Source organism: Cetorhinus maximus, chromosome 18 (assembly GCF_964194155.1).
Source record: "Cetorhinus maximus chromosome 18, sCetMax3.hap1.1, whole genome shotgun sequence".
Lineage (NCBI taxonomy): Eukaryota > Metazoa > Chordata > Chondrichthyes > Lamniformes > Cetorhinidae > Cetorhinus > Cetorhinus maximus.
Genome location: NC_135896.1, coordinates 93,838,617 through 94,396,142, shown reverse-complemented (window position 1 = coordinate 94,396,142; position 557,526 = coordinate 93,838,617). Strand labels below are relative to the sequence as shown.

Here is a 557,526-nt window from a genome sequence, read left to right as displayed (position 1 = left end):
GAATTATGAACAGAGCTTTGGGCTGGAGTCAGGGAATTTTTAAACCCAACAAAGCAAGAACAGTTAAGTCACATTTAACGAATTAAGTTTCAAGTGTCAAAGTTCTGTCACAAACTAAAATAATATATTTCCATTATTACCATTCTTCTCTGGGGAAAAAAATCATTAAAAAATAAAATGGTATTGCAGGCAATAGTCGTCACCATGAAAGGGAAATTATATAAATTGAACAGGACTTGAATTGTGACTAAGACTTGAGTTTTCACTGTTTCATTAGTATTGGAATACTGATCAGTTTTTGACTAGGCTTTAATATGAAGTGATATCCAGCTGTAATTTTAACTCTGAAGTCACTCTGCAGTAACCATATGGTATTCTATTCGAGTAATTAGAGTAACTGTAAAGAAGTCATATTTACAAACTGTTTCCATGAAACCAAACAGAATGATAGCTAGGATTAGACAAAACAAGGAAATGAACCTTTATGCCAAATAGCAGTTCTAAAGCATTACCAACGCAGTGATTCAGACTCTCCTTGCGTTATTACAATTTCAAATTGCTTACATGCTTGAAATGCTTGTGGAGTAGTGAAATAACAAATACTGCAAATGCAGTATGGTGGAGTTTTACATTTACTTTTCTTTCCCTCAAGCTCATTCCTTTTACTAAAATCACATCTATATAGGGCTAACAAAACCAGCCATTTATAAATAGATAAAAAGTTTAAACTCATTATTTTCCTTTGTTTTAAATGCAATCAATGTGAAGAATGCATGCTTCAACCATATTACAATGTTCTTCTGTAAGGGGAAAAACTAATTGGACTAGCAGCAATTCAACAAGACAAAGTTGCCTTTTATAAAAGGATACTTGCCAAGTAGCTGAATTGCAGTGCACTAAAGGACTAGCCAAGATTTATAACAGAACTAATTCTGGTGCATTTAATCTGTCCTGACAATATAAGTAGTACAGTGGTAGAATACGCTAGACTTTTGATTGAAATTCAAATTTCATTTAGTTAGTTGGTATAAAAACATTTTATGAGCTTCAATTCCCACTCACTGTGCCAACATTTATAAAAGATGCAACACCCCAACAAAAGTACACATGCAGCAGAATCAAACATTCTGTTAAGGCAGGCTGGGGGGCGGGGGCAGGGTGAAGGAGACCTCCTCCATTCTTAAACTGGTAATGTGCTTTCATTAATGGGAACCATGAAACTTCATCCAAAGCATATTTTACATTGCTTATACTTTTTAATTGGTCTACAAAAATTTGGGGTAATACTTAGTAAATATTTCCAGAAATATATCCAGAAATGTCACCAAATGTCTACCTGTGACTTTGGACACCCAAGAGTTACAATTACAGGTTCAGCACAAAAGATCTACAATACATACTGCATCAACGTACCAAGGTTTCGTCATTAGTACCTCTCTTCCCTATAACCTCTATGACTGAGACGGTAGTGCTGTGGGAATACCATCAGCCCCAAGTCCATCCTCGTGGCAAACAATCTCCACGTTGACATACATCGCCATTCCTTCACTGTCGCTAGGTCAACATCCTGGAATCCCTAACCAACAGTATCATGGGAGCAACATTACCATAAGGACTGCCAGGGTTCGAGGCCTATCACCACCTTCCTCAGGGCAATTAGATATGCGCAATAAATGCAGCAATGCTGTCTACAGCCCAAGATAAGATTTTTAAAAAGCAGCGGGCACTGCCATGAAACCCCTCTCTTCAGTGCAATGTGAACTACTGAGCAGAATATCTCGGCTCATTTAGTTGCAACCTACTGAATTCTAAATCAATTTTAACAGGAGTCTTAAAGAAGCAGATTGCAAAAGAAAAATCACTACAATTATTGAAACTTACAAGTTCTCCAATTTACAGGTCAACATCTTGGAAGGAAAACATTACAGACATCAGCTATTTCAAGACAAATTTTTAACCAGATGACTATTCCCTATCTCTAATGCTGGTTTTCTGATAATACCTAACATTTAGTAATTTGACAGTAGGTCAATAATTGTAGACTTAGTACAAACATAAAATTTTGAGAAAATTGTCTTGATGCTACAGAAAAAAAACGCTAAAAATGCAACTGTAATTGTTAATTCGATGCCAATAAAATAAATGGTTTTGGAAACAGATTGAAATATTTAAATTTTGAATGTCAAAATGATCAACATTAAAAACTGCATTTACCTTTAGGTTCCCCTGCAGGTTCAGCAGGGTTATTCAGCTGGTGGTAGAGACCTACAAAGATCACAGGGGGCCCAGGTTTGCTGTTCCATCAATGCTGAGCGAGTTGATCTCAATGGAAACAGTGAGAGGACTACAATAGGTTGAAGTGTCCCTGGATCAGGGAGGAGGGGAAAATAAAACAAATCTGGTCAGGCTACCCAATCCAGTTTGCCGTCGTGTCACCATTGGTGGAAGAATGTACTTGCAGCATGACAAGTTTATCTAGGTAATTTCCAATATAAATGTAGAATTTATAGTAGAAATATTTAAAAAATGACAGAACATAGGCCTTTAAAATGGAAAAGTGAATTACACGTGCTTATCTTGGTTCAATTATCCTTCGAACTTTAAGCCTGTTTCACTTAAAAATTACATTTGGTCTCGACTTCCAACAAGTACACGGGAAATTGACTTGTGGAGGGTGGTGATGTTACAGTTGACTCATGGAGTCCGAGTTGCTGTGGCACTTTTACATGCATATTGTAGTCTGGAGCTATGAATAGCAATGGTAGAGGCTCCAACTTTCTTTCCATCATATGACTGACCAGGAATCTCACTCTTACCATTGCCATTGGCATTGGCATGTGTTGGAAGGATATGCAGGTTCAACCTGTTTGGTCATGAATTCACCTTCCTTGACCATCAAATCCTGGGGTGGGACTCGAAACCACAGCTTCTGGCTTAAGTGGCAGAGACGCTACCCACTGCAACACAAATCCTCACAATGACTTGCAAATCATGTTATTCCTTTAGGAATGCAAATAGTCTCTGGGACATAATCACCAATGGGGGGGAAGGGAATAGAAACTGATGTGTTTCTGTCATGTCTGGCCTCTCTGGGCTGACTCTTGCTTCAACCTCATTGGCCTAGGGTTGCAGACAGTCCTCAAAGGAATTTGAGCCATCAAGCTCACTCTTCTTTCCCTTTCCACTCTGCAGCAGCTGTCTGCCACAACGGGGCTGCAACACTTCGCCCCCTCTGCACGTTGCTCTCGAGGTGGCTGTGGTGGGGAAGAGACCGTTGTTCACCTCCTTGTGGAATGTGCCTTTACAAAGAAGGTCTGGAGAGAGATGCAGTGGTTTTTGCTGAAGTTCATCCCGAGCAGTGCTGTGACACAGGACTCTGTGCTTCACGGGCTGTTCCCAGGGACACACACCGAGACAAACCTCAACTGCAGCTGGAGGATCAACTTGGTGAAAGACGCTCTTTGGTCTGCCCGAAATTTGTTGGTCTTCCGGTGCAAAGAGTTGTCCCTGACCAAGTGTTGCAGACTGGTACACACCAAGGTCCAGGACTATGTGCTGAGGGACGCGCTAAAGCTTGAGGCAGCCGCCGCAAAGGCGCAATGGGGAAGGGTCGCTGTCTAAGACCTTTCTGCCAAAGTGCACCGAGGGGCTGGGAATTGTATAGACCCCTCAGGCTGTACGACTCAAAAAGATTGTATGTAGTTAATACTAAATGTATCATAACTGTATTGAAGCACCTCAGAGTGCAACATGATGTATGTCGATAACTCCAATGCCATTGCACTGACTGTCTGTAATGACCATATTGAAATGACTGTAATATTCATTGATTGTATTGAAGCACCTCGTGATCCATGTATAAAAGTTGAATCTGATTGCACTTATTGTGATGGCCATGTTCTGTAATATTCTTCCATATATTTTACGAATAAAGTATATTTTCCCAAAACAAACCTTAAGTGTGACCTAACCTGTTTCTTTAACCCACTCCTCACATCAACAATTCCAGATCTCAGCCCCTAGCTCTCTCCATCAAGGCAGGTTCATTCCCCACTGCTTCAGATCCACCATTACCTTAAAGAGCTCCCTTGCCTAGAATAGCAGTGCGGTGGAGAGTGAGGACTGAGGAAAACAAGGATTTGTGGACAGTACTGGAAGGGATCAACTTGCACCCTTAAAAGTTGATTTCTGTCACTCAGTAATTGGCAGTCTCTGTCCTGCTTAATCTCATGTCTAACAAACCAGAAAACTTCAAAGTTTACTAATGCGTTTTTGATTGCATACTGTAAATCATGTAAACACTGGTATGAATATTTTTAATAGATAACCTCAAATGATAAGTGTGAGATGTCAACAATGCAGTGACAGTGTACTAGCAGGCTGCATCATGTGATGAAGATGTAGATTCAAAGCCATTCTACTGAAATACTGATCTCAGCAGCATCATTTATTCAACAAGAATGCTTCTAAGCGTACAGCACGTACATTCCCCATTGTGCAAATACACCAGTCAGGAACATACTGTGCTTTATATTCTCTGCCACTAAAAGAAAACAGCCCTTAATTAATTGGCAGCAGTGAATAAACACAAGCTTTGTTTGTATGAATTAGCAAGACATGGGACTGTATTGAGTTACATATAGGAGGACCAAGTTGAAAAACATTCCTATGGAGGTTAAGTCAACTATCATCTACTGATTTATGCTTCCTTTCAAATCAAATCATTCAAAACAATCAGGACAATTTTAGTTCCCTTTAGAAAGGCAGTGAGGAACAGCTAAAATGGAGCAGTTCTATTTCCATTCCTGTCTGTTATTTTAACACGACTGGGCAAGATTCATGCCAGATTCCATCTGGAACCTCATTAATAAACGTAAAGCAGGCTCTAATGACATAAGGAGACCCCGATGGAATTTTGATCATTCCCGAATTGAGTGCTTGCTGCTAGCACAGTTAGGCAAAGCCACTGAGACAAGTTTTAAAAACGCCCTTCATGGGGCCAAGAGAAGCAGGGAAAGTCTGGGCTTCCGATGTCACATGCTAAGCTACCCAAGCCAACTCCACAGCAGCAAACCCCTCACAATTTCCTTACCTTCCATACCACCACCCCCCCTACCCCCACACCTTAGCTTGCTATCGATAGCCTACTCCTGTAGCCCCTAAGCTGCACAATCTTCATGTTTCCCCGCAGGCCAGCTGCAGGTCGGTGGCATTCAGGTTGAGACCTGACATTTAAAATCCGCAGTGCCTCTGACTCAAACTTCCAGGCATGATCCCACTGGGATATGAAATCGGCTCTCATTCGTATAAACTCTTTCATTTCATCATTGAAACATGTACAAAACCAACTTTGTGCTTGTAGCTTCAATTACCAGGACTGCCAAAACTAACTGCATCGATTAAAATTATGGTTTTTTCCCCAATTAAGAGAACAGGACAGAAGAACAAAAGAAAGGCCTTTTTATTGTTGATCATTTTGCTATGTTAATATAAGTAATGATTATTTCATAATACATCAGTATACATTACAGAAAAATTGACTATTATAGTCAAATTGAATTTTTCAGCTGCAGCCATCCACTGTATGTGAATTAATTTTTATGACCAACTCTAAGTGATTGGAAATTTTGGAATTCCTGACACTGAAGTTATTTGGGAGTCAACATTTTTTCTCTAGCTAACCTACTCCTTCAGGTCAGCATGGCACATAATTCTTTATAATCTTGAAGCCATTTGTAAAGTTACATTTTTTTGAGTAGGGTAAATGTTTCATCCCCTCCAAAAAAAAAAGGAATTTAAAAATATGAAATAAAGGTGTATGTAGAGCTTTTATTCCCTTCCCCCCACAACAACAGCATTTTGTGCTCTAACGCAAAACCGCACCAATTATTCATGGACTATCAGTAAACAGCAGTGCGAGTACACACTCCACTGTCAGCGTTTTAGTCCTTTTACATATTTTCTACAATTTCTTTAGTATGAAGTTCCTTCCATTCGTATAAATGGGCTAATAGGGACAGACTCTCAGTATTGCCCAAGTGCATGCAAATTTTATTCAGCAGCTTTTGAGAGATCACATCAGACCAATGCAGTCTAAATTTACTGACAGTTTTGCTTGTTAGTATGGCATTTAAGACACACTTTATCTTTTTATTTGACAATATAAAAAAAACACTCAGGACCAAAGCTGTACTTGGCAATTGATAGTTCAGATTAAATCTGTGACATTGATAAAAGCAATACTCCTGAAGCACAATATAATACCTCCAGTGCCATTTTGTGGAACAGAAGACGTGAAGTAGTAACTCACCATACTAAAATGTGAACTAAGAATTAAAAGTATCAAAATGAATTTCAAAAGAACAATTTTGGCTTGTTTGCATCTTAAAAGATAATGCTCATCATAATACATGAATCAGATACAGTAATGGCATAGACCAGCAATTCAGGTTTTCAATTCAACTCCCATGTCAAGTTGTGAAACCAAATTTGATTAATCTTTTGGGCTGACATCAGAAAAAATTACCATGAAAACTGCCAAATTATCATAAAACTCAAACCACTGTTTTTCAGAGAATCTACCACTCTGACCCTATCTTGTTCTGCACGTGACTGCAGTTTAACACTAACTGGAATGGCCCAACAAACCACTCAATTGTCAAAATACTTGTCTCCACTAGGGATGGACAATATAATCAGGCCATCAGCACTGCACAGCAAAAACAACTTTTAACCACAAAAAAATTAATGGAAATGGAAAAGGCATGCTTGATGCAAAAAGTCCAAGCTTGAAGCAGAAATGTTGCCTGGCCAAATATTTGGAACTAAAACATACTCCAAGGCTACATGGATTTTAGTAAGGCATTTGACAAGGTTCCACATGGCAGACTGGTCAGAAAAGTAAAAGCTCATGGGATGCAGGGGAATGGGGCAAATTGGATCTAAAATTGGCTGAGCGACAGGAAACAAAGGGTAATTGTCAATGTATGTTTTTGCGAATGGAAAGTGGTTTCCAGGGGCATTCCACAGGGCTCAGTGTTGGATCCCTTGCTGTTTGTTGTATATACTAATGATTCGGACTTAAATGTGAGAGGCATGATTGGGAAATTTGCAGATGATACAAAAATTGGCCATGTACTTGATAGTGAAGTGGATAGCTGTCAACTCCAGAATGATATCAAAGTGGCAAATAAAATTCAATTCAGAGAAGTGTGAGGCAATGCATTTGGGGAGGGTAAACAAAGCTAGAGAATACACAATAAACGGGAGAATATTGAAAGGGGTAGAAGAACATTGCAAGGCCTTGGAGTGCACGGTCACAGGTCCCTGAAGGTGATAGGGCAGGTGGATAAAGTGGTGAAGAAAGCATATGGAATGATTTCCCTTATTGGACGAGGTATTGAATTCAAAAGCAGGGATGTAACACTGGAACTGTATAAAATGCTGGTTAGGCCATAGCTGGAATTGTGTGCAGTTCTGGTCGCCAAGACATAATTGTTCTCGAGAGAGTACAGAGGAGATTTACAAAAACGTTGCCAGTGCTTGAAAATTGCATCTATGAGGAAAGATTGGATAGGCTAGGGTTGTTTTCCTTAGAACGGAGGCGGCTGAGGGGTGACTTAATTGAGGTGTACAAGGTTATGAGGGGACTAGATAGAATAGACAGGATAAATCTGTTTCCCCTAATGGAGAGGTCAGTTACCAGGGGGCAGATTTAAGGTGGTTGGTAGAAGGATTAGAGGGGATATGAGGAAATATTTCTTCACCCAGAGGGTGGTGGGTGTCTGGAATTCGCTGCCTAGTTTGGTAGTGGAGGCAGAAACCTTCAACTCATTTAAGGTGCCTGGATCTGCACCTGAAGTGCTGTAACCTACAAGGCTATGGGTCAGGTGCTGGAGGGTGGAATTAGAATGGGCAGTTATTTTTGTATTTTTCTTTTTCAGCTGGCCCAAACACAATGGACTGAATGGCCTCTTTCTGTGCCGTAACTTTTCTATGGTTCTATGGCTACAAATGGCTTCATTGTCCTGCAATTGGTTACCGTAAAATTTTTTAAATAGTCACAGCAATCAGTTATCACACTACAGGGCATTAACATTTAGAGAAAGAGTACATGGCTCCACAGACTTTAATAATACTGTACAAACTTTATGCACTTGTGTTGTACAGGTCTTTTAGATCTATGAAGGCATGAAGCTTTCCCAGTGAATCTGCAGGTATGAGTCATAAAAGCCAAAAGGTTCCAGTTACAATCCCTAATCTCTAACCAAGAGGGACAACTGTATTATTCTTTAGCCAATGTCAGCTGAGGATAAGAGAGGGATTGTAATTTAGGATAGAGAGGGTGTAACACAAACAATCTTTGAATAAAGACACACTTGCATTTAAATGAACGCCTTTTACATCACTGGGATTTCATGAAGCATTCCACTTTTCAAAACATAATCGTTATTACTTTGCATAAAAAATATAACAATTTGAACACAATCAGCAATGAGATTAAGGGGCAATTAATGTTTTGCCATGTTGGTTAAAGGGATGAAGGTTGCTCAGGATACCAGAAAGGTTCCTTGCTCTTCAGAAAAGTACCCTGGGATCTTTTATTCATCTGAACAAGCAGATACGGCCTTCGATTATTATCAGAAGACAGCTCTTTTGACAATGAAGTACTCCCTCAGTACTGAACTGAAGGGTCAGCCTAGATTACATGCTCAACTCCTGCAACTGGGGCTTGAACTCACCTGCTTCTGCCTCAGAAACGAGGTAGCTACCACTACTAGTTCCAAGCTGTTTAATTCAAATTATTATTCTAACTTTTTGAGTTCGAAAAGCCACCTGTGCTGTTTATTTCAATTGTTTAATTCAATTTACTACATTCCTGAAGTGAAAAATATGAATTTGAATCATTCTACTAGCTAAGCGAAGAGAGGGCAACAAGGGAATTATTGATCAATTAGCCTAACAACTGTTGTTGGGAAATCAAAAGAATCTTGAAATAAGGACAGGGTGACTGAACATCTTGAAAATTTTCAGCTGATCAGGGAAGGTCAGCACGGATTTTGTAAAGGATACGTCATACCTGATAAGCCTAAGTGATTTTTTGGAAGAAGGGTCTAAAGTAGCGAACTTGGCAGTGTTTACGGATGTTATTTATATGGAATTCCAGAAATAATTTGCAGTGTTAGCTATGGCTCAGGGTAGCATACTCACCTCTGAATCACAACTTTCTAGGCTCAAGTCCCACTGCAGGGCTTGAGCACAAAAATCGAAGCTGACACTTCAATGCAGTACCGAGGGAGCACTGCATTGTCAGAGGTGCAGTCTTTCAGATGAGATGTTAAACCTAGGCTCCATCTGCCCGCTCAGTGGATTTAAGAGATCCCGCAGCATTATTTCAAAGAAGAGCAGGGAGTTATTCCCAGTGCCCTGGCTAATAATTATCCCTCAATCAGCATCACAAAAAAGATTATCCGGTCATTATCACATTGCTGTTTGTGGGAGTTTGCTGAGCGCAAATTGGCAGCATGTTTCCTACATTATAACAGTGATTACATTTTATAAATACTTCATTGGCTGTAAAGTGCTTTAAGTCCTCCGGTGGTTGTGAAAAGCACTATATAAATGCAAGTCTTTGTTTTATTTGATAAAGTCCCTCTTAAGGGACTGTTTGCAAAAGTTGAAGATAATGGAATTGAAGACAAATTATTGACCTGATTAGGAAATTGGCTGAGTGGCAGGAGACAGAGAGTAGGGATAATGGGCAGGTACTCTAACTTGCAGATTGTGACTGGTGGTGTCACACAAGGATCTGTGTTGGGGGATCAACTATTCTCCATATTTACTAATGACTTAGATGATGAAAGTAGGGATAATGGACAGATATTTTAAGTGGCAAAATGAAACTTTTGGAAGGATATATTGGTCTTAAAGGAAGTGCACTGTAGATTACCAGAATGATACCTGGCCTCCTTTGAGCAGCTTACACAAACTAGGGTTGTATTCTCCGGAATTTAGAAGATTATGGGGTGACTTGATCAAAGTTTTCAAGATATTAAGGGGAACAGATAGGGTGGATAGAGATAAACTATTTTTGTTGGTTGGGAAGTTGAGGACTAGGAGGCATAGTCTAAAAATTAGAGCCAGACCTTTCAGGAGTGAAATAAGGAAGAATTTCCACATAGAAAGGGTGGTAGAAATTCAGAACTCGCTTCTGCAAACAGCAATTGATGCTAGATCTATTATTAATTTTAAATAAGAGAATTATAGTTTTTTTTTGTTCAAAGGTATTAAGGGATACAAGGCAAAGGCTGCTATATGGAGTTAGACTGCAGGTCAGCTGTGGCTTCACTGAATGGTCAGAGCAGGATCAAAGGGCTAAATGACTGACTCCTGTTCTTATGAATTAACCGAAGTAAACTGTTTCAGCAAGCACTACACTGTCTAAGTAAACTGGTACTGACTCTAAACAAAAATTAAAGTTTCGTTTGTCCACACATTGTGTGGGCCCATTTATAAGGTTAGGTTAAAAATTTGACGAGCTGGGGGCTCTAAATTAAAGGTCCAGCACAGAGTCTGTGTACAGCTACAATATAAACCCTCCTACTTCCCTTGCACAATCACTGGGGGAAGGTGGCGAGAGCAGGAGGAGATTGAAGCAGAATTAATTATTTTAATTTTTTTTTTTAGACAGCTGGAGAATTTTTAATCTTATAAAAAGAACCATGGGCAAGTTTTGTCCTCACAATTAATTCTCCTTCTCTACTTGCCTTTATGCTACACGCTTCACATCACAATCAAAGTTTTTGGCTTCAGAAGGAGCGTACCAAGTATAAAAACCTGTTTCAGTTTAACATCAAGTATGAGGCCAGGTCAAGTAGAGCTGCATAAAAAAAGTTGAAAGTTCAAGTTCCCATACCACTGAACCACCATTAAGGTTTTGTTAACAAAATGCATGCTAACCTGTATGCAAATAAGTGTCATATAATTTCAAAAAAATATGATTCATCAGGCTGGATTGTGTGACCCTCCTTAGTGGAGGGTCACCTCCTATTCGATTTTTAATCAGGTGATATCAGGAAACTCCAATTATCTTGCACCATCAAATCTCTGATCATGAGGACTTATGTAACAGCATTGGGTCAAAAAAAGGATGGTCCTGGCAATGGCGTTGATCACCATTATTCATAATCCAAAGTTTAATAAAACAATCCCAATTGTAATGCAATCATTACCAAAGATCAACAAGTGCTGCCTTCCAAACCTACATTTAAAGTATTAAACAAAATAAATGTAAACTGGTGATATTACTCACTTCTCAGTACTAACTTGAAATTGCCTTTATATTTAAAAATTAGTGCGTGTTTTCCACCTTCCAAGCCCAAACAATTACGCTCAATTGCCAGAACAAAGACTGCTGAAAGAGATGCCATTTTAGGTCAGTGCCATTTTGTGAACCGAAGGATCAATCTGTCTCTACGACTAGACTTTAATTCAAATCAGGAACATTTTTGAAATACACAATCAATTTTTAAAAAAATATGCAGTAGAAAGCTTCAAATTTTTGGTTATTTTATAAATTTGGGCCTGCGAATGTCATTTGGATTTTTAAGTCACTGAGGGAGATCATACATACGTTTTTCACTAGAGAAACAGCAGATCTGAGCATACAACAGGATTATAACAAGATTCAGCCCTCCCCCTCATTGCTCAAGAATAATGGGGTATAAGAGAAAAATCACAAAACCTCCCTCCACCGATCCTCCATCTCTAAATCTTACTTCTTTAATTTATATTTGTCAGCTTGCCCTGTGTAACCAATATTAAATGATTACTTTGCATTACCTTTGTTCGCTCTCTCCTCGCCCATTGCTAGTCATACTAACAAACTATAATTGTTATTTTTCACAACAACCTGCCATGATACTACAATCTCATCTCAACCAACTCCAAGGCAACACCAATTCTTTCAGTTTAACACTGATTGGTGAATCTCCCTTTTAGCTTTATCAGAACCAATTTAAATGAATCTTATTCAATTTATTTAGCTAATCTTAAAACATACCAATTTAAGGATATATATTTGAAAAGGGATAATTTCTTATTCCATTGCACTAACTCAATTTACTCACCAATAATTGTAAATTCAAAACTAGAGAAGTATAAACAAAGAACACTGCAGAGCTTTGCACTGTGGGTCAGCAAAGGAAGTTAACTGGTTGGGAGTTGCATTACAGTAGCCCATTCTGACTCCTTATTAACTTTTAATAGGACACCTAAAATTCTGCTTTGGGAATTACCTTAGTCACTTTTATGATGTTGGGCAGATCTTATTTTACAATCTTAGTAATTAAGCACAGCATCAACTTGCAAATAATACAACTGCTCAAGTTTGTACTTAATTCAAACAAATTGAGAGGCTGCCTGCCATGAGGCATACCTGGTGACACATATCTATAAGAGCAGCAATAGCATTTTCATGCTTTCCTTCTTTGCCCAATGTCCTTTTTGACCAAGAATGCAGAAAATAAATGCATAAAAATGCCAGCTTTAAAGGTTATTAGGTGTGCAATCTTGAGGTCGACTGAAAATTTGAGAATTTGCCATATGCAGAGGCTCAATGATCACTTTTCCATACTTAAAAAATACACCCAACGATATTACAACAAAGGAAACTACTAAGGATGCTGGAAATCTCAAATAAAACCAGAAAATACTAGAAATACATCAGGGCAGGCATAAATGTAAATAGAAAAACAGAAATAGCTTGTATTTTGCAGTCAGCAGCAAACGAATGACGCTAGCCATTCATTATGCTCATTGGAGCTTACAGTTATTAGGCAGCCAAAAGAAAAGAAAGAAGCGATGAGAGACGCAAGACAAACAGAAAAAGTAAACAAACCTTGATATTAATATTTTTAAATCTAACAATAATTACAATCTGAAGGATAAGTTATTTTCTTAAACAAAAACAAAGTGCTGGAAAAAATTCAGCAGATCTGGCAGCATCTGTGAAGATAGAAACAGAGTTAACGTTTTGAGTCCAATATGACTCTTCTTTGGAACTTAGTTTATGGAACTACGTTAAATTGGTATCTATCACTTAAGTACCACATATTCACACTGTTCAATGTATTTGATCACTGAGTCTCATGGCAAGATATCAGTAACGCAAAGTTTCTGAAGTAGGGCAACTCGGATAGCAACTCTCCACATGTGCAACCGCAGGTTGTTGCTGTCCAATTTTCTCTTTAATAACAGCGGGTGCTGATGTAGCCCTTCATTTTTATCCAAAATCTGGGCCAACGTTACAGGTTGATGGCTTTTGTAAGCTGATCAACCTGAAATGTAAACACACACTGTCTCCATGGATGCTGCCTGGCCTTCTGAACGCTTCTAGCATTTTTCACCTTATACCAAAGATAGTACAGTTTGATTAGATTTGGATCAGCGATCCTTTACAGAAGTTGCATGAACTGAGAGCATGCAGTAAACTAGACACTTTATAGTATATTGCTTCTGCTGGTTGATCAACACTGAACATGGATTTGAGGAGGTTTCAATTCAGCTAATATTTTTCCTGATTATTGTTTCAAGCAGTGAGATTTGGAATATCAGAGCTATTTCACCATTGCTGCCCTGCAAAAAAAAACTGCATTAATTGAAAGGCAATTTGGGACATCCTGAGATCATTAGTGGCACTATTAAGGATAAGTTCTTTTTCTCTTAATAAAAACAGAAAGTGCTAGAAAAAAACTCAGTATGTCTGGCAGCATCTGTGGAGGGAGAAACAATGTTAATGTTTCAATGACTCTTCTTCGGAACTTCGTTAACGCTTTGAGTCCAATTTGACTCTTCAGAACTGTTTCCATCTCCACAGATGCTGCCAGACCTGAATTTTTCCAGCACTTCCTATTTTTATTTCAGATCTCCAAAATCTGAAGTATTTTGCTTTTAGTTTAGTGTTGTTATTTTCTTTCTATTGACCAACAACCAACTGGATTAAAAACAGAAAATGCTGGAAAAACTCAGCAGATCTAGCAGCATTTGTGGAGAGAGAAACAGTTTTAATGTTGAGTCCATAAGACTCTTCTTCAGAACTGAATAGGTAGAAATGTGATGGATTCTATATTGTTGAAAAAAGGGAGTGGGGGGTGCAGCAGACGGAGCAAAATAGGTCAGGGGTAGGTGGGAGCTCAGGAGAGATTTGACAAAGATGTCGTGGACACAAGACAAATGTTAATGATAGTGTTAAAGACTAAAGAAGGTGCTTACCAACTGGATAACCTGCAAGTAATGAGTAATAAAATGCAAAGGCCATAGGTAGAGATAAGGCTGCAGTTAAACAAACCTCGGACTCTGGAATGCCATGCACAGCTGTCAACTGGAATTATACTGTCAACTGCACAATGTTCCTGGTCACATTATAGTCAGAGATGGGTCATCTCTGGGTATGCCTGTCTGAGCAGCTAATCTTCATCTGTGTCAAACCTCTGTGTGGACATGAAAGCAGCAAATGTAGCCCAAAATAAAGCCAGTAAAAAACTTCCAAAGAAATATTAATTTATATCACACAGGACCTTCCAACTTACAATTGAAATATATTCATAATGGGAATTGTAGCATAGAAAATTAATTTTATGAGTAGTCCAAAGTATAGGCACAGATTTTCCTGGGAACTTGCCCCATTGCAACAGCGTATCTATATCATAGGGGCCACTGAATGTTGCAAACTGAGCAAGTAATTTACACCATTTATTTAATTATAGCTCCCATTGCTGAAAATCCATTAGAAGGTAATTATCATAGCTCCAACCCCACAAAAATCAATAGTGATTGCAATTTTCATACATTTAAACCACTTTTTACACCACTGCTACTTACACTCAATAATAATAGTCTAAGTGGCCTGGCCATGACCTAATTCTTTGCTCCAAGACTGGAGTTAAACTCAACATTGTTAAAAACATTTTACTACTGCAAAAATTAAACAACTAAACTCTGAGTATTCACTCCCTAGTCCTGGATTTTCAATTTTAATACTGCCACACCATGTTTGGGACCTATTCAATTTGCAAGATCATTTTCAGGGTTTAAATGACCATTCTCAGTTTTTCCCCACAATGCCTGACCTCATTATAGCCACTAACACAGCCAACACAGACATAATGGCACAGGAAGCCACTCTATCCATCAAACTCATGCCAGCTCTCTGTACAGTAATCCAGGCAGACCTATTCCTTTCGTCTATCCCATAGCTCTGCAAGTTTATTTCCTTCAAGTGCCTGTCCAATCTTTTCTAATAACTCTAATTTGGTTATTAATCATTATTGTTTCAACCAATCATGGGTAAATTGACGTACATATACTTCTAAAATAATTTGATCCCATTATTCAGATGAAAGTCAGTTTATCATTGTGAATTTTTGCTGTCCACAAAGATGTGAGATCTTCAGTCTCATTCAAACCCAGAAATTTTCAATAAGTTTAAATTTAAAGTTAGCTTGCTTAGCTCATCTTATACTCTCATAATTCACAAACGTAAAAAATAAAATGAGTTTATTCCTCAATTAATAATTTCAAAATGTAGCAACTTGGAATAGTCTTGAATTCATACATCACACAGCAGTGAAATGGACAAAAAAAATCTGGAAACTCAAAAAGAGATACAATTCAGCCTAATCAATGATTAAGATTTATTAAAGATGTTACACTTCCATTCACTGAAACTCTCAACCTGGTCCAGATGGTGATTGTGCCATCACTTCAGCACTAAAATCAGTGCTGAAAATCTGACTCGCTGCCACGCTCAATGCAGTATATCCTGATTACAAAACCAGCAAACTTTGTTGCACCAGATGGCATAATTTACAGCAAACCTGCACTGGTGCATCAAGACAGATTTGGTCTAGGTACCTACTGATGTTCTTATTAATAAAATGTCGGTCACTTGAATAATAATGAATTCTCCCCCACAACTTCAAAATTAGCTTAACTACTTTTAAACCTTAAATCTCAAGCATTATAAAAGTGAGTGTTTTAATGTAATTTGGGAGTTTAGAACAAACACAGGAGGATCTCATTATTCAGATCTCTCCTGTTCATAGTTTGCCCTTTGTTCTTTTACACACCGTTCATCAAGCTGCAATTTCAATAGGACAGCATGTGAGGCAATAAACAGCTTAATATCTTACAATTAACTTTAATACAGATTTCCGGTGTAAAGAAATTACCAGCAGAATGGGTAGTTCTTCGTGGATATTAGGAGCAACAAAGTATCTAATACAGAAATTCAAATTAAAGGATGAAACACGTAGAGCCAATAATTGCTGATCTGTCTCCATTTCTCATCCCACTTTTCAGGGATCAGGTTCTGTGGCACAAGATTAGAAAAACTGAGAACTTCACACAATATATTCCTCTCTAGTTGAGGAGCGTTTAATACCATTTGAGGTACTATTGCATTCCTGAAGTACTAGCTTATACAAGGGCATCCTTGAGATGTTACCTGCAGTGAAATGGTTTCCCAATAAAAATATTTCAAAATGCTAAATTTATACGAAGTTGTACAAATGACAGCCTGAACAATTTTGCCACCCTCAGTCTTTCCCCCAACTTACAATTTTAGTGCCGCTTAATCACAACTTTCTAATTCACCAGTTTCTTTTTTTAAAAAGAAGTTTTTGAGGACTGCTCCATGATTTCTCAATCTAAGAATAAATTAGTTATACCTTATGCACTGAATGCGAACACACATTTCTATTTCAAGGGGGTCTACTCCACTTGTTTTGTAATTCAGCCTCAGATGCACTCATCCCTACGACATCATGTGAACTTCACAGCTACTGACACTAGCTCTGATCTGCTAAAGGCTAATGTAATATTCTATACTCCTCAATTAGTACCTGAAGGACAAGGTCTGGTTTGAAATTCTCATGACAAAGCTGTGGGTCAATTTATTTTTAAAAATACACTTATTCTTGGGATATGAACAACATTGGCAAGGCCACCTATATTGCCCATCCTTATTTATCCTGAGAAAATGGCAGTGGGTGACTTCAAGCAAGTTGCAAATTGGCATCACACATATACTGGAGCAGACAGAGATGCCAAACCCTCTTTCCTGAAGTACAGTTGGGCCTTAATGATAAAAAGACAGGTTTTATGGCCATTTTGTTTTCCAGGTACTTGTTCACAAATTACCAGATAAGTTTAATTTTCACAATTTGCCATGGTGGAATTCAGGTTTTTAGTCCAGTACCATAACCACTAGAGTAGCATACCACATACAGCCAGAAATGCTCCAAATTAATGCACTGATGAAGGCAATTTGGTGCCTTTCCTTAAAATTTAAGTGCACTCCAGAAGGGGTGTCACATACTTTGTGCATTGGAATTTCAACAATGTGACAACCCAATACCCCCACCCCATTTTCCGGCAACACTATGTACGATAATACCTGCAAATTAAGTCAGGCTACATTTGCATTACAACACACTGCATTCCTTTACAGCGCTTCACTGGCAACAGCTCTGTAATATAAATGAAGGGTTACCTCTGGAACAGCGGCCTCACAAGGTGGTTCCGCTCTCGTAGCACCAGAACAGGCCAAAACCAAGAAGAAACACACACAGTGAGCCTGAGCAAGCCCAGTTGTTTTTGAATTGTCGCCCACAGTGTAAATGGAGAAGATTCCACAGTATTAACAGCCAGGGATATTACAGAAATGTGGCACTGTCTAATATGATCTCCCCCAGCTCGTCGGTTTTAATTCCCATTTTTAAATTTATGCTCTACAACTGCTGGAGTATCAGAGGCAAGGGCAAATACAAATGGTGTTTCATTGGACTGAGCAGAGACATTAACTATGAATAAAGCAAAGCTCAGACAACTAAATCAATCCCAAAGATCAAAACAAGATATGTCACAATTAAATACGTCTATAATAGTACTCAGCTTTTGTCTACCCAGTTTTGATTTGTCTGCCCAGACAGTCAGTTTAAAGGGCACACCTGTTGGTGGATTTATTTGGTTGGCGGTGCCTGGCACATGGGGGTATGTGGGGGACATAGAGGACAGGACCATGTGATGCACGTGTAGCTGCCAACAATTGGTGGCAGCAGCAGTGGAGGTGGTGGGGGGGGTGTGGGGAAGTGGGGGTTGGTGGGGAACAAAAACAGTGGAAGGTAAGTAGAGCTCAAAAACAAAATCACTTTGGCTAGAGAGGTTGTTTCCATGAGAGATGAAATGGGATTGACTGAAGGGAGGGATGGGGGTGGCAAGAGCAAGAGGAGGGTGACATGGAAGGGATGGCATGGGAGGTGTGGCAGAGGTGATGAAATTGGTTAACTGTGGCAAAATATAGGGACAATTATGTGATACAACTGATCACTCAAAAGCTATTCTTAGTGCCAAAAATGAAGATTCACTAAATTTGAAAAAAAATGCTTTAGAAAGGCTGTCAAGTGAATTAAAAGAATACATGAGCATTGATTCTATACCCAAAGCAACATTCTACACCCTCCTGAGTTTCTACACAGTGTAACTCCAATGGACACACCACCACACAAACTCAGGTCCAAGGAGTAGTTATAATGTTACTGCGAAATTTGAATCCTGAGCAAGAAATTGGTTATTGAACAAGGCTGTAGTTAGGAAGCTGCCTTCTTCGACAACGGATGCTGAAATTATAACAGACAGATTTCAAGGAAACAGTATTAATCCTAGAAAAATATTGCACTCATCAGATGTAAACCTGCCTTTTCAAATCAGGAGAAAGCAGTTCCTAATCGGACTTTCATATTCTAAAATTATAAGCAAGTCACAAGGCTGGACTCTTGACAAAATTTAAAGTTATATTCCTGGGCCGCCTTTTACACACGGAGAGCTTTATGTAGCTTTTCCAGAGCGAGAAGCTTTGATTCTGTTAACATCTTTGGTGAAAGAATAACTACAGGTAGAAATGCTATACTTAAATAAGTGCTATTGCAACAAAGATAGAAAATTGAGCTCAAATATTTTGTGGGTCTCTGCTCATTGACTATTAAAACTGCTGCACTATAAAAAGTTTCAAGTGAGGGTAAGTGATTCATCTTGGACAATGAAACAAAATCCAAATTTCTTCATAAAGACACACAAGTATGCTCATCTCTCAAGTCTTCTGAATTATATACAGTATAATTCATGCTTTACAGTACCGCAGAGAGTAACAAGGAATAAGTAATACACAGAAATATGACCATCTAAATGCAGTTGAACGTCAGACAAATGAGCTTAAACTGAAAAAGAAAATACATTTCCATACTTAAGAGTTTGTAAACTGGGAAGAGATCACCTTTGACTTATCCAAATCTGGCACAATATGCAATTTAGAAAGGAGTTTCTGTAGTGGAAATACTGTCAGGATGGAATGGAATCTATAGAATCCTCCTTGTCTGGCCGAGACATTAAGTCCAAACAGCAATGATGCTGCACAAAACCCCATGTGAACCCATATCAGGTTTTTTTTGAAGGCCTATCACAAAGTCTTTAAACCAAAAGCATGATTTTACCATCAATGGTTGTCTTGGATTATATCTTTCTATGGTACACACAACAACGAAGATAAACTATTCACATGCATTAGAAGGAAATGCACATGAAATGTTTTGTAGACGAATCTCCCAAAAATATCTTAATCTGAAGTTTTCTATTCACAAAACTATTGTATCTTGTAGCACTGATGTACAGTGAACATCAGTAACAGCAAGTTGATGTAAAAAATCTAAAATTCACAATTTCAGCAACAGTGTTTGTACTTGTCAAAGATTCTACCTTCGGCAACAATCCAACATTCCATCTCTTCCATTGGCAAGGAATCCAATTCTACTTTTAAACATTTATGGAGCATCCCTCATGATTCATACAGCTAAATTATCATTTCACAGCAATATTGTCAATGTTTCAACTGAAGTTAATTTAAGGCTGAACCACAAACTATGAACGTTCAACAACCAGCTCAACATCTATAACATCAGAATCACAAAGTGTGCTACAGAGTCTGTAATATAATGAAGTGAAATTATTTTCAATGGAATATAATGTAAAGTGAATCATTTTAATTAAATACAACAAAAGATACACTGCAAAGCCACTAAACTTAGCATGTACAACCAATTAAGTTGCTAGATTTGGCTGAGAAGTCCACATTGTATAAACATCTGTATAATCTGTATATAACATCTGTATAAATTACACGAAAAGTTTTTCACTTAATTTAAAAAGTTGAAATCAGCTGTCAGCCTTGGTGCAGTAGTTACACTGATACTTCAGTATACTTCTGAGGAAGTGCTTCACTGTCGAGGTGCTGTCGTTTAGATGCAACACCAAATCTGCCCTGTCAAGTAGATGCAAGATTCCCACAACGTGATGGAAAAAGAACTAGTGAGTTCTTCTAGAACCTTGGCCAACATTTATCTCTCACCAAAGCCTAAAACAGTTCATCTGATTTTATTGCTGTTTGTCGGGGATCGCACATCAGTTGTTGCATTTCTCACATTACAACGCCAACTCTTCAGAAGTACTTCATTGGCTGTAAAGCACTTGGATGTACAAGGTTTTGTATAAATGCAAAGTTGTTTTCTTTACTTTGAAGCGTTAAAGATACTGAAGGTACAGAGAAATGTCAACAAGCATGATGCAATTTATATAGTTGTACACAATCAAAGTTTTGTGAACTTGACAGAAAATTGACTATCTGAAATCCAAAAGCGTAGCATTATCCACAAGAGATTAAATTTGATGTGTGTTTGAGCATTACCAACCTGTCATGCCCCTAGGTAATCTCTGGATAGGATTCTCCCATTATAAGGCTATCTGTTACACAGTCACATCTCTAGTTGCACACTTCGACCACCAAACGAGGCTTCACTAGCTTCAGATTCCCATACCTGGGTAATAGGTAATTAGCCATTGTGCACAATGGACCTTTGGCATTTCCCTCCATCAGAGAGAGGGACAATTGATATATAACTTGAGAGGCACCACTCCCCAAGGCAAGGAGGCAGGCCTCCCTTGAACAACCACAGCTGGTACAGAGATTGAACCAGCGCATCATTCCGCACCACACTCTAGCCATCTGGGCTAACCAACCTACAGCATTGCTAATGCATTCAGGAAAATCACTTTATCATAACGTCGACATCGCAGGGGAATTCACCAACATTTAAAAATTCTCAATTCATCCTTGTATTAATCAAGTACATAGGTAAATGACTAACCATCTGTGTTAAAGATACTGTTCCTAAACTTCTTACAGGGATTCTCAACCACTGCATCGTCTTGCTGAAGAAGCAAATACCTACCAATAAGTCTCACTGAAGTGGGGTAAATATCAGCGCATTCATGATATGAACATAAAATTACAGAGAAATTATTTGAGGGGCTAGAATTCAAATACTTTCTTACTCAAAACAGAATTAACTAATTACTGGGGCTCAATAACATGAGGTATTTCACAAGTAATGAGGTTTGTAATAGTGCTTTCTGACATTTGTCTGTCTCTCTCAAAACTGCCCTCCATAACTCAACTTGACCATCTTAAGTTCAGGCTCTGGATCACCACACATCAAGTAATGCAGTACTACCAAAACAGTTCCAATGAAATAAATACTGTAGTTTAAATAGCTTATCAAGCAAGAGCACATGGTCCAAAAATCCAAAAAGTCCAATTAACTGCTATATAGCTTCAGATAAAATTCCATAATCAGCTTTATTGCTCTTTGTGCAAAGCCAGCTCATCACTATGTCTATTACAATGCTTACAGCCAGCTCATAGTACTTATATCATAACTACAGACACAAAAATTACATTGTTAGAACAAATACCATAAAATGAATCTTATGAAAAAGAAATAATCATCAACTTCAGAGATGCATTGTCTTTATCTAAAGAACATGACATTTAATCAGACACTAAATTTTAAGTACTCAGTTCTTCAAACAAAAATTTTTGGAGTTAAAGCTTCAATTGAAGACTCTATGAGAGAAAAGGGAAAAATAAACTCACATTTTAAGCTTTGAAGAAGCTCAATTACAAAGTTTTTCAATAAATCTTATTCTCAGAAGATACCAATATCATACACAGGAAACAATCTCAGTATAATTAATAATTTAAGAATGGGATTGTTACACATGTAAAAAAAAATTGCCAATTTAATCTCAAATTCTGCCAACAGAGCAGAAGTTAATGAATCATGGAATGATACAACACAGGGAGTCCATCATGCCTGTGCCAGCTCTTTGGTACAGCTATCCAATTAATCCCACTCCCCTGCTTCCCCCCCGAAGTATTGTAATTATTTTTCCTTAAAGTATTTAGCCACTTCTCTTCTGAATATTACTGATGATTCTGCCTCCATTACCCTTTCACACAGAACATTCCAGATCACAACAACTTGTTGTCTATAATATAAAGCTAAAGGAACAATAATCTTTTTAAATAGCCACCTTAACTTGTCCTGCCATCTTTGTGCACATACAGCCCCAGGTCTCTCTGCTCCTGTACTCTCTTTAAAATTGTACCATTTAGTTTATATTGTCTCTCTTTCTTCTTATTAAAATGTATCATTTCAGACTACCCTGCATTAAATGTCATCAGCCATGTGTTTACTCATTTCACCACTCCATTTGTGTCTTCCTGAAGTCTGTTACTATCCTCCTCATTGTTTACTAAATTTCCAAGTACTGTGTAATATGCAAACTTTGAAATTATGTTCTATATACCAAATCTAGGTCATTACTATATATCAAAAAGAGCAGTGACCCTAATACCAATCCCTCCAGTCTGAAAAGGAACCTTTCACCATTGACCTGAAACATTAACGTTGTTTCTCTCTCCACCGATACTGCCTGACCTGTTGAGTATTTCCAGCATTATGCCTTTACTTCATTCACTACTGTTTACTTTCTGTCCTTAACTAATTTTGTATCTTTGCTGCCAAGTGCTCCTCTAATCCCATGGTCTTTGATTTCACTAGCAAGGTACTTTGTCAAACACCTTTCGAAAGCCATACAGACATCAACCACATTTACCCTCACAGCGCTCTCAATTACTTTAAAGAACCTGACAAAGTAAGTCAACCATAATTTGCCTTTAACAAGTTCATCGCACTTTCATATCCTGTATTTATCCAAATGCCAATTAATTTTGTCCAGATTACTGTTGCTAAAAGCTTCCTCACCATTGATGTTAGGTTAACTGGCCTATAGTTGCCACATTTATCCCTCCCCACCTTTTTAAAAGAATATAGCATTTGAAATCCTTCAGTCCTATGGGACTACCCCACATCACAGAGGATTGTAAGATTGTGATCACAGCCCCCACAATTTCCACCTGTAGCTCACTTGCTAACCTAGGATATATTCCATCCGGACTGGTTGACTTTTCTACTTTGAGGGCTGTCTGCATTTTAAATACATCTTCTTTTTCTATTTTGACCTTATCCAATATTGCGACAGGTGAGGTGGGAGCTTTGACATCAAGGCAGCACTTGACCGAGTATGGCTTCAGGGAGCCCTAGCAAAACAACAGTTAATAGGAATCCGGGACAGAACTCTCCACTGGCTGGAGTCATACCTAGTACAAAGGAAGTTAGTTATGGTTGTTGGAGGTCAGTCATCTCAGTCCCGGGACATCGCTGCAGGAGTTCCTCAGGGCAGTGTCCGAGGCTCAATCATCTTCAGCTGCTTCATCAATGGCCTTCCCTCCATAAGATCAGAAGTGGGAATGTTCGCTGATGACTGCACAATGTTCAGCACCATTTCTGACTTCCCAGATAGTGAAGCATGTCCCTAAGGCTCCTTGATGCCATACCCAGTCAAATGCTGCCTTGATGTCAAAGGCAGTCACTCCCACCTCACCCGTCACAATATCAGATAGGCTCAAAATAGATAAAGAGGATGTATTTAAAACACAGGCAGTCCTCAAAGTAGAAAAGTCACCCAGTCCAGATGGAATACATCCTAGCACCAAGGCCTGGACAACATTCAGCTTGGGCTGACAAGTGGCAAGTAACATTCCCATCACACGAGTACCAGACAATGACCATCTCCAACACGAGAGAATCTAATCATCTCCCCTTGTCATTTAATGGCATTACCATCACTGAATGCCCCACTATCAACATCCTGGGGGGGTTACCATTGACCAGAAACTGAACCAGGCCAGCTACATACATACTGTGACTACAAGAGCAGGTCAGAGGCTGGGAGTTCTGTGGCGAGTAACTCACCTCCTGACTCCCCAAAGCCTGTCCACAAGTCAGGAGTGTGATGGAATACTCTCCACTTGTCAGGATGAGTGCAGCTCCAACAATACTCAAGAAGCTCAACACCATCCAGGACAAAGCAGCCCACTTGATTGGCACCCCATCCACCACCTTCAACATTCACTCCCTCCACCACCACAGCACTGTGGCAGCAGTGTCTACTATCTACAAGATGCACCGCAGAAACTCACCAAAGCTCCTTTGTCAGCACTTGCTAAATCGCGACCTCTACCACATAGAAGGATAAGGGCAGCAGACGCATGGGAACACCACCACTTGGAAATTCCCCTCCAAGCCACACACCATCCTGACTTGGAAATACATTGCTATTCCTTCACTGTCACTGGATCAAAATCCTGGAAATCCCTCCCTAACAGCATTGTGGGTGTATCTACACCACATGGACTGCAGCAGTTCAAGGTGGCGGTTCATCACCACCTCCTCAAGGGCAATTAGGGATGGACAACAAATGCTGCCACATCCTGTGAAAGGATAAAGAAAACAGTCTCCTCCCTTACTGCTACATATCCTATTTTTCAACAAACATAGATGTGAAGTTCTCATTTAGTACCTCAACCATGTCCTCTACCTCCATAAGTTGAGCTTTCTGGTCCCCAATGGGCCAAACCCTTCCTCTGATCATTCTTTAACTGTTTGTTAACTGCTTATAAAAGGTGTTTATAAAAGACCTTTTATGTTTGCTGTCAAACTTTTAGTTTTGCATTGTCCCTTTTATTTCCTTATTCAGATTTGCCATGCGCTGTTTATGTTCAGCTTGGTTCTCTACAGTATTATAAACCTTAAATTATCTTAGCCTCCTTTTTGAATCTTGCTTTAAGTTAAGATCTTTGGTCGTCCAAGGAGCTCTACCCTTGGATACCGCTCTTTTCCTCTTTATAGGAATATCTTTACCCATAATCCAAACCAGCTCCTCTATGAAAGTGGCCTTCCACACACCCCTAACCCCCATTATTCAATTACGGTGAGTTTTACTCGGAGAGTTTCTAAGATTCAAACACCTCAGCAGGACTACAGCATTTTAATTCATGGTGAAATCATGCAATGCTGACGACGCTGCGAAATCATTTTCACCGTGTGGGCTACCACAGCATCAAGGAGCAAAACTCTGCCAGCAGGTTAAGAAAAAAATAAAGAACAAATGCAGCATCTCCACAACAAGAGCCAATCTCCCAGGATTTTCATTGTGCGTCCTGGCTTGGCACAAAGCAACAATTGAGCTGATGAAAGCCCAGCTGAGCTTTACACAGGATTTGTGTATTCCCCCCCACCACCCCCCTCCCCCCCCCCCCTCTTCTCTCCTCCCCTCCCCTCCCCTCTCCTCCACAAACCAAGATCTTGTAAGTTTCACAAGGATGGATGTATCTAACATGTGTGTGTTTAAACAAAAAATACAAATAATTTAGGAGTAGCTGCACAGGGGCCAGAGTTGGGAGGACAGGAATCTGGTTCCTCCTTTGTCAGAGATGATCATGAAAAGTAAAATGGTAACAATACTCAGGCGGGTGACAAACAAGGGAGAATCCAACACACCCAAACCCCAGTAACACAAAGTAACACAGAGTAAGCCAACCCCAGTAACACATAGTAACACAGAGTAAGCCAACCCCAGTAACACATAGTAACACAGAGTAAGCCAACCCCAGTAACACATAGTAACACAGAGTAAGCCAACCCCAGTAACACAAAGTAATAGAGAGTAAGCCAACCCCAGTAACACATAGTAACACAGAGTAAGCCAACCCCAGTAACACATAGTAACACAGAGTAAGCCAACCCCAGTAACACAAAGTAACACAGAGTAAGCCAGCTTCTCTTTACCTGGGGAGGGGGGGGGGGGGGTTACTTCAACATAAGCAGCACAAGGGGAGCTGGGGACGACCTTTCACAGATCAAATCGCATTATCTTCCCCGCACCCGCCACAACTTCTCCCCTTTAATATTTTCTTCCTCCTCCTTCCTCCCCCTTTCCCGGCCTAGGCCCGAGCCCCGAGCTAAGTGAGGGAAACACGGGAGCTCGTACCGGGGGAGTGAGTGGGGAGGAGAGACTCGGGCCCGCTTCTTCCCAGTTGATAACCAGCTCCAGTCCGTCCCTCACTGACCTGTTGATGGAGAGAAGCCTCCCTCTGTTCCGAGCGGGGCTGAGAGGGGAGGGGAGGGAGAAATGAGGCAGGAACTCGGTCAGAGTGTCGGGGCCCCACTCACCTCACTTACCCTCTGAGGGGGTAGGCGCCGTTCCCGTTGCCTCCGGAGGTGGGGTGTGCGATGTGTGATGTGGACAGAAGCAAACCGTCTCTGCCTCTCTCTCTCCGCCTGGCGGGCGCAGGCACGCGCAGTGCTCACTCTCCCTCCGCTCGTGCGCGCTCTACGGCCGGCGTCACTCACAGCCTCCTCCCCATTGGCTGATGGCACAGCCCCGCCCCCCCAACCACGCCGCTAGGCCCCGCCCCGCCCGACCATTGGAGGAGGAGCCGCCGCGGCCACGAAAGGGGAGCCGGAGCCGGACCGGCGCGCGCCGCCGCCACCCCTCAGGCGCGCCCCCGCATGCCTACCAGCCAAACCCCACCCCCCCCAAAGACGACCCACCTGGCGCGCCCCCTATGTCCCGGGCGCGTTCCCGGGGCGCGCCCCCCACAACTTTTGGACATCCTGCCCCACCCCCTGGGCGCGCCCCCGCACCCCGGGGTGGGGACAAAGGTGAAGCCTTGAGCTACGCCAGGAATGTTTTATTGGGCAACGCAATAGCAGCGGAGCTGGAGGGAGTCAGAGAGGGACATTGAACATCAGCAGCACCTCACGGCTGAAAGCACTTGGGGCTGGAGTCGGCTCAGCCTTTCTCTGAAACGACCGATCCCAGCAGACGCCTGTTGCTCGGCAGCGTTCCGCACCCTGGGGTTGCACTTGTGGCTCGCGAGTCACGCAAAAACAAAAAGAAACCAGAAATGTCCACCGGTTGTGGGACGAGGGGATCTAGAACCAGGGGACACAGTTTGAAAATAAGGGGCCTCCCATTTAAGACACAGATGAGAAGGATTTTTTTTATATCGCTCAGAGGGGTGGTGAATCTTTGGAACTCTCTTCCCCTAATAGCTGTGCAGGCAGGGTTAATGAATACTCTTCAGACAGGGATAGATAGATTGTTGACTATCAGAGGAGTAAAAGGTTTTGGTGGGGTGGGTTGGGGTGGGGTGAGGCAGAATGTGGAGTTGAGGCGACAACCAGATCAGCCACGATCTTATTGAATGTTGGAGCACTGTCGGTTGAAGGTCAACATCAGAATTATTCATTCTGACAATTCAGGCAAACAGTGTCTCCAACGCTAAAGGCAAACAGTACTGCAAGCAAATCAGAGGGGGGGCTGTTGTATTTCCAAAAACACTCTTTCAGAGTTGATCTCAACCCCATATGCAGTCAGATTTTCGGATTTACCTGCAGCAGTGGAATGCACCGCTTTTGGTGAACGCTGGGCTTCCTTCCCATTCTTATGCAACATTGTGACACTCACTTCTTCCGTCAGTTTAGTACCGAGCTCCTAGCTTCTGTATTACTCATCACCACTTCATATAATAATCCAAAACAAAAACAGAATTACCTGGAAAAACTCAGCAGATCTGGCAGCATCGGCAGAGAAGAAAAGAGTTGACGTTTCGAGTCCACCCATTCTGATTCCTATCATGTCTGACTATACATTTTCCAATAACCAGTAACTGAAAACATGGATCAAAAACACTGATAAAAAAGTATTTGAGGAAGAAAGCAAATGGTGTAGACTAAGTTGCATTTCTGTTCATTTTTTTCCTGAATACACAGGTTATTGGTCTGTTCATGAAACACCCTCTGTGATATTTTATTAACAAAATTGACAACGTGTACTTTAATATCAGGCCTCTAATATTTCATGGATAAAACAAGTGAACCAATTGTGGATCATACAGTACCGAAGAAGTCATATGGAACTGGAAACATTGGGTGGAATTTTATGCTGCATTTTACAGCCCCACTCCCACCACGATGGAACTGTGAAATTCCACCCCTTAACTCTGTTTCTCTCTCCACAGATTCTGCCAGACCTGGTGAGTTTTTCCAGCATTTTCTGTTTTAATTTATTATCGCATGCCCAGCTGCCTACTCTGGCAGGTGAAAAGTGGTTACCATATTCTTAAGCACACTTTCTTTCCTGGACATGTACAGTGGGCTTTATGAATGCACTTTATCAACCAAACTAATCTTCAAAGACATATACCCTTCACGTGAGAATTACATGCATCACAGTGGGGAAATAACACATTATGACAACAAATCGCATTATTTGATTTCTAGTATGTAATTTAATTTATGGCCGTATTTTCTTCAACTGTCCCCTGTTATCATCAACTTGATGAATTGTATTCAGGACTGTAGCGATGAAGCCTTCTACAAAGTTTGTCAAACACCCACCAATGCTTGGTAACGGGTTTAATTTGGTAATCAACACGATAACACCATTTAAATGAGGTTACATGCAATCTTCTTCCTTTGAATGAAATGTTTACTGCTCCCCCTATGCAACCGGTTTTGTGAGATGCCCGTTTCAAAAGATAATCCCACATTTCATCTGGATTACGGAAATCTGCTTCCACCCGAGCGAACTTTTATTACCGTCAAATCGAAGAAGGAAAATAATATTTTAACTGAGTAAGATAATTGTGTGTTAAATTGCAGAAGTTTTAAAAGAAAGTGTTACCATCGTTTTCAGAGAAGTTATCTTCGCAGGGGATGTTGTATATTGAACATTCATAATATGCATTGAGGATACATGTGCCATATTAAAACACAAACACGATATTAGCCCCAGGTCCTGATACTCAATTTATCTTGTGGCATTTACCGTCATAAGTCTAATCCTCTACCTCCTCATTAAATTAGTTATAAATACAAAATATAATCCTTGAAAAACTGCAAAATGAAATGGTGGGTCTGAAAAAATAATTTTAGATTAAATACAAATACTGTGGCATACTTATTTCCTTTTCACCAATGTTTCCTGAATAAGAGCTGTTCAGTTAATCAAAATCAGTTGATGTTTCTTGTTTTAGTGGGTCCCCTTTCCCTTCATAATACGCCCAGTTGCAGCTCCATCAGCTGCTTCAGTTCAACTCTGGATCTCACTGTTTGCTTTTCAATTTCTCTTCCTCCTAAAAGCCCCCAGCTTTCTGCCTATGTCTCTAATTCTGCCTTCACTCTTCAAGTCTATCTCCTCCCCAATTACCATATGTTTATACAACATATATATGATGCCCCAAACTGGTCTTGTATACCTTAACATTGAACTCCAGTATTACTGGTGCCAGTGTTACTGATTTTTACTGGGATTTGAAAACGTTGAACTGGTTTTACCACGATCATGGTAAGTGCCACATTAATGAATAGATGAACAACTGGGAGGCAATTATGAATTGGATGCTAGCAACTGATAATTATATTTATACTTGTTAATTTAACAAGTATAGATATTTGAAACAGAGCTGTGATTTGTCCAAACTTTATTATTGGGGTAGTGTTTGACTTGCCCTGTGCAAAGCTTTGTTTTGGCACCTTCTCCATTGTTCTGGCCCCTTCTCCATTGTTCTGGCCAATGTTACTAAATACAAAAAAATGTTGCAATTGCAAAATGTAAAACACTAATGAATGGATGAAACTGACTCATTCTCTGTTGCCACAGTGTTAGATTGAACTATGTCCAGGCCACAGAACATAAACAGGCCTATTCAGCCCAACTATCCGAAAGGAACCACCTTACACCTCTCTTCATCTAACTCTTGTCTCCCTTATGTGTTTACCTAACACATGCATATTTAATAGAATTAAAGATGGGTCTCAGTGAGTCCCTCAGATATGAGAAAATACCAGGGAATTGAAACTGCAATGTTTTGATTAGAGAAACAGGAAAAGAAAATATTTCTACATAATTTATTTCCACATTATCCCCGCAATACTCGTGCTTCAAATAATAAGCTTACATAAAGTGTTAATGAAAATATAATGAAATATTTTCTGTTCAGAAGTATTGAAATTGCCTTTGAGGCAGGTTATGCCAAGTATTTGTCTCTTTTCTTTCACAGATACAGCAACTTGTATTTATATAGCGCCTTTAGCATAGTTAAAAGTCCCAAGGTGCTTCACATGGGAGCTATTTGGTAAAATTTGGCATGTTAGGACAGGCAATCAAATACTTGGTCAAAGACTAAGGTTTTAAGGTGCCTGACTGTAACTTCATGTGAAACTATTTACGCAACTGGAAGCACTTGCATTGTATTTAACTGAGCCATTGGCAGTCGAGGAGCAGGGGCTGCAGGAGGCTGTAGACACCCCGTTTCCCCAGAAACTGAACGCCAACTTCAACCTGCTCCATCTGCCTTTCCAGCACGCTCCAACATTCGGAATGACGTCAGGAAGTCTTGGCCAATGGGGCCCTGACAACTTGACTACATTCCGAGGAGTTGAACAGTGGCGCTCGCCAACTGGCTCGAGGCTCCTGATTGGCCCAGAGCTGCATGCAATTGCATAAAAAAAAACATTTTAAGGGCACTCTGAAGACCTCGTTGAAAAGGGGACAAATTGGCATGAGCGCATGGGGGGAAATAATCACAATCTGTGCCATGTGGCAGCGCATGACCACACGAACTCTGTTGTGGAGAAGCCATAAAAGCAGAGGGAGAGAAAGCAGGATCCTGGCTCGAGAACCTCACTTCTTCAGGGCAACTCTGCCCAAACACCAGGACTGCCCTGCTGAGCCACCTGAGGACACCCAAATCATAAGACTGGCAGGCACTATCCTTGTTTTGAGGGGCTGACCGACGCCACCGATGTAATTGCACAGCCGTGACGCCACTCCTGTTTACGATGGTTTGATATTTCCAGGTTGAATTTCCCACTTCGCAAGGACAGGTATCCACATGACGAACATTAAAATCTAATATCTCCTTAAATACATCAACCAACTATTTTATGGATTAAGTAAACATCTCTAACGTGCCTCAGGAAGATTGAATACTCTACTGTACACATTTGCTGTACAAATATTGTGACAAACTCATTCGATTTTTTTCAGGCATCGTGAAAAATTACTGTCACAGCAAACACAAACCGGGCAGCTTCCTGTGTTCAGTGAACCTGAATTTTTCAGGCTAATTCTCGGTAATGACTTCAGAGCTGACCATTAAGTGAAATCCTGCACATCCGCGGTAAGTTTATTTGAAGCTGCACTCTTGATACTGCAGTTCTCATCAATCAGGTGAAATGTTGTCCTTTCCACCTATCCCCAAAGATGCCACCTAAATCATGGGATACTTGCCCTTATCAGCTGAGGTGTAGAATACAAGAGCAGGGAGGTTATGCTGGAACTATGTAAAACGCTAGTTAGGCCACAACTGGAGTACTGTGTGCAGTTCTGGTCACCACATTATAGGAAGGATGTGATTGCACTGGAGTGGGTGCAGAGGAGATGCTGCCTTGGCTGGAGAGCCTGAACATTGAGGAAAGATTGGATAGGTGGGGTTTGTTTCCTTTGAAGCAAAGAACATTGAGAGGGGACCTGATAGAGGTGTATAAGATTATGAGGGGCATAGATGTGGTGGAAGGCACTTTTTCCATTAGTTGAGGGGTCAATAATCAGGGGGCATCGATTTAAGGTAAGAGGTAGAAGGCTAAGAGGGGAGTTGAGAGATTTTTTCACCCAGAGGGTGGTGGGAATCTGGAACTCACTGCCTGAAAGGGCAGTTGAGTCAGTAACTCTCGTAACATTTAAGAAGTATTTAGATATTCACTTGAGTTGCCATAGCCTCCAGGGTTATGGGCCAGACGCTGGAAAATGAGATTAGTATAGTCAGATCTTTGTTGACCGGCGCGGACATGATGGGCCGAATGACCTCCTTCATAGATAGACATCTATGGGCAGAATTTTCTGCTTGTCGGGCGGGCAGGTTGGGAGCGGGCGCAGAGCTGATCGCCGCCATTTTACATGGCAGGCCAATTAAGGCCCGTCCAGCGTGACGCACGGCCAGTAGCGCTCAGTGCTACCTGTGCAGTTGGGGGGAGGAGGGAGAGTCGGGGCCTGCGCTCTTTCGCGCATGTGCATACGGGAGCACAGAAATCTCCGAGGCATGGAGCTGCCTGAGGGAGATTAAGTTCAAATTGAAAGCTTTAAACAAAGAAAGATTAAATTATTTAGACATGTCCCCTCATGTGACAATGTCACATGAGCTGGGACATGTTTATGAATTGTGTAAAAAATATTTATTTATTTTATAAAAGGTACAGGGCTTGGGCTCTTCGCCTGCCCGCCGACCTTAAGGTTGGACAGGCAGCCCTGTCAATTATCTAAATTAGTCTCCTAATGGCCGTAACAGGCCTTTGACAGTTTGGCCGGTGCGCGCCTGCCGAACGAAAGATTGGAATGACGTGCGGTGATGTCGGGACGCACGCCCAATGTCACCACGCGTCATTTTACGCATCGGGGTGCTGGGCCCAGGCCCACCCCCGCACGCCGCTGTGAAAATTCTGGCCTGTGAGTCTATTGAGTTGTTTATCTTTTTCTCTTTCAAATTCTATTTTTTTCTGCATTTTCAATATTCATTATTATTTATTTCAGTTCTTCTCTTAAGCAAAGTAAGTGCTTTGAATTGTAATCAATACGGAGTTGACTGATCTCACCCAGCATATCAACTGAGTGCTACTGGTCTCAATATCTCTAGGCTTTGAAAGAGAAAAAATAGCCAGGGTTGTTTCCCCTGACCACTACCCAGTGATTCCTCCTGAAAGTGTGGGTGTTTTGGCAAGAATTTGGCTATGATTATGCACATATGAACATATGATAATGACGGACAAGAAAAGACCCACTGTTCCTTCCAGCCTGTCCCACACAGCGACAACGGCTTGTGCATCACAAAAGACTCCCCACCCCAATAAGAGGCCATGTAATCTGCTTGGAGAGACAAAAAAGCAAAATAAAAACCCAGGCCAATTCGAAAAAGAAAATCAGGAAAGGCCCCCTCTAAATCCCTTCTTCTTCAGCTTCCTGCATAAACAGATGCATAAGGCAGATGTTGTTGTTGTTTATTTTCCCTGGAACAGGTCACTAGCTTGAAACCAGAGGCTATATCTTGAGGGGCACCACTCCACATCAAGCATGCCTGACCAGGAGTCGCACCCACTCATACCACCTGCCATAGGCATGTTGGAAGGATTTGCAGATTCACAATCAACCTGTTTGGCCATGTTAGGAACACATCTTCCTTGGCCATCATGTCCTGGGGTGGGACTCAAACCCAGAGTTTCTGGCTCAGAGGCAGGGACACTGCCCTCTGCTCCACAAGACCTCCTCTCCAAACCCCTTGGGTGATTAAAATTCGCCCAGGAGACCACTAGTTCTGATTGGTGTCACACAGTACCTACCTTTCAGAAGAGGTGATCTCCACCTCAGCTACAAGCAAGTCCAGTTCCTACTTGTAGGAATTTAGTGAACCAGCTTTCATCGCATGAGCTAGCAGCCAGTTCCAGAGGCCCACTCCTCTCTGGGTAAAAGAGCCACCTCATGACAACTAATAGCTCTGTGCTTGCAGAACGTGAGGTTCCCTCCACTTCAGAGTAACCTGCTAACTCAAACCATGTAGGCTCATACAGGAAAAATTACCACTTAGGTGTGGAACAGTACTCCTGACCTGAGGGGCTGAAGGGCTTATGTCTACTGCTATTTCTTAAGTTCTTACCACAGTGCCTTCAGGAAAGGTGTAGAGATAAAGGGTTGGGGTGGGGGTGGCGGAAAATGCATAGAATGCAAACATTATACTGATAAGATTTAGATTATGATGCAGTTAAATGCAAGCAATATAAAAACAGAAGGAGAAAGGAATAGAATGTTCTGACGATGGAATTAGATGAAAAGGGTGGGAGGAAGATCTTGTAGAAAATTAACACCAGCATGGACCAGTTGGGCTGAATGGCCTGATCTTCTTCTGTACATTCTATGCAATTCTATTCGATATTATTTACCAATTACAACATCATCTGCTGATATGGAACAGAATGAAAGTGAATGCTTTAAGTTTCAAAGTGAAGCAATCGTGGGAAAAACAGATCATAAATTAGTTCATAGTACAAGATGTAATTGATCAAAGGGGAATTTGTTCACCTGAGCCAGCAGTAGCAGTATGCCAGCAGCAGGCAGTGCTCTCAAAGCTATAGTAATTCACCGTTATTTACAAAATCATAATCTCAAAGATTATGATTTAACCTTTAAAGTTAGCACGTAGGTACAGCAAGCAAAAGTTAACATGCAGGTAGTGCAAGCAATTAGGAGGGCAAAAGAGAGATTGGTGTATAAGAACAATGAAGTCTTGCTGCAATTATCAGGCTTTGGTGAGACCATACCTGGAATACTGTGTGCAGTTTAGGTCTCCGTATCTAAGGAAAGATATACTTGCATTGGAGGCGGTACTGTAAAGGTTCACCAGATTGGCTGCTGGGATGAGAGAGTTGTCCAATGATGAGAGGCTGAGTAAATTGGGCTAATGCTCCCTGGTGTTCAGAAGGTTGAGAGAGATCTCACTGAAACATATAAGATTCTGAAAGGGCTTGACAGGGTAGTCATGAAAGGTTGTTTCCCCTAAGCCATAAGATGTAGGAGCAGAAGTAGGCCATTTGGCCCATCGAGTCTACTCTGCCATTCAGTGAGATCATGGCTGATCTGATAATTCTCAACTCTACTTTCCTGCTTTTCCCCCATAACCCTTGATTCCCTTACTGATTAAAATCTGTCTATCTCAGCCTTAACGACCCTGCCTCTACAGCCCTCTGCGGTAAAGAAATCCATTGATTGACTACCCTCTGAGAGAAGAAATTCCTTCTCATCTCTGTTTTAAGTGGGAGCCCCCTTCCTCTGAAATTATGCCCTCTGGTCCTAGACTGTCCCACAAGGGGAAACAACCTCTCAGCATCTAGCCTGTCATGTCCCCTAACTATCTTAAATGTTTCAATAAGGTCGCCTCTTATTCTTCTAAACTTCAATGAGTACAGGTCCAACCTACTCAACCTCTCCTCATAAGAAAATCCCTCCATAACCGGGATCAACCTAGTGAACCTTCCCTGGACTGTCTCCAATGTCAGTATATCTTTCCTTAGGTAAGGGGACCAAAATTGTTCACAGTATTATAGGTGTGGTGCCTTGCATAGTTTTAGCAAGACTTCCCTATTTTTATACTCCATTCCCTTCGCAATAGAGGCCAACATTCCATTTGCCTTCCCTATTACCTGTTCAACGTGTATGTTAGCTTTTTGGGATTCATGCACGAGGACTCCCAAATCCCTCTTTGCTGCAGCCTTCTGCAGTCTTTCTCCATTTAAATAATATTCAGCTCCTCTATTCTTCCTGCCAAAGTGCATAACCTCATATTTCCCACATTATATTCCATCTGCCAAGATTTTTCCCACTCACTTAACTTGTTTATATCCCTCTGTAGACTCTTTGTGTCATCCTCACCACTTGCCTTCCCACCTATTTTTGTGTCATCCCCAAACTTGGCGATAGTACATTCACTTACCTCATCTAAGTCATTAATATATATTGTAAATAATTGAGGCCCCAGCACTGATCCCTGTGGAACACCACTAGTTACAGGTTCCCATCCCAAAAATGCCCCCCTTATCCCAACTCTCTGTCTTCTATTAGCCAATCCTCTATCCATGCCAATATACTACCCCCGACACCATGGGCTCTTATCTTATTAAGTAGCCTTATGTGCGGTACCTTATCGAATGCCTTTTGGAAATCCAAATATATTACATCTACTGGTTCCCCGTTATTTATTCTGCTCATTACCTCCTCAAAGAATTCTAAAAAATTTGTCAGGCATGATTTCCCCTTCATGAAGCCATGCTGACTTTGCTTGATTAGATTATATATTGCTAAATGCTCTGCTATTACACCCTTTATAATAGACACCAACGTTTTCCCAATGACAGATGTTAAGCTAACTGGCCTATAGTTACCTGTTTTTGTCTCCCTCCCATTTTGAATAAGGGTGTTACATTGGCCATTCTCCAATCCTCTGGGACTTTTCCAGAATCTAAGGATTCTTGGAAGATTACTACCAGTGCATCCACTATCTCTGTAGCTACCTGGCCGGAGGAATCTAAAACACTGGTGCGCAGTTTCAGGATAAGGGGTTGATTAATTAGGACTGAGATGAGGAGAAATTTATTTACTCATAGGGTTGTGAATCTTTGAAATTCTTTACCCCATGGACTTGTGGCTGTTCCTTTAAGTATATTCAAGGCTGGGATAGTTGGACTTTTTATCTTTCAGTGAACCAAGGGATATGGGGTCCATTCCATCCCGCTCCTGTATACTCTTATGTAAACTTAATAGCAGTACAAATATTTCCTTAATGAACCCAAACTCAGCTCAGCAATCCACAGCGCTCAACCTTGTCAATAAACCCCAATTTTAATTGCTGCAGCCTTGGTGGCCATGTTTTCAATTGCCTATGGTGGCCATCTGCCCTATGTGGCTCGGTGTCAAATCTTGCTTCAGCTTGCAAAGTGCATTGGGGACGTTTTATTCCGCTAAAGGTTCCATACAAATAAGAGTTGTTGTTGTAACCTATTATGTGGCATCTTGACGGAGGCTTTTTGAAAATCAACCTTAAAAATGTTGACTGGGCTACTGAAACCAACTTTCTCAAACAAAATATCAGTTACGCTGGTGAGACGTACTTATATATTATGTGCCGTTAAGTGCTTCTGGGTACAAATAACAAGTATTCAAAAAGAAATCCCAATGGCTGTGGGCTGGGAGGTACAACAATGTACTAGTGCACTTTTGTACTGAGTCACAGAATGGTGAAGCACCAGGGTTCACTAGAGCTCCGAGCTTAAGCGTCGAGTGAGATGCATTGGTATTAATTTTCCAAAACTCCCTAGATTCGGGGAAGCCCCCATTAGATTGGAAGATAGCAAATTTAACTCCATTATTCAAAAAGTGGGGGAGATAGAAAGCGGGAAACTACAGGCCAGTTAGCTTAACATCTGTCATAGGAAAGATGTTAGAAGCTGTTATTAAATAAGTTACAGCAGGGCACTTGGATAAGCTCGAGGTCATCAGGCAGAGTCAACATGGTTTTGTGAAAGGGAAATCATGTTGAACCAACTTAGTGGAGTTCTTTGTCTAAGTAACATATGCTGTGGATAAAGGGGAACCAGTGGATGTACTGTACTTAGATTTCCAAGAGGCATTTGATAAAGTGCCACATCAAAGGTTATTGCAGAAAATAAAAACTCGTGGTATAGGGGGTAACATATTGGCATGGATAGGAGACTGGCTGGTTAACAGGAAGTAGAGAGTAGGCATAAATGGGTCTTTTTCAGGTTGGCAAGATGTAATGCGTGGTGTGCCACAGGGAACAGTGCTGGGATCTCAACTGTTTACAATTTATATAAATGGCTTGGATGAAGGGATGGTTGCCAAATTTGCTGATAGCACAAAGGTAGGAAAGTAAGTTGTAAAGAGGTCATAAGGAGGCTACAAACAGATATAGATAGGTTAAGCGAGTGGGCAAAGATCTGGCAGATGGAGTTTAATGTGGGAAAATGTGAAATTGTCTATTTTGGCAGGAAGAATAAAAGAGAAGCATATTATCTAAATGGTCAGAGCTCTGAGGTGCAGAGGGAGCTGGATGTCCTTGTGCATGATTCACAAAGGCTAGTATGCAAGTACAGCAAGTAATTAGAAAAGCTAATAGAATGTTATCATTTATTGTGCAGAGAATTGAATACAAAAGTAGGGAGATTATGCTTCAGTTGTACAGGGAATTGGTGAGACCACATTTGGAGGACTGTGTACAGTATTGGTCACTGCCATGAAGGTATAATAATTTTCATAATATTTTTCTGGTTTATTGTAAAGTAGGTTTATGGGGTTAAGTATAGTTAGGTTTGTCTGTATGATGTAATAACATTTGGAGTCAAGTAGACACATCAAAAGAAGCTAGGTGCTTGATATGCTAATGGGTAGATATGGATGTTGGCTTACCATGTAAGGTGTGAAGGAAATTTGCATTTTTAAATGGATGAAGAGAGATTTGGATTTCAAAGGGATCTTAGTCTGTTTACAAATAGCCACATAAGCAAGGTTAAGGAATATGTTTATTTTTCCCAAAGGTTACTGACAATAAATAGTAGCAATGTGAAAGTTTTTATATTGTGAAGAGGATACAGTCTCAAAGACAAGTAAAACAATAAAATTTACGTATTGGGAGAAATATAGAAAGGAGAATGAGGCAATGTATCAGAAGAAGGCATTGTGAGATCTAGCAGAAGTGTGAGAAATAGCCTTAATGAAGCTTCCAGTATTTGTGTAGAAGTCTGCTGTCTAAAAATTGAAGCTAGGAAAAAGTCATTTGGAATTCCACTGTCCAGGTTATTGTGTTAACTTGCTGGATCTGTTTAAAATCTAAAATCTATGTTTGGACCTTTGCATTAAAGGGGGTGTAACTGGGAGTCATTATAGTAGTGGGAGTTATGATAGGAGTTTAGGAGTTATAATAGTAATAATTTGTAAGGAAGGATGTAAATGCGTTGGAAGCAGTTCAGAGAATGTTTATGAGACTAATATCTGGAATGGGTTGGTTGTCTTATGAGGAAAGGTTGGACAGACTAGGCTTGTATCCATTGGAGTTTAGAAGAGTAAGAGGTGACTTGAATGAAACATATAAGATCCTGGAGGGTCTTGACAGGGTGGATGTGGAGAGGATGTTTCCTCTTGTGGGAGAATCTAGAACTAGGGGTCACTGTTTAAAAACAAGGGATTGCCCATTTAAAACAGAGATGAAGCGAAATTTTTTCTCTCAGAGGGTCATGAGTCTTTGGAACTCTCTTCCTGAAAAGGTGGTGGAAGAAGAGTCTTTGAATATTTTTAAGGCAGAGGTGGATAGATTCTTGGTGAGCTAGGGGGTGATAGGTATCAGTGGTAGATGGGATGCAGATTTGAGGTTACTTTCAGATCAGCCATGATCTTATTAAATGGCGGAGGAGGCTCGAGGGGCTGAATGGCCTACTCCTGCTCCTTGTTCATATGTTCCTAACTGATTGGATAATTTTTGACTGTCAATCAAACTGTTTTTTTCCACATTTCATAATCAACAAACAAAAGTGTTGAAATTATTTTCTTTTCAAAAAGAGGATTTTTTAATTTCCCCTATGATTTTACCCACTGGTCTCTTGCAGCAGTGTTCTGGAGATTAGCATTTAGTTCCTGGAGACTCCAATGCATTCCTGGAGGTTTGACAACATTCCACAATTTCAGATGATGCTCCAAGAGGAGGAGGTATTCCACACCCTCCACCTCTCCTCCCCCCTCAAAAAGGACAGAAATCTGGAGAAAGACTCCAGCAGACTACTCCATGTAGCTCCCGGCAGGCATCTTAAAGGCAGTGTACAGGGAGACCTGACAGTTAACCAGTGGATTAAATTAATCTTGCGGGTGAGGGAGGGATAGGGGTAGGGTGGGAGAATATAAGCAAATAAAAATTGAAGCAAACTTATTTTTTCTTCTTCAGTTCTCTGCCCAAAGGCAGTGCCACAACCTCCACTGCAGGTAGGGCAAGGAAGAAGGTCCCAAATCCATTTCAGCCAGCATGGAGATTGAACCTTGTGCTGTTGGCACCAATCTGACCCACATCCAGCCAACTGAACCAACCAGCAACCCCTCCCCCCACCCGGCCAAGGAGTCCTGTGGCAACATGCACTTTTACATACATTTTGTAGTCCAGAGCTGTAAATAGTGATTGTAGAGGTTCCAATTTTCTTTCTGTCACATGGCTGACCAGGAATCTCTCTCACTGTTACTGCTTGCCATTGGCATGTGTTGGAACAAGTCACAGGTTGATAATCAACCTGTTTGGCCACATTATGGACACATCTTCCTTGGTCATCAACTCCTGGAGTGGGACTTGAGCCTGGAACTTCTGGCTGAAAGCCAGGGACACTACCCACTGTATCAGAAGACCACCTGGAAAGCAGACTAAGGATATGAATTAGAACGGAAAACATTGCAGTGTAGCTTCATTAACATTTGACATAGATGTACTTTAGCAGAAATCAAGATGTTGGACCATATTTTTAAAATGTTAAAATGGGCTCCCTAGGTTATTTAGTTTTGCCAAACAAAACATTTTACACCAGTATGATGAACTTCAGTTACGTAGATAGATTGGAGAACTTGGGACTGTTTTCCTTGGACAAGAGAAAGCATTGATAGGGTTATTCAAAACCATAAAGGGTCTGGACAGGGTCTAGACAGGGAGAAGACGTTCCCATTGATGGAAGGATTGATAACGAGAGGGCACAGATTTAAGGTAATTGGCAAAAGAAGCAGTGGAGGCATGTGGAGAAACTTTTTCACGCAGCGAGTGGTTAGGATCTAGATTGTGCTGCCTAAGAGGCAGGTTCAATGAAGGCTTCCAAGAGGCAATTAGATTGTTATCTGAAAAGGAGGAATGTGCAGGGGTACATGGAGAAGGCAGGGGAATAGCACCATATAGGTAAATTGCTCGTATGGAGAGTTGACGCAGACACAACAGGTCGAATGGTTTCCTTTTGTGCGGTAACAATTCTGTGATTCAGTGTAGAGGAGAAAAATAAGAAAGCTTTCAAAGACTTTGATTTTTTTGGTGTAGAAAGAATTTGGGGTCGAAATTTCTCTTGGACAGTGTCACAAAATGGCATCATTGTATACAGCACCTGATAATTAATTCCATTGCAGTCTTGTGTCATCACCTCAGATGATCTTCTAACCCTTAGTGTTTAATTTGCACACTTAACCAAGTATCCTAGTCACTGTCTGCTCCTCTAATATAGCCTGACAGTAGATGAAAGTGAGAAGTGCAAACGTAAAGCTGATGCCTAATATTCAAACAACTGGATTGTCCCCTCTCCTCAAACTGTGGAGTCTAAATAAACGGTATTCAAGAAAAATTGCAGTTGGCTTGTGTTTACTCAAAAAGGAATGTGATTAGAAAACAATGTTGACACTTGATGTTTAACAGATCTGCTGAGTGTGTGTTCATAGGGAGGTCATTGTACTCAAATGAAAAAATTGAGATGCACATTGATACAGCACAGGGCATACAAGAGCCAATGGGAAGTGGGGGGCATGAAACTGGGGGCTGGTAGCACCCACTGTTTAGATGCTACAAAAGCTGTTTGAGGACCAAAATGGTGTCCAGTACACCCACGCACACTTTTGCCTCATCTTGGCGAAGGACAAGCAAGAGGCCTTCTGTACTCACATCTGAATCAGAGAATCATAGAAACTTACAGCACAGCAGGAGGCCAGTCAGCCCATCATTCCCAGGCTGGTTCTTTTAAAGAGCAGTCACGCTTAGTCTCACATGCCTGCTTTTTGTCCTTGACCCTGTAAATTTCTCGTCCGATACCTGCCCAACTCCCTTTTAAAATTATATATGGAATCTTATATATGCACCTTGTTTGCAGGTAGAGTGTTCCAGATCCTGACAACTCTCTTAAAAAAATTCTCATTGTTCCCCATCTAGATTTCTTTTCAATGAGCTTGAATTTACAACCTCCGGTTAATGACCCATGGCATTAGCCCTTTCTCATGTGCAAATAAGGGGTTAACACCTGCTTTTTGTTCTAGCTGCAACTTGGCTTGTCCTGAGCAGCCAGCATGACTTTGGAAAAAACAACACTAAACACCACATAAAAAGAAATGATAAGTGCTTACCATAATCATTGCTGCCTTCAGTCCTGAGGTCTCTGACCTCACTCCGACTCCAACCTCTAGGATTGTCCCAACCCGATTTTTCCACCTGACCCTGGCCTCCTTGCTCCCTCCCTGCCAGCATCTACTGTGACACTACTCCCGAGCCCTGAGACCTTCCTACCTGACTGCTCAACCAAACACCGATCATGTACTGCAAAGCACACTAGTTCCTCCTCCAGACTCTCGCAATCTACCCCAATCGCTGTCATAAAAGCTAGGAGCAGGAGTAGGCCATTCGGCCCCTTAAGCCAGCTCGGTCATTCAATTAGATGATGGCTGATCTGATTGTGGCCTTAAGTCCATTTTGTTGTCTGTCCCCATAACCCTTGACGACCTTGTTGATGAAAAATCTGCCTAACTCAGTCTTGAATAAATTCAATGACCCGGCCTCCACTATTCTCTGTGGCAGTGAATTCCATAGATTAACGGCCTCAGAGAAGAGATTCCTTCTCATCTCCATCTTAAATGGGACACTCCTTATTTTGAAACTGTGCCCCCCTAGTTTCTTTAACCTAGAAGCATCCTTTCAGCATCTACCTTATCAAACCCCCTCATAATCTTATATGTTTCAATAAGATCACCTATCATTCTTCTGAACTCTAATGAGTATAGGCCCAACCCACTCGACCTTTCCTCACAAGACAATGCCTTCATCCCAGGAATCAACCTGGTGAACCTTTGCTGTACGATCTCCATTGCAAGTATGGAAGCTGGAAATTGGAGGCACTGGTCTGTGTGTACTCCTCCTGTCGGGTCATCTGCATGTCAGGAGGTCTGAGGCCCAAAGCCCAGGCTCTTTGGTCCTCCCCATTTTAGTGTGGGCAGTTATCACTGTGCATGAGAGGCACCTAAAAATAGGAATGCTCGAATTTCTAAGCCAGTGATCCTAAACAAAAGAGCTGACAGGCTATTTGTCTGGAGCTTCAGATGTGGGAATAGCTTTTAGTAGAGCAGCAGGAGATACAAAGGGTCCTCTCCCAGCTTGTGCAATCTTTAATGGGAATTCAGATGGCTGGAACTCTGGGTTAAAGCCAGAGCAGCTGTTACATTAGCATTCAACTTGAAATAGCTCATATAATTTTCCTGCATTTATTATTAAAAGTGTCACCATTATCATAGTCAAAGTTTGGCCAAGCGGAGCAAAGAACACTTTGAAAGTAGAAATCACATCTTCAGAGTGCTGCTCCTTGATCTGCTATTAACACATTCTGCTAACTGATCTTTAGGCCACTTTTAACACCTGTTTTAGTCTTTAACATTATCATTACCACACCATGGCATCTTTGCCAAATCTTTCCTGAGCTCCTACCTATCCCTGACATTCTATTTTGCCCACCTGCTCCACCCCCTCTCTTCAAAGATATAAAACCCATCACATTTCTACTACTCTTCAGCTCTGAAGAAGTCATATGGACTTGAAATGTTAACTCTGTTTCTGTCGCCACAGATGCTGTCAGACGTGCTGAGTTTTTCCAGCATTTTCTGTTTTAATTTTCTTCAAATTCCTGTCTGCTTCAGAAGTGATTGGATGGCGTTCCTTTAGGAATGGAAGCAGAGACTTCCATTCCCTGCCCTAAACCATCAGATATATTACTTTTGTTAGTGGCATAGTGGTATTGTCACTGACTAGTATTCTGGAGGCCCGGGGAATGTTCTGGGGACCTGGGTTCGAATCCCATCATGTCAGATAGTGAAATTTGAATTCAATCAAAATCTGGAATTAAAAGTCAGATGATGACCATGAAACCATTGCTGAATGTTATAAAAATCCCATCTAGTTCACTAATGTCTTTTAGGGAAGGAAACCTGCTGTCCTTACTTGGTCTGGCCTACATGTGACTCCAGACCCACAGCAATGTGGTTGACTCTTAAATGCCCTCTGAATGAGGGCAATTAGGGATGGACAATAAATGTTGGCCTAGCCAGTGACGTCCACATCCCATGAACAAATGAAAAAAAGTCTATTCATTATCATCCAGTCCATGTCCAAATGCAGCAAGACCTGGACAATATTCAGGCTTGGGCTTAAAAATGGCAAGTAACATTCACGCCACACAAGTGCCAGGCAATGACCATCTCCAACAAGACCATCGCTCCTTGACATTCAATGGGATTACCTTTGCTGAATCCCCCACGATCAACATCCTGGGGGTTCCATTGACTAGAAACTGAACTGACTCAGTTATATAAATACTGTGGCTATAAGAACAGGTCAAAGGCTAGGAATCCCATGGCAAGTAACTCACCTCCTGACTCCCCAAAGCATGTCCACCACCTACAAGGCACAAGTTAGGAGTGTGATGGAATTCACTCCACTTGCCTGGATGAGTGCAGCTCCAACAACACTCAAGAAGCTTGATACCTTCCAGGACAAAGCAGCCCACTTCATTGGCACCCCTCCACAAACATTCACTCCCTCCACCACTGATGCACAGTAGCAGCACTGTGTACCATCTACAAGATGCACTGCAGGAACTCACCAAGGCTCTTTAGGCAGCATCTTCCAAACTCATGACAGCTACCGTCTAGGAGAACAAGTGCAAGACACATATGGGAACACTACCACCTGGAAGTTCCCCTCCAAGCCACTCACCATCCTGACCTGGGAATATATCACTATTCCTTCACTGTTGCTAAATCAAAATCCTGGAACTCCCTCCCTAACAGCACTGTGGATGTACCTACACCACATGGATGCAACGGTTCAAGAGGGCAGTTCACCACCACCTTCTCAAGGGCAATTAGGGATGGGCAATAAATGCTGGCCTAGCCAGCAATGCCCACATCCTAAGAATGAATAAAACAAATGGACTAGCATTAATGACAAATACCCCCAATGGCATGGATATAATGGAAACTGTTCAGGAAAGACAATTCTCGGACTTCAAGATTTAAAGTTCTAAAAAGAGACACAAAGAATTAAATTTGTTTTCTTTGGAGAGTAGAACTGTGAAAAGGACAGAATCCGAAGTTAATGATCTTAAAATCTTGGAATTGACAACAACAGCTTGTATTTGTATAGCGCCTTTAATGTAACAGTATAAAACAAAATCTGACACTGAGCCACACAAGGTCATATTAGGCCAAGCATTTGGTCAAAGAGGTAGGGATTTAAGGAATACCTTAAAGGAGGAAAGAGTAGTAGAGAGGTGGAAAGGTGAAGGGTGGAATTCCAGAGCTTAGGGCCTAGGTAGCTGATGGCATGGTCACCAACGGTGGAACAATTAAAATCGGGGACGCTCAAAAGGCCGGAATTAGATGACTGCAGATGCCCCAGTGGGTCGTGGGGCTGGAGGGATTTCAGAGACAGGAAGGGGTGAGGGAGTCAATGAGCACGGGTGTGATGGAACAATGGGTTTTGGTGTCCAATAAGATACAGGCAGTAGAGTTTTGGATGACCTTAAGTATACAGAGGGTGGAATGTGGGATACCAGTCAGGAGTACATTAGAATAGTCAAGTGTAGACGTAACAAAGGCATGGATAAGGGTTTCAGCAGCAGATGAACTGAGACTGGGTGGAGTTGGGTGACATTACAGGGGTGGCAATAAGCAAATTTAGTGGGGGTACAGATATGTGGTTGGAAGCTCATCTCAGGGTCACATATGTGAACAGCCTGGATTAGTCTCAGACAGTTGGCAGAAAACAAGGTGGAGTTAGTACCTAGGGAATCAAGTTTGTAGCAGGGACTGTAGACACCGACTTCACTCTTCCCAATATTTAATCAGAGGAAATTTCTGCTCATCCAGTACTGGCTGTCGGACAAGCAGTCTGATGGTTTAATAACAGTGGGGGGTGGGGAGGTGTCAAGAGAGGTGATAATCAGGTAGAGCTGGGTGTCAGCAGCATACACGTGAAAACTGGTGTTGTGTTTTCAGATGATGTCACCGAGGGACAGTCCCTGGATCAGAACTAGGAGGGGGGGCAAGGATAGATGCTTTGGGGACACCAGAAATAAATATGCAGGACAGGAAAAGAAGCCACTGTAAGTGATATACTGGTGACAATTATAAAGATACGAATGGGGCCAGGCAAGCTCTGTCCCGCCCAGCTGGATGACAGTGGAGAGGTGTTGGAGGGGGACGGTGAGGTCAACCATGTCAAAGACTACACACAGTTCAAGAAGGACAAGGAGGGTAGGTTTATGTCATTAAAGAAAAATACTGTGGATGCAGTGATCTGAAATAAAAACAGAAATGCTGGAAAAACTCAGCAGGTCTGGAAGCATCTGTGGAGAGAGAAACAGAGTTAACGTTTCGAGTCCAACATGACTCTTCTTCGGAATATTGGAAAGGTTTATGCTAATGTATTGTCAATTACACAATTAAAGTTTGTTACTGTCATGTCAATTACATTGTTATGGTTAAGAGAAACAGGTGCTTGGTATTCTTTCAGCACATATAAACAGCTGGGATGGCTGGGGTGCATCATCACCCCCGGTAATGTTATTTTGATTTGATTTTGTAAGTTTCCTTTGACATCTTGTTTTAGTTACAGTGCCCCACCAGGAGCTGTTTTCCCCTTCTGGTTTATTGATTTTAGTTTAATTTATTGATTTTGTTTTCAAAAAGAGTCTATAAATAGGGGATGGCTGGGGCACGGTTGTGTGCAAGGGGAGCTGAGAGACTGAACAAGCCAATAAACACTTTCCATAAAGAAACATTGTGTGTCTCGGTTTCGGCTTCACCAACTGGCTTGGATCCTATTAACAATTTACCTTTGTCACAGTCGTTTAGGATGTAATTTGTGACTTTATAAGAGCCATTTTGCTACAGTGATATTTATCTTTGAATATCATAGGACCATAGAATAGTATAGAACAGGAATCTGCCTTGGCCCTTTCAAAGAGCCGGTTAGTCCCACTCCCTATCCTTCTTCATATCCCTGCAATGTTTTGTCCTTCAAATACTTATCCTATTTCCTTGTGAAGGCTGCTATTGAATCAATATGCACCAGGCAGCCCATTTCAAATCTTAACCACTTGTTATATGAAAATGTAGTTCCTCATATTGTTTCTGGGTCTTTTCCCAGTCGCCTTAAATACATGCCTTCTGGTTATCGATGCTCAGCCATTCGAAACAGTTTCTCTTTATTTCTCTTTATGTCCGCAAGAAAGACCCAAACCTCCCTGTCGCTTGCCATTTTAACACTCCACCCTGTTCTCTTGCCAACATGTCTGTCCTTGGCTTGCTGCATTGTCCCAGTGAAGCCCAACGCAAACTGGAGGAACAGCACCTCATCTTCCGACTAGGCACTTTACAGCCCTCTGGGCTGAATATTGAATTCAACAACTTTAGATCTTAAACTCCCCCTCCCCCCATCCCCACCCCGTTTCTTTTCCCCCCCCACCCGCTTTTTTTTCAATAATTTATATAGATTCTTCTTTCCCCACCTATTTCCATTATTTTTAAATCTAAAACTAAAACCTTTAGTCTTTCCACCCCACCCCCACTAGAGCTGTACTTTGAATATCCTGTATTCCATTCTTAATTAGCACTTTTCTCAGACAAAGACCACCACCTTCAACACCTCTTTGACCCTTTTGTCTCTGACATCTTTTGATTATCTGCTCACACCACACCCTCAATGTGTCTCTTTCCCCCCCGCCCCCCACCCACCTTAAACCAATTTATATTTCTCCCTTGTTGAAACTATGCTGCAGTTCTGCCGAAGGGCCATGGAGGCTCGAAACGTTGACTGATTTCTTCTCCGCCGCTGCTGCCAGACTTGCTGAGTTTTTCCAGGTAATTCTGTTTTTGTTTTGTTTTGGATTTCCAGCATCCGCAGTAGCTTTTAGCTTTTTGTTTTTTTCTCTTTATTTACTCTGTTAAACCCTTCTTGATTTTGAATACCTCTATCAAATCTCCTCTTAAACTTCACTGCTTTAAGGACTTAACCTGTGATTCAGCATTCAATAAATGTTCAAACTTCAAGAAGGGCGAGAAATTATAAGAAGTTGACCTTTCAGAGAGGAACAGATTCTCGGCAAAGCAATTAATGCTCCTGGAAAACAAAATTTCTGAATGAGTCATTGTTTGAGTCTGGTCCTGCACTGAATACTCCTCTACAGCTTGGATCATGGAAATGCCATTCATGGAGTGTATGTAGGCAGTGGTTGAATGTTGTCGGTTATAAAATACAAGTGGAAATTTGTTTTGATGCATTAAATTAGGATGATCAGAACAACTAAAACACTTTATTTTGTTCAAAATTTCATTTTTGCTTTGTCTTGCCCTCAGGAGATTAAAGAAATTGGGTAAAATCTGTGAAGGGTCTAGTGGAGTGGTGGGTAGCATCCCTGCCTCCGTTGGGTTCAAGTCCCACTCCAGGTCTTGACGGACTTGTAACTTGTAAATCCTTCCAACACACGCCAAAGGCAGATGGTAAAAGTGGGAGAAAGTCCTGGTGCAGCCATGTGATGGAAAGAAATTGGAGCCTCTACCATCACTATTCCTAGCTCCACACTACAACACACATGAAAAAGGAGCAACTCAGCCTCCTCCTTGGAGGGCCAGTTGGCGGCTGTAGATCAGATTGGTGCCAACTGCATGGGGCTTTGATCCCTGCTCCAGCTGGGATGGATTTGGGACCTGTCTTGTTGTCCTAAGCTTGGAGGAGATCTGTGGGTCAGAACTGCCTTCGTTCAGAGAACAGGAGGAGGAGAAAATCTGTAAAGGAGCAGTGACATTGTAGGAGACGTGAGAGAGCGATGAACTTAACAGGTCAAATAACCCTTCCCCATCCTTGTCATCGAAAATAAATAATAAAGCAGTAGCCTTTATCTAATCTCATCTTGATTATTCCTTGTATGTGTGCTATGTGATTGAGTTTTGAAAATCTGTTAGGTCATTCTGGAGCAGGAAGATAATTAATGGGAACGATAGTTTAAAATTTCCCCAGTAAAACAATCGAATGATTAAAAGCAGAAGTGAAAGTTTTGTAACGGAGTTTCGGATTCAGCAAATTCGCAGGGAAACCCAAACGCAGTTTTACAAGACCCTGTGCTCCAGAAGTGGAGTGGAGTGAGGTAATGTTTTCCTCGATAACATATATCAAATATATATACAGATAACTCAAATATATTGGGTACATATGAGATAATTCCATTCCCTCAATGAACAGATTTCAGAATCCTTACCTTGGTCCTGTTTTAACGCGCTGTTAGAATTCCACCTGCTGTTTCTTGGCAACTCACACTGCACCCAAACAAAGCTTTTTAATTCACGTCTTTCTTTCAAACTGAAAGTATGCAATCTGCTTATGTCCTGAACCTGGCCAATAATTGGGCGCAGTATTACAGAGTCTGGACTCCCTTGCGAATTTGCCGAGTCCCAAACCTTTTTAGAAAATGCTTACTTTCCCGATTTGACACATGGGTATAAAACGGAGGGCCTGAGTACTTCCCCAGTAAAACAACAGATCCCAATATAAAAGCAAAATACCGCGGCAGCTGGAAATCTGGAACAAAACCGGGAAGTGCTGAAAAATCTCAGCAGGTCTAACAGCATCTGTGGAGAGAAAAGATCTGAGTTTCTCACAGCATTTTCTGGTTTTGACTGATCCAATAGTCCCTCTGAATTTCCCCTTTGTTACTTATACTCAAAGACGTCGGCTTGTCAACGTGTTTGAAGTGAAGGCACAAGACATCCCCTACTCTTAACTCAATGTTCCCTGCACCTAAAAAACGTGTCTGCAATCTTCCCTTCCTCCAACATTCTTCAAGCATTTAAAATTCAGGCTCGGTGCCCCTTAATCAGATTTCCTCTCGTTATCTTCTTCTGCTACAAGGAATGGTTTCCATCAAGTAGGGAAGCATCCCGCGGTGTTTCTATTTGACAAAAATCCAAGCAGCCAAAAGCAGCTGCCCGGCGAATGAAAGGCTCAGGCTGCCCTGTTCCCCCGAAACAGGAACAATCGGAAACACGTGGAGATCAGCCGCTGATTTCGCTACATTTTAGCAATCGCAGCTTCAACAGAATCTGCGCATTTAACGTTGGAAGTAAGTTCAATAGGTTTTTGGAAAAATTTTTAACAGGATGTAATTCGCACACAGAGTGGGCTTTTGCATTTCTCTGATGTTTTCATGCGAAACACCCACACCATCGCTCGGTTTCATGTTGTTGATCACGATTGAACCAGGGGAAGGGGCTGAATTACTGATGCATTGCAATATTCAGTTTTCCCATTTACGAGATCAGTGGCCCAAGTACGCCTCTGTAATATTTTCTACATTTGGCATAACTGTTAAAGCTGCCTGTTTTTTTTTTCTTCAGTTGGTTATATTTCTGCATTTCCAACTTTCTAATTGGCTCCTGCCTTGTGTCTCAGTCGTGGCTCAATTGGTAGCGCGCTCGCCTCTGAATATTGTGCATTCCAGTCCCACTTCAAGTATCCGGAAAAACAGGAGCTGTGGCTCAGTTCATAGCACCCTCGCCTTTGAATCAGAGGGTTGTGGGTTCATGTCCCACTCCCGGAAACCAAGAACTGTGATTGTACTCGAAAGAGTTGCAATCTGTGACTGTTGATAACTTGAAAGAGTTTCAAGTATCCGGGCTGACACTCCAGCACTGCACCGAGGGAAAGCTGCACTGTTGGAGGTGCCATCTTGCGGATAAGATATTAAACTGAGGCCCTGCCTGCCCTCTCGGGTGGATATAAAAGCTGTCATGACACAATTCGAAAGGGGAGCAGGGGAGATACCCCTGGTGAAATAAAAACAAAAGGTACTGGAGCAACTCAGCAAGTCTGGCAGCATCTGTGGAGAGAGAATCAGAGTTACCATTTCCAGTCCAAATGACTTCTTTTTCAGTTCCGAAGAAGAGTCACATTGGGCTCGAAACGCTAACTCTGTTTCTCTCTCCACCGATGCTGCCAGACCTGCTGAGTTTTTATAGCACTTTCTGTTTTTATTTCAGATCTCCAGCATCCACAGTATTTTGCTTTTAGTTACCCCTTATGCCCTGGCCAATATTTATCCCTCAATTAACATCACAAAAAAAACCCCAGATGATCTGGGCATTATCACATTGCTGTTGGCGACAGCTTATTCTGTGAAAATTGGCGGCTGTGTTTCCAACAGCAGTGGCTGCATTTCAACAAAGTGATTCATTGGTTATTAAGAGATTTGGGACATCTGGCGGTTGTGATAGGTGCTATATAAATGCAAGCCTTTCTTTTTATTAGTTATTTACTATCCATTTTAAGTAACGCCTTTGTCTCCTAAACTTTTCTCCAAAATATATTTATCCAATCACACTACAGACACCACACCTCTCCCCACCCAGACTCTGATTTTTAAAATTTTTTCATGGGATATGAGCATCGCTGGCTGTGCCAGCCTTTATTGTCCATCCCTAATTGCCCTTGAGAAGGTGGTAGTGAGCTACCTTCTTGAACCGCTGCAGTCCATGTGGTGTAGGTACACCCACGGTGCTGTTAGGGAGGGAGTTCTAGGATTCTGACCCAGCGACAGTGAAGGAACGGCGATATATTTCCAAGTCAGGATGGTGAGTGGCTTGGAGGGGATCTTGCAGGTGGTGGTGTTCCCATGCATCTGCTGCCCTTGTCCTTCTACGTGGTAGAGGTTGCAGGTTTGATAGGTGCTGTCGAAGGAGATTGAGGGATTAGATTTTGACAGAAGTATTTTGTGAAATGTGAGTTCTGAGGTAAGGGGATTGTCAGATGCCCTCAGAGCTAAAATGATCATGGGATTCCAATTCACATCCATTTCCTGAATGGCAATAGAGGCTGGTCAGCCTCTCATTTAGGACTGGGGCAGACAGCAACATTAGGAAGGAATGTCTATAATTTTATATTTGCTGCCTGCATCCATCCTTGATAGGAAATTAGCTAATTGTGTTTTGTTTGACAAAGGGCGATCCAGTGTTGTGGAGACAATTGTTGAAGCCTGACTATTATCAAGTGATACAATAGCAGTGGCAATATTTAAGAGCCCTGCAATCAGTCTGGCCAGTAACAATGAATCAAATGAGTGATAGGGAACGAAGAAGTACAGAGACATTGCAGGCCCAAGATCTGAAGGCAATAGTAATCAGTTCCTTTCACTTCAAGCATTGTGCAGCCCTTTTGATGTTTTGTCGAGTTGTTTTGAGTGCCAATGCTTTCATGTCATTCATAACAATCTTTTAATTATAAATTCATTCATTTTGTTGTTGTTCTTAGGATTTGGGCAACATCAGATGCATTTATTGCTCATCCCTATTGCCTCTGAGGGCATTAAAAGTCAATCGTACAGTTTGGGACTGGGAACATGGGAACAGGAGCAGGCTCTTTAGTTTGTCGAGCCTGTTCCGCCTGCTATTCGCTGAGATCATGGTTGACCTGTGACCTAACACCATATACTGGCCTTTGCTCCAAGTCCATTAATATCAGCCATGATTGAATGGCGGAGCAGACTCGATGGGCTGAATGGCCTAATTTCTGCTCCTATGTCTTATGGTCTTAATACCTTTGGTTAACAGAAATCTATAGATCTTAGTTTTAAAATTAACAACTGATCTAACTTCCATTGCTATTTGGCGGAGGAGAGTTCCAAACTTCTAACACCCTTTGCTTGTAGCAGGTTTCCTAGTTTCCTGATAGGTCTGGCTCTAATTTTTACACCACGTTTCCCAGTCCTAGACTTCTCAACCAGCAAAAATAGCTTCTCTCTATCTACTCTGTCAGTCTCTCTTTGTATCTTGAAAACTTCGATCAAATCCCCTCTTAACCTTCTAAATTCTCATTTGTGTAATCTCTCCTCCTAATTTAACCCTGGGTATCATTCTGGTAAATCTTTGCTGCACTCCCTCTAAGGCCTATATATCTTTCTTAAGGTTTGGTGCCCTTCACTGCTCACAGTACTCCAGATATAAAATCTCAGAATTGTGACGCTGCAGAAGGAGGCTCTTTGGCCTGTTGGTGTTTGCACTGGCTCTCCGAATGAGCAACTCACCTGGTGCTATTCTCCCGCCTTCTCCCTGTAACACCGCATATTCTTCCTTTTTAGATAAAAATCTAATTCACTTTTGAATGCTTCAGTTGAACCTGCCTCCACCATACTCTCAGGCAGCGCATTCCAAACCCTAATCACTCACTGTGTAAGTAAGTTTCTCCTCATACTACTTTTGCTTCTTTTACTAATTACTTTAAATCTGTGACTCTTATTCTCGATCCTTTCATAAGTGGGAAGTTTCCCCTGTCTACTCTGTCCAGACCATCTCCTCTCAACCTTATTTTCTCTAAAGAAAACAGTCCTAACTTCTCCAATCTATCTTCATAACTGAAGTTCCTATTGCCTGGAACCGTTCTTGTGAATCTTTTCTGCACCCTCTCTAATGCATTCACATCCTTGCTAAAGTGCGATGCCCAGAACTGGACGCAATACTGTAGCTGAGGCCGAACTAGTGACTGGTACAAATTCAACATAAACTCCTTGCTCTTGTACTCTATGCCCCTATCAATAGTGCCCAGGATGCTGTATACTTAATTAACTGCTCTCTCAACCCATCCTACTTCCTTCACTGATTTATGCACATATACATCTGGGTCCCTCTGCTCCTCCACCCCACTTAGAGTTGTACCCTTTACATAGAAACATAGAAATAGGATCAGGAGTAGGTCATCCAGCCCTTCGAGTCTGCTCCGCCATTCAATATGATCATTACTGATCTCTATCTCAATGCCATACTCCTGCTCTCTCCCCAGATCTCTTGATGCCTTTAGTCTAGAAATCTACCTATTTCCTTCTCATATGTATTCAGTGACTTGGCCTCCACAGCCCTCTGTGGTAGAGAATTCCACAGGTTTACCACCCTCTGAGTGAAGAAATTTCTCCCAACTCAGTCCTAAATGGCCTACCCCATATTCTGAGGCGCTGACCCTTTGTTCTAGACATCCCAGTCAGAAGAAACATCATCCCTGCATCCAGTCTGTCCAGGCCTGTCAGAATTTTATACATTTTAATGAGATCCCCTTTCATTCTTCTAAGCTCCAGTGAAGACAGGCCTAATCGACCCAATCTCTCCTCATACAACAATCCTGCCATCCCAGGAATCAGGCTGGTGAACCTTCGCTGCACTCCCTGTATGGCAAGTATATTCTTTCTTAGGTAAGGAGACCAAAACTGCACACAATACTCCAGGTGTGGTCTCGCCAAGGCCCTGTACAGCTGCAGTTAGACATCCTTGCCCCTGTACTCAAATTCTGTTGTAATGAAGGCAAACATACCATTTGCATGCTAACTGCTTGCTGCACCTGCATGCTTGCTTTCAGTGACTGGTGTACAAGGACACCCAGGTCCCTTTGTACATCAACATTTCCCAATCTTCCACCATTTAAAAATACTCTGCCATTCTGTTTTTCCTACCAAAGTGGAAAACTTCACACTTATCCAAATTATACTGTATCTACCATGTATTTACTCACTCAACTTATCTAAATAACCTTGAAGCCTCTTTACATCCGCCTCACCATTCACATTCCCAGCTAGTTTTGCGTGGTCAGCAAACTTGGAAATATATTGGATGGTTCCCCATCCAAATCATTGATATATATTGTGAATAGCTGGGACCCAAGCACTGATCTCTGTGGCACCCCACTGGTTACCGCCTGCCACTCTGAAAAAGACCCATTTATTCCTACTCTCTGTTTCTTGTCTGTTAACCAATTCTCAGTCCATGACAATATATTACCCCAATCCCATGTGCTTTAATTTTGTACACCAATTCTCTTACGTGGGTTTATCAAAAGCTTTCTGAAAATTCAAATACAGCACATCCATTGGTTCTCCCTTATCTATTCTACTAGAGTCTTCAAAAAACTCCAGTTGGTTTGTCAAACATTATTTCCCTTTCATAAATCCAGTTTGCTAATCCCGTTGATATTTTCCAAGTGTCCTGTTATCACATCCTTTATAGCAGACTCTAGCATTTTCCCTACTACTGATGTTAGGCTAACTGGTCTGTAATTCCCTGTTTTCTCCCTCCCTCCTTTTTTTGAATAGTGAAGTTACGTTTGCCACCCTCCAATCTGCTGGGACTGTTCCAGAATTTATTTTACCTGTGTTATGTATTGAATGTCTTGTTTAGCTTGCCATACCTTGCAAGCTAGTGCATTATGGGATTGTAGAATCCATGCTCTTTTGTTAGTTCTGTTACTGCAGTAGAATAAACGAAAGCTGCAGTGTTCAGTCACCTCCACACCTCCGTGAGTATTGATTAGTCTTTAAAAAGCTGTCGGCAGTACCAATATTAAAACGTAACAAATTGGCAATGAGGATGATAGACCTTTGCGTAAGGCCACTCGAAAAGTGAAGCAGCTAGTAAAAGGAAGTTACTAGTAAAAAGAAGTGCGCCTACTCTCCCAGAATGCTCCTCAAGTTCAGACAAAAGGAATCTGCAAGCCGAAGATTAAAAATACAAAAAGGCAAGAAATCGCTGCTGTGCTTTTCTGAACAGGAAAGAAGCTTAGAGAAAAGCTTACAGAAAAAGCGAAGCAGCCACGTTTGCAAAGAAAAAAGAGACCCACGATTGCAGGGATCCTGAGACTGTGCAGGAAAGATACAGCGACAGGGCTGCCGGCTGCAAACAGCCTCTGAAGTTCCAAATACACAGGACACACAGGGTTTTAAAAGACGCAGAGGGAAGAACGTGCTGCAGTTGTAAAAACTTTACAAACTTACAGAAAAGGAAGGACCGCAAATCGCTGCAGAGCTCGCCAAAACCCTGAAAAGCGCAGGAAAAACCACAGAGACATGGCCGGCAGCTGCTGACAGCCTGAGTTAAAAAAAAACGGTTACTGTCCTAAAGCGGTAACAGCATTTAAAGTGGTAACTACAAAAAAAGGGAAACAACAGTAAACAAAAAGTAACTGACAAAGAGAAAATAAAAAGGTGGAAAATGACTACACTTACCAGACCTATGGGACATTTCGATGAAATTGTTGAACAGTGGAGTTCCTACACTGAATGCTTTGAGTTTTTTTGTCCTTGCAAATGGAACTGAAAATGATAAGAAGGTGGCAACTTTCTTAAGTGTGATGGGAGCTAAAACTTTTGGCTTATTAAGAAGCTTGGTGCAGCCTGACAAACCTGGCACAAAATCGTATGAGGGCATTGTAAACGTCCTGGAGATGCATTTCTCTCCTAAGCCACTTGTCATAGCAGGAAGATTTAGGTTTCACAAAAGAAACGAGGAGGGGGAAACAATTGCACAGTATGCTGCAGTACTTAAAAAGTTCACTGGACCTTGTGAATTCAAGGAAGTACTGAACGATACCCTCTGTGACAGGTTGGCCTATGGCCTTTGTGCTGAAGCAATCCAGAAACACCTCCTGACAGAGGCTAACCTCACTTTGCAGAAAGCCATGGAGATTGCAGTCTCCATGGAACTGGCTGCAAGAGGAGCACAGCCGCTGAGTGCATCAGCTCGAGTGCATAACGTGACAGCCGAACGTGCACACAAGATAGCAAGCAGCTGAGGTTGTTGCCGTTGAGGAAAGCCTGGTCGCTGTCCATCTGAATGTTGGTGCAGAGGCCTTGAATGCCGTCAGTGTGGCAAGAAGGGACACATAGAGTGTGCCTGTAAAAAAACAAAAAAAAAAGGTAGCAGTGAATCAGAAAGGCAAACCAGGGAAAAAGTAATCTGCTGTCTGGTGTAGCAAGAGGAAAAATCTGCATGGCGTACAGCAGGAACGGGTGGACCAGAGAGACACCGAGTCCGAAGAAGAAGGGCCCCTCCACATCTTGTCAGTGGCAGGTGGTTCACAGGGCTACTGCGTAACACCACTGCTGGAGGGCCAATGAATACGTATGGAACTGGACACAGGGGTGGCAGTTTCTCTGATCCCAGATGCTGCCTATAACGAGGGACTTAAATATCTTCCCTTGATGCCTGCAAAAATCATTCTGAAAACACATACAGGGGAATCTGTATATTATGGGCAGAACGGAAGTTACGGTGGAACTACATGGACAGACTGCTAAGCTACCGCTGTTTGTGGTGAATGGCAACTACCCAGCTTTAGTTGGATGGTCGTGGTTTGAGAAGATCTGGTTAAACTGGACAGAAGTACACGGCATTGCAAAAGAAGAAACTGGCCTGACAGCTGTTCTAAAAAAAATGCAGTTGTTTTGGAAGGAGATTTGGGAAGCATGAAGGGATTTACTGTAAAATTGAATATCAAAGCTGACTCTCAATCAAAATTTCTGAAGGCCAGAACCGTGCCTTATGCCATATGACCAAAAGTCAAAGCTAACCTGGAGCGTCAGGTTAAGATAGGAGTCTTGGTACCTGTCTCCTATAGCGAATGGACAAACACCCATAGTTCCAGTGCTCAAGAAAGACGGCTCCATACGCATCTGTGGAGATCTCTAGGTTACTGTTAACCCAGTGTTGCGTGCTGAACAATATCCACTTCCCCATATTGAGGACCTTTTTGCTGATCTGGATGGTGGACTGAAATTCAGCAAACTAGATCTATTCCCGGCCTACTTACAAATGCACATTGATGAGAAGGCACAAGAATATCTGACCATCACAACACACAAGGGACTGTACAGATGTTGCTGTTTGCTTTTTGGAATAACATCAGCTCCAACCTTGTTTCAGAAAGGCCATGGACCAGATCCTGAGTGGCTTGCCTGGAGTTCAGTGCTACCTTGACAACATCTTGGTAACAGGCAGGACTGATGAGGATCATCTCAAGAACTTGGATGCCACCCTACGAAGGCTAGATGAATATGCCTTATGGGTTTGCAAAGAAAATGCAAGTTTTTTCAGCCCTTTGTGGAATATTTGGGGCCTGTCATTGGTGCTGTTGGGCTTCATAAAGCAACCTCCAAGGTCAAGGCTGTTGTGGATGCTGCAGCTCCTCAGAATATCAGCTAGCTCTGCTCATTCTTAGGGCTGTTGAATTATTACGGGAGATTTATTCCACAGCTGAAACCTTTGCATGAGCTTCTGTGGTGGAACAAAGTCTGGAAATGGACAGAAGCCTGTGACACTGCGTTCAAGAAGGCTAAAGCAGCGCTGACAGATTCCAAAGTACTGACGCACTTTTACCCCTCCTTACCTCTACAACTTGCATGTGATGCATCGCCTTATGGAGTTGGGGCCGTTGTTTCACACGTAATGCCCCCAGGTGTGGAGAGGTCCTTAGTGTTCGCTTCACGGACTCTAAGCAAGGTAGAGAGCCAAGATGCTCAAATCGAACGCGAAGCACTGGGAGCATTTTTGGAATCTGGAAATTTCACCGGTACCTGTTTGGATGCAAATTCATGCTGCTGGCTGATCATCGACCACTCACCTCAACATTTGGTCCACGCACTTCAACTGCAAGCAGAATGCAGTATTGGGCATTGATGTTGAGGACTCATACATATGACATCAAATATGGAAAATCTACCTTGCATGGCAATACGGATGGCTTTTTGAGGCTGCCTCTACCAGTCGGCCATGTGGACACCGCTTAGAAAGACATTTTCTACTTTGCACACATGGAGAACACACCCATCACTTCAGTCCAAATCAAGAAGGCCACTCGCCTGGACTCAACATTGTCCAAAGTCATGGACCTTGTGATGCATGACAGCTCTTCCCCGAACTTCCAAGTCTCACCTGACCTTCATCCTTATGTTTCCAGGTGGATGGGTTATCAGTCATTTCAAGATGTTTGCTTTGGGGGGCATGCGAGTTATTATTCCACCAACATTGAGGAAACCAGTGTTGGACCAACTGCATTCTGGACACTGTGGAATAGTTTGCACGAAAGAGATTGCAAGAAGCTACTTTTGGTGGCCTGGTCTGGACCAAGACATTGAAGTCAGCACAAGATCTTGTCTTTCATGTCAGAGTGTGAGAAACATGCCTCAAGTGGCACCCCTCCATCCATGGGATTGGCCAGAAAACCCTTGGGAGTGCATCCACTTCGATTTCCCTGGTCCATTTGAAGGAACAATGTTCATAATGGCTATGGATGCTCATTCCAAAGGGCCAGAAGTTTCAGTGATGCCCTCCACTTCTGTTGAGAGTACAATTCATAGGCTAAGAGAAATGTTCAGTCATTACGGGTTACCAGAACAACTTGTGACCGACAATGGACCTCAGTTTGTCTTGCAGGAGTTTAAGAAATTTTGAGAAGTAACAGAATTCATCACATCACCTCAGCACCAAACCACCCATCCACCAATGGATTAGCTGAGAGATTTGTTCAAACCATGAAACGTGCATTAAGTTCGGCAGAAGGACATTCCTCCATTCAAAATCGTCTGCTCACATACCAACACACGCCACATGCTATGACTAAAACATCTCCAGCATTCCTACTAATGGGATGGCAACTGCGCACTTGCTTTGATCTGCTGAAACCAACAAAAATACAAGAAGTTACCCAAGATCAACGGCAGACCAAGTGGCGAGAAGAGCACAAAGATCAAAGCCAAGATTTTTTTGTTCTGGACAAGAAGTTCTAGCTCGTAATTATGGGTTCCTGCTACGATGATTGCTCAGACAGGACCTGTTTTGTACACAGTCCAAACTGCGAACGATCTCACCTGGTGGAGACATGTTGTCCAACTGTTGCCAAGTCAAGCACCATCTAAGAATACGCCTCTTATGGAAGAGCCATTTCGAAGTCAAGGAACGCCGACTCCAGTCTCACGTCCTCAACCTAGCATGACTGAAATTGAAGTCATCTCACCTTCACCTGCATTGGCCACAACTTCAGATTTGGCTACAAGTCCTAAATTGCCATCAGTTGCTGATGAACGTTACCCTGTAAAAGCACCAGAAGTCCACCTTAACCAAGGCCAGAATTTTTCTGTCGGCGAGTTGGGGGTGGGGCCTGCTCGCTGACACGAAAATGACGTGGGATGACATTGGGGGGCAACCCCCAACGTCATCCCACCCCATTTAAATTTTCAGGAAGGCGGGTGGACAGCGAAATCAGTTGTCCGCCTGCCGACCTGTCAATGGCCAATTGAGGCCATTGACAGGATAATTAAGCCACTTAAAGAACCTGCCTGTCCAACCTTAAGGTTGGCGGGCAGGCCAGGAGCCCCAGCGGGCTTCTGAAAAAACTTGAAACCTCATCCACTGGCGGATTGAGGTTTTATGTCTGTTTAAAAAATCTTTAATAAAGTTTTTGTAATATTTATTAACATGTTCCATCTCGTGTGACATTGTCACATGAGGGGGACATGTTAATAATTTTTTTATTCTATTTTTGAGGTTTATGAAACTTTCAGTGCTCTCCCTGAGACAGCACTTAGTCTCAGGGATATGTGCGCACATTGACATTGGGGAATCCCTACCCCCCACCCTGCACAGGAAGTGCATAGCGCTTCCCATCGGGCAGCCCGCTGGGCAGGCCTTAATTGGCCAACCCACTCAAAATGTCAGCGGGGCCTTTCGGCAATGGCGATTGGCTGCCCGCCCGCTGCTGAGCCGGTTGGACCTGCCCGCCCATCAAGGGCAAAATTCTGCCCCAACACCGGGAGAGAAGACCTCCTGAGCGTCTGAATTTATAAAGTCAGAGACTTGAGATGGGTTCAGTGGGAATAGAGGCATCTGCCCTCTTTCCCTCGTTCAGAAAATGTTTTGTTAAACTGACATTTCCAATAAGTGGGGAAGTATGTTATGTATTGAATGTTTTGTTTAGCTTGCCATCCTTTGCAAACAGTTGCACTACGGGATCACAGAATCCTTGCTGTTTTGTTAGTTCTGTTACTGCAGTAGAATAAACGGAAGCTGCAGTGTTCAGTCAACTCCACGTCTCCGTGAGCATTGATTAATCTTTAAAAAGCTATCGGCAGTATCAATATTAAAACATAACCTAAGATGATCTAACTAGGGCCTTGCATAGCTGAAGAATGAGTTCTACCCCTTTGTATTCTGGTCCTCTAGATATAAAGGCCAGCATTCCATCCGCCATTTTGATTATTTTCTGTACCTCTTCATGACATTTTAAAGATCTGTGTACCCCGGGCCTCCACTGTTTCCAGCTTTTTATCATTTAGAAAGTACCCTGCTGTATCCCTTTTAGATTTAAAGTGGATGACCTCACACTTGCCTAAAGTGAAACCTATTTGTCACAATTTTGCCCATTCGCTTAACCTATCAATATCCCTCCATAATGTTACTTTCATCTACATGGCTTACAATGTTGCTCCCCTTTGCATCAATGGCAAATATGAATATGTGCATTCTATCCCATCATCTAAGTCATTATTAAATATGGAGATTAGTTGAGGCCCCAACACAGATCCCTGTGTGACACCACTAGTCACAATCTGCAAATTAGAGTACCTGCCCATTATCCCTACTCTCTGTCTCCTGCCACTCAACCAATTTCCTAATGAGGTCAATAATTTGCCTTCTTTTCCATGACTTCCAATTTTAGCTAACAGTTGCTTATGCGGAACTCTTAATAGATATCTTCTATATTTCTAATAGGTAACGTCTGGAAGTCCATCTAAATAACACCAATAGACATTCATCCATCCATACTCCGGCCACCTCTTCAAAAAGTTCAATCAGATTCATCAAGCATGATCTATCCTTTAGAAAGTTGTGCTGGCTCGCTGATTGACTGAAAAGTTTCAAGGTGTTAAGTCACTTTATCCTTAATTATAGATTCCAGTAATTGTCTAATAATAAATATTTGACTAACTGGTTTATAATTCTCTGATTTCCCTCTTTCGCTTTTCTTAAAGAGCAGAGTGATATGCACAATTCTCCAATCTAAAGTTACAGTTCCTAAATTGAGAGAACTTTGGAAAGATTCTATTTAGGGATCCTACATTGCTTTCACCTGCTTCCTTTAAAACCCTGGGATGGAAACCATCTGGTCCTGGGGTTTTTGACTCTTTAGTGCCATTATTTTTGCATTTCTGTTGTTTAACTTGTGCTAATTTTGGCGTGTCTCTGACCCTTGTTCAATATTAGTTCTATGGGATACCTGGCAAACTGACCTCTTCCTCTACTGTAAATACTGACAGGAAGTGTGTTCGCCATTTCCATACTTCCCTCGACAATATCACCATTATCAGTTTTTAAGGGGCCCACATTGCCCTGGGCTCCCTCTTTTCCCTAATACAATTATAAAAAAAAAGATACCCCTTATAAGTTTCTTTTCATACTCCCTTTTTTAGCACAGGGAGATGACGACATAGCGGTAATGTCACTGAACTAGCGATCCAGAGGTCCAGGCTAACGCTCTGGGGGCATGGGTTCAAATCCCACCACGGCAGCTGATGGAATTTAAATTCAATTAATAAATCTGGAATATAAAGCTAGTCTCAGTAATAGTGACCACAAAACTATCATTGGTTGTTGTAAAGACCCATCTGGTTCACCGATGTCCTTTAGGGAAGGAAATCTGCCGTCCTTACCCAGTCTGGCCTACATGCGACTCCAGACCTACAGCAACGTGGTTGACTCTTAACTGCCCTCTGAAGTGTTCAGTTCAAGGGCAATTAGGGATGGGCAAAAATGCAGTCCGTGCCAGCGACACCCACATTCCATGAAAGAATAAAAAAGTCTGAACATGCAGGCTCTGCTGGTCCTCCCTTTGTGCATTGTAAAGGGCATTGCCCACAATCACTTGCTTGAAATGTTGCAGGTGAACACAAAGCCCTGAAAGGACTCTGCCAGCCAATACCCTGACATAGACAATGATCCAACAGAGGGTGCTGGTGAGAAGTGACTGAAGCATTCTGGGAGAAGTCATCGCAGCCACCGTGACTCAGGAGGGAATCGAGGAGGACCCACTGTCAAAGAACGGAATAGCTCCAAACATTACAATGCTGTAGTGTTTCCATCCCTCCCTCCTCCTCAAACCTAAACAAAAGAGAGGAAGAGGCAGTGCCTTCAGGAGTGCACCAGACCTGCGAGGGACAAAAAAAAAACACTGCAAAGCTAATTAATAATAAATTAATTATCTAAGTAGAGATGGCTGGGCAGGTGATGTGCTGTAGCTGTATGATGTGGGAGCTGGCAGATCCCATTGCGAGCCGCAGTGACCACATCTGCAGCAAGTGTTGGTTGCTGGAGGAACTCCGGCTCAGAATTAATGCGCTGGAGTCTGAGCTCTGGACGCTGCGGCACATCCGGGAGGGGGAGAGTTACCTGGACGCTTTGTATCAGGAGGCGGTCACACCCGGTAGATTAAGTACCTCAAGTCCGGTCAGTGGTCAGGGTCAGCAGGGTGTGACTGCAAGTGAGGCAGTTAGAGGGATCCTGTGTTCAGGAACAGAGGAGCCTCAGCTCTTGACCTTGTCCAACAGGTACGAGGTACTTGCTCCCTGTGTGGATGAGGAAGAGGGCTGTAGGGAGGATGAGCCAGCTGACCACGGCACCGTGGCACAGGAGGCCATTCAAGAGGGGGGAGCAAAAAGACAAGTGGTAGTTGTAGGGGATTCTAAAATTAGGGGAATTGATAGCTTCCTTTATAAGCAGGATCGAGAGTCTCGCATGGTATGTTGCCTGCCTGGTGCCAGGGTGAGGGACATCTCTGACCAGCTTGAAAGGATATTGGAGAGGGAGGGGGAGGATCCAGTTGTTGTGGTCCATGTCAGGACAAATAATATAGGTAAGACTAGGGAAGAGGACCTGTTTGGGGATTATCAGGAACTAGGAACTAAATTAAAGAACAGGTCCTCAAGGCTTAAAAACAAAAAAACTGCGGATTCTGGAAATCCAAAACAAAAACAGAATTACCTGGAAAAACTCAGCAGGTCTGGCAGCATCGGCGGAGAAGAATAAAGTTGACGTTTCGAATCCTCATGACCCTTCAACAGAACTGAGTAAAATTAGGAGAGGGGTGAAATATAAGCTGGTTTAACGTTGGGGGGGGGGGGGGGGGCGGTGGGGGGAGAGAAGTGGGGGGGTGGGGTGGTTGTAGGGACAAGCAAGCAGTGATAGGAGCAGATAATCAAAAGATGTCACAGACAAAAGAACAAAGTGGTGTTGAAGGTGGTGATATTATCTAAGAGAATGTGCTAATTAAGAATGGATGGCAGGACACACAAGGTACAGCTCTAGTGGGGATGGGGTGGAAAGACTGACAGGGCATAAAAGGTATAAATTTAAAAATAATGGAAAAAGGTGGGAAAAGAAAAATCTATATAAATTATTGGAAAAAACAAAAGGGAGGGGGTAGAAACGGAAAGGGGGTGGGGATGGAGGAGGGAGTTCAAGATCTAAAGTTGTTGAATTTAATATTCAGTCCGGAAGGCTGTAAAGTGCCTGGTCAGAAGATGAGGTGCTGTTCCTCCAGTTTGCATTGAGCTTCACTGGAACAATGCAGCAAGCCAAGGACAGACATGTGGGCAAGAGAGCAGGGTGGAGTGTTAAAATGGCAAGCGACAGGGAGGTTTGGGTCATTCTTGCGGACAGATCGCAGGTGTTCTGCAAAGCAGTCGCCCAGTTTGCGTTTGGTTTCTCCAATGTAGAGGAGACCCCACTAGAGCTGTACCTTGTGTGTCCTGCCATCCATTCTTAATTTGCACATTATCTTAGATAGTATCACCACCTTCAACACCTCTTTGTTCTTTTGTCTGTGACATCTTTTGGTTATCTGCTCCTATCACTGCTTGCTTGTCCCTACAACACCCCCCCCCTCCCACTTCTCTCCCCCCACACCCCCCACCTTAAACCAGCTTATATTTCACCCCTCTCCTAATTTTACTCAGTTCTGTTGAATGGTCATGAGGACTCAAAACGTCAACTTTATTCTTCTCTGCCGATGCTGCCAGACCTGCTGAGATTTTCCAGGTAATTCTGTTTTTGTTTAGGTCCTCAAGGGTTATAATTCTCGGATTACTACCCGAGCCACGTGCAAATTGGCATAGGGACGCGAGAATAAGGGAAGTAAACACGTGGCTAAAGGAGTGGTGCGGGAAAGAGGGGTTCCATTTCGTGGGGCACTGGCATCAGTATTGGAACAGGAGGGATCTGTACCGTTGGGACAGTCTCCACCTGAACCGATCTGGGACCAATGTTCTAGCGAAAAGGGTAAATAGGGTGGTCAACAGGACTTTAAATTAGAAAGTGGGGGGGGAGGGAAGGGTAAATCTCCAAGAAGTATGACTAATGGGAAACAAAGCAGCAGGTTAGCGTGTGGGGAGGTGGATTCAACTTCATGGAAAATTATGAAAAAACTGAAAAAAGAGAGCCCAGGAGAGGCTATTAAAGTCTCCAGAACACAAAATAGGACAGAGTGTTTGGTAAGGGCTAGGAATCTAACTTCAAGCACATCAGATAAAGGGACGACAATGAGAAAGGGGACGGGAAATACAGGACTGAAGGTGTTGTATCTAAATGCATGCAGTATACGAAATAAGGTAAATGAGCTTGTGGCGCAGATTGAAATTGGCAGGTATGATGTGGTGGGCTTTACGGAGACATGGCTGCAAGGGGATCAGGACTGGGAGCTAAATATCCAAGGATATACATCCTATCAAAAAGATAGGCAGGTTGGCAGAGGGGGTGGGGTTGCTTTGTTAGTAAGAAATGGAATTAAATCGATAGCAAGAAATGATGTAGGGTCAGATGATGTAGAATCTGTGTGGGTAGAGTTGAGGAACCGCAAAGGTAAAAAAACCATAATGGGAGTTATGTACAGGCCTCCGAACAGTAGTCAGGATGTGGGGCACAAGATACACCAGGAGATAGAAAAGGTGTATAAGAAAGGCAAGGTTACAGTGATCATGGGGGATTTCAATATGCAGGTAGACTGGGAAAATCAGGTTGGTAGTGGATCCCAAGAAAAGGAATTTGTGGAATGTCTACGAGATGGCTTTTTGGAGCAGCTTGTGGTGGAGCCCTCTAGGGAACAGGCAATTCTAGATTTAGTGATGTGTAATGAGGCAGATTTGATAAGGGAGCTTAAGGTGAAGGAACCCTTAGGAGGAAGTGACCATAATATGATAGAATTTATGCTGCAATTTGAGAGGAAAAAGCTGGAATCAGATGTAATGGTATTACAGTTGAATAAAGGCAACTACAGAGGCATGAGGGAGGGGCTGGCCAGAATTGACTGGGAGATGAGCCTAGCAGGAAAGACAGTGGAACAGCAATGGCAGGAGTTTCTGGGAGTAATTTGGGAGACACAGCAAAAATTCATCCCTAGGAAGAAGAAGCATACTAAAGGGAAGACGAGGCAACCATGGCTGACAAGGGAAGTCAAGGACAGCATAAAAGCTAAAGAGAAAGCATACAATGCGGCGAAGAGCAGTGGGAAACCAGGGGACTGGGAAGCCTACAAAGACCAACAGAGGACAACTAAAAAAAGAAATAAGGAGGGAGAAGATTAAATAAGTAAACTAGCCAGTAATATAAAAGGAGATTGCAAGAGTTTTTTTAGATATATAAAGGGTAAGAGAAAGGCAAAAGCGGACATTGGGCCGCTGCAAAATGACGCTGGAGAAGTAGTACTGGGGAACAAAGAAATGGCGGAGGAACTGAATAGGTACTTTGCGTCAGTCTTCACAGTGGAAGACATGAATGACATCCCCAAAGTTCAAGAGAGTCGGGGGGCAGAGGTGAGTATGGTGGCCATTACCAAGGAGAAGGTATTAGGAAAACTGAAAGGTCTGAAGGTGGATAAATCACCTGGACCAGATGGATTACACCCCAGAGTTCTGAAGGAGATAGCTGAAGAGATAGTGGAGGCGTTAGTGGTGATCTTTCAGGAATCACTGGAGTCAGGGAGGGTCCCAGAGGACTGCAAAATCGCTAATGTAACCCCCCTGTTTAAGAAGGGAGTGAGGCAAATGATGGGAAATTACAGGCCGATTAGCCTGACGTCGGTCATTGGTAAGATTTTAGAGTCCATTATTAAGGATGAGATTTCAGAATACTTGGAAGTGCATGGTAAAATCAGGCAAAGTCAGCATGGTTTCATCAAGAGGAGGTCATGCCTGACAAATCTGTTAGAATTCTTTGAGGAGGTAACGAGTAGGTTAGACAAGGGAGAGCCAATGGATGTTATCTACTTGGACTTCCAGAAGGCCTTTGACAAGGTGCCGCACAGGAGGCTGCTCAGTAAGATAAGAGCCCATGGTGTTAGAGGCAAGGTATTAGCATGGATAGAAGATTAGCTGTCTGGCAGGAGGCAGAGAATGGGGATAAGGGGGTCCTTCTCAGGATGGCGGCCGGTGACTAGTGGAGTTCCGCAGGGATCAGTGTTGGGACCACAACTTTTCACTTTATACATTAATGATCTAGATGAAGGAACTGAGGGCATCCTGGCTAAGTTTGCAGATGATACAAAGATAGGTGGAGGGACAGGTAGTATTGAGGAGGCGGGAGGCTGCAGAAGGATTTGGACAGGTTAGGAGAATGGGCAAAGAAGTGGCAGATGGAATACAACGTGGGAAAGTGTGAGGTCATGCACTTTGGTAGGAAGAATAGAGGCATAGACTATTTTCTAAATTGGGAGAGAATTCAGAAATCTGGAGTGCAAAGGGACTTGGGAGTCCTAGTCCAGGATTCTCTCAAGGTTAACTTGCAGGTTGAGTCGGTAGTTAGGAAGGCAAATGCAATGTTGGTATTTATTTCGAGAGGACTAGAATATAAAAGCAGGGATGTGCTGCTGAGGCTTTATAACGCTCTGGTCAGACCACATTTAGAATATTGTGAGCAATTTTGGGCCCCGTATCTCAGGAAGGATGTGCTGGCCCTAGAGAGGGTCCAGAGGAGGTTCTCGAGAATAATCCCAGGAATGAAAGGCTTAACATATGAGGAACATTTGAGGACTCTGGGTCTATACTCGATGGAGTTTAGAAGGATGAGGGGGAATCTGATTGAAACTTACAGAATACTGAAAGGCCTGGATAGAGTGGACGTGGGGAAGATGTTTCCATTAGTAGGAGAGACTAGGACCCGAGGGCACAGTCTCAGAGTAAAGGGAAGACCTTTTAGAACAGAGATGAGGAGAAACTTCTTTAGCCAGAGAGTGGTGAATCTATGGAATTCATTGCCACAGAAGGCTGTGGAGGCCAGGTTATTGAGTGTATTTAAGACCGAGATAGATAGGTTCTTGATTGGTAAGGGGATCAAAGGTTATGGGGAAAAGGCGGGAGAAAGGGGTTGAGAAACTTATCAGCCATGATTGAATGGCGGAGCAGACTCGATGGGCCGATTGGCCTAATTTCTGCTCCTATGTCTTATGGTCTTATAGACACACATTTGTACACCGCCCTATCGGGCCTTAATTTTCTTGACTGACGGTACCCACCTTCCCCCACCACACCCAGGACACCAGGCATTTCCCACCTCATTCCTCAATGCCCCCGACCCCACTCCACATCACCACCACCATCACCCACCCCCAAACCACTGTCCTGAGCCTCCATTCTCCAGCTCCCCTCTCCTGTGCCATGGAGTTAAAGGAGAACTGCTGACCTTATACACAACTATACAAAGCCGACTGGTACACGCCACATTTAAACAAATGTGAACCGGGTGCCACGTTGACTTTACCTTGAAGGACATAATTTAAAAAAAACTTTTACACTGATCAGTATTCATGCGTGCAGATGGATTACAAGCATGAGCCGGTCACAGGCCAACGTGAGGCCCGACACGCTGAAAACACGCCACTGACTTCATCTCTGCATCTCAACCCACCATTGGGAAATATTTTTTTCTCCAAAAATTTCAAGAGTCCTTGAAATCCACAATTTCCGGATTTGAGTGTAAGTGGGCCCGTCAGAAGCTATGGTTCAGTTGCATCCCACATAGCAGCAAATTTCTCAGCGTTCATCACTATTGAGTAAGGAAAATCCAGGCCCTCGTGTAGTGCGTCGCTGAATTTCTAGTATATGTGCGTGTCAGGCAAGACTCCGCCTGGAGTCTCAATGTTGGAACCATATCCCAAATATGCCTTGTTGTCAAGCAAGCAGAGACATCATCTTGACATGTTGAAGGAGCACATGTGATAGGTACTTGCCCAAATCTCCACCTATTCTGATTGTCCATTGAAAATATCATGGCTGTAAGCTGCAGCTTGATTATGTGTCCTATTGGAGTATAGAAATGTGTGCTAAACAATGACAGAGCTATGGGTTTGTGTGAAGGACTTGGCATGGGCTAGCAGTAAATGTGCAACAGATTGATAAGGAGCACTCTGTGGTATGTGTACTTGGGTCAAGTACCCGGTGAGTGGTATTGTTGGGTAGTCTTAACTTGACAACTTCCTTAAGATAAGCAAAGTCTTATGCATTTGTTCCCAGATTTTCCAAGCTCTGTACAGTGTGACCCTCCTTCCAGGCACACTATATTGCTGTCCACTATGAAGGGTGCCTGGAGTGGCAAACAGGTCAACCCTCCTCACAACTGTGGTGTAGCCAACATGGATGCAGTCCAGGTGATCCGCCAATCCCTCACTTGCCCATATATTTTAATTTCCTGCCAAAGCATTTATGTTTTTTTTGGCTGGATGCTTGTTTTTGCACTATACAGTCTTTGGAGAGGCTGAACAAGAACTTCGTCGTCATATGAAATCAGGTTACCTTAAGTATCCTATTTATTTACATCATACATTAATGACAGGCAGTCTGATGAACTTTTCATCATCATACTACTAAACTTGCATTGGCTTCTCAAATATCCTACCAGCAAAACAGTCAAGTGCAGAATGAGCTATTTTAAGATTTATGTTGGAGGGAACTGGCTGAGAGAGAAACTGTAATTTACGCGATTGATTTTGTGACAACGACCGGGCAAAACAGAGGAACCTCTATGAAATACAATTCATTCTTTCCTATTTCTGGTATAATCTCTTTTTTAAGAAATCCAGAAATATGAAACCATCAATCTGATCACTGAAGTGAAATAGGTAAGTAGCAGTGGACTAGTAATAGAAAGAGCATAATCGTGAAAAGTGAGGGACAGTTCAGTGGCCCAAGTGCTTGTAACCCCTTGTGCCACTGGTGGAGATGCTCCTTAATTTTAGTGCATGCTAAAAAAATGGATTATATGTAAAATTCCAAATCTAGTTCCACATTGCATCATGACAACATAACTACAGCACAAAAGAAAGTATTTTTTTATAAAAAAAAGTTGACCACCTTCGCAGATAAATTTTAATAATGATCAAGGATTTTAATTAATATTTAATATCATTACAGAAAATGTTATGGTACAGTGTTGTTAAATGTCTTTCATTGCTAGGAATTACCACATGATTGCTGGTACACTGTTATCTGTACAATATCAATCTTTGTATTACTGTACACTTTTTTTTAAATTGGTAAAAAGGATGTCAGCACTTAAGGGAGCAATTTCTTTGTTCAAATGAGAGATTTCCAATTCCTGTCCAACTAGCTGGTCAGCTGAGACAGACGGCTGCTTTGACGTTTCCCAGTCAATGGCACTGCAAGGGCAAAATACCAAACCAGTCCACTCCAGCCACTCTGCTTTTGGCACTGAGCACGTGAACACAAGATACAAGATAAAGAACAAGCAAAGCTCTTTGTGAAGCAATTATGTTGCGTACTAATAAGGATAATAGCTGTGTTTATCTAAGCTGGTATAAAGTAAGCAGACAGCCTTGCTAGTAGCATAAGTATCTGTATCTGAAGATGAGAGAACACAAGTTTAGCAGGCACCTACCGCTGTCTATCAAAAGCTACTGCTATTAGACCTAGCATTAAACACACAAAGCAACTGTAATGAAAGAGAAACTTTGCTCTGGATATGATACAGAATGGATTCAATGCATTTCTTTTTACTCCCTCCCATTTCACTTACTTTATTTGATTTCTTTTTTTGAAAGTACTTCAAGATGTCAACAACACTGGTCAATTTTATCCAAATCATTAAAAACTAGCTGTGCCGTTCCATATTACAGGATACAGTCAATTAAATGTAGACATGCACCGACGCTGCTATTGTGGCGACATCATAGTCTTCCAATCACCATGACATCTACCACTTCACCCTTATGGAGCTCCACGTACTGCTCTGTCTTTGGAGGTAGCATCAACAGTCCATTGGCACTACGCATACTCATCAGACGACTGCTCATCTGATTCCCTGAAGGAAAATAACAAGATGGTTCAAAAATCTTCTTTGGCAGTGAAAGAGTGTGACAAAGCAGTTTATTCAATTGGATTGCCACAGAATGAAGGCACCATGACGACTGCCAGGATACAAGTCATTGACCTGCATGATTGGCTTTTGAGGGGTTGGAATCTTTTTTGTTTCTGATATAGGATACAGTTGAAGTGAGCAGCCACCCATTACCGGTGGGAGCGGGGGGAGGGGAAGTGGTTACAATCCTAACAAAGCTGCATTTTAGCTTTTTAGCTCTGCTTGCATCTCTCTGGCAAGAGAGGATGCAAGGTAGTTAGCTGTTCATGTTGGAATCATGCTGCAATGGAGTGCATGCTTTAAGTTTGTAACTGAGAGCAGTTGACGCCAATTGGGGAAAGATTAGGGAATTATTGCAAGTGTATAAAAACTAGTTCAAACTGGGTATGGGGGAACAAGAGGAATCTGTGGCTTTACTCTATAGACTTGGGAATAAACTTGGATTAAGGAAAAGACTAGTTTCAGATTCATCCTTTCCTCAATGTATGAACATTAGTCCTCATTGATTAGACAGCCTCAGTAGCCTCCCTTCTTCAACAGTTTACAGCAAAATACATGATGCTGCAAATTTCGCATGCTCCAGCCTGAAAGAAGCCAGACACGTAAAAGGTCATTGCCATGGTCAACTTCACGGCTGCTCATCAATGTGGTCCTTGCCCCACTCTGAGATTGCAGCAAGTGGAAAGTTTTAGTGAGGACATCCTCGGACAATTGCTCCCCGAGTACCCTCGGCAGATTTAGCCTCCTGGTGACAGCCCTTCTCTGTTTTTCTTATCCTTCCTCTTCTAGCAGCTTGTCCTGCTCTGCACGGCCTCTGTTTATTCTTCAACTCATGCTGCATCCCAATTGGAATGCCTTCTACAGCACTCATGTCTGGGAATAACTGGATTGCGCAGAGACCTTGAAATCAGCCGAAATTTATACGAACTAGGGGAAGGAGTAGGCCACTTGGCCCCTCGAGCCTGCTCCGTCATTCAATAAGATCATGGCTGATCTGACTGAAATCTCAAATTCCTTCAGTGCTTGCCGTGCCTTTTAGATTTTTGCAACTTTAAACAACTATAGAAAACACCAAAGACTTGTACAATTGAAGCAATAGGCACAAAACAAAATCAATCTGCAACTTCCTCCAAAATAGCTGGGATGTGTGGGGTATGACTTACCAAAAGAAAATCATTAGAATTACTGGACAATTCAAATTTGAGTTGGGCAAGCACTTTCTGGAGGCTATACAACATATCAATTCCAAGCCAGCTCATGACCTTAGATTTTTGTCATGGTGCCTTAGTGATCCATTTTCTTTTGAGTATACTGCTAGTTTCTAAATTATAATTCCAAGTTATCATTCAGTAGTTGTCTCAAAAGTCTCACCTGTACTCTGTGCCCAAGGCAATGGTTCCTGGTGGTGCCAAGTCAGAATACAGCGATGGTATTCAGGCCGTGGATCGAGCTTCACATCACAGGACAACTGTAGAATGATAGTGTTAAAATGAAACGATCACTAACACATCAACACAAGGTGGCTGCATATTTAATCCATCTCTTTCCTACCTAAATTGTGTCATTTGTGATCCAAGGGTTGCTAATGGACAACCCCTAAATGTCATATTCACTGATGTTCTCTTGCACATCAGTGTGTTTAAATAAAAGTCAGAGGTAGGACATCAACCAGTACAATACACAAACTGATATAAAAGATAAAAATAGCATACGCTTGGGAGTTTTTTGAAACATAGAAAATAGGAGCAGGCGTAGGCCATTCGGCCCCTCGAGCCTGCTCCGCCATTCAATATGATCATAGCTGATCCTCTATCTCAATACCATACTCCCGCTATCTCCCCATACCCCTTGACGCCTTTATTACCTTCTTTTAACATATTCAGTGACTTGGCCTCCACAGCCTCTGTGGTAGAGAATTCCACAGGTTCACCACCCTCTGAGTGAAGAAATTTCTCCCCATCTCAGTCCTAAATGGCCTCTCCCGTATCCTGAGACTGTGACCCCTTGTTCTAGACCTCCCCCAGCCAGAGGAAACATCAACACTGAAATCAAAGATTGATTTATTTCAAGGTAAATCGGGCCCTTAAATCTTTATTATTCCATGATTTCACTGTTATTGTTTTTAAAATGCATTACTGTGCATTGTAGAAGTTAACTGATGCAATGGGGGGAGGGGGCAGTGGGGAGTTTGCCAAGATTTCTCTTCATGATCACTTTGCATATGTACATTTGTGGACTACAGTTGAAGAAAGGATTTGGATTGGTTACTTTTTTCACTACTGCCTACATCCTAATGACACAGAAACTTCCATTTGTTCATCAACTTTAACATGGCCCAAGATGGTTCACAGAGGAAAGAAAATGGTGCTTAGACAAATTGGTGCCCAGGGCTGACTAAAAGCTTGGGGAGGTGCATTTAAGGAAGGCCCCAGAGGAGAGGGAGGTTAAGGAAGGAATTGCAGAGTGAGGAGGTGGGGCTGCTGTAAGAACGGGTGCCAATGGTGGATGGGAGGTTACATATATAAGGCCATGGAGGAATTCAAGCACCAGAATAAGAATTTTAACTTTGAGGCATGGAGGGACTAAGAGTCAATGCAATCAGTGAAGGCAGGTTGTTGGGCAAGGTGGACTTGGTGCAGTATAAGATATGGTCAGCTGAGTTCTGGATGACCTAAAGCTTATGGAACATGGAGGATGGATGGGCATCCAGTCAAGGCGACTGCATCTGGAAGTGACAGAGGCATTGGTGAGGGTTTCAGTAGCAGATGGCTTGAGGTGGTGATTGAGGCGGGTGATGTTATGAAGCTGAAATGAGAAAAGGGCATGAGACTGGAAGGTCAGTTTGAGGTTGAATAGAATGCTGAGAGTGCAACCAACCTGATTCCACCTGAGACCCTGGTCACGTGGAATGAGCATCATTGTTACAGGGTTTGTGGCAGGAGACAGAGAGAAAGACAAGGGTTCAGTCTTCCAAAGGTTAAATGGAGATTGCTGTTTATCTAATATGGATAACACAGATGCAGGGTTGAGAAAGATGACAGAGAAATGAAACTTGGTGGCATTGGCATAGATGTGGAAACTCGCCCCATGTCTCTGAATGATGTCGGCAAACATATGAAAGAGGAAGGGTGGGGGGCCAAGGATAGATCCTTGAGGATCTTGAGATGATATTACGGAAGTGAGAAGAGAGGTTACTGCTGGAGATGCTTCGGCTCTGATCGGATTGGTAAAAGTGGCACAAAGTTAGGGCAGTACCATCCAAACTGGACAACGGAATAGAGGTGTTAATGTTGCAATCCTGTCACAATGAAGTGCATGCTCTAGTTGTAAGTGAGAGCAGTTGTCACTAATTGGGGAAAGATTAGGGCATTATTCTTACGTATATATAAGAATCGGTTTCCACCAGTGTGGGGGGAGGAAAAGGGAGTCAGCCTGTTTTCTCCGGATTTGGTGAAGGAAGAAAGGAAAGACCGGCTCCAGATTCCTCCTTTATTCAGTGAATGAACAACGAGTTGTAACATAGAGGCATTGGTTAACAATGATCTGGTCAACTGTGGCCAAGGGTACAAAGAGGGCGAGGAGGGATATTGCACCACAACTACAGTCAAAGCAAATAATGCTGAGACTATGGTTAGGTTTGGGAAGGCACCAGTTTGCGAGGAAAGGGAATCATTCATAACGCTGACTAAAAAGGGCCAAGAATTGACCATCACTTTCAGAAGAGGAGGGAGGGGAAAAAATGAGAATAAATGCACTGAGTTTCAAATTTTTTTTACTAAGATTGGAGTATAGTGTATAATATAATAGGAAATGTAGCTTAATATATCAGTACTAATATCTCTGTGCTATGAGAATGTATTCTGTCCGATGGAGGTTAACACATGGTTTAGATTAGATCATTAGGATACCACAGGAGAACTCCAGGTAAGCAGGAGGTGTCAGATAAATACAATTTAAGAAGCATCAGAGGAAGAATTATAGTTAATTTAGATCCAACATGCCTACATTTTAGTTGTTAGCATTCTGTTACGGTATGATATTTATAATTGTGCAAAATTGTGCTATCTTGTTCTCTAGTGAGAATTAAGTGTTTGTGGTTTGACATTGCCATCAACTGGTGTAGTTGCATAACACTGAAAGGTTTAGAGTAAATGAATTAACATTGCCCATCAAGATGTATAAATTAGGTCACTTTCTGTACTCTTTTGGTATTTTGTGTTGAGAACTTGCCTGGATTGGTTAGTAGTTCACAGACCTAGTGGGTATCCTACTACAGGAATTGTATAGATGTATAAGCTTGCTTGTATTTTTGTCCTAAAACCAACAAGTTGAATTATTGCGAGTGTCTGAACCTATGTAGTGTAGAATAATCTACTTGGTTGATATAACGAAGGGAAGATACATTAGTGCTGGGGAATCTTCTGTGGTGTTCCAACAATGTGTCTCTGCCCCAGTTGCAAGTGTGTGGTGTTTCTATTTGCCAGACCTGCTGTACTGTGACCTTTTGGAGTGATATTTAGTTCAACATTCTGAGCAGCTTCTCTGCTGCTTGGCTACGTTCATCAGGAATTGAATAAACAAAAAGGGACCCTTTGTAGCCAGCGGGCTTTCATTCCCTCATTCTAAGATGGACTCAGCCCAAGGTCCGTCTGTTGAAAGACTAGCAACTAGCTCACTGTGCCGGCAAGCTTTGGTAAACGTTTTTCAAAGTTTACCAAGTTATAATGAGCCCTCATGAAACTATTTGACCTACCCTGGCTTTGATGATGGTGGGTCGAGGATCAAGGATTCCTTGCATTTTCCTCAGTGCAGGGATTACAAAGAGATTGCAGGTAACGACTGCTGACACCGGATTTCCTGGAGGGGAATCAGATTGGCATGAAATAACAGCACCAGATTACGAACAATTAACTGTGGCATGCAAAGAGAATCATGCCTGGAACCAAGCAGGCAACTGCTCCAACTCCAAAAAATCAATTGAAGGCACAGTTGGAGAACTAATCATCCCCGCTCTTTACTTCCAAGTATTTTCTTATGGTTAGCCTGTTCTTTTGCTGCAGTGCCAACTGAACACACCACTCGTTATTCGCGGCAGAACTTCCCTTACTGTTTGTGAGACAAAAGAAGCAGGCAACATTGAGATAAAGCAGCACGGCACTGTGAAGCTTCCACTCCAGAAGGTAACATCCCAATTTAATTTTACTTTAGCCCATGCTGAAAAGGCCAGTTCAGAGCAGTTTATCTACTGAACCAGCATCGGTTGAAGTTCAGAGCATGGGCGGATTTGGAGTTAATACAAGAGCCTCTGCTTGGATCCAAAGAAAACTTCAATTGGGTTCAAAACTGCCTCCACCATTTCTGTTTTCCTCAATTCAGTGAGGTAGAAGGAAAAAGTAAAACAAGAAGGTTGGGTGAATACATTGTACCTGACAACTGCAAGGCACTTCATGACAAGTTATGCTACATTGCAGCAGCCGTCTGTTGTGTAACTGCTTACACAAATTAGATATAATTAATACAACCAAAAGAAATCCTTGGGCATCACACGAACAATAGAACACCCAAGATTTCCTTTCATAAATAATAAAGCCGATGACTGTGAAATCACCACAGTGGGAATGGGTTATGAAGGGTGTTTTTGTAAATGAAATTGGACTAATTTGCTTTATATTCAAATTATCATTCGAGCTTCAGCACCACCCATAGTGAAGTTCACAACAGCAAAAGCATTCACTGAACAACACAGGCCTTTATATGCTAAATATTACACTAAGTTTTTAACAGTAGGACATGCATGTTTCAGAATTGCTACTTGTCTACAATAGTGATTTTAACTACACAAGATTTACATAATTCAGGCTACAACTGACAATGCTTTTAATGTAGAACAAAACATTATATCAATATTCATTTAATTCTTTAAGTAAATCACATGAATAATGAGGAATTCCAGGCTAAGCTCATTGTAAGAAGACTATTTCATAAAACATTATTTGTTAGAATTATCAAACTGAATTTACATGTTGTCATATTTGAAGGAAAGTCTTAAAATTATTTTATTTTGAGAAATTGCTCCATTCTGAAGAGTTACAACCTGCTAATGTTGACAATTCCAATTTTGTTTTACTAGTGCAATGAAATTTTGAACTCACTTCAGAAGAGCAGGAAAAGGCTACTTTTTGCTGCCCCCTCTGGTTGGTTTTTGGAATATTTGGCAATGCATCAACATCGAATGTTCACTTAAGAGTTCTGTTCACACAACAATTGCTTTTCTGTTATAAAATTATACTTTGTCTCCAGACAGAGTAAGCGAAGATAGTGGGAATAATAACAAGTGCAGTTGTCCATTATTGGCAGGTGACACATGAACATTACCTACATATTTTTAGAACACGTGAAATTTCATTTTTTTCAATTCTTTTGTTGTGATTTTTCACCCCCCTCCCAACAATTAACAAAGCTTAAATCACTAATTTCCTTGGCTTTAATCTTTCTCTACTTTCTTCAAAAGACCCTTGCCCCTTTTCCTAATTTTACATGCTTTCCCTTGGTTTACTGGGTTAGCTCCAAGGGAATAATTTTAATCCCCAACAATGGGTGGGTTGGGTGCGAGTGAGATGCAAAAATTTAATAAAAATCACAAACCCAACTGCAACCCACCCGTTTTTAATGGAGGTGGGTGGGTTGGACGAGCCAGTAGAGGAGGTAGGTAGATTAATAAAATCTTCTAAGGAATTGCATGCTTCCATTTTCACAGTTTTTCTTTTAATTCTGTACTCATTTCAGCCTGGGGTTTCATGCGCCAGAAAATGCAGCGGGTAAAAGGAGGTGTGAATGCCGAGTTCCACGGGATGTCTCTTTACAGCACTGCTTGTGGACCAGGAGCAGTAGAATGTTTCCTCCAAGCTCAACCAACTTACCTGCTTCCCTCCCTGTGATCAGCTGATCCCCCACCTCCATGAACTCCCCTCAACCTCAGTGATCTCCAATTCCCCCATCTCTTCCCAGCACAATAGTCTCCCCTTTGACCTCCACAATCTCTGATTTCTCCCCCCCACCCCACCTATATAACTCTTTTGCTTTCCCCGAACCACAATCTCTCCCACGCCCCAACCACAATCACCCCTGCCCCATCATTTCTTCCCTCCTCTTTTTTCCTCTGGTTTTGGCCTTATGCTACAGGCTTTACTGCCCTGCAGGCAGTCTGAACATCTGCAAACCTGTCCATCCAAGTTTCATGTCCACAACTCCTCTTCACTGCTCTCTCCCTGCAAATATTGGGGTTGCCAAGTCTATGCCACCATTGTTTTATAATCAAACTCTAAGTGGTGCGGATGGAAATTCCAGCCTGCTATTGACAGCACTGTGGGTGTACCCACACCACATGGACTGCAACGGTTCAAGAAGGCAGCTCACCAGCACCTTCTCAAGGGCAATTAGGGATGAGCACCAAATACTGGCCTTTTCAGTAGTGCTTAAATCCCATCAAAGAATTAAAAACCCTATTTTTTCTTCCATAACCACTGGAAATGGCCAAGCTCCAACTAGTGCCCCTCACTGATGCTATAAGCTAGGGGTGGGGAACTTATGACCCATGGGCTGGATCCAGCCCCTTGCTCAATTTCATCCAGCCCGCAACGAGATTTCTAAAAATACAGACATATGACAGTAACACCTTCAAAATAGCATTTATCGTTATCATTATGAATTTGCTACAATAATATTTAACAATATAATATTCAAATTCAGTCATTGCATTAAAACAGCGGGTGAGTTGAATGGTTCTGTACTCTCTCTAAAAAACTAAATTAAATTGATTTTTATGGTGCGTGTGGCCCATGAATGTTTTGTCTATGTGTGAATGGCCCGTGATAAGAAAAAGGTTCCCCACCCCTGCTACAAGCCAAGATTAATACTTCCATCTCATATGAACCACCAACCACTGGCTCATAGTAATACATGTTGAAAAGGTGTGTAAAGCTTTTAATTTCACTTAATTAATCTGCAGAACAAAACATAATGATCTTTTAATGTCTTTAATAATAATGGTATCTCACTTTCAGCTAAGTTGAGTCTTTCCAACACGCATGGATGTTTGAAACTCAGGGTGCGACAATGCTGACGTCTTCACAAAACTGACCCTTGTGTTTGCTTGGAGCGCGAAAGGCACAGTGAGTTTGTTTTTTTTTGTGCCAAGAGGCAAAATCGAGCTACCCCATGGCCTAATGTATATTCCAAGAGTACAATCTCTTCTGCAACGAAGTTCAAATGCAGTTGTTAACCACCATTTGTCCAGCCAGAGCTCCAAGCTGTGGATCTGTCCCAGGGAGAGTTTCACAAGCAGAGGTGCTTGGTATGCCATGCAAACTTTAAAAAATGGATACAGAATTTTGAGTATCATTAACGTGTACGCTTACATAAATGTTACTTTGTTCCAGTTATTACCTTACAGATGGTTTGGTGCCAATTCTGCATTGCACAAATTGGGTTCATGCTTATGGTGAGCCACCCCCATCCCATCCACTGGTCTATACTGAGCCCAGGAGCAAAAAGAAGGACTTTTTTGCACCTAACACCAGGGATGCATTGGGCTGGGTCTTGCTGGAGAGGGGCATCTCATGGCATGCCCAATTAGTTGGATTTTTCTCTGTGCCCTTGAATTTAAAAATGTTTTGCGCTGTAACTTGCTAGGAGTGCGAGCTGATAAAGATGCAGTGATGTCAATGGGACATCTCTGACCTCAGTGAGAAGTGAGACCAACAGTCTGTTGCCTTAACCAATGAAATTCAAAGATTGAGAAAGAACCAGAAGATGACTAAAGGTGAATTAGACACAAATTAGGTACAGAAAGCAAAATAGAGAGGGTGAAAGATAGACTGGATTGAGAAGGAGATGAAGAGACAGAAAGGAAAAGTAAGGAAAAAATTAAAAATGTAAAATTTGACATTTCTAAAATTTTCAAGACCAATTTACCACCTAAGGCATGAGACTCCACAGTTCATTTTCTAGGCCAGAGAGGTTGAGTGGCTCTTTATCAACAATATCACATAGTTAAAAAGGTACATACGTTATTGGTTACTAGACATAACTTTGAGTGGTGAGGTTAATGCGTAATTAATGTATGAAATTAGCAAGTTCTTAAAAATAACGGAAAGGCTTGGGACGAGATGCTGTTTGTGCAGAGCAAATGGCGAATAGCATTAATTGATCAGTGGGATCTGGAAGTTCACCACTACAGCATATTTCTTAATCCTCTGGACTTGCTGGCTGATTTAAGCAATAATAACTGTGCGTGTTGTTCACACACCGTTATTTTTTCAGCAAGGACCAGTCCAATACTTCATCATTGCACAGACCTTGTAAAACACTCATATTGGCAAAATTCCCTAACATTAGTATAGCTGTTCCTGCAGAGATTTTACAGAGTCACTATGATTTTACCAAGATTTTTATGTCCGTACTGATGTCCTGGAGACAAGTTGCCATGTCAACCCCAAGACACTGAAGAAACAATTGCTGTGTGAAAGAGGCTATATTCTGGGCTCAGCAGGCTTGCTTGAAAGTATTACAAAATGTTAATTACTTTCCAATAGCATCCATCAACTCAAATTTGGCACTTCCATCAACCAAAATGTTATGATACAATGTCTTGTCCTACAAGGGTATCAGTCATTCAGAAAATAGGCCCAATTTAAAAAAATATATATCAGAACGCCTTCCAGAGTCACAGCACTTTCACATTTTATACATTTTTATTTCTTGCAAAGGCTGAACAACAGTTCATTTCCACAGAGTAATAAAATACAAACTCAATGATGGGCACACAGCTCAATTATCGTTGTAGGCTCCTTGTATTCTGAGTTAGTAACGTTAAATGTTAGAACACATGGGGGAAACTACATAACATCCTGGCCTGATCTGGCAACAGGGATCAGTGTTTGAAACTCAGAAGTTGTTCTGTAATTCCAAGGTAGAACCACTACATTTCAGATATCAGGGACCTGGTTGAGTAATGAATTTTTCCATGTGAACGATTCAAGTTCCAGTTGATGCTCATTCCAATTTTCAGTCAGGAAAAAAAAAAATCAACTAAATCCCAACTTTTTAAAATGTAAAAAGGTAAAATTTTCCATATTTACTTATTTCAATATCCTCTTTTTGGTCTCCTATGCCACAAACACCAATCACCTACAGACAGGTTAGGCAGATGCTCAATTTTGTGGCCTTCCTCTCTACTGGTTTTCACTGATCTTTTGTATGTTGTTTGGGAAGAGTCAAAGGGTGACTTGCCAATCATTTTCCTTCTCTCCCTCTGAAGAAATGTCTAGACTCCATTTAGAGCATCTTGCCCGAGACTGACCGAGATGAAGAAGTCAACGTCTGGCAACAGCCATCAAACTACTTATGGTTTTTTTTTTTGTTAACTCATGCCATGGTATATAGGAGGACTGCCAAGGGCTGTAGAAGGACAAATTAATTTGGTTGCCAGTAGTAGACTTCTGTTGAAACTGTTTTAGCAAATAAACGGTGACCAAATAAAATTCTATCCCTGGAAGGCAGATGATGTTTGAACAATATTTGCCACACTGCACAGAAGTACAACTATGATACTTTTTCACACCATATTAATTATACAAGACTACTGTAGAAAATAATTACATCGAGCTCTTGCTATGGATTTTTAAAATCTGAAATACAAGTGCAAAATTGGCAGAAGACTGTTAGACAATCCCTGGCAATGTTTTATCTGGCAACAGCCCCAGTGGCACAGTGCATTCATGTATTAATGATCCATAACGCAGAATGGTTGGATTCAGGCTTCCAGCTCAGATTCTGCGCAACTGGCGAATTTACAGACTCAGGTTTGAGACAACTGGGAAACTGGCAGATGGAGGGCAGACAAGTTCTCCAAGGGAGGGTTGGAAATTTGAAGAAGAGGTCAATTCACACTGCTTTCACACTGACTGGCTCAAAGCAAAACAGGCAGAGGTTTGGAAGTATGTTGCACAGCATCAGGCAACCTGGATCTCAATGAGATGATAAAAGAGGGATAACTGGGAGAACTAGGCTAAGAAACAGATCTTAGAATACAAAACACTACAACATTATCTGCTTAGTTGTATAAGCACATGAAGTACTGGCTATAATATATACTGAATAGTTTATTTAGTGGTAACTCATTGCCACAAAAAAAAGCTCGTGATACTGTAATACCCATCATGTGATGCCATATACCTTCAGATCCTACGTCACCATCAGCCTCTACCGCGCCCGCTGCATAACGGTAAAAAAAAGTTAAAAACGAATGTTATTTTCAAATAAACTATTCAATATATATTACAATCAATCAACAAATAGCTTGCGGTGACTTTTAAGGCTTCAATTCAAAATCAGGGGCTCTGCTGATGTTCTTCAACCACTCCAGCTCATTTTTGCAACTCATGGCATCAGCTCTGCTCAGCTGAATTGCAGCCTTGTAACTCATTGCCAGCTATGCATTATCCTATACACAGAGCACATTAAAATGTGATTCCAGGGCCAAAGTATTTTTTTTTTCAACTATCATGCCATGACATAGCGAATAAAACTTAATATTAAATTTTGAACTCATGGTTCCCCCACAATTTAGTTGGTAATTTTCTAGAAAAACCTGAATCGATGCTAAACGCTTGGCGCTACATCTCCATTGCACACACTTAAAAATGCTGGACATTTGGTTGACAACGTTTAAAACAACAACTGAGTTAAGACTGATTTCATTTCCAAGTGAAGAAGGCAAACCGATGATTGAGCAGATTTTGCTCCACTTAAGAGCATGTCACTAAAGGAGCCGTATTTAAAAGATGAAGCAGAAATCAAAAGCAAACCTGTCGGTTAGTTTGAAGATGAACACTGCGTAAAACAACACAACTTGAAGACTGGTGAGTCATTATAATGACATGGCACAATTATGCTTTCACATACAGATCATGTCACTGTGATGTGAATTAAGCTGCGCATTTATTAACCGGTGAAATAAAAGCTGGTGAGTCATCAAGGATGGATACAATGAGTTTGTATTGTGTTATCCATGTATCCATGCTAAATAGAAATGAGATCATTTCAGGGAAGTGGGATGCCATTTCACTACAGGCCCCAATAGCTGGTACAGATCCGGTATAGGAATCTCAACCACGCAGTCATTAAACAACTTTCCACAAAACAGAATTTCAAGCTTACAACCCAGATCTTTCTATACCCTATACAAATAGAAATGAAACCACAGCCTTTAAATAAGATTACAATTCATTTCAACAAGTAGTACAGAGTACACAGATGTACAGGGCTCTCGATTTCTGAAGCTGTCACACAGGGGGAAAAAAAAAATCATACTTCCAATTGAACTGAAGCTTATTCAACAAATAATCTATACAAAGAGTAACATCCTTTGAAATAAATCATCTGTCCAAAACTGATGTGTGGAATTGGAACACCCACGCGGTTGCAAATATTAAATTAAACTGTCAATAAATTTATATTGAATGTCATTAACATGTCTTACCTTAGACATAACAACTAACAATAGATTTTAAGCTGGTCACAATTCTAACAGTTACATGCTATCCTGCCAAGAGATTAGCAGGTCTGTTACCTGGCAGCGCAAAGATGATTTTCCTGATGCCATCGATGTCCAAAGTTGCGAAAGTTGTTGGGAGACTGTGGAGGGAAGGATGGGTGTTTAATATCTTGCTTTGACTGAAAGCCACACAAACGGTTAATTTAACATATTTTCATTACTTTTGAGTTTCAATTGTTTGAAGCAAACTGCAATTCCATAAAACAAAGGAACAGGATAGACTATTCTGCCCCTCGAGTCTATTTTGCCATTAAATTAGCTTATGGCTGATCTCTATCTTAACTCCTTCTATGTGCACAATGTTACGATCCTATTAGGGATGGTTGATTTTAAAGAAGAAATTCAAACAACCAATAATTAACTGACAGAACTATGCCTCAAGATTTCAAGTTTTTAAACAAAAACAAACTTTATTGTGCATATTTAAAAAAATAAACAAAGCAAGCGCTACTAACAACACTGTAGTTTAAAAAAGACTTAATACTATCTATATGGCAGTGTGGCATGCTTTGGGATGATTCAACCAGAAATGCAAACAAATCATTTTACCTTCAACACAACTCTTTGATTCTGTACCCTATAGGAATAATTTATATTTCTAATGGATGTAATTGCCCTCTCTCCAGACTCCCTGGCTCAATTACAGGCTTAGAGATAGAGCGATTGTTCAAGTTTTTCACTATCAACCTTGATCTTGCAAATGCAGGCTACCTTTCAAGTGTAATAAACACAGACTTGTTTGAGTTGCATTTACATCAGGGTTGTTTTTACCTGTTCTCACAACCAGATGCCACCATTTTCTACAGTTAACACTTTTTTTTACTTCCTAAGACAAAAAGTTATATTCTAAAACATCTGAATTATGAACTAGATACTTGCACCAACAATCAGAGAATAGAGATTCTATGCATTCAAGGTGTCTTCAAGAAACACTGATATTTTTGTGTTTGTAATTTTCTGTAAACACCTGAAATGGAATTCAATGAATGTAAATGGAAACACAGGTCAAAATTCTCATTTTCTTCTCGTTATCTCACATTACAATAATTCTGCAGCCCGAGGGAGGGAAGAAAATTTCTCTTAAACCAGTTGTTGGAGATTGGATTAACAAGTGGTCCATAGCGACTTAAACTGAATTTTCTAACCTCCTGACCAGTGACTAGCTAATGGAGAGAAAAGATTGAAGCACAAAAATAAAACAAAATAACCAGTTAATTTACATCTATTCCAACTCCAAAATGCTGAGTGGTTTGCAACAGTCCGTTTATAATTCGCTTAAAAATTCCATTCCCCTGTCAATTCCTATCTATAGCAAAATCCATTGTAATCATGCCAACAATACCTGCAGTTTGTGACAGGGGTTCCCAACATAATTAAGTGTTCTAGTTTTGAACTAACGTATGTGACAACCTAACTTTTTATATGTTTTATGTGGTGCAAATGGCAGAAAAAGAGTCAACTTCAGCTCTCTGGTAGCACTTTTTCTTTGGAGCCAAGGGCTATGGACCCAAGCCTCACCCCAGAATTTAAGCACAGAATCTAGGAAGAGGCTTCAGTGGAGTACACAGGGAATATCACATTGTCACTGCTTTTTATTAAGGCATTACTGCTTTTTATTAAGGCATTAAACCATGGTCCTGTCACCCTGCTCAGATGTATATAAAAGATCCCTTGACATTAATGCAGTTTCTGTTTTTATTTTCATTCTCCTCATATTCTGTCCAATGCATAGCCCTCAACCAATATCACCAGAAACAGGATACTTGTTCAGTTACAAAAGCAAAATACTGCAGATACTGGAAATCTGAAATAAAAACAGAAAATGCTGGAAACAATCTGATGCAGGGTCATCGATCTGGAACATTGGGCGGTATCTTGTGCAGGCGACAGGGGTCTCAGACCGGTAACACCCCCTGCAGCATCTCTTTCCGGGAAGGCCCGCTGCATCTTGTGCCAGTCAGGCACTTAACAGGCAACTGCGAGCAAAGGACCCTGGGGGCAGGAGTCTCACCTGAGGGCTCAAAACGACAGGGACCCCATTCTCATCCATTATAAATTAATCAATTTGATTCACGACTCTTTTCTTTCTGCCACATCAGATCGATCCTCCATCTGCTCCACTTAGGCCTGAGCCTCAGATTACTTTTTTTCCAACATCTCTCATCCATTCACAGACTCAAATAGCCTTCCATAGCTGGTACTAGGCCTTCTCATCTCCATATTGACTCCAGAATTGTGCTGTACTTTACAACAAACTGACATCTGAATGGGGTGGTTAACTGTACATCAGTCATGACATAAAATTGTAGATTTGTCAAGATACTGTTCAATGAAATGAAACCAGAATTGCAGCTTTTTTGAGGTTCAACTTATTATGGAGATCACCCCTAACTTCCATTCACTTGTAGATTTTCAGAACAATATAGTTTCATAAGCAAAGATAAATGGTGAGCTGTTAACTCTCATGATCTGGTGTACTGAGTGATGATAGATAACATTCAATACAAATAAAATCAAGTCCCTCTTCGTATAACTAATGGTTTTATTTGTTAATCGTCTCTCTGGGACAGAAAAGCTAATCCGTCATTTAAAAGCTCAGAAGTTGAATCGACTTTAGGTTAATGGGATTAATGACTCCTGTCTCTGATGGGTGTAAATGCCTTATGTGAAATTAGTTTCGTAATCTCAATCCAGTTCCTAGTTGACTCATGTCTGGAGCAAAACAGCTTGCAAAATGGCAATTTGGAAATTAAAATTCACTAAGATGGAGCTGGGGTAGATTGGAGGGAGCTTCAGTCTGCATCTGACTGATTCAATACTTTGCTGAGGAGCCCTTGATGGTGACAGCAGGTATCATAAGCAGATAGAGTAAATAGGGAGAAACTATCTTTCCTGGCAGGAGGGCTGGTAACCAGAGGGCAAAGATTTAAGACAACTGGCAAAATAATCGAGGCGGTGGGGTGGTTCCCACTCAAGAGATCATCAAGAACTTGAGGGAACATATTCAAAATAATTGGCAAAAGGAATAAAAGTGATGTGAGGGAAATTTTCTTCACCCAGAGGATGGTTGGAGTCTGGAATGAACTTCCTGAGAGGGTGGTGGAGACAGGTTCGAACGAGGTGTTCAAAAGGGAGTTGGATTGCTACCTGAGAAGAGAGAATGTGCAAGGTTACAGGAGTGGGATTAGGTAGAATGCTCTTTCAGAGAGCTAGTGCAGGCTCAATGGGCCGAACGGCCTCCTTCTGCACAGTAATGGTTCTGTGTTTCTGTGAGAAGAATCTGGAATATGGGATGTTCACACTCACATAATGAAGGGTTTGGACTTTTTTTTATAAAGTGCATTTTGTGGTGATCAACTGTAATGAGGAGATAATTTCACCAAATTAATCATAATGAGCCTCAAGGTCTTCACCCATGTTGCACTAATTGCATGAAATATTTATAGAATGTGACCCAGACATTGGAATTCTCGCCAAGAAAACAGCTGAGTCCTACTGTTTTTGTGGCATTAAAAAAAGCAAACAATTCATTTGAGACAAGCAACGTATCAAGATAGTTCTTTCACAAAGATTTTGGAACAATCCCTCAGAGGCATTGAAAGAGAAAAGGGTTGCAAACAATGTGAATCTTTCATAAAGGCCACTCCTGTGTAAAGTTTCGCTCATATCCTGCTTCTCATAGTTAAACAAAAGAAGCAGCATAAAAGCAGAGCTTTAGCTCACTGCAATGTGGTTTTTTTCACAGCACTATCTTAAATACAATGCCAGAGTGCTGGCAGGGAGGGAGTTCCAGAACTTTGATGATAGTGAAAGAATGGTGATATAGTTCCAAGTTAGAATGGTGTGTCACTTGGAGGAAATGGTGGTGATGTTCCCATGCATTTGCCGCCCCTGTCCTTCTTGGTGGTATAGCTCATGGGTTTGAAGGTGCTGCCAACGGAGCCTCAGTTAGTTGCTCCAGTGCATCTTGTCAGTGGTATTCATTGCTACTACTGGTGGGAGGGGGTGGGGGGTGAGGGTGAAGAGGTGTTTAATGAGGTGCCAATCAAGAAGGTAGCTTTGTCTTAGATGGTGTTGACTTTCTTGAGTGTTGTTGGAGCTGCACTCATCCAGGCAAGTGAAGAGTATTCCATCACACTCCTGACTTGTGCCCTGTAGATGGTGGTGAGACTACGCAGAGATGTCTGAAAGGTGATCTTATTGAAATGTCCAAGATAGTGAATGGTATGGAAAATGTTGGAGATTATTCTAAAAACGTGACAGTATGACAAATAATTCACAGTTTCAATTTAACAGAAAGGCAAATTCAGGACCGATGCTAGAATGCTCTCCATCATACACACAATGATCAATAAACAGAATATATTCCAGGGCCCAGATCTTCCAGTCTCCGGATCATTGGAGACCGCACGTACAATCCAAGATGCGCGTTGGGACCCCATGGAAGTCCTGACCTCCATGGGAATTTCCTGGAAGTTTCAACTTCCAATGGGCAATTCCCCTGCTCCCTGGGACCCTCCGCAAAAGCGTCTGACTCTGAGTTAGAGTCAGAGACTTCGGACAGTTCCACGGTACTTATTTGGATAGTTAACCAGGAAATGTTAGACAGAAAAATCCTAGTCTAACTCCTGGGTAACTACAGAACTGACCCCCAATCACTCACAGTGAACCCCCACCTCGAATCCCAACCACCCACCCCCCCCCAACCATCTCAACTTGACCTGACTACCCCCTGACCACCTGCTTGACCCTCCAACTACCCCTCAACCGGACACGACTAGCTCCCCTGAGCTGACCTGACTAGCCCCCGACCTGACTAACCCTCCTGACCTGACTACTCCTCCGATCCCACCCACCTGCCACCCTATTCACTTACTTCACCATCCTAACCACTTACCTCAGCCCACCTACCTACCTTGGTACCCTACCCTTCACTCATTCACCTGTGCACCCATTCACTAACATTCACACTGGACATTTAAACTTACCACATGGCAGCTAGTGCCGTAAAAAGGGGGCTGCGTCTCGTGTTCCCCTCAATGCTATAGCACTGCGATGGAGTTCTCCGAGGGACACTGCACTCCGCATTTCTGGAGAAGCCAGTCTCGGAAGACCCGGTATGAAATGCGGAGCAGTGTCGAAGCAGGGAGCAGGGGGAGTAGGTGGTGATACTTGTGGAGCAAACAGGCCCAACTCACTCATTGGCGTCAACATAAAATAATGTTTTAAAATCTCCCGGATTGCTTTCTTTGGCCACTGGGAGACTGATGCTGATTCACAGGATCTTAATGGCACAGAAGGAGGCGGCCATTTGGCCCATCCTGTCTGCACTGATTCCAGGAGACTCCCATTCTGGGAGGGTGGGCAATCCTAATCAAATGGCAGCCCTCATCCATAATTACCTGGTGATCCAAAGTCCTATCACTTTGTCACATGACACGTTGAGTAAATCAGAGTGCTATGGCAACAGACCACCTCTATATTTGACAGAAATCTTCAGCAGAGAGTGCTAAAAAGTTCAAAATCAATCTTGTGTCATTCTCTCAAGCTACTGCCTGGGGAAGGAACTACTCTATACATAAAGAGACAGTGACTTCTTTGGTTGTAAGGTCACAGAGCTGAGAAATACACTTAACCTCCCTTTACCACAAATATTAAATGCTGTTCCATAACACCGCCCTTTTGTCGCTCTTTCACTTTCTATCTCCCAATACAATGGAAAATAGCAGGTCAGCTGATCCTCAATAATAATCTGCAAATCAAACTTGTAAATAATACTTAACAAGCTAATAGCCTAAACTTACAGGTTTTTGTTGGAATTTTCACCTCAGGACCACCTGTCGTGCCAGATGTAATTTTCCTTTTCGGGTGGGAATCAATCGGATGAGATCTTTGACTATAATCATGCTAGGGTTCTTCTTTAATACTTTAAATGTCAATATTGCATTTTGTGACAAAATGATTACATTTTTGTGTTATATTGACACTTACCCAGGTTTCATGAAGACTCTGCCGAAGTGGATCTGGGCATGGAGGTCAATGTCCAACACCTGCTTCAGGTAATCCTATCAGACAGTGATAGTAATGATACTAGTAAAAGCTTGCACATGATTTGGTTGACACCATTTTGAAATGAATACAACCATCATTACATAACTGCACTTTACTCCATGTCCATGACATTATGGCATCTCACATTACGGAAAACGTATCACAGCGTGGTCCCCCATGATAAAGATTGCCCTTGCTGTTGCTGAAGATTGCTGTTTTTCGGGGTTTCAAGGAGCTATTGTTAAAATGGAGGCTGCCCTGTTCCATGAATACAAAGTAAAAGAGAGGAGACAGACATCATTGTTGCAAGCAATATCCCATTTTCTACATACGAATTAGGAGCAGGAGTAGACCATTCGGCCCTTCAAGCCTGCTCCGCCATTCCATAAGATCATGGCTGATCTGGTTGTGGCCCTTGTGGCCTCAACTCTACTTTCCTGCCTACCCCCGGTACCCTTTGACTCCTTTGTTAATCAAGATTCTATCTATCTTTGCCTTAAAAATATTCAATGACCCAGCCTCCAATGCTCTCTGGGGAAGAGAATTCCACAGACTCACGACCCTCAGAGAAAAAAATTCTCTTCATCTCCGTCTTAAATGGGAAACCCCTTATTTTTAAAGTGTGCCCTCTAGTTCCAGTCTCTCCAACAAACATCCTTTCAGCATCCACCCTGTCAAGTCCCCTCAGGATCTTATATGTTTCAATATGGTTTGCTGCCCATTCTCCTAAACTCCAATGGATACAGGCCCAACCTGTCCAACCTTTCCTTAGAAGATAATGCCTCCCCCACCATCCCAGGAACTCATCGGTGTGAACTTGATACATTTATCAATTAATCACTTCAAAGAGGTGACTATAAATCAAATGAGTTCTATCTGCTAGCCTTGCATTGTGGTGAATAACCCCATCAAGATCTGATAATGCCTGTGACTTACTGATACACCTCATCTTGAAAGGTACATTGCAACTATGGACTGTGTACCCAGGAAAGTGAATACTCAGCTGGTTTAAGAAACTATAAATGCCAGCTTTCTAAAAAAAGAGATATGTCCTTGTGGACTTATTCCAGTTCTCTTACATAAATATGATGCTGGTTAATATTTCACCTTCCCTAAATAGCACTGTAGGTGTACCTACACCACTTGGAATGCAGCAGCTCAAGAAGGCAGCTCACCACTACCTGTTAGAGATGGGCAATAAAAATGCTAGCCCAGCCAGCGACACCCACATCCCGTGAAAAGAATAAAAAGAAACGTCTTTTTGTTTCTATGTATTCTTTTGTTTGTAAATAAATCCAACAATGCTTATGCCTGTATAAAATGGTGTGTAATTTTTCCATCATTCAGTCAACATGAAAGGTGGTGATCATGGGTAGAATTTTGCCGTCGGTGAGCAGGGGGCGGGGCCTGCTCTCCGATGCGTAAAATGACACGGGATGACGTCGGGCGGGACCCTCGACATGGTCACATGAGGGGGACATGTTAGGGAATTTTTTTTCCCATTTTTAATCTTTTTCAAAGTGGAAGCGATCTCCCTGAGGCTGCACTTTGCCTCAGGGAGATGTGCGCATGCACAAAAGAGCGCATTCTCGCTTTTGGGGATTCCCCCTCCGCCCGCACAGGGAGCGCAAAGCGCTTCCCGACGGATGTCACGCTGAGCGGGCCTTAATTGGCCCGCCCATGTAAAATGGCGGTGCGGCCCGCTTCTCCGGCGGGGACCGGCTCCCCGCCCGCCGGAGATTGGGTCGGGCCCGTGCGCCTGGTAGGCAGAAAATTCTGCCCCATGTGTATTCTCCTGCAAGCAAGCAAGATTGGAATTAATTGATATTCCAAAACTGTGTAAAAGATGCAAGTTTCAGTTTGTAGCATATCTTGGTCTATTTATGGAAACTGCTGTGAAAACATTTATATGCGAAGAGGTGTTTGTGAAAAAACCTGAACTGTGACAGTTCTGTTAGCAGCGACAATTAACATCGCCTCCTCAGCGTCTCTGATTTTAATTGCTTCACCATTGCTGGCTGTGCCTTCAGTTGCCTGGGCCCTCAAGTCTGGAATACCCTCCCTACACCTTTTCACCAGTTTTCCTCCTTTAAGACACTCCTTAAAACCATTAACTTTGACAAGCTTTTGGTCATCTGAACTAATATCTCCTTATGTTGCTTGGTGTCATATTTTGTTTTATAATGCTTCTGTGACGCGCCTTAGGGTGTTTTATTATGTTAAAGGCACTATATAAATAATTTATGGGGAATGGTGACATAGTGGCAATGTCACTGAACGAGTAATGCAGAGGTCCATGGCTAATGCTCTGCAGACACAGGTTCAAATCCCACCACGCCATCCCACCCAGCATGGAGGAATTTATATCCAATTAATAGATTTGGAATATAAAGCTAGTCTCAGTAATGGTGACCATGACAATTGTCACTGATTGTTGTAAAAACCCATCTCGTTCACTAATGTCTTTCAGGGAAGGAAATCTGCCATCTTTACCTGGTCTGGCCTACATGTGACTCCAGATCCACAGCAATCTGGTTGACTCTTAACTGCCCTCTGAAATGGCCCAGTAAGCCACTCAGTTCAAGGGTAATTAGGGTTGGGCAACAAATGCTGGCCTTGTCACCTCCCATGAAATAATAATAAGTTGTTGTTGTTGTTGTAGCACCAATGCTAGCAGATCTGCGGTTGATGACTTTAACTTGCTAATGTTTGTACAAGATATAAACAGCATGTCCCTTTCCTGAACAGGACAGCTGGCTACCCCTTAAGTTCATCTGGCACTATAAAAATTTTGTTGAGCTTCCAGTGGGATTGCTATGATCACTTCTGTAGGCTTCTGTAGTTGTCTCTAAATGTTTCTAATAGGAAACCATATGTTTGGAGTCAAATATTGTAAAGTATTTTTGGCTGGATGTCTAGATGTGAACTTGACAAGTGTTACCAATTTGGGTCTGTTACAGATACCGTTATGGGTTGAGGGACACGAATTACTACTAGAAGCAGTCTGACCACCTTACTTTTATTGGAATTGCCTCAAATTGTTTACATATACACCAGTACAATAACAGGACGCAGGAGTATAGCAATAAAACTCCCTTGTGACGTGAGGCAGATTTTTTTTCAATCCCTCTGCAAGCAGACTGAGATGACACTAGGCGAAGCAAGGCTGGATTAAATTAATTAACTCTAGTGAAATGAACATACAGAACAATAGTCGAGATCAGGTTCAATGAGTTCACCTGAAAGAACTCATTGCTGTGTAATAACTTGAAAACAGAAATGATTCGCTAACTTATTTTAGTGGGTTTGTCTTGCTTGACTTAAATAGACAAACGGTCCTTTATTTTGCCTTTTTTGGTACCTTTCAGTCTCAGCTGCAGATTCTTTTGCAAAATCTACACAGACGTTTTTGTTGTCTGACACTCTAGGTTCATATCTGATTTTTACAGTCCGAAATAGATCAAAAGACCTCTGATATGTGAGCCATTTATGGATCATGGAGACAAACCACCTAAAGGCCTATTATTTAACAGGAAAAAGCATCATGACTTGCTCGAGCATCTTACTTAGTTACCCTCTCATTTTTCATACTTGCTGTAATACACTGTATCTTTCAAAAACGCAAAACGTCAAGCAACGTTTTTTCCCAAATAATTTCGGTGGGAAAATGGACAAATAATTCTTAGTCTCTTTGTATCAGCCAGCTTCACTTGTTGAATCTATTTCAGAAAACAAACTTCTCCCGTAACAGGGATTAGATTAAAAAAAGACCTGGGAATTTCTCCAGCTGAGGAGTCTTGTCTGAATTCTGAGAGTAGAAGTTGTTCTCAACAGTGATGAAGCATAAGCTGGAGAAAGAGTGTTACAGCTGAAGAAGACTAAAAGAACTTGGTTCAAGTTCTGCAGCAGAGAGTTGGTGACAAAATCATAAGTTCATGAAGTGGGGCTGTTTGCTAATGATTGCACAACGTTCAGTACCATTCGCAACTCCTCAGACACTGAAGCTGTCCGTGCCAATTTGCAGTAAGACATGGACAATATTCAGGCTTGGGCTGATAGGCGCAGAGTAACATTCACGCCACACAAGCGCCAGGCAGTGACCATCTCCAACAAGACAGAATCTAACCATTGCCCCTTGAACTCAATGGCATTACCATTGCTGAATCCTCCACTATCAATGTCCTGGGGGAGGGGGGAGGGGGTTACCATTGATCAGAAACTGGGCTGGACTAGCCATTTAAATACTGTGGCTATAAGAGCAGGTCAGAGGCTGGGAATTCTGAGGTGAGTAACTCACCTCCTGACTTCCCAAAGCCTGCCCACCATTTACAAGGCACAAGTCAGGATTGTGATGGAATACGCTCCACTTGCCTGGATGAGTGCAGCTCCAACAACACTCAAGAAGCTTGACACCATCCAGGACAAAGCAGCCCGCTTGATTGGCACCCCTTCCATAAACATTCACTCTCTCCGCCACTGATGAATAGTGGCAGCAGTGTGTACCATCTACAAGGTGCAATGCAAAAACTCATCAAGGCTCCTTAGGCAGCACCTTCCAAACCCATGACCACTACCATCTAGAAGGACAAGGGCAACAGATACATGGGAACACCACCACCTGGAAGTTCCCCTCCAAGCCACACACCATCCTGACTCAGAAATATATCGCTGTTTCTTCACTGTTGCTGGGTCAAAATCCTGGAACTCCCTTCCTAACAGCTCTGTGGATTTACCTACACCACATGGACTGCAGTGGTTCAAGATGGCAGCTCACCACCACCTTCTCAGGGGCAATTAGGGATGGGCAATAAATGCTGGCCCAGCCAGCGATGCCCACATCCCATGAATGAATGAAAAAGGCTGACCTGATTAGCACCCCATCCACCACTTTAAATGATTCACTCTCTACCACCGAGGAAAAGTGGCAGCAGTATGTACTATAGACAAGATGCCCTGCAGCAGCTCATCAAGGCTCCTTCAACAGCACCTTCCAAACCCACGATGTCCACCACTTAGAAGGGCAAGGCAGCAAATGCATGATTTCAAGTTCTCCTCCAAGCCACATGCCATCCTGACTTGGAACTATATCACCATTCCTTCATTGTTGCTGGATCAAAGTCTGGGAACTCCCTTCCTAACAGCTCTGTGATTGTTCCTACAACACATGGCACTTCAAGACAGTGGCTCATCACCACCTTCTCAAGGGCAATTAGGGATAGGCAACAAAAGCAGCAACACCCACATCCCATGAAAGAATAAACAAGGAAATTAATCCCTAATGGCAGTGCTCATCAGATGTGTGTAATAGTGTGTCATCAGATGTTTTGTAAAATATGTTCAAGTTTAATTTGTTTTTACTTAATCATAGATAAATAGCTTAATTTAGCTTGTTAAAGTTCTGGTCTGTTTATGTCATTATACCACACTGAACTGATTGACAGCATGGCATGCGACTATGTAGATTCCAGGACACAGATTACAGTTACTTATTACTAATCCTGCTAATCACACACTTTGTGCAAAGCCAGACTGCAGTTTCTGGATCATATGAATCAAGTCCATTAGTGGGAGCTGCTCTGAAATGCTCAAGTGGAAACTGGTACTCTAGAAACTCGAAAGCATAATAGAAAAAAAGTGACATTATCTAACCAGTCAGGTCTGCATTTATTCTTCGACTGAGAGAAATTCTCCACAAATCGCAAAGAGGCAAACACTGAAGATATCACAATGCTGGTCTTAGTTTTGTGATTCTCCCTGTCTGTCTTTTTTACGGCATGACATTATTTGCAGGAACTGTCACCCTTTTCTTAGGAGGTGAAGCAACATATACGTAATTATAACAAAATCATGTGAACAAAGCCAACAATTCACTATCTAGTTACTTTTTAAGCTGAAGAAAAAATAGGCAGTTGGATTGGTGGAATATGTGAATCACAGAATGGTTACAGCGCAGAAGGAGGCCATTTGGCCCATCATGTTTGCGCTGGCTCTCCAAAGTAGCAATTTACCTAATGCCGCTCCTCCGCCTTGTCCTCATAACCTTGCACATTCTTCCTTTCCAGATAACAATCCAAATCCCTCTTGAAAGCCTCGATTGAAACTGCCTCCACTACACTTTCAGATAGCACATTCCAGATCCCAACCACTTGTTGCATGAAAGAGTTTTTCCTCACCTCTCTATTGTTTCTTTTGCCAATTACTTTCAAGGTAATTGTGGAAAATATGTGTCTTCAACAATCCACAAATTGAAAGCAGGGAGGTTGACTGCATCATTTGCATCCTCCACATACCATTAAGATGACAACTAAATGGTATCTTCCACTCCTTCAGGTTTAGGAAGGTGGAGCAAACAGGTTATATGGACAGATCAGTAAAGACAGATTGTGAATGACAGAGGATTAACCTTTGTGGCAGTCATGGACATTTTTGATATTCATCCAAGAAATTGTGCTCAGATGGGAAGGATGACTGTCAAAGGTTAGAGTTTTATTTTAACAATAGTATTAATTCATTGAACCAAATTGGGTTTAATTTCCAAAGTTGTGGGTGTTAAGATGCTAAAGTCACGGAAATGATTCCATCCCTTAAGCACTCACTCAAAAGCTCCTTAACTGTGAACTGAATTGAACTTTGTGTTTGTCCATGTGGCATTACTCATTTGCCGCCTTTTGCTGATAGGTGTGTTGCCGGGGAAACATGTCTGCTTTCAGATTCAAGACGGACTTCATCCAAACTGAGGCCAGTAACAATGGCATGGTGCTGTCACCTGGTTTTACGGAAACCTGGTATCCACTATTTGAGTTGCTGACTCATACAATCTAAAGATATTCAGTTATGAATCAGCTTTATTGGTGGATCTGGTGTCCTGAAGAAGTCAAATGGGTGGCAGAACTTTAGCATCTAATATATCTTAAGAGGGGGGGCAGTGGTGGTATCCTGCTAAAGTCTACCCCAAAATGGCAACAACTTCATCTTGTGATCTTTCTTCCTGTTTTCAAAATTCCCCTTCATTTTGATTATTCTATCATCACCCCCAATCCCAGTTCCCTCTTCCCCTTGGTATAAACTTTTCTGTACTGTGTGCAATTAAAGTCTTTATCTGGGCAATACTATAGAAATATAACTTGTTACTGTCTGGAGAGCTAGTTATTTCAGCATTTTTTTCTACAATATAAATGGCTGCAGGTAGAAGTTTACAAGTCAGGCAACATTCTGATTGGTATCCACCTGAATCAGGCACATTTTTAACACAACAGAAAGCAGATTTGTTTGTCAATATTTAAAAGGTTGCTTTACGTAATATTTCAACTTGATTATCTTCTGACCTGCAGCAAGTGCCTGAGGAAGATTAAAATATAAAGGGAAAAAGGAGCTTTTCCAGAACATTTATACTGAAGAAAGATAACCCATTGCATTGAGATAAATAACCCTTTCCACTCAATAACAGCTGATAGGTCTCATCAATTTTATGGTGTAAATATATGAGAAGGTGGTGATAATTTTGCACAACAAAGCTGTCTTGAGCTACTTTAAACCCACAGGCAGGAACAATACACAAAGAGTGGTCATCAATATACGAATGCGATGCAAGTGCTCATTGTACCAATGGTGTGTTGACAGGAATGATTAAAAAGGGCAACAATCTTTTAGTGAGGTTTATCTCCATGCACTCAGACATAAGAGCGGGATGGATGTGAAAAGATGGCTGCTTGTCATACTAGGCAAAGCGGATGCATTACAATTAGTCACATTGTATTCTTCAAACCTGTTTCTATATTCACGGGCTTTGCTGTTGTTGAATACCGTTTATGGATCAGTTTGTAAGACAGTATTTTTTCCCAATAAAATTTAGAGAGGGCTTTGTGTTGAATTTGACAATACTGTAATTCAAGAAAAATAAATGTACTTGAATTTATTATATTGTAATCTGAAAATTATTCTGACTCTGTCCACATTTTGCCCCTGGATTAACAGATTTTTGCTCACAAAGGCAATATAAAAAAGCCCCGTCGTTGTAGTTAAATCACTGATAATACTGCTCCTTTTGTATGTGGGGAAAAGCTTATAATGGAAGTTTTAGTTTGGATCTCCATTCAAAGGCCTCCTGAGAAGCTGAGTGGAGAAATGAGATGCCTCCCTGCAAAAGGTTGCACTGGGCAGGTTGATGTCAAGTGTTCCACTGGTCTGGGGCTCATGGCCACAATCACATTTTGGGTTGTCCCCATCTTCCACTGGAGTAGGTGGCCGCATCGCCCATGTCCTGTGCAGTTTTGGTTGAGCGCTGTTCATCATCTTCAAGAGAGGTCAAAGCCATTCACCTCTGCTACTCGATCAATGACGAGATGCAAGCGTCCATTGATCCTGTCCATCGAGGTAGTGGGTTGATGTAAATGGCAGCTAATTTTTTCCCCCAGAATGGCTGGTGCTGTTTTAAGCATTTTCTTACTGTGTTTTTCAAATCCTCATGAACGGAAAGGTCTGTGTTGCTCATGACTTTTCCCATCTCACGGAGCACGATGGTGTCATAAGGAATGGCAGGTGGGAGCCACTCAGCTGGAGTGGACTCAGGCGCCCTGTCATTGTCCTCATGGCAACATTTAGCTCCACATCCATGATCTTTGTGTGACAGCTTCAGAACCATGAGGCAGAGTAGGATTCTGTGGAAGAGTAGATTAGGAGCACCGTTGTGGCACAAACTGTTCAAGATATGCTCCCCCATGATGTTCCAGGGAGTTTGTGAACCATGTTCATCTTGGTTTTGACTTTGTGGCAGGTGCTGATGGGATGAGATCGATAGTGGAGAGTAGACTGTAGAAAGAAGGGCTGTGGGACAGTAGCTTTTGGAATCGTAGGCTGGATTGATTGAGCTGACCAAGTCCTGACGGGGACAGCTACCAAATTGAACTGGTGGCAGAAGGTGAGAGAACCAACTGAGGGAAAAATCTACATGGCCCTGTCCTCCTCAATTTACCAGTCGCAGGTGCATCTATCCACAATGGTATTGGTAGGAATATTCAAGGGCCAAGTAGATGATCCACTTGCCCTGCTTCTGACATCTCCAGCATTACAGAAGCCAGTCCAACCAATTTGATTCACTCCACATGATATCAAGAAACAACTGAGTGTAATGGATACAGCAAAGGCCACGGGCCCTGACAACTTTTCAGCTGTAGTGCTGAAAGCTGGTGCTCCAGAATTAGCCATGCCTCGAACCAAGATATGTAGCTAAAAGGCTGACATCTACCTGACAGAGTGGAAAATTGCCCAGGTATGTCCTGTCCATGGAAAGCAGGACGAAGCCAATGTGGCCAATTACCGTCCCAGCAGTCTACTCTCAATCATCAGTGGAGTAACGGAAGATATCGATGACAATGCTATCAAACTACACTTAACCATTTACTCACATGCTCACTGCTGTTTATTTTGGGTTCTGACAGGATACGTGCCACTAAATTTCAATACACTTTTGGGGTAAACATAGATTGAAGGGCTGAATTCCAGAGATCAAGTGAAGTGTGAGTGATTACCTTTAACCTCAAGGCAGCATTTGACCAAGCGTGGTACCAAGGAGTCTTAGTAAAATTGAAGTCAATGGGAATCAGAGAGAAAACTCCACTGCTGGAGTCATGCATATCAAAAAAAGATGGTTAATGCTTCTGAAGGTAAATCATTTCAGTCCCAGGACATTGCTGCAGGTGTCCCTCAGGTGGTGTCCTAGGTTCAAGCATCTTCAGCTGCTTCATTGATGACTTTCCCTCCATCATTAGGTTGGTAGTGGGGATGTTCACTAACGATTGCACAGTATTCAGTTTCGCTTGTAATTTTTAAGATAATAAAGCAGTTTCTGCTCACATGCAGCAAGAACTGGACAACACTCAGGCTTGGAAAGTAACATTTGCAGCATGTAAGTAGCAGGTATGTCCATCTCTAACAAGATTATACCATCTCCCTTGACATTTAATGGCATTACCAGCATCGAATCCCCCTTCATCAACATCCTGGGGATCACCATTGACCAGAAACTTAATTGGACCAGCCATATAAACACTGGCTACTAGAGCAGGTCAAAGGCTGTGACAAGTAACTCATCTCCTGACTCCCCAAAGCCTGTCCATCACCTCTGTGGCACAAGTCTGGAGTGTGATAGAATACTCTCCACTAGCCTGGATGACTGTAGTTTCAACAACAATCAAGAAGCTCGACACCATCCAGGGCAATGCAGTCCACTTGATCGGGACCCTATACACCAGCTTAAACATTCACTCCCTCCACCACTGGCAGAAGTGTGCACCACCTACAAGATGCACTGCAGAAACTCACCGAGGCTCCTTTGATAGCACCTTCTAAACCCATGACCTCTACCACCTGGAAGGGCAAGGGCAAGGGCAGCAGATGTACGGGAACACCACCACCTGCAAGTTCCCCTCTCAGCCACACACCCCCATCCTGATTTGAAAAATTATTGCCTCTGGGTCAAATTTCTGGAACTCTCCTGGTGCAAGTACATTTACCACATGGACTACAGCGATTCAAGAAAACGATTTGCCACCACCTTCTAAAGTGCAATGAGGGATGAGCAATAAATGTTGATTTTGCTAGTGATGCTCACATCCCATGAATGAAATTTCAAATATAACGTTCCCATATTTGGTCCATTTGTTTCTCCTTTTATTTTTTAATATTCTCTTCTTTTTGTTTCCTGAATTTACATTTCCTAATACTTTAATCTTCTATCATTCATCCCTTAAGGAATATGCTATGGGCTAATGAAAGAGCCTCAAGGTAGGAGTATTCCAAATCTACTGATTTAAGAGGAATCATGACTATGCTTTCATACAATGGCCATTCCATACATATCCAATACAATTCACCTAACTTCAAATTCACAGTATCGTTACAGTGCAGGAGGCCATTCGGCCCATCAAGTTTGCACTGGCTCTCTGAAAGAGCATTCCACTAGTCCCACACTCCTGCTTTATCCCCATAACCTTGCACATTCTCCCTTTTCAGGTAGCAATCCAATTCCCTTTTGAATACCTCGATCGAACCTGCCTCCACCACCCTTTAATAGATATGTAACTATATTTCAAGCTGGTTACCTTTTCTCCCATGGATACACCTCCTGAAGTAATGATGATATCAGCACGACTTATCCCTTCATTGAGAGCATTCAGCAGGTCATCAGGGCTACAAATCAAACAAATATATTTATTAAATATTAATAAAAAAAACTTAAAAACTATGAGAAACCAAACTTGAATAATTGTTTATGAAAACAGCAAAGCTTGCATCATTCTCTCATATCCAACAGGAAAAAATATTTAATGAGCCACAATTTCTTTCCAGTTTCTGTTGACTAAACTAATGCCACCCACTTTGGGTCCAGCAGCACCTACATGCCTCTGATCTTGACTCCATTACTATATCTGGCTAAAACCAGAGGTGCAGAATTTTGGTGCATTGCTCGCCTATGAGCTCAGTCCTTCCCTCCACCGACCTGTTCTGTTACCAGCATTGCCCGTTCTTCACTCTTGGTTGCAAAAAATGCTCAAATACTTAGCAGCTTGAGGCTCAACTATTAATAGTACTTAAAAGAACATACTTGCTTACTAGATAGGCTTCTCCACACTTGAATTGATATAGTGGAAGATAAATGTCAGAGAAACAGTAGCTGAGGCTGTCAAAAGGATAAAGAAAACTGGCACCTATTTAATGAAATATTAATTCCTTAATTTTATTTCAAGTAAATTTTCTAAACTCCTCCTGAAAAGCAAAGTGGAAATTTTGGAATTATTGAGATTTAAGACTTATTTGGATCAAATGTAATCTGCAAAGCGCTGAATATTTTCATTTTCTTGTTGGCAATGCCAAGGTACATAAGTAATTCTGCACACAATCTACAATGGATATGGGACAAGTCATGTTAGTGATTTGAATGTGTTAACGATTCTAATGCACAGTTAGTTAAACTGCTGGAATTTATGTATTACTCCATAAATCCTTTTCATTAAAATGTCTTGTGACGGGATCAGGATCAAGGATAGTTAATATTTGATGTCTGGTAAATAATTAAAGACAAGTAAATGTGAAATGATGACATTATGATCACGTTGGCATGAAATGTCTTTATTGAAAAAAACGGTGAAGATTTACTGTTCTCTCGTCACCTCATTAAATAGGTGTTCACATGGGACATCACACCAGTAAGAGTCCACTACTAATGTTTCAAGATGCAGAAACAAAGTAGTTCCACCAGACTATCTCAAGAGTGAATGAACTGGAATCTACTGCCACCTGGTGAAATATTTCTTTATTCTGCATGTTACTGCCTGCAATTTAGAACAGGATGTAACAGGCAGCTGACTCTAAGATATTGTCACAAGAGCACAACTTTTCTTCATTGTGAACTCCAACTTTCCGAGGCTGTGAAGGCATTTAAAAAAAAACATGAAAGTAATGGATAACTGAGATGATTGAAAGGCTTCGATCTTGTCATCTGAATATCTTGATTAAGGCTTTTGTCAAAGTATAGAGATATCTGTTTCTGACAGCTTTAGCTTGCAAAATGTAACTTCCTAGATTTATTTCCGTAGTAAATTTAAATTCAGAATTCAAACCATGTGCTCCACATAATTGAGTGAAATATATTTGTGTGTGTTGTATTTCCTTGTGGTAAATCAATTTAAATCTGCCACAAAAATAAGAAGTTTCCAAATATATTGATTCACTGCCCAACGAGAAGCATCGCAAAATCTGAAACAACTCATACTGATTTACCCAGATATATTAATGAAAAGATTCAGATTTACAACCAACCGTAGCAGCATGCAAACTAATTTGATGTCAGGCATTGATAGTAGTCAAGGGGAGAAAAAGACAACCATTGTTTTACTTAACTATTACAATACCTTTAAACACAAATGGGTCACCTTTGGTATAAAATCTATTCCCTAAACATCAGAAAGATGTTAGAAGTCTTGGGACAAAGCTATAATACCTGTGTACTATGAGGACTGAGACATATGAGAATATAGACTCTTCCAGCAAGAGTAACCCAACATTAATCACTAAAGATGCTCCCCTACAGGAACTAGAGTGTATACTGTGCTCTGCTGGGTATCAGGAAGAGCCTTTGCTCAAACCGAGATACTCAGAACTGTTTCAGATTTTGCGATGCTTCTCGTTGGGCAGTGAATCAACATATTTGGAAACTTCTTATTTTTGTGGCAGATTTAAATTGATTTACCACAAGGAAATCCAACACACACAAATGTATTTCGCTCAATTATGTAGAGCACATGGTTTGAATTCCGAATGTAAATTTACTACGAAAATAAATCTAGGAAGTTATATTTTGCAAGTGTAAAGCTGTCAGAAACAGATATCTCTGTACTTTGACAAAAGCCTTAATCAAGATATTCAGATGACAAAATCGAACCCTTCACTCAAATCCAGATACTTCACATGTGATTAATTCCCAGGGAGACAAGAAGTTCTAGAATAACAGATGTAGTAGATGGTGGTTTTCAGATTTCTCCATCACCGCCCCAGCACACACTTAAGGAACTTGTGAAACATTTCAAGCTGTGCAGGCTGCTACTCACATTGCACGTCAACAGAGTCACCTTGCACTAAACAACCAATTAGACTGGCAGTTGGGGGAACAGCTTGGCTTGACAACCAATTTGCTTTGCCAACTGCAAAATTTAACAGTGTACAACTGGTGACTTTCCTAGACGTGGCTCTGGAGATGCTGCTATTTTGAGCTTCCTTGAGTGAACTGAAATCATATCGATGTAGTGTACGGGGATAACATCTTCTGTTCTTCTGTAGCTGAGAGAGGCTTGTACTTTAAAGGGGATACCTGTTCCAGAAGAAGGCACCCAACACTGAGATTTTAGCATGTTAGTGTTGTTAAGACTTAGTCGAAGTGTAACTTAAAGCTCTGACGAAGTACACCAAACAAATAATCAGACAGAGAATATGACTAATGATAATTGTATCTAATTCTGAATAGCTGGCTTCATTAGTGTTTTAAATCTGTAAACATGAGACATTTATTGCTGAATTAAACTTACATCAGAGGTTGCACCTTACTGTTGAGACTGGCGATTTCTACATAGCAGTAACTGATTGCAACAATGTTTAATAGTGCAAATATTTTTCGCAGCTCTTTAAAAACTTTTTAAACAGATTATCTCGTATACAAATAAATTATACTGCCCAATCTCATTTCATGTTTAATTAAGCATAGTTTAGGGTGAAATGTTTTTCAGGCACTCAATCTTTCTGCTGCAGACTGCCAACTGAAATCACAAAGGGAGAATGTAGTGGTCAGCAGTAAATGGGGTTCGTTACTCTTGCACTTGTCCATAGACTTTCTAAGGGCTTTTACACTAAAGTCCCTGTCAGCCAAAGATTGAAAAAGTGCAGTCCCTCTAGGGGCATCAGAGATTTATACAAACAGGGCAAACTCTGCCTCTCCTTAACCTACCGGTATGAAGACTCGTTAATGAGCAGCAGAGTCTGAACCAAAAAGTTTAAGCGTGAACTCAAAGTTAAATCAGGAACAGAAAGCAAAACAGACAGGGAAATAAAAATGGATGAAGGGGGAAAAGAGATAAATGAGAAAGAAAAAGTAAAGAAATAAATGTAAGTGTTTTTATTTCTTTTAAATCTTCAACAATAGTTAAAACTAATGTGACTGAGTCACTGCAATTAAAAATTGATAATGGGGAGGTATTAGATAGGCCGGCTGTATAAGACAGCCGAACTGAATGAGATGTATCCAAGGATACTGAGGGAAGTAAGGGTGAAAATTGCGGATCGAGGCACTGGCCATAATTTTCCAATTCTCCTTAGATGCAGGCGTGGTGCTGAATTGAAGATTTTACACCAATACACAAAAAAGGCTGTAAGAATAAACCCAGTAACCAGTGGGTCAGTCAGTTTAACCTTGGTGGTGGGGAAGCTCTTAGAAATGATAATTCGGGACAAAATCAATAGTCACTTGGGCAAATGCAGGTTCATTAAGGAAAGCCAGCACCAATTTGTTAAGGACAAATCATGTTTAACTAACTTGCTTAAGTTGTTTTGATGAGGTAACAGAGAGGGTTGATGAGGGTAATGCGGTTAATGTGCTGTGTGTGGACTTCCACAAGGCATTTGATAAAGTACAGCATAACAGGTTTGTGAACAAAGTTAGAGCTGAAGGGATAAAAGGAATGGCAGCAGCATGGATACAAAATTGGCTAAGTGACAGAAAACGGGGAGCTGTGGTAAACATTTGTTTTATGGTCTGGAGGAAGGCTTATTGTGGGAATCCCCAGGGTTCGGTGTTGGGACACTTGCTTTTGAATATTGCTGAAATGAGACATGTTGCCGAAGCTTTCCATTTTGCACTCATCAGGACAAACACAAGAATGCCAAATTTCAAATGATCACAACAATTTATATTACAGGCGAAAAGGGTGGCAATTGGTTGGCAAGTTGACTCTGATTGGCTGAGACGTTGCCATGGAGAAAGTAATGGGGAGCTACAGGCGCTCTAAGCTCTCAGGTAATTAAAGAGGTTGCAAGGATTGAACATATTCCTTTTCTTTGTAGAGAACAGGTCCCTGTGTATGAATGTAAATGAGCCATGTTATGAGCTCAACTTATTATCCTAAATTGGTTGTTAGTGTAGTTATTAGCGCACTGAGGATTGTTCAGCAAGTGCTGCCCAATCACAGAATCACATCTAACAGTAGATGTTTGTTTTGGGTTTTGCAAGCACGGGCTGGTTGAATATAGTCTGTACTCTGCCTATTACGAACAAGAGTCACTCCTAGGTGTAATGGCTAGAATTGCTTCTGAACTGTCGATTCCTTTACATAGATTTATATACTTTTCTTTCAGGTCTTCCAATGAAAAGTGACACAAAGGCTCCCCAAAGCTCTGTCTCTTCAGATGGCATGCAGGTAAGTTTTTGTTTTACTTTTGATAAAACCTTCGTTGTTTTCCAGGAGTTTTTTTTTTCTCTAAATTCTGGCTTATTTCAGTTAACAGATTAGTTGATAGTCTTAAAGCCCAGTGTGCAACACTGTAGGACAAGTGTTTAGGAAAAGGGAGAGGAAGGAAGGGTAAGAGGAAGGAAGGGTAAGAGGAGGTGGGGTGGGAGGGGAGTTGGGCAATTGAGAAGGTATTCAACCCCAAAATATAATATCGGCTGCAAGATAGGATAACGGGAATGATGAAAACTGCTTAACTTGGCCTTGTGTTAGCTTGGTCAGGGTCTGAGAATTAATGATACTCCATTGCACAATACAAATAAGCAAAGTTTTAAATAATATTTATTTTCTCTCAGCCTATTGTTGTAAATATACGGATCATTAATTGAAATATGCTTGGTTTAAAATTGATTGGTTACACTTAAGGCTATCTAGAGTCAAGAACAGAGTATTCACTGTGCAGAATGGGCAGCCAAAGTAAGAAGAGTGGCCACCAACCAGCCAACAGGCGGGGGCCAGGCATATTCACTGGCAAGAATGAGCTGTTGAAACTGAGGAGGGGGACCACCGAGTGGTTAAAGGACAGGAGGAATTATTAATGGCAAGGACCGATTGCTTTATTGAAAAGAATGCCTGCTGAGCAGCTGAAAGGGAGGGGTTAGAAGGTATTGGCTCAATGGTATAACCAGGCTTAACACTTCACATTTATGAACTGCAGAAAAGAATCTACATCCTGGGACTGCCTAGTTTGGTGCACAAGCACATGACCCCATTGGTTCTTTGTAATTGAGACTTAGATGATAGGCCAAGGCCAATCATCCAATGCTGAAAGTGCAGGGCTCTACTAAGGTTGGAAAGAGTTAAAGACGACAAAATAAGGCAAGCCACAGTGGTCAGATAAAGACAAGCTTGGGTTTAGAAGCATAATGGTTGTAGAAGGAAGAGAAGGCCGAAGATGGCCGAGAGTTGAGTGGTATTGGAAAAGCAAATGATGCAATGAGTCTTGATGGATACAGTGACAACGCAGAGAAGAGAAAAATGCAGAGGATTGAAGTTTAGGAGCAAAAAGACAGTGAAGTTCTGAGGAGGCTATTACTGATAAGCTTGATAAAAACAAGAATCACATGATGGAGATAGAGCGTGAGATGTTGACTTTTTAGAACTGTCAGGAATGTTTTTGGAATTTATTGTAGAGTAATAGTGGGGGTGGGGGGAAGGGTGTGTGTGTTTGGGACTTAATTGAATTAAAGGAAGCTGGTCTGAAGGCTTTGATGAAACAGAAGATAATCTAGGTTTGAAATGTTAAGTAGGTAAACATGGGATAAGTTTTAGAGTGTGAGGTGTAAAGGGAACACTTGCATTTTAAATAAACCAGACTAGCTTGAATTCAAAAGTGGGGGTGAAACGTTTCACTTAGCCAGGAGAAGTTAATTTTCCCCAAGGATTATTTTTTAAAAATTCATTCACAGGATGTGGGCTTCACTGGCTGGGTCAACATGTATTGCCCATCCCCAATTGCCCTTGAGGTGGTGGTGGTGAGCTGCCTTCTTGAACCGTTGCAGTCCATATAGTGTAGGTACACCCACAGTGCTGTTAGGAAGGAGTTCCAGGAATTTGACCCAGCAACAGTGAAGGAATGGCTATATATTTCCAAGTCAGGATGGTGAGTGACTTGGAGAGGAACTTCCAAGTGGTGGTGTTCCCATCTATCTGCTGCCCTTGTTGTTCTAGATGTTAGTGGTTGTGGGTTTGGAAAGTGCTGTCGAAAGAGCCTTGGTGAATTCTTGCAGTGCATTTTGTAGATGGTACACACTGCCACTACTGTGCATTGGTGGTGGGAGTGAATGTTTGTGGATGTGGTGCCAATCAAGCGGGCTGCTTTGTCCTGGACGGTGTCAAGCTTCTTCATGGTTGTTGGAGCTGCACTCATCCAGGCAAGTGGGAAGTATTCCATTACACTCCTGACTTGTCAATGGTGGACAGGCTTTGGGGAGTCAGGAGGTGAATTATTTGCCACAGGATTCCTAGCCTCTGACCTGCTCTTGTAGCCATTGTATTTATATGGCTAGTCCAATTCAGTAAAATTGGTACTGTGGGTGTACCTACACCACAGGGACTGCAGCCATTCAAGAAGGCAGCTCACTACCACCTTTTCAAGGGCAACTAAGGATGGGCAATAAATGCTGGCCCAGCCAGCGAAGTCCAGATCCTGTGAGTGAATAATAAAAAAAAGTGCTGGTAAAATAGGTACTTTGATGGATTTTTATTATTAGAGAGGTAAAAGTCTAAAGACATAGTGAAACAATGGGAATTTGCATTCAAATGGGAAAATATGTATAAAGGAGAGAAGGCTGTGTGCAAGGAAGGCATTCTAAAATCTAACATGTGTGAAAAGCCTCCAGCATCTAAGCCTCAAGCTGCTGTTTACAAGGAACTGAAGCTGAGAAAAACTCACTTTGAATTTGACTGTTCAGGGTATTGTGTCTCTCACTGTTGCCTTAACGGAGGTGTAACTGGGGCTTAGATTAATTAGAGGATTTAGAAGTTATCATAGTAGTAATTTGTAGATCAATGTATATGCTTAAAATCATTTCTTCTATTAATAAAGGTTTAATTTAGTTTTGTAAGAAACCTATAAGACTTGGTGGCCTTCTTTTTACTGAACTCAAAGCCCACATCTCGAATTAAGTACAAATTGCAAAATAGTTGTGGCTGCTGCTTCAATTTTCCATCTGGGATTAGGGCAGTTTGGCATTTACCACCCACCTGCCATAGTAAGAACTGAGGGAAGACTCACATCCTGAATGAAAAGCCTTTTGAAAAATTAAGATATTTCTTAAAGCTTGAAGAAATAATTTTTAAGGCTTTAAAGTATGTGAACCTCTATGGCACAGAAACAGGGCAATTCAGTCCAACAGGTCTGTGCCAGTGTTTATGCTCCACTCGAGCCTCCAACAAACTTACTTCATCTCACCCTATTAATATAACCTTTTATTCCTTTCCCCCTTGTGTACCTTTCAGGTACTTGATTTACATCTCTGATGTACAAAACCAGGAAATTATTTAAAAGCCAAACCGTAAATATTCTGTTCATTTTGCATCTTGTTAGAGATTAATTTTGCAGCCGTGAAGGATAGGTTTTCAAGAGATAGAACGTACATAACTTAGTCATTTTAAATTGAAGTAGCAAATGAATGATATATAGCACTGCATGCAATGCTCAGTGAATTGTAGTGAAATTCCAGCTCAGCATGATCTATCTTTCTCTGGCTGTGAATATCACTTCAAAAGAAACAAAAGCTATCATGTTCCTGAGTTCATCTTAAAGCAAAATGACAATTAACAATGAAGTTAATTAATGTAACAATTAACTGAGAACAAAACAGCAATTTTAAATCTTTTTAGTTTTTGATCACGTACGCTATCCAGGAAGAGACAACTTTAAAACTGAAGAAGTTGTCCAGGTGTCAGGGTGAAAAAGTACACCATTAATTCATTGCCAGTTTACTTTAATAACTAGAGGATAGCACAGTGCATTGACAATTGTGGGGGAAGCACATTCCATTTGAATACTGGAAACCCGCATTCAAAATCCAGAAGAGGGATAACAATGAATGGAAATATTCCTTCTGTCCTTGATGAGAGTTGCTTCTCTCCAGTAATCACCTATTGCCCTGAAATCCATGGAAACAATCATTTATCCCTGAGATCAGGGCAAGCATTATTTGAGCACAACAAGCCAAAAATCGCTTCACTTGCCAACCCTTCTGAGATGCTTTTCCACTCGTAGGATACTGAATCTTGTGACAGAATGACGTGTGGGATCGTTATGTGGCAAAGGGAGACTTAATTTTCATCACTGTGGTCAAAGGCTATAGGTTTTAGAAACCTCAACTGCACTTGCTAATTAAACCAAGAGCCCATCAGATAAGAACAAGTCCTGCTTAAACACTTTAAAGAGTTTATCGTAACTTAAGCTGCAGATGTACCCAATAATCAATCACTTTAGTCGAAGGGCAATACAGGCTCAAGCATCCTGCTATCATTTACAACCACAATAGATTTAAAAATTAATGCAGGAGTGCAAGTGCTGAAGGCATGCAATTAATTTTCTGAAGGGCTCTGGAGATATGTACGGTGAGGAAGGTTTAGCTTATGGTTTTATGTCTGGTATACCTTTTAGCATTTTGCAACCAATCTCGATTCTACCTTCTGAGCACAAATATTCTTCAAAAGGTTACAGACGTTTTAAGTTTGGAAATAAAAATAGTTGCATGGACTTCAGTGCAACTTTGCAGTTCTGGGTTCCTGTTGAACTGCACAGCCAAAATGGCAGGACGTATCTCAGATCAAGTCATGTATGTGCAGCGTTAGGCAACATCTTTAGTACTCTGATTGATGAGACTAAAAGGGAAACTTCCAAGTGGAGGCAATGTAGAGAGGAAGCACATGGCTGATGCCTAGTGTTAGAAGTCTGAGTTATGAGGAAAAGTTGGGGATTTGGGCTTTCCAACCTGGAAGGAAGATGTTTAGGAAGTGATCTTAAGGAGGTATACAAGATGGGAAATGGAACTCCAGAATATTGCTGGAAATTAAACTGTTTAGAATAGGATGAAGGGACACAGGGCCAAGCTAATTGAAGGATTGTCTCAGGAAATTCTTCCTCACACAAAGGTCAGAATAATATGGGGATGGTGGAGAGGGCAGCACCCCCCTGCCCCCACCCCAGAGACCACACTGGCCAACATGCTCCAGACTGACCCACCCCTCAGCCATAAAGCACTGCGGGGCTCATTGACGAGAGCTGAATGGGACGTCCACCACAAGGAGGGGCGGAGGTCCTGCCCTCTGGAACTGCCAGCCACCAGAAAGGTGTCAGTGGCCACTGTTGGAATTGCTGGTGAAGAGAGGGCCCCAAGGCTGGGGTCTTTGGCCAGGAGGGTTTGTGAAGGTTAGGGAAAGGGGCAGCTTGGGGGTTGAGGTTGGGGGGGGGGAAGAGGGTGGGTTTAAGGGAGGGAACAGGTAGGAAGCAAGGTGGTGGGGAGGGGGGTTCAATATAAGTGGGTGGGGGGGGGCATCCCATCATTGGCAAAGGGCAGCCCCCAAAGAACGACCCTTCCCCCTCCTTCCTGCCCTTTAAACATTTCAGTTGAAAAAAATCAGGCTTCCTGCTCCCACCCTGCTGTCCACGCCAAATGTTTTATGGCGTGGGCAGCATGTTACCAGGGTCAATAGGCTTGATAACAGGCCTAGTTGACCCTTAATTGTACATTTAAATATGGCGGGCAGGCTGCCGAAATTGGCGCCCGCCCCTCCTCCCCTCCCCTGGGTGAGTGGGAAGGTGACGGGATGGGCACCCACCCCGTTTTACATGCCCCCCCCCTCCACAGGGAAGGCAAAATCCATTGAATCACTTAAATGGTAATCGGATATGAAATGGGGGAGCTGGAGGACATCTGGACTGCTGTATGCATAATTATATATGCATGTTGATTTAACTATTTTAAACTTTAACTTTTGAGCAGCTTCAAATGGAACCATAGAACCATAGAACGCTACAGCACAGAAAACAGGCCATTCGGCCCTTCTAGTCTGTGCCGAAATATTATTCCGCTAGTCCCATTGACCTGCACCTAGTCCATAACCCTCCAGACCTCTCCCATCCATGTATCTATCTAATTTATTCTTAAAACTTAAGAGTGAGCCCGCATTTACCACGTCAGATGGTAGCTTGTTCCACACTATGGATCTGGTTAAGTTAGTATCATTGAAACAAAACCTTAGAACTGAATTTTGATGAAGGCTCCCATCCAAACACTAGCTAATATGTATGAACCTGCTGCGTATTTTTAGTTAGCTGTGAATAGGCTAGAAATTACAGTTGGCATGAATAATGAACATTGTAATGGCATTCCTCAATCCAGGACCTTACTAGAGATATTAACCCTTTCAGAGTAATTGGCAAGTATAATTATTTCTGACAGCTTCCAACGCTGACCTCCAAATCATCTGATTGGCTGACACTCCTCTGAAGCTGATTTATGGGTTGAAATGCAGATTGCCAACTTGAAGAGTTTATGGTTGGTCAATGACAACAAGACTAATCAGCAACTATTCCCCTATTCAATCCATGTAATCAGGTTTCTATTAAAAAATGTAAATTTATAAACCGTAAACTTCACTGTATACCTATTTTATCCTTCAGACCACATAGGAGCAAGAAAGATGGAACTGCTTATGCTCTGTACGCACTGTTGAATTCACAGGTCCAAATTCATACTTGCACTATTTTGAAGTATTGACTAATCTCTTAAAAATGTTTTAAAATAGTAGATGGAAATTTAGATGAACAAATTCACTGATCAGGTTGAAAATAGCACGAAGGGGAAATTAGCAGCATAATTTGTGACAAATAATCTCAAATGTGTCACTGGTCAATTCTTAATGAGGTGAGAAAAGCTGATGTCTTTTAAACCTGGAAGGTGTATACAATTAACAATCACCTTTAGATTTTAAAAGTTGCACGATATTGTATGACAGGGCTTACTTATCTCCAACGATTCCCAGGTTGATGGTTGGGTATCCATGTTCCTGAATTGTTGCCAGAAGGGTTGAACGATTGCTGTCCCGAATCTTTCCTGGTGTTAGTTCGTCCTCAGGATTCAGGAGCTGTAGGAGCAAACCACGCAGATTAAAATATCAATCGATCACTACTTGATTTACTGTTGTGAGCTGATAATCTGGTTGCACATTGCTGGGTAAACCATTTTTTTTTCTAGAAAAGGAAACAAACGCAAAACTAAGGAGGGTTACCAGAATGGTCAAATTACCTACTAAGATAAAACCAAAATACTGCGGATGCTGGAAATCTGAAACAAAAACAGAAAATGCTGGAAAAACTCAGCAGGTCTGACAGCAGCTGTGGAGAGGGAAAAACAAAGTTAACGTTTCGAGTCCGTATGACCCTTCTTCAGAGCTGAAGAGAAGTGTGATTAAATTTATACTGTTTAAGGGGGGTGAGGCAGGTGGAGCTGGATAGAAGGCCAAGCGAAAGGTGAGGACAAAGGAGGGATTGACAAAGATGTCATGAACTAAAGGACAAAGGGATTGTCAATGGTAAAAACAAAAAACTGCGGATGCTGGAAATCCAAAACAAAAACAGAAATACCTGGAAAAACTCAGCAGGCCTGGCAGCATCGGTGGAGAAGAGCAAAGTTGACGTTTCGAGTCCTCATGACCCTTCAACAGAACTAAGTAGAAATAGGAAAGGGGTGAAATATAAGCTGGTTTAAGGGGATTACCCCCTTAAACCAGCTTATATTTCACCCCTTTCCTAGTTCTACTTAGTTCTGTTGAAGGATCATACGGACTGGAAACCCTAACTTTGCTCTTCTCCACAGATGCTGTCAGACCTATTTTTCCAGCATTTTATGTTTTGGGTCACATTACCTATCTTGTAATTATTGTCCACACAAATAATGAGCCCAAGGCACTTGACTTATGAAGGCAAGATCACTTTCAGAAACTTTAGACACCAAGGCATCAGACAAGTTTCTCTCCCATTCCAGGTCTTAGATGGAGGGCACTTCCCCGAGAAGCCAAGCGATGTACCGTAATGAATAAGATGGCAATAATTACAAAGAACACACAATCCCATAACTCTATGAACTGCCTATCATGATCGCTACTCTGATGCAGGCTGTACATCACAACGACTGGATGATCAAATCAAACAGCATGTTCCTTTAGTTGTTCGTAATGGGCAGAGTATAGACTGTGGTCAACCAGCCCATGTTTGCAAAATCCAAAACAAAACATCAACTGTTAGATGTGACTCCACGATTGGGCAGCGCCTGTTGAACAATCCTGAGTGTGCTAATAGGCACACTAACAAACAATTTAAGATAATTGGTGGAGCTCATAATGTGGCTCATTTATACTTGCTAGAAGCGACATACATTCATACATGAGGACCAATTCTCTGCAAACAAAAGGAATATGTTCAAGCCTTGTGCCTTTTTAAAAATTACCTGGGAGCTTGGGGAGCTTATAGTTCCCTGTTGCTTTCTCCAAGGCAATGCTCTGGCCAATCAGTTCACTTGTCAACCGATCAGCAACCTTTTCAACTGTAGTATAAATTGTTGTGATCGTTTTAAATTTGGCATTCTTGCGTTTGTCCTGATGAGTGCAAGACAAAAAGCTTTGGCAACATGTCTCTCATTTCAGCAATATTAAGGCCAAGACAGTGTTGAACTGTAATAGCCAAAATAATAGATTACAATTCATCATTAAACTGTATGGTGCTCTGGCTAGATTATAGTGTTCTGGCTAGACTACTGTCGACTCTGGCTAGACTTTGGGAAAGACAATGGTGTAGTAGTAATGTCACTGGACTAGTAAATCCAGAAGCCCAGGCTAATACCCTGGGGACAAGGGATCAAAAATCCCACCGTGGCAGCTGGTGGAATTTAAGCTCTATAAATAATCTGGAATTCAAAAACTAGTTTCAGTAACGGTGACCATGAAACCATTGTCGATTGTTGTAAAAACCCATCTGGTTCACTGATGTCCTTTAGGGAAGGAAATCTGCTATCCTTAACCGGTCTGGCCTACATGTAACTCCAGAGCAAATGCGGTTGACTCTTAACAACCCTCTGAAATGGTGTGGCCACCCACTCGGTTCAAAGGCCATTAGTGATGGGCAATGAATGCTGGCCTTGCCAGCGATGCCCACATCCCATGAAACAATTTTAAAAAGACAACTTGAGGTCCACATCCAATTCTGGTTGACAAGACATCAGGGAGACATTCAGGCGTTGGAAGCAATGCAGAGAAACATCACCACACTGACCATTTTGTTGGAGGTCTAAGTTATGGGGCAAGGCTGGATGGAGAAGGAAGGTGGTAAGGGTTAAAACCAGTAACATTTGGTACTGATACCAGGAATTTCTTCTTTACACAACATTTTCAATAGGTGGATTGGACTTGCAGGTGGAAGAATGGAAGTGAAAACCTTGGCATTATTTAAGAAATAAATGAATGTGGAAATGGGATGGGTGGCAGGGGGTGCATCTGGATGGATACATTAGGATGGGCCAAAGGGTCTTCCTAATCCAGTTATCTTGTGATACACTGTATTCTAGTGTCATGTGGGTTAATGTGGGATAAAGAAGAAATGTGAAAATGTATGAGTTGCGGGTTGAGCTTAATTTCAGTTGATGAAAAATGCATTGTCTTGGGTATTCTTTTATAGCTTGTTGGAAAGTGCACGTGCACAGATCAAGGACTCACAGACCTATCTCGCTTATAAGGAACTTCAAAGTACCTCTCCTCTGATTGCAAGAAATGAAATAGGAAACTAAGGTATGAACAATTGTTTGGATGAACTTGCATTCTATCATTCAGCAGTAAAATTGATGGGGAGAGCAAAATACTGTGTCACCTGTGGATGCTTTATCGTTAATGTGTACTGTGATAGCAGTAAAGAAAAACGGTCCAAATTTGCTTTTTAATTTGCTGACTAAAAGAAAACTGAGCTCAGTCCCCCTTGTTAACTCTTTATCCAGTGTTACTAGTTCTGCAAAAAATTTCCTTATCACTAATTTTAAAAATAAATGAATCATATGGGAAAGTTAAAATCTAATGTTTAAGCTGTAAAATTGAATATTTACAGATTGGAAATACAGATGGAACCCAGGAACCTAGTATTTGAGGAAAGGATTTCTGATCTTAGAAAATGTTTATTTCAATTTTTTAGGCATGCATCATTTCTCAATTATTTCCAAATTCTCCTCCCGCTGAATGGAGATGATTACGGAGGTCTCCTCTGTTCTTGATCACCAGGAACATCCATTTTCACTACCCCCTCGGCCCGTGGATGAAACTGCGAGTCTAATTCCATCTTATTGTTTTGTCTGCTTCAGCGTTTTCTACTTCATCACTGCCTTGCTCCAAAACATTATAAACCAGTTGGAATGTTATTAAATTGAGATGATGAGGTTTTGTTTATTGGCGAGGTTGGGATGGTTCTCCTTGGAGGAGAGAAGGCTAAAAGGAGATTTGATAGTTCAAAATCATGAGGGGGCTGGACAGAGAAGATAGGGAGAAGCTGTCCCTGCTCGCAAAAGGATCGAGAACGAGAGGACACAGATTTAAAGTGATTTGCAAAAGAAGCAAATGCGGCATGAGAAAAAACTTTATCACACAGTGAGTGGTTCGGGTCTGGAACGCACTGCCTGAAAATGTGGTGGAGGCAGGTTCAATCGAGGCATTCGAGATGATTATTTGAATGTGCTGGGTTGTGGGGAAAAGGCAAGAGAATTGCACTAAGTCATAATGTTCATTTGAAGAGCTGATGCAGACATGATGGGCCGAATGGCCTCCTACTGCACTAACAGTTTTGTGATCATGGACAGAAACAAAACATAAATCACCCCAGTAGAATTTTAAGCAATTAAAAATGAAATTTCCTCAAAGTTAAATAGAAATGACAGCTTTTGTGTTGCATCAATATTTAAAACAAAAATGAACTGCCTGTTAAAGCAAGTCCACTGTACTTAATTAAAATAAAAAACAGAAAGTGCTGGAAAAACTCAGCAGGTCTGGCAACGTCTGTGGAGAGAGAAACAGAGTTTCGAGTCCAATGTGACGATTATTCGAAGAAGAACTTGAAGCGTTAACTCTGTTTTTCTCTCTCCACAGATGCTGCCAGACCTGCTGAGTTTTTACAGCATAAGACCATAAGACATAGGAGCAGAAATTAGGCCATTCGGCCCATCGAGTCTGCTCCGCCATTCAATCATGGCTGATAAGTTTCTCAACCCCATTCTCCTGCCTTCTCCCCGTAACCTTTGATCCCCATACCAGTCAAGAACCTATCTATCTCGGTCTTAAATACACTCAATGACCTGGCCTCCACAGCCTTCTGTGGCAATGAATTCCATAGATTCACCACTCTCTGGCTAAAGAAGTTTCTCCTCATCTCTGTTCTAAAAGGTCTTCCATTTACTCTGAGGCTGTGCCCTCGGGTCCTAGTCTCTCCTACTAATGGAAACATCAGTTTTACTGACTGTTTTTCTTTCAGATCTCCAGCATCTGCAGTATTTTGCTTTTATCTCAATAGCTCAAAAAAAAATTGGGTGGTTCGTGCAAAATTGTGAAATCACCGTCACTTTTTAAAACAAACCTGGCTTAAACTGTTCACCCGTTTAAAAAAAAAGAATAGAATGAGCAGGAAACCAGCTGAGTGAGAAACAGGGATTGTTTCCCCCGCCCCCCTCCTTACATTGTAAACTCTACTCTGATTGTATTTTTATTTGATAACTCTCTAAGCTGACATCACTGCTCATTAAATCAACCGGTCTAACTTGACTGATCGTTTTGGTTAAAATTAAGAGGGTTCTGTGTGTTCTGCATTTAAACGCATGTACACGCAAGGGGTTAGATCACCCTCCCCAACCGCATGCTCAGAGGTAATAAAGCTTACTTCATTTCCTGTGGACATCACTGCCACCACAGGAAACTTGTGAACTTCAACTTCAGTCACCCCAACCGTTGCTAGAAGGCCGATCTCGGAAGGCCCCATGTGGGTACCTTTTGCCAGGACACATTCGCCTCTTTTGATGTCGTGGCCTATTGGTCTAAGAGAAAAAAAGGGGGTAAAGGAGAACAATCATCAAATTCCAATTGTGATTCTGAATTTAAAAAAAAAACACAAAAACGTGACTGACACTAATCTGAATTACTGCTGGGTTACCAAAGCGCCTCATCAAAGTATTCAACCAATCATTGTCCCAACTTATTCATCGGTCCTGAATTTTATTCAAGACGAAGTTTTATGTTTTCCCCTACATGTTATCATCGCTGTTCCCACATTCGACAATGTTGTATCTTATTAGCAAAGAAAGGTATGGCAAAATAGAACAGGAAGTGCTAGAAAAACTCAGCAGGTCTGGCAGCATCTGTGGAGAGAGAAACAGAGTTAACGTTTCGAGTCCAGTACGACTCTTCTTCAGAACTTCTAATGTCCTCAGGAATTAACATATAACATAGGAGCTGATTCAAATGCATTACAATACTGCAGGACACACGCATTTGGATTTATATAAATTTAAACAGCTGAATTGCTACTTGCACAGATCAACACTTGCCCCCACACACACCCTGGGATACCCTCCTTCCACAGTACAGCCCTCACCCTGTAGCCTCTTCCCTTGCCTGAGGCCACTTCTCCCCCTTCCCCAAGCAAGCCCTAGCCCTGCAGCAATTGAAAAGCTGCCCACATATGGCTGATCTTGTAGGTAGAGACCTGCCCGTGAGCCCCCCTAAAAGTGATGTGGTGCTGCCTGTGAAGCCTGGCACTGATGACTTTTTTTTATTCATTTGTTCCTTTGTTTGTAATATCATCTGCTGTTGCCTTTGAAGTGCCCTGGCTAATTCCAAATTTCCTGAACTGCTGTCGCATTTACGAATATTTTCCGAAATTAACTTTCAATGAGGAGGTGATTCAGATACATTAAGCCAGGTCTACAGCGTGAACAGCAGTGGACGATGAGCATGGATGGCTACTTGAAGTATCCAAAATGGCCGGTTTGTTTAATATGACTTAAGCAGCACCCTTACAAAATTGATGCTACTGGGGATGGCAAGCCGTCAGTGCCATTTGTCAGATATAGAGAGCTGTCGGGGATAAACAGGGACGGTGTGAGTGATGGGGACCGTATTTCAATGAACAGCAACAAGGATAATTACAGGATCTAAGTCTCGAGGAGAGATTCACAGAAGTTAACTTATTACTGTGGAGAAAAGATGATTGAAAGGACAATGATTCAAAATGTCAAGCAATGTGGATAACATAACCATAAACTGATTATTCAAAAGGCCATGAGCAGAGAATATGTACAAAAGTGACGTGCCTCAAGTGAGGCTAGAGATTCAAAGAATTGTCTTCCCACAATGTAGGTCTGTAGAACGCTCGAAAGCCCTTTGCAAGCGCTTTATCAAACAAATTTGACATTGAGCTACAATCGTGGATAATAGGACAGGTGACCAAAGTTGGATGTTTTAAGGAGCATCTTAAAGGTAGTTTTACACTGTTATTTATAATTAAGGAATGACAGAATTGTTACAGTGTAGACAAAGGTCATTCAGCCCATCACGTTTGCGCCGGCTCTCCAAATAAGCAATTCACCTAGTGCCATTCTCCCACTTTCTCCCTGTAGTCCTGCACATTCTTCCTTTTCAGATAACCATCTAATTCCCTTTTGAATGCCTTGATTCAACCTGCCTCCACCACACTCTCAGGCAGTGCTTTCCAGACCCTAACCACTCACTGTATGAAAAAGTTTTTTCTCATGTTGCTTTTGCTTCTTTTACCAATTACTTTAAATCTGTGCCCTCTGGTTCTTGGTCCTTTCATGAGTTGGAGCAAGTGTTCCAGAATTTTGGGAAGTAGAGAAGCAGTGCATTTTTCTCTGCACTACAGGCTGTAGAGCTGAGTAAAACTGAAACACTAATGGGGAGATGATATAATTTCAGGTCAGTTTGCATTATAAATGTGGATATTGGAAATTATCATGGAACAAGCTGATGTAGCATAAAGGATTAATGTTAAATATGCAAATATATGGTCTACATCATCAGTGATGTAAGATCACATGACAACAGAGCATGGAGAGAGATAGTGCCATGTAAAGCCTTGTGCTAAGCCTGTACAGTAGATAGTATTATGCTCAATAGAAGGTAGAGTTTACCAACAGTCTTGCCTCCAGCAGTACCTATAAGTTAAAATCATGAACAACTCCATCTAAGAACCACAATGATAACAGAGCTGATACTAAAAATGTATACAGATCTAATGTGTTAAATTCTATTCTTATAGAGCCCGTGCTCCTTGCAATGTTAACAGCAGAAAATTTATTCCATGTGAAAGTTATAATGAGACAGTTTGGTGATAAATATCTAGTAAAATTCTAGGAAAAGTATTTATGATATCTATTTTGTTTATTGGGCGTCTTTAAAATAAGATTTTCAAGAACACTGGGAAAATTAAGAGTGCAAATAATATCTTTTAATTTTCAAGGTCATTTCCTCAACAAGTTTTTCCGTGGCCACTTCCACAAGTTGTAGATTCTTTCTACATCTGCTTTGGTTACAGCTGAATGATCAACAATTTCATGTAGGGATGCAAATGAGAATCTTCACAGAATAGGCTGAAACCTTGAAATCTATTACCATTGACAGTTTTAGTCAAACAGGAATAATGATGCTGTGAATATTGATGGCACAATATTGGCTAATAATGGTTTTATAATTGCCAAAAGTATTTCAGATTCAAAACCAATTTTAAAACTAACCTCGTGCTGTATAACACTGGCATTCAGTTCAAGAAAATAAATTTGAGGACAGCATGCTCCAGTGCAGTGCTGAGGGATCACTACACTGACGGAGGTGCAGTCTTTCCAATGAGAAATTTAACCGAGGCCTCGCCTGCCTGCTCGGGTGGATGTGAAAGATCCCATGGCGCTATTTTGAAGAACAGTAAGAGAGTTATCCCCGGTGCCCCGGCCAATATTTATCCCTCAATCAACATCACAAAAAACGGATTATCTGGTCATTATCACAATGCTGCTTGAGCACAAACTAGCTGCTGCATTTCCTACATTACAACACTTCAAAAAGCACTTTATTGGCTGTAAACCGTTTTGAGATATTCAATGGTCGTAAAAAGCGCGACAGAAAGGCAATTCTTCCTTTCTTTATAAACCTGTTCAGACTGCAACATCCTCTGTATTTCGTGACTCATCAACTGGTATAGCAATTAATCTCAAAAGCGCAATATCTAGCAAGTCTGATCCATTCTAAACGTGACACTAATGGACTTAACTAATCTATTAAATACTGAATACCAACTTGAACCGAGAACAGAAAGAATAAGATATATATTCTGCAAAGTGCAGGATACTCAGCACACAAAACAAATCCAGGATGAGTAAAAGATGCGCTGACAGTAAGGGGAGCCTGGTAATCCATGGGAAGCCAGGAAGTTTCAGTAACAAATTTGTCAGTGGCTTTTTAACCCATTAGCACCTGACTACTGGGTTTCACGACAAATTAGTGCGAGCTGCATGACAACCTGCATGACTCTATCTTTCTCTCTCTCTTCAAGAATGATGCCCTAAGAGGGCATTCGTGACCATGGACCTCCATGTCAATCTTACTCGACAGGCATGAATCATCTTTGTTGATGGTACATTCATCCAGTTTGCGAGGCTCTTTAGAAAGTTCTTTGTCCACCTCGATCTCTTTTCCCATCAATCTTTCTCATCAGCATCAGACTTTTAAAATCATGATTTCTTATTATGTGCCCAAGAAATTCCAACTCTCTCTTCCTGATCTTGGTCAGCAGTGTTCTTTTGGTCTCAGGTTTTACTAGCACCTCTTTATCGGTGTGTGACTTGTCCAAGATATCTTCATTAGTCCCCATAAAAATCACAACTCTGCAGCCTCAATACTTCTCTGCATTGATTGTCCAACACTATATCAGCTGAAATATTTAAAAAGTCTCAGTCAAGATGAAAGTTGCAGGATTGTCCAGATATAAGAACGGATGAATAAACTGTAGTAACGGATCCCCAGTAATTGATACACAAGCTGGTGCATGCTCAAGGGTGCCCCTGTATGTCCAGGCACCTAAGTTGCACCTTCAGCACTCTGATTGCCTGCTTGGTGACAGGTCTCATGGTCTGATGGCTTTGACTGAATCTTTCTTGGTCACCATTGCCTGGGCTCTTAACAGGCGTTATCGGTGGGTAGCCCTAAGGAGCTAGCCACTAACTCTGCTTAGCAATCTGAACAGCTCAGGGATGGTGGACTGGTATAGGACGAAAACATCAAGTATGATGATCTCTTTGGGGATGGATATAGCCTTCACATTGATGGAGTGGAGGCTCTTGTGATTGATGAAGGCTCCAGGGTGATTTGGAATGGCGCTTCGATTGTCACGTGTGTGCAGCTGAGGACTCCCTGGACCTGTGGGAAGTTAGTCAGAGATGTAAAGCCAAGCACATGCTCAGTCCGTCTAGTGTCACTGGTTGAAAAGTGCACTTAATTCCCAGTCCTGAAAAACATGGCACAGGTCACCAGCGTGATGTGGTTGTGGGCATCAGAACGCAAGAGTCTGCAAATATCTCCTGCAGAACCTCGGAAAGAGTCAGGTTTGAATAAATTAAGGTTGGTGGTGACTTTGACAGCCTTGGCAGGGGGTCTTCTTCCAGGAGGTTGCAAATGTCAGCGGCCATATGACATGAGACCCCTATAAGAGGAGAAGGTGGTGAAGTGGTAATGTCAATGAAACCCATTGCTCTTGGGGCATGGGTTCAAATCCCACCACGGAACTTAAATTGAATTAATAAATCTGGAATCGAAAACATAGTGATCATGAAGCGATCAATGATTGTCTTAATAAAAAACATCTGGTTCACTAATGTCCTTTAGGGAAGGAGCTGCCATCTTTACAAGTGACTCCTGGCACACAGAGTGGACTTTTCCAGCCCGTCGGGGCCATTCACAGGTCCATTGCCTTTGGCGGGACCGGAAGATTCCACTGGCTGGAGGGTCTGGAAAATTTCAGCCGCTGTAATATGGTTGAATCTTAACTGCCCTCTGAAAAGGCCTAGCAAGCAACTCAGGGTTCCAGGGCAATTAGGGATGGGCAACAAATGCTGGTCTTGCCAATGACACCCATATCCCATGAAAGAATAAGCCAAATAAAATCCCACTGTGGGGGGGTGGTATCACCTTCTGAAGGCTACATCTCTGTGCTCATCATCTCTCCTGTGGAAGGCTGTTATTGTTCCTGCTGCTGCCCATCTTGGTCCTCATCTGAGGTCCAAGCTAACGCTGCATAAGTGGCACCCTTGCTGGACAAATGTTTGACAGATGGAAAGAATAGATCAATGTGGGGAAAAAATATCAGTGAAAGTATTCTGCAGTTTGGACTTATACCAGTCATACTTAGGGCAAGCTGTTGTATTTACTCAGTCTTCTAGTGTCAGTAATGTGGTATTTTCTTTAAGAAGAGGGTCAGTGAAAAAGAGTGGTATTTATGATGAAATGAACAGGAATCTCCTCAAAAGGAACATTACTTTTGAGGGGGGAAAATTATAATGGCTGGGATGTAACAATTCAAGATGTATAAAGAGTGGCTTTCACTGTAATTTATACCAGATGTGCTAAATGAGACGACAGACATGTAAGACTCTAAGCAGTAGAAATGGCCTCGAAAGTCGTGAAAATCACCTCTGTAGTTGTGGAAGTCTTTCACTTAGGCAAGGAAGCAGGTGTGAGGGTTGAATATTTAAAGGATATTTTGCATGTCACTTGATTAGCCCCCCTTAATTCCCAATGTCCGATGGCCTTGCATGTTTCAGAAAGCCATGGAAATCCATGCACTTAGGTGTTAAACTCCAGTTAAAATTGCTATTAATTCCCTCTTAATGTATTTAAATTGGCAACCTGCCTCTCCCAAGAAGATTTCTTGTAAGTAGCCAAAGAAACTGCATTTACAAGCGGGAGCTGGGGGCTTCCTGCTGGATTCCTGACATGCTGTCAATTTCAGCTCTTATAACTACTTGCCCACTCCCAAACTCGTGGTATCACAGTATCTTTACAGGGCAGAAGAAGGCCACTCAGTCCATCGAGTTTGCACTGGCTCTCTGAAAGAGCATCCCACCTAATCCTACTCCGCTGCCTTATCCCCGTAACCTTGCACATTCTCTCTTTTCAGGTAGCAATCCAATTCCCTTTTGAATACCTCGATTGAACCTGTCTCCACCACCCTCTCAGGAAGTTTGTCCCAGACTCCAAACACCCTCTGGGTGAAAAAATGTTTCCCTACATCACATTTAATCCTTTTGCCAATTATTTTGAATCTGTGCCCTCCAGTTTTTGATGTTCTCCTGAGTGGGAACAGTTCCTCACTATTTAACCTGTCCATACCCCTCATTCATTTCGTTTGGCTAAAGTCTCCCTTGCCCCCAAGCTTCTTTTAAACTCTAAGCCAATCAACCAGAAAAGTTGATTCAACCAAGGGAACAGTGCAATCCAGGTTCATTTAACGTTTACTGTTTGCATTGCAGAAACTGTTCAGTGTCTTTGCGTCGACTAGGCTAGGCCACGAATCCAGCATATGATTGATATTCTAGTTAGACATCATAGCAAGGATCCAAGACGTCCACATTATATAGCCTATTAATATAATAAAAAGGCTTTGTTTACAAAAGGTCAGTGGTGAGCAGAAAATAATCACGTCCAATGTGCTTAACCTCAAGTGCCAAGAACATCGATCAGCAGATTTGCACTGTAGCTTCACTTAGCACATCTGGTAGAAATTACAGTGAAAGCCACTCTTTATATGTCTTGAATTGTTGCATCCCAGCCATTATAATTTTTCCCCTCAAAAGTAATGTTTCTTCTGTGGGGATTCCTGTTCAAATATCACTCTTTCTCGCTGCAAATTCTTGACCCTCTTATTAAAGAAAGTGCCACCTTACTGACACGAGAATACTGAGTAAATACAACAGCATGCTGTGTGAGCATGACCGGTGGAAGTCCAAACTGCAGAATAGGTGCGCTGATATTTTTTCCCCACATTGGCTTTTTGACTTTCATTTTTGACTTGTGAAAACTGTACTCAGGAACGTGAATGGATGCCACAACCAAGATCTTCTGCTGACCACTTTCATGGTAATAATCAGATAGACAGCAACAGGAAAAGCCTTGGAAATATATAATAGCATATCTCAGCTCGTTTTAGCGTTCATCCTTTTTTCCAATGCAATTTTGCTTCCGCGCCTTGATAAACAAACCAGTTGTCCAGAGTTGCTAATTACAATAGAGAAGGCAGAACATCACGTTAAAAGTCTAAACTGACCATAACAAGTGCATTAAAATATATCTTCAACATTTCTCTTAAATACTACTGTTGTTGACTAATTTGGTTTTTACTTTTGTGCTATTTGCTGAGGGCACATCCATTTCCAACAGCGCACAGCATCTGTACCATTGCCAATGTTCCTCTACCGCTGCAACTGAGGGACACTGGACTGGTGAGGTGTGGGCTGCATGGAACCCACCGCTTGGTATCCCTCATAACAGATTTTACAGGTCAAGATGCTCAAAGTGCATTTTAACAAATTTCAGCATCTGTGGAGGTTGTGTTTTCCAATGCAATCCAACTCTGAGCCATTACACACATAAGTAGATCTGCACCCCTCCCCATCGCAGGCACTCTTCCGCTGGTGGTGGTTGTTGTCAGCAATGCCCTTAGTTTCCATTCTATTTTGCTAATCTAGGCTGCTTTAAGGACATATGTAATATTAGCCTAACAGCTGTGCACCAAAGTAGCAAGCAATTGACGGAAAAGTACTGTTCTGTCAAGCTTAAAGCCTAGTCTTCCCCATGGGCAAGAGGACAGGGCACTGTATATTGCAGAGTGGTCGGAGTCTCATACGTTCAAGGAATCACACATCGCGTGAGGAACATTCATCCATCAAAGTCATCAATGAGCACACTATTGGCAGTTTGGAGTGTTGCTGCAGGCATCTGGATGGATCAGGGGCTGTGCTACAAAACTGGCTGGCTAAAGTCTCAAAGATCATGGCGGTGTCCTGTGTGTCACGCAATTCTGCCTTCATAGAGAATGAGGACCTCTATGTTATAATTTACTGCTCATTTACTGAGTAAAGGAGGAATCTGGAGCCAGTCTTTCCTGGACATAGTTTTATTCACAAAACCCAAAGAACACAGGCACAAACTCCCTTTTCCTCTTCACCCACAGGTGGAAACCGGTTCTTATATATACCTAAGAATAATACCCTAACCTTTCCCCAATTAGTAATAGCTGCTCCCACTTACAGCTAAAGTGTGCACTTCATTGTGACAGGACTGCAACATTAACACCTATGGGGTAGCAGGACAAGAGAAACAGCAGCAACAATAGCCTGAAAAAAATTGCTGGCACCTAAAGTGCACATTTATGCCAAATAAGGAAGACCTCTGGATGTCAACTAGCCACAGCATTTACATTCTTGTGTACATCTTCCTCCTTCCCACTGATAATAAGGTGTCATCATTAATCGCTTCTAGGGATGCCTCAAGCACAGTTCTCATTCATGCCACATGATGACATTAACTTCTAAAATCTGCCAGAAATAATTCGTGGGCAGAAACCTTGGCCCATCTATAAATGTGTTCAGTATCCTTACTGTGCATTTGCCTTGTGCTTCTGAACATAGTGCTTTGTCTTAGTGCCCTGGCTAATATTCATTCCTCAGTCAATGTCACCAAATCACAGATTATCTTGTCAGAATCACATTGCTGTTGTGGGACTTTGCTGTGCCTTAATTTGTTGCTGCAATTCTGACATTAAAATAGTGACTACACTTTTGAAAGTACTTAATTAGGTGTAAAGCCTTTTGGGTCATCCTATGGTCATAAAAGCCACAATATAAACGTAAGTCTTTCTTTTCAGTGTCAGTGTGTGAGTGTGAGGCCCTCATGTCCAGCCCTGTGCTTGCTGCAAACTGTGTAGTTAGAATGGTCACCGAATGCTGCACTTCAGCAGGAATCTCCTGGGTCTGAGGTGGCCTCGTGTCTTGTGCTGCTGCAATGGCAGCCTGGCACTGTGCATTTTCAGCCATCTGTCCCACTACTGCTCCAGAATGGGCTGTAATCCTGCAAATATGAATACGTGGGTAGTGCATTCCTCCATCTGATCAGCTGGCTGATACAGCACTCAGTATCAACACCTATTGTCAGATGCTCTACAAACATGCTTCTCCAACAGCATGACATTTCTCATCTGGACCCCTTGGCTCTTTGTCCAAGGGAAAACATACCTGGTCTTCCGGCTAACAATGTCATATTCTTGCTCACCTGTGCACTGTCTATCAATCCCCCCCTCTGACTCAATCTCTAATCCTTCTGGGATGGATGTCTCTAAATTAGTGCCTGCAAAGGCTAGAGTGAGTGATCTGGCAGGGCCAGATCCAATAGTGCCTAGTTATACTTCTTCCAGCTCATATTAGGGGAAAAAGAGGAAGAGCAATTTGAATGGGTTGCTGAAAAACATCACTTTCAGCAGGAGTGATACGAGGGTTTCGTGAAATCGTTTGCAGGCAGTTAATATGAGTAGAGCAGGATAAAATCAAAGAGAAGGAGGATGTCATTGTAACCCTGCACTGGCACCTGACCTTGTATTTCCATTTCTCTTGACACCCAATATGGCCTATCTCCCAAGGATTTGGATAGCTTCCTCCTTATGGGGGTTAAGAAGAGTGTCCCCCGCTGTTGCACTTCTCTTTATCAAAGGCTGTCTCCTTGAAAAACGAGAAAACTGAAACTACATGACCAGCAAACAACCCATGATGAGTGCTGTGAAGTTCTTGGGTCAGAAACAACTATATATTCGGCCAGAGAGATTTAGAATTAGAACTGCATGAGCTGTTAAACAGCAGACTCCTTCTGCTGGTACAGCTGTGTACGGCAGCCTCAAATGGACAAAATGTACAATGCAATTTTCAATATACTACAGGTACGATGACAGGTGCATGAGCCAAGGAATTAGATTCCACGTGAGCCTTTTAGTCCAGTGATTGTATGCAAGGGCGTGAGTGAGTTGAAAAATCTCAACACCTAACTGATCAAATTTTGGTCACCACTCCTTAGGCTTGTTGTGCATTTTCCACATGTCTGTTTGTGAAGTGTCTGGGATGATTCAAACCATTAATAAGTGTAAGCTATTCTTGTTTGATACCATATGATAACAGACATATTTAGTGTAGAATATTCTTGAAAGGTTCAGCTGAGTCTCCTAAACCTTCTTACGACGTTGGAAGCTTGTTGAACTTTGCCTGTCACTGATGGGGGCATTCTCACTGATTGCACTGGAGGCAGTATAGCAAAGATTCACTAAATTGGTCCCTGGGATGAGAGGTTGAGTAAATTGGGCCTATATTCTCTGGAGTTCAGAAAAATGAGGGGTGATCTCATTGAAACCTATAAAATTCTGAAGGGGCTTGATACGCTGGACATTGAGAGATTGTTTCCACTGATCAGGGGATCTGAAATACGTGGGCACAGTCTCAGGATAAGGGGCCGATCATTTAAGACTGAGATGAGGGGAGATGACTTAACTCAAAAGGCTGTGAATCTTTTGAATTCTCCATTCCACAGGGTTGTGGATGCTGCATTGTTGAATATATTTAAAACTGGGATAGACAGATTTTTTGTCTCTCAGGGAATCGAAGGATATGAGGAGCGGGTGGGAAAGTGGAGTTGAAGCCCAAGATCAGCCATGATCGTATTGAATTGTGGAGCAGGCTTTACTCCTGCTCCTATTTCTTGTGTTCTAGTGTGTTCTTGCTCTAGATGCATCCTTCCAATATCTATATTGCCTTATTCCAAAGAGTATTCCATTCCTCTGCCAGACTCCCTCTAGCAACACTTACAAAACTGTTGCAGTGAACTGATCTTATGCAGCTATGACAGATGTTATTTTTCCAGTGACTGGCTTGATGTGTTACCATGCCATTTAATTGGGTGACTGTCTCTTTAAGGTGCTGTGAGCCCTTAAATTCCAAAGTTACAGATGGCATTTCATCCCCTAACAAGGAAACTACTAACAATGCTTCTGTTTTACATATCAGGTTCTATGGAAGGGTACATTAAATTGAACATTGGTAGCACGGGTTTGTAATGTTGATGCCTTGACATGTTGAGCCGATTGTCAGCTTCTCTTCACTCTGCTCCCTATTTTGTTCTTGTAGCGGGCAGTTAAAAAGAAACAGAATTTGTTTATTACTTGCGTCTAGAACAAGAACACGCAAGACGACAAGAAAAAGGAGCAGGAGTAGACCACACGGCCCATCGGGCCTGCTCCGTCATTCAATACGATCATGGCTGGTCTTGGGCCTCAAATCCAAACTCCTGCCCACTCCCCGTATCCCTTAATTCCCTGAGCTCCCCCCTAATTTACAGTCAGTTTTTCCCCGATTATGTTCTGCCTTTACTAAATACAGAGGAAAGAACTGTCACGCAAAATACAGACACTGACCTGATGTCCTGACCTGGACGGGCCTGTGTCAGAATTCGCACTTCCAGCTCTTCCGTGCCCTGCAAAATTAAACTGCAACATGAGCTAAAAGGAAAACTAGAACACTCCGCTAGAGAAGCCACAAGTAACTGTTTTGTTAATCTAAAAGCATTATTGATGAGCACTCAATGACATTCTGGAATGCAGCATGTGGAACTCACAATGAGCCATAACTCTCAGCCATAAATTATGGCTTTTGATTTCACTGCAATGAATTATCAGATGCATTATCGCATTGTAAAAGTTGGTAGCGATGTCCAGAGAATAAATATGAGATAGTACCATGAAATTGATCTCTATGTCAGAAATTAACATGCGGCATTCTTTTTGCTGTCATATATTGTTACATTAAAATGAAACGAATGGACACAAAAAATTTGAAACATATATCTTATGAAATTTACTAAATGGAACAAACTACAACACATAGAAAAAGAAAATATATTTGTAGCCATGTGCGCATGTGTCCTAAGAGAAAAAAGGAATCATAAGCTTGACTGGCTACTAAAATGTAAGCACTGTTTATGGTGCCTTAAAAAAAAGCTTAACATCTATCTATCAACTTACCATGATTAGAAGTACATCATGCTGCATACATAAAGAATATCAATATGAAATGAACATGGCAATATTTAAAGTCTATCCTAGTCCTCAACTAAACAGTTTGTTTTTTTTTTACAAATCTATGTATGAATCCTTGAATCACTTCACAATATTTTTCTACCGGTTCCACAGGCTGAACAGGAGTGAAATCTTCAAAATATACTTACATCATCCGATTCCCTGATGAGCTCTGTATCTTCAACCTGCACAACTGCATCTGCGCCACAAGGTATTGGAGCCCCTGTTGTTACCCGCATCACCTGACCAGGCATCACAGTCTGGGTGGGCTGCAAAAATATGTAGGAATAAAAGAAAATCATCTTTGAGATTATTAGTCAAACTTCAAAAGCTTACAGTGAACTAAATCTAAGGTGAACAAGACGATGGGCTAGATTTTTACAGTCAGCAGTGAAGGAACAGCGCTTGCAACCGACCTCGAAGAACACTGTCTATAAGGATTGAGCAATCTCTGCGTTGCGGATCTCCCCTTTCCCGATGCCAGTTTGACCTGACGCTAAGTTGAGTGGCTCCCCAGGTGTCTAGCATCGAGTGGGGTAAGCAACCAATCACACTGAAGTATTTTCACAGACAGTAAATCAGAAAATAAAAATCATTAAATCCCTAATCTTCTAAATTTTATCTTTTACAGACAGTGTAATGAATGATCGGGACATACATATGAGATTAATGTAGAAGCTAAGATATAATAAACGAACTTTAATAAAATAAAATATGTGGAATTTCTTATCATAATGGAGAAATGTGACATTATTTTTGAGGGCTAGTGAGACTGTTTATTATGATCCTAGCCCACCTTTAAAATCCTAGTTATAGTTCATTCAATAAGGTCTAACTTATTTAAGAATTTTTACAGCCTAACAGTGGATTCCTAAATTTCCCATTAATTGCAGTCTGGAATGTATTCAATAACGCACCCTCTGGAGAACACAAATACCGATAACAACTTCTGGATTTTCAAGTTTAATTGCACGTGTGCAGCAGCAAATGCAGACGGTATCACCATCATTATCAGTGTAAAATCCAGGCCTGTATAACTTCCTTTGGAATTTGTTTAAAAATTGACAAGAAGCAAAGCCACATAATTTTGGACACTGTTCTTTCCTTTTTCTCCCAAATCCACTCTTCACTCCCAAATAGTGGCAAAAGAAATCTTGAGAATGGCGGTAGAGGGATTTTTTTTCCCTGTGGAATCTGTAGATTTTCAATGGCCCAGATTTTGTGGCCAGTGTGAAGTGATGGCACTCGCTGAAGACTTAGAGGAAAGAAATGTCCTTCCTTATACCTGACTACAATCCATACCAACGTGGTCGACTGCTAACCCCCCTCTGAAGTGTCCCAGCATCCACTCCGTTGCACTGGACTGCTACAGAGAATAACAAGACCTTTGCATCAAATGCTGAAGTGATTCAACCATCATCTTCTCAAAGGCAACTGCAGATGTGCAGTAAATGCGGTCTTGCCTGCGATGCCCACATCCCAAAAAGAAATCATTTTAAAAGCCCTTAAAATAGCTGAATAGAAACAATTGACTTTGCAGTTTTGCAGAAGAGCCCATCTTCAAGTCCAGAGAGTTGGTAAACCTCTCATTTCATACTCTTCTTAACTATACCAGAGTTCTAGTTTATTACATGTTATAATGTAATTGAAGTACAGGTAAGTTTCTTTCAATTTAAAAACAGTTTTGAGAGATCCTATTCGTTAAGGAATATGCAACTTTAATTTTCTTTTGAGAACTGAGAGAAGTAAATTGAGAATAGTATTTTCCAGCTTTCAATCTAGATAGAAATATGTGTCAAGACATAAGACAAAAGCCAAAGTTTTAACCTGTCACAGTGGCCAGGATTTTCCGGCCCCATCCCGGATGGGACCCGCCGTGGGCGAGGTGGCGCCCGCCCAGCCAGAAGTCCATTGACTTGTGGCGGGACCGGAAGATGCCGGAGGCGGGTGGGTGCGGAACATTCCGCCCAGTGTTTCTCTTTTAAGTTTGTGTTGTCATTTTTCTTGTCTCAGGTTTTTTGATCTACAAAAGGAGTCAAAGGGTTCTGAGGGGCCTGAAGGAAAGTGGAGTTGAGACCACAATCCGTCAGCTATGATCTTACCGAATGGCCAACTCCTGCTCCTATTTCTTTTGTTCTTATGACCCATAAACCTGAACTTGTGTACCCTACTCTCACTTTTAAACGTTTATACTTGTGCCACAAGGCAATTTCAGTCATTTACCAGAAAAGTTCCTGTTTATTTGTCCTTCAGGATTTACATACGAACAAGGGGCAGGAGTAGGCCATTCAGCCCCTCGAGCCTGCTCCGCCATTTAATGAGATCGTGGCTGATCTGATAGTAACCACAGTGTCCAAAATTCAATTTTATGAAAATAAAGCATCAATGCTCACCTGCTCACCAGCCTGTGATTCACCAATAATGAATCTATCACCAGGGCCATCAGCAGCTGTAAAGAGTTAAAAATACAGGACGTGTCCAGTGAAATCAGTTCAGATAGGATATGTAACTTTAACAGCTGTAATATGGAAGACTATATTAAGCTGTTTACCTCGTACAGCATACCCATCCTTCACTGATGCTGGAAAAGGTGGCAGGTTGTCTTTAGCAAACACGTCCTGTGCTAGAACTCGGCCCATGCCATCTGCAACACAAAGAAACCAAATTCCATCAATGAAGCCACAGAAAGGTCGACCAGTGAGAAGTTCAGAAATTCAATCCCTATTTTGTGTTAGCTAACCTGTGATAGCTGAGTTGGCACTACAGGTGCTACAACTGGTCTAGGCACCATGGACTAACTGGGGGAAGGAGTCTCCTACTTGTGGTGGTTGTTCAGTGATTACTGCTGGGAAATGCTTCTTAGAGCAGGGCAGGATCGGACTTGGCCACAATGCCTTTTGGGCCTGGATTTTACTTTGCTATCCCGCCCAAAATCAAGCAGGAAAACAGGGGAAAAAAAAATGATGAAGCGCCCTACCCCAACATGAGCTTTCCTCCCTCTGCCAGGACTGCAGTCGGTCACTCCTTTTCCACCCACCTCATGCTGGTGAACCCTGGCTGACTATCCTGCTGTCTGCTCCTCTTACCACCATCTCCCTGGGACCACCTGAAAAGAAGCTAGTAGTGGGACTGGGGTAGAAGCAGAAAGACCCCCAAAAAAGGAGGGAGGGGACATTGTAGGGCGTCCTTTCCCTCCAATTTGTTGCCTGCTGAAAGCTTTGGCACCACAGCCTGTTGGCAGGAATCCTGTGATGAATGCCTTTTTTTGCCTTTAGTCCTTCATGGGATGTGGGTGTTGCTGGCAAGGCCAGTATTTGTTGCCCATCCCTAATTGCCCTTGAACTGGGTGGCTTGCTAGGTCATTTCAGAGGGCAGGAGTGGGTCTGGAGTCACATATAGGCCAGACCAGGTAAGAATGGCAGATTTGCTTCCCTGAAGGACATTAGTGAACCAGATGGGTTTTTATGACAATCGATGATAACTGACACTAGCTTTAGCTTTCAATTCCAGATTTTATTAACTGAATTTAAACTGCACCAGCTGCCATGGTGGGATTTGAACCCATGTCCCCAGGACAGTAATCTGGGCCTCTGGATTACTAGTGCAGTGACATTACCACTACACCACCATTGCTCCTTAAATGGCCCAGAAAGCTGGGCCTGAACCACAGCAACAGGTAGAAGCCCGCCCAAACCTGTTAAGGACAAACCAGGCAATGCCCAACCATTGGTGTCTGAGGTCACACACAAAGAATGACCAGTTGTGGAGGCATCAAAAGATTGCTAACAGCTACGGAATAGCACCCCAACATGAACTGGTTTCCACCACGCGTAGGGTGGAATTTGGAGGGAGGTAATACATTTCTAGAGTAAGAACAATAAATGGGAGGTTAAATTTAATTGAAAAAGCTGAAGAAGGTAAATGAACAGTGAGACCTTAAGAGTTCGCATACATAATTCCCTAAAGAGCAAGCGTGCAGAAGTCTTCTGTAAAGAAGACCAACAACATTTTGGGTTTAATAAATAAGATAGCACAGTACTAGAGTCAAGAAGTAAGAATACATTTTTCAGAGCACTGGTTAAGAGTATTATGTATTACTTATAGAAAAAGCAATGAAGCCTATGGAGAATATGACCACAGATAGGAAACTACAGTTATGAGGAGAAGCCCGAGATACTGGAACTGCCTCAGTGGAGCAGAAAAGGCTAAAATGAAATTTAGTAGAGGTTTTTAAATTTTGTTTTGATATAACGAACATAGAAAACCACTGCCTCTGGTCAGGAGTCAATGACGGGGGAGGGGGTGGTGGTCATCAAGTTAAAGCTGTCACAATAAGATTGAGGAGAGGCATTATCTTTTGTCAATAAGGAGTGTTGTCAATATGTTTGTCAATAAGGAACAACAAATTAAAAGAAGAATATTGAAACTGTCTGCACTGAGCCATTTTTAAGGAGATCATGGCTGGAATTTTAAGGCCCCACCCCCATTGCGACAGGGGCTGTAAAACTCCGCCCCATGAGTCTGACATGAGACTGCACGTTGGAATAATCTTATCAGAGACATCTCTCTCAGACTGATGTCACACCGCAAACAGAAGTGATAGGATTGTCATGGTTGAAATGGAGTTTGCGTTATGAACCACAAGGGAATAAGGGCAGATTTCAGTTTCTTTGTACCTGACATCATTTTAATTAAAAAAAATTAAGACACTTAACTGACCAGTCTGAACCTTAAAAAGAGACACAGTAATAGAGTTGCACAGCGGTTTCCATACCTTATGAGCAACATTGGCTACCAGTGACAGCAATCTAAAGTCTTCTGATAATGCTTAAAGTGAGCTCAATGTTTATTGATCTTTTTCATGACACTTGGATTCAAAGAGCGAGGGGCCCAAAATTAAACGAAGGGAAAAAAACCACTCAGCTGACCAACTAACCACATCAATCATTCCAATCCCCCCCCCCAAAATTACTTTCTTTCAGGGGAAAGAGTTAAGTACAGAACATCATGTGTTGACAAATTGTGTTTACCATCCAAAAAAATCGATGAAGGCAATGCCAGCATTTTCTCTTTTTTAAAAAATCTAGTCGACAGTAAAACTGACAACTAAATGCTCAAAACCCTAATATCTACTTCACACTAGTACTGCCAGTGAAGTATCTGAATCCTCAGCTAACCAGGGTTGAGGTGACAGTTTTGAAGTATATGTCTTTGAGCATATTTGTTGATCTTCCTATGCTGGATATGTATAACATGACTATATTTATTATTCCAAAAAGCAAAGAGCTGTCCAAGGCAGAACAATGCTAGACCTGTACATGGTTACTGATATAGTTAAAGTATAGAGCAATGGGCTTGAATAGCCCGAACAAGGCTGAGATGGAAATAGTTGTTAAACTTGCTACCGATTCTTCTGTAGTGGCAGCAGAAAATGAGATTTTCTGATTAAAGAAATCTTTTCCCCAAGTTTTGCCATTAATCCGTTTTCCTTGCAAAATAATTCCTGAGGGATATCGAGTACACTGGCTTCAGGCAAAGAGCCAAATGAATTATGGCAGTCTGATAGAATGAAATGTTAACTGGCTGGAAATCTAATAAAAATGCAAGTAAAAAATTAGTTGCCTCTGTTCAATTTACTGTATAGTCCAAATTCTCTACACTTGGAATCGCTACGGTTATGGATGATTTAATTCCTGTGCATGGTCAAAATGAAAATTTTCTAAATAAAAGGCTTCTAAAGAACCATGAATACTATAATTCTGCTAGTGCAATACGTTAAAATAAAACTGCTACTGAAGCGTACTAGACTCACTGATCCAAAACTGCAAAGCAGGAGGAAAACCTCACAATTTTTGGAAACAGAAGGCAGTCATGGGGTTCAACAAATTCACTACTTTTTGGTTGGGGCAATCCTTTTCATATCCTCTCTCAGTCCTTCATCCTAGAGCATCATATTCTGTTGTTTCTTTAATCCATGCATGCAATCACCTTCAATGGTACTGGCCTCCAAATTTATTCCCCTTTATTCACTCACAACTACACTTTCAAAATCCCAACTGTCTGGCCTTTGACCCTCTGTTTGCCACAACTTTTCTGCAGCTTCTGATTCACTCAGCTGCATCCTTACCCTCACTTTTGATGTCCTAGCCCCTAATAAAATCATTACTCTCTCTCACTCTGGGCATTTACCTTGGTACGACCCTCACCGTCACTCCCTTAGGCCTTAGGGACTCTGACTTAAAAGGGTATGGCGGACAACTGGTTGAGCCATTCACCGCCCGACCTGGCTGGACTACTTAAAACACTATCCCTCTCTCGTCTGCTAAAACGGCTCACTATTCCGGGATCATCCTGAAATGGAAAGATAACCCCCGGCTTTTTTTTTCTACTGCAGTCTCCTTAAACCTCTCTCTCCTGTTCCCTTCACCCTCACCTCCAACAACAAGTGTAAGGGGATCATGGGTTACTCTGTCACTAAGGTTGAGACAATCCAATCAGCTGCCTCTGCCATCTTCCTCCCTTCCAATAGCCCTTCCTGGCCAAACTTCCTTTAATTCTCCCCCCCGTCCTTGCCTCGAACTCGCATTCTTTCTCTCCTATCTCCCTTCTCGCGCTCTCCAAGCTCATTTTCTCTATGAGACCCACACCTCCTCCGTTGATACTATTCCCACTAAACTGCCGATCACCCAACTTCCCCTTCTGGCCCTCATGTTAGCTATATTGCAAATAGTTCTCTCTCTTCCAGTGTTTTCCCTCTCTCCTTTAAATCTGCAATCATCACCCCTCTCCAAAAAACAACCCTTGGCCCCATTGTCCTTGTAAACAAACATCCCATCTCCAAAGTCTTGTATGTGTTGTTGCCTCCCATCTTTCCAGGAACTCCATGTTTGAATCCCATCAATCAGGTTTCCGTCCTTACCACAGTACCAAAATGGCTCTTATTAATGTCACAAATGACATCCTATGCGACTGTGACAAAGGTAAACTTTCCCTCCTCGTGGTTCTTAACCTGCCTGCAGCCTTTGATATGGTTGACCTCACCATCCTCTTCCACATCCTTCCACTGTAGTCCAGCTGGGGTCTAACAGAGGGCAAACAGAGGGTCAAAGGCCAGACAGTTGGGATTTTGAAAGTGTAGTTGTGAGTGAATAAAGGGGAATAAATTTGGAGGCCAATACCATTGAAGGTGATTGCATGCATGGATTAAAGAAACAACAGAATATGATGCTCTAGGATGAAGGACTACACTCACCTGGTTCCATTCTTATCTATCGAACTGTAGACAGAGAATCATTTGTTATGGGTTTTCTTCCCACTCCCGCATTGTTTTCTTCTGTGTCCCCCGAGTATCTATCCTTGGCTCCCGTCCTCCTATTTCTCATCTACATGCTGCCCTTTGCTACATCATTCAAAGGCATGACGTCATTCACAGTATCCTGATGATACCCAGCTTTACTTCACCGCCAACTCTTTTGACTCCTCCACTGTTGCTTAATTATCAAACTGCGTATCCAGTAAGCAGTACTGGATGAGAAGAAACTTCCTCCAGTTAAATATTAAGAGGACCAAAGCCATTTTTTTCAGTCCCTGCTCCAAACTCCATTCCTCCGCTAACAACTCCATCCTTCATCCCTGGTAACAGTCTGAGATTAGGCCAGTCTGTTCGCAACATTGGTATCCCATCTGATCCTGAGATAAGCTTCCGACCTCATACTTATGCCATCACTAAGACTGCCTATCTGTGTAACAGTGCTCAACTCCACCCTGTCTCAGTTCATCTGCTGCTTAAACCCTCATCCATGCCTTCGTTACCTCTAGACTTGACTATTCCAACACATTCCTGCCTGGTCTCCCTCATTCTACCCTCCATAAACTTGAGGTCATCCAAAACTCTGCTGTCCTTACCTTAACTCACAGGGAGTCCCATCCCCCATCATCACTGTGCTCGCTGAACTCCACTGGACCACGGTCAATCAATGTCTTGATTTTAAAATTCTCATCCATGGCTTTGCCCCTCCCTAGCTCTGTAATCTCCTCCAACCTCACAACCCTCCAAGATCTCTGCACTCCTCCAACTCTGGCCTCTTGAGCATCCCCAATTTTAATTGCTCCACCATTGGTGGTCGTACCTTTGGTTGCCTAGGCCCTAAGCTCTGGACTACCCGCCCTCGATCTCTCTGCCTCGACATCTCCTTATGTGGCTCGCTGTCATACTTTGCTTTATATTGCACTTGCGATACGCCTTGGGATGTTTCATTATGTTAAAGGCGCTATATAAGTATGAGTTGTTGTTATTCCACAAGTATATTATACTTCACATGAAAACTTTCTGGCTGACTTGCCTTCTTACTCCTAACTTTATAATGATAAAACTTCTGTAAAACAGAACTCACCTAAATTGACAGTTTCAACTGCTATACAAAGTATTTTACATTTGCTTCTCAGTGGAAGTACAAGCCAAGCAACCCATTAAAGAGGTAAATCATCCCAGAGAGGGTGTGTCTGTTTATCCATTTATATTCTAATGGGATCTGCTGGGTATTTTAACTGGGAGCTGGATTCGGGCGGGAGAGTGAGCACATGCCCAAGCCTGGCATTGCGAGGCCCGGTGATTTGAATGCGCCGGATGGGAGCAGGAGTCTGAGCAACAGAAGGCCACCGGTCGGTATCAAAGGAAGGCTCGCTGGCAAGACGATAAGTCATGGGAAGGCCCAAACATCCCTTGTGGGACCTGTAGGTCACCCATCGATTCTCAAACCACTTCAACTGTGACTTGATCATGAAAGGCAAAGGTATTTTTCTCTTTACAGATGTTGATGGACTTGATGTAAATTTTCTGCAGCTCTGGTTTTATGTTCGGTTTCCAGAAATTGCAGGCTTCTCGTTTTCTTCTCTCCCTTCACTGGTTATGGGATAATGGCCAGTACCTGCTACTGTGCATTAAAAGACAGGAAAAAGTGGAGCATCTCCCAGAGTTATACATCAGCTTCAGATATTGCACTATCATTTTATTTACTGTAATATCAAACAGACATATTTATAAAGGCAATTTCTTCAATCTTGTATCTTTAAATCTGGCCTTTGTCCCAGGTTGGGTATAAACATCTGATGGGCTTATTCAGTATTTGTCCTCAGGAGAGGCAAAGTTCAGCATGTGTGTTAGCTTGGTGAACCAATAAACCTGTCCAAGAGTAAATGTAGCTCGACAGCATTTCACACCCAACCAAACTATCAGGATCTCTATTGTAGCTGCAATATAAACTCAGCAGACAATTCCAGAGAGATTGCTCCTTCCGATAAAAAGCATTCCTTGCAGTGTTAAGATTCCGAGAAATTTATTTATAGTCATTTTCATTCAGTTTTAAATGTAATATTAATTTTCTCTAGTGGACTGAATCCATACATCAAGCGGTTTCAGGGTTTCACATGGGATTTCTGTTTATCAGTCATGCATTTGCTATCAAATTAAATTTGCCAATGAGCGACTTCCCACTGAGCTTAAAAGATTTTCACTCAGTAATATTCAAACCTGAAAATGATTCCGAAAGAGAGAATGGTGACGATGTGGCAGGGAATATTAAGAAGCCTTCCTTGTATCATTCGTTAACTATTATGCCGTTGTGTATGAGTTCAACAAACATGCTCGAGCACCAGCAGATTGTTACTAACCACTAATCTGAGTGGTAGAAGCTGTCCATTAAATAATCAAGGTGTTTCAAATAAGTAAACCATTTTGTCTCATTTAAAATTTTTGCCATGAGTGCGTAGTTCAACAGAAGAAAAGACAAAAAATCCAGAGCCTTTTATGTTGATTTCAATGACGAATTCAAGGAAGAAACTGCACCACAAGGTGAGGCTGATGAAACGGAGACACATTTTCCTGTATACTCCTTAAAAGAAAAGGAGCAATATGAAATTGTGGCCTCTATCCAAATAGAACACCTTAAATGTGAATCTGAATTGGACGCTGGAGCTGGGGCAGCTATTTTATCATCAAAAGTATACGGGGATCTGGAAAATGCCTCTACAAAATAACATACTGAAATGTTACTCCGGACAACTGTTGCCAGTCCTTGGAAAATAAAGGTCCAAGTAATATACGAAAATCAGACCACTTGTCTGTAAAAGTAATTTAGGGAAAAAGTCTCTGAAGTCCCTCATTGATGGGCTGAGATTGGCTCGGTAGCCTGAAATTAAACTGGGCCAGTATTAAAATCATCAAAGGCTTGTGGACATCCTCACGGAAGAGTGCAAGCACTTATTCAGTCTGAAACTGGTGCACTTTAATGCGAAGTTAGGGACAAGCCAAAATATGTGAAGCACAGATTCTTACCCTACGCTCTAAAGAAAAGGGCTTTAGCAGAGCGAGATGGCATGCAGCACTGGGGCATTATCGAGAAAACAGACCACAGTGAGTAGGCAAGTCCAACTGTGCCAGTGGGAAACCCTGTGCAGAATGGTTCAGATCAGCATCAAAGAAAGCCCTGGTGAGTTGGCTAAGAAAGCAATGAGCAGGTTTGGATGGACCAAAGTAATTCTGTGCTGTTGCAGGAAGTGGAGGCAAAACTCTTCTACTTGTTTTTTTTTCTTTATTCTTTCATGGGATGTGGACCAGCATTTGTTGCCCATCCCTAACTGTCCTTGAACTGAGTGGCTTGCTAGGCCATTTCAGAGGGCAGTTAAGAGTCAACCACATTGCTGTGTGGGTCTGAAGTTACATGCAGGCCAGACCAGGTAAGGACGGCAGATTTCCTTCCCTCAAGGACATTAGTGAACCAGGTGGCTTTTTAACAACAATCGATATGTTGTTTCACCATTACTGAGACACATTTTCAGTTCCAGATTTTTTAAGTGAATTTAAATTCAATGGCTGCTATAGCGGGGTTTGAACCCATGTCCTCAGAGTATTAGCCTGGGCCTCTGGATTACGAGCTCAGTGACATTACTGCTACACCACCATCTCTCCTCACATTTATGTTATTTCAGGTCCAGCAGGTACATTTCTGACAGCAGAGCTGAGAAGAGATTTTCAGCTTGATAACTACATTTCCATGAAAAAGCAGGCACTTTTAGCTTTGATGTTAAAGATGTTCTACTTAATGTTGGCATTGTATTCCATATTTTATGATCATTTGAAGAAATATGTCTGAATATAGCAACTCACTTAAATTGCACTCACGACTTGCAAATGGCCATTTCTCTCAGTAACAATCCAGAGGGTTTTAGTCACTAACTTTACAGTCAACTAATGGAAAGACAAGGGTTAACTATGTTGAAGCCTCCTTCCCTTCCAATGTTCCCAAACAACCTCGAATGTCTCAGCAGGCCTAGCAGCATCTGTGGAGAGCGAAACAGAGTTAAGGTTTCGAGTCTGTATGACTCTTCATCAGAGCTCTGAAGAAGGGTCATACGGACTTGAAACATTAACTCTTATTCTCTCTCCACAGATGCTGTTAGGCCTGCTGAGTTTTTCCAGCATTTTCTGTTTTTGTTTCAGATTTCCGGCATCCGCAGTATTTTGCTTTTACCTTAGTGCTTTAACCTCGAGTGTCTCATATTTTGTGTATGACCAATACATGTTGCAGTGCAGGCCTGCAGGACCCATCCCGCAGGATGGCCCTCAGTGTCCACTGTTCCCACGCTGAGCATTCACAAGCTCAGATCAAGCTGTTTTAAAAGACTAGCAGTGGATTCGCAGTCCCATTTATCACATTCATTTCTGTAATGATCTTGTGGCCCATACTGCAAGCATTGAAGCATTCAATCCTAACCTGTGAGAAAATATGAATGCGAAGACCAGAGCAATAAAAGGCTGTTCATGCTGAAAAAAAACCTCAGTGAACAAAATCCTAACTGTTCCCTTCATCAGATGAGTTATAATTGAATACACTGTGACCCAAAAAAAAAAGAAGATTTTTGTCTTGGTAGGCATAAAGATGTATATTTTCTTTGGAAAAGCTTTTCAACTAAAAATGGAGGCTTTTCCTTCCTTAAGTTTTAAATGATGGATTGGAGGTGGCCCTTCAATGAGAGTTGGGGATTCTTTTGATCAATAATTGATGAAGATAAAGATATTCTTTGATTCATGAGTGATGGGGGGGAAGTTTGATAAAAATGCAAATAAATACTGCAAGATGTCAGCAACTGAGAAAGGGCAAAATTGGTACTATTACTTTTGATATGGGATTTAATGAAACTTAACAGGCAATCCTATCTTCAAAGGGCAGTCTCGCCAGCTCTGCAGTTCCTCTTTCGGTGAGCGAATACATCAGAAAGACTGCGTACATTACATAACTTCCCATGAAGGTGATCTCACAGAACTGCAAGTCATTGTCGGTTTGGAGCTTACTGAACTATTTATAACTGGACTACGGAGGACTTCAACTTCTAAGAGAAAAGCAGTCAGAGCAGCCAATTCTTTAATTGTCCGAATACAGGATTGGGGTAGTGAAAATCTAACGGGCAGAGTGAGGAAAAGAAGTTCTGAAGTGTGTTCATGTTTCCGACCGGTTGAGGCGTTGCTGGATCTGGTTCTGGGGAACAAGGTGGGTCAAGTGGAGCAAGTGTCAGTAGAGGAACATTTAGAGACCAGAGATTATAGTATCACGAGGTTTAGATTAGCTATGGAAAAGCAATCTAGACTAAAAATACTTAATTGGACGACAGCCAACCTCAGCACGTCAAGGACAGATCTGATCCAGGCAAATTGGAATCAAGATAGGCAGGCAGAAGTATATCGAGCAATGGGCGCCCTTTAAAGAGGAGATGGTTTGGCATCAATCTACATACATTCCCCTGAAGAGAAAAGGTAGGGCAACCAGAACCAGAGTTCCCTGGATCATGAGAGAGAATAAGAAGAAGCTAATAAAGCAGACATGACATATGCCAGATTGATCATATAGGTGAGAACCAGGCTGAATGTAGAAAGTTCAGAGATAACTGAACCAACGTGATGAGTTTTTTGATGAGGTAACAGAGAGGGTTGATGAGGTTCACCTGGACTGCCAAAAGGCTTTTGATAATGTGCCATATAACAGGCTTTTTAGCAAACTTGAAGCCAATGGAATAATGGGCATAGTGGCAGCATGAATACAAAGTTGGCTTTTTTTTATTCTTTCATGGGATATGGGCGTCGCTGGCAAGGCCAGCATTTGTTGCCCATCCATAATTGCCCTTGAACTGAGTGGCTTGCTAGGCCTTTTCAGAGGGCAGTTGAGAGTCAACCACATTGCTGTCACATGTAGGCCAGACCAGGTAAGGATGACAGATTTCCTTCCTTAAAGGACATTAGTGAACCAGCTGGGTTTTTATGATAATCAGTGATAGTTTCAAGGCCACCATTACTGAGACTTAAATTCAATTCATAAAATCTAAAATTGAAAGCAAGTTCCACCAGGTGCTGTGGTGGGATCTGAACCCATGTTCCTAGAACTTTGGCCTGAGCCTCTGGATTACTGGCTCAGTGACATTATGCCACCATGGCCCCAGTGTGTGGCAGAGTGACAGGAATCAGTAGTGTTGATTGATTGTTTTCTGGATTGGAAGAAGGTGTACAGTGGGGTTACTCGGGGGTCAGTACCTGGATCACTGCTTTTTGTGATATATTAGTGACTTGGATTTGGATATCTTTGAAAATTTGCAGGTGACAAAACTTAGAATTGTAGTGAACAGTGAGGAGAATAGTGGTAAGACTTCAAAAGGACCTGGACAAGCTGGTGGATTGGTGGATGCTTGATGGATGAAATTCAATGGAAATAGGAAGCACAAGGAGATCTGGTGGCATATTTGCATAACTCATCGAAAGTGACAGGTCAGATTGAGGAAGCGGTTAAAAAGGCATATGGGATCTTGGGTTTTATAAATGGAGGCACAGAATACAAAAGCAAGGAAATCCTTACAAAGCATTAGTTCGGCCTCAGCTGGAATAGTGTGTCCAGTTCTGGGCGCTACATTTTAAGAGCTTCAAGGCCTTAGAGAAGATGTACAAAAGATTTACAAGGATAGTTCTTGTGATGGGGTTTGCAATTACAAGGATAGATAGGAGAAACTGGGGTTGTTATTTTTAGAGCAGGGAAGGTTGAGAGGGGATTGTATAGAGGTGTTCAAAATCATGAAGGGTCTGGACAGGGTGGATGGAGAGAAACTGTTCCCATGAGCAAAAGGGTCCAGAACCAGAGGACACCAATTTAAGGTGACTGGCAAAAAGGCCAAATGCATCATGAGGAAAATCTTTTTGACATAGCAAGTAGTTAGGATTTGGAGTGCACTGCCTGAAAGGGTAGTCAAGGCAGATTCAGTCAAGGCTTTCAAAAAGGAATAAGTACGTGAAGGGAAAAAAAAACAAAGGACTATTGAGAAAGGACAGGGGAGTGGAACTGGGTTGCTCTTGCAGGGAATTGGCATGGATTGACAGGGGCTAAACGGCTTCTTTCTGTGTTGTAAACATTCTGTAACTCTATGATTCTATAGCTGGTTTTGTGGACTTTAAACAACGTACATCTAACAATGTTACTGTGAGCTTATATATTGTCAAGTTCCTAAATTTTGGTTTAGGTTTAAATTTAAATCAACAATGCAGCGATTTTATCATGTAACAATTGGATCTTAAGAATATCAGAGCAAGTAATAGAATCCAATGGAAATTCCAGTCCAGTGTTATTGCAAAACAAAGATCAATTGTATTTAAGACCATGAAGCCCAACAATTGCTCTCTGAAAGAGAATGGCTACAAAAATCTTGAATGGTGGCAATCAAGCTTTTGTTGAACAGAAATAATTTGATTTGTTTAGATCATTTTTTAAAATACGTGATGTATAGCACATTGCTTTAATTAAAAAGTCAGCATTAAATTCTGTTAAAATTACCTTTTCATGTTGCCCTTTTTAATATTCTATAGGACTAATGAAGAATAACCTTCCTGACATTTTAATACATTTGTTCCAAAAATATTTTAAAAACAATCAACGCATTAATGTGGCCTATTAATTCTGCAGATGTATTAAAAACGTGTTAATCTCTGTGATTTATACAACCACTATGTGGTGGAATAAGATTAGTTTTGTTATAATTACAGAAGTACCTAGCAACGTAGCTATTTAGTTGACATCTCACCAGAACTTCGTTGTTGTCAAAACAAAAGGGTTTCCCCACCAAATGGTTTTGATGTCAATTAAATGGCAAATTGGACCAAAGCCTCGAGAAATCTCAAGAATCCATATGAGCTCTGAATAATAAAACATTTCTTTTTCATCTTTGTAACGAAGTGGAAGCGCACAGACTCATAGGTCACCTTATCAGAATCCATTAATTACTAAATGATGAATATTGCCTATCTTCATGGGCCAGTTAGTGCTCAAAAACAATAAGACAATGATTAGTAAAATGATTAATGTACTTCTTACAGCAGCATGTATAAATAGCTCAAAAGCTTTTGAGACCGTCAGTGATTTGTTTTGCAATAAAATTATTTAAATTAAGGAGCGAATGAGCTAAGCAATGAGGGCAGCCCTTTTAAGCCTTGAGAAGCTACAGGGTTTGAAACTAATCCTTATATTTTCCTACCGGTGCTATGCCTAGTATTGTTATCGATCGTCATATTCAAGTGTTACTCAATGGCAATTTTCTCCTTAAACTTTCTCCAGTGACAGGACACCAGATGGGACTGACATAATTTCAGATTTGCACCAGTGGGACCACGAGGTTATCAGTGATGGTGCCCACTGATTTTCTTTCTGTTTCTGCATTCTTCACCAAATGCTCACTACCCCACAGTGATTATAGCTGAGGTTAAAACCATAATGCAGTAATCTTCCATTTACAGTAATCCATCAACTCTTTGCCTTTAAGCTTACAAACTCAGGCCAACACTCAGTGTAGTCCAAAATCAACTGACATTTTTCTTTAACATTTCAAATGCAGCAACTGATTCTTTTTCTCTCATTGCTCCCTGAAGATTTATCCTCAAGTAAATGGCTAAAATAGGAAAGGATGACACACTATGGCTTCAAGTGTGTACTATCTACAACTGTGCTGCCCAAACATTTTCCAACTGTGACCCCACTTTAATGCTTTTAAGTTGACGTGACCCCATGATGAGAGCAGTGGGGGGCGTGAGGAGGGGTGCTGAGAGTTGTGAGAGCGGGAGATCTGTCTAACCTGCTTTGCTGTCAGATTGATTGCAAGTGATGTGACCCATGTCCTGTAAAGGCTTCACGTGATGCACTGTGCTGCTGTTCAAACTCCGAGAAATCAGATGCATCGCTAAAACACTTCTGCCTCTCCTGACTGTGCTAACTTGGACATGAGCCTCCTCTCCCTAACACGGTGACCCCTATCAGCAGTCTAGCTACAGTTGCACTGCTTACAGCAGGGGCATTCACATGATCAAAGTTTGCCTGTCATGTGCGAGGGTTGGCCTAAAGCAGCAGTGTTAAAAACATTTCTGGTCCAGTAGTACAGTAAGTTTTCTATACTAGCTGAGCTATGGAGTGGATATTTTTGACAAAGGATGATACCTCAGAGCATGCACGCTGTCTTGCTCCACATATAAGTGCATAATAAATTAAATGAGGTACCCCCAGAGAACAGGCAGTTAAAATTTAAGCTGCAATGTATGCTAGGGGTGCCTGAAACAGAAACGTCGCCGCCTCCCTCCCAGTCCCCGACCCTGCCGTTTGTCGCATCCCTCCCTGACCCTTGGGTCGATGCCGCCTCCCTCCTGCTCCCCGATCCTGTCGCATCCCTCCCCGATCCTGGAGAGCTGGTGCAGACATGATGGGCTGAGTGGCTTCCTTCTGCACCGTAATGATTCTGTAATTCTGTGATCTGGGCAGACTTATGCTAAGTGCACAATTGCAGTTTTATTAATCCCTTGTCATGTTCACGTTCATTTGCTTTTGTTTGAATTCCTTTATATAACGCCTGAGGAAACAATGGACTTGCTGCTACAGTCATCTCATAAACTGAGAAGCACATAGCTGTTTTTTTCTTTTAGCCTATTCTGATGTTTGTTGCCCAGTGCCAATTGTGACTGTTACATCAGGCTCCTCAGAAACCTGACAAAGGACAGGTCAACTGAGCAACAAAAATTCCCCGAGGGATTTTTACTGATCCTGTGGCGAAACTGGAGACTCAATTCCACATTTCTGGCAACGAGACAGCAAAGAACAAAGAACCTTTATCTGCAGTAGGGGAGGAAACTGGTGTAATGGCTTAAGACCTATGGATTTATTTAATGCAGGTTTAGAGCATGCTGAACCATATATGTACAATATCATGTACAGGCTCGACATATGGTTATCCCAGAGTGATGGAAGTAGATTATACTCCTATACTGCATGCAGAATGCAGATTGAAGAATATTTAATGCACAGAGAATCTCTATTTAGTCTTTATTTTCATTCTTCATTTGGAGTCATTAGTTGATGACATTGCAATTAAAATAATGGTCAATTTTCGTCATCCTTGTCCATAGGAACCGAAGTAGGTCATTCATCTCAAGTTTGTTCTGCCTTTCAATTTGACCACTGATTTCAATATAACAATAATAAAAAAGATTGGGTGCAGGGCACTAGTGACTTTCCTTTTGCTGCTCAGTCGACCTGTTCTTTGTCAGATTTCCGAAGAATACTGTAGCAGCAAGTCCATTGTTTCCTAGGCCGTTAGATTAAGTAATTCAGACAAAAACAAATGAACATAAACATAACGAGGGATCAATAAAACTGCAATTGTGCACTCAGCAAATATTAGTTTTAGTCTTTACATATTGGCGGCAGGTGCAGTAACATGCCAGAATTGAGGACTCAGAAAATATAACCTAAGTTGTTATCTTTTCCTATATAGGGTAGAGAGGACAAATTAGAACTAAGCCACTGATTGGATGAGTGCTCATTGACATTACTGAAACAGAATTACAAAGTGGTCAGAAGTGAAAGCTGTGGTTTATGTGTTTTGCACTGAAAACATGAAATAAAATCAGAGCAAATATAAATGAGTTCTCATTTTCAAAAATGCCATAATGTTTTACACTTGTCACTGATTTCTGGCTTTTAGCAAAGGACACAGGTTCAATGAACCAAGTTGAATATGACCTTGCGTTCACCTACAAATCCCTTACCACCTCTGGTGCCCAAGCAAATGAAGTTAATTAGGGTTGAGACAAAAGACTAAATGATACCAGGGGATTTTCTGGATTAAAATAATGATTGGGGGAAAAAAAAATCAACATGTTAGAGACATCTTTGAGGGGGAGTGGGGCCAGTGGTGGACAAATGGCTCAAAGATGTTCAACACCTTTGGAGAACTTGCAAGATTAGATTGAAGAGCTGGTAAACTACATAGTTAACACTGGAGGGACACGGAACCATGGAGAAGACAGAGTGTCAGGTGATACTCATCATAAGCGCAAAATAGATATAATCAACTATTTTTCTAGTCATTGCACATCACATTAACATGAAAGCCACAGACAAGCTGTATTAAGATACTAATTTTATGTCCTCTACACCTAGGTATGCAACAAATATCAGAGTAATTCATAACCTCGAGAAGTACAAACACACAATTCTTACAACTCTTCTGTTATATTGCAACTTCTTTAAACTGTAATTAAAATTTTGCCAATGGAGATTGTTACTTGGTGTATGGGATCTACTTATTTTTCTTTGCTCACAGTTCATGCTGAATAGTCAAAAATGAGGAACAGGTTTTTCTTAGTATGCACCAGCTTATAACAGGTACTGTAAAGTAATTGGAATACCCAGTGCGCTTACATGAGGAGTATAAATTCTAGAATGCAGAGAACGATATTTTTTCCAAACAGATCTTATATTGGGTACGACAAATGAGTAGGTCAAACAATAAACATTGCTTCCGATAATCTTACTTCTTTTAACCTAATGCAGGTTAGGATGCCTTTACCAAGACCTGCATTTCAAATAATAAGGCTGTGAATTATGCACATCATTCATTCTACCTGTCTATTGTGCTAAGGCTAAATTAACAAAGGAAAAGTATTTTAATTGTAGGCCTCTTCCTCAGCTGAAGTCACATTGTGCATTGAGCACACTATAATCGAAAGGATGCTACAAGGACATAACATAATCGGAACATGTAGTAGAAGCTGAAAGCTCCCCAACAGGTCCTCTTAACTTTTGTGAAGTTACCAACCCACCAGACTCTTACTTGGCTTTTAAGAACCAAAAGAGTTGACTATTCTATCAGCTGTTCTTGGTTGCTAAAAGTCATTGATAGCATAGAAGCAGTACAAAGGTTTGAATAATGCATTTGCCAGTGGTGTTACTGAGCAGAAGCATGACTCACCACTCATTAAAATACTGTTGTATTGAAACTCTAGAGTAAGATGGCTGAACTCTAATGCAAGTAGCCACAGATAACCAAGAGAAGACAGAAGTTTAATAAGTTCAATTGTATTCGCATTATTCATATCATCAAGCACCTGGGCATCATTTCTGGATTTAAAAAAAAAAATCGCAATAAAATAAATTAGATTTAATCTTCTCTCCTCACCCAGCCCTAAAGAAATTACGGTACAAATTTAACTTCAGACAACCGCTCGATAATGGAGCCACTTGCAGATCTGAAAGACAAACTGTAATCCACAATTTTCAATCCTACCTCGGTAGTTGATTATTTCGGTGCCGAGAACTGGGGTCATCTCCAGCACGGTGATGAAGGCCTTGTCCATCGAGGTTAAAGGGAACGGAGACATGCGGTGCCGTCGTGCTACCTTGCTGATGTCAACTGCACTGTGGCCTAGATGCAGAAAAAATTGGTAGGGTCATTACTTCTGCCATTTGTGCGTTGATAAATTAAGGCTAGGTACTGAGCACTGTTGAACAACTGGACCATTCTCCTCAACCACCTCAGAAGCCAAGCCAACAATCAGCAAATTACATCCTTTGGGATTGTATGGTTTGAAAGTTACGGTCAATAAATTCCTTATTTGAGAATCCAGTACCTGTACTGGACAATCACAACTTCTTTAAATCCTGTTTACAACATGTTTTTACTTTGGTGATGTAGGGGAAGAAAGGAAGAAGGAGGAACTGTGTGCAGTAAGCAAGAATTTCGACAAAAAAAAGCTAATTATTTATTATCTTTTGGATCAAATTCTAATGCTATATGAAGAGAGATTTGGAGGGCTCCCCACTGAAGCTATTTTCTATGGCTTCAACAGCTCTACATTTAAGTTGAAGGGCAATGCAGCATGTAGGAGGAAGAAAATGATGTTTAAAAAGCAATGGGGAAACTGCTCCCCCTGTGGCTCAGTAAATGAAGATAACTGATGAATGCATGATTCCACGATATGACATGAGCCAACATAAACCAGGAAAGCTTTGGGTTCAACTGCTGACTTGTGCAAGTTTACCAGTCTCAGCTGAGGCTGCAGAGGGGAATTATGACTGGCCTCGGCAACCTGGGATGGATAGCTAAAAGAGAAATATCATGCATGTTGTAAATGACAATCACATGCCTTACCTTGGTGCAGTGATTGGATTGTTTCCCGGAATTGGAAAGTTCTGATTTCAAGCTTCACTACAGGCCTGAGCACATAACCCAGGCTTGGGTGCCACAGCACAGGAACGAGGGAGTGTTGGTACTACATTGTCAAAGGAACTGTCTTTCAGATGAGGTGCTACTCACAACCAGCAGCAGAAAAAGTGTGAGACCTTGCTGTATGTAAATTGACAGCCATGATTGCCAAGAAAACAACAGTGATTGCATTTTAAGTCCTGAGGATTTGAGAATACAGGCGACTCGGTCCTACCTTACAGCTCACCTGGAGCTGTGTGTCAGGTAGAACATGTTGCTTTTCCTCTTTGTTCTCCACTTTACCTCTGTTGTCCAACTTTTAAAGTTTGATTTGGAGGGCTCTCCCCATAACTCAGTCAGTACATACACAATTCCTTGTCCTGATGGATCATACAGACCACAACCTCAAGGTTTGATGTTCCGAATGAGATCAGAAACCAAGATCCCACCTGCCTGTTTAAATGGATCTATAAGATCCTGTGGTATTCTTTGCCGGAGAATTCTCCCAGTGTTTATCCCCCAAATAACACAACAAAAGCAGAGAATCTAGTCATTTATCTCATTTTGCTGTTTGTGAGATCTTGCTGGGAGCAAATTAGTTGCTGCATTTGCTTATGTAACAACAGTGATTACAGTTTAAAAGTATATCGTTGGCTGTGAGGTGCCTTGGGAGACAAAACGTGCTACATAAATGCACATTTTTTTTCCATTTGTAGAGGGAGCCAGAAGTGAAAGAATACTCCAGCGCTTAGTTGACAAGAAGGAAAAGCTAAAAAAAAATCATTGCACAGCGTCAAATATTCGCCAATCCCTGGTGGGGGGTTTGCACATGTGGATATTGGTTGAATCTTGGAATATCCTTCCTATGATGTTACTCCCATGCTTGAAATGTCCACCAATATTCACTGTCCCAACTAACACAATAGGAACAGTTACTTAGGTGCTGCACTGGAGGGCAATGGAAGCTAAAATAATTATGCCCCTCATGACTCAGTAGCTCCTTGAAAGACTGAGAGAAAATTGGAGGAGAAAAGAACATGAGCGCACTAAACATGAAACTTAACGCAACTTTGCGTTTACCCAAATACAGCGATAAAAATAAAGCATGTAGGTAATACCCTCAGATGGGAATTAAACGGATGTAATTTTCTTTTTGTTCTTGGGATATGAACATCGCTGGCAAGGTCAGTGTCTTTTTTAACTCATTCACGGGATGTGGGCGCCACTGACTAAGACAGCATTTATTGCCCATCCATAATTGCTCTCAAAAAGGTGGTGGAGAGCTGCTTTCTTAAACCGCTGCAGTGCATGCGGTGTAGGTGCACCTACAGTGCTGTTAGGGAGGGAGTTCCAGGATCTTGATCCAACCACAGTGAAGGAATAGCGATTTATTTCCAAGTCAGGGTGGCGAGTGGGGGGGAACTTCCAGGTGGTGGTGTTCCCATGCATCTGCTGCCCTTGTCTTTCTAGGTGGTAGTCGTCGTGGGTTTGGAAGGCACCATCTAAAGATCCTTGGTGAGTTCCTGCAGTGCATCTTATAGATGGTACACACTGTGCGCCAGTTGTAGAGGGGGTGGATGTTTGTGGATGGGATGCCAAAAAAGCGGGCTGCTTTGCCCTGGATGGTGTCAAGCTTCTTGAGTGTTGTTGGAGTTTCACTAATCCAGGTAAGTGGAGAGTATTCCACCACACTCTTGGCTTGTACCTTGTAGATGGTGAACAGGCTTTGGAGAGTCAGGTGAGTTATTTATCGCAGGATTCCTAGCCTCTGACCTGCTCTTGTAGCCACAGCATTTATATGGCGAGTCCAGTTCAGTTTCTGGTCAATGATAACCACAGGATGTTGATAGTGGGGATTCAGTGATGGTAATACCATTGAGTGTCAAGGGGCGATGGTTAGATTCTCTCTTGTTGGAGATGGTTATTGCCTGGCACGACTGTTTATTGTCCATCTCATTTGCCCTTGAGAAGGTGGTGGTGAGTTGCCTTCTTGAACTTCTGCAGTCCATGAGGTGTGGGTACACCCACAGAGCTATGAGGGAGGGAATTCCTGGATTTTGCCCCAGCGACAGTGAAGGAACGCCAATATAGTTCTAAGTCAAGATAGTGTGTGACCTTACAGAGTCATAGAGTCATTTACAACACAGGAAGAGGCTATTTGGCCCATTAAGTCCATGCCAGCTCCTGTTGGAGCAATCCAGTCAGACCTGGAGAGAACCTTGCAGGTGATGGTGTTTCTATGTGTCTGCTGCTCTTCCAGGTGGTAGAGGTCGTGAGTTTGGAAAGTGCTGTCAAAGGAGCCTTGGCAAGTTGTTGCAGTACATCTTGTAGAAGCAGCAGTGTGTGCTGTCTGTGTGTTGGCAACAGAGGGAGTGAATGCTTAAGATGGTGGATGATGTGGCCATCAAGCAGGCTGCCTGGTCTTGGATGGTATCGAGTTTCTCGAGTAATGTTGCAGCTGCATTCATCTAGGCAAGTGGAGAGTATTCCATCACACTCCTGACTTGTGCCTTGTAAACAGGGGACAGGTTTTGGGACAGGATTTGGAAAATCAGGAGGTGAATTACTTGCTGCATCTCACCAAGCTTTGGGACAATGTGTTCTAAATACTCAACTAATTTCCTGCAGAATTCTTGTGTTGTTTTCATGTAACATTCAAATGCACAACCACAGTATTGAGGAAATTGTATGCAGTTACTTTTATTCCGCTTTTCCTTGACTCTCAGAGCTGTCCATCGTGATAATATGGGTGTACAATCAAGAGAGTGGATATGTATTTTCTAAATGCACAAGCTCATACATTTGTCCAAATTAGCTGGAATAAAAGCATAAATTTCTGGAGTCTCCAAGCCGGACATTAATGAATAAACTGCCGGAGTGAAAGTTTGGAACATTTTCAATTGCCAACCAGCCTGGGGCAAGTTAGCTTCCAGTTTTGGTGAATTGAAATTAAATCAAACAAGAGTAATTTAGCAGTTTGTAAACAGCACTTTCGTGTTCATTCTTCAAACCTTCATCACTTCCCATTTCGTCTGATCCCACCCCCCCCAATGACATGTTAAAATTCCTCTCGGCAGACTAGCCTTTTTTTGCTGTATTTCTATGCTTCTAGCTTCAGGGAGCTATTTCTGCTAACTGTAAGTTCAATTATTAAGTCCCAAAACGCTGATCAAGAGGTTAGCTACTTGACATTTTTATAGCACTGTCTGCAGTAAGTACATAAGGAAAGTCAGACAGGGGAAAAGACATTTTGACCCATTGAAGGACATTAATTCTACCATTGGACTCTCTGATTATTTTTTAAACAACTCCAATGTACCTTCACTGCCTTACTTTGTAGGTTATTCAGACATCTATCATGAGTTTAAAAAAAGTTTCCCCTATATCTTTCCAAATGTATTAATCGTCAGTATCCATCTGTCATCTGGATTTAGTTTACTGTAATTTCCTTTCTCTATAACATTTAATATTTTATATATTTCTCCCTAATTTTGGCATATATTGCTAGGGGTTTGGAGTTTAAAAGTAGGGAAGTCTTGTTACAATTGTACAGGGTGTTGGTGAGGCTGCACCTGGAGTACTGTATACAGTTTTGGTCCCTGTATTTAAGAAAGGATATACTGGCATTGGAGGCAGTTCAAAAGAGATTCACTAGGCTGATTCCTGGAATGAAGGGGTTGACTTATCAAGAATGGCTAAACAGGTTAGGCCTTTATTCATTAGAGTTTAGCAGAAGGAGGGGTGATCATAATGAAATGTACAAGATTCTGAGAGGTCTTGACAGAGTAGATGTTGAGAAGATGTTTCTACTGTTGGGGGGAATCTCGAACTAGGGGACATAGTTACAGAATAAGGGGGCACTCATTTAAAACTGAGATGCGAAGGAATTTCTCCTCTCAGAGGGTAGTGAATGTCTGGAATTCTCTACCCCAGAGAGTTGTGGAGGCGAGATCACTGAAAGTATTTAAAGAGCAGGTAGACAGATTTTTGAAATATCGGGGAGTTAAGGGTTATGAAGAGCTGGCACAAAAGAGGAGTTGAGGCCTAGGGCGGATCAGCCACGATCTTATTGACCGACAAGGCAGGCTTGAGGGGCTGAATGGCCTACTCCTGCTCCTATTTCTTATGTTCTTAACTGTCTTCTTTCCTAACAGCAATCCACTGACAAAGTGCCAAGTGAACTTTTATCTTCTCTTTTGAATTTAAGTTTCTTGAATTTTTCCTCACCCTTTTTAACTCTGTTTATGCTTCAGGTTAAGTGTTATTGCTCTTTTTGTAATGTCTGTAAACTTCTTAACAGCATGATGGTCAAAACCAAACATCGCACAAGAAGTTTGATCTGCCGAGTGCAGTGAGAAGCGTGAGCCTATTTGTGGACTTGTGAATCTTTTCTCAGGCTATATATATACCCTAATGCCCCACCTTTTGTTTGAAGTTGCTTTGTCCCATTGTCTATGATCTCCTAGGTGTCCATTGGCACTTTCAATTGCTTTTCAATCTACGCTTATATGCAATATTTTTGGACTAATTTTATCGTCTGCCTGATTGTATAAAATGATCTAAAGGCTTCTGCACAGCCTTTGCCACTCTTTGTACTTCTGCCTTGTCGGCAAGTCTTTTCTGTAGATTAGAAAAACAGAGGTCTAGGGCAGAATCTTCTGTTCGGCGTGCGGGGGTGGGCCCCGCATGCCGGTGCGCGGTGACGTCGGGTGTGCGTCCCGACGTCGCTGTACGTCATTCCGATCTTTAGTTCAGCAGGCGCGCACCGGAGGCCGCTGCGCACTCGCCAAACTGTCAAAGGCCCGTTAAGGCCATTAATAAAGTAATTAACCAATCTGACAGGGCTGCCCGTCCAACATTAAGGTTGGCGGGGGGCAGGCGAAGAGCCCAGGCGACCTTCGCATTTTTCATGAAGCCTCGTCCAAGGGCGCGGTGAGGTTTCGTGAAGGGTTTATTACATTAATAAAAATTTTCAAACATTTGACACTGTCACATGAGGGGACATGTGGAAGTGATTTTTAACTGTTTTTATTTTGAACTTTCACTATCAACTTAAGCTCCGTGCCTCAGGGAGGTTTCTGCGATCTTTCGCGCACATGCGTGAAGAGCGCAGGCCCCGACTCTCCCTCCTCCCCCCGCCCGCACAGGTTGCACTGAGCGCTACCGGGCACGTGTCACGCTGGGCGGGCCAATTAAGGCCCGCCCACATAAAACGGCGGCATGAAGCCGATCGCGGGTGGCGATCGGCTCTGCGCCCGCCCGTGCCCGCTCCCGACCGGCCCACCCAACGGGGAGAAAATTCTCCCCCTAAACACTGAGAGGAAGGTGGTGAAGATAAATACACAAGGATTTAAAAAAAATTGTTTTCCTGAATTACCACTGCTGGTTTTCCAGAAGAGGTTCTGTAGCATTGTAACCTTGCCGAATTTACTTCTCTGCTTCAGTTCACCTCCTGTTGAGACCTTCATCCTTGCCTTCCATGATCTATCTTTCTTAAGTTCAAAGTGGATGACCTCACACTTTCCTATATTGAACTCTACCTGCCAATTTTGCCTACTCAACTATCAATATTCCTTTTCAACTTTCTGTTTCCATCTGCACTACTTACTGTGCCACCGGTCAGCAAAACTTACATATACAGCTCTCTATTCCTTCATACAAGTCATTTATAAATATTGTGAATAGCTGAAGCCCTAGTACAGATCCCTGGAGGACACCATGAGTCACATCCTATCTCTGGACCAATCCCTTTCCAAGTCAATAAGTTGCCTTCTATTCCACGTATTTGCATTTTTATTATCTTGTCAAATGTCTCCTGGAAGTCCATATAAAGAAAGAAGAAAGACAGACTAGCATTTATAAAGCACCTGGCACGACCACTGAACATCCCAAAGTGCTTTACAGCCAATGAAGTACTTCTGAAGTGTAGTCGCTGTTGCAACATAAGAATAATGGCAGCCAATTTGCGAACAGGAAGCTCTCAAAAACAAGTGTGTTATAATGACCAGATGATCCGTCTTTGACACGTTGACTGAGGGATGGATATTGGCCAGTACATCCCCCGCACCTTTTCAAAACAGTATCATATGACTTTTCACATGCATCTGAGGGGGCAGATGAGGCCTTGGTTTAACGCTGCATTGAAAAGATGTCATCTCTGAAAGTGCCGCGCCCCTTTATTATTGCACTGGAGGATCAGCCTGGATTTTCACGCTCAAGTTCTGGAGCGGGAATTGAACTCACAAATCTCTGATTCAGAGGCCAGTGTGCTACCAATTGAGCCATGGCTGCCACCTATAAAAATCCTATAATATATAAAATCGATACTAATACCTAAGGGGGACTTGAGGCGCAGTGATAGTGGGCGGAATCGTCCCAGATTTCCACGAAGTGCAATAGTGGGCGGGAAAAATGATGTTTTACCCATTGCCACAATGGCGGCTTCCAAATCCCGCCGCATTAATTATGCATTCCAATTTCGATGGTGGGCGGGCTCTCATTCATCCACCACACCACCACCTCGCTGCTTATTCACGCTAGGTGCCATATTGAAAGTGCAGCCACGTGCACACCTCTCACACCACGATTGTTGCACGGAAGACATGGCCCCGAAAGGCAAAAAGACTGCAGCCCCCAGGTTCAATTAAGTGTCTCTTGACCGCCTTTTGGACGCCGTGGAGGCTCACCGTGATGTCCTCTACCTCCGCTCTGGCTGCAGGATGGGCAGCGAAATCACCCATTGGGTGATCCACAGCAGGCGACGGGAAGGACTTCCCAGGTGTCCGGTACTTGGAGTGCTGGAAGCCAGAAGTTTGCTCAGTCCGAGTCAGTTGACGAGTCTCTGGACTCGGTCAGGTCTCAGTTGCTGGATATGCAAAGGCAAACTCGGGAACATCAGGAAGGGATGTCCGCTGCACTCATCAGATTGCAAGGCACGATGGAGGAGTCCGTCCGCCTTCAGGCTGAGGTGATAGCGCCGGCATGCCAACGCACCGAGGTCAACATTGGTAGGTTGAAGGCCGCCATGGAGACCTTGGTGCAGGACGTTGCTCCTGCACTGCTAAGCGCACTGAACTCCATCGCTGATGTCACAGTTGGCCTCTAACAGAGTGTATGCGAGAGGGGTGTGAGGCAGCTCGATTTCACTCCAGCTTCCCCTTCTCCTCCAGGAGTCAGCCAGGGGCCCTCGGGCACCCATAGGGAGGAGGATCAGCAGGTGCACACCCCAGGGCCATCCACCCAGGTGACTCCAGGAGTGTCTGGCCCATCCGAATCCCCTCTTCCTGTGACCCCAGTAGCTCCAGCTCCATAAGTCAAGGAGGGTGCCACTGCCATACAGCGGGGCCTTGAAAGCAGGCTGGGGCCCTCCAGGTCTCGGCCCTCCAGAGGATGCCTGTCAAGGTCATCACAGACAGGGTGTCGCAGACAGCAGACTGCCTCCGCCTCCGCTGTGGATTTTTTTTTTTTTTTTGTAAAAATATACTTTATTCATAAAATATCTTCAATCACATTCAAAACCATTTCAAAAACAACATTACAAGGGTACAATCCAGGTTAAACTTTTACAAAATGTATCACCAGGTGCATCAGTACAAACAATATTACAATCATTTACAGCCTTTCATTTTGATCTGTACAGCCCGAGGGGCTCTAAACAGTTCCCAGTCTCTCGGTGCGCTGTGGTAGAAAGGTCTTAGACAGCGACCCTTCCCCATTGCGCCTTTGAAGCAGCTGCCCCAAGTTTTAGTGCGTCCCTCAGCACGTAGTCCTGGACTTTGGATTGTGCCAGTCCGCAACAATCGGTCGGGGACAACTCTTTGTGCTGGAAGACCAACAAGTTTCGGGCAGACCAAAGCACGTCTTTCACCGAGTTGATGATCCTCCAGCTGCAGTCGATGTTTGTCTCGGTGTGTGTCCCTGGGAACAGCCCGTACAGCACAGAGTCCTGTGTCACAGAACTGCTCGGGATGAACCTCGACAGCAACCACTGCATCTCTCTCCAGACTTTCTTTGCAAAGGCACAATCCACAAGGAGGTGAACAACGGTCTCTTCCCCACCACAGCCACCTCGAGGGCAACGTGCAGAGGGGGTGAGCCTCCTGGCGTGTAGGAAGGATCTGACGGGGAGGGCCTTTCTCACCACCAGCCAAGCTACGTCTTGGTGCTTGTTGGAAAGTTCTGGCGATGAGGCATTCTGCCAAATGACTTTGACAGTCTGCTCGGGGAACCATCCCACAGGGTCCACCCTCTCCTTTTCCCTCAGGGCCTCTAGGACGTTACGTGCTGACCACTGCCTGATGGACTTGTGGTCAAAGGTGTTTTTCTGCATCAATTTTTCCACCAGGGACAGGTGGTACGGCACGGTCCAACTACTTGGAGCGTTCCGCGGCAGCGTGGCCAGACCCATCCTTCGCAACACCGGGGACAGGTAGAACCTCAGCACGTAGTGACACTTGGTGTTTGCGTACTGAGGGTCTACGCACCGCTTGATGCAGCCACACACAAAGGTGGCCATCAGTATGAGGGCGATGTTGGGCACGTTTTTTCCCCCTTTATCTAGAGGCTTGTACATCGCGTCCCTGCGGACACGATCCATTTTCGACCTCCAGATAAAGCGGAAGATGGCTCGAGTGATCGCCGTCGCGCAGGAGTCTGGAATGGGCCAGACCTGCGCCACGTACAGCAACAGCGAGAGTACCTCACACCTGATGACCAGGTTCTTACCCGCAATGGAGAGGGAGCGTCGCTCCCACATGCCCAGTTTCCTTTTCACCATAGCCACTCGCTCCTTCCAGTTTCTAACGCATGCCCCGGTCCCTCCGAACCATATCCCCAGCACCTTCAGGCCGTCAGCCCTGACAGTGAAGGGGACAAAGGATCGGTCAGCCCAGTTCCCAAAGAACATGGCCTCGCTCTTCCCACGATTTACCTTGGCTCCCGAGGCCAGTTCGAACTGGTCGCAGATGTGCATCAGTCTGCGCACCGACAGCGGATCCGAGCAGAAGACGGCGACGTCGTCCATGTACAGGGAGGCTTTTACCTGAGTGCCTCCACTGCCTGGGATCGTCACTCCTCTTATGCCCGGATCCTTCCTGATGGACTCGGCAAAGGGTTCTATGCAACACACGAAAAGGACAGGCGAGAGAGGACAGCCCTGCCTGACTCCAGATTTAATCGGAAAGCTATCTGTTTCCCACCCATTGATTGAGACTGCGCTACTGATGTTAGTGTAGAGCAGTTGGATCCAATTTCGAATTCCCTCCCCAAACCCCATTTTGGAGAGCACATCCCCCATGTAGGTGTGCGATATTCTGTCAAAGGCCTTCTCCTGATCCTGTCCGGGGAGCACCAAGACATAGCGGCAGGGTTAGGAAGATTAAGAAGATGTAATTGCACAGCCTGGGCACGTGTTAATCACTTTTACATAATACTCACTATTATCAATAAACTCTCAACAATGTCTCCCTGCCTATGGCTCTTTGTTCTGATGAGCAGTGTTCATGTCACTCAGATGCGAAACGTTTCTGCACAAGATAAAGGCAGGTGTCTCAGTCCAGGGCCTCTTCCCTGTGCTTTGTGCAGCCTTCAGACCAAAGTGATGGTCCGGGCAGGTGTCACAGAGTTCTCTCATACTCTCTATGTGCTTTCAGCACCTTTACAGCGGGGCTGGCCCCCATCTCTTCAGCATCTGTGACCAATGACGCTGTGCTCCAGCTCCTGAAGGGCTCAGGTGCTGAAGGCGGACAAAGACTCAGATGCATTTAAAGTTTCATGGCTGCATCTCTATGATATGACCCTGATCACAGAGCATGAGCAAGCTGCCCTCGGCCAGACAGGTATCAGACATTCTCAGAGGCAATGTGAAGATCTATGGAGTGTCCTCACTGCATGTCGTCATCATCCTTCTGCAATCGGGTGATTATTAGGGCCTCCACTATGTCTCCATGACAGGAGCATTATCACAGAGGGTACGTGCGCCACCATAAGCCAGACTGGAGTCAAATGTTCATAGAAGCAATGTGAGGACCTATGGTGTCTCCTCACTGTATGTCATCATCATCCTCCACAAATCTATGAGGGCCTCCCGAGTCTGCGTGCCTTATCTGACCAGTGCGAGGGCCTCATCGATGCCTTTGAGGACCTCCTTACCCTCATCCCCGTCGAAGAGACCTCCAGTTCCTTCTCAGCCAGCTCCTCTCCCAGTTGCAGCTCCAGGCTGTAAAGGGCACAGTAGGCGACGACGATGTGTGACACCCTCTGTGGACTGTATTGCAGGGCTCCACCAGACCGGTTCAGGCACTGGAACTTCATTTTCAGCATCCCGATGGTTTGCTCCACCAAGTTGCGAGCTGCAGCATGAACCTCGTTACAGCTTCGCTCTGCTGCAGTCTGAGGCCATGTCATCAACCACGTCCTCTGCGGGTAGCCCTTGTTCCTGAGGAGTCAACCCTGCAGCCTCTGTGGACCCTGGAAGACGTCAGAGATCTGTGACCAAATGAAAATGTAGGAGTTGTGGACACTCCCTGGAAACCGTGCGCAGACCTGCAGGATGCGTATGCGGTGGTCACACACCAGCTACACATTCAGCGAATGGAAGTCCTTGCGGCTGACATAGTTGAGCACTTGTTGCGATGGAGATCTGAGCGCCACATGAGTGCAGTCGATGGCACCCTGCACCTGTGGGAAACCCAAGAACTGGGCAAATCCAATCGCTCTTGCATCCTGGTTCTCCTGGTCCTCAGCGAAATTTACGAAGTTGTGTGCCCTCATGAAGATGGCATCCGTGACCTTATGGATGCACTTGTGGGTGGAGGCTTGTATTATCCCACAGAAGTCACCCGTGGAGCACTGAAAGGAGCAACTGGCATAAAAATTGAGTTCCAAGGTCACTTTCACTCCGTGTCCCCGTGGTGCCAAATCCTGCATTAGCTGCCAAATGTGACTGACCAGTTCCCTAGACATGCGCAGTCTTCGACGACACTGATCCTCGGTCATCGGCAGGAATGAAAGGTGGCATCTATAGACCCCGGGACTAGCTAGGCACTGAACAGCAATGGCTCACTGTGGCTCTTTGGTGGTGTGTGCAGGAGCCCCAGCCGTGCCTTCTTCCAGCGGGGGCTGCTCCACCCTCTGTGTAGCCAGGTGCCTCCATCGCTCTCTTCTCCATCGTCTTTGCTCTCTGTACGCCATGAGGCACACAGCTAGTTCACCAGGTTCCATGCTCCTGATGTACTCCTCCTGCAGGATGTATGAGAGAGACATATGGGTTAGCTGGGATATACTAAGAGCCTCTCTTGGTTAAGTCTGAATGCCCCTTAATGCATCCCAGAGGGTGCTGGCCACCACTTGGATGGCCAGAGTTTAGCCGTGCTGAATGGCTGCCCGAAACCCCACCCATCTCCGCCCCACTCCATCTGACTGATTGGTGGCAGTCTTACCCATTGGACTGCATGCTGTGCTCTCAGCTCAGGCATTCTCCTAACCTGTGCTGCAAGGCTGCACTGTTAGCTTGAACCATGGGGGAGACTGGTCCAAACTGGGATGATGACATCACAAGGGGCTGTGAGCACCTCCAGCAGTGACTGCTCCATGGCCAACTTTAGCAATGAGATTGTACAACGTGCCCAGTCGTCCAACTGCTCTGCAGTCCACTAAAACACTCATTAGTTTGCAGTCTGTGCTCAAGGGATGAAAAGCTCTGGAGCACTTGGTGGCACTTTCATGCCTCTGGGTTGCTTGACTAGACAGATAAGCTAGGGACCAGACTCCACGCATGTCAATGTGGCTGCGTCTGAACTGTCTCAGCTGCAGAGGAATGGTCACTACATACAAGGTTTCCCTAATGCGTGGCCGCTTCCCTCCCCAGCACGTGTCTGTGCGCTACCTTCAACTGCAGGGCAGCCCTTGCACCCTCCACCACCCCCAAACCAGTCGCCTCAACCTTGAAGTCCAACAGGCGACCCTAGCAAGCGCTGTGCAACATTACTATGCACTCACCTCTGAGTTCCCCTCGAAGTGCAGCCTGCCAAGTGCACACCTTATATATGCTGTTGTGAAACACATCGGCGTGATTTGGCGGACAATCCAATGGGGGTTGATTCCGACAGGCTGGCATTATAATGATATGCAAATGTATTATAATGAGGCTCCCGCTGTCCGATGGCAGGAAATGAGGCCCACCATCGATGGGCTGAGCGGACGATCGCAAACTGGTTTCACAATGTTGTGAAACTGATTTTTAGCCTTCTCGCCGTATTGTCCGCTCACGCCGCCGAACATGCCCAATGCCAGTGGGCATGGAAAATTCCATCCAGTGTCTCTACCTACAGACAAGAAGCTCCTGATTCAAGTCCTACTAAAGGACTTGATGGCCACTGAAGGTGTGTTCCTCACAGGATCTCAGATCTCTATTGTGAAGACCAATGCAATGTAGCTATTGAGTAAATCTGCAATTTCCTGACTATTTACAATATCATACAACTTTATATTTTATTTTGTAGAAGTACAACACAAACAAATGTTCAACTTTGAAACTTGTGTTCCAATGTAATGAAATACAGAGGAGCAGATAAAGGCAAAAAAAAAGTTTATGAAAATGTATCTTGTTTCAACTACTTTCCTATTTATTTGACTAGCTTATATTTCAAACAAAGGCAAATTTAACAACGTATTCTGTCAGGAAAATACAATAGTTTTCAAAATGTTATTTGAATTTATTATGAAGTAGAGTAATAGTGGGGTCTGTGTCAATGGGTGTGTGAGTGTGTGTTAATTGAATTAAAGGCAGCTGGTCTAAAGGCTTTGAAGTAATAGAAGGTAAGCCAGGTTTGAAATGTTAAGTAGGTAAACATGGGTGTCAAGGGAACATTTGCATTTTTAAATAAACCAGACCAAATTGATTTCAAAAGGAGGGAGTGAAATACTACACCTAGCCAGGGGAAGTTAAGAAGCAGTGTGTTTATTTTACTGGTAAAATTGGTACTGTGAGGGATTTTTATTATTAGAAAGGTAAAGTCCAAAGACATAGTGAAACAATGGGGAAAATATGTATAAAGGAGCAAAGGCAAGTATGTAAGGATAGGCATTCTAAGATCTAACAAGTGTGAAAAGTCTTCAGCATCTAAGCCTCAAGTTGCTGTCTACAAAGAACTGAAGTTAAGAAAACTCACTTTGAATTGGATTGTTCAGGGTGTTGTGTTTCTTTGCCTGGGTCTTTTAAAATCTATGTGTCTTACTGTTGCCTGAATGAAAGTATAACTGGGAGTTAGATTAACTAGGGGATTTAGAAATTAGCATAGTAGTAATTTGTACACCAATGTGTGTACTTAAAATCATTTCTTCTATTAATAAAGATTTAATTTAGTTTTGTAAGAAACCTATAAGACTTGGTGGTCTTATTACTACTGAATTCAAGGCACGCATCTCGAAATTTATACAAATTGCAAAACAAGTTGTGGCAGTTGTTTCAAGTTTTCATTTTGGATTTGAGCTGCTCAGCATTTACCATCAGCTGTGCCATAACACATCCAGATAAAAAAAAATCCAGTCAGTCTGCACAACATTTCCATATCTTTGAAGTATCACTTTAGAAATATATTCTTCCATTTACACTCCATGGAAATTCCCCAGTGAATATATTCATGGAATTATAGAATGGTTACAGCACAGAAGGACGCCATTCAGTCCATCAGATCCATGCCAGCTCTCTGTAAAAGCCACTCAACTAGTCCCACAACCCTACTTTTTCCTTGCAACCCTGCATATTTTTTTTTTCTTTTCAGGTCCCTTCTTCTTATTCCATTTCCTTTTGAAAGCCATGATTGAATCTGCTTCTACCACACTTCTCAGGCAGTGCATTCCAGATCCTAACCTCTCATAACCACTCCGCTGTAAAAAAGTTTTTTATCCTCACGTCGCCGTTGCTTCGTTTGCCAATCGCAGTGAATCAATGGCCTCAGGTTGTTGATCCTTCCACCCATGGGGACATTCTCTCCCTATCCACTCTGTCTAGACCCCTCATGATTTTGATTCTCACTTACATCAAAGAGCCAAGTTCTATTCATATTTTTTCTTTCTTTCAGTTTCTGGCGAATATTTACTCAAATACAGCACAGAGGGAACCGGAGTAAAAAAAAGAATCAAACAGATTATGATACTTTGCCCACAAGATATCGAAAGTAAATTTCCAGTGAAATCACCCCATGAGTTTAAGCACTAAGAAGCAAATACACTTTCCATTTGCCATTTGAATGGAAAAGCTTTACACAAATGTCAGTCCCTAAAATATTGATCCTTTTTAGAGATCATTGTTGTAATCATTGCAAATCTGTCCCAGGATTTGGCCTTTAATCCTGCACTTATCTTTTTAGCTGACTATTTCAGGTTAAAATAATGCTGTTGAAGCTTTTCACCATGTTGCTAGATCTGATTCGCACAGTTTAATGAAATATAAATGATAAAAGAATACAATTTTTATGGGGCGAGGTTAGTGTTGGAATAAGTTTCCAGAGATCACTCAGATGGCCAGGACTTAAAAATTCCTCTTGTTAATTCTAAATTTTTGAACTGGACCAAATCGCATCTGTGATTACAGGTAACACTGTCATGCTACTTAATAATGATTGGATAATAAAGAGGTGATATCTTAAATGACCTACTAAATCAAATGTAAACATAGCAAAAGTTCAGATATGTACTTTCCTGATTCATGAAGTAACATTTAACTTGAAGTTTAGTTTAAATTCCCACCTTGTATTTACCTATTTGTTACAAACTCAGAGCTGCCATAGATACCTCAGTGACATCAATATCAATTGTCTTTCGAAAGTCCCTGAGGAATCTGCTTGCACCACCCTTTAAGGCAGCGCATTCCAGATCACAATAATCCTCTGCATGGAAAAAGATTCTCCAAATTTCCCTTGGAGTTCTTTTGCTTTTATTTTAAATCTATGCCCATTGGATACCAACCCACTTGCTAGATGAAACTGTTTCTTCTCCTCCTCCAGATACCATGCCCAAAGAGAGCATTGGTGACCATGAACTTCCATCGGATTGGTCCACGATTATACCTGGCCAAATACTGCAGCAGTTTGCTGTTGCCTTCTGCAATATGGCTGACCAGGGAACTCTCCCGTTCTTACCACCCGCCATCAGGCATATTAGAAGGACTGCCAGGCTGATAATCAAACTGTTTGACCACATTATGAACGCGCCTTCCATGAACGCCATAAAGACTTGAACTGGGACTTGAACCTGTAGCTTCTAGAGGTAGGGATGCAACCACTGTGCCACAAGACCCCCTCTCTCCTTACCTACTTCACCAATATCCTTCATAACTTTGAATGTCTCTACTAGCTCTCCCGTTAACCTTCTCTACTCTAAGGAGAACAATCCCAGCTTCTCTGATCTCTCCACAAAACGGAAATCCCTCATTCTTGGTACCATCCTGTTAAACTTCCCCTGTCCTCTCTCCAAGGTCTTGACATCCTTCCTAGAGTAGGGGGTCAAGAATTGTGCACCACACCCCAGTTAAGGCCTAAGTCATGTTTTATAAAGGTTTAGCACAACTTCCTTGTTTATGTATACAGTGCCCCTTTTTACCAAGTCAAGTATTCCACGTGTTATCAAAACTACATTATCAATTAGAAGGACAAGGGCAACAGATACAAGCGAACACCAGAGCCTGCAAGCTCCCTTGAAGCAACACCCCATCTTGACTTGGAACTCTATTGTCATTCCTTCACTGTCACTGGGTTAAAAACCTGCAACTTCCTTCCTCACAGCACTATGTGTACCTACATCACATGGACTGTAGTGGTTCAGGAAGGCGGCTCACCACCACCTTCTCAAGGGCAATTAGCAATTTAATGACCTTAGCAGTAGTGTTCACATCCCAGAGCATAAAAAAAACTTGCCCTAACACCTCAAGGATTTGGGAATATTTACCTCAAGATCGCTGTTCTTGCAGTCCCCTCAAAATGGTACCATTTAGATTATAGTGCCTCTCTTATGTTGTTCTTCCCAAATGCATTTCACACTTACCCACTTACTCACATTACATTGCATCTGCTATCTCTCTGTCCAATTTACCTGCCTATGTCCTCACAAAGTTGGCTACTTTCATCCTATTTACTACTTTGCCAAGCATTACATCATCTGCAAAATTGTAAACTTTCCTCCTTTACCAAAGTCCAGATCGTTTATTTATGACAAGAGAATCAATAAGCTAACCAGACCCTTGGGGAAACACCACTGCATATTTCTTTCTAGTCAGAAATACATCCATTCACCACTACAATCTGCCTCTGATCCCTGCACCAATTATGTGCCCAAGCTGCCACAGTCAGTTTAATCTCACGTGCTTTTAGTTTCTCAATAAGTGTGTTATTTGGTACTTTATCAAATGCAATACTTTCAGCAGCCGTCTCTGTTACTTCATCTAAGAACTGAATCAGATTAGTCAGACACAATTTGCCTTTAACAAATCCTTGCTGGCTGTTCCTTATTAACTCATGCTTCTCCAAGTGAGAATTAATTTTGTCCTTGACGTTGGTCTCTAGTGAGTTTCTCCTCACTGATGTTAGACTGTTTGGCCTATCATTATCAGGTTTAGCCCTCTCCCTTTTACGCATAGGGGCATAATTTTTACAATCTTCCAGTCCAAATTAGTTTAAACTCTCCCCCACAGCACTAGTTAACCTGCCCAAGAGGTCATTCGTCGCATCCTGCTCAAAAGCAACTTGCTCAGCTTGCACAGGTCCTTCCTGCCCCAGAATTGGTCCCAATGCCTTAGGACTCTGAAACCCTCTCTCCTGTGCCACTTCTCCATTGCACTATCTTTCTGTTTGTGCACCCATTAGCATGTGGCACTAGCAGTAAACCTGAGATTACCACTTTTCACAAATCAATAAACGGATTAGAACGGCAACAGAAATAACCTCAGGTGGCAAATGTAATTCCTACTTTGTGCTTGAATCCATAGAAATAAACTGTTTCTGCATAATTCTGTACCAAAGTTGGTGGTTACAATGACATATGAAGACAGATGGCCTTTGACAAGTAGATAACAACTAACGTGATTGTACCTAGTCATCTGGAAAGAATATGCGTATTATGAATGTCAAAACGATTTAAGAAAAATTGAATTAAAACGTGGCTGCAAATTGTTGACATTAAAATTTGCTGAAATGCACATTATATGGCACACTGCATTAATTTACTTATACACATCACCACAGTAGTTCTGGGGCACAGACTGAATTGCTCTCACCATGAGTTCATGACTGTCTCATGCATTTCCTTCAGCCTGGCTGAGTGGCAGTGGGGGGAGGACTGGGATCAGGTTGCCCCTCTGGCCTTGCTCTTTCGGCACTAGTTTGTGGTCACAGACCAGAAGAGCAAATAGGAGTGTGAAATTCACCAACATCATTGCTGATTTACAGTATCCCAAAACTATCTTCTGAAAGAATTCTATCCAATTTGCAGTCATGAGTGTCAAAACAGCTTTGCACCCTGAAAACAATCGACTTCTGACACTAACAGGAATGCGGATGGAAAGACTTGCATAAAAATACTTCCAAGACAGACAAAAAGGATTTTAAAAAATACACCCAGAACAAATTTACAATTTGCGGGAGGAAGGCTCGATGTTTGTTCCCCTTCTAGGCTTCTAAGGTTGAGTGTCAGGTCAGGACCATAAATTACGTCATTAACAGAGCCTTTATGACATGAATTGCCAGCCCTAAATCGATTTAGGGCCACAAATACAGCAATTCTGCAACATGTCATCAATTTAAATGGAGCAACTCAGGACCAGGTTGTAATTTTTTTCGGTTTTGTCGAGGTTAATGGCATGGTGCCGCAGATTATCCAGCAGAATCAGAACTCATGTCATATCTCTCTGCCACAAATTGCTGGGTTTCTTGCAAACTAATAATAGCAGGTTCTGCTAATTCACTGTTATTTTTCCAGCAATTTCTGTGCTATTGCTTTGACCTTTTTCAAATTCTTTGGCTCCTCAACGCTCTCTGGTTTAGTGCTGTCTTCCAATTTGCCCAATTTAAATCTAGGTTCTGATTTATGCACTTATGCAGATCAGAAACAAGAGGCCCCAGAACTGGCACTGTGGTATTGTTCACAGTAAGGCAGTGGTTTATAGGGGTAGTGGTATTGCACCTTTTGTTGTAGAATATATTATTCTGTTGCTAGATTGGGGTTAAGTCACTTCAAGGTTACAAAGTCTAATTGCTATTTAATAAATACGAGAGATGGATTAGAGTTTAATTGCCTTTCAGACTGCAGTTCTAAATTCGAGCTGAATTATTATTTTGAAAAATAGCTAATCGCTACACCAATTTAAGATAATCATTTGAGCTTGTAACATGGCTCATTTATGCTGGCTAGAAGCGACATCCATTTATACTTAGGGATCCGTTCTCTACAAACAAAAGGAATATGTTCAAGCCTTGCACCTTTTTCTGAATTACCCGGGAGCTTGGGGAACCTATAGTTCCCAGTAGCTTTCTCCATAGCAGCACCTTAGCCAATCAGAGTCAACTTGCCAACCAATCAGCACCCTTTTCTCCTGTGGTATAAATTGTTGCGATCATTTCAAATTTGGCATTCTTGTGTTTGCCTTGATGAGTGCAAGACAAAATGCTTCGACAATATGTCTCTCTTTTCAGTAATACTTTTAAAATGTGATTGATAACATCTTTCTCACACACTCAAATATGTAATACTTGGAATAAAAGTTCCTCACATCATAATAGAGTAAAAAAAAATTCCAGACTATTACACTGAGTCTCATCTATACAACTCTTCTGGCTTTCAGTATCTTTATTAATGTTTCCTTCGCCTCACAGCCAATTACTCCATGCGCCTTCCACCCTCATTATCTCACCAAATACTCACTCTCCAATCACCTAACCACGAGCTTGTCCACAGTTTCCCAATTTCAACCTTTTTTCATCTATCCAGCTGGAAATAATTTTCTTGAATTCAAAACAATCCTTAAATGTCAGCTTTTGTGAGATCGACCAGTTATTAATTAAAGAGCCAAGGCTATGGCTATTTGAACAGCAAGAAGTAGAATTGTTTTAAAAAGCTGTTTTAAAAAATGATCCAGAACAAGACTTAATTAAGATTTAAAGAACATTATTTAATATTAGAGCCAGGCTGTTCAGGGTGATGTCAGAAAGCGCTACTTCACACAAAGGGTGGTGGAAATCTGCATCTGTTTTCCCCATAAAGCTGTTGAGACTAGGTGACTTGGAAACTTTAAGACTAAGATTGATAGATGTCTGTTTGGCAAGGCTATTAAAAGTTACAGAACCAAGGCATATAGCTGGAGTTAAGATATAAATCAGCATGATCTAACTGAATTAAGGAATGGCAGCATCATGGTTATGTTACTGGACTAGTAATCCATAAACCTAGACTAATAATCCTCAGATGTAAGTTCAAATTCCACTACTGTAGGTAGGGAATGTAAATCCAGTCAATAAATAAATCTGGGATAAAAGGCTAAAATATGGAACTTCTGTACTGTTGGATTGTTATAGCAACCTATCTTCTTCTCTTCTGGAAAGAAAATGTGCCTTCCTTAGCCAGACTGGCCTATATGTGTCTCTAGACCCACATCAATTAATGGCAATTAGGGATGGATTATAAACATTGGCCTTGCAAGTGACATCAATGTTCTGTGAATGAGTAAAAAAAAAATCAAATTGATTGGGGAAACAGGCTCGAGAGGCTGAATGCCTACTCTTTCCTGTTTCTATGGGCAGAATTTTGCCCTTGGCGGGGGTGCTCAGCGGGGGGTGGCCAGGTTGGTCGGGAAACTGACCGCCGCCCACAATCGGCACCGCACCGCGATTTTACGCGGGCGGGCCAATTAAGGCCTGCCTACCATGGAACGAGAGCAGCAGTGCTCAGCGCTGCCTGTGCAGGGGTGGGGGGGGGAAGAGGGTGAGTGGGCCTAGGGCGAACTTTGTGCATGCGCGTGAAAGGGCGCTTCAATCTCCCTAAGGCACACAGCTGCCTCAGGGAGATGAAGCGTTGTTTAAAAAACGTAATGGACAAAATTAAAATGCCATATAACATGTCCCCTCATGTGACTCTGTCACATGAGCAGGGACATGTTTTTAATGCAAGTGTAAAAATGTTATATTATTTTTATTTGCTTTAGGAAACCTCATCCCGCCTGTGGATGAAGTTTCCTAAAAAATGCAAAGGCCGCTTGGCCTTTTCGCCTGCCCGTCAAACATTACGCTGAACGGGCAGTGAAAGATTCAGCTCAATTGTTAACTGAATGGCCTTAATAGGCCTTTTAATTGTCAGTGGGTGCGCAGCCTGCTCTGGCGCGTGCCTGTCGACTGAACTATCGCGAGAGTGTGCGTTGACGTCGGCACGCTCTGCCAACGTCAACGCGCTTTATTTCACGCTCAGGCATGTCGGGCGAGGTTTTCCACCCACGGTCGTTGACAGGGCCCTCAACCGTGTCCGGCCCATCTCCCGCGCATCCGCCCTCACGCCTTCTCCTCCCTCCCAGAAACATGATAGGGTCCCCCTTGTCCTCACTTATCACCCCACCAGCCTCCGCATTCAAAGGATCATCCTCCGCCATTTCCGCCAACTCCAGCATGATGCCACCACCAAACATATCTTCCCTTCACCCGCCCTGGCGGCATTCCGTAGGGATCGTTCCCTCCGGGACACCCTGGTCCACTCCTCCATCACCCCCTACTCCTCAACCCCCACCTATGGCACCTCCCCATGCCCACGCAGAAGATGCAACACCTGCCCCTTCACCTCCTCTCTCCTCACCGTCCAAGGGCCCAAACACTCCTTTCAAGTGAAGCACCACTTCACTTGCATTTCCTCTAACTTAGTCTACTGCATTCGTTGCTCCCAGTGCGGTCTCCTCTACATTGGAGAGACCAAACGCAAACTGGGCGACCGCTTTGCAGAACACCTGCGGTCTGTCCGCAAGAAAGACCCAAACCTCCCTGTCGCTTGCTATTTTAACACTCCACCCTGCTCTCTTACCCACATGTCTGTCCTTGCCTTGCTGCATTGTTCCAGTGAAGCCCAACGCAAACTGGAGGAACAGCACCTCATCTTCCGACTAGGCACTTTACAGCCTTCTGGGCTGAATATTGAATTCAACAACTTTAGATCTTAAACTCCCTCCCCCCATCCCCACCCCGTTTCTTCCCCCTCCCTTTTGTTTTTTCCAATAATTTATATAGATTTTTCTTTTCCCACCTATTTCCATTATTTTTAAATCTACAACTAATACCTTGTCAGTCTTTCCACCCCACCCCACCCCCACTAGAGCTGTACCTTGAGTGTCCTGCCATCCATTCTTAATTAGCACTTTTCTTAGATAATATCACCACCTTCAACACCTCTTTGATCCTTTTGTCTGTGACATCTTTTGATTATCTGCTCCTATCACTGCTTATTTGTCCCTACAACCACCCCACCCTCAACTTCTCTCCCCCCGCCCCCCACCTTAAACCAGCTTATATTTCACCCCTCTCCTAACTATACTCAGTTCTGTTGAAGGGTCATGTGGCCTCGAAACGTCGACTCTTTTCTTCTCCACCAATGCTGCCAGATCTGCTGAGTTTTTCCAGGTAATTCTTTTTTTGAACAGGATTGTTACATGTGAAGTATGGAACTGCACTATCTGAAGGAGAGAAGAAAATCTACTCCATATCTTCAACTTAATACGCCCCTAAAGTGGTGGTTCTCTGGGGAAGGTAATTACTATTTTGAGGACAGGAAGGCTATCAAACTGCATGGTCTTCCAGGCCCACATCTTATTTTCTGAACATCTGCGTGTCAATATCGTGAGGATACCAATACGATGCAGCTTTTTCTTTGAAACATGCCCATGGGAGGAAGTAATTTTCTTGTGGTGTGAGCATCAACGTTCCCAGGAAAAAGTGATGCAGAAGTGATGCAGATTTCAGTTCACCTAACTAGCAGGAAACTTTTTGTCTGGTAAACCACTTTACTGTGAGAAACAAATTGTTGTGGTTGTGATGGAAACATCTCTTAAGATTAAGTGGCAATAATTCCAGATTCCACCAGCTCCTCATTAAGTAACACTAAATACTGCTGATTTTAATCAGCAACAAGATCTCTGAAATTCATTCGTGCGATGTGTCCCTCCCTAATTGCCCTTGAGAAGGTGGTGGTGAGCTGCCTTCTTGAACTGATTCAGTCCATGTGGTGTAGGTACACGCACAGTGCTGTTAGGAAGGAAATTCCAGCCTTTTGACCCAGTGACAGCGAAGTAATGGTGATATAGTTCCAAGACAGGATGGTGTGTAACTTGGAGGGGAACTTGCAGATGGTGGTGTTTCCATGCAGCTGCTGTCCTTGTTCTTCTAGGTGGTAGAAGTCGTGTGTTAGAAGGTGCTGTCGATGAGGGTCGGTGAGATACTGAGGTGCATTTTGTAACTGGAACACACTGCAGGCAAGGTACACAGGGGTGGTGAAGGAAGTGAATATTTAAGGCGGTGGATGAGGGGCCAGTCCAGTGGGCTGTTTTGTCCTGGATGGTGTTAAGCTTCTTGAATGTTGTTGAAGCTGTACTCATCCAGTTAAGTAGAGAGCATTCAGTCACACTCCTGAATTCCCAACTTCTGACCTGCTCTTGTAGTCACTGTACTTACATGGCTGGTCCAGTTAAGTTTCTGCTCAATGGGATCCCCAGGATATTGATGGTGGGGGGTTCTCAGCAATGGTAATGCCAGTGAATGTCAAGGGAGATGGTTACATTTTCTCTCTAGTTGAGATTGTCATTGCCTGGCACTTGTGCGCCATGAATGTTACTTACCGCTTATCAGCCCAAGCCAGTGGATTGTCCATGTCTTGCTGCATGTAGGCACTTACTACTTCATTATATAAGGAGTTGCGAATGGAACTGAACACTGTGCCATCTTTAGAAAACATCCCTACCTCCGACCTTATGTTGGAGGGAAGGTCATTTATGAAGCAGCTGAAGGTGGCTGACCCTAGGACACTTGCCTGAGGTCCTCCTGCATCAATGACCTCTCTTTTCATACAGTTTAAATATGTTGTTTCCCCTGACATTGGTACTTTCTTGCAAATTGTCATGATGAGTGCAAGACGAAAAGCTTTGACAAAAAAATGTCTCTTCTTTCAGCAATACTCAAGTTCTGTACTGCCAAACGACTATTTATTTTCCATTGTCTTCAATTTTCCTCAAACTCCTTGATGCAACACTCGGTCAATCAATACCTTGATGTCAAGGGCAGTCACTCTCACCTCACGTTTTGAGTTCAACTCTTTTGTCCACGTTTGTAAGGCTGGAGTGAGGTCCGGAGCTGAGTGGTCCCGGCAGAGCCCAATCTGAGCAGCGGTGAGCAGGCTATTGCTGAGTAAGTGCCAATTGAGAGCACTGTCGACGACACCTTCCATCACTTTGCTGATAATTGAAGTAGGCTGATGGAGCGATAATTGGCTGGATCAGATTTTCCTGCTTTCCTGTGTGACAGGACGTACTTAGGCAATTTTTCAAAATGTCGGGTAGGTGCTAGTCTTGCCGCTGATTGGAGATACTTGGCTTGTCCTGGAGTACAAGTTCTTGGCACGACAGCGGGCATGTTGTTGGGGCCCATAACCTTTGCCGTATCCAGTGCACTCAGCCTATCACATAGAGTGAATCGAATTGGCTGAAGACTGACATCTGCGATGATGGGAATTAATCATACAAATGCACCCGTGTTAAATGAGTACTGTTTCCATCCCACTGCTTAAACTTCAAGAAGCATGAGATGAATGCAGTCCAGTCCCCCAAATCAGTTCACCATCAACTAATGGTGCAGCTCTAAAGTACTGCAGCTAAATCTCCCCTAGCTTACGTATTGCAAGAAAAACCTGAAGATTTTAAATTGCGTTAGTTTGCCCGAGATTGCCTGCTCCTTTTCTATGTACTGGCCAATTCAATACTGAGTTCACACCTTTGTGCATATTTTTATGGCTTAAAAGCCTGGGTAGGATAGGGTTACATACCATTGCAACAATCTTTTTCTTAGTTGCTCTCTTGTGTAACTAGAACATGGACATCAGTGATAACACTGCTACCAATGAGAAGTCCCTACATAATGACTATAACAAAAAGCTTAATGCTGCAGAGTTTTAAATCCAATTCAGCAAAGATGACACAAACAGACACAACACCAAACATTCAAATAGCTAAAACTAGGGGAGCACACAAACGCTAATCTTGATAAGAGTGGTACAATTTCACATGTGGGCTTCAATAATTTTAAATTGCATTATAAGAGACACTTAAGAATGGAACTAACCATTACAAGCTCAGCATCTCCAGGACAGCCAGTGCATTTTTATGTAACTGAATAATTACTCTGCTGTTACAGAAACAACACCAACGAGAAGTTATTCTATTACTATTAATATCACAAAAAATGTTAAAAAGTTGGAAAATCCTTTACTTCTCTGCCGTTCTCTTAAGCTTGCGTATTTTTCTCTTAAACATCAATTATTATTGATGTATATTTAATTTGTTGCTTTAATTCAGAAAACTTACCGGATTTTCTGTGCCTTCTCATCCTCTGCCAATTTTTTGAACTAGGACCAAATACAATAAAATGTTTCTCTGATTGGCTGAGAAACAGCTCCAAAATCTGTTGTGTTTTGCAGCCAATTAGGAGATGGATGATTGAAGTTTTAACCTGACTGCATGTTTATGGTGACAGGGCAAATTTTTCACCCATTTCTCGGTATGACCCTGGAAGTACAAATGCAGAGTGTCGAACAAGATCACTCACCTATGAGTAAGCAGACTTGCTGGAGCCAGTTATCTTGTTGGCGGCACTCCAAGGGTTAAGAGATTAACACCCATACAACGCATTAATACCTCTTCCTGTCTGCCAATTCTAAACTAAACTCGAACTAAATTCAAAACTATGCCAGAAACCCAGTGTTTGCTTCAGACTGACAACGCAGCAGTGGTTAAAAAGCCTACAATCCTTCCCTGAAAATGCTTTACCAAGTGGCACATTTTACATTTGAATGCAGTGGGATGCGTACTTAACAATGGTCTCAGAATGCTTTTTATTCTTCTTCGACTTCGGTACTAAAGAGGAAACTGCATTTCACGTTGACATCCCACTTTTGTCTAATCGTTTTTTAGTGGATCTGTACACAGCAGAGCAACACTTACTTTCCTAACATCTTAACTACGGTACCAGTCAGAATTCAGTAGCAAGCAATAATAACAATGCAGAGCCAATTATTAATGAAAAAAACGCTTCATACATATTCATTACCCAGTCTAACCCTTTATACATATTCAATACGAAATTTGTCAACACTGGCACTGCTGCCTTTTTGTCACTGTTTGCTCGCTTTGTATCAAAACAAATTACTCACACTTACATTAATAAACGGAATACAGCCGACAGAAAGAAAAAGGTACAGCAAAGAAGCTTGACCTTTTTGTGGTTAGCGACAGCATTACTGACTTATGGCATTAGGGGGCAGCATTAACAAGGAAAATCAAAACCCAGCTGAAAAAGGCTCCCTTAATTTTCTCGGCCATTTACCATTAATCAATGCTAAGATGACCAGCACAATTCATTCATAGCATTCTTAATTGTTGCACCCTGCTCTCATTTATAAAGCACTCAGATGTGGCGCAATCATTACACTTTCTTTTCTAACGGGGAGCCTAAGAAAAGTCAAAGTTCTGGCAGAATGGGGTGTGAGGAGTTTTTATATCAACATGGTCAGAATTCATGCGCATCAAGAATGCCCCTCTCATGCATATGGAATGTTGGAGGGCAAAGAAAGGATTTTTTTTTTACTCTTTCATGGATGCGGGTGTCACTGCCTAGGCCAGCATTTATTGTTCATCCCTAATTGACCTTGAGAAGGTGGTGGTGAGCTGCCTTCTTGAACTGCTATAGTCCATCTGCTGTAGGTATACCCAGAGTGCTGTTAGGAAGGGAATTCCCGGACTTTGATCCCGACAGTGAAGAAACGGTCAGGATGGTGAGTGGTTTGGAGGGGAACCTGCAGGTGGCGGTGTTCCCATGCATCTGCTGCCCTTGTCCTACTAGGTGGTCGAGGTTGCGAGTTTGGAAGGTGCTGTTAAAGGAGGCTTGAATGGTTGCTGCTGTGCATCTTGCATATAGCACACACTGCTGCCACCGTGCGGCGGCGGTGGAGGGAGTGAATGTTTCAGTTGGTGGAGGGGGAGCCGATCAAGTGGACTGCTTTGTCCTGGACGGTGTGGAGCTTCGAGTGTTGTTGGAGTCGCACTCACCCAGGCGAGTGGGGAGTATTCCTTCACACTCCTGACTTGTGCCTTGTAGATGGTGGAGGGGCTTTGGGGAGTCAGGAGGTGAGTTACACTCCTCAGGATTCCCAGCCTCTGACCTGCTCTTGTCGCCACAGTATTTATGTCAGTTGCACAATGAAATTGAGACCAAAGATGAGTGAATGATAAAAGGAGGTGTAAGGTGACCAGACCTCAGCTTCTTACTGTCACATTTTATTCACTTGACTCACTAGAGCATTAACTCATTTGAAATCTGATATACTTCGCTCCGGGTCAGGTTACTAATGCGGGAAACTGCTTTATTTTTGTTTATAGTATTAAAATCAGTCACCCCACTAGGTACCTGCTTGTCAAACTTCCATTGAAATACCATCATTCTGTAACACGAATATTCCAGCAAAGAATGCAATAATCGAAAGCTATCCAAATTAACTTCATACAGTGTAATATTTAAAAGTAAAATAATTCGGTTTCCGATAAGACAAAAAGATGCCTAAGATGTCAAATATTTAAAACCTCTCTCTCATTGATATAGTGGTCCTAAATTTCCTTGAACATTTCGGTGTCAAAACACCGAATTCTGGGTGAGATGGGGAAAAACGTGACGGCTCCCTCCCTGTCAAAATATCTGGCCTTTCTGGGGCATTGCCCGAACGTTCAGTGATAATGTCATAGGACATTTAACCCCATTTCCACCCTTTGCAACACTGAGTTGGTGCACCTCTAATAGCCAGTGTTGTTCAGGCATATTTAAATGTTATAAAATCAAGTAGGGAACCTGCACTTTTAAAAGAATTAGACAAGTTTCTTCTTTTTTTTGTTGCAATCTTTAGGTGCACATTTGGTCCACTTCTGGTCTGACCAGGCCGGAGACCCTGCTGTCAGTTCCCTGAGGCCAGTATCCCAGTCTAAATGGCACAGGTGCCTGCCAATGCAAAGAGTCTACAGGGGGATATAGACAGGCTAAGTGAGTGGGCAAAAACTTGGCAGGTGGAATATAATGTAGGAACATGTGAGGTTATGCATTTTGGCAGGAAGAATAGAGGAGCTGAACATTATATAACTGGAGAAAGACTGCAGAAAGCTATAGCATAGAGGGATTTGGGAGTCCTCATGCATGAATCCCAAAAAGATAACATACAAGTTCAGCATGCAATAGGGAAGGCAAATGGAATGGCCTTCGTTTCAAAGGGAATGAAGTATAAAAATAGGGAAGTCTTGCTAAAACTATACAAGGCACTAGTTAGGCCACACCTAGGATACTGTGAACAGTTTTGGTCCCCTTGTCTAAGGGGAGATATACTGGCATTGGAGGCAGTCCAGAGAAGGTTCACTAGGCTGATTCCGGGTATGGAGGGATTTTCTTGTGAGGAGAGGTTGAGTAGGTTGGGCCTGTATTCACTGGAGTTTAGAAGAACGAGAGGCGACCTTATTGAAACATATAAGATACTTAGGGGGCTTGACAGGGTAGATGCTGAGAGGTTGTTTCCCCTTGTGGGAGAGTCTAGGACCAGAGGGCATAATCTCAGAGTAAGGGGTCACCCATTTAAGACAGAGATGAGGAGGAATTTCTTCTCTCAGAGGGTAGGGAATCTTTACTGCAGAAGGCTGTAAAGGCTGGGTCGTTAAGTATATTCAAGGCCGATATAGACAGATTCTTAATCAGTAAGGGAATCAAGGGTTATGGGAAAAAGGCAGGAAAGTGGAGTTGAGGGTTATCAGATCAGCCATGATCTTATTGAATGGCAGACCAGACTCGATGGGACGAATGACCTACTTCTGCTCCTATGTCTTATGGTCTTAATGTTATGCAAATGCCCCTGAACTAGGAATCTGGGAAGGGCTCAGGAAACATCCCCCAGAAATTCATCAACCCTCACTGGTCTTCCTCCACATCATCTCCATCAAATCTCTCTCTCCCCACGAGTGGATCTAATTGCCCCTTAAACACCTATTGTCTGTTGCAATGCCCTGCCTATCTAACTTATTTCGCTTATCTAATTATTCTTTTGGTGTTAAAGTTCTGCCTGATGTCAGGTGGGACGAGAAGATATCAAAACAAAACAAAAAGCAATAAAGGGAGTTCTCCTCAGATTTAGATAATATTTTGACAATCAGAAAAGCGTTTGCCTTTAAAACTAAGAATTGTGACACCACTAACTTTCTGTTAGGAACCACAATCCTCATCATGGACTTGCCCAATTGCTCTGCTCTCAGACCTACTGCAAATCAATTACATTTATTTGACCTGCTTTTTAAAAAAAAAATCTCTTTTTATCTGGAACAAAGCTGACAGTGTCTGTCTTCAGGTTCACAAACACTAGGAGCAGGAGCAGCTCTGCTGAGGTGAAGGGGAGGCAGCTCACTGGTGAGCGTGAGGCTGATGCTGAAATGAATGTTAACAAGGCAACATCATATACTTGACACAGTGAACTTCTGGGTATCTCCAGCACAAGCCATTGCAAGCTGGAAGGGACTTACAATTTTGTTTCAACAGGAAAATACAAGACCTAAAAATAAGCCAAGCTGATTGATTCTAAAAATATATGTATCTTGGAAAAATGGGTAAGTGTGTTTTACAAATCTGAAGTAAAATGACTAAACTGTTTTTAATTAGATTTGACTCGAGTCTTTAGTAGTTAAATGATCTGATTACAGCCCACAAGCAACAGTATAGCATACCGAGACAGTTTCGCAAATTTCAACAGCCATCAAGTAACTCGTAAAAGCAAGACTGCAGGTGCTGGGAATGTGAAATAAAATCTGAAAATGCTGGAAATACTCAGCAGGCCAGGCAGCATCTGTGGCAGCACCTCTCCGCAGACGCTGGCTGACCTGCCAAGCATTTCCAGCATTTTCTGTTTTCACTTAATTAACATTTGGTCCTTTCTTTAAATGTAAGGCCCTTCATCAACTCATCTCGCTTTGGCCCAGTTTATATAGATTTTGTAATTATTACAGTGCACTTCTAAAAGAGTACTTCTACACAGTCATTAGGATTTAATTCATGGACGTACAGACAAATTCTTGGCACGTTTATTTTATTTTTAAAAGAGCACTGGGAAGCTGATGACCAAAATCAGTAAATGAGGTGAAAAACTCAATGTTATTTAGATACAATTTAGTGATTTTCACCGCATTAACAAATGCCTGCACAGTTTCCAACAGACTGACATTAGTAAGGTAACAGAGTTTCATGATAGGAAGTCACTTAATCAGGCTTGGCAAAATCACAGTTAATGATTTTTCCAAATGATTAATTCAGTATTTATGGGCAAAAGTACAGACACTCACAATGCTTTTCACAGGGGTTTGTTTTTTTTTATTATGTTTTGGAATAGTTGAAATTTGTAGTCTAAATCTGGAGTGCCAGTAAATACATGTGGCTTTTCCATTCCTTCAACCACCAGATCCGCAAACTATAAAATGATCTAACAGAATTTTGAACAAAAAGAAAGCCCAGAATTGTCGAAATGTAACAATTTAGCATGATTCTATTTTTTTTTTTGTGCAGCTATTACTTCCGAATCAATTTTGGTAAGAAGCTGATCAAGCAAAACAAAAATAGTCTTTGACAAAAATCAAGTTAAAAGATGTACCATCAGAAATAATAATGCTGTTAGAATAAACTTCCCACAAAAGGAATGCAGAGAAACACAGTAAAATGTCCCTTTGTCTTCGCAATGTAGTATTGATTTAAAGTCTTTTAGTTGTCCAATTTAAATTTCAACAGCCCGTTCCTCTCACCACGCTATAGTGCATAGCCTGAGCATAGCCAGAGTGAATATTCAAAATATAATACACTTTTCCATTGATTATAGACCAGTTACTCTCACTGCCACTGAAGCCCGTAGACCACCATGCCAGCAAGCATAAAAACAAAAAACTACTGCGGATGCTGGAAAAGCATGTTTGTCAAGATATACTTACTCCTTAGACAGAATTTGATATGAGCTACAGCACAGAAATAGGGCATTCAGACCAACAAGCCCGTGCCGAGCCTCCTCCCACTCTTAATTACTTCCTTCCACCCTGACTCTATATCTCTCTGATCTCTTTTCCCTTGTGTATGTACTAAATCGCCCCTTAAATATATCAGTGCTGTCTGCCTTAACTGCTTTATGTTGTAGCAAGTTCCACAATCTCATTGCATCTCTCTTTTATTTATCTATGGCATCTCATTCTTGGCTAGCTGTTCTTATTTCTTACTGAAATATATTTCTCCTGAACTCTATCGCTCTCCCCATCCGACACCCACTGCTGTACCATTTCTTTGTCAATATTTTTTCCCAGTTTACCTTCTTTAACAACGTCCTCATTTCCTTAGTTATTTTTTTCCCCTCCAGTCTATTATCTTGCTGTTTGTACTGTCGGTATCTCTCTCTATCATTATCTTAAAGCTTATTCTAAATGCCCAGGTTTTCTTGAAAACATAACTGTGTCTAAACAATGCATGACATTATTATTGCACCAATTAACCAGGAACTTCTGGTGTGGAAGCGTTACCATGTGAGTTGCGGATTGTCACAATTTGTTGGATTTGTGCAGCTTGGCTGTTAGTTTCACAAAAATGGGCTTCTTGTCCTTAATCACCCTGTGGTTTTCATGAAGTTGGTCCATCGCCAAGGGTGCTTTGGTAGCACCATCACTGACTGCATTAGCTGAGTCCTGAAGGCCACAGCTGCAAGACTAGGCTCACAGCAGGCGGTGAGAGAACCAGCATAAGGGAAAAATGCACTTCACCTTGTCCTCACCAATAAATCCATGTCCATCACAGTACTGGCAGAAGTGACCACTGCACAGTTCTTGTGGAGACAAAGTACTGTCTTCACACTGAGGACATGTTGTGTGACACTAGCGCTGTGCTAAATGGGATAAACTCAGAACAGATCTAGCAGCTCAGAACTGGACATCATGTGGTGATCTGAGCCATCAGCAGCAGCGCAGCTGTTTACCTTCACAAACTGTAAACTCATGACCTGGCAGGTCCATCACTCTACCATTACCATCAAGCCAAAGGCCCAACCATGGTTCAATGAGTAATGTAGAAGAGGAACAACACCAGGTGTACCTAAAAATGAGGTGCCAACCTGACGAAGCTACAACATGGGAGACAGCTTGCTACGGACTCAGTTAAGCAATCCCACAATCAACAAATCAGATCAAACTTCTGCAGTCTTGCCACAATCAGTTGTGAATGTTGGTGAACAATTAGACAACTAACAATGATGACAGAGTCCAGCGCGTGAGTACAAAAGACAAGGCTGAAGCATTTGCAACCACCTTCAGCCAGAAATGCTGAGGGATGATCCATCTCAGCCTCCTCCTGAGTTCTCCAGAAACTAGTCTTCAACCAATTACATTCACTCCATATGATATAAAGAAGCAGCTAAATGCACTGGATACAGCAAAGGCTATAAGCTCTTACAACTCCCAGCTGTAGCAATTAAGACGTAGGTCTGTAACAAGCCATGACTCTAGCCAAACTGTTCCAGTGCACTTACAACACTAGCATCCAGCTGACAAAGTGGAAAATCACTCACAAAAAGCAGGACAAATCCAATCTGGCTAATTATTGCCCCACCAGCCTACTCTCCATCATCAGCAAAGTGATGAAAGGTGTCATCAATAGTGCTACCAAGGGCACTTACTCAACAATAACCTGCTCACTGATGCTTAGTTTCAGTTCTGCCAGAACCATTCAGCTCCAGACGTCATTGCAGCCTTGGTCCAAGCACGGACAAATGAACTGAATTCAGGAGGATAAGTGAGACTATTTGCCCTGATATCAAGGCAGCATGTGCTGAGTGCACCTTCCAGGAGCTCTAGTAAAATTTAAGTTTATGGGAATCAGTGGGAAGGCCTTCTGATGGCTGGAGTACAAAGGAAGATACTTGCTGTTTTTGGAAGCTAATATTCTAGGCTCAGGATGTCACTGCAGGAGTTCCTCAGGGTAGTGTCCTAGGCCATGTCATCTTCAGCTGCTTCATCAAAGGCCTTCCCTCCATCATTAGGCCAAAAGTGTGGATGTTTGTTGATGATTGTACAGTGCTCAGTTCCATTTGCAACTCCTCAGATAATGAAGCATTCCATGTCTACATGCAGCAAGACCTAGACAACTTTCAGGCTTGAACTGATAATTGGTAAGTAACATTCATGCCATACAAATGCCAGGCAATGACCATCTCCAACAACGGAGAATCTAACCACCTCCCCTTGATATTCAGCAGTATTACTATTGCTGAATCCCCTACCATCCACATCCTGCAGGTTACCAATGACCAGAAACTTAACTATTAGACAAGTCTCATAAATACCGTGGCTATAAAAGCAGGTCAGAGGCTGGGTATTCTGTGACACGTGACTCACCCAGTGAATCCTCAAAGCCTGCCTACCATCTATAAGGCACAAGTCACGAGTGCGATGGAACACTCTCCAATTGCCTGGATGAGTGCAGCTCCAACAACACACAAGAAGTTTGACACCATCCAGGACAAGGCAGCCCACATGACTGCCACCCCATCTACCACCTTAAACATTCATGTCCTCCACCACAGGCGCACTGTGACTGCAGCGTATACCATTTACAAGGTGCACTGCAGCAACTCGTCAAGGCTCCTTCAACATCACCTTCCAAACCTGTGACCTCTACTTCCTAGAAGGACAAGTAGCAGAAGGCGCATGGTAACAGTTCCCCTTCATATCACACACTTGGGACTATTTTGCCATTCCTCCATTGTTGCTGTTCATTGTTGAACTTCCTCCCTAGCAGCACAAGGAAGTACCTTGACCACATGGAGTGCAGTCGTTCAAGTAGGTGGGTCAGCACCACCTTCCCAAGAGCAACTGGGGATGGGCAATAAATGCTGGCTTTACCAGCGAGGCACACATCCCATGAATGAAATAAAACAAAATCTTACACATTAATCGCCCATTATACTCATGAAAGTTAAGTCTAGTAATTAACAGTGTAAGTACCCTTATAATATATTAATTGTTCTTGATGACCAATCAGCCTTTCTCTCCCAGCAAGTGAACAATTAAATGTGTGGGATCTTATTCCTTCAGGTTGAGAATTGTGTTACAAATTTTAAAAATATCAAATTTTAAACTTATACATTTTCATTTCGCTTTTCTTTTCTGTCTCTTAATCAAATTGTTACTTTCCTCTCTATTTCTTTTTCTGCACCTTATTTGACTCCTTCTCACCCTTCCTCTGTTTATTTCCACAATCCTTCAATTGCATTGGTTCATGAGATACCATAAATCGCAGTGTGAAAGTTGAATCAGCATATAAGATGACCCAATTTTTCCAGCCCCAAGAGTCACATTTTTGCATATATACGAGGCATATAAGTTGACCCCTGCTTTTCAACCATGACATGCTATGTTTGCATTCGTAGTCAGCCTCAAGTTTTCTGCCCACAAGTGCATGGTTCACTTTTATACTCGGTGTACAAGTTGATCTCTGTTTTTTGGAGGGATTTTTTAAGGCTTGCAAGGTCAACACTTACGCTGACATCTACGGTATACTGTTTGTTCACAATGGTCCCAGATGCCCTCTCCCCATTTCCAGTGCGTACTTCCAGCATCTTTGTTATTTTTAATAAATTTATTTTTAACCTGAATGCGCACAAGCAAATGCAACTAACAGTGCACGTTACAAGGTGCCCTGCTCAAACAAACTATGGACCATCGTGATTGCTCCTCTCTAGGTGCTCTCCCATGGCTACTTATTGGTTCCTTTCCACTTGTGGCTACCTGAACTCCTTTTGGATCCCCCTGAACTAGAAGCTGGGAATCAGCAAATTGTTTGAGCCTCTCAGTGGATAAGAGTCACCAAACTGAACTTGGCTTACCCTTTTCTTCTTAAAACATGCTAAGGTATGAACTGGATAGCAAAATCAGGACAAGGCCTTGTTTCCTATACTTGAGAGGGGAGACATAGGTTTTCAGGTATTTGAAATGTTTTTCATTATATCATATAATGTTCATCTACCACCTTTTTAAATATTAATAAAAATCTGAATGAAGGTTTTGGAGCACCAATAACTGAAAATCCATACTGGCAAGCTATCCTTTCTGGATTCCCAACAAGCTAACTGATCCTTCAGTTTTTGTTCAGGCTGTTGGCTGAATGTCATATTGGAAGATCAAGAGATGGGAAAGAGCGAGAAAGGGGAAGAAAGGTTGAAGAAAGTGATACAGGAGAAGGACAGAGGAGTGAAAGGAGAGGAAAGGCAGAGCAAGAGGGAGGAAAAGAGTGGGGAAGGGGAAAGTAGGAAGTGTGGTATGGGAAGAGATAGAAGTTGAAGGGAAAACAGAGAGAAGAAGACAAAAGAAAGTGAAAAATGAGAGAGAGGGAAGGAGGCAGAGAGAGGGAGGAAGGTGGCAGAGAGAGAGAGAGAGAGAGAGGAGGGGCAGAGGGGGAGAGAGGCAGAGGGAGAGAGAGAGAGAGCCAGAGGAGAGATGGAGGAGGCCAGAGTGGCAGAGAGGGGGGAAGGTGGCAGAGAAGTAGAAAAGAGGGAGGCACAGAGAGAGGGGGAGGCAGAGAGAGAAGGGGAGGCAGAAAGAGGGAGAGAGGGGGGGAGGCAGAGAGAGAGAGAGAGATGGGGGGAGGCAGAGAGAGAGAGAGGGGGAGGCAGGGAGAGGGGGGAGGCACGGGGAGAGAGGGGGAGACAGGGAGAGGGGAGAGATAGGGAGAGAAAGGGGGAGGCAGAGAGAGAGGGGGAGGCAGAGAGAGAGGGGGAGGCAGAGAGGGGGAGGCAGAGAGAGAGGGAGGGGCAGAGAGAGTGGGAGGGGCAGAGAGAGACGGGGAGGCAGAGAGACAGGGAGGGGCAGAGAAAGTGGGGGCAAAGAGAGACGGGGAGGTAGGGAGAGGGGGTTGGCAGAGAGATTGGGGGCAGAGGGGGACGGGGAGGCAGAGAGAGAGGGGTTGGCAGAAAGAGAGGAGGAGGCAGAGAGAGAGAGAGGCGACAGGCAGAGTGAGAGGGACCAGCCAGAGAGAGGGGAGCAGAGAGAGAGAGGGGGGAGGCAGAAGTGCAGGGATGCCTGAGAGAACAGAAAAGAGAGCAAAAGGACAGGGAGAGTGAGAAAAAGAAAAAGATCAAGGGAGGTATGGAATCATTGAATGGTTACAGCACAGAAGGAGGCCATTCAGCCTACTGTGTCCTTGCTGGCTCTCTGTAAGAGCAACTCACCTAGTCCCACTTCCCCAATCTTTTTCCTGAAGCCCTGCAAAATTTCCTCTTCAGATAATGATCCAATTCTCTGTTTGAAAGCCATGGTTGAATCTGCCTCCAGCACACTCTCAGGCAGCGAATTCCGGATCCTAACCACTCGCTGCGTGAAAAAAGGATTTCCTCATGTTGATGTTGCTTCTCTTGCAAATCACCTTAAATTGGTTCTTGATCCTCCCACCAGTGGGAATAGTTTCTCCCTATGTTTACTTTGTTCAGATTCCCTTGTGATTTTAGAAAGTAGAACAATTAGAGGAGGAAAAAAAACAAAGGTAGCTCTGCTGGTGCCATGCAGATGAAGGCAGTTCGCATTTCTATGCATTGTGCCTTATTTGTGCTGATGCAGCCATGTTGTGTGATTGTTCATGATTACTGTTAGGATCACTCTTCTATACGAATAAAGCAAGGACGTTCTCCATGGCAATGCTTCAACCAATCAGAGTCAACTTGTCAACCAATCAGCACCCTTTTATCATGCAGTATAGATTGTTGCTCCCTTTGAAATTTGGCATTCTTGTGTCTGTCCTGATGAGTGCAAGATGAAAAGCTTCAACAGCATGTCTTTTTTTTAGCAATACTCAAAAATCAAAATACTTCTATTTAGACAGATACCTAATGTCAAGGAAATGCTGCCTTATGGCTGAATGTTTTTAATGCTCTTATTAAATATTGTGTGGTGATCAAAAATTAGGTAAGTACTTACTGGCTCTCAGGATATTTTCCTTGCTGCTGCATCGTGACTGGACCTGCAAAGAGAACGGACATTATTTTTAAGGTCGATATTGTGTACAGGTAGGTGCAAACGTACAGACATGCAGTGAGTTGTACAGAATAATCATGATGAACAAAGCTGGATCACCACGATGAAATGGCGTTTGTGCGAGGATGCTACAATGGGGAAGCTTATGATTCCTCGTCCTAGAATATTAAAATGCAAATGCGTGAAATCTGGAAAACCCATCAAAATGGAGGCAAAAGTTATTAGACAGAACATCATAGCTCAAAGAAAAGTTGCATCAGATCCGCTAAGCATAAATAGCCATGAAAACTGCATGGAGGAAGAAAGGTTTGTCAGAAATGAACGTGGCATGTTGCAATAAAACTAATCCATGTAGAAGGGCTTGTGTGTGCTGGAGCTAGCAAAACTCTTTAGAAATAAACACATACGTGTACACACGCACACACACACACACACACACACACACACACAGACACAAAACAACAAGGATTACACCATATATGAATTAGGAGGCTCTAAATGTGAAAATGATAATTGAAAGATTCTAAGACAAATGTTAAAGGCGTAGACTAGTGGACAGTGTTAAGGTGGGAGGAACAGACAGTCAAGAATCTTCACATAGATAGAATAGCAAGGAGCTCGAACTCATAGCGCAAAGCAAAGTTTGCGAATGGTAGAAGTTCCTTTGATCAGTAATAGTTACTCGCGAGTTGTATCCTCTATGCCTTCTGAGTTCATCTTTAAGCCCTTCCAACCTATGGTGGAGCTAATGCGTAAACAAAAACAAAAGATTTATAATGAACAGAGAAGCTCAGAAATCTAATAAATTTCTTTAAGAAATGAAATACGTAAACAAAAGAACTAATGAGAGGTTTATTATAGGTTTGGCCTTTTACAGTTTTCAAACACACTTGCTACTGACACACGAGAAAACATGCAAATTGTGGAACCACCAGCATTAACCCACACACAAGACTGGGAAAACAGGCAGGAAGCGCTTGCTGATTCCAGCAACAAAGGGCCATAAAGCACAGAAAGGAAATTAAAAGAACGTAAAACAAGTATCAGTTTTGCTGCATGCTACGTTCCCTGCTATAATCCTACATTGTTATGTTTTTGCACAATGATAATTTCTTTTTAATTAAATAAACATGAACATGCCTAGTCCCACAGACCAGCATCCCTCTCACTTTCTTTAGATGGGCGGCATTTTACTTTTTACACAGCCCCTAACTTCTGACCCCTCAGTGTAAAGTAATTGACAGATCCGCACAGTAATTTCTGCGCAGGTTGGAATGAATCAAAGCTGAAGTCTCCTTCAAAAAATAACAATAAGAAGCCTTTAGGAGAGCGTGGTTGGGATTGACCGAGTTGCCAGAACTATACATTTTTGAAAGGCTAAAATCATACTATGGAAGATTCTTTCACTTACATGAAAACAAGAATAAAGAATAGAAAAAGAATGCTGACATTGAATGAAAAATGAATGCCATTGAATTGCTTTGTAATCTGGTGTTGCGATCGAGCTAGGGTGGGATGGATGGACGTCGGTACAACTGGTTTACAAGACAAAGAAAGCATAAGCTTAATAATGCACTGATGGTGAAGACTGATGTACTGAATTTGCAACTTTTTTGTTTACCCTTCCATTTATCTGTCAGTGCTACCCTTGACAGCATTATTTAGTGCACCCACCCGTGTGCTTGATAATGAAAATCAAAGAAGAAACTTAGGCAAGAGAAGATTAATGGCGTTAAGAAAAACAACAACGGAAGTGCAATATAAAGATAGTGAGACATGAAAAGCGAAAATGGAGAAAAATGTACAGTTCATCTCAAATGCTAGAGCAACATCTGTCTCAATTTATATGTTTAGATACGATGCTATGTTGAGTGTATATTTATATCCCTGACTTCACCAGCATATTCACACTCAATTAACAGTCATCTGTATCAGTACTATTAATATAGACTGAACAGTGCTTTTCAGATCACACCACTGTCATATTAGTTGAGATGGCACCAGCATCAGGCTGTTCGGACTGGTGAGAGTGCAAAGTATTGTATGCTAATTAAGCCACAACCTTGATCAGTTCAAAGTTAAACTTTGAACAACAGTAACAATGTCTGACCTATTCTTATTTGGGGTGGACAGAGAAGGGGGTAAATCTGTGACTTTGGTTACAAGTGTTCCTAAATAAAGGTCGGGCTTCTTGTGCATTCCTTTGTCCTGTATGTCCACACACATGTACATTCACAAAAGTAGCAAAGCAATAAAGAGAAAAATGTAGTTTCAAAATGCACCATTAAATGTTTTCTTCAGCTATGACTGTATGCATGATTATATCATTTCCAATTTTTTCACTGTGTGCCTGCTTATCTTTGCTGCCTGTACATCTTTATTTACCTAAGTTATTGTTGAAGGCCTTCCCCGCATGTCAATATTTGCAATTGGCTCGTACATCAAATGGGCATAACTTTAGAGGAATGCCAGGTTTTTGCAAAGGTTAGTTTATTCAGAAGCTGAGCAGATGAATGCCCAGGTACCATACTGCAACTGGGCTTACTGCTTGCTTTAAATGCACGTGGCATACGTTAGCTCCTGTTAAATATGGCAAAAGCCATATCCACCTGAAACAGAGCAGGAGGAACCTGAATTCAGTCAGAACAAAATGGTGCCACAGCTGACTACTTCAATATTAATTTATCTTAAAAAGAGGTGTAACTAACCCAACTAATGTCAAATTAGTTCAGAGATCCAACTGCAGCAGTATAATTAATTCTGATTTGTCACAATTTGAAAGGATTGTTAATTTATATGAATTAGCAGGTACCAAAGGTGCTTGAACCTATGGGGGCTGCTAATATTTTAAATAATTATTATATTCACTCTCTAAATGATAGATGGTATAATAACAGAAGAATTTCTGGAGACATGACGATTTTAGTTAAATGCATTTTATACAGTAAGATTGGATCAGGCAAAAAAAAGCACCAATTTAAGTTTCAAATGGCAAAAACAAAACACATTCCTTCTCACTTTCTCAAAAATATGGTGGCAGTTTTAATGTAAAACATACTTCAAGGAAATCACTAATTTTACCAAGTACGTAAAAATTGCATTGCACTTACAACACAGAAAGGGATAATTTGGCCCAACTGCTCTGAGTCAGCATTCATGCTCCACACAAGCCTCCTCTCACACTATTTAACATTAAACCATCTGCATAACTTTCTATTCCTTTCTCCCTCGTGTACTTAACTAGCTTCCCCTTAAAAGGCATCTGTGACATTCACCCCAAGTGCTGCCTGTGGTAACAAATTCCACATTCTGACCACTCTCTGCATGAAGAGGTTTCTCCTGGATTCTTTACAGGATTTATTAGACTATCATAGAATCATAAACAGTTACAGCACTGGGGGAGGCTATTTGGCCCATCATGGCAGTGCCCGCGCTATGCATGAGCAATTCACTTAGTGCCACTCCCCTGCTTTTCCCCACAGCTCTGCCAATTTTTCCTTTCCAGGTAATGATTCAATCCCCTTTTAAAAGCCATGATTGAACCTGCCTCCACCACACTCTCAGCCAGTGCATTCCACTTCATAACCATTTGCTGCACCAAAATGCTTTTCCTCATGCTTCTTTTGTTGATCACCTTAAATTGGCGTCCTCTGGTCCTTGATTCTTCCACCAATTGGAATAGTTTCTCCCTATTGATCCTGCAGGCTATCAAATACAGTTGGCTCACATTGCTGAAAATCAACAATCTACCTCCATTCTGCTTTTATTTAAAGCCATCCCCGAGATTACTGGTCCTTACAAGTGGTTGCAGCCTGCCTATTCCATGTACTTCTCAATGGAAAGATTTGCTACAAATTCCATTGGGTGCTGCGTTGGTGCCTTTGCCACAACCACCTAGCTTTCTAAAAATTAATTCGGTGACGGATGATCCAGCCCCATTAATCCACTTAGTCACAAAAACATTACCAAGACTTAATGAAACTCAAGAACAGTCAACGAGTTCAGCATTTCCCCATAAAAGTTAAGTGTGACTTTTTTTTGTTAATGTTGTGGTGAAAGACTAATTGTTACGGATATTTCACAGAACTAATAAAATGGACAGGAAGCAGGTGGGGAATTGTCATTTTACTTTACGGACCTGGCTTTGAATTCACACAGACTGACGGCATTCACGTCTCCTTTCTGTCAGTTGTGTGCTTCAATGTGAAATGGAGGATCTGATCAGTGCTTGGGGTGGGAATGCTCCAGCAGAATGCCACGGTTTTGAGGTAGCCATCATCCTGGGTGTCCAGCAACTCTTTGCACTAGCTTCATTCCCCTCTTTTCTGTTTGCACGTGCTATTCATCCCAAATATGTATTTTAATTATTTGATTTCGCTCGTTATGCCTTCTATGGTCTCATGTCATTATCACTTTTGTCTTTTTATCTATTTCCTGATTCCACATCAACCACTTTACAGGTGTTTGCCTGTGCATGTGCATATACATACTTTATGAGGCTGGCTGATTTCAGTGGTTTCAGTTTTGCCATTTAGATCAAGAGAAATTAATTCTACTTTCCGACTTGATGTTGGGGGACATGCAGAAACCAGTGGAGCTGCTCTGTGTGGACATATACCTGTAATGGAGATAGATCTGCCTTCGCTGCAAAAGTGGGAATATGACTTAGGCCAACTCTGTGCTGAAGCTGTGCAGAAATACCCTGACTGAGAAGGTCTGCTCATGAGAATTACTGCCGCCAAGACATGTTCCAAGTTTGACTCAGCCTGGCTGTGTGCGAATCAAAATTCTCAGTGAACACTCTGTTGGAGTTAAAGTACCGATTGCAAATGCTGGACAATAGAAACTGCACTAAAATGGGCTATGTCGGATAATTTTATACCAGAATTGCAAGCTTTGCTGAAAGAAAAAGATTGAAGAGTATCAATTAAGTGGTGGTAGTGTAGATGTGTGTTACGTCAATACACTGGTGAAATACATTTACCTGTATTGTGTAGTGTGTGTAAAGAATTTCATACTAAAATTAGTGCATTTGGCTAAAATTGCAGCCACACCTGTAGTCAGTCAGTGATTTCCATTGGGTAACATTTGTCTAAAGACAGCTGGTTATAGAACACTGGTGCTTTCACATCATGTGTTCCGTCCACTGTAAGCCCAAAATTTCATCGGGGTCCTAGGTATCTCATAGGTACCCGATCTGCATGAACTGTTAAGGGGTCAGCCTGCGACACCCAATGTGAAGGACGCCACTGAGCTAGTGAAGAGCCGGATGTCATAGGGACAGAGTGATAAGTGGTGCACTGTGACTTTCAGTGTGCTGCCATCCCATTCTCACTCAGTGGAAGGGATGAAAACCTGTGGTTCTTGCTTGCCGTAACTAAATAAGACCATTCTTCGAGGCAAGATATTCAGGGCCATTCCTTGCAGCTCCCTGTGCCCTGGACCAGCCTGGGTTTGCAGGGTAAGCAATCCACTCCAGGACCTTAACCAATGCTGCTCTCAGATTGGTCATAATGTAGGTGCACAAGAATGGTTCTTTTCCTATTTTCCCACCACACAAAATACTTGGCCTCTGCTTGTCCCTTCACACCACAATGTGTTAGTCCGTGTGGCACATGGGAGAGATGGTGGGCATGAACTGACCTACCACAATATGAAACAGCATATTAACAGAGTAGATATTCTGTTTGGTACAATTTATGCGTGAATACTTCAAGATTAAAAATAGCTCACAAAGGATGCAGTATGCATATGAGAAGCATTAATACGTGAAATTTGCCATTTGGAAGATGTGCCCTTTTATCTCCTCTTTGCGTTAAAAGTGCTGCATGGCATGAAGGACCTATCATCATTAACAAGTAGCAGAATGAAAACTGCCAGAGTTCACGATATTTAACTATTTAAAGCAATTCAGGCACAACTGAAGTCGACATCAGAATCATTTCAAGGCATTTAGACAGGTTTTGACATCTGATTTCACATAAACATGAACATCAGTAAAAGGGACTCCTCATGAGCAAAAAATTAAATACCAACAACTTGATCTTCAACATCTTCCCATCTGCAATTGTCAGCAGTTTTGATAGTCTGAACCGTGTAGTATTGAAATTATTTTCGTATTCATTTCATCTGAGTGGAGTTTTGTAATAATTCGGAGCAGAGTCAAGAAGAATTGAGCCAACAGCACATCCAACATGGTTCGCATTTAGCTTCAATTGCACACAATCTTAATGATCTGGCAAGCATAAGTTCCCAATTCAGCAACTGTTCCCAAAGGGTATTAAGGCACACACATGCTGCTTTACAACCATTTTAATTAAGGAAGACTGAATGTTACGCACATAGATTAAGAATAGATGAGTAGGAGCAAGAGGCTACCCATGTAAAGCACTTTTATTTCTTAGGTGATCCAAAGCGAGTTTTAAAGCTTTGCTTTCATTGACAAAAGTATGTATTGGGAAGGCTATCTTCAGTCCATCACTGTAGGTTGGGATGCTGAAAGGGAAGCCAATTGTACTCACGGTGGGTGAGGGAGGTAAGGGAGCACTGGGGCTGCGTACCTGTCCAACTGAAAAGGAAATGATCTTGTTCAAGAAGCCCGTGCAGAAAACAACAGTTGAAACATGATATTTTGGAAAATATCCTAGTTGTATTGTGAAATTTCCATGAAGCATGGCAGCAATAAAAGACGTTAAAGAGTCAGAACAATGCAGCATTACAGATGGTGAAGCAGTTGGCAATTAATCTGAATTAGAGACGGATATGATCAAGGGGATAATACTGGTGGTACATTAAAATCAAAAAGCTGCCAATTACAGCATATGATGAAAGCATACAATTCTGGACTTAGAACTATGCTCTATTTTTAATAGACTCAGGATGTAAACTAATTATACGATGATCTGGTCTCACCCATCATAGTGAAAACCAACTTCTAACCACCAGCGAGTAAAATAAGCCAAAGCTGGGAGTCATCATGAAGCAAGAATCGAAGTCAAGTGTGAGGAATGTCAAAAATTTGCTTTGAAAGTCCTATCTACAAATCTCCGACAAGGCATAAGGGAGATTGCCAAGGACATCAGCTTCAGTCATGCAGGCTCTCTGAATCTCTGAAAATTAGGTTGGGATTTGAAGCAACAAAGCTGTCTGCCATTCAGTGGAGATGTGAAGCAGTGTTCTTGGCTTTTAAAAACTTGCACAAGTTCTTCAACTACTCTCTTCCTCTGTTCAAAAGCATTTTAGGAATTGCAAATTCATGCAATGCAGAAGGTTCTTTTTTAGATGATGTAGCTCAAACCAATTCCATTGACAAATTGTCAGGAAAATATTTTCCATGGTGGCCATAATCATACAATGTTAATTAGTGAATTTCCATCATAAAATGCAATTCATTTCAATATAAGTAATTTCATTGGCCGCAACCTGCATTAATTGTGGCAAAATCTATAATTGATCTCCTAGGCTTTTAATTCCCCCAAAGTGTAAATTTCCTTTAAAATCCAACCCCTGACATTATAAATGCTTGTTGCAGAAGCAGACAAGGCTCAGGTGCCATCTACTGGGTAGGAAGCTTTGGGACCAGGTGGCATCAAAACCAAAATGTTACTTTTATTTACACCAAAAGCAAGGCAACTTCTACCTGGCATTATTAAAATCTGCCACCTCTTGCACTGCAGTAGGGCATTTTCCCCTTGACCCCAACTTCTACCAGGCAGGAATTAGGCCTGACTACAGGTCGCCAATTAGTTTACATGGACTGTGTACTTACTGTGAACATTAAAGTATAAGATAGCTTTTGTAACTTGTGTTATCCTTACAAATCTGTATACATCTGTAAAAGTATAGTTGTGGGTGAAGAAGTATTGTAATATAGTTCATTTTTTTTGTTTAAAAAATGTTTTATGCTTTTGTTAGAAGTTCATTAGCTGACTCCTGTGACTCTGTTCAGTAGCCCCTCTCTACACGTCTAAACAAACAAATAAAAGTTAGGATCTATCAAGCTGGGTTCCACCCCGGAATCAGGCTTGTCCAGTGGTAACCTCAGCTGGGGATCATAACGTTGCAAACAATAGTGTTAAGCTAATAATACTTACTTTGTTTAATTTTTTTTGATATACAATAAAGTTTGGTTTTGTTTCAAATTGCGAAATCTTGTGGCGTAGTTCTGTTGGCTAATTGCTGGGTACTTAGATTCCTTCTTTAAACATTAACGGTCCCTAATAGGATCGTATTACCATATTGAATATTTCTTTTGGGAGTTCATGGTTAGAGGTCCTTAGGCAAATTATTGTAAACCTCACCTTATCTCTGTTTTTTAAATTTTTTTCACGGGATGTGGGCTGGCTTGGCCAGCATTTATTGCCCAGCTCTAATTATGCTCGAGGTAGTGGTGATGGTGAGTTGCCTTCTTGAACTGTTGTAGTCCATGTGGTGTTGGTACACCCACAGTGCTGTTAAGAAGGGAGTTTCAGGATTTTGACCCAGCAACAGTGAAGGAACGGCGATATAGTTCCAAATTGGGATGGTGTGTGGCTTGGAGGGGAACTTGCAGGTGTTGGTGTTCCCAGCATTTGCTGCCCTTGTCCTTCTACATGGTAGAGGTCGTGGGCTTGGAGGATGCTGTCGAAGGAGACTTGGTGAGTTGCTTGGTGTCATGGCAAAACAATGCCATCCTCACAGGTCATTAGCTGGGAGACCAGCATCATCATCTTCCATCTCTCACTACCACATTCCTGTTCATTTCTGGCCATTTTTTATCCCAAATATACTTTAGATGTACTGCTGATTAAATATATTTCAAGTTATGAAGGGCATAAGTTAATTTAAATGATTTACGGTGATGAAAGGTTCAAATTCCAGAGGACATAAGTTAAAGATTAGGTAGCAAGAAAGTAAATCAGATGGAAATTTTTCCCCCAGCTACAAAGGTAAGTCTTTGAAATAGGACATAAAAGGTGTTCAAGATACAATTAGATACAGTTCTGGAGATGGAAGGGACTGAATGAAGTAACGAGGTGGGAAAAAATAAAAATGCTGGTAATCTGAAATATAAGTTAAAAATACCGAAAATATATAGATCAGTCAACATCTGGAAACACAAGAAATGTTCTGGGTGCAGCCCTTTTGTCAAAACAATCTCTGATGAAGTGTCTGACCAAGGGTGTACAGCTCAAACATTAATTTGATTTTTTTCTCACTTCAGGTGCTGACAGATCTACTACATGTTGCCAGAGTTTCCTACTTTTATTTCAGCTTGTAGGTGGGATTGATCAAAAAGGCACTAGCTCGCTGGGCGTAATCGACTTTTCCTGTTTAAAAAGGTCCTGTTTAATTTGTGCTGTAAGGGCAAAAACTATCTACTGTGAGGTTTAGAAGATAAAATGACAGGTAGTCAAGAAAGGACAATACAATCTTCATTATTTTTTTCCCTATTGGTGTGAATGAACAGCAGAGCTGGCAATTTATCAGATTGCATCTTCAATCAATGGCTGACCTTCTTCCCTTGGTGGAAGCTTAAAGAGCAGATTTAAGCAAGTACAACAAGGCCTATTAGTGTATTAGTAGGCCTTATACATTGAAATTATAGTACTTATGAAAGGAAGTGGAGAACAAACATATTCCATGATTTACATAGGAGTTCCTTATTCTGTGCTTCAACATTTTGAAGTTGGAAAGTCTACACACAGGTCATTTGGACTTGAGTCTTGAATGATCGAGAGTTCTGATGGTTCAGGACGTATGGATGATTTTCTAAATAAATTCAACTGGTTTCTTCTTCAGAATCTGCTAGGATTCCAGAGAGCAGTACGTTATGACAACCTCTACCATCAAGGTCAATTTGTTCAGCCAAGTATTGACACTGGCACTCTCACTTGCCATTGGTTGGTTAGAAAACTCACATCTGACTGTAGGTGTTTGTAGTAAAGAGCCAAATCTTGTAGGACTGTAAATTCTCAGTGAATAATTTTACTTCATAACAAGGTAAGAATGTTTCAAAAGGGAAAATGACCATGTGGGCCACATTTTCTCAAGGGGACATTGTACACTTTACACTGTCTTATCCATGTCTTCGTTGATTTCCCAGAGAAAGGCCATTGAACTCAAGTAAAATTTCTTCCACATTCAGCGGTTCGTGAGTTGTATTATGCTTTATCCTTTACCTTCTTTTGAAATAGAAACAATGTAGATAGAAAATGCTCAACTATATCATGGTCTTCTTGGACTGTGATTTGCAGCTGTGATATGGCAAGAGGAGTTATGTACACCTGCAAAACTATAATCCAATGTAGTCCAAAAACGATGACAGAAGTCATTTACATGAAATCAATATTAGCATTTTAATGCATCTCTGACATTGACCATTTGCCTCTGAACAAGTTATAACGAACCTTGGAAGAACTTAAAGCTGCCTATTGAGTATGATAAATGCAGTGAAAAGTCTCTACACTACTTTCCCTCAGCAGTGAAATCTCTTCCCTCACATAGTCTGAGAAGGTGGCATCTTGAATGATTGGGGTTTAACGGTGTCAGATTTCAAAATAGTATTTGAAAGGGAAAAAAAGAGAATTTTTCTGTGGTCTGAAGCAATGCTTTTTCATTTTTTGGCATTGCTTTATGAACTGTAGGATCAGAAATAAGGTGGAAGTAATAAATCTAATGGAGAGAAAACATACATTTTTGAATAGCAGGAATTGCATTTTTTTTAAGAGATCTTATGCGAGTTTAAGTATTTCTAGAGAAGCACAGTAAAATGTCATTGAGAACATGTAACCTATTTCAACATGTATATGTGCATGATAAAATTGAAAACTTGGTTTCAAAATTGAGAAATCTGGATACAAGGGCTGTGGAAACTCAGTCATTGAGCATGTTGAAGACAGGAATCGATAGATTTTTGGATACTGATGACATCAAGGGGTATGAGGATAGTGTGAAAAATGGAGTGAGGTAGGTGATCAGTCATGATCTGTTTGAATGATGGGGCAGACTCGATGGGCCGAATGGCCTACTTCTGCTCCTATTTTCTCTGTTCCTAAGTTATCATCGAGGCTGAAGAAGTGTTCAATTTTGAATTGGATCACGAAGCATAGCAATAATTAAAAGGAGATATGGTGCCTTTTGAGAAAGGGGAAAGAAAAATACCAGTAGGACTTCTACTGTCGATTCCATTTCATTTAATCAAGAAAGCAGCATAGTTTCAGGTATGAAAATGCTTGCAGTTACCAACAATTTCATGATGTTAACAATAGTCATCGTTATCCTATTGGCATATTCTCACCTTGAAGGAAAATATCTCTAAGGAAAACACCTCTGAGTTAAACTGAATGAAGGTATTATCTGATTTTTAAAAATTTTATGAATTTTTGAAACGTTAGTAGATCGCACCACACAAGTAGAAAGGCTGCTTGCAAACTTATAAAAGGTATAGCACTTTAATTTTGCTCATGTATGATGCCACTTTATTCAAGAATGGAATTTAAGACTGGGAATTCAACAAACTAAAGCTTTGCATCTGAAAGACATAATGCTCCCTTTGAACAATGAGAAACTTGAATTTCCTGTGAATCTGAAACGTGCTGCCCTTTTCCCCCACTGCTACTACTTTTGTTATTAATACTTTTCTTCCTACAGAGGATTACAGAAATTTTTCAATTACAAAAAGAATGTGCTGAAAACAGATTGGGTGTACGAACGAAAATAAGCACCTTAATTTGATATGGTACAAAGTAACCATCCGATATAAATAAGCCAAATCGGGTGCATGGTGCTACATTTCAACTGACAGAGGATTTTGGGTGCTTAGCATTATCAAAAGGAAATATAATTTAATGTTTAAGAGATTTTCACACATTTCCTCAGCTGACCCATAATTATATGCTCTTTTATTACAGAGAAGCATAAATGGTACGCTGGAGGGAGTATATCTGCAGGCCACTAGGTCTTCATATTCTAGGGAAAGGACTTTGTCCCACATTGTATGTGTCCAGGATACGTACTTCACATGTGTGAACTGAGCTTATGAAGCTGGTTTACCTATCCTGAAAATCAATAGCAGGTGCTGTTGATTTTGTGGTACAGTTATGAATGATGCATATTTATAAAGCTCTACCTGTTGCTCCTATAGCTCGTGTGTGATTTTCTCTTCTGCACTCTCCACGGCCTAGTCAAAGTTCTACTCGACAAAGCGTCGATAAGAATGGCAATCATTTGGACCTGTGTTCTACTAATCTTCTCATCTCAGGTCAAATGGTTCTATATTAAAGCATCTACCATGTATTCGGAAGCATGGACATTAACAGGCAACTCCAGAAATCTAACAGTGCAAGGTTCATCCAAACTCTGGAAAAACGGAATGTTTTGACCCAGTCCATTTAACAGAGCACAAATTTATACTCTTTATGGTGCAGTGCTAAATTGTGGCAATGTACATCTGATTCAGGATTTTAATATGCAGCAGGTGAAGTCAATCCAAACACACAACCATGGAAAAGCCTGCCAAATTCTAATACCAATACGGAAAGGTTTGATTCAGTCAGTCTTAAGGCTTCTTAAGCAATCACATTTCCTTTGATGAATTATCTTTACAATTGGAACACCTATTACCAAAACTAAATATGCCAAAACATTCAGCTCATTTTGCTAAGGGAGGTCAGGACAGACCATTTCCTTTTCATGGCTACCTTGAGATGGATGTACTTTGAAGAGTTCAATCAGATGAAGTCTATAAATGTCTGGAAAGAAGAAAGAAACAAAATACTTTATCAATAAAAAATATCTGCTTCTCCGAGCTCCCTGGATGACAGAGGAGATAGACAGTAAGACGAAGCAGAAAAAGGGTGCATGTGACAAATGTCAGCAGGTGGATAATACAACTGAGAACCAGGCTGAATATAGAAGGTTCAGAGTGGAAATGAAGAATATAAATAAGAGAAGCAAAGAGAGAGTATGAGGAGAGACTGTCAGCTAACATAAAAGGGGAATCAGAAGCATTCTCTAGGCATATAACTAATAAAAGGGTGGTAAATGGAGGAATGGGGCCAAATGGGGACCTAAAAGGGGATTTAAATATGGAGGCGGAGATATGACTGAGGTAATAAATATGTACTTTGCATCTGTCTTTATAAAGGAAGAAACTGCTGCCTGTCGCGGTGAAAGAGGAGGTAGTTGAGACAATAGACAGACTAAAAATTGGTATAGAGGTATTAGACAGGCTGCCTGTACTTAAAGTTGATAAGTAACCAGGACTGGATGAAATGTATCCAAGAATGCTGAGGGAAGTAAGGGTGGAAATTATAATGGCCCTGGCTATATCAAATCCTCCTTAGATACAGGGGTGGTGCCAGAGAATTGGATAATTTCAAGTGTTACACGATTGTACAAAAAAAAAGTGGCAGGATAAGCCCAGCAACTACAGGACAGTCAGTTTAACCTCAGTGGTAGGAGAGCTTTCAGAAATGATAATTCAGGACAAAATTAACAGCCACTTGAACAAATGTAGATTAACTAAGGAAAGCCAGCATCAATTTTTTAAGGGAAAATCGTGTTTAACTAACTTGCTTGAGTTTTTTGATGAGCTAACAGAGAGGGTTGATGAGGGTAATGTAATGTACATGGTTTCAAAAAGCATTTGATACAGTGCTGCACAACAGACTTGTGAGCAAAGTTAGAGCTCATGGAATAAAAGGGCCAGTGGCAACATGGATACGAAATTGGCTAACTGAAAGGTAACAAAGTAGTCATTAATGGTTGTTTTTTGGACTGAAGGAAGGTTTATAGTGCAGCTCCCCAGGAGTCAATGTTAGGACCCCTACTCTTCTTGATATATATTAATAACCTAGACCTTGGTGTACAGGGCACAACTTCAAAATTTGCGCAAGATACAAAACTTGGAAGTATTGTGAACTGTGAGGGGGATAGTGTAGAACTTCAAAAGGACATAGACAAGTTGGTAGAATGGGCGGACAAGTGGCAAATGAAATTTAATGCAGAAAAGCGTGAAGTGATTCATTTTGGTAGAAAGAAAATGGAGAGACAATATAAAATGAAGGGTACAATTCTAAAGGGGGTGCAGGAGCAGAGGGACCTGGGTGTATATGCGCAGGTGGCAAGGCAAGTTGAGAGAGTGGTTAATAAAGCATACAGCATCCTAGGCTTTTATCATAGGGGCATGTAGTACAAAAGCAAGGAGGTTATTTTAAACTTGTATAAAGCACTGGTTTGGCCTCAACCGGATTATTGTGTCCAGTTCTGGGTACCAGGCTTTAGGGAGGATGTGAAGACATTGCAGAGGATGCAGAAAAGATTCACAGGAATAGTTCCAGGGATGAGGAACTTTAGTTACATAGGTAGATTGGACAAATTGTGACTGTTTTCCTTGGAGAAGAAAAGGTCGGGAGGAGATTTGATAGAGGTGTTCAAAATCATGATGGGTCTGGGCAGAATAAATAGGGAGAAACTGTTCCCATAGATGGAAGGATCAAGAACCATAAAGGCACAGATTTAAAGTAATTGGCAAAAGAAGCAACGGCGACATGAGGAAAAGCTTTTTCACGCAACGAATGGTTGGAATCTGGAATACAACGCTTGAGAATGTGGTGGAGGTAGGTTCAATCAAGGCATTCAAGAGGAAATTGGAATGTGCAAGGCTATAGGGAGAAGGTGGGGGAGTGGCACTAGGTGAATTGCTCCTTCAGAGAGCTAGGACAGGCACAATGGGCCAAATGGCCTTCTTCTGTGCTATAACCATTCTACGATTCTATGATTCTACATGTACTTTATCCTTCCTATATCCTGCTGCACTGATACCAAGACATCAAATAGTCTACTTCTTCAACCCCAGGAATTCAAAACTGATGAAGTCTGTAACTCCTGTTGTCTTTCTTTCCTCCTATGATCGTCATCCTTTGAAAAGCCAAGTTTGGTGTAATCAAATTACAACATAAACGAGTTTACCTCACCTTTTGTACTCTTTTCCATCTTCAAAGCCAATTTCACAAACAAAAATGGGCAAATTACCCAATATCTGACCACATTAACCGTTGAGTGGTTAAAATCAATTCTGTGTGCGTTTACTTACAAATATGCAGCTCTGGTTTGGCCTCAACTGGAGTATTGTGTCCAGTTCTGGGTACCAGACTTTAGGAAGGATGTGAAGGCGTTGGAGAGGTTGCATAAAAGATTCACAGGAATAGTTCCAGGGATGAGGAACTTCAGTTACATAGGTAGATTGGACAAATTTTAATCTGTACATTTGACCGTATTTGAACACTTGATATTCATAATCAAATTAATCAGAATCAACTGTTACTGCAAATTGTTTTTTTGCAAAATACTTGGAAAGATAAACAGATTATTCTCTTAGCAAATACTCATTTCAGAAATGTTCAGCATTTGTATTATAAGCATAGATGCAAGTTTCAAACAAGTTAATTATTCAGTCATCTTTGCTCTATTACAATTACAATGGAGCAGCTCTTTATTATTGGAGCCATCAGAATTACACTGATGAGAATGTTAAATAACTTGTAAAAATTAGTCTCACTTGCTAGCATACGACTATAATATGCTCCAACATTCCAAACTTTCAGCTCAAGTGCAGGATATAGCTTATGATTCAAATTAGACAATGTGGAAACTGGACTATGGATTTTAAAAATATTTGTTGCTGTTATATGGGTGATGGTGACTATGTAGCATTTATTGCCCATCCTATCATGCTGTGAGGGCATTGTAGGTAAAGGTGCCAAGTCCCTTCCCGGAAGGACATTAGTGATCTAGTTGGGTTTTTCCAATGGCAACTGCATTCGCGGAACCAGTCCACAAATTACGCGATTTAATTAATTCAATTTCCCAATTTGCCTGAGTGTGATTTCACCTCATGATTTGAGTTAGCAATGCATTACCATAGCCACTGTACCATCTGAACACATCCAGTAGCCAGATTTTGAGCATCAGGCTGTTCAGACAATTTGCTGCAGTATGTCGGCTCTTAGTTGGTTTGTTCAATAAATAAAGATTGCGAAAATGACACTTCTTTTATATACATTTCTCAACCACCTCAACGTACCTTTTCCAAGTATTCCGCTTGGTTTAATACGGATGACCACAACATTTTTTCGGTTCCGTAAATAAAAGATTTTGCTGTACTCCTGTGACTGCTTCGCAATATATTTTAATAATGTGAACTTTGTGATAAATTTGCTGAAGGAAATAGTTTGTACATGGTAATAGCTATAGAATTAGCCCATATTCACCATAAAAAGACACCGACTCATTGAAAATACATGGAATTTATGGGAATATAACATATCAAACTTATGCTTTTTTAACAAATTCTCAACAATGTTTATCACAGACCATGATAGAAAGTAAAGGTAAATTTTTCATACAAGCATAACAAAATCCTCTGTAGTCTTTCAACAGGGTGCTACTGAATATGAATAAACAAGGCATGATATCTTAAAAACGAGTTGCGTGTTAAGATTGCCTATTCGTTTTGAATGTCACCTTGAATCAGGCACTTTGCCGGTTGAAGCAGTACAGCATCTGACTCTTAATTAGGAGACCCAGGTTTGAATCCCTCCCTTCACTTGGGTAACCCACTTTGTTTAGATTTAATCTATGGAAACATGGTTATCAAAATCTCAACCACAATTTTAAAAAGCACAACAAATAAATGCATAAAAGCCACAAAGGAACGTAATGAGGGCTGAGACAACAAGCACACACCAAAACGAGGAAAGGTTTCAGCAACAGCTATATGCAGAAAATCTAGGAAAGAGCATTGTGCATATTTTAATTTGCAGCAGGTAAATTGAATATGGTTGAATTAGCTAATACAGCATTATTGCATCTGGTCAATTTCAAGCTCTCCTAGACTAACAACACACGGGTTGAAATCAGAGAAAACCACCTCCTTCATTTCTCCAAAAATAAGCCTCAATCCAATCTCTGAAAATCTTCCCTCTCACGCACCAATGTGATACTTGGATATTCTTTACCAATAACTCGTACACGAGGAAATACTGGGTCAAATTTTCCGGTCTCCGGACCGTCTGACCCTGCGTTAGAATCTGAGATTTGGGACGGTTCCGCGCTACTTACCTGAATTGTTACCCAGGAAATGTTAGACAGATTAAAACCTAGTCTAACTCCTGGATAACTCCAGAACTGACACCTCCAAATCACTCGCCCTGACCCCACCTGCACCCGACCACCCAACTACCCCCTCGACCATACTTCACTAGCCCCGACTTGACTACCCCGCCCAACCCAACCACCTCCTGATCCATTTATCCACCTCACCCATTCACTTACCCATTTACCACCCCACTACCCACCCACGTACCCATTTACCCACCTTCCCATTTACCCACCTACCCCCTCACCCCACTACCCACCTACCCCCTACTCCCCTACCCACCTACTTCCCCACCCACTTACCCTCCTACCCCCCTGTCCATTCACTCACCCATCCACTCGACCATTCACTAGCATTCACACCAGACATTTAAACTTACCATACGGCAGCTAGTGCCATAAAATTGGACGTGTGCTTTCTTCCACCGCCTCTACTCCGCTTGAACGGTACTCCCCAATGGACACTGCGCTCTGCATTTCTCAGAGAGCCGGGCTTGGAAGGTCCCGTAAGAAATACGAAACAGTGTCGAGTTGGGGGAATTTTCGAGCAAAGCGGCAATCCGACGATGATTGCCACTCCTCGGAGAGTCTGGGCCATGATGTCACCAGGGTGTTGGTAGACGGTGACCAAACTAAAAAAAAATGGATGACACAGAAAGTGTGTAGAACATTCACTGGTAGTAAAACTGCGCTGGAAAAGCATCATTTTGCTCAACAAATAGAGTTAATTCTACTGAATGGATCATGCTTTCATTTCTATTTTCTGTGACCGATTATTCAGAGCAAGATCAAGTCAACAGTAGTTGGAGAAAGTTGGCGAGTGCATCTTGTTAAACATTTTGCTAGTCTACAAATAGATTAAATTGCAACAGAAAAAGCAAAATACTGCAGATGCTGGAAATCTGAACTCTAAACAAAGTGGCGGAAAAACTCGGCAGGTCAGACAGCATCTGTGGAGTGAGGAGCAGAATTAATGTTTCAGGTCAATGACCTATCTCCCCTTATGCCCTCTTCAAGCTCAACTTGTCCATGGGACACATCTCATCCTCCCTTAACCCTATTCCCACCAAACTGCTGGCCACCAACCTCCCTTCCTGGCCCCCATGTTAGCTGATATTGCCAATGGTTTTCTCTCCTTAGGTGCTACCCCCTTCCCTTCAAATGTACCATCATCGCCCTCTTCTCATAAAAAATCCTTGAACTCTCTGTCTATGGAAATTACTGCCCAATCTCCAACCATCCTTACTTTTCCAAAGTCCTCGAATGTCTTGTCGTTTCCCCAATCCATACCCATCTTTCTCACAACTCCATATCTGATCCCCTGCAACCAGGTTACCACCATTTCACAGCACTGCAATGGCCCATATCAAAGTCACAAATGCCACCCTACATGACTATGATCAAACTAAATTATCCCTCCTCACCCTTCACAACCTGGCTGCAGTATTTGACATGGTTGACCACACTATCTTTGTCCAATACCTCTCCTCTGCCATCCAGCTGGGTGGGACTGCCCTTGGGATTGTGGGTTTTCATTCTTATCTATCCAGTCATATCGCGTGCAATGGCTTCTCTTCCCAATCCTACACTATTACTTCTGGTATCCCCCAAAGATCTATCCTTAGCCCCTTCTATTTCTAACAGGTCAGGTTCCAAACTTAGGCTGATGATACTCAGCTTAATTTCACTGCCATCTCTCTCAATTCTCCACTGCCTCTGATCTGTTAACACTGCTTGCCCGAAATCTAGTACTGGACGAACATTAATTTCCTCCTATTAAATATTTAGAAGCTGAAGCTATTGTCTTTTACTCTTGCCACAAACTCCATTCTCGAGCCCCCAATGTCATCCCTCTTTTATGTCAGTGCCTCAGACTAAACTAGACCATTTGCAATTTTGGTATCCTATTTGACCCTGAGATGAGCTTTTGATCACATAACCACTCCCAAGCTCACCTTCCTCCATATGTGTAACACCGCCCCTCTCCGCCTCAACTTTATCTGCTGCTGAAAATCCTTATCCATGCCTTTGTTACCTTTTGACTTGGCTAGCTCAATGCTCTCCTAGCTGGTGTCTTACTTTTCACCCTCTATAAACTTGAATGCCTCTAAAACTCTGCTGCCCATATCCTAACTTGCGCCAAGTCCCGCTTACCCATCACTGACCTACAAACGGCTCCTGGTTAAGCAATGCTTTGCTTTAAAATTCTCAACCTTGTTTTCAAATCCCTCCATGTCTTCACCCTTCCTTATCTCTAACTTCTACCAGCTCTACAGCCGGCCAAGATCTCTGCACTCCTCTAATTCTGATCTTCTGCACATCCCGATTTCAATCGCTCCACCAATAGGGCCAAGTCTTCAGCTGCCTAGGCCCTAAGCTCAGTAATTCCTTCCCTAAGCCTCTCCGCCTCTCTCACCATCTTCCAGCCGCTCCTTAAAACCAATCTCTTCACCTGTCCCAAAGGTGGTTTGATGACGTTTGGTATGTTTTACCACTTTAAAGGTGCTATATAAATGCAAGCTGTTGTTGCTTCTGTTTCCACAGAAGGCTGCCTGACCTGCCAAGTATCTCTAACATTTTCTTTTCTGATTACCATGTAATAATTACTGGATTTTCAGCCGGCAGGTTTGAATTCAGGAATCAACTGCAGCCTCTACACTGAGGCCTGTACACAATGAGGTTGGCCAGCCATGTCCCCTGAGGGGCTCCTTGCTGTGGCGTATTAATAAAGACAATTTAAACTTATGTGATGGGCAAGCAAGTTAAACAATTCACATCAGCTAAACATTCACTTCTAAATTTTAAGTTTAGTTACCTATTTAATGTTTGCTTCTGTGACAAAACTACAGTAAAACATTTCGGGTTATGCAGCACTGACGTTTTGGATCATTCTATGCTAATGGGGTTTTTTAAAAATCTAAGACCTGCACTAATGTTGACCAAAAGGTAAGTCCTTCAGTTGCAGCAATCATTCTCTGAATGTAGTTATAGTCTATGTAGTAGGCTGATGAATCAAGAAATGCAGGAAGGCTAATGTCTTTTTGCAAAGCTTGGGTTATGATCCAGACAACTTAGCCATTCAGTGTCTTGAAAGCACCATATTTAGTTCTTGTAACAATAACAATTCAGTCAAGGATTCAGCCATAAGCCTGCTGAAGTCCCAGTTTGGTTATGACAGAGGAATAAAAGTAAAATCTGTTCAATGAGTTAGTGAAAAATGCAAACATTGTATTCTGTGTGAAGAACTATTTTCTGCATTCTCCCGTGAAAACTATATATTTATGTGGATCTGTCTAAATTTCAAGCAATATCTAGTTTACTTTCTGTTATTTATAGCGACACAGGGCACACGCACATAGGACAAGCAAAAGTGGAAAGAAGGGCAACTGAATCAAAAGCAGAAAATGTTGAAACATCCAAAATGCTAAGTCAGCACACACGGCAATAGCAGGCAGGTCGAGGCTTTTGGCCAACACCAGAGGGCAGTTGCTTTCCACTGGCATTTTTGCAAGTTCCAAGCGGGAGAAGGTTCAACTTCAGCCAGTTCCATTCAATAATCATAAACTGGATAGTTCCAGGTGGCAAAAAGAACAACCATGCCAACTCGTCAAGGATTCCTATAAGCTGTATGGAAATGTAGATGAGGAGATGGGGTTATGGACAAGGTACAAACAACACCTTCAAATCTCAAGGGAAGTTTTTTTTTGTCAGTGTGCTGAGGTTTTGGGCTATGAGCATTCCTGCCAAAAGTGAACGCAACTATTTTTGGTGAACTGTCATTAATGGAGCATGCACAAATTTAAGCCATGATTTCATCAAATGGCGGAGCAGGCTTGAGGGGTCGAATGGCCTACTCTTGCTTCTAATTCATATGTTCGTAAAATACATTTGAGACAAACTACAACAATATGCTATGGTGCAGAAAATGCACTGGAAAGTGGAGCCCTCAGCAGCATGACTGTTGGAAACAGTGCAAAGCAAACTAGAGAATTGAAGATGGCTGTTTATTGGGAAGGCGAGAGATTGGTAGGTTCTAGCTTAAAATTTATGATCATGTTGGGTAGCCTTCAGGTATTCTTGGAGTTATCTTCCTTATACCATGTGGAAAATGATGAATAAGGGTATTCTTATAGTGTTATTTGTCGTGTTTGTCAACACTTCAGTTTTGATACAACATACATGGTTTCATTATTTCCCATCTGAAGTTCAGTAAAGCTCAACAAGAACAGCATCATTATCAAACAGCTCAGTACTAACTGGTATCAAACTATCCTGATAAATTGTTTCTACAGTTTCAAGTAGAATCCTTTCCTATGAAGACAACTTGTGGTAAATGATAGTCGTCCACTGCCAATCTCCAAGTCACTTTAACTTTGTGCCCATTCCTGTATACAATCCCTTCTGTTAACTAGATTAAGGCAGTGCAACAAGCCAACCTTATTTGTGCTCTGAAGCTATAGCAAAGGCAATGGCAAAAATAATAGCTATAGCCTGGCAATGCCTCAAATATAATGTTGGCTAGATGCACTGTCCAGCAAGTATCGCCTTAATTAATTACCGAGGGCTATGATCCGAATCTTAATCAGAACAAGATTAGGAATTTAATGAATTCGCAGAATATTTTAAAATATCATTCCATCTCTACACAAGAACCACTGAGTGTTTATGTTGAGCACAGATAAAGACTTTGGTATGGTATAAAGGCTTACTGAGTTCTGCACCAGAAACAAATGATATTTCCAATAGCTGTCGCTGGCCTTTGAGCATTTCAATTTGAAAGACTGGGGTTAAAAAAAAGTGTTCAACTCTTTAGTTCTACATTGGCAAAATCCATGAGAATGGTGCAGAAAATAATCTTGGAGGTGTGCAACCTGAAAGCTAGATGTACACGCATTTTTATTACGGAGCTGGCAAAGTCTTTCCAGTGCTCTTATAAACAGAATTCAGCGAAGTGAATAATGTCGAACTTGGTTTCGACACATCATTCTTTGAATCTTGTGACTTTGGAAGTGGGGTGTCAATTTTGAAAAATATTATGTCTAAAACAAAGAGAAGAAAGTGAGAGGGAATTCTTTTACCCATACTCTTCCTGCATGACTTGAAAAGATAATGAGATTTTACACATATTCTTCCCCTAACCAAAAAACACAGAAAAAGAATTATGAAGCCAGTGCAATGCCAGCAGCAAATAAAATAAATCCCTCCTTGTCTTTTGGGTACTTACCAGGCTTATGTTTAAAGATAGCACCATCTTGTTGTTGATTTGTTTCCTAACAGCGTTTAAACATTAATGCTGCCATTTTAAGACTGATTTAGTTCTGTCAAAGAATATTAAATGTCTGGGGGCGGGGGGGCGGGCAAAAAAACCTCTCCACTCTCTTCCTCCCCACCCTTCTTACATTCTTACCACACTGCTTATTTTATTCCAGATCAGAAAAAAAAAATCATCAAAGGTCACATGCAGAATTGCAAATACTGTGTTCACAGGAGCAGGATGCAAAGCAACACAGTAGTGCATTATGATGCAAGAACACGTGCAGTGTACCTCTGTAGCACAATAAGAAGGTGTGCATGAAGAGAGCTCAGCCTGGTTGTGCAGCAAGGGAAAAGAAAACACCATTAATGAGGAAGGGGTGCCGAGTAAGGGTCTGAAGAGGTTCTCTGCATAGGTGGTTCCAGCTCTGAGGCAGAAGGCAGGGGTTTCATTAATATTTGCTCTCTTGAAGTTGACGGCTAAGGTAAACTACATGAGCTCAGAGTTTGAGCTGATGCCAACACAGGAGAGTCTGTATCCTTTTTGTTTCCTATATTCTAGATAGGGTCTTTCTAATCCTGCAGCATTTTTACAGTATGTGGTTCAGATTATTTTTCACCATAGTTTTCGTTAAGATCTTATTTCAGGAAATTTTTGAAATCAAGTCAAAATTTATTGACTTGATTTCTGCTCAACTGAAGGTGCTGAAAAGGGGTTAACTTCAACAAAGGCCAGGAGAAACCCGGTACTACCAGAGGTATCAACAATCAAATCTGTATCACAGTTGCCTCACTTTGTTATGAAGAGTTCTTGAGTATTCTTTACAAACCTGAAAAGGAGGACTGGTGCAAATGCTTCAATACTGATCACTAAAGATGCAAAAGTGGAATAAAAAAATGGTCTTATGGAAACTGGCATTGATACTAAGACTTCTGTAATGCAGATTTCATGTTGAGGTAGTTGTCCAATTTTGCCAATATAGAGTAACAAAACGGATACCATTTCTTTCAAGACAGGGGGACTGAAATCGATGATTCATAGCAAGAGCTAACCCTCAGTCTCCAGCCTCAATCCTAATGAAACCCCTGTTGTGGAGGAGGAGGAAGAGAAGGGAAGGAGGAGAAAAAGAATGAAAGCAAAAAATTTGAGCTGGTGTTATCGGCCAGCAGAAGAGTAACATCACCAGGTAAAATTATATATTTACTTTGAGAGAGCCTCCTTTCACATTTCCTTCTAGCTGATCTCTGAGCTCCTCCAGCTTTCGATGGAGCTACATGTAAACATCAGAAAATGATTTAAACAGCCTGTCCTTTCATTTAATACTACATTCGTCACCACGTTTGGAAGAATTTAAACTTGAAAACCTGTATCACTTGCATTTCAAACTGTTGTTCACTAAGGAATTTTCTGGACCAATGCTTAAAGCTGCAATGAATTACAGTATACACTTGGTACAGTTTAGTCATTTTGCGCAGCTATTTGTAAAAAGGCATTTTTGTCTCTTTTCAAAAATATAAGGAAGATTCAACTGATTCTTCAGATAGATTCTGCCCTTTATTCTCATGCATTATATCAATCATAAGGCCACTGGGTGTTCAAGGTTCACTAGCAGATGCCATCAACCTCAGCAGATATATACCAAACTCAAACGTTCATATAGACAGAATTATAACATTCCAGGTGTACATTTGCAAAGGCTTTTCTGGGAAGGGCATTTGCACAATTAATTCTCCTGTATAGTCCCTAATGAGCTTAAAATAAATCTGATGAGCCTATGGATCAAGTTGTGTTTCAGCTACTTAACTTGACAGCGCGACAATCTTCAACTTGCACCTGGTTTCTTTTATAATTTTCCAATGATCAAAAGTGCTTCCTTTCTCTATAGGTTTCCACTGCTTCCTCCACAACCACCTCTTCCTGTAGAGGCTGGTCTTTCTGGACAGCATAGCTGAGATTACTAATTGATCTTTTGTACACTATGGGACATTCCAACTATGTTCCAATCCTAATTTAGCCCCCCTCCCCCCCCTACCTATTTCCAAACCACATGCAGTGACAATTACGGTGGTGATCCCATTGCATATGCTGGTCCAATATGCTACCAGAGGCTAAGACTCAGGCGTTCATGTGTGACAATAATTTGTTTTCAGGTTAAGCTCACATAAAATGGGACCACTGGTGAGATAACATTAGCCATGATACTCTGCAATTTTTAGAAAAACTGGGCATTCATTGCCCCATCAGACCATTTCCTTTATCAACAGCTTGGCAGACTGTGATAGAATCATACAATCAACAATTCTATTGATGGAAATTAAACTGTGCTGCCCATCTGAAATGAAAAGTTCTGGTGAGGGGGAAAAACACTGGTGTTCACATTGATCATGCCCTCTGGCCAAAGTAGCTGGTGTGATGCTGGGTGTCAAAAAGCACGTTAACAATTTGGAAATAAAACTTCACAGCACACCTGTTTAAAAAAATACATATATTGGAGAAAGAACCAAGTAGAGCCTAATTTCATTGTAAATTTATAGGCACCCAAATTGATAGGTGAGCTAGAATGCTAAACCACGATCAAAATTAATATGTTTAAAATGCTGATAGCTGTATGAATAAGATGTTAGAGAGCAGGAATCCAGGAATGATTACAAGGCGCCAGTATACTTTAAGATTTCTAATGACAATACAAAGTGCAAACTTGTGCAGATTAATTATGTGACCTCTTGATCAGATTAGTGCATTCAAGCCACTTCCATTTTTCAAAGCTTTTAAAAATATATGCGGGATAGTTTTCTGGCAACTCTTAGCTTTTCATGCTTTATTTTGGCAAGCAACTGTTGTGACGTCAAGTGCTAGTGGCCAGGGCATTCTGTGCAACTGAACTGTGGGAAGACTGTGGTGAACAATCACACCAAAGTTTATCCAGGGATGTCTCAAGACAACTAATGGAAACAGACACAGTCAGCAAATTATACACAGATTCCGTAATTAAATCAGCAAAATAAGATATTTTTTTCTAAATGACAGCTTAGTTTATGTACTGGATTCAATTTTAGAAGTAACCTCAAAAATATGAATGGCAGAGCAGCGAACTCTTATCTGTGTCCTCAACACACCTCTTTCTGATAATTGGCACACCAACAATGTTGAAAATTCCAAATCGCCATAAACACAGGTAGGGGCAGAAATTGCATTCTCGATCTCTGTCAACTGAAAAAGTGACACTAACTATAGCTTTGGACACTTCTACTCGAGTTTTCTTTGCATTTTGAACTCAATCGAAATAAATTGAGAATCATGGAAAGATACAGCACAAAAAAAGTCCGCCTGGTCCATCATGCCTGCACCAGCTTTTTGGTGGAGCTGTCTTTCTAGTCCCACGTGCCTGCTCTTTCCCTATAGCCTTGGATTTTTTTTTCCTCTTCAAGTATTCAACCAGTTCCCTTTAGAAACTCATAACTGAATCTGCTTCCACGACAATTTCAGGCAGTGCATTCAGATCACAATAACTCGCTGTGCAAAAAAAATGTTCCCTCATGTCACCTCTGGTTCTCTTACCCATCACCTTACATCTGTGTGCTCTAATTACTGACTGTTCTGCCTCTGGAAAAAGTTTCTCATTATTTACTCTATCAAAACTGTTCATGATCTTGAACACTTCAATCAAATTTCCTTTTTCATCAACTCTGCTATAAAGAATGCAACCCCAGCTTCATCTAGTTCCATTTTATGTTAGTTATTCTTAACTGAGTTTTCTTTCTCATAACATAGAAATATGTAACAGCTGTGATTAAAAATTCATTCGTACCATTTGTTGGCTTTGCGTGCATAAGATAAAGTTAGTTTATAATTGATATTCCACTTTCTCTGCATCGCAGGTTACATTGTTCAGCCTATGAGGTAGCATTCAGCAGGCACAACTTTCAGAGGACTATTTCCATTCTGTAAATGGACAAAAAGGTTTTCAACTACAAGCAGCTACATTCTCTTCAATTAAGTGCTACAGAAAATTCTGTCGAACACACATTCCTCAAGTAATTGCACTGCCGACAAATAACAACCTAAACCAACCAATTAATTGTGTGCCTGGGTTCTCTTTTCATGGCACCAACCCGACAATCTTTCGATATTTTGTAAAGATATCTCCTCTGATGCCTTGGGACCACTGTGCACTGCATTATCTTAATCCTTGGGGGGTTCTCCCTGAGTTCTATTATTTTTTATGAACATTTTCTGACATTTCAAAATCTGCTTGCTTATAACCAAGATTGCACATTATTTTGGCAAATATTTGTGGATAAAATCTATAGTCAAAAGGTCCCTGAAGCATCCCCTTTATTCGCTGTGAGGTTCACTGTGCCGTGCATTAAATGTTATTTTGTGGGATAACCTTTTCTCTGTACAGATGGGTGTACAGTAACAAGCAGCAAAAACCCTGGCTGATAGGTTTCTCCCTTCCCCTGTGCTTACGCACAACTGAGGTCAAGATGAACATCCACACCACAGCCCTGACTGATACCAGTGAACTCACAGGTCAGGACTGAAGCTAGAAACTTTGTGTGTCTGTATAATACCATACCACACCAAGTGGTGCAATGATTCACGGAGCCATCAGGAGGTCAAATCAATTTAATTTCAACAAGATATTTTAGGGCGGAGAGAAAAAAGCCCAGAGTGGCATCCTGTTATTAAATACAATGGATAAATTAGAGATTACAATGAGGCCAATTTTAACTTGTCAAGGTCAGCGTCAACAGCATCGCAAAAGGGGCTGGTAGACTTACTGCTCTGTCAATGCTACCAAGCGGCCACTGTCATTTTAACAGGGACCTACCACTGAATGACCTGTAGCGCCCACATATTTTAATGTGCAAATTGGGGCCCTATGATGTGCCTAACACCCTGAATGCCAACGGTCACAGAATCTGCTGTGCACACACCAACTAACTTTACTGGCGATACAACTGAAGTGGCCCTATGGAAGGAATGTGTTTGGGGGTGGGGGGGGTGGGGGTTAGTGCAGGAGGACCAGGAGTGCCCACCACAATAAACCAGCTATGATTCTGCAATGCCTTCTGGAGCTAACATAATTTCTCCAAATGTTCATTGTGAAACACAGCAATCAGAAAGCGGATTTCTGCAATTTAAAAAAAAATGCAGATGGTGATAACATTTCTGAGCATTTTCGTTCAAATATTATCATAAACCAGCTCATCCGGCAAGAGGGGTTGTTATTTAAAAATACCAAGCTGTTATTTTCATTTGGTCACCAAAATGTTTTGGTTACAGGCAAAAAATAGAGTCCAATGAATGAAACTGTCTGAAGAACGATCGTAAAAATGATCTATAATAAATTGCAGCTTTAAGTTTTAATAAGCTTCAAGTTTAGGGAGTGAGGAACATGATGTCAAGTTGCTAAACCTAGTGCTGATAATAAAGAGTAAGGAGCTGTGCATTTCTTTTGTCTCTAAGAAATAATCTACTGACTTTTGTTATTTGAAACAGATATACCATAAAATAACTTTCTTCACATTCACTTAGTAAACAAGCCGCATGAGAATATCAGAAAAAAAGGGAAAGAGCTTGTGATACAAATTATCAAACAGCAGATAAACCGGAAAGGTAGAGAAGACATAACATAGAAGTAGGAACACCACATTTTCTTCAATTTCCAAACACAAATAAGTAACATTAAACTCAATGTGAAAATAAACTTTATATAGGGACAACTGCAAAGTATGAAAAGCAATGAAGCCAAAGACTGCAAGTTTGGGGAAAATGGGAGGCAGTAGAGAAAGCAAGTACGAAATGCTAAAGCATAATTTGAGAGAACTGTGTAAACAAACTTGCAGAAAGTTTGTGAACATATTTACTTTGAGAGATCCGCCTCTACTAGCAACTCCTTTCGCTTCATCCGCCCTTCGAAGCTGCTACAATGGGGGTGGGGGGGGAGGGGGGGAGGAGAAGTGTTAAAGACAGAAGAACGAAGAAATGTGAACTTAAAAAACAAATTAGGTGACTGTTCAAAATATGCAAGACAGCTCATGCAATATTTCAAAATTCCAGCTATTATTCCATATGATTACCATACAGGGTTGCCAACCATTTAAACAATACTTTATGACAGACAAGGCAATTTTAAATGACAGGCCAATTTGGTGTTTATTTTTTTAAACAGAGTATCATCAACAAAATGACAAGGATTTGTCATGCAAATACCCACTAACAGATTTTTATTGCAAAAAAGTGTACTTAATTTATCTTGTAGAACTGTCCAGGTAAAACAATCCTACCATGAATTTTAATAAAAAGACGAAAAAGCTTAAACTTGGCAACACTGTGGTTGTGCAGCTCATTAAATGTACCAAACGTATTAAATCATTCCTGTTATTATATTAGTTTTAATTAACATCACGTGTCTCAGCTTGACCTGCAAGTTAATGCTCCAAATCCTTTTTAGCACACGTAGCCATTGAAGCCATTAACCACTGAAGTATTGTTGAAAGCTAACACAAATATATAAGCACTTCGTATTTCGTAACTAAACATCTAAGAACATTTGGTGTTAGGCCATATTTCAAACGTTTTCTTGTGATGTCAAATTAACTGAAATTAAAGGACACAAAGTAGAACTGATTGTCTGTGAAAGCCGTCTTGGTTTAGTAATGAATAGGTTGATCCTGAAGAAAACCATGGTGAAAAAAGATTTTAAAAAAAATCTTTAGTCTTCATATTTGAAAACAAGAATACAAACTTAGAAAACTAAATGAATGTAATTATTTCTATGTAGTGCTTCTTGGGGAGGGGGGGGGGGGGGTTGAATTTGTTTTTAATGCGCAAGCTCATGCTACCAAACACAATTTGAATAAAGCCAAGCAATGGCTTGTTGGATGTAAGTGATACAAGATTCTAACTGCACTGAGATAGGTGGATCAAATTTCAATATTTCTCATCATGAACAGTCCATAAATTTGGGTCTGTGGTTAACACCTTGGACTGACTTCTTAGAATTTTGCTAAGAATTTCAATTCTGGAACTGAAATCAATGGGCTCATTGCAAGAATTAGAAATGCTACTATGTTTTTGAACAAACTCCAGGATAACAACAATATCAGGTTGAATGGTGACAGTGACTTCTGACATGTTCTCCAAAACACGGTAGAATTGGGTGTGTATTTTCAGTAACAGGATCAGAATGACATTTTTCATGCTGTTTCCCAAATCTCATGTTGACTGTTGAAGATCTTTGATGGTCTGAATTTCAGCTATGTGGCTAGAAGTTTCCTTGCAGATGCTCATACTCCATCAGCATAACTCTGATAACCTATATTATAGTGATCTTCTACTGCACTTTCAGCAAAGTTACAGTGGTGGAGTGGAATAAGCTTCAAGGACATTCTTAGTCAATATGAATGACACAGCTTTTTCACAGTGATTGTAGCCATCAAGAAAATATTCCATCTTATTTTGTGGTTTTGAAAAAATGAAGTTTTATGCAAAGCAAGGAAACAGAAGATCAAATCCTTATAAGAAAGCAAATCTCTAGTATAATTTTATAAAATGAACTGTGAACAAACATGCACATTGGACTATGGAACAAGAAACTGCAAAGCAGTCCAAATAGAATTCATAATCTGAATTTGGTCAATCTAATTTTATCTTGGATCGTTCCTTGCCTTCCTCCCTTCCATCATCCCAAGAAATGACAACTGTGGCTAAATAAGTTGGCTTTTCAGAGAGCCAAAATAGACTATTAGTGCTCACCCTGAACGGAACAGCTATTTGTTATTTTGCTATAGCACTATACATGGCAGACTTTGATAGACACTCAATCAAGTGCTTGCCAAAGAAAACAGAAAAGGTTTTAAATTTAAAGAGGTTTCTCAATAAGTGTTTCTCTTAGGAAAACTATTGGCATAGATCTACAATGTGAAATTGTGCCACACTGGCAGTAACCTAAAAATGTGGGACTTATTTTTTTATTCAGTCATGGGATGTGGACATCAATGGCAAGGCCAGCATTTATTGCCAATCATTTCACTGTTCTGGAGAAGGTCCTGGTGCTGATAACACCTTCTTGAACTGCTAAACCTTCCAACACTTCCCCACTGTTTCCCCAAAGGAAAAATGTGTGTGAAGATAGGAAACAACCAAACAAACTCCTACAGTGCTGTTAGGGATCGAGTTCCAGGAAAAGATGGAGGAATGGCAATATATTTTGAAGCCAAGAATGTGTGCGGCTTGGAGCTGAATTTGCAGGTGGTCGTATTCTCATCCACATTCTGCCCTTTCCCTCATCTTCCTTCAACACCTCTTCTCTATTGTCCAGCTAAGAGGGAGTGCCCTTGCCTGGTTCCATTCCTACCTATCCAGTTGGAGCCAGAGAATCCTGCAATGACTTCTCTTTTTGCTCCCGCACCAATCCCTCTAGAATCATCCAAGGATTTTTCCACGGCCCCTTCCTATTTCTCATTTACTTGCTGTCCATCAGCAACATGATCTGGAAACATGTCAGCTTCCACATGTTCGCTGATACCGCCCAGCCGTACCTTACTACTACCTCTCTCGCTCCGTTCACTAACTCAAATTTGTCACGTAACTTGTCCAACATTCAGTATCGAATGAGCAGAAATTCCCTCCAATTAGATTTGGGAAGACTTTCACTGCCTTTGGTCCCCTCCACAAACTCTGTTCTCTAGACATACATCACTCTCCTTGGCAAGTGAGCCTGAATCAGACTGTTCGAAACTTTGGGATCCTTTCTCACCCTGAGCTAAATTTTAAATCCCTTATCCTCTCCAGCACCAAGGCTACTTACTTGGCTCTTTGCAATATCGGTCATTTTTATCCCTGCCTTAAATCAACTGCTGCTGAAACCCTTATCCATGTCTTTGACATCTCTTGGTGCGAATCCTCCAATGAGCTACTCTTTGCCCTACTATCGTGCACCCTCTATAAACTTGAGTTCACCCAAAATTCTGCTGCCCATATCCTAACCCGCAACCTTCCTTCCAACCATAACCCCTGTGCATGCTGACCTACATTGGCGCTTGCTCCAATTTTAAAATTCTTATCCTTGTTTACAAATCCCTCCACGGCCTCACCCCTCTCTAACCATCTCGAGCCCTACAGCCCTTCAAGATCTCTGCACTCCGCTGATTCTGACACACCTTTGATTTTCATATTTTTTACTGTTGACGGCAGTTCCTTCAGGTGTCTTGGCCCTAAGCTCTGAATTTTGTCCCAAAACCTCTCTATCCCCATTCCTTGTGTAAAGCTTTGGATCAAGCTTTTGTCACCTATCCTGATGTCTCTATATGTGGTTTGCTGTCAAATTTCGTTTGGTAAGACTGCTGGTGACGTACACGGCGACTGGGACATTTTACATTGTTAAAGGTGTTGTATAAAGGCAAGTTGTTGTTATCTTAATGTATCATGGGACTCTGAAACGAGCAATTCCATTCTGATACTTTTAATAATCTATCAACAAAAGTGAATTTCCTTGATATTATCCCACCATGGTGCACAGCTTACAATTTCTGCAGAAGTCAACCAAATATCACATAATTGCTCAATAATCCGAATGAGCTATTTCTGCTGACTTCCCTAACCACCTCAGCTGTTTGGGAGCCTCGAAATCAATACATTATATAAAATATAATACAGAATATAGAATAGAATAGAATAGATAGAATACTCTAAATATTTGAAAGCTCAGCTTCAATGAATTGTCCGTGATTTTAAACATAAGGGATAACAGGTTCAAGGAAAACAAAAACAAAACATAAGCAGTTTAGGAAAAAATGTCAAAAGGTGATCAGCAAATGGAAACAAGTTACTGGCGCAGGAGGAAGGACGGGTTTGAAGGGGGGGAAAGGTTCTTGGCATCTGATAGGCATATGGTTCTTCACTTTCACAAATAATTGCGATGTCTCACAGCAACAAAGGGGATAAGTAGGTAGGCAAGCCAGGTGGGACAATGGTCTTTTCATGCCTAAAATTTGTAACGATAGCTACACTGTACTTGTTTTTTAGTTTGCATTCGAGCAACCTTGAGCCTGAAAGGTGACTCCTAACAGGCAGCAGACTCATGTACCCAGTTTTATCTTGGCCTGAGATTATTGCCAAAGTATAGAAAACAGAAGTAACAGTGGAAACCCTAGCAGCTAATTTTCAGACAATGAGCTCCCAGTATCTGAATTAACAGAACTTTAAAAGAACTTTTATTGCATTAGCTACTGTCTGTACTTGCAGGAATTTGAGGCAGCCCAGAAAATGCACGGGAAGGTATCTAAATCAGGATAATTCGCAAGAAAATACCAATGTCAGGGGCGAAACAATGTATTTATACTGTATGAGAAGACAGTGCTGATTGGTTGGCAAGTGGACTCTGATTGGTAGAGGTGTTGCCATGGAGAATGCACCAGTTGATGGTGACTGACAGTTAACTGCCCAGCATTGTTTGAAATTTAAACCAGGCAGCTTGACCCTGATTGGTAAAGACATTGCCCTGGGGAATGAGCCAGTGATTGGCTATCACCTATTTTGTTTAGTTGAAACAGGGGCAATGTGTGTACAAAAAAAAAGTTTTGACAAAATTGTCATTTTTTCCAACAATACTTAAGTTCTGTACTACCAAACGACTATTTGTATCCAAATCAAAGAATTTCAAGGATTGTGGGGATGTCAAAAATACTAAATAAAGATTTTCACACTCTATTTGGAATACTGTTGGCCTTCTTCTGGGCAGATATTATCCCTGCTGCAATTCACAAAGGCACATCAGTGAATTCCCACAGCAGTAAAACAAGGTCAAGGTCCATACATGCAAGACATTCAAAATTTCTGTTTTGAAGCAAAAAGTTCTGCCTTCAAGTTGATTTTCTTTGAAGAAATATTAATTGATTATCCTCTGGCATTGAACACCGGGAATTAAGTTCAGGTGGCAGGGTTAGAGGGCGGGGATAAACAGACAGAAGGGGGCGATATAAGAGGGAGAGTGTGAAGGAGGGCAGGGTGCTGAAGATTGTAAATTAAACCGGAGAGGGAATCAGCAGAGGGAAGTGGGAAGGGATAAAGATGTGTAGCAGGAGGAGAGGGGGAAGGGGTAAGAGAGGTGAAAGGGGTAAGAGGGGGAAAAGGGATAAGAAGTAGAAGAGGATAAAAGGGTAGGACAGGGGAAAGAGGCAAGACTAGCACAAGCGTAAGGTGCATGGCTAGGCATAAGAGAGGTGCAAAGGATACCCTCCCCAAAGCCAGGATGTTCCCATTGTAACATGGTGATCACCAGTCATTCATTAAGACCCCTGGGTCTTAAGTTTCAATCTTCTGGCTCTGCACCCCAAGACAATAACTGGCTTCTTTACTTTTGCCACGTGCTGTGATGTTTGTTTTGACAAACTATCCACAAGCATTGCCAGTTCCCTCTCCTGCAACTGACTGCCTTTCATTTTTATTCCCACTGATTATTCGTTTTTGCTAGTCTAGCCACCTTACATTTGTTACACATTTAGCAGCTCTGCCGCTCATCAGTCCAATCCTCAATCGGAGGATCATGCAGCCACTTGATCTCTGCTGGATTATATCAGCCATTTAGTTCTATTTTGCCATCACTGCCCAACGTAGAATGTAAACAATAGTAGACCGACACTGGTCTCTGAGGCATCGCACAAAACATTTGTTTGCATTTGCTGCAGCTTTATGTGCAGCTATCCTTTGTTTTCAGTGATGAAGTTAACTTCTGATCCACTGCAAAAGACACTTCTTTAGGGCCAAACCTCTGTGAGAAAATTGTAAAATTACTCATAAAAACATAACTAACATTTACAAATACTGATTGGTGGCGTGAATTGTTTATGTGAACCAGGAATAGAATTGCTTTGGTTGGGACTAAATCGAAATTTCCACATTAAGATAGAATTCCACTCACCCTACTTGAAAATACATCTGGGAATTCTAAAATTTCAATCCACTTACTTGCCAGATGAATTATGAAAAGTTTGATTTGCAGCTGTCACGTAGATGGAGGGGTGAGATTTGAACATCACTGTAAAATCAGAGAATGTGTGCATTTCTTCGCATTCGGCAAGCAAGCCAGCTGATAAAAGCAGTTTATCTTATTTCAAGGTTACCGTACTCGGTGGTGGGGGGGTGGGGGGGGGGGGGACTCACCTAATTGCAGAGGGTATTTGTCAGCACTGTCACCTGCTGTTCACTTGCTCCTGCAAGAACTGTTGGCCACAGCTGAACTGACAAAGTCCATTCAAATACTTGACGTCCAATAAGCATCACTCCAGGTAAATTAGCCAAGCCTGGCAAGTATTTTCCCATAAGTTACGACTGGGAAAAAAGGTGCTCTCAACCTCTCTTCGGCATAGAGCACCTGCGGCAGGCTCCATTTTGTCATTAATCATAAAATCATAGAATGATACAGCACAGGAGGCAGCGTGTCTGTGCTGGCTCTTTGAACGAGCTATCCAATCAGTCCCACTCCCCTGTTCTTTATATATAATCCAGCAAATCTTTCCTTTTCATGTACTTATCCATATGTCCTTTGAAAGTTCTCTCTAAATTTGCTTCCACTACTCTTTCTGCAGCGCATTCCAGATAACAACTTGCTGCGTAAAAAAATGTTTCTGCATGTTGTGTCAAGGGTTCTTTTGCCATCACGTTATCTGTGCTGTCCATTACTGACCCTTCTGCCATTGGAAACGATTTCTCCTTACTTACTCTATCAAAATCCTTTACGATTTTGAACGCTTCTATTAAACCTCACCTTAATCTTCTCCGTTCTAAGAAGAATAATCCCAGCTTTGCTGGTCTGGCAACAAATCTGAACTATTCTGGTACATCTCTTCTGCACCCTCTCCATGGCTTTACACTGTTCCTAAAACATGGTGCCCAGAATCAGTCACAATACTCGTGCTGAGCCCTAAACAGTGATTTACAAAGGGTTAGCACAACTTCTTTGCTTCTGTATTTTATGCTTCTGTTTATAAAGTCAAAGATGCTTTTTAACAGTCTTATCAATGAATCCTGCCATCTTCCAAGATTTGCCAGCTATGTGCAAAATTGGAACAGATGTAGCACCAAAAAGAAACCTGTGCATACACCATATGTTCCCAAAATATACTTGCCACAAAACAGTCTGATGTCCTATTTGGCAAAATTATCAAATAGAATTAAAAAAAACAGAAACGCTGATTTACAATGGAAACAAATACTCCCATAATGTATGGGAAGTACAACTTGGAGTTGCAATGGTTAACATATAGTGTGCATCCAAATCTGAGTTTGCAATGTGGTTTAGCTGTTGAGCATGTTCGTAACTGTAAATTGTTAGAAGTACAATGCTATCTTTAGTTTTGCAATGTAGTTAGGATTAGGAAATTCATTTCATATGGAATCGAAATCATCTGAATGTACACCACTTAGCTCTCAGAAATATTGCCTCAACTAGATGTCATCATCAGAGCCTCTTAAAAAAAATCCAGTAGTTACATTTAAGAGGTGGATTTGGTCAGTTTTTGTGTTGGAGAGGACACAAGTTGGGGTCAAGCTGGACAATGAGGTTTGGAACAATCGGCTTCAATCTGAGACAGGGGTTTGGGACTGAGAAGGAACCTTCTTAATGTTAAACAGGAGGAAACTGTGGGTAATCCACTGCTGCATGACAGAGTAAGTTAATAATATAGGGACACTGAAAGGGTTGAGAGAGATGGTGCGTGACAACTTGACTGGAGAGATTTAACCAAGTGGTTGCAGGAAGGATGGACACAAATTTGGCAACATGTTCAAGGACTTAGGAGAGGAAAGGGAGGTTGAAGATGGAGAGGAGTTTGCAAGGAAAGAAGAATCTTGGCTGAGCTTTTTGAGGAACGGGTGAAAGGGAGAGAAACAGTACCTGAGGAGGGGGAGCCATCATAATGCCAGCTAACATGAGGACTCCAAAAGGGAGTTAAGAGCAAATGGAGTAAAGAGAGCAGAGGTGGGTCTCAAAGGTGATGAGCTTGGAGAAGGAAGGAGGAAAGAAACAGAAGGACAACACTGGTTCAGGGCGAGGGCAGAGGGGAACCTTGGAGGAAGTCTGGCTTGATGAGCAAGGAGAAGAGGTATGCGACAGAGGGTGGTATCAATCTTAGTGACAAGGGAGTCCATGAGCTTCTTGCATTTTGTTGTTGGTGGTGAAGATGGAGGGGTAGGCAGAGGGGTTTAACCACTTGGTTAAATCTCTCCAGTCAAGTTGTCACAGCACCATCTCTCTCAACCCTTTCAATGCCCCTATGTTATTAACTTACTCTGTCATGCAGCAGTGGATTACCCACAGTTTCCTCCTGTTTAACATTAGGAAGGTTCCTTCTCAGTCCCAAACCCCTGTCTCAGATTGAAGCCGATTGTTCCAAATCTCATTGTCCAGCTTGACCCCAACTTGTGTCCTCTCCAACACAAAAAACTGACCACATCTACTTCTTAATTGTAACTACTGGATTTTTTTTAAGAGGCTCTGATGATGACATCTAGTCGAGGCAACATTTCTGAGAGCTAAGTGGTGTACATTCAGATGATTTCGATTCCATAGGAAATGAATTTCAAAGATGGAGATGAATGAGTGATTAAACAGATTGACGGTATCAGAAATGCGTGGGGAGGTGGTGGCATAGTAGACTGGTAATCTAGAGTCCCAGGGTAATGCTCTGGGGGTCTGGGTTCAAATCCCACCACTGCAGATGGTGGAATATGAATTTAATAAAAATCAATGAAAACTGTTGTCGATTGTTGTAAAAAGCCCCAACTGGTTCACTAATATCCTTTAGGGAAGGAAATCCTGCCATCCTCACCTGGTCTGGCCTACATGTGACTCTAGAGCCGCAGTAATGTGGTTGACTCTTAAAATGCTCTCTGAACAAAGGCAATCAGGGATGGACAAAAATTGCCACCCATGTCCCATGAACGAATATAAAAAAAAATTCGTGGTGAACAGAGGGCTAAACTATTAGAACTTTTAAAGTGCTATTGTGAGTGAGCTGGGGAAAGTTTTTCCAAGGGGTGGAAGCAGAAAGGTGTGATGCTGGAAAGGGGAAAGGGCATGAGGAATTCAAAGAAGTGATCACCGATGGCCTCGTCTATGATCGAGCCATTGGGTGTGGAGAGGCCACATGAAATGGCAGACTTTGGCCACATACATGGGGAGCAGTTTTTATAGGAAAGGTGAGGTTAAGGAACAACAGAGGACAATGAAATCAGAAGAGAAAGGACAAGGTAAGTTGCGATAGAGGTTGAAATCACCAAGGATGAGGAGTCGCTCAATGCAGAAAATGAGGGAGGCAAATGAGGGAAGAAAGAGAGGATAACTTAATGAGAAATCTTTAAACAAAGATAATATATACTTTATTTTAAATCATTTGGCAGAAAAGACAGCACTACGTCTATACGGACTTCCATCTTGTAAAGATGCACTGTGACATTTAAGAAAAAAACTGCATTACATTTACATTAGATGGAGAAATGGGCGAATAAGTTAATGGCCAAAAAGACCATGGAGAGGGATCTGTCTCCAGATGGCTTGCCTTGCAGTCCCATTAGGGATTATTGCAGGAGATGTGGGACACTAATGGGGAAGTGTGGTTGGGTGGGGGCAGTGGAGTGGTGGTTGGTGGGGAGGTGGGTAAGAGAATGAAATGAAGATGATGTGGGGATTTTTATTATTTTTTTCTTATGGAGATTGGGGATTGAACTTTCAGCTTGTAAAGATGCTAAGATTTAAGGAACAATACTTTAATCGGCTCCATTTCGTTCTATTGCTATCATTGAAATGCTGCATGCACCTGGTATTTTGTCACTTCCAATGGCAGCCCACTCCACCTTCTGAACCAAAGCAAAATACCAACACGGGAGATTACGCAAGTAATAGAAATATCCTAGGAGTTAAAATAAATGTTGCGTATGCATTGTGAATGTACACCAGTTTAGAATTATTGTTCTTAATTTATTCCTGTGCCAAAGAAATTATTCTGCTTTGGGGAAATAAAAAGTAGAAAATCTCTCCATGTTCAAATCAATTATCAGTTTATAAAGCCATGTGTGGGAAGAGCAGTCTCCTCGCAGGGTTCGGTGGGTGGGGGGAGCGGGGAAGGGTGGAGTCTCCTGATCATGTCCCCCTAGTGGCAAGAGCCACCCCAGCGGTAGCACTCCCCCCTAACCCTGCCCTCGCTGACCACGCCCAATCCACCCCCACCTTGCAGAGATCTGCCTGCCTGACTGGCCCCGGCGACCCTGGCCCCACTTACCTTGGTTCCAGGTCGGCGTCCATGATGCTGCTCTAGGCCACTGCTATGAATGGCCGGCAGCCCTTGCAAAGGGCGGGGGGCATGGTATGGTGCAGGATATTGTTCCTTAAAGGGCCCGGGTCCCTATTGGCAGCTAATTTGCTGCCTGATGGATGTAAAACCTGGTTGCGGCTTCCACAAACAGCTGAGGTGGTGTTGCCCCTGACTATGGGGGTCACTGCCCCCTCATAAAATCTCAGCCTAAAAGACGACAACTGATATGATTCATCCGTCCTTTGGTAAGGTAGGCTGCAGCATGATTTTAAGGAAAACTACATAGGTACATTGTAAGATTCAGAAAATACTGTTAGGTGTTTTAAAGCAAAACCATCTGTGCACAATTTGTAAAGCAGGCCTCAAGAAATTGAAGCACAAATTTTACAATTTTGATTTGTTAATGGACATTGGAGGGTGGGGGGGACACGAATGGTTCAGGAATGCAACAAGCTTCCATTTTTGGAGCCAATGCTAGTATCAAGCAGTCCTTGTTCACAAATAGCAGAGGCCAGCAGCAAAGTTGGGCTTCTTCTGCTCTCTCCCAAGAATGTGGCTTAAACCAAGGAAAGCACCTCCCCTGTTCCAGTTTAAGATTTTCCTCTTCTTTCAACAGCCATCTTCACAGCCACTTTCAGTGAAAATGCCACCCTCTGCCAGATTATTATTGAAATTTTGTGCTATAGACTTGCAGACACAGGGCACTGGATGGGAGGAGCCAAGCAGTAATTTTAAGTAAAACATTACTGCCAGGAGAGACAGACAATCTCCATTCCATCATCCTGGTGTAATTGAATTCCAGTCCCAAAGTTGAACGAACATTGAACAAAATTAGCCCCGAGGTGATTTACCAGTATACTCAATGGCGGGCCATTCATGCAGGGAGAAGGGGATAGGAAAGTAAAAATGTTTCAAGGCAAGAGTGTTTTCTTCTGCAGTATATGAATGAAAATGCATTAGCATTTATCTGTGATATATACAGCATGTATTTTATATTTAGAAAGCATTAGCTGTTGTTAAAAACTGGAAGAAACTAAAAAAAAAATGTCCACTTTTAACAAATGTCAAATTTCAGGAACAAGTCATTTTGTCCTGGTTTGAACTTAGAACTGGATCCAAAATGCAAATATTTGAAGAGGCTGTGCTGGCTGGATTGAAGCAATGTTCAATAGCTTTGTAGAATACTGCATTTTAAAAACAGAGAAGGAGAAATTGGATTTCGACTCAAATCCGCCGGCTTCTTGCCCATGCTAAATACAGCAGTGGGTATTAGTTGAATGAAACTGGGGAGTTGCAAGCACCAACCGGACATCCCGATTCAGCTTGCCCATTCTCTCTGGATGAACCCTGGCTAGCTTTGGCACTAACCAGACCACAGGTGGGCCTTTAGTGGCAAAGAGGAGATGAGTGCAAGGGGTATGTTCAAGCTAGCTGCAACTTGCAGTATATTTACGAAACAAGAAGGAATAGTCCTGCTTCTTTTGGCTCCATTGAAATGTAGCTTTTACAAAGCTTGGTGACAATTTTTTGAACAGCAGCAGCAATCTCCTTAACAGTTGTGCTTCAGCTGCTCAAAAATCTGGTACAAACAGGCAGAGCTTGCACGCCACCTCCTTAAATTTTGCTTTGGGAGCCTACAGTAGTTTATGTCTGATTTAGAGAATCATGGATTCAATTCCAACTGCAGAGACTCCTATAAATAAGGAGTGCTGCACTGTTGGAGATGCCACCTTTTTGATGAGAGGTTAAACTGAGACCCTTGTTATACTCCAGATAGGTGTAGGACGAATCCAACACCTGTCTTTATTTTGGATCGATTTATTTAGAGAGTGCCTAATGCCATGGCATTATTTCAAAGAAGAACAGGGTAGTTCTCCCCGATGTCCCGGTCTACATTTAACCCCCACCCAACATCACTAAAATAGATTATCTGGTCATTATTATGTTGCTGTTTGTAGGATCTTGCTGTGCACAAAATTGGTGGCTGTGCTTTAAGACGGTAAGAAATAGGAGCTGGAGTAGGTCATCTGGCCTTCTGAGCCTTCTCCGCCATTCAATAAGGTCATGGCTGATCTTCCACCTTAACTCGACTATCTCTACATCCCTTAGTACTAAAAATCTATCCATCTCTGTCTTGAATATACTCAACAGCTGAATATTCATGCTCTCTGGGTAGAGAATTCCAAAGGTTCACAATCTTTTGAGAAAAATAAATTCCTCCTTATCTCAGTCTTAAATGGCTGACCCCCTATTCTGAGACTGAAATCCCAAGTTCTAGATTCCCCAGTCAGGGGAAACATTTTTTCAGCGTTTACTCTGTCAAGCCCCTTAATAGCTTTATGTTTCAATTAGATTACCTCTCATGCTTCCAAACTTCAGGGAATAAAGGCATAGCCTATTCAAACTCTTCACATAGCACAACTACCTCATCCCAGGAACCAGTCTAGTGAACCTCTATTTTACACTCCCTCAAGGGTAAGTATGTCCCTCTTTAGATAAGGAGACCAAAACAGCACAGTACAGTACTCCAAGTGTGGCCTCACCAATGCCCTATATAACTGTAATAAGACTGCTTTACTCTTATACTCTAATCCCTTTGTAACAGAAGTTAAAATCTCATTGGCCTTTCTAATTGCTTGAAGAACCTTCATGTTAACTTTCTGTGATTCATGTACAAGGTCAGCCGGATCTTTCTGAATGCAAACATTTCTCGTCATTCAAGGAATATTCTGCATTTTCTTTCCCACTAAAGTGGATAACTTCACATTTTGCCACATTGTACTTCAACTGCAATGTTCTTGTATGGCCAGAACTCCCCCAACCTGCCAAAATCCCTCTGCAGCCTCTTTGCATCCTCCTCCGCACTTACTTCCCCACCTAACTTTGCATCATCAGTAAACTTGGATACATTACACTCAGTCCTCTCACTATCTACATTACTACATTTCTACTACACCTCAAAAAGCACTTCACTAGCTATAAAGTGTTTATGGTGTTTCCTGACATCATGCAAGGTGCTGTATAAATGCAAGTCTGCCTTCTTTTCTTAGGGCCTCAATTTGGGTATGCAAAGAGTCTGACCCCTGTTTCAAGCGGATGCACTAAAAGGTGCTGGTTTCAATATGAGGAGTGGGGAACTTTAGGGTAGATCGGAAGTAGGAGGTTGTCACTTAGGGTTGCCAACTGTGATTAAATGTATCCCTGGAGGTTTCATCACATGACCTGCCCCCATGCTCCAGCCATTAGTCGGGCACCACATCCATCCTTGTGATGCACTGCCTTCCTATGCCATTTGGAAAAAAGGCTCATCACCCATTTGGATGATGCTTGACTGTCAGCCAAACAGCCTTTTTCTCGCATTTTCAATATTTACATATCTGGTAAAAGGAAATTCTCAAAGAAAATGAAGAAAAAATTAATCATTTTTAACGTGCTGATGATTTTTCTCCAGGGTTGCACACAGCAGTGTCCTGGAGATTGATCTTTAATGCCTGGAGACTCCAGGCCAACCCTGGAGGGTCAGCAACCCTACTGTCACTTGAAATTCATCCCTTGCCTTTCATTTAACTCCAAGAAAAACGGTTAAAACAAAACTGAATTTAATTTCTTCCTCAGAATTTGTTTTTATCTCTCGGGACAAAGAAAATCAAAAAGCATTTATATAGTTCCTTGCACAGCCTCAGGATCTTCTAAAGCACTTCACAGCCAATTATGCGCTTCTGAAGTGTAGCCACTGCTGTACTGTAGGAAAACACAGCAGCCAATTTTTGCAAAGTAAGATCCCACGAAATGAAGATGACAATGACCAGGTATGGTGCTTTTTGGAGATGTTGGTTGAGAGGTGGGGAAGATATTGGGCCAGGGTGAACAGGTGAGCTCCCATGTTCTTCTTTGATTAGACCCATGGGATTTTAGACATCCAATTTACTGGCTTAATGTCTCATCCAGAAGACAAACAGTGGTTTGGCGGGGGGGGGGCGGTGGGGAGCATGTGTGCGGACTGATGTTGATTCCTCAGGGACAGGGACACTAAGCAACACCATGCAGGCCATGCATCTGCCTGCCCTCGACAGGAGTCTACATAATCCATGTGAATGAGTCTCTCGCCCACGATTTCTGACAGTGAAGCACACCCTCAGTAAGTGCCCATTTTCTAATGTACCTGCATCAACTGGTGAGACAAGTTCTTTTGTTTTAGAATATTGTAATTCTTTCAAACAGATAATCCTATTTTCTGACAACTAACAAGTTATTACTCAGTAAGCCTTATAGTGATGCAAGTTTATTTTCTTAATTCCTTCAATTTTCACTCCTTACTTCTCCTCTTCCAAATATAATGAATCCTTTGGTGTACCTTTTCAGTCATAAGAGCTTCACCCCAGTAACTTATCCAAATGACCATTCTTTATTTGAGAGTTATATGGCACTCACAATCATGTCAATCGAGAGATTTGGAACACCAATTGCACATATGCGCACGTTAAAATGGGGGTAATAATCAGATGTGGAAGCCACATCGAGTTTTAAGCTGAAAATGAGCAAAAGAAGATTTGCTATTGATGTCAAATGTTGATTTATTTTGCTCAACCCATTTTTTCTGTATTGCTGAAAAGAGAGACATGCTGTCAAAGCTTTTCATATGGCACTCATCAGGACAGACACAAGAATAACAAATTGTAAAGGGAACAACTATTTATACTGCATGAGGAGAGAGTGCTGATTGGTTGGCAGATGGACTCTGATTGGTTGGTAAATGGGCCAATCAGAAACAATCAGAGTCCACCTGCCAACCAATCAGCACTCTCTTCTCATGCAGTGTAAATTGTTGCCCCCTTTACAATTTGGCATTCTTGCGAATTGCCTTGGTGAGTACAAGATGAAAAGCTTCAACAGCATTTCTGTTTTTTCAGCAATACTCAAGTTCTGCACTACCAAACAACTGTAACTTATTTTGTTTCCTAAACTCTTAAACCAACTGACATTTTTACATTTCCAGAGAAGTAAAGTGATGGCTTGCCACCATCATGCAGGTGTGGTGTGCAAACTGTAATTTCCTAAACTCAGTTGTATTTAGTCTCACTAATTTTCCGCACATTACAGTGATCAGTTTGAGCTTGAATCTCCACTGCCAGTTTCCAATGTTTCGTAACTTCTGATAATGAGCAGCGTTAACAAACAGGTGAGCAGTGCTGCACAAAATTCCCCAATAACTCATGAGTTGTTCAGGCTCTCCTCTCAAAACCAGCCACTCTTAAGGATCATATTTTTGATACATTCATTTAGCAGCTGTTTGAAGTGCACTGAGAGACATTTTGTTCAGAGTGCCAGTTTAGGACTGAATGAATGCAACATTAAAAAAAAACCCCCACTAAAAACGCAGATATTGAGAGGAAAGGCTGAGTGGAGAAGCTACTTAACGATTGAAAAAGCAAAATACTGCAGATTCTGGAAATCTGAAATAAAAAAAGTGCTGGAAACGCTCAGTAGGTCTGCCGGCGTCTGTGGAGAGAGAAAAAACAGAATTAACGTTTTGGGTCGAATGAGATTCTTATGAACTGGAGTTTTTGACTTGAAACGTTGACTCTGTTTCTCTCTCCGCAGATGCGGCCAGGCCTATTTAATGATTTGCATTGAAGAGCTGGCGACTGTAGAGCAGTGTTGCTCAGTGTAGGGGTTGCCAATAATGACCAGTCGATTGTAGGGATCATTTGGACAGTTGGCCAAACCCCCTTCCCTTCACTATCCTTGTGATCGGATCACAAATCCTACGGCATGGATCAAGTTAAACATTTATTGGCAGCGGATGCCCCAACAATTATATATTTTAAATTTATTTTAATTGAAGGAGTTTCATCTCTAGCTTGATTATATTGTGGCAATCTGTTATAAATGGTAAATAACTATATACAGCGTCAGTATTAGTGTTATCAGTTCTCCTGACTTTTTCAATTCTACTTTAACAGATCCATGTTTACACCTCAGGTTTTGCTCTAAAAGCGCCGATAAGTGGAATGGGAAAATAGTTAAAATGCCTGCTCCTGGACTATTCGTATTCAGTGCTGAGTTGTACACAAGGCCAAATGACTACATTTTTCCCAGACTCAATGCCCTAATGAAACCACAGGATGTTGCAAACACTGTGTCTCCTGCCAACGGAACATGGCCACGCAAGATGGCAGCCGGCACCCGACTCTGCCCGTGCAGAAATCCAATTAGAGCGTGACGCCTGTCGGGCTGGAGGGACAATGCAACAGGGATCCAGAGCCGACTTCAATTTCAGGGAATTTATTTCCCTACATGGGCACAAAACCCCCTCCCTTTTGCCTGGGAAAACAACCCACCCCCTACCCCCAACACACAGAGATCTGGGCTGTGTGTCAGGCAGGTAAGGTCCCAGTAAAAACTGCAGCTGAGGAGCCGTGAGATCAGCGTTGCAGCTGGAGGGAAGATTATTATAGATCAACATCCCTATAACAGTTAATATTACATTAAATGCCCAATTTATTATTTCCCTTTCCTAATTTTATTCAAGAAGTTGTTTCACACTAACAGGAGTTAAAGTTCAAAGGCGGTCAAAGAAATCCATGCTTCCTAGTTTCCGGACCATAATCCCACTACATGTTCCTAAACCCCGCCCAGAGCAAAGTACTGGAACTGTGCATGCATGGTGCTGGCAACAAACACAGCCTATTAGAAAAGTCCTGGTCTTATGCAAGAAGTGAGCAACAAAATGGTTGAACATGTTATCTATAGTTGCGGAATTCTCCTAATATATGATGTTAAGCCTCCAAGTGTTTAACTGAGTCCATCTGCTTTATGATGGTTGTGTTCTGTTGTGAAGCATTTTTTTCTTCCTTTGCTTCCTGCTAAACTAAAGTTCAAATCATCCAAAAGATCACTGTCACAGCCTGAAACCTCGAATAATCAAAAGAAACCATAGGAGTATGACCAAACAAAGCTTCACTGAGAAGCTTTCAAACAAGATCATTGAAAGCAATAGCGATCCACTTTAACCAGCAGCATAACCAAAACATCAATGAACTAGCTGATAGAAAATCACTGTAAGGCTCGGAAATTATGTGGATACGTTTAATTATTTGCAACAGTGTGATAAAACAATTTAATTTTTAATAGTTGAGGGTGTTACAGCTCTGTTAAATGATGTGTGCTGTGCACATTATTAAGTGTTACTTCTGTTGCATTTGAAGGTTCACATGAAGCACAAGGGTCAAATATAAATGACAGTAGATGAAAATTTCCTGAAAAGCGGATTAGACCAAGCGGCTCACAATGGCATAATGTCGGCAAAACGGCTTAAACCAGTTTGGTGCTGAAATTGTTAAAGCTGTGCACGACAGCAACACATACAATATGCATACAACCTTTCCCACTCCCTCATTTTCTGGGAGGCTTGCTGCTTTCTGACCACATGCACCACAGATGGACATGACAGATACTTGTAATCGTGAGCCAATTTTCCAAAGTGATCCACACTATTTCCTTTGAGGGAGGAAGGCTAAAGCGCTGCAGGGAGGTTGCTTCTGCACAATCCTAAGAACTGGCTTTACAGAAACACTGCCTGAAGCTAGAGGTTTCATTTTTAGTCAAGGAATAATTAAGTGCAACGTTTGTAAAAAGGACAGTAAAAACACCTTGAAACGGCAAAAAGCCCTCACACTCTGCCAACACAGAAACAAGAGTAAAAGCAAAATACTGCGGATGCTGGAAATCTACAACAAAAACAAAAATACCTGGAAAAACTCAGCAGGTCTGTCAGCATCTGCGGAGAGGGATACAGTGGATGTTTCGAGTCCGTATGACCCTACATCAGAACTAAGACATATAGAAATGAGATGAAATATAAGCTGGTAGAAAGGGGTGGGATAGGAGAGCTCGATAGGGGGCCAGTGATAAGTGGAGGCCAAGAAGAGACTACCAAAGATGTCATAGACAAAAGGACAAAGGGGTGTTGACGGTGGTGATATTATCTAAAGGATGTGCTAATGGGGACATTAAGGCAAGCAAGATAGTGGCAGATGGCCCTAGTGCGGGTGGGGTGGGGGGAAGGGATTGAAATGGGCTAAAAGGTGGAGATGAAACAATAGATCGAAATAAATTTAAAAATAGGAGGGAAAAGAAAAAAATATAGTGTAAAAAAAATATAAATTATTGGAAAAAGGGGGACCGGAAAGGGGGTGGGGAGGGAGGAGAGAGTTCATGATCTGAAATTGTTGAACTCAATATTAAGTCCGGAAGGCTGTAAAGTGCCTAGTCGGAAGATGAGGTGCTGTTCCTCCAGTTTGTGTTAAGCTTCACTGGAACATTGCAGCAGGCTAAGGATGGACATGTGGGCATGAGAGCAGGGTGGAGTGTTGAAATGGCAAGCGACAGGGAGGTCTGGGTCATGCTTGCAGACAGACCGAAGGTGTTCTGCAAAGCGGTCACCCAGTCTGCGTTTGGTCTCTCCAATGTAAAGGGGACTGCATTGGGAGCAGCGAATGCAGTAGACTAAATTGAGGTGCAAGTGAAATGCTGCTTCACTTGAAAGGAGTGTTTGGGCCCTTGGACGGTAAGGAGGGGGGAAGTAAAGGGGCAGGTGTTGCACCTTCTGTGTTTGCATGGGAGGGTGCCGTGGGAGGGGGTTGCGGTATAGGGGGTGATGGAGGAGTGGACCAGGGTGTCCCGGAGGGAACGGTGCCTGTGGAAAGCCGCTGGGGGGGGTGAAGGGAGGATGTATTTGGTAGTGACATCATGCTGGAGTTGGCGGAAATGGCGGAGGATGATTCTTTGAACGCGGAGGCTGGTGGGGTGATAAGTGCGGACAAGGGGGACCCTATCATGGTTCTGGGAGGGAGAGGAAGGTGTGAGGGCGGATGCACGGGAGATGGGCCGGACACGGTTGAGGCCCTGTCAAGAAGCAAGAGTACCTACTACCCCTCTGAAACATCACCTGGCTTTGTCTCTGCTTCAGCTTAGTTGCTGCTGAAATATATGTTTCCTCTAGTCTTGATTATTCCAACGCACTGCTGGCCAGCCTCAGACACTCTACCCTTCATAAACTTGAGGTCATCTAAAACATTGCAGCCTGTGTCCTAACTCGCACCAAGTCCTGTTCACCTATCACCCCTGTGCTTGCTTACCCACACTGGCTCTTGTTTGAGCAACGTCTTGATTTTAAAATTCTCAGCCTTGTTTTCAAATCCTTCTATGGCCTTGCCCCTCCCCATCTCCACAATCCCCTCCAGCCCCATAACCCTGCGAGATATCTAAGCTCATCTAATTCAGGTCTCCTGTGCATCCCCGATTTTAATCATTCACTATTAGTGAACATGCCTTCAGTTGCCTAGGCCCTAAGCTCTGGAATTCCCTCCGTGCACCTCACTGCCTCTCTACCTCGCTTTTCTTCATTAACAAACTCCTTAAACCTACCTCTGTAACCAAGCTTTTGGTCATCTGACCTCATATCTCCTAAGTGGCCCAGTTCGTATTTTGTTTTATAATATTCCTGTGAAGTGCCTCAGGACATTTTGTTATATTAAAGGTGTTAGGAACTAGAGATAATTGAAGTAAGTTATATCTGCATTTGTGGGTGTCAGGAATGAGTTTCAACTTTAAGTTTAATTTATGTTTCTGTATTGCGTGTTAAAAAAGGAGGGAACTTGAGCTTTGGTTTCACTTTAAAAGGTGCCTGCATTTTAATGAGGTTTTACGACTCTTGAAGGGAAGTTAAAACAATCACAAGGTAGAAAAACTGGGCTGTTGCCTAGCAATGGGAGGCCCACACTGAGAGACAGAGAGAAACAGAAAGGCAGCTTGAGTTCAGTTGGTCATTATGCTCCAAGGTGAGGGAAGCAGTTTAAGTCTTTCTCTAGCTGGACATACTGAGAAAAATAAATCCAAGAATCTTAGATGAGTTGCTCTAAAGTTAAAGTAACAGTGAATGTCGAGTGAGTTCTGGATCTCAAGGGAGAGAGCAAGTTGCCAGTAGTCTACTGGGAAATGGAAATGCAGGGAGAAGATGCTAAAGGAAAAAGAGAAGGGTCCCAAGAAGTCCTTTAAGTTAAGTCAAAGGACAAGGACAAGAATCTGGAACAAGATCCTGTTCAGTGGAAGTGAAAGCAAGAACAGACAGGAAGGTTCCAAGTTTAGAGAGAGAAAGCTGCAGGAAGAAGGCTCAATGCAAAGTGGGCTTGCGAGAAGTCAGAAGGTCTGAGGAGGGGTTGGTGAATCCTTACTATGGGCATGTGAAGCATGGCTGAGTACCTGAGAGTGCATGGAAGGAAGCTTGAATGCACGTGGTGATCCAGGGGAGAGGAACATTGGAAGGAGAGATCGAAACCCTGGAGGTGGACCCTTGTGGAAGATGTCCAAGAGAAAGTATCATTTGGGAGAAGGTTTCAAAGCCAGTTATTTGAGAGCGGAGATTGGAAACCCTAATGAAAGATGGAATTCAGTGAGACTAGTTGGCTCACGGTGTGACAAGTGTCTTGGAGGGTGGGGGACTGATGAGGGATCCAGAGCATCTGTTTGGGGTGGCATCTGCCACTTGGTTTCAGAGTGTGGTGTATCTGACCACAGGTTGCCTATTGGTTTACATGGACTATGTACTTACTGTGAACCTTAAAGTATAAGATAACCTTTGTAACTTGAGTCATCCTTGCGAACCTGTATACATCTGTAAAGGTATAGTTGTGGGTGAAGGAGTATTGTAATATAGTTCATCTTTTCTTATTTAATAAATGTTTTATTCTTTTGTTAAAAGTTCATCAGTTGACTCCTATGACTCTGTTCAGTCGCCGCGCTCCATGTTTCTAGACAAAAAATAAAATTTAGGATCTATCAAGCTGGGCTGGCCTGTCCAGTAGTAACATCAGCTGGGATCTTAACAAAGGCACTATATAAATATAAGTTGTTGTTAAAGTACTTCATGCCCATGCAAGTACTGAAGGAATTTTTGAAGTTTGCACTTCAACAACATGTGGGCGTCACAATCAAAATACAAATGGAAGTGAAAAATATCCTCAACTAAATTTTGTAAGGCTGGGTGAGCTTCTGTCCTCTGACCTTTGCCCTGAAATAACTGCTGAACTCTGCTTATTAGACACTGTCGTGGGAGTGAGGGCGTGCTTTCTTTGGATTTTTAAAAATTGCTTTAGGTAGCTTTGGCTGAATTTTACTCCATGGTTTTACTGAAAAGCTTACAATTTTGAGTTATTTTCTTCATTTTTAAAAAAAGAATAATCATTCTTCCTCTGTCTCTCTCACACAATCATCCTTTTGAACCTCACTTCCACATGTGTGTCCTTCCCCACTGCCTGATCCATTAGTGCTCGAATGAAGTGGACTGTATTTTAAACATCACTTTGCGGTGTGGTCGCCAGTCCTTTTGGGCCTCTGGGATCCATTAGCTGCAGTGTGTAAAGTTGCTTCATCAGGGCAAAACCCCAAGCCACGCATATTGCTCGCTTAAGACTGAAGAGGAAGTTCACTTTCTGTGGCCCATTGCCTCATATCAGTCATGCGCAGAGAAAGCAGCATTGCAGAGAACGCAGCGACAAAATGGACTCTGCAAAGCAGCGTGTCTGGTTTGATCTTATAGGTTAGCCAATTTACTATCAGCATTTTCTAAGTCCAATTGCTGATTTTATTTTTCTGACCTTTCCATCTGTGGGGCTGAAATAAGTGAGGTTATTCTAGCTGGCGTGGGAATGTTTCATACCTTATTCGAGCCCATGTGTCAGATCTATTATTGCTTTATTCAATCATGGCTGTCATTTTGCAGCCTCTCGTGAAAAAAATTCTACCAACACACATGGTGTCTGGAACACCTTGTGGCATCTCTACGTCTCCTTATAACTGATGTAAATTCACAACTGTAGCCCCCAAACACCAACACATTGAAAAGAAACATCAACTGCTATGCTCTCGCCCCTCCAGAAGTCACTTCCTCTGATCTCTTTCCAACATGTCCCTGGAAGTGATCCAGGGGTTCAGCAGCAGGAGCACAGTGCTGTGCTCCTAGATTCAGTCCAGGAAGCACTTTAATATAACAATCAGGTCAGGAACGGTGAGTGTAGTTGCACATTCGTCTTGCTGTCCGCATCATTCTCCCTTTACTCTGTACACCGATCCTTCTCTTTCTGTGCACTACCTCACATCCCCTTCTATTAGGGTTGCCAACTGTGATTAAATGGATTCCTGGAGGTTTCATCACATGACTTGCCCCTACGCTCCAGCTATTTGTTGACCAATACATCCATCCTTGTGACACACTGCCTCCTACATCAATTGGAAAGCAAAAAGACACATTACCCAATTGGACAATGCTTGACTGTCAGCCAAACAGCTTTTTTTCTCCCATCTTCAATAGTTTTATATTTGGTAAAAAGAAAATGACAAAAAAAGACCCCACAATATTTTTTAACGTCCTGATGATTTTGTTCCAGAGTTGCACACAGCAATGTCCTGGAGATTGATCAATCCCTGGAGACTCCAGGCCAATCCTGGAGGGTTGGCAACCCTACCTTCTATCTATTCACCACTGCCACTCAACCTCACCCTTATTCAAATTCACACTTCTCCCTGATAGTTGCCCCCATCAAGCGGACTCCATGCATCAGCTGAACACATGCCATTAAAAGCACTCAAAGATTTATTCTTTCCTCTATTGCAGTAGAGAGCACAGGACACTAGGAAGAGAGAGAGAACTGGACATGGTCCTCCCCAGATTTTCCAACTAACATCTGCAGAGGAGGGAGCGCCGGGTAGCTTGATGCAAAGAAATAATAATTCTTCCAATGATAAGGACATATTTGCAACACAGGAAACTTTCATTGCAAGAAAAGGCATTCAGGCCCATGAAATTCGTTTCCTTCTAATAGATCAGTCCCATCCAAAGCTGCTTTCTCAAGGCTCACCAAGCCATTCTTTCCCCAGAAGCCCATCTCACTGTCTTTTGAACTCATTTACTCTGTTTCAATGAGACTCCCAAGATCTTGGCGGGGAGGGGGGTGGCGTGGTGGAAAAGACTGATGTCCAATTTCACTTCTTAATCTTTTTAACTTGTCTTCCCTGGTATTTTCAATAACAACTTGCCTGAATCAATTTTTTGACTCCTTTTTAGAACTTCGCAACTTCAACAATGATACATCAAAGTTTCTTCTTAATAAAGCAAGCACAATTCCTTAACCTTCCCTCAGAATTCCAATTTCTGATGTTTGGAACTGTTTTGGTTTATACCATCCCATAGGCAATGATATCCTTTTCCAGGGTAAGGTGACGATCAACACTGTAAACTTGGATAAATGTTCAGCAGCACATATCTCCAGGTTGGTACATTTTTGCTGCTTCCTTTTAAGTTGCCAACTATCCAGCATATACAGCACTCGCCTGCCAACGCTGACTCAGTGTACAATTTTCATATAACAGTCAAAAAAAGCCTTGGCAATAGTGTCAAAATAGCACACTTATCTTAGGGTTTATTTTTCACATTGTCAGTAATTTCCAGAATACTTAAGGATTCATTATAACTTGCCAGAAATAGCATACATTTTTTTCCACACAATTACAAGACCTTTTTATTCAGTTCAATGAAAAAAAAATCTGCAACTCACTTCAAATGGAAGGAAAACAACTAATTACTTGGCTTGACTTTGAAGCTAATTTATACACTGGAAAATTGCATTCAGAGAGAGAGAGAAATAAACAGTCAATGTGTTAGAAAGTTATTTTTCCCTCTCAGTGGCATTCACCTCCTGGACTGAAAGGTTGTGTGGGCATTCTCTATGCCTCTCCAAGCCCATTCATTTGGGAGTTGCTAACTCTAGTTGAATGTATTCCTGACCCACCATTATGACCCATGATTGGTGGCCCAACATGTCCACCTGCAGGGTGCACCATCATTTGGAAAGCAAAAAGATTCTTCGTTGCCCAAGTTGGATGACGCCTGACTGTTAATCAACCAGACTTCTCTCCCATCTCCAATTTTATTTTAACCAATAAAAAGAAAACACCTTTTTAATGCTCAAATGATGTTCTCTTAGAGATTAAATCTTCAATTCCTGGAAACTTCAGGTCAATTCTGGAGGGTTGATAACCTGTGCAGAAGTGCCTAACGCCCTCTTGGCACCTCCACAAATGGTGTGAGTGACATTGCATAGCACTTAAGGCATAATTCTAGATGTGTGAACTTGTATAATTCATTTCTGTGGTACACAATGCTAACACAGCTTGAAGTTCTGGTCTGTTAAAATACGCATGTAGCCTTGTCTGAGAAGATAGAATATAAGAATATCTGTTCTCTTTGTTCTGTCCCTCTCATCACTAGTCCATTCTTTCCTCTGCTTTCTCTCTCTCTCTTCTTGTCTTCTACCTGTTGTCTTCTCTCTCTCCCTCCCCTTCTCTCTTACTCTCTCCCTCTTCTCTTTCATAATCCCCCATCCCCCAGCTTTTTGGACACATTCCATTATCTTCAACAACATAATCCCATTCCATTATCTTCAACAACATAATCCCATTTCATTATCTTCAACAACATAATCCTCAATTCTGAAGACAAGGCTCCAGAGGGAGCTGGGACCACTAAAGCGATGTAAAGCGAAGAAGAAAAAGTTTTAAAATAGCCAGGCCTGAAGGACTGGTGAAGACTGTTTCCCGACTATTCAAAATCCACCAATTGGATAGCAATCCTTCCCGGTCCAAGGGTGGGATTTCATGCCGGCTGGATTTTACAGTCCTGCCGAAGTCAATGGACTTTTCAGCAAATACTCCGCAGGTCTGGTAGCATCTTTTGAGAGAGAAGCAGAGGGTGGATCTTATGGCCCTCTCATTGGACGTGTTTTCGGCGGGGTTCATGTGATATATGCCCCCATTGCAACGGGGCCGTAAAATTCCGCCCCATAGGTTCAAGCAGCTTGAAGGTGTGGAAATTGACTTTGGGCAGGATTTTTACTTTGTTGGGCGGGGCAAAACCAACTGCAGCCCGCGATTTCACGCTGGCTGGCCAATTAACAGCCAGCCGGCATGAAAGGTGCGCTCAGAGCCTCAGCACTGCCGGGGTGGGGATGGGGGTGGGAGGAGCGCGAGCGCTGAAGGGCGTGCATGCGCAGTGGGGGGTGGCGTGGGGTGAGCTCAGTGAAAGCTCTCTGAAGGCACAGAGCTGCCTCAGGGAGCTGAAGATTTTTAACATTATAAATTAAGAATTGAAAATTAAGGAAATCATGTCCCCTCGTGTGACTCTGTCACACGAGCAGGGACGTGTTAAAAACGAGTTCTCAAAGTTTTTATTTTTTTTAATCACCGGTCGAAACCTCATCCCGCCTATGGATGAGGTTTTGCAAAAAATGCAAAGGCCGCTTGGCCTATTCGCCCGCCTGCTAACCGTAAAGTTAGACGGGCGGGGAAAAATTCAATTAAATTAATGAATTAATGGGCTTAACAGCCCTCTAAATTGTCGGCAGGCACGCTGCTGACTCATGCGTGCGCCCGCTAACTGAAATATCGTGCGAGTGCGCGATGATGTCGGGATGCCCGCCCGAAGTCATCACGCACTATTTCACGTTTGTGTGTGTCGGGCGCGTGCCCGCACGCCAAGCTGAATATCCAGGCCTTTGTACACAAACACAAAGAAGGGGACTGGCAGGAGCTTAGGAGCTAGATTGGAATTGGTCACAAGTTGCATTGGCCCACAGATTATGTCTTGGACCCCACTGCTCGGAAGCCAATCTGCTCCCTTGTGCAGATTGTGAAGTGCATCCTGCACTGCAAAACATGTGCATTTTGGCCAATCTAGAGACAAAGTTAAGACAGCAGGTTTGAGACTCTGCAATTCACAATTTTAAAATAACCCCTTTTTAGACTTAAAACTGCCTTTGAGATTAAACTTTTTGCTAAACTGTGCAATAATCAGCATGTGCGATATATAAAGAAACTTATTAAGATACTTAAAGGATTAAGGTTACATTGAACATTTAAGCTCCTTTTGGTTTTCGTTTTATTCGAAAGAAAGAGTGATCACAGTATGTAATCAATCAATAACTAACTGTTGTCACCTAAATGAAGCAGGCTGCACCACATGCATTGGTCTCTGCAAATTCTGGGAGACAATCAAATTCGGGTCCTCTTCACATGAGTGATAAGTGATGCTGCCCTCTTGGGATTTGCAATTTTCACCTGATCCAATTTAGTACAGCAAAGTATTATGGATGTTGGAAATATGAAATAAAAACTGAAAACGCATCAAATACTCAACAGGTCTGGTAGCAGCTGTGGACATTGCAAGTTAATGACATTTTGCCACGCCCGGCAATTCTGATGAAGAGTCACTGACCTGAAATGTTAACTATGGACTGGATTTTAGAGCGGTGGTTGGGGTGCTGTACTGCTTGCGCACACACCCCCCACCTCTCCCCAGAACAGAAGCTGGCCCTGAACGGGCTGACTTTTAAAAAGCCAGCCCTGCAGGGATAACACAATGAGGGCAGCACAAACAGGCTGAGGGTTGAACTCCCATCCCACCAGTGGACAGGAAGTCCTACCTTCAAGAGATGTCGGCCAATCTGATTGGCAGGCAGCTCTAGCAGTCCCAGCAGCGCCAGAACTCAGTAGTGGGAGCACCGGGTCTCCAAGCATCTCCGCCAAGTAGAGTGATGGCCACCGGAGTGAGGTAAGTCCAGGGGTTTTAGGGTGGGAAGGAATCGGTTACCCAGGGGAGGGGGGCTGAGGGGAATGGAGTGGCAGGTTTCAGAGACCAAGTGGGGATGAACAAAGGCGGTGGGGGGGTGGTGACATCTTGGGGAGGAGTGTCCCCAATGCACACAGGGCACCACCCAATTGATGTACCCCCCACTTCCTTCCCGCCTTTTCAAAAAAGCAGTTTTAAATACAGACTTGGGCCACCTGCTGCTGCCCAGTATTTTATGGCAGTGGAGATGGATTGAGGCACTTAATTGGGCAGTTAAGGGCCTCAATAGGCCTAAGGGCAGGCACCTAGCGGAAGCCTCACCCACCCCCCCGACCGTATTATGCAGACCAGGTCAGGGGTGGGCAGGAACGTGGTGAGCTAGCTACCCAACATATATCACATCAACCCCGCCGAAAACACGTCCAATGAGAGGGCCATAAGATCCACCTTCTGTTTCTCTCTCAACAGATGCTACCAGACCTGCGGAGTATTTGCAGCACTTTGTTTTTATTTGCTCCGGTTTATGCTTTGTTGACACAAGGCTAGCTCAGCTCACTAGATCTGACTCTTGCGCAAATTAAAGCGATCATGAAGCAAAAAAGGAACAACATAAGCTTGAGGCACTGGCAATTTCAGTTGCAAGCTGATTCAATATTTGATTCGGTCCCTCCTGAACTGTCTGGAAAGATTACACCTTGGCAGCTTTACAGCAGTAATGTTTATACCAGCAACTTTACCTAAGAGTTACAATAAAACCTAAGGTACAGTCCACACCTCGATGCGCAATTTTGTATTTCTAAAATATGGCTTCAACATTTATACAATGACGTGACAATGATAGGGATATATTGAAACAGTAACCATAAATAGAGTGACTCTCCACAAGTATGATCCAGAGACTGAATTTACCACATTTTTTTAATAATAGCAACCAGCAAACATCGCTGCTTATTTAAGAATCATCCAGGCACATAAGTATTTTTCATAACCTCTCATTACACTGAGCGACATGTGAAAGTTTAAACTCCTCTTGCATCCATGTTCAAGGAAAGACATTTCATGTTCCTATCGTGAAGGGTGGCACATTTAATAAAATGCTGCTGAGAGCTCCTGTGAGGTCAGATTAATGTTAGTGCATTCTGCCTGAAGAATTGTGCCACCCGAATTAATCTTTCTGCACTGTAACTAAAAATACAAGTGCAACACAATAAATAAAGTGCAACAATGAGCCAGGCTGTTGAATCAGGCGATGCTTCAAGTCAGATTTGAGAACAGGGTAGCTCATTACTGACACTATTGCAAACTGAAAGTCAAAACAGGTAAATAAAAACCAATTAAATTGTTATTTTGCGAAACTGAGAATATTGAGATATTTTTATTGCCCAGAGTGAATAGTTAGAAAATGACTCGGTGACTTGATTGCGTACGTTGAACAGAATTAACTTGCAGTTAGGTATTAGTGTGACACTAAATCCAGCCAATTGAATCAACTGCTCATGATATTATTTTAAAAAAGGACAGCCAATGGCAATGGTGTCTGGCCTCTCAACTTTTTCCAGTGACGCACATTTACACAGTACAGCCAAGGTGGCTAATTGTGATAATCCTTGACAAAGTTCACCAATGTACGCAAGCCTCCCTCAAGCAATCAATATCAGGTTGCGGATCTACGGCGGTAGAATTGGGCGTTTTGGGGGTATGGCGAAAGGAAACATTTGCGTGAGCGGTTTGACAAATAGAAAACAACTTGTAATCCAAAACCCACTAAGATTTATCTTATCTACATTCAAAATAGTGAGTTGTGAACCAACATTCTCAACGCGGTTTCAGTGAAGAAACCATTTTTAGATGGTGTTTTTAATATTTTTTTCCTGTCACCCATCTTCCTCCCGCAAAAGTGAAACACGTAATAGAAAGCAAGGGGCTGAGCATTAAAAAAAATCACAACTCTCCTTATGAAATATGAATCTGATTCCAGCATCTGTATTGACTGTCCAGGAGAAAAAGCACCTATGTACATAACTGAGTAAAAGATCTCTTGAGGCAATAGTATGTTAGCCAAGTACAGAGCAGAAAAATATGCAAAATCTCTGCTCTCAAAATAGCTCTTTGACTCCGATCAGAATACTTGACTGTAAAGAAGCGAATATAGTTTAGAACTAAAGTAAGAAAAGAGGTTACGAAAACAGAGTTCAAATCAGCAAACACAGCGATCCCTCTGCACTCAAGATTTGAACTGAGCAACATCAGGCCAAATTGCTTCATGCTAATTTTCCCACAGAACTGTTCTGGCAAGATTTGGACTTCTCACATCTCCTCATTAATAATTCCAGATACTGCAGATTTGAACTCCACGGGGTTCTGTGTCATGTACTTTTGTCAGATATATTTTCGACTCTAGCAAGCTAAGGGTTTAGAGTTATTTATGCAAATTATTTCCTTGCATGCCACAATTTTATCAAGTTGTAAGATAAACCAGCTGAAACTGCAGTACACGGTGCATCTGTGACGTTAGATGGGAATAAAGTCTGTATCATCTCAATACATTAGTTCAAAACTTGATTTAGTGGAATCCAGGAGCATTGATTTACCAGCACTGTATCATTCGTTGGACTGATTCAAACTGGGTAATATAAAAAAATACAGCTAAGCGTATGTTAAATTAGTTAGGAAAAAATAAGATTGTCACTGCTGCTCACCAGAACTGCTTGCTGGTGACTTACCGATATTTATTATAAAAGTAATGATCATTCTCAAGTACCAAGTGGCTTCCCTTAATTAAAAACAAATACAGATGACTTTTTGCTCCCATGCAAGGGTGTTGAATTCAGATAAATTGGATTTTGTATTATTATTAAAGAAATCATTGCAATTTAGTTACAAAGCATTGTATTCCTGCTTTCGAGGCAATCCTCAACCATTGTTTTGTTCAAGGATAAATTGATCAATCCCCAATTACACAATGAAATGCAAAGTCTTTACAGGGTACACTTGGATGACTTACTTTTGGTGTGGGGCAGGAAGCTGTGGACAGGCGTGATGTAGCTTGAGCTCGTGGTGATTCAGACGGAGTTGTGCTCAGTGATGCGTTGTCTCGTGGAAGCACTTGAACACCACGAGAAATGATCGAGTCTGGGATCTGAAAGCATAACAAATGCTGAAGATAATAAATTACAACAAGTATTCACTTATTGCTCAGTTCATCTTCATATTTGTACACTAGAAAACTGAAACTGGGCTTTCACCTAGTTTTAGTACACAGCCTAAATCAGACGGTATTTCACTTTACTTTCATATACAAAGTCACAAGTGGCAAACTGTAAACTAAAACTATAATAACCGTAATAATTCTTAATTTATTATTCTCTGTTTTTCAAATGCAATGCTTCTTGTTACACTCATAGTAAGATTTGCTCAATTCTTAAAGTGTCAAGTTGACAAGAATTAAAGCAATAAAAGCCATTAAAAGGCAGTACATTTATTTCTAAGTAATGCTTTATGTTACAATCCTACAACTCATCTATACGAATAACCATCCTACCGATAAATTCTAGTACTATATTACATACTGATTGGGATAATTTTTAGTCTCACTAACAGGTCTAATATATGTTATATTCTATTGCTGCAACATTGTAACACAAACAAGCTCAATCATTTCGTATATAACATCAATCATGAAATGTATTAATTAAACTTCATTAATTGTACCAAACATTTCATTTGTATCATTATACTTCTGGAAATTGATCACTTGCACTAATATGGCAGCAGCGATCACTTCTGCAAAGCTTGGTTTCCCAAACATCATAGTTTTGTGGAGTGGCAGACACCATTTTTTGAATTGGGATTCACTGATTAAATACCTTTCATATAAATTAAAAAGGCAAAGTAAGCATGCAGTGCAAATTGGAATTTTTAATTTTTTTTTAATATTAGGTATCCATTAGGAGTTTGCTTGAAAAGTTTACGAATGTCTGTGACGACGATCAATGCAATAATGATATAGATATTAAAAGAAAACTGCGATTAGTGGGGCTCACTAGATTTAACACCGGCAAGAATCAACAGTAGAAAATACCCTCCGACCTCTTCCAGATTGTCTTAATGTTATATTGTTTATATTTTTTTTGAACTGAATTGGAAAAGCGAGCCCATTTTTGAAGAGGGTGCTGCCAACTTGTTTACTGTCTTCTGGTGAAGTTATGCTGCAGTTTTCAAAGCACATCTACAAAAACGACAGGTTTTTGAGAATCAGTCAGTCGGGTTTTCCTTGTCCTTCATAATTGTGAACCAAATTCTCTGAAGGCAATTTTAAAGCAAAAATGAAAGGCAACTGATGGCCTACAACAACCCCTGTGCGAAGTATACACTGAGGCAGGCCACAATCCTATTCATTCCTGCAGTTTTTATAACAACAAAACTTTTTTTTTTAACAATTCTACGACCTTTTTAAATTTGTATCCTGGTACACTTACAACGATTAGAATTGTGACTTTTAGGTTTTCAAACAACGTTTACGTTAACAGGGCCTGTCTGTGGCAACTACTGCAGTGCTTAGAAATTGCTTGGGGTCACTGGATTCCCTCATTAGGCTATTTCTGTTTTTCTACCGTCTACCTCAATCTAGTTTAACATTACTAGCACTCAATATTTAATCCCGCAGGCTGTCCTAAAGGGAAGGCATTTAATCATTTAGTCAAGCAGTGAAAAAAGTGCACCTTTTATGTACAATGACATTTTTATGTCGAGTGCTCAGTGACAAATGAGAAAGAAATTGGTGAATGAGCCACATGAAGTCAATGGGAACAATGGGAAAACAATGACAATTGTGAAGATACATAATTTGATGACCATTTAACAGGATGAACGTGTTGAAAAGGATAACCTAAATGGCTAAAGTCTAATTGAAACAATAAAATCAGTGCAAGTGGTTCATTTCCTTACAGTAGCACAAGGTAGTGCCAGGTGTTTACTTTTAATGCCTCTTTGCTGTCTCTTACCGGCTCTCCTGCACTGATGGCAGTATGAGAGTGATGACCAATGAGACCAGGGACAGGTTTACCACCTTTAGCCATGACAGGAGCGGGACTGTGTACAAGTTGGAAGCTCTGATGTACAACACAACTATCAGCACTATGACAGGAAAATACAGGCAACTGGAGAAAAACAAGCAAAAATGATTTGATGGGTAACAATGAAATAGGTAGGTTTGATTCTACATGTATGAATACCTCTATTCAGTGGGCAGTTTCTTACCTTGGCCGCAATGGCTGCTGCAGTAATGTGTGAGGACGAACTCTCTTCAGTTGAAGCCACTCCACTGTCTTTCTTCTCTTCCTCCTCATCTTCACACTGAACACCTTTATCTTCCGTCTGTTTGTGTGGGCTGGTGGTTGGAGGAGGAGACAATGGTGGTGGAGGTGATGGGAGGTCCTCCAGCTCATCGTGAACTTCTTTCACTTTCACAATTGCATCCCGCAACAAGTCGATAGCGTGAGGTAGGGCAGGTAGTATAAACTGGAAGCATTCCTGCATATAATTTAAAAGTCGCTATCAGTTAACATGTTTTGCTAATAGCATTTAATGTTCTGCGAATCCAATTCAAGAGATTCATAAAAACAAGAGAAACTGCTCAAAATAAGAGACATTACCATCCTCTGTGTACATCATAAGTCATGCAATACCATTGGCTTAGCCAAATACAAAAATGTGTTTCTGACCTATTTGTAATGTTGCAACCTCAGGTGTTACTTCATGGGTTTTCTGTTCATTGATGCCATATCACTGCTAAGTTAATGGTTGTGGTTTATTAAAAGATATTGTGATGGCATCTGTGGTTTCAAAGTTTGTATTTTTTGAGAAAGGCCATAATTGAAAAGGGAAACCTAAAAAGGGAAACTTAGAAAGGAAACTGACCTTCCCAGTTTCTAAATAAATGAAGACTGAAAGTGAGATTGGAACCCAAAATTTCTGGGGATTCTGAAACTGGTTGAAACATATAAAAGGGCACAGAGCCATTAGAGCTCAGATTATGATTCCAGTGGTGCAGTACAGGCTGAAGAAGACAGAGGGGAGATCCAGAAGCGGAGATTAGGCAAATATACTATTTCTGCAGCTGTTTCTATTACTTGAAGGTAATACTGATTAATCTATGCCATCCAGGCCATTGTAAGCAGAGTTGAGGAGGCTCTGCGCCATCTGTGGTGAAGACCATGCCCATGGAACTCGGGTTGGTTCTGTGCCGCTGTCAGCTGGGGATCAGGCTACACCTTAGAAGGAGAGGAGCTGAAATTCCTTCTGAGGAGGACAGAGTTTTGAAGGACTTTGTGACTGACATCTATGCTGAGTGGGCTGCTAAGCCCATTCGTAAGGTCTGTCTTAGTTGTATCTGCCATTTAGTGTGTAATTTATTGTTTTTAATTGACTGCAATTTGGCTGTTAATTCATGTTTAACTTATATAGATTCTGGGTTTTTGAGTATAGGTGGTTACCCAAGGTAGTGCTTTGTTTGACTCTTGTATAGAAAAAAATCTTTTGTTTTAAACTGTGGAACCTTGTGGCTTCATTCTTTCAGTAAATAACTGGGATTTCAGATTTTTTCTTCTTAAAAAAAATTAATACCCTCAACCAAGATCAGAACAATATTCCACGGCACTATGGATAATATGGAAATTGGTTTTATAATTTAAATATTCAATACATTTTTTCTGGGCCAAATAAACAATGGAAATATTTCCATAAAAACTTATTGATGCCATGTCTCATCTTCTGATCTGAACAATGTGGTGCATTAAAAGTAAGGGTTTTGGGGTACACCTTGACATAGTAAAACAGATGTGTAATGAAGCAGCTAACATTGTGCAGATACAACTGGGATACTTATATATACATTGTATTTTACATGGTTAGGGAAGGTGGTTAGAACGGAGACAGAAGGTGGGATAAGAGAGAATGAAGCAGGGTCAATTAATCATGCTCACATGATCACTGTCTCCTTCTTTGAAAAGGATACAATTGTGTTAGAAGCAGTGCAGAGAAGGTTCACGTGACTCATTCCTGGGATGAAGGGCTTATCTTATGAAGAGAAGTTGAACAGTTGGGCCTACACCCACTGGCGTTTAGAAGAATGGGAGTTGATCTTATTGAAACATATAAGATCTTGAGAGAACTTGATAGGTGGATACCAGGAGGATGTTTCCTCTTGTGGGGGAGACTAGAACTAAGGGACACAGTTTAAGAATAAGGGGGTCTTGCTTTTAAGATGGAGGTGAGGAGAAATTTTCTTTCTCAGAGGGTTGTTAGTCTGTGGAATTCTCTTCCCCTGAAAGCAGTTGAGGCTGGGTCATTGAATTTATTCAAGGCTGAGTAAGACAGGTTTTTGATTGACAAGGGGGTCAAGGGTTATGGGGGGCAGACAGGAAAGTGGAGTTGAGATCACAATCAAATCAACCATGATCTTATCGAATGGTGGAGCAGGCTTGAAAGGCTGCATGGCCTAATCCTGCTCCTAAGTTCTATATTCCTGCGTGTATATTATGTAAACAGGACCACAATCTCCAGCACAGAAACAGCAGATGTAATGGTGACTCCTACCTGTGAACCTTTCTTGCTACCAGGCAGGTTAATAATCAGAGTTTTGCCCCTTATTCCACATACAGGTCTGACAATAAAAAAATAAAATAACAATAAGCAGGTGTGTATTTTATATACAATGAACAATGACATTACCTTGAAAAACAGGTGCTCTGCTTCATAACTGCCCCCAAAAATAAACCTGATTTCTCTTTTATCATCTATTTGTGTAGGGGCATAGGGTGTTCTTCACGTTAAAGGAGTTATATAAATCTACATTGTTGTTATACCTAATAAAGAAATTGAAGAATGAAAGGCTTGCATTTATGTAGCACCTTTCATAATCTCAGGCCTTCCGAAGGCACTTCACAGCCAATGAAGTACTTTTGAAGTGTAGTCATTGTGTTAAGGTAGGAAACATGGCAGCTAATTAGCACGTGGCAAATTTCCACAAATAGCAATGCGATAATAACCAGGTAAACTGTTTTAGCGGTGTTGGCTATGCAAAGGAAGTGAAAAAAAAAAGTATTTTTCTGCAGTGGTTACTTGACCTTCTGTGTATGTGGAGGGTAACATAGAGTGTTGAAGGCCCAAGCACTGCACCACTGAATAAAGGTGGCATAGGCTACTTCTGTAATTCTTCACATGAATGCAGCCACAACTGTGCTGTGGTTGGAAGGTGTCATAATGGACAACAGGCGCTTAAACGTAGGAAATAAAGGGGTGGCTCAAAGGTAATATCAAACCAGCTGCTTTGTCACACACCTCCAAACAGCCACTTTCAGAGAAGAACAGATTGAAGCCGAGGGGGTGGTCTTCTGACTGTCCACTTAAGCAAGCCATGTACGTGGTGAAAAGATATCAAGCAAAGAGAAGTGTATTATTACAGAAATACTTAATGAGGTTAATTTGTGTCTACATTTGCAACAATGTGGCTAATATTTAAGAGCCAAAAGCTCTGACCTTAAGCTTCAACTAGTAGCGCAAAGAATATGCTTGCTGCAGTTCAGCTGCTTTATTAAAATTTAAATTTATCAGAAGATAAGATTCATGCTTCTTCATTTGTTTTGTTAGGAAAAGTCAGACACTACACACAAACCTGACTCCATAACATCTAAGTCTTATGTAAAAGGTCCTGTAAACTTGACCCTCTATCTAGGAACTCCCTCCCTAACAGCACTATAGGTGCATTCACACCACATGGGCTGCAGTGGTTCAAGAAAGCAGCTCACCACCACCTTCTCCAGGGCAATTAGGGATGGGCAAGAAATGCTGACCCAGCCAGCGATGCCCACGTCCTGTGAACGAATAAAATTGTCTCCAGTCTTTTACACAAACATTTTTACTATGTTGTTATTGTGGGCACACAAAGCCACAAGAATGTCAAATTTGCGTCTCCAAGGATGCTGTGTGACAGATTGCTGCTATTTACATTTGCTTACTCTCCTGAATTCGATTACTGAGATTCATATTTTGGAAATAACCATTGCTTACCGAGACAACATCCCCAGTGGAGTGACGTTCAATGAACCCATCAGCATAGCCAGTGCCATCCCGGGAGCCTCCCTTTCTATCACCTCCTTTGTGGCCTAGAATTACAATCAACAAAAATGTAAGCTTCTAAAATTGATATCAGATTAAGATCGCCATTGTAAAGAATCCCCTCAATATTTTGTAACTAGAGTTTGTGCATAGCAAACCTTAGAAACAGCTGATTAATTTCAGGCAGGAAGGCTGCAATAATAAGATATTGTATCTAATGGAAGGAAAACAAATGGCAAAATACAATCTGGCAAATATGATACAATAAGTGCATTTCCTGGTGTAAAATGCTGTCTATTGTGCAAAGTGAAAAACTTGCTCATCTCAAAAAGGCAAAATACTGCAGATGCGGGGAATCTGAAAAAGAAAAGGATGGAAACACTCAGCAAGTCAGGGAGCATCGACGGAGAGAACAGACAAGCAGAGAGGGGTTGCCGATGATAAAGATTTTAAAAAGCAACAGGAACAAGGGGAAGCCAGCATGCCCAAATGAATGCCAATCAACAAATCCATCATCATAGCCAGAGCCAACCCATGAGCCTCCCTCTTTCTATCATAGAAATTTTAAAAATTAAACATCTAAATTTGATATCAGGTTGCAATTTTCCATGCATCCCCCTGTTCACTGGTGATAGCTTTTGATTCTAACAAAGAGCAGGGGGGGGCGTGGGGCACAGTGCACACTTGAACCATCAATTTGTCTGTTCACTCTACGGATGTAAGTAATGGCAGATGTCTTGTGTCAAAAAGATGCACAAATGAAAAAAGGCATGCAGAGCCAAAGGGCCCACACAGATTTGGGGCTGAGTATTTCCAGCGTTTCCTGGATTTGTCTATCACTGCTGTTTGTTAGCATCAAGGGAGCTTGTTATCAGGAACTGGCTGGTGTAGTGGCTTAGATAGCAACCATCTAACTGTAGCTCAACTCTGGGTTCAAATCCAGGTCAGACTCATGCAATCCTGCCCTAACAGTTTGGTGAGTCTCAAATAATGGATGCACAATTAGGTACGCAATACAAAACCGTCCTAATCCAGAACTCGTGTGCGGTGCACGAAAGAGAAATATGTCATTTGAGTGCGGCAAGGTCTGACGCTGAGGTTGAGGTAGAATATGCTGTATCTAATCATGCCATACAAGACCAGGAATGCTTTCACCAAGTGTCCCAAATGGAAAATCACCAACATCCATCAACTTGGTGAGCCCAAAAAGTTCTTACATGCACATAGAGCAAAGTAAATAGTGTTTACAATAATGGCAGAAAAAGGGTTTTAGCATCTAGGTACTAATATCATAACATATATCTGTAGCAACAGGGACACTGCATCCTTAAAGTGGAAGTGGTGGTTGATCATTTACAGAAAAAAACTGCTTCTAATGAACACAGAATTTCAAAAGCAGATACACAGCTTCGTATGGAACCCTCAAAACTAAACTCTGGAGTAGAAATGCTTCCTTGCAAAACAACTGATCTGCAATGGCAGCACATTTTTACACTGAAATGTAAAAGGCATAGGCATGTAGAGAAAACATTTCCACATATGTGAGGGAGTCCAAAACTAGGGGCCATAAAAAAAAGATAGTCAGTAGTAAATCCAATAAGGAATTAAGGAGAGATTATTTACTTTAGAGAGTGGCGAGAATGTGGAACTCGCTATCACATGAAGAGGTTGAGGTGAATAGCACAGATGCCTTTAGGGTAAGATAGATACTGCATGAGGGAGAAAGGAATAGAAAGATATGTTAATAGGCTGCGATGAAGTAAGGAGGCTCATGTGGAGCATAAACATTATTAGGCAGAAAGGCCTGTTTCTGTGTTGTAAAACTCTATGAAAAAGCAGAATCAAACACATCATTACAGTCAGATTGTAGAATGGATGCTTATTGTGGTTTGCAGCTATTAACATCCAGTGTATTTTAAGGTGTAATTTCTTTGCCATGAGTTGGCTTAAAAATGAATCTTAGATCCGTAAACTTTACAGAAAAGTTCTCATCTGACAACATGCACATGTCATCTATCACAATAAGAGATCCAGAAATGGGTTGCAGGCTCCAGGTTGCAGGCAAGGGTGTGATTCTTCAAAAGATTAAAAATTAAAATGGACTATAATGTGAAAGTCTGCTTTAGCTCTCAAGCTGAATGCCACTCAAAGACTGCTTCAAAAAAAAACAGATTTAAAGAAAGGAAACAACATTCAAAAGCTAAACACATCACTATGTAGAATATTGTGCTTTTGTTAAACATTTAAACCACATTCTTCATACTCCAAAGGAAACAAATGCAATGTTCTTGAAGAGAATCAAAGAAAAAAAGTCTTTTGCAAAATGGAGTGTGGAAACTGGAGTGAGCTGATGCGTCAAAAGGAATTTTGCTATTTATATGACTTCGTTAAAAAAAAACTGCACTTTTTTCCCAAATATGTGTAAATTGTACCTGTAAAAGCTGAACCTTTGTTTGCAAATACAGGGCAAGATGTTCTCTTCCTTGTTTTGTAACTGTGCTGGTTGTCTAGTTCATTTGAGAGGAATGAAATTAGTAAGTTTGGCTGTGCTTGCAGGTCCATACACAGTCTGAATTTGACAAGTTATTTAAAGATGTTAATTAAAAAAAAGGAGCAAATATGTTCCGGTGTTCAAGAGACCAATACACAGAAATCAGATTTCCCCTTTATTTTTACAAATCCTAATCATGATTTGTATCACACAACACCAGCTTCTATCATACAAAGTCTACAAAATTTACAAACTACATGTATCAATGTTTGACCTGTGGTGTGGTAATGTGTATGCCCTCTCCTGTTACTTTGTACCTGTTGAGTTCCAAGTATCTGACCTGCCACCTAGTCAATGTGTCAGAGAGATAAAGGAGGTGGGAATTAAAAATAATGGAGGCTTGACTTATGCTATGTTGCTTTTATGCACATTTCATGCTGGTTCAGGAAAGGTGCTGTCAGTGATGTACATGATAAAACTAAAGCGGAAAAAAAAAGCATAGACCATCACAAGTGAAAAGAGTCAACCGAGATCGGTGAGTTCTGTGAAACACTCGAACCATATTTCAGATTCAGCAAAGTCACAAAGATGCAGACTTCACTATAAATAAATCTCTCAATCTTACTCAAAGCTTTTGAAAATTTGAAATGCAGTGCAAAAATCCTGGAGCTTGACAATTTTTTGCAAGTTGCACAATTAAATAATATATCAAGTCTCCCTGGTGCCTCCTACGCACTTTGCTTCCTGTTAATCAGCTAACCCTCCACCTACGCTGCTACGCTTCCCATATCATGCCCCCTTGATTCACACCAAATTTCAGACCATTTAACTATCTTTCATAGTCCCTATACTGGGTGCTGTTTTTTAAAATTTATTCTTTCATGGGATGTGGCCGTCACTGGCTTGGCAAGCATCTGGTGTCCATCGCTTATTGCCCTTGAACTGAGTGGCTTGCTAGGCCATTTCAGAGGCCAGTTAAGAGCTATGGGTCTGGAGTCACATGCAGGTAAGGATGGCAGATCTCCTTCCCCAAAGGACATGAGTGAACAAGATGTGTTTTTATGACAATCGTTGATAGTTTCATGGTCACCATTCCTGAGAACAGCTTTATATTCCAGATTTATAAATTTAATTTAAATTCCACCAGCTGCTGTGGTGGGATTTGAACCCATGTCCCCAGAGCATGAGCCTGGGCCTCTGGATTACTAGTCCAGTGACATTACCACTGCATCACTGACTCCCCCTAATGGGTGAGAAACCTGAAAGAAAGGATTTCCTGCAGGTCCTGCCAAATTTAATGGCTGCACCTGATCACCTCTTTGGTCTCTGCTTGCCGGCCACACTCAGCCAGTCTAAATTGTATTTTGCAAAATCCAGGAGATGCTAGACATTTTCAACTGCAATACAAGGTGCACACAGGTTAGTGCTCTCAGGCAAAAACCAGGATGGGGCTATGACTTGTTCAAAAGGCCCAATGTAGAAACTAATGTGGGCGTATAATTCTTTCTGGGCAAAGTTCGTTTGTCATCTTTCAACAATAATCAATGCTGGTCCACAAAGTTCTTTTTGTACTCTTTCACAGAATGTGGGTATCGCTGGATGGCCAGCATTTAATGCCAATCCCTAATTGCCCTTGAGAAGGTGATGGTGAGGAGTGATGTCAGAAAGGGAAGCTCTTCAGTTCCTTTGGAGAGAAAAAAAATTATCCTTATCTGAGTCTTAAATGGGAGACCCCTAATTTTTAAACATCCTCTAATTCTAGACTCCCCCACAAGGGAAAACTCCCAAGAGTGGGCCGAGGGGCACAACGGGCGTAAAACCAGGTAGGATGATGGAAGGACAGCCATGTCCACCACCTTCCCATCTTGGCCTGCCCACCGTTAGACCGGTTGAGGCCCGTACGTAGAATTCTTTCCCCCAGAAAGTAGTGCAGATTTGGTCATGGAATATACCCAAGGCTGAGTTGGACAGATTTTTGATCAACAAGGGAGTCAATGGTTATGGAGGGCAGACAGGAAAGTGCAGCTGAGACCACAACCAAATCAGCTATGATCTTATCAAATGGTGGAGGGGCCAAATGGCCTACTCCTGCTGCTAGTTCTTGTGTTCTTATGGGTGGAGTTGGGGGTGGGGTGCATAAAATTTAAAATTCTGGCCCATGTATTGAAACAACTACTGGAATGCAGCCTTAGTTAAGAAAATATTTGAACATATTTGCATTAAGCATGTGTGTGGAGCTACATTCAGTAATTCTCAATGATACAAAGACTCTTTGGGTCTTGAAGGTCCTAAGTCTGATTCCCAATCTAAAGTCTTCTGTAAACTCTTATGTAAGCAATGTCTTAGGCTTAACCGGGCTATCTTTGGAACTGGATTCAATTAGGAACATAGGAAGGAACACAGGAACAAGAGTAGGCCATTCTGCCCATCGAGCCTGCACCATCATTCAATACGACCATCCACTTCAATGCCCTTTTCCCAACACTAACCTCATATCCCTTTACATCATTGGTATTTAGAAAGCTGTCAATCTCTACTTTAAACATAGTCAATGACTGAACTTCCGCAGCCTCTGGGGTAGAGAATGCAAAAGATTCACAACCCTCTGAGAAGAAAAATTTCTCCTCATCTCAGTCCTAAGTGGCTTGTGTCCCCTGGTTCTAGACTCCCCAACCAGGGGAAATATTTTACCTGCATCTACCCTGTTCATCCCTTTAAGTATTTTGTGGGTTTCAATGAGATCACCTCTCATTCTTCAAAACTCTAGAGAATACAGGCCCAATTTTCCCAATCTCTCTTCATAGGAAGGCTCTGCCATCCCAGGGACAAGTCTGGTGAACCTTTGTTACACTCCTTCTAAGGCAATAATATCCTTCCTAAGGTAAGGGAGACCAAGGCTGCACACAGTACTCCAGGTGCGGTCTTACCAAGGTTCTATCCAATTGAATCAAGACTTTGCTACTTCTGTACTCAAATCCTTTTGCAATAAAGGCTAACATACCATTACTCTTCAACAAGAGAGAACCTAACCATCGCCCCATGACATTCAATAGCATTACTATCGCTGAATCTCTCACTATCAACATCCTGGGGGGGGTTACTATTGACCAGAAATTGAACTGGACAAGCTATATAAATACTGTGGCTACAAGAGCAGGTCAGGGGCTAGGAATCCTGCGATAAGTAACTCACCTCCTGATTCTCCAAAGCCTGTTCACCATCTACGAGGCACAGGTCAGGAGTGTAATGGAATATGCTCCACTTGCCTGGATGAGTGCAGCTCCAACAGCACTCAAGAAGCTTGACACCATCCAGGACAAAGCAACCCGCTTGATTTGCATCCCATCTACAAACACTGACTCCCTCCACCACTGACGCATAGTAGCAGCAGTGTGCACCTGCTACAAGGTGCACTGCAGGAACTCACCAAGGCTTCTTAGACAGCACCTTTCAAACCCACGACTGCTACCATCTAGAAGGACAAGGGCAGAAGACACATGGGAACGCCACCACTTGGAAGTTCTCCTCCAAGCTACACACCACCCTGGCTGGAACCAAGTTGTTGTTCCTTCACTATCGCCGGGTCAAAATCCTGGAACTCCCTCCTTAACAGCACTGTGAGTGTATCTACGCCACATGGGCTGCAGCAGAGCTCAAGAAGGCAGCTCAACATTACCTTCTCAAGGGCAATTAAGGATGGGGAATAAATGCTGGCCTAGCCAGCAACGCCCACATCCCATGAATCAATAAAAAAAATCTATCATGTTCTTGCCCACCCACTAAGTCTCTCGAAATCCCCTTGAAGCCTCCTTGCATCTTTCTCACAACACACATTCCCACCTAACTTTGTGTCATCCACAAACTTGGAAATATTACATTTGGTCCCCACATCCAAATCATTGGTATATATTGTGAACAGCTGGGGGCCACATTCCGATCCTTGCAGTACCCCACTACTCACAGTCCACCAACATGAGAATGACCCGTTTATTCCAACACTCTGTTTTCTGCCTGTTAGCCAATCCTTAATCCATGCCAGTATATTACCTCCTATCCCATGTGCTTTAATTTTGCTAACCAGCCTCCTATGGGGGGCTTTATCAGAAGCCTTCTGAAAATCGAAGTGTACTACGTCCACCACCTCTCCTTTATCAATTCTGTCAGAGCTCAACAGGTTCATTAAACATGATTACCCATTCGTAAATCCACGTTGACTATGTCCAATCAGGTCATCATTATCCAAGTGTCCATTTATCACATCTTTTAATATAGATTCTAGCATTTGCCCTACTGCTGACATAAGGCTAACAGGTCTGCAGTTGCCCATTTTCTCTCCCTCTCCCTTCTTAAATAGTAGGGCGACCTTTGCAATCTTCCAATCTGCAGGAATCGTTCCAGAATCTGTAGAATTTTGGAAGATGATCACCAATGCATCCACTATACATCCACCCTCTCAACACTCTGGATGTTCTTGCTAATCTTGCTTATAATGTTTCTTTCTTTTTAAACATTTTTCAGTTCTGACGACCTGAAATGTCCAACTGTTTCTCTCTCCACTGATGCTGCCTGACTTGTTATATTTCAGCATTTTCTACTTTGAAGTCAGATAAACATATTAATTCTGTGCTTTGAAACGCAAGAGATCCATATGAAGAGTACAGCCTGTTAACCATGGGAAACAATTGGTTTGTAGAGAAAACATGGCTAAATCATAGCCCTTTCTATTATTATATTGCATTTATTGACCTCCCCACTGGGAAAGTGGTTTGTTATATTTCAATACTTAAGACATGGCAAGACCTCACTGTGATGAACTTGGGCCCACCTCAGGCTGATTTTAGGCAATTCAGTCCCATTTTCACACTCTCTCATTTATTTCCCCCACATTTATTTCAAGCAATTATTCAGCACTTTTTGAAGTCTGTAATAAATTCAAGGTCGGTCACCACCTGTGCAGAAGCATTTCATATTCCGACAACTCTTTGGTGAAAAAAAGTCTTCTGATCTCCCACGTGGTTCTTGATGCACAAATCAATCACCTTTACTTTTTTACCTCAGTTATACTTTGATAAGAAATTGTTTTCTTGATGATCATGATTAATTCTAGTCGGATACAAAAAAAAAATGATTGGCCTAACGACAGTATTGGAGAAACTATTTCTGGAATAGTTGGCGATTATGGTTTCATTAAAAAGTTTACGCCGCAGCTCCTTCTCCACCATGAAGGCTTCACAAATGGACTATTTCTTTACAGTTTCATTTAAAACTTGTTTGGGCAATTATTGCACATCAATCAATTCTACATGGCAGATAAGGCTACAACGCATTTGGACCTGGAGTGGCATCATGTATTTCTGTTTTGTGTGCCGCTGCTGAGCGGGTGGTTTGCGAAATGGATCTCATCCAGTATCTGATCAACTTCAGTCGCCATGCTTCCTACCACTCTGATGGCTGTAGGCTGACGAGATGGATCTGGTTAACCGCCAAATGCAGGAGCGATTGAGTGGCCTGTTGCTTAATGGTCAGTTGGCCAGCAATATTGGCAATGAAATAGCAGCAGTCTAGTGGCACATAATGAATTGAGTGAAGTGTGTGGTGCTTCCATCCGCTAAATGGGAGTTGTCATTGGCGCATCGAGGGTTGCCAGTACACAGTCTTGGCCCTAAATAGAGTCCAAGGTCAGGGTCACATTATGGTATCAGCAGAACAGCAGCATGATAGATTCAAAATGTAGTCTGGAGGTGCACCATTGGAGTTCAACACAGACTGGGTGTGGCCACGCTTACGGTAATACCATGGTCAAAATGGGCATGACTACCAAGGGAGGCGAAGAGCAGGAATCAGTTTGCAACATGCAGACGAGCAGCTGACATAGGCTGATGATGTTACTGCACTTCTTGTATCGGAGGTCACTGCTTCCAAACTTGGCAGTATGGTGAATCTCTGGAGAGCCTCTAACAGAAATGGTCAATTTTCAGCTAAAGTAACTGTATCATCAGCATTGCACGGATCTGTGCTAAGAGTGTCACTGATGTAAAATTTAATCAATACCCTGGCATCACGAATAATCATTCTGTCGCTAACTGCATTGAGGAGTCCCGGGCATATTATGCACACTCGATGAACATTTGACTTAGTGCAATGAGCAATCATCAATTGGTTTCCAACAAAAAACATAATTAGTAGCGTCCTTGAATAATAATTCAAACATTTGCAGATATCCTGCTGCTACATCACAGTTGTCCAGCAGCCACAATTTTGACAGAGTTGAAGGTCTTTCAAGATCAAGAAAAGCTTCGTAACACAGTCTGTTGAAATTCCTTTTTTTGCCTGAATTAAAGCCACAATGTTTCTTTCTTTTTTATAGATTTAATTCTGAGTCAATATACACTGCTTTTGAATATTGCCAATTAAACTTTCTCTTGCTTCCAATCAGTCTTTTGCTAAGCAGGTTACATTCCTGATGTAAACATACAATAATGTTCATTTTTTAAAAAAGGCAGAATGTCAGTACAGCAAATCAGAATCATAGCATGATACAGCACAGGAGGTCATTCAGCCCGTCGTGTCCATGCCGACTCTTTTAAAAGCTATCCAATTAGGCTCAGTCTCCTGCCTGTGCCCCACAAACCTGAAAATATTTACCACTCAAGTATTTATCCAATTCCGTTTTGAAAGTTATGGTTGAATCTGATTCCGCCATCTTTTTCAGGCAGTGGGTTTAAGATCATAACAATCTGCTGTGTCAAAAAATTTCTCACCTCATCTCCAGTTCTTTTGCCAATTATCTTCAATCCGCATCCTCTGCTCATCTACAATTCCGCCACTGGATACTGCTATTCATTTTTTGCGCCAAAGCCCTTCATGATTTTGATCATTTCTAATAATCCTCTCCTCCAACTTCTCTTTTCTGAGAATAACAATCCCTAGCTTTACTAGTCCCTTGATATAATTGAAGCTCCACGTGTCTGGTACTACTCTCCTCTGTACTTTCTCTAAGGACTTGGCATCTCTTTTAAAGTGTGATAAAGAAGTAAGGAACAGGAGCAGGAAGAAGTCATACAGGCCTCAAACTTGCTTAGCTATTCAATCAGATCATGTCTGATCTACTTCAACTCCATGTTCCTGCCTTATCCTCATATCTGTATCATGTCATTCAAGAGAGCTGTACTATATAGGTTCATATGTTTGATTCTACAGGGACCTTGTCTGTAGCCTGGCTATAGATGACCAGGTACCAGGAGCTTCTCCAGGGATGAGGTGAGAATCTAAGGCCAACTCAAGTCTATGCACTTAAGTCTCCTGAAGTATAATGTTCAGCTTTCTGGCAATGTCAAGTAATTTATGTATAAATAAGCAGATTGTAATAATTATCTGGAATCAAGTACAATCCTCTAGCAAATTAACATTGCATACAGTTTTCTTCAATAGAATTACAAACTGCATGTGTTACTAAATATGTTTTAGCTGACTGTTTAACACAGTTAAAGAGCTATTTTTGCACTATAACAAACAGCTGAGGTGGAGTATTCTTCTCCAAATTTTTAAGATACTGGTGTAAAAACAGAAATAACAGCACACTGCTAAAAATACCTAGAGATTGCAACTAGAATTAGCAAGCTGTAAAATGCAGTAGCTATTTTGGTTTTATGCATTAATCAATTGTTAAGAACGTTAAATGTCTCAAAGATTAAAATGATTACCTACTCATGTAGGTACACAATCAAAGGTGGTAATCGGCTGAAGTTCTTAATTTGTTGTGGCATTATGGAGTGCTGTTCTTTATCAGTAATGATGGGAAAGGTCAGGTTACTGCATTCTCTGTTTTCCAATGGAGAGTCATCTCTTTCAGTATCAGATTAAAATCTTTATGTACTTGAGGCCAATCACTGGGAAGATTTCTTATTAAGACTACAATGAAATGATCGATGTAAAAAATAAAAGCTCTACTGTGGCAGAAGAGCTCTAAATCAATGCTAATCAAAATCTGTTTCAGATAACAGATTTAATCAGACATCTCCATTTTTCTTGCACCATTAATCCCATTGCCAATAGAACGCGATCCAATTTATGGTTTAATTTGGGTTAATGACCATCATGCCATCAGTGGGTCACCAACTTAATCAAGACTTAAAAAGACCATTTGTAAGTTCATTTATAGGATGCACAAGGGTTAATTCTCTGAGCAATTGTGAATGGTCTTACAAATCACAGTTTTAAGAGATACCTGAGAGGAAACTCACCCAATACTTCCGTGCAGACTAACTGCCTATCTAGCCTTTGATAATTCTACTCTGAGTAAGGAAAGCCACCAAAATGCTCGCCGGAATTATCCGGCCCCTCACGCCAGCTGGATCTTCTGCCAATGTGAACTGAGATTTCAATGGCTCGCTGGCCCTGCTGCGGGGAAACCCGCCGTGGGGGGACTGTAAAATTCTGGCCCCTGTATCTTCTATTTAATCTCTCCCAAGCGATTGAGTGTCTTGTCTCTGGCTCCGCGCCTCACCAACAAATCCAAGATGGAGAATGTTAACAGGATCCAAGCCAGTTGGTGAAGCTGAAACCAGGACACAGAGCTTTTCTTTATTAAAAGAGTTTATTGACTTGTTTAGTCTCACAGCTCCCCTCAACCAATGTCCCAGCTATCCCCTACTTATACTCTTTTAGTTAGGCAAAAAAACAAATTAAACAAAAATCAATAAATGAGAGGAAATTACAGCCCCTGGTGGGGCACTGTAACAAAAATCAAAATGTCAATGTCAATGAGGTGGTGGCATAGTGGTATTGTCACTGACTAGTTTCCGGAGACTCTGGGGACCCAGGTTCGAATCCCGCCATGGCAGATGGTGAAATCTGAATTCAATAAAAATCTGGAATTCAAAATCTGATGGCGACCATGAAACCATTGCCAATTATCGTAAAAACCCATCCTGTTGTCTAATGTCCTTTAGGGAAGGGAATCTTCTGTCCTTACCTGGTCTGGCCTACAGGTGACTCCAGGCCCACGACAAGGGCAATTAGGGATGAGCAATGAATGCTGGCATAGCCAGCTAATGCCCACATCCCATGAATGAATATAAAAATAAACTTAACTAACTAAAACAAAATGTCAATCCCAGGGGTGATGGTGCAACCCCAACGCCCACCAGTCGTGGAAGGCCTCAAGTGTACCAGTGGGCACTACATGCTCCCTCTCCACGGCCACACAGCCACGAACATAGCCGTGGTAGAGGGAAGACAGTAAGTGCTCAAAGACAATTAATGCCCATCCCCTGTTTCTCTTAACCATAACAATGTCATTGACATTAATAAACCTTAACAATATAATTGATAATACATTGACGGATGCAAGTGGATCGAACCTATATGCCACCACTGTCCTTGCTGTCCACTACATTGTTCTAGATACACACTTAATGTGCCTCTCCATAAATGTATTCTTTGAAAGTAAAAAAACTGACAAATGCAATCATCTAACTTAATAGGAAGAAATGATTATGCTTCAAATCAAGGTATTAAGTGTTTAAAAATTAAAACAAAAATAATGTTCAGGTTGAGAAATGGCCTGCATCTCTCTGTTGAACATGGAAAAAGATTCTTTACAACAACAACACTGCAATGTGGCAGCACAGCCACATACAGCGTAACAGTATATTTTGTGCTATCGTCAAGATGTACATTTTGTACATAAAGTACAGTTACAAACCTCAATAACTAGTCATGGAGAACCATGTACTTTCAAACTATTATTTTGTAGCCCCCTGAGGATTGCAATATAGACCCATTACATAAAACTCCAAAAATGTATAATGCAATTGTCTAATTTATGGTTAAAAGTTAAAACTCGAAATTGGATAATGCAATTAAACACATTGCTGCTGACTGATTTGCATACTCCATCATTCAAAGTGAACTACCCTTCCCTGCGGAGGTCCTGTGGTGCAGTGGGTAGCATTCCTGTCTTTAAGACAAAAACTCCGGGTTCAAGCCTCACTCCAGAACCTGATGGAAGGTGTGTTCATAACGTGACCAAACAGGTTGAATATCAACCTGCAAATCCTTCTAGCACATGCTGAAGGCAGGTGGTAAGAGTGGGAGAGATTCCTGATCAACCATGTGATGGAAAGAACATTGGAGCCTCTACCATCACTGTCCATAGCTCCAAGCGACAACATGCATGTAAAAATGCACGTTGCCACAGCAACTTGGAATCCCAGAGTGAACTGCAACATGCCACCACCACTTCCCAACGCATATTTCTTTACATTTTTGACATTGAATTATATTTTCCCCCACCTTCCCATCCTTTTGACTAATCCATTCACTCCCACAATTTTGCACAACATAAGTCACAATCCATTTGCCATAACATCAAGTTGGTGTCAACAGAAATTTTGCTGTTCCCTCAATTCTGATGCCAAGACTGTTTATGATGAGATTTTAAACAGTCGCTTGGTAGTTACAGAACTTGAATACTGCTGATGAGACACACAAGATACTGAAACTTTTTGTCTTGCACTCAGGACAAATGCAAGAATGCCAAATTTTGAACTATCACAACGATGTATGCTGCAGGAGAGAAGGATACTTATAACTGGTTGGCAAGTTGACTCTGATTGGCTGAGTTGTTGCCATAGAGAAAGCAACAGGGGACTATAGGCTCCCCAAGCTCCCAGATAGTTCAAAAAAATTGATGTTAGTTATGATTTTACAATTGGGAGCACTTCTGAATAATTCTGAGTGCGCTACAAGCTATACCAACAACTAATTTGAGATAATCAGTCAAGCTCATAACATGACTCAGTTACGCTTGCTAGAAGTGACATACGTTCATACGCAGGGACTTGATCTCTGCAAACAAAATGAATATGTTTAAGTCTTGCACCTTTTTTGAATTACCCGGGAGCTTGGGGAGCCTATAGTTCCCAGTTGCTTTCTCAATGGCAATGCCTTATCCAGAGTCAACCTGCCAACTAATCAGCACCCTTTTTTTCCGATATAAATGGTTATGATTATTTGAAATTTGGCATTCTTGCATTTGTCCTAATGAGTGCAAGTTGGAAAGCTTCAGTAACATGTTTCTCTTTCCAGCAATATTTTAAATAGTGTAGAGGAACAATGGGGCCCCCAAGTATGTAGTTACACAGGTAATTAAAGGTGGCACTGCAAGGAAATAAAGCTATAAAAAAGGGTAACTGAATCTTTGGTTTTATATCTAGAACACAAGTTCAAAGGGTTAATGCTAAAGAGAAACAGAAAATGCTGAAAGCACTCATCAAGACTGGCAAAAGGTCATTGATCTGAAAGATCAACTCTTTTTCTCTTGCCACGGATGCTGTCAGATCTGCCCGAGTATTTCGAGCATTTTCTGTTTTTATTTCATATTTCCAGCATTCACAGTGCTTTGCATTTGGGTAATGTTAAATTTGCACATGACCTTAGCATTCATGTTAATTGTTGGTCTTGGTAAGTTGAGGGAAGGGTGTTTTAAAGAAATTCAGGTTACATCCAAATGGTTATTTTTAAAAAAAAAAACATTCTGTTTAGGAAAGGAGTTGGGAAAGAAAAAAAATTCTAATAGGGTTAATCGAAGGACTGTAGGGAAACAGGAGAAAGCATTTGTAAAGAATTTGAGAGCAAGTTTGGAAGAACAGAGGTCAAAAATTAGACTGGCTGTGGGTGGTGGGGTCAAGGGAGATAAGTAAATGAGGCAGTTAACAAAGAGGTTGTGGAAGTTAGAGGTTTACCGATAAAGTTCAGAGAGACAGTCACAGGGGAAATGGCAGAGAATCATGGAAGTCATCAAGGAAGATGTGACTCGGAGATCAAGAGAGGCAAACAGTGGGCTGCAGTCCTTGGTCTGATATCTGACTACTGAGCAGGAGGGTCAAGACAGGCAGGTCAGGGTTTGTAGATAGGAGGAAAGGATGGTGGAAATACGTTAGGACCACAATCTGATTCGAAGCGGAAAGCTGGCAAATGATGGTCTGAGCCAGGCAGTGTTTGTATTAAAAATCAACTGGAGAGAAACTAAAAACTGAAGGGTCAGGAAGCCAAGTAAAAATTGAAATTTTATCATTAAAAACAAATAAGAAGTCGGGGCAAACCAGGCTGCAGCATCGCCACTGGTGGCCTTTCTATATCTGCAGTATAACAGACAGATTGGGTTTTCCAATTATAAATGTTCACACAGTCATCTTACATTCTATGACATGATAGCATTATTAAAAAACTTTGACAACAGAAAGTAAGGGTTATAAACATAAACCATGCATGACGTGCACAGCTTTTTAATAATACATCGATGCGACATAAGAGAGTCTGTCTAAAGTAGACCTCTTCGAAACACTCATCACACCTTTCCTTTGTGAGATTTTGCCCTCCAATCATCTCTTTATCCATCTCATAATTTCATGTATCATTTACCTTTGCCATTGGTCTCTTATGTGGTGCCTTATTAAATGCTTTTTAAAAAAATTGGTTTAACCCATGTATATGGTATTTCCTTTATCTACACCTTGTTAATTCTATGAAGAACTTCACATAGTCAGTCAAGTACAATCTGTCTTTAAGAAATCCATGCTGACTGGTCTTGATGAGCCCATGTTTTGTCCAAGTGTTTGTGACGTGATAATGTCAAAAGATTAGCACGACCCAGAAAATACATGAAAGCTGCTGCTTTGAAGTGTTACATTACGTAAGAGACTCACAGCAATGAACAACTTTGGCAAGTGTTTTTACTTGGCATATCTATGCTGAGACACTCACCTCTGGAGTTACATCTCTTGGAGCAAACCCAGTACCCCCAGTAGTTAAAATAAGATTCAATTCCTTATCATCGCACCATTCTATGAGAGTCTCCTGGAACAGAACACACAGTAATGCAGGTTAATGCATCAGGAATAAAAATTAGACACGAAAACAAGAATACATAAATTCTGTATACTTCCACACACACATAGGTTTACTTAGAAGCTCAAACAGGATCTGGTACCTCTGCAAATCCAAGTTTAAACACAGTCTATGGAAGGCAAACAAATTCTTTTCTCATCAGTTGTTGATGAGAAATACAATTAAGGGTTGCACAGGTTTGTCTCATGTTGTAACTCCCAGGTGTAGGTCCGTGAAACATCACTCACAGTGCAGTGCCACATTATGCCAGGTCTTCAAATACCCAGTCTGGAAATTTGGAGCTGGTTAAGTGGTTAAGTATAAGTATCGTGGACTTGTTTCTGTTTTTTTCAACTGTAATTGGGGGAAGTTGGTGACGGTGGGGTAATATCAAGTAATCCCAAGGCCCAGGCCAATGTGCTGGGGACATGAGTTCAAATCCCATCATGGCAGGTGGTAGAATTTAAATTCAATTAGTAAACCTGGGATATAAAGTTAGTCTCAGTAATGGTGACCAGGAAACTATCAATGATTGTGGTCAAAACCCATCTGATTCACTAATCTATTTAGGGAAGGAAATCTGCCAACATTCCCATGGCCTGGCCTGCATGTGACCCCAGATCCACAGCATTGTGGCTGGCTCTGAAATGGCCTAGCAAGCCACTCAGTTCAAGGGTAATTAGGGATGGACAACAAATGTTGGCTTCGTTAGCAACACCCACATCCCATGAAAGAATAAAGAAAATAGCTATTGGATGCAGATATATTATGAATAGAGATGTGCTTTAGTCTGAGATAAGTAGCCGATACAAACGGCCAACAGCGTTTTGCAAGAAACCAAGCTTCTGGTAGCTAAAACTATGCTAACTATGCTGACAGTAAATAAGGTCAGTAGTTTTTTTAAAAAAAAGTTGAATGTTTGAAGTTGCATTATACATCACAATTTCTGTACGCTCTTTAGTAATTATCATTACAATACTGCAATTCCAAATTTAAAAATAAGGGTCCCAATCACTGATCCCCAGGATAGGAGACACTTTAGGGATAAAAGAATTGATACCCAAATGGGATTGGTAGGACATTATCCCTGGATAACTCAATATATAAATTTTGTGAAGCTAGCATTCAGTTTGGATCATTCTGATTCAAATTGAACTATGTATCTTGTTAGGATGTAGCAAAAATAGAGTAAAAGACCCAACTCTGTGAAGGATTGAAATGTTAGCAGATGCTGTGAAAAAAATGATGTGCCATTTGCTCTTTATTCATGTCCGTCTTTATTTTTCAAATCTGTGATCCTACACCCGACATTCATACATCCAAGCACAATGACTGCCTTACCCCCAAGAAACCGAAAAAAACTTCCAGAGAACAGCATGCGAAAAGGAAAAGCATTATGTTGTTGTTCTGCTTGTCAGGATAAAGGAAGAAGAATGATAATATTTCTTGCTCATGGGTTTATACTATCAAGAACATTGGAATGAATGACAGTGGCCTTCTCCTATAATTGATCCACTTTCTTTTTGGTGATGTGGGCATGTGGCCAGGAGGATCATGACTTCAGCAGCACCATAGCAGTCACTTGCATTTAATCATGGACCTAACACCTTTGTCATGAAGAGACAGCTGCTGCTGCTAAACCTCAACATTGGTTGAAGAATCTGCACAGAATACCAGCGCAATGTTTCGCGCACCCCTCCGCCAGCCTGTTCCTGCTTAAGATCTGGTCCCATGTGTGTTAAAAATTAATTCCAGGGTTCCTCAGCACTTCCTGAAAAGCGGTTGAAGGATTTACCTATTAGGCAGTGATAAATCTCTGACTTTACCATTGAAACCTTAAAGTTATTTCATTCTGAACTCGAGGCATCTGCCCTCATTACAGACTTATCCAGCTGAACTCGAGCATGCTTCCAGCTTAAGATATAAATCAAAGCAGTCCACTTCAGCTCAAATGCATCTCTCTTTTCAAAAGTAGCCCTTTGTCCATTTTTCAATAACTGGGGCAGTGATGGATATGGGTTAAGTGCTTATTGAAGGTGATTACATATGGCGACATAAGATCCATGAAACATTTTTCATATTTCGCAAAGGTGACGACTTGAGTCGGAATAGATATCATGAAGGAAAAAGTGTGTCTCGTTGTGGGTTTGAAACATTTGAACCCAGGTGAAGTTTTTCTGCCGTGTACGAAGTTGAAAAACAAGAGGTTGCAGTTTCAATTTAAGGATGACAAAAGAAAAATCAGGTTAAGGACTTTTTCTTTTAAGCAGAATGGAGAAAAACGGGTGGGTGACAGAGAAACTATGGTGGGGAGTTGGGAATTGGATGGGTAGATGAGATGGAACGATAATCTACTCCTGAATTTGTTATCACCAGGACACTGCAGATCAATTTAGGTTCCAAATGAAAATGATTTATGTTAGATGCAATCACTTACCAAATGCATGCTATTAACATTACACATCAAGATACAATCTAGCTGTAACTATTAATTACTCATGACACCATTACTTATAGATTATCAGTCTGTCCGCTTGCAGAGATGGAAAATTTCTCCTGTATCCATACATAAATTCAAGCATATTCTAAAGTGTTAAGGACATGAATAAAAGAAAGGAAAAATAGAATTCCTATTAATAATTCAGTTTGAAAAGACATGCTAAATGTATGCATGTTTCACATAACTTTTATCCATTATAAATTGTTCATAACAATTACTAATAGTTTCAAACCAAAAAAATCCCATTTTTAGCAAGGCAAAATATTTGGAAATACAGACTATTTCTGCTTTCGTGTAAACATGCAAAGAAGCCTCTTGATCGTTCAATACTAACAGTGGCAAGAAGTACCTGCTGAAATACAGCAATATGAGACAATTATATCTTACAGAACTAAATGTTATAATTTTCAAAATGCTTAAAGTTCTAATTCTGAATTCACTTAAGTTTATAATTCAGTGATTTGGCCAGAAAACCTTTATAACGTTTGTGAGGCAAACTGTCAAGTACTTCGGATTGAAAGCCAATAATCTGGCAAAAAATATTACTGCTTTTGCAAACATGGAAACTCGTTTACAGTAGGTAGCTGAAGCTGAAAAGAATAATTACGACAGCTATTCTTTCACTTCTGTGGCCATTAGGATCCAGAACTGAATACTGCACATCAACTGCCGTTTACGAAGTAAAATCGTGAATCTGTGAAAGCATACCACTCAGGAGGCGGGTGGTAAAATGAAGGAATGCTCTCAGAATTAATTATTGGGAACATAAGGCTGAAATAAGGTCTAGGAAGCAGGCCATGGCTTACTGTGACAGATGTATTATTAATAAATAAGAACTAGTTTGCTTGAGAGGCCAACTTCAAAACTGGGAAGGCGAGTTCACCTCATCATTGTAGACATCAGAGATGCCCCCAATTACATGGTGTTGAGGAAGGGAAAAACAAACAAAAAATATCCACTTGTAAGGGAGGTCATAACCACCCACAAGAAACAAAGTAGTCAGATAAAAACATAACATATTCTTAGTTTGTAATGAGTCACCTTGGCTTTCTATAAGTTTATTTGTTGAGAAATAACAGTTCCTATTCACAAATGACCAAAGAAAGATTGTCAATCTTCATATGTGCCTTACTTTATTTTTCCATGCCAAAAAATGATTTAATATTTGTCAACGAAATAAAACAAAACCTTCAATTTTCCTCCACAAAGGAGACATTCCAGGTTAAGTGCAAAGTGCGGCGATTGAAGTAACTTTCATCATCCTGCTTTTATTTTGCAGTGCAAATTGCTATAACTATTTAATTCGAAAAATCACAGCAAGTTGTGCTTCCAAGATCGATATCTCATTAACAGCAAAAGTAGGAAAACTATTCTTGTTTCATCATCACAACCAAATACCATGTAATATTAAGAGACCTTGGACCAAAATTCTGCAACGATTTTGGTATTTTTATTTATCGAAGCTCAAAATTATGAGTCAGGGTAAAAGCAGTGACTGATAACACTGAACATTTCTAAATAGTGCACCAATAAAGAGAGCTGTAATTTGTAAGAGGACAGGCAGTTAATTATTGGCTTCCACTGAGCGTAGTTGGCTTGCTTACCATGAGGAATCTGAATACAAATAAAGAAGCTGTGGCCTTTAAGTGAACTTTAGAAAGCACTGCTGTAAATAAAATGTGTTTCCATAAATTACTGGACCGTTCAGCTTGTAATCCATTTATTTTGTAACCATTGTAAGATCCTGATGCTTTGCAATTCTGCGTTCACTGAGACATAAAATAATTAGCCTTTCAATTTTGGAGATCACAAACAGTCACAGGATAAGAGTTTTCGAAACGTTTCATTTAAAAAAAATATATAAAATTCAAATCTCTTTACTCCCGTAGTAACTTGGTAACTTAGGTAAAATGTAAACAAATCCCGTGATTGCAAGGCATTGCATCAGGGAAATTAATCCAAGAACACAGCATGTGAGATCGCAGACAATAATCACCTTGGCATTTTGAACTTCATTTCAGTAACATTTATGTCACAGTTTCCATTGATGACACATCTTTGGTGCCAAAAAAGCAACTGGCAGCCGAACTGGCTTGAAGCACCCACAAATTTTGCGGTGGGAGAATGCTTGAGTGTGACACAAGTCTTACATGGCTCCAATTTATCTTTTCCATCTTGCCAAGTTTCTAAGTGCATGGTAATCGGCTGCTTGGGGCCTCACTGAACAGAGAAAGAGATTATACAGCATGCCGGTCAGCGGGGAGTTAGGAGCACTAGAGTTTGGCAGCTTATGTGACATACAGATAGATCAGCTGCTCAGGAGGTATGGAATTGGGAGAGGTCCCTGAGGAACAGGCAGCAATTGGAGATCGCGACAGAAAAGGAATATAGTTCAGACAGCACACAGCAATAGAGAGGCCCATCGGGAGTAATCAGAAGCAAACAGAGAACAAGAAACATTACAACACGGGGAAAGAATAGCAGACAGCAAAATGCTGAGAAAAAGGGAGAGTAAGAAAAACAGTGTGAGAGAGAGAGAGAGAGAGACAGAAGATGAAACAGGCAGAAGAGTAATGAAGGCATGCATGAGAAAAAGGCAGAGGAATGGCTGAAATATGGGAGAAAAGGCTAAAAATTTGTCTTTGATTAAGCAAACGTCATTTCAAATTTAACTAGTTAAAGCTTGTGAGAATAGGAGCTTGAACCCAGGGAGAGGACAGAGATAGAGGGAGAAAGGAGGAAGTGGAAAAATGAGAGAGGAAATTTACTACTGAACCCCTTAAAATTGAAATCGAGATACAGCTGTATTCAGACCTTGCTAAGATTGATGATGAGGTAAGTAGATTTAATTGGAAACTTATGTATTATGGAACATAGATAAATTGAGTAGGGAAATGCAGCAGAATGCACCATTTTGTATGTGATAGTGAACCTTTGGTCATGCCTATGGTAACAGGTTCTTTTAATCCTTGACTATTAAAGTCCAGACAATCCAGAACAGCACTGGCAGTGGGCCCTCAAACATCCTCAGTGATCTTTCCTGTGCAGTTTAAGATGATCAACTGCAGATGGAAATCTATAATTCCCAGCAAAGTGGCACCATGTGCAATTAGGGGCTAAATGGAAAACTTCAGGGTGGGCACCGCACCTTTCTGCTTTCATGTACCTTCCTGCACATGGGCCAAGAGGAGCATCCAGAAGAGGCTTGGAACCCATTTAGCAGGCATTTTTTTAAAAAAATGGTCCCGCAAAAAGACTGCCATGAAGTAATGCGACTTTTTCTTGGGAAACAACAGATTTTAATATTTTGCAAAAAAAAATACAAGTAAAGTGTTAATTTTTTTTAATACAGTGTTTCTTTCCTTTGGCAGCAAAAAAACTAATTTGTTGCACGGAATTTCATAAAGGGCAAAAATAATTCTGAACTTTGGAACCGTGGCATTATGACACAGGCTGCCTGCAGCATGAAAGGTGGAATTTCTGCCTTGCTAATTTTAACAAAAATATGTAGGCAAATGTCAAACAACTTCACAGATTTATCCACAACCCTGCTTTCCTTGGGGTGGGGTGGGGGGGGCGGGTGGAGAAGTAGCATAGACAGGAACTTCAACCTTTTAGTTTGTGAGCCGTGTTGGAGCAGTTGTGGGAAACTGATCGAATTTATTTTTAAAAATGCTATTGAAACAATTATTTTTCAATATGTCGAACCAGAAATAACACTATGGGTTTAGGCTCTTCACCAGAACTTATTTAAGATTTACTTTTCGATCAGATTTAGTCTGATGTTGAAGGAGCAAATGGCACGATTGCAAATATGCAGCCACCTACTTGATGTAAAGTTATGTTCAAGTATCTAGACCAAACACACCTTGCTACTTGGGAGGATCCAGAATGCTTCCCTCTGGAGTGTGTGGACCCTAGAAGGCAAGTATTGAATCAGAATTTCCTGTAACAGGGCATTGAACACCAAGTCTTGCCTCCAATCCTCGCAACTCAAAAGAGTTTTGCCCACAGTTGTTTTTGGCTCACCCTTTAACCATGGCAGCGAGAGAAACAGGTAAACCAATGGTATGCCTCCTTATCCAGTGAGATTGAAGGATTGGGAAATAAAAACAGGGGGAGGGTGAACTGGATTGGACAAATTCAATATCAAATCAGGTACAGAAAGAGAAATAAAAGGAGGTAAAGAAAGATTGGATTAAGAGAGAGGAAAAGAGAGTAAGGAAGGAAAAATAAGAAAAAACACTTTCATTTAAACAAAATCTCTCTGAAAAATTTAAAACCTGAAGAAATGATACTCCATACTCGAAATGGTTAATTTTCAGTGCAGGAGACACTGATTGGCTATTAACAATTATTATGCTGTTAAAAGAATGCTTAGGCTTGTAATGACAAGATTTAACTTTTTGTGATGAATTTAATGGGCAATTAATGGACAGGTGGCTACAAGGCCAGGTAACAACAGCTGATATAGAGGCTGGGAATTCTGCGGTGAACAACTCACCTCCTGACTCATCAAAGCCTTTCCACCATCTACAAGGCACACGTCAGGAGTGTGATGAAACACTCTCCACTTGCCTGGATGAGTGCAGCTCCAACAACCTCAAGAAGCTTGACTCCATCCAGGGAAAAGCAGCCCGCTTGATTGGCATCCCATCCACCACCTTCAACGTTAACTCCCTACACCACTGGCACACAGCGTCAGCAGCGTGTACCATCTACAAGATCCACTGCAGCAACTCACCAAGGCTCCTTCGACAGCAACTTCCAAACTGCGAACACTCCAACCTAGAAGGACAAGGACAGCAAATGCGTGGGAACACCACCACCTGGAAGTTCCCCTCCAAGTCCCTCGCCATCCTAACTTGGAAATATATCGCCGCCGTTCCATCACTGGCGCTGGGTCAGAATCTTGGCACTCCCACCCTAACAGAACTGTAGGTGTACCTACACCTCATGGGCTGCAGCGGTTCAAGGAGGAGGCTCACCACCACCTTCTCAAGGGCAATTAGGGATGGCAATAAATGCTGGCCTAGCCAGCACACATCCTGTAACTGAATAAGTTAAAAAAAAATATAGCAATTTCCTAAAGAAAGGGGTGATGCCATTTTAGCAAAGGTAAAGATAAAGCAACTCAAACCACAACATTTGGATATTCACATTCACACTTACAGCTGCACCTCACCTGAAGTTATATAAATTACCTATAAATAATGGCAAATGCCATTAGCCTTGCTGCTATTTTGACACCAAATTCTGGACTAATATAACTTTGTACCTTTCAGTCAACTCACCTCAAACTGCTATGAGTTGCCATTATCTGTCTTTCTGTATGTCAACCTTAGCTGCAACTATCCCTGACCCAATCCCAAAGAATGGCTGATTAAATGTGTCAGGATAGTTTCCCACAAGCTTCGAAATCTTGCCAAATCCCAAGGCAGTTACTTTGGGGATTGCCGTACAATTCCAGATAAGTAGTGATTGTCCACCAAACTACCCCTTCCACCCCCTCCAATCCCACACCCCCATCTAGACAGGCTTAAGTTATCACTGGCTAGAGTATGCAAATGCGTTTTTTGGATCAGTAGCGTGCAAACTGAGTTTCAATTAGGAGCTAATGAGGTATATCCTTAAAATTGGAAGAAGGAATCGGGCTCTAAAGGTCTTAATTGGTATGTCAGAAAATATTTATAGGAGTCAGCTAATACATGCCCTTAATATCATCAGCCTGCCTAAATGTTAAGGCTGAATGATTGAGGTAGTCACATGTGCCCTACCTCGATCTCCTTAAGTCCTGAAAAGAGACAAAAGACATTCATTTATGTAATGCCTTATCACAGAAATATCTCAAAATGCTTCACATAATTAATTTTATTTTGAAATGATTGCTGCTTTGAGTAACAATCTACACCCTCAATTTCTTGTTTCAATTTGTGCGCACACTAGATATTTATTTTTGTACCCAATATAAGGATCACTTGCCCAGGCATTCTCATAGTTTGTATAAACTGAAATGTGACTATGGCCTTATGCAGAAAGTTATATGAGAGATAGTGTGCTCAGAGTGAAAAATGACTGCTGATAAATTCACTAGAAATTAATATGGTACATCCCAACTAACCTGCAAAAGTCTCTGATAGACTGTGTACCTCAGGCTGAAAACAATGAATCGGGTTTATAACGTGAAGTTAAACCAAAGCAAGGCACAGCAGTTTTCACGAGATTATAATCTTAAGAAATCTCCTGGCTTCTCTTCTAAAATAGGTCATTAAGATTGAGCAATTATCTGTAGCAATTTAAGCAAACTGCTTCCTCACTGAAATGCTACGACATGAGAAAGACAAACTTAAGGAGTCCTCCACTTGCCTCATCTTGTTTCGCAATAAGACAAAAAAAAATTTGTGCGCAACCACGGTTACAGAGAATGTTACCTACAATGAGACTTCCAATGGTACCAGAGCGGTGTCCTTTACATTTCCAGCCCTTCATTCATTTCAAGAACTACTCTGAATTGTTCAGCTTATAATTAAGCCTCATCCCTGTGGACAGACCAGTGCATCTGATGGCCTTTCAAAGGCTTTGTACAACAATATATGCAGCTTGCAAATTTGGGAACATTAGAACACACAGGGGAGGATTTCCACGAGATTGGCCTGAATTTCTGCCTTAATTTCAGGGAACAATCAGCAAAAACACTGGAGAAATTTAGTAAACATTCATTTTTGCTGCTGCTCCAGAGTTTCACTAATCGGATGCTGAAAACATAACCACAGATTGGGAGAACCCCAGGGAAGCTCCAGGAAAGAGGCTTTCACGATTTGAAACTAGGCGCATCTCCAATCCATTACACTTCATATAAGCAGCTATAAAGTGAGCAACCAGTTAATCTAGTTTAGTTGCTCATTGATGTAATGCCATTTCCAGCATTTAGATTGACAATAATTCTATTCAACCATTAATCTAGGTGTTTATGGGTATCCAATTAAGGTTTCAGACTTGAAAAGCTGAAATTCAAACATGAGCTGTTTCTTCCCTCCGAAATTCTGGACAACTAGCTTAAGTGAATTATTCTCTCTGCCAAATCCTCCGATGCAATTGAGCTTCTTTGGTATTCATCAAAAATCTCATAAATTTGAAGGTATTTCCATCTCTGCAGTATGAAGGCCAACACAAACGTGCTAGTTTGAGGTTAAAACACCAGACTATAATCGCCTTTGCTTTCAAGGTACCACGAATACATTTTTTAGATGTCACTCCCACATGTATTTTGCAGAGTAGAGCTCAAAGGATATTTTATATAACTTGATATAAGGGATATGTGGAAACATGCACAAAAATTATTCGGAAACCATTAAAGTTTACTGAAAAGGTTAATGTTGAGTAAACAAGATCAATTATGACTGTGCAAACCTCGCACGATATTTTAACCGTCACTCTTGCTATTTTTGGCAGCATTAACACAGCATTTTAAAGGTCAACCATCTCGTATATTTTTCTTTGCACGCAGTAGGACATATTCAATACCTGATCCAAACATTATCTGCAGTTACGCTGGCATAAATTACAGCAATGTTGCCCTCTTCACGAAAATTCAATAACTACTCTACTGTTAAAAAATACTGAGGAAAAAAAAATTACAAGGCAGCAAAATGTCGAAAAATACTGTCAGGATTAATATTTTAACAGAGTGGCTTCTCACAGAGGAGAGGTAAACCAGATGACATCGCAAGCACAATGATATTTATAAGCATAATTTAATTTTTTTGGTGATGCAAGCATGCTGATACAAGTCATTTCTCAAAATCTGTTTAGAATATGCAAGCAGGAGTACACGTTTCCAACCATGTAGCTGTAAGCTTGTCTTACATAGTTGCTGATCACAGCAACTCAAGACTCGTTTGGGAGTCTCAACGTGACACCTTATGCATTAAAGGGTTGCAACCTTTTTTCCCATCTTTGGGGAGGGGCTGTGTACAGGAGAGAGTAAGCAAAAATACTTAACATCAGGCCAGCACTGCTTAAATTGCGCCAACGGGGGTGAGATCACAGAACGTGAATGAATGAATGACCTGAAAGAATCAGTGGCTCCTTTCTCCCTGCCCTCCTGCCAGAGTGATGTGGCGCAACCGCAAATATCTTCCAAAAGAAGAATAATGGAAGAATATGAGTGAAAAAAGTATGTATTTAGGATAAGGTGAAAAGGAAAAAGATCCTCTTTTGTAAGCTTTAAAAATACAGAGTACACCAGTTATTTTCTTTCCATGCTACTTTCTCTATTATTCTGCTGAAATCACAGATTTTCAATTGCTTCCAATGATTAAAAACAATCTCTATTTAACACACTTCTAGTCTATTTAATTTTTTAAAAATTCATTCACGGGATGTAGGCTTCGCTGGCTGGGCCAGCAATTATTACCCATTCCTAGTTGCTCTTGAGAAGGTGGTGATGAACTGCCTTCTTGAATCTTTACACTTTGCTGCAGTTTGATCTACAGATTTTGCTCTACAAAGCTCGACTTTGCTCTACAGATCTTAATTTGTTATATGCGTATCACGTTATAAATTCAGGGATGGCACAGGTATCTTCCACCTTTGTGGAATCAGTCACCCCCCCTAAGTGGACTCTAAGATCGTTGAGTATCATCAAGCATATCTCTCCATTTTGAAAGGCCATTCTGCTAAGTCCCAGAATAGACTCACTCCAGATGAAGTCTGACAAGGCTCTGTACAACTGAAACATCATTTCTTCTCCTTTTGTGCTGTATCCTTTTACGCCTCCACAACTCCTAGTCTCTCACCATTAAAAAAAAATTCTGATTTGTTTTCCATGGATCAACAACAACAACTTACATTTATTTTTAAAAATTCATTCACGGCATGTGGGCAGCGCTGGCTGGGCCAGCATTTATTGAGAAGGTGGTGGTGAGCTGCCTTCTTGAACCGCTGCAGTCCATGTGGTGTAGGTACATTCACAGTGCTGTTAAGGAGGGAGTTCCAGGATTTTGACCCAGCGACAGTGAAGGAACGGCGATATATTTCCAAGTCAGGATGGTGAGTGACTTGCCTTTAATGCAATGAAACGTCCCCAGCACTTCACAGGAGCACATATGACACCGAGCCACATAAGGAGATATTAGGTTAGATGACCAAAAGCTTGGTCAAAGAGGTAGGTCTTAAGAAGTGTCTTAATGGAGAGGTAGAGAGGCAGCGAGGTGTAGGGAGGGAATTCCAGAACTTGGGACTGAGGAAACTGAAGGCACGGCCACCAATGGTGGGGAAATTAAAATTGAAAATTCATACGAAGCCAGAACTGGAGGAGCACAGATATCTCAGAGGGATGTGGGGCTGGAAGAGGTTACAGAATAGAGATGGGTGAGACATTGGAAGATATTTGAAAACAAGGATGAGAATTTTAAAATCAAGTTGTTGCTTGCCCAGCAGCTGATGTATGTCAGAGGGCATAGGGTGACAGGGGAACAGGACTTGCTCTGCGGGTTGAGACGTGGGCAGAAGAGTTTTGGATTACCTTAAGTGGATGATCTTGCCCTTATATTGAGCACCTTTTGCCATAGGTTCACCACTCACTTAGTTTATGCCCCTTTGTAACATTGCACAATTTAATGTGCCTCCTGATCTAGCACTATCTGCAAACTTCGCAATTCTTTCAGCCATACCATGAATAGACGTAGTGAAAAACAGAGACCCCTGTATTGGTCTGTGCCAGGCACATTCTTCTGAGCACTTGGGGCCAGAGTTGGAGGTGTTCAGTGAATATGGAGGGAGCTAATTAATTATTTATTATTTACAAACCCTGGAGAAACAGCTCAAAAGCCAAACCCATTAGCATTTCAACAATATTTTGCCTCTGTGCTTTTTTTCCCAAACAAATACATTTTGCTTCAAAACACAAGTTTTAAACACACCCCCTTTTTCCCCCCAAATCCTTTCCGTGCAAAGTCGCTCAAAAAAATCTGGAAACTTGACCATGTTATAAGCTTACAGTAATGTCTCCAATTATTTTCTCGCTGTTCCTCAGGATGATCTCCGTGTTCACCATCACAATTGGAGGAGATGGTAGCATAATGTCACTGGGCCATTGCTCTGGGGACATGGGTTCAAATCCCACCAAGGCAGCTAGTGGAATTTAAATTCCATTAATTAAATCTGGAATATAAAGCTAGTCTCAATAACGGCAACCACGACTGTTGTAAAAACTCATCCGGTTCATTAATGTCCTTTAGGGAAGGAAATCTGCCATCCCTTACCCTGTCTTGTGGCTGATGGTCAATGCAGTTGGCTCTTATCTGTCCCCTGAAATAACCTAGCAAGCCATTCAGTTCAAGGGCAACTAGGGATGAGTAACAAATGCTGGCCTTGCCAGCGATGCCCACATCCCACAAAAGAACAAAGGAAACAAATTTTAAACACAGCATTTGAAACCTGTTCTCCCCAAGCTTCAATTGTAGGAGAAAAAAATGAGATTGTTAACTCATTAACAATTTTTCTGTACTCTGCAATCATTATTCTTAGTAGAATGATGAAAGTGACCCACATTCCAAAAAGTGGCCAAATCTCTTTACAGCATGAATATTGTTCCAGGGATTTCAGAATTCTCTTCAACGGATCAGTGTGTTCAGATTCCCAAATCTGGGTGTTGGAACATGGATGAGGCTTTTTCTTGAATTGTTTAATTTGCAGCTGCCAGCGCTGGTTAGATATCAGGTGTATTGATGTACTGCAGCAACTTGTGATTAGTGGTTCAGCGTAGTCAGGGACATGAACCAACAAATATATGTTTCAATGCAGCACATAGTTTGATGACATTTCTAAACTGAAGAGACATGATTTATTGATGAGGATCATCACCTAAGCTGCGAGAAAATTGAACAATTTGTTCAATACATTTCATGTTATTCTATTAAAAAGGCTATGTGCAGCAACTTTTGATTTCACACATGCTGTATTGTGGAGTAAAATGTAATTTATATTTATGCTCAATGTACAATAATAAAATATTAACACTTCAGAAAAATTTAATTCCATACAGTTCGAGCGTTGGGTACTGTTGTAGCTGAAGGGGTTATTGGCAAAAGGTAACCCCTAATCTTATTTTCATTGCAGAAGCTAATTGGACTAAAAGTATCATGGAGTATATTTTCAGGTTGACACTGCTACTATATGCACTTGTATTAACTGTATGCTCTTCAATGCAGGTACTCGTCCAGTTATTGAATTGGTTAATACCTGTATTAAAAAATAGCACACAGAGGGATTTATCACCAATGTGTTAAGCATTTTGGAACAGGGGCATTGGGGGGCAAAAAGGAAAACTGTGCTTCTCACAATTTTAAACCAGCTTGAGTGCTGCTACAAAACTGCCTGACAGGCTAAGAAATTGCAGCCTCTAGGCTAGAAAACCGTTTCCTACGGTAGGCTGAGGTAGTGTTGAGTCATGGTCCTAAGGGTCATTTATTTAGTGCCTTAACTGAATGTTTTTTGAGGCAGTAATAGGAAGTTAATTGGTTATGAAAAGGGTGTGAATAGCTGCTATTTGTTTGGATATTCTATACTGTGGTACTTGGGTTAGAGTATAAATTTGAGCTAATTTCTAAGAATCCAGTGTTATGGGAGTGCTTTCGTAAAGAAATGTTATCTGCTGATTACTTTATTGGCTTATTTAGAAATGGGAGAGGCCCAACTTGAGGGTTAAAAAATAAAAAATACCTGGAAAAACTCAGCAGGTCTGGCAGCATCGGCGGAGAAGAGTACAGTTGACGTTTCGAGTCCTCATGACCCTGGTCATGAGGACTTGAAACGTCAACTGTTCTCTTCTCCGCCGATGCTGCCAAACCTGCTGAGTTTTTCCAGGTATTTTTTATTTTTTGTTTTGGATTTCCAGCATCCGCAGTTTTTTGTTTTTATTTTTGTTTTTACCAACTTGAGGGTTGCCATGTTTGTAAAAACATTGCCTTAATAAATTAAAATTCTCCTGAGGTTAACATTCTTTCTCTCCTGTAAAAAAGATGAAGATTTTGAAGAAGGACTTATCCTTAATTACAAGAACTGTGTTGTAACACACACAACACTCTTTTCCAGTTGCAGCTTTTATGCTTTAGGATTTAATATTTCATGTCCTGTATCATTATATAACTTACTTGTACCTTACTTATATCTTGCGTGAATAATGCAGACACAGTATTCTTTTATAAAAAGCAGCACAGACCTTTATGTTTTTGATTAATGAACTATAAAAGTTGAAATAGTTCATAAAATCACAAAATAGGTTATATAATTGAACTTCAGCAATGGGCTGCATAAGCACTTAATGACTGCCACTAAATTAGCCGAGGATAAAGTTGAAAGAGGTCAAGAAGTTTTTGTAGATATGCCCAACCAATGCAGAGCACCAGGCAACAAATCAGACTACTGATTTACAATAGAGTACAAGTCAGAGGGAGTCATATTAACACTGTATAGTGCACTGCACACCTTGAGTAGTGTCCAATTCTGGTCGCAGGCTCAGGGAAGCTGTGCAGACGCTAGAGACAGTTCAGAGAACAGTCATGAGACAAAACCCAGTCACCAAAGGTCTGGGTTATGAGGCAGGACTGAAGAAACTTGAAAGTAGGCAATTGAGAGGCAATCTTACAGAGATATATTTAAACGGCCGAAGTGGAGAAGGGTTCCATGTGAACATTAGTTGAACCTGGGTCAGTCAGTCCTAAGAGTTGTTTATTTAGTGCCTTAACTGAAAGTTTTTTCAGACAGTAATAGGAAATTATTTGATTATAAGACCATAACATGTAGGAGCAGAAGTAGGCCATTCGGCCCATCGAGTCTGCTCCGCCATTCAATGAGATCACAGCTGATCTGATAATCCTCAACTCCACTTTCCTGCCTTTTCCCCATAACTCTTGAATCCCTTACTGATTAAAAATCTATCTCAGCCTTGAATATACTTAACGACCCAGTCCCTACAGCCCTCTTTGGTAAAGAATTCCACAGATTCACTACCTTCTGAGAGAAGAAAGTCCTCCTCATCTCTATTTTAAATGATCCCTTACTCTGAGATTATGCCCTCTGGTCCTCGAATCTCCCCACAAGGGGTAACAATCTCTCAGCATCGACCCTGTCAAGCCCCCTAAGAGTTCCCCCTCAATAAGGCTGCCTCTCATTCTTGTAAACTCCAATGAGTACAGGCCCAACTACTCAGCCTCTCCTCATAAGAAAATCCCTCCATCCCTGGGATCAACCTAGTGAACCTTCTCTGGACTGCCTCCAATGCCAGTATATCTTTCCTTAGATAAGGGGACCAAAACTGTTCACAGTATTCTAGGTCTGGTCTAACTAGTGCCTTGTATAGTTTTAGCAAGGCTTCCCTATTTTTATACTCCATTCCCTTTGAAATAAAGGCCAACATTCCATCTGCCTTCCCTATCACCTGCTGAACTTGTATGCTAGCTTTTTGGGATTCATACATGAGGACCCCCAAATCCCTCTGTGCTGCAGCTTTCTGCAGTCTTTCTCCATTTAAATAATATTCAGCTCCTCTATTCTTCCTGCCAAAGTGCATAACCTCACACTTTACTACATTATATTCCATCTGCCACATTTTTGCCCACTCTCTTAACCTGTCTATATCCCTCTGTAGATTCTTTGTTTCATCCTCACCACTTGCCTTCCTAACTATTTTTGTGTCATCCACAAACTTGGCGATAGTATATTGATTTCCCTCATCCAAGTCATTAATATACATTGTAAATAATTGTGGCCCCAGCACTGATCCCTTGTGGCACTCCACTAGTTACAGGTTGCCATCCTGAAAATGCCCCCCCACCGTAACACAACTCGCTGTCTTCTATTAGTTAGCCAGTCCTCTATCCATGCTAACATCACCAACACCATGGGCTCTTACCTTATTAAGTAGTCTTATGTATGGCACCTTATTGACCGCCTTTTGGAAATCCAAACATATTACATCTTGTGGTTCCCCTTTATCTATCCTGCTTGTTACCTCCTCAAAGAATTCTAACAAACTTGTCAGGCATGATTTCCCCTTCATGAAGCCATGCTGATTCTGCTTGATTATATTATGCATTTCTAAATGCTCTGCTATTACATCCTTTATAATAGACTCCAATATTTTCCCAATGTGTTAAGCTAACTGGTCTATAGTTACCTGTTTTTCGTCTCCCTCCCTTTTTGAATAAGGGTGTTACATTGTCAGTTTTCCAATCCTCTGGGACTTTTCCAGAATTTAAGGATTCTTGGAAGATTACTACCAGTGCATCCATTATCTCTGCAGCTATTTCCTTTAATGTCCTACGATGGAACTGTGAGTAGCTGCTATTTGCTTGGCTATCCTTTTCTGTGGTACTTGGGTTGTTGTATAAATTTGAACTAATTTGTAAGAATCCAGTGATGTTTAGCTGTCAGGTTGTCAATTCTTGTTGGACATATTCCTGGAGGGAGGATCATAGGATGTTAAATCATGTGATGTTTGATCACACAGTAATTGCCAACCAATCAGCATCTTTTTCTCCTGTAGCATAAATTGCTGTGACTGTTTGAAATTTGGTATTCTTGTATTTGTCCTGATGAGTGCAAGATGAAAAGCTTCAGCAACATATGTGTGTCTCTTCAGCAATATTCAAATTCTGTACTCACAAACGACTGTTAGTTATTATTCTTATGTTTGTATTCACTCAAATGCCACTATCATGTGTTTGAATAACTTAAATTTGGAGGTGATAATTGTTACTCTACTGTAGGTAAATGCATTTTTAATGTATTAATACATTAAGCTGGGGCACGTGGATTATCTTGCTATAAGTGAGCAGCTGTTTCAGCCAATAATGACTGTGATGTGAACAGGGATCCTTCTTTAGCACATGCAGGGATAATAGGATTTTTAAAAGATTTTTTTTTACAACTCTACATTTTCAGATGAATTAATATAGTTATTGTAAAGAGCTCTGATCCGTTAAAAAATTAAATAAACCACTAATGAGGTTCATACACAAGCTGTCAAGCTATATTGGTTTATGTTTGGGGAAAAAAAAAAGCAATTTACAACTTTTTATACTAAATCTATTCATTTTAAAGAGTGTATTTCAATTTATGAAATGGGGGCTTGGAACGTCTCAAGATTTTTGAATGAGCTTGGTTTGTAGAATAGAAATTAATTTAGAAATCAAAGAACGCATAAGAATAGAGATATTTAAGGATAAGTATGTTTAAATAAAAAAAATACTCCCGCGAGATTTCTACATAATCAAATGCAATGAGAAACAGAAAGTACATTCCACCAATTGTACAGAAAACAGCAATAGAAGCAACTTGCAATTGCAGATTTTGTGCATTTTATGACTTGTTTCAATATACAGCAAATTATAAAAATAAAACCAAAATAAAGATAATTTAATTCACTGGCACCTACACTCCACCACAGAAACCCAGCTTTTAAGTAGGTGAGGTTTAGTACTCAGGGATGAGCATTGAAGCTGTCTGCCTCCTGTGCTAAAGCACATTATGCAATAATGAATTCCCCCTCTCCCAGTGGCTGAGATAGTCTGCCAGGGGACTGTGGCTTGTGGCTCCTCTCTCTCCTTCAGTTACTGGAGACTGGGTTACTCAGTTCCAACCAATTAAAATACTAACAAACCCTCAAGTGTGCATAATCTGTGGACTATTAGGGAGAGGTACATTTGTATTAAGTGTCAGAGAACTGGGCTTCAGAAGCAACTGATGCCATTCTGCAGCATCAGAGTAGATGAAGGATCTCTACAATGTAGTCACCGATAGGCAGTACTAGGCAGTTCAGAATATGGACACAGTGAAGGAAGTGACCCTCCATAGGAACAGCAGAGAGAGGCAGGATGAACCGATGCAGAAAGCCCCCAAATTATTGGAGTTAATTGGACAAGTATGAAGTCGAAAGTGATAGCAACTTGGGAGGGTGGCCTTGAGCATTATTATGGAATCATGCAGCGTGGTGCAGCAGAGAGGGGTCAGGGACAGGTCGATTACAAGAATATGAGATTTGCCACATCAAGGTTTTATATAAATTCTTCATTACTTGGTGACCTATATATTTTGTACCTTTTGCCATAAATCTCAGTGTTCCAACACTTTTTTTTATGGCCTTATCCACTTGAGGTACAATTTTAAAGGAGGTGCGGGAATCAAAAGACCTGGGGGGTAGGGGGGTTACATACAGAATTCTTTGAAGAAGGCAGGACAAATTAATAAGGCTGTTAAAAAAGGACATAGGATCTTTAGGGTGGGAAATAAATGCTGGACCAGCCAGCGAAGCCCACATCCCATGAATGATTATTAAAAAAAAGACAAAACGAGCACAAAAGCACAGCACATACGTCAAACATTTATAGCTTCAACTGGAATACTGTGTCAAGTTCTGGGCATCACGCTTTAGGAAGGACACCAAGAGCTTGGAGACGGTGCAGAGGGGGTTTACCGGAATGGTAACCATGACGAGGGACTTCAGGCACTGAGAAAGACTAGAGAGCTGGGATTGTTCTCCTTGGGGCAAAGAAGGTTAATGGAGCTTTAATTGAGGCATTAAAAATCATTAAGGGTTTCCAGAGAACAAATGAGGAGAAACTGTTTCCATTGGCAGAAAATACACATTTAAGGCAACTATTTTGTGCAGCAAGTTATGATGATTTCGAACACTGCCTTTAAAGAGGAAGCAGATTCAATGACAACTTTCAAAAGAGAATTTGATAAACACAAAGTGCAGAAAATTGCAGCGCTACGGGGATATACAGCACTAGCTGGATCGCTCTTTCAAAGATCCCGTACAGACATGATGGGCCGATTGGCCTCTTCTCGCGCTGCAACATTCTATGATTCTACAGGGTGAGGATGAGGAGTAGAAGTTATGCGACAGACTGCTTACCTTTTATATTTTATTTCAAAACATTCCTTTATTCAGTGTTTCACATCATTTCCGTTTTCACAAAAGGAAAATGAGGCATTAGGAAAAGTGAGTGAGCTCATAGAACAGCACGAATCTCTCCCTTTGCGGGCAGAGGGGAGAGGGAGGGGAGTGCGCCAGAGGGGATGTGTCAGGCTGTCTGAAAAATCTCTGGTTCAGGGACTGACAGCTCTTTGGTTAAGTTTAATCCAAGCCTCCGTGACAAAAATAATCACAAGAAAAATTGCTGTAATGTTGCGGAAATTAAACTGCACAGCTTAGGGCCCCCTTCTAAGGCTGAAACAGCTGAATTATGTTGATATCAGGTGGCCTACTTTGATCAGTCTTTGGGCAGAAATCAACACCAGTGTATTATTTGCGTAAATGCAAGAACACTGCATTCTTTGGTCTTTTGCATGGACGGTGGAGCTATGTTAATGAGCGGAAACATACAAAGGAAGTGACAGGAAAAGAATCAAGGAGATATGCATGTCTGATGGAGTTCTAGCATAAAGCAGGCTTATTTTGGTGCAAATTTCAGTAGAAAAGACAGCACAACTCTGCATTTCTGCACAGTTGATTTCTGATTCCTTATTTAACATTCTCTGCAAAACTGCACTCCCTCTGGCCATATTATTTGTCATTGTTGCACACAGTGAATGGAAGGAATCCCAGAAAATAACTCGAGAGACACCAATTCCCATTTCTAACTACTGTTGTTCTTTGAGGTTATTTTTATTTTCAATGTCCCCTGCCACCCTAGTTTAAATGAATTTTCACTTATCTAATTATCTGTTTTTCCCATTCATTAGGTCCCTTCTTGCTCAGCTTGTAGCCCATCCATGTTGAATGGTTAGCATCATCTGCAGAACTAGTTTCAATGTCCCATAAAACAGCAGCTTGCTTCTTGACACCACCCCTTTGGCTATGTGTTGAGTTCCCCACTCGTCCTATCATTTCCCATTCGAACACACAGCTGGGGGAGTAATCCAGAGATTATCATCCTTGAAATTCTGCTCTTCAATCTGTTTCCTAATCTTCCACTGTTGGAATTCAGGAGCTGCTTGAGCTTTCCCACTCTCAGGTCTTAGCATCCTGCGGCTCACGCAATTCAACCCATTCTCAGCCATTGTTTATCTCTTGGTTTGCCATGCCTCTAGAAAATTAAATAGTCCAGTATTTTTAGCATCGATGCCCTCATTATCTCCTGATTTATCTCTGACCTACAGTATAGCTACTGTTAGGGGGCCTATAGACTACTCTCACCAGTGTCTTCTTCCCCTTGCTATTTCTTACCTCCAACCTTAATGGATTCTACATCTTACAATCCAAGGTCATTTCTTGCTATCGTATTTATTCCATCTCATACTAACAAAGCTACCCCACCACCCTTTCCTTCCTGCCTGTCCTTTCGAAAAGTCACATACCCCTGAATATTTACTTCCCAGCTTTGATCTCCTTGTAACCATGTCTCTGTAATGGCTATAAGATCATACCCATTAACCCTTAGTTGTGTCGTTAATTCATTTATTTTGTTACATATACTGCATGCGTTTAAGTAAAGAGCCATTAATTTTGCTTTTTTTTTACCTTATTTCCCCCTTTGACCCTATTTGCTGCTTTTTTTATGTTTGTACACTCTGTCCCTTCCTGTCACATTCTGGATATCATTACCTAAATATCTGCCCTGCAATGCTGCCATATCCTTTTGCTTTGTAAGCCTACGTATCCCCTCTCCAGAACCCTCCCCCCTTTATTTATTGTAAAGCCCTCTCTATAGCCCTAGTTATTCGATTCCACTTCCCCCCACCACCACCCCCACTCCAAGTTCCTCTCCAGCCTGAGGAAATGTCCTTAACCCTGGCACCAGGCAGGCAACACAGCCTCCGGGACTCACGCTCACAGCTGCAGAGAACAGTATCTATCCCCCTTAATTATACTGTCCCCTACCAATGCTACGGCCCTATTTCCTCCCCCCACTTGAATGGCTCCCTGTACCATGGTGCATGGTCAATTCTCTCAACCTCCCTGCAGTCCCACTCTTGTCCACACAGCTTGCAAGGACCTTGTAACTGTTGGACAATTGCAGGGGCTGAGGGTCCTCAAACGCTACCCTCTGGGTCCACATACCTGCCTCACCTGCAGTCACACCCTCCTATCCCTGATCACAGACCAAATTTGAATTGCCTAATCTGAGGGGTGTGACCATCTCGTGGAGCATAAGTGTCGAGGTAACTTTCCCCCTCCCTGACGTGGCGCAATGTCTGCAGCTCGGACTCCAGCTCCTCAACTAAGATCCGAAGTTCCTCGAGCTGCAAACACTTACTACAGATGTATTTGCTCTGGATCACCTTGGTGTCCAATACCCACATGCTGCAGCAGCAACACATCACCCGTCCTGCCATCACTACCGCATTTTATTTTTTATTAATTAAGTAGTCTAGTATCCCTGCCCTTTACATTTTATTGTAATTAATATTATTTTACACCAGTGTCAATCTAATACATAACAAGCCCCACTTTTAGGAAAAGAGTGAAAAAAAGACTAGAGATCTAAACACAAACGAAAGTCCTTACATTTACTTTAAAGGCTAGAAATACTCATCAATCCTAATTTCCCTGCACTCGCTTCACTACAACTTCCATTTTGATTCTTGCCAATTATAGTTATATTCAATGAACCTAAATTTCCTTTCTTACTGCATCAGTTTGTCCCTGGACTCTAATGTTGAAAGATCCAACAGAATGTTCCCCAAGGATTAGCATAGGAGGAGAGATTACACAAACTGGGTTGTATTCCCTGAAGTTTAGAAGGTTAAGAAGTGCTTTGATCAAAGTTTTATAGATGTTATGGGGCACTGATAAGGCAGTTAGAGAGAAACTATTTTCACAGGCAGGGAAATCCAAGGCTAGAGGACATAGTCTGACAATTAGAGCCAGACCTATCAGGAGTGAAGTTAGGAAACACTTCTACATGGAAAGGGCGGTGGAAGTTTCGAACTGTCTTCCATAAGCACCAGTTGATGCTAAGTTAATTGTTAATTACAAATATGAGATTGATTGATTTTTGTTGCTCTGGTATATGGAGTTGGGTCACAAATCAGCCATGATCTCATTAAATGGTGGAACAGGCTCAAGCGGTAGATGGTCTATTCTTGTTCTTAAGTTTCCATCTCAATTGACCATTGTATTTTTAGTTCAAAATAAGACTTTCCTTTCCCAGCAAATACTGATACCACCCAGTCAAGCAGCTGCCAGGTCCTGTGATTCAAGATCCAAGGCAAGTATCCAGTAGTGACCTCCTTTAACACAGTGACGTACAGCAGTCAGCCATTGTTGAGTCTCAAATGATCAGTTTGAAACCCTAATAAATTGCATTCTTCTCAGTGCCACAGCAGATCAGGAGCATGTTAATTTGGGAAAAATGATAGCTTCATGTGCTGTTGGGGTTTTCTGTACTTTGGGGAAAGGAGCAAAAAAACATAAATTTTGTGCAATCAGGGAAGAACACCCTCAGTAATGAACTTGGGTCAAATCAATGGTACAAAACACGTTCCAATGGCATAATAAGGGACTACGTAACTGGAAGGATTTCAGGATGCCAGCTACACCTACCTCTTGGACCAGCAGCAAAAAACAAAAATGCAAAAAAAGGAAAGGCTTTGCAGTCCTTCTCCATGTTCCAAGAAATGAGAATTTATAAAGTACTCCCAATACTTTTTTTTAAGCTGCTAAGTAATTGAAGTTAATTAGATCAATATTCTAAGATCTACCTTCACATCCAGTGCCGCTTGTGTGTTCATTATTGCTTCCTATGCAAGCACACAAACAAAAAGTGCAATTACTTATGCAGATTTTTTGATAAACCATCCCAAAACTGTGAACCATGACAATTGTGTGTTGGCTGCTAATTGTTTGTTCTGAAAACTGAAGATCAAAAATGTGACCACTTAAACAATACTCTCTTCTCCTGCACACAAGCACTAAATGAATTTAATACCTGTCCAAAGACAGAGAAAAAGTAGAATATTCTGCAGCTGGAATATTGGGCTGGATCTTTATCCTTGAGGCAGATACCCGGAGTTGGGGAAATTCACAGCTCGGCCCACCCGCCTCGGGAGAAAGTGCCCGCAAGGATGGGACTTTCATTAGGAAAGTGGAAAGTTACCAATGAATAACTGTTTTTAAAGTTTATTTTTACACATCCTACTGTCACTATACAGTTAATTGGTTCTATAAAGTGTATAGTGGGTGAATGGGTATGGAAGTGCCATAGCTTGGCATGGGGGGCATGAAGAGGACCTTTTGAACTTACCTTTCAAAATGTTCCCTCATACAGCCTATCGTTCATGATACCTCTGACGTATCTCTTTGAAAAGCTGGCCTGACTCCATGAAACTTGTGGAAAATTAGGACGTGCCTATCCCAGCGATGGAGGTGGCCAGGTCAGGAGTGCAGGGTATGGGCTCGCGACCCAAACCAGCCCGCACCCTTACAAGGTACTCCTGAAAATCGGTAACCCCGGGAATGGATCAAGAATTCTGGAATCAGGATTTGCCCGGCTGCTTGAAGGACTCCCGAGTCTTCCCGTCTCAGTGAAAATCCAGCTCATTGTGTCTGATTCTAGGCACCGCTCTTTAGGAAGGATGTCAAGGCTGTGGAGATGGTGGAGAGAAGCTTTACTGGAATGGTACCGGCAATGAGGGACTTGAGTTATGTGGAGAGACTGGAGAAGATGGGGTTGCTCACCTTGGTGCAGGATAGGTTGACAGGAAACTTTACAGAGGTGATCAAAACAATGAAGGTTTTTGACAGAGTAAATAAGGAGATAGTGTTTTCACTGGTAGTTGGTTCAGTAACCAGGGGACATAAATTTAAAATAATTGACAAAGGACCAGAGGCAACATGAGGAAGCCTATCACAGAGCAAATCATTGCGATCTGGAATCCACTGCCTGAAAGGGTGATGAAATCAGATTTAACAATAACTTTCAAAAGGGAATTGGATAAATAATTGAAAGAGAAAAACTTGCAGGGGAGTGGGGCTAACTGGAAAACTCTTTCATAAAGCACAAGTACAATGGGTCGAATAGCCTCTTTCTGTGCCATATGATTCTATGAAGTTTACAATTGTCAACACCCACTGTTGCAGCTAATTCTGGACTGTTCAAACGTGAATTATGCATTCTTCAATTTGCCATCATGCAATTAATTAGGTTCATGGTATCTTACAAAATCAGAGTAACATGCTTAACTTCTATTCAAGCAGAACACATCCCTATTACTCCTGTTAACTTTCGAAAAATAGTTAATATTGTACACTTCCCTCAACTTAGTCTACTGCATTCGCTGCTCCCAATGCGGTTTCCTCTACATTGGAGAGACCAAACGCAGACTGGGTGACCGCTTTGCAGAACACCTTCGGTCCATCCGCAAGCATTACCCAGACCTCCTTGTCACTTGCCATTTCAACACTCCACCCTGCTCTCATGCCCACATGTCCGTCCTTGGCCTGCTGCATTGTTCCAGTGAAGCTCAACGCAAACAAGAGGATCAGCACCTCATCTTCCGACTAGGCACTTTACAGCCTTCTGGACTGAATATTGAGTTCAACAATTTTAGATCATGAACTCTCTCCTCCATTCCCACCCCCTTTCCGATTTTCCCCCCCTTTTTGTTTTTTCCAATAATTTATATAGATTTTTCTTTTCCCACCTATTTCCATTATTTTTAAATGTATTTCCATCCATTGTTTTATCTCTACCTTTTAGCCTTTTTCGATCCCTTCCCCCCACCCCACCCCTACTAGGGCTATCTGTACCTTGCTCGTCCTGCTTCCTACCCTTAATTAGCACATTCCTTTAGATAATATCACCACCTTCAACACCTCTTTGTCCTTTTGTCTGTGACATCTTTTGGTTATCTCCACCTATCACTGGCCCTCTATCCAGCTCTACACCTCCACCCCCCCACCCCCTTAAACCAGCTTATATTTCACCTCTCTTCTATTTTTACTTAGTTCTGTTGAAGGGTCATTCGGACTCGAAACGTTAACTGTGCTCCTATCCACAGATGCTGCCAGACCTGCTGAGTTTTTCCAGTTGTTGTTGTTGTTGTTTGTGTTTAATATTGTACATTTAGTTTAATCCTGCATGTGCACATCACGAGGGGTGAGTGATCTGGTTAATCTAGACTTGGAATTCAGATCATTCAAAATTCAGCTTTGCTCCATATCCAAAGTTAGTGTAAAAAAATTCGCTTCATTGGTAAGCAAAATCTCAATGATTTCACCAAAGAATTGGAGCTGTGCTCTCCACTGATGTGAGGGAGCCATAGGCACGCCACTACTGCATTGCTGGAGGATTAGAAAAGAACACATATGACACACAGGACAAAGTATACACCATCTACCTTAAAGTCAGATGTTATCCCTGCCAATACTTCACCAATTGTTGTCAAACACTAAAGTGTAAGCCTCAGAATGATGACTACCAAACTGTCCATGTTTGTGTAGAATTGCCATGTTATGAAGTTGAGGGACACACCTCAATGCTGCTACATTTCATTAAGTAAAAGACAATGGTCATCACACATAGAAAACAGTCCAACTCAACGATTGCATGGATTTCTATCTGTACAGCCATACATCTTTTTAACATCTTCAGTGAGTGTAACCAGTCATCAAGATCTTCATTAACAAAGCAAAGAGGAGCAGAAAAGAGTTGTTACTCGGCTTCTAAAAGCAGGTCATTTTTGTGAAGTACTGTTCAGTTTGCACTAAAATGACTAACAATGTAAACTTGACAAGTTTTATACTCTTTTGAAAGCCGCCAAACCTAGATTCACAGAAATCAACCAAAGTCAGCTCAATTGCAAGCCTTCAGAAACTAGTAAAACTGGGCAATTACCTTGATTTCATCAACCTCATCGGGTACTATCTTGTACGCAGATACTGTTCCTCCCAACCTACAAAAGAAAGACATGGAGATGTTAGTTCATTTTGCTTTTTCACCATTCAGTCTCACTACAGAGATTAGCCACTATAGTGGTTTGCTGGCTGTGGCGATCTTCCGAGGTCAGTAACGTGCTTCCAGGGTGTTGGATAAATACAAATTTTATTTCAAATTATCTGTCAAGTTGTGGGTGCTTAACTTCCCCCTCCAATTCTCTTTGGGCATGCCAGCCTGGATCGGGTGTTTCTCAAGGTCAGGATTGAACTGTGCCAACACACATTGATGCATTAACATGCCGAAGTATCAATAGATGAGATGAGATTAAACACAGGGGGTCAATTGTGATATTGACAGACACTGACAGAAGTGTAGTAGCTTACACTCAACTGAAGAATGGCGTGTGATGTTGCAACTGAGGATGGGGAAGGAGAGAAAACCTCAAGAGTGGAGCAAAAGGGTTGCGGGGTTGGGGGGGGGGGATAATGAGTTAGCAAGAGAATAACATTCTAAAGCACTGAAAAACAAAGCAAAGCATTGAGGATTGATTTTGCTTAATGCTGCGGCCTAACAGGTCTAGGACAATGATCAAAGCAGGAAGAAAGATGCTTTTTGAAGTAAAAAACAACACTTGTAATTTGGATTGTAAAGTGCCTCATTGCCACAGTAGGACACAACACTAACTGATTAGTAAAAATTGTAGGAGGGTGAAATCATTCTGGTGGCAATGTTTTCCCAAGTGTCCAGTAAGGATAGGATAGCTAAATCATTTGTTACATTAGTACAGAAATATTTTTCTTATTTATCCATTTATAAATAATTACTGAAGATCAGGATAATCAACTGCATATAACAACTTACATTAAAACAGCATCTTTTATGTAGTAAAATGTCCCAAGGCACTGAACAAGAGCAATATGAATTAAATCATTTGTGGCACTGTTTGACAGCAAGCCACAGAAGGACCAATCAAGAAAGAGCCCCAAAAGTTTGAACAAGGAGGTGCATTTTAAGGAGCATCTTAAAGGAGGTGACAGAGTTAGAGGGGAGAGGTTTAGGGTGGGAATTCCAGAGTTTCGGGCCTTGGTGGTTGAAAACACAGCCACCGAGAATGGAGTGATTATAACTGGGGATGCACAAGAGACAGGAATTGGAGGAGTGCTGGTATCTTGGGATCTGTGAGTCCAGTGAAGATTACGGAGGCAGTTGGGTGCGGGGGAGCTGGAGACATGGAGAGGTTTGAAAACAAGGATGAGGATCTTAAAATTGAGGCGTTGTTAGACGGGTAGCCAGTGAAGGTCGGCGAGAATAGGGGTGAAGAGCAAGATGCACTCAAATTTTTTTTTTAATAGTGCATGGGCAATTTAAGTATGTGGCCCCTTTAAATATATTAGCACGGCCGCACATGTGCGGTAATTTAAAAGGGCCAACTTGTGCATAGCCTGCACAGCAACATTCAGGTTGCTTAGAAGGAACGTTGTTGATGCAGGAATGATATTTCAAGTGAGTTAAAATCCGAGCAGCAGTGTTTTGCATGAGCACAAGTTCACCTAGGGTGGAAGATGGGAAGCCCACTAGGAAAGGATTGGACTAGTCAAGCTTAGAGATAACAAAGGCACGGAGGAGGATTTCAACAGGTGAGCTGAGGCAGGGTTGGGGTTGAGCAATGTTACGGAGGTAGCAGTAGGCAGTCTTGGTGATGGTGCAGAGATGTGGTCAGAAACTCAACTTGGGGTCAGACACAACACTGAGGTTGCGAATAGTCTTTCTGAGATTAGGACTGTTACCAAGGATGGGAACGGTGGACAGGGAATTCAGATCGTGGCAGAGTCCAAAGACAACTGCTTCAGTCTGCCCAATATTTAATTGGATTTAATTTTGATATGCATAGAATAAGTTACTCCACTCCTGTTAAGATTATCCTTTGTCAAGGATAAAGCAGCAGTTGCCATCATAAAAATACAGCAAAACCAGGGCAAAACACGTTGCGCTGGGACAGTACATATACCAGGGAGTGATTTTAGTGCTGTAATCGAAGAGAAAGCTTCAGACAACAGTTATAAACTGCTCGTGCATTGCTTTAATGGTTTATGCCACTATCAAAATCCTTTTCAATTAGATTATTCTGTTGTAATTACTTCCAAGTAATCTTAACAAAATGAGTGCTGTCAAGACCACTCAGTGGCACCATTTTACCTCTTAGTTTATATCAAAACATGAAATGGTCTATAACTGTTCTGGGCAAAATTAATTTACTACTATTCGCTCTTTGAAATTACTGATTAAGAATGCACAAGTTCAGAACTAATTATTTCTGGGCATACCTTATGTGACCTCACGCACTGCAGCACATAAAATTTGATGACAGTTCCACGCATTTGATCAAATTTTATGATATTTCGAAAGGAAACTAACCATAGCCATTAAAACATGTTCACTGGCAAGCAGTCACTTAGTAAGTTATAGCAATTTTAACAGTAATTTAAATGTCTAGTAACACAACAAAAAAGCATGGGAGAGTCAGGACCAAATCTCTTTTAACAGAGTGCCACAATGGACAGCCTGGCAATTTTCCACTTTGTCCGGAAGATGCCAGTGTTGTAGCTGCACCGAAAGAGATTGGCTAGAAGTGCGGCTACCATGTGATATCACACGAAGTGAATCGAATTGGTTGAAGATTGGCATCTGTGATGATGAGGCTCTCAGGGGGAAGCGGAGGTGGATCAACAACAACGTCTGGATGCAAATGCTTCAGTTTTGTCTTTTGCATTGGGATGCTGGGCTCCATCATTGATGAGGATGGGGATGTTCATGGAGCCGCCTCCTCCTATTAATTGTTCCATTATTCACCGTTCATGCCTAGATATGGAAAGACTGTAGAGTTTTGATATGGTCCATTTGTTATGGGATTACTTAGCTATGTCTTTGGCATGCTGCTTCCACTGGTTAACATGCACATAGTTCTGTGTTGTAGCTTCACCAGTTTGGTATCTCATTTTCAGGTACACCTGGTCTTGCTTCTGGCATGCTCTCCTACATGTCTTATTTGACCAGGGATGGTCATCTGGCTTGATGGTAGAGTGTGAGATGTGTTATGCCATCAGCTTTCAGATTGTAGTGGAATACAGTTCTGCTGCTGTTGATGGATGCCCAGGCTTGAGATGCTAGAATATGTTCTGAACCTATCCCACTTGGCACAACAGTAGTGTCACACAACACGATGGAGGGTGTCCTCAGTATGGAACAAGGATGAGGATTTTAAAATTGAGGCGTCATTGGATGGGAAGCTAGTGAAAGTCAGCGAGAATGGGGGTGAAGAGGAAGATACCCTCAAACTTGTTTTGGAATGCACAGGCAATTTGTTAAATACGTAGCTCCTTTAAATATATTTGCACGTCGCACACGCGCGGTAATTTAAAAGGACAACTAGTGCATAGCCTGCACAGCAACATTTGGGTTACTTAGAAGAAATTTGCTGATGGAGGAATGAGATTTCAAGTGAGTTAAGATCCAAGCAGCAGTGTTTTGCATGAGCACAAGTTCACGTAGGGTGGAAGATGGGAAGCCCACTAGGAAGGGATTGGATTAGTCAAGCCTAGAGATAACAAAGGAATGGATGAGGATTTTAGCAGATGAACTGAAGCAGGGTTGGGGTCGAACTTTGTCTCCCACCAATGCTGTCATGGACAGAAGCATGTGCAACAGGTAGATTGGTGAGGACCAGGTCAGTAGCTTTTTGGCCTCATGTTGGTTCCCTCACCATTTACTGTGAGCCTAGTCTGGCAGATACGTCCTTCAGGACTCAGCTAACTCGGTCATTAATGGAGCTACCACACCACTTAATTTGTGCCTTTGCTATGTTCAGAATTCCTTCCAAGTGGTGTTCAACATGAAGCAGTTTCATTGGCTGAGGGAGTGGAAATGGTAATTAGTACAAGGTTTGTTTGCCTAAGTACTTGATGGTCAGAGATGATATAGCATATGGAATCAATGTTGAGGACTCCCTCCCGACTGTGTACCACTGTATACTCTGATGGGATGGTGATGGAAGAGTCTAGGATGTGAGTGTTGATAAGTATGATCCTGTGTGTATGCCTATGTCTGTGGAACAGTTCTCCCAAATTTGGCACAAGCTCTTTGACGTTTGTGAGCAGGACTTTGTAGGGTTGACTTGGCAGGGTGTGCCTTTGTCATACTTGAATCCGATGCCTAGTTTGATGCTAGGTGGTCCACCTGGTTTCATTCTTATACCTTTTTGTATTGGTTTGACACAACGGAGTGGCTTGCTAGGCCATTCCAGAGGGCAGCTCGAAGTCAACAACATTTTTGTGGGACTGGAGTCACATATAGGCTAGGTTGGGTAAGGACAGAAGGTCTTACTTCATCCTCTTACCTTGACCTCACAATCTACCTGTCACAGGTTCATCTTCATTGATTTCTCCATGACAACGCCTCAGCCAATCAGACTCAACTTGCCAAACAATCAGCACCCTTTTCTCCTGTAGCATAAATTGTTGTGAGCGTTTGAAATGCGGCATTCTTGTATTTGACTGGTGAGTGCAAGACAAAAAAGTTTGGCAACATGTCTCTCTTTTTCAGCACTACTAAAGATGAATCTTCCTTCATTAAAATAAACTAGTGAACCGTTTGGGTTTTTACAACAATCTGATCGCTTCACAGTCACCACTTTTTTTTAAATCACTACTGATACTAGCTTTTAATTTCAGATTTATTTGAACTGATTTCAAAATCATGGTCGGATTTGAACTTATGTCTCCAGGCTAGTAGCCCTCTGGATTGCGAGCCTGGTAACATAACCACTATACTACTGTACACTCAACATACACATCACCTCTTTCAGCCAATGCCAGCATTTGCTGCGGAAAACTTATTCACTCCTATGTCATTTCTAGACTTGATTCTTCCAAATTATCTCTTGGCTGGCCTCACATTCTCCACACACTTGGTAAAGCGTTAATGCAGTTTTACTTCTTACAATGCAGCAATGCATCAGAAATAAGTACACAACAAAAATAAATATAAAAATACCTGGAAAAACTCAGCAGGTCTGGCAGCATCTGCGGAGAGGAACACAGTTAACGTTTCGAGTCCGTATGACTCTTCAATAGAACTAAGTAAAAATAGAAAAGAGGTGAAATATAAGCTGGTTTAAGGGGGGTGGGGGGGGGGGGGGTGGGACAGGTAGAGCTGGATAGAGGAATAAGTACACGCTGAATTAATTATTGAGACATTCACGCTGTCTATATATTTTTTTCACCAAATATCGCTTCGAGTTTATGGCAATTGCATTGATCAGGGTGTTAGAATGCATGAAATCAAACGATTGAAAATGAGATGGTTGCAAAATTACTTCTGCATGAGAATGGAGACACTACAATATTGAAGTGTAGCAAACAACTAAATATTAAAGATGCTCCTGTGGGAAAGTTGGTCCCTATGATGGTGTTAACACCGAAACATTACAAAAAGAAGAAAACAATTTATCTGTTGTTGGCACATATTAACCTCAATTTCTAATGCTACTCGACAAGAAATAAAGGGAATTTGTCACTGATGTATAATTTGATTCTAGATAGGTAGTATGATTTGCATGGCATTGCTGATTAACTGCATGATTAGAGAAGGTCCAGAATATCAGTTGTTCACAAGTGAAGAAATAAAATCTACTATCACAACCCTTTCCTCCTGCTGATGTGGAGGGTATGTGCCAAGGGACACGATCTAACTTTATCTTTTAATTTATTCATGGGAGTTGGCCTCGCTGGCAAGACCATCATTTATTGCCCATCCCTAATTGCCCTTGAGAAGGTGGTGGTGAGCTGCCTTCTTGACTTCTGTAGTCTGTATAGTGAAGGTACACCCCCAGTGCTGTTATGGAATGGAGTTCCAGGATTTTCACTCAATGGCATTGAAGGAGCAACATTATATTTTCAGGTCAGGATGATGTGTGGCTTGGAGGGGAACTTGCAGGTGATGGTGCTCCCATGCATTGCTGCTCCCTTCTTTCTAGGTGGTAGAGGTTGTGGGTTTGGAAGGTGCTGTTGAGGAGCCTTGGCAAGTGCCTGCAGTGCATTTCATAAATGGCACACACTGCTGCCATAGTGCGCTGGTAGTGGAGGGAGCAAATGTTTAGGGTGGTGTATAGGGTACCAGTCAAGCAGATAGTTTTGTCCTGGATGGTTTCAAGCTTCTTGAGTGTTGTTGAAACTGCATTCATCCAAAAAGTGGAGAGTATTCGTTCACACTCCTGACTTGTGCCTTGGAGGTGATGGAAAGGCTTTGAGGAGGGTCAGAAGGTGCGTCATTTTGTTAGGAAGAACAAGAAAAGGTGATATCAAGTAAAGGTTACAGTTCTAAAGAGGAAACGGGAGCAGGGGAATCTGGGAACACACATGCACAAATTGCTGAAGGTGGCAGGGAAGTTTGAGAATGTGGTTAAAAAGGCATACAGGATACTGGGCTCTATAAATAGATCATCAACAAACATCCCCACTTCTGACCTTATGATGGAGGGGGAGTCATTGGTGAAGCAGCTGAAGATGGTTGGACTTTGGACACGACCCTGAGGAACTCCTGCAGCAATATCCTAGGCTGACAGGTTTGGTCGAACAATCACAACCATCTTTGCCTGTGTGCTAGGTATGATTCCAGCCAGTGGAAAATTTTCACCGATTTCCATTGATTTCAGTCTTACCAGGGCATTTTGAAGACATGCTTGGTCAAATGCTGTCTTGATGACAAATGCAGCCACTCTCACTTCAACTCTGGAATTCAGCTCTTTTGTCCATGTTTGGACCAAAGCTATAATGAGGTCAGGGCCAGAGTGGTCCTGGGGGACTCAAACTGAGCATCGGTGAGCAGTTATTGCTGAGTTAAGTGCTGCTTAATAGCATTGTCAATGACATCTTCCATCACTTTGCTGATGATTAAATAGTAGCCTGATGGGTCAATATTGAATGGATTGGATTTGTCCTGCCTTTTGTGAGAGGGACATACCTGGGCAATCTTCCACATTGTCGGGTAGAGGACAGTGTTGTAGCTGTACTGGAGCAGCTTGGCTCAAAGCGTGGCTAGTTCTGCGGCACAAGTCTTAAGTACTATAACTGAGGTGTTGCTGGGGCTCACAGTGTTCAGCCTTTTCTTGATATTATGTGGGGCAAAATCGAATTGGTTGAAGGCAATCTGCAATGACTGGGACCTCAAGAAGAGGCTGAGATGGCTCATCCACTTGGCACTTCAGGCTGAAAATGGCTGCAAATGTTTCAGCCTTGTCTTTTGCACTGGTTCTGGCATCATTGAGATTGGGAAGGCTTGGAGCCTCCTCCTCTGGTTAGCTGTTTAATTGTCCACCAACATTCAAGATTGGACGTGACAGGACTGCAGAGCTTTGATCTGACCCATTGGTTATGGGATCACTTAGCTCTCCCTATTACATGATGCTTCCGCTGTTTAGCATGCTTCACAAGGTTGGCACCTCATTTTTAGTTATGCCTGGTACTGTAGCTGAAATGCTCTTTTATACTCATTGAACCAGTCTGGTCTCCTGGCTTGATGGTAATGGTAGAATGAGGGATATGCCAGGCCAGGAAGTTACAGATTGTGATTGAATACAATTCTGCTGTTGATGGTGGCCCACAGTGCCTCATGGGTGATTGGTTTTGAACTGCTAGATCTTTTCTGAATCAATTGCATTTTACACGGTGGTGCTGCTATATAACATGATGGAGGGTGTCTTCAATATGAAGATGGGACTTAGTCTCCACAAGGACAATGGTGGTCACTCCTACCAATACTGTCATGGACATTTGATTGTGTGACAGGTAAGCATGTAAGGACAGGCTCAAGTAGGTTTTTCCTGGCCCTTTTGAGGTGCAACTCTCCTTGCTTATACAAGTTCCATCTCCTTCAGAACCCATCTCGATGTTCTAGGAATCTTAAGTCTGCACTCCTGCGCCATCTCTCCAGCCAGGTATTCATTTGCACTATTCTCCTATTTCTGTACTCACAGGTGCATGGTACCAGGAGTTATCCAGACATTATAGTTTTTGAGGTCCAACTTATTAAATTCTTTCCTAGCTCCCTAAAATTTTCCTGCAGGATCTCATCCCCCTTTCTACCTCTTGCATTGGTACCGATATATGACTGTTCATTCTTCCTCCTCAGAGTGCAGCCACCCAGCGAGATCATTGACCCTGGAACAAGGGAGGCAACATACCATCCTGGAATGATGTGTGTGGCCACAGAAATGCCTGTCTTTTCTCCCTAACTATTGAAGCCCCTGTCACTGTTGCTTCTCTGTCCTTCCTCCTCTCCACTGCACAGCTGAGCCACCCATGATGCACTGTCAGCTACATTCAGTCTTTTAATTCTACGCCTTCAGCCACAGAGCTAAGATAAAATGGAACATAACATAAATGGATTCTTTTTGTACAAAATGGATTCCTTCACTATCTTTCAATCTTGATCTCCAACACTGAGAACATAATGTTCTAACCAACCCTATTTCCTTTGTTGGAATGCCACAAAATACCTCACTGTCCTTAGAAAGCAGGACTATTTTATAGTGTCTGAATAGATCCGTACCCTAAGTTCTCATGTTTTATTTTAGTTAACGCTAAAGTTTATAAACTGTATCATACTTGGTTCCTGTGCATCAAAACATTGCTGCAATTTTTTTTTGGTGTCTAGTAATACATAATTAAAAGGATCTGTGAATGTGCTGCATGTGAACGTTACCTTTATCAATTGTCTTTATCCTTGTCGTTATCAATTACTGTTGAAAAGTAAGGGTTTTTCCTTTCACATAGGACTAAATCCATATTTTTGTGCCTTACAATGGTTTCATAGGCAATGGTTTTGCTTCACATTTTTTAAAAGGATGTATATTTTTAAATAGAATACTTTTTTGTTCTATCACTAACAAATGCATAAAGCTCAGGTTTCTGTACCATAAAATTACGAGCATTTTCTGCTATAATGTAAGCATTCCTTGCAAATATAACATTTTATTTTAATACAGTTTCTGTCCTAAAGCAACACACTGCATCAGGGTATGGTAGTGGAGTGGTTATGTTACTGAACCAGTGAAACTGGAGGCCCGAACTAATAATCCTGAGAACGAGGGCTCAGAGGCTACACTAGTAGTGTGAGAATTTGAATTCTGTTTTTTTTTAAACTGATACCAGTAAAAGAGAGCCTGAAGCTGTTGGATCGCCGTCAAAATGCTTCATCGATATCCTGTAGGGAAGGAAATCTCCCATCCTTATCTGGTTTCAGTCCTACACCAATGTGGTTGACTCTTAACTGCCCTTTCAAGTGGCCTTGCTAGTCTCCCTGTTGCATCAAACCAGAGCAATAAATGTTGGCCTTACCACTGATGCCCACCTCCTGAGAATAAATAACGTTATCTGAACTGAAGTGTTTCTTGCTGTGTTGCAAACTGTACAAATGGGCTAAACATCTTTCAGGTATAAAACCTTAAATGTCTCAGTTTGAATAAATTTCTCTTTTCAGTTGTGCTTTTTGCTTTTTTAACTCAATAATTTTCTCCTCCATCCAAGGCAGCAGAAACCACCAATAACCCACCCACATGGAAATCATCACATGTAAACCTAGGCAGTCAGTTCAACGGGTTATTCAATTACAGGAAATATTCCGACCAGGTTTGAGTCTATTTCCAGCCAAGGTCCATATGCACATGCATTTGTAGCAAGGGCCGTTGGATGATTTGTGCAAATGCATATAAATGGTCACCTTGCAGCTATTAGATACAGGCTATCTTACTGTTTATAGCTGCATTAAAATATTCAATTAAATGTTTCTTTTGAAAAATAGATTCTAACATTGCTGGTGTTTGTATACTGAATGCAATTGAACTATTTAATGGCATTTTGAGAGGGCTATTGACAAAGCAGTTATTTTGAGGACAAATGTGAAATGTTGCTGCACATTTCACTGGTAAACCATCATCACATGCAGTACATATACAACATTTCTTGGTATGCTTTTTATTAAGCAACTTAAGCTAATTGAATGGGCAAAAACATACGTGTAAGTGACAGAAAGTTAGCAGAACACAGCATCAGCAAAAAACAATTGTCTCCAAAATGCATAGATAAAAGTGTTAAGTGTCAACATAAGTCATTGCTTCTGCTTCTGCCCTCATCTCAGACAGCTATCAGCCCAATGAGTATCTGCTTAGCCCGCATGAAAACCAGGATCTTTTCAGCACTGGTTTAGTTTAACATTGTGAATATGCTATACAGTACAATAGTTGACAGGGAGGTGAACATCGGCTGCACAATGTGTTGCAATAGCTGTCTTGTAGCCAAGATGTATGGCAACTACACGGGACTAAAGATGGCCATGTCAAATAACTATGTTTACCTCACACAGGCTGAATCTCCACAATTCCACTTCTGAAAGAAAGAGCAGATAGAAAAAGTAGAGAAAGCCCTTTGCAGGGTATGTGCTTGGAGAATACTTCTCTTTGAAACTTAAACTTCCTCAATAAATAGCTTATTTGAGGCAACAGAAGGGGCATAATAGCTTCAAATATGTTTACTAATCAATTTCTGATGTAGCTACTTGTTTATTACGCTCATTTGGAGTCTGCTCACTTGCAATTGGTAGGTAAGGTCTGAGTTTCATAAATCAAATCACATCAAGCAGACAGGAAAGTCAAAGCAGCTGAGGGAAAAACATGTTCAGTACCTCTGAAATATTCCCATGGGGCCACCAATGCTTGGCTTGGCATTTCTAGCATCTTTCTTGTATTTTGTAAGAGCACGTATGTTTCAAAGCCTCATTAATGACAACATGTGCAAGAAAGATCAGAGTAAGTGACTGCCCCAAGCATTGCTCATAGAACAATTCTTCCCTTACCATCAGTTAAAATCTAACCTGTGGAACTGCAATGTTTTCATACATCAGCACGCATGTACTGAATGACAACACTGCCGTAATTGTTAACAAATCAGCCCAGGAGAGAAAACCGTCATCTGCTCCAATAAGTAAGGAGCAAAACAAGAGTTAAGAGCACGCAACAGGCATGGGCAACCTTAGGTGAGTAATAGGATAGGAATTAAATGATTGGCTAAGTGTTCAGGAGCCTGCAAACTCAGAAGTGAGAAACACAAGACACAAAATCTTTTATAAAGAGAAGACTTCAGTACAAAAAAAGGCAGGGAGCTATTATTCATGCTACAGTTAAGTAATTAGAGTTACTGGCAGCCTCAATGATCGATAGCAAAGGAGATGATGTTAGTCTTGGAGGTGGTATAACAAGAAAGTGTTTTTCTGAATGTCCTGCAACAGTGTAGTCTTCAGAAACAGCAAACAACTTTCTCAAGGTCATGATTTCTGGTTTTGGGTAGTTGTATGCGTGAGGCACTCAGACTTCCCCCGCTCTCCAGCAACGATGTAGTTTCATTTCCATTAGCTTGTGCACCAATTGCCTCCCAGCGATGGGATAGTGGTATTGTCACTAGACTAGTAATTCAGAGTCCCAGGGTAATGCTCTGGGGACCGGGTTCGATGGTGGAATTTGAATTCAATAAAAATCTGGATGATGAATGAAACCATTGTCGATTGTTGTAATTCAATAATGTTCTTTAGGGAAAGGAAATCTGCTGTCCTTACCTGCCTACATGTGACTCCAGGGCAATGTGATTGACTCTTAAAATGCCCTCTGAGATGGCCTAGCAAGCCAGTCAGTTGCATCAAACCGCTACAAAGTCTCAAAATGAATGAAACTGGACGGACCACCCGGCATCGACCTAGGCACCCGAAACAACAACGACAATCTCAGAACTTCAGATACAGCAAACGTCTTTCTCAAGGTCATGATTTCTGGTTTTGGATGGTTGTACGCGTGAGGTTCTCAGACTTGCCCCGCTCTCCAGCAACAATGTAGTTTCATTTCCATTAGCTCGTGCATCCACACAAAGCTCTCCTTACTAACATCTGGGGGCTAGTGCCAAAACTGGGAGGGCTGTCTCACAGGCTAGTCAAACAACAGCCTGATATAGTCATCCTCATGGAATAATACCTTACAGATAATGTCCCAGACACCACTATCACTGTCCCTGGGTAGGTCCTGTCCCACCAGCAGGACAGACCAAGCAGAGATGGAGGCACAGAGGTATACAGTCGGGAGGGAGTTGCCCCGAGAGTGCTCAACATCAACTCTGGACCCCATGAAGTCTCATAGCATCAGTTAAAACATGGGCAAGGAAACCTCCTGCTGATTACCACATAGCGCCCTCCCTCAGCTGATGAATCAGTGCTCCTCCATGTTCAACACACTTGGAAGAAGCATTGAGGGTGGCAAGGGCGCAGAACGTACTCTGGGTGGGGGACTTCAATGACCATCACCAAAAATGGCTCGGTAGCGCCACTACTGACCGAGCCCTAAAGCACATAGCTGCTAGACTGGGTCTGCGGCAGGTGGTGAGGGAACCAACAAGAGGGAAAAACATACTTGGCCTTGTCCTCACCAACCTGCCTGCCACAGATGCATCTGTCCATGACAGTATCGGTAGGAGTGTCCACTGCACAGTCGCCGTGGAGACGAAGTCCTGCCTTCACATTGAGGATACCTTTCATCGTCTTGTGTGGCACTACCACCGTGCTAAATGGGATAGATTTTGAGCAGATCTAGCAACTCAAGACTGGGCATCCATGGGGCGCTGTGAGCCATCAGCAGCAGCAGAATTGTACTCAAACACAATCTGTAACCTCATGGTCCGGCATATCCCCCACTCTACCATTACCATCAAGCCAGGGGATCAATCCTGGTTCAATGAAGAGTGCAGGAGGGCATGCTGGGAGCACCACCAGGGATACCTAAAAATGAGGTGTCAACCTGGTGAAGCTACAACACAGAGCTACTTGCGTGTCAAACAGCATAAGCAGCAAATGATAGATCGAAGTGATCCTACAACCAACGGATCAGATGTAGTCCTGCCATATCCAGTCGTGAATAGCAGTGGACAATTAAACAACTCACTGGAGGAAGAGGCTCTACAAATATCCCCATCCTCAATGATGGAGGAGCTCAGCACAACAGTGCAAAAGATAAGGCTGAAGCATTTGCTACAATCTTCAGCCAGAAGTGTCGAGTGGATGATCCATCTCGGCCTCCTATGGAGGTCCCCAGCATCACAGGTGCCAGTCTTCAGCCAATTTGATTCACTCCACGTGATATCAAGAAACGGCTGAAGGCACTGGATACTGCAAAGGCTATGGGCCCTGATAATATTCCGGCAATAGTACTGAAGACTTGTGCTCCAGAACTTGCTGCGCCCCTAGCCAAGCTCTTCCAGTACAGTTCCAACACTGGCATCTACCCAGCTATGTGGAAAATTGCCCAGATATGTCCTGTACACAAAAAGCAGGACAAATCCAACCCAGCCAATTACCGCCCCATCAGTGTAATTTCAATTATCAGTAAAATAATGGAAGGGGTCTTCAACAGTGCTATCACACGGCATTTGCTTAGCAATAACCTGCTGACTGACGCACAGTATGGGATCCGCCAGGGCCATTCAGCTCCTGACCTCATTACAGCCTTTGTTCAAACATGCATAAAACAGCTGAACTCCCGAGGTGAGGTGACAGTGACTGCCCTTGACATCAAGGCCATATTTGACCGCGTGTGGTATCAAAGAGCCCTAGCAAAAACTGGAGTCAATGGGAATTGGAGGAAAACTCTCCACTGGGTGGAGTCATACCTAGCACAAAGGAAGATAGTACAAAAACAAAAAAATGCTGGAAAAACGCAGCAGGTCTGACAGCATCTGTGGAGAGGAAAACAGAGTTGACAGCATCTGTGGAGGGAAAGGCACAGTTAAATTTTCGAGTCCGTATGACTCTTCTTCAGAGCTAAGAGAAGTAAAAATGTGGTGAAATTTATACTGTTTAAGGGGAATGGAGCAGGTGAAGCTGGATAGAAAGCCAGCAATAGGTGGAGGCAAAGAAGAGATTACCAAAGATGTCATAAACAAAAGGTCAAAGGGATGTTGATGATGGTGGTGCTGGCCAAAGGAGGTGCTAATGGTGACATTAAGGAGAGAAAGCAGAATGTGATAATAGGCAGATAAGGGTAAGCACTCTGCAAAGGACAACATGAACAAGTGACAGATGGCCCTAGTGGGGGTGGGGTGGAGGGAGGGGATGGTGTGGGAAAAAAGATTGAAAATGGGCTAAAAGGTAGGGATAAAACAATGAATAAAAATGAAAATAAATTTAAAAGGTAATAATAATATAAGTGGAAAAAATAATTTTAAAAATAAAAATGAGTATTGAAAAAAGGGGATAAAAAAGGGGTGAGGATGGAGGAGACCTCAGTCTCAATTTCTGGCAATAGACTGTCCACCAATATTTATTACAAGCCCACCAACTCCCACAGCTACCTCGACTACAGCTCCTCACACCCCGCTTCCTGTAAGGACTCCATCCCATTCTCTCAATTCCTACGCCTCCGTTGCATCTGTTCTGATGATGCCACTTTCCAAAACGGTTCCTCTGACATGTCTTCCTTCTTCCTTAACCAAGGATTCCCACCCATGGTGGTTGACAGGGCCCTCAACCGTGTCCGACCTACGCATCTCCCGCGCATCCGCCCTCACACCTTCCTCTCCCTCCCAGAACCATGATAGGGTCCCCCTTGTCCTCACTTATCACCCCACCAGCCTCCGCATTCAAAGGATCATCCTCTGCCATTTCTGCCAACTCCAGCATGATGCCACCACCAAACACAACTTCCCCTCACCCCCCGTCAGCATTCCGTAGGGACCGTTCCCTCCAGGACACCCTGGTCCACTCCTCCATCAACCCCAACACCTCAACCCCCCTCCCACGGCACCTTCCCATGCAATCGCAGAAGGTGCAACACCTGCCCCTTTACTACCCCCCTCCTCACCGTCCAAGAGCCCAAACACTCCTTTCAGGTGAAGCAGCATTTCACTTGCACCTCCTTCAATTTGGTCTACGGCATTTGCTGCTCCCAATGCGGTCTCCTCTACATTGGAGACACCAAATGCAGACTGTGTGACCGCCTTGTGGAACACCTTCGCTCAGTCCGCAAGCATGACCCAGACCTTCATGTTGCTTGCCATTTTAACACACCATCCTGCTCTCATGTCCACATATCCGTCCTTGGCCTGTGCAATGTTCCAGTAAAACCCAACGCAAACTGGAGGAATAGCACCTCATCTTCCAATTAGGCACTTTACAGCCTTCTGGACTTAACACTGAGTTCAACAACTTCAGACCATGAACTCTCTCCTCTACCCCTTTTTAAATCCTTTATCCAGATTTTTATTCGTTTATTTTTTTCCATTTATTTATTTATTCTTATCCCAACCACCTCCCCTCTCCACAGGACTATCTGTCACTTGTTCTATGTTATGCTTTCAGAGTACTGACCCTTGTTCTGTCATTAACACATTCTGCTTTCTTACCTTTATGCGACTATCAGCACCTTTAGTCTTCACCACTATCATCCACACTCCTTTTGTCTTGTGTCCAGGACATCTTTGTCAATCTCTCCTTAGCCCCCACCTATTGTTGACCTTCTATCTTGCTTCACCTGCTCCACCCCTCTTAAACAGTATAAATTCCATCACGTTTCTACTTTTCTTTAGCTCTGAAGAATCATATAGACTGGAAATGTCAGCTTTGTTTCGCTCTCCACAGATGCTGCCAGACCTGCTGAATTTTCCAGGACTTTCTGTTTTTTGTTGGAGCCAAAGCATCTATACTGACTTTTGGGTAGTCTGTTAGTCTCTAAGTCTCACAGGGGATGGGGGGGGGAGGTGTTAGGAATGTCAGGCTTTATGAATACTTTACTTTAAATTGTCTATTTGATGTCAAGAAAGAATGGAGTTGGGAGTCTAAAGAATAGCTAATTAGCATTTCTACCTCAATACAAGGTCCATGTGATTCCCATTGCCATGGTGGTTGGCTTTAGAAGGGAATAGTCCATAGGAAGCTATTGTAGGATCGGGCTGTAAGTTTTCCAAAGGTATTCCTGAACCTCTCAGTCAGTCTGCAAGGAGCTTAGAGAGAGAACAGAGAGATAGAGGCAGCCAGTCTCTATTTTTCACCACGAGAATGCGGATGGGAGCTCACGCTCGGATTGGAGCGACCAAGTTCGTGAGGGTTTAAGAGAGGCTGGAAGATTCGCATAGCTTTGGCTAGAGAAAGGAATCTTCAGGCTAACCATCACTGTGAAAGTCAATTTGGGGATTAGAAGTTACCCAGCTGGAAAAGGAAAATGGAAGCAAGTCATTGGGTGCTGAGAATAACTTTGGACTGTTTCCTTGAGAATGAAGTATCCACTTAAGGGACAGTGTAAAGTATAATCATGGAGGAGGATTTTTGGTTATTTTAAAAGTTAAGTGGAGGATCATTTCTGTAGTTTGGATTTAAGTTGCCCACTGAATAGTGTTTAGATAATGTTGCTTTTCATTTGTTTATTACAGTAAAAGTCTTAAAACTTGAAATCTTGTCATGTGATTCTTCTAGTCAGTCACTGGAAATTCAAATATCTTTTTACAAATTAATGGTCTCTTAACGGATCATAACAAACTCTACAACATACCATCTACCAGTCTGAAAAACAACTGTTCACTAATACTCTCTATTTCCTGTCACGCAGCCAACTTCATATACATGCTGCCACTGAACCTTTTATTCTGTGGGCTTTAACTTTGCTGACATGCCTGTTATACAGTACTTTTGTCAAACATCTTTTAGAAACCTACGTATACGATATCAACTGCATTACCTGTATCAACCCTTTCTTGCCCCATCAAAACACTTGATAAAATTAGTTAAACACAATTTTCCCTTAACAAATCCGTGCAGGTTTTCTTTAATTAATCCATTCTACCCAAGTGACTGTTAATTCTATCCCATTTCTGCTAGACTGAGCCTGTGGCAGGTGGTGAGGGAACCAACAAGAGGGAAAAACCTACTTGACATGGACCTCACTAATCTACCTGTTGCAGATGTATTAGTCTGACACTATTGTTAGGAGTGACAAATGCACAGTCTTTGTGGAGATGAGGTCCTGCCTTCACACGAGGATACCCTCCATTGTGTTGTGTGGTGCTACCACTGTGCTAAGTGGGTTAGGTTTAGAACAGATCTAGCAGCTCAAAACTAGGCATCCATGAGGCAGTTTGGGCCATCAGCAGCAGCAGAATTGTATTCAGCCATAATCTGCAATCTCATGACCTGGCATATCCTCCACTGTGCCATTACCATCATGCCTGGGGATCAACCCTAGTTCAATGAGGAGTGTAGGAGGGCATGCCAGGAGCAGGCATTCAGAGAAATGACATGCTAATCTGGTGAAGCTACAACAAAGCACTACATGCACACTGAACAGTGGAAGCAGCATGTGATAAACAGAGCTAAGCAATCCCAAAACCAGTGATTCAGATCAAAGCTCTGGAGTCCTGCCACATCCAGTTGTGAATGGTGTTGGCCAGTTTAACAACTAACCAGAGGAGGCGGCTCCACAAACATCCCCATCCACAATGATAGGACAGCCCAGCATGCCAGTGCAAAAGACAAGCCTGAAGGATTTGCAACCATCTTCAGCCAGAAGTGCCAAGTGGATGAACCATCTCTGCTTCTCACTGAAGTTCCCAGCATCACAGATACCAGTCTTCAGGTGATTCACTCAATGTTATATCAAGAATGGCTTATTGTGCTGGATACAGAAAAGGCTATGGGCTCTAACATCCTGGCTGTAGCACTGAAGTCTTGTGCTTCAGAACCATGCCCCTGGCCAAGTTGTTACAGTATAGCTGAAACACTGGTATCTATCCAACAATATGGAAAATTGCCCAGGTTATGTCCTGTCCACAAAAAGCAGGACAAATCCAACCTGGCCAGTTACTGCCCCAGCAGTCTATTCTCAATCATCAACGAAGTGATGGAGACAGTGCTTATCAAATGGTACTTACTCAGCAATAATCTGCTCACCATTGTTATTTGAGTTTGAGTTCTAGCAGGGTCACTGAGCTCCTGACCTCATTGCAACCTTGGACAAAAGAGTGAATTCCAGAGGTGAGGCGAGGGTGACTGCCCTTGACATCAAGGCAGCATTTGACTGAGTGGCAACATGGAGTCCTAGCGAAACTAAGTCAATGAGAATTTGGGGGAAAATATTCCACTGGCTGGAGTCATACCCAGCACAAGGAGAAATAGGTACGGCTGTTGGAGACTAATCATCTCAGTCCCAGGAAATCGCTGCAGGAATTCCTCAGGGTAGTGTTGTGGCTCGGCCCAACCATCTTCAGCTGCTTCATCAATGACCTTCTCTCCACCATAAGGTCAGAAGTGGGGATGTTCATTGATTATTGTCAAGTGTTCCATACCATTTGCAACTCGTCAGATACTTAAGCAGTCAATGCCTGCATGCAGCAAGACCTGGACAGCATTCAGGCTTGTATAAGTGGCAAGTCACATTTGCATCACATATGTGCTATCCCCAACAAGAGGCAATCTACCCACCTCCCCTTGCTGTTCAATGGCATTACTATAGCTGTAACCACCAACATCCCGGAGGTTACCATTGTTCAGGAACTTAACTGTACCAGCTATATAAATACTGTGGCTACAAGAGCAGGTTAGAGACTGGGACTTCTGCAGTAACTCACCTTCTGACTGTCTAAAATCTCACCACCATTTATAAGGCACAAGTCAGGAAAGTGATGGAATACTTTCTATTTGTCTGGATGAGTGCAGCTCCAACAACACTCGAGTAGTTCAACACCATCCAGGACAAAGCAGCCTGCTTGAGTGGCACCCCATCCACCACCTTACACATTCACTCCCTCCACCACTGATGCACAGTAGCAGCAGTGTGTGCCTGATACAAGATGCAATGCAGAAACTCAGCAAGGCTCCTTCAACAGTACTTTCCAAACATATGACCTCTACCACATAGAAGGACAAGGGCGGCAGATACATGGGAGCACAAACACCTGCAAGCCCCCTCCAAGACATACACCATCCTGACTTTGAACCTTATAACCGCTCCTGGGTCAAAAACCCTCCCTTTTAAATCAGCACTGTGGGAGGGAGTACCTTTACTATATGGGCTGCAGCCATTCGAGAAGGCGGCTCACCACCACCTTCTCAGTGGCTATTAAGGATGGTCAACAAATGCTGGTCTTACCAGCAACGCTAACATCCCATGAATGAATATAAAATAAAATCCACACAAATCTAACCACAACAGGGATGCTGGTAATAACCAAGAACGCAAACCTTCTTGAGCCCACAAGCACTGGAGCCATCTGCAGTGGCTCTACCATAAGGCAACAGCCTTATGCCCACCACATCAGCTGACTCAGCACAGACAGGGATTTGTCCCTGGCACCTTCCTGGTTATGTAATTTAAGTAATGACTGGATAAAGCTGCTAAGTTATCAGCAGAGTTTGGACAATTTGGGTAAGGCTGTAGAACAATATTGCATTATCTTTAGAAAACTTAACTGAATATGATTTAAAAGAAATGGTAACTCTCAAAGGGTCATACATTTTCTTTGAAAACAGCTATCATGCAGCTAGTTTGAGCTTGGTATCAATGGAGGTCTTCCTGATATTCTGCCTTCTCAGTTGAGTGATGGTAAACAATATTGATGGGTAGGAGATCCACAAGAACAAAACATTTTGTATTCTTTGTATTTCCACGTGATATTTTGTTGTTATACCTCATGTTGAACAGATCTTTTGTGTATATTCAGAAAACTAGTTTTAGCTGCAGTATGAATGTCAAGTTGGTGTAATATGGGCATGTTAACTGTAAATGTTTGCACTTTTGAAATTTTATAATCAGTGGTTATCTGCATTCCTAGCTAGACAGCTGTTTCACAGCTGAGGACTTAGAAAATGTTTTGACCAATAAACCTCCCTTCTGTCATAAAATAAACACAACACAGTGTGGGCCAAAAGAAAAATGAAGCATATTCAGCTGCAAACAATTTGGTTGCAATAAAGATATTCATAGAACACGTATCAAAAATTCTTGTTTTCTGAAACAAAGGAAATACTTCTATAAATAAAATCTTATTTTAGAACATTTCTTTTGCAAATTCACATACACACACACACACACAATATTGCATTTGTTTAATTTAAGTAACTAAATCAAATAAACTGAAAACTGGCAAAAAATACAAGTTATAGTCATTCTGAAATAATTTATGATCACCCTGACTGAGGGAATTGTCAGCTTATTTTGTTTTAAAAAAGCAGTATTATAATGCAAAAACCCCTCAAATTCTATGAAAATAAATAATGGGAAATAAGGGCAAAGGGCCTCCTCTTTTGACAATATTTGTGAAGCAAATATATCCATGTTAATTCTCCTTTCTCTCACACAAGCATTTCAAATTGTTCCATGTGATGACTTTAATCGAAGAATTATACTATTTAAATTATTGAGTACAGCCCGAGTATAATTTGGGATGGGTTTCCAGCAATTGAGAGGTTCCAAATATGAGACTTAAGACTATTTTAACTCTCGTGTCTCAATTAAATTCTGCCAGGGAGAGCCCACCAGCACCTTCCCACACAACAAAAGGAAGTTGATAGGATCACGTTCTGGGGGAACCGTGGAGGGATATCACATGCTGGTGCGCTGGTGAAGTGTCCAGGCTGGGGAGGCTTACACTTTCCTTTTGGGGCCCAAAATTGGGGCTTATCCTTTCTGGACCCAGTTCATTCTGATGGGAACAATGTAGCTGCTTCTCCACTCAGTCCCAAGTTAAAATTGCAGGTCAGTCACAATGACATCATCAAGGCCATACCTGTATATGTAAGGAAGGACCCTGCCCACTTTGGGCAGGCCTTCTTGCTACCTGCTCAGGAGAAAAGGTTAAAATGGTAAGCACTGAGGTCCTAGCAACGCAGAGGGTAAGTAACCTGGGTGATTTTAACCGGTCACCTTCTCGGTTTTCTGCTGGACAAGCTGGGATAAAGCCACCAATGTAGTGTGCAACATTTATTCATCTTTCTAGCATTGCCTGTATTACTGTGTCAGGATTGAATAATTTGAACCTCAGGGAAAGATCTCAATCTAAACCATACTCCTGCAATAACAAGGACTCAATTCATAGCACCTGGTGACATATTATCCTTTACAAGTTTATATAGCCATGGCTTCAAGAAATGCTAGGAGCTAAAATAATTATTTAAAAGCCTATAGAATTTTTATCATCACAGAGAAATTTGACATTCCAGAAATATATGTTATGATCTCGCAGCTGGTAATTGCTATGCTGACCAAATCCCAAAGGGAAACTTGGCCAAGCTGTCACAACGATTTGCAATTTGTGTTTTTATTACTGGAAGGTAGTGCACTGAAGTCAGAAGTAAAGAGTCCACCACAACTTTTGGAGATTTTAAATATTAAATTAAAACACTTAACAAAAGAAAACTTAAACATACCAGATTACAGTTACACGGTTAAATTTAGTCTTACAGCCTTTCCCAAAGGATTTCTATTTAGCTAGACTCCCAAATAAGGACCCTTTCCCCAGGCAACAGTCTAAATAGATTCTTAATCTATAAAACTTCCAGTAATATTATCATAAGGCACCCACTGCTGTTATAGGAAGGTATTTCACAGCTTCTCTCTTCCTCTCACTCAACAATGGAATTCCAAGGCTTATATCAAAACCTTGCTTTCTGGAACAAGCAAGCACTTCTCTGGGGTGGCTCGAGGCTGCTTTTCACAAGTCTGTCTTCGCCAGCCCACTTTTCAAGATCTCACATGGCCACTCCCCATACAGCTTTCAATCTTTCCTTAAATATACTTTTCCTCTTTTATCTCTAAACCCATTGTTCTGAACTTTCTTTGAAACTCAAACTCTTCCAAATATAAGATCTTTCATCTTTCCACCTTGTCTTTGCTTTTGGGTCAATAAAAAAAATGATATCCCCACCATTTGTTTACCTATGAACCCTTGCAAGATGCAAACATTTTCCTTGTTACCTTCTAATATCCCTTTGAAATTAAAACAGCCTCTTAATTTATCTGTAAATGCCCACCCATTTCCATTTCAAAATGCCTGCTTTTACACCTAATTCCTTTGATGATTTAAACCTTGCAGCCTGACTGTCTTCTGCTTAATTAAATTAAATACACATTTACGCATACACAACGCACACATACACACACAGTCCCCACAAACCTATTTCAGTATCCCACAGTAATATTAGTTAAAAAATGAAATTTCCTTTACATATAAAATTAGTTTTTCAGGGCCAGAGGAGCTGTTCAATAGTAATTATGACCCAGTTACACCTCATCCAACAAGGTGTAACTTTTTCAATGATTTTTACAGTAAGACTAATAGTGGAACAAGTGGAAACTCAGGTCAAATCAGTGATTTCTAATTAATTTCAATTTGAGGTTTCAAAGCGCATCCTGTGAAGGGGCTCTAAATCACTGACAGTACAACAGTTGACAGGAAGGAGAATATCCCACTCCCCAGTATTTTCCGCATTTCCCTGTGAATCATTTTTCATCAGATGCTTATCCAATTCCCTTTCAAAAGCCACGATTGAATCTGTCTCCACTCCACTCTCAGGCAGCACATTGCAGATCCTAGCCACTCACTGCATAAAAAGATTTTTCCTCATGTCACCTTTGGTTCTGCTGCCCTTAACTGCGCATGTGCAGCACCAGGAGTTACGATCAGCATCACAGTGTAAAGGTGGCAAACGCTGACGGTTTCACCATTATTACAGCTGCAAATTCCGGATCAATATTATGTTGTATACTCCACATTTGTAGTTGAAATGCATTTCTGAAAACAAGAATTCAACCACTTTCTACTGTTGAGTAAGTCCCACAATAATTCTGATCTTTCATCTGCACAATAATTAACAATTGTGGACCAATGAGGTTTTCTAACATCCATTATCAATGAAAATTGCCTCCCTGTTGACCAAATTCTAGATTATGTTCCACAGCACACATTATCCTGCACGTACTCTGAAGTATCACCACATGAAGGTAGAATTATGGTAAACATCTGCTGCCATCCAACAATTACAGAAATGAACACAATGCACCTGGGATTGCTCAAGTGGTTTCATGTTACCCAACAGATGCTTCTTTTTTTTAATTGATCCAATCAAAATGATAACTTTATTTGAGATAAGCCCTTAATTAACGCTTGAAGTTTAGTCTGATGTGCGGTACAAAATACCTTTTCAAAGTAGCTTTACATATCAGCAACTCGATCAGGTTAAATATGTCATTGTTCCCAATCAAGGGTCCATGCATTCATTCCAAGAGCTGCCTCTCATTTAGATTCATATGCAGTGAAATGGATCAGGCTTTTACTGATACTTGCTGCAGTCGCTGATCTTTTTTGGTAATCGTTCCTAAACTTCGCAGAATTTTTTAAACTAATCGCTGGAGGTTAGTATTAAGCTCTCTTCACTGTTTTCCTCCCATTGAGGAGTTGTGTTTAAGCAGTCGAATTTTGTTTGCAATTGCTGCCTCATGGTCGCCAAGTGGGACCCGGCTTGATAAAATGGAGTCTCTTCCAGTCTGCCTGCTTACTGCACCATTAATTTGAAGGTTTTGAGCCTTTGTCAACGTTTGCTCACCTTTCCTCGAACATCATCAGGTTCTGCTGCTGGATCGGGATTTTTCACAGGTCATCACCTGCTATGGCGTAGCCTTAGTAAGCCGAACAGTTGATTTTTTTTTCTCTGCCTCTAAGCCTCCATGTCTTCTATGGAGCTCTTTTGGAGATTTTCAATTGTCTTACCAAAGTCTTAAGTTTTGGCACCATTTTTTCAGGTCAGGCTTGCAAACTTTTTTTAAACGTGATTTTTCTGGATTTCAGGGATTTTCACAGCGGCCACCACCATGGTCGCCATGTTGTAAGATCCCACCATTGAGGCAATGTTGTATATTGGTTGTGATTGGCTATAAGCAACAAGTGCAGAGATATACAGGACGACAGGTGTTATTCAGTCTAAGCCATAAGACCACAAGACATAGGAGCAGAAATTAGGCCATTCGGCCCATCGAGTCTGCTCCGCCATTCAATCATGGCTGATAAGTTTCTCAACCCCATTCTCCCAAGCCATGAGCTTTCTCCTTCTCGACTCTTAGTCATGTGACTCTTACATCATCATGTGGGCAGTACTGTTTCTCCAGTCCCACACATCAACCATTTCAGCCCTGAACACCCTAATTCTGCAAGTTTATGCTTTATTTTGCCGTATAACAAAATCTGAACAGAAACTGAAGTGATTTCAGAGTCACAGCCATTTCAAAAATGAAGCACACGATGTGTTTGTCTAAATTAAGTAATGACATACTTGAACAAGAATGATTTGAAACACTCTTAAATCAAAGGTTATCAAGCAGAAGTAAAAGGTTGAGGAAGTAACATCAAATTTAATGGAGATAAATTAATATTTATTTTGTGATTTCAACTGAGGAATGAATATAATTCTGAACATTTTCTACTTCGTCAAGACATTGAAGCTTTAGGTCTTACATCAAAACCAAAGGCAATTTTTGAAAATTGCCGCAAAATGGAGAAATTGATATGAATGTTTTTTTTCCCCCACTGGGCTCTGCTGGGAATTTTACATTAACTTTAAACAATATTCCTTTCTTCCTCTGTGAAACAGCGCCAACACATCACAGTCCTTAAGCATAGGATAAAGTTCTCGGGTTTTTGAGAGTGGTCCTAGAGGGTGCTCAGGAACCTTTGGGTTCTCTCTGCAAGAAGAGAAGAAAGGACAAAGGGAAAGATTTGGAAAAAAACATTCTAAAGCTAAGGCACCTCAAAGAAAAAACTTGCATTATTTGCCTAGATGTGGCCCATCTATAGGAGGAACTGATTTTTCACTAGGTGAGTTGTAAGCAGAGAAAGGGGTGCAAGTGTATAAGCATTCCATGTTTTCTCTAAGATTACGCTGCAGGACATCTGGTGACTGAAGCTAAACAGGGAAACCATCTCAATTTCTGAAGTGCATCAAAAACTGGATTTCTGCCCGGGTATCTGAAACGCTATGACAACATCACATACCATATTAACATTTCACCCACCAATATTTCCTGTCTCACAACTGCCACACAAATCTGCGCTCCGCCAATTCTGGCCTCTCCAATGTTCCTGATGCTTCACCTCTGTGCCTTCAGTCTTTCTGCCTCTCTGTCTCACATTCCTCCTCTCAGATGTTCCTCGAAACTTACCTCTTTAACCAAGCTTTTAGTCATCTGGCCTAATCCTTATACAGCTTGGTGTCAAATTTTGTTTGCTAAGTCCCATAAAGCACCTTGTGACATTTTATTACATTGAAGGTGCTATATAAATGCAAGTTGTTGCTACCATATATTAATCCTATGTTAAAGCTACAATACTGGAGGACATTGGTTAGTTCTAAAGGCTGAAGTTCTAAGGTTGAATTCTTCACAGTATCACACAGTGCAGAAGAGGCCCTTCGGCCCATTGAGTCTGCACCGACACGTGAGAAACACCTGACCTACCTACCTAATCCCATTTACCAGCACTTGGCCCATAGCCTTGAATGTTATGACATGCCAAGTGCTCATCCAGGTACTTTTTAAAGGATGTGAGGCAACCCGCCTCCACCACCCTCCCAGGCAGTGTGTTCCAGACCTTCACCACCCTCTGGGTAAAAAGGTTTTTCCTCACATCCCCCCTAAACCTCCAGCCCCTCACCTTGAAATTATGTCTCCTTGTGACTGACCCTTCAACTAAGGGGAACAGCTGCTCCCTATCCACCCTGTCCATGCCCTTCATAGTCTTGTACATCTCGATCAGGTCGCCCCTCAGTCGTCTTTGCTCCAATGAAAACAACCCAAGTCTATCCAACCTCTCTTCATAACTTAAATGTTTCATCCCAGGCAACATTCTGGTGAATCTCCTCTGCACCCCCTCCAGTGCAATCACATCCTTTCTATAATGTGGCAACCAGAACTGCACTACTAATTCTTGTTTTCAGAAATGCATTTTAACAATACGTGTTGAGTGTACAACATAATATTGGTCTGGAATTTGCAGCTGCAATGATGGTCAAACTGTCAGCGTTAGTTCTTGATCGGGGTAGAGTGTTCAATTCTGGGCATCACTTTAGGAAAGATGTCAAGGCCTTATCAAGGCTGTAGAGAGCTACAAGAATGATACAAGAGTTCGGGACTTCAGCTTTGTGCACAGACCGGGGAAGCTGGAGCTGTTCTGCTTAAAGCAGAGAAGGTTAAGGGAAGATTGACTGAAGGCATTCAAAGTCAAGAAGGATTCTGATAGAGTAAATAAGGAGATCTTGTTTTCAGTGGCAGAAGGATTGGCGACCAGAGGACACAGAATCAGAAGCGAGATGCAAAGAATTACTTTTACGCAGAAGGTTCCAGTATGATCTGCAATATGATACCTTAAAGGGTGGTGGAAGCAGATTTCAATTATAATTTTCAAAAGGGAATTGGATAAACACCTGCACAGTTATGGACAATGTTCCCTCTAAGCTGCGCAAATATGTGCCATACAGAGAGCAAACAGGTTGCGCACAGGCAATGTTCCCTTTAAAATTTGTGCTTGTTCCACCAAGCTGGCCATACACAGCAAATGGGAGTTAGAGGGAACATTGGGAATGAGGAAAGAGCCGGGGAGTGGGACTACTTGGATAGCTCTTTTAAAGAGCTGGCACAGGCACAATGGCACATATGGCCCCTATGGCCCCCTGTGTAGTACCTTTCTGTGTTTTCTCTAGTTCTATGAGCAGAAGAAAGGTACTGCCAGTAACTGGAATGGTTCCAGGGATGAGGAAGTTCAGGTATGAACATAGATTGGAGAAGTTAGGACCATTTTCCTTGGAGGCTGAGAAGAGATTTGATAGAGGCATTCAAAATCATGAGGGGTCTGGGCACAGTTCCCACTGGTGGAAAGACCAAGAACAAGGGCATAGATTTAAAGTAATTGGCAGAAGAGGCAATGGGGACTTGAGGAGAAACTTTTTCATGCAGCGAGTGGTTAAGACCTGGAATGCGCTGCCTGAGAGCATGGTGGAGACAGGTTCAATTGAGGCATTTGACAGGGGCTTGGATTATTATCTGAAAAGGAAGAACGTGCAGGGTTACGGGGAGAAGGCTGGGGATTGGTACTGTGAACTGCTCCTCCAGAGGGCCGGTGCAGACCCGATGGGCTGAATGGCTTCCTTCTGTGCTGTAACAGTTCTGTGAACAGATAAACTCTATATTGTAGGCACATTTATGCTTAAGGTAATTGTAAATGCTGCAGGCGCACTGCCAAGCATCAGGATCTTTTGACTTTTTTTCTTCAGCAAGATGCTCTTAATGTTTTTTCTTAAGCAAAGTGTATTCCCACAAGGTTTAAAAAAAATGACTGGCTGAAAAGTGATTAATACACTAAAAGGAAGTCTTTTTATTCAGCGATTGAACAACTGGCAATTCATTAGGTTGTCTGGGTAATTTAAAAAGAAACCCTCAGATTCATTTTGTTGAAAAACTCAGGTTTCTGTCAGTGGAGAGAGAGAGAGAGAGAGAGAGAAAGAGAATGGGGAAGCCTCTGCCAGAGATAAGCTGATCAGAGGCTTTGGAGCAGAATGGCAGCGAAAATATTCAGCTTTGTTGAAGGAAAAGCTGTGATAGCTTTGGCTGAGGTGAAGATGACAGGAATGCTGGAGGATAGTTAGCTGCCATCTTGTTTAAGTAAGAAATATGATTCACCTGTGTGGTTAAGTATGGTGTATTCATCACTTTGCATAATTGTGTGAAGATGCCTTGCACTGATTTAATTATGTCAATCATATGATAATTGGACAGCTGAACTGCTTAAGGCTCATATCAAGCCTCAACTCATCAAATAATAACTCAGTCCGTCTTCAGAGAGATTGAGGAAGAACATGTTCAAGATGCAAATATCCAGTTTGGATCGCGAGGGGATACTATCATTATACCTCTAAGCAATGGTATTGTACAAGTAAATGTAAAGCAGTGTGAGTCAAGACTGATGAAACGAAAACTGCTCAGTGGAGTGATCAATGCTATTGAAGCTGAGAAGGTTTTGGCAGTAAACCACAATTTGTATCACAAAAGGATAGGAACGTTTTAAAATAAAGGTCACCTTCAACAAGTAACTGGCTTTTTGGGATTGGGCAGAATTTTAAAGCAGTGGGACCTACTTTGTACCTGCAGTATTTACAGACACAAAGCCGCAAATGAATTTAGTTCTGTGCACTCCAAAACATTTTGCATCAAGTAAAACCCACACAAATATCGATGGCCTATCCTTGCCTGCTGCAGCAAGCTGAGAAGAGAAATAGCCATATACCAAACTGAAAAGTAAATTGATGTTCCTTTTGATGGACACAGCACAACTCAGCAGGGACTTTGTTCAAAGGCTTAAAATGGCTCTCATACAATCTGTGTTCTCTTTTTAAAAATGTATGCGACGATCAATGTCAGCAAGGAGACGTGTTCCAAGAGGATTCCTCCACCTGACAGGAACGTAGCACGTCTACTTCCAGTTAAGGCAATGTTCATCTCCTAGGTATGACATAAAGTCATATAAGAATCACTCTGAGCTTGAAAGCCACCGAAGAAAAACAGGAAGGTGCTTGGTGGTGAGGAACACCTTAAAATGACAGCAAAACCCTCTTTTAAGCAGATTTATATTTTTAACCTGTTAAATATGCCATCTCCCAGTTTGCAAGTCTCATTTGGAACATTTAAGTAAAAAAAGGAGAGCCACTGAAGCTAGTTTGTATTGATGACATTTTCCTGTCAAGACAATATGGCAAATGCTGTCAATTCAGATCTGTAATAATAAACCCAGAACAATAGTGCTGCACCACAGTTTAAGCCACCTTCATAAAAATTACAAGCTGAATTTCTCCATTATTGCAGAATTTAATTGCCTCTCATCCAATTACAGAATGAGACGGAGCTGCAATTAGAGTCTATCTTTAGATTTAAATTACCCTCTGCATTCTTATCTTTAGGAACAGAATGATTAAACAGAGTAATCCTTGAATAATGACTTGCACCTAATAGCAACAGAAAGGATTTATAGGCATTGACTGAAGCTATAAAATTAACCACCTTTACTAATACATACAAAGGGACTGTCAAACCTAATTTATTCTCAGTTAAACTTTTGAAGCTAAAGATGAGCTGCAATTATCCCGAGGGTCACCATTCTCACGTCTGGGTAGGGGTACAATTTTATTGATGGTATTTGCTGGTACACTCAAACGCACAATCTGGGAAGTCATGAATTTCTGCACACGAGAAAAAGCAAACCATAGGGATGTTCCTACAATGCAGCAAATTTTCAGTTCAAATAATTAGCTCACAGCCATTACACTCAGGATGTGTATTTTTAAACTACAGGAACAAAGAACAAATATAAATAACCATAGTGCCTTGAGCAGATAATCTAGATATATTCTACTGTGCGGTTGGATCCCAGAGGACACAACTTTTGAACATTCCTTTGCACTTGAAACGCCCTTAAAGGATCAGTTGACAGGCTGCCAAAAAAAGTGGATAGAGCAATAAAATTCATTGTTAAGCTGTGATACACACATTCCTGAGCCTAATGATTGTAAGCCAATTATTTCAACTGGAACCTTGCTGCAAATCAAATATACAAACATTAATGTAAATCATGCAGTTTGTGTGCACACGTCGTACTTCAAAGTGTCACAGAAAGTGCAGATCACAGGATCAATCACACTTGTTTGATAAACTCAGAAATCGTGTTCAGAAAAAAACTGCCGTTAAATTAGCAATGCCGAGAACCCTTAACGTCACTCTGCAACTTGCATTTAAAATCAAATCCAAAAACATTACTGTAAGTCATGAATCCAGTTAATATAATAAACTTGAAAGTGCCATTTTGTGAAAGCACAAGGCCATTCACAAAAATAGCCAGGAAATCAACTTGGGAATCCAGGGCGGAAACGAATTTGCCTGTTATTCCATTGTAACAGCACTGAAACCTGTATTTTCACATTAACATTCCTAAAGAGACTGACAAAAAACATGCTAATAAAGCTTTGATTTTTTTAAAAAAAAACAAGCTGCAAGGTACAGATTGAAGTAACCAGATTCATTTAAGTTAAAAAATACAAATTAAAATAAATTATAACTATCAGGCAGTGGTGCATGTTATTGCTAAATACATAATTATACACACAATTACTGTACACTTAGTGTATCATCAGCATCTATGTAATCTACATCACTGTATCTGCACTTCTAACAAGCGTACACTGATTACAATGGTAATGACAAGTTTTATTCACCAACTACAAATTGATCATTTGCAAATTCACCTCAAAATGCTTCGAGCACATCACTGATCAACACAATGGAGAGATTCTACCTTTTTATAGCAGCCACTCTATCACTTCTCACCATCATTTTTAGGGAAACGGATAATAAACCTGTTCAGTTTTTAGATCCAGGAATTACTCCAACAGCTAAGTATACTGCATAACACAATAAGCACATATATAAATGATGTTATGCATAAAATCAGTCATTTTCTGTTGCTATTAAAATAGAGAAACAGTCATTGTCCAATTGACCCTGAGAAAGGAATTAACCACTAATCGGATCATAAAGCGGAGAAGGAGACCGTATGGTCAATCGTGCCTGTGCCAGCTCTTTAAAAGAACTATTCAACTGGTCCCATTACCCTGCTCTTCCCCTATAGACAAGCACTTTTTCCCCTTCAAGGATGCATCCCTCTCCCTGGTAACTGGGGCTAAATCAGACTACTTGCAACTTTGGGCGTTGTATTTCACTGGTTCTCAAACTTGGTCCGTTGAGACTTACCAGGGAGGGTCTGTGAAATAATCTGAAGAGTCGGAGACTTTAAGAAGAGAAAACTTTCAAAGTAAATAGGGTGCATTAAGGATTTCAGCTTACCTGCTTGTATCTGTGGACCTAATGAATGACCATAGAAAGTGGTCCCATGTAAGTGAACAAGCATAAGAAGAATTGGTACGAGGCTGAAGAGGAGTGTGACAGTTAAATGTGAGGAAGGGGGCATGCATGGAGGAGCACCAAGATGAATAATGTAAATAACCATCTGGTTGACTCCTGACCTCTGCTGATTACATTGAACACGCGATCAGAACTCACTGCTCTGGTTTAAAGTACAGGGAACATAGTACAGATAAGGTATTAAATTTACCAGTTACCGTGTCCATCAGATACTCTCTTTGATACAATATTATCATTTAGATGGGGGTTGTCGGTGATTACGAACCCATTTGAAAAGGGATCCTTCAACCAAAAAGATGAGCTTCCAAGCACATATCCACTCCATCAGCAATACTGCTCACTTCCATCTCTGTAACATCATTGATTCTGCTGTGCCTTGATTCATTTGCTGATGAAACTATCGTCTATGCCTTTGTTATCTTTAGCTTCATTACTCCAACACTCTCCTGGCCAAAACAAAAACAGAATTACCTGGAAAAACTCAGCAAGTCTGGCAGCATCAGTGGAGAAGAAAGGAGTCGACGTTTCGGGTCCACACGACCCTTCAACAGAACTCAGTTCTGTTGAAGGGTCGTGTGGACCCGAAACGTCGACTCCTTTCTTCTCCACTGATGCTGCCAGACCTGCTGAGTTTTTCCAGGTAATTCTGTTTTTGTTTTGGATTTCCAGCATCTGCAGTAGTTTTTTGTTTTTAACTCTCCTGGCCAGTCCGTCCACCCAACATAAACTTAAGCTCACCCAAACCTCTGCTGCCCATATGCTAATAACTTGCTCTAAGACCCGTTCACCCATCAGCATCACCCTCTGCCTCCAGACCGACACTCTCTCCCGGCCAGGCAACATGCCATTTTGAAAATTCTCATCCTCATTTTCAAATCCCTCCATGGCATCACCGCTCCCCAAAATGTAACCTCCTCCAGCCCGACAACTCTCCGAGATCTCTGCGCTCGTCCAACTCTGGCCTTTTGTGAATCACTGATTTTAATCACTTCATCACTGGCGGCGGTGCCTTCAGCTGCCAAACTCTGGAATTCCCTCCTTAAACCTCAACGCCTCACTGCCTCCCCTTTCAGATGCTCTTTGAAATCCATCCCTTTGACCACCATCTGTCCTTACATCTCCACTTCTGCCTTGAATTCTGTATAACAATAGCCCTTTGATGCTCTTTGGGACGTTTTACTGTGTTAAGTGCATTATATAAATGCTATTGTTGTTAACATTGTTTATCTAATTTCTTTTTAAAAGTTACTATTAAACTTGCTCCCCTTTAGGCAATGCATTTCTTGTTGTCTGGACTTCGAAGATGTAAAGAACAAGCTGTGAAGAGGAATCATACGGACTCGAAACATGAACTGTTTCCCTCTGCACAGATGCTGCCAGACCACCTGGGTTTCTCCAGTATTTCCTGCTCTTTTATTTCAGGTTTCCAGCAACTGTAGTATTTTGCTTTTATTACAAACAGCTGTATATTGAAGGCAAACGAGAAGCCCCAGCCTTGTGCAGCATTTGCTGTGATCAGGGGAGATGTTCTTGTGTAATTACACTTATTGATCACAGCAGATTTTCTTCTCCTATCTTTCAATAAGGAGTACAAAAAAACAATAAGTAAATGACCACATGTTTTCTTTAAGCTGTACTCTGGAAAGCAAATAATTTTCAAGCACAATTTTGTTTTGGTCTGGAAGTTCATTTTAGACTCGTTAACATAATTAGCATATTATATTGCAGAAATTCACTCCAGAGAACACATTAAAGTTCAAGTGGCATACGTGGAACATTCTTTGTTCCAGTATACTCAGGTTCCATCTCACCTCTTTTTCCTCAGTACACTGATGTCTGTATCTGTGCCGCTTCCTAGGCCTGCCCTAGAATGGGGAATTTAATCACCCCTCCCCCAACTTCACATGGTTCATCTCCCAATTTCACATGGTTCATCTCCAACCCTCCTCTTACTCAACTTCCCTATCTCCAGTTCTATGAATAGGCTATCAACCAATATCTACCATAAACCCATTGACTGGCACAGCCACCTTGATTCCACTTCCTCTCACTTTGTCTCCTTTAAGGACTTTATTCCATTTCCCCAGTTGTTCCTCTTTATTGCACCTGTTCTGGCAATGGAACCTTCCCACATGTCTTCCCTGCTCCTCAACTGAGGATTTTCCTTCACTGCGGTCAATAGGCCTTCCAACCGTGTCCATCCCTGTTCCCACGCAGCTGCTCTCACTCCTTCCCCTCCCTCCCTGGACCACGGTAGGTTCCTCTTGTCCTCCCCTCCGACCCACGCCAGCTTCACATTCAACGGATCATCCTCCAACATTTCTGTCAGCTCCAGCATGATACCACCACCTTCCTCTGCCCTTTCCGCATTTGCTCTGCAAAACCCTGGTCCACTCTTCAAGCACCCCCAAACACAATCCTAATGGCTTTAGCTAGTAAATTTAAACTTTTAAACCTTCACAAAGCTGTAGAAAAATGATAAAAACATGGCCAGCATTATTTCCATTTTTCCCTTCATTCTTTCAGTGCCGTCACTTTTTATTCTCTCTTCAAGGGTCTTCCTTTTCCCTCATCCTTCCCTCAAGCATACAGCAATGGATCAGTCGGCAGCAATCTTGCCTCTGAAGTTGTGGGTATGAGACCAGTTCAGAAACTTGAGCAAAAACCTCTAGGCAGAAACTCTGCCGCAGTACTGGGGGAGTGCTGCATTGACAGAGGTGCTATCTTATGCACGAGACGTTAAAAACAGGCCCCGGCTGCTCTCTCAGGTAAGAGATCCCGAGGCATTATTTTGAAGCGAAGCAAGGTGGGGTTATCCCCGGTGTCTTGGCCAATCTTTGTCCCTCAATCAACATCTTTAAAAACAGATTACCTGATCATTATCACATTGCTGTTTGTGGGAGCTTGCTGTGCACAATTTGACTGACATGTTTCCTACATTACAACAGTGAGAACACTTCAAAAGTACTTCACTGGATGTAAAGCATGAAAGGTATTATGTCAATGCAACTCTTTCTTTCTTTCAAGTTTCCAATTGGGAAGTTGGCAAATGACTTGTTGACTTTTCTTTGCTCCATGATTTAACCCTTACACCCTCATGCTGTGGAAGGGCTGTAACTACACTCCCACAGGAACTGAGCTAAGGCTGAAAACAAACTGCATGGGGAACTTTAGGCGCATATATGACACTGAATGATACTTATCGTCTTTAAACATGCAGAAATGTTATAATAGATTACTCTAGGTGTCTATTATTCTGTGCTAGGAAGAATAGTATTTGATACATTGTAGCTTCTAAATCTGGGCTGCTTATTCGTGATCTGGCAGCCTGCATTGCATTACCAACTGGAGCTTATACTCTTCATCAGCTAATAAATCACAAGAAACTGAAGTTTAAAAACAATGCATTACAATCATTTAAGCCCTGATTTAAAATTGGAGCGTGAGTGCGGTTTGAGGGGATTTAGGGCATGTGGAGCAATCTCCTATAAACAGTAATGACATAAATTAATGGATAACATGCTGTGGTGATTTTAGTTGTGGGAAAATAGTGCCATGAAATTTCTTTACGTGTCTAAAGTGGGGTGCCTTGGTTTAACATTTCATCCAAAAGACAGCGCCTCCAACAGTGCAGCACTGCCTCAGTGCCGCATTGGGAATTTCAGCCTAGATCATGTGGGAGTAACATTCGAGTTTGGCAGGGCTGCAAGGTGGGCAGTAGCAGATTCCCACACGTTACATAGCCAGCCTGATTTCCCATTCTAATAACTTCAATAGATAATAAAATTGGGCAACATGCAGACAATCTGTTACATCTCTTTTGCAACTGTACTGAAGTTGAATTTTACCCCCCACCATCAGTCTGGGCTGGGTTCAAAGGGATTGCTTTTAAAGTTCAGTGCTCCTCTCAATTTATTTTTCAAAAGTTGCAGAGTTAATGTTAGACCTTGAAGTTAATAGGCACAATTTGATTTTTAAAAAAATAAAATCAGCAAGTGGTTGACTTCAATGGAAAATAAAATCAGGCAGGGTGTAAAATGGCGGGGCCAATTTGCTAGCGCCCATTTTACTTCTGCCAATAAAAATTAAAATGACTCCCAATTTGTCTGTCAGGAAATGGGCTCGAAATACATTTTATTGCCCTTGGCTTTCTCTCCCTGTATTTCCCTTAGACGCAGAAGCTCACAAAACAGTGAGCTCAATCTAACACCATAATTCTTTCTTATAACAGAAGGGCAGAGATGTTTAAGCATGCAATTGAGTCTCGCACAGCTTTTGTCAGCCACACTGAACAATAATCTAGTTTCCTTAATCACTCGAACAAGTCCAGCATGCCAGCCCAGTGCTGTCTAACATGACTGGCACTGCTGCGAGAGACATACAGGAGTGTTAACATTGCACACACCTTGATACAAGATATTTCAGTTAATGAGTGCAGCAACTCTTGTAAAGACACTGTGCACCGGTGAAGAGGGAGAGCTGATGGAACAGCCACATCATTTCTATTAGAAGACAACACATAAAAAAATGATGCAATGCTTTCACAATTATGCACAGACGAAAACTGCATCATTACAGTGCCTGGTGACAAAGTGCTCTTCAAATACTTCCACTTTGGCATCAGTGCTATTTCCACCAAGAAAAACATTTTAAAAAAGTCTATGAATAATTAAAGCCGACTGGTGGTAACTCTCCCCATCAGCAGATCTGATTGCTTCTCAAAAATCTGGTTCTCACTTTATTACCAAAAGGGCCACAACATGGCTTTCAGCCTTGTGAGAGGATTCAACAACACGTGGATAAATTAGATGCAGTGAGAAGTGAATTTCAAAAATAAAAGTTCCCCAGCACTGGGAAGATGGAGATTTCATTTCAGTCATAACCAGCACCACACCTATCCAGCAATTAAATCAGAGGCGCGATTAAATCTCTGTCCTGCCAGTGGGACAGGACATACCCAGGGATGGTGATGGTGGTGTCTGGGACATTATCTGTAAGCTATGATTCCGTGAGGGTGACTATGTCAGGCTGATGCTTGCTTAGTCTGTGCAACAACTCTCCCAATTTTGGCACTAGCCCCCCAGATGTTAGAGAGGAGGACTTGGCAGGGTCGACAGGGCTGCAATTGCTGTTGTCGTTTCCGGTGCCTAGTGCCTATGTTGCTGCTGGGTGGTCCGTCCGGTTTCATTCCTTTTTTGTGTCTTTGTAGCGGTTTGATACAACTAAGTGGTTTGCTAGGCCATTTCAGAGTCAACCACATTGTGGTGGGTCTGGAGTTACATGTAGGCCAGACATGAATCTCTGCATTCAACAGTCTCTGATCATTATTTATCATTCAACAGGCTTGGGGGAGGGGGGAGGGGGGAGTGCGGGGGAGGGTGCTTATCAGCAGCCTGTGCTACACTCCACCCAATTGTCCTCGATTATCTTCTCCATCAACATCAATGAAAAGGAAATTCAGGCAAATCTGGGCTGCTGACACATTATTGACCATTTTGCTCCATTGCTCAAGGAAAATTTCACCCCCAATCTCTGATAAACATGCAAACTTGGGCAGAAAAATATACAGCACACAGCAATATTTCCTGCTTTATACTTGTTTTGTCATAATTAGTGAATGTAGAGGAATGTAGCCCATAATTAATGAATATTAAGCATTCAAAATTCTGTTTGAGTTTTAGAGAAACAGGTTGCGTTTTTTTTGGTAAATAATAATCTGCAGTTTTAAGCTTTTGCAGTGGGTTAGTTATCAGGGAAGAGTAGAAAGGAAGAGGATGAAATGAAACTGTGGACCGGGACAGCCTTTGAGATGGGGGAGGCGATGGCGTAGTGGTATTGTTGCTGGACCAGTAATCCAGAGATCCAGGGTAATGCTCTGGGGACTGGGTTCGAATCCCGCCACGGCAGATTGTAGTATTTGAATTTAATTTTAAAAATCTGGAATTAGAAGCCCAATGATGACCATGGAACCATTGTCAATTGTTGTAAAAACCCATCTGGTTCACTAAAAGGAAATCTGCAGTCTGGCCTACTGGTTGACTCTTAAGTGCCCTCTGAAATGCAAGCCACTCAGTTGTAATCAACCTAGGCACCAGAAATGACAATCGCAGCCCTGTCGACCCTGCAAAGTCCTCCTTACCTAGTGCCAAAATTGGGAGAGCTGTCTCACAGGCTAGTCAAACAACAGCCTGATATAATAATCCTCGCCGAATCGTACCCAGACGCCACCATCATCCCTGTCCCACCGGCAGGACAGACCCAGCAGAGGTGGCGGCAAAGTGGTATACAGTTGGGAGGGAGTTACCCGGGGAGTCCTCAACATCGACTCCAGACCCCATGAAGTCTCATGGCATCGGGTCAAACAGGGAAAAAGAAACCTCCTCCACGTACTGCCCTCCCTCAGCTGATGAATTGGTGCTCCTCCATGTTGAACATCACTTGGAGGAAGCACTGAGGATGGCAAGGGCGCAGAATGTTCTCTGGCTCGGTAGCACCACTACTGACTGAGCTGGCCAAGTCCTAAATGACATAGACTGGGTCTGCAGTAGGTGGTGAGGGAACCAACATGAGGGAAAAACATACTTGACCTTATACTCACCAACCTGTCTGCCGTAGATGCATCTGTCCATGACAATGTGTTGAGACGAAGTCCCGCCTTCACATTGAGGATACCCTCCATTGTCTTGCGTGGCACTACCACCATGCTAAATGGGATAGATTTCGAACAGATCTAGCAACTCAAGACTGGGCATCCATGAGGCACTGTGGGCCATCAACAGCAGCAGAATTGTACTCGAACACAATCTGTAAGCTCATGGCCCGGCATATCCCCCACTCTACCATTACCGTCAAGCCAGGGGTTCAACACTGGTTCAACGAAGAGTGCAGGAGGTCATGCCAGGAGCAGCACCAAGCATACCTAAAAATGAGGTGTCAACCTGGTGAAGCTATAAACAGGACTACTTGTGTGCCAAACAGCACAAGCAGCAAGTGATACACAGAGCTAAGTGATCCCACAACCAACGGATCAGATCTAAGCTCTGCAGTCCTGCCACATCCAGTCATGAATAGTGGTGGACAAGTAAACAACTCACTGGAGGAGGTGGCTCCACAAGTATCCCTATCCTCAATGATGGAGGAGCCCAGCACAGCAGTGCAAAAAATAAGGCATGCGCAACAATCTTCAGCCAGAAGTGCCGAGTGGATGATCCATCTTGGCCTCCTATGGAGGTCCCCAGCATCACAGATGCCAGCCTTCAGCCAATTCGATTCACTCCATATGATATCAAGAAACGGCTGAAGGCACAGGATACTACATAGGATATGGGCCCTGGCAATATTCCAGCAATAGTACTGAAGACTTGTGCTCCAGAACTTGCCGCGCCCCTAGCCAAGCTGTTCCAGCTACGTGGAAAATTGCCCAAGTATGTCCTGTACGTAAAAAGCAGGACAAATCCAACTCAGCCAATTACCGCCCCATTAGTCTACTCTCGATCATCAATAAAGTAATGGCAACAGTGCTATCACGCAGCACTTGCTTAGCAATAACCTGCTCACTGACGCTTAGTTTGAGTTCCACCAGGGCCTTTCAGCTCCTGACCTTATTACAAACTTGGTTCAAACATGGACAAAAGAACTGAACTCCAGGGGTGAGGCGAGAGTGACTGCCCTTGACATCAAGGCCACATTTGACCGAGTGTGGCATCAAGGAGCCCTAGCAAAACTGGAGTCAATGGGAAACTCTTCACTGGTTGGAGTCATACCTAGCACAAAGGAAGATGGTTGTGGTAGTTGGAGGTCAATCATCTCAGCTCCAGGACATCACTGCAGTAGTGTCCTCGGCCCAACCATCTTCAGCTGCTTTCATCAGTGACCTTCCTTCCATCTTAAGGTCAGAAGTGGAATGTTCGCTGATGATTGCACAATGTTCAGCACCATTCGTGACTCCTCAGATACTGAAGCAGTTCAAGTCCAAATGCAGCAAGACCTGGACAATATCCAGGCATGGGCTGACAAGTGGCAAGTAACATTCGCGGCACACAAGTGTCAGACAATGACCATCTCCAACAAGAGAGAATCCAACCATCGCCCCTTGATGCTCAATGGCATTACCATCACTCAATCCCCCACTATCAACATCCTTGATCAGAAACTGAACTGGACTAGTCATATAAATACTGTGGCTACAACAGCAGGTCAGGGACTAGGAATCGTGCGACAAGTAACTCACCTCCTGACTCCCCAAAGCCTGTCCACCATCTACAAGGCACAAGTCAGAAGTGTGATAGAATACTCCCCACTTGTCTGGATGAGTGCAGCTCCTACAACACTGAAGAAGCTGGGCACCGTCCAGGACAAAGCAGTCCGCTTGATTGGCACCACATCCACAAACGTTCACTCCCTCCACCACTGACGCACAGTAGCAGCAGTGTGTACCATCTACAAGATGCACTGCAGGAATTCACCAAGGCTCCTTAAACAGCACCTTCCAAACCCACAGCCACTACCACCTAGAAGGGCAAGGGCAGCAGATAGATGGGAACACCACCACCTGGAAGTTCCCCTCAAAGTCATTCACCATCCTGGCTTGGAAATATATCGCCATTCCTTCACTGTCGCTGGGTCAAAATCCTGGAAGTCCCTTCCTAACAGCACTGTTGGTGTACCTACACCACATGAACTGCAGCGGTTCAAGGAGGCAGCTCACCACCACCTTCTCAAGGGCAACTAGGGATGGGTAATAAATGCTGGCCCAGCCAGCAAAGCCCACATCCCGTGAATGAATAGAAAAAAAGATAAGGTGAGTCGGTGTTGCTTAAGGGAGAGAGCAAGAGTGTGCATATTGGAGGCGCATGGTATTGAGAGTGCATCTTAGGATGCGGCAGAAACAGCAGTTCGAGGAGTTTTGGATGCCTTGGAGATATCTGTAATCATAACTTGGAGGGTGGAATTTAAGTTGGAATCCATGAGGAATAAGTTGAAGCCAGTTACAGTTGCTGAGGAAGGAAATGTGGCTTTGGAAGCAAGTTTTTTTTCTCGATATCTGATCAAACACGAGAAGGAAAATAGAAAGCAAAGGAGGTGAACATGGTAGAAGAGACGAACGGAAATCCCATTGGAAAGAAGAGCAGGACTTCTCATCCAGGAATGCCTACCTTGAAGAAGCTCTGATGAAAGGTCGCTCTACCTGAAACACTAACTCTGTTTCTCTCCTGACAGATGCTACCTGAGCTGATGAGTTTTTCCAGCAATTTTTGTTTTTTATTTCAGATTTCCAACATCTGCAGTATTTTGCGTTTGTTGTAGAAAGGAAAATAAACCTCTTTTCAAAGCATTTTCACCAGTCTATGCTACATTAAAATGCTTTAAGCTTTGGGTATTTTGTTCAGTAATCTTTCAGATAGTATTATACATGACAAAAGATATAAAAATATCATCTCATGGCATATTATTCATGACTCATCAAGTGACTCAAATTTACTGTCTCAATTAACTGAAGAAACTCACTGGTCTATAACTGGCCCAGTAGACATTTAAAAATGATAGATTTTCTGAACTCTCATTTCAACAATTTTTAACACTTACCGCTCAAGCAAATCAAGTCACACTTAAATAAAAGAGCTTTAATGAAGACTGAAAATCTGTCACTAGACCAGCCATAACAACTGTATGGCTAAAAGAATAGGTTAGGGTAGGGTGGTTGGAGATGGGAGAGAAGAGATTCCCGTGGAACGTAAGTATTAATACAAACCAGTTAGGTTGAACGGCCTGCTTCTGTGCTGTAAATTCCACATAATTCTATGTATTCTAAGTACTCTGTGACAAGTGGCTCATCTCCTGATCCTTCAAATACTTTTCATCATCAGCAAGGCTCAAGTCAATAGTGTGCTTGGATAATCATCATTTACTCAAATGGTTACAGCTGCAGCAACAGTCAAAAAGTTCAATTCATTGACACCCTCTGCCATTGCATTACCAACACATTCCTGCTGCAGTACATATTGCATCAATTCATTAAGATAACTTTCACAGTCCTGCAACGTCTACTCTTGATAAGGACAATAGCAACAATGCTGTCAGAACAACATCACCTAAAATTCCCCACCATCCTGACCTGGACATATATCATCATTCATTCGCCATTCCATCATCACCACCTGATCGACCACTTGGAATTCATAATCTACGATCAATGTGGGAGCCCCATCAGTACAGGGACTGGAGTCATTCAGGGAGAAGGCCAACGCTAGGGCAACTGGGAATAGGCAACACATATGGGCCAGTGTTGCCCAAAAGGAGAAAGCAATTGAAACCATATATACAGAAAATGTTTGGAACATAGTAGGCAGTACCTATGTGCTTATCATCAGAGGGTGTCTTAGCAAGAACGTGCTATGATAATCTGTAAAAAAGTTAGGATGTTTTTAAACAGGCAGCACTTTGTACGTAGGGTAAAATGTGCTCCAATAGCTATGCTTTGATTCTGGGAATCATTCTATGGTAAATGAATCTGAACTGTGGTTTTTCACTTTTAAGATGTGCTTTTTGATATTTTCCTTGGCCTTAACTGACAGGAGATGCAGCAGCCATTCAATACATCCACCAGTAAACAAGCAAGGTCAATTGTTATAATCGAGGCTACACCACATCAGAGCAATAGAGAATAAGGACACATTTCATTTTGTCGCAGTTGATCTGCTTTTACAGAAGCTGCCAACTTGCTTGCACGAGGAAGGGTGTTGTAGGAATAAAAATATCAACAGGCCAATATTTTGTATTCTCATTTGGGGAAGTGGAGATAATTTCTGAATTCGAAGAATAAATATTAAAAAAAAATTGGTGCTATGTCTAGATCACCATGATGTGGTGCAAATGTATAACTGTGCAAATTCGTATCCATTGAACCTGCCGCTAAGCATGACCGGATAGCCCTATTCAGAAGCAAATTACAGAAACGCTAAGATAAAAGCAAAATACTGCGGATGCTGGAAATCTGAAACAAAAACAGAAAATGCTGGAAAAACTCAGCAGGTCTAACAGCATCTGCGGAGAGATGGACAGAGTTAACGTTTCGGGTCCGTGTGACTCTTCTTCAGAGCTAAAGGGAAGTAAAAATGTGATGAAATTTATACTGTTTAAGGTGGGTGGGGCAGGTGAAGCTGGATAGAAGGCCGGCAATAGGTGGAGGCAAAGGAGAGATGTCATGAACAAAAGGACATTAATGGTGGTGGTACTGGATAAAGGAGGTGCTGATGGTGGCATTAAGGATAGAAAGCAGAATGTAAATAATAGCCAGACAAGGGTAAGCACTCTGGAAAGAACAACACGGAGAAGTGACAGATGGCCCTAGTGGAGGTGGGGTGGGGGGAAGGGGCGGCGATGGGAAAAAAGATTGAAAATCGGATAAAAGGTGGGGATAAAGCAATGAATAAAAATGAAAATAAATATAAAAAATAGTAAAAATAAAAATAAGTGGATGAAAAATAAAAATTAAAAATGAATATTGAAAAAAATGGGATAAAAAAGGGGTGAGGATGGAGGAGAGAGTTCATGCTCTGAAGTTGTTGGATCAATTAAGTCCGGAAGGCTGTAAAGTGCATAATCGGAAGATGAGTCATAAGGACTCGAAACGTTAACTCTGTCTATCTCTCCACAGATGCTGTTAGACCTGCTGAGTTTTTCCAGCAGTTTCTGTTTTTGTTTCAGGGACGCTTGTTGGTCTTGTGTAAGAGTAACGGGTTGCTGGGTAGTACATATGATAGGATTCATCCTCACGGCCTATTGCATCCGTGTATAAATGGGCTGCCCAAGACACACAAAAGTGATTCCCCGTTATGCCCTCTCTTATCTATGACCAGTTCTGCACAACATGAATTGGCCAAATGAATTCAGTGCTGAACATGTTTTCCATATGCATGGTGTAGGACCTCTAGCGTCTTTGCAAAGACCATGCAGGATTTGCATATCAATAGCAATGCCCTGTCCATGTGCCTGTTTGACATTGCTAGCCTATTTACCAATAGGAAACCCTAGATATTTGCACCGCTTCACTATATCATGGTGATGTAGAAATAATTTCCATGAATATTTGAATGCTCTCAAGGTAGAGGGTTCAAGTCATGGCAAATTGCTTAAAGGATGATTAACAAGGAAGAAGTGTCCGTGGCATTTCCCAGAGATGAATGTTGTTTTTCGTTTTTGATGTAGAAGAGATGTGAAGACCTGTAAATCATTATAAAAGGTGCCCTGTCCAACATTTACCCCTCAACCAACATCACCAAAAGAGGTTATTTGGTTATTAATACACTGCTGTTTGTGGGAGCTTGCTGTGTACAGATTGGTTGATGCTTTTCCTCCAACGGTGACCAATCCTCAAACGGCTATTGGTTGTAAATTCCTTTGGGACATCCTGAGGTCGTGAAAGCTGCTATTATCACTACAAATCTTTATTTTCTTTCGTTAAACGTTTGATAGTTTGTTATAATATATCCTTGTGTGGCTCGGTGCCAAATTTTGTTTGACAGCCCTCCTGTGAAGGGTCCTGCGATATTTTACTGCATTAAAGGTGCTATACAAATGCAAGCTGAGTTTTCCTGCAAATTCAGCCCAAGTACTGAGTTAAATATATACCAGATATCACGATTCATTGTGGTTAAGCTCACGCATGGTGTTGTGTGGCAGGTTTGTCACTGCCCTTGGATCAGAGATTTACCACAACTGCTTCCATACGAACAGAGGACTTAGAAGCAGTAATAGGCCATTCAGCCCTGCGAGCCTGCTCCGTCATTCAATTAGATCATGGCTGGTCTGATTTGCCTCAACTCCACTTTGCCGTCTGCCCCCCCTTAACCCTTTACTCCCTACAGTCAATCGAGTTCAGCCTCAGACAGTTGATAGAGAGACAAATGGAGTCGGTAACTAGGAAGCAGAGTGGGGTATGAAGACGATGGCTTCAGCCTAACCAATAGTTAATTGGAGGAAATACTTGTTCAGCTGGTACTAGGTGTCAGACAAGATGTCTGACAATTTAGATAGCACAGGGGTCAGGAGATGTGGCGGTGAGGTAGAGTTGGGTGTCTTCAGCATACAGATGGAAACTATGTTGTCAGATGATGGTGCAAAAGGTTGGCATTTAGATGAGAAATAGGATGGGACTAAGGATTGATCCCTAGGAGGCTCTAGAGCTAACAGTGTGAGGCAGGAAGAGAAGCCATCGCAGGTGATTTTGTAGCTTCGATTAGATTCATTAGAATGGAACCAACAAGTGCAAACCTACCCAGTTGGACCAGTAGGATGGTGCGGTCAACAAGGTCAAAGGTTTCAGATAGATCAAGAAGGATGAGGAGGAATAGTCGCAGTCATATAGGATGCCATTTAAGACATCAAATTGAGCGTTTCAGTACTGCGATGGGAGGAAACCTGTTTGGAGGAACATGGAGTTTTGGGAAAGATGGGCATGGAATTGGGAGATGACAACACACTCATGGACTTTGGAGAGGAAAGGAAGATTGGAGATAGATCGGTAGCTATTTAAGGACAGAGAGGTCAAGGGTTGTTTTCTTGAGGAGAGGAGTGATGGTAGCAGAGCATACTCAACATAAGGTATACCAAACATTGGGGACATAACAAGACTTGCAAAGGGAGAGAACAGTTGACATTGGGGAGAGAGTGGGGCCTGCCAACAGAGATTGATGGACAGAATTAATCCACTTAATTTCACTCATCTAAGACAGAAGCTCAGTCACTTGTTTTGATTTAAAAATGACACAGATTCTTGATTCCTGTCAATCCTACGAACAAATAACTCCAGAAACATAGAAAATAGGAGCAGGAGTAGTCCATTCGGCCCTTCAAGCCTGCTCCAACATTTAGATAGTGCAGGAGTCGAGAGATTTGGCGGTGAGGTAGAGTTGGGTGCCTTCAACATACATGTGGAAACTGATGTCATCAGATGATGGCGCAAATGGGTAGCACTAATTTAAATTGTTTAGTATCTGCGCCACTATAGTTGATTAAAAGGTCACCCTTTACATTTCCCTCCCACCCTCAATGTTGCATTTTTAAACCATTTAATCAATAATGTGGAAATGTACCAGGACCACCTCCTGTTCTTGAAGTCCCCCTTTGGTTGTAAGCCAGCTTCTTCTTCAAGGATAGCAGTGGTTTTCTGTGTGCCCTGTTGAAGGGGTTTGAAGGTGTATGAATCTGTTTTACACAGCATATGTGACAAGCCGCAGCAGCAGTATGTGTGTCCAGATAGAAGAGTGGATGTGGGGGAGCAACAGGTGCTGAGTACGTGACTACTGTTATGACTGGACGGGAGGATTGTGCCGTTTATCTAGCCCCACTACTCCCATCCCAGTCATAACACAGATTGGGGCTCGTCCGGGATATTTGAAACATGGACGATGGGTGAACTGGATGCGAAATAATAATTGGTAAAGGATAAAAGGACAGATACTAGGTTTCTTATACATTAGTAAACTAAAATGGCTTTTGAAGCTGTTAAGGCTTTTCAAGAGATGGAAGATTAAACCTGACTGTTCTACAAAAAGTAACCAAGGCTAAGCTAATAGAAGTGGCAGATAAGATGTAGTTAGAATTACCCGTAGGGGCAAGGGAAGCAGACGCAGTTGAGGTAAAAGTGCAGCGTTTGAAATTGGAAGGGATACAAGAGAGGCTATGTTCTCCAGGGGATGAGCCAGTTGAAATAACTAGGATTCAGTTGCAAATGAAGCAGCTTGAACACGAAAAAGAAATAGAGAAACTTAAACATGAAAAAGAAAAGGAACTGAAAGAAACATTAATTGGAGGGAGAAAGAGAAAGGAGAAAACTTGAATTAGAAAGAAAAGAAAGAGAAATGTGAGAAAAAGCGAGAGCAGAGGAAATGGAAATGAAAAAGCTTGAACTTGACCTCCAGAGAGAGACGGAATGAGAAAGGGAATGCCAGATTAAAAGGCTGGAATTAAAAAGCGAAGCCTCAGATACTGGGGAAAGTTCTGATGATGAAAAAACTGCCTCCAACTCAAAGCCCAGTGGGGAGATGTTTAAATTTGTACAAGCCCTTCCAAAGTTTGAGGAAAGAGATGTAGAGGCATTTTTTATTTTGTTTGAGAAGGTAACTAAGCAAATGAAGTGACAAAAATAAAACTGGACATAGCTACTATAGAGTAGGTTGATGGGTACAGCTCATGCTGTTTATGCATCACTTTCAGAAGAGCTTTCTGTGGATTATTATGCAGCAAAAAAGGCTATTCTTAGTGCGTATGAGTTGGTCCCCGAGGCGTACAGGCAGAAATTTCAAAAATAAGGAAGCAGCCTGGGCATACCTATATTGAATTTGAGGGAGTAAAGCAAAGTAGGTTTGACAGTTGGATAAGAGCATTAAAGGCAGATTGTAGTAAACTGATATGTAATATACCTTTAAGGCAATGATTTTAATACCCAATAGCACAGTAATGCGGGCTACCTCTGTGAGAGAGTCTTGAGTTAGACATTGAAGAGTGAAGACAGAGTTTTGAGTTCTGAGCACACAAGTGTAGCTGCTGAGTTTAGTTTGTAAATATACAGAATGTGTTTATTCTAACAACGATCTCCTGATGTTTTTTGTCTCTGTACCAACTCGGTGACCCTGAAATAAGTGTGCAACCTGGATCCTTTAGCCCCAACAGGCCAAAGGGTATTTGATCCAACACAGATGCAACATATGAAGCCCTTAGGAAAATAGTTCTTCTGGAAGAGTTTGAAATTCATTTCCTGCAGTAGTTAGAACACATGTTGAAGACCAGAGAGTTGCAACAGTTAGACAGGCAGCGGAGATGGCTGACGATTACGAGCTGGTCCATAAATCCAAACCATTTTTCCGTCTTCCCCACAAACCCGAGAAGGGTAGAAGGTGGGAAGGTAAAAGTAAGGCAAGTAGCTAGGAAAGAGAAGGGGCAGCTGTGAAAGCCCCAGAAATTCCTCCTCAGACCTGAAAGGAAGGTGCTGAGGATAGGAGTGATATACGAAGGCCTAGGTGTTTCCATTGTAACAAGTTACGTGCGGATTTTTTCTTTCGTTCATGTGATGTGGGCGTCGCTGGCGAGCCCAGCATTTATTGCGCAACCCAAATTGCCCTCACTCAGAGGGCATTTAAGAGTCAACTACATTGCTGTGGGTCTGGAGTCACAAGTAGGCCAGACCAGGTAGGGATAGCAGATTTCCTTCCCTAAAGGACATTAGTGAAGCACGGGAAATCCATGGGACTTAATGGGGTACATAAAGGCGATTCAGAAAAAGGAGCCCTGACCGAAGATACAACAGGTCAAGGTGTAGTGTTAACTATAGCTGTGAAACCAGGTGTGAACACTGCTGTGGGTTCAGGGGAGGTGAATAAGATACATGAGAGTTATAAAGAATTCTTATCGAGAGGAAAAGTAACCCGTTATCCCTCAAATAAGAGAGCTGAACCTATAATATACTAAGAGATATGGGAGGCACACAAACCCTTTTGCTGGGGAAAGGTGTAACTTCTCCCCCAGAAAGCGCATTAAAAGCCAAAATTTTTAAAAATGGTATTGGTGGGGAGTAGCTTTGTACTGGCTCACTTGGAATGTGATGGTAGGGGTTGTCCAGAAGTTTCCCTTCGACAGAGTTGACTTACTCCTGGGAAAAGATTTAGCCTGAGGCAAGGTAGCAGCTTTTACCACAATTACGGAAAGCCCAAACGAGGTTAAGGAGACGGAGCAGTTATAGGAAAAGGTCCTGTTATGATTGGAGAAGAGACATGGGAAGTGGAGAAAGGCAAGACTCTTGGGTGCTGGGCTTAAAATCAGGGCATCCTGATCAGGGCATAAATAAAAAGGGTGTCTTAACAGGGTAGTCCTGGTGAAGTCATGAAATTTCTTCCTGCATTGTAGCTAGGTCCTTATGACAATGCCGCTGGCATTGACCCCTCTCCAATCCTGTTGTCTAATTTGATGGGGTAGCAGTCACCCATTAGAGGTGAAGTGGGTCTCCTTTTTGTTGCTCACTTGCTCTACAAGCCTATACGTGGTTGTATCAGAGGGGTGGATGAGTCCTACGTGCGAGCTACATGGTGCCTGCTGTTTTAATAACTCACCCTCCACAACTGGAAAGTGCATCCCCTTTTAAGAAGATGCAGGCTGCTTTTAAGTAGCAACCACCCTTTTGGATTGCTCACCCTCCTCATTGACTAGCCGTCTATGAGGAGCACGATTAGTACTGGCAGCTTGCCTATTTAGGGAAGGCGGTAGCATAGTGGTAATGTCACTGGGCAAGTAATCCAGAGGCCCAGGCAAATGCTCTGTGAACGTGGGTTCAAATCCCACCATGGCAGCTGGGGGAATTTAAATTCAATTAATGAAGTGAACTTAATTTAACTAAATTAATTAAATTAAATTAATTTAAAAATCTGGAGTTGAAAGCCAGCAGTGGCCGTGAAACTATCACTGATTGTCATAAAAATCCATCTGGTTCGGTAATGTCCTTCCGGGAAGGAAATCTTTCGTCCTGACCCAGTCTGGCCTACATGTAACTCTAGACCCACAGCAATGGGGCTGGTTCTTAACTGCCCTCTGAACTGGCCTAGCAAGCCACGCTGTTCAAGAGCAATTAGGGATGGGCAACAAATGCTGGCCTTGCCAGTGACACCCACATTTCATGAAAGAATAAAAAGAATTAATGAGGTCCAACCATGAATATCGATCAGGGTCGCCACTGATGTGCATCGGGCAGGCAGAGCAGAACAGGTGACCCGCCAACCAGATCCACGCCCAAAAGGAAAATCATCCCCCGTGGTCCAGCAGCTAGGATGCTAATGCAGTTTGGGTATTACAAATGTGAGCTAAATCCTTCAGAAGCTGAACAGGTAAATGTCACAAAGACAGTTGAAATTAAGAGTTTCAATGCATTTTAAAACAGAATGTTGTGATCCATCTAACATTTAAAATATTATCAATAATATGTTATTGATGAATATGTTAATTGATTAAATAAATAGCTTAGTAAAATAATGTTCTTAAAATCATGGCAAATAATCTGTTCACCTGACCCCCAGCGATCTTCCAATGACTGAATTTAAGATAAAGTTGGTAGGAACTCACAGCGAATCTTGGGCTGATTTTTTTTCCAACTCTACTAATTGCAATGCAATTTATACAAGAGTAGTAGCAGCAAAAGTGCCACTTAAAATGAAATTGCAAACAAAGTTTCATTTAACGATCTATTCACAATCTTTCAGCATATTTTTAGTACATTTATTTTCTCTTCGATTTGGTGACACTTAATCCAAATAGGAAGTTTAATACTGCAAATGCTTTCAATGGCTCTGACATTGTTCACATCACGATGAAGATAAATGACACATTCACTTTTCCAACATTCCTAAAGTTAATTACGGTCTGAACAGTTTCTTTTTGTATCCTTAGAGAATGCTGCTACGGAAAAATTGAGGTCACCTTTCCAAGTTTCTAAATACAAAGCAACTACTTGGAAAGGGTAGAGAGTATTCAGTAGAACAGCATTTCATAGGAACATAGGACTTAGAAACAGGAGTAGGCCATTCAGCCCTTCAAGCCTGCTCCACCATTCAATAAGATCATGGCTGATCTGATTGTGGTCTCAACTCCACTTTGCCGTCTGCTCCCCATAACCCTTGACTATAAAAAATCTGTCTAACTCTGCCTTGAAGAAATTCAATGGCTCAGCTTCCACTTCTTTCTGGGGAAGAGAATGCCACAGACTAACAACCCTCTGAGAGAAAACATTGCTCCTCATCTCTGTCTTACATGGTAGACCTCATTCTTAAACTGTTCTAGTCCCCTGGTTCTTCGTCTCTCCCACAAGTGGAAACGTCCTCCTGGTATCTGCCCTATTAAATCTCCTCAGGATCTTACATATTTCAATAAGATCAACTCTCATTGTTCAAAACTGCCCTTTCTTCATAAAATAAATCCCTCATCCCAGGAATGAGTTGAGTGAACCTTCTTTAAATTACTTCTAACACAACTGTAGCTTTTTTCAAATAAGCAGACTTCAGGTGTAGTCTCCTCAAAACCCTGTACAGTTGCAGTAAAACTTCCCTACTTTTATATCACAGAATAGCTGATATTATGTTACACTAAACTTGAATTATTCTGAAGAAGATAATCATTATTCAAAGCTTGATGTCTAAATTATTAAGTTGCACATGGAATTCTATCTTGGCTCTGTTATACTTACAGTGAAGGATCTTGGACCAGGTCTTTAAGGTTTATCCCACTTCTATCTTCTGCAAGGTTTCTGAAGCAGCTATCACTCACTGTAAAAGATGAATGGAAAATCACAATGAAATTTCAAAAGATTGCCTTTGGGCCAAGATTCTTTCCCTTCCTCTTTTCTGTCAACGTTTTGCTTCCCCTCCCCTGAACACAATGATTTCTCTGGAGTACAGTCTTCTTACCACCAGTTGGCCTCCAGCACTTCGCCAAATCACCACGGTCTTCATATTCGACCTTGGCCGGTGAGCTTCGACTGGGTGTTCAACCTCAAGAAATTTTACAGTAAGGGCCATATATATTTACATGCACTTCCAGTTTTAGTCAGGGAACCCCAGTAGCGCTGAAACAAGACTGTAGTGGGTCCTACCACCTACCCTGTTCCAGCATTAGTAGCTCACTGGCTTAACTAGATAAGCTATCAGGGAAATCTTGAAAAAATGAATGTAGGTCGACTGAAAAACAAATGCACCAATGCCAGGCAAATGGAGTTGAGGTACATGTCAGGCAAAATCTAAGTGAATTGCAGTACAAGCTCAAGAGGTTGAATAGCTTACTGTAGTTCCTATGGCCTTGCTTTTGCTGCCACTACAGCACCAAAATGGACTGAACCAAAGTCATGAATCACACAATGCAAATGTGGCTGTGAATGCACATTATTTCTGCTTGTTCTCTTTGCCACCTTTGATTTGGACGTCGACACCATCCTCCTTAAACACCTTTCCTCAGCTGTCCAGGTCCATGGAACTGCCCTGAGTTGGTTTCACCTTTACCTATCCAATTGTAACCAAAGTCTGTCCAACAATAGCTTCTCTTGTTGTCCCTGTGTCTCAAGTGGTCGCAAGGATCTATCCTTGGACCCCTGTCCCTTCCTTATGTAGGTGATGTTCCTTGGCGACATCAGTCGTAGAAATGAGGCCATTTTCCACTTCCATACTCATACCACCCAGTTCCACCTCCCCAACACCTCTCTTGAATTCTCTATTGCCTCTGTGCTGTCAAAGTTGCTTGTCCAGCATCTGGCATAATAGATGAACTGCATTTTCCTCAGGCTTCAACATTGAAGAATCCTTGCCATGAACACCACCTTCCGGTTACAATCTCAGGCTGAACCAGAATCGCTCACAACTTTGGCGTCCTATTCAACTCCTGAGCTGCACTTCCTACTCTATATCCTCTTCAACACCGACTTCCACCTCTGTAATATTGCTAATCTCTGTCTCTACCTCAGCCTATATCCTGATGAAACCCTCCTCCATGCCTTTCTCACTCAACTATTCCAATACTTTCCAGGGCGGCCCCTTATCTCTACGCTCTGCAAATTCCATATCCTTCCAGAATTTTGCTTCCTTTATCCTGTCCCACAACAATATCTCACTTGGCTGTCACACCCTTTTTCACTGACCTACATAGGGGACTGGGGCTTAAATTAAAAACTCTCATTCTTGCACTTAAAATCCTTCCACATTGCTGCTGCTGCTGCTTGCAGCTACTCCTACCAGGAGATCTGCTGTCATGGTATGTCACGTTTGTCTGTCTTGTGCCATCCTTACACACCCACTGTAGCTCGTCTGCAACCGCTCTGTGACGTCCATCATCCAACTACACCCCAGGTTGACCCTTCTTTCTGTCTGGTGTTCTTTCTGGTCCACTTTACCCCCTAGAAGAGATCTCGGCAGCGTTTCAGCTCTGGTCAAATGGCTGAAATGTTGACACTCCCTTTTCTGGGTGTCACTTTTTTCCCCCTGGACGTCACTATTTCTGTAATTTCCTCCAGTACGACATCATGCCCCACCCTGTCCACCAAGCTCTGGTCTCTTCTGCATAATTCTCTCTTCACTTTTCAGTCCCCGCGATCCTACCTTCTAGAATTCCCACCACAAGCCCATTTGTCTGCCCAAATCTCACCCTCTTTAAAACCCAACTTTGACCAAGCTTTTGGTCACCTCATCCAGTATCTCTTTCTTTGATTCAGGGTCCATGTTCTTGGCATAGTTTTGTGAATTTCCTTTGGGATGTTTTTCTGCAATAGTGGCAATATCGTTTGAACTGCCATTTACACCTTATTTAACCATGTTCTGTACAATAACCTTGTACGTTTGGATTAGTTACTTTGCTCCAATAAAAATAAATGAACCAAATATTGGGTCCACAGCCATGATATTATTGATGATTAGGGGATGAAATTTGTGCTTTCGAACCTCATTTCACAGCTGTTGTCACATATTTAACAGGATACTGTACAAGCTGCTCCTGAACTGCTTGGGTGTTCAACACTTGCATGCATTTAACACTTACATCTACATTAGGAAAGTCAGAACAGTGAACACCAACAAAAACTTTATACATGGGGGGGCCACTTTGAAGCAAAACAATTCCCTTTACCCCAAATGTTTCAATGAAAGATGGTCGCCCACAGTATGCTCTCGGCCATCTTTAATTTTTTCAGCTGCTTCAGAAGACTCGTGCTGGATTCCGGGTAATATACCCGACAAAATTAATTTCATGGTTGTAGTTCAGCTACAAGCTTTTCTGCAGGTAGATAGACAGCTGGCCAGGAATCTCTGGAGGATGTGCTGCATAAGACTGCATTTAACATTTTTTTGTAATGCTAAGCATTTCTCTTCTAGGTCAATAATATCCCACTGGGGCTCTTCTACATCTAACTCTGCAGCCTCAGTTTTGTTTCTGTACTATTGTGTGCTATTCTATTTTTTTTTAAAAACTGCTGCATTTGGCTTCTGAAATTTTTGAACATTATTCTGTGAAACGCCACTTAACTGTCATTCTCACTTTATCCTATCTACCTTAATTGTAATGCTGAGGGCAAAATGCTTCCCAAAGGCAGAGCTCCTGAATTAAACAGAGGCGGCTGCGCTGGCTCGGGCACATCTGCAGGATGGCCACATACCCGAGAACCTTCTGCATGATGAGGCAGCCCAAACCACAAAGCTCCGCTGTAAGGGTGCTTGCCAGCGTGACATGACGCACTGAGACATTGATCAACTCGCCTGGGAGTCATTAGCTGGTGACGGAAGGAAAATAGCGACACCTCCGGCGGGCTGGGTGTGTACCACCAGTGGCTACAGCGGCTTGGCAACAGACTCCCAACGCCAAAAACAGCAACCCAAAACCACACTTGGTAGCTTCGTGTGTGGCACTTGTGGTAGAACCTGCCTCTCAAGGATTGGCCTCTAATCATCAGCAAAGGTATGAAAACACCCCAACTGAAATGGAATTGTTTGCTGCACATCAGCCTTCATAGATGGAAGGACGCTGCAGACAAAGCAGGACAAATATGTCCAAACTGAGAAACTAATTTTGTTGTTTCAAGTTCAGTAGTCTTTCAAGGACTGTTGCACTCAAATACTTTTGGTAATGTTCCATCTATTTCACAGTGGTGTTACACTATCCCTTTCAAATCAACATGAAGTTGCCTCTGATGCACATCGACCTAAGGGCGGACATGAGATTCAGGATTCCAAGACGATCCAACTCTTGAGTGTAATGCAGCCAAATGGTGATGTTAATAAATAGTAAGTAGTCTATTATTAACTCTAATTCAGTGTCAAACCCCATTTAAAAATATACAAAATGCTTCAAATGGTAAACTCTCACATAGCCCCAGTTAGATAGATAGAGTCACACTGGCGGAAACATTACTACTTCCCTGCCTGTCCTTTCTCGGAGAAAGGCATGGGAAGTACACAGGTAGAAAATAAGCACACCACAAAAATAGTCTTTCTGACAAAGTACCATGTTCTGCAATTGCCTTAAAAGGCTGACATTAGAACATAAGATATAGGAGTTTGGAGTCGGTCATTGGGTCCTTTGAGCCTGCTCTACTTTTGAGCAAGATCATGGTTGATCTTCTACCTCAACTTCACCTTCCCACAATATTCCCATATCCCTTAATATTCCAAAATCTGTCAACCTTTGTCTTGCATTCACTCAATCACTGAGCATCCACAGCTCTCTGGGAGTAGAGAATTAAAAAAAGATTCACTGACCTTCGAGTGAAGGAATTTCTCATCTCAGTCCTATAAATGACCACTACTTTAATCTGAGACAGTGACCCCTGTGTTCAACATTCCCCAGTCAGGGGAATCATCCTCTCAGCACCTAACTGTCAAGCCCCTTAAATATTTGATATGTTTAACTGCAATCATCTCTCATCCTTCTAAACTCCGGGGAATATAGGCCTAGTCGACTCAATCGCTCCTCATACACAATCCCTTCATCCCAGGCACTAGTCCAGCGAACCTTTGTTATACTCCCTCTAGAACATGTATGGCCTTCCTTAAGTTGGAGACCAAAACTGCACACACTGCTCCAGGTGTGGCTTCACCAATGTCCAGTATAACTGTAGTAAGACTTCTTTGCTCTTAGACTAAAGTCCCTTTAACAAAAGCTAACATACCATTTGCCTTGCTAATTGCTTGCTCTGTGCATTCTGTGCAAGGACCCCCAAGTCCCTCTGAGTGCAGCCAGTCTCTTGCCATTCAAAAAATATTCTGCTTTTTTAAATTTTTCCTACCAAAGTGGATAACTTCACACTTAGTTGCTTTGTATTCCATCTGCTACATTCTTGCTCACTCACTGGGCTGAATTTTACCTGTCCCCGATGACCGTGTTTCCTGCAGGGGGAAGGGCCAAGTAAAATGGGGTGGCTGCCCAACCCACCTCCTTCCCGCCCACCCCCAAACTCTCCCCCATTATACAGCGGTGGGCGGGCGGCTGACATTGGCAGCCTTCCCGCCATATTGAAATGAATAATTAAATGAATGACGCGCTGCCCACGCCATAAACCGTTTGTGGGCAGCAGGGTGGGAGCGGAAAGCCTGTTTTTTAAACTTAAAATGTTTAAAGGGCGGGAAGGAAGGGTGGGGGTCACTCTTTGGGGGCTGCCCTTGGCCGATCGCAGGGCAGCACCCCACCCCCCTTAGGCTGAATGCCCTTCCTTCCTACCCACTCCTGGCCTTAAACCCACACCCCGACCCTTTACCTAGCCTACCCACACCATCCTGGCCAAGGCTCTGCTGTTTAATTAGATAGTGATTTTCAAATTACCACATCCCTAATAATGATTCCAGCATTTTGCCTACTATTGATACAAGGCAAACTGGGCTATATGACAACCTCCTTTCTTAAATAGCGAGGTTATGTTTACTACCTCCCAATCCCTGGAAGTCTCCTAGAATCAAAGGAATTCTGGAAGGAATTTCTTTTTATCCACTTATGGGATTTGAGTGTCAACGCATTTATTGCCCACCTCTAATTTCCCATGTTCAGAGGGCATTTAAGAATCAACCACATTGCTGTGGGTCTGGAATCACATGTAGGCCAGGCCAGGTAAGGATGGTCGATTTCCTTTCCTAAAGAACATTAAAAAAGGTGGGTTTTTACGACAATCGACAATGGTTTCATGGTAATCATCAGACTTAAATTCCAGATATTTATTGAATTCAACTTCCACTATCTGCCGTGGTGGGATTCGAACCCAGGTCTCCCAGAGCATTACCCTGGGTCTCTGGATTATTAGTCTAGTGATGATACCACAATGTCACTGTCTCCCCTGAGAAATTGAGAAATACATAAAATAATAATAGATAACTGAAAAGAGCTTCAGTGGAACGATACAGGGAAAATGACAAAAGCAAAGTTCAAATGCAAATGTTACCTAAACCCCAAGGTTGCTTTATGGTTTTGCAGTTCAACCAACAATTGAAAGCAAATTATTATCAATAATACACTGAGCATGGTGACAAGATAGGAGATGCCAATCATGGCAACCAGTGTGAATCAAAAAATAGATACTGAAACGTTAAGATCATTATTCTCTGCGGTAGTTTTTACACTGAAAAGCTGAGCTGTAATACAGCATGGAATGGCTGAGTGGGTTGTACCAATGTTCAACTGAAATCACCTTTGATTTTCTAGTACCACCAACACAGCCTGTCACAATTTGTACTGGATGAGCTGTGGGTCAAATTTGACCACAAGCTGAATTATTACTGTGTGTTTGGCACCAAAGTGGATTAAATAATTATTTATAGGTCCACCTGCCACCCCTACCCTCCCTGCTTCATCAGTTGAAGAGTGAAAAGTCATCACTATACAGCACAGCATCAATCTTGGAATGAAAAAAAGAGATCTGTATTTAGTTTCAGGCAAAGGTTTGTATGAGACAGGGAGGTGGCCTACATTACAATGGTGACTACACTTCAGAAGAACTTCATTGGCCATTAAGTGCTGTGAGACTTCCTGAGGCCATGAAAGGCACTACATAAATGCAAGTCAGCCTGCCTTCCTTTCTTTCTTCAGCATTGGATCGAGGGTGTGCTGCACTGTTTGAGGTGTTGTCTTTCAGCTGAGACATTAAATATAGATCCCATTTGTCCTCACAGGTGGGTGTAAAAGATCCCAAGGCGCATTTCGGGGAAGAGCAGGGGAATTCTCCCTGGTGTCCTGGCCAATATTTAACCCTCGACCAACATCACTAAGAAACAGGTTAATGTATCTAGATGTCATCATATCTCTGTTTGTGCGAACTTGCTGTGCTCAAATTGGCTGCCACATTCCCTATATTACAACAATGATAACACTTCAAAAGTACCTGATTGTATGTTAAGTTTTTTGAGGTTTCCCAACATCTTGAAAAGCACTAGATAACTGCAAGTTCATTCCTCATTTTTAGGTGGCTGGAGGGGCAGATGATTTAACAATTTTGCTTTCATTTTTGTCCTTTTTTCTCAGGGATATAATATTAATTTTAAACCACAGTATTAGAATTAATTACGTTTTGCGTGACACACAAGTAACAGGCAAGGTGTGACACCCTTGAGTTTGAAAACTATCACTGCACCACCCACAAGTACAGGTGGTACTACAGGAAATATAATAATTTGCCCTGAAGGGCAAAGAGACCAAGAAAGCTTTCCACGGAAAGCTCAATGGTGCACACACATCTACTTTATTCAGTTCTACCATTATAAAATATTAGTTTCAAAGCACAGGTAACTCTTTTTTTATTTATTCGTTCTTGGGATACAGATGTCATCGACACAGCTGTGATCAGCCAAGGGCAGCCTCCAAAGAGTGACCCCCCACCCTTCCTCCCCCACCCTTTAAACATTTAAGTTTAAAAAAACAGGCTTCCCGCTCCCACCCTGCTGCCCACACCAAATGTTTTATGGTGTGGGCAGCGTATCATTCATTTCAATATGGCGGGAAGGCTGCCAATTTCAACCGCCCGCCCACCACCGCATTTACTGCCTATCTCTAATTGCCCTTGAGAAGGTGGTGAGCAGCCTTCCTGAAACGCTGCAGCCCCGTGAGGTGTAGGTACACCCACAGTGCTGTTAGGGCGGGAGTTACAGGATTCTGACCCAGGGGCAGTGAAGGAACGGTTGATATATTTCCAAGTCAGGATGGTGTGTGGTTTGGAGGGGAACTTGCAGGTGGTGGTGTTCCTATGTATCTGCTGCCCTTGTCCTTCTAGGTGGTAGAGGTCGTGGGTTTGGAAGGTGCTGTCAAAGGAGCCGTGGTGGGTCACTGCAGTGGACCTGGCAGATGGTACACACCACTGCCACTGTGCGTCGGTGGTGGATAGGGTGCCAATCAAGCAGGCTGCTCTTCAGAAATTATTCAAAGATCACAAAGAAATCTTCATTCTTTTAGTCTGAGCAATTTTTAGGCAAAAGAGGGAATGAATAAACCAGGAGAGAAGTGCTGTCAAACATAACACTGTAATTGCCGTTTCAGTCTGCTGTGGCGACCCATGGGTAACACATTTTCTGACATATTTCAATTTGAAAAGAGAAAGTCGAAAATGCAGGCATATCGCACCATCCTTAACCCATAACGTTCAACAGTGAACAAGCTAACACAAAATTGCTTTTAGCTACTCTATAACGCTACATGTTTTTGTTTTTTAAAAAAAAATTGCAACTGCATAGGCAACATAGCAGAAATGTAGTTAAATAAGTTTTCTTCTTTAGGGAGGACGTGAAAGCTTTGGAAATAATACAGAAGGGATGGCTAGAATGGTTCCAGGAATGAAGGATTACAGTTACATGGGTAGACTGGAAAAGCTGGGGTTGTTCTCCTTAGATCAAAGAAAGCTAAGAGGAGATTTGATTAATTTATTCTTTAATGGGATGTGGGCGCCACTGGCAAGGCCAGCATTTGGTGCCCATCCCTAACTGCCCTTGAACTGAGTGGCTTGCTAGGCCATTTCAGAGGGCAGTTAAGAGTCAACCATATTGCTGTGCGTCCGGAGTCACACACAGGCCAGGACAGGTAAGGCAGGCAGATTTCCTCCCCTAAATGGCATCAGTGAATCAGCTGGGTTTTCAACAACAATCAATGATAGTTGTCATGGTCACCATCACTGAGACTAGCTTTATATTCCAGATTTATTAATTGAATTTAAATTCCACCAGCTCTTATGCTGGGATTCGAGCCTGAGCCCCCATTGCATTAGCCTGGACCTCTTGATTACTCGTCCAGTGACATTATCATTACCCCACCATCTCCCCCCAAGGGTAAGGCGTTTAAGTGTTCAGATAGAGTAAATAAAGAATAATTGTTTCCAATGGCTAATGAGTTGATAACCACAGGGCACAGTATTAAGGTGATTGGCATAAGAATTAGAGGTGCATCAGGATAAACTTTTCTATGCAATGAGTGGTTAGGATTTGCAAGGCATTGTCAGATAGGGTGGTAGATACAGATCCAGCTGTGGCTCAGTTCATAGCACCCTCGCCTTTGAATCAGAGGGTTGTGGGTTCATGTCCCACTCCCGGAAACCAAGAACTGTGATTGTACTCGAAAGAGTTGCAATCTGTGACTGTTGATAACTCGAAAGAGTTTCACAAAGGGAATTGGATAAGTAATTGAGGGGGTAAAAAGTTACAGGGAAATGAGGGCAGAGCAAAAGACTGGGACTAACTGGATTGCTCTGCAGAAGAGCCAGCATACAGCTAGCCGATGAACTAAATGTCCCCTTTCTAGCTGTAATATTTGATTATTCTATGATTCCTAACTGAAATTTTTCATGTGAACAGATAAAATGCCATTTGATTTATTTCTTATGGCTAAGAACAAATATAGAAAAAGTATAGCAGCTTTTACATTCTTCAGATGAAAAGTTCATTTGTCTTTTGTGGTGATGGTGAAGGAATCATGCTGAGCAGAACACCAGGATAACCTCTTGTTCTTCAAATCATGCCATGTGGCCTTTAGCATCCACACTAACAGGTAATAGGGCTTTAGTTTTACATCTGACCTGAAAGACTGATTCTTCAACAAAAGAGCACTTGCTCAGTATACACAGAGATGTCAACAGCAATTTGCATCTACACAGCACAATTAATGCAGAAAAATATTACAGAGCACGTCAAAGAAACAGAAACAAACTTTAATAGATTCCGAGGCAAAGAAGGAGAGGTGACCAAAATGTTGGATAATAAAGATGGGACTTAAAAGGGAGAGATGGAAGTGGAAGTATCTAGTGGCTTTGGGACAGGATTCCAGGGTGAGGGCCTGTTTCTGAAGACACAGCCGCCAATCGTGAGAAAATTGTAGGGGAATGTAGAAGAGACCAGCGTGATAGAAAGAGAAAGGCGTAGATGAAGGTTTCAATAGTCGATGACTTGAGGTGATGTGGAGACAGGCGGTGTTACAGGAGTGGACGCGGGCAAACTTTGTGATGGAGAGGTTATGCATTCGGGAGCTCATTTCGAGGCTGAAGAGGACATTAACACTGCCAACAGTCTGGTTGACTCCGAGATGTGGGCAGAGTGGAATTGATGACAAGGGTCCGAAATTTGATGGGGGGGGGAAGCTGTGCTGAAGATGATGGCTTTCATCTTTCCAATATTTGCCTGGAGGAAATTGCAGCTCATCTAAGGTTGGATACAGAATGTGGGAGGGTCAAGAGAGATGGTGGAGAGATTGAACTGGGTATTGTTAGTGTATATTTTTTAAAAATTCATTTATGGGATGTGGGCATTGCTGGCTTTGTCAGCATTTATTGCCCATCCCTAATTGCCCTTGAGAAGGTGGTGGTGAGCTACCTTCTTGAACCACTGCAGTCCATGTGGTGCAGGTACACCCACAGTGCTCTTAGGGAGGGAGTTCCAGGATTTTGACCCAGCTGACCCCAGTGTCAGCGGAAGCTCAGAAATTACCTCAATAAACCTCTCCCTCCTCATTTAAGTCGCTTCTGAACCTAGCTGTTATATTAAGCTTTTGGTCATCCAGCCGAATATATCTTTATGTGACTTGGAGTTCAAATTTTGTTTGATAATACTCCCGTGAAGTGTCTTGGGAAATTTTTACTATGTTAAATTCACTTTATAAATGCAAGTTGCTGTACATGAGAAAGACAAGGGCCAGGGATAGATCCTTGGTGAATTCCTGACATATTAGGTGTGGTGGGGTGGGAGCGGTGGGAAGTGAAGCCATTGTAAAAGCCAAATTTGATTGGCAGTTCAAATGGCCAATCTTCATGCATGAGGAAGAGGAATTGGGGTCAAGCCTCTGACTTTCTGTGCATCTAAGAAATAAGTGAAAGAAGGAGCACACATTCGAAGAGTGCCTGCATGACCTGGTATGGGGACCAGGTCTAAAAAGAGAACACTCTCTTAAGTAGAAGGCCAAATAGTTTCAGAGTGTCATTTGGTCACAACAGGGACTTCCAGATTTTTGAAGTTCTTTTTAATTTATTTGTTCGTAGGATGCAGGCGTTGCTGGCGAGACCAGCATGAATTGCCCATCCCTAAATGCTCTTGAGAATTTGGAAATAGTGTTACAAAATATAATTCAAGAAACTTAAGATTTATCATAAAATCTGAGCTATCTGAGCACTCAGTTTGTAAAATAAATTGGTCTGTAGATTTATAATTAGCTTTGGCTCATTCACACTGCTTCTCGGAAGATTGGGGGAGGCACATGCAGAATCATAAAACGAGGGGTTTCAGTGTTATGGCACCAAGTCACGCTATCATGGTGCTAGATAATGGGCAGCAAATGTAGACTTTTGATTTTGGGGGGGTGTGAAATGTACTTACAGGTGAGACTGCTGAAGCTGAACCAAAAGAATATCTAGTCAAGCATTCAACTTATGCAGTTCCTCTAATGGGACAGAGTTATAAGTACTGTTTCCTGACCATAATACAACTTGCAGACACCTGTAGAGAAAAGGAATCACATGTATACATCTCCAAACCTCTCTATATAAATATTTAAAAAATGAAGGTGTTGGTATGTCAACCACTCTGAATACCCATCTCTTTAGGTCTCTAACATGTACACAGGAACAAACACCGCTTTAAGCAGATTCATCCCTATGAGGTTCCAGAATAAACCATGTTACTCATCAAAGCAAACTGGATGGATTGAAAATCTGTTTGTACCTTCCGCCTTGCTTCTTTCAAACTGTTGACAATTCAATTGAATTAAGAAGCAGTTACACAGGAGATAAGGTAAAGAGCATAAGGTCTGTATTTTTTTCCAAAAAAAGTTTCAACTTGCAATCAACAAGCACCAATCAGATTTGTGCAATTTTAAAAATACTTGTAATGATGATAGGGAGTTTTGGAAAAGGTTAAGCAAATAAAAAACACCGTGGCTTTACAGATTGCTTTGAGTTATTAAACTTACATACATCTTAATACTTCAAGAAACTCCAGTGTGTGCATAATTATATTGGTCAATGAACTTGATAGGTTCGAGGGAGCCTTTTCTCAATAAATATGAAATTAGTTTAAAAAATACAATTAAACACAAAGTGATGTAGCTGTGAATTGAGCATAGCTTGGATGGTTACCAACTGAAGGTCCATTAGCACGGCTGTTTTATCTCGTTCGCTCTTGCATAGAGACACCCAAATAATCCATATAATAATAAAACAGCTTTTTTAAACAACTGGAATGAAGTAACTGAATGGTGGAGGCATCAATAATCTGAATTATGGCAATGAATTACCATAGGTCTAATTCCAAGTGAAAGTGTTTTGCACGGCCTCAGAGTGTGGCAAGGAAGGGCTGTTAAGTTCAACAGATAAAACTGCAGTACAACAATAGAAAGGTACTGATGAAAGTGAAAACAAATAGAAACCAGAAGTTGAATTGTGTCAAATTGGAGCGCATTAGCAAATTTATATGCCCAGGGAAGTAATATAAATGACAAAAGTGATACAACAAATGAGAAGGATGGAACACTCTGTACTGTAGAAAAGCTATTGGAAAACTGTGAAAGGGTCAGAGCCAGGCAGAAAATAATTCTCACAGTTATCGTAAATGCATCTCCCTAAAGTAACAACGATTTAATGAGCCTGAAACACGAAGTAAGAATATAGATGCCAAAAATATCTGAAATATAATGTCTCAGATAGATTTTTAGAGTAATAGGTTAGAATAAAGATAGAGGAAAGCCTGACATTTAGATAGGACCTGATCACATCTCTCAAATGCGTCCAAGTATTTCACACACAATGAATTAGTATGAAATGCAATGACTTTTGACATGACAGCAAGCAAAGCAGCCCTATGCTTATCTACTTTGCTAACTGTGCATTCGCCCTCTGCCACGAAATCTCTGCATACAGAACCAAAGCAGTTGCTAGATAATTATCACTGAAGTGAAACTACGTTCTATGAGGTGCTACAACATTTGAGAAAAGATGACTAATGAGCTTTTATTTGTTCTCAAGCATACATCTACCAAGAAGTGTTTTTCAAGTAGAATTTTCCATTTCTCTTGTGTTATAATTATGAGGTTTATAAGACTGGGACCTTTGGGACTAATTTAAGGTAAAATGAAGTAGGTACGTGACCTGTTCTGAAATCTGCCTGACAACAAGCCTGGGTGGTTTGATTGTCAGAGATTAAAGCCGGCCCAGATTGTTTTACTGGGAAGGAGGTGCAAGGCGTTTACACTTGGAAACAATGGCAGCAGCCTGTGTCTCCAAAGTCCCTGAAAAGGGTTTTGAATGTCGGGTTGTAAACAGTTGTGCTTTAAACTGTCCATTTACTTGCAAGATAAAAGAGAGTTGCATTCTCAATGATAGCTAATCAACATTTCTACCTGGATATGAGGCCCATGTGATTCATATTGCCTTGGAGATGGGCCTGGAGAGGGGAAGGGTTTAAGCTATTCCTGAAAAGTTAGTCTGCCAGGATGTGGGAGAGGGAGAGCAGCTATAGGCTGCAAGATGCTGTGGTTCACCAGGCAGGAATGTAGGTGGGAGCTCACGTTTGGTTGAAAATGCCGAATTCTTGCAACGAGGCTGGAAGATTTGCCTAGCTTGCACTAATGGAGGAACCTCCATGGAAATATCCTCACTGTGAAAGATAGTTATGAGACTAAAGGGTTCCACTCTGAGAAAGGAAAAGAACAGAATTAAAGCCTCAGGAGCTAAGAATCATCTTGGACTGGTTCTGGAAGAATTGAATGTCCTCTTAAAGGGCAGTGTTAAAGCATATCTGTGAAATGTATTTTTGGTTGCCTTAAAAGAAAAAGGGGAATGTTCGGTTTTGTGGTTTAAAGTAAAAGTTGCCCACAAAAATAGTGTTTAATCAATAGTGATTGTAATTTTTTCTGACAGTAAAAATCTTTAAATGTAAAATTCTGTTGTGCCATCATTTCCACTATTAATTGTAAAGTTTGAATTTCTTTTTAAAAGTTATCGGGCTCTACCGAGATCGAAACACTTGTATTTTAGTGTGATATGGGATGACTTTTCATTCTCTACCTTTTGCATTATTTGGGGAGTTGGTACCATAGTGGTAATGTCACTGAACTAGTAATTTAAAGGCCCAGGCAAATGTTATGGGGACATGGGTTCAAATCCCACTAGGGCAGCTAAATTTAATTAATAAATGTGGAATTGAAAGCTAGTCTCCAGTAATGGTGACCATGAAACTATCATCGATTGTCTTGAAGCCCATCTGGTTCACTAATTTTCTTCAGGGAAGGAAATCTGCCATCCTTACCTGGTCTGGCCTACCTGTGACTTCAGACCAACAGCGATGTGGTTAATTCTTAACTGTCCTCTGAAATGGCCTTGCCACTCAGTTGTCAAGGAGGCTCACCACCCCACCTTCTCAAGGGCAGTTGGGGATGGGCAAGAAATGCTGGCCTTGCTGGTGGAACCCACATCCCATGAAAGAATTTTAAAAAAAGAGTTGCACAACTTAACTTTTGAAGAAGCGTGGAATAATTGTAATCAGGCAATAGTACAGAGATGACTGCCCACTCATACTGCCAACAGCTGTTGTCTCCCCCTATAAATCCTCCTACAGTAACACATATATTTTATTTCAAAATTGAATCTGAGACAAATGAAGTTCCAGAAGTGAGTCAGCAGATTGGACTTAACGGCAAAAAACCGAGAGAGTGCTGTATTGCCGGGGGCACTGTCCTTTGGATGACGTGTCAAGTGTCCCTGCATCTCTGCTGGGTTCACTAGTCTTTGTTTTGAAAGGAAAGCACCCCCCCAAAAAAATCCTTGATGTCCTGGCCCACACTTCTCTCTCAACCGACACCGCCCAAATTTTTTTGTTGGATTTTTGCTGTGTGGAGAATGACTATTATGATTGTCTATGCGTCAAAATTCAGTGCTCTTCCATCATGGAAAGAAAGAGAAACCTAATATTAGTTAGCTGGGAGAGAAGGTGGGTGAGGATGATTGCAACACACAAGGGATACTTGAAATTCTGAAAGGATATATTAACCTTTACAGCCGATAACGAGGGAAAAGGTGTATAATTAGAGAAAGTCACAATAGTTTAGCAGAGAATTAGTTCGTCAACATGTACTCAAAAATAAGTATTTTATGACTTATAAATGACTAATAGTCTTTCAGGCAGGAAAAGGTATAAAAAAAAACAGGTAGTGTTAACAAAAGGAAATAATAAGCATACTAAAATAAATCAAGAAAGGAGGACAGCTGAAAAATAGGAAACATAATGGGAATGAGGTTGTTGTGCATGTTCAGATGCAGGGGTCAATTAGGGGACATACAGGACTTGTGGAGGATGACGGTCAAAATTATAGATGACAAGGACATGATAGAGGAGATTTGAATGGATATATTGTAAACGTTCTTAAACATAAAAGGTTGGATTATCTCTTTGCATAAAAGCCAAATGGGTTGCTTACAGATCTCAAGGGAAATGGTGTAAAAGGGTTCATATGAGAAAATTTAGCATGACCAGGTTTAATTTAACCTAGGTTGTGAGGGAAATTGCAGCACGTTCTGAGTAAACTGAAGCTCTAGTAAATACTTTCAAAAGTGGAAGATGGTATATATGGTGTCATTATGTTAAAAACAACCTAGAAACAATAGACTTTGGAGTTTAACATCTCTGGTACAGAAGTTAGCAGAAAGCCTCATTAGGGGTTTCATTAATTACCATCTGAAATGTTCAAGGTTGATAGAACATAGCCCAAATATGGCTTCAGAAAACAGGTTGTTTGATAAACCTCATCCAGTATTTTGATGAAGTCACTGGAATGGTGGATGAATGAAAATCTGATAGATTTTATCAGCTTGGATTTTCAAAAGCTTTTGATAAAGTGCCAGCCAAGGGACAGTGTGCCAAAATGAAGTATAATTGCAGTCAGGGTGATATTGTGAGATGGATTGCAAATTGGCTGAAGTACTTTACGCAAGGAGTGGTTTGAAGTGGGACTGCTTCCCAATGGGTCCAGTCGCTTTCAGGGTTGCCCCAGGGTTCAGCACTGAATTCCTCAACCCCGTTTATTAAGTTTACTAATGATCTTGGGTTCAGATTCACTGGAGAAGAGCAGAATGAGAGAAGGTCTGAGTCAGTTATTTGAAACTATTAAGGGCATCAACAGCATTCAAATAGATACATTGTTTGAGATGATGGGGCCAGGTAGAACTAGAAGCCCACCCAATTAAATTGGGAAAATTGGGAGGGAGGTTGGATGTACTTATTATTACTTTTCTCAGTCTGGAGTTTGCAGTGAGGACTGACTTCTTGCAGTCCTTCAAGATGGCACTGGATGCATTATTTAGAATCTATGTCATCATGGCAGAAGGAAGGCAATGTTCCAGGGTTAACTTATGCATTTTGGAACTCCCACAGCTTTCCTGAATTGGCTATGGGCTTATTGTGTTTTCTGTTTCTCATAACTTATAAATGTATAGTGCCTTTGAACCTCCCAGGACACTATACAGAAGTGCAATCAGAGAAAACCCAATGTTGAATCAAAGAGAGAAATATTTTGAAGGGTGACTAGGTGGAATTAGAGGGTGTTAAAGGGGAGAGAGAGAGAGACGGAAACATTGATATTATTGGAGAATTCCCCACGGGCAGCGAGCTGTGGCACTGCCTGCACTAGTGAATCGACGCAGAGCGCGGCATGAACAAATTTCCCCACCAGGGAGGAAATAGTTGTTCTATTTCTTGAACCTTCAGTTCTGTTGAAGGGTCGTGTGGACCCGAAACGTCGACTCTTTTCTTCTCCACCAATGCTGCCAGACCTGCTGAGTTTTTCCAGGTAATTCTGTTTTTGTTTAGGAAATAGTTGGACTCGTCCCATTATCTCGACCCGGGAGGAAGGGTAGGTACATCCTGATGAGTCCGGCAAGAACTGGGGCAAGCACATGTGGCACTGATAATCTTCTGTCATCCTAGGCATATGCCAAGACCTTGCGAGACAACTGCTAACTACTTCAGCAGGAATTTTTCACCAACATCACATGAAACAACGAGGATAAAGGGAACGAATGACAAGATAACTGCTAAATCTGCCTCTGCCACCCTGTCAAGCAGTAAGTTCCAGAACCCCTCCACCCTCTCAGTGAAAGAAATTACTCCAGACATCCTGGCCAATATTTATTCTCAACCAACATCACAAAAACAGAATATCTGGTCTTTATCACAATACTGTTTGTGGGAACTTGCTGTACGCAAATTAGCTACCGTGGTTTAACAGTGACTATACATCTAAAGTTCTTTATTGGCTGTAAAGTGCTTTGGGACATCCTGTGGTCATGAAACCTATTATATATATGCAAGTCGTACTTTTTTGCTAACTTACAATTAGATTTTCAGGAGTAATTATTATATTACTGTAATATCAACTTTCTCCATCACGATAAGGAAAATCACATTTTAATTTTTTTTTCATTTATTTATGCTTTTCCAACTTCGTTAATCCCATATGGTTTTCCGATCATTTACTTCACCTTCTAAAATTTTAATTAAAAGTGAAAAATTCACATTTTATTTCCTGATTTGCTGTATGTGAGAATACTTTGATGTGATTAGCTGCTTATACTGCCATCATCAGTGATGATGACATCCCTTGACCTGGTGCCAGATTCAAACTGAGATTCGGACAAGGGAATTCCACATCTCAGAGATCGTTCAATCTTTGTGAGCAGTTTTCTTCGAGGTCAGCAGTGAGTGCCATCATTTTGCTACTGATCTTGAAATCTGGACCGTTGATTTATATTGGGCCGGGGGGTGGGTATGTTGCACAGATAACAGAATCCCTTTGATGCTTCAAAGACCCCCATCTCTGCATGTTTGATCCTAGATATTGAATATTGCCAGACTTTGTTACTGTAGTGAATCATGGGCCTGGGAAAGTACAAAACATTGTGTGCCTTGGGGTCCCATTTAATTTTCAGATGTAGCAACCCCCTTTTCTCCGAAAGATCACCCAGTTCCAATATGTTTTTTCTTCCATCCCTCCTTTCCACAGCTGTATTTTGTGTTTGATTTCTTCTACTTCCTGTGAGTTTATATCTTCCTTTTGGTCTCCAGAGGACTGTCCAACTTTTTTAATTCTTTCACAGGGTGGGCTTTGCTGGCTGGGCCAGCATTTATTACCCATCCCTAATTGCCCTTGGGGAGGTGGTGGTGAGCTGCCTTCCTGAACCTCTGCAGGCCATGTAGTGTAGGTGCCCACAGTGCTGTTAGGAAGGCAATTCCAGGATTTTGACACAGCGGCACTGAAGGAACACCGATACAGTTCCAAGTCAGATGGTCTACAGCTTGGAGGGGAAATTACAGACAGTGGTGCTTAGCTGGGTTTGTACCTTGTTATATCCAGGACCTATGTGCTTCCAAGGGGAGGCAATGACGTAGTGGTATTGTCACTAGACTACTAACGCTCAGGGGACCCGGGTTTGAATCCCGCCATGGCAGATGGTGGAATTTGAATTCAATAAAAATCTGGAAATAAAAGTCTAATGAAACCATTGTCAATTGTTGTAAAAACCACCCGGTTCACTAATGTCAGAATGTTTACTAGTGCCCTTTAGGGAAGGAAATCTGCTGTCCTTACCTGGTCTGGCCTACATGTGACTCCAGGTTGACTCTTGATTAGGGCAGCAAATGCTGGCCTAGCCAAGAATGAATAAAAAAAAACATTCTTAACCGTCCCACTTTCCAATTGCATGTAAACCCCAGGTTATATAACTGGAAAACCGACTGACAAAACTAACAGCCATTTGTGTTAAAGCCAAAATTAATAATGATATTCCATTATAGCCAAGAATTTGAACTTAAAATAAAAGCAACATACTGCGGATGCTGGAAATACTCAGTAGGTCTGGCAGCATCTGTGGGACTGGTTATGGTTGTAGTAAAGAATCAAAGCATTGATCCTGAGTGAGCGTGGAATGGCAGAATAATTCGTCTCAGGTCTAATAGGACTCTTCTTCAGAACTAAAGAAGGGTAGAAATGTGATGGGTTATACGCCGTTGAAAGGAGAAGGGGCTGGCGGGAGAACAAAAGAGGTGGTCTGGACTAGGGTAGAGGGCGGGAGAGATTGAGTGACAAAGATGTCATGGAACAAAAGGCAAAGGGACTGGTTATGGTTGTAGTAAAGAATCAAAGCATTGATCCTGAGTGAGTGTGGAATGTCAGAATAATGAACAGCTCTGTCCAAAAACAAAAACATGGAAAACAAGATCCAAACCGGCACATGGCAAAAAGAACGAATCAAATAGAATTCTGGCATTCACACTCACTCTGGACAAATACTTTGTCTCTTTGCTAAAACCATTATCACTCCTTTTGTCTTTTGTTCCAAGACATCTTTGTTATTTAATATTTCCCACACCCCTCCCACCCTGTACCAGAACTTCTCTTTTATTCTTCCCCCTCCATCCTTTCAATGGCATAAAACCCATAACATTTCTACCCTCTTTCAGTTTGAAGAGTCATTTTCGACTCAAAACATTTAACGACTCGAAACATTAACTCTGTTTCTCTCTCTACAGATACTGCCAGACCTGCTGAGTATTTAAAGCACATTCCGTTTTTATTTTAAATTTCCCTCTTTGCTTAAGTAATTAGCATACTTGACATTTTAGCCATGACCTAGTCTTTTCCCCTTGTTTCTTTGTTTTGGTCAGGCTTCTGACCAAAAAGAGGCTTCTCAGCGGGGTTGGTCCAAGAGCCGGTCTGAAGGTCAGAAAGGAAGATGCCAACAGCGGATTTCTGAAACCCTGACGTTGGAAATTTCTTATCCCTGAGTTTCATGAATACTTCATAGAGTTTTCTGCACCCCCCACCCCCAAATTTTGCTGGCAACCGCCTAGTTTGCCTATTGGTCGCACCCACCCTGCTTCTCAAACTTCATCTGCCAGTTTCCCAAAAGGGCTATAGTTAACAAGTTAACCCCTCTCACTTCATTGACCATGGCAGCGTGCTTAAAGTGATTTCAAGTATAATTACAATTGAACCTTTTGCTATTTGTCAGCTTGGCTGCATTTCCTTTTGGACTTTTTTTCTTGTGCTTTCCAATTATGTCTTTTGGGCTTGGTTTGTGGAAAACGTGTCTTTTTGTCTCTTAAGCCTAAGTGCATGTTCAACTGCTTGTCAGTGACAGATGCCCTGCCAATATAAGCTGATGCCCCAAATTCTGCATCCTTACCCTGCTGTAATTAGCAGCAGGGCATATATTGTTTTAGTTGTGAAGGCACGTATGCATTGGGCAGATACTGGCGGACGAGGTGGGTAATCATTCCATATTCACTCTCTTGCAAGCTCCTTGTGCAGCAGCACCATCCCTGATCCTTCCCACGGAAGAAAATTGGAGAACATTTTTTTTTAAAAAGATGAATGGGAAACAAACACGAAAGCCAAACAACATTAAAGGAGCGTGCAGCATCCAGAGAAAGGAGAAGCAGCGGAGATTTCTAGAGGCAGGGGATAGGACAGTGGGGGTGAAAGAGAGAAGGTAAAAAATGAGCAAAAGGCAAAACAGAAGCCACAGAGTTAAATAAGCAAAGAAAAACAAAAAAAAAAGAATGACCGCAATTGAAAGGAATGAAGGAGGACAGAGAATTAAAGAAATTGAAGAGGGGAATGTGAAAAGTAGCATCGCGCCCAGAAGGGAAGAACAGTTTGGGCCCGTACTCTCATTTCCCAGTTTTGACTCGCGTTCCATTTTAAGGTATACAAGACCAGTTCGGACCAGTACTCTCATTTCCCAGCTTTTAACTGTTTCTTCGTTCTGGGAGAAAATAGGGATGTTTTGGAACAGGGGAGGATAAGAAAATCAGAAGCCAATTGTAAAGGAAAAAATGGGTGGAAGAAGATTAGTGATGCAACAAAAGATATGCCAGAGTCATATAATACGCTCGTAAATGTGCTGACAAATTGCTGAGGCTCCTGGTGACTATTTACCAAAGTCACCTAAACCCCACGGACAATCTGACCTGAGCTAGTTGGAAAACAGGAATACTTCCCATCAACACCTCCTGTCGCTTCTCAGCCCTGAACAAAGTAGCGGAAAAACAAAGAAAAAAAGTGACTAGTGTACAAGGTCTTTGATCTACTGCCAACAGTGGATCAGAAGAATCTCATTTAAAATCACATTTTCGGCACAGCAGGCGCAAAGTTGCTTTTCTGGTCTTTTATTGCAATTTTTGACATTTTTTTCAAAACTTCACTGAAACCCCTATTTTTTGGGGGGTTTTTTGATTACATTTTAATGTCGTGAGTATAAGTGGCATTAAAAGCTGGAAAACCTCTCCGGCTGCAAGTTCTAAAACATGTGCATCTAATCTGCATGAATGATAGCTGAATGAGTAGAAACGTACAATTTTCAACAAATTTAGGATGCAAGTTCAGTAAGTTCCTTAGACCTCAGCTGTTTACATTCATTTATATCTATTTTCCATGTATCCATATTCTAATAAGATCTGCAGGAAATTTGAGCGTAACTTGGCAGTGGCAGCACGGACGCATTTTCAGGTCTAACTATCGAATTTTTTGTGCACCGAAGAAATTTGAGACCCTCTTTCAAGTTAACTTTGAGCTTCATAAATTGACATGATCTGAGTAAAATAGAACTAACATTTCATGCTTTCTCTAATATTTGTTTCAGGAATTTTTTGTTTTTGTTTCTCAAAAACACAAAAGGCAATGAAGTGATGGGCAATATGCATTACGGCTACAAGTGAGGAAGCAACTCATAAGAACATAAGAAATGGGAACAGGAGTAGACCATTCGGCCCCTCGAGCCTGCTCCGCCATTCAATAAGACCACGGCTGATCTTCTTGTGTTTTGATTTCCATGTTCCCATCTATTCGCGATAACCTTTGGTTCCCTTGCCTAACAGGAATCTATCTACCCCTGCCTTAAAAATATTCAATGACCCCGCCTCCACCACCTTTGGAGGCAGAGTCCCAAAGACGCACAACCCTCTGAGGGAAAAAAATGTCTCCTCATCTCAGTCGTAAAAGGGGAACCCCTCATTTTAAAACAGTGGCCCCTAGTTCTGGACTCACCCACAAGAGGAAACATCCTTTCGACATCCACCTTGTCAAGGCTGTTCAGGATCTTGTACATTTCAATCAAATCACCCCTCACTCTTCAAAGCTCCAGTAGAAACAAGCCCAGTCTGTCCAGCCTTTCCTCATAAACTTCTCCTAAAATTCTTCATAACTCCATCCCACTATTGCATACACCCTGTGCACAGCAATAACACCACAAAGATTTATAATCATTCAGGAATTGGAGGAAAATGTAAAGCCAAAACCTGCAAGCAAAAACAATTGAATCAGGATTTATAGTTTATGTCTTGGGTTTTATATGCTGTTTGGCTTTAAAGTTGTATCAGATAAACCAACTCAATAAATGATGAAACTGCAACAGGAACTGGTTAACATGACTATAATGTAGCGCTGCAAACCCTTAACACACCTGGGAGGAGTTCAAAGACATAACACTTGCTAACAACATGATTTTACATCTGTAACACAGCAGCTGGCAATTTATTTTAATGCTCTGAATCAGTAACTTTACCTTCTTAAGATATTTATCAATAAACTCTAAAGCATACCACAGCAACGTGGTAGATTCAAAGAACATAAGACTGAAGTATAATTTTCAATGCTGTAGCTTGTACTTGGCAGAGTTCAAACAAGTACCTGCATATTTTCAATGTGTAACCTAAACTTTCAAATACAATTCATTTTACTACGTGGGAGATTAGCTGAACTGTGGAAGAATTCAGTTGTTTTTGATTTCATTCCATCAAGTTGGTTTTTGTAATCTTCCTGAATGGCAATTTTATTTTTTATTTTTCACAGGCCATTTCTCAAAATGCGCATTCTATTCGAAAAGAGTCAAAAATATTTTCTTCTGCAACGATTTTCTAATTTGGATGGACAATGTTCAATATTAAATAGCTCATAGGAACATAAGGGCAGGAGTAGGTCATTTGGCTCTTTGAGTCTGCTCCACCATTCACTAAGATCATGGCTGATCTGGTTGTGGTTTCAGCTCCACTTTCCTGTCTGCCCCCCTATAACCCTTGAATCTCTTGCCTAACAAATATCTGCCTAACTCCGTCTTGAATAAATTCAGTGACCCAGCTTCCACTACTTACTGGGGTAGAGAATTCCACACACCAATGACCTTTTGGGAGAAAAAAATTCTCCTCATCTCTGTCTTAAAAGGGAGACCTCTTATTTTTAAACTATGTCCCCTGGTTTTAGTCTCCCCCACAATTACAATTGACCCAAAACCAGGCAATCTGACCATTCACAACAAGCAATGTATTTTCAATTATATTCAAAGATAAGATCAGCTAGAACACGCATGTCCAAGAAATTTTAGCTACCAATTTCACTTCGCCCAGATGAGCTTTTCACCAAGCCTTTCCGTAACAGAAAGCATTAGTTTTTATAGCATAATTTCACTGAGACCCAAACTGTGAATCACAAGAGCTGAAAGAACAAATCCATTTTGCTCTGGATAGACGGCTAATGGAAATTATAGTCAACACATTCAGTGATGTATCTAATCTTCTTGCGTTTACATCTTCAAGTCCTCAAACATATGCTCAAGAAAACAAAACACTTCTGTTTTCATTAGGTTTCTTGCTGATCACTCCGATTAGTACAATGTAAATGCCATCTGCAGTATGCCACCAATATTAGTGTAATTAATTTGAAACAATCACCCTAACGTTTAAACTTATCTAATGAGGTCTTACTTTCAAATAACGGCTGGAAGAAAGAATTGAATGATAAAAGATATAAAAAAAAGAGAAAAGTGCTTGGGCACAGGAAAGGAAGTAAAGTTGGAAATACATGCATTTCATCAACTTTCCTGGGGTTCCCTGGGATGGTGGGATTGTCCTATGAAGAAAGATTGAGGAAACGGGGCCTGTATTCGCTAGAGTTTAGTAGAATGAGAGGTGACCTCACTGAGGTGTACAAAATTCTTACAGGGCTCAAGTGTCGATGCAGGCAGAATGTTTCCCCTGGTTGGGGGGGTCTAAAACCAGGGGACACAGTCTAAGTATAAGAGGCCATTTAGGACTGAGATGAAGAGGGAATTTCTTCAGAGGGTGGTGAATCTTTGGAATTCTCTACCCCAGAAGGCTGTGCAGGCTCAGTCATTGAGTATGTTCAAAGCATAGCTTAATAGATTTCTAGATGCCAGTGACATCAAGGGATCGGGGATAGTGCAGGAAGATGGCATTGAGGGACAAGACCAGCCACGGTCTAGTTAAATGTCAGATCAGGCTTGAGGGGCCAAATGGCCTATTCCTGCTCCTATGTTCTTTTCCCTTAACTTTCCTGAATTATACACTTTTACCGATCAAATACTGAAGTGGCCATAGGTGACCTCCCCAGTGATAACTCTCTGTCCACATTATACATGTAGGGTAAGGCACCGCCTTAATGTGCCTAACTTACATTTCGGTAGTGCTCCCACATGCAGTTACACATCTTAAGTGCCCCTGCTACAGGATAGGGAATTAACCTTTTAATTTTAATATTCATCTTGGCTTTTTACTTGCCTTAGTCTTGCAAGGAGTTTTGTACAGATTCACCAGAGTATCAGAGTTTAAAGAGTTAAATTACGAGAATAGGTTGCATGCACCTGGCTTGTACTTCCTTAAGCTTAGAAGGTTGACGGGTGATCTAATTGAGGTCTTTAAAATGATGACGTGATTTGACAGAATAGATACAGAAAAACCACCTCCTCTGCTGGGAAAAATCCCCAATTTTAAAAGTGGAGTTAAGTCACTTAAGGCAAAATCAGGAAACACATTTCCAGACAAAGAGTAGAGGGAATCTAGAACTCACACCCCAAAAAGGCTGTGGATTTCTAGGCATTTGAAATATTCGAGACTGTGATTGAGAGATTTTTGTTAGGTAATGGTATCAAGGGATGTGCAGTAATGATAGGTTCATGGAACTGAGGAGCAGGGAAACTATAAACTAACTGAATGACGGTGCATGCTGAAGGGGTCAAATAGCCTACTCTTGTTCCTATGCTTCCTATGGAGAAGAAATCAAGTGGGAAGGGGAGGACGGAAAGAAGAGGCTTCAGATCATGAAAGCACCCATCAAAACAGTCTCAAGGAGGATTCAAAAAGCAAGGGGAGGGGTAAAAGGGCAAAAATGATGTAAATATACTTCCTGAGTTGGATCATGGACGGGAAAACACTGAATATTTGGAGGACAATGTTTAAGCTATAGGTAAAAGAATGGTGTCCAAAAATCAGGAGGGGTCTGGGCAGAGTAGATAGGGAAGAGACCTTTCCCATTTTTGGAGGGATTGAAAACCAGAGGATACAGATTTAAGATGATTGGCAGAAGAAGCGATGGTGATACGAGGAAAACTATTTTCTGCAGCAAGTGGTTAGGATCTTGAATGAACTGCTTGAAAGTGGCATTGGAGGTAGATTCAATTGTGGCTTTGAAAAGAGAGGTGGATCATTACCTGAAAAGGAAAGATTTGCAGGGTTACAGGGAAATGGCAGGGTGAGTGGCACTAGGTGAATTGCTCTTGCAGAGAGCTGGCACAGAGACAATGGCCACCTTTTGCGTTATAACCAATGATTCCTATGGTGTGGATGGGATGGGGGGGGTGGGGTTGGTAGGTGAAGAGACTGTTTGAAAGGTTTATTGCCAGAAGTATTTCAGGTTGGCAGAACGCTGGGGAAAGAGAATCACAAAGTTCGGTAAAAGGATAGAAAGGAACTGAGATTGAATTCCACACTGGATTCTGTGAAGAATGGCTCAGTTGAGATTAAACATTTCTGGGAAAAAGGAATGGCTGAGTTGGTGGAGGGAGAGGAGTGTGATGTGGACAGCATTGGCAAATGAGACCAGGGAGCAAAGAGACAGAAAAAATTTGCAAGGAGGTAAAAGGTATGGGGAGGAGGAGGGGAGCGCAATATAGGGAAGGAAAGTTGAGAGAAAATGGATAGAAATGCAGAGAGGCTCAAGAATAAGGCAGCAGCCATTTTGCTCGTGTAACCTCAACTCAGCAGCTTAGATGTGTTCTCATTGTAATATTACTGTACAACTCCCTTTGTGATCAAGCTTCTGAAATATCGAGGTACAAAAGGCAAGTCATTATATCGGTACGACACAACATATTGTTTTCCAATAGGCTAGAAAAGGTATAACAGATCTAAACTGCATTCAAATGAATTGAAATAATAGAGACTCCAGCAGTATACTGCAGCAATTAGATTTTTGAATCCACAGTACTATGTCTACAGTCAACACCTGTTCCATTTTTAATATTAGAATTCAATTCCCACAGATGAAATAGAATATAACACAATGTGCTTTACATTTTATGTGTCCTTGAACAAAAATATGCTGAAGCAATAATATGTTACGAAACCCAAAGAACAAGCCTCAAGTTCATCTGTTATCATTCCTGCTGCAGTCTGTTAATTCCAATGCATTGTAATTTCCAGTTCTGTTGTATGTCAAGCCAATCATTCAGCTTGCTGTATTCCATAATGATTCAAAGGAGTGAGTATGACCCAGCTACCATGAGTGGGAAACTCCATCAAATTATGTACAAAATCATATCTCAGGAATTAGCATTTCACTCTGTAGTCTCATGAAAATCATATTTTACCACTTTTCCAGAAATATTAAAGAGAAAAAGCTAACCATTAGCTACATCTGTGAAAATCCCATCAATAATACTTAACTTAATAACCCTTACAGTATGAAGTTGCTCAGACAACCACATAAAGTACTAAGCAACACATTTTATGCACTTAAAAGAACCATGTTTGTGTTTCAGATCAACAAGACTAAAACATACCTTAAAAATGAAATTACCATAATATATAACCCACTGCAGAAGATGGGATGGCATGTAGAAATCTAGTCGAGAGATTCAATGACCTGAAGGGTGAAATCAGTCAATTGAACTCCAATTCTGGGTGACTATTTGATTACTGCAATTTAACATCCTCTTCCTTTGCCTCAGATTCATTTTGCATCGTTGACCAGTACTAAGAATATTTCTGTTTCTTTTGAACGATGAGCTGAAGCTGAATCGACGATCCATTTACTGCATAACTAAGTGTTGCATCTAGTGTATGACCATCACACTTCATGGTGTCACATGTACAGAGTTTGCAACATGCTTTCAAGTTGCAAACAGCCAGCTCTCTTGCAAATAGCGCACTCATCTCATTAGCTCACATAAATTCATAAAAACAATCAATGATATCAGAATAGTGTAAATGCCTGAGAAATATTATTGAACAGGAATGAAACCTACTAATGAATATGTAGCAAGCAGATAGGCTCCATAAAACCACGAGTTTTCAGTACAAAAACAAAAATAGCTGGAAAAACTCAGCAGGTCTGACAGCATCTGCGGCGAGGAATACAGTTAACGTTTCGAGTCCGTATGACTCTTCATCAGAACAGTTTACAGCACAGTTGATCATGGTTGTGTTGGCTTCTAGCTATATCAATCGAAAACTAATCACTTTCCCTGTAGTCCATATTTTCCTCTAATTCATATGATTATTTATTGTTGCCTGAATTTCCATTTGATGAGCATTGTTCTGTTTAGCAAAATTGTTTTTTCACTTGTGCTGCTAAAATTACAAATTTGTTTCTAAAAATCAACTAAAGTAGGAAAAGACAAATATTGTTAATTTCATTGAAATCAATTGCATAATTGCTGCAGTGTAATAACTTGTACGAAAAGGAACACTTGCAGCACATTTAAGCTTTAGCCATAAAATTGTCCCTTGCTCTGCTCCAATGAACACTCCCAATATCTGGCAACATGGCACTGCCCAGGGGTCAAGAAGAGATACCAGCCCAGATTTTATTTTATTCTGCCATGGGATGCATATAGTATTTCTTGACCATCCCTAATTGCCCTTGAGAAGGTGGCGAGGAGCCCCTTTTTTGAACTGTTCCTATCCATCTGGTGTAGGTACACCCACAGTGATTTGAAAGGGAGTTCTAGGATCTTGATCCAGCGACAGTGATATAGTTCCAAGTCAGAATGGTGAGTGGCTTGGAGGGGAACTTGCAGATGGTGGCGTTCCCATGCATCTGGTTACTGTATTTAGCCTGCTGGATAAAATATGAGCTCTCTCTCCAAGGGTCTCCCAGATTTCAGGTAGCTGTAGAATAAATAATCCATCAGATGAGAGGTGTTGGATATTATCTACAGAATGAGTTTATTAAAATTAACAGATGAGCAGTACCAAGAGGCAAAGGGGCAGCTTGCGTTCTATTTACATAACTTTTAAATTGCACTTCCTTCTCAAGTACAAAAATAACAGCAGACACAACATTTTGCTCATTCTACCGATGCTATTAAACCAAGACCAGCATCTGTACAGAAAATCATGGCTATTCATTTTGGCCCATGCAGTTCCTGGAAGGCACTCCACATCAGCTGCAGTACAGTGACACAGAGTTCAACTGACAATGTCTATGCCTGGGATAAACCTCTCATACCCTTAACGACTGCAGTACCTTCTGTAGTTGAAGCCAGTTTATCAAATTAACTCCATGGCTTCCTGAACCCACACAACCTTCCTGGTCTGAGACACCAACCCAGATTTTTTTTTCCTTCTGTCATGGGATGTGAGCATAGCATTTCTTGACCATCCCTAATTGCCCTTGAGAAGGGGGCCATGAACCCCCTTTTTGAACTGTTGCAATCTATCCAGTGTAGGAATGCCCACAGTGCTGTTAGGAAGGGAGTTCTAGGATTGTGACCCAGTGACAGTGAAGGAACAGCGTTATAGTTCCAAGTCAGGACAGTGAGTGACTTGGAGGGTTTTCCCATGCATCTGCTACCCTTGTTCTTCTAGATAGTAGAGGTTGCACATTACTATACAGTTTATTTTAATTTGATGATGCCCAGACAAAGCTGGCAGGCTACATTAAGTGACTGCTATTTGTGCCTCAACAAATGCATATTTTCCCAACAATAACACCTTTAAAACAACATTATGCACATTGGACAGCAGCATGATCTTCTCTGGCCACTGGGAAAACAAACTAACCAAATTTGAGATGACCTTTTACATCTCATCAACATACTAAGAACACATAAACATTTGAATTGGGGACAGTTCCCATCCATATTCAGTGCCTCTAATGCATTCCAGCCTGTGCAAGTGCAGACATGCAGATATGCTGTATATGCATTAGTGCATAGCAACAAATTGTCAAGTAATCTTCTAACGGCATCAGCTTGTTCATTAATGCATGGAAGACCAAAAAAAATGCAGTTGGCTTTATATGACTAAATAAAGCGATACACTTAACACAGCAATCAAATTAACTGCAGCGACATCTGACTTTTTAAAATGATCACACTCACAGCAGGTCTGTTATGTCCCACTCATCTTAAGTGCTATTCACACATTTTGGTTCAAAATACATTACCTATTTTGATCGATCTCAACTTCAAAAATAGATACAGCTTGATACCGTTTTGACAGATTTGAAATGTGTCTCACTTTTTTTGAATACAAATTTTACTCATAATATTTGTTTGCTGTTGACATGTCTGCCTGCCACATATTGTGCATTAAAAAGGCACTTTCAAGTAAAATAAATATTTAAATGTAAATGGAATAAAAATAATTATTGGTTTACCAAGCTGCCATAATCAAATGGACAGTTAGTAACCTGCTATTATTCAGAGGCGCTTATACATAACAATTGTGAGGGCCCAGTTATTCCTGGGTTTCCAAAGCCGCTGGTACTGCTCGGAGTTCCCTGATGGCTTGTAAACCTGCTGAACCAATTTATCTGCAGTGTGATAAGACAAAGCAGCATCATGATGCAAGTTCATTGATACATGGAAGTGGCCCAGTGTCAAATTTCCAGGCGGATCTGCGCACACACAGTCACAGTGATACACACTCATACTTACACAAACTCACACAGAAACACACACGCAGATATACAGACACAATCTCACAGATACACACACACAGATATAGAGAGACAGACTCTCATGTACACACACACTCACACAGGCACACACACACACACTCACAGAGATACACACATCCACAAAACTCTCACGCACACACCCACAGGCACAAACTCACTCTCTCTTTCATGCACAAAATCTCAAGCACACACACACACACGCACGCACACATTGGGGGGTAGGGGGAGGGGGCAAAGGGGAATCGTAATTGCCAATGGGAAGCCGTTGATTTCAGTTTGTTTCCCACGAGCTGTGACGATTTCAACCACCAAGCTTCATTAACATGAGAAATGTGGGAAGTGGGCGGAAAGCAGTTGTCTGCCACCAGAAAATCAGTGGCCTTTAATTGGATGCCCTCTGGCACTTAGCGAAGTGTGTGGAAGGTGTTTGCAGTGGATCTGTGGTAGTGGTACATATTATGGGCAGGGGAGATTTCAACTTACCTTGGGGGCAGAATGGCAATTTGCTGAGCCTGCAGTAACCAAAGTAAAAACATTTACCTTCAAGATCTCTTTGGTTTCCCCATCTTCTTTAAGCTGGCATTCGCCCGGCAGAAAGACTGTGATACATATGAACATGCGAAATAGGAGAAGTGGGCCAGTCAGTGACTCAAGCCTGCTCCACCATTCAATAAGATCATGGCTGATCTGTTTGCGTTTCGAATTCTACAGTCCCATCAACCCTTGTTAACCTTTGATTCCCTTGCCTAACAAGAATCTATCTACGTCTGCCTTAAAAATATTCAATGACCCCGCCTCCACTGCCTTTGGAGGCATAGAGTTCCAAAGTCTCACAATCCCTCTAAGGAAAAAAAATTCTCCTCATCTCTGTTCTAAAAGGGCAACACCTAATTTTAAAACAAAGCTCACCCACAAGAGGAAACATCCTTTCCATGTCTACCTTCTCAATACCATTCAGGACCTTATATACTTCAAACAAGTCACCCCTCACTCTTCTAAATTCCAGTGGAAACAAGCCCAGTCTGTCTAGCCTTTCCTCGTAAGACAACCCACTCATTCCAGATATCAATCTAGTAAACCTCCCCGAACTGCCTCCAATGCATTTACATCCTTCCGTAAATAAGGAGACCAAAACTGCACACAATATTCAATATGTGGTCTTACCAATGCCCTGTATAACTGAAGCATAACATCCTTTTATGTTCAATTCTTCTTGTATAAAGGATAGCATTCCATTAGCCTTCTTAATTACTTGATGTACCTGCATACTAACTTTTTGTGACTCATGCACTAGAACACCTAGATCGTTCTACACCTCAGAATTCTGCAGCTGTTCTCCATTTAAGTAATACTCTGCTTTTTTACTCTACCTGCCAAAATGAACAACTTCACATTTTTCTGCATTATACTCCATCTGCCAGATCTTTGCCCGCTCACACCTATCTATATCTGTCTGCAGCCTCCTTATATCCTCTTCACAACATACTTTCCTACATATCTTTGTGTCATCTGCAAATCTAGCTACCATGCCTTCATTCCCCTTATCTAAGTTATTGATATAAATTGTAAAAAGTTGAGGCCCCAGCACAGACCCCCGCGGGACTCCACTTGTCATATCCTGCCAATCAGGAAAAGACCCATTTATGCATACTCTCTGTTTTCTGCCAGCCAGCCAATCTTCTATCCATGCTAATATGTTACCCCCTACACCATGAGCTTTTATTTTCCACAATAATCTTTGATGTGGCACTTTATCAAATTCTTTCTGGAAATCCAAGTACAGCACATGTACAGGCTCCGCTTTATCCACAGTGCATGCCACTCCTTCAAAGAGCTCCAATAAATTGGTTAAATACGATTTCCCCTTCACAAAACCATGCTGACTATTCCCGGTTACCTTGAGTTTCTCTAAGTTCCTAGCTATAACCTTCTTAATGATCAATTCTAACACCTACCCCACAACAGACATCAAACTAACTGGTCTATAGTTTCCTGCCTTCCTCCTTTCCTGAATAGAGGAATTATACTTGCTACTTTCCAGTCTGATGGAACATTTCCAGCATCTAGGGAATTTTGGAAAATTAACACCAACGCATCTACTACCTCATTAGCCGCCTATTTTAAGAGCCTAGGTGAAGTCCATCAGGGTCCGGAGTCTTGACAGCCTGCAGCTCCACCAGTTTGCTCAGTACTGCTTCCTTAGTGATTGCAATTTCACCAAGGTTCCCCTCTCCCTTCCACCTCCCGATTTATAGCTATTATTGGAATGTTTTTTGTATCCTCTATAGTGAACACAGAAGCAAATTATTTGTTCATTTCATCTGCCATTTATTTGTTATCTATTAGCTCTCCATTTTTACATTTCTAGCTAGCTTCCTTTCATACTCTAATTTCTCTCTCCCGATTAATCTTTTAGTCATTCTCTGTTATTCTTTATATTCTGACTAATCATCTGACCTGCCACTCATCTTTGCGCAGTTATATGCTTCTTCCTTAAGTTTGATGCTTTCCTTAACTTTAGTTAACCACCGATGGTGGGTCCTCCCTTTAGAATTTTTCTTTGTAGTAGGAATATACTTATTCTGAGTATTCTGAATGTCCCCTTAAATGTCTGCCACTGCTTCTCTATTGATCTATCCCCTAGCTTAGTATCCCAGTTCACTTCAGCTAGCCAGCTTTCATGCCCACATAATTGCCCTTATTTAAGTTTAAACCACTAGTCTTAGACCCACTCTTCTCCTTTTCAAACTGGATGTAAAATTCATTTATATTGTGGGTGCCTTCACTCTGAGGTCATTAATTACTCCTGCCACATTACACAATAACAGAACGTGCTGCTCTACAAAAACTCTCTCGAAAGCATTCTATGAACTCCTCATCCAGGCTACTACTGCCAGTCTGATTTTTCCAGTTTACATGTAGATTAAAATCATCCATGATTATTGCCGGCCCTTTATCACAAACACCTAATATTTCTTCTTGTATACTTTGTCCTACATTATGGTTACAGTTAGGGGACCTGTAGATCACTCCCACTAGTGACATCTTTCCCCTGCTATTCGTCATCTCCACCCAAACCGATTCTACATCCTGATCCCCTGAACCAAGGTCATCTCTAACTATTGTACCGGTGTCATCCATGATCAACATTGCTACCCCACCAGCTTTACCTAGCTTCCTATTCTTCTTGAATGTCATATACCCCTCAATATTCAGGACCCAATCCTTGTCATCCTGCAGCCACATCTCCGCAATGGCTATCAGATCATATTTATTTACTTCAATGTGCACTATCAATTTATTTACTTTATGATGACTGCCATGCACATTCAGATACAAAGCCTTTAGTTTCGTCTTTTTGTTATCTTTGCAACATCCAGTCTTAGTGCATTCTTAGGTTTTATCTCTCTGTCCCTTCCTGCTATTCTATGACCCTCATTTCCCATATTACTATTATGATCGTCTGCTTTTGATCTATCCCTTGATTTGCCACATTCACCCAAGCTTGATCCCTCAACTCCCTTGTTTGGTTTAAAGCCCTCTCTACTTCCCTAATTACGCGATTCACAAGAACACACGTCCCAGCATGGTTCAGGTGTAGACCATCCGAACAGCCCTCGCATTCCCCGGTAATGGTGCCAGTGCCCCACGAAGCGGAACCCACTTCTCCCCCACCAGTCTTTGAGCCACGCATTCATCTCTCTAATCTTATTTGCTCTATGCCAATTTGCACGTGGCTCAGGTAATAATCCAGAGATTATTACCTTTGAGGTTCTGCTTCTTAATTTGGTACCTAGAATCGCGTAATTAGGGAAGTAGAGAGGGCTTTAAACTAAACAAGGGGGTTGAGGGATCAAGCTTGGGTGGATGTGGCAAATCAAGGGGTAGATCAAAAGCAAAAGATCATAATAGTAATATGGGAAATGAGGGTCATAGAATAGCAGGAAGGGACAGAGAGATATGCAGAACCTCCTTCCTTGTCCTGCCTACGTTGTAGATACCTACATGGACCACGACGATTAGATCCTCCCCCTCCCACTGCAAGTTCCTCTCTAACCCTGAGCAGATGTTCCGAACCCTAGCACCGGGCAGGCAACACAGCCTTCTGGATTCTCGCTCTTTGCTGCAGAGAACCGTGTCAATCCCCCTCACTATACTATCCCCTACTACCATTACATTCCTGTTTGCTCCCCCGCTTGAATGATTTCCTGTACCATGGTGCCATGGCCAGCCTGCTCATCCACCTTGCAGACCTCACTTTTGTCCACACAGGTTGTGAGCACTTCAAACCTGTTTGACAATTGCAAAGTCTGAGGCTCCCAGTATTGTCTGCTCGGTCCCATTACCTGCCTCATTCACGGTCACATCCGCAGTGTCTGCAGTTCAGCTTCCAAGTCAGTAATCCTGATCCAGAATTCCTCTAGCTGCTTACACTTTCTGCAGATGTGTTTGTCATAGGTCACTTTGGTGTCCAAAAGCTCCCACATTTCACAGCTGCAACATAATACCTGTCCTGCCATTGTTATTTCTGTTATTTAGTTAACTTAATTTAATTACTCGCTTAATTAACTTAGAATAATTCTTATGTATGCTACACCTCTTTCCTCTGTGCACCGAATTACCATGTGAGCCTCATTTGCTACTCACGCAGCCTCTGTCTCACTCCAGCGTACTCGCCTGTCTCCTCTTGCACCCCTTACTGACTGTGCGGTTTGAAGAGCCTGTCTCAGGTTTAAGTCAAATTAAGTGAACATGAAACTACCAGATTGCCTTAAAAATGCAACTGGTTCACCCATGACCTTTAGGGAACGAAACCTGCCCTCAACTAAGGTGGCCTATAAGTGACTCCAGATTCACAGCAACATGATTGACTCTTAACTGACCTCTGAAACGGTCCTCCAAGCCACTCAGTTGTTACCAGCATCTTTGCAGAGGCAATTAGGGATGGACCATAAATGCTGGTCTTGCTAGCAACACCCACATCCTCTGAGTGATTAAAGAAATCTTGCTGGGGCCCAATGACACCGCTGGACCACAATGACCATGCGTCAATCAGGACCAGATTAGCTTTGAGCAGGTGGCTGTTCGAATCTGAATCTGCTGGTGGCTTAATGGCAGGTGAATAACCTGGGGCATTGTAACTACCCAGCTACCAGGTTTCTACTGAGTGGTTAGGGTTAAAACACTCACCCGCACATGCACAGCTCAAAGTTAGCAGAACTGACCTCATTCATGTGTGTAACAATCAGGTTTCTTCTTTGTACTGGTCAAGATGAAGGCTAGCTCTACTTTATTGCAAAGGGCATAGGAAAGTGGTGCACATGCACAGTCATACCAAAACCAGGAGATGAAATCCAGGGTGAAGGCTCCCAAGATGATCTGCCCAGTCATCAAACAACAGCAACAACAAATCATATTTATATCGTGTCTTTAACATAATAAAACATTGAAAATGCTCCACAGGAGCATTTTTCAGCAAAATATGACACCGTCACATAACGTGAAATGACCCAAAGCTTGGTCAAAGAGATGGGCAAGGTAGAGAGGTAGAGAGGTGTTGGGAGGGAATTCCAGAGCTTAGGACTTTGGCAACTGAAGGCACAGTCACCAATGGTGAAGTAACTAAAATCGGGGATGTTCATGAAGTCAGAATTACAGCAGCAGATATCTTGGAGGGTATGGAGGCTGGAGGAGTGAGACCATGGAGGGATTTGAAAACAAGGATGAGAATTTTAATATCAAGATATTGCTTGACCAGGAGCCAACTTAGGCCAGTGTTCACAGAGGTGATATATGAACAAAATCAACAAGAATCTAATTACCCCACCCAATCTCAAATTTTGCGCCTTATTTAGATCTACTGTCACTTGGACCCTAGCCACTCAATCTCTGCATTGATATTCAACAAATATCTGATCATATGACTGTCATTTTTATACTTTGGGTACCTTTTCAATCAGTGCAAGGCCACTGTGAAGAATTAATTGTTTCAAAACACCCAGTGGCCTCAAAGCTAGTAGGTTAAAGAAAAAAAAATGAATATAATACTCTTGTTCCATGTTCTGCCAAAACTGTAATCACCAGTTGTGCACTGTGCGTTGACCTACCTATTATTTTTATTCCCATCAAAGCAAGCATTTGAGTCAGAAAAAAACGATATATACTTTCATCCCAGAAGTGCAAAAGGTCTACCACATAACAGTGTCTTCTCAGAAACAAACCTGAGCTGAATGGTTAATGGAGCCTTATATCAAACTGTTTTTTCCCTCCGCCATCCCTAGTCAAGGTGATACAGTCCTATCTGTGCTTCCAGTTATTTACCGGTTTCTCCTGCCGAGTTTTGTAGACCTAGAGTTTTGGAACAGTTTGTTTCACCATGGTTGCTTCATTTTGCAATACTAAATATGAACACCAACATCAGCTCATGGCAGCAACCTGGAATTCATGCAAATCAGTGCGAACATTGATTGAGCTTTACCTGTGGTCCAAAGTTCTGCGACATGCACTTAAACCCCCCACAATGAGAATACCACTGCCATTGCCTAATTTACTAAAATGGACTGTTTTAAGCCCAATGTCCATATTGCTTCTGGCTTTTTTTTCTGTTCACTAACGCTCTCTAATAATCTCCTCTTTTTGATCCAATTGAGTAACCTTACTTTCATACCATAATTAAACAAATCTTTCCTGGAAACGTAACTGGATTTCCAGACGAATAGAAATATTTTTCTGAATAGCACAATAGTCTGCATCATTTCAGCCTAAATGTCAACATGAGAAACAAGAATGCAACAAGCTGCGATGTTAATTTACCAACATGACCAAACTATTTTCTATTTTTATGGAGAACCTGTCATGTTTTATATTCATCCCTCAAAGGTATGAACACATTTATATCTATGTTTGGGTAACAGAAAAAGTAATTGATACAGTGAATTGAATAATGCTTGTCTCAATGGTTAATTGTCACAATCGTCCAGTCACTTGGAGACGGCAATCTTGGTTACTCTCCCCGCCAAGTCTTCTGATTGGGCCCTTGGTTTTGCATTCATTTGGGTGAGTTGGTACATAAGGATTTTACCCTAAGTTAACATGGCCACTGTGGCAGAAACAAACATCACAAATCCATCTTTCGGACTGATATTAAACCGAGGCCCCATCTGCCTGGTCAAGCGGATATAAAAGATCCCTTGGCACTAGAAGAAAACAAAAAAAATCAGTAAAACTCGGAAACGACTGATTCTGGCCAAACGGGTCTTGCATACCTGAATATGGAACTCCAGTAGTACTGGTGCCAATGGTACTGTTTTTTGATCATTTTGAACTGTTTTTTCCTTCAAGAGCGGGGGAGTTATCCCCAGGGTCTTGGCCAATATTTATCCCTCAATCAACATCTCAAAAAAAAAGGCAGATGATCTGGTCATTATCACATTGCTATTTGTGGAGGTTTGCTGAGTACATATTAACTGCCATGCATCCTGCATTACAACAGCGATTGCACTTTAAAAGAAAGCACTTCATTGGCTGCAAAGCACTTTCGATGTCCGGTGGTCATGAAAAGTGCTACATAAATGCAAGTCTTTCTTTTTAATACCTGAGGTACGCATGATTAACACACAGCAGACAGAAATTAAGATTAAGGGTTGAAGAATGCATTTGTACAGTTACAAATTATGCTATTTTTTTCCAAAAGCATTGCTGAAAATGTTTCTACTGAAATATCCGTGACAGCTCAGTAGTTACATATATCACACTAGTCTGGTGCTGAGCTCTAGAGATAACCGAGGTCCCAGGTTTGATGTTTGGTTTGTGATTATTTTTTCCCAATCTCAGCCACAAGGGAAAGGGGGTAGGCGGGAGGATGGGCAGGGATCAGATCTTAGTCCTGCTGCTGAAGACTGTCCAATCATCTTGTCCAGTCAACTAGCCAGGAAATGTATGTCTGGACACTGGGTGAGGACAGGATTCAGCTGAACTTTGCTGCTGCTCAGCTTAAAGGAATGGTGCCAGATGGCTGTTTTAGAGAGGTAGTGTTCAATTGTTCTATGTTTGATTGGGAAAGTCTGGCAACTGTTCTATGCTCACAGTGCTTGATTGGTGAAGCTTGAGTGTGGAATCAGAGGTAAGTAAACAGACACCACTGAAACTACCGGAAGTTAGAGCTGGAATACACATGGTACAGACATTTTGTGATTGCAGAGACATTTTAAGACTCTAATAAAATTAGAATTTTATAAATTAGAATAAAATTCTTACCAACACAGAAACTAGAGTCATCTCTGCATTGCTCCAAGATATTTAAAATATACAATAGTGCCCATGTCTTGGTAGACAGTTGAGTGATGAGAGAAGCGAATGTTTCTGCTGTAACATTTTACACCTTGATACGATACGATGAGCTGTGATGCTGTATCTGAGTTATGCTATTTAGTTGCATCTTTGCCAAAGATCTCTTGAATCAACAGATTTTAAACATTTGCAAATAACCACTGTGCCAATTTAAAAAAAAATTAAACAAAGGACCAGGTCTAATGTTTGACAACACATCACCAAAAATATGCAATAACATGACTTATTGAAAGAACTGGTTTCATAATCACATGGATCAGCAGCTTGACACCTTCGCGCATTTAATAAATAGAAGAGGCATCCGATTCGGAAAACAGCTTCATGAGTTAGTAAATGAAGTGTATAGAGTAGACAATACATATTCCTGACTAAATGTGGACTCATGAATCCAAGCAGTATACTTTAATGTGCCAGATGTATGAAGTGTTTATGGTAGTTAATGGAATCTTATGACTCAGAGGTGAGCATGCTATCAGGCTACGTAAAATTATTCTTTCTGACCAAAAAAGAGCTTGAAAATAAGTTAACATTCTGTTATATTCTACATAGAGCTCTGTTCCACATTGCAACATCAAGGACATTCCCCCATGACGTGCTCCAGCTGAGAAAATACAATTAAGGGAAACATGGCTTTCAGAACATCAAGCAGTAAGTGGAGTTGCAACATGCTGCATTAAGGAGTTAATGATTCTGGCATCATGACGGCAATACCCTACACAGCAAGCTTCCATCTGAAACAAGTCACTGAAGGGAGAAAAAAAAGCACGTGAATGTTGGGCCATTTGCTTCAGATCTGTTTGCGGCTGAGTGGAAAAATGTCGAGTACTTATTGCCAAAATTGTGAAAATAAATTATCATTTTTAAAAAAAAAACCGAGCTGTTTAGCAAAAAGAGAATTTTTTCAAAGCTGTTTGGTGCGAAACAAAAATTGGACAAAATCTGGCTCCTTCCTTGAACTATTTCTCCAAGCAATTTAAAAAGAAGTGTTCCCAGGGCACAATCACTGACGTACTTATTTTAGGTTACGAACTTTGTTTGAATCCTACTTTGCCACAATTCAAAACTTTTGCAGTTTTTCAGAAACAATGCTGACTGACCTTGAACTTTCACAAATGTTTCAGTGGTAATGTCGCTCACATGTTCTTTCTCTGGTGTTTAGAACGAATCCATAACAAATTTCACATTCAGGTTAAGTTGATCACTGTTTTATTCAGCTTAATTACATTTTTACTGTAAACTCAGCAAATATAACTGAATCTGTTGTGGCCTTAAATCCACTTTCCTGCCTGCCCCCCCTGATTCCCTTACTGATTGAAAATCTGTCTAACATCATCACTAGATCTGCTGTATGCCTTCCTCAAAGCGGGCTACAAGGCAAAATTAGCAGGCAATAAAAAATAAACAAAGAATAGTGCTCAAAGAGTCAGGAAGGGGAAAATAATAAAACTAAGTAGCCTGAATTGAAAAAAGAAAGTCTTAAATTTATTTAGCGCTTTTCACAGCTGCTGTACACCTGAAAGCACTTTAAAGCCAAGGAAGTACTTTCTGTAGAGTGGTCACTGTTGTAATGTGGGAAACACAGCAGCCAACATGTGCCCATCAAACTCCTGCAACGTAAAAATGGCCAGATAATCTGTTTGTTGTGATTTTGATGGAGAGAGGTTTTTTAAATTCTTTCCTATGATGCTAGCAAAGCCAGTATTTGTTACCCATCCCTTGAGAAAGTGCTGGTGAGCCACCTTCTTGATAAACATTGGCTAGGACTTGGTGGGGAGGGGGGAGAGAAACTCCCCTGCTCTTCTTCGAAGTAGTGCCATGGGATCTTTTACATTCACCCAAGCAGGCAGATGGGGCCTCAGTTTAACACCTCACTGAAAGACAGCACCTCTGATAGTGCAGTGCTCCCTCAGTACTGCACTAGAATGTCAGCCTTGATCGTTTGCACTCGAGCCCTGGATGGGGACTTGAGCCTGGGACCTTATGACTCCGGGGTGAGCGTGCTACCCACCAAACCACAGCTGACCATTAACTGTTCACCTATTGTTGAAATATTTCAATAGCTCATGCACTAGCAAAGAGCCTGCCCAGACTCGATGGCCAGAATAAATTCATGTGTTTTAGAAGTAACTTCAATTTTAGGAATAATTTAAAATTAAGGGTACCACAAGCAGAAATGAATTTGGCTGGCCTTTTGGAACAATGAGCCTATACACATATGATCATCTTCTGTGCTGTACACATAAAAGCTCTTTAGTACTAACACATCTTCCTCAATGCTTTCAAATTAAAACAAGGACATTTTGTATTTTGCTGCATGATTAAAACATGCAATATTTTCAAGTTAACATGTTGTGGGAGTTCTCATTACGAACTAAAAACTTTAAAAAATAAATTGTTGGATTCAAAGAAATAAAAACTGAGAGGCTTCAGATCAAAATTAATATTATTTTATTACGCATATTACTTTTACCGAAAAGATGAATGACCTTTCCTTAACTTGGCATGATCTAACAGAAAGAAATGCATCTCAACAGTAAGGCAGACAGCCAGTGCAACACTTGATTCGTTAAACGTAGTGTAGCAAAAAGTCCAGATCAGGATTTAACTTATTTGCAACAAGAGAGACAAAACTGACACCATGACAGCTGATGGAATTTAAATTCAATTAATAAAATCTGGAATTAAAAACTAGTCCCAGTAATGGTGACCATGAAATCTTTGCCGCTTGTTGTAAAAACCCATCTGGTTCACTAATGTCCTTTAGATGAAACCTACCGTCCTTACGCAGTCTGGCCTACATGTGACTCCAGGTCCACAGCAATGTGGTTGACTCTTAATTGCCCTCTGAAATGGTCTGGCAAGCCACTCAGTTCAAGGGCAATTAGGGATGGGTAACAATTGCTGGCCTTGTCAGTGACGCCCACATCCCATGAAAGAATAAATGAAACAAAAACTCCTGTGACTGTATTGATACCATGTGAATTACATATGTGACAAATATCTAGTTCATATTTCATGTTAATATTTCAGAGGTCAAGTTTAGTTCTGGGAAGTTTAAGGTTTAACTCTAGAAAACGGGATAAATGCAAGACCAAGTTTGTGAGGATTTAAACAAGGCTGGAAGATTCACCCAGCTTTGGCTAGAGGGAAGGAACACCAGTATAATCCTCACAATGAAAGTCAGCTCTGGGATTAAAAGTTACTTGGCTGGGAAAGGAAAAAAGGAAGGTCATTGAGAACGGGGAATAGCTTTGGTGTGCTTCCAGGAGAATAAAGTCACCACTTAAGGGAGAGAGTAGAGTATAATCATGGCGTGGGATTGTTAGTCATGTTAAAAGTCACATGGGGAAATTTTTCAGTAGTTTAGAGTAAAAATTGCCTAAAAAAATGTTTAGTTAATGTGCCTTTTAGTTTGTTTGTTACAGTAAAAGTCTTAAAACTTGAAATCTTGTCATGTGATCCTTTCCAGTCAGTCACTAGAAATTCAAATATCTTTCTGAAAATCATCGGCCTACACAGGGATTGTAATGAGATGCGGAATGTTTCCCCTCGTGGGGGAATCTAGAACCGGGAGCACAGATTCAGACAAACAGATCGCCCATTTAAGATGGAGGTGAGGAGGAATTCCTTCTCTCGGAGGGTTGTGATCCTTTGGAATGCTTTGCCCCAGGGAGCGGGTAGGCTGTCATTGAATATATTCAAGACTGAAATTGACAGGTTCTTGAACTACAAGAGAGTCGAGGGTTATGGGGAACGGGCAGGAAGGTGGATTTGAGACCAAGCTCGGATCAGCCATAACCTTGCTGAATGATGGAGTAGGCTCAAAGAGCCCGTATCCTGCTGCTATTTCTTATGTTATGTTCTTATGGGCAACAACCATTTCACTTTCATAATCATGTTAAGCATTTATTTTAACCAGTGTCTTTTATGATAGGAACAAATGTTTAAGTGTTTCACAAAAATGATTACACATGTTTGAAGTGCTACTGCAGTAAAGTGAAGCCAAATATTATCCTTAAACCTAAAAGTAATGGGAAACTCCTTAAATGTTAAGAACGTCATTTTTTTTTCCTATTTCATGTTGACAAACATCACACAGATAATATAAACCTACATTTTATGCAGGAGCAAAGTGTAATAACAAATGATGTTATTGTATTCCATAATTATTAATTGGTGGAAAAACTTAATATATCACAGCAACATGCACCACGTGATGTACATTAAGTTAAACATTGCTATCAGATTTATTACCTGCACTATTCCTGCTCAACTGGACTGAGTGTACTCATTACAATGGGAAAAAAAAACAAAATTGAAAATAGTATTTGCAGCATATCTTCTAAGTTATGGTACAAATTGAAACTCTTGTTGATGCATGCAAGAAGCCATTGGAGGCTTGTTTTTATGGTTGAAGATGCTATCAGAGCCTCTCCATTTTGTAAAACTGTGCCAAACACCGTAGATTTATTGCCTAAACCTCTGTTGTTTGGGTGACTTATTAATATAAATATTATTACTCATCTTGCAGATGGGACATGCTGCTTCCTCTGTGCATTGGTGGTGGAGGGAGTGAATGTTTAAAGTGCTGGATAGAGTGATGATCAAACGGGCTGCTTTGTCCCCGATGGTGTCAAGCTTCTTGAGTATTGTTGGTTCTGCACTCATCCTGGCAAATGGAGAGTATTCCATCACACTCCTGGCTTGAGCCTTGCAGATGGTGGGCAGACTTTGGGGAGTCAGGAGGTGGGTTCTATACTGCAGAATTCCCAGCCTCTGACCTGCTCTTGTAGCCACAGTATTTATATGGCTAGCCCAGTTCAATTTCTGATCAATGGTAACCCCCACAATGTTGATCGGGGCCGGGGGGGGGGGGGGGAATTCAGTGATAGTAATGCCGTTGAATGTCAAGGGGAGATGGTTAGAATCTTTTTTGTTGGAGATGGTCAATGCCTGGTGCGAATGTTACTTGCCACTTATCAGCCCAACCCTGAATGTTGTCCAGGTCCTGCTTCATATGGACATGGACTGCTTCTGTATTTGAGGAGTTATGAATGGTACTGAACATTGAAAGTAAATTATTGCACAAATGATTGCACAATCTATAAGTAAAAATGACAAAGGCTTCATGGTGGCACTGCTTGTGGTGTCTCAGGCAATGATCCATCATGGATACACTTGCACAATAGTATTTTCTACCTTTGAGTTACACTTGGTCATTAGAGTCACAGTACAATTATTTTTACCCTATTTACCACCTTTAACATTCACTCCCTCCATCACAGATGCACAGTGGCAACAGTGTGCACCATTTACAAGGTGCAACTCAACAAGGCTTCTTCAACGACACCTTCCAAACCCACGACCACCTAGAAGAACAAGGACAGCAGCAGCATGGAAACACCAGCACCTGCAAGGTTCCCTCCACATCATGCACTATTTTGGAAACATATTGCCATTCCTTCATGGTTGCTGGGTGAAAAGCTACCCAAACTACTTAATAGCACTTTGGTGTACCGACGGCACATGACAGCAGTGGTTCAAGGAGGCGACTCACCACCCACCATCTTCTCAAGAGCAATTAGAGATGGACAATAAATGCTAGCCTTAACATTCACATCCCATGAACAAATATGAAAATAAATTCTCCTTTACATTCTGTTTGGTCCAAATATAGGAAGAAAGGATTTTATAAACTAATAAATTACAAAGCAGAAAATATATAAATCCATTAGGGAAAATAAACAATGATGGAGAAATGATCACACTTGAGTGCCACATAAACACAATCACTCGGCCATCATAAGCACCATTATATGTACAAATACTCTTGTAATGCTAAAGCTGAATTACTTCAACAGAACACATGAACCTTAAAGGTCCATCCTGTATTAGCCACTCTCTTTTGTAGCCTTTTCATTGAGCACAAAGCAGGACTCTTTACAACCTCCAGTATACTAGTCAAATCACCAAACCACTTATTGTAATTCACAGCTCCACAAGGCAATGTTTCAAGTTCTTGAACCTTTATACTACAACTCACTTCTATATACACAACAGTTTGATGTAGTCTCTATGATCTGCTGCCTGAAAACTTCCTTGTGAAAAAACTATGTCAATAAATGCACAGCATTCCTAGTGCTGTAAGCAGATCACTTTACTAAGTATGGGATCCAGGCATTAGCCTACTTCAACAGCATTTCCCAATACATACTTGTACCATTAAAGAAAAGCAGAATCAAAACCTGTCAGAGTGAAATAGGATGTCAAGACACTTTGGAAGATTCAAGTAAGGGTCATTTTAAATGGTAATTTGACCCAAAGCAAAAAGACTTATCCATATTAATAAATGATACAATTACATTTCATCAATCCAAATTAAATGGGGAAAATGCAGTAACAATAGGAAACTTTTAATTATGCTAGTTCTCAACAGGGAAGCTTTTGAGGTTAACTTTTCATTAATCTAAAACATAAAACTGCAACAAGTTTAGTTTAATTTATATAAAGCATATTTCATGTTACAATGTTCATGATACAAGCAATACAAATCATACAGGAAAAATAAGAAAATATAGAAAAGGGTGTTAAAGGTTAAACTAAAAAAATACTTTTAAGAGGCCTTTAAGTCTCCCCAAATTGTGCACAGTTATGTGATCTGATCCCAGGTCTCCAACAATGCTAGCAATAAGATGGTGATTGTCCCTATGAGTTTGGGTGCTTCTATGTGGGCAACTACTTTCTGAAAGCTACGTAGATAAAAATCCTCACCACATGACGAATCACGGCCAGAAACAACACGCTCCCATCAACAGCACTGGCATTTCAATGAGTCGTGCAAAATATTGATTAAAAGTGCAATTGAATAGTGCAGTGGCATTTTATTGGGCAAACTGAATCAATGAAGATTTCAGAATTGCTCATGAAGCTCTCCTCAGGGAAACTTATTTAATTAGAAACATTGCTACCTTTCACTGGTTCCAAAGTAGCCCTCATTTCTGCCAGGCTTGAAAAGAACAAACATAATTAAAAGTTTCCTGTTGTCACTGTATTTTTCTTGTGTGCATTTAAGTTGAGTTTATAAAATGTAATGATACATTTTTAAATATGAATTGGTCTTGTACCTTTTTATTTGGGTTAAATTAGCACTTCAAAATGACCCTTACTTGAATCTTCCAAAGTAATTTTCTTTTGCAAAATCCCTAAGGAAAAATGACACAAAATTGAATCTCAAATAAATTACATGCAATATTCTACTTTTTCTTATATTGTTACAACAGTTTATTACGAAAAAAATTATTAACCGGTACTGGAGTGGTATTTGTATGCTGGTCATCAAGATGTTTGCAAAAACACATTTTACAGATTATCTAGGTTCATTAAAAAATATATGCACATATATAGTGACACAATTGTGTGTTTTCAGTTGGAGATGAAAAAAATGTTTTTAAAAAAAATATATAATATCTAGGAAATCTCTGTCCTCACGGCAATGTAACAGAAGTCCCCTTTCTTGGTTTTGGCCAAAAGAAAGTTCTGAGTACGTTAATGCTTTCATCATTGGCTATATTCATGGAGAACCCATCATTTTGGATCCCTGGTGGGAATTAAGAATCAGTTATACTGCATGACTAGTCTGAAGATTTGAGTGAGTTTGAAGTGCAAGGATACAAACGATACTGTGGTCTACAACTTGTACTCAGCCCACCAACAGGAAACTCCCAGTAGTTTTTTGAAGACAATGCAGGAAACAGTGTTCACTTTCTCACAACAGTATTAAAGGGACACAACACTAAGTTGCTGAAGTGCCTCGAGTGGCCAACGGCCCAGCTGAACACTTGTCAAACATGGTTTCATATCGGACTAGAGTTATGCTCCCTCCATATCACTGCCAAGCCAAATCAATGCAGGGCTCCTGAGTTATTACATATCAACTACCCAGCACAGGAACAGGCCTTTCAATCCAAATAGACTGTGCTGATGTTTAAATTCATGAGTCTCCTTCAATTCTATCTACCTCATCCTAACCTTTCAGCATATCATTCTACTCCCATCTCTCTCATGTATTAGTCTAGTTTTCTTTTGAAAGCATCTAAGCTATTTGCCTCAACCACTTCCTGTGGTAGCCAATTACATGTTCTAGCCATGTGTCCGTGTAAAGGTATTTCTTCCTATTTCCTTGCTGGATACATTAGTAACTATCTAGTAATTATGGCCCCTAATTGCGGTTTCTCCTACAAGTGGAAATATTGGGTGCAATTTTAGCACACCCCAAATCAGGTGCATTTGGGGTGGGTGGGAAGTAAAAATGTAAAACATCTTAACCTAAAGCCAACCTGTCTTAAACCCACCACCCTTCCTGTTGTAACTGGGAGTGGCCAACCAACCCACTTCTAGGGGGGGTTGGCTGCTCATTTCAATATTTTACTGCTGCTTCATGCCTCAGATTTCTTTCTCTGTTCAGCTCTAATGCTGTCTGGCAGGGTTCCCCGGGCCTCAGGAAATCATTGTGACTCTTTTTGAGCATTCTCTGCTGCTTCTATGTTGTCCTTCAGTATCAAGGTCAGAGCTGCGGAAGGTACTCTAAATACTGCCTAACTAGGGTTCCATACAAGTTCAACATAACTTCATTAGTTTTCAATTCTATACCCTAGAAATAAATCCCAGTACTTTGTTAGCATTTATAACTGCTTTACTGACCTCTGATGCTGCTTTTCACGATTTGTTCACCTATATCTCTCCGTCGCTCTACCGCATTCAGTTCCTCATTTCCTAAGGCATGGGTGATGCTTTTATTTTTCCCATCACAGTGCATCACCTCACCATTTAGCTATGTAAAAGTTTGCCACTTTTCCAATGTCTTCTAGTGTTATGTTACATTCTTCCTCAGTGTTAGCTCTGGACCCCGGTTTGGTATCATCGGCAAATTGTGACACTGATTTACTTGTTACTAATTCCAAATCATTAATGTATATGATGAATAACAGTGGCTCCAGCACAGCTCCTTGTGGAACACCACTTACTGCCTTCCTCCAATCTGAATAACTACTTTACCATTACTCTGTGCTTTCTATTTTTCAGTCAATTTGCTATCCATTCAGCTATTGGTCTCCTGGCTTCATGTGCCCTAATCTTTGATATGAACCTATTGTCATGAGCCCACTGTGTGGTATCTTATCGAGGGCCTTCTGAAAATCCAAGTGTAAAACACCTACTGCATCACCCTTGTCTACGCTTTCCATTACCTCTTCAAAGCATTCTATTAGGTTGGTTAAGCATTACTTAGCTTTTTGGAATCTATACCCGCTTTTTTATTTTATGTTTCTTTTATTAATTCATGGGATGTGGGCTTCCTTGGCTGGGCCAGCATTTATTGCCCATCCCTAGTTGTCCTCGAGAAGGTGGTGGTGAGCTGCCTTCTTGAACCGTTGCAGTCCATGTGATGTAGGTACATCCACAATGCTGTTAGGAAGGGAGTTCCAGGATTTTCACCCAGCAGCAGTGAAGGAACGGTGATATATTTCCAAGTCAGGATGGTGAGTGACTTGGAGGTGACTTTCAGGTGGTGGTGTTCCTATGTATCTGCTGCCCTTGTCCTTCTAGATGGTAGTGGTCATGGGTTTGGAAGGTGCTGCCTAAGGAGCCTTGGCGAGTTCCTGCAGTGCATCTTTTAAATGGTACATGCTGCTGCCACTGTGTCAGTGGTGGAGAGAGTGAATGTTAGTGGATGAGGTACCAATCAAGTGGGCTGCTTTGTCCTGGATGGCATCAAGCTTCTTGAGTGTTGTGGGAGCTGCACTCATCAAGGCAAGTGGGGAGTATTCCATCACACTCCTGACTTGTGCCTTGTAGATAGTGGACAGGTTTTGGGGAGTCAGGAGGTGGGTTACTCGTCACACGATTCCTTGCCTCTGACCTGCTCTTGAAGCCACAGTATTTATATGGCTAGTCCAGTTCAGTTTCTGGTCAATGGTAACCCCGGGATGTTGATAGTGGGGGACTCAGTGATGGTAATGCCATTGAACATCAAGGGGCGATGGCTGGATTCTCTCTTGTTGGAGATGGTCATTGCCTGACACTTGTGTGGCGCGAATGTTACTTGCCACTTGTCAGCCCAAGCCTGGATATTGTCCAGGTCCTGCTGCATTTGGACATGGACTGCTTCAGTATCTGAGGAGTCGCAAATAGTGCTGAACATTGTGCAATCATCAGCGAACATCCCCACTTCTGACCTTATGATGGAAGGAAGGTCATTGATGAAGCAGCTGAAGATGGTTGGGCTGAGGACACTACGCTGACGAACTCCTGCAGTGATGTCCTGGAGCTGAGATGACTGACCTCCAACAACCACAGCCATCTTCCTTTGTGCTAGGTATGACTCCAACCAGTGGAGAGTTTTCCCCAATTCCCATTGACTCCAGTTTTGCTAGGAGATGCCGCACCCTGTCAAATGCGCTTGATGTCAAGGGCAGTCACTCTCACCTCACCTATTATGTCCCTATTAATTTTTGTTGGTATAGATTCCAGTATTTTTCTATCACTGGCATTGAGCTGATTGGTCTACTGTTCCTAAGTTTTGTTCTATCTCCTTTTTTGTGTATGGGAACATCTGTCCTCCGACATGATCCCCTCTTCAATGGAACTAGTGCTTCTTTTATCTCCTCCCTGGATTCCCTAAGTACGCTCAGGTACACACAATCAAAACCTTGAGCTTTTATCCTCTTTGAGTTTTGTTGGTTTGTCAATTATTTTCTCCCCAAAGGTATTAATATTCTTGTTAGGCTCATCCTTTATTGAAGTATCTGTTTCTTTATCTTCTTCTGTAAAAACTGAGTCCAAACTATTCAAGTCTTTGGCCATTGTCTGTCGTTACCTGTGAGTTTATCTTGCTCATCCTTTATTGGCCTTATCCCTACTTTAATTTTCATTTTGTTATGTATGCATCAATACACCACTTTACTACTTTCTTGTATATTTCTTGATAATCTGATTTCGTAATTTCTCATTGTCTTATTGGCATAGCTACTTTAATATCAGAGTGCACCTAGAACCACTCAATTTCTATGCAAACCTAGTTACAGCCTTGGCTGGCCTGAGTTCACTCATGTGATCAGCTTCAGGTATTACACTGTAGAGTACTGAATGTGACGCAGGGTCCTCTTTATTGCACATGCCACCAGAAATCATAAAATGGAAACCATTCTATCGTTAAGTTTTGACCCCTTGTTCTCTAACAGCAGTTGAGACTGGTCTGGTTATTAATCCAGCACCAAATTTGCTTTAGAATGACAGCTATAGGTCAATACAACATGTCAACTTATTGCCTCAAGGCCAGTTTACGTAACTGTAACAGAACTCATTCTGGTCTTAGAATTTCTTCCCAAGCAGCAAAGCAGTCAACTTTTTAAACAGATCTCAATTCAAAATCTAAGCTGCCGTTTTGAGAAATAGTTATTTAGCATAAACAATCATTGCCATAAATTGGAAAGGAGCTGCCCTGAATTAAGTCATCACTACTGAGTTTGCCATTCAATGGGCCATTTTCTAGCACGAGTCAGCGACAGTTGGATCGAAAGCATGAGCACAGATTGATATTTCTCTCCCTAAACTGAGGTGCCAGCTGAGCACTGCAGCTGTTATCTCAGTTAAGACTATGTAACTCAACATGTCAATCGCTCTACTGATACCATTCTACACACAGGAAGTCTGATAAACTTTAAGTCCTTGATTCTCCTTATTTTAACTATACAGTCAATTTTGTGAACCCAAATTCAGCATGCTTGAGAGACTCATGTGGGACTCACTAATCTACAGTTCAGTTTCCTTTCATAGTGTCGCATGCAGCATATTGACCAATATCATTAAGAACAGCTGAATTGTTATTCATACTCCATCAGCGATTAGAAGAAACAGGACTACAAACAACATCAAAGGGTCGGCAGACATTAATGCACTGTTTTTTTATAAAGTTGCCTCTATTACAATAAGAGTTGTTCAATGAATTATTGCAATTAGCAATTTAGTATTCTAAAAATAATAACCAGCAATGTATAGTAATTATAATGAGGCGTTCCTGACTGTAATTCGTTAGGGGGGGGAAATGTTGCATGAAAAGCAGGTTTTAAGTTATAATGCTGTGAGCTCCACCATTATGAAAATGAACTAGCCTGGACTGCATTTATCAAAAAGCCTCATAAGCTTGCTTAGCAGCTCAACTTGAAGACCAGTTTATGGCACAATGTACAAGTGACTGACTCATGGCACTGGATTTGTGCTGTGTTTTTATGAAGCAAACTTAATTTTAATCTTGCACTCACGATTGCATTTGTTTTGGACACTCAGGTTAGAGGCCAATCACTAACGAGGGGGAAGATGCTGTGTCCATTTCTGTCCGCTTGAAAATAATCTTGCCGCTCTAGTACCCGTGCTTTGTAACTCTCTCTTTCCTAACAATAACTCAGGGACTTGGCAGCAACTGCCAAGCTTTCAGCTAATATCACTGCGCAGGAGTGTACATTCTATCTCTTTCTAAACTCATTTCATTCCACTGGATTCCAAACACATTTGATACACGAAATTTTCTTTTAATGCTAAATTATAAAACAGAGAATCAGTTTATCTCCCTGTTGTGCTTCAAGATGCAGCAATAAATATATCTTTCATATTTGTTCTGTTGCACTACTGAATTGTCAAGATATCTGTAGAAGCCTTTATGAATCATGTCTTCCTCTTTGATGAAAACTACAAGAGCAGTACTGCAGCTTTTCTTTTGCATATTAATGCTACACAACACAGTATATATCCTGTGGTACAGTGTTCATTCAACACTGCAGGATTGCAAAAGTGTCAGCCTGATTTACCTTCAAGCAGATTCTAACTTTACAAGACTGAACACAATCCGCTATCTGTAAGTCAGAGAGATGTACTCTGTTCTCCCTGCATAAATGTGAAACATTTTCATCACACTATCTCCACAATATCAGAAATAGTGATGAAAATGCTGCATGGTCAGGGAGCTTCCATGAGGAATCGCTTACTTTCTGCCTAAACTGGAATTCTGCGAATTACTTTGTAATCTGTGCCACATATGCTTCCGTTGAGATTTACCCATTACACCCATGTCTGATCCATCACCTGACACGGAACCTGACAGCACCATCCTTCCAAATTGAAAGTTGTTCAATTAGCTTTATCAGTAACCAAACAAAAAACTGAGTTAATCTATTGCACAATTGTTTAATCTGAAAAGGCGTCAAAATAATTTCAAAGGAATGCAGGCCTTCCTGATAATGAAAAAGCTAGGCAAAGTATTCCAAGATAATATAAAGTGAGGTGTTAACTCTGAGTTTTCTTAGCATTAGACACAGTCAAATTTAGCTCTAGTTTAAAGTGGCAGAAAAGAAAAAAAATGAACACATTATAAATGTACATTTATGTAGCTGACTAGTATTATCTCATTAAGCAAAATGCGGTAGATGACATGGGTTAAAATTATAGTTGATGAAAGTGCATTCCTTTCTCAGTTCAGCTGAAAAAGGAAATCAGGCTTTCTGATGCTGCCTGCTTCCTCAATGCTGCTCACAACACCACTCCGCACCACCAGCACCATTCACCAAACCATGATGGGAGTCACCATCAACCATCACCACTCCTCAGGGTGAATGGAGGGAGAGGAAGGAGGAGAAGAAAGAAGCGCTGGGAAGAACAGTGAGGAAGGAGGGGAGGGGAGAGGAAAGAGGAGATGGGAGAGGATGGAGGGGAGGAGAAAGGATGGAAGGGAGGGGAGGGGAGAGGAGAGAAGAGGAAGGTGGGAGGGGAGGAAGAGAAGGGGAAGAGGACAGGAAGAGGGGGGAAGGGGAAGAGAAGGGGGAGAGGAGGGAAAGGGGGAGAGGAGGGAAAGGGGGAAGGGGAGGGGAGAAGGGGAGGGGGGAGGGGGAGGGGGAAGGTGGGAGAGGGGGGGTAGGTGGGAAAGGGGGGGTAGGTGGGAGAGGAGGGGAAGGTGGGAGAGGAGGGGAAGGTGGGAGAGGAGGGGACGGTGGGAGAGGAGGGGACGGTGGGAGAGGAGGGGAAGGTAGGAGGAGATATTTCATAACTCTCAATAAAGAGATATTCCATTGAGAAAGACAGACTACAAGAAGGATAAGTCATCTGTGGCAAACTAAGGAAGTTAAGGATGATGTCAAATTGAAAGAAAAGACATACAATTCCAAGATGTTTGTAGGCCAGAAATTTGGGAACTGTTTTAGAAGCAAGCAAGCGATCACTAAAAAAAGAGGGAGAAAATAGAATGAGAATTAAGTAACCGACATATAAAAACAGGAGCAAGAGCTTTTACAAATATATAAAAAGGAAGAGAGTAGCTAAAGTAAATGTTGGTCCCTTAGTGGGCGAGACTGGGAATTAATAATGGGAAACAAGGACACGGCAGAGACTTTGAACAAGTATTTGTGTCTTCACAATAGAAGACACAGGAAAACATCCCAATAATACTGGAAAATCGGGGGGGTGGGGGAGAAAGTTAAAGCAAATATCACTAGAGCAAAAGTAATAAGAAAACTAGTGGGGCTAAAGGCTGACAAGACCCCTGGACTTGATGGCTTGCATCCTAGGCTCTTAAAATAAGTGGCTCCAGAGTTAGAGGGTGCATTGGTTGTAATCTTCCAAAGTTCCCTAGATTCTGCAAAGTTCCTGGTGGATTGAAACATCCTTATTAGAGAAAGGAGAGAAACAGAAAACAGGAAATTATAGCCTAACATCTGCCATTGGGAAATGTTGCAATCATTATTAGAGAATTAGTAGGATTTTCAAAAATAATAACACAATCAAGCAGAGTTAACATGATTTTGTAAAAGGGAAATCATGTTTGACAAATTTTTAGAGTTCTTTGAGGAGGTAATGAGCTGGGTGGATAAAGGGGGAACTTGTAGAAATAGTGTATTTGGATTTCCAAAAAGCATTTGATAAGGTGCCATATAAAAGGTTACTGCACGAAATATGAGCTTATCATATTGCAGGTTATATATTAGTTTGCCAAACCTCTCTCTGTGCTAACAGAAAACAGAGAATAGGGACAAATGGGTCATTTCAAGTTAGCTAACTGTAACTAGTGGGGTGCTGCTGGGATCAGTGCTGGGCCCTCAACTATTTACAATCCATATTAATGACTCAGATAAAGAGGCTGAATATATTGTAGCTAAATTTGCTGACGATACAAAGATAGGTGAGAGCAAGTTGTGAGGAGGACACAGAGTCTTCAAAGGGATATAAATAATTTAAGTAAGTGGGGGAAAAACTTGCAGATGGGGTATAATGCAGGAAAATGTTAGCTTATCCATTTTGGTAGGAAGAATAGAAAAGCAAAATATTATTTAAATGGAGAGAGACTACATAATGCTGAGGTACAGAGGACTCAGGGTGTCCTTGTACATGAATCACAAAAAGTTAGCATGCAAGTACAGCAAGTAATTAGGAAGGCAAATGGAATGTTGGTCTTTGTTGTAAGGGGAATGGAATATAAAAGTAAGGAAGTCTTGCTACAATACAGGGTGAAACCACACCTAGAGTACAATGTACAGTTTTGGTCTCCTTATTAAAGGAGGGATATACTTTTGGAGGCAGTTTAGACAAGGTTCATTATTCCTGAGGGGGTTGTCTTTTGAGGAAAAGTTGAGCAGTTTCGAAGTAGTTTCATCAGAGTTTCGAAAAATGAGAGATGATCTTATTGAAACATCTAAGAACCTGAGGGGACTTGACAAAATAGATGTTTCCCCTCATGGGGGAAGCTAGAACTAGGGCACACAGTTTCAAAACAAGGGGTCATCCATTTGAGACAGAGGGCTTTGAACTATTGGGGAGTCAAGGGTAATGGGGAACCGCAGGAAATTGGAGTTGAGGCCAAGATCATAAATGTCATGATCTTACTGAATGTCAGAGCAAGCTAGAGGGCCTACACCTTCTCCTATTTCTTATGTTCTTACATAGTTCATTCTGACCATGAAATCGCAACGTAGGATTTTTAGAACCTATCCCATAAGCAACATCTTAGAATCCACCAGACACAATTACTGGTAATTGTTCATTTTACACGAACAGTGTAAAGTGACACGAACATGATCAAAACATTACAGGTCCCATTATGCACAAATTCAGACAGATGATTCACTGATTTGATTCTTTGAAAGTTACCTTTGAAATCCTATTTCATGTAAATATAATGTCACTGACTTAAAAGCTGTATCAGCTTCAGCAAGAATGACTGTTGGTATAGAGTACCAATTTCTCGCAAGCAGTTTTTTCTGTTGGCGAGAGGGGGAGGGGGTGGTGGTGGTTACTGAATCAGGGAATTGGGGATAAGATTGAACCAGCTATTGTTTTCTTTCCTGATTGCAGTGCACCACCGTCTGCTGGGAATGCCTGGGTACAACTGGAAGCAACTGGAAACTCTTTCGAGTTATCAACAGTCACAGATTGCAACTCTTTCGAGTACAATCACAGTTCTTGGTTTCCGGGAGTGGGACATGAACCCACAACCCTCTGATTCAAAGGCGAGGGTGCTATGAACTGAGCCACAGCTGACACCAATACCAACTTGGTCAAACAGCCTCACCATAAGGCTTGCACACAAACCAGGGGGTAGTCCAGCGAGGAATCAAGACCTTCAGAAGAAGAGAACAGAAAAACAATCCTCCCATTAATGTGAGGGGGCAGATTCCACTAAAGAAGCATATTTCCTGAAATTTTGTCAGCAAATTTGATGAACCTACAAATCCTACCAAACATATAATTGGGCAAAATAAACATGTTTTGTTAATAATAGTCACACAGCTTCAGCATAAAAATTGAGGGCCTTCCACCACACCAAATAGTCACATCTTCAGGAAGGAATTGATACACTATCCTAAAGATATAGTTTATTAAATTCAAACATAATATATGAGGGCTGTGGAAAAGAAAATCTATTCGAGGAGTGGGTTAGCCAATATTCTGAGAAACCTCAAAAGGCGAAATAAAATGTCTTTGGATACTATGAAGCAAAAATGTTAATTCATGCACTGATATGCTATAGTTTATCACAGGGACAATGTTCCTCTCAATTAAATCTACCATTTACCACCAGGGCAGAGAGGCAGGTTCACCAAGACAGTTTTTAAAATTTTCAACACAAAGTTTTGATTAATTTTCCCTATCCTTGACATGTTAGACCATAAGACCATAAGATCAGCAGAAGTAGGTCATTCGGCCCATCGCGTCTACTCCACCATTCAATGAGATCACGGCTGATCCAGTTTAAGGTGACAGTGTTAAAACACTTAATCTCCCACTTCGATATTGATATTCATGATTTTCTAAGAACCCTCAAATGCAATTAGCAACCTCTGGACAGCACAGCTAAACAGGTTTTCAAACAACTCTGTCACCCCTCCTTTCCTCAAAGAATAGTCTCCTTGTCAGCCTTAACTAACACTGAAATTCAACATTTACCTCATTTGCATCAGATGGGAAACAAGGATTATAATTTCCATTTTAAATTAGATGATACGCCACAATTATGAACACGGGGGCATTTGAAAAGACATGTCTGTTCAGATAGACTTAAATGATCCCATAACACCATTCGGGTCAGAGCAAGGAGGTCTCCCAGTGTCCCAGCCAACATTTGCCCTTCAACATACACCACCAAAATGGATATATTGGTCATTCACCTCATTGTTCTTACTGGGATCTTACTGTATGTAAACCGGCAGCTATCTTTGCCTACGCAAGTCACTGCACTCCAGGTTAATCCTCTGTTGCAAGAATTTGAGAGACATGACGGAAGGCTTTATGAGTGTCATGAACATGCTATTATTAGTGCAAGAAAAACCGGCACTTTGTGGCGAGATAGAAATGTGGTGCGTGTTGAGAATTGTCACAAATTGCTGGACAATTTGCGCTGTTAGCCTTGCAAAAACAGGATTGTCAAAAAATTGCTCAATTTGTGCCATAAATACAAATTGAACTTGCAGCAAAAAGTTATTATAGTACACCCCAAGGACCCTATTAATGGGGTGATTTATGCTCCTGCAATGCCACTCAGCCTCTCTGGCTCAGAAAGGGAGCAACTGAAACCCTGGAGTCTCGTTCGTTCCTGCAGGTAATAAATTGTTCCTAGAGATTTTTCAAATGTAAATTAAAAAAAAAAATCACACTTCTGCTTTCTGACTATCTTAACCCAATCTTACTTTCATTCTCTCTTTTTTCTTCCTGTATCTAATCAATTCCAATTTTTTTTTTTCCTTACTCCATTGTATCTTTCTCAATCCTTAAATTCATTGGTCAATTTCATGGCCGGGATTTTCCGGCCACGTGGCGGGTGGGACCCACCGTGGGTGAGGCGGCGCCCCAGCCAGAAGCCCATTGACTTGCGGCGGGACCGGGAGATCGCGGCAGTGGGCGGATGCGGAAAATCCTGCCGCATGTTCTTTTCATTAATTCACCAAGGTCCCAGATGGCTCTTGGTCATCTGCATTCCCATCAAGTAATAGTGCAAAAAGAATTGAAACTGAAAGGTGAGAGGATAAATTCTACCTTACGACAATCACGCGAGATGCTCCACTCTAGCAAATTCTGGGCCATCCTGAGCTTCAGGGAGATCTCGTGGGCTCTTTCAAATGGTAATAAAAACCCTCATTAAAACTTTAAAGCATCAGAAATTAGGAAGATCTGAGACAGACATTAAACTTCATTTTAAAGAATGAGATCCAAATCTAACATAAAACATTTTACAAAATCATGAGTAACAGTCACTCCAATTCTCACATGAAATAATGTTCATTTTAATTAACGAATATGGAAACCTCCAATGGCCTCCTTAATTGCTACATTGTAATCCCAAGATCTCTTTGAATTAATACTCTGCAGAAATGCTGCAGGTCGGGATTATGATCATTGCAAACAACTCTCCATTAATTAATATAGGCGGGTTTTGACAACTTTAATTACAATGGTGACCTCTCAAACTGGAAAGTTATCTTCAAACTAATTCTGAAGCATTACGTATTGTTTCACAGTACTCCCCCTCCACTTCATTTAAAGTATTTATAGTATATAGTATATTTTTCCAGGGATGTTTACAGTGCAGGAAAAAGTCAGTTAGCACATCTCAGGTGCCTCCTCGCAACCATCAATTCCCATCCTAGATGTGTCTTCTCTGTGTGCCTGTGTACTCTATGGCATTAATGTCCATTCTATAATGGGGCCCTCAAAACTGTACACAATACTCTAACAGTGGCCTAATCAATATTTTGTCCAAATTCATTACTCTGGTAATCCATGCCCCATTAATAACATTTAAACAGCTGTTTTTTTATGCCTTCATTTATCACAGAATGGTTATCGCACAGAAGGTGGCCATACAGCCCATTGGGTCCACACCAACTTGTCCCATTCCCCTGCCTTTTCCCCATAACGCTACAGATTTTTATCTCTTCGGATGATCATTCAATTCCCTTTTGAAAGCCACAACTTTCTGGTCCAACACATTCTCAGGCAGTGCATTCCTGACCCTAATCAATTGTGGCTTTAAAAAAATACCTTTTCTCATGTCACTTCTGCTTCCTTTGCCAATCACCTTAAATTGGAGCCCACTGGTCCTCGAATGGGTCCTTCCACCAATAGGGACAATTTCTCTCTTTCAATTCCATCCAGGCTCCTCATGACTTTGAACCCTCTATCAAATCTCCCCTCAACCTTCTCTTCTTCAAGGAGAACTGCCCCAACTTCACCAATCCATCTGTGTAACATGTCTCTCATTCCTGGAATCATTCCATAAGTCTTTCCTGCACCCTTTCCCATGCCTTCACATCCTTCCTAAAGTGTGGTGCCCAGGTTCCTCTGCTCCTGCACCCCTTTTAGAATTGAATCTTTCATTTTATATTGCTTCTCCTCGTTTTTGCTGCGAAAACGCATGACTTCACACTTCTCTGCAATAAATTTAATCTGTCACGTGTCTGTCCATTTCACCAGCCTGTCTATGTCCTCTCGAAATCCATCACTATCCTCCTCACAGTTCACAATATTTCAAAGTTTTGTGTCATCTGCAAATTTTGCTCTGTACACCCAAGGTTATTAATATAGATCAAGAAAAACAGCAGGCTGAATGACCTCCTTCTGCACTATAAAGATTCAGTGATTCTAATACCGACCTCTGAGGAGCCACACTATATAAATTCCTCCAGTCCAAGAAAACAACTGTTCACCACTACTTTCTGTGATTTGTCACCCAGCCAACTTCACATTCATGCTGCTACTGTCCCTTTTACTCCATGGGTTTGAACTTAGCTGACAAGTCTGTATGTGGCACTTTATTAAATGCCTTTTGGAAGCCGATGTACACCACATAAACTGTGCTTCCCTCATTAACCCTCACTGGTACCCCATCAAAAAACTCGATCAAATTAGTTAAACACTATTTTCCCTTAACAATTCTGTGCTGGCTTTCCGAAATTAATACGAAAATTCAACATTTGTCCAGTGGCTGCTAATTTTGTCCCGGATTATTGTTTCTAAAAGCTTTCCCACCACCGAGGTGAAACGGACTGGCCTGTAGTTGCTGGGCTTATCCTTACATATTTCTTTGAACAGGGATGCACCATTTGCAATTCTCCAATCCCCTGGCCCCATCCCTGTAGCTAAGGAAGAATGCAAGGTTAGGCAAGTGCCCCATACTTCACTCCTTACTTCACTCATTACCCTCAGATGCATCTGATCCAGTCTTGGTGACTTATCAACTTTACATAGAACCAGCCTTTCCAATATCTCCTCTTTATCAATTTTTAGCCCATCCAACTACCTCCTCTATCATAATGAAAACAGAAAATGGTGGAAAAACTCAGCAGGCGTGGCAGCATCTGTGGAGAGAGAAACAGAGTTACCGTTGAGTCTGAATGACTCTTCTTTAGAGCTTTGATGATCCATATTCGCTGCGTTCCCTTTACCTAATCAATAATTTCTTCAAAAACAAACTAGTATATATCTCAAACATAACTTGCCTTTAACAAAATGTTCTTGTTGTCCTTAATTTAAACACAACTTATCTTCGAATAATCCCGCAAGTTCCCAGGTGTGTGAAAAATAATTTTTGCAAATGATCTGCAAAAGTCAAAAGAATGATTCATAAGGCTACACGTTCATGAGTTTTCACAAAAAAAATGTCCAAAATTGTAGAATTTCATCCACAACAACTGAAAAAGCCCCAGGACCCCATATAATAAAAAATCAGTCATCATAAGACAAGGATCCTGGTAATTTGACTGTGTCACCACTAGGAATTCTTTATAGAATTCTCAACACTTGATGAGACTGATCAGAAGTTACTTGAAGAGAATGATGTCATTGCAATAACCTTATATGAGAATTAAGCTATGCAAAATAAATAGTGAACTGTGGACAGGGACATGGTCTTATTAACTCTTAAAATTGCAATATGTTTGTAGACAAGGAAATTGCAAAATGTACTTCACAAGTATGGAGCAAAAAAAAAAAGACAAAAGCATTTAATGCTCTTGAACTGATAATCACAAACCCTCTCACAGCATAAGCATGGAATTGAAATGGCAGTTCAATCTCTCACAGCTACTGTTTCAACATACCACCTACAATTTACCCTACCATTGACCTGAGACACCCACTTAATCTCAAACTGCCAGTCTGGCCTGGGTGTTCTGAAATGTTATGAATTAGTGGAAAAAAACCATTCCATAGCAAACAAAAAAAACGACAATTAAAAAAAAGAAAAAAAACTTGAGTGAGGCATTGGAATATAAGAGATAAGCGGAATCGGCCATTCAGCCCTTCGAGCCCACTCTGCCATTCTATGAGGTCATGGCTGATCTCCTACTTCAACACAATTTTCCTGCACTAACCTCATATCCATTGATGTTTTTAATATGTAGAAATCCATTGATCTCAGTCTTGAACATTCTCAATGACTGAGCCTCCAACAGCCCTCTGGGGCAGAGAATTCCAAAGGTTCACCACCCTCATGAGTGAAGAAATTCCTCCTCATCTCAGTTCTGAATGGCCTGTCTTTTATTCTGAGACTGTTACCTGGTTCTAGACACCAAAACCCCAGCCAAGGGAAACATCTTTCCTGCGTCTACCCTGTCAGGCCCTGTAAGAATTTTGTACGTTTGACTGAGATCACCTCTCATTCTTCTAAACTCCACAGAATAAAGACCCAGTCTAGTTAAGCTTTCCTCAGAGGACATGCCCTTCAACCCAAGAATGAATTTAGTGAATGCTAGTACACAGTACCTTTAATACACTGTACTCCAAACGAGCAGAACACTGGGTCATGCAATACTGAAGAATTTGATCTTTGCTGGGAGATGCTGGAATGGGGGAGGAAACAAGCTACACCAGAAAGCAGAAATAAAATCACCCTTGTTATGTCCTTTGGTGTACCAGAAAAAAGGTGAGTGAGGAGTGGGGGAGGGAAGAGGGGTACACACATAGGGCTAGAGCCAGAAATGTTATATCCTTATTCTTTGTCTAAGTACATCACACTTGCTTTCCAAACTTACCTACAAAAACATACTAGCAATCATCTATTGTAGAAAGTAATTCTAACACCTCATTATATCTCTTCGTTCTGACATGATGTTAAATCACAGCATTTCTTTGAAGTTAATACAACACCGTGGCTAAACGAGTTAACATTGCCTCTGAGAATTAGTAATCTATTAACATCACTAATTATACAAAGGTGGAGGTGTGGAGACTGTTAATGATGACATCATGTGTTCCCCATGAACATGTTAATACTGATAAATAGAACTAAACAAGCAATGTAGGTGGTGCTCTGGCACAAATCAAACTGTTGCATACAATAAGGTTAATGCCATTTCTAAAAAAATGTGATCAAAGTGGGAGTACTCCTGGCTGACTTCATAATGAATACATTTTTGTCTTGAAACAACACAAGATGGGGAACTTGCATGCTCCTTAACTGCTTAAAATATCCATTTTAGTGTAAAATATTAATTTTTCATTAAATTAAATTACAATCAAAGCATTGAATTAAGAACGAACTTTTATATCTAACTATTCAGAGCATGGCTGGGCTTTATAATGATAAATGATAATAAAGCTTGCAATTTTGGACCATTGTCTGAAGTTATTGTTGAGTTCTTTGCCTTCACTTACCTTTTTGGGGTTGGAAGTAGGCGATAAAGAGGACAGGGACGGGAAGCAAGGAGTGATGGAACAATGCAAAATTTTGCCTTAAAATAGGGATAGATGGAGGTCACAAGAGAGTATAATAAACATGGCTTGTGAAATGACAAATCTTGGGAGACCTCTTTTGCTCCTGGATTTACGATGAAATTTTGTCCACATTCCTTTCCCCCATGTCAGTGGTCCTGCTCTGAAGTGTGCTATCACAAAGGAAGCACCAACGAGAGCCTTAAATTTTGTTTTCCCATCTTTTTCCCCCAAACAGGTATAGAAAGGGTGAGTGGGATGAATTCCATAGTTCCATGTCAGTGACATCAGAACAAAATATCCGTGCAGCTTCACAGTCAGGAAAGTACAAAACAGGGAAAAGAACAAATAGGGAAATATGAAAACAGTGGAACTGCTTGGCAGCACAAGTCACAACGCTACCCAGGAATCTTTATGGGGAGACCCACTAAATTGCTAATTGAAAAGCCAAATAATATGAAAAAGGAAAAACATACAGCTTAGGTAGAGTAGGAAGTATCAGATACAGCAGAAATAAAATAGAGCAAATGTAAATTTTTAAAAATTCATTCCTGGGAGAAGGACATCACTGGCAAACCCGATATTTAAACACTGTTTGAATGATCTTATCAAATGGCGAAGCAGGCTCGAGGGACCAAATGGCCTGCTCCTGCTCCTCTCATTCGTATGTTCGTATGCCCCTGCTGCCAAGCCTCAAACACTGAACACATCTTTACATGCTGATCATTTCCCGACATAACACTGTAACAGATTTGGGCAGTGGTTACAGTCATCCCATTATACACGGATTATTTTTAGCCATAACTGACTGAAGAAGAAAAAAAAAACAACTGCTCGTTTCAATTAAGATGTCAGCTGCCTCAAGCATTCCTAATGTTGCACTAACTACCCTGTGGTTTGTTATATATCTGTGATACATCATGAGGTCACGTATTCGGAGGAAAAGCAGCTATGTGAATATTAATGCAACATAAATGATACAAATGCTGGAATCACTAATTGTCTTTTTTCCAAAGATATGCTTTTTACAGTCTGGATCATCAAACTAAGTCCATGCAGAGTCCATGCGCAAGCATTCTGTCCGAGATTCCACAATCACTTGTTAACAGATTTTAAAAAAACATAATGTGCCTCTATTTACCCTGAAAACTATGAAGAAGTACTATTTATATCTCTAAACCCCCAATTTGCGGACAATTAATCCAGCTCCCTTTTAAAGAGCTAACTGACCAGAATTAACTTGCTCTGCTGGAACTCTTGACTATATGGCAATTACCCTGTCGTTTGAAATCTCTAAACTTCCTCATGTCCTATCCTCGTTGTTCCAATTACATAGGATGCTAATGCCAATCTTTTCTATCTAATCTATTAATTTGGATACAAGTATCATATCTCCCCTCTGTCCTCTACTCAGCAAAATTAATTTTCGATCCAATAATCTTTCTTTTTTAAGGCAGGCCCTGAAGGAATTAAGGCAAAAGCACACATGCTGGAGATCTGAAAGATAAAGAGAATGCTGGAAATACTCAGCAGGTCTGGCAGCATCTGTGGAGGTGGAAACCAGTTTGATGGCCTTTCATGAGAATTGGCAAAACAGGTGTAACAGGTTTTACGCCAATGCAGAGGCAGGGAAAGGGGCTGAGTGGGGGAGAAAAAAGCAAAAGAAAATGCCTGTGACAGGGTGGAAGGCAGGAGCGATTAAATGACAAAAGGGATTATGGTGCAAGGCAAAAGGCGATGGTAATGGGGCAAGTAAAGAAACAAAAGGTGGTTTGAAAGGAGGGGTAAATGTGAAAAAGCAGAATCATCGCTAACAGCCTTCTTTTTAAAAAAATGGAGGCAGAAGCTATGATCTGAAGTTGTTGAACTCAACATTGAGTCTGGAAGGCTGTAAAATGGCTAACTGAAAGATGAGGTGTGGTTACTCAAGCTTACGTTGTGCTTCATTAGTACCATGTAGGAGAATGAGGACAAAGAGATCAGAGTTGGGGTGGAGTGGAGAATTAAAACAACAGGCAGGCTTGTGGACAGAGGTGTCCTGCAGAGTGATCACTCAAATTATTTTTGGTTTCTCTAATGTAGGAGAGGTGGCATTGCGAGCAGCGAATAGAGTGTATTAAATTAAAAGGAGTACAAGTAAATCACTGTTTCAACTGTGTTTGGGGCCTTGGATGTTGCGGAGGTAAAAAGGGCAGGTACTTTATACCTTGTGCTTCCATGGGAAGGTGTTGCGGGGTGTTGGGTTGATAGAGGATTGGGGTCAGGGTTTTGTTGCAGTAGACTTCCACCTTCCAAGAGAATCTTTTCAGGTATGCCTCCTTTTTCCTCAACCAAGGGTTCCCCTCCATTGCAGTTGAAAGGGCCATTGACTGTGCCCATTCCATTTCCCACACTTGCCCCTTCCCCTCCCTCCCAGAACCGTGATAGGATTCCCTTGTCCTCACTTTCCAGCCCACTAGCCTCCAAATTCCGTTGCCAATTCTGCCATTTCCAGAAAGATGCATCTCTCCCTTCCCTTTCAGCATTCTGAAATTACTGTTCCCTCCACTTGTTAGGACTTGTTCCCATGATTTACTTATCATACTGGGACCATACAACAAATCTCTGACATCAGCCATTCTTTCTTACATTGCTCTTCACCATATTTTTTTTTTAAAATGTGTTTGTTCTCAGGATGTGGGCATCGCTGGCTAGGCCAGCATTTTTTGCCTATCCCTAACGGCCCTGGAGAAGGTGGTGGTGTGCCGTTATCTTGAACCACTGCTGTCCCTGGCGGGGGTGGGGGGGTTAGGTCACCCACAGTTCTGTTAGGGAGTTTCTTATGGTCTTCGTTTGATTTTTTTTAGCATGTGTCATCTCAACACGTTAGCTTACATTTTTACCCTTGGATTAAGCTCATGTAAGTAGCAATTTGCATTATACATATCAAGAGTTTGTATTATCTCTTTTCTGTTAGCAATGTCCTTGTTACAATCTTACAGCTGTCCAGTGTAACAGTAAAGTCCTTGTTTGCAAGCACATAGAATCCAACTAACATAGGAACCTGACCTTTTTCCCATATTGTTTCATTTCTACTGAACTTAATTTTAGTTAGTGCAGCACAGTGATTCATAATAACAATGTTTACACACCAATGCTCTATTCTGGTCACTTGCATGTATCTCTGTACATCATTGGAGATCTTGAAGGCTTGGTTCTTGCCATACTGGAACTAAGTCTGTGGTGTTAGACAAACAGGTACACCCCTACATAAAGAAAGGCAATGTACTCCATATTGAACCAACAAAAACCATACCCTTAATCATGGAATGTTCATTACAAATATTAAGCTTTTTGGCTTGGTGCTGCCTACAGGTCATGAGCAGCTAAGGCAAGTAGGAAAGCTCAACTTAGAGCTCCTTATGCAATATCAGGGCCTTCTGCTGGTTATGCAGATACCCAGATAATTAAAACCAAAAATTGAAAAATGTTAGTATAACTTGTTTGATTTATAATCTGATTCTTTTTCAATGTCACCATGCCCAATTTTGCGCTGATTATACTTTCAGGATATGATGTATAATCGCTCCCAAATGTTTTTTGATCTCTACCAATGCAGACTATTTCAGATTAAATGCACAATGACTAGTATCTGTCCCTGTGTCCGTTACCTAACTTTTACGTCCACATTTAAATCCATTAGCCATATGCCAGCCCAGCTACACCCTGCCCCATATTATAGAGAGCAGGTATCACACAAGGTCCTGGAAGAATGTGGTAAATTCCAACATGATAATATTCGTATGAAAACTTACATTGAATTACACTGAATATGCAGCACAGAACCAGCCTTTTGTGCAAAACTAGCTTTTGGTGGTGTTTGTACTCCATGACTCTCCACCTATCTCATCTCAGTTTTCAGCATATCTTTCTATTTCCCTTTACTCTCATGTACTCCTCTCGTTTCCTTCTGAAAGTATTTGAGCTATTTACTTCAATTACTTCCTGTGGAAGCAAGTTGCAGATTCTAACCACTCTGAGTAAAGACATTTCCCCCCTATTTTCCTTTTGGATTTATTAATTATCTTGTATTTATGGCCACTGGTTTTGAATTTTCCCATAAGTGAAAAAATTTTCTCCACACATTCCTTGTCCAACCCATTTATAACTTTAAAGACCTCTATCAAGTCCCCTTTAAGTCTTCACTTCTGTAAAGTGCCCCAACCTGTTTAAACTTTCCCAATTGCTGTAAATCTTTGCTGCACTTTCTCCAGTGTTTCTCTAGCCTTTTTATAGCATGGAGACCAAAACTAGACGACCTTTAGAGTCAGACAGAATATTGATCTGTAGGCGCCAGACTTTACTTTTCAAATGTTTCAAACGGATTCAGAATTTTTTTTTAAAAAGGGGAAATTTATAACAATAAAGAGCTGTAGTTACGCTGAATAGTTGCTGACACACACACGCACACACACTTCCATCAATGAATTTCTGTATCGAAAAAAACAACCTTACCTGAAAATTCACCTCCCTAACCTAACATAAAAAGGTTAACTGTAGCATGTCCACCTCCATCAAGACTGAAATAGCTACTCTGGTGATGGAGGATGAAAAGCCCAATCACATCACTTCAACACTAGAGATGATGAACCCACGTAATCTGCACAAAAGGAGGCCCTTCATTTGGCCCTTCATTTCCAGGTTGGCTCTCTGCAAGAGCAACTCAGCTTGTCTCACTCACCCCATAGCCCTGCAAATTTTTCTCTTCAGATAATTATCCCATTTCCTTTGAAAGCCACAACTGAAGCTGCCTCCACCACATTCTCAGGCAGTGCATTCCAAACCATAATCGCTCAGTGTAAAAACGTTTTTCCTCATGACGTTGTTGGGTTTTTTTGCCATTCACCTTAAATCAGTGCCCTCTGATTCTCAATCCTCCTGCAAAGGGAACAGTTTGTCCCTATCTACTCTGTCTAGGCCCCTCATGAATTTGAACATCACTATCAAATCTCTCAAACTTCTCTTCTCCAATCTATCCACATAACTGAAGCCCCTCATCCCTGGTACCATTTTCATAATTCTTTTCTGCACTTTCTGTAACACAGGGGTTTCCAAACCATGGGGTCACAACTCCCGGTGGGGTCACGGGACAAAATTTTGGGGTCACAAGGTCCAAGACATGGAGCAGCCTAATGGAACGCTTGCAATAAGGCACTTTGGTAGAACTGCAGCTCCCTGGCATGTTCTGTAGAAAGAGTCTGGCTGGCTATCAGGAGGCTTGCTGGAGCCAGCCTTCATCTTGCTGCCTTGATTTCCATCTAGTGCTATTCACTATGTGGCCCTCAGGAGGGATGCGATGAGCAACAGGGTCAGGGAGGAAAGCAGCGAGCACAGCAGGGTCAGGGAGCAGGAGGGAGGTGGCAACTGAAAGAGTCGGCAAGCAGGAGCTTTGATGTTCCAGAGAGGGCAAAGGAATTCTCTCTCTCCCTTGCTAGGGATCAATTCAGGCAAAGTTCAGGGCCTTCAAAACTATATATCACCCCCCCACCACCCACCCCCAGCCCCTCAACCCAGTGTTGGAATTCTCAGCACTCCCCCGCTCTCACAACTCTCAGCACGCCCCCCACCACATTGAGCGCTGAGGTCATGTCAATTCAAAAGCTTTAAAATGGGGATCAAAGTGGGAAAAAAGCTTGGGAAGTACTGTTCTAATGTCTTCACATCCTTCCGAAGGAATGGGACACAAAACTTCAAATGAGGGCCCAACCAATGTTTTACAAAGGTTCACCATAACTTCCTTGTTTTTGTACTCCATGCTTCAATTTATAAAGCCCAGGAACCCACATGTCTTATTAGTCACTTTTTCAACCTGCCCTGTCACTTCCAACAACCTGTGCACATATACCCCAGGTCACTGCCCCACATCCCTTTTAGAATCTGTCTGTTCCCTGTCGCTCAGCCAACTTTGTATCCATGCTCCCTCTGTCCCTTTTATTCTATGGGCTTTGACTTTGATGACAAGTCTTTTATGGGCCACTTCAGTAAAAGCCTTTTGGAAGTCCATGTACCTCACATCAACCAAACTGTGGCATACAGTTGATGATCTAGAAGGAACAGATAGATTTGAATCTGCCATCTGCCTAACAACATTGCAGAAATTACAAATGGCAACAACTTCCTCAAGGATCTAGGCTTTTTCTCCAGCTTTTCTTCCTACTTTTGCTACTCATTGTCCTGCAGAATTGACATGTAATCACTCAGTCAAGAAGTTAAATATTCATAGCTATTATTGCTGAGACCCTGAAAATCATTTTTATATCCACTGATTTTCTGCAAAAGCAGTGAACTCCTGCTGAAACATAATTTCACGAATGGTCTGAAAAGCGAGGTCAGGGTCGTCATTAACAATGCGAGGGACCGAAATGCCTGGTTTGCACAACTGCCAAGAATGCCTGTTAAATCCAATGCAGAGTTCAGGCATCTTTGGGACATGGAACACGGGGCATGGTCCTATGACATCAATACTTGTTGCATCTATTTTCCGCCCTCAAAAGAATGTTACAATGTGGTCCAATTTCAAGGCAGTGACAAAATGATAGAGTGAGAAAGATTGAAGGCACAAAGGGTGTGCAAGAACTAGACAAAGAACGCGGTAGAACGAAAATAAAGCTGAAAAAGTCGGTGAGCAGCATGGGGAAGGGACAAGCAAACGCAGAAAGACAAATGGAGAGGCACACAAAGGATTCGAGTGGAAAAGAAGCTAAGATACAGGAACATAAGGAATAGGAGCTGGAGTAGGCCATTTGACACTTCAAGCCATAAGGCAAATTTTTGAGAGACACCCACAGGAGATAAACAATGATTACTAATATCTACTGGGTATACAATGCCCCTTTTATACGTAGAGAAACAAAACTCTTATCATTCCACTATTTATCATTTGCTGCTGAACCATGGTTAAATCTTTTGAAACAATCCATCATTTGAAAGCTGCTCTTAATTCATCCCACTATTTATTTAATTTGAAAAGGATAAATAACTAAACCTACAAATATTGCTATATTTAGCTATTTCCAATCATCAATGTATTGATATTTAGAGCTCAGCGATAACCTGTCAAACATTTTGCATTCATTCAAAATGCAAAATGACTCATTCATCTTGAGTCACTTGCAGGTGCCAGAGATCTTTGAGGGCACTGGGCACATAGAGGGATGGCTCTTCAGTGATTAGGGTAAACCCTAAAGACGTGGCTAATGAAGCTTGTTCGTTGTCCACAGAGTGCATCTCAGCAGAGATACAATGCTGTGCATTCAACCACAAGGTCCTTAATAGAACAGACTATTGGCCTCTTAAGGGTGCATTTCAGATGTTTGGACCGATCAGGCGGGGTTCTCCAATACTCAGAGGGTGTCCCGCATCATCGTTGTTTGCTGCACCCTGTACAAACTAGTGCTGCAAAGGGAGGATATGGAAGAACTACACGTCTCCTCAGATAAGGAGGATATTGAAGGTGATGAATTTGCAGAGGGTGAGGATTCAGACAAGCCACGAGGATGCCATTGCACGGGCACAATGTGGAAGACATGCCCGTGACAACCTCATAGCTACATGGTTCCAGGAGGAATAAGGTGAAGACAAGGTGATATGAGCGTAGTTCTCCTCACGCTTTGATGCAGGGGAGATGATAAGGCCTTCATGGTCATCTTCAACATCTCACAAAAGGTCATCAATCTCAAAATGATAACAGAGGAAACGATAAAGAACTGTAGCTTTGAGGATAGATTGGAGAGGTTGGGACTCTTTTCCTTGAAGAAAAGAAGGCTGAGTGGAGACTTGATGGAGATATTCAAGATCCTGAGGGGTATGGACAGGGTAAATAGTGAGAAACTGTTCCCACTCAAGAGAACATCAAGAACTAGAGGGCACAGATTCAAAATAATTGGCAAAAGGGGTAAATGTGATTTGAGGAAAAATATTTTCACCCAGAGGGTGGTTGGAATCTGGAATAAACTTCCTGAAAGGGTAGTGGAGAAAGGGAATTGGATTGCTACCTGAAAAGAAGGTTTGTGCAAGGTTACAGAGATAAGGCAGGGGAGTGGGACTTGGTGGAATGCTCTTTCAGAGAGCCAGTGCAGACTTGATGGGCTGAATGGCCTCCTTCTGCACTGTAAAGGTACTGTGATACTGCTTTAAGGCAGGATAGTATCCATGACCCATTTCTGTCTTTTAACACACTCCACACCATACATCATCCCACATTTCTCAGTTCCAAATTGTTCATGTCTGACAAGCAAGTCTCACTGAGCAACTAAAACAGGTACAGGGAATAGCAGGTAACTACAATGAAAAACCAAATTTCCAAATTGGGCTTTTCCAAATCAGAATACAAATTACCTCAAAATACAAATGGCAGATCACAAAACATGTTATTTCTTCCCCTCACAGACAAAATTTTGTGGCTAATTTGAAATGTTAAAAAAAATCCCTGTTGCTTCAATACTTGACAACTCAAGAAGCAAAAGCAAATTAACTTTAACATCAATGACCAATTGGTTTCTGTGCCTTTTCATTATTCTGCTATTGAATACTTGTATCTCAATTTGAATCTAATTGGACGTTTCCTACAGAGCTCTGTTCCAGTTTGGATTTTGCATAATATTTTCCTTCTTAATGGTTGATTAGAACTGATGCTGTCACACTAGGAATTCCACCAAGAATCCAGTTTTTTGTTACTGTGTCTGGTAGCCATTAGATTATGCAGCTAAATCTCTGCATTAAATTTCAGCAACTTGAGAAATAATGAACGCACTTGCTGAGAAATTGAAACCAATTTCACGTTTCAGCATTCCCCCCTCTGCTAAACGTTCTGAGTAACCAGAGCACCTAATTTCCTTGTTCCTTCTTAACAGAGCCTAAGCAATAAGCAATTGCACTGTCTCAATGATACAAGTTTCCATTAGATCGAGCCAGTGTTTATTAAGATTAAATGCAAAGAAAGCCACTTAAAATGACTGAACATTTTTGAGTGCACTGAAGATCACATCTATTCCAAATCTCAAAACAGTTGAACTGGAAATAAGCAAACCAGAAGGTTTAAATAAAAACACTGCAAATATTATTGCATGATTTTTTTAAAAAGCAGAAAAAAAAATCTCTTACTTGTGGTTCCTTTGGTAATATTTTGCTGAGTTTATTGAGAATTTGTTTTTTTGTTTCAATGAGGGAATGGATCAGTTTCAGTCTTAGCTTAAGGTGAATTTGAATTGTCGAATACATCCTGATATTTAAGGGCAGTAGCCAACCAATACAAGCTCCCCCTTTCATTTTTTGTTCTGAATTTAGTTTTAAAAAATGTCCTTTTCTGAGGAAGACAGCAAACAATTTTTGGGGGCCTGAATAGTAATTTTCATTTTAATACAAAAATGTGAAAATGGAATAAACTTTGTTTTTAAACAATGAGGATTCATAAAATGTGGATTAAAGATTGTATAAGACGATGAAGACACCAAATGCTTTAAGGCAGGAATATGAAAACAGGAACTAGGTGATAACGGTGAGTGGTGGGGGAGGTGGGGGGGGGGGGGGATGACATCAACAGCAACTTGCATTTACATAGCACCTTCAATGTTGAAAAACATTCTAAGGTATTTCACAAAGGCATAAAGAGACAAAAACCAGCACCAAACATAAAAATTATTGGGAGGGGTGGTGTCAGGAAGAGAAAATAATTTTCATAATGTTATTGGAATTTATTGTAGAGTAATAGTGGGGTCTAAGTCTATGAGTGTGTGGGTTTTAATTGAATTACAGACAGCTGGTCTGGGTGTTTTGATGTATCAGATGGGAAACTAGGTTTGAAATGCTAAATAAGTAAACATGGAGGAGGTTTTAGAATGTGAGGTATAATGGGAACGTTTGCATTTTTAAGGGGAAAATATAATACAAAGCAGAGAAGGCTGTGTGTAAGGGAAGGAATTCTAAGATCTAACAAGTATGAAAAGCCTCTAGCCTCTAAGCCTCAAACTGCTGTCTGCAAGAACTGAAGTTAAGAAAACTCACTTTGAATTTGACTGTTCAGGGTATCGTGTTGTTTTGCCTGGGTCTGTTTAAATCTATGTTGTTTTACTGTTGCCTTAACAGAGGTGTAACTGTGAGTTAGATTAATTAGGGGAGCTAGGAGTTATCATAGTAGTAATTTTTAAACCAATGTATGTGCTTAAAATTTTTTTTTATTTAATAAAGGTTTAATTTAGTTTTGTTAAGAAACCTATAAGACTTGGTGGTCTTATTACTACTGAATTCAAGGCAAGGATCTCAAAACAGTTGTTTCAAGTTTCCCTTTGGGATTTGAGTAGCTCAGCATTTACCATCGGCTGTGCCATAACAGTGGCCAAAAGCTTGGTCAAAGAGCTTGGTTTTTAAGGAAGGTCTTAAAGGAGAGGAAAGGGAAGAGCTGTAATGGTTTAATGGCGGGGAGCGGAGATAGCAGTGCATGTGGCCTCCATGGGCGAATGCAAGGTTGCCAACAGGTGGGGTGAAAGGAGGGAGAACTGCAGGAGGGGCCAAAACTGGGTGATTGAAGAATTTTGGGGGCTGGAAGAGGTTATGAAAGAATTTAAACAATTAGGATGAAAATTTTTGGTTAGAGGCATTCAATGAGGTCAGTGAGAACAGGTGAATGGGACCCAATACAGGCCGTAGTGTTCTGAATGAGGCAGCTTTTCAGGTGGAAGTAAGCAACCTTTGCGATGGAGGGGGTTATGGGGTCAGAGGCTTAGGTGGGAGTTCAATACAAATCAGAGGTTGTAAGCAGTTTGATGACTCAACCTAAGACAGTGCCCAGGGAAGAGGATTAAATTGATGGCAAGGGAATGGGATTTGTGGCAGGAGTGGTCATCCTAGTGTTTAGCAGGGAGAAACTAACACCATATACGGAGTCTCAGGTGGATTGAGTCTCTTTCTCCTAAGCCCCATTCCCCCTCAATGCCAAGAAACCCTACTTCTGTTCAACTTGGTAACTCCATGGCTCCACATCCTCTAATGTGCCCTCCTCAGGATTTGCTGCCCACTCTCAGATGCTGATAATCCCTCTGCCAGAATTCTCAAATGTCTCAACCACCCTCATAGTGTTCGTAGAATCTAGAACTTCTCTCAGTACAACCAGTGATGTCAGGCCCCTTAGAATGCCTTCTGACCCCAGAACCACAGTGGAGTATCTCCTTAGTGTGGACACTATAAGAAAGGCAATCACTGCCATTTTAGGGTATTTATACGCTTGAAAATATACATAATTTATTTTTCATTACTATCCTCTACAATATTAATTACGTTCGTGATATTTGTGGTCCACAATTTACATTTAGTTTCACATTTGGATTCGAGTAATATTTTTATTCAAGAGGAATTCTTTTGGTGCATAATTACTGTACTCAATGTAGATAAAAACATATGGGCCAAAAATCCATGCTAAATAATTATTCTAGCTGTACAGAAACAAATCCCAGTATTTCCATGTAATGCATGTGTCAAAATACCAGGAATCTTGTCTAGCATATTAACTGACATTCCGGGATGCCACCTTCTATACCACATGATCCAGCTTGAATCCCAGCTCTGCACACACTTGCATCCACTCTACGGAAGAACATTTCGTCTTGTCTTGTATCGTCAAGTCTCCCACATACAGATGATTAATTTGGAATGGATTCACGACAAAGCAGCTAACTTGGATGGAAGAACGAAAAGTAGCAACTCTGTGCACCATGGAATGAACCCAAAGTTTGAAAACTGAAAGAAAAAATTGTGTCAGGCCTTGCTGGACTTCCTTCAGTGTTATATTGATCAATATTGAACATTTTGATATTTATATTCAAAATGATTTTTTTTATGATCTTTAAGTGTCAATCAGGTTAAATGGTAGGAAAGAGAGCATATCTTACTAACATTTTAAGATTTTGACTGTGGTGAGATCAAATGTACAGTAGAGGGATCTGGTACCTAAAGGGTTAACATGAGACTGAGTACAGCACTGCCCACATGGTGATGTGAGAAGGAATATGACCTAGAACTGGGGCCAGGCTAGAGATGAGTAGCAATGTGTAAGGACCTAGTATGGAGTCCTCTCCACATCTACTGTAAATATGTACAGAGTTCAGTATTGTTAATAAAGACTTCCTTGTAATTTATACAAGACTGGCCCATTGTGTCCAAGCAGTATCCTTCAAGGGTAGCAATAACAGAATATATCATGGTAGCAGCAGTAAGATTCTTCAAAATGTACCAAGATAAAAATTAGGAGCAGCACATTAGTGCTGTGTATGTAATACTAGTGTCACAGATGGATTGGGATGCAACAACAAAGACTTGCATTTCTATGGCACCCTAACATAGTAGAACACTCAAGGCTCTTCACAGGAATACTACCAAACAATATTTGATACTGAGCCACATGAAGAGATGCTAGGGAAGAGTTAGTCAAAGACATAGGTTTTAAGGAGCATTTGAAAGGAAAGAGAGAGACACACAGAGAGGTTTAGGGAGGGAATTTCAGAGCTTACGGCCCAGGCAGCTGAAGGCACAGCTACCAGTAGTGGAGTGATTAAAGATGGACATGCTCAGGAGGCCAGAATTAAATGAGCGCGGATATCTCAGACGGTTGTGGGACTGGAGAGATTACAGAGAAAGGGAGGAGTGAGACCATGCAAGGATCTGAAAACAAGGATGACAATTTTAAAAGTGAGATTTTGCCTGGCCAGTATTCAATGTTAAGTCAGTGAGCACAGGGGTGATGGCAAATGGAACTTGGTGCAAGTTAGGATAAGGCAAGTAGAGTTTTGGATGAACTCAAGATTACAGACAGTGCAAGGTGGGAGGCAGATTGGAAGGGGATTGGAATAGTCGAGTCTAGAAGTAATAAATGCATAGATGAGGGTTTCAGCAGCAGATGAGATGTACGATGTCGCCAAGTTGCAACACGTAGATGGGAAAGAGTAGGGGGCTAAGGAAAGGTCCTTGGGGCCTCCAGAGGTAACAATGCAAGCTAATTCCCTGATTTACTATCAGTTGGAAACTTGCAGGCCAGAGGCCACTGCACCTGCTTGCAGGCAAGGGGCCGAATCAGATAGATTACCAATGCACACTTGCTACTTAGCTGGCTAAAGGAGACATTAGCAGAGTTTCACACATTTTCAACAGTTGAAGAACTGGATACAAATGGAAAATAGGCACCAAAAAAAATATGTTATGGGGAGAGTAGATAACTTAAAGGAAAATCTTCAAGCGGGGGCCATTTCTTTTTGGAGAGGGGGAAGTAAGGCAACAAACAATTTTTCTCAGTCACATTTACCAGTGTAGACAGTACAGAGTGCTGGGAGATATCCTAAACCCAAATTAAAACTATACTGAGAATGAGGATAGATGATAAAATAACACAAAAATTGTTTTAAAAGGGCAATCGAATAAGTGTTCGTGTGTACTGCAGTTTATTCTGCTCTTTGCCAACACAGTGACCTCTAACATCTCAATTGAAGCTCATAAACCCTTCAAAAATTCCCACTGAATTTCAGTCAGTATAAAAATGCACACACACCAAATTTCTGCTTTTGTACCTACAACTGCAAAATATAGTAAATTATTGCTGCAATACAGATGATTCATAACCTTTTTATCTCATTTGTAACCATTCCGCCTTCTCTATTGAAGGTAGGAATTTGTGGTCAACTCTGATTGGATGGATGAAAGCTATTTCCTTAACCAAGTGGGTGCTATTCTCAACGAGCTCAGACAATGAGACCAGATACCATCGCAGTCATGCCCACCCTGTCCTCATGCAGGAGGGTGGATTATCGTCCCTGGCAGGAACACTGGTTGTTGTTTCACCCCTTGGCTCCAGGAACTTTGCAGCTCACTGTAGCTTTACTGTCCCTTCAAATCAGATTCGCCAACTCCAAAGTCTAGAAGTCAAAGCTATATCCACTCTTGTCTATACAGCTCAGTGTGGCTCAGCTGTTCAACGCAACTTATCACTGGCTCCCCTTGCTAATAACAGGCAGAAGCCACATAAAACCTAATGAAGGCATGGTAATAAACAACAATCCTGAAAATATGAATGAAAAACATTATTTCCAGCTGTCTTGAAAAAAGAGGAAAACTATAAAAACACATTATAAAATATCCCTTGCTATTCATCCTATTTGTTGGATTGCACATAGTATGAGCTAGAACTTAGAATGCAGGAACCAAAGACTGGCAATGATGGGGATGCGGGGCTGGGGGGCGAAGGGGGTGGGGTGGTGATGGGAGGTGGTGGAAAAGAGGGGAAGACAAGCTTAGCAGACAACATTACTGAAATATAGTCTGCAACAAATAATAACTCAATAGAATATCTCTGTATCTTAGCAACCCTAATGATAAGCTGAGTTGTTCAGTGCATCATAACACCCACTCATTATTATCATGCTGCAGATCTTCCAACCACAAGGTCTGTCAGTATTCCTGGTTCCCAACAGTTAAGTACGCTTGGGCAATAATAACCATCCCACTGTTAAGATATCACGTGCACTGGATCCCTCGCCAGTAATGCAATATTTATCCTCGTTTATGACCGAGTAGAGTTACGCTTATTAAGCAGAAACCATTAATGAAATACCTATCTTGCTTAGATACAGTAAGTGGCTCCATCACACAGCACAAATGATTCTTGGCTGGAAAGCTATTTGTTACAACACCTCTTCTGGCGCGGGTCAAGAACAATCAGTCTGCAAGTCATGCTTAATGAACAGATCATTGACAGACATAGCAGGGCACTGATAGTGGCTGACAGGCAGCATCGGACTTGGATCACATTCATTACCAGCTGGGTTAGTAAAGATGTACTGTTGTGCAGATTTATAGCCTGGAAAATATATCTATGATATGTGCCAATCAACTGAACTTATAAAACACAAAAATATTAACTGAATCCTGAGCTATGAAAATATATAACTCAGTCAAGATGGCCAACCAGGATTGCAAGGATTAATGCAACTTTATGTGATGAGAACAGAAACATTAAGGTGGCAAGAGAGATCTGGCTGGACCACATAAAGCACTTGGGGCCCTGCTCTCACCTGCTAAAGCTGCCCATTATTCCAGGATAGCCCTGGAATGCAAAGGTAACCCTTGGCTTCTTTTCTCTACTGGAAGCCATCTTAAATCCCCCTCCCCTCCACACACACCTCCAATACCGTACAAGGAGCTCATGGATTTCTTTATCATCAAGATTGATACCTCTGATCAGCTGCTGCTGGCTCTATCTAGCCCACTGGGCCAAATTTCCTATGAAGCCCTAGCCCTGAACTTTAATCTTTCTCCAGTTTCTCTCCTATCTGTCCTCGCTCCCGCTCATCTTCTCCATGAGACCCACCTCCTCCTCCCTCGATCCTATTCCCACTAAAATGCAGATTACCCAAATTCCTTGCCTGGTTCCCCACATTAGCTGATGATGTCGATGTTGGCTCTCCTCGGGTTCTATCCCTCTCACTTTCAAATCTACCATTATCACCTCTCTCCTCAAAAAGCCAACCCTTAACCCTTCTGTCTTTGCAAATTACCACCCCATCTCCAACCTCCCTTTCCTCTCCAAAGTTTTTGAATGTGTTGTCACCTCCCAAGCCCATGCCCATCTTTCCTGGAACTCCATGCTTGAATTCCTCCAATCAGTTTTCCACCCCTGCCACGATACTGGAACAGCTCTTATCAAAGTCATAAATGGCATCCTATGTGACTGTGACAAAGTAAACTTTCCCTCCTCATCCTTCTTGACCAATGTTTTTGACACAGCTGATTGCGTCATCCCCCTCCAATACCTCTCTACTTTGTCCAGTTGAGTGGAACGGCACTTGCCTGGTTCCAGTCTCATCCAGAGATAAAGGCAAAATACTGCGGATGCTGGAAATCTGAAACAAAAACAGAAAATGCTGGAAAAACTCAGCAGGTCTAACAGCATCTGTAGAGAGAAAAAAAGAGTTAACAATTTGAGTCCTTATGACTTCTTCTGAGCTCTGAAGAGTCATAAGCACTTGAAAAGTTAACTGTTTTTTTTTCTCTCCAGTCTTATCTATCCAAGCTTAGCCAGAGATTCACCAGCAATGGTTTCTCTTCTCACTCCTGCTCAATTATGCCTGGTGTCCTGGAAGGGTCCACCCTTGGCCTTATCCTATTTCTCATCTACATGTTGCCACTTGGCAACATCATCCACATTACCCTGGTGACACTCAGTTTATCTCATTATCATCTCTCTCAGCCCTTCCACTGTCTCCTAATTGTCGGACTGTTTGTCCCAACATCCAGTACTGGATGAGCAGAAATTTCCTCCAATCAAATATTGGGAAGAATAAAGCCATTGCCTCTGATCCTCACCACAAGTGCCACTCCCTTGCCACCAGTCCATCCCTTCCCTGGCAACTTACCTGATGCTGAACCAGACTGTGCACAGCCTTGGTGCCATGCTTGACCCTGATGAAGGCATCTGACCATAGATTGGTGCCATGGCCAAGACCAGGTATTTCACCTCTAACATCGCTGGATTCCACCTTGCCTCAGCTCATTTGCTGAAATCCTATTCTGTGCCTCGTTACCTCAAGGCTTGACTATTCCAATTCACCACTGTTCGGCCTCCCACATTCTACCCTCTGTAAACTTGAGGTTATCCAAACCTCTGCTGCCTGTGTCCTAACTCATCCCAAATCCCATTCATCCATTAACCCTGTGCTTGCTGTCCTACACTGGCACCTAGTTAAGCAGTGGCTTGATTTTAAAATTCTTATCCTTGTTTTCAAATCTCTCCAGACTTGCCCCTCTCCATCTCTGTATTCTCCTCCAGCCCCACAACTCACTCCTCCAATTCTGGCCTCTGGCCTCCTTGATTTTAACTGGTGGCAGTGCCTTCAGTTGCGTAGATCCGTAGTTTCAGGAGTTCCCTCCCTAAATCTTTCTGTCTCTCTCTACCTCTCTTTCCTACTTTAAGGTGCTCCTTAAAACCTTTGCCAAGCTTTTGATAATTTGCCCTAATATCTCCTTATGTGGCTTGGTGCTATATTTTGCTTTATAATGCCTCTGTGAACCTTGGGATGTTTCATTGTCTTAAAAGTGCTATATAAATACAAATTGTTAAGTACATTTCTATTTTATATCATCCACGGTGCTAATAGATGAACACAAATTGCCCGAGCCAATATTCCTCAAGCATCTCTAAGTATCTACAAGCAGTGTAACACTTGTTTGCAGTTGGGCATTGCACTATACCCAAATGTTAATCCTAACAAATGCATTCACACATTTAACTGGACAAATCCATTCCCTTTTTCAGTTTTTCAAGACCTGATCAATCATACCGAGCAGCAGGAAAGCATTTTAGTTCTCTGAAAACTCCTTGGCATCTCATGTCAATATTGACAACTTGCCACAATACAAATTGTCAATCGGAAAAGCACAAGTAGATCCTGCACAGCTCAGTTCACTAATTGTGAGGGAGCAGATGATGGCACAGCAATTACTACAATTCTGAAAGCACAGACACATTGCACCACGTACAATGGATGAGTTACCATTCCCCAGTAACTCCCGGCACTTATTTCTTCACATCCCTCATTTTACTACAACAGGCGGTGAATGAAACGTGAAACCACCAACTCAAAAATGATACTTCATCTTCATAATTTTGTTAAAAAGTGTATTTTTTCAAACAGCTTATAGCTAAAAGCAGACCTGGTTTGGAAGCAAGTTTCCAAAGGCTGTCGACAACATTAATGTGAAGATGGCTTGGTGAACTGTTCAGTTCAGCAGTTCCGTTCTAACGAGAAACTGAAATCTGCTTATTAATTAGGAGCTTGTGGAGGAACCTGCTATCTGTCTTGTCAATGCAAAAGAAACTGGCCACAAAGCTGTTACCTTAAATTTAACACGTCTCAAAGAAGGGAATTAAAAAGCCCAAAAGAAAGCATGGAATTCTGAGTCAGGTCCCAGGTGCCCCTCTCGCCAGTCTCATTAACTGAAAAAGCACTTGATTCATCATTAACTGGCCACTTTCTGCTCAATAATGGTCATCAGTTCTTTCTGACAACATCAGCGAGAAAGGTTGCCACTTGCTAACACAGAACATTCTCCTGGAAAATGTGCCTTATTTCAAAGCATTTCATGGTTCACATTGAAGCCACAGCCTCATGTTACAGAAATGAAGAGGAAAATTGAATTAATATCCGACTATCCTCATCCAACAACAACAAAAAATCAAACTTACATTTATATAGTACCTTTAACGTAAAATATGTTCACAGGCGTATTCAGACAGAAATGGGTACTGTACCATAGGGAGAGATCTTGGGGTGGACGGGTGAATAAAGGCCTAGTAAAAAAAGGTGGCTATTAGCGATGGTTGGTGGAAAAGGCAGAGAGGTTTGGGGAGGGAATTTCAGAGCATAGGACCTAGATGTCCAAAGGTGCAATTGCCAATTGAGGTAAGAATGGGATGGAGATTCACAAGAGGCTAGAAATGGAAGAACGCAGAGATTTTATAGTGGGTTGTTGGACTGGAGGAGGTTACAGGGAAAGAGGGGAGAGAGGCCATGAAGGATTTAAACACAAATATTGAGAATTTTAAATCTGAGGCTGGTGGAGACCAGGAGCTAAATTAGGCGAGTGGAAACAGAGATGATGGTTGAGGAAGAATAAGATACAGGCAGCAGAGTTACGCAAGAAGTTTATCGAGGTGAAGGGTAGAAAGCTGGCCAATACGGCATTGGAATAGTTGAGTGAGGGGGTGTAAAAGGCATGATTAAGGATTTTACCAGCAGATGAGCTGAGGCAGAAGCAGGTAATGTTACAGGAGTGGAAGGAGGCGATCTTGGTGTTGTTCAAAGGTCAGCATGTAAATGAGAAAGAGACAGGGGACAAGGACAGATCCTTGTTGGGATTCTGGTGAAAACAGTGCAGTTGGGAAGGGAAACCATTGCTGGAAATGCTCTGGCTACAATTGCAAGCAGAGTGGAACCAAGCGAGGCCAGTCTGATGGAGTTGGGCAATGGAGAAAAAACGTTGGTATAGGATAATGTGGTCACAGGCTCAAAGAAATAGTGGAGGATAAGGAGAGATAGGGGTAGAAATTGCACTGGGCCAGTTTTCAAATCCAAATTTGGCTCTGCGTTGGCAACAGGCACCTGAACTGAGAGGACCAAGGTTGGTCCGAAATTGTGGGGCATCCAATAACTGTTTTAAACCAACCATGAATACCTACAGTAAATAGAAGTTGGTTCTTGCAGTATAGCAATTGCACGCTCACACCATCCATATGCTCTGTGAAGTTGCATTGTATTTCTGAGAGTTATTTTGGTTGTCCTTATCATGGCCTCGCATTGCTGAAGCATAGGCCTCTCTTCATTTTACTAGTTTTCTTATTCACCCACGATATCCCTTCAGCTCAGTGTCTCTTGATGCTTGGTTGATCTCCCAGGTTCTAGTTAAAAAATAAGAGATCTCTCTCTCTCATTTCTCTTTGCCAATCTGAAAGAAAAGAGGAGAAGCTAGTCTGGGCACTTACAATGAAATATTGAGAGGCGTCTTTTCATGAAACATGAGGTTGAGCGGCTTCTGCTGGACTTGACAAACCATTTGAGGGGTTACTCATCAAAGAGAAAAGCAAAGAAAGCTTGCAATATGCAGCAGTGCAGTTAGGCTGCTGTTCCATAGCAGAAGTCTGATACAGGAAGGAGTGACTACGCACAGGAATTCATTTAAACCCTCTGACCGACACGTGAACCAGAAAGACAGTGACAAAACAGCTGTAGAATGTAGCCGCCACGACGTCCAAATAAGTAATAAAAAGTGGAGTCAAAACTGATGAGTGCAAACTATAATGCGGTACAAATACAGCCCATAACAGTCAAAAACACTCCAACTAAAAAAAAAGCACACAACCAGAAATATATTTAACTACAATTGGGCATCAGGGGATTACCCCCCAACTTATGTATGTTTATAGTAATCAATACAAAAACTATGTACTAAAATCAATTCAAAATATGTTACAACTACTGAAATCTAACGATTGCCTCTAAACCTACAGAATCTTTAGTTTGAGGTCAAGCTAAAAGGTAACAAAGAAACCTATAACAAGGAATGAGCAACCTCACTGAAATGAGTGCACACAAAAATCCAGGTGCGATATCACAACGGTCAAGCTAAGTTCCAAAGAAGTCATGTGGGACTCGAAACGTTAACTCTGTTTCTCTCTCCACAGTTGCTGCCAGATCTGCTGAGCTTTTCCAGCATTTTCTGTTTTTATGTCAGATCTCCAGCATCCGCAGTATTTTGCTTTTATTACAATGGGGAGGCATTAGCATAGTGGCATAGTGGACTAGTAATCCAGAGACCCAGGGTAGTGCTCTGGGGACCCGGGTTTGAATCCCATCATGGCAGGTGGTGGAATTTGAATTCAATTAAACATCTGGAATTAAAAATCTAATGTCGATTGTTGTAAAAAAAGACCCCAGCTGGTTCACTAATGCCCCCTTAGGGAAGGAATTCTGCCATCCTTACCTGGTCTGGCCTACATGTGACTCCAGGCCCAAAGCAATGTGGTTGGACCAGCAAGCTACTGAGTGGTATAAATCCCTACAAAGCCTATAAGGAATGAAAGTGAACAGGCCACTCGGCACTGAATTAGGCATGGGAAACAACAACATGAAACTCAGCCCTGTCGACCCTGCAAAGTCCTCCTTACTAACATCTGGGGGCTTGTGCCAAAATTGGGAGAGATGTCTCACAGACTAGTCGAGTAACAGCCTGACATAGTCATACTCATGGAATCATGCCCAGACAATGTCCCAGCCACCCACCATCACCAAACCTGGATGTGTCCTGTCCCACCAGCAGCACAGACCGAGCAGAGGTGGCAGCACAGTGGTATAGAGTGGGGAGGGAGTTGCCCAGGGGGTCCTCAACATCGACTCCAAACCCCATGATGTCTCATTGGACCAGGTCAAACATGGGCAAGGAAACCTCCTGCTCACGTACCACCCCACCAGCCGATGAATCAGTACTCCTCCACATTGAACACCACTGGGAGGAAGCACTGAGGGTGGCAAGGATGCAGAATGTACTCTGGGTGGGGGGGCTTCGATGTCCATCACCAACAGTGGCTCGGTAGCCACCAACTGACCGAGCTGGCTGAGGACATAGCTGCTAGACTGGGTCTGCAGCAGGTAGTGAGGAACCAACAAGAAGGAAAAACTACTTGACCTCATCCTTACCAATCTGCCTGCCACAGATGCATTTGTCCACGTCAGCATCGGTAGGACCACCGCACAGTCATTGTGGAGACGAGGTCCCATCTTCACACTGAGGAAACCCTTCATTGTGTTGTGTGGAACCACCATCATGCTAAATGGGACAGATTTCAAACAGATCAAGCAACTCAAGACTGGGCATCAATGAGGCGCTGTGGGCCATCAGCAGCAGCAAAATTGTACTCACAATCTGCAACCTCATGGCCCAGCATATCCACCACTCTATCATTAGCACCAAGCCAGGGGATTAACCCTGGTTCAATGAAGAGTGCAGGAGGGCATGCCAGGAGCAGCATCAGGCATACCTAAAAACAAGGTGCAACCTGGTGAAGCTCCAACTCAGGATTAGTTGCGTGTCAAACAGTATAAGCAGCAAGTGATAGACAGAGCTAAGCAATCCCACAACCAACAGATCAGATCTTAAGCTCTGCAGTCCTACCAGCATCTAGGAATGAATGGTGGTGGACAATTAAACAACTCACTGCGGGAGGAGGCTCCACAAATATCCCCATCCTCAACAATAGGGGAGCCTAGCACATCAGTGCAAAAGATAAGGCTGAAGCATTTGCAGCAGCCTTCAGCTAGAAGTGCTGAGTGGGTGATCCATCTCAGCCTCCTCCAGAGGGTCCCCAGCATCACAGATTCACTCCACCTGATGTCAAGAAACAGCTGAAGGCACTGGGTAGCGCAAAGGCAATGGGCCCTGACAATTTTCCAGCAATAATACTAAAGACTTGTGCTCCAGAACTTGCCGCGCCTCTAGAAGCTGTGCCAGTACAGCTACAGCTCTGGTATCTACCTGGTAATGTGGAAAAATGCCCAGGTATGTCCTGTGAACAAAAAGCAGGACATATCCAACCTGGCCAATTACCGCCACATTAGTCCACTCTCAATCATCAGTAAAGTAATGGAAGGGGTCATCAACAGTGCTATCAAGTGGCACTTGCTTAGCAACAACCTGCTCGCTGATGCTTAGTTTGGGTTCCACCAGGGCCACTCAGCTCCTGACCTCATTACAGATTTGGTTCAAATATGGACAAAAGAACTGAACTCCAGAGGTGAGGTGATTGTGACTGTCCTTGACATCAAGGCCGCAATTGACCGAGTGCAGCATCAAGGAGCCCCAGCAAAACTGGAGTCAATGGGAATCAGGGGGAAAACTCTCCACTGGCTGGAGTTATACCTAGCACAAAGGAAGATGGTTGTGGTTGTTGGAAGTCAGTCATCTCAACTCCAGGACATTACTGCAGGAGCTCTTCAGGGTAGCGTTCGAGGTCCAACCATCTTTAGCTGCTTCATCAATGAACTTCCTTCTATCATAAGGTCAGAGGTGGGGATGTTCGCTGATGATTGCACAATATTCAGCACCATTTGTGACTCCTCAGATACTGAAGCAGTCCATGTCCAAATGCAGCAAGTTCTGGACAATATCCAGGCTTGGGCTGACATGTGGCAAGTAACATTCGCGCCACACAAGTGCCAGGCAATGACCATCTCCAACAAGACAGAATATAACCATCGCCCCTTGACATTCAATGGCATTTCCATCGCTAAATCTCCAACTATAAACTTCCTGGGGGTTACCAATGGCTAGAAATTGGACTGGAACAGCCATATAAATACTGTGGCTACAAGAGGTCAGAGGCTGGGAATCCTGTGGCAAGGAACTCATGTCCTGGTTCTCCAAAGCCTGTCCACAATCTAAGAGGTACAAGTCAGGGGTGTGATGGAATACTCCCTGCTTGCCTGGATGAGTGCAGCTCGAAGAACAGTCAAGAAGATTGACACCATCCAGGACAAAGCAGCCCACTTGATTGGCATCCCTTCCACAAATATTCATTCGCTCCAGCACCGATGCACAGTAGCAGCAGTGTGTACCATCTATAAGATGCAGTGGAGCAACTCACCAAGGCTCCTTCGACAGCACCTTCCAAACCCACGACCACAATCATCTAGAAGAAGGGCAGCAGATACATGGGAACACCACCACCTGGAAGTTCCCCTCCAAGCCACGCCCCATCCTGACTTGGAAACATATTGACATTCCTTCACTGTCGCTGGGTCAAAATCCTGGAACTCCCTCCCTAACAGCACTGTGGGTGTACCTACACCACATGTACTGCAGCAGTTCAGGAAGGCAGCTTACCACCACCTTCTCAAGGACAAATAGAGATGAACAATAAATACTGGCCTAGCCAGAGATGCCCACGTCCAATGAGTGAATAAAAAAAACCTTGGAATGCTTACCTACCATTAAAGGTGCTATATAAATGCAAATTGCTGTTGTTATAAATAGCACCACACTGAGCATGTGTTCAGATTCCACCAAACCCTTCAGATTGTTAAAGCATTTGCCAGCTTTCCAATTTCAATTTTAAATCCTTTTTTCAGCAAACTAGGCATTTCTTTCAGTGCTGACAAAGTCTATACATCTGCGGTTTTCACTGTGTGTACAATGACATTTATCATCGTTCGGTCATATGTGCAGATTCTGTATACTTTCAATTGCAGTTTAATTGAGAAGACAAGTGAATTAAGTGAATACAGAATGTAGAGGAAGAAATTACTTAAATTTAGTGCGCTCAGAAATGCTACTAAATTCTCAGCTTTCTGAGCTCATATTTCAGGAAGAAAATGTTGACACCTCAAGTCATCAGCTCATTGTATTAAGTCTTAACTGTCACTGCGACACGCGCCTTTCTTTGATTCGAACTGGCTTACTACTTAATAAAGACAAATTTATGACTAAAGGTAAGGAAGGAGAGAGAAGAAAGTCAGAGCATAAGCTATTGTGAAGAGAATAATGATATCAGCAGGGAGCAGAAGTTGCAGTGTATGTTAAATTTAAGCTGGTGTTACTCAACACTTAATGTGGATTCAAATTCATGGGAGTTCGTTTCTTGGAGGAGGTTTTTGAAATATCTGATCGGCTCAGCTCATTAAGTTGGTCTCCTGAGTTGTGTTGCCACCCTTACATTGAAGCACAACTCGTATCTTTTTCATCAATGACCAGGTCTAACTGCATGTTTAGCTGTATTCGCTTAAAACAGTGTACTGTGCCTGACTACAGTTTTACATGATACTATGCGCAACCAGTCCAATTGTACACACACTCTGTTCAAAACAATTATAACATTCCTCAGTCCTTCAATATCACCACTGTTATACTTTCCAAACCTACAGTTTGCTTAGCTACTTGTTTTTGTTAAACTGCTGATGCAGTTGGTACATCAGGATTGCAAAATAATTTTAGGGAAATTTTTTTTAGATAATGTCCAGGAATAAATGATATCCGAATTTATCTATAATGTGAGACCCTATGCCTTGGCAGTAAAATCATCTCAAATGTGTTACTTAAGCCAAGTCATCTACTTAGTTAACTTGCTGACAACAAAGTTTTCTGTAATAATGCAAGAGAAAACCAATAGTTCTTAACAAGTAACAGATGCTCAGTGGGTGAAACTTAATGCTCATTCCCAAGTGCATTTCAGGTCCACGATATAATTAACACCTCACCCACCTCAACATACAACCATAGACTGGATGATTATTTCTGGCTAAACAACTTGCAACAGTGGTGTCAGAATCAGCAATTATTATGGGTGAGTGCCATCCCAAATCAAGCTCATGGAGTAACAGCCAGATGCATAGCAACAGCCACGGCCAGCTCAAATGCCCTCTTGTAAAACTCAAACCATTTAGATTATAACTAGATCAGATCAGAGGAAATGATTTAAGGCTGCAATCTAATCTCAGGGTGCACCCAACAATCACAGTCAGCTCAAGCGTCAGCTTTATAGTACAAGGTATCGCAAGCCTCACAAAAAGATTTCTTCTTTGCAATTAGTTGCACATATCCAGTAGGGCACACAGACGATGCATGTTTGAAAACATATTTAATGTTGTCAGTGCTTTCTGATAAACATTAAAATGCGACAATCTACATTTATTCAATTTGTTATCTTTCTTTCCCAGATTTTGGGAGAATCCTCTTAGTTATCCCACTGACTCGATCAGAATCTATCCTCGCAGCACGTTCCTAGCTACACCATTATGAAAGGGCCTGCTCTCAAGCACTGCAACCATCAGCTGTCCCTGAAGCAAGGCGAGATTTATTAAAACACAATGACGCATCATGTAACACCTCTCCTCGCATGTTCTCTGATGTCTATGGTCCATGAATAATTCATACAATGCCAGATGAATACACATAACCAATTAGCCAAATGTTTTATTTTCTCCTTTCTAGATATCCTCCAAGCGGCATTTTCCAAGGTGAAACGCATTTAAAATTCACAGTCCATCACTGAACTTGTTCAGCATGATTGCTGTTAGTACAGAGTTTTAGAATGCACAAAACTGCAGCAAATCCGACTTCACCAGTGCAGCGTTACATTTGAAAAAGCTGCAGGCAATTAAGAAATTAGTCTACTTCCTTTCTGGAAACCGAATTTCTGTCTGTATACAAAAAAATAGTGTGCTGTAATACTGCAAAAATACTGCACCATTTTTCCACTTGGACAGACATTCACTGAAAAATCATCAGTTGGTGAATAGTTAATGGCATAAAAAATTTACAGGGAAATCCTGAGGAGATTTTTTTTTTAAATTGAAACCAGTTCTACAATTCCACAGCTGCAGCTGAAAGAATCTGTAATGCAAACGAGAATCAGGGCCTAGACTTTAATAAAAATAACAAGCCTGGTTTTGTCGTGGGGTGGGGAATAGATAAGGAAGAAGGCAAAGTATAGGGGAGTGGGATGGGAATGTGGGGAGCAATAGGGTTCACTTGAACTACATTTCATGTTTATAAGAGGCCAGTAGAAGGTAAAAGGAAGGAAGAAAGCCTTGCATTTTTATAACGTTTTTCATGACCACTGTGCTTTACAGCCAATGAAATATTTCTGAACTGTAGTCACTGTTGTAATGTGGGAAACACAGCAGCAAGCTCCCAGAAACAGCAATGTGGTAACGACCAAAGAATCCGTTTCTGTGATACTGGCTGAGGGATGAATATTGGCCAGGGCACTGGGGAGAACTCCCTCAACTCTTCTTTGAAATAGTGCCATAGGATCTTCTACATCCGCCTGAGAGGGTTGACGGGGCCTCGGTTTAAAGCTTCATCCGATGGACGGCACCTCCGGCAGTGCAGCGTTCCCTCAGTACTACACTGGATTGTGAACCTTGACTTTTGTGCTCAAGCCCTGAAGTGGGGCTTGAGCCCGAAGCCTTTAACTCAGAGGTGAGACTGCTACCAACTGAGATATCTCAAAGTTAAAGGGGAAAGGAAGGAAGTGGTAAAAGGAGGAAGGGGGATGGGGGAAAAGGTGGAAAGACAAGTAATCAGTCATTCATTTGAACAAGGTTAGCCCCTTCTCGGAGGTGGGAGCAGGATATTCAGTAAATACACTAATGTCAACCATCTATAGGATCTAGATGCAAAAGTAAAGTTTTTTTGGGTAGCACAACTGTGAAATCTGAAATCAGCATATGTACAACACCAGCTCGACAAGAACACAGTCAAAAAAATGCTCTCATCAAATGCATTACTTTTATGCGTTTTCTATTTTCTCCAAAAAGAAATATAGGGATGAAAGTATTAGCCCAAAGGTTTACCTCAGGTTTCTGTACCTGCTTCCACATTCTGAAACTCAACAGCCTATTACAGAGCACAAGACAAGTTTGTAAGGAGCTAATTCCAGCTTAAGAATCAGAGATAAGACTGGCAAAACATCAGCCATGCTACTAATAAACAAACATGGAACATATTAATGGTTCCCGTAAGTAACGCCCATTTGATCTAATGGGGCAAAGCATGCGCTGCAAACCAATACATTAGTTTGAGGCAAATTTCCAACGCAGAATTAACAATTGCCAAAAAACATCAGATTTACAGCTCTTCAGTTCATCATTTCAAGATAAAAATTTTCAGTTTCTGAGTATAATGTATATGTCACCACAAATGTTCCTCGAAACACTTTTCCGGAAAAAAGGTGAGTGCTGGCAGATCTTGTAGTTATGGGAGTGTGTCTATCTTTAGAGCAAGTGAACTAATCAAAGTATAAAATTGTAATGTTGGACTATTTCTCAAGGCTGGGGAAGAAACTACTGCTTTTGAAGAGCTGCTTCTATAGTTTTTTTTTAAAATAAGAAATTATGTGGAGGAAAAGAAAATGGGAGGAATCATTACAGATAGTCGCCTTCAAAGTCAGCAGACTCTTGTATTCACAAGAGAATGCAAGTCTACCTAAGTAGCAGATAATAAGATATTTACATTTGTATCACAGAATGCTAATTCACTATGTGACAATATATCTTAACATCTTTCTGTGCCTCAACACACCAATCACTACAACGATTAGATTTTTAAAATACTTATTCTTTCATGGGATTTAGGTATCACCAGCTAGGTCAGCATTTATTGCCCATCCCTAATTGCCCTTAAGAACATGGTGGCGAGCCACCTTCTTGAGCCGCTGCAGTCCATGTGTTGTAGGTACTGTTAGGAAGGCAGTTCCAGGATTTTGACCCAGTGACAGTGAAGGAACAGCAATATATTTCCAAGTCAGGATGGTGAGTGGGTTGGAGGGGAATTTGTAGGTGGCGGTGTTCCCACGCATCTGCTGTCCTTATGTCTTTTGAAATGGTAGAGGTCAGGGGTTTGGAAGGTGCTGTTGAAGGAGCTAGTGAGTTCCTGCAATGCATCTTGTAGATGGTACACAGTGCTGCCACTATGCTTCGGTGGTGGAGGGAGTGAATGTTTAAGATGGTGGATGGGGTGCCAATCAAGCAGGCTGTTTTGTTCTGGATGGTGTCAAGCTTCTTGAATGTAATTGGAGCTGCACTCATCCAGGCAAGTGGAGACTATTCCATCACACTCCTGACTCGTGCCTTGTAGACGGTGGACAGGCTTTGGGGTGTCAGAAAGTGAGTTGCTCGCTGCAGAATTCCCAGGCTCTGACCTGCTCTTGCAGCCACAGCATTTATACGGCTGGATCAGTTCAGTTTCTGGTCAATGGTAACCCCCTGGATATCGATAGGAGCGTCCAACTTTAAAAGAGACATGATGAAAGCCAAAAGGAGATATTTGCCAGACTCGTACGGAAAGAGCAGGTGGGTAGCACCAACTGGACCAGCTCTTTCAAAGCAGTGGCTCTCATGTGATGGGTGGAATGGTCTACCTCTGTACTGTATGATTCTATGAATTTTCATACTAAAAATATGAAGGGAATCCAAATTATTGTGCCAAATTATGATCAAACTAAGCATGACACAGGAATTTAATGGAAAAGCTAATGAAGTGACAAACCTGAAGCCGATTTTTATGGTTTGCAAATTCAAAATCAATATGTTCCGTCAAAAATAAATACCAAAGGGAATGTCAGAAAAACAGAAATCAAAAATTTACTGAGAGGTTTGTTTTAGTACAGTAAGTCACGCTGCTACTGGTCACTGCTATTTCTGCAGTCACACTTCAGCTATGTTGCAGTTACATACTATTACATAATCAATTCAAGGTATGCATTACATGGATGAAAGCACAAACTCTTGGTCAAGCTGCGCTCTATGGCAGGTAACTACTGGATGTTTTGAGAATGTAGACACAAACATCTACAATGAAAAACTTTTTTTTACGTGCTTAGGTTTATCAAGTGTCTGTGAGAAACAATGAACCCTTGAGTACTTGTTCACTCAAGTTTAATACAGCACTGGGGTTATACTCCATGTTGCGTCAATCCCAAATGGTCTGACATAATCTGCATGAGGGATTCTTATATAGCGGTGCTCCAGAGTCATACTGGGAATTGACACCAGAATTATACAAACCCTACCTGGCAGAAATGCAGGAAGCAGTTTTAGTTGCACCATAGCACAAGCTACAGAAAACATTGTTAGGTCAAAGAAATAGAAAATCTAAACTGAAGAAAACAATTGCTGATCAACTTCAAACAAACATTTGCTCTGCTATGATCAAACGAGGGTTAAGGCTTGTGACTTGTGTGATATGATGCCCGTCACATGCAGCTGGTCAATGTTTTGCTGTCTGATCTGAAGGATCACCGAGTGAGGAGCCTTTCTGCTTGGCACCTGTTCTTGCACTTCCAAGAAGATAAAAACAACAAAAGGAAATCCTACACCAGAAGAAGAGAACCGTCAAACATGCCAATTGCAAAAAACCCATTACAGAATATTGTTACGGACAGGGGAGAGAGAAACTGAACTTCTTTATCCCCTCCCCATCTGTGAATAAGCAGAGGGGTTTTTGAAGTATTTTTAAAGTAGGCTGCAGCATGTTCCCCCCAACCCTCAGTTTGTGTGATCCATTTTAAAAATAACTCACAGCAAACTCGCATTATGATTAACTCAGAGGGTTAGTTTATTCACATTAAAGCCCCAGGGGTGGGGGTGGAAAGTGTTCACAACCTCACACACACATATGCACACAGTAAAGGGGACATAGAAAAGAGGGAGATTTATAACTATGGATAGCAACAGTAAAAGAACCATAGAAATGAATATTAGTTCACGTGGTTTCTAGAGTCCGAGAAATCAAAGACCAGAGGGTGTTTCCTTCATGGTGGAGTTCAGTCCAGATAAGTTTCTGGTTGGAGACAACACAAAAATCCTTGAAATGAATTACGCTGCAGCATGATGGGGGTTTCTGTGCTTAGAGGACTTGGCAGGCATGGTCAGAGACTTATAAAATCAAACAGGATTTGAAGAGTTGTAGAGATGGTGGTTGGCTGCTTGATCAGCCGTGAGCTGCTGGACATTTTTCTGGTTGATATTATAGCAGCAATCTGAGCTGTGAGGCTGGAAACGTAATATTAAAATGGTCCAAAAGGCTAGAAGCACGGGGTCATATGATGTGGCCCATTGTTGAGTTAATTGCAGCCTCGCAAGCAGTTTCTGTGCTTCTGGCCAAAATCCACTGTTTCACTTAGGAGCGAAATGGTGGCTATTAACAGATCTTCAGGTATAACGAGTTTCGATGCCTCTGTCTTTGTTACTGTCCCAGCTGGGGGAGGTGATGGGTGGCGGGGGCGGAGCCAGCTCTTCTGTCAGTCGTCTAGTTTCATGATTATAATGTGGCCTTACAATGGGGTGTGAGATTCTACAAGATGAAAATGGAAGTCTTTTGTTCTTGTAATCTCTATTGGTATCTCCCAGAACAGATGGCGGATCTTATGAGTCATGTGACCTGGTAGCAGCCATTTTGTGGTTCAGCAGAAGTCCATTTTAAAATAGCAAAAAAGAATGAAGTTTTGATATTTGTAGTTCTGATTTCTTTTCATGTCTTATTGATGTAAGAGTATACAGCGCCAGTGGGACAGTGAGCAGCATCCCCGCTAATTAGACTTGCTTGTTTAAGTACGGTGATATTCTGCACAAGTTGCAGAAGTGTGAACTGATAACGTCACAGAGAGAGGGAAACAGGGCTTTTGGGGCTTGAGCGAACAGGACAAACAACTTTGTAAATCTTTGAAAAATCAGATTGAAGGATTGGGCAATCAAAAGTGCAAAGACTGGGAAAGAAGTGTAAATTAGTGTGGGTGAATTCATTGTCAAATCAGGTACAGAAACAGAAATAAGAAGGAAGGAAAGATTGGATAGAGAGAGAGAGAAAAAGAGACAGAAAGGAAAAGTATATATTTTTTATTTTAAATGTTACTGTTGTTAAAATCTCCCAGTCACAAGTAATTCCCGAGAAATGAGACTCCACACATGTAATACTGTTTTACAGCGCCAGAGGGGTTATTTAACACTTACCAAAGGGTAATCTAGATTGAAAAGGACAGTGCATAACTTGTGGCAAGTTTAGTTTATATTTACAACATAAATACAGTAACTTCACTCCATTTCATGCACAAAAGATGGATACTTTGGAAAATTCAGGGCCAGAGTGATCCCTTGGACTAATTTTGATGGCTAGATAGGTTGGAGAGGAATTTTTCACAACTTATTTGCCTCTCCCAGGTGACCAAATGGTTTTGGGTGGGATAGACTGTATATATGTTGAGACATACAAGGAATGACAATTGTGCTAGAGGCTGGATGTCCCAGGTTGTCCTTACCTGTCCATCATTATCCAAATTAAGCTGCTGCAGTTATTGTATTTCAGTGGTGAGGCAGACAGCGAGATGCCACAGTTATGAAGTAAACAGCAAGAGCGGAGAAACTCGGACAGCACCTTTTGGATTTTTGTATTTAAAGGTGCCATTAGCCTCATTATTATTGTGATGGAAAATTAAGGCCCCATTAACAAAGGAGTACACAAAATTCCATACTCGCCCTTCTTTATTGCTACACTCCAGGACTGGTAGAAAAGACTAGGTGTACTAGTTACAGATTAAATCTCGACCTTGAGGATCTAACACTTCCTAAATCCCCTGCTCCACTGTGGCTGAACAAGTCTTGAGGCTAATTCTTCAGGATCTCTGGAATGATTCAAACCTGTTTGAAGTACAATTGTTATCAGGCAAATCAACCTCGGCAGCAGATTCTGTTTAAGGGTATCTGCCACACACCACACAACAAATAGTGTATTAAGTTCTCACATTAAGAAAATCTTATCACTCAGATCTGATGAAGCTTAACGCTTCTAATTCCCCAGGCAATAAACTGCTGAATCTTGACTGCGGCATTAAGGAGGTGGTGTCTGTATTGCCAGATTGCTGCCTTCCTGTTTAAATCATCCCAGGCCGCAACCACACAACGTCTCCTAACCACGTTTGGATGAGCATTGGCAGAGCTCCACAAGATCATCTACCTATTCTTCCATCCAAAAAGAATGGTGCAAGAGCAGGAATGTGCTCGGCAGTACCAACTGTTAAAAAGATGATCTCACTGTAAAGATTAGTTTTGTACCAATATCAAACCTTTGAAAAATCATCAATAAAGTAGCTTACTTTTCTGTGACCATTACGTGACGTTTTTTTTTGTTCAAACGGGGATTGTTGAAATCATCGGACCTTAGAGGAGCTACTGATGTGAGGGAGCTGAACTATCGCCATTGGTAGAGACAGAGGTTTTAAACCAGATATGATGCAGTATTTATTGTCTATATTGATTCAGCTCCTTTCCGCGATCAAGTCAATATCCTAAATGTCATAATTTAATCACTTACGGAATGAACACAGAATTAGGGGGAATAAATGGACAAAACCAATTTAGCGAACTCTAAAATTCTGTCAAATCAAATAAACGCCTTCAAAGAAAAAAGGAATCACGCTTCAAACCAATAGGATGAATCGAGTTTTGTTTCAGTTCACTTCATTTTACTGTATCCATTTCATTCTCCAGAGGTTGATCGCCATCGTAACAAATTTAACACGGGAATTAATCGTGGAAATCTAGCTCGACCATGTATTCCATTCACACTGAAAGTGAGAATGCACTGCAAAAAAGTCCGGAAGAGACCTGAAACTCCACAAACGAAACTACATCAATGCCACAAAGTGACTGAACACCGGAAAACAACCGTGCGATCTGAATAAATAATTTATACCACTGATTTCCCAAAACCTACTGCCCTGTGACTGTTGTGAACACGGACAGCAGCCACGGGATCATTTAACTTTTGGGAATTAATTTTTTTTGTGGGAGAAGGCGAGGGGGCATTTTGTGCTCAGCAAATTGCTAGGAAATAGGTTATTTTCCATTCTTGGCACCCGCATATCCAATGTCAAAATCAATCATAGCATAGAAACAGGCTGGTACTTTAGGTATACTGTCCATCAACCCACTGCCAGTGTGCTATTTACCATTTTCCATACCTGCCTCTGTTTGGCTTCTCTGATTCTTAAGTTTATAGGAAAATATACAACGAAAAAGGATATTCAGGCACAATCCAATGTAACATGAACTTTCCCACTTTCATCTTCCAATGGAGAGTGCTGCATCTATCTGACCTCCCAGAGATCATCATGCAAAATTTGAAACTCCTATCTACCCTACACCTTCATTTTGTTCAGCCTTAGTTCATTCATTTCCATAAATTTCTTCCATAAATTGCATCAAAAAATGCTCTGTGCAACATTCAACTGTCTGACTGCCTCAGTGCTTATGAAATTGCAAAGACAGTAGGTAAAACAGTTAGGCCAAATACTATACATTAATAGAGCAGCTTTCATATAGCAGAAAGCATTGAACAACATATCTCTCCTATTCTTACCCATTATTTGAACACCAGCACAGACTCGATGGGCCGAAGGGCCTTTTTCTGTGCTGTAGACCTCTATGACTCTAGACCTCTATGACACATGTACACAAAATGGCTCCATTACACTTCTCAAATTATCTGTGCTGTGGCCTTATACCCTTGTACTCATCAGAGATGAATCAGTCAACTTGGATGCCTCAGAGGCAGAGAAAGCGTTTTCACCTCACCAATTTGGGCTGTCTACAAATCTAGGTCCCAGGCCTGAAATTATTTCTTTTAACGCCATCGCACCACACAGTCTGCCTTCTAGACAATCAGGTATTATGGATCAACTGTTCACAATACAAACAAATTCCTCAACAAAAACAAGAAAGAATCATCTCCCAGCGACGTTCCTCTGATGGCTCAGCAGCTTACCGAGTCATGGAAAACCAGGAAGGACCACAGCTTGATCACTGACCTGGGTTGGCTGGGCTGGAAATGAGCAGGGGTGCTGCTGATTAGGAATGAAATTAGGTGTGGGCATGGTAACTCCATGGTCAACTCACCTACTGAATCGAAGGAAAAGCTCACACATGAATAATGGTTACGTTAACAAAGTACTTGTGGACAGTCATCAGTGGGGGGGACTGCAACTTAGCAACGTTCAACACAAAAAGGAATGGGGGAGGCGGGGAACCCTCACAATTTAGGTTCAAATTTGGAGATTGTTCAGAAATTATGTAACAGTAAACAAATCTGATGTAATTTTGACTCTACCGCTAAATGGCCACCTTATTTGCTCAATAGAAAAACAAATTTCAAATGGTGGATTCCAGCTCAATCTTATTGAATACTAAAACTAGGGCCCCGATATTTACCCAGAGCCAGAAAGAGGGCGAAGGGAGATGTTCTAGGCAGGAAATCTAGAAGTATCCTGCATGTTCTGAAAAAAGTTAACAAAACAACATCACTTAAATATTTTTCACAGGTTTCCTGCCGGACAGCCAGCCAGATTCGAGAGGCCGCCTCTGCCTGCCAGGCTGGGAACTGCCAGAGGGCAATTCCAGATGGGTCTGACATCATGGGTGGGGTGGGAGGTGGAAGCAAACAGTTACCGTGAGAGATGGATGACTGATTGTCTGTATTGTATTGACCGATCACATGGAGATAAGTTAGCGGGCTGGGGTGAACGGTCCTTCTACTCCTGGCCCACAAGCAGTGCAATGAAGTCTCCTACCTCCCGGATTTGGTTTTTCTAGCCTCCAGGAATCCGTAGTGACATTACAGCCTAAAAGGAGAAGTTTTTATCTTCAGAAATCACAGAATTGACAATTATCTGCAGGGACTTCAATAGCCCGCAAAGTGGAGGAGAAGAGAATCTCATTAATAGCAACCTCTGGATTTGTATAGTATATTTAACTGCGCGTTTGTGGATGCCATAAGTTGCTGTCAGTTTCGAAGAGTAGCAACGACAAACACTGACAATTTTGCCTCCATTACGATCACAAAATCCAAGCCATTATCTCAGCATTGCCTCACAACGTTGGAATTAAACGTGGAATACAAATGTTGCTGAATTTTACGAAGCACAGTTTTCTGAGCGGCAATTCCCATCCATTAAAGACTGAAGAATCAATGAACTGAGAAAATATCAAGGGCAAATATAGACACTTCGTCATCACCGAGCAATTTGCTGCAGGCAAACTGAGGTTCCATTATCCTTCCCATGCAGATGGTTGGTATTGCTTTCCATTAGTTCAAGAATAGAAGTCAAATTTTTACAAACTGGAAATAAAATTTTCTCAGCTTTGCTAGCAGAGCTGTTGCCTTCCACCCACTCCAAGACACAGCCGACATGATCGTATGTCTGTGCTCACTAAGTCTAGTGTGAGGAAAACAGAAATTAAATTTTATCTAAACAGACAGTCTGAACTGCACATTTCTTTAAACAACTGCAAAATCAATTTTGGCCCACGGACTGGACATGGATACTTCTACTCCAAAATACATGATCTAATTTTCTCCAACCTTGACCATTGAGTTTCAAAATAGGAAGCCTTATATTAAGCTATTATACGAATAATATGTAGAATGCCACTATCCTTCAATACTTTGTCAACTCAGGTCTTCGTTTAAATACTAGATTTGACAGCCCACATCTTATAGAGTATAAGTCCTCAGCAGATTAAAATAAATACTTTCAGAATTCCCTAAAATATCAAGTAGCGACTTCTATTTTTATCTTGGCATCTGACAAGTGAACTACATTTGAGCTAAATTAATAAAACATGCACAATAACTCTTTTTCATTACAGCCCAAGGCTAATATCTCAAATGTCATTGAATGAAATGCAATCATGTGATAAGACACAAGTGGAGAAGTGATGTTTTTATTATTAGTTCATCTATTTCTGTAGCATCAGTTGCATAATGAAAATATATTCATTACTAAAAACCTAAAGGAGCAACTTCAACAATTAGGATTGCCATCCATTTTGTAGAATTACATTATGCTGTTAAAATGTTAAAATGCAGAATATCATCAAATGGATGAGTGAATGAGACAAGCTCCACTTCTGTATGACTAATCCATCACATCTTCACACAAACTGAATCGGAAACAATTTCCCATTTAAACAAAAAATATACTTAATTCCTTGTTGAAGCCATCTTCAAAATACGGAGCGACCTGCTTCACAGAAATGCTTAAATAAATCCACAACCCTTCACAATTTTAACTTAAGAACTAATTACTCAACTGATAAAAAAAAGGGGCAAAATTTGTAGATAACAAAGGCTTTCCCCATTCTTGCAATGTAATTCAATCGCTGTGCATAGATAAACACTTTTATTTCCATGAGGATTTTAAAAATAGATTACGTGGAGACACTGTCCCTTTAAGAAATTCACACAATGCTGGAGCATTTTTGGAGAAGCTATAAGGTCTCAGTTATGTGAGGATTTCCTCAAATACGTTTTGGTTTTTGACCCAAGGTGATGCCTGGTATGAACAGTGTAAAAAGTTAAACAGACAAAAACTAAAAACAAGCAATTAACACCGCAAACCTAAAGGGAAACAAAAAGCTAGGAGGTCAATGAGTGGAGGGTTTATTTTTGTATTCAATACCATTATGGAATCTGCACATAAAAATTATTTTAAAAACAATCAAAATTAGAATTAGGATCGCCATGATTCAAGTGTTCAAAAAAAGGCTTGGAATGCAGAAATCGTCAAGCCTTATCCTGAGCTAAGCATTAAACCAAAGTTGCTGAGAAAATATCCACTTTGCTTGTAAAACACTCCCTCGTCTCTCCTGATCAATACTGAATTTACATATTCCCTGTTTATGCAGGAACATACGTCTCAAAACCACTCCACAGTCAATGCTTCTCCACTGCAAGCATTTACTAGGCTTCACGACTACTATGGTGAGAGAAAAGACATAACTGAATTCCTAAATTCATGGAATGTTTCCAATAAATCCAAGCAAGTTTACTTATTGACATTTTGCTGTAAAAACCTGGTGAGTTGATGCCAGTTTTGACTCATTGTTAATGGATTAGCTGCTTAATGAACATTAACCATGCCTATCTATTAATAAGGTACTTGTTTGGCCTGACAACCATAACCCTCATGTGTTGATTTGCATTAGTCATTCTTTGCGTGAATGCAGAGAGATCCAAAAATGTATGCACTTAATTCTGAGCTTTTCCCCAATAATCAGTTGAGTTTAATGCCCTGAAACAAAAACTAATTCACAAAAACAAAGTGTGGCAGCTCCTCTCATTTCTCATGATGAAAAGGAGAGCAGAACAAACCAGGTAACCACATGTCGAATATCCTTTATCCATAAATCTGAAAACCCAGAACATCCAAAAACCGCACGTTTGCTTGAACCTTATCGACCTTTAGCATGGGAAATCTAGTTGTTTGTCTGCACTGTTTACCTTGCGATGTCTGTGGTGAATATGTCAAAGCGAAACTTTTTCAGGTACCCTGTATTTATTTTTCGGTGATAGGTTTTACTTTTCTAGCCATTTTATTTACTTTTTTTTATTCGTTCATGGGATGCGGACATCACCGATTAGGCCAGCATTTATTGCCCATCCTTAATTACCCTTGAGGAGGTGGTGGTGAGTTGCCTTCTTGAAGCCTTCATGTGGTGTAGGTACGCCCACAGTGCTGTTAGGGAGGGAGTTCTAGGATTTGGACGCAGCGACAATGAAGGAACAGCGATAGGTTTCCAAGTCAGGATGGTGAGTGGCTTGGAGGGGAGCTTCCAAGTGATGGTGTTCCTGGACACCCTTGTCTTTCTAGATGGTAGCTGTCTGGGTTTGGAAGGTGCTGTTTAAAGAGGCTTGTTGAGTTCCTGCAGTGCATCTTGTAGATGGTACACACTGCTGCTACTTGCGTCAGTGGTGGAGGAAGTAAATGTTAGTGGATGGGGTGCCAATCAAGTGGGCTGCTTTGTCCTAGATGGTGTCAAGCTCCTTGAGTGTTGTTGGAGCTGCACTCATCCAGGCAAGTGGAAAGTATTCCATCACACTTAAGACTTGTGCCTTGTAGTTGATGGACAGGCTTTGGGGAGTCAGGGGGTGAGTTACTCACCACAGGATTCCTAGCCTCTGACCTGCTCTTGCAGCCATGGTATTTATATGGCTAGTCCTGTTCAGCTTCTGGTCAATGGTAACCCCCAGGATGCTGATAGTGGGGGATTCAGCGATGGTAATGCCATTGAATGTTAATAGATGGCTAGATCCTCTCTTGTTGGAGTTGGTCCTTGCTTAGCACTTGTGTGGCGAAAATATTACTTGCCACTTGTCAGACCAAGCCTGGATATTGTCCAGGTCTTGCTGCATTTGGGCATGGACTGCTTCAATATCTGAGGAGTCGCAAATGGTGCTGAACATTGTACAATCATCAGCGAACATCCCCACTTCTAACGTTATGATGGAAGAAAGGTCATTGATGAAGCAGCTGAAGATGGTTGGGCATAAGAACTCCTGCAGTGATGTACTGGAATTGAGATGATTGACCTCCAACGATCACAACCATCTTCTGTTGTGGTAAGTATGACTCCAGCCAGCAGAGAGTATCCCCCCGATTCCAAGTGACTCCAGTTTTGCTAGGGCTCCTTGATACCACACTCAGTCAAATGTGGCCTTGATGTCAAGGGCAGTCACTCTCACCTCACCTCCAGAGTTCAGCTCTTTTGTCCATGTTTCACCAAGGCTGTAATGAGGTCAGGAGCTGAGTGGCCGTGGTGGAGCCAAAACTGAGTGTCAGTGAGCAGGTTATTGCTAAGCAAGTGCCGCTTGATGGCACTGTTGATGATCCCTTCCATCACTTTACTGATGATCGAGAGTAGGCTAATGGGGTGGTAATTGGCTGGTTGGATTTATCCTGCTTTTTGTGGACAGGACATACCTGGGCAATTTTCCACATTGCCGGGCAGATGCCAGTGTTGTAGCAGTACTGGAATAGATTGGCTAGAGGCGCATTAAGTCCTGGAGCACAAGTCCTATTGCCGGAATATTGTCAGGCCCATAACCTTTGCAGTATCCAGTGCCTTCAGCCATTTCTTGATATCTCGTGGAGCGAACTGAACTGCCTGAAGACTGGCATCTGCAATGCTGGGAACCTCCGGAGGAGGCCGAGATGGATCATGCACTCAGCACATCTGGCAGACGACTGTTGCAAATGCTTCAGCCTCACCTTTTGCACTGGTGTGCTGGGCTCCTCCATCATTGAGGATGGGGATATTTTGTAGAGCATACTCCTTCAATGAGATGTTTAATTGTCCACCGCCATTCACGACTGGATGTGGCAGGACTGCAGAGCTTAGGTCTGATCTGCTGTTTGTGGAATCGCTTAGCTCTATCACTTTCTGCTTATGCTGTTTGGCACGCAAGTAGTCCTGTGTTGTAGCTTCACCAGGTTGACACCTCACGTTTAGGTATGCCTGGTGCTGCTCCTGGCATGCCCTCCTGCACTCTTCATTGAACCAGGGTTGATCCCCTGGCTTTGTTGCATGGTAGAGTGGGGGATATGCCGGGCCATGAGATTATAGATTGTGGTTGGGTACAATTGACAGCCACAGCACCTCATGGTTGTCCAGTCTTGAGTTGCTAGATTTGTTCGAAATCTATCCCATTTAACATAGTGGTAGTGCCACACAACACGATACAGGCTATCTCAATTTGAAGACAGGACTTTGTCTCCACAAGGACTGTGCAGTGGTCACTCTTACCAATACTGTCAAGGACAGATGCATATGCGGCAGGCAGGCTGGTAAGGGTGAGGTCGAGTATGTTTTTCCTTCTTGTTGGTTCCCTCACCACATGCCGCAGACCCAGTCTAGCAGCTATGTCCTTTAGGACTCAGCCAGCTCGGTCAGCAGTGGTGCTACCGAGGCACTCTTAGTGATGGACATTGAAGTCTCCCACCCAGAGTACATTCTGCATTCACCAAGGAGGAGTATTGATTCATGAGCTGAGGGAGGGTGGTACGTGGTAATCAGCAGGAGGTTTCCTTGTCCATGTTTGACCTGATGCCACGAGATTTCATTGGGTCTGGAGTCAATGTTGAGGACTCCCAGGGCAACTCCCTCCCAACTCTATACCACTGTGCTGCCACCTCTGCTGGGCCTGTCCTGCCATTGGGACAGGACATACCCAGGGATGGTGATGGTGGTGTGTGGGACATTGTAAGTTATTACTCCATGAGTATGACTATATCAGGCTGTTGCTTGGCTAGTTTATGAGACAGCTCTCCCAATTTTGGCACTAGACCCCATATGTTACTCAGGAGGACTTTGCAGGGGTGACAGGGCTGAGTTTGCCTTTGTGGTTTCTGGTGCCTAGGTCGATGCCGGGTGGCCCATCTGGTTCCATTCCTTTTCGTCTTTTTAGCAGATTGATACAACTCAGTGGCTTGCTAGGCAATTTCAGAGGGTACTTAAGAGTCAACCACAATGCCATGGATCTGGAGTCACATGTAGGCCAGAACAGGTCAGGATGGCAGATTTCCTCCCCTAAAGTGAACCAGGTGGGTTTTTATGACAATTGACAAAGGTTTCATGGAACTTTTAATTCCAGATTTTTATTGAATTCTAATTTCACCATTTGTGTGGTGAAATTCGAACCTGACTCCCCAGAGCACTACTCTGTGTTACTAGCCCAGAAACACTAAGCCACAGCCTCCCCACTTACTTTTAGACTATAGCTAGCCTAGGCTCAGGCCATTGTAATCCAGGTTTATATGCAGTATCCGAAAACCATAATTATTTGAAACTGAAAACGCAATCAGCCCCAGGAGTTTGGATCAAGGATACACGACTGTACAGCCAATTAGTCTAACAGAGGTGGGAAAACCACTAGACAGGATCGTCAAGGACAAAATTAATTCTCAAATGAAGGAGCATGGGTTAACAAGGTCAGAGGGCACAGACTTATCCAAGCCAAATCATGTCTGATTAACCCAGTTGAGTTCTTTGATGATGACGGTGGCTCAGTAGAAATTGTTTATACGGCATCCAAAAGGCAATTGATAAAGTACCGCCTAACAGACATATTTGGAAAATACAAGCATAAAGTAATAAGAAGGCTGTAGCAAATTGGATATGAAATTGGCTAAGGGATAGGAGATAGAGAATAGTGGCGAACTGATAAAAGCAAAATGCTGCAAATGCTGGAAATCTGAAACTAAAACAGAAAATGCTAGAAAAGCTCAGCAGGTCTGACAGCATCTGTGGAGAGAGAAACAGTGTTAATGTTTTGAGTCCATATGACTCTTTCTCAGAGTAGTGAACTGATGTTTTTCTGACGGGAGAGAAGTATGGAGTGGGGTCCCCCAGGGGTAGCTATTGGAACCATTGCTTTTCTTGTCATATATAAATGCCCTGGACTTGGATACAGGAGTACAATTTTGAAGGCTGCAGACAATGCAATGCTTATTAATGTAGTAAATAGTGAACAGGATAGCAGCAGACTTCAGGAGGACATAGAGAGCCTGGTGAACTGGCAGACTCATGGCAGAAAATATGGATAAGTGCGAAGTGATGCACTTTAGGAGAAACAACATGGAGAGGCAGTTTAATCAACATAGTTGTACTTGCTGGTGGCGGGAACAGAGTTGACCATGCAATTGAGAACACATACGAGATACCTGGCTTTGTAAATAGGGACACCGAAAACCTAAGCAAGGAAGTCACACTGCATCTTTACAAATATCTGGTTAGGCTCAGTTGGAACACCGTGTACAATTCTGGGCACCACATATGATTCCAGGAATGAGGGACATCACAGGAAAAGCTGAGATCTTCTTAGCTTAGAGCAGGTTAAGAGGAGACCTAATAGAAGTATTTAAAAATATGAGCCAGTAGGGAGAAACGACCAAGTTCCTGGTTCAAGTCTCACTCCAGGACTTGAGTACAAAAATCAAGGCTAGCACTCCAGTGCAGTGGTGAGGGAATGCTGCACTGTCAGAGGTGCCATGTTTTGGACAAAATGTTAAACCGATTCCTATCTGCCTTCTTGGGTGGATGCAAAAGATCCCGTGGCGCTATTTTGAAGAGGGGCAAGGAAGCTATCCCTGGTGTCCTTGTCAATATCTATCCCGCAATCAACATCAGAAAAAAAGAATAGGTTATCTGATAATTATTACACTGCTGTTTGTGGGAGTTTGTTGTGCGCAAATTGGCTGCCATGTTTCCTACATTAAAACACTAACTACACTTCAAAAATACTTAATTGGTGGTCATGAAAAGCTTTATATAAACGCAAGCTTTTTTTTTCCCCTCCAGAAGGTTAAGGCCTTGAATGCACTAGCTAAAAGGGTAGTGGAATCACATTTCATGGGAATGTTTACAAGGCAAATGGACATGTACTTGAAGAAGCCTATTTCCCATGATTATGGGGAAAAGCTGGACTGTGGGACTGAAGTGGGCAGCTTTTTTCAAAGTGCTGGCACAGGCAGGACAATCAGAGTGGCCTCCTTCAATGTTGACAAATCCTATGCTTCGATTCTAAAAAGAAACCCTGCCTCACTCCTCTATCTACTGGGCAGAAGTGGGTGTCAATCTCAAATAGGGAGCTTCTTAAAACTTCTATTATTTGTTTCCAAAACATACAACTCTAGATATCAGTCAACTGAACCAGAGTGTAAACAAAGGACAACTGCCCCTTTCCCATTTCTCATGGATGAAAATTCCAATCATGCCAAAAGACTCAAAATCAATCTGATCTTTGGGAGCCCTGCAAACACTAAAGGCTACTTTGTGCGTGCTTAACTGCTATAAAATTTAAGTACATTTACAACAGCTTACCTGCAATATTCTTGATCGCGGTGGGGGGGGGGGTGCATTCTGGGCTGCTACCTTGCACCGCAAGCTTTCCCATCCACAACAGCGGCCAGGCTTCAATTCCAGCACTGTTCAGTCACGAAGTGGAGTAAAAGATTTGAAATTTGGCAGGGCCTCCACATTCCTGGCATTTGCGAGTTTCCCGGCTGCTGACTGATGCCCCCTGATCTCTCCGCGCCTTCCCGTAAATATCGGGGCCGAAATCGCGCCGGGTTTCAACAGAAAGTTAGAAATGCAAAGAAATGCTGACTGATGTACTTACGCCAACTATTCAAAAAGCAGTGAAAACAAGGAGGAGGTAAACAGTAAAAAACAAAGACAAAGTGCTGGAAAAACTCAGCAGATCTGGCAGCATCTGTGGAGAGAGAAACAGCGTTAACGTTTCGAGTCCAATATGGCTCTTCTTCAGAAGGAGAAGTGTCATATTGGACTTGAAACATTAACTCTGTTTCTCTCTCCACAGTTGCTGCCAGACTTGCTGAGTTTTTCTAGCACTTTCTGTTTTTATTTCATACCTCGAGCATCCGCAGCATTTTGCTTTTATTATAGAGGAGGTACACAAGCCTGCTAGCCCAGCAAGCAAGAACAAAAACACCACTAGCTTGCCAACGAGTAGCTAGTACTTTGGATTTGAAATAATATTCCGGCTGGATTTTCAAATTTACACAGAAGAATCTAACATCAGAGGACGTGTCAGCTTTTTGCACAGGTTTATACTTCAATTTTGCTGCAAAAATGCACATGAATTTACTTGAAGCAAAGATTGCATCAATAATACCAACAATTAGTCTACAAACTGAAAACAGTGCATGGGATGGTGATGAAGATACTGGCACTTGGCGCAGTCAAGGAAGATTTGAACAAAGGGATCTTCGGAATCTATGCAAACAAATCTACAGGAAGTACTCACTGCCTCACAGCATATGTTTTGGAAACAAGACAAGAAACCAAGTGAGAACTTACAAACTGTCCTTTGACTAGAAATTGGTATTTATTGAAACTCAAAAGGTTTTACTTACTGAATATGTAGTTCAATAAGAAATATCAGGTCCCAAGCAGCAAGCAGAGAAAGATACTTGGTCCTAAACAAAAGTGTGAAGGTTGTGGTGTCAAGCTATCATTGAGAGATTATATGCCTTATCAGGATGTCATAGCACATTATCTGAACAGTGGGTTTTGTCAAGCTGAGCAAACTGTAGTTGATAACATTTTAATACATCTTGCCTTGTAGGAAGGATTATACTTGTAAAGAACTTGCATATCACAATTTGACATATTGTACGTTCTCAGCAACACCTTGTGTTTATATATCAGCTTTAATGTAGTAAAACATCGCAGGCTGCTTCACAGGGGCGTTATCAAAAAATGCTGATACCGAGCTACAAAAGGAGATGCTCGGACAGACGACCAAAAGCTTGATCAAGGAGGTAGGGTTTATGGAGTATTTTAAGAAGGAAAGTGAGGTAAAGAAGCAGAGAGGTTTAGGGAGGAAAATCCAGGGCTTAAAGCCTAGGTAGCTGAAGGCACAGCCACCAATTGCGGAGAAATTAAAATCAGGGGATGCTCAAGAGGCCAGAATTGATGAAGTGCAGATGTCGCGGAAGGTTGTGGGGCTGTAGGAGGTTACAGAGATAGGGAGGGGCGAGGCCATGGAGAGATTTAAAAAAAAGGACGAGAATTTTTAAAATAAAGCATTGCTGAAATGAGAGCCGATGTAGCTCAGCAAACACAAGGCTGCTAGAAAACAGGATAGGGAACGGGAAACAAGGTTTTGGATGATTTATGTTTAAGGAAGGTGGAACATAGGTGGCCGTGGGGGAGGGCATTGGAATAGTCCAGTCTAAAGGCACCAAAAGCATGGAAAAGGGTTTCAGGAGCAGATGAGCTAAGGCAGGGGCAGAGTCAGGCGAATTTACAGAGGTAGAAATAGGCAGTCTTCTTAATGGCACTGATATGTGGTCAGAAGTCCATTTGGCATCAAAGATGACACCAATGTTACAAACAATCTGGCTCTGCCTCAGACAATTACCAGGGAGAAGGATGGTGTCAGCAGAGTTTGTTATGCAAACTGATGCTGTGTTTTTGGGTGATGTTCCCAAGGGCAGCATGTTGATAAGAAACAGGGGGGTCCAAGGATAGATCCTCAGGGAACATGAGGTTACAATGCTGGAGCAGGAAGAGAAACCATTACAGGTGGTTCTCTGACTATGACTAGATAGAGAAGATTGGAACCAAGAGAGGGTAGTCCCTCCCAGCTGGATGATGGTGGAGAGGCGTTGGAGGAGGATGGTGTGGTCAACTGTTTCAAAGGCTGCAGGCAGGTCGAGAAGGACGAGGAGGGATAGATTAATTATGTCACAGTCGCATAGGATGTCATTCGTGACTTTGATAAGAGCTGTTTCTGTAGAGTGGCAGGGATGGACACCTGATTGGAGAGATTCAAAAATGGAATTCCAGGAAAGATGGGCACAGATTTAGGAGGCGACAACAGTCTGCATCACTTGGAATTAAGGGAGCAGAGATGAGGGCAGTGCCGGGGGAACGGCTAGGATGAGGGAGAGATAGAGAGAGAGAGAGAGAGAGAGAGAAAGCGTATAATGGTTTTAATGGGGGCTAGGACATCAAAGGTGCAAGTGACGGTTTGGTCAAGCAGAGCAGTAGCTGCAGAAATATGGTGGTGAGGGGAAGGCCAAAGATTGGCAAGTTGGGGTTTTGAAAGTGCAGTTCTAAGTGAATTTGGAGAGAGATTTTTCCAGGGGGGGAGGACACAGAAGGGTGTAGGTTTGGGAGGGGGAAGAGGGATGTGGGCAGAGAGCGATATAAGGAAGTGATCAGAGATGGCCTTTTCAAACGCGGCCACATGAGATGGCAACGTCAAAGGTGCGGTTGTGAATAAGGGTGCAGAGTTTAGACATTAGATGGAAGGGTAGTGAACTGAAAGGGGAGAGAAATCATGATGAATTGAGCTGGAGGTTGAAATCATGGAGGATAAGAAGCCACTCAGTACAGAGGCTGAAGGAGGAAACCTGAAGTTATTTCGGTAAGCAAAATTTTTCTTTTACTCAGGATTTACCCAAAGCACTTGACAGCCAATGAAGTAGTTTCGTAGTGTACTCAAATGAAGAGATCCTAAATATCTAATGTTACTGTACATGCAATAATCAAACTTGTCACTCTAAGCAATTAACTTATTGTTTATCTTTCGTTTTCAAATGACATGTTTCAGTGAAGTCTATCAAGAGCTATTGTTTAAGTCAGTTCTGAATTGTGCAGTTTTCACATTTAATGCAGTGAGCATATAAACCAACAAACTAGTTCTCGAATCATGTTGTATGTTGTCAGCTCAGTAAAATTTGTAAATTACAGACATTTTACAGTACTTATATATACTCTATGTCAGTCTAACATTTCTTCATCATTCTGTTTTGTTTAGATCCTCCAACTACAGTCTTCCTCTTTTCTCAAACATGGTCCATCTTTCTCACACAAAGCACAATTCTTCCTGATACTGAGCTGTCACCCTTGGACATAGCAGAGACACTAGAAAAGGGAGCAGTGCCAGAGGCCTGATGGACTGCTAGTTTATCCCTATATTCAAAAAGGGAGATTGAACAAATCCAGGAGCAATAAATCAGTTAGCTTAATGTTGGCAGTAGAGAAGATACTAGAATCTTTACTCAAAGGTGTAATAGAAAAAACATAATAAAGAGAACTCATCTCGGATTTCAAAAGGGAAGGGCATTCTTGACCAACCCTACTGAGTAACAGAAAGAATAGACAAGGGAAATGCAGTGGATAAAATATACATGGACTTTCAAAGATTTTTCAATAAGATACCACACAGTAAACTCATGATTAAGGTCAGAGCATGTGGAGTTTAGGAACAAGTAGCAGAATGGAAAGCAAATTGGTTTCAAAACAGAAAACAGGGAGTAGGGGTTAAAAGTCGTTCCCCACAATGCTGGCAGGTGGCAAACGGCGTTCCACAGGGACCGGTTGTGGGATCGCTATTGTTCACCAGTTACAGAAATGACTGAACTCGGGAAACAGTAATATAATATCAACACTTGCAGATGATATTGGCGTTCCACAGGGCTCAGTATTAGGGCCCTTGCTGTTTGTTGTATTAATGATTTGGATTTAAATGTGGGAGGCATGATTGGGAAATTTGCAGATGACACAAAAATTGGCCGTGTAGTTGATAGTGAAGAGGGTAGCTGTTGCCCCCAGAATGATATCAATGGTTTGATTAAGTGGGCGGAAGAGTGGCAAATGGAATTCAAACCAGAGAAGTGTGAGGTGATGCATTTGGGGAGGGCAAACAAAGCAAGGGAATACTCACTAAAAGGGGGGTATTGAGAGGGATTGAGGAAACGAGAGACCTTGGAGTGCATGTCCACAGGTCTGTGAAGGTAGCGGGACAGGTAGATAAGTTGGTAAAGAAAGCATATGGAATGCCTTCTTTTATTGGACGAGGTATTGAATACGAAAGCAGGGATGTAATGCTGGAACTGTATAAAACTTTGGTTAGGCCACAGCTGGGATTTTGTGTACAGTTTTGGTCACCACATTACAGGAAGGACATAATTGCTCTATAAGGTATGCAGAGGAGATTTACAAGAATGTTGCCAGGGCTTGAAATTTGCAGCTATGAAATGAAATTGGGATAGGCTAGGGTTGTTTTCCTTAAAACAGAGGAGGCTGAGGGGTGACCTAATTGAGGCGCACAATAGCTAATACTGAGAAAGACATTGCAGAATGAATATAGGAATAGAAATAAATTTCAATATTGGTAAGTGTGAGGTGGTGCATTTTGATAGGAGGTATAAAGAAGTCACATACTCCTGAGAAAATAAGATACTAAACAGGATAGAGGGATATAGTAGTACAGATATACAAACTATTGAAAGTAGCAATACAGATTAACAAAGCAAGAAAAACACAGACAAAGCACTGAGGTTGTATTGAAAGGTATATTAAGCTTATATAAAACATTGGTTAGACCACACTTAAAGAAGACAGTGCACAGTTCTGGCCTCCAAATTACAAAAATAATAAAGAAGGACTGGAGCAAGTACAAAAAAGGATTTACATGGGCAATAACATGACTGAGAGATTACAACTATCAGGGGAAAAGGCTGGGGCTCTTTTCTCTTGAAAAAAAGACCAAGAAGGTGACCTGAAGACAACAGAGGCTGGTGATAAAAGCCAATTTAATTACAACTCACTTTAGTAGGAAAAAGTTTAATCAAATATTGTACGGGTGCAAACAACAGCATAATGAAATGTTCCTCATCTGACCAGCTTGCAGTATAGTTCACAACATCCCTATCATAGAACCATAGAAAAGTTACAGCACAGAAGGAGGCCATTCGGCCCATCTTGTCCATGCCAACCCAAGGACACCCAGATGCCCTTTCTAATCCCACCTTCCTGCACCCAGCCCATAGCCCTGCAGCTTATAACACTTAAGGTGCAGATCCAGGTACTTTTTAAAAGAGTTTAGAGTTTCTGCCTCTACCACCAACTTGGGCAGCAAATTCCAGACACCCACTGCCCTCTGTGTAAAAAAGTTCTTCCTCATGTCCCCCCTACACCTTCTGCCACTTATCTTGAATCTATGTCCCTGGTTCTAGAATTCTCCATCAAGGGAAACATTTTTATCCTGTCCACTCTAGTTATTCCCCTCATAATTTTGTACACCTCAATCAAGTCACCTCTCAGCCTTCTTTGTTCTAAGGAAAATAACCCCAACCTATCCAATCTCTCCTTGTAGCCACACTTTTCTAACCCTGGCAACATTCTTGTCAACCTCCTCTGCACTCTCTCCAGAGCTATTATGTCCTTCCTGTAATGTGGTGACCAGAACTGCACACAATACTCCAGTTGTGGCCTGACCAGTGTTTTATACAATTCCGACATTATAACCTTACTTTTATATTCTATACCTCTGCCAATGAAGGAGAGCATGCCACATGCCTTCTTTACAACCTTGTCTACTTGAACTGCTGCCTTCAGGGACCTGTGTACTTATATGCCAAGATCTCTTACTTCATCTACCCCTCTTAATATATTCCCATTTATTGTGTAATCCCTGTAACTGTTTGACCTCCCTAAATGTATGACCTCACACTTCTCTATGTTAAAATCCATCTGCCACTTTACCGCCCACTCCACCAATCCATCTATATCATTTTGGAGATTATGGCTATCCTCTACACTATCCACTACTCGGCCAATCTTTGTGTCATCTGCAAATTTCCCAATCGTGCCCCCCATGTTCACGTCCAAATCGTTAATATATAACAAAACAGCAAGGGTCCCAACACCGAGCCTTGTGGAACACCACTTGAGGCAACTTTCCATTCGCAAAGGCATCCATTGACCATTACCCTTTGTTTCCTGTTGCAAAGCCAACCTTTTATCCAGTTTGCCACATTACCCTGAATCCCATGGGCTTTTATTTTCCTGACCAATCTGCCATGTGAGACCTTGTCAAATGCCTTGCTAAAATCCATGTACACAACATCCACTGCACTACCTTCATCAACCCTTCTTGTCACTTCCTCAAAGAATTCAATCAAATTTGTGAGGCAAGACCTTCCTTTAACAAATCCATGCTGACCATCCCCGACTAGTCCATGCCTTTCCACACGACAGTTAATCCTATCTCTCAGGATTGATTATACTAATTTGCTCACCACCGATGTAAGACTAACTGGCCTATAATTGTTTGGAATTTCCTTTGATCCTTTTTTAAGCAATGGAACTACGTTTGCATTTCTCCAGTCCTCCGGTACCTCCCCTGTATCTAGTGAATCCGTCAAATATTTCCATATTTGGAATTACCCTTCCCAACACTATTGCTTGAGGTCAATATTTCCTTGCACAAAGCCACTGTTATTCTTCCACTCAGTTCTTGTTCTTCACTCAACAAAAATAAAACACCACCATGCATTTATTAAGCACCGTTAATATCATAACATGTCCTGTCATGGTCCAGGAGCATTATCAAATTTGACACTAAGCCACTTAAGCTAATAGATAAACAAAACACACACAAGCGATTTCTGAAATGTCGACATGGGTAATATTTCAGTATAGTATAACATAATTTGAACCTGCATATCCATTTCATAACATGAGGCTCCTGGAATCTGATCTTTCCCCTATTGTGATTTCATCAATTGGCACTACGCAGTCTAAAAGGTAATGTGCACATAACACTTTTTTAACAAAGTGGTTTCGCCACTTAATACACAATACTTGGGAATGGCTAATGGACCAGGTGCACTGCACCATGGTGTTTTTTTTTTGTTACATCAACACAAAACTTAAAATGTCACATTGGGGTTGTGGAATGAACACTGACAAGTAGTGCAGGACTATCTCAAAGGGAAAGTTTCACAACTGCTACTGTATTACTTTAATCACTCAAGTGAAATTTTGGAAGCTCCAGGCCACCCAACTTCATACTTCAATTTCTTTGTTTCATTGAAGAGAACCCTGTTCCTTATGAACATTAAAAATTTAATAGGCATTGGATGCTAGTGTCATCATGTGTGTTCAGGGTCTACTTTCACAAGCCAGAGTGATGGTGGTATAAATTCAATCTGCTGGCTGTGCATCACCCAAAGCCACATTCCAATTTCTAACCTGTAGCAGTGCAATAGTATTGTGCTTTATCTAGTTTTAAGCTAACATTGGTTAACTTTCTACCTTTGAAACTGTACAGGACTAAAAAATACTCCACAATGCTTTCACAATGTTAAACCTAACATTTGAATTCAGCAGAGGTTAAATAGAACGTTCCAATTTTACAGAGGAGTTAGTTGATTGAGATATCACTGTTTTTCTAAAGCCACAATTGTTCCCTGAACTTTCTTTCAGATTGAAACAATAAACTACCCTCATTCACCAAGACATCTGGGGTCCAAAGCACTGAAAGCCGTGCGATATGGTTTCAAACCAACTATCTTTGATGCCTAAAAATGAATAATGTATTTGTAGCAAACCTGACCAGGAGCTTCTTTGCAATAAGTAAAAATGCAAAATACTATATAAAATTTTTAAAAGGCAGAAAAATAAAAACAAATTTCTTTCTTTAAACAAAAACTTGTCTATTCATGCAGAACCAGCTTCCATCACATAAGAAATAATCATAGCTAAAATTAAGTCATAAACACATTTAACTGAAAAAAGACACAATCTAAGTGAAGATGAACAGATGTACATTTTGGTGTGTACTACATGACAGTGCATCCACACAAATCTGAAAAATTTCCATAGATGACTGATGCGCAGCTTAAGTAAGTAAACCGCTACCAGGTAAGAAGAAACTTCAATTTTCCCTCTGGCTGTAAAGTCAATCAGTGCCACACAATGAATTTCATTACTCAACCTGGGATGCAATGCCAAGAAAACTGCACTGCCAGCATTCTGCTCTTGGTGAAGTCAAACAAGTCTGCAGCATTAGTTTGCAGGTGGGATCTGTGGGATGTGGTTTTTGCACTGGACAACAAAATATAGAACTTAGCCTTTCTTTGCACTGTGGAAATAAAATATGTGGCTGTAAATGGTGACATCACCATTCCTGGGCAGAAGGGAGATAACTCAGTAATTCCCCTGTCAAGAATGCCTGGAGATCACACTACTATGGTGACTGGGATTGATTTTACACACATAACTATCCTCACTGCCTTTTGCTGGAGAAATCACTCTGCTGTTATCAGGAGATGTTACTGTGGTGTCAGTCGCGGGTTCTGTTTGCTCAATCTTGTTGAGGTTTTTTTAAAATAGACTCTGTAGACTGTTTGCTGCACTGCCCTGTTTAAACAGTCTCTGCTGAGTAAATAGGCTTTGTCTGCTGTGGACTGAGGTGAGTCCTGCCTGCCTCCAACTCATTGGTTGACGATTTGTGACAACAGACTCCTCTGGAAAGGAGTCATAGCAGGTGCTTACCACAAAACTTTAAAGAAAGGCCAGGAACCTGCAAAAACTGGGCAGGGAAATAAATAGCTAAGAGATAGTGGCCACAAAGTTTGGCCCGTTTCTCAGCACAGGTGCATTTTTTGAGTGTGAAATGATGTACACGCTGCAGCCTTGCGAGTACACTGCTGGTGTAAGTCACACCAGGCGCCATTTTGGTGAGGACGTTAGGAACACACACCAAGAGTATGCAGAGTGGGCAGATCATGACATCAGTCACGTATAATACTGATCTGACTGTGGCGGTGCCATTTTCAACCTCAAAACCGCAGCTAATGCTCTCTCTTAACATCACACAGCTGAACATGTGTTCAGCAGTGCTACTCAAAGAAACCATCAAGGACTCTCAGGGTCGTTGCTGTTTGATTTCTATGGCTGTTGATTAATTAGTAAAAGTATTTGGTGGTTTACACTCTTATTCAAAGAAGGTAAGGTCTGCAAAAAGTGATGTTGCACCTAATGAAGGCCTTGGTTCTCACTTCAGGGGTTGCCACATCAAAGATTACTACACTAGATAAGACCGTTTGGTGTAGAGGGTAAAATATATATGGATAAAGGATTGGTTGGCTAACAGGGAGTAGAGAGTAGGGGTAAATAGGTTTTTCAGGTTGGCAAGCTGTAACTATTGGAGTGCCACAGGGATCAGTGCTGGGGCCTCAATTATTTACAATTTACATCAATGACTTGGAAGTACAGACCAAATGTATGGTTGTTACATTTGCTGATGACACCAAGATAGGTAGGGAAGTGAGTTGTCAAGAGGAGGTAGAGAGTCTGCAAAGGGACATAGACTGGTTAAGTGAATAGGCAAAAATTTAGCAGATGGAGTATAATGTGGGAAAATGAGAACTTGTCCATTTTGGCAGGGAGAACTGAAAAGCAGTATACTATTTAAATGACCAGAGATCGCAGAACTCGGTGGTGCAGAGGGATCTGGGTGTCCTGGTACATCAATCACAAGAGGTTAGTATGCAGGTATCGCAAGTGTTTAGGAGGGCAAATGGAATATTGGTGTTTATCAGAAAGGGAATAGAATACAAAAGTAGGGAAGTTTCACTGCAGCTGTACAGGGCCTTGGTAAGACCACATCTGGAGTACTGTGTACACTTTTGGTTTCTTTACTTAAAAAAGGATATCATTGCATTAGAAGCAGTTCAGAGAAGGTTCACTGGAATCATTCCTGGGATGAAGGGCCTATCTTATGAAGAAAGGTTGAACACATTGGGCTTATACCCATTGGAGTTTAGAAGAATGAGAGGTGACCTTATTGAAACACATAAGATCCTAAAAGGACGTGATGGGGTAGATGTCGGGGGAATATTTCCTCTTGTGGGGGAGGCTAGAACTAGCGGACACAGTTTAAGAATGAGAGTTCTCCATTTTAAGATGGAGATGAGGAGAATTTTTTCTCTTACAGAGTAGTTACTATGTGGAATTCTCGTCCCCAGAAAGCAATGGAGGCTGGGTCATTGAATTGATTCAAGGCTGAGTTAGGTAGATTTTTAATAGACAAGAAAGTTAAGGTTATGGGGGTCAGAGAGGAAAGTGGAGTGAGACCACAGCCAGATCAACCATGATCTTATCAAATGGCAGAGCAGGCTTGAAGGACCTAATGGCCTACTCCCGTTCCTAAGTCCTATGTTCCAATGGTTCTGCTCAGACCACTTGATCTCTGACATGGCAAAACAGAGCTGCTCAAAGAGGGGGGAGGAGAGGGAGAAGGGCTCTTAGCAGGAGGGCATATCCACCCAGGGTCTTGAGGGAGTAATCCTCCTATTTTAACCTCAGCAAGGAACAACATGTGCAATGTCTCCGCGTCTGTAGATGGCGCTGCCTGTAGCTGGAAAGGTTGGAGTAGGCGATATCTTCAGCACCTTGTACTTTGTGCTCACAGCTCTATAAGGGAGGTGACTGATGCGATGTCAGCCAGGAGAGGAAATACACAGGATTCTCCCTTTGTAGAGAGAGGCAGTTGGAGCATGCACGTGATTTCGCCAGGATAGGAGTTCACCCATGGTGCAGGAGGCCAGGTGTTACTTTGCAGGCACTACATCTAGCTGCAGGGAAGTATCACAACTGCAATTTTTAGACTCTCTGTGCAGCACATCATGTGCAGATATCCTGGCAGCAGTCATGATGCAGTTATTCTGCATCAGTCCACTGTAGTATGTGTCACATAAATATTTGAATCACCAGGACAAACCAGAGAGTAGCGACTGAGTGATAAGGGTTTCCCACTGACCATCTGACTCTTGACTCTGGTACGCAGCCCAAGAACATTGGGGCAGCATGCATGTAACAACAGCCATTTTGCCACAGAAAATGTAATGAGCTGCCTGAAAGGCTCTGGGGAAGTCCTACAAGTACTCACCAGAGTGCGATCCACAATTTGTCATAGTCTACTGCATTCTGCACAACCTCACCATCATGAGACCTTACCATCAGGTATACAGTGACCAGCAGAGGAGGAGGAGCAGCAGGGAGGAAACTAGGAGGCAACTAACACATCCCCTTTTTGGTTGGGCTGTCTGTGACTGCAGTACCAGTGAACACAGCTCTAATTCCCCATTCGCCAACAGTCCCACACCTTACCTACCATCTGTTAACTGACCATCAGAAATAAAAGCCACCATTAAACAAACATTCCAAACCAATTTTAACAAACAAACCTTTCAATATTCTATATAAAAGTCAATAAATCACCCTTGTGCATTCCCTTAGTGCCTGTCTTCCTTTGCCTGTCCATCTAATGGCTGCAGCATGGTTGACGGAAGGCTGCTGACCTTACATGGGAGAGACTGCAGACGGTCTTGTGGGACAACTTCAAGCACTTCTGAATGTAGAAGGCCCGGTTTCAGACAATGGGAGCTCAGTATGGGTGGCAGCGGTCTGGACTGGTTGGCTGACAGGCAACAGAAAGAGCACTGGCGCAACAGCAGTGGTGGGCGGTAAATGCTGTCATCCTGAGGGAGGCTTTGTGCTCCATGGAGCTACTGCCATCCACCCCCTGGAGTGGTGCCTCAGCAATCCCAGCAATGAGGATAGATACAAGCCTCTACAGCACTGGTATCTGGAGCCATGACGGCAGCAGTCTGAACTTGCATGACTTCAGTCTGATGAAAGCAAAATACTGCGGATGCTGGAAATCTGAAACAAAACCAGAAAATGCTGGAAAAACTCAGCAGGTCTGGCAGCATCTGTGGAGAGAGAAACAGAGTTAACGTTTCAAGTCCCCCTTGCTTCCCATTTCTCCCAATTTCTTCTGATTTCTAAGCTGTATATTTCGCTTTGAAGAAGGGTCATATGGACTCGATACATTAACTGTTTCTCTCTCCACCGATGCTGCCAGACCCGCTGAGTTTTTCCAGCATTTTCTGACATCAGTCTGAGCTTTGCAGTGTGGCACTCAGACATTGGGTGGTTTCAGTTTGTGCTACAATGGAAACTGAGGTCCATCGGACACCACTGCATGATTGGGTCCATTGTTGGAGTGGGCCACCGTGCTGGGAAGAATGGATTCCAAGCTCCACACAAAGCCCTGTGTCCTAGAATGCCACATTCCTCCATGATTCTTTTCAGTGACTGAAAGCTTTCTAGCAGGCCTGCCAATGCACCAAACATTTCTGTGGGCAAACCTGACAACCTTTTCTTCTATGTTCCCCCATCAAAGACCTCATATGAGTTCTCTGCAGCAGAACTCATGTGTGACCTGATCCTCGAGCAGATTGGCACCGAGATATCCTTTCCCCCTGCCCTGGCTACAGACCACTCATGCCTGGTGACTCATTACTATCAGTTTCCACTTCTAAACAAAACCCTCTAAAGTGTGTACAGCAGAGAGAGCTGGTGGCTGCGAGTCTGAGGTGTTCCTTCATCAGTCTTTTTCCCCCTCAACTTCGAGGACTGGGGTTTGGGTGGGGGGGTGCTGCAAAAGAGGCGCATGTTTAACACCATGTACAGCTTAGAAATCAGAAGAAACTGTATGATGAGGGGGGAGTGGAAAGCAAGGAGGACGATTTGGTTTGAGTGTTTGTTCATCTTCAACATCGTGACCGGCCACAGCCTCAGTAATGGTCACTGAAATAGTGGCAAGCACTGTCTCCCCCATTGGAGTGAGGACATGCAGACGAGCCTGTCCCCCTCTGGTTAGCTCCTGCTTCCTCTGTTTGTGCATCATCTCTCCTGCAAGAGAGAGAGGGAATTGTGTCAGTGCACGCGATGCAATGTGTTTGGGTGATGTGGCTGTCATGGTTGAATAGCCAGCAGTGTATGCAAGCTGTAAGGTGTGTGTGTGAGGCTTGCAGCAGTGCCAAGCATGGGGGCGTGAAGTGAAGTGATGAATATTAGGTATGAGTTGTGATTGATGGAGATTGTTGTTGGGTGAGTGATGGGAGTATTTTTTTAAAATTTATTTCACATTTATTCAGAATATTGAACCCCATCAACAGGTCAGGACAATCAGAATGAACATGGTTCAGTCCTGGATATCACTAGGAGTAGAATCCAAACCTTGCAGTTGCTTGTGAACCCACAGGTGTGATGACTGAGTGAATCCCTTTCCACAGAATCCCTCTCCCCACTGTGAACTCATTGGTGGTTCAGCAGATAGGATGAATGAGAAAATCCTGAGTGATGGGAGTATGTTGCACTGAGGCTAACGATGCAGTCAGTGGCAAGTGGCACCTGAATTGGCTGACATACATTGACTGACCTTGCCCACTCGTATGAGGTCATTGAACTGCTTTTGACACTGCATCCAGGTACTGAGGGCTACACTGCTGGCATTGACCTGCACAGTTAGCTGCTCCCGTTGCCTCCTCTGTGGATAGAGGATCTCTCTCCTCCTGTCATCAAGGACCCCAGTGCTGCATCAGAGAATGCTGAAGCTCGCACAAAGCCATGTTGTGTCATTCCTGTGTCAAAGTCAATGAATTAAGCACGATGAGTTCTGGCACCTGCTGCATTCAGAGTGCACCTCGCCTTTAAGGGGCAGAGGCTTGCTTTAAGTAGCACAGGCTAGGTTTAACTCGTGCTACCCTCTCACAATTCTGCGCCCCCTACTAAGGCGTGCGGCTGCTCAACAACGTGCTAATCACTGGCTACAACCATATCAATGAGCAGGCAGTATTTGCATGTTGCCTGCATCAGAAGGAACAGGCATGGGGTTAGTTGCACTTCACGATCCCCATTGCCTTACCCAATTTTTCCCCCAAATAAGTGCAGGAAAATCTAACAGTAGGAATATATTAACTAGCAATGAAAAAAATGTAGCAGGTAAAAGCCAAAGATAATAAAATTGGCAATTTGTCTCATGCTCCTCAATATTGGAATTCCTCAGCCATCAGAGGAAAACACAGCTCTTGGCTTTTCTATAACAAGCACTGCATGAGTTGTTGGAAGGAATGCCATCCAGCACTTTCAGAGCCATACATTAAATGAAAAAGTGACATGCTTACGCAGTATCTCATAGTATTTCACACACTTTCACAACAAAAGTAAAAAAAAAATCACCCTACCTCTGAAATTCTGCTCACGGAATTTTAAACAAAGCCCGGCTGTTTCTCATGCTGCATTCCATATTATTTCCACTAGCCTATTGTAAAATCTGCCTCAAGATAATTAAATTATCCATTCATAATGTGGAGCAGTTCACACAATAAATTTCAGGACAGTTTATGCTCCTCGTTAAATTATGACGACACTGGCAGCCTCTCTCAGTGATAATCAGGATGACTGATTAAGTGGCAAATCCACTCTGATGCAGAAGTCAGTGCTCAACCAGGAGTAAAGTGGTTGCTGCCACGACCTGAATCCTATAATAAATAAAAAAATACGAGATCTAAAATAAAGTCTGAGGTGGAGGCACACTAAAAAATTCTGTCTTGGAAAACAAGAGAAATACCCAAAGCATCCAAAAGAACCCACCAAGTGGGCTTAGAATGTGTACCAAAAGACCAGTTGTCAAGAGTAATAAGCAAATGCCTGTTTTGGCACATAAAGAGCAAAAGGAAATCCAAGATGAGGTAGGCCAAAAATGGACAAAGAAAGCCAACTTATAGTACAGAATAAAGGAATATCAGAGACGCTAACAAATATAGTGACGGAAGAGCTGCAGTAGTTCAGTCAGTGTGATGGAACACTCTCCACTTGCCTGGATGAGTACAGCTCCAATGACACCATCCAGGGCAAAGCAGCCCACTTGATTGGCAACCCCCTTCAACATTCATTCCCTCCACCACCGAGGCACAGTGGCAGCAGTGTGTATCATCTACAAGATGCACTGTAGGAACTTACCAAGGCTCCTTCCAAACCCACGACCACTACCATCTAGAAGGACAAGGCCAACAGACACAGGGGAACACCACCACCTGCAAGTTCCCCTCCAAGCCACTTACCATCCTAACTTGGAACTATATCGCCATTTCTACACTGTCTCTGGGTCAAAATCCTGGAACTCTCTCCCCAACAGCACTGTGCGTGTACCTACACCACATGGATTGCAGCGGTTCAAGAAAGCAGCTCACCACCACCTTCTCAAGGGCAATTAGGGATGGGCAATAAATGCTGGCCTAGCCCATGACGGCCACATCCCACGAATGAATAAAAGTTCAAGCCTCACTGCAGACACGAGCAGATAATCTAGGCTGACAACACGGGTTGGATTTTATGGGGCGCTGTGCTCCCCACCCCACCCTAGGGTAAAGAATCAGGGGGAGCTGCTCACAAACCCAATGGCTGCTCCGCAGCAATTTAATGCTGGGAGCAGCTTTAATGGCTTTAAGGTGAGACATCCGCCCCTATCTCAGGAGGAAGTTCCACCTTAGAGAGCTGCCAGACAATCGGATTGGCCGGCAGCTCTGCACAGCCAGCAGCACCAGATGGCCATGGTGGCCACTGCTGGGACCACATGCAGTCCCACCACACCGGGGAGCCCAGCTAAGTTTTGGGATTCGGGGGACTCTGAGATGGAGGGGCAGGGTGGCGGGAGCCGGGAGATGGTGAGAGTGGCCCTGTTCAAGAGGCTAAGGGAGAGCATTAAAGGGAAGGGGAAAGACCTGGTGGTGGGGAGCATCCGATGGGCCCAGTGGGCCCACAAAGGAGTTTCCCCCTCCCCTTGCCCAACAGCAGGCTGCACAGCTAAAGCTGATGGGCTTCCCACATGGCGTGTGCCTCTCCCACACTGTAGGTAAAGTACCAGTGATAGCCGGCGAGGCCATTAATTGGACGCTTAAGGGCCCCAATAGGCCCAAGGGACAGGTGGCCTGCCCAATACCTCACCAGCGCCTCGTAAAATTTCAGTAAGGATGGGGCTGGGCAAGTAGGCAGCAGGAAGGTCACCCACTGGATTTTACATGCCTTCCCAATCTGCCTTCGAGTCTGCTGGTGGGGGAGTGTAACATCCAGCCCCATAATGCAGTACTGAGGGCATCCTGCACTAGTGGCGGTGCCAGCCTAGCATTATGGGAGCAGTCACTACCTTGCTGTAGGGTAACTGGCCTGCTCAAGAATGGCAGGGTCCAAGGAGTCCCAGATCTTGGACGCCGAACCTCATTTATATAGAGACAATAATTTGGGAGGGGACCAGAAAGATAAATAATGGAAGTTTGGGTCACTGCTAGTGCAACATAGGTAAAAAAATTCGCAGCTTGTGCCTTGGGACGGTATGCGGCAGTGGTGGTGTGGACAGAGGGGTCATAGGTCCAGGACTGGACCAGAACCTGGAGGTCAGTCATCTGGGGACCAGGTGCGGCAAAGATCAGGATGATGTTTTACAGGTGACTTTATCGCAGCCATTCTGCGGGGCTGGTTGCCCAGGGTGCAGCCAGTGAAGTCTGTCGCAAGGCAAACCAATATTGCCACGGGTATTTGAAGCAAGTGCTAAACAGCATATCTGAATGTGTAAAAGAACTTAACTCCTGCTTCAGGCGTGGGTAAATGCTGCCTGGGCAGCGCACATCCAGTCAGAAGTGCGCGCCAGCTTCCTGTAAGTCATTTTGGGCACTCAGGAGTCATCAAAGCACCTGAAAAACAGGGGCAACACAACCCAATTTCTGGGTCACCATCTTCTGAATGAGACAATAAACTTAGGTCATATCAGTCTTCTCAACTAAATGTAAAAGATTCCATGGAGCTATCCATTGAACAGAGGGTCAAGTCTCCCAGTGTCCTGGCCAACATTTATCGTGCAGCCAAGACCACTGGAAAAAAATTAACCGGTTATCTACTTCACTTCTGTTAGTGGGGCCGTGCTGTGTTTTCCTATATTACAACAGTGACAAAAGTTCAAAAATACTTAACTGGCTGTGAACTACATTGGAACTTCCATAGAACATGGAAGGTACTAGATAGATACAAATCCTTTATTATTTAAAGGCAATGTGTTGCGCTCAGATTGGCTGCCAAATTTCTGGCCCCCTATTTTAAAAAGGATATTGAAGCCAAGGCAAAGCTCCGCATCGAATCATTTGGACCATACACTGATAAACTGCAACTGCATGGGCCAGGGCAGATAAGATAAATGGGGGATCTAGAGAAGTGTTGACAGAGTTTGAGACGGCTATGAGTAGAAGATTATTTCTGTAGATTGGTGAATTAGGGGGCACTTTTAGCATTAATAATGGAAGCATATAGATGGAGATTAACTAAGGTGTGTCAGAGTAATACATACAATGGCCACGAGTGTCAACTGAAGCTTGGTCAACCACAACATTTAAAGATGGCATGGTTAAAGAAGAAAATTATTCAAGTGTATTAGGGAAGAGCAGGGATCTGGGATCAGGGTAGGTAGCACTGATGTGGAGCCAGCAGCAACCACAAATACCATTCGGCTGAATGGCCTTCTGTGCTGACATTTTTATCATTTTCTGAGTTTGGGATAAGGACATGGTATTGGGGCCGTGCCATTTTAATGTGTCTTTGATTCATATTGCACTTCACATCAAAGTGCTCATTTCGATATTTGCCTTAAGTTTTCTCTTTACTTTTTGAGTTCCCTGATAAAGAAATAAGCTTATACAGTAACCATAACCTACCTAATCCTGCTGACACAGAAAATGTTGATAGAAATTAGGGAGCATACAGCTGTCTCCTATGAGATGCTTGACAAGTCATATTATGCTACATGAATTACTACTTATATCCATGCTAGGTAGTTTGAGGATAATAAAATAGAACACAACTTGCATCTATCAGCACAAAGCCATGTAGTTGTTAATGTGTCTCTTGATATGTGTGTCTAGAAGTGTTCAGCAGAGCAGTCAAAATTCACCAGGTTAGCAAAAGAAAAGAGTCATGAGGTAATATTATCCTTATCCCTTGATTCATCATTTGCCAAGTATTACAGCATATTATTAAAAGTGATATGGGCAAAGTAATATACTGGTTATGGCACTGGAACAGCAATCCAGGGGTTGGGAGCTGTAAAAAATATCCTATGTGAATAATAAGGACAGTATTCATTAGATTAACATTTGCAAATACAAATAAGCGTTTGGCAAACACTTACAGGTGGCGCAAATGCATGCAACATGTCCAGCAAAGAGATAGCAGCTCCTTAAACTTAGATGGGGAGTTAGGGAAGCTGCACCATTAAGTAATGCCAAAGTAAGATGACAAAAACAAAAGTAACATTCCATAAGTCCTAGGTTTTCTAAAAGGCATCTGCACTGTAAAGGTCTCACTACTACATTTCAAAACATGCAAGCATAGGAAGAAGAACAGTCCAATAAGCTCCTCGAGTCTGTTCCACCATTCAATTAGATTATGGCTGATCTGTAATAATCCAACCATGTGATAATTTCATAATTATAAACTGGTTTAATTTCATGCAATTGAACAAGTTTCACAAGTAGAGAAAAAAGCTAAGAACTACGATAGCTGATATTCAGCAGGACAAAGTAACAAGCAATTTACTTACATTCTTTTGCAAAGCCATGGAGGTAACAAAAAAACTGACAGAATCGACTTCCAGTCAGCAGGGAATGCTGGGGATGAGGCTGTAGGCCGGTGCAGGGGTGAGGCTTGCGGCGGGGGTTGTGGGGATGCGATTGGAGGCCTGAGCGATCAGCTGTCGGCAGGGTTGTGTGGGAGGGGTCTGGGCTAGGGGCAGATTAGACGGGTGGGGCGTATGCCAAATGCAGAGGTAGGCGTTGGCTAGGAAGGTGCCTTGAATCCAATTGCTAAGTGGAAAAGCACTTACCTCCTTGATCCAAGAGTCCTTGCCTTCCTTTAGCTACTGGGTCTCCTGAGGATGGCTAGTGTTAAATTTGAAACGGTAGATAAATATAAAACCGCCAACGCTGTGCCCGGCCACAGGTTGACTGTCTGCTCCCCTATCCTCCCTCCACTAAGACCAGAAGTGCACAGTTTGGAGGTGGATTGTGGTCAATTCTTAACACATTAAACTCCCATTGCAACCTGAACTGTTAATTTTGTTTCTCTTCACACAGATGTGCCAGGCCTGTTAAGTATTTACAGTATTTTCCATTTTTAACTCATAGATTCACCTCACTCTCACACTGTTCACACTGATGCCAGCCTCACATTTACATCTCACAGGTGGTGCGTACTGCCAGCTATTCAATCATGACAGCCACATCGCCCAAACACATTGCACCACACTCACTGACACACTACCTGCTCTCTTGCAGGACAAGTTCGCGTAGAACTGAGGCAACAGGAGCTAAATGGTGGAGGGCAGGTTCCCAAGCTGCCCATAGTGTGAGTGTACAGATCTTATATCCTCCCCTCCCTCAGCATAAATCTAACCTTGTTCCTTTCTCCTTTCAGATACCGAACAAGTGAAATCTGGTCAGTTAGCGGCAGGAGAGCAACAGATGAAGGAGAAAGACAGCCAAGATGAAGAAACGCTGTCACTTGATTGCACTTGTGGCCACCAGCTGGGGTACTGACCCTGCGGGTAATCTAGAGGATAACTACGAGATGACAAGTGTCTACAAGTGTCCTGCAGCCAGGGCAAGGGCAAGGGTAAAGCAGGTGCCAGCGCCCCAGAGGGCCTGGTTGCTCACGGGTTCTGCTTCAGAGGACTCAGATAAGGACCTTGATGGGGCAGCCTATAAAAGAATTCCGATGGGCAGGCACAATTAGATACTTGATGCTTATTGCAGAGCTGCCAGAAAGCCTGTGTGCAATGTCAAGGAGGACGGAGGAATCCAGCACCAGGTTTTCACACAGCTTTGCACAGAGCTTAGGGTCCATCCTCTCCAGCACACTACTTGACAAAACATGATGCAATTTCCATTGCCAATATCTCAGCTCCCAGTGCAGATGCTGGAAATCTGAAATAAAAGCAAAAAAATACTGGAAATACTCAGCAGGTCAGGCAGCATCTGCGGAGAGAGAAACAAGAGTTAATGTTTCAAGTCAGAGCTGGAGAGGTCATAGACCTGAAACTTTAACTCTGCTTCTGTCCAGGGATAGATTACCTTTGTCACAACCTCATACAATGTCATTTGTGACTCTGATAAGACATTTCAGAACTGTGGCTGGGGCAGAAACCTGATGGGAGGGATTCAATCACGGAGCTCTGGTAAAGAAGAGCAGAGAGTTGGGACTTCCTCCCCAAGGTGAAGCTGGCCTCTGTTCTTTGCCTCCCAGAACAGTACAATAGAAATTGAGACTCAATCGGGGTGCCACAAATTCATATCCTTTTAGCGGAGGATGAAGCATATTGGAGTTCCAGTATGTAGTACAGCTGCTGTGCTATCATAAAAAAAAAAGCCTTTTGTAGTAATCCCTGATTTCACTGTACAACTCCTTAATTCGGTTTTCTAAATGCTAAGTACTATAAACAGTTATTTCTAAACAAAGAGATGAAAACTAGCATCACATTTTCAGAAAAGGAGTTGAAGAATATCTGCGATCTATAATTATTTTGGTCACAAGTTGAATGCAGATAAAATCACCACCTGGTGAGCAGCTTACAAGATGCTAAAGAAAAATCCTAAACCCCAAGTAACAGCAGGACATATTTACATAACCAATCTTCCACAATTTTGTGAATAAGAATGCAACAATAAAGCACTCAAGTAAATTCCTGAGTTGAAGTGAATAATTCCCAGGATTGAGCTGTTGTTCAACAAAGAAAAAACTGTAAATATGGATACTTGTCTTAATTTGCAGCTTTGATTTAATCTCACAGTTGGCCTAGCACCCCCTAAAAAATATTTTAGTCTGTAAACTTAAATGGCTGATTATGAAAGACATCCTGAATAAATGCAGAAATAATTTTCTAATTTACAGCACAGTCAGAATAATAATTAATTCTGGCGCAGTTTGAGCACCTGCGTAAATTGACTCGTGAGTAAAACCACTTACATAGCTCTGGATTATCTTTGTTATCAATGCATTACGCTCAATGCAAAGTCATCTGCAGCTCCAGGAGTGCTGCACGGACCAAGTTATCCTCAAATGTTTCCCTCTAACGGCCACACTTTTTTTAAAAAAGGAGTCATTTTGGAATTGTAGAAGTAAAACGTTGAAGAATATTATAAAATACATGGAGAATTTGTTGTCACACAATGCTCCACAATTAAAAAGCTCAGTGAAGGGAAGGCAGTTCTGATAATACGCTCAAATTACATACTAACACCTCTCCAGTTGTGATGAAAGTTACAAACAGCTTCTGTCTGAACCTGTGCAACCAATTTCAGAAACAGCAAATAACCAGAAGGGCAAGAAGGTGATTCCAAGAGTAACTGAAAGTGATCGAAGAGCGATAATGTATTGCAGCAAAGAACTGAGGCAGCAGCTTGTTTGATTGATTTAGCTGTTCTCAGTTTCCCTATGCTGTGCAAGCGGCTGCCCAGTATTAGTTCAATGATCACAAGTCACTACCGTTCTCAATCAATCTGCAACAGACCTAGTTGGCAACAGTGGCTCAGGTTTGGGTGAACTTGTGATGAACAGGGCCTGAAAGAGCCAACTATGATTTGCTGCCCGCAATTAAATTCATGGAACTGATGATAAAAAAAATCTTAACCTCCAGGTGTTCACATGCTGTAAAACATTCCTAAGATCTGCAGTAAGTGCCCCGGGTCAGTAATTGGTACATTACTATGTGAAAAGCAGTTGGCCAGACATAAGATTTTACATGATTATCCACCTAGACAGCAGCAAACCCAAGCTTACTTTTATGATCTTCGCTTTGCTGGTGTCAATGTAGAAGATAATGTATCATGGAGTCATACACTCACTGCTCCAGGAATAATCTTACCGGCTGCATAAAAGTAACTTAAAGATAAGGAATAAATATTAGGAGGATCCTGCAGCTACTTGGCATAGACCACTAGGTTATTGAAGCTTGGTAGCAGGTCACAACTCCTCTAGTAGGATAATCATACAAAGTAAATAAATAGGACAGAAATTTGAGATGGAAGGCATCAATGGACAACCCTATTTACTTCACAACAAAAACAGAATTACCTGGAAAAACTCAGCAGGTCTGGCAGCATCGGTGGAGAAGAAAAGAGTTGACGTTTCGAGTCCAATGACCCTTCAACAGAACCCTATTTACTTGTTGTAATCAAGGACTTGTTTGACTGTATCCAAAGACTATCCACCTTTTCTCTGCATATCAAAGCATTCCTGCTCATCTCAGTAGAGAATTACAAAGGAAAAGTCTCAAGTTAAAATTGGTGATCATATTCTTATACATTCACTTCATTCATTCATGTGTGCTCTGCCCAAAGGCAGGTCCTTCGCTCATTGTTTGCTTGGCAGTTCTTTGTCAGTGGTGGCTTGCAATGCCTTCCCCTCTCAGGGGCAGGGCAAAGAGTCAGGTCCCAGTTTACCTCAGCTGGAATGGGAATCGAACCCACGCTGCTGGCATTAATCTGAACCACACGCTAGCCATCTAGCTAACTGAGCTAACAGGGCCCCGCTCATAAGCCATTAGCTTAATTCCAATCATTTGTCTCAACAAATATACAATGCTTTTATACAGGAATTATGTTATTTAAAATTATTATTGATTGCACAATGAAAGAAAACAGGAGGCAGCAAGATTCAGTTTCCATTTCAGTCACCTCTAAGTATCTGTGCAAAATACATGGCTTATATATGTGTCTATGTGTGTGTGTACATTTTATATATATATACTATATATATATGCAATGAGAAAATAGATATTCCAGAATCATTCTTGAATTGTGAAGAGTGCAAAGATCACTAATGTTCTTTCAAATGTACAGTATTAAAAATTGCATACAATATTGCAAAACTGACCTCAAATGATCTATTTCAACCAGTAATCAAGTGCCCTCAGGATTCAGTCCAGCATTCTTAACCTTTTTGATACAGCTTCACATTGACTATTTATGTGCAGTGGGTGGTTATCACCCTAACCTTTACTTCTGGGGGCACTTCATGGTCCTTGTCCAATGTAAATACCCTTTTATTTTTCCACATTAAAATTTAGTGGCCAAACCATTGCATACCCACATATTTGGACCAAATCCCTTCAAATGTCATGAGTTCCACTCAGATTTATTCCTTGTGAAACAGGTGGCTTCTGTCTTTTGTACAAAACAAGGCATTTCTCATCCACAGTACAGTACACGATTACTGCCCCATGCCATTTGTGCACAATAATCAAAGATCTCTCCAGATTTAATTTGCAGTCTTCAAGAAAGCAGGTTTATGATAAATGCCTCAGCATTTTGCCGTACGCTTGCCAGCATATGCGTTAATCTTTCCACCATTTTTTTTAATGCATTGGTTAAGACTGATCATTTGGCTTTTGTCTTGCGGCACTTTCAACTTTCCCTGCCTAAGGCTTTAGTCCAGTTTATGCAGATTCCTAATTGTACTGGAAAAGATCATGTGGCTAAAGATTCACTATCTAAACTCTCTGCACAGCAAGTTATGGGCTGTATATCTCTTTAGACAGTTAATGAAATGTTTCATTAAGCTAAAAATTTGAAATCTCAGAATCTATTTCCCTGAGCAAACCCCCACCACTACCGACATCTTCCATCAACCCCTTACACAAAATGTAGATAGTCTTTCCTCCTAACGCCAAAGTGCTGCATAAACTGATGCTTCACTTTCTTTGCAGCTCAGTAAGAAATCATACAATATTTTCTGCACTTCCAATTAACTCATTATATGTACTCGCCTTTACCAGCCCTGCTTCAAGGTGCACATTCACTGCCCACCCAAGCCTCCCGCTGATGTTTTGGAACTTCCTTGCTATTTTATTAAATCAGTCTTTTAAACTCTGCCAACTGACAGGAGCTCATGAATTGCTTCATTTCACCGAAGCAAAAAAAACTACTCAGCACCCTCAGCGACCTCGAGTCACCCCATGCTTCACGCACTCTCAGTGCACACCATCAACAGCCTGAGGGTGGGGAGAGGAGGTCAGTGCTGACCAGAAACTTAACTGGATTAGCCACATAAATTCTGTGGCGACAAGAGCAGGTCAGAAGTTGGATATCCTGCAGTAAGTGATTCACCTCCTGACTCCCCCAAAACCTGTCCACTATCTAGAAGACACAAGTCAGGGGTGTGATGGAATACTTGCCTGGGTGAGTGCAGCTCCAACAACCCTCAAGAAGCTCAATGCTAAAGCAGTTCATTTGATTGACACCCCATCCACTACCTTAAACATTCACTCCCTGCACCCCTGCATACTTTGGCTCTAGTGTGTATCATCCACAATATGCAGTGCTGCAACTCGCCGGGGTTCCTTTGAAAGCACCTCCTCTGCTGCCTAGAAGAACAAGGGCAGCAAGCACATGGGAACACCATCATCTGCAAGTTCCCCTCCAAGTCACACACACCATCCTGACTTGGAAATAGATCGCTATTCCTCGGTCAGCAACTTTGAACTCCCTTCCCAACTGCACTGCGGGTGTACTCACTTCATACTGACTGCAGTGGTTCATGATGGTGACACCAACGCCTTCTCAACGGCAATTAGGAATGGGCAATAAATGCTGGCCTTACCAGTGACATTCACATCCCATGAACAAATGAAAAAACACATCATCGTCACCCAATTCTGTGGCATCTTTTTCACCATTCCCTGTAATCCGGCTTTCATCTTTCCATAGCTCTAAGGTGATGCTGGCAAAGTTTCCAACAACATTCTGTGCGACTGTGGTGCACTAGCACTCCTCAACCTCCTTAATTTCTCTGAATCTGCATCTTTTAATTCAGTCAACCTCACCATCCTCTTCCACAACATTGCCCTCTTGTGATTCTATTCCCACTTCTTCCAAGGTTGACAGCGTTCCTTCCGTAACAGCTTCTTCTTGCATCAGCTTCATTTGTAAACTAGCCTACCTTCCTCAGCTCCTGCTATGTGTCAATCCCACACCCAGGCCATTATCAAGACTGCCAACTTCCAGCCCTAAACCACTGCCCATCTCCCACCCTCCTCCACCCTCACTGCTTATGTCACTTTGTGTCAATTTTCCCAATGGCTTCCTGAACTGCTTGTGATCACCAAAATCATCTTTGCCTTCAAATTCCTCCAGAGCCTCCCGCTTTCTTCCCTAATCAACCTCCTCCAGCTCTTCTACTTCTCAAGCACACTTCAGTCTTCCAATGCTAAACATTGCCTCCCTCCACTCGAACAATTTGGAACTGCTTTCAGTCGCCTTCCCCCAACACTCTGGGCTCCATCATTAAACCCCTCCCCTCCCCATGACATATTCCCCCAGCTTTTAAGCACTACCTTCTACCACATCCCCTGAGTCTGGCTTGCACGTAATTCAGACCACTGAGTATAAAGTAGCCTGGGACATCTTGCTGTGATATGAATGCATATTGTTGTCGTATATGAAGCATTTTAGGATATCCCAAGAATCAAGATAATGTGCTCTCGTACTTTAACAAGCTATATGTACCTATTGTCCAAAAGGTTTTTGGACCCTTACCAAATACAATCCACATAAAGCTCTCACCAGTGCACTTCAACTTTGTCACAACTGAACTTTGCTCAGCCCTAAATGTATTGGTGTTTGCACTTCTCCAAATGCGAACATATATTTAAAAACGTATTGGAATTATGCCATTGCAAAGTGCAAGGTTCTTTTAACAATGATAAACTGCTGTTTGATTAACAGCAATTAATTTTTTTCAGTTGGGTCGGAGTGTGGAGACAGTCTGTTGGCTGGGTTCCATAGACCTTTGCACAGCTTTTTCATCTTTGATTTTTATGTTCTTAAATAGAAACCCAGTGTCACAATGCCCTTCTGTTTGCACGTGCATTCACCCTTAGTCTGCAATGCAATGCAGAGATCACTTTTCATAGACTCACAAAAGTTCAGCGATTGATAAGATGTCGGAAGCTATAAATCAGACTAGGCGTCAAATTAAAAGTTTCTGTGGTGCTTTGCGTGCAAATGGAATGGTCATGATGCCCAAGTTGTTTAAGAATCTACAACCTCAGAGCCTTAGTCAACAGGAGCCATTTTCTACTGACAGCATTCAAACTATTGAAAGGAAGAGGGTGTGTTCAATCCGCTCCTTCCACAAATCCCAACAACTATTCCAAGCTCCACCTTCAGGCTCGATCACAGGAGAGCCTAACTCACTTACTTCCTCAGTGCCACATTTACTGCCAATTTGTCCAAATGAGCTTTGAGAGGCAGAATGGATTCCATCAAGATGGGTCTTTTGGCATGGTTGATCGACTGAGTGACTCTTCTTTGGCGAAAAAAGAACACATGAAAACTCTTGCTGAAAATTATAATGCCATACTAAAACCTGACAAGTATTTCTAATGGGTTCCAATGCAGCACATACATATTTCTATTCCCTTTTATATAAATAGATCAATGCCAACTGCTGGCAATTTGATGATACTTTTTAAAATATGAAAACTAAAACTACATTTTTTTAAACCTTGCCAGAATAGAAGTTACGTCTGAAGAAAAGCTACCTTGTTCAATTTTTTTGTTGAGTGTAGTATGACGAATACAACTGCACCTGCTTGCTGCAAGAAAAAGATTTGTCCTAAACTCACCAGGCTGCGGTTTAGAAACCCTCTCACATCTAGCTCTGTTACAATCCTTGGCTCAATGGTGGCACTCTCCCCTCTGAGTCAGAATTTCATGGGATCGAGCCCTGCTGTAGAGACTTAAACACATATTTCAGGTGGGCGTATCAGTGCAGTACTGACAGAGTGCTACACTATCAGAAGTAGCATTTTTTTCAATAAATAATAATAAACCAAATTTGCACAATCAGGTAAACATAAAATATTTCTGATACCTGCTGTCCTGACCAACATTTATCCTTCAATCTACACCAATAACAAATAGTCTGGTGATTATCTAAGTGTTGTTTGTGGAATCTTACTGTGTGCAAATTTGGGCTGCTAAATGGCAAGTAACATTCGTACTGTGCAAGTGCCAGGCAACGACCATCTCCAACAAAAGAGAATCTAACCATCTCCCCATGACCTTCAATGGCATTACCATAGCTGAATCCCCCACTATCAACACCTTCCTTGGGGTTTACCATTGACCAGAAACTGAACTAGACCAGCCATATAAATACTGTGGCTGCAAGAGCAGGTCAGAGGCTAGGAATCCTGTGATGAGTAACTCACCTCCTGACTACCCAAAGCCTGTCCGCCATCTACAAGACACAATCAGGAGTCTGGTGGAATACTCTCCACTTGCCTGGATGAGTGCAGCTCCAACAACACTCAAGAAGCCAACACCATCCAAGCCAAAACAGCCGGTTTGATTGACACCCGATCTATCACCATAAACATTCACTCCCTCAACCACCGACACACAGTGGCAGAAGTACGGGCCACCTACAAGATGCACTGAAGCAAATCCTTCGACAGCACCTTCCAAACCCGCAAACTGTACCACCCAGAAGGATAAGGGCAGCAGATGCATGGGAACACCACTAACTGCAAGTTCCCCTCCAAGTCACACACCATTCTGACTTGGAACTATGTTGCCGTTCCTTCACTGTTGATGGGTCAAAATCCTGGAACTCTTTTCCTCACAACACAATGGGTGTACCTACTCCACATGGACTGCCAGTGGTTCAAGGCGGCAGCTCACCAGCACCTTCTCAAGGGCAATTAGGGATGGGCAATAAATGCTGGCCTAGCCAGCAATGCCCACATCCCATGAATGAATATAAACAATTAGCTACCTGTAGTTCTTTAAAGTATAACTGTGAATGCACTTCAAAAATATCTGATTGGCTGTAGTGTGCTCTGGGATGGCCTGAGGCCCTAAAAGGCATGATATAAATGTGAGTTATTTCTTTTTACATGCAACTGCTTTCCATCATCAGGTTGCCGACTGCTTTTCTAGAGGCTAGATATGATCCTCTCCTCAGGAATACTCACTCTCTGCCCAACAAATTTCGACAAGGTTAGCATTTTGCGCTGCTACTCTGCACACACGTCTGCTATCACCTTTCAAAAATGATCAACAGTGATTGGAGACAAACAGAATACAGGAGGTTTCCTTGTTTCTCTTTCCTATCAAAGCATTCGAAACTTGAGGACTTGGTAGGCAGAAATCAGCAAGTGTTATTCTTTTTTGTTCCAGAAGACAACAGAAGGGGGAAGAAGGCCAGCGTCAAATGTACAAATTAAGTTATTAATGTGTAAAGGATTATGATTTATAAATTTCATATGTATGCTGAAATGATTGCGTAGGCCATATTTTTTCTAAGGTTAGGATACAGGCATGTCCTACCTTTATTGGGTTAATTTTATAGTTCTACTGCTGTGGTCAAATGAACAGGTTCTATTTAGTCTGAATTTCCACCAGACATGATTGTATGTTGAAAATGTCAACTATCAACATTAATATTTATAGTTTTGTTTCCAATTACTGTTTGTTGAACTGACTGTAGAAAGTCAGCAATGGGGCAATATTTATCTTCAAACATGTTATATAGCATCGACGCAATAGAGGGACTTACAACGTAAAATAAAGTGGTGACATTTGCAGAAAATTTTAACGGCTAATGAAACTGGCATCGGAGGGAAGTAAAACCAATTACTACGGCATCCATCCAGTCACGGTGAATTTCAGTTGAACTGCTGATGATTTCAGATACCAATTGTATTTACATTAAGAGCAATAGCAACAAGGATTGGATGCGAGAGGGTCACAGGTTTATGAAAAAACATTTTTTGTTCTGTTTTATCCCCATCCAAGAATTCTTCCTTATTGTTGAGGATTGTGCTTTGATATGATGTGTTTATAATTAGTGTCAATGGCCCATGGAGCTAATTCAGATGTTTTGGTAAGTACAATAAGCAATTCCGACAATTATTTTCAGGAAAATCACAAACCGGTGCCTGGAAAACAAGGGAAAGCAATGGAATAACAAACAACCTTGTGTAAATTAAGTTGCTTTTAAGTCATATTCTTTCCCCCCTCAATTTCAGTCCCTTAGCGTGAACAGGAACATTCAATAAAAGAGGTGACAATGAACGAGAGCAGTTTTCGTTTGTAAAATCCCTTTTCCTGTGGGCATGAACCATGTCTCTACTAAATGAAGCAGGGGGGGGAAAGCCCCCACATGGGGAATCACAGGCATAACCCGCATGCCACAAAAATGGAGAGGCAGGGAAAAATGATATTAAGCCAATTTTCAAACATGTTTCTGTATTTGCCTGTGCATCATTTGAAATTTAATTATCAATAGTGTATTTCAGCTACACCAACACAGCTAAATATCTATTTCAGAAAAAAAAGATCTCCTCCACTCCCTAAGGGGTAAAGTAATTTCAGAGAAACTATGATTAATTATGATACATAACTAGACCTGCTTTGCCATTCCCATCTCGTCTCAATTTTATTAGAAATATAGAGCCATACTGAACAATATGTATTTATATAGCCACCTTTGACAGTACAAAGTGTCCCAAGCTGTGTTCCTGCAAAGCTACGCAGGTGGATGACCATGCAGCAGCAGCAGAGAGATGCCATGCAAGCCTTGTTCTGTGATAAATAACTCGTGCCTGTGGCTGTGCAACAAAAAATTAAAAGGACCGCACACAATAAATACATTGTAAAGGGAAAATTGATCTCAAGAAAGTAAAATTTGACATTTAGGCACATAAGGAGATATTAGGGCAGATGGTCAAAAGCTTGGTCAAAGAGGTAGGTTTTAAGGAGTGCCTTAAAGGAGGAAAGAGAGGTAGAGAGGCACAGAGGTTTAGGGAGGGACTTCCAGAGCTTAGGGTCCTGAACAACTGAAGGCACAGGGGCAACCAGAGCAAATAAAATCAGGGATGCTCAAGGTCCCAGAATTAGAATGAACACAGATATCTCGGAAGTTTGTGGGGCTGGAGATTACAATACAAAACTAGACCTACTTTGCCATTCCCACCTCTTGTCCCAGATTTATTAGAAACAGAGAGAGTATTAGGGGGGAGCCATGGAGGGGCTTGAAAACAAGGCTCAGAATTTAAAAAACCTGAGATATTACTTGACCAGGAGCTAATGTAGGTCAGTGGGAACAGGGGCGATGGGTGAACGGGACTTGGTGTGGGCAAGTACACAGGCTGCAGAGTTTTGAATGACCTCAGGCTTATGGAGGGTTAAATATGGGAGAACCAGCCAGGAGTAAGTCGATACAGTCAAGTCCAGAGGCAAAATAGAATTGGATGAGGGTTTCAGCAGCAGATGAACTGAAACAGGGGTGAAAGTAAGATGATATTACGAAGGTGGAACTAGGCAGGCTTAGTGCTGGTGCGGATATGAGGTCAGAAGCTCATCTTGCGGTCAAATGTGACACCAAGGTTGTGAACAGTCTGGTTGAGCCTTGAACAGTTGCCAGGGAGATGGATGGAGTTGGTGACAACGGAACCCACAAGGTCTGGAAACAATAGCTTTGCTCTTCTCAATATTTAGCTGGAGGAAATTTCTGCTCATCCAGTACTGGAAGTCGAAAAGCAGTCTGATAATTTAGCGACAATGGAGAAGTCATGAGTCTTGATGGTAAGTAGAGATGGGTGTCATCAGCATACATGACAGGACTAATGCTGTGTTGTTGGATGATGTCACCAAGGGACATGAGATGAGAAACTGGAGGGGCTAAACTGGCAATGAAGTTTCTATATCTACCAATATCAAACTTCATACTCCATTTTATCTCTGCCATCCTTGGAAAGCACTGTCTGCCAATTATTTACCCAGCACCAATGTTCCCTCTAAGCTGTATGGCTGCGCAGCAACCCAGACATTACCGTGCAGGCCACACACACACAGGTTGTCCCCTTTAAGGTGCTGCACGTGCGCAACCACACACGATAATATAAAGATACCAAAATAAAATTAAAGGGTATCACTCTCTTGAAACCTCTAACACTTTGTTGCAGGGTTTCTTCCCCCCAGCAAACCAAACCCTTTGATCAATTTTAACAGACTAAATTTAGCAAAGAACGTGTGTAATTTGGTCTTTTCCTTCTAAATAATGGAAAAGTATTTGCCATGAACTACTTTTACATTGGTGGACTGATTGGTGTAGAGGGAATTATGTTTAACTTCTACCCGGAAGGACGTGATGAAAAACTCCCTCGACCCATTAGTGGTAACACAATTTTAATGGGTCTCCGTTCAGTCTGGAGTGGGCGTGGGTCACAGGACGACTGGCGTAAAAAAGGGGGAAAGGTGTCACACTAATGCAGCAGTGAGCGCTTTTGAGCTTGGGATTGAGTTGAGTTGTTGGGACGAAAGAGAAGAAGCTTAACTCTGCATCTAAATGACCGAATGCTCAGTGTTCATATTCGGCGTCCAGAAAAGAAGCGTTCCAATTCTCAGCACTAACATCACCTATTCCACAGAAAACATTATTAAGAGTGATTTTTATAGCATTTACTTAAAAAATGTTTAAAGAAAATGCTAATTACATTGAGCAATTTTAAATGTTATGTGTCGACTTGTAAATATATTTGGAAGATAACAATCAATGAAACACGACATCTTAAATATTTTAATCCAATACGATGTTAATGGGTTTCAAATCAAGCTACAGCATTGTTCTGCCTTGCCGCACCCTTAATTAAAGTATGAATTTTTTATTTCTCAAATATTAATATTTCATGGCAAATTTTACAAATGGGCTGCACAGGTCTGACTAGTGAGGCTTCCCTGAGGAGTCCCTGAGTTAGGCACTGAAATAGATTTTGTTGAAGCAGCTAGTCTGGGGGAATGTATCCTTTGCTTAAACTTACGAAAGAAGCCTGGGTGGCTGTAGTGCCAAGTTAGGGATCCCTAATCCTCAGCCACGACATTAAGGAGAGCAGCAGGAAAGCAGACATTAAAGTGCTTCCCGGCCATTCATTGGAAGAAACAGCAGAGCTGGCCTGCAAGCACATTACTCACATTTTACTACCGAGAATTTTCCCTGACTATTAATCAATTTATCACTCTTTCCTTTACTGCAGTAAATGCAACAACATTCTCGATAGGCTTTTTTTGGTTGACTGTTCCGATCAATCATGTTCGCCTTTTGTATGCTTTGCAGTGGCTATGTGGGGAATTATAGTTCAGCACAGTATCACTCAGGTGAATGTTTTCACCCATTTTGATGGCTGTATATGTACAGCTACCTACTGTATTTGAAGTGAATAATGCTGTTACTGATGCTGAAGGGAAATTGCAACCACAGGTTCCAACAAGGAGATGCAAATGAAGGTGGCAAGAAAGAGCCCACCACAATCTTCTCAAATAGAACACTACGTAGCAATGGGACTTTGGAATAAACTATGATCTGTGCTGGTTGTGAAACCCAGATTGGCTCCAGCCTGAATTATTCTATTTGTTTTTTTGATCCTACAAAAAGCGGATATACACTGGCATAGAAAATTCACCAAGGCTCCTTAGACAGTACTTCCAAACCCACAACCACTACCACCCAGAAGGACAAGGGCAGCAGATAGATGAGAACTCCACCACCCGGAAGTTCCCCTCCAAGTCATTCACCATCCTGACTTGGAAATATATCGCCATTCCTTCACTATCGCTGGGTGAAAACCCTGGAACTCCCTCCCTAACAGCACTGTGGGTGTACCTACACCACATGGACTGCAGCAGTTCAAGAAGGCAGTTCACCACTACCTTCTCAAGGGCAACTAGGGATGGGCAATAAATGCTGGCCCAGCCAGAGAAGCCCACATCCCATGAATGAATATAGTTTTAAAAAGTATATATATCCAAGCACATTTTTCTTCATCCCTTTCTTGAAGAGGCTGACTTGTTAATTTTGGAATGACCTTGGGCGGGATTTTCTCCATCCATCTGCCGCCACGATCTTCCAGTCCCGCCGTAAGTCAATGGGCTTCTGGCTAGGGTGCTACCTTGCCCAGGGTGGGTCCCGCCTGCGATGGGGCCGGAAAATTCTGGCCTATGGCTTAGATATTCCCTATGCTAGGAGAGTATGGGTTACAGTGACAGAACCTGGAGGTCAGGAGTCTGAGACCTCTAGGGCGGGAAAAGGAAGATCTTGGGGCCGGGGAGCTTGGAGATCGTGGTTGAAGAGCTCGGTGACTGGGGGAGGCAGTGAGATCATGGGTTGAGACTAGCGAGCGTGATCAGGCTTTGGGGCAGGGGTGGCTGTAAATCAGGGATGTCAGTGTCCAGAGTTAATGGTTCGTTAATTATATTGTTAGGATACACAGATGAAGGGCATTGTTTAATTCAGTACTTTGAGCACATATAAATAAGGGGCAGAAGTGCTTCCTCGCCCCACAAAATGACATTTTAATTCAGGTAGTAAGCTTCCTTTGGAATGTTGTTTCTGTTACAGTGCCCTTTTAAGAGATTATGTCTTTAATTTGATTTGTTAATTTGCTCATTTGTTTTAAGCTCATTTCCAAAAGGAGGTGATGGCATTGTGGTTTTGTCACTGGACTAGTATTCCAGAGACCCAGGGTAATGCTCTGGGGACCCGGGTTCAAATCCCATCACGGCAGATAGTGAAATTTGAACTCAATAAAAATCTGGAATTAAAAGTCTGATGATGATGATCGCGAAACCATTGCTGATTGTCGTAAAAACCCATCTGGCTCACTAATGTCCTTTAGGGAAGGAAATCTGCCATCTTTACCTGGTCTGGCCTACATGTAACTCCAGACCCACAGCAATGTGGTTGATTCTTAACTGCCCTCTGAACAAGGGAAATTATGGATGGGCAATAAATGCTGGCCCAGTCATTGATGTCCATATCTCCTGAACGAATAAAGACAACGGGGGACACGCGGTTGAGGGGGTCGTTTGGCCGGATTGTCTGCCCCTTTTCTGTGTCTACGTTTGCGCCCGGGTATCCCTGGAGAGGGAGAATGCGCTGTCCACCGGTATTGCTTCAGGCCTTCCGCAGCCGATGGGTTCCGCAGGAACAGAAAGCATCATTAGCTCCAAAACAACATTTTAATTTACTTTGTTAAATTCACTTTAAAAGTTTTGCCTTTTTATTACAGTGCCCCCTTTAGGGCTGTCAATTTAATTTGTTTATTTATCGGTACTAAAAAGTGTATAAACAGGGGATAACTGGGACACTGGGTATGAGAGGAGAGCGCTAAGAGGCTGAACAAAGTCAATAAACTCTCTCAATAAAGAAAAGCTTTGTGTCTTGGTTTTTACTTCACCAACTGGCTTGGATCTACTAACACCCAGTATCAACGGCAATCAGGAGGATGGTTTAATGTAGAATCAGAAGGAACACTTCCTGCTTGTCAATTTAGGGACTAAGTAGCATCTGAAAAATGGGCACTATGTGATCCAATTTATAGGCCTCTGTCTTTTAATGACATAATTTCATGATGGTATTGCCAATATCTGGATGCTCTGTGGTCACAGCTGTCACACATCATTTGGGAATTTTCTTTACTATATTTTGAATCTTAATTCTTTTAGTTTTGAATAGTTCAAAGTACACTGTGCCTTATGAAGATATTGAGGAAAGTTTATTCTTTTTCTCCCCAAAAAAGCACCAATTTTGAAAATGTTTAAACGATATTAATTTGATAATCAACAAGGAGAGAGCCAAATCGTTTCACAAGTCACATCACCTCATTGAAAAGGTTTGTGGTCTTCCCAAATAGTTGCTACCATGCTGAGCAGTTCCTGTACTCCAATCATCTCTTCTTTAAAGATGCGTTTGTTTTTCATGGTTTCAGTGCAGGTGCAAATGGATTTAGGTCATACGCAGGCTTAATAATCTTATTGGAACAAAGGAATATGACTAGGCCATTCAGCCCCTAAAAGTGTTCATCTATTTTAGTAGGGTTAATCTGTACGTCAACTCTATTTACCCATCATTTTTCCATACCCCTTACCTAACAAAAGTCTACCTGCCTAGTCTTGCATATTTCAACATCCACATTCTTTTGGGTGGGGAAGGCTTCTAAATTTCCACAATCCTTCATGTGAAAAAGAATGCTTCTTGATTACACTCCTAATTATGGGATGAAGTCCCTTTGTCCTGGATCCCAGCCACCCACCAGAGGAAGTTGTTTCTTTGTATCTCACATATCAAATTCCTTCATCATTTGAAATGCCTTACTCTGAACAACCCTAAACTTCCTGAACTCAAGGGCTTACAAACCAAGTGTATACAACCAGCCATCATAATCTAACGCAATCTGCTTTTCACTTCCGCCAAGGGCAAAATATCTTTCCTGAGGTAAGTAGTTAGCTAGTGAGTGAATATAGGAACCAAGGTGTGGCATTAGAAAGGAAATAAGGTACATAAAGGAATGAGAGAGACAGATAGCAAGAAACATGAAGGTAAATAAAAACAAAATACTGCAGATGCTGGAAATGCTGAAATAAAAACAAAGTGCTAAAAATACTCAACAGGCCTGGCAGCATCTGTGGAGAGAAAAAGAGAGTTAATGTTTCAAGTCAAATATGAGTTGAATATAATAAATAGTAATTTAGTAAATTAATTAATAGTAAATAGTAATAGTATTAGGTAGGATCAGACTAAGGGGGAATACGAGAAAGTCTAAATTATGTTTACAGTGTGCATATGTAAATGCATGAAGTGCGGCTGCAGTGGGGGAAGAGACCATCGCACACTTTCTTCTGGAATGTGCCTTTTCGAAGAAGGTCCAAAAGAGATGCAGTGTTTGGATGCAGGGGTCTGGACAGAGTAGATAGGGAGAAACTGTTCCCGCTCGTAAACGGATCGAGAACCAGAGGGCACAGCTTTAAAGTGTTTTGCAAAAGAAGCAAATATGAGGTGAGGAAAAACTTTTTGACACAGCGATTAGTCAGGATTTGGAACGCACTACCTGAAAGTGTGGTGGAGGCAGGTTCGATTGAGGCATTCAAGGGGGCATTGGATGATTATTTAAACAGAAACAATGTACAGGGTTACGGGGAAAAGGCAGGAGATTGGCACTAAGTTAAAATGCTCAGAGGGCCGGTGCAAACACGATGGGCCGAATGGCCTCCTTCTGCACTCTAACAATTCTAAGATTCTGTTTTTTGTCGAGGTTCATCCCGAGCAGCTCTGTGGCGCAGGACTCTGCGATCTTTGGGCTATTCCCAGGGGCACACACAGAGGCAAACATCAACTCCTGCTGGAGGACCATCAACTCAGCGAAAGACGCTCTTTGGCCTGCCTGAAACTTGCTGGTCTTCCAGTGCAAAGAGTTGTCCTAGGCCGAGTGTTGCAGACTGGCCCATTCCAAGGTCCAGGTTCTACATGCTGAGCGACACACTAAAGCCTGGGGCAGCCACTGCAAAGGTGCAATGGGAAAAGACCATCATCTAAGTCCTTTCAGCCATAATGCACCAAGGAGCTGGAAACTGTGTAGAACCCCTTGGGCTGTATGTTTGACATGGAACGTAGATAGTAAATGTCACGTGTAGTGCAACTGTATCAAGGCACCTCAGAGAGCAAAATGCTGTAAGGAGAAAAGTTGAATTGTATAGCACTGTGATGTCCAATTTGAAATGTTTTTGAATGTACTTTTACAAATTTTATGAATAAAGTGTATTTTTGGAAAAAAAAAATCCACATTTGCACTAAAATAAATTAAGGGCGGCCACAACACTCAAGGAAAAGAGTAATAATGGGGAAAAGAAACTGAAGATTAAAATTGTTGAATTGTGAAATTAAAAGATTTATGTTCAACAAAAAGTGCACAGGGAATAGAGGATTGTGTAACCTTCATCATTTTTTAAGAGCACTTTTTTCAGACAATTCTCCTGAGAGATGTCCCACTACACTTCCCTATCTGAAGGTCTTCAAGAAAGATCTCTACAATCAATACAAAACGTCTTCAAAACATATATTCCATGGCCGTAAGTACCGCACATGATCCAGTGCCACCTGTGCTTTGGAGTAAATCAACATTGAGTCTTTTGGCCTCCTCCTGATGTCCCCAGCATCACAGGTGCCAGTCTTCAGCCAATTCGAATCACTCCACCTGATATCAAGAAACGGTTGGAGGCACTGGATATTGCAAAGGATATGGCCTTGACAACATTCCAGCAATAGTACTGAAGGATTGTGCTCCAGAACTTGCAATGCCCATAGCCAAGTTGTTCCAATACAGCTACAGCACTGGCATCTACCCAGCAATGTGGAAAATTGCCCAGGTATGCCTGTCCACAAAAAGCCGAACAAGTCCACCCTGGCCAATTACTGCCCCATCAGTCTACTCTCGATCATCAGCAAAGTGATGGAAGGGGTCGTCAACAGTGCTATCAAGCGGCACTTACACAGCAATAACCTGCTCACTGATGCCTAGTTTGTGTTCTGCTAGGGACGCTCGGATCCTCTCCTCATTACAGTCTTGGTTCAAACATGGACAACATAGCTGAACTCAAGATGTAAGACTAACTGTCCTTGATATCAGGGCAGCATGTGACTGAGTGTAGCTTCAAGGAGTCCTAGAAAAACTAGAGTCAATGGGAATCAGGGGGGAAAACTCACCACTGGTTGGAATCATGCTTAGCACAAAGGAAGGTGGTTGTGGTTGTTGGAGGTCAAACACCTCAATTCCAGGACATCACTCCTGGAGTTCCTCAGGGTAATGTCCTAGGCTCAACCATCTTCAGTTACTTCATCAATGACCTTCCTTCCAACATAATGTCAGAAGTGGGGATGTTCGCTGATGATTGCACAATGTTCAGCACCATTCGCGACTCCTCAGATACTGAAGCAGCCCATGTTCAAATGCAGCAAGACCTGGACAAAATGAGTTGTGAAGTGGAGAGTAACATTTGTGCCATACAAGTACCAGGCAATGACCATCTCCAACAAGAGAGAATCTAACCATCGCCCCTTCACATTCAATGGCATTACCATCGCTGCACCCCCACTGTCAACATCTTTGGAATTCCATTGGCCAGAAACTTAATTGGACCAGCCTAAAAATACTGTGGTTACAAGACCAGGTCAGAGGCTGGGAATTCTACAGCTGGTAACTCACCTCCTAACTCCCCGTAGCCTGTCCACCATCAAGAAGGCACAAGACAGGAATGTGATGGAATACTCTCCACTTGCCTGGATGAGTGCATCTCCAACAACACTCAAGGAGCTCGACACCATCCAGGGCAAAGTAACTAGCTTGAGTGGCACCCCATCCACAAACATTCACTCCCTCCACTACCGACACACAGTAGCAGCAGTGTGTACCTTCTACATGATGCACTGAAGCAACCCACCAAGGCTCCTTTGACAGCACCTTCCAAACCCACAAACTGTACCACACAGAAGGACAAGGGCAGCAAATGCATGGGTAGACCAGCACCTGCAAGTTCCCCTCTAAGCCACTCACCATCCTGACTTGATACTATATCTCCGTTCCTTCACTGTCACTGGGTCAACATCCTGGAACCCTCTTCCTAACAGCACAGTGGGTATACCGACACCACAGTGATTTAAGAAGGCAGCTCAACACCACCTTCTCAAGAGCAATTAGGGATGGGCAACAAATGCTGGCCTAGCCAACGATGCGCAGACCACTTGGACAAATTAATTTTTTTTTAAAAAAAAAACATAAAGACCTACAACAAAAAAAAACAGCATTCTCAGCAACATAAATAGGAATAAACTGCAAATGGGGGGTAAATGTTTTGAGGGGATTCAAAACAAATGGACAGTCTTTGGTCCAGGTATTAAGAGTTATTGAACCAAGAGAGGTAAATGGAGTAAAGATACAGATCAGTCATAATCTAATTGAATGATGGAACACGCTTGAAGGGCTGAATGGCCTACTGCTATTCCCATGTTCCAATTACAAGATATAAATGTCACCGTTAAACTGAAAGTACATACAGCCCCTGACGTTTTGATTATATGGTATTCTTGCTTAATCTATAAACTTCTGAAAAATAAGACTCAAACTTGATAGAAACCCACTCCTTTGTTCTTCCACAAAGCACAAGGTACTGCAGCAGCATCCGGCATATACAGTGTGCACTGCCACGATTTCAGATTTGACATCTGCTCCTTTATGACTTCATTAATAGAGAAGCCATGTAATGACCTTTCAGGAACATGATCTCCACGATGAAAACATTTCCCAAAACAAATGGCTTCGGAGGGAATGTGCTGCATTCGAACAACACCGTTGAGCAAAGAAATGCTAATATTTACTCTTAAATAGCAACGGCGAAACACGAGATCCGGTCCTTTGGTCCACCATCGCCATTCATTCACAGACCAAGAACGGGCGAGGATTTATATCCAACCAGATGCTTTTCCTCAAGAAAGGGCTGGCAAAGTTCTGTCCTGTCTGGTGAAGATAAATAAACCTAAAACACCACAATGTGCACCCAGTTTTATTTTTGCCTGCCTAATCAGTTTCTTTCTCTTGCGTGTTATTTCCGAGGTCTGTGCATTTCTGGAAGCAGCGTGTTCCACACAACAAGCTGAGAGCATTTTGTGTGAAATTCACACAACTAAATTAGCTTAAATCTAAGCTAAGGAGTCACAGCTTGTTACTCCCTCCCTCCCCCTATTCTACTAATAGTGAGCGATTAATTCCACAACAAATGGGGAATAGTTCCATAAATAGTCTCAAGCATTTCCTGGTTGTCTCTGCATCATCAGCAGCATCAAGTAAACACAAAGAACTGGCACTCTGTGTCTAAACCAAGGCCTAGAATGTGCAGGGGAACTATCAGAGAGTTTAATTCACAGGTATTTGTATGCAAATAACCCAGCAGTTTGTGGTGAGGAAGAGATAAGCCACCAGTTACCAATCCCCACAAACTGCTGGACGATTTGCACCACACCACCATCAGCCTAAAGGCAAGCTCACCCGTGACCTCCTCATAACAATTAAGAAATTGCTGCATTTGCGCAATAAACACGAATTAGACTCACCGCAGACTGAGTTTTTCCAGGTATTTTTATTTTTGTTTAGGATCTTTTTAATGATGAGCTTCACGTTCCAGCAATGATGACATAAGGAAAAGCATTTTCCCACAGTGAGTGGTTAGGATCTGGACAGCACGTGTCTCAGAGTGTGGTGGAGGGGGCAGATTCAAGCTTGGCACTCAAAAGGGAATTGGATCATTATCTGAAAAATTTGCAGGGCTACAAGGAAAAGGCGGGGAAGTGGCACTAGGTGAATTGCACTTACAGGGTCAGACGTGCTGAACAGCCTCCTTCTGTGCTGTAACTATTCTATGATTTCGCTCAACCTCTCTCTGGTTCAAAAAGGGAACAACTGAAGATGAAGCCTCATTACTGCAGTTAGTAAGGTAATCTCAGAGGGGATTTTTAAAATGCAACATTTTTATTTTTTTGTTCATTACAGTTCAGTTGTCTCTTTCTCTCTCTCAATCCAATCTTTCTATTCTCTATTTCTTTTTATATTTGATTTGACTCTAATTCACCCGATTTCCTTCTCTCTCATTCCTCGGTTTCTTTTGCCATCCTCAAATTTCATTGGTTAAGAAGAGAGGCTGCTGGTCCTGTCACCCACCAGGATTCCAGATGCCCTGTTGCTCTCACTGCTGTTATCAAGTTACACTTCCAGCAATTTGTGGCTCACAAGCGCTTTGAGCCGAATTCATCCAGTGCCATCTACTTGGTTGCTCAGAGATGTGGGGCAGTGACTGGGCCAATTGAGAAATAGCTCTCTGCTCAGCATGATAAAAGTGAGGCTCAACTGAAAACTAAGTAAGCACAAAAGAAGTCAAACAAATGTGTACTTATTGATTTAGCGTAGAAAAACACTATGTCACTTCAAGGAGGTGTAGTCAGTAAAATCTGACGCTGGCAAAAAAAGGAAATATTAGGAGGGGTCATAAAAGCTTTGTTGAAGTGTCTGGTTTTTAAGGGCAGTCTTCAGAGAGCAGAGGGAAGTTGCAAAGCAGCAGGGCTCAGGCAAGAAATTTCAGAGTATGGGGTCTATGCAGATGAAGGAACTGACACCAATAATTGGGTCAGAGGGGTGTGGAATGAACAAAAGACAAGAGTCAGAGGAACGGAAAGCTCAGGGAGGAGATGGGGGGCGATATGGTAGGATTGAGGAATATGACAGGATCGGAAAGGGCAAGATCAAAAAAGAATTTAAACACAAGCAGATGGACGGGTGAGTAGATCTTAGAATCACACAGACATTTACTGCACAGGAGGTGGCCATTTGGCCTATCGAGTCTCTGCTGGCTCTCCATGGAACAATCCAGTCAGTCCCATACCCCACAGCCTTGCAAGTTTATTTCCTTCGTATGCCCAGATCCAAGGAGAACAAGGCAAAATACTGCAGATGCTGGAAGTCTGAAACAAAAATAAAAAATGCTGGAAAACATCAGTAGGTCTGACAGCATCTGTGGAGAGAAAGACAGAGTTAACGTTTCGAGTCCGTACGGCTCTGAAGAAGTCATACGGACTCGAAACATTAACTCTGTCTTTCTCTCCACAGATGCTGTCAGACCTGCTGAGTTTTTCCAGCATTTTTTTTGTTTTTGTTCCAAGGAGAACAACCCCAGCTTCTCCAAATCCCCTGTCCCTGGAGCTATTCTGGTACATTTCATCTGCACCTTCTCAATCTTGTTTATGTGTATGTATATATGTGCTATATAGCTCCAGAATCAGATGGGTTGAGGTAGGGGTAAAGGCAGATTATATTACGGAAGTGGAAATAAGTTGGCTTTGTGCTGGTGAGGAGATGGAGTCAAACAGGATGCAAAGTTATGAACAGTTTGCTTTCCCTTGAGACAATAGCCAGGGAGAGGAACGTAATTGGTAGCAAAAGCACAACATCTATGGTGAGGTCAAGGCCAATCACTGCACTCTCCCCAATATTTGCCTGGACGATATTATGCCTCTCAGTTGTCAAGCTACTTGTCCAACATCCAAGACTGGATGTCAGATAAGCAATCTGACAGCACAGGAATGGGAGGCTCCGGTAAACATGGTGGGGAAGTAAAGCTGAACATTCTCAGCAGGCACGTGGCAGCTGACAAGTTGTCTGCGGATCGTGTTGCTGAAATGAAGAAGAGAGGGACAAGCATGGATTCTTGGTGGATGATTTGCAATGTGTGAAGATTTCCTTTTGCAGGAATGATTAATTTACTGCTGCAACGTCATAGAGATTATCTGCAAGAAAAATACGTACAAATACTAACAATACGTAAAATACATTTTCCATAATCTTGCTATTGCTCCAGTCAAAAGAATAGGCTAGGTAAAAAGACTGTAAATATGACATGTGTCAAGGGTTTACCTAGAATACATAGTACCTCTGACATCAAAACATTATTTCACTACTGGCGAATTTTCACCATGTTGAGTTGTCTATTGTTATAATCCATATATCACATCCTGGTTTGCTTTGTATGTTTTGTACTGATTTGATTATATTTTGTTAGAATTCATCTCATGTTATGCAAATTTGTGATCCTGATTAACAAAGGATCTAATAATGCTATATCCTCAAAAGTCTTTGTGGCTTTCTAATGCCCATAGGTTGAACTGACAGGATTGTCTGCTCATAATTGCTTCATCTGCTATAAAGGGTAGGGGGACTTCCAACGAAGGGCAGTATTTAAGAGAAGCTGTTACTAGTAATTTGGGGCCCATGGAGACTTTTATATTTGGTGAAAAGAGAGGAGTGTTGCTGAAGCTTTATGTCTGCACTCATCAGGACAAACACAAGAATGCCAAATTTTAAACAATCACAACAATTTATACTACAGGCGAAAAAGATCCTGATTGGTTGGTAAATTGACTCTGATTGGCACACAGTTAAGCATTTATTTATCAAGACACACATTCAAAACATACCCCTCCTCGCTCATCACCCTCAGTTTTGGCCTGTTCCTATTTTAGGAGCAAAAGTGATTCCTCTTTTAATGTCCACCAACTGCATGCAAATAAATACAATTAACACACAGGTTTGAATTTCACTTCTCCAAACAAAGGTCAAAGTCGCAGACTAAGCCAGCAAAAGAATATGTTGTCATTCAGAGAGCTATTAACAAAATTTACCAAGGCCCACGATTGAACGGATTGCAAGTGGTGATTTTAGAAGTGTCACGGAGGTTATGTAATTCCAAACTCAATGATGTTGAAACAAAACTTCTTGAATGGCTCATAGGTAGCGTGAGATGAAAATTTCCCTGGAAATTTCATAGAACACTTTATGAAAAAAAACATCAAAATCACAGGAGAAATTTGGTTTAGCAATTACTCTGAAGTCAAATTAAGATGGGCCAAGAGATGGAAAAAAAAAATCATGCCATAACTCAGTAGAAAATGGCCAGAGAAGCCAATGAAGTGACCGCCAAAATGACAAACCAGTGGCTCTCATTAATTGTGCTGGCTGAACTTCTATAAAACTGAATTTGTCAGGAATCTTCTGCCAATGGGACTCTCATTATTTGCAACAGAGTGCACACTGTGGGAAATGGAGCCAGCAGTGCATGGCTTTTTCTGGGTGCTGAAAGGGATGGTTCTGAGAAGCTGCTTCTTCTGTTCATCGATAATAGCAACTTGCGTTTATTGAGTGCCTTTAACGAAGTCATCAATAAATCTGAGAGGTCAAGATGTTTCAAAAATGTTTGATGCCTCTTTGGACGCATCATTCAATGTTTCAATCAGTGACTTTGCTTCGCTTCTACAATTTTTGAGCAGTACATGCCATCTCCAGCCAGAAAGTATCAAGCTCACAGTGGAAGGGTGTTACTCATTATGGATCCGGAAATACCTGGCCCAACAAATGTGAAACTTGTGCATCTTCCAAAAAGGACCACTTTTAAGGGCCAGCCAATGGACGCCAGAATTTTCACTATCTTCAAGGCTCCCTAATAAAACAGCTAAAATCAGATTTCCACAACATGCATCCTGTTGCAAATAATGAGAGTCCCAGTGGCAGAAGATTCCTGACAAATTCAGCTTTCTTGAAGTTCAGCCAGCACAATTAATGAGAGCCACTGGTTTGTCATTTTGGCAGTCACTTCATTGGCTTCTCTGGCCAATTTCTTCTGAGTTATGTCATGATTTTTTTTTTCCATCTCTTCTGTAATTTTGACGTTTTTTTCCCTCATAAAATAGATTTGCTTCTAATGAAGCTAAGACTGAATTCTGGACTGGTTTGCTGGATGCCATGAATATCATTTCAAAAAAAATAAACGGACCAAAATGTCCGATTTTCTTAAAAGCTAAAGGCTTACTGGAGTGAAATTAAAGTAAAATATTGATTTTGCAAACTATTTTTTTATTCTTGAAATTGTAAACGTCTTCTGAACAGTCTGGATGTGTTTGCAAAACTTTATCGAGAAAGTTAGCCTATTTTCATTGAACTGTCAGACCAGACAAAATTATAACATTATGCAGATCTGACTGCAGTTAAAAAGATATGTGAATGAGATGAACCATGAGCATCATTGTAGCCAAGAGCTTTGTGTTTTTTTTAAATCATCATTTTCTTCACCTTTAAAATTGTTTCCCATCGTCACCCAACCAAGGCAGCAAGATAACTGAACCTTGCTTATCTTCACAATTGGCTTGTCTTACCCGAAACCATCCCAGCTAACATCAGGAGCTTTCTGTTCAGCAGCACAAACCCACATACAATCAAATTGGTCAACTGGTCCACCAGGTGGTAGCGGCCCTACCTCTGGGCCAGAAGCTCCAGGGTGAGGTCCCCCGCAAGGACTCGTTGGTCACGGAAGGAGCGCTCATGACTCAGCTCAGCGGGCTGATAATCAGCCTGCGAGTCCTTCCACCACCTCCTCACTATTCCCTAAAGGGAAAAAAGTGTGTGTGTGAAGATTAACAAAAACTGGCCCACCGGTTGGTCACACCCTACACTGTTTGCATGTCTGACATACTGAAAATAAACATGTTCTGTAATCACTGTTTACACTCTAGTCTTTGCCATCAAACATCTTTACTCTTAGAATAATGATGAGAGCTAGCTTGTAACAGGAAAATGTTGACACAGTCTCAAAGCAAAGTTATTCACTTGCGGGAGACAAAGCACTATATCTTTTTTTTTCAAAAGATAAGTTGTTAAAGATTTACTGACAATCAGGCAGAAGTGCAATTTGAAAAGGAGCATTATTAGCATGACTGATTGGCAATGCGGCTGTTAACAGGTTCGTAATCACAGATTAAACTGCTGCTAAAGCAACACAAAGCGAAATTTAACTTGCATGTTCCTTTTTCTGCTTGTACATTTAGCTTCTGGTACTTCTCTTTGAGGAAAAAGAAAGCCTGCTCAGGGTTCTCTCAGTACATGGATATCCAAGTTGAAAGGGATGTTTCTCGTGCCTTGCTTTCTCTATTTCACCATCCACAGCCAACATTTCAACCGTTATGTCCCTGTCCTCTAAACTCTCTCCTTTTCATTGACTGTTTAAAAATTTTGTTTTTGGCCATATTCTCAGCAACTTCTTAACCTTAAACTTCTTCCTGTCTCCTGCTTTGCATCCACTATTTTTCCTCCATCACTTAGACAATGTTGAGATTGCATGAGGAGTCAGATGGAAATTTAAATCATTGAAGAGTTAAGTGGTGTGCTTAAGTGAACTTCATGCCTTCAGTTCTGATTTGGAAAATTGTTTTCTCTCAAAATACTGCACAGGCCTAAAATCCATTGCACTCTACATGGATTAATCTTTAGAAAATGGAAATTTACAAGTAACCTCGGGAAAACAAAAATGCGCGTTCATTATTTACTTCTTGCACAATAATGTATTTGTGTACCTCTCATAATTCAAAGTTATTTAATTTGAATGATCTGATATATAAAATATGTTTTGATCCCTAAAGTCCCACTTTGCTGTGTGTTGTAGGGTGGCCGGGTTGTGCTATTAATGATAGAGTTGATCCGCAGACACTTTTTGGGTCGAAACATTAAGTTTATTTACAATATACTCAGCAGCAATTACACATGTGCTTTCAACTCCAACTCTATCTCTACACTGAATACTGAGGTAGCCTGTGCTACTCTCCTATTGGTTACTACAGGTCATGTGACCTTATTATTCTTAAAGGTACATTACACACTAAATAAAACCATAATTATGACACTTATTTATTTAAGATATTCTGTGCATCTGGGCTCATTTGGTAGCTATCTTACCTCTAGATCAAAAGTTTATGGGATTGAACTTCATACTAGAACTTGAACTCAAACTGGGCTGACACTCCAGGGCAGTCGGGAGGGAATACTGCATTGTCTGGGATGCCTGCTTTTAGGTTGAGATGTTAATAGGCAGAATGGACATCAGTTTAAGAGAATATTTAAAAATCTACAGCATTATTTGTTATTCTCATGGAGTCGCAGACAACATTCCTCATTACTCCAAGACCAGCAAATTAAGAAGGTTCAGCTGGTCAGTCATCTGATGTTTGTGCGGTGCTAATGATGCAGGAGAGATATGTGCTATGAGCCTAAATAAAAGTCGCTACTACACTCTTAAAATGGATTCACTGTGTTTTAAAAAATAGGGTATATGATGCCTGTTGTTATATAATCCAGGTAGCACTTTCTTTCTCCAGTTATCTTGTTTTTGATCATAAATATAAACATTTGACTTTATAAAGAAAAATTATACAAGCAATCTCAGCTTTATCTTCAGATCACATGACTGTTAAATTATAAACCGTGTTGATTATCATTCCTATCATGTAATACAATTGTTATAGATTCAACTGTAGCATAAGGAATGCTAAGTTTCACAATAATACTTCAAAAGAAAGCACTCCCTCAAGGTATCTTTCACACCCTGTCCTTAACTCAAAACCCTTTTCAGGAATCTATCAAGACCACTCTGAAACCAGTTGCGAAGAGACATTTAGACGGTGCCAGGGATCAGCAGTCCCTCAATGCTTGTGCTATTGTGGGAAACACCTGTCCTCTGCACAAAATTTCATATAGTTGCTCATAAAGTGTGTGGGCGATTACAATGGTCAGTTCACATACCACCATTACATAACACACAACAGGCTGCATCATTTCTGCATGGGTTTTAATAATAACACAACCCAGGTGATGAGACAGAGAGATTGTATTCCAGTGAACGAGAGCTTTGTAGTTCCTTCGCAAGTCACCACACTTCTCAGTCATGTGAAATGTTATTTTTCATATTTTCCTACTCAAAGTAGGGTTTGAATGATGGTTACCTGACATTAAGGTTTTCATCCACTGTCTTTGATCCCTCAATTATATTATTTGTGTAATGGGTTATTCTCATACAGGTCATTCAGTGTACAGGAGCTACTCTGTATGAGATAGGAAAAATAAATATCCAAACTGTGGTTTCTGGGCCAGGTGCATACAAACATATGAACAAGGAGCAGGAGTAGGCCATTTGGCCCCTCGAACCTGCCCCACCATTTAACAAGATCATGGCTAATCTGATGGTAACCTCAAATCTGCATTCTGCCTACCCATGATAACCTATCGCCCCCTTGCTTACCAAGAACCCATCCACCTCTGCCTTAAAAATATCCAAAGACTCTGTTTCCACCACCTTTTCAGGAAGAGAGTTCCAAAGAATCACAATTCTCTGAGAGGAATAATTTCACCTCAACCCCATTTTAAATGGGCGACCTCTTAGTTTTAAACAGTGACCCCTAGTTCTAGATTCTCCCACAAGAGGAAACATCCTCTCCACATCCACCCTGTCAAGACCCCTCAGGGTCTTATATGTTTCAATCAAGCTGCCTTTTACTCTTCTAAACTCCGGCGGATGGTAAACTAAAGGTCAATCCTTTAACACAATGCCCCAACAGATCAACATTAAGCTATCTTCTAATGACATTCCAAAATCAACAAGATAACCTAACCAACCAGACATCTACATAGTGAAAATGCAAGAAATCTTGCAGCTTTATAAAAGTTGCAATTATCACGAACTAAAATTATTAGCAGATAATAGATTGCAGATCATCGTTCTGAGTTAGTTTAATGAAGCTCTCCAAACAAATTGGTACAATAATTTAAAATGATTTGAACTACCTCGGCACAATTTACAAGAACCAACGGATGGCGGGACAGCGTTTAAGAAATATTCCAGGGAGCGGTTTTTATAAGGAATTTCTCGAAACGGAAAATATTTAATCTCAGATTTAGCCAGGCATATTTGGCTCTCTATTTTAATCTGTTCCACTTGTTAAGATATTTGAGACCTGTCGAATTAGATTAATTGCTGTGATGTTGCAGATTCCTGAATGACGTAGTGTGAATTCACAGTGCTCAACACAGAATTTGAACTCCCTAACCTCGATGTTAAAACCAATGCACAATGTGCTAGGAAAAGTTTACTGCAGGAATATATAGTTCTTCCAAAGGAAATCTCATCTGAAGAACCATATCAGAAGGCTACACAGAAAAAACTGCACTGTAGCCACAATATTTTATCCATTTTGAGGGCAAATGTTTGTTATTGGGGCTCTTTTGTACTGATATGACAAGAGATATTCATGCCAGTTGCTAGTTCTTGGACCCACTGTCAACATCGATCAATAAATACAGCGTAATAGTTTTTGTTAATTTGCTACAATAACGCATCTTAATCCCATCCTTGAGAGGGAATCTCCTACTTATATGAACATGCAACTTCTGATTCATACATAAGTCACCCTACAGCTTCTCCGCGAGAAAATCATTTTGATTTTGAAAATCATCATGGGCCACTAGAACTTAGGGTGCCGGCACATATAAGCAATCACATAAGGAGAGCAACCTTCCAACCAATGAAAGGAGAAAGCATTCATCTCATTGATTTTGGCCGAATTTCAACCCAGACATCAGGGGCAGGATTTTCCCTGTGAGCTGTCATGGCCAAAAGGGGGTCAGAAGCCCACACTGTGTGGCAAATAGTCACTCAGCTGTGATTTTCCTTCAATTGGCAAACAAATTAAGGGCGTCAGACAGGCTCTCAAAACTGGAGGGCCAATAGGAGGTGCCGCCTCTCCAACTTCTTTGACGAACTGAAAAAAATGGCCTTAGCTGCCGGGCCACCAGCTTTCCAGAGGGTGGCCTATGGCTGGAGTTGATGGCAGGCAGGCAAGGAGGGCCTCGAAACCCACCTGGAGCCCTGGCCCCCACTGGACATCACCTCCAAAGATAGGCCTTTATAAGCCTTTAACAAGATCAACTGATACCTGCCACTTGTGGGGCAGGTAGCCCTGCTGCAACAGCCCCGCCACCATCCCACCTCCGGGAAAACGGCCCAGGAGAGGGATGGAGCCAAGGAAACGCACACCAGCTGACAGTGCAAATTTATCCACCCACCCCCATTGGGGCCTAAATGTTCAGCCTTAGATGTAAAAGCTCAATGTGCCAGTTAGTTCATGATTTCAGCAAACATGTTTCACGTGGTAGTGAAAGGGTTCAGAAAGAAGCCCGTGAAAGATGTGTTCACATACAGGAAAGTAAATATTTAATTGGTTCCTGAAAAGTACATTTTTCTTACCCACTGCAAGTAATTTTCTTCCTCTCTTAATTATCACACATACACAAATGATGTTGGAGGAGGAAAGATCAGGGAGAATAAAGGGCAGCTTAGGAATGTGATCGCACAATTCTCTTGACCTGTGACATGTTGTATGGATGGGAGAAAAGTGGCAAAGAGCTCAATTGCTGATCTGACATTTGGGTCGGACATTGATAGACAAAAAATAGTCTGTAAGCAACACACATTGTTATTAATGTACAAACTTGCTGGATTTACACATTAATTCTCCATTAAGCTCACCACAGAAAGTTAAGTCAGGTAAAGAACAGCATAAGCACCTTTTTTAATGACATGATAATTGTTTATGCAATGTCTATAAGTTTCTCTGGCTCCATAAGAGAACATTTTTTTAAAATATGGAGTCTCATTCCTTCAGCTGGTAAACTGTTAGAGATTTTTAAAATATCAAATTTAAAATGCAATATTTATCTTACTTTGCATCTGTCTCAACCTAATCTTTCTTTCCCTCTCTAATTTCTCTTTCTGTACATGATGTAACTCTAATACAGCCATTCTACTCACCTTCCTTCCATTTCTTCCTCAACCCTTAAATCTCATTGGTTAAAGAGATGCCCTGATTCCCTCCATTCACCAAGCTCCCAGATGCCCCTCTGCCCTCATCATGCCATAATTAGCTTCCAGCAAGTTACAGTGCAAATAGATTTTGAGCTGAAGCGTGCATAATAAAGCTGAACAATATGGGACAGGTCGCAAAAACTGCGCCACTCCAGCAAGATCCAGCCCACTGACAATGGTTCATTTTTTTCTTAATCAACGTGCAGAGAGAGTATTATTCCCTGCAGATTATCAACTCGCAGCACACTCTATGAAGGGGCAGTTTTTCTGCAATTTGCTGGGGGGAAAAGTCCTGGTGTGTTATCATCCTCTCCTCCCTACAGTTTCAAAACGTGTCAATGAGACTTGTAAACGAGGAGAATCCAAAGCTGCATTCTGATAGTTGCAGTGCACAGTTAGGTGCATTCTGATAGTTTCAGTGCACAGTTAGCTGCATTCTGATAGTTCCAGTGCACAGTTAGCTGCATTCTGATAGTTCCAGTGCACAGTTAGCTGCATTCTGATAGCTCCAGTGCACAGTTAGCTGCATTCTGATAGTTCCAGTGCACAGTTAGCTGCATTCTGATAGCTCCAATGCACAGTTAGCTGCATTCTGATAGTTCCAGTGCACAGTTAGCTGCATTCTGATAGTTCCAGTGCACAGTTAGCTGCATTCTGATAGCTCCAGTGCACAGTTAGCTGCATTCTGATAGTTCCAGTGCACAGTTAGGTGCATTCTGATAGTTCCAGTGCAGTTAGGTGCATTCTGATAGCTCCAGTGCACAGTTAGCTGCATTCTGATAGCTCCAGTGCACAGTTAGCTGCATTCTGATAGTTCCAGTGCACAGTTAGCTGCATTCTGATAGCTCCAGTGCACAGTTAGCTGCATTCTGATAGTTCCAGTGCACAGTTAGCTGCATTCTGATAGCTCCAGTGCACAGTTAGCTGCATTCTGATAGCTCCAGTGCACAGTTAGCTGCATTCTGATAGCTCCAGTGCACAGTTAGCTGCATTCTAATAGCTCCAGTGCACAGTTAGCTGCATTCTGATAGTTCCAGTGCACAGTTAGCTGATTTCTGATACTGTAGTTCCAGGTAGTTCCAGTGCACAGCTGCAGAGAGTGATACTAAAGCATTTTAGGGGTTGCAATGCTTTCGCTCAACTGACAGTGATAGGACTGGTAAGCCCCATGAATTCGAGCTTCAGGCTTCAATGAAAACATAGTTAGCATCTGCAACACAGAAAAGCCAGTTGCACTGGCAACTTTAATCATTTTTCTGCAGATGTTGTCATTTTTGCCTTCATTATTTTACAAGTCTTATTTCCAGTACAAAATCTTGAGCTTAGTGAGAAAACAAAATAGTGACCATAAGTAAGTCCCAAACATAATTAGATGGTGATCTCAATAGATCTCCTTCAGTCCGGTAACAATGGTAACCTCTTGATAATTGTCCACATCAAAATGATAGATTATTGAACCTGCTGAATATGTAGTTTTTATTCCTGCCTGTAACTTGTTTATTGGGACATTCCCAAACTCTTCAGATGTGATTTGTTGCTATTTATTGAATCCAATCAGATAAGAAAGTAACAATAGTCAACACCTTAAGCTTGATGCCAGTTCTATAATGGACAATGGCATGTGTTCATCACAAAACTACATAATATTAAACAATAAACAATATCAGGATATTTAAGTGCAATAGATCACTTATCAGACAGATCATTTCTTTGCAATAAGTAGTTGAATAGGTCTTGATTTAAACACAAGAGTATAATGCATGATACTCAATGGGGGCATGAAAATTGGGCACATCAACAATATGTCGAATTAAAGCATGCCCCAGGAAATCAACAAACTCAGCAATCCCAAGGCTTAGGTGGCATGAAGAAGCAGGGAGAATTTTGCTCTTACACTTCATTTTGCTCTTTAACTCCTTTCTACTATAATGGACGCCTAATAGGATATTGGACCAGTGGTGATCTATTGTTAGTTTTCCAAGGACTTTTATCTGGAGCTAAATAATTCACTGTTAGCCGTGACACTCATGAATTATTGACGCTTTTCACTTAGAAAACATGACAAGTAATGCACCACTACCCGTCCATTATCCTGTGTCCTTGATTGTCATTTTCTAAGTTTTTGCCAGGGATATATCAAAGTAATGCAAATATTCCACAGTCAAAAATATAGCTCTGAACATCAACCACCCATTGCAATAAAAATCCTTTACTGCAAAACACTAGTGACATCGTCTATCTGAAACATTTTCCAACACAAACACATTTACACTTTCAGTGACCATCAAGACTGAGAAAGATACAAAAGCAGCTAAATGGACAAAAAGCTCCAGCACAAAGAAATGCCCAATATATAAAACATCATCAACATCTGCAGACGTGAAAAGTTAAATAAGATAAATTCAAACAGCAACAACCCATACAGAGCACTTCACTGGTAGTGACATGTAGCTGAAGCTTTTCGTTTCACCATCTTGAAATTGCATTAGTTGGGAGCATTACTTGCTCAATGGATTGTTGGCCATTTTCCGGAATGAGGCAAAACTGGCAACTTTCACATCAGCCGAATAATTTTCCCCATCTTTATTTTAAGGGCTCTCAAAAGACAAATTGTCACTGAAGTGAAAGTCCAACAAAACAGCCACTATTCGTAACAGGGTAAGAAGTTAGGGATTGCCTGATGCAATCCGCTTCACTCCAAATGTCTCAAAATTTCCGACTTGCCACAAAATTGGAACCCGCAAAAGGCATTCCAACTTTTAAATTGAAGTCTGCGTCCTATGAAACATCATGCGATATAAAGGATTCGTTCTACTCTGTGCAGAAATGAACACTGCCAAATTTGGGCCAAAATAAACAAATGTCACCAAAACAGAGAGGAAAAGTTGGTTCATAAACCTGACCCCGGAGTTAGAGACCAAAAGCACTGCTCGTATGCGCTCCTACAGCGGTCGAGCACTGGTCACGAGCTAACTGGTGGCTTTGATCAATCCCGTCCCAATTTTGTTGCGAAGGTACAGAGGAAGCTCTTGGGCATCTTCTGGGACAAGAGGTAACACTGGATCTCTGGACTTCAGACTCTGCAAAGGTACCTGGGCGTAGAGGCTCTTCGTAAACAGGTCCCACTGGCAAAGCTTTTTTTCTGCTAGATGCCTGGCCTGAATTATGGCAGGCAGCCCTTTTTCACAATGTTGCAATGAATACATGAACCTTGGCAGAAGCTGCCCGCCTTTTTAATCAGGAGGTGATCAAGAGTCCAGCAGGAGCTCTGTCTTGTCAGGGATAACGGCCATTCTGTTGAAGCCGCTACTCATTCCGCAATCCACCCTTCTGGTTTGTTGGCTTCGGCGACATGTGACTGGGGGCTCGGAGCATCCTGGCTGTGGTCAACTGAAGTCCGGGATGCAGTAGGTTGCAGCAACGTGGACCAGCAGTGTCGTAGGAGGTGTCAGCAGCCTGGAGATCCTAGTGTTACATCTGCCCTGCAGCCTGAGGGATCAGATGCTGAAAGCCACACTTGACCCTGGCTGCACGGAACTGTGCTGTGGAGGGGGGGTTCAAGGGAGCGGAGCGATTCGGTCTGATCTTAGCCCCTGTTTGGATGGAGCCTCCTTCACAGAATTGTTACTGTGTAGGAGGAGGCCATCGGCCCATTGTGTCTGCACCGGCTCTGTGAGCATTTTATCTTAGTGCCAATCTCCTGCCTTTCTCCTGTAACCCTGCACATTACTTAAATAGAAACAATTATCCAATGCCCTCTGGAATGCCTCAATTGAACCAGGCTCCACCACACTTCCAGGCAGTGCATTCCAAATCCTGACTACTCGCTGTGTGCCCCTCAGCACATGGGCCCGAAAGCACTGTGGGGATCCTCTGCCTTGCAACTCCAGAGATTCCCTCTATGCCATTTCTACTTTGCATAGAGGGAATTGCCTGCATCTGTACCTCCTGCAAACACTCCAATTCCTTGCTCATGTTTTCTGTCCAGGCAGAGCCAGGTGTATCGTCTTGCCGTCTGGAAGCAAGCCTCTGCGCTTGGGGATTCTTCCCTGCACCACTAGGGACCTGCCGTGGAGAGTATTGCATGGAGCCATCACAGCTAATGTGACACTGAGGCCGTATGCAATTTCTGCAGCCTGGAAGAAATAGTATTCCACAGTTTCATGGGGTACGAGAGGTTGCCGCCTGTATCTTGCTGCATAACAACGGCAACTATATCATTAATGTAGTAACAAGACTGAAGTTGCTTCACGGGAGTGTTGTCAAACAAAATTTGAATCGGAGATTGCTCCTTGGCTTCTAGCTCCTCTTTCGTTCCACACTTATGATCATCAGCCACCTGGCACATGGCTGGTGGGTGGGATGAGGTTGGAGGGGTGGAGGAGGAGCGGCACGGGTAGGTTACAGGATCTAGTTGTGGAAATACTCCTGGACCTGGCTATACCACTTATTCAGATGTCTAAGATGCATGGAACACATCGGAAGGGTCATTCTGGCTGTCTATCACTCACCAGATGGCCATGGAGAAGGACACTACGATGCCCAACAGTACATATCCAAGGCCTTCTGAGACAGGCGAGCACCACAGGACATTAATTGTATGACTGATCATAATTGCAAAAGGCCGATTTAGTTAAATTTCTTTTAGTTCGTCTGGACCTTGGTGAGATTATTTTTAGTGGTGCCTTCCTAAAGGGGGCACTTGTGGGTTTCTGCCCCTTGGCACCGGGATTGATAGCTGGACCAGTAGAGGTTGACACTAAAATAGGTGCACTGGACTGTGACATCCAATATTTAGTGAAACCCCAAAGGTTTAATAACACCTTTATCCTTGTGAACATATGGAGATTTTTCAGAAGCTACCTGCTTAAATATCTTTCTTACTTTGGACAAATGAAGAACATTAAATTTTTTTTAAAATCGCTTGATTTTAAATTTTAGGTCAATAGAAGGAAATTCGTACAGTTAAAAGCAACTACCACAGACCTACAGATAGAACCCAAGATTGCAAACCATAGCTTTCACCCTGGCATGATACATGGCCAACTTATTAAACGGTGCCTCTATGTCAAATGCCTAATCTTTAATCCAAATATATTCCTCATTTTATGCTCATTTCAGACAATTAAGTCCTATCAGACACAGATTTTGTTCTTAAAACAGTTCGATTCTTGCAGTTTGACATTTATAAAACTGCATTTAAAAGTATTCAATGCAAAAATAGAAAAAAAACCTATCAAGAAAACACAGACTCTTTCATCAATCAAAGTGCTGTGAAAGGAATGATTTGTTGTGAACATTTGTCTGCTGTACTGGCATTAATTTGGCACGAAGCAACTATGTGACCTTAACCAAACAACCAGCATGACTGCTAATATATGTAACCCAAAAGGACATTTGTCACAGGTATTCCAATTAATAAAGACTTCTACAGAAGAGGTGATTGAAAGAAATGTTACATGGATCACTTCAGATAAATTATGTTAGCTGTCTCAATCTCCACAGCACAGTAAAGAGCCATCCCACTAAATTAGAAAACATTATACTCGAGGGAAAATGTCAAGTAAGGCATGTATGAAGCAGATGTTACATGGAGGACACTGGAGGGTGAGCAACAGACGACAAGGCAATGATCAGATTGAAGGAGGAGTTTAGCTGAAACCCAGGATTCATTGCCAGACATCCAGTGTTCCTCCCGGTTTCTTTTAAACCATTTCCTTTGGTGCACTGACGAAAGGTTGTGACGAAAGACCCTACCAAATAATCAGTTTATTTTGGATCAAGGCTGAAATTACCAATGAACACATTGAGTGATTGTGTGTCAGCTTTGTAACCACTCCTTGGAAAGTTGTCCTAATGCAACTTTAGCTGAAATTCAATGGAATTCTTTCTGTCATTCCACGTTTGAAAGCAAGTTACGCTCCTACTTTGCCTGGGCGTCGGCCGTGGCTCAGTGAGCAGCACTCTCAGTCAAAAAGTTATTCATTTATTCATTTGAGCCCCACCCCCAGAGGTTTGGTCACATAACCGAGACTGACACCTCAGTGTACGATTGAGGAAGTGCTGAAGCCATGTCTGCCTTCTCCCTTGGATATAGAAGATCTCATCGCTCTATTCCAAGAAGAGCAGGGGAGCCCTCCAGCATCTGGGCCAATATTTATCCTTCAATTAACACCTAAAATAGACGATTTGCTCATTATTCCATTGCTGTTAGTGTGAACTTCCTGCAATCAATTTGGCTGTGCATTTCCTACTTTACGGCACTGACTATACTTCAAAAAGAGTACCTCATTGGTTGTAAAAAATCTTTGGGCTGCCCTGAGCTTGTGAAAGGTGTTATATAATCGCAAGTTCTTTTTTCAAACTTCAATACAAACGTCGACCATTTCTTAAAAGTATTGAGTTGGAAGTGAAATAGGAAGGCTGTGATAAATCGAGACTATCCGACCTGAAGATATATGGAAAGAAATGCACAAGGGCGAGGAGTTTCTGCATGATTTCCACTTAAACATCAGCATGGCCTGGGTGGACTCAGATGAAATAGTGCTAAAACTTGCAGAATTATAAAGTTAAGTGTGTTGCACCCATAACTTTACACTGGGGCATCTGCGATCTTTCCTGCAAGTTTAAAAGTCCATTCACCCAATGCAGTCCCCACACACAAAACTGGCCACAATGCTGAGTTTCTGCCATTTGCGTCTGTTTAGGGGATTTCCTCACATTGCACCCAGCAGCACTGGCACCTGTGGCCCAGCATTAATTACCTGTGCTTGCAGGGACCAGCAGTCAATTGAAGCCTAACCCAGGTCTTGTTTCTCCTGCTGCTACTGCAATTGCTGTAAACTCAATTTAATTTGGTCCAAGTTCACTCAATTACAGTAGATCAGGACATATCTGTGCGGCTTCAATTGACTGCTGGTCACAGGTCTGACGTACCAAGCTTGGATCAAAGCTGTCAAATGACGCCAATTTAAAAGCAAGACAAATAATACCAAATCAGTCAGTTCAAGATTAGCTCATTTCCTGGCAATTCCATTCCTCTTTGCAATGCGGAGAATGCTCTGTTTCTGTCACCAACATTGGAACAGGAGTAGGCTATTTAGCCTCTCGAGCCTATCACCATTCAGCAAGTTCATAGATGATCTGTACATAACTTAATATCACTCACGTTTGCCTTGTATCCCTTAATACCAAAAATCTCTCAAATGCAAAATAAACATTTTTAAAAATCTGTTTTAGGGATGTGGGTGTCACCAGCAAGGCCAGCATTTATTGTCCATCCCTGATTGCCCTTGAGGTGGTGTTGATCTAGTATCAATGTGAGGGGGTTACACAGGGGGTGGGGGGGGGGAAGAACAAGCGAGGGGGGGTCACGCGGGGAGAATGAGTGAGGGGGGGTCACGCGGGGAGAATGAGTGAGGGGGGGTCACGCGGGGAGAACGAGTGAGGGGGGTCACGCGGGGAGAATGAGTGAGGGGGGGTCACGCGGGGAGAACGAGTGAGGGGGGTCACGCGGGGAGAACGAGTGAGGGGGGTCACACGGGGAGAATGAGTGAGGGGGGTCACGCGGGGAGAACGAGTGAGGGGGTCACACGGGGATAACGAGTGAGGGGGGTCACGCGGGGAGAACGAGTGAGGGGGGTCACGCGGGGAGAACGAGTGGGGGGTCACGTGGGGAGAACGAGTGGGGGGGGTCACACGGGGAGAACGAGTGAGAGGGGTTACATGGGGAGAACGAGTGAGGGGGGTCACGCGGGGAGAATGAGCGAGGGGGTGTTACATGGGGAGAACGAGTGTGGGGGGTTACGCGGGGAGAACGAGTGAGGGGGGTTACATGGGGAGAATGAGTGAGGGGGGTCACACGGGGAGAACGAGTGAGGGGGGTCACGCGGGGAGAACGAGTGAGGGGGTTCACACAGGGAGAACGAGTGAGGGGGTCACGCGGGGAGAACGAGTGAGGGGGTTACGCGGGGAGAACGAGTGAGGGGGGTCATGGGGAGAACGAGTGTGGGGGGTTACGCGGGGAGAAGGAGTGAGGGGGGTCACACGGGGAGAACGAGTGAGGGGGGTCACACGGGGAGAACGAGTGAGGGGGGTCACACGGGGAGAACGAGTGAGGGGGGTCACACGGGGAGAACGAGGGGGGTCACACGGGGAGAACGAGTGAGGGGGTCACGCGGGGAGAACGAGTGAGGGGGGTTACGTGGGGAGAACGAGTGAGGGGGGTCATGGGGAGAACGAGTGAGGGGGGCTACATGGGGAGAACGAGCGAGGGGGGGTCACACGGGGAGAATGAGTGAGGGGGGGTCACATGGGGAGAACGAGTGAGGGGGGGTCACACGGGGAGAATGAGTGAGGGGAGTCACGCGGGGAGAACGAGCGAGGGGGGGTCACACGGGGAGAACGGGTGAGGGGGGTCACACGGGGAGAATGAGCGAGGGGGTTACACAGTGGGGGCACATCTCTAAGTGAACGGTTCTTGCAGAGAGCCAGCACAGACAGGAAGGGCTGAATAGTCTCCTTCTATGCTATAACCATCCTCTGGATTCCATCAATTGCCATTTGTGGAAGAGTTTTAAACTTCTACCACTCTGTGTAGTAGCATTTCCTAATTTCACTCCTGAAAGATCTGGCTCTAATTTTTACTCTATGTTTCCTAGTCCTAGACTTCCCAACCAGCAGAAATAGTCGCTCTCCATTTATCCACCTGTTCCCTTAATATCTTGAAAACTTCAATCAACTGACCCTTGAACCTTCCAAATTCCAGGGAATACAAGGCTAATTAGTGTAATCTTGCCATGTAATTTAACCCATGGAGTCCGGCTGTCATGATGGTGCTGCATTCTCCTTCCTAAAGTGTGGTGCCTAGAACCACTCACCGCTCTCCAGATTTAGTCTAACTAAGGCATAACTTCTACCCTCTTGTATTGCAGTGCTCTGGATACAAAGGCCAGCATTCCATTAGCCTGTTTGATTTTCTGTGCCTGTTAATGACATTTTAATGATCTGTGAACCTGGAGCCCCCAGGTTTCTTTGGACCTCCACTGTTTCTAGGTATTGGTCATGCTGCTCGATTGAGTTGATTCGTGGGAGATTGTGTGTTTATCTTTGCGCTAATGAACTTGCAAGACTTCACCTCGGCAAAACGAGTCCAGTGTCATGTAGATTCTGGGTGCACTTTGTCGATTGCGTCCCTCGCAGCAGCTCCACGCCAAGGTGTTCTGATACTGGATCCCTCAGTTGTGCCCACCAGGTCCGAGTGACAAATTGTGTATTGTGCAACACGTTTCAGATTCTTTCAGTGGGTTGACCTCGATGTTAACTCAGGATTTCCCTCCCAACCAGTCAGCACCATGAATGTGATCAGATTTGAATAGAATATCAACTATACCCTACACAACTGGCTTATTGCAACTTTTGATAAATGCCAGAAGTGGGACATCAGTTAAAACAAAACTGTAGCATGGGTTGCAGAATGGGTCCTGTGGTCTTGCTATAGAATTACTTTGTGCCCCAATTGTTACAGCTGTAAACTGACACCGCAAATACAAAAATAAAATACTGCAGATGCTGGAAATTTGGAAAGAAACCTGGATGGGGTATCAATCGTGGAATAAATATTCCTTACACAATCGGACCGAGGCGACACGACAAAGGCACAACCAACCCAGTCAATCCTAAAAGTCCACCTCACTAATGTCGGGGGACTTGCGCCAAAATTGGAAAAGGTGGTTCACAGACTAATCAAGCAACACCTCAATATTGTCATTCTTACAATGTCCCAAACTCCTCTATCACCATCCCTGGGTCTGTCCTGCCAGTGAGACAGGATGTACTCACCAGAGGTGGCAGCACAATGGTGTACACGTGGGAGGGAGTGGCCCTGGGAATCCTCAATATTCACTCCGGACCCCATAAAGTCTCATGGCATCAGGTCAAACATGGGCAAGAAACCCTCCTGCATCTCCTGCCCTCCCTCCCCCCAAGTGCTCCTCCATGTTGAACATCACTTGGGAGAGGCACTGAGGCCAGCAAGGACACAGAATGTACTCTGCTGGGGGGCTTCAATGACTATCACCAAAATTGGCTCAGTAGCACCACCGCTTACAAGGCTGGCCAAGACCTGAAGAATGTAGCTGCCAGACTGGAACTGAGGCTGAGGAGAACCAGCACAAAAGAAAACCTATCTGACCTCATTCTCACAAACCTACCAGCCGCAGATGCATCTGTCCACGGCAGTATTGGTAGGAGTGACCACTGCACAGTCCTTGAAGAAACAAAGTACCATCTTCACACTGAGGATACCCTCCATTTTATTGTGTGGCATTACCACCGAGCTAAATAGGTTAAGAACAGTCTAGCTGCACAAAGCTGAGCCACCAGCAGCAGAATTATATTTCACAGCAGTCTGTAACTTCATGGCCCAGCATATCCCTCATTCTACTATTACCATCAAATGAAGGGACCAACATAGACTCAATGAGGAGTACAGGGGGGACATGCACCAGGAGTAGCACTAGGCATACCTAAAAATGAGGTATGAACCTGGTGAAACTACAACACAGGACTAGTGCATGCTAAACAGCTGAAACAGCATGTTACAGACAGAGCTAAGCGATCCCATAACCAACAGATCAGATTGAAGCTCTGCAGTCCTGCCACATCCAGTCATGAATGGTGCTGGACAATTAAACAAATAAATGGAGGAGGAGGTTCCATGGACATCCCCCCCTCATTGATGATGGAGCTCAGCACAGGTGCAAAATAAAAAGCTGAAACATCAGCATCCATCTTCAGCCAGAAGTGCCTGGTGGATGATCCATCTCGGCCTCTTTACATAATATCAAGAAATGGCTGAGTGCATTGAATACACCAAAGGCTATGGGCCCTGGCAACTTCCCAGCTGTAGTACTGAAGACGTGTACTCCAAAATTAGCTGCATCTCTAGCCAAGCTGTTCCAGGGCAGCTACAACATTGGCATTTAACCCAATAAGAGTGGGAAATAGCTCAAAAGCCAATCTGGCCAATTATTACCCCATCAGTTTACTTTCAATCATCAGCAAAGTGATGGAGGAAAGTGTCACTGGTAGTACTATCAAGCAGCACTTACTCAACAATAACCTGCTCACTGATACTCAGTTTAAGCTGCCAGGACCACTCAGTTCCTCATGGCATTATAGCCTTGCAGAGTTTAGGTGAAAGTAACTACCCTTGGCATCAAGATGAAGTGTGGTCTCAAGAAGCCCTAGTAAAACTGAAGTCAATCATCTTAGCCCCAGAACATCACTGCAGGAGATCCTCAGGGATGTGTCCTAGGCCCAACCATCTTTAGCTGCTTCATCAATCACTTTCCATCCGTCATAAGATCAGAAATGGGGTGTTTGCTGACGAGTACACAGTATTCAGTTCCATTTGTGACTCCTCAGATAAGGAAGCAGTCCGTGTCTATATGCAGCAAGACCTGGACAACATTCAGGCTTGGGTTGGTAAATAACATTCATGCCATGCACAATGACTATCTCCAACAAGAGAGAATCAAACCATCTCCCATTGACATTGAATGGCATTACCATCGCTGAATTCCCCACCATCAACATCCTGGGTGTCACCACTGACCAGAAATTTAACAGGGCCAGCTATATAAATACTGTGACTACAAGAGCAGGTCATAGGGAGGGAATTCTGCAGCAAGTAACTCAACTCCTGGCTTCCCAAAGCCTAACCACCATCTACAATGCACAAGTCAGGAGTGTAATGCAATACTCTCCGCTTGCCTATCATGAGTGCAACTCCAACAACATTCAAGAAGCCCAGTACCATCCAGGACAAAGCAACCAGCTTGATTAGCACCCCATCCACCAACGTAAACATTCACTCTCTCCACCAAAGATGCCACAGTGGCAGCACAAGATGCACTTCAGCACTCGCCAAAGCTTTCTCAGCAGCACCTTCCAAAACCACGACTCTACAACCTAGAAAAACAAAGGCAGCAGGCTCATGGGAACACCACCAACCGCAAAATCCCCTCCAAAACACACACCAGTCTGACTTGGAAATATATTACCGTTCCTTCATTGTCACTGGATCAAAATCTTGGAAATCCCTCCCTAACTGCAAGAGTGTAATTACACCATATGGACTGCAGCAGTTCAAGAAGGCAGCTCACCACCATCTTCTCAAGAACAATTAGGGATGGGCAATAAATGCTGTCCTAGCCAGTGACACCCACATCCCATGAATAAATAAAACCCATGAGGCTGGCAAGTTGGACTTCACCTTTTGTTTAAAATTACAATTGACTCATTAGTGGGCACTGTGTTCCTGCCACAATACAATTCACACAATAGCCCAATTTTTAAAAACATATTCAACCCTTATGAACCCCAAAGGTGTAATAGCAGCGTAGTCCATGTGACCTGAGAGTAGTGTTTCTGATGCTGCCTCTGGGGTCCAAGTTGGACATTTAGTGCCTATTGCTGCAGAGTTGAGGATGGGGGTGGATATTGCACAGTGAATTACAGTGACCAACTCCCAGCTGCTTAGGAGCCGTGAATGAGTAGTGCTGGTTTTAATGCATGCACTGGTGTTCAAGGTCAGTGCGCTGAGATAAACAGATGAGGAGGCCAAGGCTCCAGCAACAGTGAGGTCTGAAGCACGGCCATCAAAAGTGTACTGCAGCTGCTTTATTTCCTTAAAGTCAACCTGCCCGCTTTGAATTTGAACAAAGCTGGGCAGCTAACTGCTCCATTCTCCACCAATCAGAGTCCACTTGCCAACCAATCAGAACTCTCTTCTCATGCAGTATGAATTGTTGTTCCCACATTACAATTTGGTAATTTCTTGCAAGCTATCCTGATCAGTGCCAGATGGAAAGCTTAGAAAGCATATCTCTTTTTTCAGCAATCACACAGGTTTATTCACAAACCCAATGAATACATGCTACCTCTTCCACCTCTCCACACTGGTGGAAACCAGTTCTTACATATACTTAAGAATAATGCCCTAACCTTTCCCCAATTAGTAACAGCTGCTCTCACTTACAACTAGAGTATGCACTTCATTGGAACAGATTTGAAACATTAACAGTACCTTGGTGGAATGTTGTGTGCAATATGAATGAAGTGTGGAAACAACTCATATGAAGGGAAGAGTCAAACACTTGACAAAAAAGCAAAATACTGAAATAAAAACAGAAAATGCTGAAAACACTCGGCAGGTCTGACAGCGTCTGTGGACAGATAAACAGAATCAGTATTTCAGGGAGATATGACCCTTCATCAGAACAGAATGTGAGAAAAATTGAACTGGGTGGTCATGTTGTAAAATAACCCTAACAAAAGAGCACAGGAATTTTATAGCCAGGGTAATAGGTAGGGAAGTAAGTTGTGGTGAGGACAAAAGGGGGCTACAAAAAGATTTAGATAGGTTAAGTGAGTGGGCAAAGATCTGGCAAATTAAGTATAATGTGGGAAAATGTGAAATTGTCCATTTTGGCAGGAAGAATAAAAGAAGCATATTTTCTAAATGGTGAGAGATTGCAGAGCTCTGAAATGCAGAGGGATCTGGGTGTCTTAGTGCATGAACTGCAAAAGGCCAGTGTGCAGCTACAACAAATAATTAGGAAAGCTAATGGAATGTTATTGTTTATTGCGAAGGGAATTGGATACAAAAGTAGGGAGATAAAGGCAAAATACTGCGGATGCTGGAAATCTGAAACTAAACCAAAAAATGCTGGAAAAACTCAGCAGTTACAGCATATGTGCAGAGAAAGACAGAGTTAACATTGAGTCCGTATGACTCTTCTTCAGAGCTCTGAAGAATCGTATGGACTCGAAACGTTAATTCTGTCTTTCTCTCCACAGAAGTAGGGAGGTTATGCTTCAGTTGTACAGGGCACTGGTGAGACCACATCTGGAGTGCTGTGTACAGTATTGGACACCTTATTAAACGACAGATGTAAATGCATTGGAAGCAGCTCAGAGAAGATTTACCAGACTAATACCTGGGATGGGCAGGTTGTCTTATGAGGAAAGGTTGGACAGGCTAGGCTTGTATCGCTGGAGTTTAGAAGAGTAAGAGGTGACTTGATTGAAACATATAAGATCCTGAGGGGTCTTGACAGGGTGGATGTGGAGAGGATGTTTCCTCCTGTGGGAGAATCTAGAACTAGGGGTCACTGTTTAAAAACAAGGGGTCGCCCATTTAAAACGGAGATGAGGCGAAATTTTTTCTCATTGGGTCGTGAGTCTTTGGAACTCTCTTCCTGAAAAGGTGGTGGAAGCAGAACCTCTGAATATTTTTAAGGCAGGGATGGATAGATTCTTGGTAAGCAAGGGGGTGATAGGTTATCTGGGGTAGGCGGGATGCAGATTTGAGGTTACTATCAGATCAGCCATGATCTTATTAAATGGCGGAGCAGGTTCGAGGGGCTGAATGGCCTACTCCTGCTTTTTGTTCATATGTTTGTATATAATCTGATCTCCCAGAACACTGCTCAGGGCTAACCTGGGCCGTGAAGCATGGTGATGTGCTACAAGTTAGAGGGGAGCAGAGTGAGAGGGAGAGGAGGGAGAGAGAAGTTAGTTCATATTGTTTTGTTCACATTTATTGCAGTTGTCTCTAATGCTCCTTTGGCCAGATCTGGTGGATTGAGTACTGGAGCAGGGTGGGTCCCGTTATCTGCGAATATATTTTTCTGTGGACAGTGAATGTTTGCGAATTGGGGGAACTTCGCTATTTCAGGTTGTGTGGTCTCCCCAGGTGCAGCTGGTGTGGATGGGTAAGTGTCTGGGGATTTGCTGAAAAAGGCTGCTCTGTGGTCCCCACATATATCCCACTTAATCTCCTTTCTCCTTTTTAATCTCCTCGCTCACCCGTCTGTTTCATTTCCCTCGATTACTGTGGTCCTGTGCTCCTGTTAGTAACCCCTTCTCTCTCTCTCTCTCTGTGCTGAAGCTGTTTTTTTTTGTCACATCAAGAATCATTGCTGATCCCATCCCTTTTCTTTCAATGATCTGCAAAGAGTGTCCTTTCCCCCTTAACACAGCGCGCAGTGAGATGGGAGCCTGAAACCGAGCCAGGATGCCTGCCACTGCATCTCAGAACAGCTCGATCGTGGAGTGCGATGAGGGCAAGAAGCAGCGACCGGGGAGGCCTGCAGGGGGTGAGGGACGGGGAAAGAGAGAGAGAGAGAGAGATGGGCGAGACCTCGGACAGTGGGTGTGGACGGGGCGAAACCCTCAACGACAGGGCTGTGGCTGGGAGAAAGGGCACTATCTGCTATTCACACTGTGCATGCAGCTTCAGGGTCTGTGTCATCTAAAGAGGAGAAACGACCTTTAACAGAAGAATTAGCAGGTCGCCAAAAAAGCAGATGCTCGATGTACATTAAGTAGATGCAGCAGCGCCTAACATGTGCAGGCGACCTGACCCAGGCAACAAGGCACAGTGGAATGAGAGAAACTATAAATACTCCTGGGCAAGGCACCAGCAACTTATCAATGGGCGTGTACTCACTCCCACTATAGGGAAGCGTCAGCTGTAACCACGGCAACTCCCTTAAGCATTCGAGTGTAAGCACCACAAAAATAGAACAAAAAAAAAATCAACGGTATTAAGCTGATCCTCCAAATACAAACCTTCTAACAGCCTACAAGATTATCCAAACGCTGTCTGATCAATACAGAGTCAAACATCATTCTTCGAGATCAACACCCCAATAACAAACTCAAAACTACATTCCTTCAACCCCTATCCTCTCCTCACTGACCCTATCATCGGCCTCGAGGATAAATATTCCCAGTTTATTGCAAAACCATAGCCAAATAAACCCTCGCCAAACTATGGCCATTTATTTGCAGCTTTCAACATGTATCATTTGCTCCGTGAGGTGTGTCCCATCCCAACACCACGTTGTGTTGGTTCACAAAGAATTCCAAATAAACAACCTTACAGCGTTGTTGGTGAGTTACCACCGTCGCTGCTGCTACTAGAGGGAAGAAAGGGTTTCAGATCCACCGTCATTTAACTTGCACGCAGACAAATTCCACAACTTGAATTAACATTCAGTCAGCTCTGTGGCGCTGAGATGGAGAGGAAGGTTAGGACCAGGATTTAACTCGTGTACAAAAGAAAAACAAACCGATCCCAGGCGCTTCCAGTAAACTGACAGAACTGTGTAAACACGACCGGTGGTTATTTTGTAGTTTATTCACTAGGTAAGGTTGACCTCCAGCTCACTCAACGGCAACGTGCATTTAATACAGCGCCATTAATGTTGTATTAAGCTCCCCAGAGGCGTTTCACAGGGGCGTTGTCAGGCAGGCAGCCACAAAACAGGTACTCGGACAGGTAGATTTTAAGGAGAGAGGCTGAGGGAGGGAATTCCAAGATTTAAGGGACCATTAAGTTTTGTTTCAACAGAGCCTTTACGCGCTCACCTAATCTAAGAGGTGTCAGTGCTGGGTAACCACACTGGGTCAATTATACCCCCTTCAAACACTCGGACACAGCACAAGCAGAATAAATTTCCCTCGTCCTGTCTCCATGCCCCAACTCAGAGGACACATCTCCTGCTTTGGTGTGAAGAGCCGACATTTACAGGCCGTCTCTCTCTCACACACACACACACACAGAAAATCAAAAACTAACCACGGTTAACGCTTCCTCATCGACTGCAAGACATTGCAAAGTTTTAATTTCATTCGAGCCGCCAAAATGTTGACAGTTAAATGCAAAAGCCTACTTTAAAAAAAAATACACGAACGCTGAAAAGAAAAACGATGCTTCGTCCGTCCATCTGTTCAATAATAACATGTGGCTGTGAGACCAACGCAAAACCCGCCGTGTGCCAAGTGGCGACTGTAATGAAGATGCCAGAACTGATACCAAGTAATGTCAAGCTGTTCTGGGCAGCAATATTGCGCGGGGTTTATTCCCCGTACAGAGGTCTAAGTCCCTGCACAGAACTGGGGATAACTAACTAACATGATTCACGAAAAGAAACATTCCGATCAAATTTCACTTGTGAGAGTTTTCATTGGGGGGAGCGCAGTCGTAAGGCGGGTTGTTAAGGCAGCCCTGCTAGTGCTCGATAGAAAGACCCATATTGTGCTTTTGAAAACAACTCATTCAAACTTCTAAAACATTTTCAGCGCACTTAGGAAGCTACAATTTTTATTTAACTGGGGGGGGGGGGGGGGAGGGGGGAAGCTGGAAGTGCAGAAACTATCCTGGTAATTTAAAATTAACAGGCAGCCCTTACTTTCTGAGCAATTGTAGCCTATGAATATAAATTGCCTTTCAGTTTCACCGAGGTGAACGCATTGTTCGTTCAGAAGTCTGAGAAAAGTGGCTGGATATAATTCACTGGGAACATTTATACTCTCTCAGGCATGGGCCATGCTGTGGATCTTGCTGTGCTGTTGATCTCGCCGGGGAAGCTGTTGTGATGCTTTGAGACTATGCGGGTGCTGGCTGGTTGCTACTCGTTTATTAAAACGCAGTACCTCTCGGTTGGTGTTGACTTTCCAGGGGGTTTTCTTTTTATATATATATCTGCTGAGGAAGCAAGCAGTAAACGGGATTTTCGCTGGTGTTTTTTTTTAAGTAAAATCTGTTGCATTTGCTTTCTATCCCTGCTGGAACAGGTACTTTGTGGTCAAAAGGTACTGGGGTACAACACCTCTTCCAACACAGGGGCATATTTCATATTATTTTCCCCACAAAATAAGGAAGGAAGGGAGAGGACATAAGGTGCTGTAATCCCCTCCTCTCACCTCGTCAGCTTCAGTCTGTCACTGATGCCATTCACTCTGCACGGCATGCCAAAGCTCCCGGTGTGAATTTTATTAAGATACATCCATCATTTATTAGTTTTTTTTTAACCTTACTCCCCTCTTCCGACGGTAATATCAGAACAGGGTAGGGAATTTACACTACAGGAAAAAAAACAAATAAAACATGCATTTCGATTCTTTCCATCACAAATCCCTCCGGCTCTGTGCATAAATCTCACTCGAGCACGTCCTATGTTTCAGCACCACCGCTCTGAACAGCGCACCAATCTTTTGGTGCCCCATTCCAATCACAAGCAAGCTCCCAATTTAAAATGTGTGTATATATATATATATATATATATATAAACACACGCGCGCTTATTAAACGTTGATGTTGTAAGGCCAGCTCAAAGTACACATGCAAAAACGAACGGCAGGTAACTCATGTCCAACATTACAATCACAGCACTTCACTCCGCCCCTCATTGAAATGCACGTTGCAAATTGATAGCCCCCATATTGAAATCCAGATTTTAAAAAAAAACAGCCCTCTCTCCCCAACTAACTCGCCACAGGGAGAGATCTTTGGACAATAAAAGTTGCAACAAAAATGAATAAGTGTTGGGAGAGAGAATGGGGGGGGAGGTTCAACAATGGTCTCTCTGCCTCAAACCAGCCCCGTTAAGTGACGACTATCTCCCTCTGGGTGTTCTGATGTTGAAGGCGGCAAGGGGCTGATACCAGGGTTCCTGCCAGTGGCCTGAGGCCAGGGTCCCTGCCAGCGGGGTGAGGTCAGGGTCCCTGCCAGCGGGGTGAGGTCAAGGTCCCTGCCAGCGGGGTGAGGTCAAGGTCCCTGCCAGCGGGATGAGGTCAGAGTCCCTGCCAGTGGGGTGAGGTCAGGGTCCCTGCCAGCGGGCTGAGGCCAGAGTCCCTGCCAGCGGGCTGAGGCCAGGGTCCCTGCCAGCAGTGGGCTGAGGTCAGGGTCCCTGCCATTGGGGTGAGGCCAGTGTCCCTGCCAGTGGGGTGAGGCCAGTGTCCCTGCCAGCAGTGGGCTGAGGCCAGTGTCCCTGCCAGTGGGCTGAGGCCAGTGTCCCTGACAGCAGTGGGGTGAGGTCAGGGTCCCTGCCAGCAGTGGGGTGTCAGGGTCCCTGCCAGCAGTGGGGTGAGGTCAGGGTCCCTGCCAGCAGTGGGCTGAGGTCAAGGTCCCTGCCAGTGGGGTGAGGCCAGTGTCCCTGCCAGTGGGCTGAGGCAAGTGTCCCTGCCAGCAGTGGGCTGAGGCCAGTGTCCCTGCCAGCGGGCTGATGTCAGGGTCCCTGCCAGTGTCCTGAGGCCAGGGTCCCTGCCAGTGGGGTGTCAGGGTCCCTGCCAGCAGTGGGGTGAGGTCAGGGTCCCTGCCAGCAGTGGGGTGAGGTCAGGGTCCCTGCCAGCGTCCTGAGGCCAGTGTCCCTGCCAGCGGGCTGATGTCAGGGTCCCTGCCAGTGTCCTGAGGCCAGGGTCCCTGTCAGCGGGGTGAAGCCAGGGTCCCTGCCAGTGTCCTGAGGCCAGGGTCCCTGCCAGCAGTGGGGGCTGCTTTGCCCATGCCCGGCCTTTACACTGCCCTCTCTGAATCCAAGAGCCCGGGAGCCGGCTTGTGTTCTGCCAGCTCCTCCTGGTAAACACCAGCCCGGGAAGTGCCTGCCTTCACTGGGGTATCCAGTGGGGGGGGGGCTCCCTCCACCCTCTCCCTCAGAGACCTGAACCCAGAGGCCGGGGACTGAGCTTCCCTCCCCATCCCCACCCCCCCCCCCGACCACCCTGCTCCCTCCCCCGGGGAAGCGGCGTCAGGAAAGACCGCGGCTCGGCGCGGGGCCTACCCCGGACAGCGGCGCGGCACAAGCCCGAGGAGAGTGACAGGAAAGGGCAGCGGCCGGCGGGGCAAGGGGGGGGGGGGGGATCTGCCCCCCCCCCCCCCCACCTGTGCCCGGGTTCCCCCTCTCCCCCCCGGGCCCGGGTTTTACCTGTCAGCACTCCCACTCGGATCTGGTGCTCGTGGTTGGTGAGGAGCAGCCCCTCGGTCGCCATGTTTACAGCAGCTCCGGGATCCGGCGAAATCCTCCGAGCGGCAGCAGCCGCACAGCTCGAGTCCGGAGGCAGCAGCAGCGGAGCGCAGACAGCATCGAGCGGGGGGCGGGAACCGAGCGAGCGGGCGGGAACCGGGCGTTCAGCAGGAGCTGCACCGGCAGCTCCCTCACTGACTCCGCCCCGCACTGCCGCTCTCCCACCGGGAACAAACCTGGAGCTGGAGCTGGAGCTGCACCAGGCTGGGAACTGCAACTGGGAGCTGGAAATCACTCACTCACTCGCTCACTCAGCACTGCCGCTCACTGCATGGAGCAGCACTGAGCACCCACTCACTGGGAGCTGGAGCTGACACTGTACTGGGCACCCACTCACTGACAGCTGGAGCTGACACTGTACTGGGCACACTCACTGGGAGCTGGAGCTGACACTGTACTGGGCACTCACTGGGAGCTGGAGCTGACACTGTACTGGGCACCCACTCACTGACAGCTGGAGCTGACACTGTACTGGGCACACTCACTGGGAGCTGGAGCTGACACTGTACTGGGCACACTCACTGGGAGCTGGAGCTGACACTGTACAGGGCACTCACTCACTGGGAGCTGGAGATGACACTGTACTGGGCACACTCACTGGGAGCTGGAGATGACACTGTACTGGGCACACTCACTGGGAGCTGGAGCTGACATTGTACTGGGCACACTCACTGGGAGCTGGAGCTGACACTGTACAGGGCACTCACTCACTGGGAGCTGGAGATGACACTGTACTGGGCACACTCACTGGGAGCTGGAGCTGACACTGTACAGGGCACTCACTCACTGACAGCTGGAGCTGACACTGTACTGGGCACACTCACTGGGAGCTGGAGCTGACACTGTACTGGGCACCCACTCACTGACAGCTGGAGCTGACACTGTACTGGGCACACTCACTGGGAGCTGGAGCTGACACTGTACTGGGCACTCACTGGGAGCTGGAGCTGACACTGTACTGGGCACCCACTCACTGACAGCTGGAGCTGACACTGTACTGGGCACACTCACTGGGAGCTGGAGCTGACACTGTACTGGGCACACTCACTGGGAGCTGGAGCTGACACTGTACAGGGCACTCACTCACTGGGAGCTGGAGATGACACTGTACTGGGCACACTCACTGGGAGCTGGAGATGACACTGTACTGGGCACACTCACTGGGAGCTGGAGCTGACATTGTACTGGGCACACTCACTGGGAGCTGATACTGCACTGGATATTCACTGGGAGCTGCACTGGGCGCTCACTCACTGGGTGTTGATACTACACAGGGCATTCACTGGGTACTTACTGAGAGCTAATATCGCACTGGACACTCATTGGGAGCTGGAGCTGATACTGTACTGGGTACTCATTTAAACTCATTGGGAGCTGGAGCTGGCACTGCATCGGAAACTCCCCCAGTCACTCACTGGGAATTGTGCCTGGAGCTGATACAGCACTGGGCACTCACTGGCAGCTGGAACAATGCACCAGGCACTCACTCACTTCACACTGCCACTCACTGGGGGCTAAGGCTGGAACATACATACACAGGGAGGTGCAACTGGAAACTGGCATTGCACTGGGAACAGATGTGGGCTCTCACTCACAGGGAGCGGGTACTGCACCTCCACCAAGTACCCAGAACATATTCACAGACAGCTGGAGCATTACTGGGCACTGACCATCGTGTACACTCATTGGGAGCTGCAATTCGAATTACACAGCCACTCACACACAACCGCATATAAAAAACAATTGGTCCTACACTGCAACTTTCATTCCTCTGTCTCTTAATTTATTTATTTGTTTTGCCGCGATCTGTATTAACACTTGCTTTATTGCATATTTCTCCCCTTCATTTAAAGAGATTCCCTTCTCTCTGTCACGTATTGCGCTGCTTCGATTTCGTTTTTCATGTGTATTCCCCAGCCTCATGAAACAAGCCGAGCGCCGAGCGCACCGATTTGCGAGCTGGATTCTGTGTGTTTTGTGTGTTTAATTTGTGCAGGATATTGAATATTAATTTCACTACCTGGCGAGATTATTGCTTTTGGTGCAATGAAACCGGAGATTCCCCAATTCATTGAATGGGACAAAGGCTGAGGTCACTTTTGGCGGGGCATTTAGTTGCGAGATCGGAATCTCCGCTGTAATAAATAGAACATACAGTGTCACCCCCGACAGCCGATTTGTGTCATTATTTGAGCCTCCACGGCATTGCTCAAAAAATCTCTTTACTATGACTGCTTCTCTGCTCGACTCCTGCTTTTCTGCTTCTCTCTCTGACACTCACGGTTCAATTATTCTTAAAGGAATACCTATCAAGCTATGTACAGTGTTTCTTTTTGAATTTCATGTCACTTAAAGGAGACAATAACAATCTAAACTAGCTCTATACCTGGAATTACGCTTTTTCTGAAAGCCTTTCCTTCATTTCACTACAAGTAACATACTTCCTTCCTCTTTCTGGGGGCACTTTTCTCTTTCACTTAAAATTGGTCTCTGTATTTTGATTCTATTTTTTTCCCCTTTCACATGCACCTGGAACCAGACTTGGGGTTACAACTCTGAAAGAAATGATTGAAGCTCCCTTGGTCTGTAGAAGAAATAGTGAAGTCCTGGATCCTAGGAAGGAGAAAAATGATTTGGCAGGGAGTCCTCAGGCTAGGGTGTGGGTTAGCCCCAAGCCTTGACTACAATATCAGTAGCTACATCCCAAGCAGTATTTTCAAGAACTGTTTGAAAGCTGCATGGGTGAGAGAGAACCTCCAGGGCAATGCTTGGAGGCTGCTGAATGGAATCTGATGCCCATATACAGGTTGGAAAGTTGGGTGTTGGCACAAATGGGCATTCAAGAAACAGAGCATTTATACCTGAATTTTACCAGGCAAACAGACCCATGAGATGGATCAAAATTAAAGGACAGAAACTGGGAATTCTGGAGTGAGTTACTCACCTTCTGACTCCCCAAAGCCTGCCCACCATCTACAAGGCACAAGTCAGGAGTGTGATGGAATACTCTCCACTTGCCTGGGTGAGTGCAGTCCAACGACACTCGAGAAGCTTAACATCATCCAGGACAAAGCAGTCCACTTGATTGGCAACCAATTCACCATCTTAAACATACACTCCCTCCACCACCAACTCACAGTGGTTGCAGTATGTACCATCTACAAATGCACTGGAGGAATTCACCAAGGCTCCTTCGACAGCACCTTCCAAACCCACAACCTCTACTACCTAGAAGGACAAGGGCAGCAGATGCATGGGAACACCACCACCTGCAAGTTCCCCTCCAAGCCACACAACATCCTGACTTAGAAATATATCGCTGTTCCTTCACTGTCGCTGGGTCAAAATCCTGAAACTGCCTCCCTAGCAGCACTGTGGATGTACCTACATCACAGAAACTGCAGCAGTTGAAGGTGGCGGCTCACAATCACTTTCTCAAGGGCACTTAGGGATGGGCAATAAATGTTGGCCTAGCCAGGGATGCCCACATCCCATGAAGGAAGATCTTATTTATTTATATACACATGGCAAAGTTTTCTTCCCACTTTTTTTGAAGCCGCATATATTCATTTTACCATTTACCAAATGAGTATGTTACTTTAAATGAAAACCACTAAACATTGCTAAGTGTCAGGTTGATCATGAAATAAGCGCCATTGCCAAACTCATATTATTCTACTTGTTCACCATATACATTTTTATAGTGGAAATATAATTTTTAAAAATATAACATCACTGCCATTTTCTACGTGACAATTTGTTATTTTTCAATTCTGTTATTATTTTAAACTATAAATTAATTTCAGTTTTGGCTTATGAGAATAAAAGAACTAAGAACTGCAGTGGACCATACTGCACCTTGAGCCTACTCTGTCATTTGATAAGATCACGGCTGTTCATTTAACTCAACTCCACTTTCCCATCTCATCCAATTACCCCTTGAGTCTCTTAAAGCCCGAGAACCCATTGATCTCAGCCTTGATCTTACTGAACTGCTGAGTATCCACTGCATTCTGGGAAAGATAACTCCAAAGATTCACAACTCTTTGGGTGAAGAAATATCTCTCATTTCAAACCTAAATAACCGCCCTCTTATTCAGAGATTTTTATCCCTAGTTCTAGATCCTCTAGCCAGTAGAACAGCCTCTCAGAACCAATTCTGTCAAGCTCTCTCAGGGATATATATGTTTCAATGCAATCACTGTTCATTCTTCTAAACTGCAGATAGTATAGGCCCATTCTACTCAATCTCTCCTCATAGAACAATGCTCTCATTTCAAGAATCAATCTAGTGAATTTTTGTTACATCTCCTCTAAGGCAATTATATCCTTCCTTAGGTACGGAGACCAAAACTGTACACTGTACTCGAGGTGTTGTCTTACCAAGGACCTGTACAATTGCAGCAAGTCTTCCATATTCTTGGACTCTAACCCCTTGCAATAAAGGCAAACACATCATTTGCCTTTTGAATTGCTTGCTATATTAACTTTCAATGGTTCTTGTGCTAGGACACCCATATCCCTCTGAACATCAACATTTAATAGTTTCCCACCATTTAAAAATAATTCTGTTTTTCTATTCTTATTACCAAAGTGAATAATCTCACATTTCCCTATTATATTCCATCAGCCTTCTTACCCACTTGCTTAACCTATCTATATTCCTTTACAGACTCTTTGTGTCCTCTTCACAGCTTGCTTTTGCACCTAGTTTTGCACAGTCAGTAAATTTGGATACATTACACCCACTCAGAATCACAGAATTGTTAAGGTGCAGAAGGATGTCATTCAGTCCATCATGTCTGCACTGGCTCTCTAAATGAACAATTCCCTTAGTGCCATTCTTCCACCTTCTCCCTGTAACCCTGCGCATTCTTTCTTTTCAGATAACAGTTTAATTCCCTTTTGAACATCTCGATTGAAACTGCCTCCACCACTCTCTCAGGCAGTGCATTCCAGACCTTAACCACTCACTGTGTGAAAATGTTTTCTCTCAGATTGCTTCTGTTTCTATTCTTCCTACCAAAGTGGACATCACATCTCACATTTTCCCACATTATACTCCATTTGCCAAATTTTTGCCCATTTACTTAACCCTTTGCATCCTCATCACAATTTGCTTTCCTACCTATTTTTGTATCATCAGCAAATTTGGTTACAATACATTCAGTCCCTTCATCCCACATCATTAATATAGATTTTAAATATTTGAGGCCCAAGTACTGATTCCTGTGGCACTCCATCAGTTTGCCCTTCATCTAAGTCATTAACGTAGACTGTAAATAGCTGATGTCCCAGGATTGATCTTTATGGCACTCCATTAGTAACAGCCTGTCAATCTGAAAATGTCCCCTCAATCCTACATCCTATTTCAGTCTTTTAACCAATCTTTCAACCATGCTAATACATAACCACGACCATCATGAACCCTTATCTTGTGCAAAAACCTTTTATATGGCACCTTATCAAAAGCCATCTTGAAAATCCAAATATACCACATCTACTGGTTACCCTTTATCTACCCTACTAGTTACATCCTCAAAAAAACTCAGATTTGTCAAACACAGTTTCCCTTTCATAAAACCATATTGACTCTGTCTAATCATATTGGACCATAACCTTCGAGCTCCCCAGCATTGGATTTGGTGGGGGGGGGGGGGGGGGGGGGGGTGCCCCAAAGATGCGCTGGGGAACCCCTCTGGGAAGTTCCCTGGTAAAGGTTTGCATGGCAATTGCCCAGAAGTGCACACTTCCTCTGGACAATTGTGCTGCGCTGGAACCATCCAAAAATGCGATTTAAATCACAAACTTCGAATGGTACTGCCAGTGTTATACCAATAGTTACCCAGAAGAAGTTAGAAGAAATAAAACCTCTACTAACTTCTAGGTAACTATTGTAAAGACCCAAACCGATTCCCCCCACGGGACTCCCCCCACAGCCCCAATCCCTCCCAGGATACTCCCCCACCCCTGACTAACAACCCCACCCCATGGTATTCCCCATCCGCTGAACCCCCATGGAGTTCCCCCCACTCCACGGGCCCGACTCTTACCCCACGATCCGACTCCTCACCCTCCACATGTCCGGCCCACACCTCCCGAAATTCCAATGCCTGCAGCCCCCCAAATGTCTGACCCTTCACCCCGTCCTGATCACCAATCCCCCGTCCCCCGCCCCCTGAATGTCCCACCAACTCCACCCCCTCCTGATGTCCAACACTCCCAGCCCCACCAATGTCCAATCCTCCCACCCCCATGGGATGTCAAATGCCCCCAACCACCCCGATGTCCGACCCCTGCAGCCCTCCCGGTGTTCGACCCCCCAACCCCTCCAGATGTCTGACCCCTTCAGCCTCCCCGAATGTCCGATCCCCCTACCCCATCCCAATGTCCAATATCCCCACCACCTCCCAATGTCCGACACCTCCAGCCTTCCTGATGTCTGACCCCCATGAACGTCAGACCCACTGCACCCCCCCCCGATGTCTGACACCCCCACCCTAATGAATGTCCAACCCATTGCAGCAATCTCAATGTCTGACACCCCCCAGCCTCCCACCGATATCCAACCCCCGACCCTCTAAACCCCAAATGTCCGACCCCCCAACCCCCCTGAGTGCTCCGCCCACTGCACCCCCTCCCGATGTCTGACTCCCCCCACACCAACCCCGATGTCCAACCCCCCCCCCACCCCACCCCGCATCTGGACCTGATCTCCAAACACCCCCACCCCCCCAAATCCTTTTCACCCACCTGAGGCACTTACCTTCTCCCTGGCCTGTCAATTTCAATGTGACCTTTAAACTTACCTGCTTTATGGCAGCTAGTGCAGCAAAAAAGGGGGCATGTCTTTCTTCAGTTCGACAGTGCTGGACTTCAACACTGGACTGCGCTGCCTTGATCTTGCCTGGCCTGAGTTGGAAGGTTGGGCGAGACAACACGGAAGTAATTTGGCATAGGTAAGTGGGCATGGAGTGGCAATCCAACGCTGATTGCCACTTGAAGGAAGTTACGGCCCATTATGATTTTCCAAGTGCTGTGTTACCACTTCCTTAGTAATGGATTCTAGCACTTTCCCATTGACTGATGTCAGGCTAACTGACCTGTTGCTTCCTGTTTCCTCTCTCCTTCCTTTCTTGAATAGTGCTGTTATATTTACTACCATTTCATCAACTGGGACCATTCCAGAATTTAGGGAATTTTTGGAGAATGAAGCCAGTACACCCACTATCTCTGTCATCATTTGTTTTGGAATCCGAGGATATAGGCTGTGAGGTCCAGGAGGTTTGCCAGCTTTCAGTCCCATTAATTTCTCCAGTGCTTTATTGCTACTTATATTAATTAATTTAATTCTTCATTCTTATTGAACCTTTGATTCCCCACTATTTCTGTAATGCCTTTTATGCCTTCTACTGTGAAGATGGAGTTACGATCTTGGTGGAGACCAGTAACATTTTGTTAATAAAGAAGAAATTTAAAATCCACAAGATTCCACATTTCAAATCAGAAAAAAAATATTATACAAGAGTCAAACAAAGCAAACACTAAATATTATTCTGGATAACCTCCTATACTCTAACATCCAAAATAAACATAACTTGAACATAAATTAACAGGCAAATTGCAGTCAATTACAGACTGTAAATTACAGTTTAAATGGCAGATACAACTATGAAAGATCTTAAGAATTAGCTCAGCAGTCCACACAACATATAAGTCATCAATTTCAGTCACAAAGTCCTTCAGAACTCTATCTTCCTCACAAAGAATTTCAGCTCTCCTTCTAGGAATTAGTCTGATCCCCAGCCGACCGAGCTGCACAACAAACCCAAGTTCCATGGACACGATTTTCATCAAAAATGGTACATGTTTTCAGAACTTCGTCAACCCAGTCTGGATGGCAAAGATCCATCAATGTTATCTTCAAGTAACAAACAGCTGCAGAAACGTATTCTCAGTTTCTAGATCTGGACTCTTGTCTTCTTCAGCCTGCTTATACTGCACCACTGGACTCAACTTCTGCAACCAACTTTGGGTGGCTCTGCATCCCTTCATGTGGCCTCAACCAGTTTCAGTCTGCTCAGAGGTTTTGGTTTCCAAATCTCAGTTTGTTTTTGTTTACTTAGGAACTGGGAGGGTCAGTTTCTTTTCTCAGTTTCCCTTTTCTGTTTCCCCTTTCATTTTCTGTTTTCAGTTATGGGGCTACCTCAAAAAAAAACTTTGAAAGCACAAATGCCATCATTTTTTTTTCCAAATGGCAACCTGTGCCTGTTACAGAATTGTTACAGTGCAAGAGACAATTTGTCACATCATGTCTGCATTAGCTCTCCGAATAAGCAATACACTTAGTACTATTCTCCTGCCTTCTCCCCATAATCCTGCACATTTTCCCTTTTCAGATAAAAGTCTAATTCTCTTTTGAATTCCTTGATTGAACCTGCCTCCATCACACTCTCAAGACAGTGCATTCCAGACCTTAACCATTTGCTGTGTGATAAAACTTTTTCTCATATCGCTTTTGCTTCTTTTACTCATTACTTTAAATCTGTGCCCTCTTGTTCTCGATCCTTTCACAAGTGGGAACTGTTTTTCCCTAACTACTCTTCCCAGACCCTTCATGGTTTTGAATACCCTCTATCAAATCTTCTCTCAGCTTTCTCTTCTCCAAGGGAAACAGTTCTAAATTCTCCAATCTATCATGGTAACTGAAGTTCCTCATCCTTGGAACCATTCTTGTGAATCTTTTTTGCACTTCCTGCAATGCCTTCACACCCTTCCTAAAGTGAGGTGCCCAGAACTGGACACAATACTCCAGCTGAGGCTGAATTAGCGACTTATACAAGTTCAACATAGCCTCCTTGCCCTTTTACTCCATGCCCCTATTAATAAAGGCTAGGATACATTATGCTTTATTAACCACACTCTCAACCTGTCCTGCCACCTTCAATGACTTATGCACGCATACACCCAGGTACCTCTGCTCCTGTATCATAATAGACACAAAGAGCTGGATTTTCCCTAAAGGCAGGGAACAGAAGTCAGGACTGTTTCCGGCTCCCAAACCCATCCCTGGACGAACAGTCACTCACTGGAATTTTCATGGAAGTGCCCCCTTAATTGGGATGGAGACAGGTTCCCTGTCCAATTAAGCGCAGTGGGCAGGCTCTCAAAGCTGGAGGGCCAATCACTGGCCTTCAATCTTAAATTTAAAAAGCAGATACAGCAGCCAGGCCACCACTGTGGGGTGATGGATGAATGCCCCCCAACAGAGCGACCTATGGCTGCCCGTGCACCCAGGCAGGCAGGGAGGACCTCTAGGCCTGGCCCGAATGCGGCCACTCAGCCTGTTGCCAGGCGCTCGCCTCCATCTAAACTAGCTCTTGCTGGAGCGGGAAGCTGGAGGCCGTCTGGAAAATCCCAGGCCAACTCCTTTAATTGTCTTTGTCAAGGTTCCTAGCCAAATACCCATGGCAGTGGGGTGGCTAGCTCTCCTGCCCCGAAACACAGTTCCGCTAAAATGACCAGCGCCAAATGGCGTTGTTTAACTGACATGCCAGCCACCGCTGGGCCCGGTCCGTCTCTGTTCCCGCCCCTAGTGGGGCCCAAAACTTCTGCCCAGTTTTTGTTTAAGGTCTCTGCCATTTCTTCATTCCCCATTATAGTTTCTCCCATTCTGGCTTCTGAGGGATGCACATTTACTTTCACTTATATTCCATTTGTTTTCCCTCTTTATCAATGTTTGGTCATCCTTTGCCGGTGTCTAAAGCTTCCAATCCTGAGGCTGAGACACTGTGCGGAATTTTGAATGGGGCAGCCGGGAAACAGGGAATCCCTATCTGATTGTCCCAGGCAAACAAGACCCACAAAATGGATCAAAATAAATGGTTTAAATCTTATTTATCATGTCAGTTAGACAGATTGTAGTGCTGTCATTTTCACAATGTGATTTATTTTCATTTTGCCATGAAATGTCCATTTCCATAAACTGTGCTGCTAATTATACCAACGTTATCCATATGGCAAATTCTTTTCTCCATGCTTTTTAATTTACGAGCAGTACAATTTACCAAATGAGAGTGTTGTTTTAAATGAAAACACTAAACACTGCCAAGTGTTAGATTTGTCATGAAAGCGTGAGTGTCATTGCCAATCTCACTCTACTTGTTCTCTGCATACACTTCTTATCGTGAAAAACCTAAATTAAAAAGAATCAGCAAATCATTGTCATTTATGACTTGACTTAAATTTTTTTTTATTCATTCATGGGGTGTGAGGGTCACTGGCAAAGTCAGCATTTATTTCCACCCATTATTGCCCCTGAAAAGTGGTGGTGAACTGCCTTCTCGAACTGCACCAGTCCCCATTTTCTAGATACACCCACAGTGCTGTTAGGAAGGGAGTTCCATGATTTTCACCAAGTGACGGTGACGGAACAGCTATATAGTTCCTAGTTTTTGCTGATTGTTGTAAAAACTCATCTGGTTCACTAAAGTCCTTTAGGGAAGGAAATCTGGCCTACATGCGACTCCAAACCCAAAGCAATGTGGTTGACTCTCAAAAAAATGTCCTCTGATCGAGGGCCATTAGGGATGGACAATAAATGCTGGCCTAGACAGCGATGCCCACATCCCATGGACAAATAAAAGAAAAAAGTTAGGATGGTGTGTAACTAGGAGGGGAACTTGCAGTTGGCGGTGTTCCCAAGTGCCTGCTGCCCTTGTTCTTCTAGGTGGTAGATGTCATGAGTTTGGAAGGTGTTGCTGAAGGAGCCTTAGTGAGTTGTTACAGTGCGTCTATTAGATGGTACACACTACTGGCATGGTGCACCTGTGACGGAGGCAGGGAATTTATAACTTGTTGGATGGATGCCAGTAAGGCAGGTTGCTTTGTCCGGGATAGCGTTGAGCTTCTTGGGTGTTGTTGGAGTTGTACTCATCCAGAAAGTGGAGTGTTTTCCGACACACTCTGACTTGTGCCTTGTAGATGGTTGACAGGCTTTGGAAAGTCAGAAGGTGAGTCATTCACTACAGAATTCCCAGCCTTTGACCTGCTCTTTAAGTCACAGTATTTATGTGGCCAGTTCAGTTAAGTTTCTGGCCATCGGTAAACCCCGGGATGCTGATGGTGGTGGATTCATTAATGGTAATGCTATTAAATAGTTAGATTCTCTCTTATTGGCACTTGTGTGGTGTGAATGCTACTTAAATTTTAAATTAATTTCAGTTAAGGATTATAAAATTTAAAAGCATGTTAATATTTGCCATCTTGCTGTCAGATGTGACTATGTTTAAAAATTCCCAAAGCAGAACTTAAAGGGAAGGACAGCCTAAGGGTTTCTATTCAAAATAAATTTCTACTCTATATGCAGAAACCATATTCAGAAAATATATTATTTCAAAATGATCAAAGAATGATCTCTTTAGCCCTTTCTTCCTCAGCACTGAGCATACGCAACATGATCAAGGTTTATGTTTGATTGTGCCCTCAATGGAGTTCCACAATCCCAGAGCAGACCTGTACGCTTGCAGTACTTAAAGCTGGCAATAAGGGCAGAAAGAGGAATGCAACTGCAGGGGTAGCAATCAATCAGCAAACCTCTTAACTCCAAACCCATTCTTATCCTGTGAAAAAAGGGTGCACCTAATTTTGTCTTTGTTTTTGCAGTTTCCCTTTAAGGGGCTGCCTTTTACTCTGTCCCTGATTTTGTTAATTTAGTTTAATTGTTTGTAACCAAAAAGAGTTATACACTGACATTGCTGCTTTTCCCCTCAGACACTTCAAGGAAGCCAAGGGCAGAACGTTACTGTTAATTTAATTGTGTATTGTTGCCTCTCAAGGGCTAGAGGGTTACCAACCCTCCAGGATTGACATGGAGATTCTAGGAATTGAAAGTTAATCTCCAGGACACTGATGAGAGCAACCAGGAATAAAAATTATTTTCTCTGAACACTTTCACTTATTAATTATAAAATGATTGAAGATGGGGAAAGGCTGTTTGACTGAGAGTCAAGAATCATCCAATCAGGTAATGAAGAGGATTATGTTTCTCCAATTGGCATGGGAAAGTAGGGCATGTGAGGATGGTATGTTGGGTGACCAATGATGGAAGCATGGAGGTGGGGTTGTTGGAGGCAGGAGGTCATGTGATGAAAGCTCAAGTTACACATCCAACTTGACCTTGCAATCCTAGTGGCCAAGCAAAGCAAAAGGAAATGGTTGATATTGTTCCCTTCCTCATTCACCCAAGTACATTGGGCTTACAGTTCTTGTGCTCTGTCCCTCTGGTAAAGCTCAAATATCCTAGGACGAGGTAAAGGCATTTGATTGGCTTTCTCTGAGGGCAAAGTTCAAGAAAAGCGGCTCATATATCTTAACCTGAATTGAGCCCTGCTAGATTAGAGCCCTGTAGTGATTATGTTTTTATTTATCGTGTAGCATGCCTTTAAGAATAATACTTATTAGGCAAGATCACATGATCTGTAGTAACCGATAGGAGAGTAGCACTGGCTACCTCAGCAGTCAGTGTAGAGAAGGAGTTGGAGTTAAAAGCACACATGTAGTTGCTGCTGAGTATATTGTAAATAAACAGCTGGAGGATCATCAACTCGGTGAAAGACGCTCTTTGGTCTGCCCGAAACTTGTTGGTCTTCCGGCGTAAAGAGTTGTCCCCGACCGAGTGTTGCAGACTGGCACATTCCAGGACTACGTGCTGAGGGACGCACTAAAGCTTGGGGCAGCCGCCGCAAAGGCACAATGGGGAAAGGTCGCTGTCTAAGACCTTTCTGCCACAGTGCACCGAGGGACTGGGAACTGTTGAGAGCTCCTCGGGCTGTACAGCTCAAAATGAATGTCTGCATTGAATACTAATTGTATTATAATTGTATTTGAGCACCTCAGAGTGCAACATGATGTATGTTGATAACTCCAATACCATTGTCTGATTGTCTGCATTGACCATATTGAAATGATTGTAATATTCATTGATTGTATTGATGCATCTTGTGATCCAAGTGTAAAAGTTGAATCTGATTGTACTTTTGTGATTGTGATTTTGAAATGTTTTGGAATGTTCTTCCAGATATTTTATGAATAAAGTATATTTTTAAAAAAAAAAATATTGTAACTAAACTTAAAGTTTCCACCCAAGAAGTGTCTGCAGATCAACTTTATCATTAATAGCACAACTTGGCCACCCTACAACAAGGCCTCTACCTAGCTGCTAGGTTGGACAAATGTCACAGCCAGGGGTGTGCCAATGCAATGGAGTTTGCAACTTTGGACCAATCCAAGAGATGATCTGAAGCTGCTTCACTTCTTGAAGCCAATTGGAAAGTATTAGACACGCCAAGCTGGCTGGGCTGGTCCAGTGTCACCACTCCTGTAGCTTTCAATAGTCTTGGTCATGATATCATGGATCAGGCTGGCAGTAAGAAGACCTAATCTGTCATTCCACCCCCCCCACCCCACCCCCCACACCCACTCTGACTCCTTAACAGATTACAGCTCTTTTTGGAAAAGCATCAATGCTGTTTTTACTGAACTTTAAAGCCCCTATTTTAACTGAGGTGCATTGAGGCTGGGATGAGCGTGAAGATTGCACTACGACACCACATGAGGCCTGGAGAGATTTTAATTCATTTCCACATTTGAAGTCAGACTCCTGCCTGAATCTGGGGCGATGTGGCCTTTCAGATGACAGAGACCATCATCGAATGGCCCCAGCACTAAGGCAGGAGGAAGGGTGGGTGAGGAAGGAAGCCCAGGGGAATACCAAGTCCAGAATTTCCTTCTGATTGAAAGGTCACTGACCTGGAACATTGAGTAGAATTTTCTGAGCCAGGTGGAGATGGGTTCTGGGGTGTGCAGGGTGGGGAAGCCCCGGGAATTGACGTCAGGTCAGGATCCCAACGTGATCCCACCCTCTTTCGGTTTTCCCTGAGGTTAGTTACAAGCCCAATGGGGAATCCCAGGAGTCTGGCAGGAAAGCAATTGATGCACTTAAAAAAGCAAATCAGAATCCTTTTAATCGTGGAGTTCCACACTGTGACTACAACTCACCTGGATAGAGAAGGAAAGTGTACAATGGCAACCCATGGAGTGAAACTGACATGATATCAATATCACAAAGGGTGAAAAGGCAAGCCCAAGGTCAGCCATGTGAAAGCCTTGTGCTGACCAAATAGTTCATTCAGCCTAAAATCAGTGATTTCCGGGTCCTTTTAGGGATCTGCTGGTGACTCTGCAGCATTCCCAATCTGCAACCCACTACTGCATTAGCCAGGTCACTGAAGCTTTGTTTGTGAGGGCTTCCAAATATATTGACTTTGAGATGAATTAGGCCAGTCAAACCCAGAAAGCTGCCAGTTGACTGTTGCAAGATGCTCACCTTGCTGAACCTCATGAGGTCATTGAACCTCTCCTGGGGGTTCCTAGCCCTGGGCACCACACTGCGACTACTGACAGCCTTAGCCACTTGAAGCCATGCCTGCTTGGTGAGGCTGGCTCACCACCTCCCCATCCTCAAGGAAGAGGATTTCTCTCCCTGCCCTCGTTGCTTGTATCATCATCTCCAGGGATGAGTCTGTGAACCGGGGTGGGGTGGGGAGATAGCCTTTCCACATCTTCCATCCATGCTGCAGGTCTTTGCTCCCTCACTCGGGATTGTTTCCCACAATCACTGCTGCCAATGTGAATCTTGCCAGGGTCGCTTATTTACAGATCCTCCATTTCCACTTTAGGCGTGTCATCGCATCCACCCACCCTGATTAGCCGGAGAATCTGAAGACGGGATTGAAGACAATTGCCCATTGCCCTGGGAAAGAGCATCCAGAAGAAGCACAAATCAGTTCGTCAGGTTCCCTACCTGAACATTGTTCTGCTGTTCCGACAGACACTAAGTGGAGAAGATTCTGCCCATTAACTCTGTTTCTCCCTCTGCAGTTGCTACTGGGCCTGCTGAGTACTGCAGAGAATTCTCTGTTTTTATTCCAGTGTTTCCTTTTGGTGCACAGTGGCACTTTCTTGCTCACCTTCCTGGTCCTGATCATGTTTGCTGCCAGTGTTGTATATTTTATATCTCTCACAGCAATGCAGAGATGACGCTAGTTTCTAAGTGTGCAGCAGGTTTATTTGCAAGAGTTTTAAAATAGCCCTGCAACCAGTTTTGAGTAGCTTCCGTGATGTCTGTTTACTTTGCTCTGAATCCACACCCAGGCTTTATCAATCAAGCACAGTGAGCATAGATCATTTACCTGACTCACATAATTGAAAACAGAACAATTGAACACTACAGCCAGGTTTCTCTGGCAGCTCTGACAATGATCAAGATTCACGCAACAGTGAATTAAAATTGTGTGTGGACCTTATGAGTCTCTTGCCCTGCAGCAGCAAGCATCCCTTTGCTTCCTGGTACCTCGTGTTCAACTGTTGTCTGGCAGGAGCACAGAGTGACCAGAAAGGAAGATTCTCTGCCTCCAGTTTAAGCCCTCTGTGTGCCCCATTTAGCAGGCTTAAAACTAAGGACAAATATACAATGGGAAATGACACTGAAAGACAGTACGATCCACATAGCTGCTCAGTTCTGCACATGAGACAACAAGTGGAATGCCACTGTTGCCACAGATGCTTTAAAAGGTGTTTCCTCAAAGTTGCCCATGAACAATATATTTGTGTGTGTATGTGTGTGTGTATGTGTGTGTGTATATGTGTGTGTTTGTGCATATGTGTGTGTGTGTGTGTCTTTTCTTACTCGTGGAGTGAGAAAATCAATTTAAAATAACCCAGCAGCAAAGCCTTTTCACTTAAAAAAGAAAAGACTAGTTTATTTCACACTATTGCTCTGGAAGTTACTTAAGAAAAGCTAAAGTTACTAACATATGCACCAAGATTAGTTACAAATGAAGACAAAATGATACTTATAAAAATTGGATCAGTTTAGACCATATTCAGTGCAGGCCTGATTTTTGAAGTCGAGATGTTGCATTGTCTAAAGTGAAGGTTTTGAAGTTTGGCTTTGTGGCTGTGATTGCTTCCACTGTCGAATTGCCAGAAGTTGCTTTAACAGGTGAGCTTAGTGGGTGAAATCAAGTTTACGGGGGGATCGAAGGTTCCTTTCTTCTGGTTCTGCAGGCATGGCACTTTCAAACTGCCTAGTTACTTACAGCAGAATCCGTGGCTGATTCTAAATGCCATTCTCTGTCTCTTCCTGGGCTGAACTTCTTCAACATGGTTCTCTGTGGACCTGTCAGCTTCCTGCCCCTTTCAAGCTTTTTTGTAGGCAAGGCAAGATAGCTACTGTTATCATGTGACCTGTACAAGACGGCCGAGTCACTTTCCATATAAGGCAAGTAGTAATTCCATTACAGTTATCCGAAGTCTCCTTACCCCCTGTAGTGATCAAAAAGGTCAAGGTTGTTCATACCTTACAGTGGCTTATCAGCTAGTGTCTTTGTGTTTGGAGGAAAAGCCATCAAGTCAATCTATTAGAAGACTCATTGGATTTTAACTGTGTATGTCTGAGGATGTCTCTCCTCTGTCTGGCTAAAGGGGTTCTAGCCAAAATCCACAAGGAGAAAGTCAGGTGAGCCTCAGAGTCCATTTTGGAAACAATCTTTAAACTTAAGTCAAATGTGATCTTCAAAACCATTTTTCTAAAAATTTCTAATATCATGACTGTGCACTGCATCACTGCCATACAGCGAAGATGAACTACAACTCGTAGTTTTTAGGGAAACCTACCTTTAAGAACAACCCAATACTCCACACCCAAGTCCTCAGCACTCCCAGGGCTTCAAGGACAATGTATTGGAGTTGGGTGGGGGGACGGGGGGGTGGGGGGGGTGTCATACTCAGATGCAAATTAGCTGAACTTGCATTATGAGATGAGGGTATGATGCAATGCATTACTTCCGTTTATATTGCTGTGTCTGATGCACATGATTGGTTTCTGTACATATCCAGAATGGCTCTAATGCACTGCAGCTGGAAAACATCGCCACTTGCACATGCACTTTCAGCCATAGACATGTTATCCTCCACCAAAATGTTTTTCAGCTTGCAACATCTGTCCCTCAAGCATGGCAACGGATAGAATGTCCTGTTGGTTCTGCTTCATGAACTATTAATACCATTGAAGTGACAGCCTGGCCAAGTGCAAGTGCATGTCTCTTACCAATACTTTTATATGTAGTTATGCCTCTGCAATCAGTCAGAAAAAAACCTTCTATTTATACTTCTCTTATATTTCTGACTGAGTACCACCACAAGAGACTGGGCTCCATGATGAGAGTGCCTTCTCTCGACTCTACTTAATCCTGCATAGATCCCAAACAGGGGACAGAGTACAAATTACATTTTCACTACGGAGGTCAGCAATTTCCAACTCAGTCTTAAACTATTCATAGAAGTTCGAATATGATGTGAATTGTCACTTGCTGAATCAGGCTTGTTGGTCACTGGCGACCACCGCCACCAAACCCCGCAGTGTTGATGGCGCAGGATTTAGCAACGGTCAGGGTGGGGTGGTAAGATTCTCTATTTTCAGAGATGGTCATTGCCTGGCCTTTGTGTGGCGCAAATGTTTGAAAATTTTAAATTTAATTTTGGCTGTGGGTTATAAAAGTTCAAAGCACTTTAGTATTTCCCATCTTGCTCTTGTATGTGACTATTCATGCCTTGACTCGCCAATCATCCATGACTAGCCTTGAGAAGACTTTGATTTTGCCTATATGTACACCAGTGCACATTTTCAATATTCCTTGTGCTCCCAGAGCGGTATTGTTCAATTCCATCTAACTTTTCTTCTCTTAATATTTTCACTCACTACGCCTAGTTGGGCCAATTACTGTCCCTGGCCATGCCCTATCTCCAAGTTCAGTTGACAACCTTGCTAAAAAAGTTGTAAAATGGTATATGAATGCACATTGCATCAAAAATGTGAGTGGTAAGTCATTTTTGTGTGATTCAGCATGTTTGGAATAAATAAGATTGACGTTGAGTAAGGTCACTTCAGCTGGACCAGTGATAAAAACATTACAATTGGCCTCTTCGACTCTGCATTAGAAGAGGTGGACAAATATCACCAATTGGTCCTAGATCATCATCCAGTGAACATTGCTGGAAAGTTAGCACGTGTTAACATTGGGCAGTTTAGGTTTGGGCTCATCTGTATTGCTCCCCCCACCATGGCTAATACAGTTGAATGGCATATTCACAAGTGTCGGTCGAATTTAAGTAGCATGCAAATGTTATGTCATGAATATTGGGGAGATGGTGGTGTACTGGTAATGTCACTGGACTAATGCTCCAGAGGCCCAGGATAATGCCCTGGGAACCCAGGCTCAAATCCCACCACAGCAGCTATCAATAAAGAATATAAAGCTAGTCTCAGTAATGGTGACCCTAACATCTGGTTCACAAATGCCCATTAGGGAAGGAAATCTGCTGTCTTTACCCAGCCTGGCCTACATGTGCCTCCTGACCCATAGCAATATGGTCGACTGTGTCTCCTGCCAACGCAATATGGCTGGCCGATACCCACCTGCGTGTGTGCAAACATTATAGGCAAGCCATTCAGTTCAAGGGTAATTAGGGATGGGCAACAAATGCTGGCCTTGCCATTGATGCCCACATTCCATGACAGAATTAAGAAAAACATAATCTGCCTGTATTCTGTTTATATGATAGCTCCACTTACCAATCTCAGCCACATTGCTATAGGGAGGTGCAAAGAGAGGGCAGGAGCATCTCCACAGGGAGGAAAGGAAATCAGAAGGAGAGCTATCTTTGTGGTTGATCTCCTGGCGAGTGAATGGAGGCAGTGCTGATGGATGCCTGGAAGAGGATTTTCCTTTTTATCCTTGTCCAGTGAAAACTGTGCGATACGGGAAGAGCATATGGAAAGAAAAAGATATGGGTTGAAATATCCTAAAACAATAGGTTAAAAATGTTTTGGGTGGAATCTCTAGAAGCATTGTATTGTTGTAAGTCTGCCAAACATGAGCACAGATCCACACTTCAAATTGTTCCACTTGGCTGGATTACTCTACAAGCCAATACCGTAATGTAAAGTTGACCCTGGCTGCCAAGGAGCAGGAAGCTCAATGGTATTCTGCCTAAGATGCTGTGTAGGTTTTGCTGGCTAAACTCCGGCAGTTCAGTTACATATAAGAGTCCGTAAGCCTTGGCCCTTGCCAACCTATAAGTGAGCTCAGTTCATGTGTGTGTATGTCTGTGTGTGTGTCTGTACATACGAACGTACGAACTAGGAGCAGGAGTAGGTCACTCGGCCCTTCAAGCCTGCTCTGCCATTCAAAAAGATCATGGCCAACCTGATTGTAACCTCCCGCCTACCCCTGATAACCTTTCGCCCCCTTGTTAATCAAGAACCTATCTAGCTCTGCCTTAAAAATATCCAAAGATTCTGCTTCCACCGCTTTTTGAGGAAGAGAATTCCAAAGGCTCATGACCCTCTAAGAGAAAAAAATTCTTCTCATCTCTGTCTTAAATGAGGGACCCCTTATTTCTAAACTGTAACCCCTAGCTCTAGATTCTCCCACAAGAGGAAATATCCCCTCCACATCCAGTCTGCCAAGACCCCTCAGGATCTTAAAGGTTTCCATCAAGTCGCCTCTTACCTTCTAAATTCCAGTGGATACAAGCCTAACCCGTCCAACCTTTCCTCATAAGACAACCCATCCATTCCTGGTATTAGCCTAGCAAACCTTCTCTGAACTGGTTCTAATGCATTTACCTCTTTCCTTAAATAAGGGGACCAATACTGTACACAGTACTCCAGATGTGGTCTCACCAGTGCCCTGTACAACTGAAGCATAACCTCCTTACTTTTTCTATTCAATTCTCCTCACAATAAACAAACAGCTTTCCTAATTATTTGTTATACCTGCATACTAGCGTTTTGTGATTTATGCATCAGGACACCCAGATCCCTCTGAATCTCAGAGCTCTGCAGCCTCTCACCGTTTAGATAATAGGCTTATTTTTTATTCTTCCTGCCAAAATGGACAGTTTCACATTTTCCTACATTATACTCCATTTGCCAGGTCTTTGTCCACTCACACTAACTTGTGTGTGTGTGATGGGGGAGCAAACACATTTAAAATTGGCCAAACAAACTCTATTAGGTTTGGAACCTGTCAAGTGTAGCAAAGGGTTTCCTTGAATATCTGGCTCTTGCCAGAGGAGATTTTCTTTTGAAATCCATACAATTAACAGAAACATTTACATCAGTACAGCTACTGGTACCAAGTACCTTAATGGGTATAGCCTAGTCCATTCCTGACTCTATCTCTTGGATAGAATGCCATGGTACATTAAGTTGGTCCTTTATGTTTATACTGTGAGGGCAGAGTTTCTGCACCTGCAGCCCGCATCCATTCAAGAAGTTTACATACCAGTCACAGAATTTGAACATCACTGGGATAGACAGGCTTTTAGTCTCTCAGGGAATCGAGGAATATGGACAACAGGCAGGGAGGTGGGGTTAAAGCCCAAGATCAGCCATGATCGTATTGAATGGCGGAGCAGGCTAGACAGGCCATATGGCCTACTCCTGCTCCTATTTCTTGTTTCCTTGTGTTCTTCCTCTACCAACATTGCAGAACAATGTTATCAAACACTCATTTCAGAAGCTCAAACACAGATTTAACTGTAACCTAGTTGTATCACGGTTCCTATGGAAATTTTAAACTTATAGAAAAGTGCCTTGGCTTTTGAAAGCTCAGCACAAATTCCCTTCATCTCTCTTTGCTCCAGGTAATATCCAAGCTCAATGGCTGTGCTCAGCAAGCCTTTATTAAACAACCAACAACAATAACATCCATTTATATTGTAGTGCCTAAAATGCAACAAAAAAAATCCCAAAGCACCTCACAGAGTGTAATCAGCTGAAAATTGATGCTGAGGCAGAGAAGAAGACATGAGGGAGGGTGAGCAAAAAGCTTGCGAAAGAGTTAGGTTTTGAGGAGAGTGAAGAGGATTCCAAGAAGGGATAGGTGGCACTGGTGGAGTTGGGGGTTGTACAAGAGGGCAGAGTAAAACATAGAGCTGTTGGGGATGGAGGAGTTTACAGTGACTGGAAGAAGTAATGTCAGGAAGGGGTTTAAATACAAGAGTGAGCATTATAAGTTGGAGGTGTTGCATTCCACAGAGACACTGTACAACAGTGACTGTATCGTATTGACTGTTGAGTGCTTTGTGACGTCTGGTGGTTATGAAAAATGTTATATAAATGCAAGCCTTTCTTTTTTATAATAGTGAACAGTTTTGCCAGAGGAGAGTGATGCCCATTAGCTCTGTGATGTGACCAGGTCGAGTGGTGAATGGCTAAACCAGTCGGGAATGCTTAAGTCTGTATGCCTTGGACGTGTGGGAATGAGGTTGGGTGCAAAATCAGGAGGAATCAACAACGATGGGAGAAAGTGAAGGTATTACTGGAGAGAAGGGCACCAAAGGTTGCATACCATATTCCGAATTAGTGGCAGAAACACTGGTCCTACCATTCCTTTTTTCACCACATTGGGCATAAACTTGTCCTGGCATATTGAGAATATTAGTATTATTTGTGTACCAGTTCATATAATGTGCTTACACAAAAATTAGAACTTGAAGAACAGTATATTCTCCTAAGCTTTGGATTGGGTTGAATGCTTTAAACAGAAACATAAAAAATAGGAACTGGAATAGGTCATTCGGCCCTTCGAGCCTGTTCCACCATTCAATATGATCATGGCTGATCTCTATCTCAATGCCATGCTCCCGCTCTCTCCCCAGGCCTCTTGATGCTTTTAATGTCTAGAAATCTATTTCCTTCTTAAATATATTCAGTGACTTGGCCTCCACAACCTTCTGTGGTAGAGAATTCCACAGATTCACCACCCTCCGTGTGAATTTCAGCTTTAATAGGCCTATCCCATATCCTCAGACTGTGACCCCTTGTTCTAGACCCTCCAGCCAGGGGAAACATCACTCCTGCATCCAGTCTGTCCAGCCCTGTCAGAATTTTATATGTTTCAATGAGATCCCCTCTTGTTCTTCTGAACTCCAGTGAATATAGGCCTAGTTGATCCAATCTCTCCTCAAATGACAATCTTGTCATCCCAGGAATCAGTCTGGTGAACCTTCGCTGCAGTCCCTCTATAGCAAGTATATCCTTTCTTAGATAAGGAGACCAAAACTGCACACAATACTCCAGGTACGGTCTCATCAGGGCCCTGTCCAGCTATAATAAGGCATCCTTGCTCCTGTACTCGAATCCTCTTGCAATGAAATGTAATATCCAATGCCATGGGTGTAAACATACATAAATGGTCTGACACTTCAGCATTCATGCAAGATTATGTACATAATTTCTGTAGAAACTATGGTACTGATACGCTCTATATATATCAACACACAAAATGCCTTGGGCTTGTGCTAAGCTCCGAAAAATACCGTTTTGGAAGGTTGAAGATCCTTTTTATATAGTATATTTATGTATCTGGGTGAAAGATTCCTGAGCTGATCAAACGAAAGTGGGTGCAGCAGTGCACAGAATTCCTGACTGAAGTAACTTACTGTTCAGTTGTCTAGCACAAGCAAAAAGCATACATTAAGATTATAAAAAAATAATACAGGGATGTTTGGGCCCCAGAAGCCATTAGCTTTCATACAATACAAATTTGCTGCTTTACTTTTCCACCTTTATAATGAGAAAGAAGTGACTTATTAGTGAATCATATTAGGAAATACATTTCTTGCTTTTGTTCATTTCAATGTTAATCCATCTATTTCTTTGAAGAGGGCCAATCTCTTTGTTTATCACAAAGTTCCCCTTTGTCTTTGGGCTGTGCATAATCTATGCTCAAAGGGCAGCAAGTGGCTCCCTATTCCTTGACTTCTGCCACCATGAACACATCATGATGAGGAAATGCACAATTGTCCAGAGACAAACTGTCCTTTTGACTTCCTCCCCTCTCTGAGTAGATGTCCCTCGGCGCTGAATCTTCAGGCCTCACTGACACTGAGAAGGGGGGCAGATGGGACCCGAAAACTACGAGGCTGGCCAGCAGGTGGCAGCGTCCTGACCACACCCCTGAGGCTGGTCATTTTGGCTGACCAGGGTTCACAGGCCCACAAGGGTGGACAGGCAATCAGGCACATAAGAGCCTTGTTAAAGGTAGGTAATGGACGCTGACTGAGATTTTTCAGTTGGCCTCTAGTTTCCTGATGCAATGTGGGGGTGGTAGATCAACTGCCTGGAGGTGGGCACCAAGGTGCAGACTGGGGTGTCTGCCCTCCTGGCAGGCCTATAAGCCCTTCCTGCCTGCCTGGTTGGGTGGAGACAACCAGAGGCTGCCCTGTAAAGTGTGACAATTTAAAAATTGGAGTTTATTTGAATTTTTCCAAATCTTCTGCTGGAATGAGCATCCAACCAAAAAGCATTTTCCCTTCCCCCTACCTAAAGCAGGAGTCTCATTGATGTTGAAAATGGTGCCAATAACTGCCCTCAATATATAGAAGACACTAAGCCAGGAACTAGGCAGGAAAGGGGCAGGTTGAACTCCTAACTCATCAACTACAGGGAGCTTTGGAGCCAAGCCATTCAGAGAGTTGTTAGAATGTGAAGCAGATGACCATATAATTGGTTGGGGCGAGTAGCATTGATGCAATTAAGGGAAAGCTAGATATGTATATGAGGGAGAAAGGAATAGGAGGTTATACTGACAGGTTTAGGTGATTTAGGCTGGGACATAAGCATCGCTGATCCTGTCAAGCAGGAAAGTTTCTGTTTTGCCCTCTAGCTTTGAGAGCCTCTCCGCCACCCTTACTTGGATAAAGAACCTATCTCCATGCCAATTGGGAGGGTGCCTCTGAAATCGCAAAGAGTGACTCTTTTCCACCCCTGCCCCCTACCTCACCTTCTGAGACTCAGAAACAGTCTCGGCTCCTGTTCCCCACCTCCAAAGCAAAGATTCAGCCCCATATCACCAAAAAGCCTTTCAAGCTTAGCAAAACCGTAAAAGCAGCATTTTGCAGGAGGGCCAGTACTCCAGCCTGCACCTTGGTACCCACCTCCAGGCAGTTGATCTACCCTCCCCATTGCATTAAACTGGAGGCCAACTGGAAAATCTCAGTCAGCTTCCATTACCTGCATTTAACAAGGCTCTTGATGTGCCTGATTGCCTGTCCACCCTTGTGGGAGCAGGCAGCCTTCCCTGCCTGTGAACCCTGGTCAGCCAAAATGACCAGCCTCGGGAATGTGGTCAGGACGCTGCCACCTGCTGGCCAGCCTCATAATTTTCGGGTCCCATCTGCCTCCCTTCTCTTCTTATCATGTGGCCTTTAGAATGTGTAGCCTGAGAACAGAGTGGGAATGTAAGATAGTAGCCCAAGTTGGTTGACTCGACCCTTGAAAGGAGCTTAAGAAGGTTAGGTGGCAACAGACACTTCACATTGTCACAGGCTTATGACTAACCAACCAAAGGGATAATGCTTCCTGAAGGCCACTCAATTCCTTCCCTTTGCCCTGAAAGGTTGGACAAAAAGGGTGGTTCTTCCTTTGTCTAGTAGAGACTCAATACTTCGTTGGCCACCCCACCCTTTGGAAGGGCCCCAGTAGGGCAAACAGCTGCATTTTGGGAGGAGATGGCAGAATCACGGTAATGTCACTGGACTAGTAATCCAGGGACCCAGTCTAATGCTCACGGGGACATGGGTTCAAATCCCACCATGGCAGCTGGTGGAATTTAAATTCAATTAATAAAAAGAAAATCTGGAATTGTAAATTGGTCTCAGTTATGGTGACCATGAAATTAATTATTCTCGATGGTTGTAAAAACCCATGTGGTGTATTCAGAAAGGAAATCTGCCGTCATTACCCAGTCTGGCCTACCTGTGATTCCAGATCCACAGGAATGTGGCTGACTCTTAACTGCCCTCTGAAATGTCCTAGCAAGCCACTCATTTCAAGGGCAATTAGGGATGGGCCTTGCCAGCGACGCATCTCATCAAAGAGTAAAAAAAATTAATATCACCCACTACACCCACTGTTAAAAGTGACATAAAAGAGAGAATAGTTGCATAGTCAAATTATAGAACCACCAGGGGCAAGAGCTGACCCTGGATGATAACCAGGCAGCTGCAAGCACAAAAGAAGAGGACCTGAATCCAAGTAGAGGAAACCCCAAGCGGAGTTGAGCTAATGGCTACTGAATAGTGGATACTCTCAGCCGAGGTTAACGTTCATGAACCCTAACAAGTGGGCATGAATGTGCCCCAGAATGGGACGCATGATACAAACCTCATTCTGTACTGTAAGCTACTGCTGTGGCACATGTATGAAACTTAATAAAAATCCCACTGCACCGTACTGGAGTCACGCGAATCATTGTGAAAGAGATTAAAACACCCAACTGGAAGGGCAGAAGAAAAGTGTTTTTTTAAATTGCTTTTCCAGCAGATGTAAAAAGGAGTAGGCAGTAGTTTAAAGGGTACTGGCACCTACTTAAACACTGCTGTTCCACAGTAAGATAGAAATGTGCTCCTTTGGCTATGTACCTTTGGCTTTTCCGGCATACAGCTGCCCATTTCAATGTCCGGGAACGAGCGATTACAACAGGATTCACATAAATTTAACAATCTGTAAGTGTGTCACAATTTGATACCCTCATCAATGTCAATACACAAAGACTTCTTTTGCTCGGCAGCAGCTTCACATTGACCAGAAATGATCAGTAATCCCACTGACAATATTTGCCTTGCTCTATCTTTGCCAATAATCAACCTTTTGCCACCGGGCTTCAACAATTATTGTTATTTAAAAAAAAAAATGTATTTTGATTATTATCCCTTTTCTGCCAAGTGAGTTCCCATTCCAGTAAAGGTCTGAAATAATTAGCTGTTTCCTGACGTGGGCAATTGTTTTCTGGAGGAGCTCCTAGAAATAGTGAAGATACTAGTACATTGAGCCTGTGAGGATTCTAGAATTAGGGTGCACAAGCAAAGGCTTGGTAGTACAGGATTTTAATATTGCTGAAATGAGAGGCATGTTGCTGAAGCTTTTCAGCTTTGCACTCATCAGGACAAACACAAGAATGCCAAATTCCAAACGATCACAACAATTTATACTACAGGAGAAAAGGATCTTTCCTACACTGGTATAAATTGTTGTGATCGTTTGAAATTTGGCATTCTTGCATTTGTCCTGATGAGTGCAAAGCTGAAAAGCTTCACCAACGAAAAGCTTTCAGCAATATTAAAGGCTTGTGACACCTGAGCCTGGCTCTTATTTTTCCTGTTCGTATTAATTGTGCTGCCAACCTTGACTGGGAGGTCAATAAAGAGTCATTTGCTTCCCCAATCGGCAACCTTGACCATCAGGGAAAATTGGATCCTAGCCTGCATTGTCGATCAGCAATGATAAATATTTAAACGGGAGATAGAAAAGGTACACATCAGTTATACTGTCATCGGTAAAATTAAAGTGTATTCAAGGTTTGCGGGAATTCACAAATAAATAGTGAGATGGGAATACATGTAAAACGAGACAAAAACAAAACATTGGCACTGCTGGGGAACATTGTGAGAAAAAACAGAACATAATGAAGAATGCAGAAAAGCTACAAAAGAGGAGAATAGGAAGGCAAAGTGAGAGCATGAGAAATGGTTATTTAAAAAAAACATAAATGTCAATCAGGGAATTAGGAGAAAGAGGAGTCAAGTTAAGGGAGGGCTGCTGTGGGATGAAAAAGCTAGTTGCCAGTGAGCCTAGGTGGAAGAGATAGTGAAGAAGTATTTTGTTTTAGTTTACTCAACAGGTAAGACCATCGAGTCATTATGGAGACCATTTGGCCCATCAGATCCATGCTAGCTCCCTGTAGAGCAAATCAATCAATCCCATGGCCCAACTCTATACCCATGGCCTGCAAATCTATTTCCAATAAATGCCCAACCAATTTCTTTTTGAAATTATTCATCATCTCCGCCTCTACTGCCCACACAGGTATCGAGTTCCAGGTCATTATCACTCGCTGCATAAAACCGTTCTTCCTCACATCCCCCCCTGCGCCTCTTGCCAAAAACCTTAAATCTGTGCCCCCCTAGTCTTTGTACTGTCATATGAACATACAAGCATACACATTAGGAGCAGGAGTAGGCCACTCAACCTCTCGAGCCTGCTCTACCATTCAATAAGATCATGGGTGATTTGATTGTAACCTCAACTCCACTGTCCCACTTACCCCTGATAACCTTTCACCCCCTTGCTTATCAAGAATCTATCTACTGCTGCCTTAAAAATATTCAAAGGCTCTGCTTCCACCGCCTTTTGAGGAAGAGAGTTCTGAAGACTCATGACCCTCTGAGAGAAAAAAAATTCTCCTCATCTCTGTCTTAAATGGTCAACCCCTTATTTTTAAACAGTGACCCCTACTTCTATATTCTCCAACAAGAGGAAAAATCCTGTCAAGACCCCCTCAGGATCTTAAATGTTTCAGTCACCTCTTATTCTTCTAAACTCCAGTGGATACAAGCCAACATTTCCTCATAAGACAACCTGTTCATTCCGGGTATTAGTCTAGTAAACTTTCTCTGAACTATTTCCAACGCATTTACATCCTTCCTTAAATAATGAGACCAATACTGTGCACAGTACTCCAGATGTGGTCTCACCAATGCTCTGTACAACTGAAGCATAACCTCCTTACTTTTGTATTCAATTCCCCTCACAATATACAATAACATTCTATTAGCTTTCCTAATTACTTGCTGTACCTGCATACTAACCTTTTGTGATTCATGCACTCAGATCCAGATCCCTCTGCATTTCAGAGCTCTGCAATCTCTCACCATTTAGATAATATGCTTCTTTTTTATTCTTCCTGCCAAAATGGACAATTTCACATTTTTCCACATTATACTCCATTTGTCAGATCTTTGCCCACTCACTTAACCTATCTATATCCCTTTGTAGTCCCCTTATGTCCGCTTCAAAACTCTAATGTATACGACAATGTTGGCTTTCTTCAGCATGAAGAAAACTGAAGTAATTTACCAGCCTGCCCCAGGAAAGCCCCATCTCGAGCCCAAGGTTTTAGTCCATGACCAGAACCTGTCAGTGGGAAGTTCACTTATCTCAGCAGTACACTCTCTTGAGCTGCCTATATTGATGCTGATACACATGTAAGAATTGCCAAAGCAAGTGTAGCCTTTGGCAGACTTTGCACATCAGCCTGGGAAGGAAGAGGAGAAGGTTTGCCTGCCAAAGTATAAAGAAATGTGACATAATATGTTCTGAAAGCAGGAATATGAAATTCATCTTAAATGGTAGGATTTTAAATGGAGCAGAGGAGCTGAGAGACATTTTTATGCAGTTATGGATTTCATTAAAGGTGTGCACGAACATTAGGATAGATAGCCCGACAAAAATATTCATCAAGGATACAGAATCATCAAACTACTCATCAAGAAACTGTCAGGAATTTACCACCCAGTCTTTGTCAAGAAGTTAATAAGGCTTAAATTTGGTTCATCTTCTTCCAGGATGTTAATGTTTGCTTTTTGAAAAATCAGTGCGATTAATGTTCATCCCTAGTGGTCCTATCTCTACCCTGATGGGTCCTCTGCATCTGAGTAAGTTCACTTTCTGCACTTGCAGCTCTATTTAGATGAGCTGGCATATATCTCCGATCCCAAGAAAACTTGGTCATCTAAGTGACATCTACCCATATGTGACTGGTGTAGCCAGATAATCTTAACTTTTTTTGTTGAAAACACCCTTCTGATTGACTAGATCCACCTTTCTCCAGATGCTGTACACAGTACTTCTATACCTCTACTACAAGAACTACTAAACATACTAAAACTGAACTAAGAACTATGGAATAAAACCTGAGGACTTTGGTGTCAAAAACATAACTTTATTCTATATCCTTGGTTTCCCAAGAAAACTCCTCAACTCTATTTATCAAACTGAGTAACATATTTATTTATTTATTATTTCATGGAATGTGGGCGTCAGTGGCAAGGCCAACATTTATTGCCCATCCCTAATTGCCCTTGAGAAGGTAGTGGTGAGCTGTCTTCTTGAACCGCTGCAGTCCATGTGGTATAGGTACATCCATAGTGTTGTTAGGAAGGAAGTTCCAGGATTTTGACCCAGTGACAGTGAAGAAACAGCGATATATTTCCAAGTCAGGATGGTGTGTGGCTTGGATGGGAACATGCTAGTGCTCATGTTCCCATGCATCTGCTGCCTTTGTCCTTCTGGGTGGTAGAGGTCGGTAGAGGTAGAGTTTGGAAGGTGCTATTGAAGGAGCCTTGGTGAGTTGCGATAACATGACTTTTGGTGTCAAGTAGACCTGGGAGTTTACAGTTGGACCTTGATGGCTCCTTGATGAGTTATCTTGCTTAATCAATACAAATATTTTTGAATACCATTTAACGCCTCATATTTGTAACCAACTTCATGTCTATCAACACCCTAGAAGTTAAGAATCAATGTTTTATGGTAAAAGAGAAAAAGTTCTTTTGGCAGAATGATATAGAGTATTTATGTTGTAGAGGTGCAGGTTACAGGTTCAACCCCGCAGCTCTCATAAAGTCTCCTGAAGGGTGGAAATGAGTGGAGGAAAAGAGCGGTGGGCAAATCAATACATTTTAGTGTCCAGTCAGAAAGCAGCATTTGGTTTGGGAGCAGGTCAACTCAATTGTTAAATGGTGCCATTTGGAGTGGGGCCATGTAGCAAAAATAACTTTAGAAAACAGTATGCTTGTACAGTGACTGTTTTAAGACAGAGTATTGTAATATCCCCATCACTGACTTTATTTTGAAAATAATGTACACTGACTTCTATTTGCGATGATTTAGGTTCAATTAATCACTCTGCCTGCTCTGTATCTGGCACAGTGTGAATCCTTTTGAACATTGCATTTGTTGTTGTGCATATCAGAAAGAGTTTGATTGAACAAAGTAAATTTCTGAAGGAAAAGTGTCCATTGCAGTACTTTTATCTGCTACATTCATCTGTGTTTGTAATCAATAAAAGCAGGTAAAGTAACTTTCTGTGGCTGCTTAAATAAAACTTATCAAACAGATGGATAAGGGCATGAGAAATGTCGGTGAAATTGCAATTTATTTTATTGTGTAAAAAAAGTTCAATGTGTATTGTTTTTGTAGAAAAGATGGATCATTCTTGTGCAACCTCCCACATCAAATAGAGTTTGCTTCACTTCTGTGATTTGCAAGACCTATTTGGCTCACAAGAGTGGGGTTGAATTGGCACCTTTAATTAACTGGGCTGCTTCTCTGTGCAGTATCAGGAAATAGTTCAGATGGCCTCAAACTTGTATAAGCAGAAATATTTCGCTCAGCTTCACTTGTATTTCACTATAATGTAAGTCGTGTTCTCTTAGCAGGTAAACTTGTACAGCTCTGGAAAAAGAACGCTTTAAAGCAATGGGATTAAAAAAGACAAAAACTGGTCCTGTTACATTCATTGCATTCTGTAAAATTTAAGTGGCAGTATTATGGGAATACCATTTCAAATCTAACACAGCACATTAAATCTTAATTCACAGAAATTACAACAACCTTTACCAGTACTGGAGAATTTGTAAGGGAGGATACGCCCATAGTGTTGTTAGGAAGGGCATTCCAGAATTTTGACTCAGTGGCAGTGAACGAACGGCTCTTGTGAGCCAATAGGTCTTGCAAATCACAGAAGTGAAGCAAACTCTATTTGATGTGGGAGGTTGCACAAGAATGATCCATCTTTTCTACATAAACAGTACACATTTAATTTTTTTTACACAATAAAGTAAATTGCAATTTCACCAACATTTCTCATGCCCTTATCCATCTGTTTGTTAAGTTTTATTTAAGCAGCCACAGAAAGTTACTTTACCTGCTTTTATTGATTACAAACACAGATGAATGTAGCAGATAAAGGTACTGCAATGGACGCTTTTCCTTCAGAAATTTACTTTGTTCAGTCAAACTCTTTCTGATATGCACAACAATAAATGCAACGGTCAAAAGGATTCACATGTAGGGGAGGATAGTCATAGAATCAGTCCGCTGTCCCCCACACAATCACATATATCATTAGGTAACTAACTGAAAAACAAATAAAAATAAAAATAAACTGACTCTCACAGCTACTTCAACTACACTTCCCCACATGCTACACCCTGTAAGGACTCCATTCCATTCTCCCAGTTCCTCTGTCTCCGATCCATGTAACGTTCCACACCAGGGTTTCTGAGATGTCTTCTTTTTACCTCAACCGAGGATTCCACCTCCCCATACCCCCCACCCACTTTGTTTAAAGACCCTTGACTGTGTCGGCCTGCTCTCAGCCCTCCCCTTCCCTCTGAGAATCACGATAGGGTTCCCTTTGTCCTCACCTTCCACCCCCGTCAGCCTCCATATTCAATGGATCATTTTCTACCATTTCTGCCACTTGCAGCGCGATGCCACCACCAAACCCATCTTCTCCTCTCCTTTTAGCATTCCGAAGGAACCGTTGTCTCTGTGATACCCTGGTCCGTTCCCCAATCATCCCCAACACTCCGTCCCTTTCCCATGGTCCCTTTCTGGCAAACACAGAAGATGTAACAACTGCCCTTTTACCTTCTCCCTCCTCACTGTCCAAGGCCACAGACACTCATTCCAGGTGAAGCAGTGATTTCCAAGTACATCTTTCAATTTAGTCTCCGGTATTCATTGTTCACAAAGTGATTTTCTCTACATTAGAGAGACCAAACCCAGATTGGGTGACCACTTTGTGGAACACCTCCATTCAGTCTGGAAGCATGACCCCAAGATTCCGATTACATCTCTAATTCTCCATCTTGTTCTCAGACTGACATCTCTGTCCTTGGCCTGTTGCACTCCAGTGAAGCTCAATGTATAAGCTTGAGGAACAGCACCTCATCTTTTGCTTAGGCACTTTACAGCTATCTGAACTCAACACTGAATTCAACAATTTCAGACCGTAAACTCTGTCCCACCAAATTTGTTTCCTTTTCTTTGCATGTTTCGTTATTTCTCTCATTTTCACTTTCAGACAGCAGCATACCTGCTTTAGGCACATCTTTTGTTTCTTTTCTTGCCCCATCTCCACTCCCTTTGGCCCTATAAGAATAACTCCTTTGCCATTTGATCGCTCCTGTCTTCCACCCTATCACAGACCTTCATTTGTCCTTGTCCCGCCCACCCCTTGCTCAAAACCTATCCCATCTCTAACTTTTCCGAGTTCTGATGAAAGGTCATCAACCTGAAACATTGGGCAGAATTTTGTCCTTGATGGGCGGGCGGGCCCCACCGGCTCGGCGGCGGGCGGGCAGCCAATCGCCGCCGTCGAAACGGGCCCCGCCGCCATTTTAAGTGGGCGGGCCAATTAAGGCCCACCCAGCGGGCCGCCCGACAGGAAGCGCATAGCACACATCTCCCTGAGGCAAAGTGCTGTCTCAGGGAGATCACTGACACTGTTTCAAACTTCAAAAATAGAATAATAAAAATATTATTAACATGTCCCCCTCAAGTGACAATGTCACACGAGACGGGACATGTTAACAAATATTACAAAAACTTTATTTAACTTTTTTAAAACAGACATGAAACCTCATCCCGCCGGTGGATGAGGTTTCATGTTTTTTCAGGAGCCCACTGGGGCTCCTGGCCTGTCCGCCAGCCTTAAGGTTGGACGGGAAGGGCCTTTGATTGGTTTAATTATCCTGTCAATGGCCTCAATTAGCCATTGACAGGTCGGCGGGTCCACAGCTGATCTCGCTGTCCGCCCGCCTTCCTGAATATTTAAATGGGGCGGGATGACATTGGGGGGAACCCGCGTCATTTTCATGTCGCTGAGCGGGCCCCGCCCCCAGCTCGCCAACGGAAAAATTCTGCCCATTAACTCTGTTTCTGTCTCCACAGATGCTGCCTGACCTGCTGAGTATCTCCAGCATTTTCTGTTTGTATTATGCAACTGACTTTAGCTCCTGACCAGGATGAGCTCCTGAACAAGATATCTTTAATAAAGGAAGAAGTTCTGATCATGCCAGCCAGGATAACTCACTACTGGACACTTTCTGGTCACACTCTCATACTTAACCATTCCGATAAGCAATTGAGGAAGCTACAGAGAAACTTTTGCGTTTTCCATTTTCTGCAGACCCAGGTTGACCTTTTTGGTCCTGTCTATTGGAGAGCAAACCGTGCCTACAACATATAGCCTGGCACAACTGGCACTGCACTGTAACGGGCAAAACATAGCCCTTCTCACAACAGACATGTAGTTGAAACATCGGCGAGACCTTATACTGTTTGACCAGGTGACGCCTGAATTCTGCCTGATTTGAACAGTGATGCACAAGGATGGAGATTCTGCATCACAGGCTCCAGAATCACAGAATCACAGTACAGAAGAGGCCCTTCGGCCCATTGAGTCTGCACCGACACGTGAGAAACACCTGACCTACCTACCTAATCCCATTTACCAGCACTTGGCCCATAGCCTTGAATGTTATGACGTGCCAAGTGCTCATCCAGGTGCTTTTTAAAGGATGTGAGGCAACCCGCCTCCACCACCCTCCCAGGCAGCGCATTCCAGACCGTCACCACCCTCTGGGTAAAAAGCTTTTTCCTCACATCCCCCCTAAACCTCCTGCCCCTCACCTTGAACTTATGCCCCCTTGTGACTGACCTTTCAACTAAGGGGAACAGCTGCTCCCTATCCATCCTGTCTATGCCCCTTATAATCTTGTACACCTCGATCAGGTCGCCTCTCAGTCTTCTCTGCTCCAACGAAAACAACCCAAGTCTATCCAACCTCTCTTCATAACTTAAATGTTTCATCCCAGGCAACATCTTGGTGAATCTCGTCTGCGCCCCCTCCAGTGCAATCACATCCTTCCTATAATGTGGCGACCAGTACTGCACACAGTACTGTGGCCTCACCAAGGTTCTATACAACTCGAACATGACCTCCCTACTTTTGTAATCTATGCCTCGATTGATAAAGGCAATTGTCCCATATGCCTTTTTCACCACCCCACTAACATGCCCCTCTGCCTTCAGAGATCTATGGACACATACGCCAAGGTCCCTTTGTTCCTCAGAACTTCCTAGTGTTATGCCGTTCATTGAACACTTCCTTGTCAAATTACTCCTTCCAAAGTGTATCACCTCACACTTTTCAGGGTTAAATTCCATCTGCCACTTATTTGCCCATTTGACCACCCCGTCTATATCTTCCTGTAGCCCAGGACACTCAACCTCACTGTTAACCACCCAGCCAATCTTTGTGTCATCCACAAACTTACTAATCCTACCCCCCACATAGTCATCTATGTCGTTTATATAAATGACAAATAATGGGGGACTGAGCACAGATCCCTGTGGTACACCACTGGATACTGGCTTCCAGTCACTAAAGCAGCCTTCTGTCATCACCCTCTGTCTCCTGCAACTAAGCCAATTTTTAATCCACTTTATCAAATTACCCTGTATCCCATGTGCATATGCCTTCTTTATAAGTCTCCCATGTAGGACCTTGTCAAAGGCTTTGCTGAAATCCATATAAACTACATCAACCGCACTACCCTCATCTACACACCTGGTCACCTCCTCAAAAAATTCAATCAAATTTGTTAGGCATGGCCTCCCTTTGACAAAGCCATGCTGACTATCCTGATGAAACCTTGCCTCTCCAAGCGGAGATAGGTACTCTCCTTCAGAAATTTCTCCAATAGTTTCCCTACCACTGACGTGAAACTCACTAGCCTGTAGTTCAGTTCCCTGGCTTATCTCTGCAACCCTTCTTAAATAGCGGAACCACATTAGCTGTTCTCCAGTCCTCTGGCACCTCCCCCATGGCCAGAGAGGAATTAAAAATTTGGGTCAGAGCCCCTGCGATCTCCTCCCTTGCCTCCCTCAGCAGTCTGGGACACAAATCATCTGGACCTGGAGATTTGTCCACTTTTAAGCCTGCTAACACCTCCAAAACCTTGTCACTCCTGACATCAATTTGCTCAAGAACCTCGCAGTCTCTCTCCCCGAGTTTGATACCTTCATCCTCATTCTCTTGGGTGAAGACAGACGTGAAGTATTCATTCAACACTCTAGCGATGTCCTCTGCTTCACCCTTGGTCCCTTATGGGCTCTACTCTTTCCCTGATTATCCTTTTCCCATTGATATACTTATAGAATATCTTGGGATTTTCCCTACTTTTACCAGCCAGAGCTTTCTCATATCCCCTCTTTGCTCTCCTAATTGCTTTCTTAAGCTCCACCCTGCACTTTCTGTACTCCACTAATGCCTCTGCTGATTTGCTCCCCTTGTACCTGCTAAAAGCCTCTCTTTTCCTTCTCATCTTAACCTGAATATTTCTGGTCATCCATGGTTCTCTGGGCTTGTTACTCCTTCCTATCACCCTAGAGGGAACATGTTGAGCCTGTACCGTCCCCATTTCCTTTTTGAACACCCCCCACTGCTCCTCTGTAGATTTCTCCACAAGTAGCTGTTCCCAGTCTACCTTGGCCAGATCCTGCCTTATTTTACTAAAATCCACTCTCCCCCAATCCAAAACATTTTTTTGCAACTTGTCTATTTCTTTGTCCATAACAAACTTAAACTGTACCATGTTGAGGTCGCTATCACTAAAATGCTCGTCCACCACCATCTCAGCCACCTGTCCGACTTCATTCCCCAGAATTAGGTCCAGCAATGCACCATCCCTCGTTGGACCCTCTTCATATCGACCTAAAAAGTTCCATCTAGGTGTCCCTTAAAATATCACCCTAACTACCTCATTAGGACCCCAATTTGCATCGTAAAGAGGTGCAGCCCTTGTATTATTTTGGCCGCCCAGCAGAACACCCTTGTGAAAGTTACAACTGGCTGATCATCAGGTTTAACAGAGCGCTAAAACTACTAACTCCATTGTTAGGCCCTTGCTGCCCTGTTAATGCCAGTTTTGTTACATCTATAACAAAAAAAGGGCAATTAAAAAAATTCTTTCATGGGGGTGAGCATTGCTGGCTAGGTCAGCATTTGTTGTCCATCCCTAATTACCCTTGAGAAGGTGGTGGTGAGTTGCTTTCTTGAACTGCTGCAGTTCATGTGGTGTAGGTACACCCACAGTGCTGTTAGGGAGGGAGTTCCAGGATTTTGACCCAGTGACAGTGAAGGAACAGTGAAATAGTTCCAAGTCAGGATGATGTGTGGCTTAGAGGGGAACTTCCAGGTGGTGGTGTTCGCATGCATCTGCTGCCCTTGTCCTTCTAGGTGGTTGTTGTCATGGGTTTGGAAGGTGCTATTGGAAGGAAGCCTTGGTGAGTTGCTCCAGTGCATCTTGTAGATGGTACACACTGCTGCCACTGCATTGGTGGTGGAGGGAGTGAATGTTGAAAGTGGTGGATGGACTGCCAATCAAGCGGGCTGCTTTGTCCTGGATGGCGTTCAGTTACTTGAGTGTTGTTGGAGCTGCACTCATCCAGGCAAATGGAGAGTTTTCCAACACGCTCCTGACTTGTGCCTTGTCGATGATGAACAGGCTTTGGGGAGTCAGGAGATGAGTCACTGCCGAATTCCCAGCCTTTGGCCTGCTCTTGTAGCCCCAGTATTTATATGGCTAGTCCAGTTCATCAACACCAGGATGTTGATAGTTGGGGATTCAGCAATAGTCATGCCATTGACATCGGCAGATGGTTAGATTTTCTCTTGTTGGAGAGAAAAGTGTTCCTGAAACATTCCCACTAAAGCCACCAGAAATAGCACCTTACTGAAACTTCTGCGATGCCAAGAATTTACAGGGTCAGGTTTTACTGGCACGGGCCATCTTGTTGTTTGCCCTGTTAGACTTATTCGTGCAAGTGTAGGGTTTAAAATCATTTGCCCGCAAAGGTGCTGGAAGTGCAAACTGGATTGGGATCTGGGACCTGAGTGAGCAACCAAATGAGATGTAAGGATTGAGAAACAAGCCATGGAAGGAGTGAGAAAGAAGGTGAATTAAATTAGGCACAGAAAGAGAAATTAAGTTCATGAAAATCAGATTGGATTAAGATAGAGAGAAAAAAGAGGCAGAAGGAAACTGAAAATGCATAACATTTTAAAAATCTTCAGATACAATTCACAACTTGAAGGAATGAGACTTCACACTTACAGTTGCTTTCTTTCTTGGCTGTGTTTGGTGCCAACGCCGTGCATGCGCAGCTTAATTCGCCCTCTTTTATTCTGTTACATCGTTACGAGCGATAGAGTAGGCAGCGACCAGGTGCAAAGATGGGGCTGTTCAAATCATCACGGCCATGTTTTAGGCAGCTTGCTATATCTCATCGGACCTGCTTTTTTTTACTGGCTATCTCTGTAACTGAATTAGTTCATTCAATTTACAAATTTGACTTAAAGACTTGAATAGCTGGCAGGGAGCGGCTCCTGATCCGCGGAGATCATTTCCATACGGGACATAGCTGCCTCAAGGAAAGGTGAAGCCCATCCAGGTTAAATAGCATAAAAAAGAGCATTGCTGCGTGTAAATACAGCTTATGCAAAACTAATTATGAGAAATGACTAACATATCCCCATCCTGTGAACGAGTAAAAGACTTTTTATTCCCAGAAACGGCACAGAAACAGGCAGATGATGTATGCGCATTGTGACATCATTGACGCATGCTCAGAGGGTACTGGCACGTGTTGTGTGATATCACTGCGCAAGTGCAGACGGGAATCTCTAGTGACGCTGTGCGGTCATTTTGCGTTGGCAGGAGACACACTGTTCTTCCTGGGCAAGAGAAGTTGATTGGCCGTCATTAGCAGTTATCTTGTAGTTAAATGGGTAATTACGCTATTAATTATTAGACTTACATTTCTCTGATGAGTTTAATGGACAATTAATGTGCCAATGCAATGGCTTCATAAAAATCACAGGGAGGTGAAGGGAAAAATGCCATTTTTGTGAAGCTAAAGGCAGAGGGACACAAATCATCTAGCAACCGGCGACTCGCAATTCACGAGGTATCGCTTCCTTGCTACAAGTTCCTGACCAATTTGTGTATTAATAGTGGCATACGTCGCTCAGACATTTCTGCAAAATCTGGCCCTGTAGAATTCCTTTGAAATTGCGTGTCACATTCCATAACTGTGGATTCCGGAATCATCCCAGCAGTGGAGGATTAACATCACTGGGAACAAGGTCCATTTTCTCTCACAGACGTGCCAAATTTTGTTTACTTCATATAATACGAGGTTGAATATATTTAGTAGGGTTAGTAGAATAGTGCTCATAATTTCTTTCGATCACTTAACCGAAGGTCACCAAGGTGGGAGCAATAAACCAATATTATAGCCCCACCCCTTACATGAAAGAAGTCTCAATTGTCATCCCATTCACTGAAAGGTATTTTGCAAAACAACATTTTTTTTGAAACTGTCAATTGATTGAAAAACTACATATTTTAAAAGCTGTAAAGAACACCTGCCTACATTAAAGGTACAATGTAAGTGCTAGCTGTTATTACAATTATGCTACTGGGCATACTATTGACTAGTCTTGCTATCTTGTATTCACTGGAAGAATCATTAAATAGAACAAATATAAATGAGCATATCGCAGTTGTGCAAGAATCTCGCATAGAACCAACCATTCACCTGTGACAATGTTAGAAATGCAGGTCCCTTTAAGAGTAAACCAGGGTAAGCTTCGGAGTGAGCTGAGAGCAGGTGATGTGCATCGATGCCTGCACTTAAGAGGTATGTTTTGCCCTAGTAAGGGTTTTTCTTTTGCTTCTGGACAGGGAAAGGATCCAGAAGGGAGGAGTGGAAATGGCATTTGTCTGAACTATAGTTTAACAATGAAACAGCTGTGATTCCCAGGACGTCTTTTGCTCCCTGAGTCAGTAAATGGATATCCACCTGTTAAACAACCTGCAGTCACAGGGACTGGCTAAATGCACCACTTTAATGGTCACCACTCACCCACCTTTCAAATGCTACCACCCAATCGCCGCCAAAAGTTTTTTTCCATTCGTCACCACCAACCTCTCAGGAAAGATCCTCTTTCCTTCCTGTTTCAGATCTCTCCGACTTGCACTTGCAGCCATCACTTTTACAACTTCCCACTGGTATCGAAAACAACAGAAAAAAAACAGACACAAACGTAAAATTCTATTCAGACTTCTGTTGTTTCATTTATATGGAAAATACTATTTTAAACAATACACATTCTCTTGCTACAAGCCTTTTACACATGGCTGTGTATATGTCTATGTACTGTACATAATTACACTGATGTATACATTTATGACATAACTTATATCTTGCACATTTATTTTTTACTGCAATTGTATAAAAATCTGACATGCTATCTTAACCCGATTTGCTGGTGCTTATGTTCATTTTTACTTTTTTTATTTCAAAATTCTGTCTATATTGCTCTACAATTGAACAGTATCCATTGTGCCTTCTCATCTTCTGGTCTTTATCAAAACAGGGATGCGGCTGCATTTTCCTCCAAAATCGGGCGGTGTAGCTAAAGGAAATCATGGAAAACTGGGAAAGAGTCCTTGCCCACATCCTTGTCCCTCCGGATTTTTTCCCTTTGCGTGAGGAAGGCTGCCATCCAGCCCTTTGCTGCCTGATGGTGAGGAAGCAACAATGCCTAATTCCCCTGTCTTTCACCACTGGCAGTGCCAACCTCAGCAGAAGGATGGCAGGAGTTCACTTTAATCAGCCTCTTCTCTTTCAGCTCCACAGGCCACACCTTCACGCAGCACTGACCGGCTCTCTCTTTGCGACAGAGATCCCATTGGGAGCCCACCCTGCGCAGATGATGAACCCCAACCCAGGAAGGTGGCTCAGGGCTGCAGGCAGAAGGGGAACGATTTCTCATTC

General features: G+C 42.1%; 2 protein-coding genes and 1 long non-coding RNA gene across 16 annotated transcripts in view; 1 reads left to right on the top strand and 2 right to left on the bottom strand.

Moving 5' to 3' along the window:
• Positions 1-26,687, bottom strand: part of pals1a (protein associated with LIN7 1, MAGUK p55 family member a) — a 93,559-nt gene extending 66,872 nt beyond the window's left edge. For 2 of the 5 annotated variants that reach the window (XM_078563217.1, XM_078563219.1), the window contains exon 1: positions 26,423-26,577. The gene's annotated coding sequence lies outside the window, so the exon portion shown is untranslated. Of the gene's footprint in view, positions 1-26,343 lie in introns of all 5 variants that reach the window. The other 3 variants (XM_078563221.1, XM_078563220.1, XM_078563218.1) reach the window with 3 other exon arrangements.
• Positions 26,688-31,017: 4,330 nt separating this feature from the next.
• Positions 31,018-39,998, top strand: LOC144693366 (uncharacterized). Its single transcript, XR_013579526.1, has 3 exons — positions 31,018-31,247; positions 31,411-31,543; positions 39,911-39,998. It is a non-coding gene; the product is annotated as an uncharacterized LOC144693366 (long non-coding RNA).
• A 30,216-nt stretch (positions 39,999-70,214) lies between these two features.
• On the bottom strand, positions 70,215-517,803 carry LOC144693365 (gephyrin). 10 transcript variants are annotated; one of them, XM_078563205.1, is made up of 24 exons: positions 517,539-517,677; positions 423,736-424,001; positions 343,138-343,216; positions 292,793-292,850; positions 266,324-266,416; positions 251,017-251,111; positions 249,544-249,610; positions 247,207-247,479; positions 246,951-247,106; positions 244,952-245,086; positions 186,498-186,540; positions 149,294-149,431; positions 132,210-132,302; positions 132,052-132,107; positions 129,808-129,960; positions 128,999-129,057; positions 117,371-117,524; positions 112,433-112,554; positions 100,996-101,083; positions 89,837-89,910; positions 83,861-83,925; positions 75,983-76,086; positions 72,601-72,697; positions 70,215-71,172 (listed from the first exon to the last, which is right to left on the bottom strand). In XM_078563205.1, the coding sequence occupies exons 2-24, from the start codon at positions 423,863-423,865 to the stop codon at positions 71,039-71,041; spliced, it is 2,466 nt and encodes an 821-aa protein (XP_078419331.1). In that variant the 5' UTR covers positions 423,866-424,001; positions 517,539-517,677; the 3' UTR covers positions 70,215-71,038. The 10 variants fall into 10 exon arrangements, with proteins under 10 accessions (XP_078419331.1, XP_078419333.1, XP_078419335.1 ...); XM_078563207.1 differs by having other exon boundaries at positions 129,808-129,927; positions 517,539-517,675; XM_078563209.1 differs by lacking the exon at positions 423,736-424,001 and adding an exon at positions 469,430-469,531 and having other exon boundaries at positions 517,539-517,662.
• Positions 517,804-557,526: the final 39,723 nt, after the last annotated feature.

Bases quoted from the DNA above. Each gene is read 5' to 3' on its own strand.
- LOC144693365 (XM_078563205.1), bottom strand. From the start codon at position 423,865: ATGCTTCAGCAATGCGAGGCCATGATAAGGACAACCAAAATAACTCTC. The intron at 343,217-423,735 runs GTAGGTATTCAT...CATCTTTTACAG, and splicing joins AGAACCAACTTCTATTTACT to TGAGTGATAGCTGCTTCAGA. The intron at 72,698-75,982 runs GTAGGTCAAATA...ATCATTCTACAG, and splicing joins CCACCATCATCAAAGCCAGG to TTGTCCTGTGATGTGAAGCT.